At 42.5% G+C, this 487,587-nt stretch overlaps 1 protein-coding gene across 8 annotated transcripts; it reads left to right on the forward strand.

The window, feature by feature from the left end:
• Window positions 1-106,463: 106,463 nt before the first annotated feature.
• Window positions 106,464-477,614, forward strand: SIPA1L1 (signal induced proliferation associated 1 like 1). Of its 8 annotated transcripts, XM_087856075.1 has the most exons (25): window positions 106,464-106,523; window positions 141,336-141,424; window positions 187,004-187,070; window positions 249,205-249,227; window positions 289,117-289,178; window positions 344,451-346,251; window positions 365,808-365,938; window positions 370,634-370,822; window positions 383,162-383,336; window positions 392,580-392,683; window positions 395,543-395,700; window positions 404,633-405,206; window positions 405,836-406,110; window positions 413,962-414,231; window positions 428,949-429,098; window positions 433,213-433,337; window positions 436,075-436,193; window positions 438,981-439,423; window positions 452,950-453,192; window positions 454,127-454,292; window positions 458,626-458,872; window positions 471,164-471,310; window positions 472,688-472,802; window positions 474,996-475,080; window positions 475,687-477,614. In XM_087856075.1, exons 6-25 carry the CDS (start codon window positions 344,754-344,756, stop codon window positions 475,828-475,830), a joined length of 5,358 nt encoding a protein of 1,785 aa, XP_087712201.1. In that variant the 5' UTR covers window positions 106,464-106,523; window positions 141,336-141,424; window positions 187,004-187,070; window positions 249,205-249,227; window positions 289,117-289,178; window positions 344,451-344,753; the 3' UTR covers window positions 475,831-477,614. The 8 variants fall into 8 exon arrangements, with proteins under 8 accessions (XP_087712201.1, XP_045663859.1, XP_045663869.1 ...); XM_045807903.2 differs by lacking the exon at window positions 249,205-249,227; XM_045807913.2 differs by lacking the exon at window positions 249,205-249,227 and having other exon boundaries at window positions 474,999-475,080.
• The last annotated feature ends 9,973 nt before the right edge of the window (window positions 477,615-487,587 follow it).

Raw genomic sequence — 487,587 nt, forward strand, 5'->3', positions numbered from 1 at the left:
GAAACGTAAAAGTTAAAGCCTCCCGTAAAGAAAGAATTCTGTCGTTAAAAAAAAAGATATGCCTGTTTCAAGCCCCGGGGTAAGCTGAGCTCCCTTTCCCTCTTCAGACGGGCACACTGGGCTGGAGAGCTGCCCCTGGGCCTTGCCCCTGGTGGGCGTGGGCTCTGCTCTGACCCAGTCCCCCTCCCTGGGAAAGCACCTGCTTTGTTGAGGTGCGGCAGCGTGCTAGGGACCCTGAGTGGGCTGGCTTAGTGTATGGCACCTCCGAGACACCTCCCGCAGGTGACAGTCAGGAGGTACACAGCCTTGTGCCCTTGGGGAGCTCGGCTGAGCCTTTGCAGGAGTCTCTGGTTGAGCTAATGGTCCCAGCACAGCCCTGGATGCGCTCTAGGGACCTGTCAGGCTCTCCCTCTAGGGGGTGGATCTAAGAACGTAGCTTGTGGACTTTTGACACATTTCCCTCTCCGAGAGGACTCATGTCCCATGGTCTAATTCCTTCCAGGCTTAGCCTAGCTTCTTTTAGACCCCTGCCAGGGATTCTGGGTTATCTGTTAAGGATAGGAAAAGCTCAGCTTGCTGAGAGGACCAGGTCTCTGGTATGTGAGTGTGAGAAAGAGGCACAGCGGGGGTCCCCCAGCACCCATTTCTCATCAGGAGGCAGTTGGTCTACCAAGATCCACCCTGGTCCATGCCCTGGATGACAGGGCCCTACTCAGCAGCCCAGCTAGGTTTAAAGAAACAAGATGGTTTAAGATAGCATAAGGAACCATCCCTGGGTAGTCCAGGACCAAATGGGCACAGAGTCCAAAGGCCAGTAGAGGGAACAAGGACATGGAAAACATAGACCCAGTCTTTAGGGAGGCGGGCAGGGCAGCAGCCCAGATAAACTCAGACTATTTCCTCTTCACAAAGGCCAGGATTTGCACCCATCTTAGATGCTGGGCCCTCTCCCCCAAAAATGACTTTCAGAAGTTCCACCATTAGATATCTACTCCTTTTTTGAAGTTTTCAGAAAACCAGAAGTTGTTGTTTAATGGATACAGAGTTTCAGTTGGGAAAGAAGAGAATGTTCTGCAGATGGATGGTGGTGATGGTTGCATATCAGTGTGAATGCACTTCATGCTGCCGAATTGTACACTTAAAACAGGTCGAAAGGTAAATTTTATGTTATGTATATTTGACCGTAGTTTAAAACAATGCACAAAGACATAGGTGTAGAAGGCCTTAGCACCATCTAGGCCGCTTGGGGCCAGATGGTTTCATGGCTAGAACCCAGGTCTCCCTGGGGCGTGCAATCTGCCGGGGTCTCCCCCTCATGGGCATTCTTTCCAGATAAACTCTGCTTTACAGCCAAGGGTGCGTCTAAACTGTCTCTTACTCCTCAGATGGCCTGTAAACCTTCCCACCCCTCCTCCAGCCCCCCAGCTGCCCAGGGTGAACGTTTCAGAGGAGGCCCCCGGGGAAGACTCATACCACTTCTGCAAACACGTCCCTTGTCCAGGGCCTAACATGTTCAAAGGAAAGTTCTGGGAAGCAGAGCTGGAATAGAGGATCCATGTGCCCCCTTCCCACTCCATCACACGCCAGTGAGACTTCCTCACTCAAGGGCTGAGCCTTCCACAGGTCAAGCTCATGACCGAATTAAGGTCCAGCGCTCCTTTGGAATCACAGGAGCATGAGGGTCCCTGGCTGGATCACCACCCCACCCTCCCACTTCTGTTCCCCCACCCCCCCTTCCTTTCACCCCTTGCTCCTATTTCTGCAGAACTAAAGAACAGTGAGGACAAACCTCACACAGTAATGTTACCCCCAAAGAAACCAGACACAGAAGAGGAGTGCTGGGTGGTTCCATTTATGTGAAGTTCAAAACCAGGCAGGGCTCCCCCATGCTGTTAGAAGTCAGGGCCTTGGCTGCTCTTGGGGTGGTGGCCGGAAAAGAGTGAGGAAGGGTGACTTCCTGGGTGATGATGGCGCTCTCTGTCTTGATCTGGGTCACAGAAGTGCGCTCATTTGGAGAAAATTCAACAAGCTGCGCACACAGGATGTGTGGACACGGAAACTTTCCCTCCCCGCAGAAATGTTTACTGGAACGGAGGCAGTGGGTTCAGAAGGCTGCAGAGCTTCATAAGCCTCCGTGGGTTTCCAAAGCAGCCACGCGTCTTGGGTCCCTGGATTGGGTGTGCTTCACGGGACTTAGGCCCGTATGCCTCTGGGAACCTGGAGCCGAGCTTTTGGGGACAGACCTGGGGACAGCAAATCCATCAGCCCACGGTCAGGGCCTCTGAAAGTGCTCTCCCTCTCTTCCGTCCTGTGAGGTGGAGGCCCTAGCACCGTGCCTGCAGGGGCTTTCATCAAACAATGAGTAAGTGGGACTTGCAGAAAGGTTTGCCCACCTGCAAGCGTAAGTGATAGGTCTGAAATGCCCCACATACGGCCTGCAGTCACGTAGAAGATGAGCAGGGGTGCTCTAGGCCTGGGCAGGGGGGCTGGGGTCCCACTCCAGGTGTCCAGGGCACGTTCTTTCAGTGCAAGGCCAAGTTCCCATCACAGAGTTCCCAGTGGGGCTCGACCCCGATGTTCCCCCTCTCTGAACGGTGAAGTGGGGGCAGGGAGACTGCTAACATCACCATCAGCTCCCCCCCGAACCCCAAGCTGCCAGCACAGTCTCTGCGGCAGTAAAGCCTGGCGTTCTCTGGCCACGGTGCTACCTCAGAGGTGCCCTGAGATCTGGTTGAATCTCCTCTCATTCATGGAAGAAGAAACAGGCCCAGGGAGGGGAGTGACATTGTCCCCCATCGCACAGCTGGACAGCCACTAATTAGAACCTGCATTTCTGGGGCCCCTCTCTCTCCTGAGATTCACGGAAGGCACAGTCCCAGGGAGCAGCACCATCAGGTCTTAGCAGGACCTGGGGGCTTGTCCAGAGACCCTGGCTGGGGCAGGGGAGCGTGCTGAAGGCTGTGGCTCTGGGGGGACGCAGGCTCCCTGTAAAGCAGCAGGTACTCTGGAGGGCTGCCCACCAGCAGCCAAGGGACACTGTGAGCCCTGAAGTGGCAAATCTTAAGTTTTCAGAAGAAGCCACGTATGTGGAATTGCATAACTTTCCAAAGTGTTAAAACAGCAGACGCAGGATCAAGCAGCTTTTGCTAGTTTATGCTGCATAAGGAAGAACCCCAAACTCTCAGTGACCCACAGCAACACAGATGCCTGAGTTGTTCATGTTCCACATGGACTGCAGGGCCGGGGCGGCTGGGCTCCCTGCTCAGGTTAGCTGAGCCTCTGTCCACATGATTTCTTTACCCTGGGATCCAGGCCGAAGAGGCCGCCCTCACCTGGGACCCGCCATTCTTATAGCAAAGGAAAAGGAGCAGTGACTGAACCTCGTGTCTGAGATGATGAGTGCCTGTGACTTCTTCACCCTGGATTGGCCAAGCAAAGCACATAGCCAGGTCCAAGGTCAACGGTGTGAGTGCACGCCTCCCACACACAGGAGCACTGAATAATTGGGAATAACATCATTTCCCACAGAAGCTGATACACTGTTACTTTGGAAAGACCTGATGATCAAATACATGCATCTGGGGGCCAGATTCGAGCCGCGGGAGGCCACCAGGCATCGCTGGTGTAGCAGACGGGCCTTGGAGTCAGAGAAGGACGCTCAAGTCCCAGCTCGGCTGCTCACTTTGCAACCAGGCCGGGTGCATGGACCTCCTGGGCTGCAGTCTCCTCTCACCTGTAAGACAGGGATGAGAATACCTACCTCCTGGATGAACACAGAGGCCGCCCTGAGCTGACTCTGGGGTATGGACGTGGGCTGGAGGGCTGGAGGGGAGCCCTTGCGCTCCTGGACGGCAAAGAGCAAAGCCACGTGGACACAGCGCGGCCAACCCTCCAAAAGTGAAATGTAGAATTGCCGTGTGAACCAGCATTTTCGCTTCTGGGTGTCCACCCGAAAGAGGTGGGAGCAGGGTCTCGAACAAATACCTGTGTCCCCGGGGTCCCAGCAGCATCATTGACCATAGTCACAAGGTGAAACAAGTGGATAAACAAAGTGTGGTCTACACCTACAGTGGAATATTGCTCAGCCTTCAAAAGGCAGGAATTCTGATCTGTGCTGTTGTGTACGGATGAACCTTGAAGACCTCATGCTCAGTGAAAGAAGCCAGGCATGAAAGGCTGACTTCACTTACGTGGCTCCACTGAGAGGAGGTGCCTGGAGTAGCCACATTTCTAGAGACAGGAAGTAGGATGCTGCTTGCCCGGGACGGGGGGGGGGGGGGGGGGGGGGAGAAGGGCCTGGGGCGTTCGTGTTTAACATGTACGGAGTCCTAGTTTGGGATGATGAGAATGTTCTGGAGGCGGATGGTGGGGACGGTTACGTAACAGTGAATGTATTAATGCCACCGAACTTCAAATGCCGCTACACTTGAAAATGCTTAAAATGGCAAATTTTGTTATATTTTACCACAGGTCTTTTTTTCTTTTTCCTTTTTTTTTTTTTTTTTTTTTTTTTTGAAGCGCAGAGCTGCACATTTCACGCGCGGGCAGGTCTCCGGGTGGCGGCTGCTCGCTGCTGTCCGATGGCCCCAGCCCTGTGGGAGTTTGTGGCCACAGCTCTTCTGTGGCCTCCCGTGGGAAGCTGCTGCCATCGGCGACTGTGGCAAACAATAGAGCGAGGTGGGTGTGAAATCTGTGAAGCAAAGCTGGCCCTCCGACTGCTGTGTTGTGGCCCAGCAGCAGGCAGGCCCCAGGCAGCTGGGACATCTTGAGCCCCAGGCTTCTTCCCTGGAACTCTGGTGCTTGTTCCTTCATTCACCGAGCAGATGTTCACTGAGTGTCTACCGAAGTCCCAGCTCTCTTCTGGACACTATACATCAGGGAACAAAAGAGAAAGGAGAAACTCCCTCCCCTCCCGAAGCTTACGCTGCAGTGGGGGAGAGAGACAAGAAACAAAATACAAGTTTAAAAAAAAAAAAAAGGAAATTGCAGTTTGTTAGAAGGTATTAAGCCTTGGGAAAAAGCAGAGCAGGGTGCGAGGGACTGAAGACACTAGTTGAGGGCGGGGGCTTGTAATCTAGTGGTCAGGACAGGCCCACTGAGAGTGGGTGACTTTTTGGATAAGAGTTTTATGGAGCTGCGACCCACATACCATACACCCATTTAAAGTGCATGTACTGAAAACTAGTTGTAAATAGACTTGTGCACCCAGCTGCCTCCAGCAGTCTTAGAACAGTCATCATCCAAAAAGAAACACCGCACCCATCGGCTGTCATCCCCCATTCCTCCCTCCCTGCAGCCCGAGGCAACCAACCCATTTTCTGTCTCTGTAGTTTGCCCATTCTGGACATTTCCTATAAACGGAATCACACGACATGTGGCCTTTATGTCCTTCATGTCACATAGCGTTTTCGAGGTTCATCCATATTGTAGCGTGTGTCAATACTTCATTCCTCTTTAGGGCCAAGAACATTCCACTGCATGGACACACACACTTTGTTTATCCATTCATCTGTTGATGGACACTGGGTTGGTTTCACCTTTTGGTGACTATGAGTAATGCTGCTATGAACATTCGTGTATGTGTTTTTGTGTGAAGAAGGTGACTTCAGCAAAGGTGCGAAGGAGATGAGATTCACCATGGGCACAGATGGAGGGGCTCTGAGGTGTAACCTGTGTGATGCGTGTGAGGAAGAGCCAGGAGGCCTGTGTGAGGCCGAGAATGGAAAGAGAACAGGTCAGAGAGAAATGGGCAGCCAAGTCATGTGAGGCTTTGGAAGCCATTGTAAGGATTTGGATTTAAGTTACATGAGAGCCATTGGAGGGTTTTGAACAGAGAAATGGAATGACCTGACACTGTCTACATCCTCTGTTTTACCTGAAAGTGTTCTCAAGGTGATGAAGAAGAAGAGGAAACACTGGCTAGGATGGGAGAAGGAAGGAAAAGAGTGGAGACCCCCTCAGAGGCCAGGAACACCAAATGAGCAGAGGAGGGGCCGCCATGCCTGAGACCCATTAGGTGCGGCAGGGTTGACCCTGGGAGAGCGAAAGGCAGATGGAGCAGGAGACACAGGCTTCTGTGTTTCTGTCCTCCCTGACCAGCACGGATGTACACTTCTCCAGAGCACTCCTCTGAGAAGCACGGCCCTCCGCCATGCTGAGATCGGCAGGTACCCCCACAGGCTGGGAGCTCCACAGCCTCGGTCATCTGCTCTCTCTCCAACACCCGCCCCCCTCAGCTCACAGTAACCCGGCTTTCACCCCAGGGACTCCACGCAAATAGCCTCTTTGATGACCAGAGATCTGCTAAATTGCCTAAATGCCTTCTCTGCTGCCTGCTGCATGCCACGTAGAGCTTGCTAGCAAGACACGCAAGTAGCCGGGCACCCGCAGCACCGACCTCAGCCGGGCTCAGGTCAAAAATGCAGAATTCCAGGCCCAGCCCCAGCCCTGCCCGTGCAGTCTGCACCTTAACAGGATGCCTGGCTTTGGGAAGTACTGCGTTTTCTGCCCATCTTTAGGCACTTCCTCCTGCACTCTGTTAAATCAAGGACTGGGGGCTGCTGGCCCACACATGATTTTACTTCCACACCCCAGGGACGGTTAAGCAATGGGCACAATTAGAACCCTAACCCTGGGTTTTCCTTCTCTGGTCTTAGGCTTCTAAGGCCAGGTCCCAATGGGGAGGAAGTCAGCATATGGAAGGAAAAGAGCCAAAACACAGAAGCTGGACGTGTATCCCTAAGGCTGCTCTCTCAGTTAGGTTGTAAGTAGCTTAGTTTTCCTGGCCAAAGAGAATTTATTTGAAGGATACCGGATTTTTACAGAACTGATGGAAGTCTGAAGAGCCAGGCTTGGAAATAGGTGGGAATCTGGACCACGCCGAGGCCTAAGAAGCAAGATAGACAAGAATGGCCTTATGGTGAATGGAGTGCGCGGGAGGGCAGAATCCCACCTTTGCCTTTTTCGTTCTATTCTGCTGGAGATTCGGGTTCCAGGGAGGGCTTGCTGATCGGCCCAGCTAGAGCAGGCCTGCTCCTGGGTTAGGGATGGGCCCTGTCAGGCTGTATTTGGGAGGAGTTAATGCCTCAAAAGGAAACCTGAGTGCTGTTAGGAAAGGGGGCAGAAATGGTAGAAGCTTCCAGAACAACAAAGGTCCTCTCAGAGGTGTCACTACTTCGCGCAGTTGGATTGTGGAGCCAGTCACCCTGCTGTCCTTCATTCTCTACAACTTCTGCTCTAGTAATTCTCTCTGTTACCTCTTGCCAAATTGTCATTTTTGCCCTAAGTTTCCCCCACACTTGCTGGTAACCAGCTGCATCAAGATGCTCTTAAAACCAGCCAATGTCTCCCCACTGCCTGCAGGGAAGAGTCCACATTTCTTGGTGGGCATCAAGCCCTGGCCTTACCTGGCTTTCCATCCTTGCTTTTCATTTTGACCCCCACCCTCGCCAAATACGCCCACCAAATACGTGAGACCTGGCCGAATTTCCAGACTCTGCCTTCCCAGCCCGGGCCTGTCACCGTACCGTGGCTGGAACTGGAGCCCACTACCTTCCCGCCCATCACCCAGGATCTCCATGTCCTGAAATCCTCCCCACTGTCTGCACTTCACCTGGTCCTTTCAGTCAGTAGGCTCATTCCACCTGCCCCACATCCCGTGGCCTGTGACACTGAGCAAATCTGTTGGCTGGGGATCCATGGCTCACCTGGAAGGCGTAGTTACTCTGGAGCTGTTTGTAAGTGCCTTCTACCCTTACCCGGTCTGGCTCAGGGACACTGACTTGAGCCTCTCACCCTGGCTCCACTGGGCTAGGGCTCCGTCTGTGGTCCTGTGCGCCTCTGTGTATCCACCCTTCTGACTCAGCCTCTGAGTGTCCCTGCCTCCTCCCGGGATCTCAGATAGGAGCTCTCTGCCTTGGCCTTGGCCCAGATGAAACTGCCATTATGAATGGATCTGTCCAGGCCAATTGGCTCCTCCTTGGTTGCTCCTCCCTGAAGCCTTCCTTGGTTTCTCTAATGCCAACTAAGCACGCACGCTCTTTCTCTCTCTCTCAAAAAAAAATTCATCCTTCTATTTACATTTTTTTTCAAAGTGCCTTCATATACGTCGGATTACAGCCAGCCTAGAAGAAGGTGGAGAAGACCAGGTTTTATCCTCAGGTAGGAGATGAAATAACCCAAGTTCAGAGAGATGCGGTGATTTCCCAAGTCTGCACAGCTATTCGTGGCAAAGACAGGACGAGTGCCTGGATCTAACTGTCGTCTCGCACCTGTCTGGAATTCCACAGCCCACTATTACTTAGGAATATTCACCTCGTTTGGAACTGTCTTTCATCAGATCCATACCGGGAGCCCTGGATTCCAACACTCCCCCTTCAACTTGATGACAGCCAGAGATCAGAGCCAAAGGCGTCCTTCGCAGACATGACACTTCTCTTTCCCTGCCCCTTCCGCCGTAAGAAACCGAGCTCGGCAGATCTGGCTTTCTCTGCTGTTTGGGTTACCAGATCTGTGTCAATTCTCCTTCGGAGCATCCGAGAGGCAGCTCAGGCTGCTCTGACAATACCATAGACTTGGTGGCTTAGAAACGAGAGGCATTTCTTTCGGTTCTGGAGGCTGGGAAGTCCAAGATCAGGGCGCTGGCCGATTTGGCTCCCCGTCGAGGATCCAATTCCTGGCTTGCAGGCGCCGGGCTGCCTTGCTGGGTCCTCACACGGCGGAAAGAGAAAGCTCTGGTCTGACTGCTTCTGTGGACCCTAATCCCACGATGGGGTCTCCACCCTCCAGACGTTATCTCAACCTAATTACCTCCCAAAGACCCCCCCCTTCTAATACTAACCACACTGAGGGGTAGGGCTTTGACATAAGAATTTGGGGGTGGGGGTCCATGACAGATGTCAGCTCTGGCATCCGCAAGCTGCAGAGCGTAGAGCCTGGCTCTCTCTGTGCCTAACGGATTTGGGAAAGACGATGAAGCCCGGGTAGTGAGCGTGAACGCTGCTGGCCGGAGAGTCAGCGCGAGCCGGGAATTGAGCACCGTGCCTTTAAGAAGGCTGAGGGCACGTCTCTGGGGGTGGAGCCCGCCCTGCTATCGGAGGGCTTGGAAGTTGCTAGGACCTGCCTTTGTGGGGACCAGGCCTGCGGTTCTGGTTTGCAGCTCTGGCACCACTCAGGGCCCTGCTCCCCTACTTCCCTGCTGCCACACGACTCAGCCTTGGCGCCGGTGAGCACCCTCCCACCCACACCCCCACGAGCTCTCTGCCGTCTCTCCAAGCCCAGCGCTGACGGCTGTCATTTCCAAACTCTTCTCCAGGCCTTTCTTCTCCCTTTCAAGTTCAGGCCCTTCTCCTTAGTGAAGAGCAGCTTCTCCACGTGGTCCCTCTCCTGCCTGTTGGCCTGTGCTGGGGGTGGGGGGGCAGCTGAAAGTAAGGAGGAAACCTGGTTTTCCAGGCTGACCTTCCTGGGTGAAGACGAGCCACCCAGGCTGCTGGCGAGCCTGTGCTGTGAAGTGTGTGGGTGTGGGTGTGGGTGTGGGTGTGTGTCCGTCCTAAGTTGGAACTGAGAACTCTCTGGAAAGGGGCAAGGTGTCCTAAGCCTCCAGTATTCCAGGTGCATGTGGTAGGTGCAGAAACACCTGGCAAGGATAAAGAAACACAGGTTAATGGAAGGAGGACGAGAAGTGGAGACACTTGCGTTCTCTCTCCAACTCCCCCTGTAGCTTTTTCGCAATCCCCTTGGCCTCCCAAGGCATCCTCATTCTAGAAAAGAGGCAGACAATTCCATCCTCGCCTCCTCCAGCTACCACAAGACCAATGAGATGCGTGATGAGAAATTTTCTTCCAAGGACCAGTGAGTGGAATCAGGTGGATGGAAGTTACAAGGAGGCAGATTTCAGATGAAATCAGGAAGACATTTCCATTTCCCAAAGTCCCTTCTACAGATTCCTAGTCACCCAGAGAGTCTTCTGCTCTGGGAACTTGTCCAGCCTGACGGGTCGGTCATTTGACAGTAGTCCTGCATGAGCTCGGAGGGCTGTCCCCTTTGAAATGTGACAGTCTGCATTTTGGTGAGTGCGGACGGGCTTCGGGAAGAATCTATGTGGAGCTGTTAAGTATGTTGGGTGTTCTGTGCCATTCCCAGAAGCCTGGCTGAGTCTTCTCCTGGGATGGGAGCTAGGTACCGAAAGCCAGGGAGCCGACTGACAGCCTGGGCTCTGGGGTCACAGAAGTGCCTTGCCATCTTCAGGGCACCTTGAGTCGAGAGCTTCTGAGTCCGCAAGGTGCATTGACAGAAGGCACAGGCCCTTTCTAAAGCCGTGGGCCTCAGTGGGCTGACTGCAGTGGGAGCCACCTCCCGGCCCTGCAGAGGTGCTCAGGGAGGAGGGTGGTGGCGGGGCGGGCCCCCCATTGTGGTTCAGGTGCTCAGGCAGGGAGGCGAGGTGCCCTCCCATGGACATCTGACCTGGCAAAGCTGGAAAGAGGTGAGCCCACCTTGCCTTCCAGGTGGTTCTTAGACTATGATCAAAGGAAAACTTTACTCCCACCTCTTTCAAAGCCTACCCTTCAGCTCCAAGACTGAGAAGGAGACCCTCTCCTTCCACTCCGTAGCGGCCCCTTTGGTAGGCTTCTGCTTCATTCCGTGAGAACTGACCCAGTGCAGAAGGGCCCTTTTGGCCACGGGCTCCTGCTCCCAGTGCCCCCCCCCCCCCGCAGGAGTCCCCTGCTCTCCTCCCCACCCTACACACCTTCCAGTCCCTGCCTGTCTCCCGTGCAGGGGAGATTGTCTCCTTTAACTTGGGGAGGATAAAATATTTTTGGTAGGAAAAAAGCCAGAGATGAAGGGGATAACAGACGTTTTTTTAGCTGGTCCTGTAGACTGGTCGAGAGCCCAGTTTGGGGGCAGGGGTGGGTAGGGCGGGCAAAGGCTGGAGCTGAAAGGGATGGGTCAGGAAGGCTAAGCACAAGTATAACTGCTTGATGAAGAGAAGATGCCCGGCGGCAGGGCTGGGAGGGCCCCAGCCCCCTCTGGTACCCTGAGGTCCAGGCAGGTGGGGGACATCAGAGACCGCCCCAGGTGTTGATATGATCACAGGGGACACCAGCAGGGAGGCAGGGCAGGTAGCACCGAGGAGGAAGAGCAGGGCTTCACAGGGAGATGTTTGAGCTCTTGGGAGGCAGGAAAGGGGAGAGGACAAGCTCAGGCCACGTTAAGAAGCATCCTATTCAGCTAGGGAAGGAGAGTAACCAGTTCGTTTCATTGCTTTTTCTTGTGAGAGGGACAGAAACATGTCTACAGACTGAGAAGGAGCTCACAGAAAGGCAGAAGTTGAGAAAGGACATAAGGGATGGATCAAAGACACAGGGAGGCAGGGAAAGGGATATCCCCCAAAGAGGATGCAGGAGGGGACCCGCGCTGGACTTTATCTCACCATAAAATGGAAGGGAAAGGTTGCTCCCAGCCCCCTGTGCAGCGAGGGGCTTGGGGAAGGGGGAAGTGGCTGTGGTGGGGCTGAGGGGCCTCTGGACATAAACACGTGCAGATGCCACCATACCCAGTTGTGAGCCTCCCCTGGGAATAGAAAGGGGGCACCTGGGGAAATGGCGTGAGCATCACCAGGTGGAACTGAGGAGAGCAGACCTTCCCCTACCCTGGGGTAGGAGATGGGGGGAGCTGGTCTGAAAACCAGGACACCCAGCTCTGGCTCTGTTCCTAACTCTGTGATGATAGGATATTGGGCAAACGGGAAACTCTTAGGATTTCCACTGGCTGGTTGGTAGAGCCAGTGGGAACTCATTCGCCTGGCTTAGGAGCTGATGAAGGTGGGGAAAGCTGGCCGGAGACTCACTGCTGCTCTTGGGAAAAGCAGAGTGTGTTATTAATGGCACTCCCCACTGCCTTGAAGAGCAGATATTCAGGGCAAAGCAAATTGCCCGAGGCCCAGCAAATTGTTTCCTAGGGAGGCGGTGGCCAGTGGAAACAATGAGGATCCGGTGTTCAGGACATCGGGAGCCCAGCCTGACTCTGCCTCTGAAAGCTGTGGGACTTTGCTTAGGTCATTGCAACTCTGGCCTCAGTGTCCCCGTCTCCTCAGTTGGGGGGTAATATTTCCGGCCAGCTGGGAGGGAGGGCAGCTCCACATCATCTAGTAAGGGAGCAGCTTCAGAGGAGTTAGACCTTTCCAGAAAGGGCAGGAAGACAGGATCACAACCCCCCCCCCCCCAGCACAAACATCCCACAGTCTGTGCCCACATCCCACACAGCCGCCCGTCTGCCCCGGTCACATGCCGCAGTCCCCGCACCAGCTCCAGTTGCTGCTGCCCCCAACCCAGCTCCCGGGCAGAGCCGTGGCCAGCACAGCACAGGCTGTCCTCCCTGGTTCGGTGGCCGCACCCAGAACAGAACCAGAGCCGCCCCAACTCACTGGCTGCAGGCAGCTTGTTCTCTGCCCCCTACGGGGACTGGGATTGATTTAGCCTGTTTCCGTGGCAGCGCTGGCAGCATCTGCTTCCCCACGAGGCTGAGTGAGTCACGGCCACCCACGCTAACCCTTGGCACAGCACAACCCCGCCAGCAGCACGGATTAAGAAGTCAGCAAGAAGACGGCAGAGCGCTTTGCACTGTCTGGAGGTTTCCCGCGCTGGGTCTCAGGCCTGGTGCAGGTGGTGCACTGGGCACAGGGGCCTGGGCAGGGCTGACCCACCCGGAAACTGGGCAGGCTCTGCCAGTGAGAGATGGTAGAGATCGGCTTCAGAGTGGCTCACCTTGGCTGCGGCCAGCAGCTGCAAGGCTTTATGGGAGAGGACTGCAAGTTTTCGGGCTCGAGGTCCAGTGCTCTTTTTACCACCCAATGACCAGCTCTCAAACATCCTTTCCATGGCCACCTCTGTGCCCAGATTGGCCCAGGTTCCTTCTGGCTCTCATTCCGGGACCTTCCTGCATGACACACGTCTGCCCTCCCCTCTGGGCAGCAGCCCTCACTCTGGAAAGAATCCCTCCCCTCCCTGAAACTTACCTTTCCCTCTTCCCGATCTGGGTAAGCTGAAAGAAGGCGTTCATCCTATACCGTTAATGGATGGTAGCAGGTTATAGTGTTACCCTCAAGTTATTACACGTAACCTTGACTTTGAGAGACAGAGCATCAGTCTAAGGGATGGATCAGCAGCGGCAGCAGCATGTGGGAACTTACTAGAAATGCAAATTCTCAGACCCCTCCCCAGATGCCCTGTATCTCCATCGCTAGGGTGGTGGCTGACGATGTGTTTGCGCAAGCTGTCCAGGTGATGCAAATACTTGCGGGTTTGCTAAGCCCTGGGCTGAGGAAACGGATCCGAAGCGGTGCTTCTGACCCTGTGTGAGGAAGGGAGCGTTTTGGTCCGTCTCTCTGTCTATGCTCAGAGCACAGCTGCGAGGGTCTCTCTGTTTTGTGTGAGCCACACTGGGGGCCTTGGGTAGGCAAAGACCCCAATTGCTCCAACTCGCGGGGCCTCTAGAGTTTTCCTAAATCGTGGCCTTCCTCCAGATTGTTTGCATCCCGTGGAAAGAAACTGGTGTGTTTTTTCCTATGTGGAAAAGGGCAGCGTTACCTCCCCCACTGCAGAGAGGACTTTGGGGGTAGAAGGAAACCCACCCATTGGCAATGAACACCCGGCATCGTGGCTAGGCCCGGGGCCCACTGGAGAGCTGAGGGGTTCCAGCTGAAGGAAAAAGTACTGATAATACTTATTCGTCCATGTGCGTTCCTCTTTTATCTATCAGGTTTTGTTGTTGTTGTTGTTTGGTTGGTTGGTTTTTTTTCTTTTTTTAGCATTTCTGATCACCTCTGTGCTGGGCCCAGTGAATGGCCCAGCAGCCTGACCTTGAAAGAGCTTGCAGGAGGGTGGGAGCATGAGTCAGAGTAGATTAGGCTCTGCCGAGGGAGCAAACAACCCCGAAGCGTCCGTGCCTTAACGGAACATAACACAGGCTTAGCCGGCAAGTGATTCCTGCGGAGACCTGCCCTGCTCCACAGAATCACTCAGAGGCTCCGATGACAGAGAATCCACACCTCGTGGCTACCTTGGCCACTGCAGCAGCAGCAGAAAAAGCTGGAGAGGGCCAGGCACCTGCCCAGAAGTGAGTCCCGGCACTGCTGCTGGCCACGGAACAGAATTAGTCGCGTGGCCCTGCCTCACTCAAGCAGGTGCACACAGCAAGCATATGCAGAAAGGAGAGAAGAGTGGATCTAGTCGGATATGAACAGACGTCCCTGCATGGAGAAGACCGCTCATTTGTGCCTTTACTTACTCTTTAATAAATGTTGCCGGGATGCTTACCACGTATTGGGCATTGGGCCAGGCCCTGGGGATAGCGTATCACCAGGGCAGCTGCTTGGGCAGAATCCGGGGGGGAATCATTAGCAGTGTATTCTGTAGGAAGAGCGCCCCCTGGAGTTGTGTGATGCAGGAGCCCTGCTTTTATTTTTCTTGCTTAGGTTATGTCTTGTCGTTATTTTCTGCCTTCCACACCAGAAGGGAAACTCTGAGAGCAGGGATTTTTATCGGAGTTGCTCACTGCTCCATTTTTAGACATTTAGCACAGTCCCTGGGGGGCTTGGCCAATACTTGGTAAGTGAATGATTAAAAATGGATAATTATGAGCTGTGGTTCCCACCTACCCCTGCCTTCGAAGAGCTTATAATCTGCTGTGTCAAGAGGTGTGTAAATTAAATAAAGTATAAAAAGAACTGTCATGCCGGACAGGGTGAAATCCATGCCGGGTAAAAATCGGGGCTGTAGAGCTTGGGAGGACAGAGAGGCAAAAGGTCATTTTAACCACAGGCGGGGTCATGGCCATTTGCAGGGGAAAAATGAAGATCCAGACAGGTTAATGGGCCTGACAGAGGGTGAGTTGCAAAGCAGGTGGGAGGACCCTGCCATATCTCTGGGTCTGGTGTTTTCTCCTCTCCCCACACCAGCCACTAATATATCTGTGCAGCAGTCCGGTTCTCCGATGGCTTGTCACGTCTAACTATAGCTCCCCAGGAAGGCTTCAAAGACCCCCCCCCCCCCACCGCCTGCCAGGCGCCGAGCCTCAGAATTTGGTTCGCTTTTGGTGTTTTGCGCCCATCTGCTGGGAGAGGTAGGATGTGTTGGTTGGGCCCTTCCTGCCCTGCTCTACCTGAAAGCAATTTCCCTCGGGCCAGCTGCCCAGACAGCCCCACGGAGTAGGTGGCAAGTCACGGGGGCATCTGCAGAGAGGACGGGAAGGCCCCATCTCAGCAAGGCTAGACAGAGAAAGGTAGACGATGGTGGAACCAGAACCTTCCCTGCAGGCAGGAACGGGGTTCATTATTTTCACTTAAGCTTGCAGTGAAAACATTGACATAAGCTTCCCATCTGGCTTCCAAAGCACTTTGGAAATGATTGCATCTCAAGTCCATTAATTTTACGGGGGCTCTAATGATGGGGCACTTTGCACCGTTCCACTCTCTCACCGTAGTGTCCTTCATCCCCACGCTGCCTCACTCCTGCTTCTCTGTCTCACCTGCCTGCCTTCCCCTCCTGCAAACCTCTCCCTGACCAGGCCCCAGGCCCAGCTAGCAAACCCTTCCTGAGTGCCTGCTCTGCAGAAGGCCCATGCTTGGGGCTGGAGAGTCCAGGATGAGTCCGACAAGGCAGAACCTCAAGGAGCTTTCTGTGACATGGGTGTGGCTCAGTCATGACACCTTCCTTAGATCCTGCATTTGCCCTGTTCCACCTTGTACCCTCCCCCTCTCCCAAAACACTTGTCTTCCTCAGACTCCCCTGTGCGCCCAGCAATGAGCTGAGAGTTTGCAAGTTCATGTAATTTTTCACACCGGGGAGATTCTATTAATATGTCCATTTTCTAGATAAGTAAATTAAGGGTCTAAAGGTCATGGAAACTGTCCAAGGTCACGCAGCTAAGAAACACCCAGCTGGGATCCCTCCCAGTTGCCTGCCTTCAAGATCCATCTTTTTCCTACTGTACGACGGTGCCTCCACCAAAACTCGGCAGTTGACTGTCCGCAATCAGAACAAAAAGAACAAAGAAACGTCTAGGCCTTTAGCACTATCTCCAGCAAGCCTTCCTTTGGAGAGTTAGCTTAAAAAAAAAAAAAAAAGTCTAGGGATTTTTTTTTTTTTCTAAAGACCAGGGATTAGAGATCAATACCTCCTCATATTCCTGGAGTTTTAAAAACTGGATGTTTTGATCATTCGTCCACCCCCTAGAGAGGAGGAGAAACCTTTCTGATGCTACCACATTCGCATTCTGGTCTGACACATGGGCTGTGGCCTCTGTCTCGGAGGTTATCCCTGGGAATTCTGGAAACTGCCCAGATGCTGGGCTGCCTTTTCACAACTTCAGAGGGGGGTTCAATGGTCTAAGAAGTGATCGGCCCTGCTGGTCTACTGGCAGTCTTTGCTCAGGGCCTCTTTTCATCCTGTAGTCCCCTAGGAAGGGAAGGACATGGCAAAGAGCCCTGGGGAGGTTTCCGAAGGGTCGTGCAGCCAGGAAGATGGGAAGCACTGGGGAGCGGAATGTTGCTTGCCCTGTGATTTGTACATCACATGTGGCTTTCAATCGTTCTCCTAAACTGGCCAAATTTCTATAGCTGGAGCCACAGTAGATTTTGTTATTCTCGTGTTTGAGGCTGTCGAGTCTTGACTTGATGATTTTTTTTTTTTTTTTTTCGTATTTCACCACGCTCACCCACTCCAGCCAGCTCAAGTTCCCTATGCCAGGAGTATGGAGAGGAGAGGAAGTCAGGAAAAAAGTAAGAACTCCCCAGATGGTCTTTTGGTGTCACCCAGCTCTCCCAGACAGTGTTAGTGCTGACTGCCTCCGGGAACACTCGCTCAGTCTCTTATTTCACTCCTCCATCAGAGCTCTGCAAAACCTTCGCACCAAGTTTTGTGTTGAAGGCAGCCCTTGTGGTGGCATAACCAGGCCTCTGGAAACTGCAGCCGGAAGGGGGCAGCCGAGGAGCCAGGGCCATGGAAGCTGGGGATCCAGGAAGCATCAGGGATGCCCGCCAGCACGTGGCAAAGCTTGGGACACAGGCCAGGTGCAGGTTAAGGACCCCAGCACAGAAGGGGTCCAGTTCGAGAAAGACTGAGTGACTGGGGCAGGCTATACAAGTGGGGACTCGCTTTGTAAGGGGCTGCAGACATTACCCAGCTTTAGGAGGCCAGGCAGGGATTTGTTACCTCATCCTTGGCATGTGTTTTAGAGCAGAGGCTTAGTATTTGAGCCCCAGAAGCAATAAGAGTAACTCAATGCTAAGTGGCAGGAAGTGGAAGTTGAGCTACTAACATGTCTCCAGCTAACTTCCGGCAGACGGGACCCATGATTTCATCTGCCCAGCTCTTCCCCACCCCCACCCGACCCCCAGGGGGTGTACCCTCTGCCCAGGGACCTTCCCCGCCCAACCATGGCTTCTACAGACTCATCAGCTCTTCTGTGTGACATAACCTTTCCCCTTGCGCCCCGGTTAACCAGTCCAGGGGGTCATCTGACCAAAGAGAGGCTGCCCAGGACCCTTTCTAGAGGTGTTCAAACTCGGGACCCATGGTGTAACTTCAGCTGACCCTGTCAAGGCCCAGTACGTATCTCCTCACCTTTACTCTCTGTCCCGACTTTGTATGACAAATTTTCTTTAACAGATGTTCTTGCACAATCTATCCACCAACAGGTTCTCCAGATGGTTCATGTGCCATTGATAACCCGACGTGTTGCCCTTTCTCTTAGGCCTTGCTCTTGTCAAAAGCCAAAAGATCAAGAAGGATTGAGTCATTTTCTTCATTGGGTTTCATACAGCTTTTTTCCAGAGTGGTCAAAAGATTCTCCATTTTGAAGCAAAAGGCTTCCTTTCAACACGACAGCTCTCTCCCCAACCTCCAAAATCTTTCCTGGAATTCAGAGCTGCTAAGTGACCCTTTTTATATCAGATACCTGAGCCAAACCTTCCCTAATTTCAGTTAACCCCCTCAAGCTAGTAGTTAGGTGAACACAGAGTCAGCTGTCTTTTTAAAGAAACAGATGGATTCTGACCTAAAACCGTATTTCGCTATTTTTGTGCTATGCGCTTTTTCTATCTACTGGCTTGTAAACTTTTGGAGGAGAAGTGTCGAATATCTTTGTTCCCCTTGGCTCCCAACACTTACTCAATATTCAATAAACACAAGTTTATTACATAAATGAATCAATCACATTCCTTAGGTTAAATATAAAATTAATGATTTAAGTATCATTAATCAAATGGATAATCCCACTAAGATGTATTTTCAAGTGTCCCGTTCTATTATTAGAGTGGCTTTAAAATCGATCCCAACATTAGTAAAATTGGGCAAAACAACCTGGTTCTTTTCTTTCGCATGTAGAGCAGGGGCACAGAAATTCCTCCCACCTTGAAGGGGAGAGGAAATTGGAGGGCTCAGGCAGAGGAAAAAACGCGCTATAAATGCACACCTTGATTCCTCTTGGAGGCTGGTGAGCAGGTGCGGTGCATATGCAGGTACAGGTGAACACACGGAATTCTGGGTGGCTCAGTGGAAGCATAGAGGGGAGGAGAGATCCTTTGCTCCTGATTGCCTCTCCAGGCCAGAAATGTTCCCAACCCTCTCCTGCTTTAGAACAGGGCAGGTGGCTAGAGGACATCGGTTCTGGCCCACCCAGCATCCATTCCACCCTCTTCTGCTAACAGCACCCTGATTTTCTGCTGGGGACACATCCCTCCCCCACTCTCAGTGCTTGTGACCTCATCGTCCTGCTCTAGAAGCAGATACGCGCCCGCTCCTGGCCAAACACTGGGTTCCATGTCCCTGGCCACAGTGTGGATTTGAGAGGAGCCCACCCAGTCGGCCCGGGGTAGGTGCGTGGGAGAGGGGAAAGAGGCACTCTTTTCCCATGGCTAAGCCCAGAGATTCGGGGTGAAGTGGGGGAGGTGAGGGGCACTGAAGGGGGGAGTTGGTGCCTGAGAATAAAACTGACCTGTGGTGGTCAAAGGAAGCCACACAAACTGTACTCAGTGGATGGCCCCAGCCGAGCCGCTGCCTCCTCTCAAACCGGATTGAGTGGGTTCTCAATGCAACGGAGGGTCCTCTGCCTGAATGCAACTGCTAATGGTCCTGCCAATGAGAACAGGGAACCCAGGGAGGGAGGACCTGCCACCAAGTCACGTGACTGTAGTGCCAACCTGCAAAGGCTCCACTTCCACGCCTTTCCCATTTTCCCCCCTGACAGCATCTTGCACAGGGCAACAGTCCTTGAGAGGCTGCCTGCAAAGCCCAACAGCCCCAGGCGCCCCCCCTCTCGAGTCCCGCCCCCTTGCAGCGGCCTAGCTGGAGGGGGAGGGGTGGGTTTCCTGTGAGTGCACTTAAATATGTTCAGAGCCATTTTTAGACTTTTAATTCTATAGAACAGAAAATTGCTGAAATTAGGAGACATTTGAAGTGGCTCTTCATCGAGCCCCGAAGAGATTGCTGCTGCTGCTCTATTTAAAAGCCCAGCAGCAGGTTGTTTGGGCTTCTGTCTTGCTGTTACGTAATAAACATAACGTTAAGCTTTGGGAGCTCCCAACACTGGTTGAGAAGGAGGAAAACAGCAGCCTCACAGTGATGCGTGCCCTGGAAATGCTTTGTAGAGGTTGGGAAGAAGGTAACAGAGCTTTTTGTGTTCAATAGTGTTAAAAATAACAGCGTGTGCAGAGCAGATCTTAATTACTATATAAATTCCCAAAGGAACTGGTAGAAAAGAAAAAGGAAATGGAAAGGAGGTGGTTTATTCATATAAGGGAGAAAGGTAGTCAACAACCACAGAAGTTGTTTTTAAGAAGACAAAGGGACCAGAGGCGGGGACCGATGTGCTGCAGAAAGGAGAGTGCGTTGGTTTCCTATGCTGTGTAACAAGTTACCGTAAGCTTCATGGGCTTGAGACAGGCCAGATTTATGATCACAGGTCTGTTGATCGGGCCCCTGTCATGGTGTGGGTGTGTTCTCTGCTCGGGGTCTCAGGAGGCTGGAATCAAGGTGTCCGCTGGGAGGAGCCACGTCTGAAGCATGGGGTCCACTCCCGCGCTCACATAGCTTTGGGCAGAATTTAGTTGCCTTTGGTTGTAGGACTGAGGTTCCCATTTTCTTGTTGGCTATCACCGGGCACTGCCCTCAGCTCCTGGAAGCCTTCCACATCTCCTCACCATGTGGCCCCTCCCATAGGCTCTCTCACAACATAGCTGTTAGTTCCTTCAAGGCCCTAGCAAAACCCCTCTCATGCTCCCAGTCTCTCGGCCTTCTTCCATCTCAGACCTCTAGACCCTCTTTTAAGGAACTCAACTGATTAGGTCAGGCCCACCTATCTCCAGGAAGGAGATTATACAGGACATGCACACTGTAGGGGCAAGAATCTTGGGGGCTGTCTTAGAATTCTGTCTACCTCAGTGATCGAACTTTTGTACAAAAGCAGAGCCCCCAAACATGCAATCTTAATACACTACTGTTAGGGACTGATTGTTTATGCCCCACCGGAATTGCTAACCTGCATCGTGATGGTATTTGGAAGAGGGTCCTTCAGGAGGTGATTAGGTTTACATAAGGTCTTGAGGGTGAGGCTCCCACAGAGGGACTGGCATCGTTATAGAAAAGAGATGGAGAGGCCAGAGCTCTCTACCTCCGCCATGTGAAGACACAGGGAGAAGGCAGCCATCTTGAAGTCAGGAAGAGGGCTCTCACAAGGAACTGAACTAGCCCACGCCTTGATCTTGGACCTCCAATCTCCAGAACTATGAGAAATAAATGTCAGTCTGTGGTATTTTGTTACAACAGTCTGAACTAAGACAACCACAATACTGAAGGTCACATTAATTTACCTCAACGTGAGGCTTCTAGAAAGCAGGCTCTCCAAGGACTGTGAAAACATCCAGTATTTAGAGTTTTCCAATAAGTATGTCCTTCCCTGTACACCTCATCTGTTTGTGCTTTTATTCATTCAACACTTAGCTCCTATTCTCCTTTTGGCACTGTGCTTGACCCCAGAGCCAAGTCTTTTTTTCCCTACTTCCAGACACAGTATCGAGCTGAGCCACTCACTGGAATCTGACTTGCCATCCTGCAGGTTGTCTAGAATTTCTGTCATCTGGCTAAGAAGCTCCTGACTCTATTCTGGGTGCTCGGGAGGCCTCGTTGAATCTTGGACACAAGGCCAACTGACCCAGGTACCCTCGGCCCCAGGGCAGAGCCCAGGAAAGGAGACCATCCCCAAAGCCTCTTGTTCGGGGTCTTTCAGGCTCTTTTAGGCTTTTCTGGTGAAACCTTCTCTGCTCACTCTTCTCTATTCTCCTGCTGAGTGGGAAAATGAGCCCCATGTGACAGCAGTTTGGGGGCTGGGAGCCTTGCCATAACCTCATTCAGGTTGAACTTCCTTAAGTAACTGAGAACAGACCTGAGTTAGATTTCTTAGGGCATTTCTCTGTGCTGAGTGCTTAACCAGGAAGAATGTTAAACAGAGTACTGAGCTGAGGGCAAATAGCTGTGACCAATTCCCTAACCTCAGTCACAGAAGGGACTTGATAGGTTGGACCTTGGGGTCCCCAGTGTCACCACAAGCTAGATCGGCCTCTTCCAGAATCCTTTGCACAATAGCAGAGCTACTGTGAAGACTTTCCTCACCCCCACCCTTGTGCCCCAAGCAAGCGAGATGTTTACTCCCAGCACTAGAAGAAGGAGGGGGTGCAGGCAGAGTCGAGAGGAATGCTAACCATAACTAACCTAAGTCAGATTGCTGGGCTGGCCACTAACCAGACCTCTGCATTGCCCTCCGGGGCCGGCAGAAGCAAAAGGCTGGATCTCTGCACGGTACTCTGAAGGTTAAAGCTCTGATTCGAAGTTTAGCCACCCCCCCAGCTATTATTTATTCCTCCCTTTAAGAGGAGGTGACTTGCTGTAGACAACAAAAAGACCTTGAGACTGACCCCTATCTACCGCCTGTCCGAACTGAAGGGGGTTTCTTAATTTCTCTCAACTTCCATTTCCTCATCTGAAAGAGTAGCGGTAATCATACTTGGCTTGCAGGATCTTTTCTGAGAATTAGAAATTGTGTACCTGGCACCATGTTTGGAAACTACCACTCCCTTGAGAAAGCGTTACTACTGCTGTTATTGTTAGCCCTTCCTCTGGTTGTAAATTTTTCACGGATCTGCCTCAGCTTGGCTGTGAGCTTGGGAGCAAAGGTGGTGTCTATACTGCTGACTGCAATTAGACTACCTGACAGGGAGGAGGTGCTCGGTCTCTGAGTAAGGCCAGAGAGTCTGGAATTTGAGCAAGGGACAGCAGCCACTAGGAAATAAGCGTCTACATGCAATGATTTACTCTATTTTCTGGGTCAGTGGTTCTCAAATTCTTTGTGTTTAGGACACATCCAAAGAAACAGACATATTCAGACAACTGTGAGTCAGCAATAATTGTAACTATTGCTGAAGAACCGTGTCTTTCAATAGTTATAAAAGCAACCGCTGTGGGGCACCTGGGTGGCTCAGTTGGTTAAGTGGCCAGCTCTTGATTGAAATGGCTCAGGTCATGGTCTTAGGGTCCGAGGATTGAACCCTGCATCGGTCTCCGTGCTCAGCACGGAGTCTGCTTGAGAGTCTCTCCCTCTCCCTCTGCCCCTCCCCCTACTCATGTGCTCTCTCTTTCTCTCTCTCTAAAGGAAATCAATCTTTAAAAAAAAAAAAAGCAATTACTGTGGTCTCACCGTTTATTGGGATGCCTTTGATCCTGTGGTTGAGTAGGTGGCTGTTTACTGCCCCATCCCCCGCTACTGTGCACAAGAATGCTTACATGTCCGATTAACCACCCGAATTTCTTGGCCCCTGGCTTGACAACACAACTTCTACGTTTTCACAGCACTCTAGCTTGTAGCCATGGTGTATTGGCCTGCCAGTCTCAGGCAGGCACTTCAGCATGGCCCTTGGAATCCCAGGATTGAACCTTGCAATTTTTATTTGTCAACAATCCCGTAGGTCCTTGACATATAGTCATTTATATGTCATTTTGCCAAGATGTCAATTTTTTTAAATTAATGTATTATACAAGTAATACATGAATATATATATATATATATACACACACACATTTAATGCTCAGACAATAGAGAAACACATAGAGAAAAAACCGTAGAAGTCTTCCTCTTTTTGTATCAATCAGAATAGGTCATGTTATACTGCAGTAACAAACACCCCCAGATCTCAGCAGCCTATAGCCACAAGTGCGTATTTCTTATTCCCACTGCACGTTTTCTGTGAGTCCACTACAGCTGTGTTTCTTGCCTTCTTCACTCCAGAACTAAAGCTGATGGAAAAACCTAGCTATCTGGAGCATTGTCAATCTCATGGCAGAAAGAAAAGGACAAAGCAAATGGTGCCCTGACTTCCAGAACTCAGCACAAAAGTGACGAACATCACTTCTCTGAGTAACGCAAGTCGTGTAGCCATTCCTGAGGTCCCCAGCCTGGGAACATATCCGCCTACAGCAAGGAGCGTGACCCAGGGAAGAAACTGAAACGTTTAGTGAATGAGGACATGTCTCCACCAGCTCCTCCAAGGATGACTTCTTTCCCGAAGGTAACTGCTCTCAACAGTTCAGTCTCTTTTCTTACTTATTTGTGTGTGTCTCTCTCTCCATTTATTTATATTTATAGGGAGAGGCATATACATCAACATGGGATATTCTACGTATTGCTCTGCAACTTTCTTTGTTCACGTCCTATGTCCCAGAGACTTCTCCACTTCAGCACATATAAGTCTATCCTGCTCTTTCTAACAACTGTACAGCATTTCATGCGTAATGTCTTTACATTGTTGGTGTACTTTTGGATATCTTCAAAATTGTTTGCTATTATAAATAATGCCATGATAATTATCCTCATACAGACACATATATTTGTGCATACAGGTATTTCTGAGTAACGGTGTTTTAGAAATAAATCGTTAGAGTAGAGCATGTGTATATGACAACTTTAATAGACATTGCCAATTTGCCTTGAAGAATGCCTTCATCAGGATGCCTGGGTGGCTCAGTCGGTGAAGTGTCTGCTTTCGGCTGAGGTCATGATCCCTGAGTCCTGGGATCAAGCCCCACATTGGGCTCCCCGCTCAGCAGGGAGACTGTTTCTCCCTCTCCTCCCTGCTCGTGCTCTCTCTCGCTATCTCTGTCTCTCAGATAAATGAATAAAATCTTTAAAAAAAAATACCTCTATCAACACACACAGCCATCAGCAATGTAAAAGAGCCTGATTTCCTATATCCTCAACAACTCTTAATATTATCATACTTTTTCTTTTTTTGTCGATATGATAAATTTTAAAAAATGGTAGTTCATTATTTTATTGTATTTAATGTGTTTCCTTGTTTATCAGTGAGGTTGAGTATTGCTTGCATTTATTGTCTAATTTTACATTTTTTCTGTTGTGAATTGTCCATTTCCACTCTTTACCTGTCCTCTAGTGGTGGTTTTTCCCTTCACATTTGAATGAGCTATTTGATATATTTTCTCGATATTAATCCTTTGTTTGTACTACTGGTTGTGAATACAAGCACTTCTCATTTACCATCAGGAACTTTCCTAAAAACCAGACACTGAGTGAGATGTTACAGCAGCTCCTCTCCTATCAATTCATCACTACCAACCAATTTCCTAGAAGACAGAACAATGTCAGTAAGTGTAACAAATTAGCATGTCAGTTGCAGGAACTATGTGTAACAAATTAGAATGTCAGTTGCACCAAAGGTTGCTTCCTGATGACCAAACAGTGAATGACTTTTCACAGATATTTGCATGTGTGTAGTCACATGGCCTGAGTATTGTCAATATCTGACTCAATCCCTTTGTTGACATTGAGTGCTTTTCACAACATCTGCATGTGATTCTGACATTCTTCCAATTATATTTGGAAAGTAGCTAGAGAACTCCTCCCACCCCACAAGCATACCGCTTTGTTTAAAATGTTATATTGAATTTAGGGGATGTACAAATAAAATTTTCTATATAAACCTTGGTCCAAAGCACATTGTATTAGGGAGAGATGTATGCTCTGTGAAGTCTGAGTGTCACAGATAGAGGGATTCTGCTGCAGAAAACTTGCCTGGGAGATAGCTTGTAAGGATGTCTCTAGTTGCTTCCAGTCTGGACATTCTCTTTTTAATTTTGTTTTTTGGGGTTTCCCCCCTAACTTTATTGAGTTATAATTGACATATAACTTTAAGCTGTACAATGTGATGATTTGACATAGATATTTTTATTGCATAATAATCACCACAGTAAGGGAAGCTAACACGTCCATCACCTCACGTAATTTCTTTGTGTGTGTGTGTGGTGAGATCATTTAAGATCTACTCTCAGCAACTGTCGAGTATACAACACAGTATTCACTACAGTCACCATGCTGTACATTAGATCCCCAGAACTTATTCCTCTGGTAACTGGAAGTTTGTAGCCTTTGACCAGCATCTCCCCATTTCTTTCCCTGTCCCTAGCAACCACTGTTCTACTGTCTGTGTCTGTGAGTTCAGCTTTTTAGATTCCACATGCAAGGGAGATCAGACAGTATTTGTCTTTCTTTGTCTGACTTATTTCACTTAGTATACTGCCCTCAAGGTCCATCCGTGGTGTCACAAATGGCAGGACTTCCTTCTTTTTATGGCTGAATAATATTCCAGTGTGTATGTGTGCACCATATCTTTTTTTATTCATTCGTCTGTCAGTGGACACTTAGGTTGTTTCTATGTCTTGGTTATTGTCAGTAATGCTGCAATAAACATAAGGGTACATCTATCTTTTCAAATTAGCGTTTTTCTATAGGTAAATACCCAGTAGTGGAATTACTGGATCATACAGTAGTTCTTTCTTTAATTTTTTCCAGGAACCTCTATACTGTTTTCCATAGTGCTACACCATTGTTTATAATTTTGTTCATGGTATCTTTTTTAGTTGCAAGATTTGGCATTTTCATGCAATCAAATTTGTCAGTTATTTTGTTTCAGGTTTCTGGATTTAGAGTCTCGTTTTAAGTGACTTTCCCTATCCCCAATGTTGGTTTTTTTTTTTTTTTACGTCTCCTACATATACATATATTTTAGATTGTTAATTTTATGTCTGGCTCTTTAATCACAAGGAATTAATTATTGGGTAAGATGTGAGGTAGGGTAGAGGGGTCTCTCTTTCCTCTGACCCTAAAGCAGGCAACATATCAACCCAATACTGGTTTGAAATATACCATAAATTAAATTAAATTTTTAAAAATGTATTCTCTATCTTCAGGCATCAAATTTTGCAGTGAGGCTGGTTTACGGGGGTGCAAACCTCGGGGAGCATGATACTAATTGTCAGTATCCATGTGTCAACACAGGCATTCTCTGTCATAGTAATTATTGTCACACGTATAAAAACTTTTTTATGTGACAAACTATTCTGAGAGCAAGGCAACTGCTAGTGACACATGTTAAGGGATCTAGGTGAGATGTCTATTACAAATAACTGGGTTCCTATTGTAATAAAATTATGAAAGTTTTTAAGGGGTCATTTTAATTTTTTAGTTATCCTTTAATGCATTTGACTTAGGACTTTTATAGATCTGATGACGGTCAAGAATTCAAGGATTCGGTAACTCTAGGGCGAGTCCCTGGAATCATTCACGTTCTGTGCTGTGAGCTTTCTGGGTCCTGGAGATTGTCCTGCAGCTGTTCCCGCCTCAGGGGTGGTTGGGGGTGAGACTTCTCCAAGTGTTTCCATCCCACGTGTTTTATGAAAGAGGAGGCTGTGCTCTCTACCTCCGTGCCTTTCTCTCCCCATCTGTCACTGCTCACCCCATGGCAATCTGAGTGCCCCTGCTCCCCACCTCTGAAATGCCACCTGCAGATCTAGTGAGAGAAGTTTGAAGAGGCCAGAGTTGTGGCAGCGGAGTGCGGGAGAGTTCAGATGATGGCTGACTTTATCTGGCCACTGCCTTTGAGCCCACTGTGTCCAGCGGGATGGACTGAAAACAGATAACGAGCAGACGAGTTGACAGGTGTCCGAAGAGAGGGATGAACAGAGTAGAGAAGGAAAGGGGAGTGAGCCAGAAGTGTTTCCTCTCCTCTTCTCCTCTGCCTCCCCCCCCATTCTCTCTCTCTCTTTCTCTCTCTCATACACACACACACACACACACACACACACACACACACACATCCTGAGTGAAGATTAGGTGACAACTTAGAGGGGCGGCCCGGGCTGAGAAGACAGTCTGAAAGCTGCGTGAAGAGTTTTGAGAAAGCTGTAGCCAGTTGGGGGCTGCCATTCCGGGCCAGGTATCTCCTGGCCACGGGCCGCTCCCCAGCCTGTCGGGACCCTCCTCATTTCTTCGGAGGGCTTCACCCCTACAGACCAAGCCCTTGTGCCCCTGCCGGGGCCACTCAGACTTCCTGCTCGGCCGCACCACGCTGCTTGGAGCCTCATCCCCGAACCCGGGAGAGACACAGCCAGCCCCACCTCGGGGAGATGTGACGTTTCTCGGCTGTCCCCAGCTTTATCTTTAGAGCTGAAGCAAAGCTGGTGTTCCACGTCATGTATCCGTGCTGACTTCGATATAAAACACGTGTTTTCAATTTCATGCCTAGCCCCCCTTTCCCCCTCCCAGTAGGTCCCAGTATAAAATCCGGCACTGCTCTGTACTTCACGGTGCTCGTTACAGTTGGGATTAATTCATGTTTGCCCAATATTTAGCTGCTGTCCTTCCCCTGGACGGTCAGCTCCCGGGGGGCGGCACCACGTCTTCCTTGCTCACTGCATTCTCAGTGGCTCACGAGGGGCCGTCGGGGGCTGCGGCCTTTGGCCTCCGGGGTTAGAGCCTTCCTATAATGAGGCTGCCACGGGAATTCCAGGCCTCGTGCAGGTCAAGGATTATGCTTCCTTTACAAGCAGAAATGCCTGGAGAGTGGCCTCCCAAAGGGGTCCTGTTCGCCAAGGGTCCAGGTGAGAGGCGCAATCCATCACTGCTCAGGACCCTATCACAGCTCCTGGAGCTCCTCAGTGCCAGCGAGGCCATGACATCCCCGGAGAAGACGCACAAAAAGCACCTATCCTGTAAAGGTCTCTGAGCAGAATTACTTTAAGCTCATTCTTGCTGTATTAGGCACACAGCATCATAACTCACGGTTTCCCGGATTCAGTTCAAGGGCATAGATGATGTGGTAGTTATTTGATTTATAGACGTTTTCTCAGGTCAGAGAAGAAATTGAAGTGTGTTTTGCTGAGGGTAGGAAAACAACTCAATTTGGAAGAGGAGCAGATATCTCAAATAAGCAGTTGTAAATTATATCAATTTCGCTCACCTTGGGTCTGATTCTGCCGTCTCCTACGCAATGCCGGTGACAACCCTTATCCTTAGCGTTCTTGATATCCACAGAGCACCCATCAGAAGATTTATTGGTTAAAGAATTGCAAGTTCCTTAAAACAGCGAAGTGCTGTCTCCAAGTTTCATGCAAAGATGTGGTTAAACAGCGTGTGAAGACAACGCTAAAAAAAAAAAAAAAAAGAAAGAAAAAAATAGCAAGAAATCCGAATTGTGGAATAATTATTACTGTAATTGCTTGTATTTATTGGACAGTTGTTACATGGCAGATATGGGGCTGAGTTCTTTACATGAATTGGCTTGTTTAATGGCAACTATTCGAGGTAGGGAGAATTATTATTCCCATTTCCCAGATGAGGAAATGGGTATCTGGAGAGAGTATGTAACTTTCCCAAGATCTCCCCTAGTGGAAAACAGAGTCAGAGCTTTGAGGCTGGTTTACACCATTTTCTGGTCCAGACTCTTACCACTGGCCATGAATAAGCAACCAGCATTTGTGTTTAAGAAAGAAAGAAACTTCCATCATGCCAAGTACAAGTGCTGGTGAGCTTGTATTGTTCACTCCGGGGCCTAACGGATTTGTTTCAATTAACAAAGACATAAAGATCCTTTGTAAGCGGCTCATTTATTGACTCTTAGGTGATTGAAAATCTGTTGTTCCCTTAAAAATGTTAAGCATTGCCTCTGCTCTCCAAATCCATTACAATCTAACAAATAAAATTTATGAGTTTGGCCCATGTTGAAATTCCATCAAGACCCCAATTCCCGTTTGGCCAGCCATCAAACAGAAAGTTCTGACTAGCAGTGCTCTTCTGAACAGTATGTTGACATTCACAGCCTCTGTTTAACTTCTCGGTCTGATAGCAGTGGTCCTGGGGTTTCTTTCTGCCACCGGAATTGGTTGGAATTTGTAGCTGCTTCATGCTAGATTTAGGGAATAGTTGCTGCCAGGCAGTCTGAAGACAAGGGTTGGAGTAGTTCAGGAAGAGTCCAGGGCAGGATGGAAAGTGAGCTGGATTTTAAGGATTGCATCGGAAAGATTGGAAAGGATTGCACTGGGGAGGAATCAGGGCAGAAAAACAGGCTTTCTTGCTTTTGTTCTCCCTATAGAGCAACGGAGAAGGTGAATTAGACCATTTGGGGTTGGCATTACCAATTAGTTTGAAATTCAACACCTGCCTTGCCATTTGAACTTAAGCTCATTATAGCAGTTCTCTCTTCACATTTCTTTTGTTTGTGCAGATTTTACACGCAGGGGTTTTAAGTCAATCAAAGAGCGTCTGTGCTGAAAGGAATTATTTTTTGTGTGCGTTAAAATAATTGGCCCAGTTCCTCTCTGAACCAATAAGTAAAATGTCTCTAATGCCTGTCTTAGAGGAAAAGTAACACAGTATAGGGCAAAAAGCATTCACCTAACTACCTCTCTTTTATTTCTAGAACATGGTATAATGTCCAGGAAAATGCATTTACATGTCTGGAGGAAAAGCTGAGGTCAGCGTATGTAGCCTGAACTTAGCATAGATACTGTGTCCTTGACAGTCGTGCTTAATTTGGATGATAAGTGAGCAAAGTGTTCCAATAACAGAGAACAGACTGAGAAACAAGTTTGAGCTTAAATATCCTGCACACAACATCGGGATATGCCACTGTCCTCTTTTCTTCTACTTGGTGCCATCCCACCATAGAAGTGCCTCCTGTAAAATATTCTTTCTGAGATACCTGGACTTTGTTTCCAAGTCATTTAATTTTCCCCTGGTTGTTGACTCTGTGTCCTTGTCTTTAAATTATTGACCTCTTTCATGGTTTCAATCTTCTTTTTTTGCAGAAAGTAATTTTTTCAAAGACATATTTCAATGCATATAAGGGGGAAATTACCTGATTTTTGTTCGGCAGCTCCAAAGGAGCTTTAGTCTATTTCAGAGAAAGCTAGAATCAGGCGACTTTCTTCTCTGCATCTGGGTAATCCAGGCTCTCTGTCCCTCTATAGAAATAAGCACTGTTGGTGGCAGCTATGGGGTGTGGCTGGGCCCAAGCCTATCTTCGGCTCTAGAGTATGTCCCTGATCAGTCCAGACCACTGGAAGTCCAGTTGTGGTGGCCACAGAGTGTAGTTCAGGGATGAGCCAATCAGCACAAAGCTTTGAGCTGCTATTGGTTGATTATGGGAAACAATCTCTCCTGTTTCATGGGAGAGCATGTGGACCTTGCTGCTGCCAGACCTCCTATAATCACCAGGGAATTAGCCCCAGAAGGCAACCCATATCGGGTGTGAAAGAGAGGGGAGGGAGGAAGAGAGTCCTCATGTCATTGTAGCCATCAGTGCTGCTCACTGTACCTCTGGACTCCCAGTTAGCCAAAAAGTCCCTCCTTGTTTATGAGTTTTAACTCGGTTTTCTGTTACTTGCAGCCGAAAGCATTTTATCTGCTACACCCAACAACTGGGCTGTTGAACTGAAACACATATCTATTCCTCAGAATGCGGGTGATGCATTCCAATTGTCTAACAGTAGGGTACTGGGTAATTAAGTTGCATCCTCTGATGGAGCAGAAGGTGGAACAGACTATGCTGTCATAAACAGAAATGCAGTTTTCACTCTCACGGCAGTCTGAAGCAAGTCTTCCTGGTCAGCAGTTGCCTCTCTTCCACTCGGTTCCACTAGGTTTTCAGGAAACCAGGCTACTTGCCCTTTTTGGCTCCCCCGTCTCCTAGGGCTCACCACCCTCATCGAGCTGGCAGAAGGGGAAGGAGGACGAAGGGGGCACCTCTGCTTTTTAAAAGCCTTGGCCCCAAAATGTTACAAACTCTTTTGCCATAAAAATGTGCTTCCATAGAAAAAAAGACCGGAGGGAGAGTCCCAAAATGTCAACAGTGTTTATCTCTAGGTAACTGGGTTACACATATTTTTTTTTCCTCCTGCATATTCCTGTACTTTTCTATAATTTTTGTGTCTATATTTTTAAAACTGTCTATAGTACATGCTATATTTCTTCAACAACCTAAAAAGACATATTTTTTTAAAGATTTCATTCATTCATTCATTCATTCATTCATTCATTCAGAGAGCAGGGGGAGGGACAGAAAGAGGGAGAAAATCTGAAGCAAACTCCCCACTGAGTGCAGAGCTTGATGTAGGGCTCGATCGCAGGACCCCAAGATCATGACCTGAGCTGGACGCCCGACCAACTGAGTCCCCCAGATCCCCCAAGCTGGAAACACATATTAAAGAAATTTATTTTTTGCTCAACTTTAGTGATCATTAAGGAAATGTAAATCAAAGCCACAATGAGATACTACTTCATGCCCATTAGGATGGTCACTATGAAAAACAGAAAATAGTAAGTGTTGTCAAGGATACAGAGAAATTAGAATCCTTGCCTGTTGCAGGGAATGCAGACTGGTGCACCGTCTGGAGACAGTGTGGAGGCTCCTCCAAACATTAAATGTAGAATTACCATAGGACCCAGCAGTTCCACTTCTGGGATTCACACCCAAAAGAAGTGAAATCAGTGTCTCAAGAGGGTATTTGTACACCCATGTTGATAGCAGCTTTATTCACAATAGCGAAGAGATGACAGCAGCCCACGTGTCTATCAGTGGACAGAGGAATAAGCAAAACGTGGCATATACATACGATGAAATATTATTCAGCCTTCAAAGGAAGGAAATTCTGGCACATGCACGCGATGAATCTTGAGGACAGTATGCTAAGTGAAATAAGACGGTCACAAAAAGACCAATATTGTATAATTCACTTCTATGAGGTACCTGGAGCCTCAAATTCAGACAGACAGGAAGTGATACAGCGGCTGCCAGGGCTGGGAGAAATGGGGAGTGGGGAGTTAGTGTTTAATGGGTACAGAGGTTCAGTTGGGAGAGAGGAGAACGTTCTGGAGATGGATGGTGGTGATGGTTGCACAACAGTGAGAATATGTTTAATGCTGCTGAACTGTATACTCTAAAATGGTTATTTGAAGTGGTAAATTTTATGTATATTTTACCGTAATTTTGTAAAAGAAATGTATCTTTCCAGAAGCAACTTTATGAGAATTTTTCACTTGGATAGCTTGTGATCCCTTTTGAAAATCAGATATTGCTAGGGTTTGGGCTCTCCATCTATACACTATTACTTTTTTTTTTAATTTAAATTTTGTTAGTTAACGTGCAGAGCAATATTAGTTTCTGGAGTAGAATCTAGTGATTCATCACCCACATACAACACCCGGTGCTCATCCCAACAAGGGCCCTCCTTAATGCCCCTCACCCACCACCCACCTCCCTCCATCAACACTCAGTTTGTTCTCTGTCGTTAAGAGTCACTTATGGCTTGTTTCCCTCTCTCTCCTTTTCTTTTCATCTTTCTTTCTTTCTTTCTTTCTTTCTTTCTTTCTTTCTTTCTTTCTTTCTTTCTCCCTTTCTTTCTTTCTTTCTTTCTTTCTTTCTTTCTTTCTCCCTTTCTTTCTCTCTTTCTTTCTTTCTTTCTTTCTTTCTTTCTTTCTCTCTCTCTCTCTCTTTCTTTCTCTCTCTTTCGTTCCTCCCTCCCTCCCTTCCTTCCTTCCTTCCTTCCTTCCTTCCTTTCTTCCTTCCTTCCTTCCTTCCTTCCTCTTTCTTTCTTGGCTCCATGCTCAGTGTGGAACCCAACACAGGGCTTGAACTCATGGACCCTGAGACCAAGACCTGAGCTGAGATCAAGAGTCGGACCCTTGACAGACTAAGCCACCCAGATGTCCCTATAGAGTATTACTTTTAAAATGAAGTTGTAAGTGAGGTAAGGAAAAGTACTTATTACACCCAAATCATGCAAGTTTCAGGGATTGATAAGCTGTGGCTTCTCTTCCCCAAGAATTTTTATGTGGTAGGTGAGAAGGACAAGTAAGCAATTAACTGCAATCCACAGGGACATGAAACTGTGGGCCAGTGTAGAGACAGAGGCACTGAATTTTGCCTGGGTGGTTAGTGGGGCTTCCCGGAGAAAGAAATGTTTAAACCCTTAGGAGTTTACTAATAGAGAAGAAAGGGTGAGCATGGTGGGGGGCACACTGGAAAGTGGAATAGAGATGGAGGGACAGGACTGGGATGTGAGGAAACCAGTCAACCCACCGGTGCAGTCCCCTGTGGCCTCTGCCCTGTCATGGGACATCCTGGGACTTTGAACAGGCCTGGCCAAAGTCCGGTGAGAAGGCAAGCTCAGTCCTGCACGTGGCAGTGTTGCCTTTATTGCGGAGATGACCCAAGAAGTTGGCTGAACTCAGCAATCGAGTGAAAGCCAGTCATGGGTCAGGGCCAGAGTAGAGACCTTGGCTGGCTCGCCGGTGTGATTCTAGAAAAAGACAGAGCCCGCCAGAGCTTCCTGTGCAAACAGGGGACTGGCTCCCTGCATGTTGCTGCCTGATCGTGTGCGGCTGTCGGTTTTGCAGTCCGACAACGAAAAGAATAGAAGCTTTTTTCATTCAATCCAAAAGCTTATGTAATGTTTTGTCGACATCTTGGACTTGGCCAATCTGAGGCACATGCCTTCCCCGCAGGCCCGCATGCGCGGACTCCTCTCGGGATGACAGCATGCAGATGTGCACCGCTGGGCCGCCGTCGCCGTGGCCCAGGTAGAGGGGACACCAGAGCGTCCTTGTGAGCTGGACGTCTGCGGGCGCGGTGTCTGTTGTGCTGAGTCACGGGACGGGGGAAGATCAGTTCGTGAAAAGGAGGCAGAGAGCTTGCAGAATTGTATGTGATACAGGGATATGGGATATTGGACCTGGAAGACCTTCAAGGTCACCTCACTCACTACCTTACTGAAACTGGTGTGGGTCACTCCTGTCCCTGCGGCAGTTTCTGCTCTTGGACGCCTCTGCTGGTCCCTGCCTCCTGTTGGCACTTCTAGTCCAGGCAATGGCAAGGATGGCTCCTCTCTGTGTCTCCAGGCCCTCCTAGGAGGACCCTTCACGCTGCTCCCAGGACCACGCGGTGAGCACACAGCCATCTCACAGCTAAAGCGCAAAAGTACAGGTCATGTGGAGAATCCCACAAATCCAGAACCATCTACCATGAAGGGATAGGGCCCTGACACTCTCTTACCCACAAATCATAGAAACCTCTTTCCCCTTACCTTCTTAATTCCCCCGGGTGGGCCTGACTGCACAAAGAGCTGGAAACTCCCTGCCTGGGGTCAAGACACCCAGGTTTGGGAACACAAAGCGCGGCCTGTTTTTCCTGGAAGGGAAAGAGGAAAATTATCCTTTCATTGTTTTTGTTGATAGGTCAGAGTGGAAGAAAAGATAAGCTACAATTAATTTCTCAACATCTCACCTTGTTGCTTGTTAATGATCTCACCTGCCTGAACACCTGGAGACGGGTAGGCTGGGCTCCTTGTCCGATGCCATGATGTCAGTGGAGCCAGTGGCCCTGCCACCTGTTGGTCTGCTCCTGGGTCTTTCTTGGCTGCCCAGGACATACCTCTTAGACCCTTTGGAGCGGGCCACTGATGGCCGCTTCATTTACATTCAGGGCTGCTCCCAGGTGGCACCTCCCACTCCATCCACCTCGTCTGTTCGTTCTTCTAGTTTTTCCCTGGCATCCTCTGGCACAAAGCCCCAGAGAATCCGATCTGACTTTAGGGTAGAGTCACACTGAGGCAGCAGGACCAAACCCGAGCAAAGCAGTGTCTGAGGCTTAAGGCTCTGAGGGATGAACCCTCTTTACTTGCCTACAGATTTAAACGACCTTTGTAGTAAGGATCCCAACCCAGAGCAGTAGCGTCGTTTGTGACAAGCCCGCTGCCCCAGGCCCAGGTCAAGAAACCGTGAGATCAAATGGCCTGAACTAAGCTAGGTGGACAAGGCCCTTCTCCTCTGGCCTTTGAAATGACTAAGTGGCTCAGGGAAAGCACTTGTCTTTGTTCACCAAAGGAAAGGCCTTGTTAGTTCACTTTTTTCTAGAATGTTCTCTAAGGAAGCTTCCGACCTGCTTGGTTCTGTATATTGGATTTTCCATCTCGACTGGAGCCCTAGGGAAGCTGAAGCAACCTTCCCTCTGATGTCCAGACTCAGGGACTTTACAAGTTCTTGACGCTGGAAGATTTGCCACATCAGGTCCTCTCCTCCGGCTTCCTTCTCCAGCCTTCCCGCCAATCTCCAAGACTGAATACTTCGGCCCCGTGTCTGGGGTCTGGGATGTGTGTCAACGGTTTGAAGGCTGCTTCTGTGTGTCAACTGCTGCCCTCCTCGTCCACTTTCCTGGGTCCGGAAGCCGTGACCTTTCACCTCCTCCTGGGTGCAGTCCCCCAAGAGAGGCAGGGCATGTCTCCAGGCCTGCTGCAGCCTATGCACGTGGACAGATATAGCATCCAACAATCTGATTTATGTTTTCCAGATTTATCGCATCACTCGCATACCCGGGCCGGCTGATATTTTAGGAGCGTGAATCAGAGAGTCTGGCATGGCTTCCTCTGCAGCCGAGCTCGGGCTGCAGGGATGATGGAGTTGGGAGGGGGAAGAACTCTGCTTAGCGGGGAGGAAATTTGTGTCAGTAACAAGTCTGCCTGGCAACAGCGCTACGAAAGAGAGATGCCAGGCCCCAACATCAGGGCCAAAATCTCCACGCTGGGAGAGCGTCACGCTGCGCAATTTTCCTCCTTGGTGAGCTGACTCTACTCTTTGAAAAAAAAACAAAAAGGAAAGTAAACGTGCTGTACAAGCATTCTCCCAAGGAGATCCCGGCACCTGCTGCCAAGCAGGAAGACTGTGGCCTGCTGACATGTCACCAGGCTGCAGCTACCCATTATCCGTGGGTATGTCATGAGCGACTAACACGAGAGGGGCTCATGCAGCGGGGAGGGAGGCGCAAAGGCGAAGCTGCTGGGGGCAGAGCTCACGGACCCCCCGTGACTCAGCGTGGGGCTCTGCTTGGGGAGCAGGCCTCAAGATGAGGGCAACAAAGGGAGATGCCTTGATTTTTTTCCTAGTCCCTTAAGCCTGTGCTGCTAAAGAGAAAGCTTCCTATTGCTCAAGGAGTCGCATCAGAATGAGGGAGAAGGTAGAACCAGGGCTGATCTGGACATCCAGACACTTGGAGCTACGTTGCAAGCAGTGGTTGTTTCTTCTCTGCCTTTGGACCTCCACGCCCAGATCAATGGTAGGCACAGCATAGAAGTTTAATCCAGGTGTGCTGAACCAAACCCAGCGCCAGCCCTGTTTGTACTTTGAGCGCCCATGAGTGTCGCTTTAGCCCTCCAGGCATCCTTTTTTACCATTTACCAGTGATCTGTTAGAGGTTGTCCCAGGTCTGACATTCTAGGATTCTAAGGTCAGAACTAGTTTTAAAAAATCCTAAGAAAGCAGAGAATTTAAAATGTTTCCATAAATGTTTATATCTCAGATGCTTGATCCTTGGGCTCCGCTCTATTATCCCAGTGTGTGCACGCAAGTCTTCAGGCTTCAGTGTTCCCGTGAATACATCATCCAGTGGTATCTGGGATACATTTACATTTTTAGCATCAGTGTAATTCTATTTGGTTTTATGCCACAGGAAGTTCAAGCCTGATTCAATTAAGGGGTTTCGTAAAATGAGTTTTTAAAAAGGGGAGGCAATGCATTGCACATGTTAGACCACTGTACTTTGCATTGTTATCCAATCAGGCGTGTTGGGGGTGGCTCGAGCTTCGGTCCAAGAATCTGTTAGCAATCCATAAAGTTGAATATTTTACTATCTTATTTGGAAGCATGGAATTTAAGAGCTGGAATGGACCTTCGAGGTAGGCAGGCATCTCCAACTAGCACAAGGGCAGGGGAGCTTTTTGCCTGTTTTTGCATGCCTCTCAGCTCCTGATGCAGCTTTCTTATTGTGGGCCTGGAAAATCTGATCAGAAAACGCCCTGGTTGCTAAACCTGAGAATGAGGAGAGGGCCGGGAGCAGTCCGTAGAGTCGTGTCCAATCTGAGAGTGCCTTCCTTCCCGCCCCAAACAGCCAGCTCAAGAGTTCAATTCCTGTGTGTCACAGAAGGGGCAGGGGCAACGGTGCAGGGGGGCCCAGAGGAGGACCCGTCCCAGGCGGCAGCTTCTGGTTTTTGCAAGAAGCGTGCACCAAAGAGAAGCCGCCCTCTGTGGAAGTAGAGTTGAAGACCCCTCGGAACCTTACAAGGGAACGTGGAGCCCACGCGACAGAGACTTGAGGACTCTCGGCGATGCAATCAGACCTCTGATTGGAGTAAGCAGACAGGGCAGCAGCAGAACCCAGAAGACAGACTCACACCCAAAAGGAGAGAAGCAAAAATCCCAAGATGTCCCTGAGTGAGACGGGAGATGCGGAGGGTGGAAAGGCAGGGATGCTGCTGTAGGTCCTGCAGAGGCAGTGCGGTCGCAGGGAGACCTGAGCCTTAACCCGCGGGAAGTCTAAGCTCGAACGCGGGAAGTCTAAGCTCGAACGCAGGAGGCAGTCCTCAAGGTTAGGGCTGCGGACGAAGGGAAGTTGCGTACCAGAAGGTGAAAAAGGAAGTCCAAAGCTTTGAGAATTGAGGGCAGGGGAGGGTCAGGGCAACAGATTGAGAACAAAGATAGTCTTAAATTTCTGGAGTTCTTTGTGGCGCTTGACCCATGACTGGGGTGACCACTTCAAGGCACTCTGTCGAGGTGCGCACAAAGACAATGGAATAAGGGGGTTCGAACAGGATCAGAACAGAATCCTCTCTTTAGACAGTGTCCCTGGATGCTAGAAGTTAATAGCAGAGCCGGGATCTGTATGGATCTGTCTCCATCTTACTTTTGGCTGCAAGTAACAGGAGACCCAGCAGAAAGGAGTTGGAACTATAAGGGGTATTTGGCATCTCATAAAACAGGAAGGTGACATAGGGCGGTGCCTGGGTTTTCCAGAGAGGGCCCCCCCGCCTGCAGCAAGGACCCCATCCTTCTCCACTGGTCTGCAGGCTGATGCCCGCTCAGCATGGCTCTCCTCGTGGCTTTGGCGGCTTCAGGCATCCTTGCAGATAGTAACAGTCAAGACAGGAAAAAGACAAAGTCCTCACTTGTGTCACTTCTGTGTGTGTGTGTGTGTGTGTGTGTGTGCGCGCGCGCGCGTGTCATTAAGAGCAAAAAAAATCCCTTCCCAGAAGCGCCTCTCACAACATTCCCTCACATCTTCTCAGCCGCGGGGTGACTGCATTGCCCCCCCATGCAATTGCCCACGGCAATCTTCTGGCAAAGCAAACTAGACCAACCGACTGGCTGAGGCTGATGAGGATTCATTCTGGGGGGGCCTTCCCCTGAAGCCCGTGGCTGTGCAGGCAGAGGTGGACAGAACTGGGAGTCAGCATGGGAGGGAGAAGGACTGAGGATCCAAACTGCACAGTGACGGTGAGGGGACTGGAGAGGGTGTCCCCAGCCCAGGCCCGCCAAGCCCCTCCACTGACCCTCTGTACTTTGGGGACAACTGTAACAGAGGAGGGATCGAGGTCAGAGGAAGTGAAGTGACAATCAGGGCTTCTCGGATAGGGAAGGCAGCTCTCACATCTCCCCCCCCCCCCCCGCCCCCTGACTCAGCCCTTTCTACCACCATGGCAGCTCTTTCCCTGTAACATTTAAACCACCTTAGCTAAGGCCCATGGCAGGGAAAACGTTATTTTTTTTTCCAACTTCATCGAGACGTAATTGACATATCACACTGTGTAACTTTAGGGTGTAAGATGTGATGATTTGATATACATGTATTTTGCAAAATGCTTACCGCCATAGGTTAGTAACCACATCTGTTCCCTCACATAATTATCTTTTGTGCGTGCGTCCTAAGAATTACCTTTAGTGTGCGCGTCTTTCCAAGTGTACAATCCAGTATCGTTAACTAGGGTCACCACGCGTACATGGCATCCCCTGGACTTATTTGTCTTATAACTAGAAGTCTGTACCCTTTGATCAGCACCTCCGGCATTTTCCCCACCCCCCCAGCCCCTGTTTTTATGAGTTGGCCTTTTGTTAGATCCCACCATCGGTAAATTGATGTAGTATTTGTCTTTGTCTGACTTATTTCACTTAACACAATGCCCTCAAGTTCCACCCGTGTTGTCACAAATGTCCACCCAAATGTCACAACTATATAATTATATATAGTTGTTATATAGTTATACTATATGGAGAGAGAGAGAGAGAATTGGCATTACTTCTTCTTTAAATATTTGGTAGAATTCGCCAACGAAACACTATAGATGTAGATAATCTTGTCTTTACCCATTCATCAACAGACACGAGTTGTTTCCATGTCTTGGCGACTGTGAACAATGCCGCAGTGAACACGGGAGAGCAGGTGTCTCCTTCAGATGTGTGCCCAGACCCAATCCAGATTCCTGGATTGTAGGGTAGTTCTGTTTTTAATCTTCTGAGGAACCTCTGTACCATTTTCCACAGTGGCTGCACCAATTTATATTCTCACCAACAGTGCACGAGGGTCCCCTTTGCTCCACATCCTCGCCGACACTTCTCATTCCTTGTCTTTTTGATAATAGCCATTCAAACAGGTGTGAAGTGGTATCTCATTGTGGTTCTGATTTGCATTTCCTTGATGATTAATGACATTGAGCATCTTTTCATGTACCCGTTGGCCATCTGTATGTCTTTTTTGGAAAAATGTCTATTCCATTCCTCTGCCAATTTTTTAATTGGATTATTTGTTTTTTTTTTAAATTATACATTTCGTTTATTTATTTTTTATAATAATTTTTTATTATGTTATGTTAGTCACCATACAGTATATCCTTAGTTTTTGATGTAATGTTCCATGATTCATTGTTTGCGTATAACACCCAGTGCACCATGCAATACGTGCCCTCCTTAATACCCATCACCAGCCTATCCCATTCCCCCACCCCCCTCCCCTCTGAGGCCCTCAGTTTGTTTCCCAGAGTCCATAGTCTCTCATGGTTCATTCCCCTTCTGTTTACCCCCCCTTCATTCTTCCCTTCCTTCTCCTACTGGTCTTCCTGTTGCTTATGTTCCATAAATGAGTGAAACCATATGATAATTGTCTTTCTCTGCTTGACTTATTTCACTTAGCTAAGGGACCTCCACACTGTTTTCCAGAGTGGCTGTACCAACTTGCATTCCCACCAACAGTGTAAGAGGGATCCCCTTTCTCCACATCCTCTCCAACACTTGTTGTTTCCTGCCTTGTCCATTTTTGCCATTCTAACTGGCGTAAGGTGGTATCTCAGTGTGGTTTCAATTTGAATTCCCTGATGTATTTGGGTTTTTTGCTATTGCGTCGGATGGGTTCCTTGCATACTTTGGATATTCACCCCTTACCTGATACATGGTTTCTAAATATTTTCTCCCATTTCCTGAGTTGCTTCATCAATTTGCTGATCGTTTCCTTTGCTGGGCAGAAGCTTTTCAGTTAGATGTAGCCCTGCTTGTATATTTTTGGTTTTGTTGCTTGTTCTTTCAGTGTCAAATCCAAAAAAACCCACAAAAACCAAAAAACTGGTGCTAAGACCAGGGTCAAGGAGTTTTCCCCCATGTTTTCTTCGAGGAGTTTTATGGTTTCATGTGTGATATTTAGGTCTTTAATCCATTTTAAGTTAATTTTTGTGAGTGGTATAAGACAAGAATCCAGTTTTATGCTTTTGCATGTGGATATCCCGTTTCCCCAGTACCACTTCGTGAGCAGATTATCTTTTCTTCCATGGAGTACTCCTGGCTCCCTTGTCAAATATTAGTTGGCTGTATATGTATGGGTTTATTTCTGGGCTCCTGGTTCTAGTCCATTGATCAATGTGTCTGTTTGTATGCCGGTGCCAAACAGTTTTGATTACTATAGCTTTGTAGTGATAGTTTAAAATCAGGGAGTGTGATGCCTCCAGCTCTGTTCTTTCTCAAGATTACTCTGGCTGTTCAAGGTCTTTTATGGTTTCATACGAATTTTAGGATAGTTTTTTCCATTTTTGTGAAAAAATGCCATTAGAATTTTGATAAGAGTTGCGTTGACTCTTTAGATGACTTTGGAAAGTGTGGACATTTTAGCAATATTCATTCTTCCAACCTACAAACATGAGATATCTTTCCATTAATTTGTGTCTTTTTAAATTTCTTTTACTGGGGTCTTATAGCTTTCAGTGTACAGATCTTTCACTTCCTTGGCTACATTTATTCTTCAGTATTTTTTTATTGTTATTGAAGGTATTGTGAATGGGATTGTTTTCTTTATTTGTCTTTCAGATATTTCATGTTAATGCATAGAAATGCAACTGGTTTTTGTGGGTTGATTTTATGTCCTGCAAATTTATGGAATTTATTTTTTAGTTCTAACAGTTCTCTGGTGGAGTCTTTAAGGTTTTCTATATATAAGATCATGTCATCTGCAAAAGGAGATAATTTTACTCTTTCCTTTGCAATTTGGATGATCTCTCTCTCTCTCATCTCACGGCTCTGGCTAGGATTTCTAGTACTATGTTGAACAGTAGTAATGAGAATGGTCATCCTTATCTTGTTCCTAATTTTATTTTATGACCTACTTTTTTCTTATTTTAAAGAACAAGCTCTTAGCTTTTCACACCTTTTTTCAAAAATGGCCTTCAGTATGTTGAGGGATGTTACTTCTATACCTAATTTGTTGAAAGCTTTTATCCTGAGGGTGTTGAATTTTGTTGAACACTTTTCCTGCATTGGAAGGATCATGTAATTTTTTTTTTTTAGGATCGTATGATTTTTATTCTTCATTTTATTAATGTAGTATATATAGTGTTTATTGATTTGTATATATTGAACCTTGCATCCCAGACAGAAATCCCACTCGATCATGGTGTATGATCCTGTTTATATGTTGTTGAATTTGGTTTGCTAGAATTTGGTTGAGAATTTTTGCATCTGTATTCATCAAGGATATTGACGTATGGTTTTCTTTTCACATAGTGTCCTTGTCTGGCTTTGTCATCAGGGTAATGCTGGCCTCGTAAAATGAGTTTGGGAGTATTCCATCCTCTTCAATTTTTTTTTGGAAGAGGTTGAGAAGAATTGGCATTACTTCTTCTTTAAATATTTGGTAGAGTTCACTAATGAAACAATTTGGTTTGGGGCTTTACTTTGTGGAAGGGTTTTGATTACTTCTTCAATATCCTTGGTCATTATTGTTCTGTTCATGTTTTCTATCTCTTCTTGCAGTCTTGGCTGGTTGTATGTTTCCAGGAATTTATCTATTTCTTCTAGGTTATCTGATTTGTTGGTGTGTAATTTTTCTTAGTAGCCTCTGTGGTCCTTCCTATTTTGTGATATCAGTTATAATGTCTTTTTTTTCATTTATGATTTTATTTGAGTCCTCTTTCTTCTCTTCTTGGTTAGTCTAGCTAAAGGTTTGTCAACTTTGTTTACTTTTCAAAAAAACAACTCTTAGTTTTACTGATTTTTTTTCTATTTCTACTATGTTTTACATCTGCTCATCTTTATGATTTCCTTCATTCTGCTAACTATGGACTCAGTTTGTTCTTTTTCTAATTTCTTGAGATGTAAAGTTAGGTTGTTTGAGATCTTTCTCTTTTTTTAATGTATGCGTTTATTGCTCTAACCTCTTCGAACTGCTTTTGCTGCATGGCATAAGTTTTGATATGTTTATTTTTATTTTCATTTGTCTCAAGATACTTTCTGATTTCCCTTTATATTTCTTTCTTGACCCATTGGTTGTTCAGGAATGTGTTGCTTAATTCCCACACATTCGTGAGTTTTTCAGTTTTCCTTCTGTTATTGATTTCTAGTTTCATACCATTGTGATTTAAAAAGATGTGATTTCAATCTTCTTAAATTTGTCAAGGCTTGCCTGGTGACCCAACATGTGGTCTATCCAAGTGCACTTGAGAAAGTTGTGTATCCTGCTGCCGTTGGATAGAATGTTCTGTGTATGTCTGTTAGTTCCATTTAGTCTATATTGTTATTCAGGCCAAGGCAAACTTGTTTTGCCACAAAATTGAATGACATATCTAATGTGGCAATAATGAGATGTGGCCATTTTGATGGAAACAGCATGGCATTCAGAAACAGAAAGACTTGGTTTTATTTTTGACTCCATTTTCTAGTTGGGAGGCACAGAGCAGTTATTTAATGTCTGTAGACCATCTCCATCACCATAATTTCTTTGGCACGTGAGTTCTTTCATGGGAGGCAATGCTGTGAGGGTTACCATGGCAATGAGTGAAGCATTCTATAAGTGCACAAAAGCAGTGCTGGCCTAGGGGCTGAGAACAAGGAGGCAGGGGAAATAAATGTCCTCATTTTTCTTTTCTCTCACCCTTCGATTTCCATTACTGTTCCCCACCTTGGCCAAACCCAACAAGAAGCCGAGGGACAAAGAAGGAAAAAGAATGGGTGGGGAGAGGGGCAGTCTATACAAAGGAGAATATCCGGTACAGTTGTTGTAGGTGCCTGATGTAAGGATATAAAATGATACTATTTTATTTTTATTTTTATTATTTTTAAATTTTCAGAATCCCAAAGTCAAGTTTTCAAAAAAAGAAAAGTCAAACTTCCCATATATAAGAAAACCAGACCACGTGTTAGGAGCCACATCCCCTGGCTTTCCTATTCCTCTCTTCTCTCATCCACAGACCAGAACATGCTAAAGGAAAATTAGTATCTACTGAAATTCAGCTATTTGAGGCAAGTTGGTGAGAAGCGTAATTGGAATAGTTTTGTGATCTTCCTGCTTGTGTAAACGCGATATGGGCCCCCCCGCCCCAGACTGTCTCTGTGTGTCCAACAAGTTCCTCCACTCTAACTAAACCAACCTGTCAGTGTAGCCAGACACTCAGTAAACAAGTCTGACAGAAGCTGTGGTAATGACAACATGGGAGGCCATCTATCTTCTGCTATGATGACAGCATCAATAGTGCGTGCATCTTGAGTAGTTTTTCCTAAAGTGATGATTCCAGCAGACCATTCGATACAGCCACACTCTCTGCCCTGTACCCATCAATGACCAGCAGGTGATGACAGGTCACTATTCCATTCTAAACTCGACAGCCAAACTTGTGTAGTCAGTGCAAATCTCTCCTAGCTCAGAGATGAGTCAGTGTGCAATAAGAGTAAGTGAATTACACATGGGATCTGATGAGTGTAGACGTTTACATGCACACCCCTCTCCTGCCTCCTGTTCTCATTCTTTCTCCTTTCTCCATTTCTCCCCACTTCCTCAGATTTTTGCCTTCCTCGCCTTTTTCTTACCACAGGGTCCCTACTTTGTGGTCCCTACCTGTGGATCCAGGTAGATTGAACCAGCACATCCTACCAAACACCCCAACAACCTTTGAGGGGTGGAGCCCATTTCCTGAGCCCAGAAGAGAACCAGGTTAGATTCTAAAGCAGATCGATTTTCCTCCTTGAGACAGTAACTGATATAGCCTCCAGTTTTGATGACTTAAGACGCTGGATGTTAGTTCTTAGTTGCTTATTCCACAAATTACATTCCTCTGGTGGCTTGACTGATCACAGGTATGCCAGATACTGACCAATTCTGTTCCCTCGGGAACTGATGTTCGATTCCCTCCCATGCCCACCCCTTACTCAGCTGCTGAATGAGCCAGAGAGCAAGTATTTTTAATTAGATTCCTGTTTTGATAAGATTTTATGTGTTGCCTCTAAAATAAACACATCAAGGACTTCCTCTCCTCCCGCTTTTCCGACTTGCAGCAAAAGGAATAAAAAACAAACAAACAAACACAAGGCACATGGCGGGGAACAAGACAGGGGAAGGAGGTGTTCTCTCAACAATAAGAAATGCCTCAGCAACTACAACTTAATTTAGAAATTTACGGATAATTCCAAAGAGGGAAAGTTTTAGTGCGAATATGTTTCTTCTAAAAGCAGCCGTCGTCTTTAACTAATGGATACGCGCAAGAACTTTTCCTCATCTGTGCCTAGAGCTATTTGCTTCAGTTATCTTGGTGGATTTCAATTCTACTTCCTCTTCTTCCCTTGAAAGAGAGAACATTGTTTATAAAAAGGAGATCCAGTTCCCTTCTGAAGTAGCAGGTGCCTACACTGTCGTAGAACGAAAGTGTCTGTATGGCCTCCGCGGCGGGAGTGGGTGTAGGGTTCTTGCTCCGATCAGATTAAGCTTGAGTGTCACACCCTTCGAGCAGTGTTTCTCAACCCAGTTTGCACAGTAAAATCACCTGGGGGACTGTGGAAAGGGGTGGTGTATATATAGACACACTGATTTCCTGGGCCGCACCCTGGAGAATCTGATTTAATCGGTCTGAGGGCCAGACATTGGTAGGTTTTAAAAGTTCCTTAGTGGTTCTAATGTGCATCCAGGTTGAGAATTACTCTTAGAGCTTTAAGAAGTCTGCCCATGACTGGCTTTATTGCCCTATAAACTAGGTAACTTTCTCCTGAAATTCAAAAGGAGATTCTTGACACTGTTTGCCTATCTATAGCCCATGACATCCAACCCCAAAGGAGAAAGGAATGTAACACGTGAAGCTACTAGGGTGCGAGTTCTGAAAAGTCAAATATTTGAATCTGAATAGTGGTCGAACTGTGATGACGCTTCCTTCCCTCCTTCCTCACCCCACCACCATGTACATGCATGCTTGTGTGCGTGTACACACACACACACACACACACACACACACACACAATATACTGTGGTTCTACAAACACACACCAGTTTTGGCCCACCTGGCACAAAGCACTGAAGCAGCTAATTTCTGTTTGTCAAAATGGTCTTCCTGCCCTTACTGGCTGCAGGTGGCCTCCTTAGTGACAAGTTGTTTTCCATTTCAAGTTATTTGTTTGTAATTCCAACACATGTTCCCATAGAAACGGTGTGAATATGGTGATAAATTTCCAAAGTCGGCTCAGTATAGCCTGTTAACCCATAATACATCTGAACCAAAGCACATGAAAAAGTTCTAGGGAAATCACTGTAGACTTAAAGCACTACCAACATGGGTCCATCCTGCTGGATTATTGATACGCCAAGGTGTTCCTCGAAAGAATAAGGGCAGAGGCAGAAAAAGTAACATAGAATAGCAAGGATACAAAAAAAGAAGAAAGAAATGGATCCAACTCAAGGGGGAGAACTGGCTTTGGAGACCAAGAAAAGGGTGAGCATAAGCACTGAATTTTAAGATCTAAGGGGTCGGCTGACGTAGATGTGAGGTGGTGTGATGGGGGTGCCTGCTTAGCAGATCCCTGACATTCACAAGAAGACATTGGCGATCTTAAAAATTCCCAACTATGGAAACAGGGAACTCTTTATGGAGTTCTGGGTTTCTTCCAGATTACATGCCCATAGGGAGTTTTCTCTGATTTTTGTGAAGATCTTGGTACCTTCGGTCACGTTTTCAATTTGAACAGAACTTGAATTCTCTCTTGCCATTTTTCACAAAGAGACACAGTGCTACCAGGAAGCGGTGGAGACTGCAGTGAAGTAAATGTCATTGGTAGGGGAACGGATAAACAAACTGCAGTCCATCCGACGATGAAATATTATTCAGCACCTAAAAGAAATGAGCTATCAAGCCAAGAGACGACATGGAGAAACCGTAAATGCATATTGCTAAGTGAAAGAAGTCAGTCTGAAAAGTCTACAAATTATATGATCTCAACTGTATAACATGTTGGAAAAGGCAAGACTAAAAAGATCATTGATTGCCTGTGTTCAGGAAAAGGGAGGGAGGGATGGAAAGGGGACCACAAGGGATTTCTGGGGCAGTGGAACTGTTCTGTATGATATGATGGTGGTGGGTACATGGCATTATGCATTTGTCAAAAGCCCATAGAACTGTACAGCGTTACAAAAAAGAATCCTATATATTAAATGAACCCCATATAAACTATGGACTAATATATAGTTAATATATTAAATTGTTCAAAATGTTGGTAACTAATGTGTTTTCCTAAATTTGATACAAGTCAACACTGAATGGGCCAAACAAGCATATCTCAGTCGAGGTACCTCCTTGAGATACTGGGCTTTCCCCTCCTGAGTTACCAAAATTATCAAGTGAGTAGCAAGCAACAAAGCTGTCTTGAAATGTGGTAGGTGGTCAGGGAGGTATGCTCATCTTCAAGTGACTTACTGTTATGCACCAGGCAGTGCTTACAAATTCATGTCCTAGGAAGACCGTAAATTATGACATGTCATCAACCTCACAGGACACTCATATGTGGTCAAAAACATGGATGAGAATAGCCTGCTATGTTAGTACTCCAAATTAAATGCATGTTTGAAGATGTGCCGGCAGTGGGACATGGAAGAGGAACTCTCTATGGGACCAAGCTGTGAGTCAGCCAGAAAAAGGAAGATAGATTTGCCTGGCCGAAACAAACAAACAAACAAACAAACAAACAAACAAACAAAACTTTTGAAGTTTTAAATTAGAATGAGGGGCAATTTTTGAGATGGCAATCACTCTATCTCCAGGTAAGGTTCAGATCAGTTCACTGCAAATAAACTGAAATCATCTCATGTTCTATGCCCAGTAAATGCCTTGTGCATGGGTCTGCATTGGACTGTGCTCTAGGACATTGAGAGAGACGAAGTGGTCAATGACGTCTTCAGTTGAGTAAGAGAAGACAAGTACACAAATAACTAGATTTGATAAAAGTCACAGAAGAGGATTCTCTACAAAGAGGGAGAATAGGGAGGAAATCAATGGAAGCCTTTGGAAGAGGGACATTTTGGAAGGGCCTTGAAGGATTGGTAGAATTTTTATAGAAGGAGATCAGACAAGGTGACAGTCCAGGTCAAGAGAGCATTGTGAGCAATGATCCAGATCAACAAGGACAAATGTTAAGTGATGCAATTTGGCTGGAGTGGGGCATAAACAGAGTGATAATGGAAAGTGTGGCTGAAGGGCAAGATTTGAACATTATGTGGAGAATTCTGAATGTCAGGCTAAAGCATTTGCGCTTAATTCAGTAGGCATTTATCAAGCATTAAGCACTAGACGGAACTCTAAAATTGTCCTTTTCTCTGTCCTTGGGCCTGATGCTGATGGAAAATTTGCTTTTTTCCCGTACATCTCTATCTTTCTTCTCTTGTTCTCCCCTTATGCTCTCCTTCTCTCCTTTCTCACTCTGTTCCTGATGAATTTCAGGTCTTCCTGCCTACTCCTCTTCCTTAGCAGGGAGCAATGTCTGTGGCCCAAACTAATTTCATTCCATTAAAAATCTATTTTTTAAAGATTTTTTTTTTCTGGGCTGTTTCTAACAGCCTGACCTAACATAAGCCACTAAATAAATAGCTCTCTGATGTCTGGCTTTTTTTTTTTTAAACTATTTCTCAAGTCACCAGGTTTACAGCTCCATCAAGAGATGAAAGAGCTTTTACTACGTGGTTATGAGATGACAGATAATGTTGGTGGGCCCCAAAGTAGAGGGGGTCCCATAATTTGCTGGAGGGTGATAGTTAATGCAAATCTAAAAATAAAACACAGCCAGCCAGCCTCAAGTACAGCCCTCACCAAAAGCAAACCATCTTTTAGATACATGTCATTATCCCTATTTTATTAATTCTGCAAGCTTTTATTGAGCATTTATGCTTTAGCAATTGCTATGTAGGTTTAAGGGCTAGAATTTTAAAAGACACTGTTTCTAGGTAGCTCACATCCTGAAGGGAAAAAAAAGAAAACATAGCTAGTGTAATAAGTAATATAGAACTGTGCTTTCCAAATCTAATGTGTATACCAAATCACCCAGGGATCTTGTTAAAAGTACATTTTTCATTCACTAGGTCTAGGGTTGGGCTAGTCTGCATTTCTAACCTGAGACACACATCAATGGTGCCTATTCTATGGGTCCTGGGCCACATTTGGAGAAGCAAAAATCTAGAGACGTTCCCAGGGACATTGGAGCATAGCCACCAATGAGCTTTCTTTTTAATGTGAAATCTCTCAAATAAAAAGAGTAATTTCAGAAAAAAGAAAATGGATCATTAACATTGTATCAAAAACTAATGTACTATACCTTTGCTAATTGAATTTAAATAGAAAATAAAAAAGGAAGAAAGAAAAGAAAAGAAAAAAAAAAGGAAACCACAAAGAAGGCTTGGGAAAACAGAAATAATGGTAAACCTTAAAAAATTATAAAAATCAATTGGCAATTATTGACTGTAAAAATAATGAACAATTTTTATGACTTTAAAAAATGGTTAAAACTAAAAATCTAAGCAATAATAAGAAGATGGAGAGGATATATGCAAAGAATAAAGTAAGTTAAGGTTCTGATTGAATTTGGAAGGATACAAATACTGACAAGTATTTAACTTTTTGGGAAAATTATACTTAAATATGAAGGTTAAAAGGAGTTAAAAATGTACTACTTGTTAGAACAACTCAACGCCATCTAAAGGAAGACTTCATAATCAGATTTCTCACACATATCAGCCACAATATCTAGCATACAATAAAACTTACGATACATATGAAGAAACAGGAAAATGTCACCCATAGTCAAGAGAAGAGGCAAGCAACAAATATCATCAGTGAACCAGATGTTGCAATCAGTAGACACGGTTTTAAGCAGCCATTATAAATATGTTCAAAGGCTTAAAGGATAATATCATAATGAATGAACAATGGGGAGTTGCAGCAGAGAAATGGAAACCATAAAAATGAACTGAATGGAAATTAAATGCAAAGTACATTATCTGATCTTAAAAGTTACTGGTAGGACTTACCAACAAACAAGTTTGATAGCATGTAGAATAATATTAGTTTATCATAAATTGTAATTGGATCTGAGAAGGAAAGAAGGAGAATGCTGGGGGGGGGGAAGAAAAGAGAGTATATCTGAAGAAATCATGGCCAAAAAACCCCAAATCAGATGAAAAATGTAAATTTTAAAATCCAAGAAACTCAGCAAATCCTGAGTAGGATAGCAACACAGGAAACCACATATAGGTCCAGTAAGTCAATCTAATGAAAACCAAAGATTAAAAAAAAATTGTGAAAGCAGGTGTAGAAAAGAAGGCACGTTATATACAAGGAAACAATGATACGAATGCTGTCAGTCTTCTCATTAAAAAAGTAATAAAGCAAGAGACGATGGAGCAAGTTTTCAAGGGCTGAAAGCAAAAAGACTGTCAATCCCAAATTTTATATCTAGCAAAATATTCAAAACTTGAGGTGAATTCCAAAGACATTTAGATTTTTTTTTTTAAATGAGAAAATTGTCAACAGTAGACATGCACTACAAGAAAAATATTTCTTTAGATTGGAAGAAAATAATACAAGCTGGAAACGCAAACCTACATGAAGAAATGAACACCAGAATAATCAATACATGGTACGTATAACAGACCAATGTCGGTTCGAGTCCTCTAAGAGACAGACACCAAGGTGGAATGAGACATACGTAAGACTTAATGGGGAAGATGCCTGTGAAGGATAAAGGGAAACAAAAGGAAGAATCGGGAGCGCTTCAGACGACAAGGTAGGTCGTACCTGGGCAAGAGGAGAGGGGGAAGGATGGGGGCCGTGTGGGAGAAGTCTTTTTTTTTCCTTAAGATTTTATTTATTTGCGAGAGAGAGAAAGCATGTGTGAGCAGGCGCAGGGGGAGGGGCAGAGGGAGCGAGAGAATCTCCCATAGACTCAGCACTGAGCACAGAGCCAGACTTGGGGCTCAGTCTCACAACCTTGAGATCATGACCTGAGCCAAAACCAGGAGTGGAGGCTTAACTGCCTGAGCCACCCAGACACCCCGAGAAGTCTTTACTAATGTGCAGCTCTGAGAAAATCTTGACCAGGCCAATTGGAACCTCCAGAGTGAAGACCGCCCAGGAGAGGAGGGGTCCCAGGTCAGGCAGCAATGGCCTGGCTCTAAGTACCTCTGCTGTGCTCGGTCACTGGACGGAAGCGGTCTGGGGCTAGTGGTCTCGGTGTCAGTGCCGCAGCAGACCTTCCCGTGCAGGCTTGGGAAAGTGTCCATCCACCGCTCTCCACCCAGCAGCTTTCATGCAGGGAGCTCCAAGCAGCACACCTTTATGAATGCCGACAGATGATGCATTTATTTTTTCTTCTCCTTTTAAAAAGTCATATGACTCTTTAAAGTAGGAATGAAAACACTATAAGGTGGGGTTTATGATATAAGTACGTGAAATGTAAATGACAACAATAACAGAAAGGGTGAGGAGGTAATTGGGACAATACTGTCGCAGAATTACTCTATTTTATATGAAGTAGTACAATATTAACTCTAAATAGGTTGTGGTGAGTTAAAGATGTGTATTTGTAGTAGTGCAACCACAAAAAATAATACAGAGAAGTGTAGCTACAAAGCCAAGAAAGGAGTTCAACTGAAACAGCAATAAATAAATAAATAAATAAATAAATATATATATATATATATATATATATATATATATATATATATATATATATATATATATTAACCCAAAGACAAGAAAGGAAGACCTGAGGAACGAAAAATAGATGGACAAGGGGCGCCTGCGTGGTTCAGTTGCTTAAGCGTCTGACTCTTGGTTCCAGCTCAGGTCATGATCTCAGGGTCCTGAGATCGAGCCCCCGTGTGGGGCTCTGTGCTGAGTGCGGACTCTACCTGTCCCTCTACCTCCCCCTCTGCCCACCACCACATGCACTCTCTCTATATAGAAAATAAATAAATAAAATCTTAGAAAAATAGGTGGATAAGTAAAAATAGCAACGGACACACCTAAATCTAATCATATTTATAATTACATTCAGAGTTAATAGACTAAACATTCCAACTAAAAGACAGAGATGGTCCGACTGAATAAAAAAAATGAAGACCCACCTATATTCCGTCTACAAGAGATACGCCTTAAATGTAAAGAATCAGATAGATTGAAAGTAACAAGATGGATAAAGATACATCTTGCAGATGGTAAGCATAAGAAAATTGGAGTAGCTAAATTACTATCAGGCAAATAGATTTCAAGACAAGGAGTACTACCAGAATTAAAAAGGTTCATGTCATAATAATGTTTCAATTCATAAGGAAGGCATAACAATCGTGAACAATTCTCAGAAAGTTAAACATACACTTACCTATGGGCCAGCAATCCCATTCGTAGGTCATTAACCATGGGAATGAAAACATGTCCACAAAAAGACTTGCACAAGAACGTATGTAGTAATTTTATTCACAATAGATGAAATTTGGAAACAAATCAAAAGTTCATCAACTGGAGAAGAAAAAATGTTTTACATTGATACAGTGGAGTACTACTCAGCAAAAAATCGAAAATAAAAAAATGCTGACATACCCAACACAGATAAATTTCACATCATGCTAAGCAAAGAAGCCAGGGATCAGGGAGCACATACTGTGTGAGTCCTTCTACATGGAGTTTTAGAACAGGTAGGACTAACCTATCCTGAAAAAACAAGTGAACCTCCCAGAATGGTGGAAATACTCATTATCTTGGTAGAAATTCAGGTTACATGGATGCATTTATTTGTTAAAACTCATAGATTGTATATCAAGGGCAAAAAAAAAAAAAGAAATTATAAACAAATACAATTATAAAGGTGCGTAAAACATGTCTGTCCTCAAAACGAGTTTCTTTGAGAAAGTAACAGAAGAACAAAAGAACACATGGTGACTTCACAAGGAACAAAATCTGCCAGGCACCGCACAACCTCTGTGATTTCTCCTGCTTGGGAGTTAGCAGTCAATGATTTAGAGATATCGAATGGTAGCATCTGAATATACATGGGTGCATTTTAGTTGATTTTTGTGTACGGTGTAAGATCAGGGTCTAATTTCTTTCTCTTGTACATGGATATCCAGTTTTCCCAACACTGGTTGTTGAAGAAACTATCCTTTCCTTAGCATATATTCTTGGCATCCTTGTCAAAGGTCAGCTGACCATACATGTGTGGCTTTCTTTCTTGGTTTCTACTCTGTCCCATTGGTTTATATGTCTGCCTTTATGCCAGTATCATACTGTTCTGACCAGTGTAGCTTTTGTAAACTGTTTTGAAATCAGGGAACGTGATGCCTCTAGTTCTGTTCTTCTTTCTCAAGATTGATTGGGCTGTGCAGAGTCCTTTGTGGTTCCATATGGATTTTAGAACTATTTTTTTCTATTTTGGTAAAAAGTGTCATTGGAATTTTGATAGGGATTGCATCGAATCTGGAGATGGCTTTGGATAGTATGGACATTTTAACAATATTAAGTCTTCCAATTCATACACATGAGATGTCTTCACATTTGTGTCTTCTTACATTTCTTTCAGCAATGTTTTTTCATTTTCTGTGTACAAGTCTTTCACCCCCTTAGTTAAGTTGCCTCCTAAGTATTTGATTCTTTCTGGTGCTGTTGTAAATGAGATTGTTTTCCGAATTTCCTTCTCAGTTCATTGTTAGTGTAAGATCCAAGTAAACGTCATTCGCAAGAAACATGACTAAGTAAACAACCTGCCCCTACCAACATTTTTTGAAATAAAGAAGTGAAAAAGGATTATCATGCGAATACTGATGAAAAGAAAGCCTATATACCTACAGTAATAGCAGACAAAATAGAATTTAAGGAAAAAATACTTAATAAGCTGTAAGAGCAATTCTGCATAATGAAAGAAAAGTCTACTAGTGGTAGTAGTTAATAATTAAGGGTAAAGTGTCATGATATCCGAACTTAAATTCAAATGGTTCACACACACACACACACACACACACACACACACACACACACACAAGTGAACAGAGCGGCACCTGGCTGGCTCAGTCAGAGTGTGTGACCGTTGATCTCAGGGTCAGGAGTTTGAGCCCCACGTCGGGTGTAGCAATTACTTAAAAGAAAATTTAATGGAGAAAAATGGCAAATGTTAAAAACTTATAAATCTGAGTAAGTGGAGTAGAGGTGTTCATTTTACTATTCATTTCATAACTATTTCCATTTTTCTATCGTTTTGAAATTTTTCAAAATGAAATGAAGTTTTACAAAGTAAAACGTTGGGAGAAATTTACTTGAATAATTCATGAGCTAAAGAGAAAATCAGAAGAAACCGTAAAATATTTAAAGTGAAAAGCAGAAGCATTACATATTAAAACCTCTGGAAAATAACTAAGGCAGAATATAAAGGGAAATCCATAGCCTCAAATAGATTTATTAAAACAAGAAAGATTTAAAATAAATCCTTATGCTCAAATAGCTAAAAGACTGAATAGCAGAGTAATCCCAAAGAAAAGAAAACAAAGCAAACAATTAAGATGTGAGCAAATGTTGATGGAATAGAAAACAAACAACAGAGAGATTCGAGAAGCCAAGGACTTGCACTTTGAAAAATTAAGGAATACAATACCTAGAAAGTCTGAAAGAAAACCAAAAAAGTTCAAATAAACAATATTAACAAAAAAGACATAATAACAAGCATAGTAGATATATTAAGAATCATAATAGATATATTAACAATCAGTAGATATATTAAGAATAATACAATAAATGTTGCCATTAAGTTTAAAAACTTAGATGAAATGTATTTTTTCTAGAAAAATATGAATTACTGAAATTAAGAATTACCAAAATTAACCTAAGAAAAAGTAGAAAATCTGTATAAACCAATCCATTAGAGAGACCAAATCAATCACTTAAAGTATAAGCATACCTACCACTCTAAAAACACCCAATGTGGTACACACCAGTTTTAGGAGACTTTCAAGAAACAGATAATTCCTATACTTAAAGTATTTTTTTTTTTTCGGAGAGTAGAGGAAGAAAGAAAACTTCATGTTCACGGTCATATCCACAGATAATGTGGATGCTATAAAGAGCCCTGGCTAAGCCCTACGGGAAAACAGGGATATTTTCCAAAAAAGACCATACCTGAGCTGAATCTTAAAGGATATGTAGGAGTTAGCCAGACAAAAAGGATGAGAGAATTGAAATCCTTCATTCCAGCTAAAGATTAGCATTTTATTTTGTTTTTAAAGATTTTATTATTTATTTGACAGAGAATTTGAGCATGGGGGGGGGCTCCATAGTTTAGACAAAAAGAGCAGACAATGTGCCAAGGAAGGATCAAACTTGCCAATAAGTGGTTTTAAGTGTGACTATTTTAAAGCCCAAATCCGAGGTACTTTAAGTCTGACAAGGTCTTCTGAAACCTGAGTGTACAGCGATTTCTGTCAGTTCAACCATAGGATCTCATAGTTGGAGGGAAGCCCAGAGGCCCCTCTCCCACCCATTACGGGAATCTCTTCCAGAACACACCCAACAGATGGCCTATGGGCCCCTGTGTGAACACTCTTCACCTTCAAAGGGAGCTCCCGGGCCTCCTGTTCCTCTGCTGGTCAGATCTAAACATAGAAAATTCTCTCTCATGTGGAGCCAAGTTCTTCCTCCCTGTAACTTCAGCCGTCCTTCAGCAAGGTCTTCTCTCTGAGTTGTCTATTCTCAAGGAAAAACCATTAGCCTTAGAGGGAGTAAGCGTTAGGACATGCCATCACAGGGCCATCATAAAGGTTATAAGGTTATAATGTTTAAAATATACCAATGGTTGAACAACAACATGAACGTCCTTAATGTCACCGAACGTAAATAGTTCAGATGAGAGGTTTCATGTTGTGTGTGCCTAACCACAATTTAAAACTTAAAAAGTAATTTCAAAAAGATGCCGGCAATACACCATCCAGTTAAAATAACATGGCGCTATGCTTGGACCTTTAAACATTGGTGGCTCTTCAAAATGACACGGGATTTTTGTTTTGCCTGTTTCTAACTCATTCTTGCTTTCATCTTGGAATGTTGTCAGAGTTGACTCCCATCCTTCCATCTTTCAGCCGGGGCCTCAGTTTAGCTTTGAGAACCAGATTTTTCTCTCTTTGGTTCCCTCTACATCCTGAAGGTTCATTGGATCACGTAAAATTGCTTTTAAAAAAATCTAAATTAGGATCATTAGTTCAGTTATTTCAGGGCAAAATAATTATAATACTTTGAACCCCCAGGAATCCCACATTGCTCTAACGCAGTTCTAGAGGAGGAAAGATCTTTTAAATAGTGCGTTTCAAAATGCTGAGGCCTTAACCTTTGCAGGAGGAGCTCCATTTTTAAAAGAGGAATCTGAGAGAACACTCATGACCCAAAAGCAATCAATGGTAACCGTGAAGTTTTTAATTGGCTCATCTGGCTAATCCACTAACCAGTTATCTGTGAGTGAGACTAACTTCAATTATGGGATGTAAAAAATTTTGATCTTCATGAGATGTTTACTTACTATAAAATGTTCTTGCCGAAGAGCGAACCTTAGTTTTCCTGTGGGGACAAAATTCTGTCATGACCTGTGTTCATCAAACAGGCGAATCCCTGCAGCTAGGCCTTGACTCTATGGGGTCATTCTGTGCCCACCCCCCTCAGCCCCATTAGGTCTGTGGCAGCTGTGTTAGCCACAGCCTCAGGAATGCTTGTCGTCGGTCATTTATAGCTACAGATAATTTGAGTGAGGTGGGATCAACCAGAAGACATCTAACATAGCAATTGACCCCAATCTGACCGTGTTTTAAAATTCAAGACTTCGAATAAATGCAGCAATGCACGAGTTGTCTCTTCGATGTTAAAGTCTTCTGTGAAAAGTACTAATTTTTAGTTTTATATAATAGTTGGACGACTTGTTCCTTTTTCAGCTTTCTTTCCCTTTTAAAAATAAATGTGTGCACCTCAGAGAGATGAATGTGATTTTCCCATAAAATTTATATTTCCTTAATTTTTGTAATGTTCTTAGTAAATCTTGATTGTTTCCAAAACCATATTCTTAAAATACATCATACCTAGAGTCTCTCGTGGTTTGTCTCCCTCTCTGATTTCTTCCCACTCAGTTTTCCCTCCCTTCCTCTGTCATCCTTCACGCTTTTCCTTATGTTTTACTTGAGAGTGAAACCATATGATAATTGTCTTTCTCTGCTTAAAAAAAAATACATCATACCTCGATCATTTCCCTGTGAGATCTGTGCAAATGGTGTGTTTTTTAAAAAAAGTTGCTTGGAAACAGATTTTGACTCTGATATTGGCAGAGCAGCTTATTTGGACTAACTCTCTCATAAATGATAATTATAAATAATTATAAAATGGTTTAAAATGATATTTAAGATAAACAAATTGCATACATGAGAGTCCTTCAAAAGTAAGCAAAGTGGAGAGAAGTCTGACCTTAAAAGCAGAAAGTGCACCTTGTGAGATTTGCAAGTTTGCTGGAGCACATTCACCAACCCACATCTTGAGTTATCGGGGGACAGTCAGGCTGGCAGACCGGCCAGAATGGGGGGATGGGGATCTAGAAGAGAATGAACTACGAAAGGTGTAGTCAACTCCTTGACTAACCAGAGAAGGAGGAAGAAAGGAAGGAAGGGAGGGAGGGAGAGAGAGAGAGAGAGAAAGAAAAGAAAAGAAGAGAAGAGAAAAGAAGAGAAAAGAAAAAAGAAAGAAGAGAAGGGAAAAAGGGAAAGAGAAAAGATAAAGATTTTTTAAAAACCAAAAAGAAAAGAAGGAAAGAGAAACAGAGGAGCTGGAAGCTGAAAGAACAGAGCAGAGAGGTCAAGTGCTATTGAATGCAGAAAAACAGAGTTTGGAATTTGAGTCAAGCCAAGCTACTAAAGATAACCCTTCTAAGGAACATAACAGAATCTAGAGTCTTCGCATCGTACCTTTCTCTGTAACCAGAATACAATGAAAAATCACTAGATGTGCAAAGTAACAGAAAAATGTGGCCCATACTCAGAGGAAAAAAACGGAACCCTGAGATTATCTAGATGTTGTTGCAATAAAGAGATAGGACTTTAAGGCAGCCATTATAAATATGTTCAAGGACTCAGGGAAAAAATGGTTCATAACAAATGAACATAATGGGAGAAATCGCAGCAGAGATATAGAAGCTAGGAAAACAGAACCAAGAGAAAATTTTAGAGCTGAAAATTACAATAACTGAAATGAAAAATTTATCAGATGCCTTTTTTCTGCCTTGCATCCGATTTTCACTTTTGAGTATTTATCACAGTAAATAAAATTCAAATCAGCCAACTGAACCAACGTCTTTAATTTCTGGTTTTGTATAAGTACTTACATTTATATTTTGCATTATGTAATTCTGGAGATGGTGGAACTTGTACTAGTCATATGTAAACTTTGAATTTTCTACGTATATGTGTAGAACTCTGAACCATATGTCTCCAGAACTTCCAAAAATACATTTTAAATTTTTTATTACCTTGATAATTTCCTATCCTTCTGACTGTCTCCTTCTGAAACTTTTATGTATTAATTGTTCATTTTACCTAAGCTTAGGATAACAGAAAGGCCATAGTGTAAAGAGAGAAATGTATTTGTGGTTGGGATTTAGCGTGTATTTATTTTTAGAGCATTTGAGGCAAAGGAAGGTTTTTTTTTTTTTTTCCTTTAGATCTGGAGACATCAGGATCACGGAGGGCTCTTTCTTTCCTTTGGACCCCCTTCACACATTTCTCTCCCCTGCCTCATGGGAACCACCAATCTGTTCTCTCATTGGAAGAGCTTATTTTTTGTTGTTTTTGTTTTTTAGATTCCACATATAAGAGAGAGCACACAGTATTTGTCTTTCTCTGCCTGACTTCACTTAGTATGAGGCCCTCGAGGTCCATCCATATTGCAAATGGCAAGGTTACATTATTTTTTATGGCCGAGTAATATTCCCTTGTATAAATATACTACATCTTCTTTATTCATTTATCTATCAGTGGACACTTGAGTTGCTTCCATATCTTGGCTATTGTGAATAATGCTGTAGTGAGCATGGGGGTGCATATATCTTTTCAAGTTAGTGTTTTTGTTTTCTTTAGATAAATACCCCAAGTGGAATCGCTGCATTATCCAATAGTTCTATTAATTTTTTGAAGGACCTCCATGCTGTTTTGCACAGTGGCTGCACCAGTTTTTATTCCCACAACAGCACACAGGGGTCCCTTTTCTCCATATCCTTGCCAACACTTATCTCTTATCTTTGTGCTAACAGCCATTCGAACAGGTGTGAGATGACATCTCGTCGTGGTTCTTATTTGCATTTCCCTGATGATTAATGATGTCGAGCATCGTTTCATGTACCACTTGGCCATTTGTATGTCTTCTTTGGAAACATGTCTATTTAGGTCCTTTACCTATTTTTAAATCAGATTGTTTGGTCTTTTTTGCTGCTGAATTGTATTAAGTTCTTTATACATTTTGGATATTAGCTCCTGATCAGATATATGATTTGCAAATATTTTCTCACATTCAGTAGGTTGCCTTTTCATTTTGTTGACAGTTTCCTTTGCTGTGAAGATGTTTTTCGTATGATGTAGTCCCTATTATTTTTGCATTTGCTGCTTTTGCTTCTGGTGTTAAATTTAAAAAATCATCACCACAACCTATATCAAGGAGCGTATTACCTATGTTTTCAACAAGGAATTTTGTGGTTTCAGGTCTTAACGTTCAAGTTTTTAATACATTTTGAGTTCATTTTTGTGTATGGTGTAAGATAGTGGTTTAGTTTCATTCTTTTGCGTGTGGCTGTCCAGTTTTCCCAATACCATTTATTGAGGCAACTGTCTCTTTGCTATAGTATATTCTTGGCTCCTGTGTTGTAAATTAGTTGGCCATATGTGTGGATTCATTTCTGAGTTTTCTATTCAGTTCTATTGATCTATGTGTCTGTTTTTATGCCAATACCATCCTGTTTTAATTACTATAGCTTTGTAATGTAGTTTGAAATCAGGGCGCATGATGCCTCCAGCTTTGGTCTTCTTTCTCAAGATTGCTTTGGCTCTCCAGGAATTTTTGTGTTCCAGACAAGTTTTAAAATTACTTGTTATATTTCCTTGAAAAATGTCATTGGAATTCTAATAGGGATTGTATCAAACCTATAGATGGCTTTAGGTAGTATGGACATTTTAACAGTATTGATTCTTCTAATCCACGAGCACAGGATATCTTTCCATTTATTTGTGTCTTCTTCATTGTCTTTCATTAATGTCTTATAGTTTTAATTTACAGGTCTTTCACTTCCTTAATTAAATTATTCCAAGATATTTTATTCTTTTTGAAGCACTTATAAATGGGATTATTTTCTTTATTTCTCTGATAGTTTGTTATTGGTGTACAGAAACAACAGATTTGGGGATGCCTTTAAACAGCATTTTGGAGTCAGTTGAAGAAACAGTGAACTCCAAGATAAGTCAGTAGAGAGTATTAAATCTGCAGAATATAGACAAAAATCCCAAACATTTGAAAATTAAGCAATACATTTATTAATAATTCATGATTTATATCACAAAGGAAATTTGAAAATATCTTGAATGGGATTATAATGAAAATATAAGATGCCGAAGTTCACGTGATGCAGCTAAGGGAGGGCTCAGAGGAAATTTCACAGCTTTAGGTTCACATATTAGAAATGAAGAAAACCTGGGGTGCCTGGGTGGCTCAATCACTTAAGCTTCTGCCTCCAACTCAGGTCATGATCCCAGGGTCCTGCTCATTGGGCTCCCTGCTCAGTGGGGAGTCTGCTTCTCCCTCTGCCTCTGCCCCACCCCCCTAGCCTGGCTCCTGCTCTCTCTCTCTGTCTCAAATAAATAAATAGAATCTTAAAAAAAAAAAAAGCGGGGCACCTGGGTGGCTCAGTCGTTAAGCGTCTGCCTTCGGCTTGGGGCGTGATCCCGGCGTTCTGGGATCGAGCCCCGCGTCAGGCTCCTCCTCTGGGAGCCTGCTTCTTCCTCTCCCATTCCCCCTGCTTGTGTTCCCTCTCTCAAATAAATAAATAAAATCTTTAAAAGAAAAAAAAGAAATGAAGAAAAACTTAAATAATCTATTCATCTCTTGATAAAAGAATACATAAAAAGTGGCAAATCCATTACAATGGACTATTATTTGGCAATAAAGAGGAATGAAGTGTTGAGGCATGCTACAATGTGGAGGAAACTTGAGGACATTTACGCTAAGTGAAGAAAAGTCACTTCTATTGTGTGACTTCATTTATAGAAAATGTCCAGAATAGGTAAATCTGTAGACAGAAATTAGATTAGTCGTTGTTTAGAGCTGGGAAGAGGAGTTAGCAAGGGGTAGAGTGACTGATAAAGGGCATAGGATTTTTTTTGGGGGGTGATGAAAACTTTCTAAAATGTATTTAATGCTGGTTGCACAACTCTGTGAATGTACTTAAAGCCACGCAATTGTATACTTCGAATGGGTGAGTTGTATGGCATGTGAATTGTATCTCAATAAAGCTGTTCCCTCAAAAAATCTAAATTTACAACATAAGAAGTCAGAAAGTGAGCAAATAAAGCCCAATGTAAGTAAAAATGAAGAAATAGTAATGATAAGAGCACAAGTCAGTGAACTGGAAAACAAATGTACAATAAATGGTTAATAAAAGTGGTAAGTACCTAGCAAGACTGGTAAAAGAAAAAGAGAAAGAATATCAATAACTAATATGGGAAATGAGAGCGAGGAGTACAAGTCCTACAGACATTGAGGTGGTTGCATGACTACATATATGTAGTGAAACTCATTAAGCTCCATGCTTAAATGACTGAATTTGAAGATCAACAAGTTCCGGCTCAACAAAGCTGTAGAAGAATCAATCAATGTGATCCACCCGATTAATAAAGTAAATCCACGTGACTCTGTCAGTCGATGCCAATCCTCCAGACTTCGAGATCGATAGAACACTCTCGAATTCGTCTTTTTCCGACCAGTCTCAGCATCTTTCCCGACCGCTGGGTGGTAAGAGTGCCCTGAGTGGGTCTTCACGATGTCAGAGTGTACATCTTTCCAAGGCCGTATTATTACCTCTCATCGAGGTACTCCCATGGTTCGTAATGACCATTTCAACCCTGCCACTACCCCTTTCCTTACTCCCTTAAAAAATGCCCAGGTGAAACTGTGAAGATTGACTTGTGCTGGCCATTCCTGTCTTAGCAGGATCCTAAGAACTAATCAGTGACTAATGGCTACTGTCGTTTGTTGACCTTGTTACAACAAAATCTGTACTATGAGCGCAGGTCACCTCCTTCAGTGTTTCTTTTCCCTCCTGTGGTGATTATGTGCCACAGCAAGATGAAGTTCGGTACCTGGTGGTATGAGTGGGCACGTGTCCAAGGATTAAATGGGTATAGACTGGGACCCGTGGGAACCTCACCTTGGTCTATGCCAGAGAACAAGAAAAGCCTGAGCTTTTCTTTACAAACGCAACCAGAAGACATAGTTCCCCCTGAAGAAAGGGAAGCAAAGGCGCAAATCAATTTCCTTGACTCTCATGTTAATTACTCTGCTGAAAACCATGAAAAGGAGGCCTCTTTATGCTTCTTACAGGTCTTCTTAGTGAGTAATACCACTCTGCGGCTTTGTGATGTCTCCAGCTGATTCTGAGCAATACTGCTCTCTACCAAATTCTAGACTTGGCAGCATTAGGGCTTCCGGGCAGAATCTTGAGGCGAGATAGGGAAGGCTTCCTGCGTTTCTTCGTGTAGACTACAGACCCTGTAGGAATAAATCATGAGGCAGTGGCCTGCCAAGTTTAAGAGGTTAGACTTGGTGTCAGATAAAGATGCGTTCAGTCGCACTTTGGCCAGTGATTAAGTGTATGGGCTTGGGCCAGCTGTTGAAGCTTTCTGAGCCTCAGTCTCGTGGTCTCTAGGATGGGCATAATACTACTACCTACCTCCTAGGGTAGCCAGGAGAATTACGTGAAGTAACAATTGTAAAGCGCCTATGACAGTATCTGACCAAGAATAAAAGAACTTGTAATACTATTTATTTCTTCATGCTTACAAAATTTCCTGCTGGGGAAACTGATACTCTGGTATATTGCTGGTGGGAATACAAACTGACACAGCCTTTTGGGAAGGCATTTGCTGTTAAATTTTTCAAATCTCCTGGGCTTCCAGCTTGTAATTGCTCTTGTAGGTGTCGGAATTAGAGAACTATCCATAAGTGCATTTAAACTCTGAAAAAACTTGAATTTGGTGTACAAATAAGCTTTCCCCAATATACCTGTAGACATGGGCGCCTGGGTGACTCGGTCGGGTAAGCGTCTGACTCTTAATTACGGCTCAGGTCACGATCTCAGGGTTGTGAGATCGAGCTACGCTGGGGGCGTGGAGCCTGCTTAAGATTCTCTGACTCCCTCTCCCTCTGTGCTCTCCCCTCCTCTCTCTCCCTCTCTAAAAATCTGTGCCTGTCGACAGCCTTTTCCGTAGGCACTGCACTGTGTCATTCTGAGCTAAGAGGGTGCTAGCTTAATTAAAGAACCATCGATGGGTTTCTCACACTTCCAAGAAAGTCAATCATAGTTTCCTGCTATTTAAGAAACGGATACTCACAAATACCTTCGAATTACACATTGTAGACTTTTTAAAAAATCTTAGACATGATGGCTTAACCATCTTCTCTTATAGATGAGAATATTTCAGGCCCCCTGAGGTGAGATCACTCCCCCCTTTACCCACCTGGCTGTGACAGAACCCCAGTGCGAGCTGGTGCTCGTGTCAGTTTGTGTTCTGGAAACCCAGCTGTGTCCCAAGAATTCATTCTTACTTATTCTCGCTGCAGCAGGCATACCTAGTTGTTTACCCAACATCCACTCCCCCCTTTCCCCTTCCTAAGAGTGAAAACCACTAACTACCGAGACTCCCTTGCAGCCAGACCTAGTTCTCCAGTGAGTTGTAAATGGAATACGCTTTCAGGAAAGCTATTGTTTTCCCGATTAAAAAAAAAAGAAGGATATAGATGGCACGCAATGTCTTTACCCTTCTCCGTGTTTCCTTCTGAAATGAAGACACGCTGCCTGGACTGTCAGCAGCTGTACAGTGGAGACCGGCAGAGTAGGACCACAGGAGTCTGGGCATCAGTGACACGGCACAACCCCTGCATCAGCCTTGGGCTGGCCACCTCTTGTTGCTTCTTACCTTGGAAAAGTAAGCCCTCTCTTGGTTAAGCCTCTGCAATCCTATTTTCACGCCCCCTTCACTTTCCAAGGAGTAGAGAGGCTGTGGGTGTAAAGTCTGCCATACTTAAATTCACCTTGCCGTCTTCATTGTTGCCGCAGGGGAGGAAGGTGTCTTCTTTCTCTCCAAATATAGCCATTCCCCTCTCTCTCTGTCTCCTTCCATCCCCTTCTGAAGTTTCCTCTCTCGTAGTCTCTCCCCCTTGCTCCGAAGAGATCTTTAAAATTTGCCTTCAGTTTGGACTTCCCTACAAAATACCATTCTTTTGCTCCCCTTCATGACTTAAAAACCCTGGGAGGAGACACTCGAAAGCTGGCCCTCCCTGTGGCTAAGAATGTTTGGGGAATACGTGAATCTGACAGACACCGTTGACCCCTTGCTCTGTTTAGACTTGTAACTAGTTTGACCTTGTGAGCCCACCTTTCCCATCGTGAACTCTGACCTCTCCTGCCTTCCTGATATCTCTCTCTCTCACCTCGCTAACCCTGTCTGCTGCTCAGGCTCCTTCTCTGACCCCTCTCTACCTACTGTCCTTGCCCTTGGCTGCTGGTGGCCCTTAGGTTTCCTCCCAAGACTGTGTGGGAAGCCTCTCTCACTCATGTGGTCTCAATTCTTGACATTGGCTAACTGTCTCCAAAACTACTTCCATATCCCCTAGTTGTCTGCTTTTTTGTTTCCTGAACTTCAAATTAATATTTTTAGTCATCTAGATACTTTCCAGCTTCTCCTGCGTCTCCAGTCTCAGTATGTCCAAAGCCACAGCCTCAGTATCCCCATCCCCCACCAATCCTGCTTTGGCAGCCGGTCCCCTTTCAGTAGAGTGCACCATCGTGGGTCCAGGAATCTCAACCCAAAAGCTTAAAGGTACGATCACTTCTACTCTACCAGTGTCCATGTTCCTAAAAATCAGGGTGCTGTACAGAACTGACCAATGAAAACGGCAGGAAAAATGGGCACAACACTCAAAAACTTCTATCAGTGGCATGAAAAAAAAAAAAAAAGAGGAACCTAAAATGGTAGCAAGGTCTTAGCTATGTTGGATGGTCGGGAAGTGCATAAATAATACAGCAGGTGTGGGGCTTAGAGAGACTGGCCGTGTGCTTGGGAGACTGGCACTGGAAGGGCCGCGTTTTGTGGGTTATTGCAAAGCGGCGGAAGGAAGAATCAGGCGCAAAACTGAAGCACCAGATGTGGGTAAGCGTGGCTCATAACGCACGTGGCGAACCGAGGCAGCTGGTAGACGTGTGAGTGGTGTACGTGTGTGTACGCGCACACGCACGTGTGTTCTGTGTGTTCCTAAATTGGATGCAGTTTTCCGCACTCACCTGGTATTTCTCGAGGGACAAGTATGTGCAAAACTGATCCTGAAACATGTATCATGCTCAGATGTTCCCTAACATATCAGTAGGATTGGAACACATTTGAATTTTCAAAGCAAAAATGGTAGTCGAACCAATTGTGTCTTGGAAAACACTATCATGTTACACTCACAAGCACTGGGTCATGAATTCCCATGAATTTTGCTCTTACCCGCATCTGTTTCTTCTTCACCATCCCTGCTACTGCCGCTTCAATCCAGATGCTCATGACCTCCCTTCTGTGAGATCATGCTCTTCCCGCGACACTGCCTCGTGCTACCCCTGCCATCAGGGGCTTGGGAGCTGCCACGTCTGTGGTCGTGTCCCCGAGCAGACAGCAGCCAGTGAGGCTGTGACCCCTGATTCGTGAGCCATGTGTTCGTTGGAGGATGTGGGCCGATCCAAGGCTTCTCGTAGTGTGTTGTGGGATTAGAGGAGCGAATCCATATAGAGCATCCGTACGGACTTGAACGCATGGTAGATGTTCACCAGGTGGTTGTTTTTCTTTCCCCTTCTTATTTCTCAACTCAGAAGTATGATTGAACAATATTAAAACTACACACAGTGACTCCATACTTTCTGGAGGGTTATGCCAGATCCCTCGAGAAGGGCTTACCCGACCCTCCCCATTGGGATCTGCAGGGCTTGCAGCCTCATAGTCTTTCTCTCCACCCCAGTCCCAAACCACCTTTTTTTTGAAACCTCCCCACCATCCCCCCCTCCCTCACCCAGAAAAGAAATTTGTCCCTCCCTCAGAAGTCCCAGTTCTGTACCATCCTGACTGGTCCGTACCATTGAGTGTATCTCATTCCCTTTGCCAGTGATGAAGTGTGAAATGGGCACACGACCTGACTCTGGGAACTAAGATATAAATGTACATCTGCTGGGACATTTGTGATAAAAATTTCCTCTATTCTAAGAAAGAGATACAGGAAGACATGGTTTTCTTTCTTCCTTTGAATGTTGTGATATCTGGTGTGATGGCTGGAATTGCTGCAGCCATATTACCTCCAGCCTAGTTTGGACACCAAAATACATAAAGCAGGTCAAATCCAAGAGAATTATAGAGAAAAAGAACTGGAACTTTACATAATGCATGGGCACTATCTCTGGACTTCTCGATATTTGAGACAATAAATATATCTCTTGTTCAAGCCGCTGTCATTTAGGCTTTCTGCCTTGATGAAAACTGACAGAATTATTTATGAATCTCTTTTCAGGGATGCTGAGAACTGTAAAGGACTTCTTCAATTTTAGATCCCCAGCACTAGGAAGCATGTGCCACAAACTGGATGCTTAGAAAATATTTGTTGGTCGGGTGCTTGGTTGGTTGGTTGGATGGATGGATGGATGGATCTCTCAGCATCCTGCCTGTTGTGCTTTCCAGTATCTGCCTCCTTCTCAAATATCCTGCTAATCATGGAATCTTGGTATTACATAGAAGATCAAGAAGAGGCAAAGTATATAGGCAGGAAGTCCAGAAAGTCATTAAACTGAAAAGCAGCCCTGATTGGAACCTCTAGGCTTCATGGAAAAGAAGCTGAGCTGGTCCTGGGGTCTTTGTGGTGGTGGGGGGGGCATGTGTGTGATGGCCACCCAACCCTTCTTCAGCTTCAGCTTCTCCTTTCACCAGAGCTTATAACACCCAAGGATCTAGTACTTCAAACACAGGTGTTTATCTCACAGGTGATGGGGGGGGGGGGGAGATTTCCCTAAAATAACGATATGTGGGTATCTGTGATGAACCAGAGGTAAGGAGAGAAGAGAATCAAGGAATCTTACTTCTACTGAGTAGTTACTGCGCACCAGGCACGCTCTCTGCCTGCATCATTTCGCTTAGCCCTCACCACCACCCGAAGAGTTAGGCACTGGGGCTTCCCCCGCTTCACAGGTAAAGAAATTAGAGCCTAGAATTTAGGTGACTTGCCCACAGCCTCTAGGTGGTGGACCTAATTCCAGAACCCAGAAATGGATGCAAAATTGCCCTCTGACTGTTTTCCTCAAATATCAGTTAGTTAGCAGTTCACTTTCCTTTGTTTTTAAACTGCAATTTATTGAGAAGCTACTAATATGTGTGACCCTACATGTACCTTGTCCCTTCAAATACCTCATTTATTTTGGGGACCCAGATGTTATTATCTACTGAGAAGATGGTGGCCCAGAGAGGTTTAGAAACCATACCAGAGTCACCCAGCTAGTAAGTGACAGAGCCGCCTGGGTCCACTTAAATCTGGGGTTCTTTCTCATACCTGACAGCTGCTTCCATTCTTAACTCTGGCAAGAGCCTGGAGAACATAGACTGTTCATAGGAAGGTACCCAGGCTTAAGTCCAAGTAGCAAGGTCAACGTTTTGTAACAAAATGGGAGAAGGATGGGTGACCTGTATTCCCAAATAACTAAAGGACCAATGAGCCAGTCATTGGAGGGCCTGAAACCAGGGCCAAACTTCCCTTGCAGTCAGTAGCGTGCTGCAAACTGGCTCTCTGGAAGGAAAGCTGTGATTTGTAATGTCTGCCTTCGTTGTATAAATTGTCCCCCATTGTAAATTTCAAGCTACCAACTGCTGAACATCAGGCTTGCAGGAGTAAGTTGGCTCCAGCACATTCTACCTACCAAGCACCACGGGCTCTGCTCAAGAGGCAAAACCAGTGCTGGCCAAGGCCCTAGAATTCCAAATCACATGGCTGCTCCCCCGGGCTCCCTCTCTCAGGAATGGCACCTCCATCTATCCAGGTGCCCAAGGGCAAGTCATGGAGAGCTACTGGGTGGTCCCCTTCTGCACACTTCCAAACAATGACCAAGTCTGCTCTCTTCTGCCCCCTAAATAGCCTTCAAACCCATCTATTCCAACCCCCTACCCCTGCAGGTGCAAGCCTTATCATCTCTGCCCAGACCTCCGCACAATGTCCTGACTGGTTCCCCTTCATCCACTCCTGCCCTGCTGAGTAAGTGTATCCTTCATTCTCTGCCCAGAGTCATTCTGTGACTGCAAATCTGATCGCGTTGCTTCTTTAAGGAAAATCCTTCACTGGCTTCCTGTAGCTTTAAGATTATAACCAGTCCTCACAACTCTCTGGACCCAGCCCTGTAGGATGGCCTCTCCCTTCTTCGATGTTAACCCACCACCCTGGTCCTTGGGATACTGTGCTTCAGCCTTACTGGTCTTCCTGCAGTTCTCGCAGTGAGTCTAGCGGTTTCATTCCTGTGTTCTTTATATGTGTAGTTCCCTTCCCTGGAAAGGTCTTCCCCTCCCTTCTTTATCTCCTTGTGTTCCTACACATCCCTTAGGTCTCAGCTGAAAATCACCTCCTCCAGGAAGCCTCCTGTTGGATCCTCAGACTAGATCAGACGTTCCTGTTACAGATTTCCAAAATATCCTGCACTTCTCTTTCCAGTTACCCATGACCTGTCTTCCCCACTGGGCTGTCAGCTTTCTCACTGCTTGTGGTGGGAAATGCTAGGTTCTGGAGATAGCATTCTGCACACAGCAGCCAAAGGAGTCCTTCTAAAAGGCAAGTCAGTTCTCATCACTCCTCCATTCAAAACTTTGAACAGCTTTGCAACTCTCTCAGAATAAACTTCAAGGTCCATGCCAGGGCCTATTATGCCCTACAAAATCGGTTCTCTTCTGTTAGTCTCCCCACTCTCTTACCCTGCTCTAGCCACACTGGCCTCCTTGCTCTTCCTTGACCACTGTCCTGCCTCAGGACCTTTGCATGTGCTATTTCTTCTGCTAGGAAAACCACAAGTTTCACTCCTTCAGTTTCTTCAGATCTCTGCTCACATGTGACCTTATCAGAGAAGCCTTCATTAGTCACCTTATCTAGCCCTAATGTGTTTTTTCCCACACTATCAAGCAGTTTGTTAATTCTTAGCAGGCACTGACTGAGTGTCCTACAAATTAAATTACGTTCTGACACTATCTACCTGGGGATAGTGTCAGACTCCCCACAGATTAAGGGCTCAGTCCCGCAAGACTGCCCCCATTTTGGATACCAAGTCCAAGTCCAAGTTGTCACCCTGCTTCTGACGAACTGGCTATAAATCTCAGGTTCCCACAACTCCCTCCACAGGTTTGATTAATTTGCTAGAGTGGCTCACAGAACCAGGAGAAACGTTTGCTTACATTTACGTTTATTATAAAGGGTGTTATAAAGGATACAGATGAACAACCAGATGAAGACGTACTTAGGGCGAGGTTGGGGAGGGTTCCAAGTGCAAGAGCTCCCGTCCCTGTGGAACTGGGGTACGTGGAACCCCTGTCCCTGTTGACCCCCCAGCACGTGAATGCATTCACAGGCCTTAAACTCATCAAATCTTGTTGTGCTAGAGTTTTTACAGAATTTAATCTTCAGCACCTCACTTCCCCTTCCCAGAGGTCGGTGGTGGAACTGAAAATTCCAACCTTCTCATTACTTGGCCTTTCTGGTGAGCAGCCCCCGTTCTGAGATCTCGAGGGCGCATTCTAAGTCACTTGTTTTAGCACCAACTCCTGTGTGTGCACGGTGGTTCCCTGTGAGTAACAAAAGACACTCATACCACTCAAGAAATTCCAGGGGTTTTAGGAGCTGTGTGCCAGGAATCGGGAGACTAAGTATATTTCTTAGTATTTCACACCAACCAAACCCCCATCTCATCTGTATCTCTCCTCCTTGCCCGCTTTATTTTTCTCCATAGCCCTTTTCACCACTTGACAGATAATCTGTACTTATTGGTTCATTTGTTTATCGTTGTCACTTCCTCTCTAGAAGGTGAGCTCCAGGAGAGCAAGGGCTTTGTCTGTTTTGATCACTGTTGCGCCCCTGCCAGTGAGAACAGCACCTGGCTGAAGAGTACTTTTTTTTTTTATAATGATTTATTCAATTGTGGGATCCTGGCAAGATTCGTGGAAGAATCTCAGACTCTGGTACATTGCTGCTTATTTTCAGTAACATTGCCCCTGGTGATACATTGACTCGTACTTTCTGGTAATAGCCTTCCAGCATTGGTCACTCTTTTTTACTAATCCACCTTTTTTGGTGGAGAAAATAGTCCCCTGGGCCACAGTTCACTTACAATGTGCGGTTAGGAGCAGCCGTTGAGAAGAGGGGAAGGCGGGGTCTGAGGTGACTATAAAACCTGCCCGCTTTGCCGCTCTGAGAAAACGTAAAGGTATTTTAATACCAAAGGTCAGAGGCACCATTTGTTTTCTCCTCTTTCCCTTAGAAGAAATTACTTCTAGTTTAAGGAACATGTTCAAATCATCTCCATCGGTAAGCAAAAGGGATTTGAAAGTGAATGGATTAACATACCCATCTTTGCTCAGTAAAAGCCAATAAAAAGTTCCCTTTGTTCCTTCCGGTCTTAAGTAGAGGATAATTCCAGAGGTTAAGGGTAACTCTCTGGGATTCCTGACACTTCCAAGTGACAGATCAGGCTTGTGGTGGGGGTGGGGGAGGTCACATCCATTAGAAAGAGAGAAGAGGGGGACAGAGCCTCATCTGACCCCTAACATTTCCACGAGAAATGCCATCTCATCCTTAGGATAGAATTGAACCCGCTTCCCACCGGATGCCTCCCGGGCCGTTGCCACTGTGTTCTACCTTCCGCCGGACTCCTGGCTCGCTGCTTTGGCTGGAGTTCTTTAACTTCCTGGGGGCTCTGCTTCCTTATCTGTACAATGAAGCCTGGACGCTGTAGGACAGATGGTCAAGAGCACAGGCTCTGGAGCTAGAGGGCTGGGGTCTAACCCTGGCTGTGTCATGTCTCAGATTTCTGGTGGGGGGCTATCTGTGTAACATCTCTTTGCCCCGGCTCTCTCACTTGGAAAATGAAATGATAGTGCCCACCCCTTATGGTTGTGATGAGGGTAAGTGATGGTTTCAAACTCTCTGGCCCACAGTAAACATTCAGTAAGTGCTGGGATAAGGAGAAAATTCTGTTGTCTCCTCTGCTACTCACACCGAGCATGTCTGTGGCCAGGTGGATGGGTGATTTTTCCACATCAAGCAATTTTCTGACCCCAGCTGGGTGTCCCACAATTTAATTCTGACACCGTCTACCTGGAGATAGCATCAGATCCCACAGGTTACGGGTGTTGTGTGGGCCCTGGGTAGACTAGGGGTAAGGCTCCCAGGGTAGACTTGGGACAGACAATGTCAGGACAGGCAGGCTCTGGATCCTAGAAGCCATTTGTGTGGTTCTTGTCACTAACTCATGGGTCCCTGAGCAAGTTTCTTATCCAGAATCTTTACTGTCTCCGTGTACAAGATCATGGGGAACAACTGCCAGTACAGCTGCTCGGTGGGTTGTCGGCGTGGGGATGAACCAGTGGTGGGAAAGGGCCTTCCTCAGCAGGCGCGGGCCTGGCAACGAAGCCCGGCAACGGGGTGAGCGCTGACCCTTTGCCCAGCACTGACTCTTCGCTGAGTCCTGGCTGGGTCACAATGGCAGTGTTGCCACACAATGATGTCAGGGGCTAAGAAAACATGTCAGAGATGAATGATTCACAGACTGCAGCTTGGATATGTGCACTTTGCGGAGACAAGAGAGGAAAAGCTAGCAAGCTCCACACGTTCCATACCTGTTGTCTGACCATCGAAAGAATTTGCCTGCAGGGATGGTGGTGAAAACCACGGCCTTCCTCCTTGGACAAGGTCTGGAAAATGTGGAAAAAAAAAAAAAAGGAGAGAGGGGAAAAATAGCTTACAGATTCCAAAGGAAAATGCCATATGTCTCATGAATAAAGCAAAAGTTCTGGCTGTTAGTAAATGGAAGGGCTGCTGACAGAGCAGGGAGTGGGGCTCAGAGTCCATTGGGGTGCCAGCTGTGGCTTCAGAGGGCACCACGAGCTAGAGCCAAGGGAACTGAGTGGCATCGGGCTGCCTTCCAGAAAGACCACATTTCTAGGGAAGGAAGGGAGTGAGTGCTCTGGCCTCTGTCGCTCCTCATAGCTGGTGGGTTAAAACCCCTAGTCTGGGCCTACAGTATGGCCCTCCTGCCCTACTATGCGTAGATCCTGCAAAGACAACTGTGGAAGCCATCTTGCTATCTACCTGGGGTAGAGACCTAGACGTTAAACCTCCCGGTGAGCACAGAGGGTTTATAGACCCATACATAAAGGGGAGGAAAAGGACATAGAACAAAGGTCCAGTGAAGGAGATGAGGGAAAGGGCAAAGACTGAGTGCGAAGGAGATTGCAATCCACATTGGACACCTTGTGCTAATCGCTGTGGTGGGAGGCACTAGTAACCCCATTAGGAAAGCCCAGCATTAGTAACCCCATTAGGAAAGCCCAGTATTAGTAACCCCATTAGGAAAGCCCAGTACACAAACAGGAAATAAACCCATGACGGCCCTAAGGCCAAAGTCAACTATTTCAATATAACAAAAAGCCCCAAAGAGGGATTGCATGGAAATAAAGAACATTCTGGGGTAGTTCATGAAGGCTGCTGGAAGGAGTAAGATGTGCGCCAGGCTGAGTGTGTAAGGGGCTGAGAAATATAGACTGAGTACAGGAGAGACGTGGAAGGTTAAAGGCCCCATTTCAAAGGAGGCTGAGTTTTGCAACAAAATGCTTCACAGCATTTTGAGCACGTGGGTGGCTCAGTCAGATAAGCATCTGCCTCCAGCTCAGGTCATAACACCCTGCTCAGCGGGGAGCCTGCTTCTCCCTTTCCCTCTGCGTGCCACTCCCCCTGCTTGTGCATGCTCGTTCTCTCTATCAAATAAATAAATAAAATCTTTTTTTAAAAAATGCAGTAGAAACACAAACTGAGATGTGAATCTCAACAACTTGATTTATAGCTCTGTAACCTCAGCGTTCACTAAAGCTGAATTTCCTCACCTATGAAATGAGAATTATGATATCTCCTTCCTGGGTTTTCGTGAAAAATAGGACAGTGTATGTTAAAGCACCCAACCTAGTGCTTAGCCTGCACTTAATACCACCTAGCTCCTTTTCTCTTTCAGTCTTTAACGTAAACCCATTGCTCAGACTTCAGTCGGTGTAAAGTCATGTTCTTTCACAACTGACAGAGGTCATTACTTGCCCATAGTTGTCCTACGATCTCAGGTTCTAAACAGAAAGCGATTCAATAGGCAAAATATTTTAAAAATGGAAGTGTGACAAGGACACTGTATTCGCTTCTATCCCCCAGCTTCTTAAGAATGGGAACCGCATGTAATATCCTCAGTGCGGAGCCCAGAGCCTGGCACAGAGATGAACCTTGATAAATTTTTTTCTAAGTGAATGAAGGAGTCTGGTGAGGGGTACAGCCAAAGAATTAGATTTGATTAGACAGAAAGCACTCCGAGAAACTCAGAATAAGCACAACAACAACAACAAAAAGAAAAACAAAAGCACACACACGAGGCAGAGAAGAAAGTCTTCATAACCCAAACAGGATCAGAAAGCTATCCTTGGTTTCGTAACAAAAGAAAAGAGCAAGAATGGAAATGAGAGAGAGTCTGAGAGAGTCATTCCTGACTTGTAAAAAGCCAGAAGAATTCTAAAAACCAGAACAGCTGGGTCCTATGTATCATGCTAAGAACAGTAGCAAGGGCTTTCTCAGTAATAGGAGGAAGGAGAACAAGGAAGACACCATCCCTTTGCTCAGGGCAAGATGATAACAGAGGACAGAAAGCAGAGCTATGGGGTCCCGCAGGCCTGCTGGCTCCCCCCGCAGAGAGGAAGCTCCTCGTCCTGGGAGATGTCCTGCAGAGGGTGGTGAGCACCAGTGGAGGCCGGGGGCAAGAGCTCACGCATCTCAGGGGGCTGGAGTCTCTCAGCCAGAGTGAGTTACATCACAGGGGTCAGAAATAACTTGTTGCAGATACACTAGCTGTCCTGTTCTTGGTGATCTTTGACAGACCATAAAGAATTGGAATGTTGTTCTTAACCCAAAGGGGAACAAAGGGTAAAATAGTGAGATCTCAGAATGGCTGAAACCAGTTGTTTCCAAAGGTTGGCTCTCAGATCCTTCCTGAAGCTCTTTTAAAAAATGCAGGCAGAGGGGCGCCTGGGTGGCACAGCGGTTAAGCGTCTGCCTTCGGCTCAGGGCGTGATCCTGGCGTTGTGGGATCGAGCCCCACATCAGGCTCCTCTGCTGGGAGCCTGCTTCTTCCTCTCCCACTCTCCCTGCTTGTGTTCCCTCTCTCGCTGGCTGTCTCTATCTCTGTCGAATAAATAAATAAAATCTTAAAAAAAAAATGCAGGCAGAATCTGTGGAACTCAGATACAGAAAACCGGTCGAAGTGGACACACTCTGGGTGTCATAGAAATTGAAGGCTAGGAACACCCCCATTTTGCCTCCCTGCTCTTCCCCTGGAAAGGGGACATGTCCTGAGGCACTCTGTTGAATCCTACCTTTCTAGACCAGTAAGGTTGATGTTTGCTGAATCAATCATTCATTAGCTCCTACGAAGGGAAGCAGCGAACGCTGGAGGCCAGCAAGCAAGGGTTCCCCAAGAGGAGGCAAGGCCAGACCAGCCTCATTGTCTTTTCCATAGGCTATCGGCGGAATGTTGTAACAGCGTTCATCTGTATTGGAGCAACGTATTTGACACCATCTCTCATTAGAACTGCACAAACAAAATGAAGTTGCTACTATGGGGCCATCAGGCAGATGCAACACTGAGACCAGCCCCAAAGGTTGTTGGTTAAATGGTTAATTCAAGGGGCTTCCGGGTGGCTCAGTCAGTTGAGCACCTGCCTTCAGCTCAGGTCATGATCTCAGGTCCTGGGATCGAGCCCCGCATCGGGCTCTCTGCTCAGCGGGATTCTGCTTCTTCCTTTTATTCTCCCTCTGTTCTCTCTCTCTCAAATAAATAAATAAATAAATAAATAAATAAATAAATAAAATCTTTAAAAAAAAAGGTTAATTCATGTCCTGGGGACTTTCCAGTGGCCTGCCAAGGAGCTCTCCTCTGTCAGCTCCTTCTGTGGCATTTTAATGAATAATTCTAACAATAATTACTGTTCATTAGGTGCTTCATACATGTAAGGCACAGTGCTAAGCTCTTTATATCCAATCCTAAAGGTAGGTGCCATTTTTATCAGAGGCTCAAAACGGACAATAAGCTTGTTCAACATCTCATAACTAGTAAGTGGGAAGTGAGGACGTAAACCTCTCGCTAAGGGACTCCCAATGAAGACATTGGTGACACGCCTATGACATTCAGGGAGAGCTAATGAATAGGATAATAAAATTATTATCTGGAAAGATCGACAGTTCAAAAAGATAGACCAAATTTAAAATAAGGAATGTAAACAACAAATAACTGAAGGTCTAAAAAACAAACAAGTAAAAAACAACTGCAAAAAAAGTTACATAAATACAAGACGGGAGAAAGATGGCTTAATAGCAGTGCATATGAAAAAATCACGGAGGTTTTTCTTTAAAGATTTATTTGCTTTGAGAGCGTGCATGTGCACAAGTGGGGAGAGGGACAGAGGCAGAGGGAGAAGGAGACAGAGAAAATCTCAAGCAGACTTCCCGCTGAGCTTGGAACCCAGCACGGGGCTCACACCCCTGAGATCATGACCTGAGCTGAAATCAAGAGTCCTACGGTCCACTGACTGAGCCACCCAGGTGCCCCCAAAACTTAGAGGTTTTAATTAAAGACAAATTCATCACCAGTAAATGGTGAAATATAGCTGCCAAAAATGTTAACATGAACTCAAGCCGTCTTCATAGACTAGAGCTTCCAAAACAAAGGAAGGGCCTGGCCTGCAGGGACCTGCAGTGCTCATTGCCTTGTCTGCCATGTTCTGCGCTGGGAATCACATTTGAAGATGGATGGTGATAAGGAGAAATCCAATCAAGATTGCAAAAGGTGTAGAAGTGATCTGGGCATACTCATCTCAGAAAGGAGATGATAGTGGGAATGCAGAGCTGTTTCCAAACCTATCTGGGCCCTTTCTCAGGTTGCTGTGCGGAACAGGACTGTGTTCTGCTCCGGCAGAGAGACCTAGCCGGTGGCACATTCGCCTGCAATGTCATCCATGCCTTCTTTTCTGTCGGTGTTCTCCCTCTGCCACCCGCTTGTAAAGATCCATGTGAGTGCCCTTAGGGTTTGCCCTGATAATCCAGGATAATTCTATTTCAAGATCCTCTGTCACATCAGCAGAGACCCTGTCTCCACAGAAGGTGATAGTCACAGGTTCCAGGGACTGGGGCGTGGGTAGCTTTGGAGGGCCATCCTCCAGTCCACCATATGTGGCATAATCCTGGAGCCTGAATCTGAGACAGTCCCTTCCTGGTTCTCCAGCCTAATGACTGTAGCAGCAGTAGACACTGACTGATACACCAGTTCTGAAATGTCCTTCTGGAAATGGTCCTAGAAGCCCAAGCCTGAAGCTGCTCCCCAGGCTCCTCCGTTATTGTACTTGCACCCATCCCCCTGTCTGCTTGAACTGCAAGAGTGTTTCTGTTATGTGCAACCAAAACCTAATGGATACATACAATAGTCACATGGTGATGGGGATCCTTTGTAACCATCTCTCTCTATTTTTATCTGTGTATCTGCCTAACTGAGCTACAAATTTATTATACTCATACGTACAAAGAAACGACACCACTGTTTTAAAAACAAGTGCTCTGATACTGGTTATAAACTCCTTCAGCTATGTGGTAACGATCATTGTGGTGGATGCCATATGAGGAGAGATTTAAATTTTACCCCAATCTGATAAACTTGATTCAGTGGTTCAAGATGTTCATTGAGATCAATTCTGTCTCAGGTTTCCTCTCCTCCTTGCTCCTCTCCAAGGTAGAGTCTGTCTTAATGGAGTAGGATGGATTATAGGAGCTCATGGTGGCATCAGCAGGGAAGGGAAGACAAAGTTCTCAAATCCATACTCAGCCGCCCAATCACCATTGATCTCTGCTTTGAGCTGTTTGTTATAAACTCTTTTTTGGACCAGCGGCTTCTGAGGCACACAGCACTGGCGTTCATGGTCTGGTTGTAATGTCCCATACAGTCAGGCTTCTGCCTGTCTGCTGATCCTATCAGCCTCTCTACATTCCTATCCTCAGACATGCAGGAGTTTCTGGGCCCCTTGTAGACCACCCAAAGCCATGGGGGATGAGGAACACTGGCTCAAGTTCAACCATCTACTTGGGACACACCAATGTTGCTGCACTATTGTCACGTGCCCCCTTGGATGCAGCATTCAGGGCCACTCTAGAGGCCGAAGACAACCTCCTCGTAGGATGGGGTGGGGAAGCCCTCAAGTTCTTGGCCTCCCCTCAGCTATCTGGATGTTCTAAGGCTCCCTCTGTGCACACAAGTCTGGTTCTGAGGCAGGCTGGAAAACCAGAACCTTGTGTCTGACCTTCCGGATCCTGTCTGACCCTTCTTTTCCTACTATAATTCCAGGAGCCAGAATTGGGAAGATTTGGGGGTTTCCATTTCATCTGCAGCACATCTGTCTTCTGATGTGCTCTTTCTAGAATAGTCAAACTCAGGGCTTGACCATCACATGCAGGAGAGAAGTCCCCTGTATGCCAGGAAAGGAGCTCTATGATTTAGTATTGATGTTAAAAATGGAGATAACACAGTTTAAAAATCCTTTCCTCCCTCTTTCTTTCTTCCTTCCTTTCTTCCTTCCTTCCTTCCTTCCTTCCTTCCTTCCTTCCTTCCTTCCTTCCTTCCTTCCTTCCTTTCTCTCTCTCTCTCTCTTCCTTCCTTCCTTCCTTCCTTCCTCCCCTCCCCTCCCCTCCCCTCCCCTCCCCTCCCCTCCCCTCCCTTTCCTTTCCTTTCCTTTCCTTTCCTTTCCTTTCCTTTCCTTTCCTTTCCTCTCCTCTCCTCTCCTCTCCTCTCCTCTCCTCTCCTCTCCTCTCCTCTCCTCTCCTCTCCTCTCCTCTCCTTTCCTTTCCTTTCCTTTCCTTTCCTTTCCTTTCCTTTCCAAGATTTACTTGTTTATTTTTTAGAGAGAGAGAGAAAAAGCATGTGGGGGGAGGGGTAGAGGGAGAGAATCTCAAGCAGACTCCCCACTGAGTGCAGAGCCTGATGCAGGGCTTGATCTCATACCCCTGAAATCATGACCTGAGCCGAAATCAAGAGTCTGGACCCTTAACTGACTGAGCCACCCAGGTGCCCCCCAAAATCCTTTTCTTTTGTGATGTCTGGTTTTCATGATTATTTTCTTGTTTGATATCAAAAGGTCAAGGAATTCAGCTGTGACTAACACTCCCTGTTGCAGGCAGCGCCTGTTTTTTTTTCCCAGAACAATATTCCTTGTAACTCAGCATCTCAACCCTGCTCATGAAGGCTGCCGGGGAAACAATTCAGAAGGAAATTAGAATAGATCAGTTTAATATTTAAAAATATTATCTGTTAACCTATGTATTAAGAGATGTCTGGATTCATATCAACCAAATTTTAATCATGGTTACTTTTGGATTCAGGCAATTTAGGTGAAGTGGTTACTTTATTCTCTATGCTTCCAGTTATTGCTTAGATTTTTAAAAATAAGCAGTAGTCTAATAAAAATGTCCTTAACAATTTCGTTTGGATCCTTTCTCTATGCAGCTACCCCCCTCCCCCCTTTTTTTTCTATGTCAAGAGCTAACATCTTAGATACTCTCCACAATTCAACATTCACTCATTCATTAATTTATTAGGCATCTACTTTGCTTCAGGTCATATGTCAGGTATTAAGGATACAGAAATGAATGAATGTCATATTTGCCTTTTAGGCAGCCACAATTTAGAAGAGAATGCAAAGCACACCATTCTAGCACATTCTAATAATTATGACGACATGATTTTCTGACCTTATATGTCATGAAGAATTGACTCAGTTTCACAACACATCTTTATTAATATATTTATTATTAATTCATGAGCCAGGCCCCAGGCTAGGTGCTGGGGACAGAAACACATTGTTTCAAACAGAGGGTTTCTCCCCAGGAGGCTCTTGGGGCTTTTCAAGCCAGCAAGACCAGTTTCCCCGTGAAGTCTGTAGGACAGAGTTCACAGGCTGGAAACTCTTCACCTTCACCCTCCAGCCAGCTGGTCTACCTGCGGGAAGCAAGAGCTGTTCTAAGAAGTCAGAAGTGACAGGATCTGTGTCATAGATCAAAGAAAACACAGTGGCAGGATGGACATCTACATAAAGCTTGGTCAGGTCTCTCCAGCCACCAGGGAGGAAGTGACTAAGGCAGGGAGTCAGAGTTGTGCACTGTTCCACATAGGAGGACTTTCTTCAGACCTGGTCTCCACATTGGAGCTGACTCACTGGCTTCCTCCTACGGTGTCAGAGCTGCCTCTCTCCTGACTGCTGTGCTGAGCTAATAGATTGCTTGTTTCAAGGTAGATCGCTGAAAACTTGTTTCATTTCTCCTTTCTATTTCCAGGTATGTCACTGACTTGCTGAGTCATATTTGGCAAGCTCAGGATCTCTCTTTTCTCCCTGTTTTTCCATCTGGATAATATGGTTTATAAAGAGCCCTAAGGCATTTTGTTTCCAAAAAGGTATAAGCATACAAAAATAATTGTGTTGTTTACCCAAAGGTTTTTATCTGTACATAGCTCAATTAAAACAGCATCTTACTGCAATAAAAATATTTTTGTCTATTTTGTTCTTCACTGGGATGAGAGCTCTTTGAAAACAGGAACCACTTGTTTATATATTTCTATTCCTAGCACTCAGCATCATACAGTATAATGAAGTCAGGTATTCTGTCTGGTCCTTGGACCCCATGGGAGATCCACGTGTATTGACAAGTGGCCTGGAAGTCTCATGATGTTTTGTGGTGCATTTGGTCACCTTTTCAGGTACAAGGTCAAAGCTCTCATCTGATTTTCAACAGTGTGAGCCACTCCCCCCTCTCCCCTCCCCCGCAAAACCCCAAACCAGATAAAAACCATAAAGGAGGTCCTTGGGATCTACTTATCATACGGGTAGTCGTGCTGCTGCTACTATTTCTCAACACTGAATTACTAATTCTGGTCATTCCTCAGAAGTATGAGAGTTCTAGAGGAACTTACACAGTTTCATAATATCTGCATTGTCCATTTAATACCAAATTCAAAGGGAGGAAATAGAAAAGAAAAGGTTGAACACCGTGACCATCTCACGGACACTGAAGTAGAAAGAGACAGGAGGGTGATCACTTAATACTATGCTCTTCCTCTGGCCAAATGGCAATTGCCCAGGTAATCTATTTTAATTTAATAACAATCAATATACTGAATAAATATTTGATGGTGATAAGTAGGAAGCAAGATGAAAGAAAAAGACAGTACTTTAAAGATACCACCGTGAACATTTTGCTAGGACTTAATTTTGTCATAAATATTTTAAGAATATTTTTGGACTTGAGTTATAAATATGACTTCTAAATGTATATTCTTCTGAATTTTTTAAGAAAAGCAAATGTATTAAAGAGAGCAGCTGAAAGTATAGTCAATGTTTCTAATTTTATGTAGCTTTATTTGTTGCTTTAAAAAAAATCTGCTTCTCCCCAGTAGACCCAAAGCACCATGTTTCGTTTTGTTTTGTTTTGTTCTAACTCTAACATTTTATACAGAGCACGGGGCTCTATCTTCATTGATGCTTCAGAAATATTACTGGCAAGAATGAATGGGAAGTATCTAGATACAAATAACTTATCGAATGTCTGCAGTAGGGTACTTGACAGTCTGTAGTACTGAGTCTAGAACTAGCGTCATATGTAACGGATGTGCCACACCTACTTTCTGGTTTTGGAGCATGAGGAAAACACCCAACTGGACTGTGAAAGTCAGAAGTCTACTATTTTTTAATTTTGCAGAATTTTCACTTTTACCCTCATTATTGTAAAATAAAACAGATTTAAAAGCCCACATAAAACAAATGCATAGCTTAATGAATTATGATAAGGCTAACAGTCTTGCAACCAATAGCAACAAAATAAAACTTGGCCAGCCACCTGTCCCAATTACGGGCTCTCCCTTTTTTCTCATCCTTCCCATCCCAAGTGACCCCTCTCCTGACTTTTATGGCAGTGGTCCTCTGGACCAGAGGATTCATCCCCACCTGGGAACTTGATAGTAATGCAAAGCCTTTGTCCCTATCACAGATCTGCTAAATCAGAAAGTCTGGGGGTGGAGCCTAGCCATCAGTGTTTTGAGAAATCCTCCAGGTGATTCTGATGTGTGTTTAAAGTTTAAGAACTATTGTTTTACAGTAGTCACTTACTTGTGTTTCTTTAGTTTTATCCGAAGTATACCTCTCTAAACATTATAGTTTATTCTTGACCATTTTTAAGATTTAATGTGTCTTTTAAGACTCTTACAATGTAAAGTTTTTCTTTTTAGTCCTTCCTTTTCCTTACAATTTATCTGTTAAAGAACCCAGGCTCCGTGACCTGTAAAGTTTCTCACAGTTTGGACTTTGCTGATTGAACGCAAATCTGAATTTGAATACGTGAACTTGCTGATCGACTCCGTGATGCACTGCAACATATTCTTCTGTCCTCTGTGTTTTCTGCAAATTGGCAGCTGGATCTAGAAATTATAAAATGTGTGTGCGTGCGCAGGTGTGGGTGTGTGTTAGTTATCAGGTACTGTCGAACAAATTATCCCAAAACATAGCTGCTTAAAACAAGAAACATTTGGGGGCGCCTGGGTGGCACAGCAGTTAAGCGTCTGCCTTCGGCTCAGGGCGTGATCCCGGCGTTCTGGGATCGAGCCCCACATCAGGCTCCTCTGCTGTGAGCCTGCTTCTTCCTCTCCCACTACCCCTGCTTGTGTTCCCTCTCTCACTGGCTGTCTCTATCTCTGTCAAATTAATAAATAAAAAATCTTTAAAAAAAAAAAAAAAAAAAAAAAACAAGAAACATTTGTTATCTCAGTTTCTGTGGGTCAGGCATCTGAGGGTGGCTCACCCGGTGGTTCTGACTTGGGGTCTCCCATAAGGTGGTAGTCAAGATGTTGGCCCGGGCTACAGTCATCTGAAGGCTTGACCGGGGTGGAAGGTTTACCTCCAAGGTACCGTGCTCTATACCTGGCAAGTTGGTGCTGGCTTTTGGCAGGAGGCTCCAGTTCCTTCTCACATGGGTCTCTCTGAAGACCTCTTTGAATGTCCTGAAGCCATGCCAGCTAGCTTCCCCAGAGCGAGTGATCCAAGGGAGAAAGACAGAAACCACTGTCTTTTATGCTAAAGTCTTGGAAATCACACTCCATCATTCCCAGCTATACTACTGGTTACATAAGGGCGGGGTAGGGACTACACAAGGGCAATGAACATCTCCAGGACAGAATCATCAGGGGCCATCTTGGAGAATGGCTGGTATTTAAAGGTAGAATACCTCACAAACTAATAGTGATACTTCCACTTCACATGCAGGATTTGAGGGCTTTATTTAATCTACTCTGTATTATATCTCTTTTCTTTCACACTGAGAATCTAGCAATTAGAATACAGTAATCTCCCCTTATCTGTGCGTGGGTTCCAAAACCTCCAGTAGATACCTGAAAACTCAGTACCAAACATATACCCTATGTATACACTATGTTTTTTTCGTATGCATGCATACATACCTATGGTTAATTTTACTTTATAAATTAGGTGCAGTAAGAGACTAAAAATAAGTAATAATAAAATAGAACAATTATAACAATATACTGTAATACAAGTTATGTGCGTGTGGACTCTCAAAACATTATATTGTATTTACCTTTCTTCATGTAATGATGTGAGATAATAAAATGCTTACATGATGGGATGAAGTGGGGTGAATGACAGGCACTGTGGCTAGTGATGTAGGAAAGACGTTAGGGTTCAAAGCCGATGGCCAAGAAAGAATTCTTGGGATGTCTTTGGTGCAGAAAGGTGATTTTATTAAAGTACGGTTGACAGAACTCATGGCAGAAAGAGCTGCACTGGGGTCATGAGGAGTGGCCCATTATATACTTTCAAGTTGGGAGGGGGGTAGGGATAGCGTAAGTCTCTAAGGAATTTTGGAAGCAAGGTTTCCAGGACCTTGAGAGGGTTAGCTATTGTTGGGAAAAGGTCATTTATTACCGTCTAATAAAACCTTAGTCATGAGACCCTTCAGATGTATATCAGTGGACCATATGCTTGGGGGATGATTGCCAACATGTATCTTTAGGGGTTTAGGGATAAAGGATATTTCTAAAGGAATTTTTATATGCTAAAGTAGACTTCTAGATGCTGGTTGGGGGGTGGGGGTTCAGGCTAGGATTGCCTTTTGCCCTTAGCAAAGTATTCACATTGAGGCAGTTGAGTCCCTAGAGGAATGTCACTCTGCCTGTTTCAAGAACTTGTCAATGGGCTGTAGGTAGTAAGGAAATTTACTAATTTTTCTTCTGCCTTTGTTTCCCACATCAGCATACATTTGGCTACCACCGACCTTCTGACAATATGTCAGAAGGAGGACTGTGGGCTTCCAGACCGAAGTTGACTGCAGATCATTAAAATCATGGAAAATATAAACCATGGATAACTATATCTCATGATTGTCCATTCGTCTTTAGGTTAGCTCAGGTCTTTCAAGAGGCAAACACCCTGGCATTAACATGCAACGGATTTGGGAGGGGAAAATGGAGAAGGGGAAAGGGGAGAAACAAGAGAGGCAGGGGTAGCTTGCAGACAACAGTGCAAGTCTAACAGCTATGAAATGGACAGGGGAAGGAAGGAGGATGGTTTAGTAAGAGCCTCAGACTGCAGCCCACTTATAAGAGAGTTTCAGCCACGTGGCTGGAGAGCCCTGGAGCCAAAAATGTCAGTTGCAGTCATGTGACCAGCAGAAAGAAGGCCGGACTAGTGCGACTCCATGGTGCTTATTCATTGGCTGGGAGCAGTCCTGAGGGCGTGGCCTCAGTGTGAACCCAGCGAGGGTGGGTATCCAAAGGGCAGAAGGGGGGCTGTCAGTCAACTATGCTCCCAGATTCGGAAAAATGCAGAAAAAATGAAAAAGTGGAGCATTTTTATGGGTGCTGCGGCTTCATCCCGTTATACACAACAGACTCGGAATGACAGTATCAATACTCTCCCTGCAAATATGATCACTGAAAAGGGGTCAAATATTTTTGTATGTGCTTTCTCCATAACCCCCCTGGTAAAGAAAAATGCTTCTATATTTATGATTCAGAATATAGTCATTGCATACAGTATTCTCCCCTTTTAACACTTATTTAAGACGTTTATATATTTACCAATCCTTCTGCTTAAAGTTCCATCATTTCCCTTTGGTATCTCCTTTGCACTCCCAGCAATCAGTAACATTTAACCTGACTTCAGTGTATCCCTTTGCATTTGAGAAAGGATCTAAAATTCCAGCTGAGCACAGTCTGGTTACTTACACTGCTCTAAATAAAATGTAATAGGCCCAGGACATTTGGTCACACAAGTGACTTCAAAGCCCAAACTAGATGAGCCAGAGCTGATCTGATGGCTCAGTGGGTGGATGCGTGACCTGTACCCATCTTCCCAGGTTGGGGTCACTCACACCCATAGGCCCAAAACAGGGGTGAAAAAATCTACGTGAAATTTTTTTTTTTAATCGAAAACAGAAGATCTTGAGGAGGACGTGCCTTTGAGCACCTCCTTCCACGACCCGCAGACATGCAGAGTGTGGAGGCCAGGGGTGCAGTATGTGGCTCAGGCCTCCTGCTGCTCTTCAGTTGGAAGTTTGGGCAGCACTGGTCTCTGTGTAGCGCGGGACTGGGGGAATTTTTCTGCTTTTTAAAGCATCATTTACATGACGATGAAGACACATAGAGAGGCTGGGGCAGCAGGGCAATTATTCCAGGGGCACAGGGTTTAGTGTGGGGTTTGTGTCCTCCCTCCCCTTTCCCTATTCACGCCCCCGAGTTTTCACCATTTAACATGGCTCTGTAGATCAGATAAGGACACAGAGGCAAATCCAGGCAAACTCACATTCGTGAGAAACATCCCATTAAGATTCACAAGATGAGGGCTCTCCGTGAGAAAGTGCCATTGAACCCTATGATAGTTCATCCTCGGGTGAATACGTGGAAAAGTTACAGAGGATCTCTTTGGCCTTCCGTGTGAGAACTACTGATTAACGTTTTTCTCTCATTTCCTTGATCAACTTTACTAAAAATTGAACGATGCTGGCCTTCTGGACGCCGGAGGCTGGCTCTGTGTCCCCACCAGCTTGCCGTGGAGTTCATTGTGGGGAGTCTCACTGGGCAAGACAACTGTTCCCAGGCATCGGGGCAGCAACTAACTGGGTAGCCAGGGGAATTCATGTCCAGTGCAACCATGTCTACTCCTGGGCTAAATCCCCTCTTACCCTTTAGATTTAAGAAGGAGAAGGATAAAAAAGCAAATGGGCTTTTGACTTTGGCTCCTGATTTCTCCTGTGGGCTAAATTCTTCCTACTCAAACCAAACACCTCCCACGTGCCAAGAAAAAAGAAATCTGGCTTTTTTTTTTTTAATCAGACTTGTAAAACAGAACATAGAGTGATTATTTTCATTACCAGAAGATTTTTCATTTTTCAAGAATAGCATTTGCCAATAGATTCCTTTAAACAACCAATTCCATTGGCATGTTTAAAACAAGATATGACTGACAATGGCATGATGCACCTGGAGCTTTTTGGTAACACATCCCATATATGTCGTGGGGGGGGGTTGTCCTTGCCAGGTGAGGCTGGTGGAGATCCTGTGAACCAAGGTTGCATGCAAATAGCATTTCTAGAATCACAGTGGAGAGAAAGTGTCTTTAAACATCCAAGGTCTGACTCAAATGTTACGAAACCAGGTTGTATCCTTGTCCTTGCCCTTCAACCGACACCTGTGTAAATCGATGTGGCTTGCAGTTTACTGCTATGGGCGTGTGGAGTATAAGGCCTGGGGGGGGGCGACTGCCTGGATTTAAGCCCTAGCTGTGCCCCTTACTATTTCTGTGAACGTGGGAGAATTATTTAACCTCCTTGAGCCTCTATTTTCTCATCCAGAAAACGGTGGACACGAGGATTAAATGTGATAATATATTAAACGTGGTGCTATGTGTAACACCCCGTCTGGCTGGCACATATGAAGTTATTAACTACTTTAACTGTTAGATGAGCGGGATGCCATTCTTCAGGCTCAGCAAATAGGTGGACAGATGTCCTGTTCTGTTCTGATTACACGATCCGTGAACCAAGAGAAGACTCAATATGCAGCTTCTCCTGGTGTCTAATTAGCACTGGGAGAACAATTCTATCTTACACTACACTCCAAACTGCTGTCCGCAGCTAATATGTCCCTCAAGTTCAAATGATCAGTATTAAACCACTCACCCAGCACGTCAATTTCTGCAGGGCACAAAGGGCAGTTAACTCCTCCGTGACTCCATGGAGATGTTTGTTAATTACAATCAGAAAATCTTCAACTGCTTTATCAAAACTCTTCTATAATTCAGACCATTGGAAATAATTTTTTTTTTGAATTTCCTGGTTAAAACGATTTCTGCTTTAACCTAGCGAAATGGTTCTCAAAGAGTGGTCCCTGGATCCATAGCGTCAACAAAACTGGGAACTTGTTAGAAATGCAGATTTTCGGGCCCTACTGCTGACGTATTAAAACACAGTGATCTGTGACTTAGCAAGCCCTCAGGTGACACTGATCTCTAGCATGAATGGCATATAGATGCACACTTCCCACTCCACTTTCACTGGCTCCCACCCCTGACACATATCGTTAATGAAGCTAAGCATCTTTCCTGTTGAGTCTGGATGAAATCTCAGAGTCCTTTTAAACACAGTGCCCACAGTCACTACCAATCAATCAGAGTTGGAATGGCTGGTGAGGAGATGGTGCTCTGAGGTCTCAATGAAGTATTCATTCAATTACTTGAATTTCCCTGAAGGAAAATTGTGGCTCTCCCTTAAGAGGTCAGGAGACCACAGGGCAGTAAGAAAATAAGTTGGATTTCTAAACTTTCATCATCAAATATCATCCTTGACATACGCACGCCCAGCTTATTGGAATTTCTCCCAGTTACCAACACAGCCACGGTGTCTGTAGTCCAAACTCTTGTCAGGGAGATCAACCTGGATATAATTGCCATTCAGATCCCGTCAAACCACGTCAAATCCTTAACTGACGTAGCAGGAAAGTACATTCTATCAACCTATCTATTTCTAGTCATCCTACTATGCTATGCTTTGTAAAAAGCTAGATCACAAGAAACGTGTATAGCATGACCTGATTAACTTCAATCCCTTTGGGCTGCACTCTCCCCTGCCAAAAAAACCAAACAAAAACCAAACCAAACCAAACAAAAAACCCCAATCTTTTGAAAACAATCTTTGAGATGGCTTTCAATAAGACATACATGCAATAAACCAATTAAGGAAAAAAATAGAAAACCAAAAGCTTTGCAGAATTAGAGATGCACATTTACCGGGACTCTAGGAAAGTGTAGTTATTATGGTTAAGTATTATTCTTAGCTTTGAGCTATAGAGAAATGTGGAAGGTTAAATCGTTCTTATTATCTGGGTAAAACAAAATATTTTTGCTCTTCCAATGAGACACTTTCCTGGAATGTAGATATCGGTATTCATACAGGATGTTACAATATTTGCTACCCTGTTCTTCTATAAGCCTTGTGACTTTTTCCTTTTATTTCTTTTATCTGAAAACTTAGACATTGATATTCAGTGTTGGTTGGCCAGACAGTACAAGATCAACCCATATTCAGACTTGTCCTGTTTTATCGCTGATTGTTGTTGTGGCCCATTACTCAATGTACGAAACTCAAAAGTTCCCTTTTAAAAATGGAACTTCATTTATCTTTGACCATATTGCCTAATAAATTGAAGCTAACTTGCTACAAGTCTTCCTTGAACGAGGTTACTTCCTTAATAGCATTTCTGACAGATGGCTATTGCTGTTAGTGACAGCAGTTGACATCCTGGGAATTTAAATATTCAAAGAAATTCAATGTGAATTTATTTAGTAATCTGTTATGTGTCATAGATGGTGTGGGTTGGGCTTCAAGGCATGCTGGGAGTTCCCAGCTAGGAGAAGGATTTGAGCTAAAGTCAGCCAAGACCAAAATCCAATCCAGGTCCAAGTCGAAGATCAACAAGTCTGATCTAGAAATGTAGAATGGGGCATGATGCAGAGCTTCACGAGCAACAAGCAGTACTTGTTCTTAAGGGTCAAGTCTGAGTCCAAGATCAGGGACATTTGTTCAGACTGCTGGAAGCTTTAACTGCTTGCAGGGTTTAGAGAAAGAGATTGGCAGGAATTAGCTGCATCCATGGCTTCTATTCATAGCTGGACTTCAGTTCTAGGAGGAAACTGGAGTGGGTTCCAATAGTGTGGGTAGGGAGGCTATAACTGGATGTATACATTGCTGCCCAAAGACTAATTTCATCCCCAAACAAATTAGACAGTGGATATAGGGCTGCAGATGACTTTCACTCTCCGCCATGGCAGACACTCTTCTATGCCTCTCGGGTACCTAGGATCTTGTTCTTCCTTTTTGCTTGTTCTGGACAGCAATGTGCCAAACCCAAGCAATGGATCATGAAGGGTCTAAGCTAGTCAGAGCAGTCATGTTCCCCAGCTTCCTAGACTCCCTTGCAGCCAGAAGTGCCACGTGACCCCCAGCTGTAGCCAATGAGCCAGATGGGGAGTTTGCTGAGGAGGCTTTTAGGAAAACTTTTGTTTTTCTTTTAAAAGCAACAGAACTGGGGCACCTGGGTGGCTCAGTCAGTTAAGCATCTGACTCATGAATTCAGCTCAAGTAATGATCTCGGGGTCATGAGATCCAGCCCTGCATCATGCTCCTCACTGAGCACGGAGTCTGCTTAACATTCCTCTCGAGATTCCCTCTGCCCCTCTCGGGGCTCACACATGCTCTCTCTCCCTCTTAAATAAATAAATAAATAAAACCTTTAAAAAAAAAAAAAGAAACAACTGGCACATCCAGCACCTTCAACCCTTCTTGACTTGCCTGAAACTTGTAACTGGGAAGAAAAGGCCAAGAGAATCGTAGCAATGCCAGCCCTGTCATCGTTAAGCCATTACACGAACGCCAGCCACCATGTTGTCCAGATGGCTGTGATGTAAGAATTATAAACACTTTTGTTTAAGCCATTAGTGGATGTTCTATTATTAACAGTGGAAATCATTCCTAACTGATACCCCACTCACTACGGAGATGGAAATCCAAACCACTATCACATTAAGAAACGAGCTGAGCGTCTTTGTGGCCGAAGACAGGAACTGACATGGCACACTGAGTGCGGGGCTGAGGGCCATGGAAAGGAGAATGGCAGGGAACCTGGCTTCAGAACCCTGTAATTTTGTTTGTGGGATGAGACTTATGACAGGGTCTGATCGGATCCTATCTGAGATATTTGCTCTAGTTCAGAAGACCATGCTTTAAGATGGATGCTATCTAGGATTAGCCTAAGGAGAGTCAAGACATTGGATAACATGTGATGAAGGAAATGGTTGAAGTAAGAGAATTGTAGCAGCCAGGATGTTATGGAAGGCAGTCCTGCATTAAGTGGAGCATTCTATGTTCTTCAGTGTCTCTAGGCTGAATTGTGGTTGGCCCCAATCTGGATTCCAGCCCCTCACTGGATATATATGCCCTTGACAGAGCTGTTTAAACTCACTACTTCTCGCATTAAGACATAGTGACTATAGTGATAACACTGTATTAAATAATTGAAATTTGCGGGGCGCCTGGGTGGCACAGCGGTTAAGCGTCTGCCTTTGGCTCAGGGCGTGATCCCGGCGTTATGGGATCGAGCCCCACATCAGGCTCCTCCGCTATGAGCCTGCTTCTTCCTCTCCCATTCCCCCTGCTTGTGTTCCCTCTCTCGCTGGCTGTCTCTATCTCTGTCGAATAAATAAATAAAATCTTTAAAAAAAATAATTGAAATTTGCTACTGTAGTAGGACTTAAATGCTCTCACAAAAACAAAGACAAAAAAATCTCATGACCTCTCAATTTCCTGATCCTTAAAATGGGGACAATAATAGTACCTACCTCATAGATACATGTGAAAAATAAACGAAGTAGTCCATGTAATGCACTTAATGCAATCCCTGGAACACAGTAGATGCTCAGTAAATGCTTTTTGTATTATTTTGAGAAAGAGTTAAGTACATGGACTCTGGATCAGAATACCTTCAAATCCTGAGTTCATCATTTTCTGGCCATATAACTTTGAGTAAGTCTCAATTTCCTCATCTGTAAAGTGAGGATAATGATAGCACCATCCTCCAAGGATGACTGCAAGAATTAAATCGAATAGTGCAAGTTACACATCGGCACAGTTAAATGCCCAACAAATGTTGGCTATTATTATTATTATTATTAGTTATTATTATTAGCTAGACCTTGAGCAATATAAAAAATGTATAGGATCTAAAATGCTTATTAGTTTAGTTTCTAAAGATTGAGAGAGTTTAATAATGACATGTGCAAGAGGAGCTCGGGAAGGGAAATAATCAGTAGAAGATGGAAACGTGAGAGAGAATGTTATGGAAGAAGTTGGACTTAAGGTGGGTCTCATGTGATAGGTAGAGTGGGGACACTGGGAAGTGGGGCAAGCACGAGAAAAATCTTCCATTTTTCAGGAGATGACTTTGTACATGTTAACTTATTCTTCCTTCTCCTGGCCTCACCTTCCTGGAGCAAACCAAGCATTTCAATATTGTGATTTAGAAAAACACAACCTGTAAAATAGTTTGCCTCTTATTTCATAATTGCTTATCCAAGAAAATCCAATGATATTTAAAAGTCATTGAATAATACACAGTTCAGGTCATGTTTAAACCAAGAAATATATAAGAATGAGAAGTCAAAGAGTACAGGGACTAGTACCAAGAACCACTAGGCATTTGATCCCATATATAAATTAGGTTTAACAGTGATGACTGTTCTTTTTTTTTTTTTTAAAAGATTTTATTTATTTATTTGACTGAGAGAGACAGCCAGCGAGAGAGGGAATACAAGCAGGGGGAGTGGGAGAGGAAGAAGCAGGCTCCCAGCAGAGGAGCCTGATGTGGGGCTCGATCCCAGGACTCCCGGGATCACGCCCTGAGCCAAAGGCAGAGGCTTAACGACTGCGCCACCCAGGCGCCCCCAGTGATGACTGTTCTAAATGTAGAATGCAGGCGCTCTTTTTCCCCCTGTTGAAATATGGATTACACTTTTGGAAAAGAATCTGTCAAGAGCTCTTTGAAACAAACCAAGGAACTTCTGTTTCTAGAATGAGGTACACTGCTTTAGTAGAGGATTCAAGGCTCTTTCTAACTTGGACGTGCCTGTGTTGCCAAACTTACGTCCCAACAGTCTTAGATACTTGTACTGGGCTGGTCTCCTCGAGGTCTCTCGAATGTGTCCAGATCCCATAGAGGGCTCAGCAGCGGCCAATGCCTGCCATAGAGTAGGTGCTCAAAACCTACTGGCTGGAACCATATTCATGTGTCACATGTGCTGTTTTGCCAGCCTAGAACCATCTTCTTTGACATCTCTGTCTCTGTTTAGCTCAAGTTCACACACCCTATCTGAGACCTTTTCCCACCACGTGAGTCTCCTTTCTCTCTACAGCAGCATTTGTCATCTGCGTTCCCGTTGGGAACAACATGTGCCTTCCAAATAGTATACTGCTTGGGCCACTTCCCTGGTCCCAACCACATTCTCACGTTTTCCTTTCCCCTTTCCAGCATGACCCAGATGTTCCAGGTGAGAGAGCAACATGGACAAAACCCAAAGGCCCAAAGGAACTGGGCAGGCAGGGAATGGTTTGTAGGTCAGTGATTTTGATGGCCTGTCCCTCAGGAATTATCCCTAAAAAGCAGAATCTAAACCACTTTCTCCAAATCTTTACCATATTTTTGCTTCATGAACACAGTAAATCTATTACAGTGTGACCATATTCTCCCAAACTTTTGCTGGAAATCTCAAACCTTAAACAATTGTGACATATCAGTCTATTAAGCTAAGCGACTTTATGCCTAACAGCTTGGCTTCAGGGGGGAGACAGCATCCGAGCTGCAAGGCTGCTGAACTAGAAACGTTCTCTTTCCTTCCCCCCCCCACCCCACCCCCCGCCGCCCCAGAAGAGGATGCCTGATTGCTCTGCCTTTCCTTTGTGATCCAGATGCTCTGTTAGGAGGGTAAGCCTTCTCTGATTGCTGATTGACAGGTTCGCCAAGGGTGATACCTGGCCTAACTGCTTGGCTTACAGATGAGAACTGAAGTCTTTTGGAATTTATCCCACGATCTCTGAGCTCTGACTACAGTTTCTTAGCATGCACAAGCTTTGTTTCTCAAAGAAGTTATCTCTGCCATTTATTTTCCCCTCTAACACTTCAAGCTTTGGCTCCACGTCACAATTTATTTGTATGGCAGGTGTTGTTAGATAAATACACGTTTGAATTATGAGAAACTAGATATTATTAGACAGTGGATTTTTCTCTTTTTCATTTTAAATTATCTCCTAAAATTTACTCCTGGTTTCACTGATTGATTGTCTTGGAGAATTACTGAACTTTACGAATGGGAACTATATAACACATCGGCTTCTCCTCTAGGCCGTGGACTTGTTCGTGGCAGGGAGGGTGTTACCATTCCTCCATATTCCCAGCGTTGTACACAGAGCCTGGGCTTGACTACATGCTCTACAAACATTTGGTGAAAAAACTCCATGATGGATTAAAGATGGCCACATACTCTTTATTAGTCCTCTCTCTCATTACGTAGGTTGGAGATGTAATTTCTTGACTAATAGAATATGGCAGAAGTAATATGCCAATTTCCGGGTGCAGGCCTTAAGAAATTGACAGCTTCCAGGGAGCCTGGGTGGTGCAGTCCATTGAGTGGCTGACCCTTGGTTTGGGCTCAGGTCCTGATCTCAGGGCCATGGGATCAAGCCTCATGTCTGGCTCCATGTTCAATGTGGAGCTTGCTTGAGATTCTCTCTCCCTCTCCCTGTGCTCCTCCTGCTCATGCTCTGTCTCTCAAATAAATAAATGAATAAGAAAGAAAGAAAGAAAGAAAGAAAGAAAGAAAGAAAGAAAGAAAGAAAGAGGCAACTTCCACTTCCCATCCCTCAAAACACCCTTTTTGGAAACTGGCTGCCAAGTCCGACTACCCTGAGACTGCTTTGCTGAAGAGGCCAGGTGGCTACCAAGGTGCAGACACGTGGGTTGGAACAGAAGAATCACCTGGCTGGGCTCTGCCAGATTCTCTGACTTGAAAACTGTGAAATATAATAAAATGGTGGTTGGTAATTTACTGTGTAATAATAAATAAGCAGAACACAATCCCGAGAGGGGTGCTAGGTGTATATTGTTTAGCACCCAGAGGCTGACTTGTGTACTTACAGCTATTGTTCATCTGAGTTGGTCTGATTCACTACCCCAGTGATGGCCCAATAAATGTTGTTTTTCATCTTGTGTGCTCCTAGGCAGCACAGACCAGAGATGCAGACCAATCTCAGGACACAGAGCTCTCAGATGGGATTGTATCCAGTGCTTGGAGACCAAGAAGATTGTGAGTCATCATAGTCGTTTCTTCTGATTATTAGAAGAGGTAACTGCTGAATAGTAATCACATTTCTAATAGAGTGGGGCTAGATGGGGGCTCCCGGGTGGCTCAGTGGTTAAGCATCTGCCTTCAGCTCAGGTCATGATCTGGGGGCCCAGGGATCGGCCTGGCATCGGGTTCCCTGCTCAGCGGGGAGTCTGCTTCTCCCTCTGCCCCTCCCCCCTTGCTTGTGCTTTCTCTCTCTCTTTCCGTCAAATAAATAAATAAAATCTTTAAAAATATACTTTAAAAAATGGGGCTAGATGGAAATTAGATGGAAGACTCAAAGTCTATTCATGGTGATGCTGGAGTGAGAACCACCCAACTAAATGAACGTAATGACACAAGGCAGATGCTTTTCCTGTCTCATCCTCACAGTAGGTCCAGAGAAATACGGTTACAAAACTTAGACTGGGGATGGACTGAGTATAAGAGAAATTCAAGCAGAGAAGAGGGAGGGGCAGTGAAAAGTCATATTCATTCTGTGTGTACTTGTAATTTCTGGGTCAAGGGACTGAAACACATCTTACTAGCATTTTAAACTTTTTTGAAAATAATTGAAGGGAACGACGCAAGAATAAAATAATGACAAGATAATGGCTTAATAAGAAGACCCTTGGGGAGGGTATTAAAAAACCTATTTTAGTCTCAACACCTTGAAAATTATGAGACTTATCCTTAACTCTGTTTTCTTGTTGTAAAATGATACCTTAAAGGAAATTATGTGGGTTGAATGGCAGGAGAGGAGATAAAAAGTGGCTTAGAAAGAAAAAGAAATAATGTATGATTAATTAATAGTATCAACTCTTGGGAAGTTTGGAATAGAAACTCTTCAAACACACCTCTTTTTTTTTAATTAAGATAAATCACTCTTTACTATTATACAAATGCTGATTGTTACGTTTATATAAAAGAGTTTGGCTAGATAATAAAAAACAGGTGAGAGAACGAGTGAGACATATAACCAGCAACATTGTCTAAGAAGCATTCAACGTCTAGACTGTTTTCCTTGCATCTGGGCTGGGTGTCACAATGTGCAGCCTGGGAGCTGAAGGCCAGACCAGCTGGTGACCAAGTGGCCCCTCTAGGGATTGGGGACCAAAGTAGCCCCAAGAAGTGGCCGCAGGGGCACTGGCTCAGTGCAGCTCTCCTGAGCTATCAGGACCCTCTTCAGAACAACTACACCCAAATCTGTGCCCGGGGCGGGGCGGGGGGCGGCAGGAATCTGCATTTAACAGGCACACTGCTGGGTTCTTTCACTGGGCATCCCACAGTTCAGTGGCCGATGTTCTGCGCTCTCTTGCATGTGACTGTCCACAAATGTGCCACGTTCACTCTGACCTCGGTTCTTTTGTTCGCTGCTCCTCCCTCCCTGCTCCACCTTCTTTCATCTTCACCACAGGAGCCAAGATCCACTGGCTTCCTGGAGCCATCACTAACTTCTTGATCTCTTTCCCATAAACTCTAATTATGCTACTTAATCCTGTCTTATCCCATTTTGTAGCCTCTTTCACTGTGTGCAGTAGAGTAAATCCCCGTTCATGGCTTAATTCCATTAATTCCTGCCCAGGGCAGAAAGATCCCACTTTAAATAGTTCCCCTGTTTGACAAAACCTGTCCCCTAGCCATCCTTTATTTTGAGTAAGTGTTTTTATGTCTTGTCTTCCAAGACAGAAGGAAGGGTAAGGCCTAGAGCTTTGTAAGGGTAGAAAGTCCTGAGGAGCAGATGTCCTCCAGAGAGAGAGGCAGGGCCTTATTGATTGGAACTCAAAAAGCACAAGATTTCTTCTACCACTGTTGATCATTTGGGTTTTTTTTCATACATTATCCCCTTTTGCATCAGAATCAATTTAAACTTAATCAAAGACTTAATATTTCTGTCTTCTTCCTGGCCACCTGTATATAATAATTTCTTTAAGGAATGAAGCCTGGTCATATACCTCTCACGTAACTCCTCCACTCCGTGTGTTCACTGCGTTCTGCTGTCCCTCTTCCTGGGAACTGTCACCCCCACAGTCTTGTCACGGCTTCTCCATGCCACTTTATGCAACATGGCTGCAGACTCCTGGTCACAGCTGATTGGTCCAGAGGCAGGCACCTCATCCAGAGCTGGGTTAGTCAGGTCCTTCTCTCACCAGCTATTCTGCAAATTTGGGAGATGTTTGAGTTTGGAATGAATCTGGGAGGTATTTTCCTGATGTGGACCAAAACAAGTCAAGGAAAGCATTGTGCAAAGAAAATGTGGTAGCAGCCGGTGCAGGGAGAGGGGCAGGTGAGTGGTGGAGAGAGCCTGGTGGATACTGTCTTTCTACATTTCTGCATTGGCATTTCACTGTATTTCTGTGTATCTTTTGGAACTCAGAGTTTTCAGAAGAGTCCCTATTTTATGTGAGCTTGTTCTGAAGGCTTCAAGAAATCTGGAAAGACATGGAGGGCAAGGAGGGAAAAGGGGGTTGTGCTAGGCTCTTAGGTAGCCAACCTAGAGAGTCTAACAGAACATGTGTTATCTCAGGGAGCCTGGCTCAGTCAGTAGAGCACGTGACTCTTGATGTCAGGGCTGTGAGTTCGAGTCCCAGGTTGGATGTAGAGATTGCTTAAAAATAAAATATTTTTTAAAAAATTCATGTTATGTTATTTAATCCTCTAAACACCATGTGTTTAACAAACAACCATGGGACACGTGGGTGGTTCAGTCAGTTAAGCGACTGACTCTTGGTTTTAGCTCAGGTCATAATCTCAGGTTCATGGGATCAAGCCCTGAGTCAGGCTCCCAGCTCAGTGGGGAGTTGCTTCTCTCTCTCTGTCTCCTTTTGCCCCTCCCCCTGCTCGTGCACTCTTTTTCTCTCAAATAAATAATAAATCTATCTTAAAAAAACCCAATTGTGATTATTATTACCACTTTAAAGTCAAGAAAGCCAAGGCTTAGAGAAGTAGGTAACTTTTTCCAAAGCCACTAGGCTACAAAGTGTGGATGTGGAGGTGGGGTGTGAGGCCAGGTCCCTCTGACTCCACCCCGTGGAACTACCTTCAGGTGAAGACCAGTCGGTGTTACACTTTCATTTTTGCTCCCGTAATACAGTCCCAGCTGGGGGAATTAGAATGGATTCTCTAGAACAATCCTGCATCTTCAGGTTGTCCCCTGTTACTTGGCAGGGACTGTGCTTTGGGCAGTCCTCAGCAGAAGTGTGGAACGAGGAAAGTGAACTGCCCAGCAGCCCAGGGACTAGGAGCTGGCTGTTCTGAGAGGTGGGAGCAGCTGGGAGCAGCAATCCTCAGAGTCCACTGCCAACCAGAGCAGCTGGCGTGGGCTGGTCATGCCACAAGCGAGAATGACATCCATTCTAGCACCAACCGCAAGAGTGCAACAGGACACGTCTGCACGATTGTTTGGGAGTCTACACCCCTCTCCAACCTTTCAGCATGAGTTGCGGTGGCCCTTGATATCTGAGATGGGGCTGTGGAGTGGGGCTGTGGGTAAGAGGCAGGAGAGGCCAGGGGAAGGTGAAGACCATAGTCGGAAGGGCGAGATCAGTGAGAATGGAGGGAGTTCAGGAGCCTTTTTCCTGTTCCGAAACAAAAGTCCAGACTTCAGATTCTTGACCAGGAGCATACAGATCTGAAAGAGGCTAAAGTGGCAACATACAAATATATAGTTCAAAGGGATGGGCTCTTAGTCCTCTCCTTTTGCACTTAAAGAGATAGAAGTCCAGAAAAATTAAATAAAAAATTAAACAACTTACTAAAGTTACAGTTGATCTGGTTGAGTTAGAATCTGGAAATCCAAGCCAGAATCCAAGGTCTAGTAGATCTTCTTCTACTCCACTGGGTGAGTATCTGTAGCATAACTAAAAGATTACATGTAGTGGCCTTGGCTATTTCTTATACCTGAGTGAGTATACTCATTGCTACCCCTCAAATGTAAGGAACAAATGAAATGGAAAGAGACATTTAAAAATTTCATCTGTGAAAAGTGATTTGTAAAATTCAGGGTGAGTGATGAGCCATTTTAAGATCCCAAACATATTTGGACTGTTAGCATAGTCATTCTTTCCTCTTTGCCCTCAAATAAAGGCTATGATGGCTTTAACATGCCAGCCATGCTCTTTGGAATGTCTACAAGCAGACACCCAAATTGCCTATGTTTTCTGCACCCAGGAGCACACAAAGCGTGACCTCTGCAGAATCTCACTGTGTTCTCCCTGGATCCCGCAGGGCAGGTGCAACTCAGGCGCTCCCTCGGCTCCTGGGTTCTTGTCAATGTTGCCTTGGCTCTGGTTGGCAATGACAGGAGGCAGATGGTTCTGGGAGGCCTCAGCCCACCACTTCCAAGTCATGAGCAAGCCTCTTTTCATTTCTAGGGATTTAAAAAGACAAGGGAGTGGAGAGAGACCTTTTTTTTCCCACCTTCCTTCTTGACACATTCTCAACTATGAAATCTGATGAAAGGAATAAAGAGACAGGGGTTAGTTGGAAGGAAATTTCCAGCTCCTACGAAAATGTTCACATTATTTTAAATAGTGCAAAGAGCTTCCTGAAAGGAAATACTATTGGAGGGATGAATAAAAAAAATTTGAAATAGTTCAGAGAAGATAGATTTCTTTAAAAAAAAATTGTAGCTGGGGTAGGATGTGCTGATGCCTATGTAGGAAAAGGTCAAAAGGGCTGGTGAGCCAGAACTTTTGATCCTCTGGGTTTTTTATTGAACCTATGTTAGCAAGAACATTGTCAGAAAACCAGGAATGGCATGGACAGCTCAATGGAATATGTTTCAGAAGAAATACCTTTGAAAAGGAAAGAAAATTTGTGAGGGTGCTTTTAATTAAAATGTTCTCTAGATGGAATAAATCAGCAACTATAAGCTACTGCCTCCCACCTTTATGACTCTAGTTCTGACCTCTTCTCTGACCCATGGATTTCTAAATTTCATGTTTTCAGGGTGCTATACCTCCTACGTGCAAATGTGAATATGTCTCTCTGCCTTGCTGAAAATCCTTCAATGGCTCCCTTGTGCCTACAGAAGAGGGGCCAAGCTCCTTAACATATCCCACAAGGCCCCCTGTGACTTGTCCTTGTTCTCTGTTGTTGATCTTGGTGCCTAAGCCCTGGGTTGTCTCCCTACTTAGGGCTCAAAAAGTTCAAGGAGGCTTCCTAATAGCAAGATGCTTTCTTCCCTTTCTGAGGCAAGGTGACACCGGATAAGTGATTTCATCACTCCATCAGGATGGGAGCTTTGATTCTTCTCTGCTGTTAAACTTCATTTATCCCTTCCACAAACGTTTACTGAATGCCTTGCTTGTGTTAGGAATTGTGCTAGGGCAGTACAGATTTAAGAATGAAACAAGACCCATGTCCTGTCTTCAGTGAGTTTACACACTGAGTGAACTCTGAGTAGCAGTTTCCTCTTATGGTGTAACAAATTTAGCAGCTCAAAACAATGCAGGTTTGTTATCTTGGGAGTCAAGATGAGGGCAGGCCTGTAAATCCTTCTGAAGGCTCTAGGGGAGAATCTCTTTCCCTTGCCTTGTCCAACTTTAAGAGGCTGCCTACATTCCTTGGCTTATGGCCCCTTCCTCCATCATCTCAGCCACTGGTGTGGCATCTTCAAATCTCTGTCTGACCGTGTTTCTATGGTCTTATCTCCTGTGACTCTAACTCTCACCCTCCTACTTCCCTCTCATGAGAAACCTGTGATTACACTGGGTCCACTCAGATAACGTAAGGCACATATCTGGTCATCTCCAGATTTTAATCACCTCTGCAAAGTCCCTTTTGCCATGGAAGGTGACATATTCACACGTTCCAGGTATTAGGACATGGACATCGTAAGGGGGCATTAGTCTGCCTGCTGTATTCTTTTTTTTTTATAATAATATTTTTTTATTATGTTATGTTAGTCACCATACAGTACATCCCTGGTTTTTGATGTAAAGTTTGATGATTCATTAGTTGCGTATAACACCCAGTGCACCATGCAATACGTGCCCTCCTTACTACCCATCACCAGTCTATCCCATTCCCCCACCCCCCTCCCCTCTGAAGCCCTCAGTTTGTTTCTCTTCTGCTAGCCCTTTTACTTTGTCTTCAAAACGGCATTACTTGCTTATTCAACACACAGGAATTGAGTGCCCAGAATACAGGAATACAGACGTAACAAAGCAGACATAAAGCTCTTGCTTTTAGAGATCTTACCTTATGAATGAGAGAGAGAGAGAGAAAGGGCGGGGGGGGGGGGAACAACACAGGACCAAGAAGAGAGAGCACCAGGAGCAAGCAGGCAAATGACACAGTGACCTCTGAACAGGGAGTGAGTGAGCCACACAAACATTTGGGGGAAGAGCTTTCCAGGCAGAGAGAACAGCAAATTGCCAGGCCTGGAGGCAGGAGGGTGTCTGGTGTATTTGGGGAGAGGAGAGAAGCCTCTGTAGTTGAGGGGAAGGGGAGTGGGGTGGGGAGAAAGGAGATAAAGTCAGAGCGCTAGATGGAAGTCAGAGAATACATTTCTCTAGTCCAGAATGGGAACTTTGGCTTTTCCTCTGAGTGACATGAGAAGCCATGAAGGCTTTTGAGCAGGGAGGTGACAGGATCTGACTGACTTATGGGCCACACTCTGGGTCCTGTACGTAGAACAAGTTATTGAGGGGAAGGGCAGGAATAGAGAGATCAGAAAGGGAGACCCACAGGAGGAATATCATGATACTCCAAGTGAGAAAAGGCTCAAACCAGGGAGACTGGGTGGGTGGAAAAGGACTGGATTCTACATGTACTTTGAAGGAAGTGTCAACAGAATTCACTAATGGTCTGGATATATGATGTGAGAGAAATAGAGAAGTCAAGGATGACCCCACGACTTCTGCTCTGAACAAAACCCTCTGAATCTCTGGAAGGGTGCCCGTAACTGAGGCGGGGAAGACTGCAGGAGGGAGCTGTGTTTTGGGGGGAATATCAAGCTTTTCAGCTCTACGCATGTGAAGTCTGGGATACCTCATATACAACCAGCTGGAGATGTTGAGTAGGAGATGGATGTGTTAACCTTAAAAATAAAAGTGTCAGTTATTTTACCAGCAAGATGGGTTTATTCAGGAATAATGGAGAAGTGCATTCAGGACAAGTATGCTGTGGCGAAACCAGAGGCCAGTCCAACAAACGAAGGATGGTATTTTATGGAGAAGAAGGGGGAAGTTAGGGGGACTTGTTCTGAAGGAAAACCCAGTGGAAAAAAGCAGAAGTTCAAGGTGATGATGGTTTCTCATTGGCCAAATCGCAGGGGCAGCCAATTTCTTGTAGGAGACGCAATGCACATCTTTTCCCTCTTGGGGCCTGTAATTGATTATCCTTTCCTATTGAGGATTCTTCTGCTGAGGTGTGTAATTGACACTTCCGTTGGAGTCTATAATTGACAATTGTTCCTGGAATTGAGGTCGAGTGGTAGGACTCCCTCTTCTAGCCTCTGGACTCCACGGTTAGGGAGGTTTCCCTTTATTAATTTTCACAGACGTAGGAGTCTGAATTTCAGGGAGGTGTCTGGACTGGAGATGTAAATTTGAGAGTAGTCAATATAGATGTCACTTAAAGTCATCAGATCAGTGAGATGACCACAAAAATGTAAGAGACTGCAAAGAGAAGATGTCCATAGAGACCTGGGGACTTCTGAGTTGAGAGATGGGAGACTGAGAAGGCCACAAAGCTAGAATAAGAACCAAGACAGACTCTTAGCCCAGAAGTCACATGAACAAAGTGTTTCAAGGATGAGATTGACCAACCTTTCCCTGTTGCTCGAATGAGGTGAGGATGAGAACTGACCACTGGATTTAGCAAAAAGGCAGTCACTAAGGACTCTGAGAAGATCTGTTTCCCTGGAGTGGTGGGGGGGATTCAAGAGAATGGAGGAGAGGAACTAAAGACAGCAAGCATGGCAAAACCTTTTGAAGATTTGCAGGAAAGAGGGTGCAGTTACTGAATCAGTGTCCCTGGGTCAGAGGGGATGGGACTAGTACACAGTGGGAGAGGTTAGTCTTAGGTTAGAGCTCTGAGAGTTCATCACAAGTGCAGGAGGACAGAAGAGTACGTGCAGACAGGTGCAGGTGGGTTGGTATCTAGAGTGGTAGGGAGGGAGTGAGTTCCAGGTTCTCTTTTGATTGCTTGTATTTTACCAACAAAGAAAATGCAAGGCCGTTAGCTGTGAGTAATAAGCCAGAGGTTTAATAAAGGGGGAGAAGGTGTGAAATAGTCCTTTAGAAGAGTGCGGGAGTGGACAAGGAAGTGCAGTAGCTCTGCTAAGCAATGTTAATTGATTATAAAGTTGTTGGTGTTTAAACATGCAATAAATATTACGATGCAGAGGGGAGACTGAACTTAAGAAATCTAGTATCCAGTTAACTCAAGTTACACTGTATAGGGCTAAAACAATAAAACCCTAAAATTGAAACAGCATTAGATATAACTTAATTTTGGATGATTTGGGAGCACTTCGGCCTTTTTTAATAGTTAAGAGTAATTTTTCTGCATATGTGTTAGTACTTCCCTATTGATGTATAGTTCGTAATAGGAAGTTCCGAATTGATGATAATAGGCTGAATAACCCAGACTTTAACTGAAAAACATGCAAATGTGATTTGATGTTTATAATATTAAAAAATAGCAATTTTGCTTGCTTGGTAGGCTTCTGTGTCAAAATCATTCCATATCAGGTATGTTAGGGTGTTCTGTTGTGTAGAAATAAATAACCAGAGGGAAATGAATTCAACTGTGTTCTAACAAACTAAGAAGTGAATCGGGAAGGAGGAACAGGAAATGACTAGATGGTCTCCTTATCACTAGGAAAGGTTACCCAGCCCTGTGTGCGCCTGGAGGTTAGGCAGAGGTAGGTAGACAAGCCCAGGGAGAATAGGCGGGAAGGGTGTTTGGCAAACTCTGTATTTCCCCTTTTACTCTTCTGCTGCTTCTTGTCTGCTATCTTGAAATCCCCGGAAGGCCAAGGAGGATACAGAGGGAGTGCCTGAGCCAGAAAACATGTAGTTGGAATCTATAGCTTTGGTGGATTTCACCTTTTATCTCCTTCAGAAACATAGGTGAAAATTCTGTCACCACTGACAGGTAAAGGCCCAGGGCCTTGAAAGGGCAGTTTTAGGTCCCTGGGACAATTTCTCCTATTCTACTCTATTTGAAGGTTAGGGAAGTTACCTTCATAATCTGAGGCAATACCCACTCTTGAGCCTCCTAAGTCCTGAATAAAGTTGGTAGATTTGGCTAGCACTTGGGTCAGTTATTTCAAATGTTATCGAATAGCTATCCGGGAGTCATAAAACAGATGGCCCTGAAGTTGTACTGTGCTGGTGAATACAGATTGGCAGCCATGCTTTACAGGTAAAACTATGTTAAAAGTTGAGCCAGAGCAAATGAACAACTGATTTATGATAGTGTACTAGGCTGTGAAAGATGGTTCCTTAATACACATCAATGGGATGGATGGTGATGCTCTATTGAGTTTCTTTGTAAAAAAAAATTTTTTTAAAGATTTTATTTATTTGAGAGAGAGAGAGAGAGAGAGAGAGAGAGAGAGAAAGAGCACAGAGGGAAGGGGAAAAGCAGACTCCCCACTAAGCAGAAAGCCCAACATGGGGCTCAATCCCAGGACCCTGAGATCATGACCTAAGTCGAAGGCAGATGCTTAACTGACTAAGTCACCCAGGTGCCCCTCTTTGTAAAAAATTTTATATTAAAAACACCAGTGTGTGGATTTAGGGCCTGCCCTCCCATCCTCCCTTCCTTCTCTCCTTCCTTTCTTCTTTTTCCCTTCTTTCCCTCCTTCCTTCCTTATAGTTATTTTGGTGGGGGTGTGAATATATTCAGTTTAGGTCTTTGGTTTGAGTTAGCATACTTATTAAATAACAAGGGATCTGTTTTGAGTTAGTGTAAAAACAAATCGTGAACAATGGATTCCCTGTGAAATTACTGCAACATGGTCAATATTTTTGTTGTTTTTACAGTTGAGACAAGAGAAACTTTAAAATCAACTTGTCAACACTTAGCTAAACTTTGGGAAACTGACCTATAAAATGAAACACTCATTTTATTTTTTTATGTAAAAGGAAAATGTTATTTATTAGAAATTTTTATAGGCATAGAGCTACAGAATTTTAAAGCTGACCTCACATCTGGGCTACCCCCTCATTTTACAGATGCAGAATCAGAGATTAAATGACTTCTCAAGGAGATTCAATTATTCGTGATACAGGAAAACTCAAACCTAGTCTTCTGAAGTTGTCCAGTGCTTTTCAATCATTGTATTCACTTAGGTTTCTAATGTAAAAACTTTCATCAATCTAGGATTTAGGGTTGCATTTGACCTAAGAGTCTTAGCTGCCTAGTCTTCATGTACTTTCATGGGTTTTCTAGTTTTGTGGGACTGAATTAAATCACAATCTTCTCTGTGTAGGGATGGGATTTATTAGCTTTTATTGAGATATAATTCACATACCATGGAATCTATTTTTCATTCATCCCTTTTGAAATCTAAAGTTTAAGCTTCACTTCTATTCACAGTACCCATTTTATTTACGCAGTGACTATTTAAACCCCCCAAAGAAAAGAAGGACATGAAAAGATTTCGTCTTGATTCTTAACAGCATTTTGAAGTAGGTTTGAAGGCGTTTGAAAAGCTTAGTGATTAAAAAAAAAACAACCAAAAACCAAAACCAAAACAAAACTCTCCCCACCCCAGGGCTTTTATGAGACAAAGTTGTAGAAAGGATGAACTCTGTTGAAAAAGACATATTCTGTGTGAACAGCAATATGCAGACAGTAATGGAGTAAAAATATGTCTGTGGAGCAGATATTTACATTCTAAGCCTAAGTAGGTACATACTATACAGGGTAGGGTGAAAGGAAAGTACTGAGGACACTTACAGACTGCTGCACTCATCCCCCCCCCCCAAGACATTAAGTAAATATCTACTATGTACCAAGCCTGTGGAGGCGCTGAGAACACAAAGATGAGTAAGGCAGATCCTCAAGGAGCCCAGTCTGGCGGTGGTGGTGGTGATGGGGATGTGGGAGCGGAGGAGGGGAGGAGAGAGGGGGCCTATGGAGTGGTGGTTGGGGGATGAGATTAGACCGGAGGGTTGAAGGAGTGAATATATATAGAACTTTGGGGGTACAGATACGTGCTGGCTTCTATGGCAGAAATCTCCCCCAGAACCTCTGGAGAAAAGCCCCAAAACAATTAGCTTCATTTGCCAAATCTGGCCAGGTATCATGACGTTGGTCTACAGATGCCCTCTCAATTAGGTTTAAAAAATTCTCCTTCCGCTTCTAGCCCTCGCTTTCCCCACCATTAGGGTGTCGGGCAAGGGAGGGGGCAGGTTGAAAACTGCACCCACGTTTACTGCCTTGGCTCTCTGCAGGAGACAGGAATCCAGGGCTTTGCCGTCGTCATAGCAACTAGGAGTTCCACGGTCCCCCACCTTCCACCAACTCCTACTTCCCTCGCGGGCCAGGCTGAGCTGCCGCTTCTCTCGCGAGATTTGCGCGCTATGCTGAGCAGCCCAGCGGTGATCTCACCCGAGACTTGCGGAGGGAGGGAGAGAAGGAGGGGAAGGAATGGGGCGGGGAGGCGGGGAGGCGAGGGGAGTGGAGGGGAGGGAAGGGCGAGCGCGGCGCCGCCACCGCCGGCAACTTTGTGAGCGAGTTCAGTGCGTGCGAGAGCGAGTGAGCGAAAAAGTCAGTGCGGCGCCGACTTCCCGGGAGGAGGGTCCCCGGGGAGGGCCAGGTCCGGGCTTCAGAGGCCGCCCCCCAGCCACTGCATCCCTTCCCGCCTCCGGGGCTCCCTCCCCATTTCCTCCCCCACCGGTCCTCCCGGGCCTTCCCACCCCCGTCGGCAGTTACCTGTCCCCTCCCCCACCCGGCACAAACCTCCCTTCCCCTGCGCCCACCTCCGACCTCCGGACCCCGAACCCCCAGCCACCCCAAACACGCTTTACCGCCCCCCCAGCTTTTTCTCCTGGGGGCAGGCGGGTGGGATGGGGGGCGCTGAGCCTCGGAGGCGGCGCGAGCGGGGACCCGGACGCCCAGACAATAGTTGATGCTCGGGGACGGGGGCACCCTCGCCCCCCACTCCAGGAGCGCGGCCCCCGCCGGCTGCTCTCCAGCCTGCTTTCCGGGTCCCCCTCGGAGCCGGGCTCGGGAGTTGGGCAGATTCCGCCCCCACCTCCCCCGGACCCCCCTCCGCTCGGCGCCCGCCCCGGCCCGGCCTCGCCGCCCGCGGTTCTCCGCAGAGGAGGCGGCGAGTGAGCGCGCGCCGACCGTCCACACGGTTTCTCTTTCTCCCCAGGGAGAGCGCGCGGCGGACCCACCCCGGACGCGCGGCGGCACCGAGAAGCCGGGCCGAGCGGTAAGTGGCTCTCGCGCCCCGGGGCCGGGCAGGGGAGCGGGGGTGCAGCGCGGTCGACAGCCCCCGTAGCGTATTTCTGGCTGGGGCTCGGGTCCAGGGCCGGGAGCAGGACACCGGGAGACCGGTCAAAGTTTTATTTCCGATTCGGTGGCGTGCTGATAGCGCAGCCCGGCGGGGGCGAGTCCGAGCTGCACCGCGCACGGCGCGCGCGCACGCTCCTTGGAATCCGAATCTGCATTAACTACCGGCGGAGCGCCTCCGCGAGAGCCCGGGAGACCCGCGCCCCGGTCGGGGTGGCTGCGCCCACCCGGCTCCTCTCGTCGTCACCCGGCACCCTTCCCCTTCAGTCACCTGGGTGAGCGCTTTGCAGGCTGTGCTGGAAAGGACAGGCCGAAGGGTGTAATCACGGGAAAGGGAGTAGGGAGCTCGCTGCCGGCGGGTGGTTAATTTTTCTCTCGGGGGTCTGGGGGGAGGGCAGTGAAAGTCAGGGAAGCTCTAACCTGCTTTCCTTGGAGCAAGTAAACCGCGAGAGGGCTGGGAAGGCGTGAGGGCGCTTCAAAAAGAACTTTTCTTCTTTAGCCTCATCCGTTTCCAACTTCTGACCCTAAAGGAAATTTGCGAGGCTCCGTATCGCTTCACGGCGTTTCTAGGTTGGACAAGTAATCATATTGGGCAGGTTGAAATTTCATCGGGTTTCACCGTTTGTTAAATCTAGAGACAAGGGAAATGGCTCACTTCAGGGAAGATGTTTAATTGAGTTGTTGGTATTCGTTTTTGAAGGGAAGCATTTGGGGACTGATGGCTCCTGGAGACTGCGTTTACCTTAATAGATTTAATTTTTCCTGACGGGTATTTTAGAGGTGGCGTTCCCTGAAATTCTTACTACGTGCTGGACGATTATATTTCTAAACTGGGAGCCAGTGATGCGATGCAAATTTCAGAGTAAAGGTGTCGACTTTCATCAGGTTCCAGGTCTATCTGGATGAACTGGGGTTGGCGTTTCCTCTATAAAGTAAGCCTTTCATGTTGAAACTCTGACTCAGACTCTTAAACCCATTGTTTTTATACTGGTACTCTGTGGGAGTTAAGTGTCAACTTTCTCTTCTTTTCTCATATGGAATATTCGTCCAAGACAAAGATTCTCTGATTTAATCTTTTGGAAAAGTACAAGATTAAGTCCTATAGAATCATTCTCTGCAGCCAGTTTAGTAACAGTATTAATTTTCTATATAATCCCGATTTAATGACTTTCACTTTTCTCTTTTTCATTTTTTGAAGGCTGCAATTAAACCACCTATACCAGGATAAAAAAAAAAAACTGATGGGAATAATGCAGAACAGTAACAGCAGTAGTCTCAAATGAAAGGTTTGCGTAAAGCAGTTTATGGTCACTGATGTGTCCAACTATTAGATGACATACCAGTTATTAACAAGAATATTAATATTAAAACATTTTTCCCATGGAATAAATTATCTGTACTGAGGCATCAGCGATTAACAATGCATTTAAAATGACTTGGGTGATGATTTGATTTGCTCGTAAATGGTTAGGGGCACAATAAGAGATTTTGGGGATGAATAGCTTTATGTGGGTGACGACTTATTTTCTTATCTCATTATGCTTAAGTAAAGGACTCTTGAAGTTGACTGTATCATTAGATTTCTCTAGTTTGACTGAGAGAACAAGTTTGGCAAGTGGCTCAAGATAGTCAGTAGGTGTTGCTGTTAGCTTCTCTGCAGTTCCTGGGACCGCTCCTCCGGTTTGAAATTGCAACTCTCATACAGAGAACTTTTTAGATCGGAAGTGTCGGGCAGTTGTTTGGATCCTGTGGCAAGGTTGAACTCTTGGCAATAAATCCAAAGCACCTTACTTAGATTTTGTACTGAGATTTATTTAACTCTATCCTTTCACTGTTATTTTCTGGCTTTCATATTTATTTACTTTGCTTTTACTTTGAATTCCATGAGTAATTTTAGGGAACCTCCTACCCCCTGCCCCCAATTTTTTTTTAAAACAACTTAAAATCTTCATGTAGCTTTATTGAAGTCAGAGATTGAAGATTGCTTGAGTTTAGTGGTTTTGTAAGCTTTGGGGGATCTTGGTTGACCCTGAGTGGAGATATGTATATGTTCTATTAATTTGCAGTTTGAAGTTTTCAATAAATGGCTGTTTTCTCTCTCTTTGAGCTGTGAAATGGAAGCATGAGGAGAGGTGGAAAAGTGTAAAACTACAGATTCCCTGAATCTTTCCAATTTAGGGGAAAGTATGTAGTGATTCATGAGAACATAATTGTGTGCTTCCTGTCAGTCCTCATGATTGTGGTATTATTCCTCTTGGCCCATTTGAAGATTTCCAGGTGACAGGACATTTGAGATTTTTGGTTCACTGATGAAATCCGACTTTGTCAGAGGAAGACAAATAGATATATCCCTCTAATGGAGAACTAGATCTCTGACGTAGAATGCTCTTTCTTCCTTTTGATGCAAATGATGGAAGTTCATATCTGAAATTGAGAAAAAAGTTGTCCCTTCCCCCATAATATCACTATATTCCTAACCTTTTGAAGTTTATGGTGTCAGGTGGTATTTACTCAGTGTCTCTATCTGGGAAGTGTGCTGTCTGGTTCCATGGTTCCTGTGGTGAGTAAAAGTGTGTTTCGTGGAACTTCTGTCCGGTGGGGCCATTTGTGGTAACTTTTCTGGGTTTGGTGTTATGGTACCCTGATGCCTCCTTAAAAGTTTTGCATAGCAAGCAATCAATCAATTATTTTTATTATTTTCTGAAATAATGGAGCCCAGTATTTGCCCTCAGAAGGTCTGGGTTTCGAAATTTCTGGCTATGGGATCTTAAAAAATAATCAAACCTCTCTGAACTGTCATTCTGAAAAACTATCTTTCTCACCAAAGACGGGCATAATGCTTGCTTCACAGCTTTGCTGCAAGAATTAATGAGAAAATATGTATGAAAGTACTTTGCAAATCATAAAGTCTTATTTGCAGTTGCATTTTCTTTCTGATGAACAGATTCATAGACTGTTGAAGCTAGAAGGGATTTTGAATTAAATCATTTGGCCCGTTTTCTCCATTTTGCTGTTGATGAAACTGAGGCCCAGAAGTTGAAGTGATTTGTCGAAGGTTATAAAAGAGCTAGTTAGTGATCAGGCAGTGATTGGGAGGAAGGTTTCCAGATTTAACTGTACTCCTTTGTTTCCTGGGTTTTTTGTTTGTTTGTTTGTTTGGAGTCTATAGGTTAAAATTCCTTTACTGCTCCCCTCCCCCCGCAAGTGTTCAGTGTTTATTAAGTATCTTAATGAGCAAAACTTAAGGAAACAAACAAAATCAACATGAAGGTTGAAGAGCTTTGAAAACAGTTTTGATGTAGTGTTTGGCAAGTAAGCTTTAGAGTTACTCAAATTACAAAGTTATGGAAAAAGAAATTATGAGTTAGTTAAAATATCTACATGGTAGAGCCTGTAGGCTCCCCCCTCCTTTTTTTTGGGGGGGGGAATAGACTTTATTAACTCAGAGCATAATAGACTTGTATGCTCTTTGGAGAAGCCAAGCTTACCATTTTCTTCCCTTTATATAATTTTTCATTTGTAAGAGAAAGTGACTGTCCCTTCCTTATTTCTGGAACAGTGGCAACTTGTAGACTTTCTTTTTCAGTTACGTGTAAGTGTTACCAGGGGGTGGGGACTTGGAGGGGGGCTGGGTCAGATGGAGGGATAATTGCACAGAAAGAGGAACATGTTGAAGGAGCTTCCTGTTGAAGATGTGACTGATTTAATTAGCGCCACCCTCCCTTCCACTAGGGTAACCTGAGCCAGGAGAGAAGAAATATCCGTGGCAGTTGGGTGACTGCCCTTTAGACGAGGGGCTCTCTCCCTTCTCCTGGAAGAGTTGAACATTATCTTATTCTTTCAGTGCTCATCCAGAAATTGGTGTCTTGTTCCGTATCCGGTGCTTCTTAAAATATGGATGTTCCACGGTCACTTGAGATTGACTGCCTAACCTATCCACTGCACTTCTACTTTTTGGCATAAGAAGTAAATTGACCTCGTTGCATTTTTGTTTTTAGGTTTTTGTTTGTTTTTTTCCCTATGTCTAGCTAACTGGGGAAAAAAAAAAGGCAAAACAAAGCCTACACACCTATATGGGATTTTATTTTCCAAAGGTTAGATCTAAGTTAATGATCCTTAGACGATCGTTCTTTTATTCTTCTGGTGGGCTTTTGATGAGCTCTGGAGTGAGTCAGAAGCAGGGGAAAAATTCCTTTTGCCTTGGGTCTCTCAAGCACAGATGGTTTGAGTGAGGGATGGAATAACGTGAGTGTGGTTGCATTTGTGGTCATGAAGGTAAGAAAATCTATTGGGGCATATCTTTTGAGGATAGGGGCCCGTGCACATTCATTTTCTCCTTTTGTTCTGGCCTGGGGAGAGTAAAGAGAACATGAATGTTTTCTTGGAGATCAAGAGGGATGACCCTGAAATGGCATGGAGGAACGTCACGAGCTTTTTTAGGTGGACCGTAGGAAAGAGCAGTGCTTTGGGGGGTGTGCGGCAGGGTCAGCTGAAGTCCTAGCTCTTTGCCTTTGGAGGCCTGGGATGAGAATTTTCAGTATTTAGATTTCTAATTTGTTACTTGTCATGTTGCACCGACTTCTCCCTCTAAATAGGATTATAGTACGCCTCAGTTTAAAACTGTGGGAAACAGGCAATTACATAACATTAGATTCCCCTCTTTTCAGGAGAGGCAGGAGCGTGGATGCTTGTTGGAGTGTGCACGCTTGGGGAGGGAGGGTTTCTGGTTTGCACAAGCACAGAGGTCACTCAGAGGCGACTTGAATGAATAGGACAGGATGTCCAGCTTCGGCTACCACTGGGTTCTTTTTCCTTTCTCCTCCCCCAGATCAGGTCTGGGTTAAATGCCTTTTGCAGATACAGTAGTTAATTCTGGTTATTTTCTCTTTTCTCTTCTACTGTTTTCACAAAGTCTTTTACTGAAGCTGTAGGTATCATCGTTAATGGGTTTTTGTGGTTCAGGGTCTTGCTTCCTTTTAGAATGAATTCTCAACTACTCAGAAAACAGCTAGTGAGAAAGAAAAAGCAAAGAGCTTCATAGTGAATGATTATGTTTCTATAATCCAGACTTGAGTGTGATCAGTCTCTTTTCCTTCAGCTCCTATGTTATCCTTCCCCACCCCCCATATTCTAGAGTATTTGCCTAGGTAGGTATTCTCGTTGGATATTGAGAACTCCTTGTGTTCCCTTCAACAGTCTTGGTTCCCAGAATCGATTATTGGTTTTTTACAAGTTTCTTTGTGGTTCTCGATGCTCTTAGAGAAACAACGGACAACCGAACCGTGGTATCTTATGCTTTCGAGAAGAGACAGTGCTTGTTAGGAGATGCCTACAAGATATAGATCATTATAAATTAGTTGCATGTCCTAAAATTTTCACCCACTTTGACTGTTACTGCTTGCGTCATCGATGTGTGCCTAGGAAAAAAGTGGAAAGCAGTATTTCCCCAGGTTTTTGCAAGAAACGTAAGTTTATGACTTGTCGGAACCGAACTACTTTTCTTCAGAAGGCTTCAGAAACACATCTTCTTCCTCTTGCCCTGCGGGTTGGGGTGTGGTTGGTGGACCTCCTCCCTCTTCCTAAGCCTAGTTCTGGCTGCTCTAGGGAAGACCTCAGAAGGTTCTGCCGGTATACTGTCTGAGCCTAATTCCTGAGCAGCTGGCCTCTCCGATGTAAAGAGAAGGTGCTGTGTGTGTGTGTTGTCTGTGTTTGGGGTGGGGTCTGACTGTGGTTCCTAACCCTTGTCTCTAACAGTTTGCCAGGTGCCCGTGGTTCTTCGAAGTGTCTCCATGTTACTTTATTTTTTTAATGAGGATCTTAGTGCTTATCCTTTGTAATAGGAAATGAGGTCTAATAATTGCATAACAATGTTTCAGTAGGTAAATGATAGGTTATGGAGAGCTACAGAGTTCATAGGAAAGACTTATTCAGAGTTCAAGAACGTCAGCCGAATAATTGCTTTTGGTGGGATTGTTCTGAAGGCCATTTTCCAGGTAATGTTTTAAAATAGTGGCTTTCAGCAGTTTGGGGAGGACGTGTGTTTGGGGGAGCAGTGAGTGCTTGGGTGGAGAGGTTAGGGGGTCCCGGTGAACTCGGGGGCTTTTCTCCAGGGCAGCGTGCTGCATATCAGGTGGACGGTGATGTGAAGGAACTCGGTGGAGGATTCTGTTCTGCTTCTCCTCCACCCACTTGAGAGCACAACTGCTTTTTTTTTTTTTTTTTTTTAAATCAGTTTTGAACCCAGGCTTGACAAAAAGGTAAACAAGTAGTAGCTTAAACCAGAGAGCAGCTGCCTGGGGACTGTGGAAGCTTCATTTTGAATGGGTGAGGAGAGGAGCCTCTGATCCTCTATGCTGTCCCATTGACTAAAAAAGACAACTTGGAAAAAACTCTGGAAATACCTGCCAAAGGCTGAAAGGGTCAGGCTGCTTAGACTCCTGTGGTGGATGTAGAACATATAAATCCGATTTGGTAACTGTGTGTTGGCACTTACTTTTTTTAATGTGTTGAAAAACACATAACATAAAATTTACCATCTTACCCATTTTCAAGTATATAGTGCAGGAGTGTTAAGTGCGTTCATGTTGTTGTGAAACAGATCTCCAGAACTTTCTCATCTTGCAGCTCTGAAACTATACTCTCCTCTTATCCCCGGCCGCTGCCATTCTACTCTCTGTTTCTGTGAATGTGTCTACTTTAGACAACTCATATAAGTAAGAATCAGGCAGTATTTGTCTTTTCGTGACTGGCTTATTTCACTCAACATAATGTCCTCAGGGTTCATCCATGTTGGCATGTGACAGGATTTCCTTCTTTCGAGGCCCAATAATACTCCATATGTGTAGACCATATTTTGTCTACTGATCCATTCACGGACATTCAGGTTACTTCTGCCTCTTCTATTATGAATATTGCTGGTGTGAATATGGGTGTACCAATATACCTTTAAGACCTTGCTTTCAATTCTTTTGAATATACACACTGAAGTGGGATTGCTGGATCATATGGTAGTTCTCTTTTTAATTTTTTGAGTAATCTCTACAATTTTTCATAGTAGTTGTAAGACCACAGTGGTTTTACGTTCCCGTCAGCAGCGCCCAAGAGTTCCAGTTTCTCCACATCTTCGTCAACACTTGTTAATTTCTTTGTTTTTCATAGTAGCCATCCTAATGAGTGTGAGGTGAGATCTCACTGTGGTTTTGATTTGCATTTCTCTGTCGATAAGTGATGTTGAGCATCTTTCATATGTTTGTTGACCATTTGTCTATCAGCTTTGGAGAAATGTCTATTCAAATCCTTTGCCCATTTTTTAATCGGGTTGTTGGATTTCAGTTCTTTATATATTCTGGATATTAACCCGTTATCAGATGTATGATTTGCAGATATTTTCTCCTATTCTTTGGGTTGCCTTTTCACTCTGTTGATTGTATCCTTTGATGCACATAGTTTTAAAATTTGTCTATTTTTGCTTTTATTGCCTGTGCTTTTGGCATCATATCCAAGAAGTTATTGCCAATACCAGTGTCATGAAGCTTTCCCCTGTGTTTTTCTTCTAGAAATTTTACAGTTTTCTTATGTTTAGGTCTTTAATCCATTTTGAGTTAATTTTTGTATGTGGTGTAAGATAAGGGTCCAACTTCATTCTTTTGGATGTGAATGTCCAGTTTTCTCAACACTGTTTTTTGAAGAGATTGTCCTTTCCCCATTGAAGTGGTCTTGGCTCACTTGTTGAAGATCAGTTGCCCACATACACAAGGTCTTATTTCTGGGCTGTCTCTTCCGTTGGTCTGTTTGTCTTTATGCCAGTACTACATCTTTTTGGATTACGCTAGCTTTCTAATATATTGAAATCTGTAGGTGCGAGTGGCACTTATTTTTAATTGATGCTATTCTTAAATAATAGAGAATAGAGAACTCGACGATTGAGAAAACAACTCACAGGATTTTTCATTTTTTTGCGGGTATCAGACACTTAAAGAATGAGGTAAAGTGATTTAAATGGCAGAATGTTTGCAAGGCTATCAATTGGCAGCGAGTAGAGTAAGAGCTGTGTGTCTAGCACTTCCTGGTTTGCAAAGTACTTTCACAGATACTTATTCCGGTGGCTTGGGAAAGCTTGCAAAAGGCGATGGACCTTGAAGATGGGATATATACCCCACTGGGTATAAATACCCCAAACCATCTGTGTCAGTTGAGTTGCAGTGTTACAAGGAGGCCTTTCATGACAGCCGCTAGTGGTAATCTCAAGGTTTTCAGTGGTATCAGTTATTACAAGAACTGTCACTGGTGGTATTGTTTTCCTTGACACTCTATTGCTTTTCCTACTCCATTCCAGTAGACTCTGCTTTTCCCCGTCTGCTCCTTGAATAGCAGTAGGCCGCACAAAAAGATTGACTAGCTAGCCAACAGCACTGTTTTCTTTTCTGGGATGTGCAAAGAAGGGAAAACTAACCTGGCTGGGTTGTGTAGGATGAATTGAATGAGAGAGATTGGAACCAGAAGAGCAAATTAAGTGGCTATTGTAGTAAGTACTTTGGGCTACTTGAGACTACTTTCTCGCCTTCTTAATAAAACTGTGGGGATAATTTTGGTTGAGTGTATTACTTGAAGGGACATCGGTAGAATTGTTGTGGAGGAAGAATGTGGTATGCTTGCATTTAGTTGTTCAGTGGTGACCAAATGAATTCATGTCTACATGGGTGATTCTCTATGGAGTAACTTACTCATTCATCCCATAAGTATTTATTGACTCCCACTATAATGCCAGGGGCCAGTGGCTGCTTTTAGTGACAAGGGAATATATGGTTCGTGCACTCATGTGGCTGATATTCTAGTGATTGATCTGGTCCTTTTCAGTGTTCTGTTGCTCTTGTCTGGTTGAGTTTTCTTTTCGTCAAAGGCCACCTGTTTTACTTCTGATGCAAAACAGTTGTAGTTGTTTATTATGAAATTAGTCCTGTGTTAAATATTCTTTGTATAGAAGAAAAAACAAACCCTAGACAATGCTGCCTTTTTGGTTTCCAAGGAGATAGGTCTTGGCAAAATTTATTTTATCAAGTGCTTTTCTAAGTAACAGAACTGAAGGAAACAGGGTTTAGTGAATTTTGGTTAAGTTTTTCCTGAGGACCCAGATAAGGTTTTCAAGTCTTGGTTTCCTCTACTTCCACGTCTGTTCCAAAGGAGTCTAGAAACGCAGTTTTGATTAATCTGGATTTTTTCCCTTAATTGTCAGATCCTTAAAGAGTCATATACCCTTTTTGGATCTTCATTCATTCACTCATTTAACAAGTTTTATTGTTCATTTTATTATATACCAAATATCTTTTCCTTTGTAAGGGGAAGAAGGTTGAGGTTGAATTAAGTTTCCTTTAAGGCCAACTGTTAAAATTCCGTGAATTTATTATTGTGATTTAGTGAGACTGAAGGCTTTTTGCAGGTAGTAGAAATGTTTTTAAAAGAAAAGAAAGAAATTCAGAGAATTTGTTTTTAACTCTAAAATATTTTAGTGAGGAAATTCTATAATGGTGGATAATTTTAGCGTTAGTTTCCCTTTGATCTGAAAACAGTCAACATTTTATCTCAACTCTGAGGTTTTTGTAATTTTGGTAGGAGACAGTTCTGAATGTCGCTTTTCTGCCGTGACTTTTAATACCATAGAAACTTAATTTCTGTTTCAGATCGGTATAGTGCCAGTGTGGGAAATTTAGAAACGCGTACCACCCCTGTTCCTAGGTGCTTGTTGCCGCGTTTTTCAGAGCCCTTGTCATTAATGTGTGTGGTAGCCCAGAGATGTGGCAACATCATGTTACCGAATACGGAAGAGCCACTGATCTGAGGACCAGTGCCGTGGAAGTGAAACAGGCAATTGCCCGTGCTGCCAAATGTGTACTACTCAGATAACCTAGTGTGAGATTTCATGGCTTTTTAAAGTGAAAATGATATTTTCGTATGAATTTGTCATTAGAAATTCAACCTAGTATTGATTATGTGTGATAGGGTTCCGTTATTCAAAGTAATATTTAGGAATTTCTTCCCATGTGGATTGTTTGCTGTTGTAAATGTGGTCTCATGGTTACCAAGAGCACTGGAAGATTTGTGTCATCCTGGCTCTGTGAATTTGGCCATTTTTCGTTTGTTTACTAATCAGCAGTATTCACTTGAGCACCTTCGAGATGGCAGATGCTGCTCTCGTCCTGGATCTGCAGCGATGAACAACTCTGAGTGAGATGGGAAGCCACCACAGGGTTTTCCACAAAGGGTGTGATCTGACATATTTTTAAAGCAAAAAACTCAGTTGTGCAGAGAATAGAGTATGTATGTGTGTGGGGGGGTGACTAAGGTGGAAAGCAGGGAGATATCAGAGGGTTCTAGCAATAATCTGGGTCAGATGCGATGAGCAGTGGAGGTGATGAGAAGTGGCTGGATTCTGGACGTAGGTCAGGTGGGGCTGGTGGGACTCCCTGAAGGGTGCGATGATGTAGAGAGCAAGAAGGAGAGGAGTCAAGGAGAACAGCAGGGTTTTTGGCCTGAGCAAGTGGAGTAATGGAGGTGCCATTCGCTGAAGTGGGGACGGTGGGAGGAAGAGGTTTTGGGGATTAAGAGCTGGCTTGTAGATACTGGGTATGAGGTAGCAGTTGATGTGCGAGAGGAGAAGTCAGCTTGGCAGCTGGCAGGTCTGCTAACCTTCATGGGCTTTAGTTTTCTCATTTGTGAAATGGGGAAAGTGTTGGCCCTTCTCCGAATTCTTAACATCAAATGAAAAAAAAAAAAGAGTTGAAGCGTCTAAAGTTATGTCTTGTAATGGTGGTATTATTTCTGGAAAGTAGATTGGTTACCATCTTAGGTACTTTGTGGTCTCTTTTGAACTACTTAGGTCTTAGGCCATAGGCCAGAATGTATTGTGGAAAGTTGGCACTGGCCTTTCAAAGGCTGGTTTTCTTTCCCAACAGATGGAATAGTGTTCTTTCTTATTCATGCTGTGATTCCTGGGCAGCTTCTGGGAGAACTTGGTGTTTTGGTTTCCTTCAGGGTGTCAGAGGGCTTCACTTTGTGCAGAGCCACGGGAGCACCACGTGGGCGTGTGGTGCCAGACTTGCCCCTTAATAAACATCGTGCAAGCCAAAGTGATTCGATTTAGGTGGGAGGATATTATAGTCGGAAAAACGCCGGCTCTTTCCTTTCTCATAGTCTTTGTTCTTTGCGGCTTCTCATGACTTGCATCAGTTAACAAATAGGGTCTAATAGGTCAGATTTGTCAGGGAGACCACTCTCCATGTTTCTTGGTTCAGAATACCTGTTTATATATTCCTAGGTTTTGGGGTCACTCCAAGTTTTGTTGTAGGCGGGTGGGATGTGTTCAATATATATTTGACCCCACTGAGTGAAAATTTAAGATCCAAAAGATGAAAAAGTTGAGAGCATCAGTCTTATAGTTCAACCGGAGGCATTTTGAACTTACCAAACGTCCTTCCTGAGAGGTGGTAGGAGCTAGCCGTGTCCATGCGGTCCTCGCTGACGACAGATACCTTGCTCACAGCCTGACGTTGCTTTAGGAGCACCCAGGGTGTCCGTTCTTGGTTCTTGGCTCTTCCCACACGCCACACAGTTTGCACAGAGGCGCTGCCACTTTCTTCACTGCCCTCCTGGTTTGCTGCTTCCTCCGGGCGCAGGATTCCGTGGGGCGTCGGCGAGGGGCCCACTGCCAGTTATGCAATTTAGAAAGAGAAGGTAAGGGTGCCTGTGAGGGCCTGACGCTTGCAGTGAGTAGGACTGTTGCTGAGTGACTGAGGGTTGTCGGGAACCGCGTCTAAGCACTGGGCTGGGCGTGCAGCGTCCAGAGAGCGGTAATGGCTTTAATAATGCAGGGAGGCGTCGGGAGCAGGACCCAGGTGCTTCAGAGCTGTCGGGAGGCAGAAACGGTTTGGGTATTCTCTTGTATCTTGCAGGCAAGAGGAGATCGCTCTTTATGTTTCAGGTCCTCCGGTTTATAAAATAAGTCTACCCATCTGCTCAGTAATAGTTAAGTTACATAACCTTTTGCTTTTCGTTGAAGTGACTTACTATACATTGTCTTATTTCAGCTTGTAAGAGACTGAACAATAGGTATCTATTGGAATATCACTTGATGTAATTGTCTGAAAAAACCCCCCAGCCTTTATTTTTGAGGTACATATTAAGAAATTTAGGTCAGTTATAAGAACTAATTTGAAAGGGATCTATATATTTAAATCTCTGTCTTTTCCATGCTTAATCATTTTTTTCCCCTAGAAGGAATACAGCTTACTTAGAGTCTCTAAAATATCTTTTAGAATTTTCCAAATTGCCTGATGGCTTTTTATTTGAACTCGAGTCTCATAGTCATTTTTATTGGGGAGATGGGCTCTAAGTTTCTGAAGTTGCAGTACCTGTTTATGCACTCTTGTTTTTTTTTTTTTAATGTAACACTTTCATTGAGTTATAATTAACTTATTATATGGTTCTCCCATTTGAAGTGTACATTCATAGAACTGTGTTACCATCTCCATAAACAATTTTAGAACATCCTCATCGTTCCCAAAAGGAACTCTAATCCCTTTTGCTGTCACTCCCTGTTTGTCCCCAGCCCTAGGCCACCACTAATCCACTTTATAGACTTGCTCCCTCTGGATGTTTCCTGTAAATGGGCTCACGCAATGTGTGCTCTTTTCTGGCTGATTTCTTTCAGCTAGCTCCTATCAGAACACTTCAACTTTTTTTTTAAGCACTTTAACTTTGGTGGTAATGCTACAGATTTTAGACTCAAAACCAGAGAAGAGCACAGCCGTGAGTTACCATGTGTATTTGTGGAGCAGGGAGTGAACTGAGAAGCTTCCACAAACAAGCCCCCCCCCCCATGCTAATCTTCCCATGTACTCAGTGCCTGAGACCGCACGCCGATCTCGCCTTCCCTTGCCTGAGCCTTGCCTGCTTCTTCCTTAAATTTTCCAGATAGCTCTCAGATGTCCTTTCTGAGTCTTCCCTTCCTTTTCTCTTTGGGCTGCTCTGAGACAAAGCACTGCCATTTTTTTTTTTCTTTCGAATTGATTCTTGTTTTCAACTTTTCCTCTTTTAATTGCCACCATCTCAGGACAGACCCTTGACCTTTGTATCTGGGTGGCCAGAGCAGGCTCCTTGGTGAGCACCTCAGCTCCTGCTGCCCTGTGTCTAGGCCATCTTGTCTGATTACTCTTCCTAATGTAGTACCACCAGGTACGTGTGCCGCCCTCAGGGAACTAAAGTGGTTCAGTACCTTGCCACGTCAAACTCACACTCTCCTGCTCGCTTTTGTGACCTTTCTCTTGGGTCTCTCCCTTCCTGCTTATCTGATTTCTTTGGCCTCTCCACGACTCTGTCTCTGCCTTCCTTGGGGCTCAGCTTTCTCCTCTTCCCAACTATTCCGACTTTCTTTGAGCCATTGTTCATGTCCCATGTTAGTTCTATTCAATTTAAAGCACTAAATTCCTCACCGGTAGCTTTATCTCTCTTACCCCCTTCCCTGCATATCACACTCCTTATCCTTATTTTGTTTTGCTTTTATCCCCTCTGATGCAGTACCAGCCCGAGTTCCAGTTTTATCTGGCTTTCTCACCCTTCTGCGCCCACTTCCTTCACTGCCGTTTTTCTGGTTGGTGTAACTCTCCTTGAGTTCTCCCTTCTCTGATAAGCCGTTGTACTGTGCTGTATACCTAAGGAGCTTAACATTAAATCATTGATGCACAATTCATCAAGGACATTTAGCCTGGAGAAGACTCGGAACAGATGTCATCCCTGTCACAAGGGTTGAAGGTCCATCCTACGGAAGGAGGAGAGATTACGTTTGTCTTCCCAGGCGCCGCAGAGAAGGACGGGAGTTCAGTAAGTGCTGCCGGTTGAAGGGGCAGCAGAAAGGACTTTGCGGGTAGAGCCTTCTGTAGCAGTGACGGCTGCATTCCCCACCGCAAGCCTAGGCCGGATCATTCTGGATGGGGCCCTTGCAAAGGCCATTCAGACAGTTCTTGGGGGCTCCACGAGGTTAGTGGTTCTTAGTCTCCATGGGGTGTTAGAATCAGCGGGGGCACGCTGAGTACACGGAGTGTCTGTCTGCACCTTGGACGTTCAGATTGAGCAGTCTATGAAGCCCGGCTTGAAAGCTTTTGAGGCACGTACTCTTTTAGTCTTTGAGAACCTGAGTGTCTCATTTGTTTAACAAATTTGTGTTGAGTGCCTGCACGGTGCTCAATGTCGGGTTGTGGGTTTGGCCTTCATAGGACATAGAGTCAAGGGGAAGGAATGCAAACAGATAGGTGAAGCCATGTGATTTCTGCTCAGGTAGTTGGAGACCCTTGGAGGTACGAACCATATCTTACTTTGTATGTTTATTCGCCCCAGGGGAATGGGCTCATTGACATTCATTTTTGGGTGGCAAACTCATTCACCTGCTGTTTACTGCTTTTTTCCCTATTGTAAGGCTTGTTACTGTGTTCTTTATCCAATTGTTTTCATACAACTTGATTTCTTTCTTTTTCCCTTTCTTTCTTTCATTCATTCATTCAAAAGATTTTATTTATTTATTTGACAGAGAGAGACAGCCAGCGAGAGAGGGAACACAAGCAGGGGGAGTGGGAGAAGAAGAAGCAGGCTCCCAGCGGAGGAGCCCGATGCGGGGCTCGATCCCAGGACTCTGGGATCATGCCCTGAGCCGAAGGCAGACGCTTACAACTGAGCCACCCAGGCGCCCCCATACAACTTGATTTCTTGTTGAAAAGGAGCTACTCTCTTTTTGATTGCTTCATGTCAGGCTCGGCCTTTGGATTTTGTTCCTTCTTCGTTACACATTTTACAAAGGCTACTACTTATTGAGTACCCAATGTGCCAGGCACTTCGTGTCACACCACTGCTAATCTTTGCAACAAGCCTACAAGATAGACATTAGGACTCCATGAGTGGGAGCCAAGCTGTCGAGCTCCTGTTACAAACCTTCTTACATTAACTTTCATTGCAGCAGCTACTGAGTTGGGAAATTGTCTAGTGCAGTCACCTGGTGGGACTAGAGTTGTTGCAGTCATGTTTTGGCTGTGTGCATAGAATATGTTTTATTGCCGGAAATGATGGAAAGCCTGTCTGCATATAATAGGGTAGCTGTGACCATCACCCTATTTGTTTTAAACACCGTCCATGCTGATGATAGAAGCTCTCTGCCATTTCTCCAATGAAAGGCTGGTCTTGCTGGTAGAAATGTCAAGCATGGTGTGTAGTTTATCATTTGTCCGTGTTGTGCCACGGTGGGAGTCAGGGACTGTTTTTTTGTATCTGCAGTGATGATCTGGATTTCCCAGAACTGGCATGTGACCCTTTGGCAGTTTCTTTTCCTGTATCTCCTGCAGCACTTTGGCCTGTCAAGGTGACCTCCACAGTGCTCAGTTAATAATAGTCCTAAATATCTTTCGCTGAGCTCTACCAATGAATAGGTTCTTTGCTTAGATTATCTGATTTTATCCCCATGGAATTCCTGTGAAGTAGGTATTATCTACAGACGATAAAGCTGAGAAAGGCTAAGTGACTTGCCCAGCTTGCAGACCCTGGCCTGTTTGCATTTTTTCAGGGCCTCAGGCATTAGACCATTTCTTTTCGTTTCTCTCACCTCCTCCTGTTGCTGGTTTTACTAAGGAAAATGAGGTGGTAGGTGAGTGAACTTTTAGGAGATGCATGAGAGCAAGTATCTTGGACTCCTAGAGAAAATTCATGGTTAATATATTTAATTTTCTCCCTTCTAGTAGAGTCAAGCTATTGGTTGTGGTTGAATATTCTCTCCGGCCAACTGAACTTACTGAGATGTGGGCAACAACCTCATAGGTTCACACCTGCTATAGAAGTTCAGGGCCTATGGCTGCAAATGCTTCTAGTGCAGATAGCTAGACGAAACAGAAATATTTATGGTTGTGGCAAAATAAATATAAATCTTCACAGAGTTTGTAATAGCCACAGAATTATTTTCTAGTAAGAACACTTTCACTTTACTTCCCAACTGAAGGCAAGACAGGAAACGTGAGAAATGTATTTTCTGGGTGAAATGCTTGCTTTCTCATCTTCTTGCAGCATGAGCTCTGCTGTGAAGTTGTCATCCTGTCACTGACTTCCGCCTGTTGCCCTAAAATTATCATACTGTCATCAAGTCAGCATCTGCTTTGTTTTGAAATAAGTGTGTTTTAGGAGCCCGGAGGTATATTAGCAATATACAGATTTTTTTTTTAAAGATTTTATTTATTTATTTGACAGAGATAGAGACAGCCAGCGAGAGAGGGAACACAAGCAGGGGGAGTGGGAGAGGAAGAAGCAGTTTCATAGCGGAGGAGCCTGATGTGGGGCTCGATCCCAGAACGCCAGGATCACGCCCTAATGCCAAAGGCAGACGTTTAACGACTGAGCCACCCAGGCGCCCCAGCAATATGCAGATTTTTAAAGAGAGGTTAATAGAACTGAAGTTAATTGAAAATACGAAAACAGGTGTAAGGTCAGTCTTGGCAATCAGGTGTGCTTCTAGGAAACACACATTCAATTGATCAAACGGAATTGAAGTCATTAGTAAAAAGCTAATTTAGTTAACTGAGGTCATGGTGTAAAAGGAAAACATTTTTACTACTTTCACTTTTCTAGTGACTAATGGGCTTTGTATGTTTATGGAATCCAATATACCCTTCTTTAAACTTTATGTGCAGGTCATTTCTCCAAACCAAATATTTGAGACTTCTCTTTCATGTTAAATCAGCCCCTACATTTTCTGCTTTGGTTTATTAGATAAGGATTTTTGGTGGAGTGATAACATGGCTGGGGTGGTTTTAGCGTAATCCCATTTGCTTTCATATTTAGGCTTATTATTTAATCTTAAGAACAAAGATTAATTTTAAAGAGTATTCTTAAACTTTGGTAGTTGAGCATGTAGCTGAGCAGGGCCACGATGTGCCCTCCAAGTGGGGCACAGAACCCTGGGGTTATTTAATGAATCCAGTTTCTGGGGCACTCATTTAGAGCAAGACGCATGAGGACCTTAGGTCTGCTTGCTCTCTGGTTCTTGGTTTCCCTCTGCAACTGGGAATCACCTTGAGTAGTTCACCTTGTCTTCGGGTTGTAGATTTGTCATGTTTAACTGCTTTGGTTTTTTGAAAGCTGCCTTTTTAATAATGATATTTAACTATGATAATCCAAGTTCATTAAAGACATGCCACATTCATACCTTGGTCCACCCACCACCCATTAAGATAGTCTGTTTCTAAATATTACCTGAATATTCCTCATTCACGCGACACACCCTCACTGAGCCAGTTTGTGTCCGGCCCCTGCTGTGGCTGAGGTGCTGTGATGAGTGTGGTGCAGAGGATTTAGCAGACCTGTTCTCAGGATGCTTCCAGCTCACCGGGGAGTCAGGAAGAAGAGAGATGTCCAGCAGGAGACTAAGGAGATCATTTAAATGCATTGGCATTTCTTTCCTTTTCTCTTCTTGTGTGTCTTTTTTGTTTGTATTAGGAAAGCACTGCATAAGGGTTTTTTGAAAGCTGCCTTTTTAATAATGATATTTAACTATGATAATCCAAGTTCATTAAAGACATGCCACATTCATACCTTGGTCCACCCACCACCCATTAAGATAGTCTGTTTCTAAATATTACCTGAATATTCCTCATTCACGCGACACACCCTCACTGAGCCAGTTTGTGTCCGGCCCCTGCTGTGGCTGAGGTGCTGTGATGAGTGTGGTGCAGAGGATTTAGCAGACCTGTTCTCAGGATGCTTCCAGCTCACCGGGGAGTCAGGAAGAAGAGAGATGTCCAGCAGGAGACTAAGGAGATCATTTAAATGCATTGGCATTTCTTTCCTTTTCTCTTCTTGTGTGTCTTTTTTGTTTGTATTAGGAAAGCACTGCATAAGGGTTTTTTTTGAAAGTTCAGAAAATACCAGAAAGTATGAAGAAGAAGAAAAAAAAATCCTCCATCATTTTACCACCCAATGAAAACTAACCACAATTAACATTTTCCTGTTTCTTACCTTTCAAAAATGGCTTCTGAATACAAGCAGAAGGGGCTCGAAGGTGAAATCTGATGGGGAGAAGGGAGGCCCCGGGAAGACAGCAGCATTTTCCACTGTGGGCATATGGTGCGGGGCGCAGCAGCCTTGAGGGTGGGGTGTCTGTGATTCCTCAGGAGGAAAATGTTGGCGAACAAAACCAAGAGCAGCTTTGACCTTAGATTTCTCTGTGAATAGTTTCGGCGTTGCAAGTGAATTGTGTTCTAAAACTTTGTAAGGTGGTGGTTGGCATTCTAGATGCTTTTCTCGAAATTAATTTTATTTTAACCTGTTGGATATGAGTAGGCCAGAGCCCGCCCTCAAGGACAGGGTGTGAGCGCTGATTTACAAATGACAGTGTGTCCACTGTGTGCTCAGGCTTTAAGGCCAGAAGTTCACAGCAGGAGAAGCAGAAAGAACAGAAACAGTTTTATTTTCGAGGGTCTGTTATGTACTAGTACATTTTTGGATTATTGTCTCATTTAATTTTCAAAGCCAACTTTTGAGGAAGGAGTTTCCCTCATTTTTACGGTTTAGATTTAGGACATGGGTGCAGAAACTAAGTTGCATTCCCATGTCTCACAGTGTTTCTTGGTAATTGGAAGTGGTACATACGGGCTTTGGGACCCGAGACCTGGTTTCCATCCTACCTCTGTGCCCTCAGGTGGTTCTTCAGCCTCTTCCCTCATTTTTAAAAAGGGGACAGTGATGATGCTTTAATTTGCAAGGTTATTGTCAAGGAGAAATGAGATGATGTGTGTTTGCCATCCCCACAGTTTGGGTTCAGTACCAGTAGGTGGGAGCTCTAATTATTATTATTATTATTATTATTATTAATTTTTTAAGTAGGCTCCCATGGAGCGCAACGCGGGGCTCACACTCCTGACTGTGAGATGGAGATCAGTAGCCAGATGCTCAACCTACTGAGCCACCTGGCGCCCTTGGGAGCTCTAATTATGATGGAATTGTATGGCAGCACGTGCAAGGTCTGGCACGCAGTGGACGCCCGGCCCAGTCTGTGTCAGCTGCTCGTCCTCCCTTCTTTTTTTTTCTTTTTTTTTTAAAGATTTTATTTATTTATTTGACAGAGATAGAGACAGCCAGCGAGAGAGGGAACACAAGCAGGGGGAGTGGGAGAGGAAGAAGCAGGCTCATAGTGGAGAAGACTGACGTGGGGCTCGATCCCGTAACGCGGGGATCACGGCCTGAGCCGAAGGCAGACACTTAACCGCTGTGCCACCCAGGTGCCCCCCCCCCCTCATCCTCCCTTCTTGCAAGCCCTCCCAGCTTTTCAGCTGTCCCGGTCTCTTTCCCTTGGGTTTTTAAAGACCCTGATGGAAAGATACATTTCATTTGGGTTATAATGGTGGGTTCTTGGAGTCATAAATTTTATCTACATTACACAGGAACATCCCATCTCATCACAGTTGTCTTTTTGAAAGGTTATCCTGAGCATTTTTCCCCAGGTGTCAGATGGAGGAAGGCAAGGGTAGGAAAGCTAAGAGCTCAGATGGAGGAGAGGTCAGGGGGCAGAGAGGGAGGAATCAGCCTGAGTATCTTCCCAGCTTCATTTGCTCCCCGCCGGCCTCAGCAAGGACTATGCTCAGGCCAAGTGCGGCTGGGATTTGTAACCGAGAAGAGGTTAAGAGAACAGGGCAGATGCTGGTGTAGGATATACTTGGTTCTCCTTGCATAGTCAAGCTTTTTCATTCACATACTCAACCAAGAGTTTGTTGAAGCTCTCCTGGGTTCAGGTCACTGTCAGTCTTTGGGACTCAGAGGGCACGTCCGTTCTCAGGAAAGCAAGCCAGGCTGACAGACGGGTAACAGAAAATTACAAGCCACTTACTAAGTGGCAGGATAGAGAGAAGCTGGGGGAGCTTTGTCAGAATATGTTAAAGTTATTTTTTCTGTGTTTGCATCTCCTGTTAGACCTTGAAGGCCAGGGCTGTGTCTTTTGCAATTTTGTATTCCCAGAGCCTAATCTTACATGCATCCCTGAATAAACATGTAGAAGTTCAAAGCTGCCACAGGAGAAGGTAGTTTATAAATGGTGCACTTCAACTGTCTGTATATTTGTGGACATCTTAACCCAATATATGGAGACATCTGATAAGTCCTCGATCTATTTTTAGAAGGTAGAAGGTGGAAATTGTGACTCACTGATTCAGGCTGAGAACCCTGGGTGGAAGTGGCTTCCATTTTTTTCATGATAGAAAAGTGTCACGGCCTAAATTTTTAGGAGGAGATTTCACAAAGCTCAGAGAAAAGATAGGGTACCTCCAAGGCCAGCAGAACTATAAAAAGGAGTATGGCTTCATCCAGATGGGTGGGAAGCTCCAAGAAACAAAAGTTGTGATTGGAGATGCCAAATCACACTGCTAAGCAAAAATGGGGCCGGCTTCTGAGAAGGCAGCACAGCTGTTTGGGGCCACTGCAAAGGAAGCCAGATTTTTAAAAAATAACAGCTTTATTGATATATAATTCACATACCATAATTAGCTCATTGAAAATGCACAATTCACTGGTTTTTAGGATATTCACAGCTTCGTGCAACCATCACCACAGTTTGAGAACATGTTCGTCACCTCAGAAAGACACCCCATGCCCTTTAGCTCTTGGGTCGCGCACCCCATACCTTCAGGCCTAAGCAAGCGCGCATCTCCTTGCTGTCTACAGAGTTGCCTAATCTGGATGTTTCATGTCGGCGGAATCCTGTAACACGTGGTCCTTTGTGCCTTGCTTCTCGTGCTTAGCATGATGTTTTCAAGGATCATCCACGTGGTAGCGTGCATCTATACTTTATTACCGAGTGCTAGTCCGTGTATGGTTATACACCATTTTGTTTATCCATCATTTGATGGACATTTGGGTTGTTTTCACTTTTTCGTGTTAAGAAGAATGCTGCTGTTCGTGTGCAAGTTTTTGTGTGCACATGCTTTCATTTCTCTTGGGCGGACAGCTCTCAGTGGAGTTGCTGACTTCTGGAGTCACTCTGTATTCATCCTGCCAGACCGTTTGCCAGGGTAGCCGTACCCTTCGACGTTCCCACCATCGGCCGTGTGTGAAGGCTCCCGTTTGTCCACATCCTTGCCAGTGCTCGTTGCTCTACTGTTTGGTGGTTTTATTTCAGCAGTCCTCAGGGGTGGGGAGTGGAATCTCATTGTGGATTTGATTTGCATTTCCTTAGTGACTAATGATGTTGATCATCATTCATGTGCTTTTTAAAAGAATTTTGTTTATTTATTTTTGAGAGAGAGAGCACGGGAGAGTGAGAACGGGAGTAGGGAGAAGCGGGGGGGGGAGGGGCAGCGGGAGAGGGAAAAGGAGACTCGCCACCGAGCAGGGAGCCCAATCTCCAGATCATGACCTGAGCTGAAGGCAGATGCTTAACAGAGCCACCCAGGCGCTTCCATCGTTCATGTGTTCATTGGTCATTGTATATCTTCTTTGGAAAAATGTCTGTTCAGATTCTCTGCCCATTTTATTTTTTATTTATTTATTTATTTTAAAGATTTTGTTTATTTTATTTGAAAGGGAGAGTGCGTAATTGTGCAAGCAGGGGAAGGGGCAGAGGGAGAAGGAGAAGCAGGCTCCCTGCTGAGCAGGGAGCCCAATGTGGAGCTCGATGCCAGGACCCTGGGATCATGACCTGAGCTGAAGGCAGACGCTTAACCAACTGAGCCACCCAGGCGCCCCTCCTCTGCCCATTTTGAAATTGAGTTGTATGTCTTTTTACTGTTGAGTCTTGAGAATTGTTTGTATACCCTAGATCCAATTTTTTTTATTATGATATGTTAGTAATCATACAGTACATCATTAGTTTTTGATGTAGTGTTCCATGATCCATTGTTTGTGTATAATATGCAGTGCTCCATGCAATACGTGCCATCCTTAATACCCTTCACCAGGCTAGCCCATCCTCCCACCCCCTTCCCCTCTAAAACCCTCAGTTTGTTTCCCGGAGTCCATAGTCTCTCATGGTTCATCTCCCCCTGTTTCCCCCACTTCGTTTTTCCCTTCCTTCTCCTAACGATCTCCCTGCTATTCCTTATGTTCCACAAATAAGTGAAACCATATGATAATTGTCTTTCTCTGCTTGACTTATTTCACTTAGCATAATCTCCTCCAGTCCCGTCCATGTTGCTGCAAATGTTGGGTAATCATTCTTTCTGATGGCTGAGTAATATTCCATTGCGTATATGGACCACATCTTCTTTATCCATTCATCTGTTGAAGGGGATCTCAGCTTCTTCCACAGTTTGGGTATTGTGGATAATGCTGCTATGAATATTGGGGTGCATTTGGCCCTTCTTTTCATTACATCTGTATCTTTGGGGTAAGTACCCAGTAGTGCAATTGCTGGATCATAGGGTAGCTCTATTTTTAATCTTTTAAGGAAACTCCACACTGTTTTCCAAAGTGGCTGTACCAACTTGCATTCCCACCAACAGTGTAAGAGGGATCCCCTTTCTCTACATCCTCTCCAACATTTGTTGTTTTTTGCCTTGTCATTTTTTGCCATTCTAACTGGTGTAAGGTGGTATCTCAATGTGGTTTTGATTTGAATTTCCCTGATGGCTGATGATGTTGAACATTTTTTCATGTGTCTGTTAGCCATTTGTATGTCTTCATTGGAAAAGTGTTCATATCTTCTGCCCATTTTTTGATTTGATTATTTGTTTCTCATGTATTGAGTTTGATTAAGTTCTTTATAGATCTTGGATACCAGCCTTTTATCTGTAATGACATTTGCAAATATCTTCTCCCGTTGTGTGAGTTGCCTCTTTGTTTTGTTGATTGTTTCAGCATAGATACAATTTTTTTTTTATCAGATATGATTTGAAAAAACTTTCTCCTATTCTGTGGGTTGTGTTTCTACTTTCTTAGGAAGCCACGTTTTAAGTGGTATACAAAGGAGAGGGGGCAGATAGTAAACATGCAAACAAAAGAACAGACTGAATGGCAACAAATGTTTAGAAACATTTGCCTCTAGAATGACCCATGAGTTGCAGGGAAGGATTTGAAATTACCACAATGATTTAAGAAGACTTTTTATGAGTATAATACACATCAAGTTCATCGTGAAGATAGAGCTCAGTAAATCATCAGAAAATGAGTACACGTGTGTAATCACCATGCAGGGTCAAGAAAGAGAATGTGCCTAGTCCCCAGAAGCCTTCTCGTACACCTTTGCCATCATCACCTTCTTCTTTCCCAAAGGTAGCCACTCTTCACTTCTAATACCATGGATTTGTTTTTACATATTTTTGAAATTTATAGAAATGGGATCATCAAGGGTGTTTTCATTTGTGCCTGGTTTCTTTTGTTTAACTTGTAAAATGTATCCATGTGTTTCTTGTAGCTATAGTTCTTTTTTATTGCTCTATCGTTTTCCATTGTATGAATATACAACTACTGATATGTTCTACTTTTGATGGGCATTTGGGTTTCAATTTTTGATCTTTGGCTGTTATGTCCTTTGAGATGCACATGGGCGTGCTTTTGATGGATATATGTCTAAGAGTGGACTTGGTGTGTTATCAAGTATATTTGGGTTCATCTTTAATAAAGATAAGGCATATGCTAATTACTGTTCAATCTATAAAACAAGGCGAGGAAGAAGAACAAAGCTAGACTCACTGTTTAATCTTCAAGGAGGGAGTGCAGAGTCATTCACTCCTCCTGCTTTCCTCTCTACCAAGGAAGTGGTTTTCAGACAGAGAAGGGGAGAATACAAAAGATGCAGTAAAGTGAGAGTCTTCTCACTCAAAGTAGGTAAAAATCTCAGGGCTGAAATGAGTTGTTTCCTAGGATACCGAAAACTCTGCAATTATTTTCGAGGAACCCAGTTGGAAACTTCAAGAAATGAGAAGGTGAGAGAAGCTGAAATCAGTGTTTTTGTTTTCTAAAGAAAGGAAAATGGATTAAGTTGCTTGTGAATTTCTGGCAAAAACTGAGTCTAGATTTAAACAGGTGATTTGATAACACTGAGAGAAAGAGGTAGTGGTTATCTGGAGCCAGCAGGGTTTGTCATTCCAAAAATATTTATTGGGCTTCAAATTCCCATAGGTTCCTGGTACTCCAGGTGCTAGAATACAAAGATGAATGTCAAGCTCCCAATTTAGGATATCAGCTTGTAGCAAGTATTCTTAGTGCCTTTCCTTGCACGCATCCTTTAAATGGCTCCACTGTGGGGGAAAACAGACCCATTCTGATAAGCAAGTAATTACCAAATGCATGCAGAGTGTCTGTAAAGCTGGTTATGAGTTGCTTTGTGGCTCTGGGAAGGAGAGGGGCAGAAGAGGAAGTCTTTGAAGAGGTGATGTTGCTTCTAAAATAGGAAGAGACCAGGGGCGAGTAGATGAGGTGGGGGAGGGCAGGTACCAGCTGGTGTGGGTGTAAGAGCATTTCTGCTATCCTGGGTAAAGTGGTTATGAAAAGCTTTCTAGAAATGGGAAGATGTGACTGGCCACTGATTGGCCTCACAGTGAAAATCTTTGCATATCATGCTGAGGAGTTGGGACTTTACTGGGAGTAAAAAGCTCCGGAAAGATTTAAAATACCCGGGGAGCAGACAGATCAGATTTGCATTTAAAAAGTTTGCTCATAAGGTGGAAAATAAAAAGTATTAATTTGAACCTAGGGGAACGGGAACCTCTTACAACAGTGAAGGTAGGGAGTATGCAGGCCACGTCCAAAAAAGGAACAGATTCTAGAGGGGTTTAGGAGAGACAAAATAAGTCATTTTGTGCTAATCCTGTGTTCTTTTTAAAAACAGATTTTAAGAAGGTGAGATAGGTTATTCATTAAGGGACTGCTGTCTTTTGATTTCAGCAAAGTGTCTAGTTTAACAAAATGCTGTCCTTATGAACAAGATGGAAAATATGAGCTGGATATTAGGTGGGTTTTGTGGCTTGTTGGAGAAGTGTACTTGAAAAATAGTAGTTCTAATGGATTTGCCTCAGCTGGGAGGGAAGCTTTTCCTGCTGTGCTGTTAGACTCTGTACTTCCCTGGGTTACAACTTTTATCTTTTTTTTTTTTTTTTAAATAGGCTCCACACCCAACACAGGGCTTGAACTCACAATCCTGAGATCAAGAGTAACACGCCTGAGCCAGTCAGTGGAGCATGGGACTCTTGATCTCAGCCCCACAGCTTTTATCTTTTACTGAAATGGTTTTATTGTTGACAGCTGTCCATGTGAAGCAGACTTAGAAAGGTAAGGTAAGGTAGTTGACAGAAGCAAGGTTTTAAAACACACACGTTGGAGGAAGTGATATTGGGCGAGGGCAGCAATTTTATTCTTTAATGGAAGTGCAATATACATTAGTACCTAAGTAGAGATACAGCATATGTGTGGTATTAAAATTTCACGGGGGAGCGGGATTTAGGAAAATATCTAAAAAGTCTCCTTAGGGAACGATAGCAACAAAAGATTGAGAAACAACACCACCTTAAAAGAATTCAAGGGTTGGGGTGCCTGGCTGTCTCAGTCGGAGGAGCCTGTGGCTCTTGATCTTGGGGTTGTGGGTTCAAGCCCACATGGGGTGTAGAGATACTTAAAAATAATACAGTTAAAAAAAAATAAATGAAAGGGTTGGAATGGCGAGCTAAAACTTGCAGTAGGAATGGGTGGAGAGACCCCTGAAACCAAAGGACCAGAAACCAAAGACCCCATTATAAGATGTGAATACTTCTTGATTTATATGTTTATGTGGGGAAGAAAAAAGTTAAATAGAGTTAAGTTTCTTGGTTACTTTCACTGGCCCTTAAACTCAGTATGAGTCCACGGGGTGGATTTTGCTAAGGAGCAAGTTAATGCAGCCTTGGGCTTCATTTATAAACACAGAGGTTCTAGAGTTGAGAGTGTTGGTGTTGTACCCACACTGGCCAGAACCTGCTCTGGGAAGAGCAAGAACGGGGGCACCCCACAGATGATCCAGCAGATGAGAGGTCTGAGAACCACGTGGAGCAGTTTGAAGCCAGAGCAGAACAGAACCGGCTTATTGTTCAGAACAGCGTGGCGGCGGTAGGAATTTACAGCTCAGATCCACAAGCATGATCGAATTGGGCAAGGCCGTGTACTTAACCAATGAATTAAATCAGTACTTATTAAGTGCCTACTATCGACGCTAGCTAGCATTATTCTAGACACTGGAGACTCAGTAATACATACTCAGCACAATGGAAAAAATACTTGTGTTCGTGGAACTTCTAGTGTGTGGAAACAGAAAGTAAACAAGGTAGGTTTGTAAAATAGATCTAGTATGTAAAATACACAGTATTCAGATACTGACAGGTGCTAAAGAGGAAAAATAAGGGGGAGGGGCAGAAAGGATGTGCGGTCCTGGGGAGCAGTGGACATGTTCATGAAGCCAGGCCTGAGGAAGCCTTTTTGAGAAGGTAATTAAAAACAAAATAAAACTTTATATAATAGTAGAAAAAAACATATAGAAAAGTGCAAAAAAGTACGTGTGCAGTGGGATGGGTTTTTACAAAGTGAATACATTTGTGTAATCAGCACTCAGGTTAAGAATAGAATATTACTAGCCCCTGGGCCACCTGGGTGGCCTAGTTGGTTAAGTGTCCACCTTCGGCTCAGGTCATAATCCCAGGGTCCTGGGATCGAGTCCCGCTTGGGGCTCCCTGCTTAGTGGGGAGTCTTCTTTCCCCCTCTCCCTCTGCCCCTCCCCCTGCTCATGCTCTCTCTCACTGTTTCTCTCTCAAATAATTAAATAAAATCTTAAAAAAAAATGTTATAGCCCCTTAGGAGGCTCAGTCACCCCTTCCCACAGTATTACCCCTTGACTACTCGTTGTGTAACTTATTATTTAGCCTGTTAGTGAGCTTTCTATGAATGTAGTCATGTGTAATAAGTTCTTTTGTTTCTGGCTTCTTCCATTCAACATGGTGTTGGTGAGATTCATCCCTGTCCTTACAGGTATTTGTAGTGGGTTCGTTTTTGTTGCTGTAGAGCATTCCATTGTATGATGACACCACAATTGTTTCCTGTCCTTGGCAAGTGAATAGTGCTGCCTTTCTTGTGCGTGTGTTTTTGGTGCAGACATCGATAGGGGATGTAATTAGAAGTGGACTTGCTGGGTCATGGGGTTTGCATATATTCATTTTCGTAGATGTTGAGAAACAGCTTTCCAAGGGGGTGATCCATCAGCACTGTATGGGAGCTCCACACTCTTGGCAACTCTTGGCTCCACATTCAACCTGCCATTGAACTGTAGCTGTTCCGGTGGATGGTAGAGGGTTCCATTGTGGCTGTAATTTGCACTTCCTTGTAGACTAAGGGAGTTGAGCACCTTTTCATACGTTTACTGGCCATTTTGATATCACTTTGGGGACAATGAAAATGTTCCATACCTTCATGGTGGTGGTGAGAGGTGGTTCTTATGGGTGTGTTTTGAGAGCAAGGCTGACAGGATATGCTCATGGTCTGGACGTGTGGAGGGGGACGGAGGAGCCAAGAATGGCATTAGGTTTTATTTTATTTTGTTTTTTGCCTGAGCCACTGGAAGGAGGAGAGTTGGGATGTTGGAGATAGAAAAGGTACAGGTTACAGATACAATTTTTAACATTTTTCAGCATTTCGAAATAAGTCATTCAGAGAGGCAATTATCATATGATTTCACTCCTATGTGGAATTTAAGAAACAAAACAGGATCATAGGAGAAGGGAGGGACAAATAAAATAAGACGAAACCAGAGAGGGAGACAAATCATGAGAGACTCCTAATCATAGGAAACAAACTGAGGGTTGCTGGAGGGATGGAGTAACTGGGTGATGGGCATTAAGGAGGGTGGGTGATGGGCATTAAGGAGGGCACGTGATGTGATGAGCACTGGGTGTTATATAAGACTGATGAATCACTGACCTCTACCTTTGAAATTAATAATACACTATATGTTAATTAATTGAATTTAAATTAAAGAAATTAAAATTTTCAGCATTTTATGAGGAAAGGCCATTTGAATACCAAAAGAATAAAAAGGACATAGTCTCAGAATAAAGAGCAACGCTTTAAATTGGATACACTTAGCTAGCTTTATGAAATACTCATGAACAAATTCCTGGCCCCCCCCCCCATTTCTCTAAGGCCCTACAGTTGTAGTATTGTTTTTGCAGACTAGCTTTGGGAATCACTCATGTGCAATATTACATATGTATTTTTGACTTTGATACTATTAATAAATGAGCATCCTATCCATCCTTAAACCTGCAATAGATTGAGGTTAGAGTCTAAATATGAGAAACCATAAAAAAACTTCAAAGTAGGCCATGTGTCATTTCTAGCCCAGAAATACTTCATTTCTGAAAAAAAAAAAAAGAGCGAGCGAGAAAGCCAGATGCATTTCAAGGGCACATACGGTGCACGTGTAATCATAGTAAAGCTCCATACTCATCTTAGTAACTTGCTTGCCCAGAGGCTCTATGAAATTATTGTTTCTAAAATTTTGTTTGGAAGAAGCCAGGCTCTGAGTTGTCTTGTGCAAGCTCATTTGCCTCGTCCTTAGGGGAAAATATAGTCATTTTTGACTTTTGCGTATTCCTAGTGTCCCCACCACCAGTGTTCAGGCTAAGTGTGCTACAGACTATTTGATGAAAGCAGTTCGGGGCAGCAGGAGGGGAAGTGGTGGCGCAGTCAGGAAGCTGGGGCGGCTCTGAGTACCTGTGACCCAGGGCCAGGTTGGCGCTGACCTTAGTAGACTCGTCTGGAGTCTCTGTTCACGCGTCCTTGGGCTCTCCCTTGAACTGAATTCCCACTTTCTATTTGGCAGACCGTTGAGTCACCTTCTGCATGAGTATCAGTGTCATTAATTGGCTTCAGGAGTGTGTAAGTGATCTTTTCTATAAAAGTTTTGCCTTTGAGTATTACCTGAGAAATATCTGTGTGCGGTTTGATAGGACAGAGTAATTGGATTATTCGGAGATATCAAATGTCCTTTGTAAGATTCTCCTGCCATTTCAAAGAATAGTATTGCTAACAACTGATTACTTTTCTCGTGTTTGTCAACTGATTTTATGGGACTTAATGTCTTTCTACCGAGAAGAGAATTTTAACATGCATAGTCACTTCTCGGCGTTTCCGGTCTGCTTTTGGTGTTCGGTTGTAGGGTAATATTTTAGTTACCTGATGTGTCTGCGGTTTTAACATGATTGTCTTGCCCTGAGGGATGGGTGAAAAGAAGTGAAAAGTTCATTGCTGCTCCGTGAATTAAGCTGTGCCTTGGCATAGAGCACTGATCATTTTGGCATTGCAACACAGCATTAGCTCACCTTGTCTGCAGTTTGGGAATGTTCTCAACGTGCTGCCTAACACTGCAGGCTTCTCCATAAACTTGAGCTGGTATAGAAAGCGATGTTTGTTGTATCCTGTTCTCAAATATCTCGCCAAGTTACTGTCATCAGACTCTTTATTGATAGAAAATTAGTTAGGCCAAAATCATTTTCTTCTCCTTGCATGGGAGAGGTGATGAAATTTATGAGAAAGTACATATAAGGAAAGGTTGGAAGTGTTGATTGTGGATTTGAGCCCTGGCTGGAAACAAAGAACTCTTAACTTATAGTGGAATGTTCTGTGTGTTCCTTGTGTCTTTCAATCTCAGCTCTTGTATATGGAAATAATGAAAGGAATATGCGCTACGTGAATTGGTCAGGGTGTTTGGTTACAGATACTAAGATCTAGTCTAGTTAGTGTAAACAGAAAGGGATTTATTAGGGGTGATAGGTAGCTTAGCAAATCGTCGGGAGGGCTGAAGAAAGAGCCCTGAGGCTGAGTTTCTGGGAATGGTTGCCAGTGCTGTACTGTGGGACTGGCCCCTCCCCGGGGCTGCTGCCCCTACCTGGGTCAGGATTCTCCAAATCAGGAAGCCAGAGCCAGAAGCACTCCACATTGCCAGCAAAGTGGGTGCCACACATCCTTCGCCTTGCTCCTTTTCCCACGTATCGTGACTCTGTTCTGAAGGGTTCCCACGTGGTGCGCCAGGTTGGCAGAACCTAACTCACAAGCCTTGCCTGGACTTTAGGGCCAAAAAGGCAGGAAACATAATCCTTCTATCCCCAGTTGGCTTATTTGCTTTCTTTTTAAATTCTGCATCGAGAAGGTGGGCTTTACAGAAGAGAGCTGTTAACGGTGGGGAGAGGAAGTAGAGATTTTAGGCCTCTCTGAATAAGATGTTCATCCCAGCACCTTTTTGAAATAACACCGTGATAAGAAGACTAATAGATTGCAAGGAACTTTGAAGGAGGCCTACTATTTCAAAACACACTTTTTAAAATTGGGGGTGGTGACGCATAAAGAGTGTTTGAAACCCCGCAGGTGCATGCTTGTGTTAGTTTAGGGTTTCTGTATTAGTCTAATGAGAGTATGTTGGTCATGAAGCCAAGACAAAAATACTACCATTTTTTGCAGGTTCTTTTGTCCTTGGCGAACCAGTCCAGACCCATTCTTGTGAATCTTTTGATTTGAGAGAGTTGAGGGTCTATGCGTGAGTCAGGATAAATTTGTTCTCAGAAGAACAAATTAAAGTGTGTGGATCTGTAATAGTGGCTTAGCATTGTTATAATTTTTCAGGTATGGTTATTTACCTTAACTTTTTTTCTGAAACGTACCTAGCACTGGAAGGGGCTTGGAAATCACATGGTCCAGTGCCCTGATTCTATAGTTCAGGAAATCGAAGGCCAGGGAGTGAAGAGATATGCTCGAGGCTAGACAGCTGGTTGTTGTTGGTGGTGGTGGTGGGGGGGTGGCCTCCTGATTTCACAGCTTGTCTGGTCTTTCCCCACCAACCCCTCTGGGAAAGCATGGGTTTCTCTCCAGTGGGGTGAAGCTCCAGTGCTTCCTGGGTTCTCATACTGAGATTTAAGTCCTGGTTGGGATGTCTCAGTGGGTTGTTGGTTGGATAATACCACTGTTCTTTCATGCATCAAGTAATATTTGGAAATTTGTTCTTGACTTTTAAGGAAAATGGGTCACAGATAAAAGAATTTTGTTCAGATTAACAGTTGGGGAAGGAAAAAAACGCATAATGATCACACCTAGTTGAAGATGTAAGTTTCACTTGGTAAACTGACCTGCAAAAATGAAGGGGGTTTACACACAGCTCTCTTCTGTTTAGTCTTCTGGGCTGTTTGTAAATTTTCTCATATACCATTGTTTTGATAAGGCATTGCTATTACATGCACAGTCAGTACAAGGTAAAAATTACTAGGAAACTTTAGTTTGATTCACTTCTCAGCTCCTTCAAGTCTTTGCTGTGAGTCTTACCCTGACCCACTTAAGATTGCAATTCACCTTCCCTCCATTCATACCTACCCCTCCGTACTTTGCCATCCTGGCCTCCCTTCTTTTCAGTAGCACATAGTCCCTCTCACATGTATCTGTCTCCCATGTCATATGTCTATATGTTATGTTTACTGCTTATGAGTACATCATATATATTATGTCTATATTACACCCATAATCTGTGTGTCGGATGTTTCCTCCATCAGTCTACAAGCTCCGTGAAGGCAGACTTCTGTCAGTTTGTATGTTGCCAGCACGAAGAATAAATAGTGCCTGCCCTGTAGGAGATAGTGCCTGAATGAATGAACTTGGCAAAGCACTGCTCTTTAGGTTCGACTAGTAAAATGCCAGATTCTCAATCCTAGTGTTTATTTTATTCATGAACTCACAGGGGATGGCAAAAATCACCAGTTGGTACGTAAAGAAAATAAATTACCTTAAGGTTGTGAGTTGTGTTATAAGCAGTATTCTGAAACTTCCTTGCTTATTTGGCAATAAGGAAGGAACTCGGCTTTGGATGAAAAAAAAGTCATTAAATTTTCAGATGTTATCAGTGGAACAAATTCTTTAGACATTAAAATCTAGATTACTCAGTGATAAAAATGTACAGATATAGATTTGGATGGTAGCTGGTTTTAAATCTAATTGATAGAAAAGCCTTTCATTTTCAGCATTGTGGCAAATAGAGCCAGATTTCAGAGAATCAGGGTCCTGATGCAGCGGGCAGGAAGAGGAAGGAATCAAGGCCTGGGGAGAGTTGGAAAAACCCTTCAGCAGAGTCATCCAGATGTCAAAGTGCATTTCTGCACCTGCTCAGAGAAGCTGGAACACGAGACGGGGAGATACATTTAATGCAGATAAAGTCCATAATATTGTGAAATTTTCATTTATCTAACCTGCTGGTAGTCTCTCAATAAGTTCTGGGGCATAATGTAACTTCTAAGTGCTCATTTTTATTATTTAAAGATGTATTTGATTTTTAGGATTCAAGGGAGGTAGAGATGATCTTTAATGTCTTAGGAAGATATTAAGAAACCTAGAAAATATCTTAGAAATAGACTATGCTAGGTTTTCATGTCAGCTTAAGCCCAAAGGTTAAATGACTTGCCCAACGTTACACAACCGATTCATGGCAGAATTGGTACTAACTTTCATCACAAATTGTAACTGAAGTATCCTTAATATGAGAGGAGTATACAGGCCTCTCTTTGGTAACCTAGGGGCAATTATGAATTTGTTCTGAGATTTATGTTTTATCTTAAAAGTTTCAAAAATGCATGCAGATATTCCATCCTATGCAAATTGCGTTCTTCTCTTTTTATGTGTATAAGCATGCATGTTTTTGTGCTGACTTGCGGAATTGTCATCTGGAATTGGAGAAAATGAACAGAATGAAAGATCACCTTACATTATTGTCTTACAAGTGTTAAATCAGAGTTTTAAAGAAAACCACAATGGGGGAATAAATATTTGATTTGCTCTGAAGTTAAATATATTATAATAGAGGAAGTTAATTATAGCACAGTGGAAATACCTTATTTAGAAACTATTTTCAACCTCAACTTGGGAAGAAAGGATTGCTGTTTTTGTCAATTCAGCATTCTATATAAGTGAAGTAAGGCATTATACTTTGTGTTTTTTCACTGGAGGTACAAGTTTGGAAGTGATGAGTTTTTTCAAAAAAAGAGAGAGATGGTTTTTGTATATAATTTTTTAAGTACGTTTTCCCTTAAGATTCAATCATATTTGTATGGAGAAAGATAGCCAACCCTGCCCTACCCCCATCCCCAGCAGGGAATTACTCTAAAGGTTTCATTTCTTAATCTTTTATGTTAATCTTTTTTTTTTTTTTTTTTGCAACACATGGTTAAACAAGATTTTTATCCTGCAACGGAGTTGTAGCTTGATTTTAATATGCTCCAAAAGATCGTTTCCCCGGTTGATTAAAGAGCAGGGTGTGATAGGAAGAGCACCAGGCTGGCAGTCAGGAGATTTTGACTTCATCTTATCTGTAGGATGATGGTTTTATGGGGTAGGATGTGGTAATGGGGTATTGCAGCCTCTTCCAGCTCGGAGAGCTTATGATATGTCTTTGCTCATAATCTGCTTAGTGCCTCCATACCCGTGTTTCCTAAAACTTAAACGTACAGACGGTGCGCGTATTTCAAGTTTCACTGTCTCCCCGCAGAGCAGCTCTCTCAGGATGAATACTTTGGGAGCCAGTGTCCTTTGCTCTAGTCTGGCAAGTGGGTCCTCCCGTGTGACTGCAGGGGAGTCGCTCTGGAAGGACCTGCTGGGCAGTCACTGGTGGCTTTCCAAAGGCCCTCCTCTGCTAAGCAGCCTGAGCTCCATGAGCCTCTTCGCATTTTTGAGACAGCTTCCTGAGGCGCGAGAAGTTTCCAGATTGGGCCTGGAATCTTGGGCCGTTGCTCCCCTTGAGCGGTTTGCCACTTGAAGTCCCTGTGTTAATGTTGGGTGTAGCCGTCTACTTTATGGTCTTATATTTGCCAGTGTCCCACAGATGGTACGTGTGAGGAGGCCTCTGGCAGAAGGGTCTCCGTGATTGTTTTCCCGTGCTAGTATCCTGTGCCCAGGGTCTCTTTCTCCTCGAAGGTGTACATGGTGTGTGCGTTTTCAGTTGTCTATCACACTGGCTAGTTGACTAGCTCCAGGTGGATATGCAGAAATAGCCTGCAGAATTGCTGGGTTCATATCCCCATCTGGCAGGCTTGTCTGTTTAGAAGCCCAAATACAGTATCTGTTGGCGGGCACGCCTTGGCAAATGGGGAGTGACTTGTGGGTGGGAAGAAGTGGAGCTCTGGGGAAGCCGACTGGGCTGGAAGTCCCTGCTCCACAGTCACACTGCGACCGTAGTCTAGTATCCAAGAGAGATTCGTGTGTCATTTTTTTAGAAACCATAGCTCCAAAGTCAGAGACAGCTGTAAAGCCCCTCAATTATTTTGTAATTCAGCTCTCGTTATGTTTCACATCTTCTGGATTTGAAGTTTTGAAGATCTGAAGTTCTGTACTCCTGTAGAGTCTGGATGGAGTAAGGTACCTGTGAAAGACTGACTTCGAGGTGGAAGAAAGCCTTTCTTTTTCTTTCGTTTCCCTAAGGTATGGCAGTATTAGAGCAGATGGAAGGCTGGAGTTTGAGCTTAAGTTGTGTGAAAACTTCATCAGCCAATTGGCTGACTCTTAATGGTGAGACAGGAAGAACCACCCACGTTTTCCATCTTGGATTTGAGTCACAGAAAACAGGTTTCCTGCAGAAACCATTTGGCTTCAACAAGTGTACGGAAATTTCATCTTTGATCAAACTGATGTTTTTTATCTTCATTGTGCATGTATTTCAAATTAATTATTTCCCCCCTTTCAGTCCTTAGGTTCAGTTTTGAATGTGAATGGCAGTAAACTAATACCCAGGATTTCTGTATAAGAAGTCGATCAAAAGGACTGTACTGTCAGGTAAGAATCTCGTTTTACTTTATCTTTAATAACACACAGCTGCTTTGGTAGACGTCTGGCATGCCCTCTACCCCCTTTCCCAGGAGTAGAAGTATAGGTGAATTTTCTAAAAGGCAGCAGATTGATTGCTCTGGACAGGTTTCCACCTGTTCGGGATTACCTAAGAGGTGTCAGTGGGGTTGGCTACTTAAAATCATTAGAGAAGCAGTATGTGATGGCAGTTAACACACACACACTCATTTAAAATGGCTTATAAAGTTGTATTTAAGTTTTCTTTTTTTTAGGTGGAGGAGATCATCCTTCTAATACCTACCACTTCCTCCCCATGATTGATCGATTGATCTATCATCTGTTTTCCATGTATTTAAAGTTTAAAAACATAGTTTTCAGTTTAATTTCTCTACCTCTATGGCATCTCAAAGTACTAAACAGTTGTAGGCATAAGAAGATTATAGAAAAAGCTCTGTACTTGAATTAATTTGGAATGTATAGGGCCAGTATTTAGAAAAGACTTTTCCCCAGGAGGAGAGGGAACTGTGCAGACCAAAAAGATACAATCCCCGTACCTCCCATCCAATTAAAACCATATTTACATAGAAAGTGTTTTGCTGAGTTGGGATTGTCATAGTGTTTCTGGATACAAACAAAAGCATATTTCTGAGAAGTGATATATTGGTTTTTAATCAGCTACCTAGTTTTCCTACTTGATTTCGAGGTATGGAGTCCCCCCTTCTATATTAGCTTTTGTACCTCTTTAAGGTGGTTATTTTCCAAGTTTAAAATATCTAAAACTCAACTTTAAATTATTGGCATCGTTTGAAGGGGAGTAATCCAAAAATCACATATCAGTAATGCATTGTAGGATGGCTCTTGTACCAGTTTCATCTCCTAATTGTGTTACCAGTTGACAGAAATTTGTTTGCAAAGCATTAACACACCAACAGAGAGAACTCAGTAGAGAGAAGCTGGCTCAGGGTTTGTAACAAGCTGCAGATGGTGTGTGGACATAATTTCTTTCCAGTTCTTCCTGGGATCAGCCTTAGTCAGACTCTGCTGTAACTCTTTGTTTTTTGAAGATTTATTTTTATTTATGGGGTGGGGCAGAGTGAGAGGGAGAGAGTCTTTTAAGGAGGCTCCGCGCTGAGCAGGGAGCCCAATATGGGGCTCGATCTCAAGGCCCTCAGATCACAACCTGAGCAGAAAACATGAGTCCGACGCTGAACTGACTGAGCCATCCAGGCGCCCTGGTAGTAACTCTTTACTCATCTCCCTGAAGGCCCTTCCCTGTGGGGTTAGATGCTTTTACCCTCTGCTTAGGATTCTTCTGGGCTTCCCCATCACCTAGGGCAGTGGTCGTCAAACTTTTGGGTCTCAGAAACCCTGACGTTAGAAGTGTTGAAGCCCAAGAGAGCTTTGTGTCTATGTTGATTTGATCGATCGCTGTTTACCGCATTGAAATGGAGAAAAATTCAGAACGTAAGGATATATAAGCTTGCATTCCCTTGGCTGGAGGGTGATGACATCATTAGTCATGAGCTTCTGGCAAACCGTGTACATTTAAGAGAGAAAGAGAAGGAAAAGGCGAATAGCATAGTGTTATTTTTGCAAGTTAGATTTATTGAGGTGTAACTTCTATACAGTGCGATCCACCCTTTTTAGTGTACAATTCTTCTCTGGGTTTTGACAAATGCATGTGGTTGGGTTAAAACAGTGTAGATATAGAACATTTCCATCACCCCGAAATATTCGCCTGCCCTTAGCCTTAGCACCCTCTGACCTTTTCCCTGTCCTGTGGTTGTGCTTTTTTCCAAATGTCATATAAATAGAATTATACAGTCATAGCCTTTCGAATCTGGCTTCTTGCGTTTAACATAACGCATTTGAGATTCATCCGTGTTGTTGCGTGTATCGCTAATTTTTTTTTTTAATTGCTGAGTCTTACTCCAATGTACGAATATACTGCAGTTTGTCCATTTACCAATTGGAGAACATTTGGGTTGTTCTAGGTTTTGGTGGTGATGTGTCGTAGCACGAGTATTAAAATAGTTTTAACCTCACAGACCTCCTGAAAGGGTCTTAAGGACCCCCCAGGAGCCTGAGCCCTTTCTCTGAGGGCCTCTGGCCATCTTGAGGTACTTGCCTGCCTGTGATGTGCCCTCTGGTTAAAATGCCAGGATCTAGTTCAAGGGTCTCCTTTCTGTAGGCCTTTCTTTCTTTTTTTTTTTCTTTGTAAAGATTTATTTATTATTTGAGAGAGAGAAAGAGCAGGATGGGGAGGGGCAGAGAGAGAGAGAATCTCAAGCAGACTCCACATTGACTGTGTAGCCCCATGCTGGGCTCGATCTCACGACCCTGAGATCATGACCTGAGCCAAAATCAAGAGTCGGATGCTTGACTGACTGAGCCACCCAGGCGCCCCTCTGCAGGCCTTTCTAAGCCCTCGTCCCACCATCACCCAAGGCTGGACCTCAAGACTGGGCTGATCACCACCACCTTTGTGCCTCTGCCATGCCTTTTCGCACAGCTCAGCAGTTACTGGGGACGTGGTAGCTCCCCAGCTTCTGCAGGGTGGTGATGCCTTCTCTCTGTCCCAAGTACATGCCCGCCACATGGAAGATGTGGTACATGTTTGAATGAATGAATAATAATAACTTTACATTTGTGAGGTGTTTCGTTGCTTATAGGAGACTTTCCCATATAACATGCATCCCTCGTTTCAGCTCTGCAGAGTGTATATGGCACAAGTGATTTTTAGTATCTTTTATTTTTATTTTTATCGGAAAAGGATACCTGTGGTCTTGACCAAGCTTGTGCCTTAGAATAACCTGGGAAGCTTTTAATAAACCTACTAACAGCCCAGATTAAGTCCTAATCTCTGGAGATCAGGCTTGAGTATTAGTATTATTATTAGGATTATTTAAAAACATCACTGCTGACGCTGATGTGCGTCCCCCTTAGAATCATTGTTACGGAGTGTGATTTACCATGCAGTCTCAGTGGTGATGTCGTTGAGACTGGAACCCTGATCCTTGACTCCTACTGGAATGTCTTTTCCTCCACGCTCCAAACTGTCACGTGAATAGAAGCACGATAGAGATTTAGAGAGTCTTTCGGATGACTGCATTGCTGCATTTTCAATCTGTGGAGGTACTGGAGTGTGAAGACCAGAACACTGAATTTAGGGTCAAGGGGAATATGTTTCTGCTGGATTAACTGTGGATTAATAAATACTTGAGTCTGTTCTCACTTTTTTTTTTTTTTTAAAGATTTTATTTATTTATTTGACAAAGAGAGACAGCCAGCGAGAGAGGGAACACAAGCAGGGGGAGTGGGAGAGGAAGAAGCAGGCTTCTAGCCGAGGAGCCTGATGCGGGGCTTGATTCCAGAACGCTGGGATCATGCCCTGAGCCGAAGGCAGACGCTTAACGACTGAGCCACCCAGGCGCCCCTGTTCTCACTTTTAAAATAAGGATACTACCTTAAATTCTAGAAGCGTATTGTGGGGATTCAATTAGATACTATGTTAAAAGATTTTTTTTAAGGTGGCTCCTTGAGCCCAGCATGGGGTTGAAGTCATGACCCTGAGATCAAGACCTGAGCCGAAATCAGGAGTTACATGCTTAACAGACACCCCTGTTAAAGGGTTTTAAAGGATTTATTTAAAGAATTGCAAAATCCTTTTGTAAACGTACTGTATAAAGTGCTTTTTAAAATGTATTTTTACTTGATTTTAGCCTCGTGTATTTATTTGCTAACCTTTCTTGAGGTTCATAAATTACACAAGTAACATATAAGGGTGGTCTCATGAAAGTAGTGAAATAACAGATTGACGCAGAGTAGAACCAAGAGGTCACTGTTGGTTGCAGAATTTTGATCCTTTGTATATGAATTTAAGTCCATAAATATGTGCATGTGACATACTTTTTCCTTTGGGTGTATTAACGTGGAGTCTTATTTTATGTATTTTGTATGTTTTTTTTTAATTTGACAATATGTCTTCTATCTTTCCATTATTAGTATATATAAACCCCTCCCATTCTTGTTATAGCTGCATAATTTTTTCATATATTTCCATATTGGTGGACTTAGTGTGTTTCCAGTATTTTACTTTTATAAAAAATGCTAATGAACATTCTTAGCTCTTATTAAACCATTAGTTAATTCTTATTAAAACATTTAAAAAAATTTTTTTTTAAGATTTTATTTATTTATTCGACAGAGTCAGAGACAGCCAGCGAGAGAGGGAACACAAGCAGCGGGAGTGGGAGAGGAAGAAGCAGGCTCATAGCGGAGGAGCCTGATGTGGGGCTCGATCCCATAACGTCAGGATCACGCCCTGAGCTGAAGGCAGGCGCTTAACCACTGTGCCACCCAGGCGCCCCCTTATTAAAACATTTATTCTGTTTTACAGACACTGGGAGATGGAGTAATAAATGTCTCGTGAATGAAATCTCAGACATTTTCTACTCAAGTCAGGATAGAACTTAGACTTTAAAAAAAAATGTGGTTAAATTATACTAGACCTTGGAGAATTTTTTCATATGATCTTTATAAATTTAGTTTATTTTTGTGGTATTATCATTTCACTATTTGGATAGACTTTTAAAGACTAGTATGTATATTTCTTAACTCCTTTAGGTGTGATTGCTCATACTTTTCCCTTGAGTAAAACAGCAATGCAGCAAGATGGCCAGGACTTACTTATGCCGGGCCCTGTGCTAGGAGCTCATTATATACATGGTCCCATTTCTTCCTCTCAGTAATCCAGCGAAATTGGTAATGTTCTCCAGGTTAAACATTCAGAAATGGAGGATCAGAGGGGACAGATCACTTGCCCAAGGCTAGTAATGGGTCTAGGATTCAAAGATCCTGCTTCCACCTATGATGCTGAACAGTCTGCCAGGAATTCACTGAATCAGAGATGGTACTTTTACCTAATGACATCACAGCTTACTTTGTAAATTACTTGTATTTGCATATTTTACTTTTTAGTACTAGTAATAATTTAACCTTTGCAGAAATAGTCCACGCTTCCTAGTATCCATTTTGTAGAAAGCATTTATAATAAAAGCAGAATCATAATATAATAAAAACAAATGTTTATTGAATAGTGGTATTTTGGAGTGAAAGAGACCACTAAATGGGGAGTTGATGTTGAATTCTGTTAATTAACTAACAGGATAACTTCGTACATGAATGTTGTTTCTTCAGTGGTAACATAATATTGGGCTACATAGTTCACTCTATACTTCATCAGCCGCCGGTCCTAAATTATAGTAGCGTGAGTAAGAAATACTTGGGAGAACATTTGTCGTTGGTAATGTAGATGAATTGCGAAATGGAATTCTAGTAATGCCTCCCCTTGCCTTGAGTAATAAGGAGAATACTGCCGGAAGGGTTTGTTCATTCATGACAAATGAAAGATTAAAATGGTCTATCTCTGTTGAAGAAAGTACAGGAATACAGCCTCAAAGGTTTTTTTTATTTTTTAATTTAATTATTATTATTATTATTATTATTATTATTATTATTATTTTAGAGAGGGAGAGAATGAGACAGAGGCGGGGGGCAAAGGGAGAGGGGGAGAGAGAGAATCTTAAGCCCAACGTGACTCTGAGATCATGACCTGAGCCAAAATCAAGAGTTCCCACTTAACTGACTGAGCCACCCGGGCGCCCCAGCCTCTAAGTTTTTTAAGGACGTTGAAATACATATTCTTATGATTTTATTATAGGTATAGTTTTGAGTATTTTAAGTGGCTGTGGGTAGTTATTTCTCAATAATGATCATTATAGATGGAGTTTTATCGAAGATACGGTTTCCCGTATTCCTTGTGTTCTCTTATGTCACTTTTCACTTGAATGATAAAATAAAGCTGAGGTCTAAGTGCGTAGTCTGGAGTACCTGTGATGGTGGGCGTCAGCTGCTTCACCCTTACTCCGTCTCCTTAAAGCATCCCTCCCTTTTAAGCCTTAAAATATGGTGGCTGGATGGTTGAAGTGGATCTTTTGCTGGACTTTTAGCCTTACAGATTGAACTCTTTTTTGAGAAGTAAGAACACAAGTAAAGCACACTTCAAACATCATCGTATTGTCTCATTCCTGGTTTGTAACTTATAAGCATGTTGAAAAAGAAAGATTTTTGGCCAGTACCCATTAGGTAATTGGCTGGCAGAGAATGGGTGTGCTGGTTCACCTTCCCGTGTGGGTTTGTTCACTCCGAGTGAGTGTGGCACCCAAAGTGGCCTTCCGTCATAGGAAGCAATTGGGGGGCAGTCGATGGGGCGGGAGATTCCAGTCAGTAACCTGGTGCAGTCTGCTCCGTACAGCACATTGTAAAAATGCGCTCAGATTCATTTTTTCCTCTTCTTTGTAGATTTACTGATTTGCTCGGGTAGATCCAGAAACAACATTGTATTTGGGGCTGCTTTCTGAGATGACACACCCCACCCTTCAGAGGAATTCATTTCTTTTTGGAATTTGGCATTTGTTATTTTTGTCCCTGTTCTCTATTTAACTTTTCAGCTTTTAGAATGTAAATTCTCAAGTACATTTTGCCGTGGTGACTAAGGGGTGTTATGTAAGGACCCCCCCTTCAGTATGTGGACATCACATTTCTTGGCCCATTATTTGTTTTGCGTCTGTATCTCAGTGTAATCCTAACAAGTTTATTCAGGCAGTGGTTAAACTGAGGTTAAGTGGTATTATGGTCGTTTGGCAGGATATGGCCATAAACACGTCTCTTTAAACACAGAATGGCCTGAGGTGGCTGTAATGTTCAATTGCGTAATCACAGATTACACTCGACAAACACAGGAATGAGTACACGGGCCTCATCCATCCTCAGTGAGAACTTGCCCCACAGGATGGAGCCTACTGTCGAAGCCATCTGTAGAGTTCCCCTGAGTGTTTTCTCAGATAATTACATCAATATCACTCATTTAATTGGAATGTTTCTGATTAGATGGAACTATGAATAGTATTTCAGTGGTTCCGGAAAGCCTCCCACCTAACATCTAAAGGAATGAGTTAAAATGTTACAAGTGTTTTAAAAATGTATATGTTTCTCAAAATTTTGTCATTATTTTCTCCTTCCTTTCTTCCCTCCCTTCCTGGTATTTTTGTGACTTGAACGCTGTTTTGCAAAACATACCTGCAGAAGAATTCACCTTCTAGAGATTGGATGGGGTGGAGTTTAGAGTTATTCTGTTGGAAATGACTGGTGATGTGCCCCCTGAGGGCATCTCTGTATGAATTTGAGGAACTGGGCTGTGGAGCTGTTAGGTAGTGTTGGAAAATACTTCATGTTACGGTGGGCAGCCGAGCATCAGAAATAAAGTGCCTGCTACAGTGGGTAGCATACTGTATATTCTCTGAGGCTGATGTGAGTATTTTTGAAAAAAATATTTTACTTCCTCAATTACCATTTGCAGTATTTATCAGGAAATTGGATATATTTGATATGGGCCCTAGTGTTTCTGAGTCTTAGTTTTTGCCAAATTATGTTTTTATTGGACTACTTGTTTTTCTAAAAGTGGGTGTTTTAATTTTTTATAATTGTTTATATACATTTCATGTATTTTATTCAAACTGATTTTGTCTGAAACTTGCTTAGAGACACCAAATCCAGTTAAAAATATTTCCTTGACAGAGGCCCCAAGGTTGACGCAATAGATTTTTATTTGAAATATTTATTTGTTTTTTTTAACTTATTTTATTTTTTAGCAAAGTAATAATACCCCTGGTTTAAATCGTAAGTAAAATTGTAATTCAGACTTGAAAAAATCCCGTGCTTCACCTGTTGGTCTTCAGAAGCAGCCATTTTCAGGTTTTCTTTTTTAGCTGTTTCTTCTGGCATTTACTGCCATATGTTTAAATAACTTATTTTTACTCCAAGGGCTTGGATTTTCAACTCTAAGCATTATCTTTTGACTGTTTCCTGCAGAAGATGAGGATTTAACTTCCTGACTTTTTTCCCCCATCCTCCCAATGATAATTAAAAAAAATTTTTTTTAATTTTTATTTTAGGTGGGCTAAATGTGGGCTTGAATTCACCACCCCGAGACCAAGAGTCACATGCTATACTGACTGAGCCAACGGGGCACCCCACTCCCAGTGATAATATTATCTAATTTTTGGTCAAGCTATCATTTAATATTTGCAGTATTATCATTTGAATATTGCTGCCTATGCCCACAGATTATTCAATGGTCACTCGCTCTTTCTCTAACTTAGAGATAGTGGTTACTTTGTTTTTAATTGGCTTAGCTTTCTGTTGATCAGTAATGTTGCTCTAAACATTCTGATAGGACTATAAAGACTCAAATGGTAAAACATATTAGGGTGTCTGTCAGTTCCAGTTTTTCTTGGCGTTGTCCATCCCAGAATTCTATGTCATGTTGGTGAATGGCTTGCTGTCCAGCCTCCACAGAGCTGCCATTTTGGGACTTGTCTTTATCACCATCTTGGGGTGGGGGGAGGTCCCTTGGTTTTTTTTTTTTTTTTTTTTTTTGATTGCTCTTCTGTTTTCTAGATTTTGTGTTGTCATCTCTGTCAATTCTCTCATTTTGGTGGGTGTACATACACATACATACACACCCCAATATTCATACGCCCAAGAGTGGGATTAAAAAAAACTTTATTGTCTAATCGTTTGTTGCTAATATGTAAGAAAATACTTAACTCTTTATTTTTGCGTCAACTTTGTATCTTGCCGTCTTGCTAAATTCATTTATTAGATTTTTTGTATGTAAACGCTCATATGATTTGCAGATAAGAAGTTTTACTTCTTCCTTTCAGATCTTTCTCCCTTTTCTTTTTCTTGCCTTCCTGAATGGCTAGGACCTCCTGTTAGTATTGTTTAAAATGTGGTAAGTAGAGGCATTCTTGCTTATTCTTCATCTCAGGGGAAAACAAATCAGTTTTTCACCTTTGAGTGTGGTGTTGCCTTTGGTATTTTTCCGCATTTGTTTGAGGAAGTTCTCTAACTCTTCCTGCTGTGTGGGGAGTATTATCATAAATGCCTGTTGGATTTTGTCAGATACCTTTTCCGCATCTATTTCTGATCCTAAGATTTTTCTCCTTTAGTCTGTATGTTGATTGATTTTCAGATGTTTACCAATTGTTGGGATAAACTGTCCTTGCTCATAATATACCTTTTAATATATTATAGGATTTGAATTGCTAAAAATTTTGTTAAAGATATTCATGAGGGATACAACTCTGTTATTTTCATTTTTTGTAATGTTTTTGTCAGGTTAGTATTAGCCTTTAGTATTAGCATTAATCTAATCTTATAAAATGGTTGAGAGGTGATCCTTCCTCTATTTTCTGAAAAACTTTAATTTCCTTCTTGAATGTTTGATAGAATCTACCAGTGAAATCATCTGGAGTTGTTTTTTTTTTTTTTTTGGAATATTTTTGATAACAGATTTACTATCTTTAAAAGGTAAAGGGCTACTTAGATTTTGTTTCATCTTGTGCCAGTTTTGATAGGTTCTGTTTTTTAAGAAATTTTGTCCATATTATGTAAGTTGTGCTGTTTGTTGGCATAAAGTTACACATTATACTCTCTTATTATCTTTTTAAATTTTATAAGCTCTCTGGTGGTATATGTTTTTTCCATTTCTGGTACTAGTGATTTGTCTTTGTCTCTGTTTTTGATCTAACTGGAAGTCTTGTCAGTTTTGACAGTTGTTTTAAAGATGTGCCTTTGGTCTTATTAATTTTTTCTGGTGTCCCTGTGTTTTCTACTTCATGGACTTCTGCTCTTTATTATTTTCTTCCTTCTATTTTAGGTTTAGTTTGCTCTGTTCTTTACAATTTCTGAAGGGAGAAGCTTAGGGTCATGGTGGCAGATCCTTTTTATTTTCTTATATTAAACATTTTAAAGTTTAAATTTTCCCTTTAATTACTGTTCTAGCTGCATCCCACAAATTTTGGTATGTTTTATTTTTGCTGCTATTTGGTTCAAAATATTTCCTAATTTCCTTTTTGATTTTGTCTTTGATCTATGAACTATTTAGAGGTATGTTGTTAAGTTTTCGTACATTTGGAATTTTCCTAGATATCTTATTGTTACTGATTTCTAATTTAATTCTGTGTTGTCAGAAAATATGCTTTGTGTGATTACAATCCTTTTACATTTATTGAAACTTACTTTATAGCATACCATATGGTCTATCTTGGTAATGTGCCATGTGCGTTTGAAGGGAATGTATATTCTTCAGTTTTAGATTGTCTACGAATGTCATTTAGGTCAAGGTGGTTGATTGTGTTGTTCAGACCTTCTGTGTCTTTCCTGATTTTTTTGTGTCTAATTTTATCAATTACTGAGATGGAGTGTGAACATCTCTTACTATAATCATGTCATTGTTGTTTTCTTTCCTTATTTCTATTTTTGCTTCTATTTTGAGATACATATACATTTGTAATTGTTATATCTTCATGGTAAATTGTTCCTATAACTATAATTATAATGTTCTTTTTTCTCTGGGCATGCTCTTTGTCTTAAAGTTGGTTAGAAACTCAGCATGCATGGTGGGGTTAGTGTCTGGGGTTCTGCTCTGGATGATGAGGTTGGGTCCTGCTGTTTCATTGCGAGTCCCCAGGTACCAGTTTGTTTGTCTTTTCCTTCAGATTGGTCATTTTTTCTAGAAGAGTCTTCCAGTCTGAGTCTGAAGGGGCCATCTTTCTACTGTTAACTTGATGCCTCAGGTTTTCAGTGCAGAGACTCATTCCTACCTTCAGTCAGTCAGGCCTGGCCAAACCCTCTCATTAGTTGTATGCAGAATAAACCCTGTTCTCATTCTTATTAGTAAGCTGCTCAGTTGTTGGGTTAGGGAATTGGTCCTCTATGCGGACCCTCAAATCCAATTCCTTTTGTTTTCAGCCTCACCCCTTCAGTTTCTTAGCCTTTCTGGAATTCTGAATCATGAGCAGACCTTTTATTTTAGTTGGATATTCTTCCTGGTGGCCTCTTCACTCCTGTCTTTGGCAGTTAGGTTTTATCTTTCTCCGGTCTGCTCAGTTTCCAGTTAAGTACTGGTTTCTCATCTTTTGGAATTTTGTAGACATCTCTAATATTCTTTTGTCTCTAATCCCATTTTTCTTTTATTTATTGTCTTTTCTGGAGGTAATGGAAGTAAGCATATATTCAGTCATTTACTTTTGTCCTATTCTTTCGTCCATCTACTTTCTAGTTTATTTACATGAAGCTTTTTAGTTGACATACATTACTGTTAAACTGGTCTTTAGTCTGTAAAACCCTAATTCAGTGTTACTTCTTGCAATGTATGGAAAAGAAGAAAGTGTGTGTGTGTGTTGGGGGGGGTCTTATATTTCAGTGATTTGAAAACTAGTGTATTTCCTGCTGTGGATTTCATTTACATTAGAAAGTGTTAGTGGTGGTTACTTTCTTTGTGTTTGGTTTGGTAGACATGGAGCAGCAATTTATACATTTTCCATTTTATAGTTTTCCTAGTACTGTCATTTTTTTTGTTGGAGGGGTCTAACAATTGTATAACATGTTATAAATGATTGATTACTCTTTGAATTTTGAGAATTTATTAATTGTTGCCATATTATTATTTTTTAAGATTTTATTTATTTGAGAGAGAGAGAAAGAGGAGCATGGTGGGAGGAGCAGAGGGAGAGGGACAAGCAGAGGGAGAGGGACAAGCAGAGTCCATGCTGAGTGTGGAGCCCAGTGTGGGGATTAATCTCATGACTCTGAGATCATGACCCGAGCCGAAATCGAGTCATGTGCTTAACTAACTGAGCTACCCAGGTACCCCAATTGTTGCTGTATTCTTTTGAGTGCCTTCTTTTTGGAAATGAACACATTATGCCTATTATATAAAACAGATGCTTCCTTGACCTAGAATTCAGAAGTCACTGAGTTATTGTTTGATTTGGGTAAGTTGTTTGAATACACTGCCTTTCTTCACCTATGAATGGGAAATATAAACGTCACAGTCTTTTTAAGGGTACCTTACTTGTAAGATAAAAGGCAGAAAGTCCTTAAAAAATTATGAAGTGGTGCATCTGTGTAAGGCAGTGTGTATTGAGTAATGTGGTCTTGGAGAGTCAGGAAGTAAACTATTTGTATTTATGCTTTTGGTAATTGAATGGTTCTTGCAAATAGCTTTTAGTATAATATTCTTCATAGTGGAAAACTTGTCCTGTGCTTTGTGAAATAATGCTCATTTTATAACACTTTCTTAGCCTGGTTCTAGTCCAGCCTGAAGGTAGAACAGACAGCTCTCTAAATGCTGTTATTGCAGAGTGTTGTGATTTAAAAGATGCTCATGAACTTACAGACCTCTGAATTGCTCCATGTTTGACTTGGAATTTTGGGGTGCTTTCTAAAGACTCCTGTGAAGTGTTGGTATTATCACTGAAGAAGTTATATGTTGAGAAATCATCTGCCTCTGGCATTCCAGCTCAATATAGTTTACGTGGAGAATGGGACCTTAAGGGAATAGGATATAGGTCCTTTAAGTTTTTTTGGAAGGAAGGGAAGAACAAATCTAAAATCTGGAGCAATTTCAGGGACGGGAGGCCTTGATCGAGAGGCATAGCTGTGAGCCTTGGGAAGCAAGGCGGTGATCTCAAGTAGGGTATGGACAATATGGCTGTTTCACAGTGCTTTTAAATCCAGCCATGTCTGATCTCTTAATCCCCATAATACTCTCCTGGTTGTGGTCACATTTGAACATAAGGTCCATGGCACTTGAAGACCAGAGATCTGACTACTAGTGGCTTAGCAGCATTTATATGCTGCTCACATAAGCCTCTTAAAACAGGTTCCAGATGTGAGAAAAATGGAAGTTTTCCCACTTTTACTGGGGAGAACTGGAAAAAAAGATATTAATAACTAGCTTTTACCATAACACGGTTGATATTTGGACAAAGTATAAAGCATTTATTGGCGTGTCACTTACTTCATGAGTTTGAAACCCTCTCCTCCCCTCTGCTCTTGTCGAGTGTACTTAGAAGCACTAGATTATAGAGGAAATGGTAAATTTGTAGTGATTGTGTCAATTTTGGGATAATGGTGGTCAATACATTAGACATGGTGTTTTTTAAAAATAAAAATTAGAGTCATATAGCTATGAACTTGTCCATCTGTTGACATAAGGTGTGAAGAACTTAGTGCTTGAAAAATCATGTGGATATTGGTTTTAGAAGCTATTCTGCTGCATTGCCTTTGCTCACGATCTTTTTGGTCCTAGAAATATTTAAAATATTCTTAGTTATAAGGTAACATTATTACTGAATTGAACAATCCTACTTTGTTACTTTGGGGGGAACTGTAATGTCATGATTTGGTGGATTTCTGATGTACTTTGTGTGCTGGTCAGGTTGTACATTCTTGGTACCCTTGTCTCTGAATGTGTTTCTGGGTTGATAACCTCACTTCCGTTTGCCTAATTCCTTCATTTTGAATCCAGTGGGATACTGTGGAACATAATTGCATATATTTTTTAAAAGACAGGGAAGTACCGCTTGAGCTCTGCTTCATTCTATTTTCTCCCTGTTTTTGTTTTTTTGTTTTTTTTTGCTTTGTTCAACCATATTTTTTAATAAAGGCTTTTCTTTTAGAAAAGTCACCTATACGGCATAGTAAATGAAGACTATCTTTGAATTGCTTGAATGTCAAAATATCTTTATTGTATGAGGAAGCTGATACTAGTTAACTTTTTCTCTGCTAATTGAAGTTTAGGACTTTAATCAAGTTGTACTTAGCAATAACTATGTTTTGAGTTAGGTAGGTTTTGGAGAAGAGTGGTGATTCTGGTTTTCCAGTGTACTTTCACTAAGGACAGGGGCTCCAAAGGTAAGAGTCCTGTGTACTTTGGTATTGACACTGTAATTGTGTAAGCCAAGTGGTCTGGGCAGTTCCAGGCTAGCCTTCCTTTACATGGGTGATAAAAAGTGGTAAAACCAGACAGAATAGGCTTCAGAATCTGGATTAACAATGAAAATGGCATCACTGTCGAAACTTTGTCCTACCTTTTGTAAATATGGAACAGAAAAGCAATAATAGCCTAAACAAATTCACATTAGAACCTGTTCAGAGAACGGGGAAAGGAGAGAGATTGTTTTACCCAGCAGTTTTTACTGTTTTTACTCCATTTTGTCCGTTGTCTGTCACTCGAACAACATCTCATTGACTTTTCTTAAGATTCCTTTACAAAGAAGCTGTGTAAAATTGAACTGAGTTTCTCTCGGGGGAAGAGTTTTTATTAGGAAGAATAGCTTGGTAGATGCTACAGCAATTTTAAAAGCTCTAGTCTGTTCTTGACTTAATTAAAGGGGAGAGTATTCTAATTTGTTCAACAGCAAACACTGAGTGCCCATATGTGAAAAGGCCTCTCGGTTCTCTGGGGAAGCAAAGATTGGGAAGGTGTAGGCCCTGCTCTTAAAGAGCTGTAGGCCTGTAGGGAAATCAGATGTGGGGATAATGGCAGGGGAGTGAAGCGCGCCCCAAGAGAAACCTGCAGACTGCTCTGGGAGTTCAGAGGAGAGAGAGGGATGCTCATTCCCTAATGGTGGGGCGAGCGGGCTCAGGGAAGCTTCATGCAGGTGGTGGAATTTAAGCTGTGTCTTGCCGGGTGGGATTTAGACGTAGGAAGAGGTCTTCATATTGAGGCATGGGCCGGTGTTGGGGACAAGAACTTCAGATTTGTTACTTGGTCTAGCATGGGAAAGGAAATAGTGATAGTCCTAATGATACCAATACAAGCATTTATTGAATGCCTAATTTGTGATAATTACTGTTTGTTTTAGTTTATTTTCTCATAACAATAATAGAACAACCCTGTGAGGTAGGCAGATTGTCATCCGCATGTGACAGGTGAAGAAGTTGAGGTACAGATAGGTTAAGAAACTTGTGGAAGGCTACAAAGGTAGAAGAATTTGACCCCAGGCTGGTTCCGGAGAGCCCATCCTTACTTGCTGTGTTTTACTACGAGAAATGTAGAAAAGGTGGATTGGGGCTGTATATAGAGCCTCAAATGCCCACATGAATAATTTAATATATTGGAAGATTTTTTGTTTTTTTGGTTTTTGTTTTTTGGTGATTCTGTATAGGTGTTTAAATATATCCTCTCATTTCTTTTAATGTGCCATACTTTATGGCCTTTGAAAAGCCTTTCCTGTGTTACCTTGTCAACTTCTACTCAGTTCTCAATTTTTGGCTTATATATCACCTTCTTGTGAGAGGCTTTCCTCAGTCATCCAGGAAGGAGAGCCCTCCTGGGGGCTCCCATGGTGCTTTGCCAGCACCTTTAATACAATGTTCATTAGGTGGTAGGATCATTGTTTACTTTGTTTCTCAGCTAGACTGAATTATGTGAGTATTGGGATTGTGTATCCTTTTTGTATCCCTGGCATTGGGTTCATCTTTGTTTCTGAATAAAGCTCAGATAAATCCCAGCTGATTGAAAGGGAGAGTAATGAATTTTCAGATATCATGCTCACTTTTTAAATTGCTTTCCTTCTGAGTTACAGGTGTTTGAATACCCAGAGAAGAAATAATTAGATGATACAATGTTTTGGTTGACTGGGTTCCTCTGAGAAAGAAGGAGAGAGATGATTCGGTTTGGGGTTGCTGGGGACAATTTCTGGGAGGGCCAGGCTCTGGGCTGGGCCCTCATGGAGGTGTAACCTTTAAGTTGACAGAGGGGACAGAGCACGCTGGTGGAGAGAACAGCATGAGCAGAGGACATAGATGGGGTCAATTATGAAAGAACACTACCCGCCTTGACACCTGAGCCTCGGCTTCCTGCTACACCCACTAGATCATTTCATAGCATAGAGAATCTCTTGAAGGCCCTGATTTTCTTTATAATCTGCCAGAAAGTTGGATGGGCCAGCAAAACATTTGCCATGTTGTGGTTTGAATTTAAGGTAAGTTCCTAACACATAGAATACGAAATTGAAAAACTCATGATGCCTTCTTGGTGTAGGATAAGTGCTTTTAAAAAATAGGCCCATTTGGACTAAATTAAACAGCTCACCCTCCAGACATTCCTTAAAATCTTACAACAAGTAACCTCACATTTAGCTGGCATGTGGTCAGCCCGACTCGAGTTTTTTGACTGCTGTGGACCAGTAGGGACCTTGAGATTGTGGTTATGACTTGTGCTGTTGAATTCAGCCTCTTGCCCTTTATCTGGAAGCATGGTGGCTGTGATGTGGGGAGCTGACGGTGTGTGGGAGAGGCGTGGTTCATCAGGCCCGTGGAGAGGAGGTGGTGAAGAACTCTCATAATAAAGGAGAGTGTTGGAATCCAGACAGGGGGTCTTTGTTAAGAACCTCTTCCTGCCTACCATCGGAAACCTGTTAAGAGTGCTTTTGAGGCACGAGCCAAAGTAGCACAACTGAGGCCAGGAAACTAGTGATGGCCCCAAATTAAAAGCTTTGTCCCCCACTAAGGTTGGATGGATAGTGGTTGTGTTCTTAGGAGTGCTGAACTGGGAAGGGACAGTCTTCTCCAAGATGGTTGAGGTCATAGCTCACCATGGCACTGCCTGATTATTCTGGGGACTGTGGGCCCTACCATGGGCAGAAGGAAGGGCCAGAGGGAAGGTCTGTCTCTCATGTGTGCGGCCTCCATCCCAGGGTCCTCTCTACACACAGTTGCTGGTCTTAGTTTTCCTTTTCTACTGATTACTGAAAATCTTAGGGCCACAGATGTTGAAACATAAGCTTCATGGTTTTGTTCCCTGAAATATCCCCAGGGTCTAGAATAGCATTGTCAAATAGAAATATAATGCGAACTCCATGTATTTAAAAATTTTGGAACTTCTAGTTGCCATGTTAAAATAAAGTACAAAGAAAAACAAATTAATTTGAATAATACATATGTTTAACCTACTATCCAAAATATTATCTACTCCACGTGTAATCTGTATAAAAAATTATTGAGATGTTTTCTTTTCTTTTGTTCACACTAAGTCTTCAAAATCCAATGTGTATTTTACGTTTATAGCATGTCTCAATTTGCACTAGCGCCATTTTGAATGCCTAATAGCTGCATGTTTCTACTGCTTATGGTATTGGCCAGGGCAAGTCTGGAACCGTATCTGGTCTGTGGCGGAAGCCTGGTGAGTATCTGTAAAATGAAGGAAGAAAGGGAGGGAAGGAAGGAAGGAAGGAGGAAGTGGCAAGACCTAAAAGATGAGTAAACAGAACACCGTTTGACCTGTTTTAGGGTGTCCTAGTGGTTTCTAACCAGAAGAGCCACTGAATGATGCTTCACGTTTTTAGTTTAAGATTATTTGCAAATGTGTTATCTTATGGATATATACCTTCAACAACACTGTTTAGACAGGCCAAGATTTACTGTCTTTAATGTGTGGGTGGGCCAGCTGAGGCTTAGCTAGGTTCAGGGAGTGGTTTCACGAGGATTCAGACTCGGGTCTTTGGGTCCTAGGGCAGTACTTAATGCTCGCTACTGTGTACCTTCCCATTTGGCTTATGTTAGGTGTGCTCATACTTCCCTGTGGACACTAGTGGCTCTTCGATATGGATAGTTACTAAAAAGATAGACTGAATAAATATTTTTAATACAGAGCTACTTAAAAAATAGTAAAGGTCAGATCTTAAGGTTTGTTTTTAATTCAATAATCAAAGATAGGAGGGGCTACGATAGCCGGGAAAGTGGTGTGTGTGCGGCTTCTCTAGCCGTTAGGATCTTCTGACTTAGAGAAGGCGCGTACACATGTGAGTAACAAGAGTGTTTATGACAAGGTATGCATACATGTGTTGAAACTGTCCCTCTGTGTAACCATTTCTCTCTCAGATTGTCCTGTGGTAGGCGTGTGTCATGATTTTCTGTTCTAGCACATGGAATAACATCTTGTCTTTCCCAGAGTGAAAGTGACTTCACCAGCATAATAACCCTCCAGTGCTAACTTATTGGATTTTGTGGCTTTCTTGTTTCTTGAGCCATTAAAATGGCTGGTTTTATTGTGCTTAATGTTTTTTTTAAGACTTTTATTTATTCATTCATTCATTCATTCATTCATTCGAGAGGGTGAGCGAGAGAGAGAGCATGAAAGCGGGGAGGAGGGACAGATGGAGAGGGAGGAGCAGACTCCCTGCTGAGCAGGGAGCCGGATGTGGGACTCGATCCCAGGACCCTGGGCCAAAGGCAGACACTTAACTGACTGAGCCACCCAAGTGCCCTGTGCCTGATGTTTAAATAAAACCCTAAAGCAGATACTTTTGATACGATTCAGTTTGTTGTGGCTAAAAGGCTAAAGAGGAGTGGAGTTCAATTTCTAGAGCGTCAGTATGATGTTATGGAAACATGTTTTTGGACAGTAGCCAACATTGATCACCTTTGTATCTGAATCCCACTCTGCAGAGCATCGTGTGTTAGTGAGAGGTCCGTGCACAGTAAATACTTTATACAAGGTGTTCAAAGGTTTGAGTTTGTGAGAAACAACTCTAGCTTACAGAAAATGGCAATGTGATTTTAAGGTTTTCCCACAGTCAGAAGATACTGCAAAATATTTTCTTTGTTGTTTCTCAATTTAAAATAATGTACCATGAATTTGAAAACAGTCATGCAAAAGTTATTCAACAAAAAATGTATATGCAGGTCTTTGTCATAGCAAAAGCTACCACTTAGATTTTAATTGATATAAGCTGTAAGCAAGGAAGTTAATTCTAATTTGTCTTGCATATTTGGGAGATCATTCATAAGGAATTTTGTACAAAACCACATGAATATCGTTATCTACCAGGTACCCTAAGCATTTCAGTGTGGATAGCACATACTTCAGCTTCTCTTTTCATATCCTGGGGAATGCTATGAATTCACATAAGTGAACTTTTTATGTGCCTGAAACTGACCCTTTCTGTGCCAGGTTCTGGACTCCAGAGGCTGGCAAAGTCACACCTGCTCTTCTTTCCTAACCAGATAGCCTAGCATCTGAATGGCTGGGGAACCTGAGGTCCTCCCTGCAGGAGGTGTTGGAATCCTGAATACACTTAGTGCATGAAGGACAGAAAACTCAGGGTCTGGGACAGCAGTGCCCAGCCATGGCTCGACATCAGAATCAGCTGAGGAGCTTTAGGACCCTAAAGCTGTCCGGACCCACCTGTTTCACATTGAGGAGTCTCAGTACTACCTACATTTCAGCTAGGATCTTAATTTCCCATTGAAGAGCTTTCTTGAATCTCTAATCATGGTGTGCCATGATTTTTTACCACCATACCTGTTTATTAGGAGTCATTTCTGATGACTCTCCAAAGTATTCAGGAGGGTTGGTTTGTTTCAGAGACAGGGAAGCTTGGGTAAAGGGTGAAATAGGGCAGGCTCCTCTGTAAGAAGTCCTGAGGGGAGCAGAGCCCTAGACCGGGGTAGGTGGTAGCACCTGGAAAGAAGGGGGGCAAGCAGGCCAAAGCTGAGAGTCTCTAAGGGGAGATAAAGAGGTGGGTCGTGCAGTGAGTCTCCCTGAGATGGCTCAGGGGGCTGTGGGTTTAGCTATCTAGAAACTGCATTTCTTCATAATTTGTACGTTTCCCTTTTGCCATTCTTTGTCAGAGTAAGGAAGAGACATGGTTGATGACCATTGCTCAGACAACCTTTCACTTCCATTTAGATTGTTTTTAGGGTACTACTGTTTGTAGGAAGTCTGACGTCTGTGGAAAGTGGTGGTTTTTCCGCCACTGTTCTTATAGTTTATGTAGTCTTACATCCAGGAGGGTACTTTAGACTCAGATTTCTGGGAGTTTGCTGGGGATTAGCTAGATGCTCATGTTTTGGAAGACTTGGTATAGTTTCCTTCTTTTATTGGTAATGACAGGATTTCGTGGCATACTTCTCAACTTGTTAACTGTAGGCTAACATATCTATTAATTCAAAGAGTGGACCTTTATTTAAAGATTTTATTTATTTATTTGAGAGAGAGCATGTGCGAGGAGGGGGAGGGGCAGAGAGAGAGGATCTCAAGCAGACTCCCCGCTGAGCATGGAGCCCATGGGGCTCCATCTCACGACCCTGAGATCATGACCTGAGCCGAAACCAGAATCGGGTGCTCATCGGATTGTGCCACCCAGGCAACCTGGGTGGACCTTTGTTGATGGTAATGTTTAGCTGTTCTCAGAGCTCTAAGGTTCCTCTGTTTGATATGCTGACTGTGGTGTGGTGGTGTCAGTGTGGATTTCATCGTTCGAAGGGCCCAGCTGAGAGCATGAAAGGGAATCTATGTTCTGTGGAGCAGTGCTGGCACTGATGCTGGCTTCTGGTTTCCTGGTATTAACCTCTACATACAAGTCCCTTCACCCCGGTTGTCAAGATGCAAAATAGATCGGAAAATAAATGGAATTTTTTGGGTGGGTGGGAGCGTTATAATATTTATTTAGGACGGAAATCTGTTCTCCAGCATTCCTTCTGCTTTACGACAGTCACATAAATGTGACCTTGAAAACAAAACAGCCCAGAAACCTTTTCTGATAAAGCCTATAGACTTAAAATGTTATTGCAGTTTCATCCTAAATGAGTTCAAAAATCCAGTATTTCTCCTACTGATTATGAAGATCTTTATTATAGAAAATTTTGGAAACTACAATAGAGTATAAAGAAGAAAATAAAGATTGCCAGTAATCCCACAACTCAGCAATAACTCTTGTTAATATTTAAACTATTTCCTCTCTGGGGTTTTTTGTGTATGTGTGTGTGGGAGGGGGGTGCTTACTGTTTTGTATCCTGTTTATAACTTAATATGAGTAATTTCCCATATAAATAATGGTTCTTAAAAAATATGGTTTTCGTTGGTTGTTTTGTTGCCCAGATATTTTCTTTGCTTTGAATTTTCGGTTGAAACACCACTCACGAGTTGGCTTGGATGCTCTTACTTCCCCATGATGCCTTTCCTTCACAGAGGAAGGCGAAGGAATCTCCACGGAGTTTCCACAGAAGGTTGATTTCAATGCTCCTATCACACTTACTATATCTTGCCTTATATCATTTTTTTTTGTGTACACATCTAATTCGTCATCTGACATCTCTCGAATCCTTCCTTTGGAACAGGTGCTATGCCATGACCTCATAATACAGTGGTAATGGAAAGGAAATAAAAAGCAAAATACCATTAGATAGTTTTGTGCCTGCATTCAGGATATTGGCCCCTGAGCTGGGGAAACAAAGACGTTATTTAGGTCATCACGCAAAGAAATGTAAACTTACAATGACCATAAGTGATTTAAAGGAGATGTAAACAGTACTTATGAGAACAGTTGAAATGAACAAGGATAAGGTGTTTTATTTGACCACAGATTTAATGTGATCCAGGTCTTGCACTTTTATAAAGGTCTGTGCAACCGAGAGATACTTTGTCCACACAGAGAACCTGATGTGGTTCAGTGCTCTGCTGTGGTTGGAGGGCAGTGGGGCTCTTTGTGCTCAGCTCTGACCAACAAGAGTATGTTACAAGGAGGGGCTGCGTTGGAGAAGATATTAGAAAGGATTTCAAATGAGGCCGGGTTAGAAAAACTGTTGTAAGTGCTTCTGAGGACGAGAGGATACAGGGAGACAACAACTGAACAACAATTGGACAACAACTAAAATGTCCTCCAATATGGAGCCATTTATCAAAGTGTACAGAAGAGATTCTGGTAGTTGGTTGGGAAGTGAGACTGTTCTGGTTTCCTTTCCATTCTAAGATTCCACACTTTTAAGGTTATCTGAAGTCATTCAGTATCTGGTGGGTGCGGAGAGGACCTTGAGGGTTGTGGTCTGCCTGTGTAAATTTAGGTGGGGAGGAAGAGTGTCCACCCATCTCCCTGCGCAGCGACCCCTCCCATCTCCACTCTTCAGAAGCCTGAGGACCTGAGGGAAAGGTGTGACTCCCAGCGACGGGTTATCTCCTGAGGACCAGCTCCTGCAGGCAGACCCTGTAGGAATTCTTGTAATGCGCAGGAGCACGTCTGAAGGCCTTAATACGGCGAAGGTCATCTTGCTTCCTCTGCCTCCTCTCCCCTTACTCTGTCACCGAGCCTTGTTTGTTCCAGTGATGGGGAAATTTCTTGCGTAAGGTGACTTCTTGTCCTTTGATGCCCTTACTGTTTTTTTCTTAAACACTCCTCTCTCTTGCTAAATAAAAATTTTTTAATTCCTTTTTTAGGACTAGCTTCAAAGTTACCATCTGTAGAGTTTTTCTGGCTTCCTAGCGTTAGTAACTTTAGAACACATACCTCTGTTATAGTATTACTGAAATTTTTATTTAGTTGCTTGGCTTGCTCATTTGGATTGTAAAGGATTTGGGATTATGTATTCTATTTGACTTTTCAGTGCCTCAGTGGCACTCCGTAAATGGCACATCCAGCGTGTTCAATAACTTGTGAGTGAATGAATATTTATTTATTTATTTATTTATTTTAGAGCGAGGGTGTGTGCGTAGGGGGACAGGGGCTGAGGGAGAGAGAGAATCACAGCAGACTCCTTGCTGATCACAGAGCCCGATGCAGGGCTGATCTCACAACCCTGAGGTCACAACCTGAGTTGAAACCAAGAGTCAAACTCTTAACTGACTCTGCCACCCAGGTGCCCTGTGAGTGAATGAATTTAATTCACATTTGCTTTACCGTATTGGCGCTTAACATCTGTGAGATAAATAGCTGAGCTTTTTGATTGGACAATTAACATCTTAGAAGGTCAAAAGTACAATTTTCTTCCATCTTTAATAAAGATGCCAACAGAGAGGGTGTCATTATATGGCGAGGCATTCCTAGTTTCCACAAGACCATTTTGTATTTTGGGTGACCTTTTAAGACTTCTTCGGAGTTATCAAGTTAACCTGAAACTAATGTAGCATTATGTATCAACTGTACTCAAATAAAAAAAAAATTTAAATTAAAAAACGGTTGAAAAAAGGTTGCCACATTGTTGGAATCGTATTTTCAAGAAGAACCACATTTTTTTTTTTTTTTTTTTTAAGAAGAACCACATCTTAATCAGGGTTCGGGGTAGTTTTGCCACAAACATTTTTGCTGTGTCACTCATTGGCTATCTGTTAGTTTTGTAAGAGGTAAAATAATGAAAGATAAAAGAGGGATGTTAAAAAGGTCATAATGAAATATGAAAAAATTGATAAAGTTCGTTATTAATTTCTTCCTCATTAAGAGGTGCCAGTTTTCCAAATACTACGATGTGTATTTGTATCTGAGCTTTGGATCGCACTGTGAGAGCCTTCTACACTGTTGTTCATTCTTCCCTCTTTGTCATATGTCCCTTAATAGGTGGTCCTGAGTTGCATGGGAAATGGGGAAGAAATGCTGATGTAATATGGTAACCATCTGGGCTTTGTCATCGCTGTAATTGATGTGTTGTCATCTTCTGGTATAGTGCAGTATGCGGTCTGGCATTACGCGCTTATTTCACACCTCCCGTAAGCTCTGTCACCGTCTTTTCTGTCAAGTTGGTATATGGGTATATGTAGTCATCATCCACTATCTTAAGACCACCATGGCTACTGGTGTCTAGACCATTATGAAGGCTAGGTAACAGATATTTATATAATAAAAAATGGGAACTTTGTCAGTGGAGAAATGAAACCAAGCTGTCAACCAGTTGTTTTATCTTTTATGGAAATCGCCTTATGGCCAGTTAGTTACGAGGTGAAGATGTGGTGAGAATGCTTGTGGCAGTGAAGACGTCTACAGTGAAGACACCTGTGGTGAACATACTGGACATGCCTCATTAGGACTAAAAAATGAGGCTAAGAGAAAATTGAAAATTATCATTTTTTTGGTAATTGCGGTGAAGAAGTGAGTGATAGTCATTTAGAGAAAGGTGACATTACCATTTGGGAGTGAAGGAAATCTGTACTATGTTCCAAATAAAATTGTCCGCTGTGGGCAACTCAGGAACATATTGAACTCTAATCTGATGTGGAGCACCTAGTTTACGAAAGCTGACTTGCAACCGACCGTGCTGGTGTGTGCAGGAGTGGCTTTAAAAGGAGCTTGGTCGCTCATCAGCACCAGTAGTCTGGTTATGCAGGGCCGATCAGACCCTGGGAAATCTGATACGCTTAAACACAAATTTCTGAACATTGATGTCTCCTGGAAAATCAGTTGTTAACACTGAGAACTGTATTTCCAAGGAGACAAGTATTTTATACTGTGATAAGAGAATCCTGTTCCCAGGTGATCGATTACTAGGGCAGGTTCGGTTTCTTCCACTATGGCGAAGTTTGCTTTATGCCACTTCACTTTTACAAAAGACCTGTGCTAGTACCTGTTTTCGCTAACTGAAAGAAGTCCAAAAAGGATTTTGGCTTTTATGAAATGGTAACTGCTTTTTGCTTTACGCTGTTTTGGCTTACGAAAGGTTTCATAGGAATACTCTTCTTTTGAGTAGTAAGGCAGGCCTGTATTATAATCTTCAGAAAGCTTCTTGGTACGTATGTGGCATCCAGGCTGGCAAGGGTGGCTAGAGTTGCCGATACTCCTATGGGTGAAGCGTAGGACTTGCTGCCCAAATTTTTTCTTTGTTCCTGCCAACATACCGTCCTAGATTTCTTCAGGGAGTTGTTCTACTGGGCACAAATCCTTTTTCTCATAGCTTCTGGCTGATTCCAATCAAAACAGGGTGTGCCTTCCCCTGCTATTTTAAATAGCTTCAGTTCCTCTGTTCACAAAATTATATCCTATTCCTTTCCAAATGTTGATTCATTAACTGGAACCCTCTGAAAGGGACTATTACTTTGTAGATAGAGATTTTGTAAATTGGTTTAAGTTCTTAGAATATTGTGCTATCAATCTCTTGTTCTGTTGCTATACTCTCTGGACTTGATGACTGATACCTAGATTTTTGTTTATAAGAAAGAACTTTCTTACTTGAGAGACTTTCCCTGGCGTGACTGTCTCCCTCTATCCTAATTTGTTCTCTTATTCTCCACGTCCCCAGCTATATATGTCCTTTGTAAAATGTTCATTTAAAATCAGCAGTGATTAAGATGACCTTTGTCCAAAAGCAAACTATTCAATTGCATATTTGAATTTAATGATTTTGGATTCAGGTTTGATTTAAATGATGTGGATTCATGTTGCAAAAAACCCAGACATTTTAGGTATTCCTGACGCTGTAGCTGAATAATATACTCAAAGCACCTTCTGAAGTTAAGATAATTTTCTCATTGACTCATTAAGAGGACTTCACCTGATGGATTAGCAATAATTAGAAAGATAGTGTACAAATTTTGTAATTTATTTTGCTACTAACTCAAGAGGAAGCTATTAGAACTTTAAAAAATTCTTTGTACGTTTTCAGTTATGGATACAAAGTTTGGGGTTATTCATATTTTTATAATTGGGATGCACTGTATGATACAATGCTATGGAAGAATGAAAGAGAGAATACACAAGGGCATAATTACAGCCAAATGCGCACTTATGTTGGTCTCTTAGAGATGGAGCGGGATAGGGCCCTCGGGAAATTTTTCCTGAAAAGAATCCTTGATGATCCATAATTTCATCAAGTCAAAAAAATGCAGTTGACTCCTGAACAACGTCGGGGCTAGGGTTGCAGATCGCCTGCACAGTTGAAAATCTCAGTCTGTTTTGACTTCTCAAAAACTTAACTACTAACAGCCTACTCTTGACCGGAAGCCTTGCTGTTAACATAAATAGTTAACACATGTTGTGTGTTCTGTGTATTCCATACTGTATTCTTAACAATAAAGTAAGCTAGAGAAAAGAGAATATTGATAAGAAAATCATAAGGAAAATATATTTACAGTACTGTTTTGTATTTATTGAGCAAAATCTGTGTATGAGTGGACCCACGCAGTTCAAACCCATGTTGTTCAAGGATCAACTGTATACTTCAGATACTGTCAAAAAAGTAGATTTGACCTAATGGTAAAGTATACTAATTCTGGCAGCTGTGAAATTGTCAGGCACTGGCAGAGGCCAGTACCCTCTTTGAATTTTACGCAGGCCCATGCTATGATTGTTAATTCCCTCCAACACGATATAATGAGCCAGGCCTTTGGATTGAATTTTAAAATGACTCAAGAGCTGTCCTGCTGTGGACTGCACTAGGATTCCTTTCACTGAGACCCCTCCCTTGGACTTTATCCCTAAGACCCAGACTGAGCACCAGAGTCGTTTCCCTGGGCCCAGTGTGTGGAGAGATTTATATTTATTAAGTACTAATTATGTGCTTGATATTTGCTATGTACTCTATGTATGTTATTTCAGTGAAGCCTTTTTACAACTTCAAGATTAAAGAATTAGTCTCTGCATTTAGTCATAAAGTAGTCCAGGGACCCACTAAAGGTAAGTCTGGAACTTTGCTTCCCATCCAGGTCTGATGGTGGAGCCCATGCTTTTTCCACTCTACTGTGATAACCTGTATGTGGGCAAGGGAACACAGTGGCTTGGAGCACATTTCTTGCTCCCTTTCTCCTAAGCTGCCAGGATCTTTTGGTATACATGAGCTAGACCACCATTGTTACTAAAGATAGCTAGTCATTCATCCACCAGCCATCCAGCCATTCATCCATTCATCCGTGCATCTAACAGATATTTATTGAGAATTTATTGTGTGCCAGGTATTGTTTGAGAACCTGCAGATATGCTGGCCACCAGGCCCTCTGCCTTCATGAAGCTTATAACCTATTATGCAAAGACTCATTATAAAATGACTATGGGGTGGGAGAGAGTGTCTGGTTAGCCCAATGTCAGACTTCTAGGAGGCCCTCAACAAGTGTGTTTCTTTTGCCCCACTTCTTTTTACCTAATTTTCATGAGCCTGGTCAAATAGTGTCTCTTGTTTGTTCATTTATGGTTGTACTTTGAATTGTTGATTTGGATTTGTGTGTTTTTCTCAGTTCAAGATCAGCCTGTTAATCTTTAGAAACCAATATGTTCCATAAAGAAATTTCATCTAAGTGGCCAAATACTCTGATTTTGAATATTAAGAAGGTGGTATGGGATACAAACTTTCATTTTGAGATGAATAAGTTCTGAGGGTCTAATGTATAACAGGGTGACTGTAGTTGATTAACACTGTGTTGTTAAATTGAAAAGTTTTTTTAAAAAAAGAGGTAAATATGTAAAGTGATGTGCTAATTCGATGGAAGGAATCATTTCACGGTGTAGACGTATATCAAATCATCTGTTGTGCACTGTAAATATCTTACTACAATTTTTTAAGATTTATTTATTTATTTGAGAGAGAGCGTGCACGCGAGTGTGAGTGGGGGAAAGGGCAGAAGGAGAGGGAGAGAGGGAATCTTGAGCAAACTCCCTGCCAAGCATGGAGTCTGATGCAGGGCTCCATCCCGTGACCCATGAGATCTTGACCTGAGCCAAAACCAAGGGTCAGGTGCTTAACCAACTGAGCCCCCCAGGCCCTCCAGTTTTGATTATACCTGGAAAAAGCTGGAAAAAGAAGGCGCTATGATAAAAATGGCATAATTTTTTTCTGAAATGTTATCTTTTTAGGTCTTGTATAGGCATTAATCCTAACTACATAGTATATGCATTTTATTTTAAAGGTTTTATTTATTTATTTATTTGAGAGAGAGGGGGAGAGAGAGCATAGGCAGGTGCACAAGTAGGTGGGAGGGGCAGAAGGAGAGGGAGAAGCAGACTCCCCTGAGCAGGGAGCCCAAGGCTGGACTCCATCCCAGGACCCTGGGATCATGACCTGAGCTGAAGGCAGAAGCTTAACCAACTGAGCCAGCCAGGTGCCCCTGTATATTTATACTTTTATATTGTTTCCAGTGTGGTTGTTAATAATTTACCATATATTATATTGCATGTCATTTAAAAAGGTTTATTATATTTTACAATGGGAGGTAATGAGTTAATGCTGAAACTCATTAACTGGAGCATGAAACTTAGATCCTCTGACGAAATTCATTGAGCAAATGTTATTCATTGTGGAGAATCTTGAGTTAGTTGTATTTTGGGGGTGTTTCTTTTGTGGATTATCTTATATCTTTTGATAAATTTAAGCTACTTACTGACAGATTTTCGAGTGAAACTAGACTGACACATTTCAAAGTGCCCACGTAGAGCTGAGTGTTTCCTGAGCTGGTCTCTGTGTGGCTAGTGGAGGGTTTCAGACTGTATTGAAGATAAGTATTATTAACTTCGAAGATGTTAATGTAACTTTGATAAAAATATTATTTTTGAGAATAGCGTAGTCGTTCATTTTATGGTGGTGCAGTTTCTTATTTTGACTTTGGTTGCATCTTTTGCAGTAGTCACAGCTGATTGTTTTCTGGGCGTTGTCAGTTCATGTCCAGGGCTCTCTCAGGTTCCTTTATTTCTCTGTTCCCACTGCCCTGGTCCAGGCCCCAGTCAGCTCTCCCCTAGGGAGTTGCAACAGCCTTGTTACTAGTATTTCCTTATTCAGTGCCCTTCCTCTTTCGGACTCTCTTCCACATTACTGTTGAAGATTTGGGGGGAAAAGAAAAAAATACGTATATGCACGTGTGTGGGCACACGTACGTAAAGGGATGTTTGTTTCTGATTGTGACGATCGCTCGTGAACCTTCCCTAGTTCCTCATTGCCTACAGGGCAGTCAAAGCTCCTTATTAGCAGGTGGTTTGGAAACTTTGTGGAATGGTTCCAGCTTTCTACCACCAACCCCCCAGTCCTCCTCCTTGCCCTTCCTGTTGGTTCCAGCCAATGTTTTACTTTCTTTGCAGTTTGGTTGGTAGTGGTGCTTGGTTGACATTATTTGCTATGTATGGTATTCAGCCTTTCTTTTGTCCAGGTAGCCTTTTAAATGTAAAAGCCACTATTTCATCTTGTTTGAACACCTCCCCTAGGGGCACCATGAGGCAGTTCTACCATCTAAGCTAGCAGAGTTTGCTTCCTGTGCTTTAGAAGATGTGAAAATTTCCCACATAGATTAACTTTTTTTTCTTGAAAGGCTTATGGCTTAAATGGAATTAAGGAACTGGAATTTAATTTTCTTTCCTTAGACTAATTTGTTGAAGATTATTATTTTCGAATGTAGGCACTATTTGAAAGTTCTGATCTCTTTTTGTACTATGTTTTCAGATTCATCATTAGACTTTTAGCATTTTCTTTTGCAATAATAAATATTTATTTGTAGCTGCATAAGGTGATGGGTGTTAACTAAAATTATTGTGCTGATCATTTTGTAACATATACACATACCAAATCGTTACATTGTATACCTTAAGCTAATATAATCTTATATGTCAATTAGATTTCAGTAAAACTGGGAGGGAAAACCAAACACACTCTGCTCACTTACCTCTCCTTGTACAATGAACATAAAAACTTCATAAGGCATTTGCAGCAACATAGATTAAAAAAAAAATACTCCTATATCAGCAGCCTGATAGGATTGCAAGTCATTCCAAGTTCATCTGAATGCTTCTCTGTACTTGAAGGTGAGCATTCTCACTACAACAACTCTGAATGACATGCCCTGTGCCCACAACTGACACTGTTAGGATGATGAGATTTGCTAGTCATCTTCGTAATCGCGAGGTGATCGATCCCCCACAAGTTCATGGATGCCAGAAATGGTGTTGAGGGAGGCCTCCGGTTCCCTGGCTCTGAGGCTGAAGCTAGATGAGACGCTGAATCGATAGGAAAGCCAGTCTATCTCCTGTGACTCTCAGGGAAAATTTCCACACAGTCTTTAGAGTTTAAGCGTTTCTTCGTGTGTTTAATTAAAATGTGTCTCCATGGTTTATACTCTTTGTTTACTCACATACCGTGTGCATTGCAGCCTTTTCTGTCTTTATTCTCTGTTTCCTCCCCCCCATTTGCTTTTCCTCTGTCTCTTTTTTGCCCATTGGAAACTTATTTGTTATTCTTCCTTGATCCTGTAGAGTTGATCTTAGAAGCTTTATGTTCTTCTGCCATTTCTTGAGGTTGTACTGGCCAACACTTTGGCTTTTATTATTGTTATTTTTACATGTCCTTCACCATGAACTGGGTTGTAAACTTTTTGAGAGGAAAGTCTGCCATTGGCATCTTTGGAGCTCTGCAGCTTTTTGAAACTCTGAGCCTTATACCCAGTTGATGTTTAAGAAGTGTTTGAATTATAAAGCAGAGGAAACAGTCAATAAAACTAAAAGACACCTACTGATGGGAGAAGATATTTGTAAATGACATACCTGATAAAAAGTTAGTATCCAAAATATATAAAGAACTTCTACAACTCAACACCAAAAAAACTAAATAATCCAATTAAAAAATGGGCAGAAGACATAGACAGACATTTCGCCAAAGAAGAGCTACACATGGCCAACAGACACATGAAAAGATGCTCAACATCACTCATCATCAGGGAAATGCAAATCAAAACCACAGTGATATCTCACTTCACACTTGTCAGAGTGACTAAAATCAAAACCACAAACAAGTGTTGGCGAGGATGTGGAGAAAAAGGTATCCTTGGGCACTGTTGGTGGGAATGCAAACTGATACAGCCACTCTGGAAAACAGTATGGAACTTCCTCATAAATTAAAAATAGAATTACCCTGTGATCCAGTAATTCCACTGCTGGGTATTTACCTAAAGAAGATGAAAACACAAATTTGAAAGGATACATGCACCTATGTTTATTGCAGCGTTATTTACAATAGCCCAGATATGAAGCAGCCCAAATGTCCATCGACTGATGAATGGATAAAGAAGTATATATATATGCAATGGAATGTTACTCAGTCATAGCAAAGAATGAAATCTTGCCATTTGCCACGACATGGATGGATTTAGAGAGTATAGAGCTATGTAAAAGAAGTCAAAATACTGTATGATCTCATTCATATGTGGAATTTAATAAACAAAATAAGCAAAGGAAAAAGAGAAAGAGAGAGGCAAACCAAGAAACATACTCTTAACTGTAGAGAACAAACCGATGGTCACCAGAGGGGAGGTCGGTGGGGGATGGGTGAAATAGGTGATGGGGATTAAAACTGCACTTATCTTGATGAGCACTGAATAATATGTGGAGCTGGTGAATCACTATATTGTACACCTGAAACTAATATAACACTATGTTACCTATACTGGAATTAAAATTTTAAAAGAAGCTTATTACTTAAAGTAAATACTTATTCTTAAATACAGCAAATAATTGCACCTCAGTTAAGGGGACTTGGTTGGTGAAGGTGCAGCTGGGTCTTGGCTTTCACTGAGGCTGTGGCAAGTGTAACAGTCATTTTTGAGAGTGAGGAAACGCGTAGCTGAAACTCTCTGTCATTTAGCTCTAACCAGTGTGTGGTGCTCGTAACATGTTCCTTCACGTGTTCAAGTCCCACGTCAGCTATGAACTTCCGCTTTTTGAGGTTTTTTCGTTAATAACTGAATGTTTCTTACATTCTAGTGAAGGGAGGAGGGGGCAGTTGATTATCTAGTTGCATTATCCGCCCCATCTGTTTCCTGTATATGACAGCAATTTCCACTTCGTGCCTTTGCCCATGGGGTCAAAAGCACATACAAATGTGATTCTGGTTCTTGCAGTGAGAAGAAAGTTAACTACTCAACTTTCTTAAGATCTGTTTGCTTTTTTCAGGCCTCAAGCTTGTCATTAATATATTCTCTTGTCACTTTAATACCAAGAATGACTTTTCTGGTGTGAAGAGTGGGTGGCACACTTTGTAAGGTGTCTTGAGCCTCTGCTTTCCTGTGGGAGATTAGGACTGTCTGTTCTGGAAGTTTGCTATTTTGAGAGATAAACCTATTATTTTCATTTTCGAAATGGATTCAAGGCGTACATACAAAACATCTCAGGATTTGTGACTCGTTCGGCATCATTGCATAAATAATTTTGGAATTTTTTTTGTTCCATCATATGGTAATTTTTCTGAATTCATGCTTTGCAAAGGAACAAACTAAATATTAGGAATCATAGGTTAAGTATTAGGAATTAGGTATTCATGTCAACAGTGGCTTCCTTGGGTGGTAAAACGTCACAGGCTGGGCTGGAGGGATGTCGAGATGCTGTGTGTGTGTTTTAATCAATACAATTATACTAAGAGGAAGAGTGTTGTATTGACTTACAGATATTAAACCTTATTACTCTGTTTAATTTAAAAATATTTTAGGTAGACTAGAAAGGGTAGAGAATTATGTAATACCTTCTAGCTTCATCAACTCTTAACCTTCTGCCATATTTGTTTAAGATCATAAAACATTTTGGAAAAAGTTGAAGCTCTCCTTTTCTCCCTCCTAATCCTGCACTGTTTTCTTCTTTCGGAATGCACAGTATTTGATGGCTTTGAAAATGAATCGTATATTTCTATCAGTTTACCCAGTGAGTAGTTGAGTGGTAGTTTCCATTAGGGAAACGAAATTTATGCTCCTCTCACTTGCAGGTTATGGTTAAACTGCTTCTGAAGAGGTTTTACGGAGGTGATTTGGGGTCAATGAACAAGATGAGAAGCGTATATATTTTGAAAAGTGAATTTGGTTAAATGTGGGCATTCACATTCTGGTTTAGTTTAAGTGACATTTCAGAGTCACTAAGTTGTTTCTTCAGATTAATTGTTAAGCTCAAATGCCTGGGTGGTCACTAAAATGGACTTTTGTCTGTGAAGATTTTGTACTGTAGTTTTCAAGCGTTTTTTTCTTGAGTTTCATGAACTTGTTTGGTTTTGGGAATTTTCCTCCAAGCATTTCATCCAGCTTACGGAATTCTGAATACCTGCCTCTTTTTCTTACTTTCTTTTTTTGGGTAAGTATGATACAAAAATCGAAAAGCTGTTTATTTCTCCTTAATGCTACCAAGGTCTGCGTGATTTAATTCTGTGGCATAGTTTCATTGTTGTTCACCATTTGCTCATTTCTGGAGGTATGTTAAACTTGTATCACGTTTTCTTGTCGAAATTTAGTTTTGATAAGTTCCAGAGAACAGAGGGAAAAAATCTAAAACGTAGGTTGTTGTGTATATATGTGTGTTTTACCTTTATGTAAGCTATATATCATAATTAAGGAAAAACTAGGAAAACAAATTGAAAGAGATTTGCCAGTGATCCTGTCACTCATGTCATAATTTTTTTGCAATCTCTTTCCATTTTTTCTGAAAAATATAACATTTTAACATAGTTTACAGTTTATCATGTGTATTTTCATGTAATATTATAAATAGTAAATTAGTAATTGATAAGTAATTCCTAAATTATAATTATTCTAAATACAATAAGGTGGAGGCTATGTAAGACAGTAGTAGAAACACAGGCCTTGTTTCAGATGGATTTAGGTTTGGGTTCCTGCTTGTTCCTCCTGTTAAGTTAGCTGTGTTACCTCGGCAGTCACTTAACTACTCTGTTTCCTCAAATGAAAAAAAATATGGCTCATAAAAACCATCTTGCATGGGTATTTTAGAGATTAAATGAGATAATGAACAGCTCGTTCATCCATATTGTGCCAGGAACACAGTACATATTTTTTTTATTTTTATTTTTTTATAATAATATTTTTTATTATATTATGTTAGTCACCATACAGTACATCCCTGGTTTCTGATGTAAAGTTCGATGATTCATTAGTTGCATATAATACCCAGTGCACCATGCAATACGTGCCCTCCTTACTACCCATCACCGGTCTATCCCATTCCCCCACCCCCCACCCCTCTGAAGCCCTGTTTGTTTCCCAGAGTCCATAGTCTCTCATGCTTCATTCCCCCTTCTGATTACCCCCCTTCCTTTATCCCTTTCTTCCCCTACCTATCTTCCTAGTTCTTATGTTCCATAGATGAGAGAAATCATATGATAATTGTCTTTCTCTGCTTGACTTATTTCACTTAGCATTATCTCCTCCAGTGCCGTCCATGTTGCAGCAAATGTTGAGGAATTGTTCTTTTAATAGCTGAGTAATATTCCATTGTATATATGGACCACATCTTCTTAATCCAGTCATCTTTTGAAGGGCATCTCGGCTCCTTCCACGATTTAGCTATTGTGGACATTGCTGCTATGAACATTGGGGTGCATATTGCCCTTCTCTTCACTACGTCTGTATCTTTGGGGTAAATACCCGTTAGTGCAATGGCTGGATCATAGGGTAGCTCAGTTTTTAACTTTTTAAGGGACCTCCACACTGTTTTCCAGAGTGGCTGTACCAACTTGCATTCCTACCAACAATGTAGGAGGGATCCCCTTTCTCCACATCCTCTCCAACAATTGTTGCTTCTTGTTTTGTCAGTTTTTGCCATTCTAACTGGCGTAAGGTGGTATCTCAGTGTAGTTTTGATTTGAGTTTCCCTGATGGCTAATGATTTTGAACATTTTTTCATGTGTCTGTTAGCCATTTGTATGTCCTCATTGGAAAAGTGTCTGTTCATATCTTCTGCCCATTTTATGATTTATTTGTTTCTTGTGTATTGAGTTTGAGAAGTTCTTTGTAGATCTTGGATACCAGTCTTTTATCTGTAGTGTCATTTGCAAATATATTCTCCCATTCCGTGGGCTGCCTCTTAGTTTTTTTGACTGTTTCCTTGGCTGTACAGAAGCTTTTTATCTTGATGAAGCCCACAAGTTCATTTTATCTTTTGTTCCTCTTGCCTTCGGAAATGAGGAACACAGTACATATTAAACTGTTACTATTTGAGGTTACGTGACATTGAATACAAAGAGCAAGAATATTGGAAAAGGATCAGTCATCTTGGGTTTGGATTCTAATGCTCTCACCTCTTAATTTGCTTTGGGCAAGATTTAGAACTTCACTGATTTCTACTTGTACTCCTTATAAAAAGGGGATAATAAAAGAAAGGGGGATAGTAATATCCATCTGCCAGGACTGTTGTATCGATTATCTGAGATAGAGACTATTATGTGCCTGGCATATTATGGGCACTCAGATAGTAACTATCATAGATATATATATTTGACAGAGAGAGAGAGCACAAGCAGGGGGAGCAACAGGCAGAGGGAGAAGCAGAGTCCCAGTGGAGCAGAGAGCCCAACATGGGGCTCGATCCCAGGACCCTGGGATCACAACCCAAGCTGAAGGCAGACGCTTAACTGACTGAGCCACTCAGGCACCCTTGTTGTTGTTATTAATAAGGGGAATTACTTAATTGAAAGATAGGTTTAGACATTGTCTGTTTAAATCAAGGTAGAAGCTTCTAGATGTCCTATATTTTATTTGTACTTATTATCCTCCAAGGACTTGTGGTTATCAAGGACTTTGTGAATAGTATGAACATGACTGCTGCTGCTCCCTGTCCCCAAATTTTGGGTAGGTAGCCATCATTAAAATAACTTGGAAGGAAGCAGTTCTGAGAGACCATCAATGTGTAATGAAAAACTACCAAATATAATTGTGTATAAATAGGCTGAAACATGTACCTCTCTATTCCTCACGGGTAGGTTGTAGATCGTCTGCCTCCGTCCCTCTCAACCTGCATATCATTCTTCGCTCCCAAGAGCCTTCCCGTGTACTCGCCCTCATTTTCATATTTCCTTCTTGACTTTACTATTTAGAAGCACCAGTTCATGTTATCATTCCTTCTTTTTATGACCATAATGTGCCGCTGTTAGTTATCTATATATGTGTGCATCGAATTTGAGGGGGGTCCTACGAAAGGACTCTTGGTCCTGCTGTTCTCACATTCCGCTCTGTCTCCTTTATAATGGATGTCGCCTGGACCCTCCTTTTCATTAGCTTATATGTCATCATTTTACATCATAGAGGCAGTACCCCTTTTAATGAATTTCTGTGTAATTGCATGGTAGGCTTATGGGAGATGATGGGTTGGTTGGTGAACTCCCGCCAGGTGTGTGTCTTGTCTGAGCTGATGGTCCCAGTTTGTGCTCAGGTTGCCAGCCCTGTGCTTCTACCTCACTGTGATCATTCTGTTTCCTCCTGTTGGCAGCCCTGTGCACTGACTTGGAAGCTGCTCTTTTATATACATGTAAGATGGAGCTTACTTTTTCTTTACCACACATGGTGCACGCAAGCACACACACACACACACACACACACCCCGCCTTGAAGTAAAGAGACTGCATTCGGTTTTAGATGAAGTCAGTAAAAGGAGAGAAAATTAAAAAATTCATAAATTTTGCCAGAAAGCTACAAATTTCTGTTTTGGAGATTGGCATTCAGGGGTGTAAATATAGTTTAAAAATTTTCTAAATTGGCATTTGAAAGGCTTGCTTAAAAATAAGTAACCAGAAGACATTCTTTTAATATTCTGGGATTAGGAGCTGGTAAAGGTGACTCAACGTTTGTCTAAAAGTTTTTAAACCATGTTCAAAGGGTACTTAAAGGGGAAAAACGATTCCCCTTCAAGTTTATTGAAGAACTAACCATATTCTAATCTCATTTTAAGTTATATATTTTTAATTTACATTTTGATATACCTTTTGATTTTCATTAATAGTTACCCTTATAGTAGGGACTTAGTATATTCTTACTGAATGAATGACTACCTCATGACTATTAACTGTTGATTTGTTACTAGTTTTAAATTATGTTTAGTATTTGCAAGGGCTTCCTAATAGATTCTGTCATTTGATCCTTGTAATAATCTTGTGAGTTAGGCAGGAGAATGATTTTCTCCATTTTGCAGGGAACTTAGTCAGGTGCCACTAAATGATGACTCCGGGTTAGGACTTCTAGATTCTAATTTTAAGCTTTTTGCTCAGTGCTATGCTGTTTCCCCATGGTGATGTGGAAACATTTCGGTACTTCGTATTGAACAGAGTTTTGTTAAGGGCACAGTTTTAAGTTCTAGGTCTTTGTGGATGAATGTAAAGATAAGATTTCTACCTCCAAGGAAGACTGTTAGTAAATAAATCAGTAGATAAGGTAATTATTGTGCCTATAATAATAATTGGTGCATAGTGGGTGGCCAATAAATGTTTACTAACTGAATGAGTAAGTGAGCAATGTGATAAAAAGGGAATAAACAATATGTGTAGGGCCTCATATAGATAGATTGAGTAGAGAAGGTTTTTCTGAGGAAGTGACATCTAAGCCTGAGAAATAGCATTTCAGACAAAAGGACAGCATATGCAAAGGTCCTGAGTCAGGAAAGAACTTGACCTATTTGAGGACACCAAAGATGGCGGTGGAGCTAGAGCATAGTAAGCTGAAGAGATAGGAGTTCAACATGAAATTGAAGGGAAAGAGACCAATTATGTAGGGCCTTGTAGACCATGGTAAGAAATTTGGCTTTTAGTCTAATGTTGGGAGACAATTTTCCATGTGTCTTGTGTTTCCACACTAACCACTTTTGTTCTAGACTGTCTTTTTAAGGATGATTTGTATAGTCAGCAGCCTTGGAAGATACCCTCCAGAGCAAAGATCAATCACACTTACTGTCTAATGTCTCCTTCTGGGGTAAAGTTCAGGCAGGCATACTGCCCATTATAAAAGATTTGGGTTCATTAAGCTCAGGGTTACTCTCCCGTAACACATCTCACTACTGTGCAGCTGTTACTGGTGGGAATTGGGACGTAAGGGACTGGCACCAAAAAAGCTGGTACTCTGGCTACTGTTATTGCTGTGAGTAATGAAGTCCTTTGTCTCTGACCCACGTGTCTCATGTCCTCAGTGGTCTCCATACACTTGTGACAGTCTAACTTATTAGCTTGGAAATTAGAGTAAAATCTTATATCTTTCACACTTCTTGACATCTCAGGCTATGGAAAGCCACTGGTAGGTTTTCAGCAGGGGAATAATAATATGTAGTTTAACCTTTTAAAAAGTCATTTCTGACTACTCTGTGGAAAATGATCATGGGTAGAAATTAATGAGGACTCTGGGGGAGTTGTCTGGTTTAGAGATAATAGTGGCTTGGACCAGTGTGTTGCCAGTGGGTATGGAGAGGAGGGAAGGATTCAGGGTGTTCTTCAGGAGGTAGAATTTATAGGTCTTGGCAGAATGGATGTGGGCTGTGGAAGAAAGCAATGGATAGTGAATCTTAGGTTTTTGGCAAAAGCAAATGGGTAGATAGAAGTGACTTTGAGTTGGAGAAGCCTCAAGATGAAGATAATTAGCTTGAAAAAGGACTTATTTCTCACTTTCGTGTTTAGAATTTGAGGGAAAGGAAGAATAAGTAGTAGTTCGTACAACTTGGGATCAAAGGACCATTGTATGTACTTTCCAGGGGAAGAACATTTTTCTTGTGTCTTCCTGAGTTGTCAGATCCATTAATGTTTAGAAATTCAAGTCTTGCAGTTCCTTGTTAAGTGAGTTGTCGCAATATCACTAAATTAGATTAGCTTGAGAGGATTTATTTATTAAATAGCCATATTGATTTTTGCCCCAAATTCATTATCTGGGAGTTTATAAGGAAACTCTTTAATATGTTTCAGGGTTTTCCCCTTTCCAACATTAAAGTAATAATACATTTTTTTCGTATTTATTTTTTAGAGCTTAAATTTTTATTTTTATTTATTTTTATTTTTTTTAAAGATTTTATTTATTTAATCGACAGAGATAGAGACAGCCAGTGAGAGAGGGAACACAAGCAGGGGGAGTGGGAGAGGAAGAAGCAGGCTCATAGCGGAGGAGCCTGACGCGGGTCTTGATCCCACAACGCCGGGATCACGCCCTGAGCCGAAGGCAGACGCTTAACCGCTGTGCCACCCAGGCGCCCCTAGAGTTCAAATTTTTAAGAAAAGATTTATTTACTTTAGAGAGGGAGAGAGCATGAGCGGGGATGGGGGGGGTGCGTGGAAGGGCAGAGGGAGAGGGAGAGAGGCAGACCCCCTGCTGAGCACAGAGCCTGCCATCGGGCTCCCATCTCAGGACCCTGGGATCATGACCTGAGCCTGAAATCAAGAGTCAGATACTTAACTGAGCCACCCAGCACCTCTAGATTCTAAATTTCTTTTAAAGCTGGGCTGTTGTCCCTAAATCCTCAAGGATAATTTGCTCATCTTGTGAGCATGTAAGCTTAATACAGTAGGATGTAAGAAACGAGTGTCTATGGATTAATTTATTCTTTTTGTCATTTTCATTTAGAAATACCTCAAGATAACTTCTTGTCTTTCTAGTACCAGATGCTGATTTCAACAGCACCTGATTGCTTTTCATAAAGAAAATAACTAAAAAGCTGGCGGGGGTCGGGGTGGGGGGTGGGGTGGGGGGTTGGAGACCTTGCCCCTGCAGAGTCCTGTTAAATGGCTTCTTTTTTAACTAATGAGATTTATCCTTTTGTGTGCTTCTCCTGTGCTTACTGTCTTTACAGGACCGTTTTGCATTTCTTAACCTTTATGTATTGCAGACGGTTTAGACTCCAGCATGAAGTGTGCGTGAGTTTTGAATTATTTTTGCACCATCTTGAACACATCCTTTGTTTTCTTTTGTTCTGTGGTATTTTTTTTTAGTCTGTGGGCTAGGTCTAGATTTTTCCTCTTCGGAAAGAAAAGGAAAGGGAAGATAGAACTTACTAGCAGATTTTGGGGGGAGTTGGGAAGGAGGCTAGGCCGAAAATTACTTCTGATTCAATTTATACTCCATCCCTTGGAAGTCAACAGTGGGAAAACATATTCCATTGTAAAGACGGAGAGAGAAAGCTTGAACTAAGATCACAAAATCATTGGTGCTGATCATAAGACTCTTCTAGGTTGTATGAGTTATTATTAATCACTAATAGACTCTGGAGATAGTTCTACCAGAAATGTAGTTAGAATGCTGTTATACCTGATTTTTTGAGAAGATAAATATGCTTTTTTTTCTTTTCTTCTTATGGAGATACATCTTTTTTGGGTTTTAGCAATTTTAAGCCACACCCAGGTAGCAGAGTGGGATTTAAGCTTCCCAGGATGTCCTGTTGCTCCACGTCAGTATCCCATTATACAAATTCTTTAAAAGGGCTCAACATTTTGTCGCTAATTTCATGTTTCATGCAGTGTGCTAAGTGATGTATAATTTCTCCTATTTAGGCTTTGTTTGGAACTTCATGAATGGGTTGTTGGTTTTCTCTTCCTTGTTTCCTGATTTCAAAACAAAACAAAACAATAGTAATAAGATTTTACCAGAGCCTTCTGAGAGGAGATTTTATTTAGTGACTTACTTGAGCCAGAATTTGTAGCCTATGGAATGTGCTAGAAACTCTCCCTAAAGGATTGTTCATATTGTTCTTGCAGTCTCTGTATGGCCTAGAGTTGTGCCTCTACCCCCTTCCCTGCCCTTAGGAAGATTTTTACCCCTCCACCTGCCAGTTTTGGACCTAGGCTTGCCTGTACCCTAAAAACCATTCTGGAAATGGTTCAGAGGCACAGAGGAGTCTTAGTCTTAGCTCCATCTCTCCTGCCCATCCTTTTTCTTCCGTTTGAGGAATAGCTGAGGGTACAGCAGATGGAGGAGTCGAGTCAGACCTGGTTTGTGTCTGAGCTCCTGCTTTTTGGTTGTGTGACCCCAGGCAACACACTTAACCTTCCTAGGCCTCAGATCTTAAATGTAGAACTGAAACTCTGCCGATGACCTCCTGGTGGTTTGGCGAGGCGTAGTTGTGTATGCCAAGGAACTTGTTTTTAGGGCTTGTAGGTTCTCACTAGAACTAGAACTATTTTGAAGTTATGCATTCCCCTATGATTCTGTCCTTCTGTCTCCCTCTGGAGGTGACTACTATCCTGAATTTTCTGTTCAGCATTCCCTTCCCTTTAAAAATGAGTGTTTCTGTAAACAGTGTATTTTTAGCTTTGCCTATTTGGGCTCTGCAAAAATGGTATCTTATATAGTCTCTAATAAGATTTTTGTTTCTCTGGGCTTCTCCCTTACTGGTTCCCTAGTTAGAGAGAGTGGGCTTTTTCTGATACTGGATCAGAGGTTGGGGTAGCATTAGGTGACATGGGGGCTGAGTCCAAGAACGAAAAGTGAGGTTAATAGGAGCCACGTTTACTACTGTTGTAGGGAAGGGAAAGCGGAGAGCTAGAAAGACCCTATAGTTGGGACGGAATCCAGGGCATCTGTATGAGCTCCTGGTCTGCAATATACGTAGATATGGAAAGAAATGAAGAAGGACGTGTGTGCATCTGTGCATGTTTTTCTGTTCTCCTGGGTAGGAGCAGCAATAACCCAGTTGCAATAAGCACACCCAGATCTTGGTTTCTAATACCGTTTTCCCCCCTTCTAGAATGGTAGGAGTTATTAGGTTAGAAATCGCTTTTTGGCAGCCATCATAAAATAATTAATCTGGCCAAGAATTATCATTGGACACAAATGTTGGTTGGTAGGATATTTATATAATCTGAAAATATCCTGTTACAAAGTGTTTATAAATTACAAAGTAGAAAGTAACTTTGTAGTGGAAATCTGGCAGAGTCCCCCTAATATCAAGTGATACACATTCAGGCTACCAGCAAGGGAAAAAGATTAGTATACCACCTGGTAGGATACGGCGAGGGGAACTCTCTTCTTTGGCATTCCTGCTGAAAATTCAGAACTGGAGGCTAATCATAAGAAAGTATCAGACAAACCCAAATGAGGAACATGCTATAGAACTGGCCTGGAATCTTCACGGTTGTCAAGGTCATGAAAGTCAAGGGAAGTCAGGGGTTCTGGGTTGAAATACACTAATGAGATGTGAAAACGAAGTGCAGTGTGAGATCCTGGATGGATTGGATCCTTTTACTAATATGGACATTACTGGGATAATTGGAGAGTGTAAGATTTGGTCTGTGGATTAGATGATGGTACTATGTAATTTGGATGATTTTCATGGCCATAATTACGGTTTTGTGGAATGCCCTTATTTATAGAAACTACTGTCTAAACTCGTAGGGGTGATAGGCTATCATGTTGGCTACTTACTCTCAAGTGGTTCTGAGAAATAAAGTTATTTATACTAACTAGTCTTGCTTTTTTTTGGTCGGTTGATCTGAGATTTTTAAGCAAAACAGAACAAAAAGCCCCTCCTGTTAGTTGACTTAGTAGTTAATTGTTAGCTTATCCTACAAATCATTTGTAAGGTTTAAGAGGTTTGTTTTCTCATGCTGTCTTGTCTTGCAGCTGCCCCATAGAGTAGGCTTTCTGCCACATCTTGATTTGTCTTTTGGTGTGCTGGTTTTATTTACCAACATTTCATGGGGCACCGGGGTGGCTCAGTCCATTAAGCATCTGACTCTTGGTCTTAGTTCAAGTCTTGATCTCAGGGCTGTGAGTTCAGGCCCCACGCTGGGCTCCACGTTGGGCATGGAGTCAACTAAAATAAAATAAACTAAAACAAAATAAAAATGAAAAGTATTTACCATTATTTCGTGAAGATGTTCTTTTCCCCTGCTCATTATTTCTTGTGACCAACTCCTTCTTCTCATGGAAAGTATGATTTATATGAATAGGGCCTTTTACTGTTAGAATTCAGTGATAATACTGTATTTAATTTTGACTTTGTTTTCTTCTTTTATCTGGTGAGCTATTCAAGCTTTCCTTCTCTCCCTCTCTCTCTCTCTCTTTTTTTTTCACCACACTCTATCTACCTCAGCATTGAACATATTTCAATAGGCTTTTAATAAAAAGTGTTGGGCTGGTTGATTTTTACCATAGAATTTAGAATTTTAGAAAGCATAAACAGGGTAAGGGGACTTGCATAGACAGAGTGGTAAATTCATTGCTATACTAAATCTTCATCTAGGCAGTTTATGTGAGTGGTTAGCCCCCAGAAGTCTGGGGCACGGGGGAGGGAGGATAGCTAGGGGGAGAAAGTTAAATGTCAGAGCAGCCTTCCCTCTCTGAAAACATGACATGTAGTCTGTTTGGTAGAATCTGCCCTTTCTTATTAGACAAAAGAATCATGGGTCAAAAGCATTGAATGTCTACCCATACCTCTCTCTGTGGTGGAACTGAAATCCATCATCGGGCTTGTTTTCCTTAGGGAGGTTGGAGGACAAACTTCTCTTTAGCAGCCACGCTAATTTTCATATTTCTCAGAATGATCAAGGGAAAAAAAAAAAGCTTTTAAAAACCCAGAGTGGTAGTTACATTGCACTTAGTATACACCCACACATGCAGGCTTTTCTTCAGCATTTTGTTATTTTTTTTTCTTGCTGCTTTTACAGTGTAGGTGGCCTTCTCTGGATTGCTTTTGACAGGAAATTGAGCAACCTTTCTTTTTTGGAACAGAATATATTTTACTGGTGAGAGGAAAAAAATAAAGTGTTTATGTTTTGAAATTCAATTATGAATTTGTATCTGAAGATGGATTTAAATCTAGAAAAATGGAGGTTGGGTTAAGTAGATTTCATATTGTGCGTTAATATTTCAGAGCCTCCCTAGTAATTTTTAGGCTTTCCCTCCTTTCTTCTTTTCTTGTAAAAAGAAAGGAAGGCCTGGAAATTATTTTGCTTCATAAAACAAAAAGTACTCTCTGTTCTCTTAGCCACTGATGGGTATGAAGACGCTGTCTTTGGAGCGCCTGGGTGGTTCAGTTGTTAAGTGTGTGCCTTCGGCCCAGGGCGTGATCCCAGAGTCCTTGGATCGAGCCCCACATTGGGCTCCCTGCTCTGCTGGGAGCCTGCTTCTTCCCCCACTCCCCCTGATTGTGTTCCCTCTCTCGCTGGCTGTCTCTCTCTGTGTCAAATAAATAAATAAAATCTTAAAAAAAAAAAAAAAAAGAAGAAGAAGCAGCTGTCTTTGACCAGGTCATTAGTTTTTTGGCTCGTGTTTGAGGCTGCCTTCCCCAGTGGTCTTCTTTCTATAGTGGGGGAATGATGGGCTCTACACTGGTTTCACAGGCATCTTGAATCTAGAATGTATGTTAGCCCTACCTTTGGACAAGCACAGTACTCAGTAAAGCTTTCTAATGTTCGGCTGGTGCGGAGGTTCCCGGAGCAGGGGTAGGGGGCTCCAGATGGGAGTGCGGCCTCTGACCCAGATCCAACCTACCCTGCCAGCGCCCCCACAGGCGCTTCCGGATGTGAATGCCTGTCTGCCCACCGCCCACCACCCACCCAGGGACTCACTGCCTGGGGTGACTGTGCTTGAGTTCGATTTAGGTAGTTCCTTTACACACTGGGGATTCGGAGGAAGAAATCAGTCTATAATTAGAATATCAACTCCTATGCCACATCAAGGAAATGTCCAGTCAGAATGGACTAAGTCTGGTGGAATCTTCTAAGTGCGTTCATATAGCACATCCCTTCCTTTGAGTTTAAACATTGCATGTTTGTACACGTCCCTAGCTAGATTGCTGGTGCACATCAGCTGTCAGGTATGTCTTCGTTATGTAATTAGCCAGTTACAGCTCAGTAATTAAGCTTGACAAAACAAAGCGTGTGTTTTGAGTGTTACAGGTTTCCGTACTTATTTCCTCATTCTGTCGATGCACTGTGTAGGCCAATCATGTGAAAACTGCAGGGTTTTTAGTATCTGGGATACTTGACTTTATAGGTTTCTTTTCCCCACAGTTTCCTCCTGATGTTTATACCATGTGACTGCAGTAGGGTAGGAAAGACCTGCTCCAGGGTCTGACCAAGCTCTGTTCTGCTGTGTTGCCTAAGGTCATGGTGTGGGGACACGGTCGGCCCTCAGGAAGTCTCATTTTGAATGCAGTGAAAGTGGGTTTTGAAGCACCTGTCTGTATACCTGGCTGAATAAATGATGGGAGTCCTATCTAGGGTGACAGGCTGGAACTTCATCCCTCTTGTCCTTACCAGGAATGGGGAGTATCTGTGAGGGAAACTAAGTTCTGGTTCTTTTCCTTTCACTCTTCTTAGCTTCCATTTTATATGTTTGGGAACAAAGTTTTGAGGGGTTAACACAGTTTGACAAAGTGTTTCACCTCAGTAAGCATCAAAACATTAGTTTCTCGGGAGGCTCTTAAGGACATGTATACTCTGATTTATTGTAGTATTTTTAGAATGAGTACATGTACTGCATAGTATTAATATGGGGCATGCATGTATATTCCTGTACCAGTTACAGGAAATGTTCATATCTGTAGTGGGAGTTTATAGCCTATCTGAAGTGACCAGTATGGGAATTGTAAAATTTCTAATTGATCAGAGAGTTGTTTGCTTTGGAACAGGGTTTCTCAACCTCACCTCTGTTGACCTTTGGGGGTGGATGATTCTTTGTAGTGGAGGGCTGTCCTGTGCAGTGTGGGGTGGGTTAGCAGCCTCCCCGCCTTCTGCCGTGAAAAGCTGGTAACATACCTCCACCCCCTGTTGTGACAACCAAAAATATTTCCAGACATTGCACGATATCCCCTGGGGGTACAAAGTCACCCCCTGTTGAGAACCACTGGTTCGGAACAGTGGTTCCCGTAGGCACGGGACAGGCTGACTACGTCATCACTTTGTTGGGGGCCTTTGTGTACAGTCAGGTTCCTGAGTTTCTCCTCAGACTCCCTGAACAGGCGATGGGGGCTGAGGCCCTAGATCACCAATCTGCCTAGAGACTGAATAACTGGGTTTAAGAATTTGTTTAAGCTGGGGTGGCTGTTGGTTGGCTTATATTTAAATGTGTGCTGAACTACACGTAAAGAGATGACCAGTGAAAGAGGGTTTTAGAGGTAGAGCATATCCTTTCGCAGTTATGATTTGATTTGTAATGGTGATTTCCCCCCCTTAATATTGTGGGGTACAATTGTATGTTTTTCAGAATTCAAAGATAACCTTATTGTACTAAAGTCAATAATTATTTTAATCTAGGTTTTGAGAGAATACCTCAAGCTGGACTCAGAAGCAAGATTCACTACTCACTTTGAAGTGGAAGAAGGTGAGTTGGCGGATTAGTCACAAAGGCCTGTGGGGGAAGGGAACGCCATGCAGACACCTGTGCTTAGAAGACCTCCTTGTAGGGAAATTTGAATTTATCGCATTTGGACCCTGTGTTTCTTCCTCACTGGTTTTTCCTCCTTCATTGTTTTACTGCTGAGAGGCAGAAACGGAATTGGAGAGGAAGGGAAACTACGGTTTTTACTCTTTGATTTCTGAATTCAGCATTGTTATCTTTACAGTTAAAATAGTTCAGGTATTTTCTGGCTACTTAAATTAATAATAAGAAAGCTTTCGTGACCTACTTAAGTTCCCATTCCATAGTAAATACGTTTCAAAAAATCGTCTACGTGTTTCTTACAATTTGATGGGAGTTTATACCTCAACTCGTGTTAACCGTCGTGCATCAGTGTATAATTGGGAATAGCAGGCTTGTCCTGAAAAACGGAGAGATGGTTAGATGATGTGCTGCCTGACATTTACCGATGCGGGTGTTACCACTGGTCTCAGAGTGGTTCCCCGTGGTTATTACTCCCGGGTAGGAACCCTGGCCCACCTTAGGCCTGTTCTGATGTTTCTGTGGACATTTCTCATTTCTCAATTTTTTATTTAAAAAATTTATTTTTATTTATTTATTTTTTATTTACATATAATGTATTATTTGTTTCAGGGGTACAGGTCTGTGATTCATCAGTCTTAACACAATTCATAGTGCTCACGATAGCACATACCCTCCCCAGTGTCCATCACCCAGCCACCCCATCTTTCCCACTCCTCTCCTGTCCAGCAACCCTCAGTTTGTTTCCTGAGATTAAGAGTCTCCTATGGTTTGTCTCCCTCTCTGGTTTCGTCTTGTTTTCATTTTTCCCTCTCTTCCCCTATGATCCTCTGCCTTGTTTCTCAGATTCCACATATTAGTGAGAGCATATGATAATTGTCTTTCTCTGATCGACTTATTTCACTTAGCATAATACCCTCTAGTTCCATCCATGTCATTGCAAATGGCAAAATTTCGTTTTTTTGATGGCTGGCTGCATCTTCTTTATCCATTCATCTGTCAGTGGACATCTAGGCTCTTTCCATAGTTTGGCTATTGTGGACGTTGCTGCTATAAACATTGGGGTGCATGTGCCCCTTCAGATCACTACATTTGTATCTTTGGAGTAAATACCCAGTGGTGCAATTGCTGGGTCATAGGGTAGCTCTATTTTCAACTTTTTGAGGAACTTCCATACTGTTTCCCAGAATGGTTGCACTCCCACCAATGGTGTAGGAGGGTTCCCCTTTCTCCACATTCTTGCCAACATCTATCATTTCCTGACTTACTAATTTTAGCCATTCTGACTGGTGTGAGGTGGTATCTCATTATGGTTTTGATTTGTATTTCCCCGATGCCGAGTGATGTTGAGCACTTTTTCATGTGTCTGTTGGCCATTTGGGTGTCTTCTTTGCAGAAATGTCTATTCATGTCTTCTGCCCGTATCTTGATTGGATTATTTGTTCTTTGGGTGTTGAATTTGATAAGTTCTTTATAGATTTTGGATACTAGCCCTTTATCTGATATGTCATTTGCAAATATCTTCTCCCATTCTTTCCGTTGTCTTTTGGTTTTGTTGACTGTTTCCTTTGTGGTGCAAAAGCTTTTTATCTTGATGAAGTCCCAATAGTTCATTTTTGTCCTTGCTTCCCTTGCCTTTGGTGATGTCTCTAGGAAGAAGCTGGTGTGGCAAATGTTGAAGAGGTTGCTGCCTATGTTCTCCTCAAGGATTTTGATGGATTCCTGTCTCACATTTAGGTCTTTCATCCATTTTGAGTTTATTTTTGTGTGTGGTATAAGGAAATGGTCCAGTTTCATTCCTCTGCATGTGGTTGTCCAATTTTTCCAACACCATTTGTTGAAGAGACTGTCTTTTTTTCCATTGGATATTCTTTCCTGCTTTGTTGAAGATTAGTTGACCATAGAGTTGAGTGTCCATTTCTGGGCTCTCTATTCTGTTCCATTGATCTGTGTGTCTGTTTTTGTACCAGTACCATATTGTCTTGATGGTTACAGCTTTGTAATAGAGCTGGAAGTCCGGAATTGTGATGCCACCAGCTTTGCTTTTCTTTTTCAATATTCCTCTGGTCTTTTCTGGTTCCATACAAATTTTAGGATTATTTGTTCCGTTTCTGTGAAAAAAGTTGATGGTATTTTGATAGGGATTGCATTAAGTGTGTAGATTGCTCTAGGTAGCATAGACATTTTCACAATATTTGTCTTCCATTCCATGAGCATGGAACGCTTTTTCATTTCTTTGTGTCTTCTTCATGAATTTCTTTCATGAGTATTCTGTAGTTTTCTGAGTACAGATTCTTTGCCTCTTTGGTTAGTTTTATTCCTAGGTATCTTATAATTTTGAGTGCAGTTATAAATGGGATCGACTCCTTAATTTCTCTTTCTTCTGTCTTGTTGGTGTATAGAAACACAACTGATTTCTGTGCATTGATTTTATATCCTGCCACTTTACTGAATTCCTGTATGGGTTCTAGCAATTTTTGGGTGGAGTCCTTTGGGTTTTCCACGTAAAGTATCATATGATCTGCAAAGAGTGAGAGTTTGACTTCTTCGCCGATTCAGATGCCTTTTATTTTTTTTGTTGTTGTTGTCTGATTGCTGAGGCTAGGACTTCTAGTACTATGTTGAATAGCAGTGGTGATAGTGGACATCCCTGCCATATTCCTGACCTTAGAGGGAAAGCTCTCAGTTTTTCCCCATTAAAAATGATCTTTGCTGTGGGTTTTTCATAGATGGCTTTTATCATATTGAGGTATGTACCCTCTATCCCTACACTGTGAAGAGTTTTAATCAAGAAAGGATGCTGTCTTTGTCAGATGCTTTTTCTGCATCTGTCGAGGGTATCATATGGTTCTTGTTCTTTCTTTTATTAATGTAGTGTATCACATTGATTTGTGGATGTTGAACCAACCTTGCAGTCCAGGAATAAATCCCACTTGGTCATGGTGAATAGTCCTTTAAATGTAGTGTTAGATCCCATTGGCTAGTATTTTGGTGAGAATTTTTTGCATCCATGTTCATCAGGGATATTTTTATCAGGGATTTTGGTTTTGGGATCAAGGTAATGCTGGCCTCATAAAATGAGTTTGGAAGTTTTCCTTCCATTTCTATTTTTTGGAACAGTTTCAGAAGAATAGGTATTAATTCTTCTTTAAATGTTTGTTAGAATCCCCCTGGGAAGCCGTCTGGCCGTGGGCTTTTGTTTGTTGGGAGATTTTTGATTACTGCTTCAATTTCCTCCCTGGTTCTGGGTCTGTTCAGGTTTTCTATTTCTTCCTGGTTCAGTTTTGGTAGTTTATACCTCTCTAGGAATGCATCCATTTCTTCCAGATTGTCTAATTTGTTGGCATATAGTTGCTCATAGTATGTTCTTATAATTGTTTGTATTTCTTTGGTGTTGGTTATGATCTCTCCTCTTTCATTCATGATTTTATTTATTTGGGTCCTTTCTCTTTTCTTTTGGGTAAGTCTGGCCAGGAGTTTATCAATCTTATTAATTTTTTCAGAGAATCAGCTCTGAGTTTCCTTGATCTCTTCTACTGTTCTTTTGGCTTCTATTTCATTGATTTCTGCTCTGATCTTTACGATTTCTCTTCTCCTGATGGGTTTAGGCTTTATTTGCTGTTCTTTCTCCAGCTCCTTTAGATGTAGGGTTAGGTTGTATATTTGAGACCTTTCTTGTTTCTTGAGAAATGCTTGTATTGCTATATACTTTCCTCTTAGGACTGCTTTTGCTGCATCCCAAAGATTTTGAACAGTTGTGTTTTCATTTTCATTTGTTTCCATGATTTTTTTTTTTTTTTTAATTTCCTGGTTGACCCATTCATTCTTTAGTGGGATGCTTTTTAGCCTTCAGGTGTTTGAGTTCCTTCCAAATTCCTCTTGTGATTGAGTTTGAGTTTAAAAGCATTGTGGTCTGAAAATATGCAGGGAATGATCCCAATCTTTTGGTACTGGTTGAGTCTTGATTTGTGACCCAGGATGTGATTTATTCTGGAGAATGTTCCATGTGCACTAGAGAAGAATGTGTATTCTGTTGCTTTGGGATGGAATGTTCTGAATATATCTGTGAAGTCCATCTGGTACAATGTGTCATTTAAAGCCCTTGTTTCACTGTTGATCTTTTGCTTAGATAATCTGTCTATTTCAGTGAGGGGGATGTTAAATCCCCTACTATTATTATATTATTGTCAATGTGTTTCTTTGATTTTGTTATTAATTGGCTTATGTAATTGGCAGCTCCCATGTTAGGGTCATAAATATTTACAATTGTTAGATCTTCTTGTTGGATAGACCCTTTAAGTATGATATAGTGTCCTTCCTCATCTCTTATTACAATCTTTGGTTTAAATCTAATTTGTCTGATATAAGGATTGCCACCCCAGCTTTCTTTTGATGTCTATTAGCATGGTAAATGGTTTTCCACTCCCTCACTTTAAATATGGAGGTGTCTTTGGGTCTAAAATGAGTCTCTTGCAGACAGCATATCAGCGGGTCTTACTTTTTTATCCAGTGTGATACCCTGTGTCTTTTGATTGGGGTATTTAGCCCATTTACATTCAGGGTAACTATTGAAAGCTATGAATTTAGTGCCATTGCATTGCCTGTAAGGTGACTGTTACTGTATATTGTCTCTGTTCCTTTCTGGTCTATGTTACTTTTAGGCTCTCTTTTTGCTTTGAGGACCCTTTTCAATATTTCTTGTAGGGCTGGTTTGGTGATTGCAAATTCTTTTAGCTTCTGTTTGTCCTGGATTTCTCAGACATTTTAATCAGTTGTAAAAGGGTATACTCGTATTGAGAAAAATAACAGCTTCATTCAGATTGAGAGAGACATTTCCACAAGCTTCAAGTGTTATAATATGATAAACTCTTAAATTCAGATAAAACAAGTGGTTTTGGGATGTGTAGGTTTCTTTGGTTTTGCTGAAACAAAGACCTGGGCATTTTTCTTACCTGCTGCTTCGTTAGAAGCAGAAGCAAATCGCCTAAGGAGTTGGCTCTCCTGGAGCACTACAGCCTACAAAGGACGGTCAAGGTTATCTGAGCATCTCCCGGTAGTAAACCTTTGTGCAGAGCTGAGGGCTTCTTTTCCGAAGCCTGCTGGGTAATTGGAGCAGTGCTTTCAAAGTGACTGGCTGTCTCCGACCTTCCTTGAATTTCAGTAAGAGGAATTGAGAAATTATTATCTCTGACAATGTTTTTAAAGTGCATTAGGACACTTTCCCGGTAGCATTTATTTGATCAAACCCAGCATCCTTCTTTAATAAAGTGAAATCCAGGAAGGATTTTTAGGTCTCTGTGATTTGTAGCCATTTGAAAAGCCTGGGTCTTTTATTAGCAGCACAATAAAAAACTGTCTTTGAGAATGTAGCATCTTTGGAACCATCAAGAATTGCTCAGCGGTGCAACAAGCAGCCTGTAGGCATGCCCTGTGAGGGTAGTTCCTGTACTTTCTGAAGGAGGAGAAATCGGCACCTGGTATGGCGTGCCCTCTGGGCTTCACCTCAGTCTTGAAAGTTGTTTTTCAAGAGCCACTTTTTCCCCTCCAGGGTGCCTGTATACAATAGAAACACGCACCTTCTGTGCAGCCCCTGTGTGTCTTACGGTATTTTAAACACTCTTAAGTAAGGATCAGCCCCTGATGGAACTTGAGTACGACCGTTGTTAGCAGAAGCTGTAGTTCTAGGGATCCCGTGAGGCCAAGCTTGTTTAGCTTTTGTATGTAGCAGCTACACCTTGTCTTTTGAATTTTGTTCCTCTTAACAGCCTGAACCCTGGGACACTTAAACCGCTCCTTTTAATGGTGATACTATCTGATGGTGTTAGGATGGTCTATCTGTCAGGTCAGGTGGGAGATTCTTCTCGTAAGCATTCCTGCTAGCTCCGGTCTGCTCAGACAGACAAGGGAGGCTTAGATTGAGCAGTTTTCCATACCTGTTAGTGGCTTGACTCTTTCTTGGTCTTCTAAATGTACGCTTCCTTTCCAAAGACACTCTCTCCACTTCAGGGATATCTGAATCAATTCCCTTCTTCAGAAGGAAACAAAAATCCAAAAGACTAAACCAAACCAAACCAAATAAACCTACAAAACCTTATATTTTCTAGGCAGTCCTATGTGGATCTTATTAAATCCATCATTCTTTATACACTTTTATTTATTTATTTTTTGGGTAACGTTGTTCTGGAATACAAAATTGAATTGAGAAAGCGTACTTATTTTCCTTCCCTTCAAAAAAAATTGTGTGGCTATATTCTTCCTAAATCCCCAGCGAGAAACATAGAGCGCTGTTAACTGATGATAATCTCTGACTAAATTATTTGCTTTTACACATTGAAACACTTGAATACTTTTCCCAAGTATTGTATTTTTGCTTTGAATTTTCCCTTTCTTGTATAGACAGCTATGTGCTCCTAGGTAAGTGAGATGTTGTTTAAATTTTTCTCTTATTTCAATTTGGTTATTGCATCCCAGCCTTCTGCTTTTAATGGGAGAGTGGCCGAGGCAATTTTAAAAAGCTCAGCGCTTCTTTCTTTTCTTGAGAATAAAATAGAAAAAGAATAACTGGTCACATTTGTGTAGACTAATAGTTTGCTGATATGATACACAAAGTAAAGACCCCAACCATTTAGTAAGTATAAAAAGAAAAGGAAAAAAAAAATACGTGTTGGTGCGTTCTCCCGGACTTCTCTTGGTGTTGTATGTGGCGGTAGCAAGAAACCTAATAATCGTCATGCCTCATATCCACCGTCCAGACAGAAGAATGACTGTAGCAGATTCAGAGGTCAGTTGAAGAATGGAACCTCCTCCCTGGCCATCTAGCCTCATGTGCACTGATGCACGTGGTCTCTTGTTCCTGCCCGTCGTCCCAACAAACTTGTGGGGAGCTTGCACCTGCCAGCTCTTCACAATATACTTTTTCCAAAGGGTTTGGGAAACTCTTTGTGGTAGGACTTTATTTTACAACCTAGGCTTTATTTATTTATTTATTTTTAAAGATTTTATTTATTTATTTGACAGAGATAGAGACAGCCAGCGAGAGAGGGAACACAAGCAGGGGGAGTGGGAGAGGAAGAAGCAGGCTCATAGCAGAGGAGCCTGATGTGGGGCTCGATCCCATAACGCCGGGATCACGCCCTGAGCCGAAGGCAGATGCTTAACCGCTGTGCCACCCAGGCGCCCCAGCAACCTAGGCTTTATTTTAGTGTTTGTCAATACCTTAGCGTAAAGGAAGTTGTAAATATCTTCACAAGCATTTGAGGGGCTTTCATCAAAACCACGTGGGCGAAATTAAGGCCATGGCGGGTGAGGTCTCCCATTTAGGGAAGCACAGTATGCTGTGTTCTGGGGGTTTTCTGCACCTGGGAGGATGCCTTTATTGTACCTTTGTGGAAATGATTTTTAAGCAAGAGGTTATAGAAATGAATGGCCCCGGTTGGAGAAAGCTGCCGCTCCTGCCTGCAGCAAACGTGCCAGGGCCTCCGGTGAGTGGGTGATAAAGAAGACGGGAGAGAGGTGTGCACGCGCAGCCGTTCCACATGACACCAGCCTTCTCAGGGATAGGGATGTTTCCCGAACTCTTGTTTGTCCCAGCACGTGGCTGGCTCTGTGTTCTTGCCATGATGGTGTCCTTGAAAAATGCACTGGTGCACAGCTACTCCAGGTGAGTCTTCAGTGGGTTAAGTAATGACATGGTTGCTGAAGAGCTAACGGACTTTGATTTTTTCCTCCCTCAGAGAGTTGTTTTTTTTTGTTTTTGTTTTTGTTTTGTTTTGTTTTAAGTCTGTAACAATTCAGTAACTGGGCTTTTTCCGCTACTGACTGGTGTTTTCCCCCCAGTCAATGGGAAAGCAAATGGTTTGAGAAATAGATGAGATAACATTTGTTGGGTATTGGTCTTTGTATAGGGACCTCTGGGTATGTCTTAGCCTTAAAGGCTTTGTAGTTCCAAGAAGTAAGATATTCTACTTCTGTAGCCCCTTGTCTCCCCTCTGGATTTACTAGTGGAGAAGCTAATTCAATTAAATAAACAACTCTTTAACACCTGGTTGTTGTTGACCAGGATAAAAATATAAAAAAACCAAATGCCTCTTGTTATCAAGTTGTTTTTCTAGAGGAGGAGATAAGACATAATTAAAAATTGCCATAACAAATGACCAAATGTAATAAAGCCTTCTGTGGAAATACAAGTGAAATGCATTGAGGTGTCTGTAGAGGAAGAATTAAATCTATGGAGATGGCATCATTGGAACTGGGCATCGAAGGATCCATCCATCCATCTGTCCATTGTCTACCCACCCATCCATCCACTAAAAGGGTAACATTTGTTTCTTCAGGTAACCAAAGTAATTCATGTTTATTGTATAGGATCTGGGTGTTCCTAAGAGGAGCACAGATCAAAATAAAAACCACTCAGTTCGAAGCAGATCACTCAGTCCCCGCCACTCCGAGATAACTATCCCTGTTAGCATTTTTGCTTCATATTTGTGGAAAATTTTAACATACACAGAAGTAGAGTGAAGAGCACAATGAGCCTCCATGTACCCATCATCTAACTTTAACAGTTACATTTTGCCGTTCTTGTTACGTTGCTCTTCTTCCTGCTTTTGTGGGTTTTTTGGGTGGGGGGGGATTTAAAGCACGACTTAGATATTATATCATTTCACCTGTAAATACTTCAGTAAATTTTTTTAACAGATAATGATTTTAAAAAGTCACAATATCATTACCCTTAACAAAATGAATCATTCCTTAATATTACTTACTAGCCAGTGTCTTCCATTGTCTCAAACTTGTGATTTTAAAGTTAGTTTGTTTTGGACTCAGGATCCAAGCAGGATAACACATTACATTTGTCTCTTTTAAGTCTTTCTTAATCTGTAACATTATCCCTTCCCCCTCTGTTTTCATGTAATTTATTGTTGAAGAAACTAGGTCATTTGTTTTTTAGGACTGCTAACGTCTTAATAGTTTTCTTTCATTTTCGCTCTTCTTTGTGACCGTGTATATGTTTTATTTATTTTTTTTTTTTTTTTTTTTTACATTCACAGCACTATTTATTGGAAAAAATCCACATAAAAGTAGACGTTTGAAGTTCAAACCCATATTGTTCAAGAGTCAATTGTACATTCTGGACTTAAGTAATAAACAATCCACAGAAAAATTAAAAGTTTGAATTTACAGTCAGGTGATTCAGAAAAAAATTATCAACCCATCTTTGAAAGTATAGAAGTGCATGGTTATGTTGAATAAGCAATTAGAAAAATACATATTTTTTCATAAAATATTGTTTTATGTGTAATTACTAGATATAGTAAATTCATATATAAGTAAATAGACCTATTCTAAAAACTGCAATGGTATATTGCTACTTCATATCAGAGAGAAACAATGCTATTGATATTTACCCAATCCTTCAATCTGCCAGTGTAGAGTTCAAAATAATATGAATTATTTCACTATTCAAAACTTCTGTATTTGTTTTTTTTTTTTTTTTATTAATAACGATTTTTTATTATATTATGTTAGTCACCATACAGTACATCCCCGGTTTTCGATGTAAGGCTCGATGATTCATTAGTTGTGTATAACACCCAGTGCACCATGCAATATGTGCCCTCCTTACTACCCATCACCGGTCTATCCCATTCCCCCACCCCCCTCCCCTCTGTAGCCCTCAGTTTGTTTCTCATAGTCCATAGTCTCTCATGTTTCATTCCCCCTTCTGATTACCCCCCCTTTCTTTATCCCTTTCTTCCCCTACTGATCATTCTAGTTCTTATGTTCCATAGATGAGAGAAATCATATGATAGTTCTCTTTCTCTGCTTGACTTATTTCACTAAGCATTATCTCCTCCAGTGCTGTCCATGTTGTAGCAAATGTTGAGAACTCATTCTTTCTGATTGCTGAGTAATATTCCATTGTATATATGGACCACAACTTCTTAATCCAGTCATCTGTTGCAGGGCATCTCGGCTCCTTCCACGATTTAGCTATTGTGGACATTGCTGCTATGAACATTGGGGTGCATATGGCCCTTCTCTTCACTACGTCTGTATCTTTGGGGTAAACACCCAGTAGTGCAATGGCTGGATCATAGGGTAGCTCAATTTTTAACTTTTTAAGGGACCTCCACACGGTCTTCCAGAGTGGCTGTACCAACTTGCATTCCCACCAACAATGTAGGAGGGATCCCCTTTCTCCACATCCTCTCCAACAATTGTTGTTTCTTGCCTTGTCTATTTTTGCCATTCTAACTGGCGTAAGGTGGTATCTCAGTGTGGTTTTGATTTGAATTTCCTTGATGGCTAATGATTTTGAACATTTTTTCATGTGTCTGTTAGCCATTTGTATGTCTTCATTGGAAAAGTGTCTGTTCATATCTTCTGCCCATTTTTTGATTTGTTTATTTGTTTCTCGTGTATTGAGTTTGAGAAGTTCTTTGTAGATCTTGGATACCAGTCCTTTATCTGTAGTGTCATTTGCAAATATATTCTCCCATTCCGTGGGCTGCCTCTTAGTTTTTCTGACTGTTTCCTTGGATGTGCAGAAACTTTTAATCTTGATGAAGTCCCATAAATTCATTTTATCTTTTGTTTCTCTTGCCTTTGGGGATGTGTCATGAAAAAGGTTGCTTTGGCCGATGTCGTAGAGGTTGCTGCCTATGTTCTCCTCTAGAATTTTGATGGATTCCTGTCTCACATCAAGGTCTTTCATCCATTTGGAGTTTATTTTTGTGTATGGTGTGAGATAGTGATCAAGTTTCATTCTTTTGCATGTAGCTGTCCAATTTTCCCAGCACCATTTATTGAAGAGACTGTCTTTTTCCCACCGGATGTTTTTTCCTGCTTTATCAAATATTAGTTGCCCAAAGAGCTGAGGGTCCATTTCTGGGCTCTCTATTCTGTTCCATTGGTCTATGTGTCTGTTTTTGTGCCAGTACCATGCTGTCTTTGTGATCACAGCTTTGTAGTACAGCTCGAAATCCGGCATTGTGATGCCCCCAGCTTTGTTTTTCCTTTTCAACAGTTCCTTGGAGATTCGGGGTCTTTTCTGGTTCCATACAAATTTAAGGACTATTTGTTCCAGTTCTTTGAAAAACGTTCTCGGTATTTTGATCGGGATAGCATTGAAAGTGTAGATTGCTCTGGGTAGCATGGACATTTTAACTATGTTAATTCTTCCGATCCATGAGCATGGAATATCTTTCCATCTTTTTATGTCTTCCTCAATGTCTTTTAAGAGTGATTTATAGTTTCTAGAATAAAGGTCCTTTACGTCTCTGGTTAAGTTAATTCCAAGGTAACGTATGGTTTTTGGTGCTATTGTAAATGGGATGGATTCCCTGATTTCTCTTTCTTCGTTCTCGTTATTCGTGTACAGAAATGCGACTGATTTCTGAGCATTGATTTTGTATCCCGCCACGTTACTGAATTGCTCTATAACTTCTAATAGTTTGGGAGTGGCTTCTTTTGGGTTTTCCATATAGAGTATCATGTCGTCTGCGAAGAGAGACATTTTGACTTCTTCTTTGCCGATTTGAATACCTTTGATCCCTTTTTGTTGTCTGATTGCTGTTGCAAGGACTTCTAGTACTATGTTGAATAATAGTGGCGAGAGTGGGCATCCTTGTCGTGTTCCTGATCTTAAGGGAAAGGCTTCCAGCTTTTCCCCATTGAGAATAATATTTGCAGTAGGCTTTTCATAGATGGCTTTTATGAGATTGAGAAATGTACCTTCTATTCCTACACTCTGAAGGGTTTTAATCAGGAAAGGATGCTGTATTTTGTCAAATGCTTTTTCGGCATCGATTGAGAGGATCATATGGTTCTTGAGTCTTTTCTTGTTGATATGATGTATCACGCTGATTGATTTGCGAATATTGAACCACGCTTGCATCCCAGGTATGAATCCCACTTGATCGTGGTGGATAATCCTTTTAATGAACTGTTGGATTCTATTAGCAAGTATCTTGTTGAGGATTTTGGCGTCCATATTCATTAGGGAAATCGGTCTGTAATTCTCCTTTTTGAGGGGGTCTTTGCCTGGTTTGGGGATCAAGGTAATATTGGCCTCATAGAATGAGTTTGGTAGCTTTCCTTCTGTTTCTATTTTTTGAAATAGCTTTAGGAGAATAGGTATTATTTCTTCTTTGAATGTTTGGTAGAATTCCCCAGGAAAACCGTCCGGGCCTGGAGTTTTGTTATTTGGAAGGTTGTTTATCACTGACTCAATTTCTTCATAATTAATTGGCCTGTTTAAGAAATCAATTTCTTCCTTTTTCAATCTTGGTAGTTTATAGGTTTCGAGGAAGGATTCCATCTCTTCCAGATTGCTTAGTTTATTGGCATATAGCTGTTGATAAAAATTTCTAATAATCCTTCCAATTTCAATGGTGTTCGTCGTGACCTCTCCTTTTTCATTCATAATTTTAATAATCTGGGTCCTTTCTTTTTTCTTTTGGATAAGTCTTGCCAGTGGTCTGTCAATTTTATTGATTCTCTCCAAGAACCAGCTTCTAGTCCTGTTGATCTGCTCTACTGTACTTCTGGTTTCTGCTTGATTGATTTCAGCTTTAATTTTGGTCAACTGCTTCCTTGTGCGTGGATTAGGCCTGTCCCTCTGTTGCTGTTCCAGCTTCTTGAGGTGAGAATATAAAAACTGCATTTTAGATTTTTCTATTCTTTTGAGTGAGGCTTGGATGGCTATGTATTTCCCCCTTAGGACTGCCTTTGCAGTATCCCATAGGTTTTGGACTGTTGTATTTTCATTCTCATTGGTCTCCATAAATTGTTTAATTTGATTTTTGATTTCCTGGTTTATCGAGTCATTCCTGAGCAGGATGGTTCTTAGTCTCCAAGTGTTTGAGTTTCTTCCAAATTTTTCCTTGTGGTTGAGTTCCAATTTCAGAGCGTTGTGGTCTGAGAATATGCAGGGGATAATTTCAATCTTTTGGTATCGGCTGAGACCTGTTTTGTGTCCCAGAACATGGTCTATTCTTGAAAATGTTCCATGGGCATTAGAATAGAATGAGTATTCTTTGGTTCTGGGGTGCAGTGTTCTATATATATCTAAGAGGTCCAACTCGTCGAGTATGGCATTCAAAGCCTTTGATTCTTTGCTTAGTTTTTGCCAGGGTGTTCTGTCTATTTCTGAGAGTGGAGTGTTGAGGTCCCCTACTATTAATGTATTTTTATCTATATGTCTCTTTATTCTGGTTAAGAGTTGGCTTGTGTATCTTGCTGCTCCCCTGTTGGGGGCATATATATTTATAATTGTCATATCCACTTGTTGAATACTTCCTTTAAGAATAATATAGTGCCCTTCTGCATCTCTAACTATAGTCTGTAGTTTAAAATCCAATTTATCTGATATGAGAATTGCTACCCCAGCTTTCTTTTGAGGTCCATTTGCGTGAAAGATGGTACTCCATCCCCTTACTCTCAGTCTGAATGCATCTTTGGGTTCAAAATGAGTCTCTTGTAGACAGCAAATGGATGGGTCATTTCTTTTTATCCAATCTGCAACCCTGTGGCGTTTGAAACCAGAATTTAAACCATTAATGTTCAGGCTGAGTACTGAGAGATATGCTTTTAATTCTGCCATGTTGTCAGTAAAGTCTTTGTTTGTATTGGCTGTGACTTTCTGTTTTGTATCACTCTTGGGGCCTTTTTACTTTTATAGAACCCCCCGTAATACCTCCTGTAGGGCTGGTTTCGTGGTTACGAAATTGGCTAGTGACTGTCGATTCTGAAATGTCTTTATTTCTCCATCAATTCTGAATGACAGCCTTGCTGGATAAAGGATCCTTGGCTGCATGTTTTTCTCTGAAAGAGCTTTAAAAATGCTCCCCCAACCCTTTCTCTCATTCCAGGTCTGTGTAGACAGGTCTGATGTAATTCTGATGCCTTTGCCTTGGTACGTGAGAAATTTCTTTGCCCTGGCCGCTTTCAATACTGTTTCCTTGGATCTCATATTTGCGAATTGCACTATGACGTGACGTGGTGTATGTCTGTCATGGTTGAGCTTGGGAGGGGTCCTCTCTGCCTCTTGGACACGAATGTTTGTTTCCCTTGCTAGATTAGGGAAGTTTTCAGCTACAATTTGTTCAAATATCTCTTCTAGACCTCTGTTTTTCTCCACCCCCTCGGGGATGCCGATGATTCTAACATTGGATCGTTTCGTTGAGTCAGTAATCTCCCGTAGCCAACATTCGTGGGCGTGGATTTTTTTAAGACCATCTTCTATTTTTATTTTTTCCTCTATTAACCCATCCTCCAATTCACTAACCCTTTCCTCCGCTTCCGTGACCCTGGCCGTCAGAGCCTCTAGTTTTGCCTGCATTTGGCTCATAGAATTTTTAATTTCTGTCAAATTCGCTCTCATTTCCGCCCTTAGGGATTGTATATTCTCAGTAATATTTTCCTGAATACTTTTTTCAAGTCTACTCATTATCTTGACCATTGTTACTCTGAATTCCATTTCTGATAATTTGGTTACATCCATATCCGTTACTTCTGTGGCAGAGGCCACTGATTCACTGTCTTTTCTTTGCTGGGGGGGGCTTCTCCTTCTTGTCATTCTGATGAAGAGAGGTTGCGGGCTTTCCAGAGCCCAAAATTATTGATTGGGTCCCAGGCCGTGCCCCTTGTTTTATAGGGATCTTAGAGATGTGGGCTTCTTCTTTAAAGATTTTATTTATTTACTTATCTGAGAGAGGGAAACAGACAGTCAGCAAGAACGAAACAGAAGCAGGGGAGTGAGAGAGGAAGAAGCAGGCTCCCAGCGGAGGAGCCCGATGAGGGACTCCTTTCCGGAACGCCGGGATCACGCCCTAAGCCGGAGACAGGAGCTCAATGACTGCGCCACCCAGGCGCCTCGGGTTGTGGGCTTCTTGATTTTTCAGCCTGCCTTCTGTGTTCTGGGGGAGGGGCCTGCCGTGCCGATACTCAGGCAACCCCGTTTGGTTAGAGTCTCTGTGTCCCCTGCGAGGGAGGATGGGGATGGGCACTCTCTGAGCCGGTATTTCCAGGCTTTTGTTCTCTGGCGGCTTTCCCTGGCGGCCGGCTATGCCTCTTCTGAGGGTCAGAGCAGCAGAGGCTGCATTGTCACAGAACAGAGGGATTGCAGCCCGTTCTCCACTGATGTTCTGGCCACTTTAACTCTGTTACTGTTGGTGCTGCTCAACCCTGCGGCCGTCCCGGGATGTGCGCACCAACTCGGCGACCCTGCCCTCACTTCCAGGGCCGGCGCGTCTCTGTCCTTTGTGTTTCTAATGCCGCCAGCCACCGGCCGCCCCGCGCGCTCCCGGGTCTCCCGGTCTCAGTCTATGCCCGGTGAGCACACCTCGATTCCGGAGTTTCGTGAGAAGCCTGGTGGCGCGCGCACCCGGTTCAGGGTCTCAGTCTGCTGTTTCGCGGGTGCCGACCGCGAGTCCGCCCGCTCCCCCGTGCAGGTGGCCCGCCAGCCGCCAGCCGCCTCGCGCGCGCTCCGGGAGTTCCCGGTCTCAGTCTGGATCCCGTGAGCACACCGGGATTCCGGAGTTTCGTGAGAAGCCTGGTGTCGCGCGCACCCGGTTCAGGGTCTCAGTCTGCTGTTTCGCGGGTGCCGACCGCGAGTCCGCCCGCTCCCCCGTGCAGGTGGCCCGCCAGCCGCCAGCCGCCCCGCGCGCGCTCCGGGAGTTCCCGGTCTCAGTCTGGATCCCGTGAGCACACCGGGATTCCGGAGTTTCGTGAGAAGCCTGGTGTCGCGCGCACCCGGTTCAGGGTCTCAGTCTGCTGTTTCGCGGGTGCCGACCGCGAGTCCGCCCGCTCCCCCGTGCAGGTGGCCCGCCAGCCGCCAGCCGCCCCGCGCGCGCTCCGGGAGTTCCCGGTCTCAGTCTGGATCCCGTGAGCGCACCGGGATTCCGGTGTTCCGGGAGATGCCTGGTGGCGCGCGCGTTCACGGCTCACCGGTCTCAGTCCGCTCTCTCGCGGGTGCCCTCTGTGTGTCCGCCCGCTCCCCCGTGCAGGTGGCTGCCGCTTCCCGGCGCCCAAACGCGGCGGCTCCCTCCCCCTTCCGTTTATCTTCCGATATCCGTGCACGGTTTACAGCTCCCCTCTTGGTACCTCAATACTCAGCGCTGGAGATGTTCATTTGTAGAGATCCAGATGCATCATCCTGCGTCTCAGGCTGATTCCGTGGTTATATAGGCTGGTCTGGTACCTATCCAGCTCGACTCAGGGGACCGGCTGAAAAAGGGGTCCCCTATTCCTCCGCCATCTTAACTCCAAAAAAAAAAAAAAAAAAAAAAAAAAACCCCGTGTATATGTTTTAAAAACAAAATTGGAATCCTGTGCATGCTGTTTTATAAGCTATTTTTATACTTAGTGCTATAAGGAGGGTGTTTTCCTATTATTTACTCTTCTGCAATTTATTTTCTGTTAAATCATGGCAGTAGAGTAACTAAAAATGAGAACGATGCATTTGGTTATTTTTAAAGTGTATCTTACATTAATGATAGGTATTTCAACAGCAAATTGCTTATTCCTTCCCTTCTTTATATCCTTCCTTCCTGCCTCCCTCCTCCTTTTTCTCCCTTCCCTCCTACCTTCCTCCTTCTTCCCTTCCTTCCATTCATCTTCCCTCCTCCCTCCCTTCTTCCTCTCTTCTTTTCTTTTCCACTCCAGCAGCTAGCTGTTATGGGTAGATAGAACATGGGTGATGCAGTTCCCGGAATCGAGAGTGCATTTCATTTTCTATGAGCCATGTAGATAGAGGGTTGTGTGAAAGCAGGGCTCATACTCCGCGGACAGGGTTGAGAGTAGAGGAGTTCAATGGTGCCGATCCAGGCCCTGATTTTTCTGGAGAGTCCACTGCAAGAAGGGGACCCTTATCATTGTTATCATAAGCTGACCTTGATTAAAAAGTTAAGCTTGCATTCTCAAAATGTAGGCCACTGGTGAGAAAGGACTCTTAAGCAGTTAAAAGGGAGCACGCCTGTTTTAGTTGAGATGTTAATGTAGTCTTTTTATTTTTAAACATTTTTAAATTTATTTTAGTGAAGGGTGGAGAGGAGAGGAGAAGGGGAGAATCTCAAGCAGACTCCCTGCTTAGCTTGACGTGGGGCTCGATCTCATGACCCTGAGATCATGACCTGAGTCGAAATCAAGAGTCAGATGTTTAACCGACTGAGCTACCCAGGCGCCCCTTTTTCACCTTATTCTTTAATCCAAAGTCACCTAATAACCCTGTAAAACCCTTGTGAGATGTTTTAAAAATTAATTTTAGTAAGAGTAATAAATGAGTCTGCTTTCTGTTTCCCTACTGGCTCTCCAGAGCTAAACGCTTTGTTGATGTGGTGTTTATATTTTCACTTCTAATGTGAAGGTTTGGTATTTTTGTGTTTTAAAACTTCATGTAATTGGTACTGTGTTGAATGTCGGTAACTTTGTCATTCGGTACACGCTTTGGAGATCTCTGTTACTTCCTGTAAACTAGTTTGTCCTTTTCAACAGCTACATGGTTATGTAGACTCGTCATGGGACTGTAGGATGGCTTTTCTGCCATTCTCCTGTGCTGAATTCCTAGGTTTTTTTCAGCAGTCCCTGGTTACAAATAAGGCTGCAGAGAATATCCTCGTCCTTGACTCTGTGCATGTGGGCATATGTTTCTCTCGGCGTTTGTCAGGCCAGGGGATATGTAATAGATACTCCCAGATGGTTTTACCAGAGTGACTCCCATTAGCAGAGGGAGTTACCTAGAGAAAGGTTCTCAAATTCCTCATATTTATCTAGAGAAACGGGACAGGACAGGAGCTGCATCTAAGAACTGACTTGTGGTTTACAAATAAGTAGACCTTATTAACTCTAATATTTGACTTTGGAATTGTTTGTTATTATTGTCATTATCATTATTTTTAATGCTGGGTGTGGAGCCTCATGTGGGGCTTGAACTCACCACACTGAGATCAAGACCTGAGCTGAGATCAAGAGTTGGACACTTAACTGACTGAGCCACCCAGGTGCTCTGAACTTTTTTTTTTTTTAAAAACTAATTTTATTTATTGGGCTATATTTTGCTACCAGATGTGAATTTATTTATATGTAGAGAATTCTGCAATTAAGTGATTAACAAGAAAATTATTATAACGGCCACTGTATTCTCGTGTAAAAATAACACCTGGTTTTTAGAATCTGTGCACTGGGGGCAAAGCTGGGTGTGGTGATTGTATTAAGTGTCTTGGGGTCTGGAAGGCTCCTCCGTGAACCGCTCCTGTCTGTTGTCATGGCTGAGGAATGTGTTGTGTCTTCAGCCTCACCCCTACCACATGACGGCCACCACAGGCAGAGGGAACACAGAACGAACTGAGGGCCTCCGCCGGGGCAGGGATACGCACACCGCCTTGTCCTTTGGTTTCCTGTAAAGAACATTGTTCGCAGTAAAGAGTGGGGTTTGCCTTTTTCCTCTCCCTTGCATGCTTGTCTGGCATGTCAGGGAAGACGGGCACGGTGCCTCATCCCTTCAGTCTCTTTAAGAAAAGAATGTAATCATTGTTTTATCTGTTGATTATGTTCAAGAACTCTGGGTCTTGAAGTTGTCGGTCTTAAGATGCGACTTCTTTCTTCACAACAGTTATCACACAATATTCTTTTTAATTTCCCAAGCCCTTTACCCGAGGCCTCGGGGGGCTTCTGAGCCTTGCCTTTGCGCGTGTCAGCTGCGGCTGGGGAGCCCGGCGCCTCGGAGTGAGCAGGCCCCCAGCGGCAGGGGCCGGAGAAGCCTTGCGGCCCCGTCTTCTCCTGTAGCAGATGAGGACACGGAGGCCGCTTTAGTGACTAACATAACCTGTGTCACACATCACGTCACCGTACGGCTCTGCCTCTCGGGCAACCACAGTGGCAGCTTTTACGCACGGCTTTTTTTTTTTTTTGCCTGGAATTTCTCTTTCTCCTTGCCACCTGTCGGTCACCTTTCCCTCCTTTGAAACACGTTCAAGTTCGTTTCCTCAGGAAAGCATTGCTGGCTTATCCTACAGATGGATATTATTTCATATCCTCATCCACTGAAGTAGATCTTTCCTGTGGAAATTTGAACTTATTTGTATGTTTCTTAGAAAACTCTTCTCTATCCCTATGTTATTTATAAAAGACCTTACACCATAAAATGCTGGTTATTTAGGGAAAAGGAACTTTAGAAGAAAACCATTATTTATTAGCAGCGCAATGTTGTTTCTGTGTATCAAAAGGGAAAATTTCAACTGACAGGTAAACTGTCAGCGTTAGCTCCTCATCACCTTTCAAGCCAGTAGGTCAAGGTTGAGGCTTATGTTAAAGAAATTAGAATAAAAACTATCCATTGATAATTCTCGTATCTCTGCAAATTCTTATACGCCTGCAACTTTCCCCGGTGTTCTCTTTTTTCCATGCCGTGAAAAGTGGTAAACAAAATAAAACTATCAAGTAGCAGTGTATGCTCTTAAAGATAACTCACAGAGGGGCACCTGGGTGGCTCAGCTAGTTAAACTCTCTCAAGCATCTGCCGTCAGCTCAGGTCATGATCTCAGGGTCCTGGGATCCAGTCCCACATCGGGCTCCCTGCTCAGCGGGGTGCCTGTTTCTTCCTCTCCCTCTGATAGCTTTCACTCTCTCTCAAATAAATAAGATCTTAAAAAAAAGATAACTCACAGAAGTTATATGTAGACTAGTACTAGACATATGTACTAACTAGTACATATATGTAGACTAACTAGATCTATGACAGCCAAGTTCGAAGCTTATGTAATCCTAAATGAATGACTGCACAGCTGAGTGGACGTTTCGCTGTACAGCATACACAATTTAATTTCAACACGGCGTTCAGTACATTCTTTTCCCAGTCATTTGAGAACCCTTATGTATACCTTCAGTTTGTAATCAAATGTTGTTTTGGTTTCTTCGTGTGTGTTGGGCCACTCCAGAAACAGGAAGGAAGTATTACACGTAGCTCCTTTCCCCGGTGCACACAGACAAATGCCTGTTTCGGTGTGAGTTTGTATGAAAGGACTCCAAGGTCTTTGCTTATATTCAGGATGTAAAGGAAAAGAGACGTAATCGACTTGTAGATGTGGAAGGAGCCTCAGCTGCCATCTGTGCATTTTATCGATGGGAAATGGGTGTTCACAGAGATCAGAAGTGTTGCCCAAGTTATATTACTTTATGATGTTGGTCCTAGGCTCGGAGCTGAGTTTGTGGAGATGGCATGGGGCAGCACAACTGGTGCTTTGGGAAGAAATTCAGCAGTATTTCTTTGCCCATTCAGGCACCTCAGTATTTCCTAGGTTATTTATCTTTTGCATTTTGAATACTTAGAAAATTAGGTATCGATGGGGCTTGAGGCTAGAATTTTTTCTTTGGACATTCTTAAGCATGCTGCCCCCAAGTTTTTCCTGAGAAGACATTAGAGAAAACAAAAACTTTGTCTGAATTGGCGTTTTATCAGTTTTCTTAAATTGCAAAATAAGTAATTTTTCCTTGAAAACGTTTTAATAGCCTTTGCATAAAACATTTCAGAAAATGCAAGGCAGCACCACACTTTCACCTTCTCAAGTGTTGACTTTAATTACGCCTAACTTCTACCGTCAGGGCTGTGTCTTCTTTATTCGGTTCCCTACAGCTCTCTGAACAGAGCTGTGTTTGCCTCTGTTTCCCTAGCCGAATCCTCGGTGAGAATTACCTTTCTTTTCTCTTCAGTGTCATTGTGAACTAAGGACCAAAGAAATCCCTAGAAGGATTGTTGGATATTTGAAATACAAAATTTCTTACTAATCAAAAATTGGATCACTGGACCAGAACATATGAATTTTGACTCTTATTTGTTGAACCCTTACCATGTGATCTTTGTTCTGCAGAGTCTCTGAGTACAGAGATGAGTTGACATGGCCGTTACCTTTAAGGACCAAAAATCTGTAGCTGAGGCAGGTGGGTATTTAGGTGCAAGAACTGAAGTAGTAGAACTGTTGAAGCCATGATCCACCTTGATGTGTCTCATTAGCAGTATGTAGAAGGATATGAATACCGTGGAAGATAATAAATTTAATCACAAAATTATCAGGTTTTTAAAAATTAAACTTTATGTTTTAAATAGGCAATACGTGCCCATAGAGTAAAATCCAAAAGTTATACAGTGAACCTAAATGGCATCGATTTTATTCAGATTTCACGACTTTTTCTACTAATGCCCTTTTTCTTTTCCAGGATCCAGTCTAGAAATGTCATATTGCATTTAGTATGTACGCTTTTTAAAGTTTATTTCTACACAAATGGTAGCATACCGCACTATGCTTTCATCCTGTTCCATTCCAGTTTATGTCTGTACTTTATTATTCAGTCTCTTACTGATGGGCTTTAAGTTGTTTCTGATCTTTCAGTAGTGTTAGTAATGCCTCTGTGGCTGTCCTTGAACTTGAGAGTGTACACGTTTATATAGAGGGATTTCCGGGTTAAAGGACGTGTATCTTCCTATCTGTGGTAAGTATTGCCAAACTGCCCTCCATAGGCATTGTCCAGGTTTACCCTCCCATCGGCCGTGTATGCCTTTCTCCTCCTTTCTGCCAGTGGTGTGTGATTAAACCTTTTAATCCTTGCCAATTTCATAGCTGGAAAAGGGAGTCTTTCTGTTGTTTTCTTTTGCATTTCTCATTATAAATGAGGTTGTGTGTACTGTCGTGTGTTTAAGAGCAGTTTTTCTTTCTGTGTATTAATTGACTTTTGTGATCCTTTGTCCATTTATCTGAGATAAGCTCTTTAAATAAAAAGAGAAGTTATCCCACTGGGTGTGCATTTTGTCATTTATGGTAACTTGTGATGTATAAATTTATTATGTTTGGATAATCAAATTTATGTTTTACTTTATGGGATTTGGGTTTCATGTCCTCCTTAGAAAGGTCTTATGCTCTCCAGAAGTATGAAAAACGTCTCCTACTTTCTTTTAATATTTTTATTTCTTTTTTTTAATGTTTAAATTTTTTGACCAATTTGAGATTTTTTTTTTTTTTTTTTTTTTGGTGTGAGTTGGTATCCCATTCTCTTTTCCATGTGGCTGCATAGTTGTGCCAAAACCATTATAGAGTAATTATTTTTTCTGCACGGATTTTAAATGTCACATTTTATCTTATAGCAAGCTCTCCAAAGTATTTTTAGAATTTTTATTTTATCTTTTGATTTGATGGTCTATTGATGAACCAATTTCATGCTTTTAAAATTATTATGTATTTATAACACGTTTTGGCAAGTATTAAGCCTTGGTCTCCTTTATTACTCTTCTTTTTTGTAATTATTCTCATTTTTGTTCATTTATTTTTCCATATGAACTTGACACTTAGATTCTGAATTTCCAAAAAAATGTCCTGTAAATCTTAGTGGGATTATGGTACATTTCCATATTAATTTAGATTTTTTGTTAAAGCATTGATCTTCTGGGAATTTGTTTTATATGGCTCAAATATTTCTCATCTTTTTTTTTGAAAATATTGAATTTTAAAGAGATTTATCACTGATAATATAAAGGGCAGTCATTCATAATCTTACCTTCTTATCCCAATAAAGTTTATTGTTTCCATGGCTCACTTTCCATTTCCCCTCCGGTTTTGGTGATGCAGAGTCATGTTTTTGGGTCTTTATTTTATTACTTTATATTCTGTTATTGGCACAGTGCCATGCATCCAGTAGGTACATGTTTAAGAAACTCACCCATACTACGGTGGGATCCTCACTAGAAAGTGGCTTGGTCATATCTCTGCAGATTCAGCATGTGTGCAGGCGTGTGCTGTAGCCCTGCAGGGGCATTACTCAGCAGCTTCCCTAACGACAGCATGCGTGTCCCACTGGTGAGGCGTGGACTCCAAGGGCAATGGCAGGGGCTCCTTTCTGTAGCACCCCCTATCACCCTCATTATCTCCTTTTCTTTCAGCCATTAAATTCTGTTGAAGATGTGAAATCTTGCAGAACGGGTTCATAGCCCACGCTGAGCACTTTTAATTTGATTCTCTTCTCTACTTTTTAGTTAAAAAAAAAAAATCTCTTCAACATAGTAATCCTTTAGAGAAACATGTCAGAATCGGCGAATATTTTTTTTCTCTCAAACTGCTTAAATTATCAGCTATATCTTCCCTCAATTTTGATCATTTTCCCTTTCCTTGTTGAGAATTACCGTGTATGACTTTCATATCATTTAAGCCCACCACCGTCGTGAGCCACGGTTCCTGATTGCAGTGCCCTTGGTGAGTGTGTTGGGACAGAAATAGTCTCAGTTCCCTGTGAGAGGTTTTGCTCCTCCCGTTCCCACTCCTGCTCCTTCAGCATAAGAAATCCTATTCTCGAAGATAAAGGGTCTCCACCCACTTCAGCACCCCTTTATCTGCTCTTCATTCCTTTTGGGAGTGCAGCCTCTTTGTCCCCCGTCCTCAATCTCAGATCTATACGCCCATATCTTTGAAATCTTTATTTCTATGCCAGAGGATTCCTTCATTCAGCAAATATTTATGCACAGTGTGGTGGTGGGGGGAACATGATTGCTTCAGTACCCAGTAGACCTGAACCAAGATTGCATCAGAAAACAGGAAATTGTTTTGTGCGGAGTCCTAGGCAAATAGCTCCTTCATTGTCTCAGCAGCACGTTGAAGGGAGAAAGGAGAGAACCATCTGGTAGCCTGGGAATTAAGGGCAGGGAGATAGAATGGGAGTGTTTAAGGCACACTGGATGGGTGCCCGGGGCTTGGGTCACGCTCCCACGTGCTTCTGTCTGCAGCATGCCTGCCTCCCTTTTGGACCAGTTGGAAAGCCGTGGGCTGGTTACTATGGGAATTGATGGGTGCTGCTGGCAGTGAGAGAAGGAAAGTTCTTGGAATTGATACAAAAATCCTAGGAGAGCAGGGTTTTCCCCCCTCTAGCTTCCCTGCTCACTGTTCTTGGATTGGATGAACGAACTTGATTTTAGCTTGGGGAGAGCATTTCCAATAGCTCACCTCTGGCATCCTACGAAGGGTTGGGGGGTGGGGTCCTCTTTCAGGCAGACTTCGCAGAGGACAGGGCAATACAAAGGATCGCTAGTTTGCCCGACGGCGAATTTCTGTTTTCGCAGTTGGCTCCGCACGCTTCAGTGAGCTCGGAATGAAATTCAAGCTTCTGTTTCTTTTTACAGTGTCAGGGAATGTGCCACAGACAAGGAGAGGGGAAGTCAATATTTAATTCCGGAATCACGACCTTCCCCTCTTCTTCACTGCCAGTACCCCTCACCAAAGGTGTGGGGGGGTGCTGGGGGCTCATTCAGTGTTTGTTACCCGTTTGCTGATTCTGAAATGTCAGAGATAGAAAAGAGATGTTTTAATGAAGTGATACCCACATTGGAAAATAGCGAGTTCAAAATATATTTTTTAAGTCAACTTTCATTAATTTGATTAATCAGTAATTTAAAAAAGCTCTACCATTGTGTGTGCTAGTTTATTTTTATAACTACTCATGAATATGGAATGTAAAGCATTAATTTGTTTTTCTAAGAAAAGTATTTGGCTTGAGGAGAGAAGAACATGAAAGTATCATGAACATTTTAAAGTTCAAAAGGACAGAGTTTTTCCTCCCTGACATTTTTGTTTTGGTTCACTGTTTTCTGTTGTTTCAGATTCTTTTACCATGAATGAAAACCTTATTCAGGGAAAAACTTTTCTTTTGATTTTGAGAGATTTCGTTGAATTCCTCCTGTAGGTGTAAGAGTGCTGTCTAGATCTATTCTGAACTTGACTTTGGGGTCTTGTGATGGATCACTTGGCAGAGCAATCCTGCGATGTTGAATTACCTTGTGATTTGGATGTAGTTCTAGAAGCTTTAACACTCCTTTTTAATTCATTTAGTTCCCTTTCTGTGGTAGGGAGGGGGGCTGGAAAGGAAGGCCAGTCACATACAGGCCTTGTTCTCCTTGAGCTTCAGATCAGGGAGGTAAGATGATGAAGGAAAAAAAACGTACAGGGGAGGGTGTCGTGCGTTGTATTAGAGATGAACTGATGAACCGTGGTGGTGGTGGCTCCAAGGTTAAGCGCCCTTCCTGGGGAAGCCCCAGAGGCCTTCCTGGAGGTGGCTGCTGTCGAGTGCTGGCACAGCCCCATGTTAGTATTTCAATAAGTCACAAGTATTACTATTTGAATTGGATCTGAAAGAATAAGCCTCATCTCAACAGGTGTTTTCCTTTGTTTCTTAGCCTCACAATCTCTCAGTGTCCCGATTCTTATGGATGTGCTTCGCTTTTTACCTATGTGAAGCCCTTCTGCATACCTAAAAATACTTCTTTCTAGTATATGTATTTTTCAGAGTGCTAGACAGTCTGGATGTGGGCTATCAATGTGCCAGTGGATGGATGAGACAGGTAATACTGTGACAGAGGGGAGCATCGCATGCAGTGGGAGCCCAGAGGGAGGAGGGCCGCTAGCCCTGAGGACGGGGTGTGGGGGTGCCGGGGCCCTAGGCATGGGAGTCCAAGCTGTGCAGTGGCTTCCTGACACTTGTCATTCCGCCATGAAATAGTTGGAGATCCTCCAGTTGACCAGGGAGAAAGCTGAGGCTTGTGGTGGGTCAGTTCCTTTTCCAGGGTCCGTCCTCTGCAGTTGTTAGCGTTGAGATTTGAACCCGTGGCAGCTGTGTTGCCCAGAAACCCCAAACCTTGCACAGTCATTATTGTAACCCCTGTGTTGTTCAGATTGAGGCTAGCAAGGCAAGTCCCTGTTCATGGCCTAACTTGCATGCAGCAGAGTTGAGATTTCAATGATTTCTTTTTCCCCAAAGCACATACCTTTCCACGTAGAGAGCCTACTGTATGAAGTTCAGCAGAAGAGGCACTAACAGAGGCTCCGGGAAGAGGCAGCCCTTGAGTTAGGACAATAGGGTGCATGTAATTTGTAATTAATTATCAGTGGGCACTGAATGCAGACGGAATGTGTGGGAGAAGGTGTGGAAAAAAGTAAAGTGAAGAGCGTGTTCAGGTATGAGAGGATAGTTCACAGTTTGCCTGAAGTGATGGCTGGTAGAGTGGGATGGGGGAAATGAGTTGGAAAATCAGCTTGAAACTCACTGGTCTAGGACTTGGAGTGCCTAGTTAAGGAATTTGGACCCTTTTAATCTAGTTATTGAGAAACCCTTTATGGTTTTGGGCAGGTGAAGGTGGCTGATAGGATTTCTTTTTCATATTGCCTTTGAAGTTTATAACTTTTATTTATATCTTTGAATGAAATTGAAATTGTTTCTAAATTTTTTAAAAGATAGGGGTAAAGAAAGTTAAGATTCAGTAGAAAAAAAATAGGTTTACTCTCTAGGAAAGATCATGACACCGAGTTGTTATATGGACTATAATTCTGATTATATGAATTTTCAGGATCTGGTCAGCTTGGTGAGTTCATGGCTGTGAGATGTGTGGAAACATGGTATTGGTGTAGATTTATTTGAATAGTGGGATGTCTGTGACTTAATTTATATATATAGCCAATAAGTCTGCCACAGATGAAGGTTATTTATGGGTGCGTTTCAGATCCAAGGTCTTGCAGAGGGACTTTTTCCCATGGTATATAGGCTGGTAAACATTTAGACAGGAGCTCTGTGTGGCCTTTCCTGGGCTGGCTTCCTGTGCCCCAGGAGAGAGCCAGCTCCAGCCAGTCCTCCGGTGGCCACTGTCCTTGAATCATTGGCCAGAAGTTCCCGAAGGGTTCTGCTTGAACTTTTAGCGGTCTAGATTCTTTGTAAAAAGACAGCCACTATACTGCAAGTTGGAGAACATTATAATTTTATCCCTCTTAATAAAAATTTCTCATTTATTGGTATCATTGTAAGGAGAAGATTTGTTGAGTGTAAGTGAGAACTGGTGATGGAGCACATTTTCTCTTGGAGCCCAGAGGTAGTGGTGGCGTGGAAGGGTGCAGTCTATACCACTCCTGTGGTCAGGTGCTGCGCTCGTCTTGTTCAGCATTGTGTCTCCGAGGCTGAGTGGAGTGCGTGGGACACCCTGAGTCTACACACGTGCTTGTTGAGTGACAGGTGTGGGAATCTTGGGTAATTGTTCCTATGGAGTAGCTATTGTAGTTGGTGGAAAAACTGGTTACCTTTTTAATTCAGACTCCCTTTTCCTGGTTCTAGAGGTTTTGTTAGGGACAAAGATTCCTACATACTTTTTGATAACGTTGCTTCGGAATGTTAATAACACTTTAAAATTCTTTTAAGATAAAATAGCCAAATAGAACAGGAATGACTAAAAATATAAAATCCTCTAGGCTAATTTAAAAAATACAGAATGTGTATTACTGGCATGCTGTCCCATTCTCTTCAGAAAGGGTCACTACTCTAAATTAATATATCTCCTTTCTAGCCAAGATTTCATTCGACTTGACTCAAAGCCCACGGTATAGATGCAAGTACAAGGTTTGCCAAAGCATGGAACAGTAATAAGATTTTTTTTATCCCTGGCAACTTGGAATTTATTTTTGTAATTCTAGTAATTAATTATGAAAAAATGTTATTTTGTTAACATTTAATGGGAGGTTGAAATAACTGTGTATAAATATTAAATATGACTTGTTTTCTGATAGAGTGGTAACAAAATATGAGGAAAAGGTGATTATTTGAAGATTCGATCGTCCTAGTAGAGCCTATGTTTCTGTGACTCCTAACATTTTCTTTTAGATAATATAGCATCGTAACACTGCATGTCGCACACTGAAGGAATCGTTGGAATACCTTGGAACGTCCTTCATCTGGGAGCCAGTTTATAGTAGTATGTGGGGGGGGGATAAATTTTATGTTTATAGCTCTTGAGTTTAAAAAAATCCTGAGATTTGATTTTTATATTATAAGAAATTTCACAGTGGTCATTCTGTCTCTGAAAATATTTAGACTTTTATAATTCTGTTTGATAATTTTGCAGCCCAATATTTAGTGTGAAGGAGGTAATTGATGCATTATACATGAGGCCTTAGTGGTATTCTGGGTACTGTCTGCTGTCTTTAATACTTTTAAAGAAGATTTATTCATTTATTTATTTACTGGAGAGAGAAAGAGAGGAAGAGCGTGAGTGGTGCGAGGGGCAGAGGGAGAAAATCTTCAAGCAGACTCCCTGCTGAGCGTAGAGCTGGGTGGGGGGCTCCATCCCATGACCCGTGAGATCATGACCTGAGTCAAAATCAGGAGTTGGACGCTTAACCAAGTGAGCCACCCAGGCGCCCCTGTTTTTTAATATTCTTTATAAGGACATTATCTTTTAGGCCAATCAGTTATCAGTTTTTGAAAACCTGTCAAGTTTAATCATTGATAAAGAATTTTACCTTTTTATACTTGTTGTAGTTCCTTGTAATCTTTCTGGTGGGCTTTTGAATGAGTAAAGATGAAATTGATTTTCAGATGGAAGCCACATGCCAAATCAACGCCAAGGATGTTGCCAATATTTAATACACCTTAGATGATTTATGCCGCAGAACCCTTGGAAGACCAGCAAATACACTTGCAGGAGCCCTTCCTTGGCACTCTCTGTGAAGACGCGGTGATTTTTCTTGATGGTTACAATCTTGTTATGCTAAGCAGGTTGAGGAGAGTAATTTCTATGTAGAATTTAGATTTTTAAGACCAAACTGAGCTCAAAATATTAAATGGCACGTACGTATATCTGTAGTTACAGTTGCAGCAGCCTTTGTCTTAGAGAGGAAGGGGTCAGCAGGGGCCACTTCACGCAGTGGTGCCACACCGTCCCCATGATGGCTCCCTCTTGTCCTCCTGCTGCAGAAAATAACTCGCACCAGCACCCCCTCCCCCCAGCCCGTGAGCTCTAGGAGTCCACCTCTTGGCACCTGGCTAGGTGGGAGGGAGAAGAAGAGCCTAGAGTTACAGTTTTTATCTCTTGGGCCCACAGGAGATAAATAACATGTGAACTCCAGACAGTCCTGGACTTGTTTTTCTTTGGTTATCAGTTCCTGTCCGGGCAATCCTATTATAGTCATTAGAACAAAGCAGAACAAGACATTTTTGAAGGTTAGATGTCAGTGGTGTTAACAGAGTTGTGTGTGTGTGTGTGTGTGTGTGTGTTCGTTCAGATACTCTGAACTGGGGCTCTAGTTTCTGGGTATACGTAGCCAGGTGCATTAGGGACAGAACCAGGCAATTCATGTTTCTGAAAGTGATACTCATGGGCTCCTGTTAAGTGCCCAGAGCCTTTACAAATAGTGGGGAGGTATAGCCTTTCCCAGCCCCATGTGGACACAAAGAATGACTTCATTTACTTTAGTGGGACTAGTATAAAATTCTCAATCAAATTCATTCTGAAGTGTGCCATTTAGTACTTCTCCTTGGGGTTATAGGAGCATGTTTTGAAATCAGAGCAGCTTCAGAAGACATAAGTTTAAAAAAATTTCCAGATTCTCCTGATTTATAGTTCTTAGAATAGGGAAATAATATGCCCCAAGCTTCTCAGTGCCTGAGACTATTTCCCATCTACTGTTCCCAGGTTGGTATTTCTTTGGCTCATCCTGGGAGATCAGGAGGTGTGATTCTATTTTTTGCACTTGGTCCATGTACTGTGCCGGACTATGAGAAACAAGGCTGACCTCTTTTCCTCTGGTTCCTGGAGAAGGGTATTGACGTTAGGCATTGTTGAGTCAGGCCCTGGAGGTATGTGCTGCCTACTCCTTGTTCGTGACTCTAGATTTACCCCCACATGCTGTCGAGTTACAGATTTTGTATAATGTGGGGGGTTGTGAATGATCCCTGTAGCTTTGGGAGATTTTGAAGAAGGTGATGATGTGGTCTTTGCCACTAAAGCCTGGAATGGGGAGCTGCCTACACTTGTTCTGGGCCCATAAGAGCCAGTTCCTAGACACGGAGGCACCTCCACCCCAGGGCCTATTGGTGCCCAGGATTAGAAGGCTGAGCAAGAGCTAGTGGTTGCCAAATTGAAGTATAGAATATTTGTGATGGGAACTTTGAAAATGGGCTCATATTCTGCTTGGGGAGAGAAAACTTGTTCATATGAAATAATTATAGTTAATGGAAGGCAACTTACAATCTCATTGCTTCATTGACAGTTTTTATTTATCCCAAGGTTAGAAAGAAAGTCCAAGCTGAAAATATGAGTAGGAACTTTTGACTTCTGATGTCTGAATGCGGGGGCTGAATGCGGGAAGTGGGGGACAGATAGAGAAACTCTGTTCTTTAAAAAGTGTGACCTCCTCCATGTTCCTTGATACGTAGAGGATTCTCAGTTGCCTGGTGCTCTGATGAGAGTCTAGGATTAGAATCAAGGTACAGTTTGCCCCCCTTTGGAGAAAAATTTGTTGATCATTGTCTACCCTGTGTATTAAGGAAGATACGCAGTTTTCCCTGTCTCGTGTTTTCTTGAGATGAGAGAGGTTTTCAGCCTGAAGCTGAAGCTGAATCCTATTTATCTACACTGATTACTGTTTCTTTCTTGGGAAATTTGTTTTAAAACCAAATTAGGTTTTAGCCTGGCCGAATCTGTCCTTACTCAGCTGTGAGTGGGAGAGACTGGACAGTCTCTGATTGGTTGTACTGGTGGTTAATCAACTAAATGCCTGTGTGCTATATGGAGATACGCATTTGATACCGATATTAGTATAATTATATCTCTTACTTCAGGGTAGAACCCTGATGAGTGTAAAAATCTCTGACATCTGTTGATGACAGAGATTTCTTATCTGAATTTCTATTGCAAAATATATTTTCCCTCCCAGTTATTGTAGTTGTTGTGCCAAACAAAATAAGTAAAGTAGATATCAGGTAACTTACCAGAATTTTAGTTGAAATCAAATAGTTTTCTGTGCCTTTGTGTCTGTTTCAAAGACTTCCTCTTTGTTGAGTAGGTAAGTCATAGATGCTAATTTTAGATAATTTGGAAAATAGAATGGGACATGAAAAGAAATCCTCATTTATGTTCTTATATGAAAGTTTTCCTTAATTTAAATTATTAAAATATTCAACCATATCTGAAAATGCCTGTGCCCGTTAATGGGCCGAGTAGATCGTACAGATAGAGGCGGGATGTATATGGAAGAGTTCGCAGGACTGGGCTCTTCTGTTTGGAGTCTGAGCCTCCAAAACTGAGCACGGGATGGAAATGGCGCCAGAAGCTTCTGTGTCTGTGTGTGAAGCTGTAGAAGCTGGAATCGGAAGCTTCACCTCCTGTGAACTTTTACAATCAGTATTGGAGGGAAAGAAACTTTGTCAGACATAATGAAGTGAAGAATAAAGCTTGAAGGTCACTTTGTTCCGATAGTGGCAGCCGAAGTAAGATGCAGCTTAGATCTTCAGCACCTGGGGCCTTGCGCTGCCCCCCACGAGCCTGCGGTGCTGTGATGTGGTCGGGTTTCTCAGCACTTCGGCATTGCCTTTAAAATTGATGCAAAAAAAAAAAAAAAAGTGTTGTCAAATACTTCGCTCAAGGCTCTGAATGTTCTGCCATTACAAGGCTCCAGGGATGCTGTCTGGTGTTACCAGGTAGTGGAGAGCTTACCATGCTTTTTACATTTTATGTAGCTGTCGTGGGATCTTAAGAAAGCATACTTTTCTTTCTTTCTTTTTTTTTTTTCTTTCGAGTGATGTTCAGAATACTCATTTTATGCCCATGGTTACTTGACTTACGGCTCATTGTGAAAGTTCTTGTTCTCCAAGGTGTCTAGTAGAGAGGCCCTCTGGTCAGTGACAGAGTATGACACTAGCTTTGCATTCTAGGGCTGAAGATGCTTTCTTGTGGCCCCAGGACAGCCCTGGCAGGAGGAGGATGGAGCAGGTAGCCTCATCCCATGTTGCACGTGAGGAGGCTGTCGGAGCTTGTCTGATGCCCTTTGTGTGCGGCACCCACCATTCTTCTTTCTCTTAGTGCTCTTTCCTTTTTTTCTTGGTTGCCTTTGCGTTGGTAATAGCAGCACCCACACCGATGATTATAATAAGAATCAGAGCTGCCTTTTATCGACCAGTTGCCATGTGCCAGGCGGTGTTCTGTGTGCGTTTACGTGTATTGACTCTTGCCTCACTCCCAGGGAGTAGGTGTTACTTTCTTTTTAGAGACAAACTGAGGCACAGAGAGGATAAGGAACTTGCCCAAGGTTTGTAACACTTACGTGATAATTATTGCGACTCTCACATGAACATGTGTGAGATTCTAAGCAGGTTCTAAGCTCTCAGTAAATGATAGTAGTTATGATGATTATAGCAAGTATTCAGTTATAATTTCTGCTTATACGTCTTCATGTTCATTAGCCGTTGCGTTCATCGCGGGCAGTGGGTGTCTCTCTTGCTGGTGGCTAGAGCCCCAGGGCTTGGTCCAAACTTGGTGCCTTGCTGATATTCCTGCTGAGTGATCCTTCGAATGTACGGTGTGACTGGGTTCTGGGGTTTAGGATTTGATACCGCTTTTGCTCTCCATCATCTGGTTAATCAAGTCATCATGCTTCATCTGCATAGATTCGTGATATATTGAACCCGTAGGGGCTAATACTCCAGCCACCCGCTTCCCTGTCCCCCATTGCCCCAGGGGCATGACCCCCTGGGACTGGTTGTGTTCTGAGGCATTGCCACACTTGAAATGGCCTTTGTGCTAACTCTAGCCACTGGAATTGTATTTTGAAGAGCTGCTGGACATGTAAAACAAGTATGACATGAATTTTCTAATTGAGATAAAGAGAACGTTCCAAAATTGGCTGAAAGAAGTGGAATTAGGGGAAGTCGAAATGGTTTTGCATTAGGATGTTCTGTTTTCTTTGAACTATAGCCAAGAGACTCTTCCTAAGAGCCTGCATTTAAAATCCAATTGTAAAAAAATGAAAGTGACAACACATTGTGGCTGTTTACCCTCTTCGTTTTGTCTCGTTTGATGTTAGAATGGGCGAGCAGGCCAGTCCTGTCCGTGGGCTGTTTACTCTTTGAGTCAGCCTGTTCCACAGTAGGAGTGTTTCTGGTGGAGTCAAGGCTGAATGACTTCCTCAGTGGTTGAAGCCAAAGGGACACCAAGAAAGCTGCTGCTGTTTTGATCCTCTTTGGTTTGCTAAAGCCGTTTTTAATCGCCATTAATAAGCAAGACACTACCTTGAAGGGAGGAATCAGGAAATTTAGATTCTAATTCTGGTTTCAATTCTGTAGCTCAGTGTGGATGATTTGAGTGGCTGGAAGAGAAAACTCCACTTTGCTTTTTTTTTCCCTTTCCTCTGATGAATGAAGTGACCTTAGTTCTCTTAAGGAAGGGGGTAATTAAGATAATGGTCAAAATTCTACCTGGTGAGTAACTTACTCCTGTGTTCCTAGGGAGTGGAATTAACCCTTGTGGGTCTCTAGGGTAGAATGAACATTAGACCTGAGGCCACACTTCTGGGAACAGGGAAGTTTCTAGGTCCTTATTTTTGTTCAGATATAGAGTACGGGGAAGTCATGGTGATTTTAATAGCAAACCAGGAAATACTGATATATTAATTCCATCTCAGGAACTGCGAATGACTTCATTAGCAGAAAATGGGCGGGTACGTGAAGTCGGGTCCGAAGCACTGGCTGGCTTAGGTTTGAAGGTGAAGTGGAGAGCCTGACTTTGTGTCTTGGTGGGGGTGCCCTGCTCCCTGCTGCTCTCCTTTCCTTCCTTGTTCTGCTCTATGTGCTTTGTTGAAAAACCCCGTGTCAGTTGCCCGAAGATTGATGAAAAGTATATGGGAGAAAAATCTTAAAACTGAGAAATTTTTCTTTCGTCAGTTTAATTTGTTTTGTGGACAGGGAAGAAGACATCTGTTGTCTTATTTTTATCAGGGGACCGAATTTCTCTCAGATCTTAAGCTTGTTTTTTAATCTTAACAACGATGTGTTCACTGTAAATAATGTAAGCAATAAAAGAAAACTGAAAAAATAAAGTAAAAATCACCCATCCTAAACCTAGCAGTGTATTTTAACATTTTGTTAAATACCCTTATATAACTTTTTTGTACACGTGTAATATTATATATATATACATATATATATATACACGTATATATACACATATATACGTGTATATATATATATACACACACACACATCACTTTTTATTTGGTTTTATATTCATTATATTTCTGTTTGGGGACTTTATGGATTTTTTGATCAGTCCCTTACTGTTGTCAATAGATTTATTTCTCAGGGTATCCACATACAGACAGACAGTATTTTTCCAAGACTGAAATGGTCTAAAATCTTTGTGAGAAGGGGAGACTATTAACTAAGCAAAACTTCAGAGAAAGTGTTTATTCTGGGTAGCCAGGTTTTTCATGTAAAGTGTAAGCTAATGATTACTAAGATTTCTTAAGCAACATTGATGAAAAATTTTCCAGAGTTGTTGTACACTTTTAGCATGTTTAAATGTGTACTTTGGCCCTGGGGATTTATTTCTAGGAATTTGTCTTCCTGAAGTGGAGAACAGGTACAAACATGTCTGCACCATGGCATTCACTGCAACATCGCTTATGAAGGCAGACGTTTGGAAATGGTGTGCAGTCATTTATGGCTGTATTCAGTACTGTCTCCAACAATGCATCCATAAAAATTTACATTCTAGAATATTTGAGAGAAGGGAAAATAGTCATGGTATAATAAGAGAAAAATGCATGTTAGGAGTTGTACAGAATGCCACCTTTATGAAGAAAAAACCCTCTATTCTTCCAAATATATTTGTGTATTTTTATACTTACATGAAATACAAAGATACATGCACTCATGAGTACCTTGATTTTTTCATATAAATAAAAATAAAGTGTAACATACATACAGAAAAGCACACCGACTGTAAGCATTTTACCATTGATAAACTTTTGCAAACTCAACACACGTGTGTAACCATTACCTAAATTAAAAATTTAGAGTATTAGAACATTAGGATATTATCAAATTCCAGAACCTCCTTCGTGTTTTCTCCCATTTCATTACCCTTCCCTATCCCAATACAAGGAAAGGTAACCATGGGCTAGATGTGTCTGATTTTGAACTTAATAAAACTGGAGTAATATGGCAATATACTCCTTAGTCTGGCTTTTGCTCAATATTATATTTGTGGGTATAGCAGCTCCCCTCTCCCCATGTATTATTCTGACATGTAACTATACTGCAATTTATTTATTTACTACTGAACATCTGTTTTTTTGTTCCTGGTTTGTCGTGTGTGTGTTTTTTTCCTGTCAGTTTTTGCCATTGCAACTAATGCTGTTATGAGGCTCCCTGTATTTGTTTATGGGGCGTCTGTGTGTACACTTCTGTTGGGTGTCTGTACCGAGGAGTGGATCACTGAGGTTGGATATGTGTTTGTTCATTTTTAGTAGATGGCACAGAACCTTTTAATGCAGTTGTACCAGTTCACTGTTGCTAACAGTGTTTGAGAGTTCCCGTGGCTCCACATTTTCACCAACACTTATTTTTAGTGTTTACTTTTAGCTCTTCTAGAGGGTATGGACTGGTGTCCATTGTTGTTTAGATTGCATTTTCCTGAGGACTAGTGAGAAGTTGCACTTTGAATCCGTTCCCTTCTGAGGAAATCTTACGTTATTAAATCTTGTGCTGATCAACTTCATTTCAACAGTAACAGAACCCGTTACCTTCCTCTGACTTTGAGGGTGTGTTGTACTCCAGGTCCTTCAATTGCCAGACCCAACATTGATTCTTCTGCATCATTTAAGTGGGGCAGTCCCGAGTGGATACAACTTGCCATGCATCCAAATTGTCCTGTTTGATGTGACTTTCTATTCTGTATTGAGTGAATGTTTGAAATTGTGAAATATTTCAAGTTACTTATTCATTTCACGTCATGACTGATTAAAATGTTGGCCAAAGAATTCAGTTTAAGAAATCCAGAAGGAAAACTTTCTGGCTTGAGTGCACTGATTTTCTTTAGACCGGTATATTAAGAATGACTCATCGTATTTTATTCAGAGTAACTTTTAAAAGAATCTCACTCCATAGTAGAAAATTGCAAGTAAATTTAATGTAGGTGGAAAGTGCATTTGAGACTTAAGGCTGGGTCTGATTGCTATGTGGAATATTTGGAGAAGAATGGTAATCCTTCCATCCAGTTCCTAGCTTTTAGTATTAAATTTTTTTGGATTAAGGAGCTAAGAGATCCTTGAGTTATCAAATTACTGGTCTTATAATAGAGAGACTTCATGGTAGGACTTCAGCCGACCATCTTGAAGTAACACTGATATTGAGCAAGTCCTGTGTGGCCAGGCTGAATGCCAGGCATTGTCATCCAGGTTTTCTCATTTAACCCTCACCAGTAGTGTGAGACAGAGAATGTTATACCTATTTCATATGTGAGTAAGTTGAGGTCAAAAAAGGCTAATGGAGGCCACATGATGACTGAGGGAGAGTGGAAATTTCCCAACTCTGATTTTATGATTACATGACGGAAAATTATAGTATTTAGGGCCTTTGGTTTAAATTGAACAACTCTGTCAATTCTTTAGATGTCCTGGAGGCACCAGGAATGTATAAAACGGAGTGGTAGTGTTTGAATCTCAGTTGAAGGCCAGGTAGGTATTTTATGGAGAAGGTGGTTCTTTTAGCTTCATGCTTTCTCATACTGTGTCAAGGTTTTCCAGCAATCATCCCGATTAAAGACACATTTTTCAGTAAATATGATACCACCAGTGGCGGTGGTGAAGTTAGAGAAATTTATGGTCGAGCTTCAATCTTAAAGGAACAAAAGCATGCATTTGTTAACGTTTATTTTGAACCCTGCAGCTGTCTGTCCTAGGTAAGTCATACATGAACCTGCTTCCACGGAACCTGAGTTTTTATGGACGTATAGGAAGGTAACCTTAATACAGGGGAGAAAGGGAAACTGGTAGGAGGGAGGTAGTTGCAGGAGAAGTGCCACAGGAATTCATAGCAAAAGACAACTTTCAGCTGAAGCCTCCCAAGAAATGATCTCTGGAGAAGGTAGTCTTGGAACTACCCTTGAAGGGTAGAGAGAATACGGGTACCTAAAAATTGGTATCCAGTTGGAGGCAAAGCCACTACAGAGTTTTATCTTTTTATAACTCTGAATAAATATGCTAATTAAATGAGTCCTGTAAATAAAATTTAAGAAATGTACCCTTTCCACAAAAAGTGGTATGTGTTGTAAAACCATAATGTTTGGGAGAAGATCAGGCAAAGCCTCTTTGCCTTTTGGCTCTGGCCTTGTCTACTTAGTGTCACCCCCACTCACTACCTTTATCTGCCCTTTTGCTCTGGAGGTTCAGAAATGTGTGCTGCGTGAGACAGGACATCCTGGGCCGTGCCTTTTCACACTTTTCATAGATGCTCTTTCCCTGCAGGGATTGCCTGTTATCACGGCAGAGCCTAGCACACAGTAAGAACTTGATCCTTTGTGAGTGGAACATGAATGAAGAATTAAAGGAAATAGAACGTTGCACCTTTTTACTAAGTTCTTATTTTTATCACGCACTTGCTCAGTTAGTTGTAACCTGCCCAGGTTGTAGTGTAACAGCATCAAGCTGGTTTACAAGCAGGAGGAACTGAGTGTGCAGGTTTGTGACTTTACGTGGAAACAGTTTTACCCTGAGCTATGATTGTCTGTGCACCCTTGTGTGATCACGTGACTGATTGCCTGTAATGGTTGATTCTGAATGATTGTTTTTGTTTTTTCCCCTCATTCCTTTTCTTTATTTGGACCAGAAGAAAAGGAGAAGAACTTATTCTTACTGCCTCTATTGCTAGTTTAAAGTTTAAAATTCTGTTGGCTTCCCGCAATGTTGTTGGGAGCATGGGATAAAATGCCTAAACTAGAAATCTTTAATTGGCATATTTTTGTGTGATGCAGTTTGGTTCTTTTACATTACAGCCTTTCAGTAATTCCAGATCCTCACTGAGGAAATTTTAATTTAACTGTGACAATAATAGTTAACCATTACTGAATAATTAATACTCAGAAATTTGCTAGACTTTTGCCTCCATGATCTCATATAATCTCTACATCGTCCTGTGAGATGTTGACAGACACCTTCATGTTACAGGTCAGGCTAACAATTTTCGTAAGTGGCCGAGCTGGGATTTGAACCCTCATCTTCTGTCTGCTTCGGTGCCTGAGCCACTGCGTTGAATCGTTCTTCCCTGTTTTTTTCCTGTGTATTTATGCTTCCGTCCTCACATACTATTGTGAAAGGATGTATCCCTGTTTTAGCTGAAAATAACATACTTTTAGTTGTCACTAATCCTTCATGTAGCAATATTTGTTGATTTCACATCTTCACCACTCTCATCAGAACTCTTTCATTTACCGTGGTGTTAATGCTACTCAGAAATCGTGTGGTTTGTCCCCTTAACAGCTAAAAAGTGAATTATTTAGTTTTCACACATGGTATCCTTTTTTAACTGGCAGTTTAGTCTAAACAGGTTCTAAAGTCCTCTGAGACAGAGCCCTGGAGTCTAGATACTTCTTCTAATTTGTGCAAAACAGCATGTCAAGTCATTGTGTGGTGTAACTGCGCGGGAACACAGCACGTGGATAGGAACAGAGCACCCCTTGTGCGCTGACAGTCACATCGCAGAGAGAAGGGTAAATCAAATGAGAAAGTACAGGCACACATTCGTAACATGTTTAAATTCACATTAGAAAACCTTGCAATAAAACCATGAGAGAGACTCTTACAAACTGCGGGTTACTGGAGGGGAGGTGGGCAGGAGGAGGGCCTAGATGGGTGATGGACATTAAGGAGGGCACCTGTGATGAGCCCTGGGCGTGATATGTAAGTGATGAGTCACTAAACTCTACTCCTGAAACTAATATTACACTATGTGTTAACTGGAATTTAAATAAAAAGTTGAAACATTAAAAAAAAAACCAAACCCTTGCAGTAAGTGTCAGAAATTCTTATTGTTACAAGAAGTTAACATCTACATTTTAAAAACATGAAAACATAACTATCAATTTCATGTCCTGTAATGCTACAGTGGATAACTGTTTATTATATATTGGTCTGCCAGTGCTTGTGGGGTAGGGTGGTATGCTTTACCAATCTAACATGTCTAGACAGAACCAGATGTATAATTATATAAAATCACAGCTCAGGGATTATGGTTGAAAAACTTTAATAATTATTGGCAACCGTGTGCCATTTTGTATTACTTTACATCCTTATTTTCTTGGCCTATTGCTGTAAAGGAGTTAAAGTTTTTTTCCCCCCCTTAGGCAGAACAGAAACTGTCTAAAGTGTGATATGACATGAATCTAGTTTTTTAAGTAGAATATATTTTCCATTCAAATACATGTTTCTTGATTTGGAGAACTGAATAAACCTAAATAAGAATTATTACTTCCAGCGTTAAGTTTGGGTAGAAGTTCTTTGAAACCAGTGTAATAGGACAACAAAACTGCCGCTTTAAATCCAGGTTTCTTTTAAATGTGCACTGACTGGCGCTGTGTACAATGTGTTTTTTAGGAGTTCAGATTGTCCTGGCATCTGTTTAGTTTTTATTTCCTGTCTTCTCCCTCAAGTAGTCTTGTAGGCAGTCTAGCTACTAACCCTTTATTCTTCACAAGAGGGAAATTTCCAGCATCTCCTCTTCCCCTATCGAGCTGTCCCCTCCAAAACAGGCTGTTACAAACAAGCTGCAGCGAACATTTTATTATTGAGTGTAGGGGTTCCTTTTAGACCCTACGTATCAGTCCTTCTTTTTTTAGATTTATATTTTGCCATTTTTCCCCCAGTTTTTTTTAACAGTGTCATTTGATAATCAAAAGTTTTAAATAGGATCAAAGCTAATGTGTCCATTTAAAAAAAATCGTTATTACTTTCTGTGTCTTAGGAGGTCTCTGCCTACCCTCCCGCCCAATCCTGAAATTTCTTCTGAAAGCTTCATGGTTTTAGCTTATGTTTAGGTCTGTGATCCATCTTGAATTCATTTTTTTTGACATGCTATCTTACTGATATTCAGTCTTTAAGAGAGATACTACCTCTGTTTTATAAATGAGGATTTTGGCAATCTGAGAATTTGGCACCGTAGCCATGGTACGTAATAATCAATTGGATTTATAATTTTAGAACCATTTGTGGATGATGATGAAGCTACCTTGTAGGTCATATCTGTATATGCCATTTTGCTCAGAACTTTTTTGAGACATATCTTCATCGTCACAAAAACATTGTTACTGACAAACGAATGTTCTGTTGGTGACTGGGTTCATCCCCATAATGAAACCAGTGGTGTTAAGTGTGGAACAGGACTGCAGCCTTGGTGTGCCTGTATTTTATCGGGGAGAGATGTTGTGTGTATGTACAAATGTCCTGTGAAGCTGCCTGGTGTGATTCGTCTGTTAAGAAAATCTTGTGATAAGAAATTGAAGTGAAACAGGGGCACCAGGGTGGCTCAGTGGGTTGAATGTCCGACTCCTGGTTTTAGCTCAGGTCATGATCTCAGGGTCGTGAGAGTGCTGAGCGGGGAGTCTGCTTGAGATTCTCACTCTCCTTTTGCCCCTCCCCCTGCTCTCATGTGCACTCTCTCTCTTCAAAATACATAAATCTTAAAAAAAAAATTGAAGCGAAACAATCAACGTGGTTCAGTTATTTAACCTGGCCTAATTAACTGTTTTTACCAGCTATAGTATGGGGCTCAACTCTGCTGTCAGGTTTTCGTTGTCTCGGGGTCATCCCTTATTCCTACGATTTAGGCTCTCTCCTCTGACACTGTAGTGCCATCACCAGTACCCGCATCCGAGGCTCGAGAGAAGGCTCAGCGTCGATGTGTCGTGGAGGGTGCATGTTTTGGGTGTTTCCCAGGTGTTAGCCGTGCCGCAAGTATTGTATTTCTCACAACAGGCTCCTCATGGAGCAGAAGTAAAGAAAGATTTTCACAGCACACACTTGGGGGTGGCATGTGGGGGAACACACTCTAGTTTTCTAGTGAAGGTTCAGAGTGGTGCTTTCTCCTAAGTCCTTTCATGTGTCTGGGTTGAAATAAGCAATACTACAGTATACTGCTAATTGGGTCAATGTAGAGACATGTGTGGAGTATTTTGGGGGAAGGCAAGGGGCTCCCTGTATGGGGCGTCCATATGTCCAAGACACTGTAGTGGAGGGGAGGAGAAAGTGAGCAGGACGGGGGAGCTGTGTTACTCCGGGAGGGAGCTTTGCCTTGTCATCAGGCAGCCCTCCGTTAGCATGTATGACTAGATTCAGGTGAAGCTTGCTGTCTTTCGGGGAGAAAGGCTGCCCTTTTATTTTGAGCTGAGCCGATGAGCATAACGGAGGCTGTTGAGACACATCACTAAAGGACCCTGGATCCCATGGCAAAGCTGGTGCTGCCCGTGCAGCAGATCGGGCTTGTGTCCGTGTCAATAGCAAGGCCAACTGGCCCGGCTCACGGCACTCTTTTAGAGCGGGCTTCTCACTGAGGAAGCATTAGCTTCAGTTGATAACTCTCAAAGAAACTAGGACAGTTCTCAGGCTGCTCTTTATTTGTATAGATAAACAACCAGCATTCATGGAGCCATGCTGAAAGCGACAGTAAAAAAAGAACGCCATTATGTTTTAATTGTATCCTCTTAGCAAGGTTATGTTAGTTTTTTAATCTAAAAATTATGACTAAAGTAGAGATTTGTATGCATTATGAACCAAATTAAATACATTTTCTTAAATAATATTTGTTTTGCTTAATGTTTGCTACTCTTTCTGATTAAAATGGGTGTTTATAGTCTCAAGCATATTGACCAATTAGTTTTTATGAGCTCTGCTCTGTTGTGCACAGGAACCAAACTTAATGGACTTAGTTATTTGTTCTTTAGGTATACTTTGAGAACAACTTTCTCTTTCCCATTTGTTCTCTCCATTTTGATTGAAGTGTTACAGAGTGCTTTGATCTATGAATTGGTTACTGATATATGTGGTAGCTAATAATTTTAAGGATATAAGTGAAACTGGCTTTGTCTTATAACCCATAGACAAGGTTTTAGAACATTTCTACAGAAAAATTTTCCGATTGCTTGGAACAACACTTTTGTCACATGAAACCAGCTGTTGATTTCAGTGCCATCTCTGTCCAGATTTATGTCAGCATTAGTTACAGTCAGCAGGCGATTCTTTGAGTCGACGCTGTGTGTGGGCATTTACAAACACACCGTTGGATGCTGCTGTGTCTAAGTGAGTGTTGACTATTATTTATAGGTAAAGAACTCTCTTGTCTTTGTAGATATTAGGTTATCTGAATCAAGTAATATTTGCTTAGCTATTTATATGTTAATATGTTTAAAAAGAAATTTCTCTACAAAGAGGTATTAATCATTCACTGTTTGTTTGATCAGATGATGACACTGACATTCTATTGTGTAATCATAAACTAGCTCGTCATGTTTAATGCCAAGAGCAGATGCACTTCCTAGTATAAACACCATGCAAAGCCCCAAATCTAAATGCTTTATTTAGGAGCTTATTAAAATCTTTGTATTTTTTGTGATTTAAAAAAGTAATTGCGGATTGCATTGTGTCAAATTAAAAAAAAATGTGATTGCTGCCACAGCTTAAAAACTGGAGAAGCAAAATCTGGCCCATATGCTTTCAATATAATGTGTTATTCTTGGAGACTATGTCATGCATAGAGGTTTAGTGCATTAACTCTGGAAGCAGACTGCCTGGATTCAAATCTTACCTGTACCACTTACCAGCTTTATGATGTTGGGCAAGTTACTTAATCTCTCTGTGCTTCTATTTCCTCCTTTGTAAAATAGTAATAATAGCGATAATAGTATGTACCTCATAGGGTTGTTAGGAGGATGATATAAGTTAGTATAAATAAAGTGCTTAGGATAGTGCCTGCCACATTGTGAGGACAAATGAGCAAGACTGCAAAGGGTGAAATGGTAGACATGTGTGTTACAGGGGCTTCTCCTACAATCAGTTCCAATTCCTTTTTTTTTTTTTTTTAATTTCTTTAATGATTTATTTATTAGAGAGAGAGAAAGAGAGTGCCGGGGTAGGGGCAGAGGGAGAGAGACAATCTCAAGCAGACTCCCTGCTGAGCTTAGAGCCTGACCTAGGGCTTGATCCCAGGACCCTGAGAGTGAGACCTGAGCCGAAATCAGGAGTCAGATGCTGAACTGACTGAGCTACCCTGGCACCCCTCCAATTCTTTTCAAATAAGTCTGTGATGTCCTGATCGGTCAATGATATTTATGGGATGACTTTCATGATAAGTGTTATTCTTGGTTTTCTGGGGGATACAAAAGGAATAAAAGGCATGGTTCCTACGCTGAAAGCTTGCACCATATTCAAATAGGTACCCAAAAGGAGATAAATACAAATACAAATTTTGTAAGTGAAAAAGTGTGAATCTTCACTAAAAACAGAGGGGATGGAGAAGTATAAAAGGTGAATTTTGACCTTGGTGGACAGGAAATGTAAAATGCCATTACGGAACATCTCTGCTTTGTGTCTGTGAGAACCACATAACTTTATGGAAGCTCATTATGTTCATTGTTCTCTTGGAGAGCTAGTCATTTTTCTTGATGTGTTCTCCTGGTTTTGTTTAAACATCTCCTTCGTTTTCATCTGTAGCTCTTGTTACTCGTGAGTGAAAACGGAGTGCTCCATCCTAGAGCGTCCCGGCTCTCCAGGTCTTCTGACATTTTTAGGCTGTGGTGGTGTGCATTGATCCTGGAGTGCTCTGGAGTGCCCATCTCTCTCACCTCTACCTCTCTTGAGACCTTCCCCCAGTCTCAGTTCCAAGAGACTTCCTCCAGCCCCCCGAACTGAGCCCCAGCTTCCCCAGCTTCAGCTTAGTACTTAGTTGTTATTCTGGGTTGTGTTTGTGGGGGGCTAAATGTACGTGAAACCTCCTTGCAAATTATGAAGCACAGCACAGACGTAGGGGGCAACATTGCCCTGTCTTTCTTGCATTATTTTTTGACGTATTATATATTTATCCTGTCATCCCTCCCCAGGTACCTGCCCACCCACCCAGCCATCGGCCTCTACCACGTTAACCGAGAGCTCCTAGGAATCAGAAGTTTTAGGTTAATCCATCCTAGTCTGCTGCCCTCCCTGCCCCGCCCCAAATCAAGGCAGTGGGGAGCGGGGATGGATGAGCGAGGGGACTGAAGGATGCTCTGCAAGGTCTAGCACCTCAGCTAGGTGGTATCATGGACATGGGTGCGGCTCTCACAAGAGGCCGTGTACTTAGTGTGGGCAAAAGAGCAAGGGCTTCCACATTGAGAGACTGGTGCAGGTAGGACTTTATTTCAGTGTGACAGTGACCCCCCTTTTGACCCCTTTAACCATTCACGTCATGTGAAAAATGAGGATGTGATGTTTACTCTGTGGGGTGGTGTTGATGAGGAGATGAGATGTTTGTGGAAAACCATTTGTTAATGGTAAAGTGCTTATTAGTTGTTTCTCATAAAAACACACGTTAGCAGAACTCCTCATCGAGCACTGGAAAAGTTCACACATCGTGCTCCGCCCTAGCCAGGAGGTTGATGTGGTTAGGTGAGTAGGAGCTCGGGGGTTGGGGAGGTAACATGGGGCTTCCTGACCTTGACTGCCTCAGTGGGTGTGGTCCTGGCTGGTAACAGCAGCTGGGGGTGCCTGGTAGGCCCCTTACAAGGTGTCAGGGGAGCCGAATGGAGTGATACTGCAAGCTTCAGATTGGGACAGGGATAAAGTCTGTGAGGTGCTAACATGACTTCATAGCTGTGGGAAGTTTACCTTGGGGAGCCTTCTAGTGTGGGGGTGTAGGGGTGGAGCTTATATTACTCCATTTTATGAAGAACCTTTGGACAAAAAATGTGAAGCCAAATGACAAGTACCAAATTATAGACACCCAGCTACTCTCTCTCTGTACTGGAAATTCACAGTAGATTCTAATAGGGAAGGGTTTGTAAAAGAAGAGAGAGAAGTTAGCAACAATAGCTTCCTGCAGTGACTTTGGGATTTTGAATCCAGGCAACTAGACTTTCAGTTTCTGTCTCCTGCGTATTGTTCTCTGGCCCTTCAGGAGTCTCCAGACTCGTCATGGGCTTTCAAGTGGCTGTACAGTTGGGGACATTGCAAGAAGCCTCTTACATACCCCAGAATGGAAAAATAAGCATCTCTGATTTCACCAATTCTGTTCTCCAGATACTTGCAAGAAATGTGTTGTATATAAACAAAAGGAGAAGGGATGCCAGGGGTGACGGTTTGGTGGGGCTGCTTGTATGTCATTAGACACTTACAGTAGGAGCTGTGCTCTCATGGTCTCATACATTTTGTTAAGTTTTTTTGGACCTTAAGGTTCACATCTGTAAAAGGAGGGTGTTGGAATAGTAGTCCATTGTCACGCTCAAGCCGTGAATATTGTATATTTCAAAAGGGGTTGGAGAATTTTCTCTTGGTCTTCTAGTTATATACATGGAGAACTTCCTAGAGGAGTCTGCAAGTTTCTAGGAGCTCTTTTCACTAAACAGTGTTTTTAAGGACTTACTGTGTACCTGAGACTACTTTGGGGGCTGGAGATAGATCCGTGAAATAAGGCAGGATCCCTGCCCTCTAGACATTTACATTTTACGGAGAAGGAATAAATCCACAAACACATGAAGAGGTGCTGGGAGTTACTATTACATTGGATGTGGAGTTACAAGTGGGAAAAGTCATGGCAGCAGCCTCTTGGCCTGCGTGGATGGTGGGGGTGATTACTGGTCTGGTGAGTAGAGCAGGTCTGCGGGGTGAGGAATCCCCATTGTGCTCTTTGACATGCATCCAGAGTTTTACATTTGAGAGCCTTCACTTTATACATGGTATTTGAAGCTTTGAGACGGGATGAGCTCAACCGATGACTGGATTTAGAAAGAAAGGGGCAAGAGCCTGGGCTCTGTTTGGAGGTTGGTTGGAGGAGGGGGATGGGAGAGAGAACTTGGTTGGCTGCTCTTGGCTTCCATTCAGCAAGTCTGTTAAACATGTGCTCTGGCTCTTGTCTGGGTCCCGGGACTACCTGTGTCTGGAGGTTTGTCCTGTGCCTACGTGTACATGTAACGTTTAAAAAAATGCCTTTTGAACATAGTCCTGAGTACTTGCAAAGGGCTGAGAGGTGAGAGCTCTCTCTGGTGATGTCTGTCTCCCTTACCGCCTCCTCCTGCCAAGCTCCTCGATGCCCGTTATGCCCACACTGCGTGCCCGCAGCCACTCTGCAGACTCTCACGTCCTTCTAGGTTGGCTGATTGAGTTGAATGTCGATCAAGAGTTGGTTTCAGGGGCGCCTGGGTGGCACAGCGGTTAAGCGTCTGCCTTCGGCTCAGGGCGTGATCCTGGCGTTATGGGATCGAGCCCCACATCAGGCTACTCTGCTGTGAGCCTGCTTCTTCCTCTCCCACTCCCCCCACTTGTGTTCCCTCTCTCGCTGGCTGTCTCTATCTCTGTTGAATAAATAAATAAAATCTTAAAAAAAAAAAAGAGTTGGTTTCGTTTTTGTCAGTAGTACTTGTTATTGTATAATTACGTAATTCAAATTTTATGTAATATGATTAAATATTAGTTTTCTACAAAAATATGCTGAATACTTTTGAAAGCTTCCAAGGGCAGGCCTCCAAAAAGAATGTTGTTAAGTGAGTGTGGTCATGATGGCTGCAAAGGATTGGGGGCTTGTTTCCTGAGAGCCTTTGAGTTCGTGTTCCATTCTAATAAAACACGGAGAGTGGGAGTTGTGGATGATGGTTTTTGGTCATGGTTTGTGTAAGAATGACTAGCCTGCAGTCAGTCTGGAGACCGATTATTCATGGAAGAGATGTTCAGTCTTCATCAGGAAATTGGTAAAAGAATGTGTATTTCAAATTAGATGGCTAAGCTGTGTGTGTGTATATGTGTGTGTGTATGTGTGTGTGTGTATGTGTGTGTGTGTGTGTGTGAGAGAGAGAGAGAGAGAGAGAGAGAGAGAGAGAGAGAGTTTATGGTTCTCTGCTTACCTCAGCCTTGTCAGTTTCTAAATCAATTATCTTACCTTTGTTAAGTGGGATTTACTGTGGGGACTTTGTGAAAAGCATTTTGACAGTATGTGCCCAAAGCCTTCACAGTGATTATGTCCTGCTTTACCACTTCTACGACTATTCTGTGGCAAAACTTTTTTTTTAATTCATAAAAATTTATGTTCAGGAATGTTGATCACTGTAATATTTGTAACATAAAAATTGGGTGCAGCCTATCTGTCACATAGTGCAAAATGGTTCGGTTGTGACCCATGCACATAGAAGACGGTTAAAGATCAAGCATCTGATTTTTGAGAAACGCTAAAGACATGGAGAAGTATGCACAGGATAGTGTGAAATTACAGAAGATAGAAAACATTTTACATAATCTCTTAAAAACTGTACCATAGGGGCGCCTGGGTGGCACAGCGGTTAAGCGTCTGCCTTCGGCTCAGGGTGTGATCCCGGCGTTATGGGATTGAGCCCCACATCAGGCTCCTCCTCTGTGAGCCTGCTTCTTCCTCTCCCACTCCCCCTGCTTGTGTTCCCTCTCTCGCTGGCTGTCTCTATCCTGTCGAATAAATAAATAAAATCTTAAAAAAAAAAAAACTGTACCATAATATGAAGAGTTTACCCCTGGGTGGTGGGATTGTGGGTGACTTTTGAGTTATATTTTATACTTAGTTTAAACTTTGTAATTTTCCACTTGTGTTATTTCTGTAATTACACAGTAACTATTATAGCAGTGGATGGTTTGAAACTTTGCAAAGAGGCCTTTTGAACTTGGTTAGTGTTGAAAGGTGGCGTATCATAGCAGGACTACTGAGCGAGAACATGAATAAAAACAGTAAGATTACTTTTAGTCTTCAAAATAATCATTATTTATAATTAAACATATAAACAAAGTTACCTTTATTGTTATATTAAGTACATACATATATAAGTGAATTTACTGTTCATTTGCATAATAATGAAGGTGACTGTAATATATAATTAACATGTTAATATTTATAAATCTAGAAATAAAATTGCTTTTAATCTTCTTAGTTGTTATGAATCATTATAATAGTTATTTATAATAGTTATAATAGTTTATTTATAATAGTTATTAATCTTTAATAACCAAGACAGGTGAACAAAGTAGAATTTTCCTCCTTTTGGAAATAAAGAAATGGAGTCTCAGAAAGGGTCATTTCCCCTGCCCCAAGTCACACGGTTGGTAATGGCAGGTTTTGAACCCGGATTCTGTGATTCAGAATCTGCTGGTCTTACTGCTCCTGGTGCTGCGTTCCAGGTTTTTCTCCAGCAAAGTCAGGTATGGAAAGGAGTCGTGGGAATCTGGCTTAAAAGTCCTGAACTGAGGAACTGCTTGTGGATAGAAGAAGGTTAATTAAGCTGGGTGAGGTACAGTCTCTCTTTGAAACAGGAACTTGAGGGGCCATGGCGACTCTGGCTCTCGGGGTTGTGAGTTTGAGCCCTATGTCAGGGTATAGAGTTTACTTAAACAAGAACTTGAGAGCAGAAACGGTATCAGAAGGAGCCTCGGTTTATGTTTTCCAGAACGGGTGCATCTGTTGGAGAGCGGGAAGAAGATAGTAGAGCCATTATTAAGCCATTCTAAGAAATTAACTAAAATTTCCTGACATTCAACACGGGGATCGAAGCTGGGACACTTGTGTGGGTCCTGTGGCAGGTGGGAAGTGTCCTGTTTGGAGCACAGCTACCCTGGGGCTTGCTCCTGTGGGACTTCCACGGTGCTGAGGGTGCAGAGCGGCGGGCGGCCTTCCTGTCGTTTGCTGTCAGCCTGTCGTGAGGTGCCGTGTTTGTTCAGTAGGCTTACAGGTTCTGTTAATCAGTATCAGCTAAAACAGCAGCTACAAAATTGACACCTGGCTTAAAAAGATTCCTACAAAGAACCATAGGTTGAAGGTAAGGTTGATGATGGTAACACAAACGAGCTGTGAAAAATTGGCAGAGCTGAGACTTCTCTCAGTACAAGCTATTATCAAGTATGCAATTAGCTGAAGAAGAGTGAATTTTGTCTAAGAAAATTGTTCTCCTCTGTGGGCTGCTGCTGCAGTTACCAAACCCCTCCAAAAGGGAGGATGCGTTGCTGACGGCCACTCCCCCAAGTGCCCGAGTGCTTCCGGGGAACAGTGGGTAACACCCACGGGGGTACGGCCCTTGTCACTAGTCCAGTTTCTTAGATTCTTTCTAGTCCGCACTTATTATCTCTCCGGTACCAGGCACTCTGCTAGTGTGAAGACTAAGACCAAGCCTTTCGGGAGCTCACAGTCTACAGTGGTCCCATTCTTATGCTAAAATGATGGCCTGAGAACTGTTTAGTTGTAGGGTATTCCTGGACTATCTCACCCAGCCCTGTTACTGTTTCGGTTAGGACCTCTCTGTCATGCCCTGCACGCTGATGGCATGCTGCGGGTACCTAGGAGCCATCGAAGTTCTCCCCTGACTTAGTAGCATCACAAAATGGCATCCAATTTTTCCTTTCTTCATTTGTTTACAGTACGTTCTCAGTCCTGATTTTCTAACTTGCATTTTTGCCAGGAGGCATTGCTAATATATTCTAGCCTGGAAAAAAAAAAACAACAACCCTCAAACTTCAGCCTCTAAATCATGTAAAATGAATGAGTTTTCTTTAAAAAATAAAAAATTATGTGTGAAGTTCTGTGTATTGATTTTATTCTGAAGGCAGAGTATCTTTGCTGGCTAAGACTAGTGGAAAGAATAGCATCCGAGGCAGCAGAAAGGAGAGCATGGTCATGGTGGCTCACTTGACATCACTCGCCACTCGTGACATCGAACAGAAGGGAGTGTTCTCTGTGTGTCAAGGTTCAGTCATTTATGGTCAGCTGATTATTTTTTCAGTACGTAAAGAACCCCAAGAAGTTACCACTTTCTGAAATACAATGTAATACTTGAAATATTGAAATATTATAATCAGAGTAGGCTTATTAAACATTCATATGTTCCCCTGCACTGTTCTTCAGCAAGTTAAACAGATCAAGGAGGAGTCTCTCCCATTTAAAAATATCCAGACTCTCCTTATGTTTGTGTTTGAATTATTTTTGTAATAATTGGTGAGAGCAGTGTTATCTGAAAGTTTAGAGTATGTTATCCCCGCCCCCGTTGGTGGTGATGGTGGGATATTAGGTCAAAAAGTAGGGTTTCTTCAAGAGTATTAATAATGAAAACATAATGGTCATAAGCCGTAATTTATGGCAAGTTATGTTAGGAGTAGAAGAAAGGGAATGCAACTATTTTAATGTTTCAGTAGAGGGAACCTTTGAAAAGTAGAGAAAAATAGAAAGAAAAAGAAACTATCCATAGCTTCATCATTAAAATAAAAATTCTATTTCAAGAATACTTTTTAAAGTAACACAGTTTTGATTACCTTATACTATTGCGTGGCCAACGCATACTCGAAAAGGAAAGGTGTATCACTGAAAGTGGGATGGGTGACATCTGCGTTGCTCTTGGAATGGTTATCGTTTCTCTTTGAAATAGGAGAAAATGACTCCATAAGAAATGCTTTGAGGAAATGGAAGACTAATCTATTATGACCGAAATAGTTCAGAGATGTGTCTTTGAATATGATTTTATCAGGGTATTTTAGCCCTCGGTTGGATCATTTCAGTTTAACATTGGTGGTTGAGAGCTGTCCCTCCCTTTGACTCACTCCGTTGGGTAGAGCGGCAGTTCTAACGTGAGGTGTATGGGATTAGGGACAGGCGCGGGCGCACTGTGAAGGTACCACCATTTGTGGTGGGAATGATGACGTGCAGGTGTTCTCAGTGAAACTGGTTTCCTTGACCTTTTCCTTCTGTATCTGTACTCTTCCAGCTTTAAAACAAACTGTATGTGCATTGAGTGCTTCCTGTTGAGGAAATGGAGGAAGTTTGTGAAACCCCCTGGGGCTAGAGATGGGACGAGGTTAGTGGACACACTTGGATGGCTTCAAGATCGTGCGTCTGGTTCTCTGATGATTCACCTGCTTTGTAACATAAGCATCTCAAAAGCCAGATGCCTTATGACTAGAACTGTTGGCTCTGTTGAATATTGCTTTTCTTGCTGTTGAAGAGTCATATTTTTTGTGACTGAGCAGTCAACTTTGGGAAGAAACAGCTTTGCGGTGTCTTTTATAATGTTTTATAAATAAACGGGGCTTAAATAATACTTAATACTACATGTTCCATTGTCTTTAAAACCCATTTCTGTGGCAATATTCAGTACAATTAGTTACCCAATTTAGTTATGCAAGATGTTATTGTCAATTTGAGGTATTTTTATGTTGGTTAAAAGATTAACATGGATTAAAATTGCTTTTTTTTTTTTTTTTTTTGCTGTACAGTTCTGCAAGTTTAACACATGTGTAGATTTGTGTAACCATCCCACAACTGTTTCATCCCCTCAGAAAGTGTTCTCATGCTGCATTCTCTCCTACCCTCTAAATCCTGGCAAACACTGATCTGTTCTCCATCTCTATAGCTTGGTCTTTGTAAAAATGTTTAAATGGAAGGATGTAGTGTGTCATCTTTTGCAGCAGATTTCTTTCATTCAGTGTAATTCCTTTCCATTCAGTGTCATCCCAGTTGTGGGTATTGATAGCATGTTCCTTTGAATCCCTAAGTAGGATTCCATTGTGTGGAAGTATTACAGTCTGTTTGTCCGTTAACCCACTGAAGAATATTTGTGTTGTTCTAATTTGTGGGTATTACAGGTAAAGCTAACTGTGAACCTTTGTGTACAGGTCTTTACATGAACACATGCTTTCCTTTCTCTGGGGTAAATACTTGGGAGTGGAATGGCTGGATTATGTGGTAGGTGTGCATTTAAGCTTTTAAGGAAATGTCAAATCATTTTCTTGAGTTAACATTGTGCATTCCCACAAGCAGTGTATGAGAATTTCAGGTGCTTGACATCCTTGTCAGCACTTGATATTGTCAGTATTTTTTATTTTAGCCATTCTAATAGATGGTGAACTGCTATCTCGGGGTTTTAATCTCCATTTCCCTAATGGCTAATGATGTTGAACATTTTTTCGTGTGCTTATCTGCAGCTATTTGTATACCCTTTTCGGTGATGTGTCTGTTCAAGTCTTTTTTTTTTTTTTTAATTTAAAAAACATTTTGATTGAAATATAGTTGACATACAATATTATTAGTTTCAGGTGTACAACATAGTGATGCAACAATTAAATACTTTATGAAATGTCCTGCTAAGTGTAGTTGTCATCTGTCACTATACAAATTTACTACAGTATTATTGACTATACACCCTATGCTGTACTTTTCATCCCTATGACTTACTTATTCTGTAACTGGAAGTTTGTATCTCTTAATCCTCTTCACCTATTGTGACCACCCCACCACCACACTTCCATCTGGCAGCCACCAGTTCTCTGTATTTATGAGTCTGTTTTTGTTTTTGTTGTTGTTGTTGTTGCTGTTTGTTTTTAGATTCCACATATGAGTGAAATCATATGGTATCTCTCTTCCTCTGACTTATTTTATTTGGCATAGTACCGTCTAGGGCCATCTACCTTGTCTCAAATGGCAAGATTTCATTCTTGTGGCTGAGTAATATTTCATTGTGTACGTACACCACATCTTCTTTATCCACTCATGATCAGTGGACACTTTGGGTTTTTCCATCTTAGTTATTGTAAATAAGGCTGTGGTAAACATAGTCGTGGATGTATCTTTTTGAATTAATGTTTTTATTTTCTCTGGGTAAATATCCAGAAGTAGTATTACTGGATCATATAGTATTTCTATTTTTACTTTTTTGAGGAACTTCTGTACTAGTCTCTATAGCAGCTGCACCAATTTACATTCCCACCGACAATGCATGAGAGCTCCCTTTTCTCCACATCCACACCAACACTTGTTATTTCTTGTCTTCTTGATACTAGCTATTCTGACTGCTGTGAGGTGCTTGCTCATTGTAATTTTGATTGGCACTTCCCTGATGATGAGTGATGTCGAGCAACTTTTCATGTCTGTTGGCCATCTATAGGTCTTCTTTGGAAAAGTGTCTATTCAGGTCCTCTGTCTATTTTTTAATTGGATTGCTTGCTTTTTGGTGTCAAGTTACAGGAGGTTTTTGGTTTTTGTTTGTATATTTTGGATATTAAACGTTTTGTTAGATAAAACATTTGCAAAAACTCCTGTTTAGTAGGTTGACTTTTCATTTTGTTGATGGTTTCCTTTGCTGTGCAAAAGCCTTTTAGTTTGATGTAGTCCCAATTGTTCATTTCTGCTTTTGTTTCTGTTAATGGAAGAAATAGTTCCAGGAAAACATTGCTAAGGCTGATGTTCAAGAGTTTACTGCCTATATTTTCTTTTAGGATTTCACATTAGGTCTTTCATCCATTTTGAGTTTATTTTTGTCTATGGTATAAGAAAGTGGTCCAGTTTCATTCTTTTGCATGTGGCTCTGCAGTGTTCTCGACATCATTTATTGAAGAGATTGTCTTTTCCCCATTGTATATTCTTGCATCCTTTGTTGTAGATTAATTGAGCATATAGGTGTAGGTTTATTTCTGGACTCTCTATTCTGTTTCATTGATCCATGTTTTTATGCCAGTACTTAACTGTTTTGATCATAGCTTTGTAGTGTAATTCAAAATCTGGGATTGTAATACCTCCAGCTTTGTTCTTCCTCAAGATTGCTTTGGCTATTTGGGGTCTTTTATGGTTACATACAAATTTTAGGATTATTTATTCTAGTTCTGTGGAAAATACTGTTGGTATTTTGGTAAGGATTGCATTGAATCTGTGGATTACTTTGGGTAGTTCTGAAATTTTAACAGTATTCTTGCAATCCATGAGCATGACGTATCTTTTCATTTATTTGTGTTGTCTTCAGTTTCTTTCATCAAAGTCTTATAGTTTTGAGCGTATAGGACTTTCACTTTCTTGGTTACATTTATTCCAAGGTATTTATTTTATTTTTTTGGTGCAGTTATAAATGGGATTGTTTTCTTAATTTCTCTTCCTGCTAGTCTTCTATTAGTATATAGAAACACAATACATTTATGTATATTAATTTTGTAACCCTCAATTTTACTGGATTGATTTATAATAATAGTTTTTTGGTGGAGTCTCTAGGGTTTTCTGTATATAGTATCTTGTCATCTGCAAATCATGGAAGTTTTACTTCTTCCTTACCAATTTGGATGCCTTTTATTTCTTTTTCTTATCTGATTGCTGCAGCTAGGACTTTCAGTATTGTGTTGAATAAAAGTAGCAGAAGTGGACATCCTTTTCTTATTCCTGATCTTAGAGGAAAAGATTTCAGCTTTTCACCATTGAGTACGATGTTAGCTGTGGGTTTGTCATATATAGCATGTGTTATGTTGAAACATGTTCCCTCTAGACCACTCTGTTGAGACTTTTATCATGAATGATGTTGAATTTTGTTAAATGCTTTTACTCCATCTATTGAGATGATTATGTGATTTTTATCCTTCGTTTTGTTATTGTGGTGTGTCAGGTTGATTGATTTGTGGATATTGAACCATCCATGCACTGCTTAGATAAATCTTACTTGATCATGGTGAATGATCCTTTTAATGTATTGTTGAGTTTGGTTTTGCTAATATTTGTTGAGGATTTTTGCATCTACGTTCATCAGAGATTTTGGTCTTTTATTTTCTTGTAGTCTTTGTCTGGTTTTGGTATCAGGGTAATGCTGGCCTCTTAGAATGAATGTGGAAACATCCATTCCTCTTCCATTTTTGGGAATAGTTTGAGAAGAATGGGTATTAATATTCTTTAAATGTTTGGTAGAATTTATCTGTGAATCTGTCTGGTCCTGCACTTTTGTTTGTAGAGAGTTTTTTGATTATTGATTCAATTTTGTTACTAGTAGTCAGTCTGTTTGGTTTTTCTGTTTCTTGTTTCAATCTGGAATTGCCTTTACATCTTAGCCCCAAATCCATTGGCTGTATTTGTGTGGCTCAGTTTCTCCAGTGCTTCCTGTTTCTTTGAGGTTCCCTTTCGTAGTCCTCCAGACACAAAGATGGGGCTTTATTTTTTTTATTTTTTATTTTTTAAAGATTTTATTTATTCATTCGACAGAGATAGAGACAGCCAGCGAGAGAGGGAACACAAGCAGGGGGAGTGGGAGAGGAAGAAGCAGGCTCATAGCGGAAGAGCCTGATGTGGGGCTTGATCCCATAACGCCGGGATCACGCCCTGAGCCGAAGGCAGACGCCTAACCGCTGTGCCACCCAGGCGCCCCACAAAGATGGGGCTTTAGAATGGGGCAGTGCACTTCCTGTGACTGTCTCCATTCTGGACCAAGGGGCAGGAAGTCAGCAAAAAAGCAGCAGACTTACATTGTGAGAGCATAGCTCCTCTGATCAGTGAGGAAGAAAGGTTCCTTTCCCTTGAGGTTTAGGTGACTGTTTCCCTCTGCCTGCTACCACCTTGAGCTAGGAGGCTAGAGCATAGAGAAATAAAAAAGAAGAACAATGAGGAATTTCCCCACTCTCCAGGGTGTGAGGAATCCCTTTTCCTGCTTCTTAAGCTAGAACTTGGAGTATTTCTGGATTTTCCCCCTTCTGTCTGGATTCTGGTGCTTGCTCCCTTTCAGGTGTGTGGCTGCCTTGATTCCAGGCTGGGAGATTTTGAAGAAAAAATGGGGAAATTCATCACTGGTTTAGTCATACTTTGAGTTTTACTCTTCTCCCCCCATCAGCCTGCTACATTCATTTACTTTCCAGAGCCGGCTCTCAGATACTCTGTCCAGGTGGACGCATGCAGCAGAGAGGCTGGGTGGAGTGTGCGTCCTTTCTCCTACCTGGAGCCAGTCTCCCCTACATTGTTTTTAAGTACAAAATTTGGAGTACTGTTTTGGGTGGGTTACATAAACCTTAAAGTAATGGGTATTCTGTGGACAGTTGTTTCTCCTAGACTTTTTTTTTTTTAAAGTCATAGTATCTTGGTTAAATTGATTTATTTACATTTGTAAATATGAGGACAGAGTGGAAACCTTTCAGTTCTGTTTGAGATCCTGTGTTGCGATTACAGTGGGATTTTTCTCTTGCTCCTCCTCCCTACTAAAAAATGAGCAGTTGAAGGCAAACATTTTAGTACTGTATGTAGTTTTACATTTAGTAGTGTGTGATTTTAGGCTCACTACTGCACCTGGATGCACCTGGGAAGCCAGTAGCCATTCACTGTTCCGTTCGTATTGTAATTCTTATCTTTCGTGGTCTCAAGAATTGTCTGACTTTATACCCTCGATATCCAGTATTGAGTTGCCTCTGAGGTGTGAGTTGACACATCTTCATTCTCAACCCCTTGCTTAAGCTTTGAGAGGAATTAGAGGACTTAGGGAAGTCCAAAAAAGAGTGGCTAATTATTAACATATTCATTCTCTTCTGACTTTAAAAAAATGTGGACTAAATATAATTATCCAGACAGCTGGTAAAAAGCAAATATAGCTCCGTGGACTCCTAGTGGAAACAACTACATGGTCTAGAAGTTAGCTAATTTAAGTAATTATTTACCAGTAGAAATCCATTAAGGAATCAACCGTAGGTGATTGTAAATCTCTTGAAATCAACCTCTAAAGGCCCTGTTAATGGGAGCACAACAGGTTATACAAGCAGACAGAAAGGCCAAGTTTAAGGTAATTAAGAACTCCTTTGGCATTAAAATTGTAGAAAGTGACAGTAATATATGAAGAGGGAAGATGGTTGCATAGTCCTGTGATATCCCTTTATAGATACATCACAGTGGGCATTGTTATTGGTGTTTTTATGCTGTTGGCATCTCTCTTACACAAAATGATCGAGTTTTTGAGGACTATTCCATAGGCTCTCCTAGTGTTGCCATGCTTTTCCTCTTTAAGACTATTAATGATCGGGATCATTTATGGAGCTCTGTAGCAGACCCTGTCCTGAGCACCCTCCATTGTTATCCCATGTCTTCCTCACCAGAGCCTTGTTGAGACTGGTCCTGATTGACAGGACAGGGAATGGGCCCAGGGGGGTAAGTGCTGAGGATTGAATTCATGTGGTCTGGTCCTAGAGCTTTGCTTTACTTCTAACCTTTTAGCTATAAATTTTCTGTGTTGCACGGCAGAAGATTCTCAGAAGGAAGGGATTATTAAGAAGTCCAAATTAAATACTAAAAATTAATTTTATAAAAGTAAAGAATACTTTGACTAGCTATGTAGGAGCTTCAAAAATCATGTGCTGGGTTTAGGGATTATCTAGCTTAAACCAAAGAAGGGAAGAGTCTCGGTTTTATGATTCATTCTGTCATCAGAACATTTCTTCTGCCAGTTTCCCTCATGGCAGCTTGGTGTAAGTAACCACTTTTTATCACCACCCTCTTCCTGAGTACATCTCACTCAGTAGAACGGCCTCAGTGAGCTTCGTTCACCTGGTGCCAGGGGACTGCATCTAAAGGAAGACTTGGGTGGGTTGAGGTTCACGGAAATAGGAACTTGGCACTTTTTTCTTAATCTTTCAAGCTTCCCAAGTGATAGTAGGAAATGAGTCCTTGTTTGTGTTCCAAAGAGATGACTCCTCTCTGATTTTCCTTCTTCTCACCCAAACGAATTAAAGTGCTTTTATACCAGTTGGTTGATTTTATTCTTCTAAGAGAGAATAAGACCCTTAAGGAATCGAGGGATGGTGCTGACATCCTGTCCAGATGGATATTTGTGCCTGGATGTTCATGTTATCACATTTCCTTTGTGAATCTACAGACAGCAGCCAACTCAGAGTCAGCCAGACAACTTGTGTGGTATCCTTCCTTCCTATGAACAATTTTGGCCTATAGCTGAGCATAGATAAGATCTTTTCTTGATGCCTACACAGCTGTTTTGCTCTCTTTTGGTAAGTGACTTCATAGTTCTAGGCCAAGGACATATTAAAATCATTGGGGGCATAAGTCTTAAAAGGTCAAAATTTGAGGACTATCAAAATTTTATTCTTTGCCTGACTCGAAATACTTGTTGCCAGTAATTTATCCTCATTGCATAGACAAATGACAAGTGTTTGAGATACAGTTTTTATTTCTGTTCCTAACAGTTGATCCTAAGTAGAGGCATTTAAGTGTGGAACTGATAGTGAGGAATGTGCTCGGTGGTTTCTCGTAGTGAAGTTGCACAGTCCTGTCTCTGCAGATGTCTCCAGATTCACTTCCATTCACATGGGACCGTAGTTACTAACCACTTAAAACCAGACCACTTTATTCTGTTCTTCTGGAGCTGTTGGTACTGTTGGGATATAACCTAGATACAAAATGTCTACAAAAACCAAGGAAGACCAGCTTCCTTGTAATGCCTTAGAAAAATCTTAAAACACCTTTAGATGAGCTTAAAATGTGACTTCTAACTCTGTAGCCTTATTCTTGCTCACCTGGATACTAGTTGACCATCCCATTCTGCCTCTGCACTCTGTTCAGTTTACACATTGCCACCATAATTTCTGTGCTACAAAGCATGTCTAATCATGTCCCTGTCCTGCTTGGAACATTTCCAAGGCTCCTTACAGCCTGTGGGAGAAAGTCCAGGGTGATTTGTGTGACCTTCCAGACCTCTGATGGGAACCTGGGCAGCCACGTCATCTGCCAGGCCTGCTTTGACCCTTCTCGTTCTGGCACCCCTGGTAGACTCTCACCTCAGGGTGCTTGTGCTGTTCCCTTTCAGGGCTTCCCTTAACACCTCCTGGTTCTGGAAGATTTTACTCAAGGAGTTCCTTCCTCTGACACCCACTACATTGGGCAGTGTGCCCCGCTCCTGAACGCCTGTGGCACTCTGTATTTCCCTGTCTTGTGGCCTGTCACTAGATTGTATTTGTCTGTTGATGTGGGGGTGCTGTGAATTCCTTGAAAGCAGGAGGCCATGTCTTAACTACCTGTTCCCTCAAGCCTGAGAGAGAAAACTGACACATTGTAGATATCACGCTCAGTGTGTGTTAATGCCTGCGTGATAGAATTGCCTTTCCAGCTCCCGAGTTCCCAGCCCTGAGAATGTTTCAGGGAAGAGCTGAGAGGACTCTGTTACTCAGAATTTATTCTATCTCTCATTTTATTTTTTATTTTACTTGATGCTTTTAGTTAGCTTTTTAAAAAAAGTTTTTTATCTTTCATCTTTGACAACCAAATAAATAAAACCTTTTTAGTAATTAACATCATGTTAATAGCTACAAAGTGCCTAATACATACATTAGCACTGATTTTTCCAACAATGCTAGGAGGGGAGTGACAGCACTATTTGCATTTTATAGTTGTAGGAACTGAGGCCAGGGAGAGGTAAATTAGTCTGCCCAAGTTGGCTACGGTTAGTAGTCATTAGAAGCAGCATTGAAATCTAGGTTTGAATCTGGACATTATGTGCATTTCGCTGTCCCATTTTGCCCGTAAAGAAAGCTGATGTTTGTGTAATAATTGAACATACAGCAGGAAGTCCACGGTTGGCAGGCAGTGCTGAACTGACAGTAGGCTTATTGTTGGTTTGGCGACCCTCTTTGATGTAGAAAGGAATAATCTTTTTAAAAAGGGGAACAGAGGTTAAAAACAGAAGTAGAATTATTTTCTGTTTAGTTTCTCCATTTGGGGTTTGTTTCTAGCTTTAAACAAAACCTATCCATTGAGTTAAAATGAAGAAGGTGATCCTGACCTTTCTTTTCAATAGTCTGTAAGTTTCTGGTTCTCGCCAAAGACAGGAGTGCCCCCCACCCCTGCCCCGCCAGCTCTGTGGAATTACTCTGTTTATGTTAGGCATCATCCTTTGCACATTATACCTTACCTATTTTGAGGGTAGGGGGTGGAGGAAGGAGTGCAGTAGCATTTCCACAAACATGTAAGAAAACAATGTATCTCACCTGCATCAGACAAGTCGTTATAAAGCAACTATACTTCTTAAACATTAAATGACGGTATCAAGGAGAATGAAAATGCTATTGCACTGAAATCCCGATGTGGTTCAAGTGACAGTGACAATCAGATCATAGATCTCCAAATGACGCTCACCTAACAATTCATCCAGCTTGTAAAGCACAGCGAAGTTCTCTGTGAGGAGCTTGCATTGTGCTGTGTTCCAGGTATGTAATGCACCCCTGGGCCCCCACCCCCCACCCCCACCCCCCACGGGGCCCTGCATGCCTGCTCTCCTGGGTTTTTTCTTCCAGCCCCACTCGCTCCCCACTTCAGCTCCCAGAGTGGGTTAGATGTTGCAAGAACGAGATGTCTTCTGTGCCCAAAAGAAAAAATTGGAAAAGATTTATAATGATATGGATGTGTGATTTAGATGCCAGTGAATCATAAAATAACGTGTTTTAATACTATAAGACTTTTTGCTTTTTGCCAACTCTTACCATGTATGCTTTAATATTTTCTAGCATCTGCAATGAAAGTTGTGTTTGACTAGTAGGAACATGATTCTGATTCAGCATGGTTGATTTCTCATGTAAGATGTCTGTAGGGAAACCGTTCAGGAGTGGTGGTTCTACAGAGTCATCAGGGAGGGACTCAGGCTGCTCTGGCTTTTAGCATCCTAAGCAGCATAAGGCCGTCATCCACAAAACCACGGGACACTGCTGGAGCTCGAGCCAAGCTGTGTGGAGGAGGAGCGGAAAAGAAAAGTGGCAAAAGGAACTTTCTGGAATCTCCACCCACTGACTTCTTGAAACTCCTTGGCGACCACTGTCTTCAAGGGAGGCTCAACTGTGGTGTTTAAGTGGGCACATTGCCAGCCTAAATAAAGTCAGATTTCTATGACTAAAGAAGAAGGGGAGGGCAGTGGACATTAGGTTTGAAAGAGTTGACTCTGCCACTAAATGTGAAGTTTATTTTTTAAGTCCTGAATCTGCCCAACCATCTTTTCAGAGTTTAAAGGGAGCTGTATTATGTAAGGATATTTTAAGGAAATATTTCAGTTTCAGGAAAAGTTTTTTTTTCAGTCCACTGCTGTGCTTTTTTGTAAAATGTTCTTTTATTTCCCTCGAACAAGTAATCTTTTAAAATTATAAATATTAATAATCCAGGCTTAAAAATAGAGCAGGATTGATATTATTACATGCTTCAGAATAAAACATTCTTTCATGCTTCTCCTACAGCACATGTTTTAGAAATATCTGCGAAAAATCCTGAGGTCTTTCTCACCGAGCCCCCCCTTTAGATGTAACGTGTGACAGCTCCAGCCACCGGGGGCGGTAGGAACCACTTTGGGTGTCTGTCCTCACAATCCAGTACCAGGGTCGGCCGTGCTCCTCTAAGGGCCTGTGGTCTCTGCATGAAAAGTTCTGCTCATACTTTTCACCCCGGGAAAATTGTCTTCATCCTCCAGGCTGCACTCGTGTTTCTCCTACCTGCCCCCTGCCCTCTGCGCCGCATGACCTCCGGACCGGTGCAGTGGCTCCGGTGCTCGGGCTGAGCGTTCCCTGGTCTCCGCTGCCCGTGTCCCAGAGAGGAACTCGAGCAGCGGTGGTGTGGAGTGCATGAGGTCGTCCGGAGGGCGCTCCGGGTGGTGTCCTGCCCCCTGAGGAAGCACAGCCTGTTAGATGCACTTCTCACGTTGTATTGTAATTGCTTCTGTGCTTTCCTCTGGCTTTTCTGGATGATGGGTTCCTTCAGGAGAGCTGCCATATTTGTGCGCTGGAGTTATTCCTGGCGCCCTACAGTGTGTGGTGGATAGTAGGTGCTCAGCGAGCGTCACGAGTGCGCGAGTGTGAGTGAGGAACAGGGTGAAGGAAGACGGGGGCTCTCATCCCACTCGGCCACGGAGACACGCGGGAGTGAGGTCCCTGCATGGGGGGGCACCTGAGCGGGTAGGGCCCCGGCTTCCCCACCGCTCTCCTGTCTCAGTGAATGAGCTGGCCCTCTTGCCCATACCGTGGCGTAGTTCCGAAACCTGGAGTTCTCTGTCGTTGGAAGACTCTTGAGTTTAGCAGGTCTGGATTCTTTCGCTTCACTTGCTGAGTATCTGCCTTGTGCTGGATCCTAGAGCTGCAGAGTGAGTAAGGGTAGTGCTTGCCTGTAAGGTCTTTGAGGATAATGGGGACACACACACACACACACACACACACACACACACGGTCTTTAGTGTGGAAGTGCTTAAGTGAAAGATTAAAGGTATGAACAGAGAAGGGACTCGTTTTTTTCTTTCTTTTTCTTTAAGAACACGAAGTCCTCACGTGGCAGGTAAGCACTGTACTGTTCTTTCCGAGATGTTATAAGCCTGTTCATGTCCACACGTACGAGACACCAGGCCGTTGCTGGCATAGTGGGGCCGAAGCAGCACCCGAGGTGATGAGACAGCCTCTGTGGCACCAGGATCTGCAACCACGCCTGCCCCGCGCGTGGCGGTCACCCTTATGGTGGTGATTGCGTGATAGAAGGTAAATCTTGGAAGCATCACATTCACATTCACATTCTAGGAGGTGGAAGAAGAGAGAAAAAAGGGTGAAATTCTGAACAGAGTCCACGCCCTTTAAGCAACCTTTCTTTGCTTAATTCTCTCAAACCACATGTGGCTGTTTCTCATTGGCCAGAACTGAGTCATGTGCACTCACCTGGCTGCAGAGGAAGCTCTGAAAGGTGCTCTTTTAGTTCGATGCCATGCTCCTCTGATCAGCGGGGATTCTCTTAGGAGCAAGAGGAGAGTGGGTGTTGGGGAGTAACAAGCAGCTGTCAGCCACGTGGCAGCTTAAGAAATGTTCTTTGGGTGAATCAGTGAGGAAGGCCTGGCCAAAGCAGGGCCCTTGGTGCCGATACTAAGCATTTACTTTTCATGGTCTGTGGTTTTTGAATCTTCAAATCAGATTGGCCTTTCTTATATCTAGAAAAATGAATATTTGGATTTGCCCTGCCCTCTGAACCGCAGTGTTGGTTTATCTTTGCGCGTGGCGGACTGGGCCAGAATTGTAGGCTAATGAGGGGGGACCAGTTTTGTGTGTGACATGTAGCTATGGCCATGTCTGGTATTTTACTTTTATTCTTGATTTGTAATAGTATATGTATGGATTTTACTGAATTACAGATAATTGAGTTTACAGAAATAGATAATTTACGTAGTTTTATATTTACATACATTTTTATATTTATGGACAATTTGCCATCTGTTACTGATGTTTCAGAGATTTATATGTCTTATTTTTTCACCTCTGTCCCGGGGGCAGTTTTCCTCATTGGGAGACTGAGTCCGAAAGGGCATAGCTTCCTAAGTAAGATATGCTAGTGCCAATCTTACACTACTGTGATGTCCTTGAAATAGAATTTTTAAAGAAAGTGTGGAAGTTCTAAGTACGTTGAGACTTCCTCAAAATTGGGGATAACAGCTTCCAAAATTATCATCAATTGGTGCTGTAATTATTTAACTGATGTTAGAAAGGATATTGATGGTTTTCTTTTATCTTCCAGTTTGTGAACATAAATGCAATAGAAAACTGTCTTCATTGTCAGTGAGACTATTTTGGTCATTATGGCCCTGTGAACTTGTACTTTCTAAAAAGAAATGTTCTGTGAGGAACCTTAAAAATAGGTTTTTGTTGGCTTCTTCTCTGGGATGATATTCATGTACTCTGCACTCCATTGAAAATATGCTCTAATACTTCATCCTGTTGTGCTGAGCAATCGGAAATTGGTTTCCCCAAACTCTCTAAATGTGAAGAATGGCCTGCTTTTATTAGTTATGTGAAGGAGTGAAGTCCAGGGACCCGCAACTGCAGGATGGCTCTCTCTTCACAGCTGCCGCTCTTCCTTTGTGGACGATGCCAGTTGCTAAGAGAAGGCTTTGTCTGTTGCGTATAAAATGAACTTTGTTTGGACCTCCCTCGAGCAACTTGAACTGCGTATGAGTCCAGCTGGACATGCCTCAGCAGATGATAATTTAAAATGCAGGTCAAATTTAGAACCCAACTTATATTAGTTTATAAATAGGCACTGCCTTTAAAAGCTGACCTCTGGTACTTTTGGGGCTTGGGGATCTGATAGGGTATTTCTTGTAATTCCCACAGCTCTGTTTTAGACTCTGAAAGGCAGTACACAGTTAGGCCAGATGAATCCAGTGTCCTTGTAAGTTGGGATCCCAGTCTTCATGCCATACATCCATTTCTTCCAGTGAATTTATGGCAAGATGAGAGACTATGCATCATAGAAGAGAATCTGATTTCTGTACATTTTATTGGATGTTTCGTTGACTAGGCCAGGCTGGAGAACATAGAACATCTAGCATGTTAATTTTAAGGTAATTAATACGATAGGTTCTTTCGTTTGGAGCCCAAAGTTTATCAAGTGATGTAAGTTAAGGTTCATCACATGGAAATGAATAATCAGTCATCAAAATATGGAGTAATTCTTTCACGTCTCATTCAGCACACCCGAGTCTAAGGTTTCCATAAGGTGTGTTCAACAGAAAAGTTAATGGGGTAAGGTTGAGGTTGTGAAGAAGTTTATAACTAGCCTTTTAATTATCAGAGAAGCAAGCATATGTTGAGCTTGCATGGATGTATGAATTACTGCCTAAAATTTTGTCCCAGATCGAAACAAAATGGTAAGCTTAAAGTTCTAGATACTTGAATTATTTAGACTTCGTTAAAAAAGTAATCCTTAAGGACAGTTTTTTTTTCCTTCATGATTTAAAAAGGTAAAACAGACATTTCTTTTTACTCAGTAAAATCTGTCTTCATTTCTGGACACTGCTTTTCTTGTCTTAATGGTCGTCATCTTTACTAACACCTTTATATAAGCTTCTTTGAGGCTTTTACACTTTAAATAAAGTTAGTATTTAATATTGAGTCTCTTTGGTACATTTAGCAACACAAAGTTACATAATTGTGATCCTCCTTTGTCTGTAATGTAATTTTTTACATTAAAAGAAATGTCTTTTAAGAAGAGGTAACATAGGTTTTAGCTTGCTTTTTGTTTATAAGAGGTCAGAGTATATTGTATCTGCTCCCTGTGTGTGTGTGTGTATGTTTCATGTTATAATAATTCATGTGTTTCCGACAGAGGCCTACTGTGCATTGCACAGGTAATGTTTGGAAATCTCCCATGGTTGCCCTGCCATACTGCTAGGACAGAAATGTCATACACTGACACGGTTTGAAACATTTGTGGAAGTATATGCACATTTTTTTCTTTGTTGTATACCTATCTGGATAAAGGCAAAATACTTGCAATAGTCATTTTTCATCATAATATAAAAGCTGTAACTATAAAAAGTAGAATTTCCTTCAAAAAGGCAGTTTTAGGTATTAAGTAGTTATATTATAAAGAACATTTTTAAAGTTAGTGTTTTAATAGGAATGAAGATTCCTGTTCCTGATACTGGAAAGTTTGTTCCTTTAACTTAAAAATAATATTAATAATATCTTCATTTTTATACCGCTCTGTGGCTTGCTGAGTACTTAAGCGTCTAACACCTTTTGATCCTCAGAGTCATGCTCTCAAATAGGGTATCCACATTTAAAAACAAAAAGAAACCAAATCCATATATTAGATACACTTCTAACTGACTGGAAAGGATGTGTCAACTACAAGTAGACTGTCAGCAGTCTCTAATCAGGCCGGAGTTTGTTTTCCCCAGTAAACCTTTTATTGTAACAGAAAATTCAAGCAAAACTAAGTGTGGCTCTTAGAAGAAGCAGACCTGTCTCAAGGCACAGTTCTCTGGAGTTTAAATTACGTTTGTTCCCATTACTGGTGATCATCATTCATTCATGGTTTTCCCTGGAGTGTCTTCTGTGTGCCGGCATCATCCTGGGCCCTGGGGACGTTGTATTTCCGCACTTGACACCGTACTTGTCTTCAGCAAATTTATGGCTTCGTGGAAGACAGGTGAACAAGTACTGTGGTCCCACAATTCAGTGCGTACATAGAAACTGTAGTAGTGCTCTGGAATCAGTGGAACTCTGTCTTCCAGTAGTATGAAGGAGCAACCTGATGGTTTATTAAACACACACACACACACACACACACACACACACACACACACACGAAGCAAGAGGTGGGGTTTGCAGGCTACATTTTCAGCAGATCGTACATGAAAGCCAGTTATTTGGAAATACGAGCATGGACCTGATTCCCAGATTTAGTCAGGGCATGTGTAGGTTAAGGTGAGGAAGCAGAAAGGGGAATGGAGGGAGAAAGTACTCCTGACAAAGATGAGTGGGAATGATCCAAACTGGGACTTGGGAACTTAGGAAAATGTTTCAGATGAACCCTCAGCCCTGACAAGAAAGCTGAGGGTGTTTGACAAGCTTAAAGTTAGTGTGGCCGGAGCATAGTAACTGTGGAGATGGGTCTCACCTTCAAGTTGGAAAGATTTGCTAGGTTATCATGCAGGGGCTTTTAGACCACATCAGGGATTTTTAATTTTATGCCTAGTGTAATGAGAAGCCATCGAATGGCTTTAGGCAAGGGTGTAGTATCCTTTTATATAGGGCTGCAGTGTGCGGAATGTATTAGAAGGCAGTGAGAGTAGAGGCAGGGAGGTCAGTTTGTAGTCTGTTCCTGATGTTACTCTGGGGCATAAAGGGTTGACTGCATTTTTTTTTCTTTCTTTCCCCAATTAGAGCTAGAATTTTTAGTTTTTGCATTTTGGATGAGCTTTAGTTTCCCCAGTAGAGCATAGGCTCCTTGAGGTCCTGCGGTTTGGTCTTTGTCCCTGCTATGTGCCCATAACTTTGAGCAGAGTTTGACACAGAGAAAGTGCTTAGTAAATATTTCTAAACTGACCAACTGATGGCCTGAGAAGAATGTGCTTCTGTTTCCTGCTCATCTAAGCCCGTCAGCGTCTTCTCCTCTGCTACCTGGTGGTCCACCTACATGTAGACCCGTCTGATGGTGAGGGGCCATGGCAGCCAGGTGGCCACAGACTCTTGTCCTTGACAACAAGGTCTCTGTCTGCATACTTGGGGAACTAGTGGCTAGTACCAGGGCTGAAGTGCAAAGAAGGTATATTAGCTTAGTTTTTGGTGCTAGCCGCCCGATGGCATAGCTACAAGAATACTTGGCAGTAAGGAGCTAGTGCGGATTGCTTGAAGTTTTAAGGGGAAGGTCAGACGTGCCAGAATATTGGAATGTGGTAGTGGTTTTATTAGTTCAGAAGTTTTAAATCTCAGTACAAGCGTGTTTTTTCCAACAGTATTAACAGATCAACTGGATACTTTATTAAGAAAAAAAGAAGAAACAAGAGGTGGGATTTGAGGTTGCATTGCCAGGGTGTAATCGAGGTTCCCTTTCTTTAGAACAGATCTTTGACTTTGAAACAGCTCGGCAGATAAAACCTTGTTCAAGAGTGGGAACATCCAGTGGAGCAGATAGCAGTGTTGTTCTCGGGTATGGATCACGTTTATATAAACTCAGAGTGTGGGTGATTTTTGTTCTCTGGTTCAGACTTGTGCACTCACTCTTTAATGATGTAAAAGTTCAAGTGCGAAAGAAGCATTTGAGGAACCAATTGCGTCTTCGCTTTTGTGGTCAGGAATTGTGGACGAGTGCTCAGGTGTGCTTTGCCTTTGCCTTTGGTGACTCAGCCTCACCCAGAGGGTGGCTTGCGCTGTAAGTGGGTCTGTAGGTGACTTTAATTGTAAAGTTTGAGGTAGATTTCTTCCTTTTCTCTTTGAGGGACATGAGTGGCATCTCCCCTTTTGTTGCCCCGGAAGGCAGGGTCTGGGATCCCTTTCCCTTCTGTACTGTTCCCCAATTTCCACCTCCGTTCTCATCGGAGGAGCACATCGATGATGATGGCCTCTCCAGCCCTCCCTTCAAAACCAGTCGGTGAACAACCGCGTGGGCAGGTGTCAGGTATTGTTGTGGTGACAATACAGTTGGCATTTTTTCGTGCACGGGACTAGAGACTAGTGAAGTAATTAAATTGATTGACTGGCGTGACTGAGGAGATGGCCATATTTCTCTCCAAGGGCATAGTATTGACAAATGAAGGGGAGCATTTTGTTACAAATGTCACTGTGAAAGTAGCCCTTATCAAAATACATAACTCGAGTTCGTGTTGGAGACTGGAATTACTGCTTCCCATGTAACAGACCGTGGAACAAGAGTTATGCCTGTTATGTCAGAAGTGAAGCTGATGTTATAAAGCCTATGTAATTTTATTCAAATGGGGTAAGATAAAATCTATCTACATTTGGAAAATATGTCAGACAGTTTATGATGAATAAGTTTTGGTTCAGCACGTATATTCTTTTGTTAGTCTTTACGTTGATGGATTCAGTGTGTTGTGTTTGTTAATTTCACTGACGAACTTTTGTGCTCCTGACCACTGATACTGTTGACAAGGCAGGCTAAGGGGAATCCATAGGGCTGCAGTGTGCAGAATGTATTCGAAGGCAGTGAGAGTAGAGGCAGAGAGGTCAGTTTGTAGTCTGTTCTCTGCCACACAAACGGCACATTGGCTCTCGCTTTTAAACATGAGTTGTCTCACATGAGTTGTCTCGTTGGGTGGTGTGTGTGAGGTGGGAGTATTGGAAATCCAGAAAATTGAGGCTTTGAAAGCTGTGGGTTTCAGGTCTTCCTTTCTAATTGGTATACCTTTAATGTTTTTGCATGGTTTTTTTGTTTGTTTGTTTGTTTGTTTTTGCTGTACTGTACTAGCTAGAACCTCCAGTCGAACGTTCAGAAGAAGTGATGAAAATGGACACCCTTGTTCCTGATGTTGGGGGAAAGCATTCAGTCTTTTACCATTAAGGATGATATTACCTGTCGGTTTTGTGCAAATACCCTTTATCAGATTGAGGATGTTCCCTTCTATTTCTAGTTTGCTGAGGGCTTTTTTTTTTTTTTAATCATGAATGGGTGTTGAATTTTTTCTATATGTTGATACTTTTTGTCCTTTACTGTATTAATATAATGTATTAAATTATTCAGATGTTGTGCTATTGATTTTCAAACATTAACTTGTGTTCCTGGGGTGAATCCTATTTGGTCATAGTATCTAATCTTTTTTATTGTTGTTGGATATGGTTTACTCGTTGAGAGTTTTTTGTGTATAATATAATCATGAGGGATATTGATTTGTTTGTTTTCCTTTTTTTGTAATGTCTTTGCATTGCTTTAGTATCAGGATAGTATTGAATTCTTAGAATGAGTTGAGAAGTGTTCTCTGTTCTTCTATTCCCTGGAAGAGTTTGTGAAGAATTGGCATTATTCTTTATAAATATGTGATAGAATTCAGCAGTGAAGCCATCTGGGCCTGGGATTTTCTTTGTGACAAGATTTTTAATTTGCCAGTTTAATTTCTTGTTATAAGTCTATTCAGATTTCCTTTTTCTTCATGAATCAGTTTTGCTAATTTATGTCTTTTTAGGAATTTGTCCATTTCTTCTAAATTGTCTAATTGGGTGGCATACACTTTTTCATAATTATTCTGTAGGGTCAATAGTGATGCCTCCTCTTTCACTCCTGATTTTGGTAATTGGTATCTTTTTCTTTTTTTCTTGGTCAGTTTTGTCAACTTTATTGACCTTTTTAAATTAAAAGAACCAATGTTGTTTTCATTGTTTTTTCTCTGTTTTTCTGTTTTCAGTTTTTGCTCTGCACTTCAATTCTCTTCCATTTGCTTGCTTTGGATTTAGTTTACTCTTTATTTAGTTTCTTAAAGTGCAAATGAATTGAGATCTTTCTTATTTCCTAATGGCTATAAAATTCTAAGAACTATTTTAGCTACATCCTATAAATTTTAACCTGTTGGGTTTTTTTGTTTTTATTTGGTTCAAAATATTTCTTAACTTTGCTTATAGTTTTTTTCTTTGCCCTATGATTGTTTAGAAATTATTGTTTAATTTCTGAGTATTTGGAGATTTCCCAAATTTCTTTTGTTGTTGATTTAATTCTTTGGAGTTCCATATTTTGTATTATTTCAGTACTTAAATATATTTTATGACATAACAAATGGTCTAATCTTGAGCCTTGAAAAGAATGTGTAATCTCTTGTCAGATGGAGTGCTTTATAGATGCCAGTTAGTTCAGTATGGTTATTAGTGCTATTTAGGTGTTCCTATCCTTGCTGATTTTTTGTCTAGTTGCAGTCATTTCGAGGTCTCCAATTAACTGTTGAATTGTCCTTCTCCTTTCAGTTCTGCCCATTTTCATTTCATTTGTTTTGGGGGCTCTGTTGTTAGATCACACAAACATTTATAATTATTGTATTTCCCTGATTAATCAGCCCTTTTATTGTTTTAAGCTATTCCTCTTTTTCTTTAGTAATGTTTTTTGTCTTAATGTCCACTTTGTTTAATAATAGTATGGCTGCTCCTGATCTCTTGCGGTTACTATTTCTGGTATATGTTTTTCTATCTTTGAAGATGATCAGAATCAGTCATGTATCAGTTAATATGAGAATGTTACTGTGTGATCCTATTACACATTTTTTCAAACTTGCCACATTTTGTTTATATCCATGATAGTGATACCTCCTTAAAGGAAAAGGAGAACCCTCTTTAAAGTAGCACACAGTTGTAAACTATCATACCTGTGTACAGTTCTGTAGAAGTTAACACCTATTTAGAATCCTATAACTTGTACCACAGTCAGGATGCAGAAGTTTCCTAAACCCACCCCCCCAACCGCCTCATGCTATCCCTTCATAGTTATCTCTCCTCCCACCCACATCCCCTAGCAATTATTGATTGATACTCCATTGCTATCGTTTTGACTTTTTGAGGGCGTCATTTCCCCTAATGAATTGGATCATCATATAAATAGGGTCGTACAGTATTTAACCCTTTGAGACTAGCTTGCTTCATTGAGCATGCCTTCGAGATTCATCTGAGGCCTTATGTATATCTGTAGTTTGTTCCTGTTTATTGCTCAGTATTTCATTGTGTGGATGACCCGTTTGCTTATACATTCACACACTAAAGGACACTTGGGCTGTTTCCAGTTTGGGTAACTGAACATTTATGTTCAGGTTTTTCTGTAAATGTAAGTTTTCATTTCTCTTAGGTAGATACCCAGGTGTGTAATCTCTGGGTTGTAGGCTAAGTGTATATTTAACTTCATAAGAAACCGCCAAACCATTTTCAAGAGTGGTTGTTATCATTTTGCATTTCTGCCAGCGATGTTTGAGAGCTCCACTTGCTTCCCATCCTCGCTACCACGTGGCATGCCAGTATTCTTTATTTTAGCCACTCTAGTAGGTGTGCAGCTGTCCTTCATCATAGTTTCAACTTGTATTTCCCTGGAGGCAAGTGATGCTTTAAATTTTCTATATTAACCATTTCTGAGAAAAATTATCTTAAGTACACTGAATGTAATCTCTTCTTGGTAGGAGAGGTCATTATTACGACCTATCATTATTATTTGGGTTTGGAATTACCAGGAAGCTTTTGGGAACTACTGTGGGGTGTTAAGGCTGCTTCTGTCTCTTTTAGGCTTTACTTTTCTGCCCTTGGTGTGCCTGATTCTGGCAGCAGTCCCATTTCCATTCCCTTTCTGGTTTATGGCTTTTATGAAATGATCACAAATAAACCTGTTAGAATTGTGTTTGGGGGCTCCTGGGTGGCACAGCGGTTGAGCGTCTGCCTTCGGCTCAGGGCGTGATCCCAGAGTCCTGGGATCGAGCCCCACATCAGGCTCCTCCGCTGTGAGCCTGCTTCTTCCTCTCCCACTCCCCCTGCTTGTGTTCCCTCTCTCGCTGGCTGTCTATCTCTGTCGAATAAATGAATGGAATCTTTGGAAAAAAAAAAAAAGAATTGTGTTTGAAAAAGAATAGTAAAGTGCCTCTCTCAATTCCACAGGAGCTCTTCTCCAAGTCAGGTGCCTAAACTCAGTAACATCTGCTTTAGTGCTTCTGAAGCTGGGGCCATGAAATGGATAGGAGGGGTCTGCGGATGTGACTCCATGTGCACTCAGCATGGAAGAAACAATATAACTTGCAAAACATCTTCTTCTGTTTTTCAGAAGTAATGTGGGTGCTGCTGAGCAACCTTGGATTCATTATAATAGTTCTTTGTTTTTTGATGTAGTTTCTCTACCACCTCTTTTGCTTCTTTTCTTTTTCTTGCCCATTGAGGGGTGAGTAGAGTTTGTCATCTGGAGCCTTCCTGAGTTAGGTTTTGCTGTTCATGATGAGCCAGGACAGAATGAAGTATTTCTTTTGAGTTCAGTTCAGTTCAATTTAGATTTTTTTTTTTAGTTAAGATACCTGTAAGCTCTTTGACTTCTTCAAGTGAGAGAGTCTGTATGAATTATTAACAACAATGTAAACTAAACTAAAAAGTGACAAGAAAAAGTGGGTTTGTTCTCCAAGTCACTGTTGCATAAGTGACATTTTTAAATCATGGGCTGCAGCGTTGACTCTTCTCTCATATTTATCATGTCATTTTGGTGCATTTGTTATAAATAAACTTGATGAGTGGCTTGGTGGTTTAATACATAAATTATAAAACTAGACGAGGAAACAGTTCCTATATATATAATTTTTATAAGCACAATGTCTGCCTGTGTGTTCTTGATCAGATTCTTACCTAAGTCTCTGAAGTCCTTTGCTGCGTTGCCTGCCTCATACTGTCAAGCAAGTTCTTGTTCAAAGGATGTGTAATTATATCATAATATGATAATTTGTTATGCAGATAGCTTGTCTTAAATTATCAGTCTACCAGCTTTATTTTCCTCAGTTATTTTTGGTTCTCAGATGTGAAGTAAGATAGTAATTCCTTCATGTTAACAGAAATTATCTAAGCAAAAGCACAAGAAAAAGGTTGTTGATGACCAGCACCCTAATTTCAGTTATGAGATGTTCAGCAGTGATATTTTTGGAGGGGGCCCTTCTTATCACAGTTACTTCAATTCCCAAATTCCTTCATGATAGTCAAGTAAAACTTATCTTTAATAACCGTTGTTCAAAATTGTTCGAATGAGAGCATTTTATTTATTATTTATTTTTTTAATAATGATTTTTTATTATGTTATGTTAGTCACCATACAGTATATCCTTAGTTTTTGATGTCAGGTTCCATGATTCATTATTTGTGAGAGCAGACATTTTAAATAAATGTTCCTTGACTAGAGTGGAGATCATTAATATGGACGTGCTCCACCGGAAAGCAGGGGTACAGTTCCTAATCACTGCACACTGGAATGACCCAGAAGAGTTTTCTTTTGTTTTCTTACTGAACAATTATCTACACTTAGTTTGTTAGAAATTAAAATCTTTGTATAAACTTGTTTTAAAGTGATTAACTTTATGTTATAAACATGCCAATATAGTAATTGAAGGTCTAAATGTTCCTATTTTCACATTTTACAATTCCATTGAGATTATTCATAAAGGAAGAAATTGATAAGTGGAACTATATTAAAATTAAAAATTTCTCTTCATCAAAAACATTCTCCAGAGAATAAAAAAGCAAGCCACAAGTGGGGGAAGATATTTGATATATATATATACACACCCTTACTATATTGGAGATATATATATATCTCCAACAGAAGACTTCATATACAGAATATATAAAGAGCTATAAACCAGTGAAAGTCAGGCCCTCCATTCTGTCTTACCCTTCCCCAGCAAAAGATAGAAGACTTGAATAGATAGTTCACAAAGGAAGATATTAATTTGGCAATAGGCCTTTTAAAATTTAGGTTCTCAAAATCAGAGAGAAATGAAAATTAAAGCCATAATGATGTAATAATTATATTTTCACAAGGACGACAAATGGAGAAGCCTGATAATTCCAAGTGCAAAACAACTGGAATGCATACACACTTCTAGTGGAAGTATCCGTGGGTACCGTCTTTGGTCCAGCAGAACAAACAGAAACTATGTGCCCCAAAAAATATGCTTAAAAATATTCATAGCATTGTTTGTACTAAGGCCAAACTAGGAAGAATGAAAATGTTCTCAGTAGTAAATGGGGAAGCGCTCTGTGGAACGTTCACCTAGTAGTACTAATGCTTCCTGTTACAACATAGATGAACTTCACAGGGTTGTGTGAAAAAAGACAACATACTCTATGACCTTATTTATACCAATTGCTTGCCAACCTTGTACTTTCCTTGAACCATAAAGTAACCGGTTCATACGTAGGTAGAACCAGTCTGAGGTGCTAGAAGTCATAATGGTTGCTGGCTTTGGATGTTACTGATGCCCTATGAGGGTGGCCTCTTAGGTGTTAGCAGTGCTCTTTCTTGGTTGAATAGTAGCTACGTAGGTGGGTTCACTTTGTGAAAATCCTGAAGGGTGTACGGTTGTATACTTATATGTATATTTCAATTTTTATAAAGGTTTACTTTAAAAAAAAAATCTATTGACCCTAACTTTTTTTTCATCTGCATATTATATTTGGACATGAAAATGGTAATTAGAATTCTTTTGTGTTAGCCATAGTTGTTCTTAAAAAAAAAAAAAAGCATCAGTCCTTGAAGGAAAAGAGGTTTTTAAGATTTTATTTATTTGTCAGAGGGAGAGATTGAGAACATAAGCAGGAAGAGTGGCAGGCAGAGCAGGCAGAGGGAGAAGCAGGCTCCCTGTTGAACAAGGAGACCGATGGGGGACTCAATCCCCTGGGATCGTGACCTGAGCTGAAGGCTGTTGATCAACCGAGTGAGCCACCCCGGCGTCCCAGACTGATGCTTTCATTTGGCTATTTTGGTTTTACTATTTCTTTGGGTTCCTGGACCTAATTCCACTGGGAGGGGAGTAGTTCCCCACACCACCAAGCAATTCTGTGGACTTCAGCTGGGTGTCTTACAGTTCAAGCTCATTCTGATACCTGTATACCCAGACTAGGTAGACTGGCTTTGATTAGTTTGCTACAGTGGCACACAGAACTCAGGAAACCCGTTTACTAACTAGATTACCATTTATTACAAAGAACGTCAAAGGACATTAATCAACAGCCAGATGAAGAGATGCCTAGGGGGAGGTATGGGGACGTGGCGTGGAGCTTCCAGACCTCCAGTCATGCCACTGTCCCCAAAGCTCCATGTGTTCACCAGCCCAGAAGCTCTCTGAACCCCACCCTTCTGGATTTTTATGGAGGTTTCATTACAGGCATGATTGATTGTCATTGGCCATTCTCTTGCCTTTCTCCCCTCCCTGGAGGTTGTGGCGTGGGGCTGAAAGTTCCACACCTCTGCTTGGTTGGCTTCATTGGCTACCAGCCCCCATACTTCATTGCATTGCAAAAGACACTTCATTAACATAATGTAAGAGACACCTTTAGGCTTTCATCATATAGGAAACTCCAAGGATTTGGGGAGCTGTGAACCAAGAATCTTGGAAGAAGACCAAAAATATATCAGAAATATATATTTGGTTATCTGAGTGGCCAAATATATATTTATGTCTTACAAATCACAATATTGTACTAGTATAAGGATTATTGTGAAATCTGAATATTTTAAAGGGTCAGAAAGAAAATTTCTTGGCTGTTAGGTTAGGAATAAACTGTAGTGGGTTATATTAAATATGAAAACCTGTCAATGTTTAAAAAATGTTACAGAAAACTAAAATGAGGTGTTGATAAGGCCTTATTACTGGTGATTCTGTTAGTCCAGAGAGAATATTTTTCACTTGCAATAATGCAGATCTAGTTATGGTCTAATATACTTCTCGTTAATATAATTTTATCATCTTTGTATTCTCATAAAATTCCTCCAGCACTTAGCATATTCTGCCATATGTTAAAGTTATTTATATTTCTTTCTACTGTATATTCTAATATTCTTGAGGGCATGAACTGTTTCTTTATTTCTTCTAACATAATGTATTGCTTATATTAAATAATCAGAAAATGTTTTTTTAACAAAGAATAAAAACAAATTAGCAAGTAAAAAAAAGGAAGAAAATGTTGATTGTCTACATTTTATAGAAGAGAGTTGATAAAATCCTGAAACTATGAAATTCAGCATATTCCCCTTTACATAAGACAAAATTAGCTGTAATTTCTTTCTTGATGATGTAATGATCATATAACATCTGTTCTGGCTGATGGTCTTGAAATTTTGTAGTCATAATGCTTGTGGTCTCCATTGAAGAAATGTGCTTAATACATGTCAGCACAATGAACTTGGTCTAAGTTTATCGTCAAACGGTGTAAGTAATATTATTTAAAAATTGGAAGATCTGGAGTTGTTACATTTGATCACGTAGGAAAGTGCTTTGTAAATTAACACAGTTCATCGTAGTTAATAACAGTTATCTAAGTAGAGGGTCAAGAAGGAGTCTTCTGGCATGGTACCTATTTTGGCATTGACGCTGAACCCATGTTTATATTCAGAATCACTTTAAAATATTTTATGAGACAATCACTGGCCTAAAATAAGTTGATTGTGCTGAAGAGACATTTTAAGATGCTAATTTCATTGACTTGATTATCTTGTATGTTTCCAGTTGTATAGGCAAGGGTATAATAAATGTATTGGCTGGCAAGATTGGTTTCCTTATTTGTATGAAACATTAAAGAATTTGTGGTGCATGCCAGTTTGGAGTGGTTAATTGTTGTAATTATGGTAATTTCCAAAGGTGTTTAATGTTTAAATATTTCATTAAGTATTTTTCTTTACACTTTTTCTTTCCAGACAACCCATTTGTTGAAGTTAAACACCAATGAAATTACCGTTAAAATTTGTTTATATATAAATATATACATATGTGTGTGTGTGTGTGTGTGTGTTTACACACACACACACATACATATGCATATACACACACACACAGTTGATCCTTGAACTGCTCAGGGGCTAGGGGTGCCAACCCCCCTCACAGCTGAAAATCCACATATAATTTTTGACTCCCCCACAACATAACTACTAATAGCCTACTGTTGAAGCCTTACTGAGAACATAAACAGTCAACACATATTTTGTATATTACATGTATGAAAACTGTATTTTTACCACAGAGTAAGCTACAGAAAAAAACGTTATTAAGCAAATCATCAAGAAGAGAAAATACATTTATGTTACTGTACTGGGTTTATCAAAAAAAATCCATGTATAAGGGGACCTGCACAGTTCACACCCATGTTGTTTGGAGGTCGACTGTATATACTTATTTATTTCAGTAAACCCTTTATTTTGGATTTACAGAAAACTTGCAAAGGTATGAATATGTATTTTAAATTGTCCTGAGTGATAGTCCCTTAATTAGTATTTCTATGAAAGTTTAATATTTTTAATAAAAGATGTGCTTGCTTCTGATTTTTGTCCAATAGAAGAGTATTTGGTTGTAAAGTATATGTTTACGTGAAAGTAGGCTGTTTTAGTCCTTTTTTCTGAAATGCCACTCTCCCTCTGCTGTGAAACGACTGTCACTTACATGGAGAGCCGTGAAACATAAATGTGTATACGTGATTTATGTGCTGCATTTATGAGCATGAATAAACTTTATTGAATCAGGACTATGGTTAATTATAGATAGAATCAGGAATCTGCCTGGCCAAGTGTTCACAGTTTTATATTTTTATCAAATAAAGTAGTTTAAAATTGCATTTGCCAAGGTTTTATTTCCCTTTCCTCGCTTCCGTTGTAACTGAATGGTAACCTGAGAGAGGGGTTTGCAAGGACAGAGGGATACCACGTTTTATTGAATTGAAGATACTTTCAGTTTGTAACATACATCATTTTTTTTATGTCTCATTATGTCATATTATTTTATCTGTCATTAAGGAAAAAACCCACAGCCTTCTAAAACTATGATACAGTGCTAAGATGCCACCGATTACAGGATAGGTCGTCATTTCAGTGATGTTAAAATGAAGAAAAATGTGAATTTTAGATCTGTGCAAGATAGTCGTCGTCACTGTCACACGGTTATTTTATTTGGGGTATAACTAACTTAGGACCTCTAGCTTTTTTAGAAGTCAATGTGAGAATCATTTATTTGAACTGTGTGGCTTTTATGTGCAAATCCTGTTGGAGACATGTTCTAATGTGTCTCTTATTCTAAGAAGATAGGAGAATTTTCACTGGAAACAAATGGAGTGCTTTTCGGGGGTGGAAAAGAAAAAGCCATGCTCTGCTCCATGTAACTCGAGTCCTTGGCCTTGTGGCCTCCAGGAGCCGTTCCATTATGTTCCTTTTCTCCTGAAATTTTAATTTTTCTCTTTACTGATTATTTACTTTCCTAGGTTCTAATCTGAAAACACTTGGCTCAACCCTGATCCTTCCCCGAACTACAATAACCTTTCTCTCTTCTCCCAGACTACCCCCTGCTTCTTTCCCCGCAGTGCCCGAGTCACAGGCACTTTCTCACCTCCGTTATTTATACATCAGTGTTTTGCAGAAGATTTATGTCTCTGCTGTTTTGCTGAAACTGCTTTCCCCGAGGTCCCTAGTAGCCTTCTGATTTTCTAAAGCTGGTAACTTCTTTTTAGTGCATTTGTCCAAACTCATGTTTACGGCTCTCTCGCATTTGGCTCTCTCCGGCTCTCTCCTTCGCACACTGGCTGCAGTTTCTGTCTCTGTGCCAGTTTTATAATCCCATGGTGCCAGATTTTCTTCCTATTGCATCTACTGTATTATTACAAGAATACTGAAACACGAAAAAAATTCTCCATACATCTATCACTCTAGTGTATTATTAATTATTTCCACATTTTGAATATTTCCATCCTTGGCTTGATCACTTGCAAACCCTTTTTTATTTTATTTTTTTTACCTCGTTGTAATTTTGGTAGGCATATTGGGTTTTTGGAGGGTTTTTTGATAGGCATGTTGTTTTATTGTCTACCTTCACATGATATCAATTATCTTCTTGGGGTCCACATTGTCTTCCTTATTGTTACATTATAGGACAGTAACTTAGAGATTATAATGTTGATGCACTATAATTTTTTATATAGTATTTCTATTGTTGGACAATTGACTTGTCTCCAGATTCTTTGTGCTTTGTTTAAAAAACATTGGAGTAGAGCATATATTCATTCATATAACCTTTTGCTTCTGTTGTATTATTGACAAAAGATCCATTTCCAGGAGTGCCATTGGTGACAAGGGTGATGAGCATTTTGCTCAACATGACCTGTTTTTAAAGGTGTTACCCCAATTTACAACGCTGCAAGCAGTTTTAATTCAGGCTTACTAGTATCACCGATATAAGAATTATTTTCCTAATGTAGGTAAGGAAAGCATTTCTCTTCTTACATTTTAGGGCCTTTGGCTGAAACAAATTAATTTCATATGTATGGAAGTCTCAGAGATATGAGAAGCTCCTCAGCAGTCCATTCTTAGGTGCTACGGGGAAGGGGACACAGGTCTGGGTCCCTAAGGGAGAGAAGACAAATCCCAGGAAGACAAGAAGAGCAGATGTTTGGTGAACCAACGTTTGCCAGGCCATGCAGATACAACTTTTTCACATAAAAAGTTATCTTTGATACTGGTCGTCTTCTGGGTACAGGCCCTCTATCTAAATTATTTTAGGCAGTTAATGGAGAGGTAAAAGCAAAACAAAACAGAACTAAACCCCTCTTTCTGAGTCTGTAGGCCTTGATTGCCTTCAGCTCTAAATACTCGACATTAGTGGAGCCAAAGTGGGTTCCACTGCACTCCAGTGTCACCTTTGAAACTCCCCTGAGAGCTGTCGCAGTTCAGAGGGTGAGTTGGCAGATTGCTCCATCTCATTGGACCAGTCTGTGAGTCCTGACAGTAGGTCAGTTCAGTTAAACTGATGTCAGGAAAACAGTCAGGCTTGGAGTAAGAAGCAGTTTTGTGGAAACAAAAGAAAAAAACCGTGGTTAATTGGGGGAGACTGTCATCCCAGTTTCTAAGTTCTGAGAGTAGCCAGTTGAAATTTCCAGATGTTAGGCTTGAAGCATCTTCAGATAGAACAGGGGGAGGCAGTGGCATCCTGAAATAGATTTTCCTGGTTTGCAGGTGAATGTCTCTGCTGATCTTCCTGAGTGTCCTACACAGCAAGAGGCATGGAGATTTTCTGTACATGAACTGTTGTGGTGATTTCGCAATAGTTGATATCAAGTTGACCCACTTTAGCTTGCGTGGCTTCAGGGAAAGAGCACTGTTAGTTTTCTGTGATTCCAAGTCCGAAGTGTGGGAGAAAAATTGGAATTATTAGTTTGGAGAGTTGTGGCCAAATATTGGAAGGAACTATAAGAATTCAGAATCTAGTCCATTTTATAGGTAGCAAACAGAACCTTAAAAGCAATCAACAGCACTAGAATTTGATACCCACAAAGGTGTATTACTGAAGCATATTTTTTCTCTCTATAATCACCCCCCTATTTATCAACAGTAAATCTAATTTGTTTGCATTAAACTTGGCCTGGTTATTTATATAAGTGCAGCAAGAATAGTGATTGACTGTATAGACTCTTAATTTGCTTTGCTGGACTTTTTTTTATAAGGAACCTCAGATTAGACTTGTAAAAGTCTTTCAAAGCTAGGAAGCCAGGCCAATGACTTACCATCAAATTTAGCTTAATACCTATAGATTTGGATTAATTCCTTTCTTCTTGAGGTCCCCAAAGTATCCTGAGATTTTGTGCTTGCCAGGAAGTGACATTCTTTACTCACCTGGTAAGGCTGCCAGGAGCTCTGTTAGCAAGTATCGGTTGGATTTTTCCAGTGGGCTTTATTTAAGGCTTCAAAAAGTCAGCCTTATTTTCTTAAAGCTGTCTGGTCATATCTGAGTCTGTTTGTGTCTCTTTCAAACATGACTTCCCAGTCAAAGCCTGGGTAATATGACCAGTTTCCAAGTGTGTCCTGTTATAAGGAGAACAGATTCTTATTGAACTTATGGAAGTAACTATATTGCCATGAAAATAAGAATACTCACTAAGAGTTTTTGAACTCTGGAGGGATCAGGTAAGGAGAAAAAAATAAATTTTTTATCTTTGTTCACAAATATACATTTTACAAATTGCTGATAGCTTAAGAGAAAAAAAGTTTCCTTAAATCTGAAAAAACAAAACGTAAGAGAATGAGCAGTGTTTGAAACAAAAAGTAATAAAAATTAGAATTATTCTCACCCATTCATTCAGTCCCATGAAATTCATTCTTACTAATCTTGATCTTTCATTAGCAGTTTTATGAAGCTACCAGTTTCTTCATTAGAGTTCTGTAAATTCTTGCCCAGTCACCAGTATGATCTTAAAGTGATCAGAAACCTGTACTCTAGACTACTTGCCAGTCCTTCCCATGAATCTCTCTGAAGATGAAATGTCTTTGCAAAAGCATCAGAATAAAACAGTAGCTGTCTGTAAATGACAGAGACTTAAAAAGCTATGGTTAAAGGTCTAACAAGAGTTCATCATAATGATATTGACAAGGAAATTTGGTTATTTCTGTGACATACAACATTTTAAGATAATAACTAGACCTACAAGTGATAACATTATATTAGGACATATGAGTTTTTTTTAGGAATTTCATACAATTTCTAGAACACTTATATCAATAACCCTTACCTATACATTATAACCTAAGAACGTTTATCATCACTTATTTGACAGTGCTTCCCATGTAATTTAACACACCAGATAAGCCTAATTTGAGTAACACCTCTCTCTCTCTCTCTTTTTTTTTTCATAAAGAAAGAGAACACATCTTTTGAGATGTTGCAGGGCCCTCTGAAAAATCCTAAAGTTAGTTCAAGGTCAGAAAGACTTCATTTTGAATTTGATTTTTGGGAAGTTTGTCAAAACATCAAAAGCTTTGAACATTAGACTGAATAGGATCATGGATCAGTATGAACTAATGCTTAATTATCTATTTAACCAAAGTGCCAATAGAAGTTTTTAAAGGCAAATACAGAAGTTACACAGTGAATAAAACTTACCCCTTCACATTCAGAAGTTGGGTTTTCTTAAGTAATCAAAGACCTGGTAAAGGCAACACGAAGCACATTAAATTATTTTGGTAAGATACAAAATCTTTGCTTTCCAGGAAAATTTACTTAAAAGGTAAAGAAACTTTCTACCATCTGTTACCAACAGCAGACCAAAAAGTTCAAGAAAACCTTGTCTTTTTGGTGTGCCTGGGTGACTCAGTCGGTTAAGCGTCTACCTTCGCTCAGGTCATGATCCAGGGTTCTGGGATCGAGTCCCACATCGGGCTCCCTGCTCAGCGGGTAGCCTGCTACTCCCTCTGCTGCTCCCCGTGCTTGTGCTCTCTCGTGTGCATGCTCTCTCTCTGTCAAATAAATAAAATCTTAAAAAAAAAAAAAAAAGAACGAAAAAGAAAACCTGTCCTTTTAACAAAGAGATAACCACATTCTGATTTTGTTGATTTTGCACCAGGACTTTTGATATTAAAATTAATTTTTAATCCATTCCAGTCTTAGCCAGCTTGACCACACATAAAATTTCTTTCCCAAGATTCCTTTTCCATAAACCTGCAACTTTTATTTTTTATCTCTATTCAGATTTTGACTATATTTTTTCCTCTTTTCCTTCTGAAATGACCAGCTTTTCTCTAGGACAGAATTACTTTCTTTTCCCTCAACAAAATGCATCTCTACCCCTCGTACCTTTGCTTACCAAAAACACACATCTTACTTTGCTTGCATACAGAGATATTTCCCTAGTTATTTCTAGTAGCTTTATTTATCTATATTAGAATTTCCAACCCTTAAAAAGTTAATTTCTAATGAAAATTAAGAAGTGGACAGTTGTGTGTTCCTGGAAAATTTATGAGTAACATTTTATAATTTCTAGAATTATAAGCTGCCTCATAATACAGTCTTTCAGTGTGGCAGAAGACATGCTTAACAACACCCAAATTTATCTTTAGTTTCTCTGTAATAAGCCAAAAATAAAAAAACCTGTAACTAATGTTCAGTATTTTATCTTATTTGGAAATAATCTAGATATTGAGTGAATTTCCATCATTTAACTTAATTTAGCAAAACTATTGGTGGAAGTTACCAAAGATTTGGGAAATTGTTTTTAAGTAGACATACCATAAAACATAATTATTGCTGAAAAGTTCACCTAAAAACTCTTGCCCCACTTACATCTATTTAATTCACTTGTTTTTAACAATCATATTTAGATTACTTATGAAGATTTCATGAGCGATTAAATTAGCCATCATATTCAGTTATTTTTCTTGATGGCAAATTTTAACAGCTGTAACATGAGCTTATTTGACTTTTAGTAAAGCTAGGTAGAATAAAAGTATTATACTTAATGCTGATAACTTTAAAGACACAGGTCTGTATTAATTGAACCGACAAACTTAAACTAGCTCTCAACAAAATTACCCTAGATCATGTGAACTTAAAAGACATTTGGGTTAGTTCCTATCATATTTCTGAGATTTAGAAATACTTAATTTATAGGCACTTACGTGTCTTAGGCTAGTTAAGTAGAGCTCTTTACAAATTAATTTTGTCAATACCATCTGGTGGTGGAAGAATATCATATATATATATATATATATATATATATATATATATATATATAACATACATTCATAGACATACATAAACACACACATGCAAACAGAGATCTTCCTGCAGCTTCTGTTCTAAAATTTTAGTTATGAATCAGGTATAATACAAAACTCACGAGTTTATAAATAACTGTCTCTGGCAGAGGAGCAAGTTAAGGTTATCCACTTAAGTGGTTAAAGCTGTTTACTAATATTTGTGGAGAAGACTTGTTTGTTTTTAAAGATTTATTTATTTTAGAGAGAGAGGAAGAGTGTGCATGTGAGTGCGGAGGGTAGGGACAGAGAGGGCAGAGGGAGAGAGACAATGTCAAGTAAACTCCCTGGCAAGTGTGGAGCCTGACATGGGGCTCGATCCCACAACCCTGAGATCATAACCAGAGCCAAAATCAAGAGTCAGAGGCCCAATTGACTGAGCCACCCGGGTGCCTCACATAGAGAAGGATTTTAAGATTTATATTTGTCCATGAGAAGTAATTTCACGGAGGCTGTGCGGTAGGTTGGGCAAGAGCGCCTTTGTTGCAATTTGTATTTTAAAAATCACACACGTTTGCCCCCTTCATTTTAGGAGATTGTGGACTGTGTTTAGTTATCTACTGGGGTGTTTACATTTTAAAGACAACGGTAAGATTTACATTTTCAAGGGACAGGGAAAGAATGTACATTTTCACCTAGTTTGGGATATCTTTGTCTTTCATCAGAAGCCTGGAGTAATTACTATTTAAGTTTTTACTGTTCCTCACGTGCAGGACAATTGTGCTTGTAGTGTCTTTGTGTTTTGCACCATCTGCTAATGTCTGAAGGCAAACAGGAAAGGATCTGAGTGGGTTTTGAGTTGCTCTCAGAGTTAAGCTTTTGGTTCTCTCAAGATGCAAGTTGTAAATCAAGAATTATTGCTGTTCACCCTTTTTCTCTCGCATTCCTGCAAGGGTATCTTCAAAGGATTGGGTAGCTACTTCCATTGTAATAGTTAGAGGTTAACTAACCTAGCTAAGCATGTTATTTTGAATTTGTCTTTTTAAACTAGGGAGAAAGTGCCCTACTGAGGTGGAAATTAAAAGATTTCTGTGTCCTGGAGCTTCAGGGGTTAGTGAAGTATGCCTTTGAAAAGTCTATAAAGTGTTCAGCAGAGGCCTTCAGATGCTCTCCTTTCTGTGTGCACAATTTAACCTTGAACCAGTTTAACCTTGAACCAGTTCACCTTAGAGAGGAAAGCCTCTACGAATGTTTCTATTAGCCCCTGAGTATCAGCCCCCAGCTGAGACATTTCTTGGTCATTCGCGGGAGGCCTGGGAGAATTTGGGGCCATCTGGTTTGTTTTTTTGTGTGTGTGAAGTCCCCCCCCCATCCTCCCCAGGGGGCCCTGGCCTGTCTGATAATTACAGTATAATTGTGGGTGGGAAGAACACTTCATAGCAGCTAAACAAGGTCCTTGTTGAGTGGAGCTTGAATGGCCATTTGCCTTTTTAATTTCTCTTTAAATTTGGTTGGATCTTCTGAAAGTGGAATTAGATGGGCTTTATGATTTAAAAGATGTTCCTATTCATGGGACATGAATTCTTTGTGGTTGGGGGGACCTAGGATATATCCACAAAGGATCTTACATAGGAAGGCCTGAAGCTGGCAGAGCCTAATTCTAGAGCCCAGCAGAGCGAGCCTTACTGTAGTCTGGGTGCTTCTGCTAAATTCACTTCCTGGCTTGCAGCATTCCCATGAGTACTGTGGGCCTAGAGATTAGGCTGGAGAGCTCTTTGTAAATCTTCAGGGAAAGGGAAGCTAAAATAGGCAATTGGGTGTTTAAGGGATTTTTTTTTGAGGAGGGAAGAAGGATTTGGGAGCTAAGGGAATTTGCTGAGGAGATGGGGCTGGATTTTAAGATAGAGAATTTATGTTGGGTGCGGATGCCAGTTTTGGTACTAAGTCTAATTTCTGTTCTTTCATCTTATTAAGGCAGACTTTAAAGTTAGCCATTATATTCCTTTGTGGTCTCTTATTAATTTTGTCTTTCTGTAGAATGAGAGGGCTCTAAACATTTTTTTCTTTCACATATAGCCAGTTCAATATGGACATTGACAGGTAGGATCTTATCTTAATCTCAGTAGTGACACAAACCAGTAAGACTTTTTATGGCTTAACGATGGAAACAAGGGGTGTCCCAAAAGAGGATGCAAAAGATGCAACCCTTACCAGATCCAGAAAATTCTTTCTCTGAGTTAGCCTAGGAAAGGGAAGACCTTCTGTGTCACAGGCAGTAAGAATGGTATAGTGGAAGAAGCAAGACCTGGGAATTTGTGACATGGGGCAGCACTGTCAGAATGGGACATTTCTAGCACTGACAGGACAGTGAAGGTTGAGAAGACAAAGTCCCCTTATGAGCCAGGACCCTGTATGACAAAGCCCTAAAACCTGGCATGGCTGGACAAAGAGGGTGCTGCTTGTGACTTTGTGTCTTGGAATCCTAGTCTGTTTGACTGGTCACCAGTTGCACATCAGTACCTGCACATTTTGGATGGTGGAGACCAGAGAGAACATTCTCACTGGTCACAAAGGCAAGCTCTCAGGGCTTAGCGCGAGATGAAAGGACAACCTCAACTGGTTTTTACACAGGGCTCCCATAGCTAAGTTTGTCTAAACAGACCCTGGTCTGGTGAGAACTGTGAACTTACCGTTCTGTGAGGCTGGCTTGAACAACAGGCTTATGAGACCTATGCCTGCATTCTGCCCGATGGTTTTTCTTCTTATTACAAACAATGCGGAAGACAGAGATAAAAGAAACCAGTGATCATCTCTAAGAGGAAGGGGGTCAAAAGAAAATAAGAGTACTCATAACAAATCATTACTGGAGTTGCTATACCCAAGGAACTAATTCACACAGAATTCATATTTTCTCCTGCTGATTTGAATTTAGGGGGAAAAAAAGACTCTTACTACTCTCACTTCCACATGACCCTGCAGGCAGAGACCCCGGGGGACTGGTGCAGTAAGAATCCTTACTTTCTTCGGGATCCTGTCAGCTTCAGCAGCCCCAGAATATGTAATGTCCAGCCAGTGGAGAGCCCTACTTTGGGTGCCAAAACTGCAGGGGAGGAAATTTTTTCCTTTTTCCCTTCTAGATTCTTTGGCTGGTCTAATAATTAAATGGACATTAGACAGACGAACAGGAGAAAAGCAAATTTAATTGTGTATGTTTAAGAGCCGTGAGTACATGAGAGGTTCCCTGGCAGGCAGGGAATTGGGGCTTAGATTCCATTCTTATGAGCTCAGGAGAAGGGAACAGGGGTCTAGGGTCCTCAAGGGAGGGAAGACAAATCCCAGGAAGATGAGAAGAGCAGATGTTTGGTGAACAAATGTTTACCAGGCCATGCAGATAAGTCTTTCTGATATAAAACATTATCTTTGCTCTTAGCTCCCTTCCTAGTACAGGGCCTCTATGAAACTCTTTCAGATAGGTAAGGGATAGGTGAAAAAAACAAAAAGACAACAACAAAACCCCCCAACTTTTCCTGAATCTTTAGGCTTTGATTGCTTTCATTCACATGGCAAAGTGGCATTATTTTGGGGTCCCATATTCTGCCCCCCTTCACTGAATAGTTATAAGTATACAAACTGTTACTGTGGTAATTTGATAGTTCTAAAATGGTGACTACTTCACTTTTGCTTTAATGTGTATTTCTTGATTGTTAATGAGGGTGAACACTTCCACATATGTTTAATATTGAATTTGTATTTTTTTAAAATTGATGTCAGTGTTTTATATCCCAGTTCTCTATCTTGTAATCTAGTACAAAAGACATAACAGAGATCCCTGTCTTAGACGGTAGAATTTCCAGATTGTCATCTTTTTAGACCATACGTGCGGAGGTATTGCTGCTTGTTCAGTCTGGTGGCTTTTGCCAGTGAGATACTTTACATTCTTACAAATCTAATGTGAAATGGACTTTTTCTCTCCTTGTTCTGTAGAAATTTGCAGGAAAATGTAGTACTCTTCCCTTGTTTTAACTGACCAGTTTTGTTTAGTAGTACAAGTTATTCTCTTACATGGAAAAATTTGAGGAAAATTTTGTTGTTGAATTGTTCCTAGTATTTTTTTCTGCCTTTTCTTTTGGAACTTTTTTAACAGGTAAGATAAAACTTAAGTAATTTAGATACCCTGTGATAATTCTGGCCAATGAAAAATGGCTCTCGAGAACTTGGTGATGGTCTTGACATCGACAGTAATTCAGAGACACATCCTGCTATTTCTGCCTTAACTACTTGCTGAGTAGTCTGGTTTCCCAGGTAGTTTAAGTTGATTTTGTTGTAGATGTTGATTGATGTTGTTTGTTGATTTGGTCATTCAATAAGTTACCTTAGGGGGACTCCGATCTCTCTCTGCTGTGCTAGTGTCACAGCTGAGTGAATTTTTGCTGTAATCTATGCACCGGCCACATACTTAAATCCTTCTTGAATATCTCACTCCTTGAACTTACCTTTCACTTACTGTTACCTTTCTTTTACCGTCTTGAATTCTGGCATTTCCTAGAGTTCCATCCATGGTTGCTGTCTTCTTCTATGCATTCTCTTTTGTGAGCTCAGCCCTCTTCCTCTTAACCTATTTCAGACCCACCTTAAAGCACACCTCAAGCCCTGTCTCCCATGAATAGCCGGAGACCCATATTTTCAACTCCTTTCTCGACTCTGCTTCAACAGCAGATTGGCCTGGTGTGGTAAGCGCCTGGCCAACAATGTCAGTGAGTAAAAGCAGGCCTCAGGGTAAGAAAAAATATTTTCCTACACTAGGAAAAACAGCAGAGTAAGTGGAGTGATAAATGGCGTTGACATAGGCTCAGGGTCGGGAAGACAGAGCTGCGGACAGCGGGCAGGGGAGCTCGCAGGCCCCATGCAGGCTCCTTAGGTCCAGCCGTTCGATGCTTTGTGGGAATGTGGGCCCAAGTTTACCAGATCTCCCAGGGTTTTTTTTTTTTTTTTTTTTTTTTAAAGAAAAACTGTAAATGAGGATTTGCTCGTTAAACAGGCTGAATTTTAAAGGATGGGTTGAATTTTTTAAAACACTGCGTGGGCCAAAAAAAATATGTCTGTGGACCAAGTTCGGTATATAGGCTCCGAGTTTATAAGCTCTTTCTGAAAAGGCGCTTTATATGTTCTGTGCTGTTATCAAGCACTCCCCTGTCCATCTCCCATTCTTCCCTTCTGTCTCTGTTCACCTAATGGGAGAATCGTCCACCCAGTTATTTAAGTGAGGAACTTCCAAATCATCATTGACACCTTCTTACCTCATTGCTTCTTTATTTCGGAGAGAGATCTGGGTCAAGGGAAAAGCTTTTTATGAATGAAGGGAGATTTGGACTTGTTAATAGGCAAAAGGGACAAAGCCAAAGGGAGGGGATAATGGACAGAGCCCGGGACGTTCACTGGGCGGGGGGATCCAGGGTGAGAATCCAGCTGTCGGACCTACATGATCTGCTGTGATCTATCCTTCATTACTTTATTTCCCGATGATTTTATTTTAACCAAAAACACTTGTTTTTTCTTTTTTTGTGTGCAGATATCGTATTTCCTTGAATTTCTTGAGGAAATTTATTATCCTTTTAGAAACATGTTCTTTGTTTTTTCATTTTAACTCTCTTTTCTTTGGCATTCTTGAATTCGATGTTTCTTTCCATGTTGCTGATTTTTCCAGGGTGGATAGTGATTGTGTAGGGGAGGTAAAACTTTACCTAACTTTAGGGTCTCTGGCTGGGCCTGAGAATTAAGTTGACATGAGACAAATTAGAAAAGCATATATATATATATATATATATATATTTTTTTTTTTTTAAACATGTACATGGGAGCTTTAGTAGGAAAATGAAGACCTGAAGAACTGTTGGGGCCTGTTTCTACATTAGGTTGTGGAAAAGAAACTAAAATGTATGGGGAGGCTAAAGTAAGATAATAGGCTTTATTTTGAAAAGATTTGTTTGTACAGATTCTTCTCAGCCTCCACTCCCTATCTCTGGTGATCAGAATGTCCTTTTCTTCCAGGTACAGGGATGGGAGTTTGCATATGGGAGTTTTATCTCGTGTTCTCAGGAAGAAGAGGGGAGGTCAGTGTGCCTTTTGTGCACTTGTGGTTTTCTTAAGTCCAAAAAGTCAGTATACCAAATCGGCATGTTTTGGGGTGTCATGTTTTAAACTCCCTTGGTGGTTCCTCATAGATTTATTTGTAGTAAATGACAGAGCCGGAAGGTTGAATTCAGCATTTGTCGTAGAGGCTCTGTCCACCTGGTGGTGTGTGTGGGCGGGCAAGCCGTAGTGGTGGGGTGTTTGCCATAAGCTGTGTGGGTTACTTGTCTTCTGAGTGCAGGTGAGCTTCGTTGTTAGTCGTGGAACGTCGTCTAGCTTCTCTGGGGTGTAGAATCCAGCTGTGAGACCTACGTGATCTGCTGTGATCTACCCTTCATTACTTTTATTTCCTAAAGATCACTGTGAGTGTTTCTCATGGCTTTAATCCAGGGGCTAATACCCCCCAATACGTTCTCATGGGGAAGGGACCGATGCAGGTGTCATGTTCTTTAATGACCCGCCTCACCATCCAAGGTGTATTTCTGCTGACTCTAGTTTGTTAGGTTTCCTGCAGTCTCCTAGGAACATTTATTTGGAGGTCCATCCTCTTGTTTCTAACGGGTCTTTCAGTTCTGTTGGATTCCATTTTCAGTCAGCTTCAGTATGCTTTCTATTTCTTACACTTTGTCACTACTCTGATCTGCCAGTGCCATCTGTACTGGGATTTCCTGTGATTTCTGTGCATTTATTTGTGTTTTTATATTTCTTACAAAATTTGAGATGGGAGGAAGGTCAAAAGGTAAATTTGTGAGTTATTAGCAGTTTTGAGCCAGAACTCTCTTTTTATACAGTTTCACCTTTCTGTTTCTGCTCATGCAGTTTTCCCTCAGTCCCCTCTCCGTCGACAGACATCGAATGTAGTTTGCCATTTACTTTTGGTATGTTTATGGCATTGCTCATAAGATTCTTGGGTTTGGAAGGTTTTTGCCCCATCGTTCTGCCTGGGAAGTACTATTAGGGTAACTTACAGCTCAGTAGCTCAGTCTCATGCCTAGGTTCAAAATTGGGATCCTGTACCACGTAGTAGCCACGTCACTTTCAGCTTCCCCGACCCTCCTGAGAATTGTGGGCAATAGTAGTATGTGCCCCTTAACGGTGTTGTGAACAGTTAGATGGGATAGACATGGTCAAACACTTGCGACACTTTAGTAAGTTCTGAAATACTGTGAGCTGAATTAAAAAGGTCAGCCGAATAAGATCTGACCTCGACGTCTCTGCTGTGGTATGGCCTTCTCTGTTTTGCCCAGTTTCCTTCCTGCTCTCCTGCCCCTTCTCCAGACCCCAAGTTAGAACTCCTGTTCCCCTGTTCTTGCCGCAGCATTTTGTCATACTGGTACTGTGGTGCCCTTCTCTCAAGTCTGCTTCTATTTTAGTCAGTGGGGAGTGTCTCAGTCACTAGGTGTGGTCTTCTGGTAGGCTAGTGATGCCCTTGTTTTCCTAGGTAAACTGAATTAAATTAAGGTGTTTCTTTCTTTGTATGACCAAAACCTTTAAAACTCGTAGTGGGATTCTCATTTTGCCCAGCATATCAGTCAAGACTCTAGAAAAACAGAATCGATAGGAATACACACCTGTGCATATACATGTATATATATTATACATATATTTACAGTGTATTTTCCCCTGGTTTGAGAAATAATCAACACACATCACGGTATAAGCTTAAGGCGCACAGCATGGTGGTTGATTTACATATATTGTGAAATGATTGCCATAACAGGGTAGCTAATGCCCATTTTCTCATGTAGGTAACAGTAAAAAGAAAGAAAAAAAGGAAACAGAATGTTTTCCTTGTGATGAGATCTCTTAGGATTTATTTTCTGAACAACCTCCCCTTATATCATACAGAGGTGTTACCTGTAGTCATCATGTTGTACATTTCAGCCCTAGTACTTACGTATCTTATAACTGGAAGATTGGAAGATTGTACCTTTTGACCACTTTCCTCCAAGTTCACCCCCCCCCAGCCTCTGATAACTACAAGTCTGATTTCTTTTTCTATGAATTCAGTTTTGTTTTGTTTTAGATGTCATACATAAACGAGATCATACAGTATTTGTCTTTCTCTGTCTGACTTATTTCGCTTAGCATAATGCCTTCAAGGTCCATCCATGTTATTGCATGTAATAGGATTTCTTCCTTTTTATGGCTGAGTAATATTCCCTTGTATATACACACTGCAGTTTGGAGGGACACTTAGGTTTATTTGAAAGAAGTGGCTCATGTATTTGTGGGGTCTACAGGTCTGAAATCTGTGGGGTAAACCAGCAGGCTGAAAACTAGGGCAGAAGTTAATGCTGATGGTTTGAGGAATTATTATTCTTTAGGAAACTTCAGTCTTTGGGATTAATGCCTTCAGCTAATTGGATGGGGCCTTCCCACATTATCGGGGGTAATCTCTTTTACTTGAAGTCAACTGATTATAGCTGTTAATCACATCTACAGAATACTTTCACAGCAACACCTAAATTAGTGTTTGATTAAATAACTGAGCACTGTGTAGCCACTATGAAACTATCACTCCTAATGTAGGCTTAACCAGTATAGAAAGACACCATGTGGTCGGTTAAGCATTCTGTCAATGGATTTGAGGCCACCAGTGCTGATGTCATCAAACATCCAATTGAATATTTATGCTTCAAGTTCTTAACAATTCTGTTTTCAGTGGCAGTAGAGCACGTACAGTGATGGTGAGGTCTGTGCATGTTTATCCAAATTATCGGAGAAGGCTGTTCTCTCCCATGTTGAGTAGTTATAAATATGACATTTATGATTTGAGCCTGTTTCCTTCGTGCTTATTTTTAGTGAAAAGATCTGTATATTGGCTGAATTTCAAAAGAACCTGGTTATTTAGAATTCAGGCCAAATGCACAGTTGTTACTGTAGAGAGGATAGCAAACATTGCCTTCTGATTATTCAGTGTTCTCTAAAGGAAAGAATGACAAATTCGTGTAGCAAAATTATGGCTTAATAAATTCAGTGACTGGTAGACTGATACACTTAGGGCATACCCTTGAGAATGAAAGCGAATGCTTTCCCCGGCCTACTGCTAGTGTGGGTCCCAGCACTTCGTTTTGTCTCTTACCCAGGGTAATTGCTTTTTACATAAGGAAAGATTGTTACCTCCGCTTAAAATAGAAATCTCTTCTATGGGCTCTGGAATTGCTCTTTTTAAAATAATGCTGTTAGAAAGCAAATAAAAAGCATTAGAGGTGAATCAGGTAGAACTGTCACTTGATGTCTCTATGTGACTTACGATTCGTTTTAAGGATTTTGTACATATTCCTACCCATATAAAATATAGACCATAAGAGTCTAAGTTCTGAACACTATTTATGACATTTAAGATCAAGAAAAATACATTATATCTTTGATGCCAAGTTTAAAATGCACAGCTTGGGATTTTTCCACGTTGTTGAAGTGTGTGACCTTACGGTGTAAAGTGACTTTGGCTTTGACTGTGGTTCCTTAGGGAGCACCTCCCTTGAACCTCCGGCCAGGTCAGCTGAGCAAATGGTGGGTGACACCAGTGTTGATCACTATTAGAGGTTTAATGCTACAACTCTGAGCAGTTGTGTTGGTACACATGTTTTGTTTTTAATCTCATGGTAGTGACTTGAGAAGTTATTAATTTTTGAAGAAAGTTATACTGTCGTAATACATATTTTTAAAGGAATCGGTAGTCCAATTGGTACGAGCCTAAGAGAAGCAATCTCCTCTGTCCTGGTAGCCGACGGACAGAATTAACAGGGTTTTTTTTTTTTGTCTTTTCTTTAAATATATATATTTTTTCTTTTGAAAAACTACAGTGTGGATGATGCATTCTCAAGTGTTTTAATTGCGCTTTGGGCAATAAGTATCTTCTTCTTTAAGTAACAAACGAGAGCTACAGTTTTTTGTTTTGTTTATCTAATGTTTGCCATGGGCTCAATATTGTGTGCAAAGCTGTAGAGAATTATATTATTATCTCTTGGAGGACTTAATGGTCTATGTCTTGGAAACATCCACAATACTGAGCGTAAAACCGTAGGAGGCTTCTAATGACTATTAAGTGGTATTGACCCAGCCTTCAGTGAATTTGTAATCTAATTCGTTAAAATTTTGTATGTAACTAATTCTTTGTTGTACAAGTATTTAGGGAGATTGTCCCCTTGAATTTTTCCACATTCATGCATTTAGCATCAGGTTCACTGATTTTGCTGCAAACAAAACCACATTTTATTTTCCTGTTCTGTTGGAATTCGGGTTGTTTGCACTTTTCTGTGGTTAGGAACAATTGTATTTGTCTCTGGGTGACAGTTCTCCTGGTGACCATAAACTCAGGAGTGGAATTATTGGCCACTAAGATATACCCATGCTTGACTGTGTTCCATGGTGATTGTACCAATGTACAACTCCCACCTGAGAGTCTGAACATTTGCACTTCTCCACATCTGTGGAACGCCACATCTGGGCCATTGTCTCACTTGTTAAATTTACTCAAGTCAATGGGTGTGTAAATGTGCTTTTTATTTGTGTTTCCAAACTAATTACTAAAGAAGCTATCGTTTTACGTATGTAAGGACCTTTTATATTTTCTTCTTTAACTTTTGTCCATTTTTCTCTTGGATTATCTTTCTTAGAAAGTCATAAAAGATCTATTCTAGATACTTATTGTTTTGTTGGTTATATGTTTTATAATTTGTGGTTTAGCCTTTTTTTTATGGTGACTTTTAATGAACAGAAGTTTTTTTATTTTAATGTAGAATGAATTTCTTTTTCTTTATGGTTTTTCTTTTTTATGTTGCTAACCTATTCTGAAACTGTAAAATACTATTTTATTGTCTACTAAAAGTTTTATAATCCTGCCTTTTATATGCAAGTCTTTAGTTAAATTAGAATTGATTTTTCTATAGAGAGTGGAATAGAGATTCAATTTGATCCCCCCCCCACATGAATAATACACCTGTGCAAGTACCATTATTAAATAATGCAACCTTCCTGTATTAATCTACAATTCCTGCTATGTTGGAATTGATAGTTGGTAGGGCAGGTGCCTCCCTACCATCTTCTTCTTATGGAGTATCTTGATTCTTCTTGAGCCTTTGACTTTTCATGTAAACTTTATATGTAACCACCTTGTCTTGTGCCTTGAGAAGTCCTGTGGCTATAGATACTAGTGTGTGTGCGTGTGTGTATGTGTAAGCACATAGACATGTGTACTCCCCACCTCTGTCACTGTGAGAGTGTCTCAGAGTAGTCCCCACTGGCAATGAACCCATCTAGCACTTGGGATTTTGATTTTTAAATACCACTTTCTAATAAAAGGAACCAGGACTCCTTGGCTCGTTTCAGGGAAAGAAAGTACAAAATGAGACTGAAACGTCTATTTTCAGAAAGTTAAGGAAATGCTCAGAGAATGGTAGGGTCATTTGAAAATGACCTAGAAGCCATCTTGAAGGGGTTTCCACTGGCCAGATCTGGGACAGGTTGGGTTACAAAATAAATAGTGGTAGTAATGAATTTTAAGAAAGAATAACAGTGCAGGCATACCTCGTTTCATTGTGCTTTATTTTATTGTAATTCACAGATAATGTGTTTTTTATAAATTGAAGGTTTGTGGCAACCCTGTTTGAGTAAGTCTTTTGGCTCCATTTTTCCAACTGCATTGGCTCACTTCATGTCTCTCTGTCACATTTTGGAAATTCTCACAATATTTCAAGCTTTTTCATTATTATTATATTTGTTATGGTGATCTGTGGTCAGTGATAATTGTAACTGTTGTAATTGTTTTGGGCCTCATAAATCATGCCCATATAAGAGGGTAAATTTAACTGGTAAATGTTGTGTGTGTTCTGACTGCTCCACTGACCAGCCTGTACCCATTGCTTTCCTTCTCCTTAGGCCTCCCTATTCCTTGAGACTTTGACATTAGACTAATTAATAACCTAGCACTGGCCTCTAAGTGTTAAGGAAGAGCGGCATGTCTCTCACTTTAAATAAAAAGCTAGAAATGATTATGTTTAGTGAGGAGGGCATGTGGAAAGCTGAGATAGGCCAAAAGCTAGGCCTCTTGTGCCAAAAAGCTAAGTTGTGACTGCAAAGGAAAAGTTCTTGAAGGGCATTAAAAGTGCTACTCCAGTAGACACATGAATGATAAGTAAATGAAACAGCCTTATTGCTGATACGGAGAAACTTCTAGTGGTCGGGGTAGAAGATCAAACCAGCCACAACTTTCCCTTAAGCCAAAGCCTAATCTGAACAAGGCCCTAACGCTCTTCAATTTTATAAAGCCTGAGACAGGTGAGGAAGCTGCGGAATAAAAGCCTGAAGCTGGCAGAGGCTGGGTCATGAGGTTTAAGGAAAGAAGCCATCTCTATAACATCAAAGCGCAGGGTGAAGCCCCAAGTGCTGATGGAGAAGCTGCAGCACGTTATGCAGAAGATCCAGCTAAGATCATTCCTGAAGATGCACTGAACAAGAGGTTTTCAGTGTAAACAGCCCTCTATTGGAAGAAGATGCCATCTGGGAGTTCCGTAGCAAGGGAGGAGGATTCAGCGCCTGGCTTCAAAGCTTCAGAGGCCAGGCTGACTCCCCTGTTAGGGGGCTAACACAGCTGGTGACTTTCAGTGGAAGCCAGTGCTCACTGACCATTCTAAAAAATCCTAGGACCCTTCAGAATGATGCTAAATTTACTTTGCCCATGTTCTCTAAATGGAACAACAAAGCCTAGATGACAGCACATCTGTTTACAACATGGTTTGCAGAGTATTTTAAGCCCACTGTTGAAAACTGCTCAGAGAAAAAAATTTCCTTTCAGAATATGACTGCTTGTTGGCAGTGCCCCTGGTCACCCAAGAGCTCTGATGGAGACGGACAACAAGGTTAATGGTTTCATGCCTGCTAACACAACATCCATGTGCAGCCCACGGATCAAGGAGTCATTTCAACTTTCAAGTCTTACTATTTAAGAAATGTATTTCATAAGGGCTATTGCTGCCACAGATAGTGATTCTCCGATGGATCTGGGCAAAGGAAATTGAAAACCTTCCAAAAAGGATTCACCATTCTTGATGCCATTAAGAACATTCATGATTCATGGGAAGAGGTCAAAATACCAACATTAATTAACAGGAGTTTTGAAGAAGTTGATTTTAACCCTCATGGAGGACTTTGAGGGGTTCAGGACTTCAGTGGAGGAAGTAACTGCAAATATGATGGAAACAGCAAGAGAATGGAATGAGAAGTGGAGCCTGAAGATGGGACTGAATTGCTGCGATCTTGTGATCAAACTTTAAACTGATGAGGAGAGGCTTATGGATGAGTGAAGAAAGTGGTTTCTTGAGATGAAATCTACTCCTTTAAGATTTTATTTATTTATTTGACAGAGAGACAGCCAGCGAGAGAGGGAACACAAGCAGGGGAGTGGGAGAGGAAGAAGCAGGCTCCCAGTGGAAAAGCCCAATGTGGGGCTTGATTCCAGAACTCCGGAGCCGAAGGCAGACGCTTAATGACTGAGCCACCCAGGCGCCCCTAGATGAAATCTACTCCTGGTGAAGATGCTGTGAAGATTGTTGAAATGACAGAAAACAAATTAGAATATTACGTGAACTTAGTTGATAAAGCAGTGCAGGATATGAGGTGATTGACTCCAGTTTTGAAAGAAGTTCTGCCGTGGGTGAAATGCTATCAAACAGCTTCACATGCCACTGAGAAATTGTTCGTGAAAGGAGTCGTCCATCGATGCAGCAGATTTCATTGTTGTCTTATTTTAAGAGATTGCCACAGCCACGCTGACCGCCAGCAGCCACCACCCTGATGAGTCAGCAGCCATCAGCATCCAGACGAGACCCTCTACCAGTGAAAAGATGACGACTCCCTGAAACTTCAGATGATAGTTAGCATTTTTCAGCTGTAAATTATTTTTAAGTTAAGGTATGCTCATTTTTTAGACATAATGCTATCTCACACTGTACTCTATTGAGTACAGCATAGTGTAAACATAACTCTTACATGCATGGAGAAACCAAAAAATTTATTTGATTTGGTGTATTGTAATATTTGCTTTCTTGTGGTGGTCTGGAACTGAACCCACAGTTTCTCCAAGGTGTGCCTGTATCTGTCATCACCTGTTGAAATATATATATTTAAAAGCATGAATCTCTGATTTGAGTTCAACACCAGAGTTCATTCTGGCCTTTCTTCTTTCTTTCTTTGTTTTGTCTCTAGCCTCAGTTATAGTCAAGACAGTGGTCTCCGAAGACGCTAGGTTAGCTTTTCCCCCTGCATTCCCTTAAGGGTGGTTAAGTTGTGCATTTATCATGCAGTCCATTTGTCACTGATTGTGTTTCATTTTTAATTACCCCCAGATACTGGTTGATTCTAATTATTTGCTTTTCTTGATTTTGTGAAGCATTACCATGTTTATGAATGTCAAAACTAGGTAAGACGGTGTATTTGGAGACCCGTCACTCCCCTCTATTCCTTGTGTTCCATTTCCATCCCCCAGTTCCTACCCTCGTGGCTTTGTCATACCTGTACAACGAGATTCCAACTTAGTGTAAGTGATGGGTTCCTCTGCCATCTCAGGCTTGGCTTGCCCACCATGTTCTGGCTGCCGCAGATTCCTTGTTACTTCTCAGAGAGGACTGGCTCGTTCCTGCCTTTGCACACTCTCTCCCTCTGCCTAGAATGATGCTCTTCTCTCTCTCCTTACCTTGCTCATCTTTAGTCATTCAAAACCCACTTCAGCTCTTGCCTCCTATGTATGGGAAAACTTCCTTTCCTCACCCTTTCTCCCTGCTCCTCCTCCATAATAATGCTCTCCTAATTTCTAGCTCCATAGCACTTGTGAATATTGTGTAACTGTTATGACATTTAACTTAAATTATTGATGCATAGGCTTGTCAGCCTCTTTATAACTGTGAGCTCCTTAAAGAAAGGAGCTTTACCTTTGTGTTTCCAGCATCTAGGTCAGTTTCTGGCACATATCAGTTATGCAGTAAATGCAGTACAGTGAATGGATTTCACCTTTTTTCATTTATGTTTTCTTTATTCCTTTGCTCTTTATTTCACTCATGATCTAAGCACCTGCAGAGAGAATGTGAATCCTTATGATGTGGCCATGATCTTGTTGTTCATGGTATCTTTGTATTCTCCGCCTCTCCCAATATATTTGGGCATAACCCTGGTAATTTAGCGGCGTCCTCTGATCCCTGGGATGTTACGTATCTAATTAAATTTTAGACATGGTATGGATGGTTAAGACGAAGACAAGGTGTAGAAACTGTTTGAAGTATGCAGACCTAGAAAGTCAAGACTTTTATCTGTCAGATTTGCTTCCTCAACTTGAAAAGCTGGAAAAAATTGTACTGGAAACGAATGTGTTCAACAATGTTTTAAGAGCCCTAGTTATCTAGCTTTTAAAATGTCATTTTTTTTGCCAAAGGGCACATTCAGTGACCTTCCAAACTGTGTTTCTAAGCTGCTCATGTGACTTTTATTCCGTGTATAAATTATCCAGCAGATGATATAAAAACATGGGGCTTATTTCCACCAGTTTCTTCATCCACCATCTGGTACTCTCCTCCCTCCCTCCGGATTGCATTCCCTTCCTGCCACTCCTGTGTGTTCTGTCTAATCACCGCTCCTTAGCCACAGCCCCACCTGGAACTCCGAGCAAAGGTTGGGTTGCCGGGCAGACATCACACTAGGATGTGCCTGCTGCAGGATGGTGCGTTGTGGGGGCTCAGGGCTTGCTGCTGCTCAGAGTAGTTGATGTTCAGGGAGCCTGGGCTTTGAGAAAGCATCCACTTATACTCCTGGCCTGTATTCTTTATTTATTAAAAAAAAAAAACACAACTTTTTACTTTTTTATATAAGTGTAACACATATAAAGATAAGTACCACCTCAGAGGTAACTATTATCCTAATTTACACAGGTTTACCTATTTTTGAACTTCACAAAATGGATCATCTAGTATATTCTCTCATGTGTCCGGCTTCTTTGTCTCAACATTATGTTTGCGAGATTCGTCTGTGTTGTTGTATTAGTTATGAGTCATTTATATTTATTACCATGTAGCAGGCAAATTACAGCATGTGGGCTAGCTGCTTGTTTTTGTAAATAAAGTTTTATTGGTACAAGCTACACCCATTCATTTACATAATGTCTATGTAAATGTACTCCAGATGCAAAGTTGAGTAGTTGCAACAGGGCTCCCTGACTATATGGTCCAAAAAACCAAAAATATTTCTGTTTGACCCTTGCAGAAAAAGCACACTGACCCTTGCTGTAAAAAATATTTCATTATATGAATACTCAACAATTTATTTGTCACTGAGTTTTGGCTATTAACATAAATACTTGACAGTTACCGAGTGTGTCTTTGGGGCTATGCATGTGCACTCCTGGCTAGGGAGTGGGAATGGAATTGTTGGGCTACTTTGTGAGTTTATGTTCTGCTTCATTAGATTCTGTCTGCTCAACTGTTTTCTGGCTCACTCCCCCACCACCAGTGTAGAGAGCTGAATTGCTGCACATCCTAAAACTTGGTATTGTCAGACTTTCAGTTTTAGCCATCTTAATCAGTCTGTCATTTTATCTCATTGTGGCTTTGTTTTGTAGTCAGTGGTAATGAATGAGGTTGCGTACCTTTGCAAATGCTTACTGACCATTTGGATATCTTGTTTAGGTGGCCTTTGTATTGTATTTCTATCTGAGTTTTTCATAGATTTTGAACAGTCCTTTGATGGATATATGTACTGCGCATATCTTCTTCCATCCTGAGACTTGTGCCATTATGCTTTTAATGGTGTTTTTATTTCTGTGAACCTGAAGATGATTAGAATACGCCACCCCAAAATATGCCACTTGCACAAGGATTATTTTGAGTGAAGGAAATTGAGAAATAGCAGATGCAGGAAGGGTTCTCTTTCCTTCCCCCTTCCTGCCTGAAAATGGGGGCATAAATTTCCATTTGTAAAGGTGCGTCCCACCTCTATACCAGGAAGAGAAGAACCATTCTTATCAGTAGAGGAACTTGAGTCCGCATAATCTTACTAAAGGGTCCTATCTACCATATAGTGCCTGGTCGTCTTTCCACAATTTATCATCCTTAGGAGCCCCAGTCCTCTTTTCCTGTCTAGTCACTTCTGCACAATTTATTGCCCTTTATTAAGATGGTATTTAAGCCCCTGGGTCGAACTGCTTCTTTGGGTTTTTACTTGTTTTCTGTGACATCCCCATTAAAAATATTAACATCTATAAAGAAACTTGTACCTTTTCTTCTGTTAATTTGTCCTTGTCAGTTTAATTAGCAGGCCCCTAGAAACTGAACATGAGAAGATAGAGAAAAAGTTCTTTTCTTCCCGACAAACTAATGAACATTGGCACACCTTATATACACTAAGGAAGGTGAAATTAGTCATGGTATTTGTAGATACTTGGATAGTACCTGCCCTCAGCCTTGTCAGGGCACACCATCCCCAGGAAATATTATAGCAGAGATCGATTTTTATGTTTTTAAGTCCTTTTTTTTTTTTTTTTACGATTTTATTTATTTATTTACTCAACAGAGATAGAGACAGCCAGCGAGAGAGGGAACACAAGCAGGGGGAGTGGGAGAGGAAGAAGCAGGCTCACAGCGGAAGAGCCTGATGTGGGGCTCGATCCCACAACGCCGGGATCACGCCCTGAGCCGAAGGCAGACGCTTAACCGCTGCGCCACCCAGGCGCCCCTTAAGTCCTTCTTAACTAAGAGTGTGATTTGCTCTATTGTTATTTGTCCTAAGGTCTGAATAGAGACAAAGTTCTTATCTTTCACTTTCGAATATTCAAAACCTTTCCAGGATCTTGGAGTCCCTGGTTCTGTGGGTGTCTTTCTCTAGTGTTCCATGGTATTCTGAATATTCAGAGTTTTAATAAACATGCAGTATCAAATATTTGAATCCAATATATGTATTTATTCTGAGACCTATTCCCTCGTAGCCCTGAGTTTAGAAATTTAGAAATTGAAGCTGTTTATCTAACTTTAATTTGCAGTGATTTGAAGAGGGTAGATGTGTTTTCTAGGGGATAGACAACGTGATTTTTGAGGTCCATTTAATAATTGTGTTTCTGTTTCAGTTTTGCAAATAGTAGTCCAGGGCAATATTAGTTGGTTAAAATGTGTATTGTTTGTTTAAAAATAGATGCAGATGATTTGAACTTGAAGATATTTAGAGATACTCTAATACTACAAATGTTTTCTCTCTCTCTTTTTTTAAAAGATTTTGTTTATTTGAGAGAGGAGGGGAGAGAGAGAGGGCAGGGAGAGGGGCAGAGGGACAGGCAAACTCCCTGCTGAGCCCAGAGCCCGAAGCGAGGCTGGATCCTGATTCCAGGACCCTGAGATATATGACCTGAACCGAAGTCAGACACTCAACCCACTGAGCCCCCCAGGTGCCCCTGTTTTCTCTAACTTCTGATTTAAATGCAGCTGCCTACTTTCAAAAGGCTGGTTTGCCACTTTCAGAAAAAAGATAAAACTTTTTTTGTTTTTGCAACTATTTTCTTTTAAAGAAATTTCTTGTGCACTTAGCTATTTTTTTGTTTTTAAACTTTTTTACAAGTATTTTATATTTTTCTTTTCAGGTTATTCACTATTAATATGGATGCTGTTGTCTAAATTTCTGCAGCCATGGCCCAAGAATATGGTAAGTACTGTACTGCACTTCCTGTGACCCACCTACTTGAAAATGTGTTGACTTTGTGTCTTTAAGTTTCTCATGGGAGCAGTGGAAACCTAGAAACAAAGTTTTTAAAAATCTTTTCTCAAAGGGATCAATTCATTTGGTCATCTACTTTTTGAGTCTGTAGCTTTATATATAAATTCATCATGATACTGACTAATCTCATCTTCAGATAAACACAGTCCTGCTCAGGCTATGCCCAGTCACTACCAGCAGGGCGGACATTAGGGTGGGATCCCCGTTGTGCATCCCATCCATCTGGCACATAGGAGCTCCGGGGCAGGGCCCTGGTTGGGGGCAAGCCCCTCCCTGCTTTGTCCATGATCCACGCCTCACCAGTAAAGCATCAGCCAGTGTTGGACGTTACCGGGACAGAAGACTGGTTTCAGGAATGGTCGGGTTATCCTGTCCTAGCCAGTGAGAGCTTCTGGCAGAAGTGTTCTCATACCACAGATGGCTACAGGAAGAGCCTGCCTCGCTTTCTCTTCCTCTGGATGTTGTTCTGTTCTGGCATGAGATGGGCTGTGGCTGCGGCCTGAGCAAGAAGCGGCGCTGGGCAGAGGACAGAGAAGTGAGCCCTGAGGTCTCCAGAAGTCCAAGCTTTTGAGCCAGTGCATTTCCTTTTTGTTGAAGCCAGTTTACATTGGGAGCCAAAACATCCTAAGTGATTCACTTAATCTCCATTTTATTTTTAGTAATCCATTAGTTTCTCCCGGGGGAATGTGGGAGTAATTGCAAAGCAAGGCAAAATAATACCGTTCAGTTAAACTGGCAGGGTGCGCTCGTGCTGACTGGCACCGTCTTCACTCTGAACAGTTCACTGAGAGAGTGAGTTAGTGTTCAAAGACAGGAGCATAAAATCTATTGCTTTCACTCTCTCTCTTTTCCCTCCGGAAGGTTTTGCCTTTTAATCAACGCTCTTGGGCTGTGAACTCTGAAAAGGGTCTTGGCCTACCCGCCTGAAAACCAGCTCCTTGTCTCCGCGTATATATGGCGCATGGGCCTGTTCTTTGTGTTTTCTTAGGACAGTCTGTGCCCAGGCTGCTGAGGCCTTGTTTGCTTTTGTTCTTCAAAAATGAATATGAATATTTCAAATATAAAAACAATGATATAAGGAATAATACAAATACCCATGTGTACTCTCCCTATAATACTCTAGAGAAATGGAACGTTAACCAGTTCTGTGGAACAGTAAACAATCCAGGGTCATGCCCCCTGAACGCAGTGCCGTTCTCTGCCTCCGAGGAACCACTATCCTCATCCTATACCTTATTGTTTCCACGCATTTGTCTGTGCTTCAATCACATTTGTGTAGTATGATTTTTTTGGTATGCTTTTTAACTTCAGGTAAGAGTAGATACTCTATGTATTTGTTCTTTAATATCACAGAGGAGTTGAGAATAAATTCAGGATCATGGAAAGAGGCCATAAATTTGCTCTGAGACACTAGACATCCCAGTGATCTATACTAAATGTGTTAGACTTTAAATTGTTGAGTTTAATCAACATGTGGACAGCTTTTTATCTTATTTCCTAAATCGGTGTCTGGTCTGCTAGTGAGTTCCCTTTCTTCACCTGCTTCTGCCCTCCCGTGCAGGCTTGGCTTGTGTGGGACCAACTGTGTCATCCTTGGGCTTTTCCCAGTGTGTCCTGTCGGCTGCTTTTTTATTTAAGTAGCTCGAGTCATCCTGTGCTCAGAATGCTGGCTTTTGGCAGACTTAGGTAAGTCTGCATTTTCCTGCCATCACACCTACAAAATTTGCTTTTGTGCACTCTCAATCGTCAGTTTGTTCCTTGTACGGTGGCAGCCGTTCCAGAAGAGGCATCCACTCCTATGAACAGGTTGGGAAGCATGGTACTTTGAAACACAGGACCGCAGTCCCTGGTGCTGTGTCATTATTTCCTTTTGTACCCGAGCTTGAGTCTTTGAGATCATTTTGTATCGTTCTTGTTGGGAATAGATCTTAGGTTATTTAACTGCTGCAATCAAATAGCTCCTTCCGTTGCTCTTGGAGGGTTCATATTACCCTTTGTTCTTGTTTGGAATGCGGCCTCCACAGAACTAAATAGTCATTTCCATTCAGGGATCGTTAATCCTTTCAACGTGGGGACATAATTACTGATAAAGTGTCAGAGAAAGATTTATGACAATCAGAAGAGAATTTCTTTCTCCTTTTTCTTTTCCCCCAGGATGTTATTTTTGTTTAAATGTTTGACGTGTGGGGAAAAAAAAGTAAGCTCAGAAGATATTTTCCGCTAAATTCATGAATATTGTATACACGTTACAGGAAGGAAAACAATAACATCTTTTTTCGAAATCGAATTGGGGTTTTTGTGCTGTGTGCGTGCATTTTTCTGTTGTTCAAAGAACGGGTCCTCCTTTTAATTTTATTTAGATGTAGCTATCTTTAGCTTTTTTTCCCCCAATGTGGACCCAGGATCTTAAATTAAAATGTTGCCAATGGGAGAAGATGATAGCCATCAGTGGAAACGTCCAATCAATGAGACCCTTGTGAATAGAGCTACTCTCCCATTGGAAGATGACCAGAATTCAAGATTGCATGCGCCATGTTGTACGTCAGGTCAAATATAAACACAAGAAATGCAAGATATTTACATTATAATCCTGTAGTATGTTTTATGTGCATTTTCTTATTTTAAAAATTGAGTGTTGTAGTTGCTTTTTAATGGAAGAAGACTATTGAAATTTTTCTTTGAGAAATCAGTACTGTGAACTGATGTTTTTGTTTTGTGTGTGTGTGGAATGGTATCTTCTTATTTATTTTTTTATATAAAGGGATTGGTAGGCTTGGCTTGATTTTGTACCTCAAAATGAAATGGTGCCTTTGTGGGGGATGGTCCATGGGGCTGATAGAACTGCTAGACAAGTGACTCAGACCTATAATTAGGTCTTGCTTTCTGTACCCTTGTTGACTTGAAAGCACTGGCCATAGACCATTTAGTCTGGGAAAGCAATACATGAATCATCTAAATTGGCACAAATTATCTGGCATACTACTAAATGTTTTCTATTCTTTATTCTGATTGAGGGAGTGAGAAAGGGAGACTTGTTCTTTGAGTTTGAAAGTACTCTAGAGGATACATATACATTGCGGAAGTGGACGGAAAGCAGTTGAATAGTCGACATTTGTAAAACAGTTTTGATTGTGTGGGTTAGCTTTAGAATTTTCCTCCAGACTCTGTATCCTGACCTTTGGTGAACTGTTGGCCTGTCTGTCTTTCAGGAAGGGGAATCCAGGGGTCTCTTGCTGTCTGGAGCCTCAGCTTAACCTCCACACCACAACTGGGGTTGGGGGGAATCCTAGAAGTTTATATTGTGTTTATTTTGCTTCCTTCTAACTTGTCCCACTCATCAGTGTCTCTCATATTTAGGATAGAATTTTGTGATCCTTTTCTTCCCTTTCTCAAAATGAAGGGTCAACAGACTTGTTGAGACCTATTAGGTACCTGGCAATGAAGCCGGTGAAAGTTGTTTTCTATCTTCATTAAATAATAAGTGTACTTTGTTTCAACTTATTTTGTAGCAAAAACTTGAAAATTATCGTATTCATTCTAAACTGGCGGACATTTGTAAGTCATTTAGGTTAAAGATAAGAAGAAGACTTATTTAGAAAGTAAGCCTTTTAATTTTTTTTCCCTTTGGGTTTTCTCTGATGGTGCATTAGGGGTTTTGCCCAGCGCTTACTATCTTACTGTGTCTGCTCTAAAGAGAAAAGGACAAGGAGATTTATCTAATCTATAGCAAAAAGACCAGATTTTCAACTTGTAATGTGAGTTGACCTGTTGGTAATAATATATAATAAATATATAATAATATATAATAAATATATATATAATAAATCTTTATTTTCATTTTGGAATACATGTGAATGGGCATCACGTAGGAACACATCTTTTGACAGGAAGTAGAAGAAAGCCACCGCTCACCGTGTGATTTTGTATTTTGCAGGTGTAACTACTATTTTGTGTCTGTGGGTATCTTTGCACAAGCATGTGAGTTAGGTTGTTTCTGTTCATTTAGGGCATTGCTCCTTGTTGGACATTGCCACATTCATTTTGGAGTTGTTGAAATCAGGTGTTTAAATTATAAAATTATTAGTAGCACTTATGCTGAATTAAGTTGGTAGATTTTAGAGTGAGTTTCTAAGAAACTGGTGAAGTATTTCATGAACACCCTTGACAGAATTCTGTATTATGTGGTTAGTTAAGCTTTGTTCCCTAAAAGAAATCACAAAGACCTTCATGTTTGCAATTTAGGTTATGTGTATGAAGAACGCCTGTTTAGGAAGAACTGTGATCCTGTTTGTCACAAGGACTTGTTTAGTACCCAATTAACCTTTCACTTAATCTCTTTCCGCAGTTAGGAGCCAAGAGACCATGCCTCAGTACTAATACAAATCACCCAATCTTATTACCCTTAGTTTGCATATTGTGTAAATAATTGGGTCATTAGCCAATACATAAACAGAGGGGCATGAAAGGTGTATCTCTAGTGGGAATTTAACATCACTTATGGTTTCCAGGTAACTTTCTGTAAATTATTTCTTCCATGGCAGTCAATACCTCTTGTTTAATGGGTGCAATGATTTGTAAAACCTCAGTTAAGAATTTCAAAGTTCTTAATATGAAAATACCTAAAGGAGTTTTATGTTTGATTCTGTCCTATCCCCTCAGGAGCAGATGCCTTCTAACTTTGTGCAAATGAAATCCCAGTGTTCTGAGTGAAAGCTAATCCCTGATGAACACTTCCCATCTCATCTTTTTTTTTTTTAATTCTCAGACTAATTAAACAGAATTAGTCTAGTCTGAGGGTTATTTAGGTGCCCCTTCTGTAATCTGGAGAACTCTGCTAAACTGTGTGTGAAGATAGACCAGCTGTCTCTGTTTCTGTCTGGATATTTGACCCTATTCCTAAAATGTGATAATGTACCCCCTGCACTACGTAAAGGCTTTATTTAAAGATGGCGGTACCAGTTGATCTCCATGCTCTGCAAGTGTGTAGAGCTTACTGGTTGTAAAGATTTAGGCCAGGGCCCAGCAGTAAGTGCTGCTATAATTTGATCCTTTACTTGTATTTTGATGATCATTTGGAATAACATCCGTTCAGTTGTATTTATTCAAAACATGAAGAAAATCTCATTTAATGCCGTCTCCCAGCATATTTAAAAAATAACTTTAAAAAAAATAATACATGCTTATGAAAATGTAAAAACAAATAAACATAAAGATAGAAAGGAAAATGAGAACCATGTAGAATCGTACCATCTGGAAGTAGCTGTTATTAACATTGGCTAATAATGTGTTCTCACAGAACACAGAGCACACCATTGAAACAGGGATAAATCCCTCACCCTAGTTGTGAATAAAAGACTGACGGAAGGTAGTGGCACCCAGAAACGCTGAAATACCTCTATATGGTACGTGGTAAACCTAATATCATCTGAACTGCGGCCAGTGTTTTGTTTACACAGGTTGTCGTCGCTTCATCGCGGGGTAAGGAGATAGCTGGACTGGGGCCCACACTGGTTACCTTTTGCTACCATCCATTTTTAGGGAGAGATTTTCCTGAGTAGGGCACATTTCTTGTTTTTCTTCTTTAAGTGAAGGAGTATTGTGAAATAAGCTGCTTTATAGAAAGAGTAGAAGAATAGGATGCTTTTAAAAGAAATACATTCTGCTCCCCTGATAGAAAGGTAGGAGAGACGTCAAGCAACCGAAGGCTGTACGTGGGAATTCTCCAGGGATAACTGAATGTCAGAGTCTTTCCTGGGCTTGCTTTTTTTCAATATGGCGTATCTGTCCCCCGCTGCCTCCTCTCTGATGTGCCTCGTCTGTCCGCCCCCTTCCCTGTCCTGTACCAGCTTCACACAGCTGAGCAGCGTGACACTGCAAGCCTGAGGAGTTCTGCACTGACTGGGACCTCTGATTAGCCCACTCCAGGCTTCGGTTTACAATAACTTGGGTGATTGGTTTTCAAGTCATCCCACCACAAAAACTCAAGCAACAGACGTCTCCCTGGATCTGAAAGTGTTTGTCCCTTGTGGTGTCGTGATAGTTTCTGAGCATTTGTTTTCTGGCCTCCTTCTCGGAGGCCCAGAATAGCTCGGTATGCCACAGCCCTCTCAGCTTCCAGTGGGCTGCTTTCAAGTGTCCTTAACTGAGGCATTCTCCGGGAGCAGTGATGCGCTCCAGCCCGTTGGCCAGCAGTGACCCCCCTGGTTTCTTGTCCTGAAGCCATTGTGGTGTAAACAGAACAAATGATGAGAGCTTTGTCCTTTGGCCTCTCTTCCAAGTGAAGAGTGTAAAAGTTGTTTTAGAGGAAGTCTGCATTTTGTGGTATCATTCAGTTTTGGCGCTGCGTCTGGTTAAATGTTAGCCTGGAATTCTTTGGGAGGCCCACCCCTGGAAGTGAGTGAGGATTTTTGAGAGAGTGTTAATGCGGAAGCTGGGAGGTTAGTGAGAATGTTCTTTGTTACACAGCAGCAGCTGGCAGGTTTCACTGTTGCCATTGCAGCATCTTGAAAGACCACAGGATTCTATTAGGCAAATATTGCCAGGTTTTGCGTTACTTGAGAAGTCTGTATTATTGGAAAACACTTAGACTTAGGTTCATTGATGTCACAATGTGTTTTTAGTTTTAAGCACCAAATTGAGATCTTTGTATTTCAGTGGCTGAAGAAAGCAAATTTTAATTTGTTTTTAAAAGTCATTAATAAATAATAGTCCTATCTTTTCTACCTTTTTACCTGTGGGGCATTTAGATATTGCACGATGATGTTCAATAGTTCCGAATTATTGTCTTTTTTTTTTTTTAAGATTTTTTTTTTTTAAATTTATTTGTCAGAGAGAGAGAGCACAAGCAGGGGGATTGGCCAGCAGAGGGAGAAGCAGGCTCCCCCGTGAGCAAGGAGCCTGATACAGGGCTCCATCCCAGGACTCTAGGATCATGATCTGAGCCAAAGGCAGACACTTAACTGACTGAGCCACCCAGGTGCCCTCGAACCATTGTCTTTTTATCCACAATGCTAGGATTGTGTGTCAGTTGATTTTCTTGGATAGCACACATTAGATTTATTTCAGGCAACTCTTCTCAGCCCCAGTGCTAACGCCATAAATAAATAAAGAACCCTCCCCATTTGTTTATTTGCTACTTGTACTCTTAAGTTAAAAGACTATCTGTCAGTGGGTTCCTGATTTTATTGTTTACCACTCCACAGAAGGACAGCTTGATGAGTTTTTTGCTTTTAGATACGATTTCAGTGTAATCTCTTTTTGGAAAGGATTTGGATAAGTCATTTTCAGTGGGCCTCCCAATCTTCTTGTTCCTTAGAGCAAGCTACCTTTTTCCTTCTCCACCTCCACTTTCTCCTTTTCAGATGAGCTGGAGCGATGGAGATGGAGATGGGGCTGGGGGAGAGGTAGACGTGAATAGGTTTGACTTTTTCTAAGTGGAGGATGAGAATAAAATCGAGTTCAAGGAAAGAATGAAGTGGTAGACTTGATCTGGGAAAAAAATTAGAGAGTAAAGAGTTCGGGTGAGGAATATGTAGTCTAAAAAGTAAAACACCAAAGGGAAATTGCTAACTCTACCATTACTCCATCAACTGTTTTTTCTGATGACGTCATTTGTACCAGATAGCCACTATTTCCTGACCAGGGTCTGAGGACAGCTTTTGAGCAATTGTTAACTTGTGAGTGGTGGGTTTTTTTTTTTTTTTCTTTCCTTGTAGTAGTAGATGCTCAGTTAATAGAAAGTTTGACTTGCTGACTTAGCGGGAAAAAAATAGTCCTTAAAATAGCCATTCTAATTTGCTACTAGAAGAGTTCCTCCTTCATTAATTCTGTGAGAAGGCTAGGAAATGAGTGGAGCACTTTTTTAAAAAAAATTGAATCTTCTTCCCAACTGTTAATATGCCTAGATCTTTCTTTTTTTCTTTAAAGGAATGAAAAGTGTGAGAAGTTATTCAGGTTTCAAGATAAGAGGGTACACTGTCATCTAGTTCCCAGAGAGGTGATTTCCAGCCATTCTTATATTCCACTGTCGTCCATAAATTGGTCAAATTAAAATTTTGTTCTGAAATCTTGTCACATTCTTTGAGTCTTGGAGTCCCCTAGAGGTGGTGTGAAACCACAGCTCAGAATCACGATTAGGGGTAATCCCTTGGCCAGAAAGGCAGGTAATCTGGCAGGTCTGGAAGGACGCAATCTGGATGCTTGAATGTTTCTCTTCTGCCTTTTCTAGTTTGCTGCCTCTGATCTCTGTCCTTTTCACCAGGTCTTTAAACTTCATTGTCAAGTTCACTTTCTTCCTAATGTTACAGTTTAGAGGCAGGGTCATGGTGCTTTTTGGAAGTGTTTGTATCTGTTTTCTGCTATCTTTGGATACAAAAGGCAAAGTAGGCCCATTCTTCTGGGTTTCCATGCTTGAAAAACAACAACAAAGATGAAGGAGAGAGGAAGAAAAGAAAGGAAAGAAAGAAAAGAAAGAAAAAGAGTCTGGTTTCTTAAGTAGTTCGTCTTTGTTTTGCAGACTCCTTTTTGGGCCGTGATTATTGAGTGTAGTGTGTTACTGACTCCAGGAATGTGGTGTTTCAAATCTGGGGGAACACCATGAACTATAAAATAGTTTCTCAGTTACTGTTTCTCAGCTGTTCTTCAGCACAAGAGAAGATGCAATTATTTCAATTTTGTTAGTTGTTTTCCTGTACGGGCAGAGGAGAACATTGCTTTTCTGTGAGCTTCCTAAGGCCCTGTGGTCTGTTTGATGCTGGGGTGTTCCCTGTAGTCCTGCATAGACTTGGCCCATTTTCCCAAACGAGATAATGAATACAAAAATGCTCTCTAGGAAACTGAAAGGTATCATAACTAGGAGAAGTATCATAAATAGTCATTACTATTATTCTCTGCTAGAGTGGGTGACTATAAACATCCTGTTCAGTTCATGACCTTCCATCTGAGAATTGGCTACTTTTGACCATCCTGTTTCCAGAAAATAGCTAGTTCTTGATGATACCATTTTTTATCTGCCTGGACCTTTTGCAGAAGAAAATGATTTCCATATTGAACAAATGTTGTAGTGTATATTGCATTAAAATGAGTTTCTGACATTTCACAATATTTACAAATACAGGAGTCACTGCCCTTCATCTATGGCAGTAATAGTCTGTTGGCAATGACCATGAAGTTCCCGGCCATGTGAAAAATGGTTTCAGAGTCTCCGTCTCCTTGTTCAGCAGGGGGGGCGGCTTCCCTGGCAGATGGACTTGTTGCCGTGGTTGAGCTTTCGTATAGAATATTGCTTTTTGTTTTGGCGTAACTCTTTGCCTTCAGGCTTTTCAGTTGGTACCTATCCGTGTGGAAGACTTCTGACTGAGAGATGCGTGACCTGGTCTACAGAACGTGTAACTTGCAAGGACAATTAAGAGGCGGAGAAAGACATTTGCGTCCTCTCTCTCCGGAGGAACTGCAAAGCAGAACCGTTCTTGTCTGTTTTAAGTCCTCAAGCCGCTGTGGGTGAAGAGACGCCATGCAGATCGTGTCTGATCAAGGTGCCTCCTTCAGTGGGACGACGCCTCATCACGGCTGCAGGCGGACGAGAGGTGCTTCTTTCTGCCTTGGCAGCAACCGCCCCGTCAGCAGGGCTTGCCCGGCTTTGGGTGGTGAACCTGCACTGACTGTCTGGTGGGGATTTGACATTCGCGGGAGCGCTGATAGTTTACCTCCACGGGCCTCTTGGGGTTATTTCCAAACACTAGTCACTGGCTCTCCGCGGCTTGTTTGACCGAGGGGCGGGGAATGGGCCGATGAGTGCGTGTATTCTAAGGCTGCCTGATTCGAGGGGCGTTGTAGGTTCTTTCCTTCCCAATAGACAGATCTTCCTCGACTTAGGGAGGGCTTCCATCCCAGTAAACCCACCCTAAGTTGAAAATCACCCAGCTGATGCAGTTAAGATGGCGGAGGAGTAGGAGACACCTTTTTCAGCCGGTCCCCGAGTCGAGCTGGATAGGTACCAGACCAGCCTAAACAACCACGGAACCAGCCTGAGACGCAGGAAGATGCATCTGGATCTCTACAAATGAACATCTCCAGCGCTGAGTATTGAGGTACGAAGCGGGGAGCCGTGAAACCGCGCACAGATATCGGAAGATAAACGGAAGGGGGAGGGAGCCGCCGCGGTCGGGCGCCGGGAAGCGGTAGCCACTTGCACGGGGGAGCGGGCGGGCTCGTGGTCGGCACCCGCAAAACAGCAGACTGAGACCGTGAGCCGGGTGCGCGCGCCGCCAGGCATCTCGCGGAACACCGGAATCCCGGTGCGCTCACTGGATCCAGACTGAGACCGGGAGCTTCCGGAGCGCGCGGGGCGGCTGGCGGCTGGCGGCGTTAGAAACACAAAGGACAGAGACACGCCGGTCCTGGAAGTGAGGGCTGGGACTCTGGGTGTGGGGCACACATCCCGGGACGATGCAGGGTTGAGCAGCACCAACAGTAACAGAGTTAAAGTGGCCAGAACATCAGTGGAGAACAGTCCGCCATCCCTCTGTTCTGTGACAGAGGCTGAAATTCGGCCGCTGCTGCTCTGACTCTCAGAAGAGGCACAGCAAACCGCCAGGGAAAGCCGCCAGAGAACAAAAGCCTGGAAATACCGGCTCAGAGAGTGCCCATCCCCATCCCCCCTCGCAGGGGACGTGGAGACTCTACCCAAACAGGGTTGCCTGAGTATCAGCACGGCAGGCCCCTCCCCCAGAACACAGAAGGCAGGCTGAAAAATCAAGAAGCCCACATCCCTAAGATCCCTATAAAACAAGGGCGCACAGCGTGGGTCCCGGTCAATAATTTGGACTCTGGACAGCCCCGCACCCTCTCCTCATCAGAATGACGAGAAGGAGAAATCCCCCCTGGCAAAGAAAAGACAATGAGTCTGTGGCCTCTGCCACAGAACTAATGGATATGGATATAACCAAATTATCAGAAATAGAATTCAGAGTAACAATGGTCAAGATGATGTGTAGACTTGAAAAAAGTATTAACGAAAATATTAACGAGAATATAGAATCTCTAAGGGCGGAAATGAGAGTGAACCTGACAGAAATTAAAAATTCTATGAGCCAAATGCAGTCAAAACTAGAGGCTCTGACGGCCAGGGTGAATGAGGCAGAAGAATGTATCAGTGAATTGGAGGATGGGTTAGTAGAAGAAAAAAGCTAAAATAGAATCTGGACTCAAAAAAATCCACTCTCAGGAATGTAGGCTACGGGAGATTACTGACTCAATGAAACGTTCCAATGTCAGAATCATTGGCATCCCCGAGGGGGTGGAGAAAAACAGAGGTCTAGAAGAGATATTTGAACAAATTGTAGCTGAAAACTTCCCTAATCTAGCAAGGGAAACAAACATTCATGTCCAAGAGGCAGAGAGGACCCCTCCCAAGCTCAACCACGACAAACCTACGCCACGTCATGTCATAGTGCATTTCGCAAATATTAGATCCAAGGATACAGTGTTGAAAGCGGCCAGGGCAAAGAAATTTCTCACGTACCAAGGCAAAGTTATCAGAATTACATCAGACCTGTCTACACAGACCTGGAATGAGAGAAAGGGTTGGGGGGCCATTTTTGAAGCTCTTTCAGAGAAAAACATGCAGCCAAGGATCCTTTATCCAGCAAGGCTGTCATTCAGAATTGATGGAGAAATAAAGACCTTCCAGAATCGCCAGTCATTGACCAATTTCGTAACCATGAAACCAGCCCTACAGGAGATATTAAGGGGGGTTCTATAAAAGTAAAAAGGCCCCAAGAGTGATACAGAACAGAAAGTCAGAGCCAATACAAAGAAAGACTTTACTGGCAACATGGCATCATTAAAATCATATCTCAATAATCAGTCTCAATGTAAATGGCCTAAATGCTCCCATAAAACACCACAGGGTTGCAGATTGGATAAAAAGACATGACCCATCCATTTCCTGTCTACAAGAGACTCATTTTGAACCTAAAGATACATTCAGACTGAAAGTAAAGGGATGGAATACCATCTTTCACGCCAATGGACCTCAAAAGAAAGCTGGGGTAGCAATTCTCATATCAGACAGATTGGATTTTAAACTAGAGATTATAGTTAGACACACAGAAGGGCAGTATATTATTCTTAAAGGATGTATCCAACAAGTGGATGTGACAATTATAAATATATATGCCCCCACCAGGGGAGCAGCAAGATACACAAGCCAACTCTTAACCAGAATAAAGAGACATATAGATAAAAATAGTTAATAGTAGGGGACCTCAACACTCCACTATCAGAAATAGACAGAATACCCATGCCAAAAATCGACAAAGAAACAAGGGCTTTGAATGCCATACTCGACGAGTTGGACCTCATAGATATATATAGAACACTACACCCCAGAACCAAAGAATACTCATTCTATTCTAATGCCCATGGAACATTCTCAAGAATACACCATGTTCTGGGACACAAAACAGGTCTCAGCTGATACCAAAAGACTGAAATTATTCCCTGCATATTCTCAGACCACAACGCTTTGAAATTGGAACTCAACCACAAGGAAAAATTTGGAAGAAACTCAAACACTTGGAGACTAAGAACCTTCCTGCTCAGGAATGACTCGATAAACCAGGAAATCAAAAATCAGTTTAAACAATTTATGGAGACCAACGAGAATGAAAACACAATGGTCCAAAACCTCTGGGATACTGCAATGGCAGTCCTAAGGGGGAAATACATAGCCATCCAAGCCTCACTCAAAAGAATAGAAAAATCTAAAATGCAGTTTTTATATTCTTACCTCAAGAAGCTGGAAGAGCAACAGAGGGACAGGCCTAATCCACGCACGAGGAAGCAGTTGACCAAGATTAGAGCAGAAATCAATGAATTAGAAACCAGGAGTACAGTAGAGCAGATCAACAGGACTAGAAGCTGGTTCTTTGAGAGAATCAATAAAATTGACAGACCACTGGCAAGACTTATCCAAAAGAATAGAGAAAGGACCCAAATTAATAAAATTATGAATGAAAAGGAGAGGTCACAACCAACACCAATGAAATTGGAAGGATTATTAGAAGCTTTTATCGACAGCTTTATGTGAATAAATTAAGCAATCTGGAAGAGATGGAGGCCTTCCTGGAAACCTATAAACTACCAAGACTGAAACAGGAAGAAATTGATTTTTTAAACAGGCCAATTAATTATGAAGAGATTGAGTCAGTGATAAACAGCCTTCCAAAAAACAAAACTCCAGGCCCGGATGGTTTTCCTGGGGAATTCTACCAAACATTCAAAGAAGAAATAATACCTATTCTCCTAAAGCTATTTCAAAAAATAGAAATAGAAGGGAAAGCTACTAAACTCATTCTATGAGGCCAATATTACCTTGATCCCCAATGATCCCCAAACCAGGCAAAAACCCCATCAAAAAGGAGAATTACAGACCGATTTCCCTAATGAATATGGATGCCAAAATGCTCAACAAGATCCTGGCTAATAGAATCCAACAGTACATTAAAAGGATTATCCATCATGACCAAGTGGGATTCATCCCTGGGATGCAAGGGTGGTTCAACATTTGCAAATCGATTGGCGTCTTAGATTTTATCCAGATAGAAAAATTCAGAAATCATATGATTCTCTCAATAGATGCAGAAAAAGCATTTGACGAAATACAGCATCCTTTCCTGATTAAAACCCTTCAGAGTGTAGGGATAGAGGGTACATTCCTCAATCTCATAAAAGCCGTCTATGAAAAGCCAACAGCAAATATCATTCTCAATGGGGTAAAGCTGGAAGCCTTTCCCTTAAGAACAGGAACACGACAAGGATGCCCACTCTCACCACTACTATTCAACATAGTACTAGAAGTCCTTGCAACAGCAATCAGACAGCAAAAAGGGATAAAAGGTATCCAAATCGGCAAAGAAGAAGTCAAATGTCTCTCTTCGCAGATGACATGATACTCTATATGGAAAACCCAAAAGAATCCACTCCCAAACTATTAGAAGTTATAGAGCAATTCAGTAATGTGGCGGGATACAAAATCAATGCTCAGAAATCAGTTGCATTTCTATACACGAATAATGAGACTGAAGAAAGAGAAATTAGGGAATCCATCCCATTTACAATAGCACCAAAAACCATACATTACCTTGGAATTAACTTAACTAGAGACGTAAAGGACCTATATTCTAGAAACTATAAATCACTCTTGAAAGACATTGAGGAAGACATAAAAAGATGGAAAAATAGGGGTGCCTGGGTGACACAGCAGTTAAGCTTCTGCCTTTGGCTCAGGGCGTGATCCCAGCGTTGTGGGATCGAGCCCCACATCAGGCTCCTCTGTTATGAGCCTGCTTCTTCCTCTCCGACTCCCCCTGCTTGTGTTCCCTCTCTTGCTGGCTGTCTCTATCTCTGTCAAATAAATAAATAAAATCTTTTAAAAAAAAAAAAGATGGAAAAATATTCCATGCTCATGGATCGGAAGAATTAACATAGTTAAAATGTCTATGCTACCCAGAGCAATCTACACTTTCAGTGGCATCCAGATCAAAATACCAATGACATTTTTCAAAGAACTGGAACAAACAGCCCTTAAATTTGCGTGGAACCAGAAAAGGCCCCGAATCACCGAGGAATTGTTGAAAAGGAAAAACAAAGCTGGGGCATCACGTTGCCAGATTTCAAGCTATGCTACAAAGCTGTGATCACAAAGACAGCATGGTACTGGCACAAAAACAGACACATAGACCAATGGAACAGAATAGAGAACCCAGAAATGGACCCTCGGCTCTTTGGGCAACTAATCTTTGACAAAGCAGGAAAAAACATTTAGTGGAAAAAAGACAGTCTCTTCAATAAATGGTGCTGGGAAAATTGGACAGCTATATACAAAAGAACGAAACTTGACCACTCTCTCACATCATACACAAAGATAAACTCCAAATGGATGAAAGACCTTGATGTGAGACAGGAATCCTCAAAATCCTTAAGGAGAACATAGGCAGCAACCTCTACAACATCGGCCAAAGCAACCTTTTTCATGACACATCTCCAAAGGCAAGAGAAACAAAAGATAAAATGATCTTGTGGGCTTCATCAAGATAAAAAGCTTCTGCACAGCCAAGGAAACAGTCAAAAAAACTAAGAGGCAGCCCACGGAATGGGAGAAGATATTTGCAAATGATGCTACAGATAAAAGACTGGTATCCAAGATCTACAAAGAACTTCTCAAACTCAGTACGCGAGAAACAAATAAACAAATCATAAAATGGGCAGAAGATATGAACAGACGCTTTTCCAATGAGGACATACAAATGGCTAACAGACACATGAAAAAATGTTCAAAATCATTAGCCATCAGGGAAATTCAAATCAAAACCACACTAAGATACCACCTTATGCCAGTTAGAATGGCAAAAATTGACAAGGCAAGAAACCACAATTGCTGGAGAGGATGTGGAGAAAGGGGATCCCTCCTACATTGCTTGTGGGAATGCAAGTTGGTACAGCCACTCTGGAAAACAGTGTGGAGGTCCCTTAAAAAGTTAAAAATTGAGCTACCCTATGACCTAGCCATTGCACTACTGGGTGTTTACCCCAAAGATACAGACGTAGTGAAGAGAAGGGCCATATGCACCGTAATGTTCATAGTAGCATTGTCCACAATAGCTAAATCGTGGAAGGAGCCGAGATGCCCTTCAACAGATGACTGGATTAAGAAGTTGTGGTCCATATATACAATGGAATATTACTCAGCTATCAGAAAGAACGAGTTCTCAACATTTGTTGCAACATGGACAGCACTGGAGGAGATAATGCTAAGTGAAATAAGTCAAGCAGAGAAAGACAATTATGTGATTTCTCTCATCTATGGAGCATAAGAACTAGGAAGATCGGTAGGGGAAGAAAGGGATAAAGAAAAGGGGGTAATCAGAAGGGGGAATGAAGCATGGACTCTGAGAAACAAACTGAGGGCTTCAGAGGGGAGAGGGGTGGGGGAATGGGATAGACTGGTGATGGGTAGTAAGGAGGGCACGTATTGCATGGTGCACTGGGTGTTATACGCAACTAATGAATCATCGAACTTTACATCAGAAACCAGGGATGTACTGTACGGTGACTAACATAATATAATAAAAAAATTAAAAAAATATATAAAAAGAACAAGAGCGAAAAAAAAGAAAGAAAATCACCCATGCCAAAATGCATTTCATACACCCAGCCTACTGAACATCAGAGCTTAGCCTAGCTAGCCTGCCTTAAACGTGCTCAGAACATTCACATTAGCCTGAAGTTGGGCAACACCCTCCGACATAAAGCCTGTTTTACAATAAAGTGTGTAAGCTCTCGTGTCATTTGTTGAGCACTGTACTGAGAGTGAAAAGCAGAATGAAAGGTTGTGTGGGTACAGAATGGAGATCAGTGTACTGGTTATTTACTCTCGTGATCGTGTCACTGCCCAGCAGCAGGAGAGAGGATCTTAACATATATCACTAGCCTGGGAAAAGATCAAAACTCTAATTCCAAGTATGCTTTCTATTGCTTTTGGACCATTGTAAAGTCAAAAAATCATTACGTTGAACCATCATATGTTGAGGGACAGTCTGTATATTGAAATAGAATTCTATGAAAGACTGTGATAAAGTTGATTCATAGAATTTGTTTTTAGGCATTTTGGGTTTTTTTTTAAAGCTCGGTATTATAGCTAGGCTAACAAAAAAGTTATCAGTTATCTTGGAAGTGTTGTCTTGGCTGAATGATAAAAAGAAGGTAGCCATGGAAACACTTGATTGACCCTGATGAAAACAGTTTAAACTCTTGTTAGCATAGAAGTCTCCTCCTTCAAAAGAGAGATGATATTTAAACTTAATTATTGAGGCATTTACAATTGAAATTAGGGTGAAATCAAGAGTACTCAAACATACAGAGAAAAGAAAGTCCCAAGTTGTAACTTTCGCAGCAACCAGACTTGTTTATGTTACAAGGAAGCAATTTCTTGTCTCCACCTCTAGTCTATATATAATTCACTATGCCATATGAGGTGAATTAGCTCTTTTATTGGGCCATTTATTAAATGTTAAGTTCCATGTATTGGTGAGTAAATCAACCCAGAGAGCATGTTCCATATTGAGAATGTTTGGCTAACCTGAGGATTCTCGAGTTTATTAGTCTGTGATATCTCCATTTGAAGTAAAGTAAATACAGGCCTAAATGCATAGTTATTTGTTAAAAGTAGCAAAACAAGTCACTGGAAGGGCAGGGAACAGATGGGTCCTTGCGTACTTCTTTCTGTGAAAGATAATCCACGTTGACACAATGCATGCTTCATTCCAACAAGAGAGATTCCAGCCGTTTGCCGCATACTCTCTCATTCTCTTAGGCGGGTAACAGGGTAGTATGGCTGCTGCACATGCTGCCCTGAGGTTCTCCTTTCATACCTTTTCCATCAGATGGCATAGAAGAATTCCGCATACCTGGGGACCGACTGCTGGGGTAGAGGAGACGGAGGAGACAAAGGCAGCTTCGGAGCAAGCCTACTTCCCCGCTCCCAGTTCCTTCATTTCTCTGTTCTCCATGCTTCACGCTCTGTGAGGCTCTGCTCCTCTCCACAGGTGATCCTTCCATCCTGTCCAGCCCGGGGTCCTCTTGCCTTCCAGATGTTGACCCCTAGTCATGTCCTTTCATCTCTCCCCACTCATCCCTTCTTTGCCTGTGAACAGCCTCCAGCTCTTTCTCTGTCCAGCACAGACCTTCCCACGTGTCTCAGGTCTCTCTCATCCTTTCGTGTTTCCAGCACGGGGAAGACCAGGGTGGGGGAGAGCAGGTTTATGTCACCATTCTTTTATACCTTTTGTCTTCAAGATTTTTGTTTTTTATTTTTTGAGATAAAATATACATGCAAATAAAATGCATAGACCTTAAGTGTCAAGATTTGGGTTGTGTTATTGGCTGTTATGCATAAGGCCACTCTGCGCATCCTTATGAAGTCACTTTGTGGGCATGTATTTTCATTTCTCGGGGGTAAATACCCAGGAGTAGAGTTGTTAGATCATGGAGTAGATACATGTTTTGCTGTTTCAGAAACCACGAACCTGTTTTTCCAGAGTGGTTGTGCTGTTTGATACCAGCAATTCATAAGGTTCTAGTTGTTCCACATTCTTACCAGCATTCGGTATTGTCAGATTTTGTGTTGTTTTGTTTTTCATTTTAGCCATTTCTGGCGGGCTAAGTGTGAAACAGTATCTCATTGTGATTTTCGTTGTTTTTTTTTTTTCCTGAAGTCTAATAATTTGGGGCATCTTTTCATGTGCTTCTTGGCCATTTATGTTTTTTTTTTTTTTTTTTTTTGCAGAGTATCTTTTTTCAAGTCTTGACTGTTTTTCTAAATTATTACTGAATTATCTTTTAGTTCTTTATTTGTAAGATTTTAAATATATATTAAAATACATATATATTTTTTTGAAGTAATAAAGATACATATAAACATAGACACACACGTGGTGCCTCTTGAGAAGGTTTTATTTTAAATTTATCATTTTTCATGGTCAGTGCTTTACTGTGTGCTATTTGAGGAATCCTTGCCTGTCCACTATTGGGAATATATTTTCCCATATTTATTTAAAGATGCTTTAGGGTTTTTTACATTTAGCTTGATAACTTAACTTTAATCTTTTTGGTATATGAAATAAAGTAATTATTGAGGTAATATATATATTACATATAGTACCATTTATTAAAAGACATTTCTATTAACTGAGCTGGTGTTTTGGTTGAAAATCAATTGCCCATATATGTGTGAGTCTATTCCTGGACCCTCTTCTGTTTCACTGGTCTGTTGTCTGTTCTTATGCCAGTTACACGCTGTCTTGAATATCATAGCTTTATAAGTTTTAAAATCAAATGAGGTCTTCCAACTTTGTTCTTATTTTTATAATTGTTTTGACAATTATAGATTCTTTGAATTTTCATGTAAATTTTAGAATCAACTTGCCTTTTTTCCCCGTAAAGCTTGCTAGACTTTTTTTTTTTTTTTTAAGTAATCTCTATACCCAACATGGGGCTCGAACTCATGCCTGCAAGATCAAGAGTCCTATGCTCTACCAGTTAAGCCAGCCGGGTGCCCCTAAAGCTTGCTAGATATTGATTGGGATTTCATTGAACCTAAATTTCAATTTGCAGAGAATAGACATTTTGGTAATACTAAGTCTTCTCATCGACAAAACCCTCCACTTAATTTCTCTGAGCATTTTGTTGTTTTCAATATAGAGGTTTCTCACATCTTCCATTAGGTATGTGAGATTTTTTTATGCTTCTGTAAACGATATTATAAAATTTCATTTCCAGTTGTTCACTTGCTATTTGTATATTGTCCTGCAAAACCCCTAAATTCTTTTGCTGGTTCTAATATTGTATGCATGTGTGTTTTATAGGATTATTGACATATGTGATCCTGGGTATCTTTGAATCATTACAGTTTTACCTCTTCCTTTCCCATCTTTATACCTTTTTAAAGATTTATACCTTTTGCAAAGATTTGCTTTTCCTGGCCTTATTGAACTAGCTAGAACTTTCAGGATAAGGCTAACTAGAAGTGGTAAGAATGGAATATTTGCCTTCTTTGCGATCTCAGGAAAAAAGTATTCAGTGTTTCCCTGCTCAGTTTATACCTAAATTTTTTATACAGTGGCTAAGCCCTGTAATTCTTTGATCTGCTTACTTCCAGGTATGGAGTTCTCAGTCTACATGTTCCTGCGCTTTCCTTCGTTTGTGACATTTGTGCTGCGTTACCCTTATTCTTCTCTGTTTTCTGCCTCATTTCCCCAAAGTGACTCTCCTCCTTCTCTTCGTCCTCCTTTTCTTCTTCATTCTCCCACCTCCATGAAAATAGCTTCTCCTTCACTGGCTTTCTTCTTCTCACTCGTTTATTCTTCTATCAAATATTTGTTGAGCAGGTGCAGCGTGGCTAACTGTGCTGCTGTCTGGGGCTCTACAGGTTGGTGAGACCTGGTCTCTGCCCCCCAAAGAACTCACCCTAGGAGCATGAGAAGTGCTTCCAAAGAACGAATGGCTCCTTGGAATCCCTCGGCAGGGGTGGACGTCTCACCTGGTCTGGGGGTCAGAGAGAAGACCTCCTGGTGAGGGGACTGCACTGCTTCTCCCTTCTTACTGTGCAGTCACCCGAGATGAGGGTGGTTCTCTATTTCTCTGCACACGGTCACACCTGTGCTCAGTGGTGTCCGTCCCCAAGCAGTTTCCACGTACAGCCAGAAGCACAGGTGTTGAAATTACTGTGCTCCTTAAGTTTTGTGTCCTCTGTGGTTTTATGTAAAGAGCTCGCCTAATAGTTCTTTAGCACCTGATGGTAGTAACTTGCTTTTTATCTTCAGAGACTGTAGAATTTTATATGCATCAGAAACAATGTTTTTGAATAAATGAACTCATTGAAAACTTTGTTTTTTGTTTATTTGTATCTTGTATTTTATTACTAGATAGATTTTTTTAATTAACTGAATTATGAAAATAATTTGGGAATGTATTAATTTTCCAGGACAGTTTTATTTTTGTTGGAATGTTCCCGTGCAGGGCTCCTTTACCTCTGAGCTACTGGACAGTAAGATGGCTCCCTGGCTTGCTGCTGATGGCAGAGCCAACTCTGTCTTTCCTTGATGAGCAAATGGTCGTGAGCTACACTTTTTCAAGATTCCTACCTAGGGTTTTCATTCTGTTTCTTTGTCCAAACAATGTCTGTTTCTTTTCCTTTGTCAGAATGCTTCTCTTATTAAAAAGCTCTGTTTCTCCTTGTAGAGCCATAATGATGCCACAGAACACATTTCTTTAAAAGATTTTATTTATGCATTTGAGAGAGAGAATAAGAGAGAGAGAGGACAAGATGGGGGAGGGTCAGAGGGAGAAGCAGACTCCCTGCTGATTAGGGAGCCCGACACAGGACTTGATCCCGAGACTCCAGAGTCATGACCTGAGCCAAAGGCAGTTGCCCAACCAACTGAGCCACCCAGGTGCCCCACAGAACACATTTCTTGAAGGAGGTACCAACTAAGGACTAATATATTTTCAGATCATTAAATTATAAATCTATGAATAGTGTCTTAATGCTAATGGAGTAAATACATGAAGCGTTGTTTAGCGATTTCACTGGCATGAAGGTGAGGCAATTAAATGTATTAAATATATACAAATTGAATTATATATTTCTTCTTTCAGGCAAATGTATGCTGCTTAGTATCCATTAAACGTGTCTGTATAGCTTTCCTGTGCTTAAGCCTCATGTCAGAAGCCTGTAAATCCAATTATGTAATGAAAAGTCTGTTACCAGCATTTTATTCCCTGAGTTTCTGTCATTTACAAAATTGAAATTTCTTTGAAAGATGAAGAACTTATCTTTTATTACCAATGGATTTTTTTATATACTTACAGAGAGGAATGTGCTGATTATAGAAGGTATTTGCGTATCAGATAAAATCAGTGTATATGGATGTATGTTTTATTGTGGTTTTCTAAGTGCCCTAAAAATGCAGTTATCAACATATAGTCAACAGGAGAATCAGTTTTTAAATATAATTTGCACTAGGATGTAAATATTTCTAATATTCTTAAAAATAAAATAAATTTGGTGTTCAGTATGAAAATGAAAAGACATGATTAGACAATGAGATATTGCTTAAACTATGTGACCAGGAGCAATTATTGAGCCTTACTCGTCAGAGGTTGTATTATTATTGTTCTTGTTGTAAACTCAAGTCTGTTTTTTCTGTTCTTTTTCTTAACGGATGATTAAAAATTCTTCACCTTGGGGTGCCTGAGCGTCTGCCTTTGGCTCAGGTCATGATCTCAGGGTCCGGGGAGTGAGGCCCGCATTGGGCTCCCTGCTCAGTGGGGAGCCTTCTTCTCCCTCTCCCTCTGCCCCTCTCCCTGCTCTTTCTCTCAAATAAATAAATAAAATCTTAAAAAAAAAAAAAAGCTTCACTTTTATTATACCTAATAAGAGTTCATAGTGATACAGTATGAATGTTTTTCAGTGCTGGAGAAAGATTTGGGAAGATCTTCTGAAGGACAGTCACAGCGGCTCCCTTGGCCTTACAGAGGGCCTCACAATGGAGGGTCCATTTATCAGTAGATTGGGGTATTGTAGGCATAATTTATTTTCATTGATTACTTCTCTCTGAATCCTACCTTTTCACTTATCTTACCATCTTTTAGGCAGAGCCTTCTTTGTGAGAGATCATCTTTTTTTACCGCCCCTGTTATGCCGTGAGTCTCGTTCTCCCTAAGCAGGATGCTTGCTTGCCCTCACAGGGAAGGGGCTGTCCCAAAGGGAAGCCAGGTAATTTTGCTATGGCCTTTCCAAGCCATGGGACCTCTTTTGATTATTTCCGATGTTTTATTTATCCTCTTATTCTCTCTGCCCAGATTGTCCAGATAGAGTTAGATCTGACAAGGTCAGCTGCAAACATGTGATATTTTCGATCACAAGTTGGCCAATCGGGAGGTTTCTATTTAGTTACTTGAACTAGGTCACCAGACACATTGTGTTAATCCCATAGTTTAAGTGGGCCATCTGTTGAGTCACCCTGGTAATTGTTCCCTTTTTGAATGCCACTGTACCCAAGTGAAGCCCCAGCCGAGGTTGTTAGGAGTCTTTTCAAAGAGACTAATGCACTGAACTTGGGCCCCTCTCAGCTGAAACTTGCCCTTGGAGAGTTGCTATTGTTTACTTATTTGCCTCTGTATTCCTTTTCCTCAATTTGAGAATTTTATTTTTTAATTGTGAGAGTTTGGGATTGTAAAAGTTGAAGGTCATGTTTGTTGAAGATAATTGGAAAAAGGAAGGGGTGGGACTGGGAGTAAGAAAAAGAGGCCAAACAGTTGTCTGTAGCAATAGTGGATTTCTTTGCTGGGAAGCTTTGGGAAAGGCACGGGACAGGATGGACCAGAAACCTATTCTATACATTTGGGCTTTTCTGTGACTCGGGAGAGGAGCTCAGAAAGGTAGGATGACGGAAGTCAGAGCAGAGGGTTTTAGCAGACATGCCTTGCCCAAAATGTCTGAAATGTGTATTTTACTTTGTGTTTCTGATTTGCTGGGGAGATCTGGAAAGTGAGAGTCAGAGACGTGGAGTGTGAAGTCTGTAAGGCAGTGGCCATGAGGCAGAGAACTGGACTGTATCCAGGAAAAAGAGAAATACCAACTCTGTCCTGGGGCCTCTTCTCCTTTCTCCCGAGGAGATGTCATCTAGTTCCGTGACTTTCACTGCCATCGACATCTCTGTGATACCTGCTTCTCTGTCTCCAGCTCAGACTTGCTTCAGATTTGTATTTCCGTGGCCGATATCTCCACATAGATGTCCAGGGGTCAACACAAAACTCTTGATTTCTATGTCTTGATTTCTATTTCTAGGTTAAAAACATCTTCATCTCAGGACTCTCGGTTTTAACACCTTCTGGGAAGTCCTCTCAGTCCCAGGCCGACCAGCGTGGTTGGCCATCCTAAGTCTTTAAACCTGCTTCTCTGCCGCTCCAAATTTCTCAGGAGACTCATCCACCCAGAACTATCCACCCATCTAGCCATTGAAGAGTTACCCTTGATTCATTGCATTCTACAGCCAACAGTATGTCATGGGGATTACCAACATCTAATCTCTCAGCATGCCTTGTTGTCTCTACCTTCAGTAACACCCGCCTTGTCCACTTCTCTCCATTTATGCTGATCCCACCTTAATGCACGCCACGTGCATCTTGTGCCGGGTCATGTCACAAGACAAGGCTGTGGAGCCCTGCAGCCACTTCATGCTGCTCTTACCAAGGCCTCCAAGCTTCCTTACAGACTGATGCCATCTGTCTCTCTTACCCCAAGTCACCCCCCTCCCTTCCAGCCGTATAGGCTCTCTTTACTTTGGGCATGCAAATCTGTTCATATTTTAGGGTCTTTCTACTTGTTCTTCCTTCTGCCTAAAATGTCCTTCCTTTGTTGTTGTTGTTGTTTTTTAAAGATTTGTTTGTTTATTTTGGGGGCGATGAGGAGCACTCAATCCCTCGACCCTGAGATCACAACCCAGTCTGAAACCAAGAGTCAGACACCCAACTAACTATGCTACCCAGGCACCTCAGGAATGTCCTTCCTTTGGGTGGCAGATTCCTTCTTGACATTTAGGTCTTCTTATCTTAAATGGCTTCTTCACAGAGAGGCCTTCCTTGACCCCCCAACTGATGAGAGAGTAGCCAACCAGCCATCTTGACCGTATTACTTTTTAATTTTATTTTTTCTGGATGGCACTTCTCGGTCTCTGACCTTTATCTTATTTATTGATGTTCTTGTTCTTGCACTTCCGTACTAGAATGTAAGCTCTTTGAGTGACGGCTTTCCCCCTGTGTTTACCAGCCTATCCTCAGGTTTTAGAACCGTTCACAGAGTAGATAGGTATTCAGGAAATATTATTAATTGAAGTAAAGAATAAACTTAATTACTTCAAGGCATCTAATTAAAACTTTGAGGGAAAGAGGATTTTGGAAAATTTTTTAGCAAGCAAGGATCAGTAAGTAGAAATTGGGGCTATCTGTCATTGCTGCTACAAAATGTATAGAGTATCGTTGATGTAATTTCATTTAATGACATCATCCTTTGCTTTATGTTAGTTAAAATTCTTTCAGAATCTTTACAGGATTATTTGCAAATATATTTCCCTATGCCTATATTTCTTTTCGGTTCCTAAGTCCTTCCAGTGGCTACCTCCCCTCTGATAGCAGGTGTCATGACTGTGCCCTGAGAGTAAAAGTAGAACCATCATGTCCATCAGTGTGCGGGCAGTGCAGAGAGCCTGGGAGCCTTTCCTCACTTGTTTGACCTAAGGGACAAGGTTTGGAACTTGGGTGGTTATAAATTGTTGCATTTCATTGTTAATGATACTTCTAAACCAGGGTCTGAACCTCTGGACCCTGGCACCTGAGGCCAGATGATTCTTTGTTATGGAGGCTGACTTAGGTGGAGAATGTCAGCAGTGTCCCTTGGCCTCTGCTCACTGGGTGTCTGTAGCACTGCTCCCCAGTTGTAACCACAGATGTCGCCACATGTCCCCTTGGGGACAAAATTGAAACCCACTGTTCGAAACAGCCCTGTATTTTCTTTTATATTCTTTACTTTGGGAAATTACTATGCAAAAACAAACAAACAAACAAACAAACAAGTTGATGGCTGATTTGGCGGTGGGGGGAGAAGGGAATGTAGCAGATTTTCAAAAAGCTATTATAAAGAAAGATACTTCATCTTACCTCATTACTAAGTTATAAGAATCTATTTTCAACTTAGTATGCCTCTGTAATTCCACCGTAAGCTTTGCGTTAGAAACCCTAAAATATTCTGAGGGAATTTGTTCTTTCAGTGTTTCTATATTTTTCGCCTGCTCCCATCACCATGGAGCTAAACGCTTTGAGAGACATGTTAGGTTAAAAACAGTAATGACAGAAGAGGAAAAAATGTGTTTCTTCTGCTTCATTTTTCTTTCTCTCCAGTTCTTCTTTACCCCTCAGTCAACTGAATAGGATCGTTAATTTGAATGTTGTTAAATTGGGCATCAAGGTAGGAAGGGCATGTTTTTCAGAGTGTGTTTTTCCCCCCCTGCAAAATGCTCACATCAGAATTGAGCAGACCTATGAATTGATGATATTCTAAGATAAGGGAAAATGTACCAGAATTGTGTAGGGAAGGAGCCTTTTTCCTTGGCCTGCACCCGTTTTATAGATTTACATACCACAGAGGTCACACTGAATTGCTTAGGACTCTCCTCCTTCTAATAGAATTTTTTTTACATATGGAAAACAAGTATCAAAATGTGTGTAGGCTTGTTTTTAGTGTAGAAGTGATTGATTCTTTGAATAAATGCAGTTCTTACCAGCTTTCTTAAAGGAGAACTTAGCACAGTATTGCATATGAAGTGTTAAGTACTCAGAGATAATCTATTAATTGAAGAATTTGAGTTCCTAATCTCCTTTGTCAGTAGTGGAGATGATGCAGATTGTTGGCCATAGTGTGCTGGAGTCAATCCTTTCCTATCCACAGGAAACAAAAAATGGGCTCTGGTTGGCCTTTGTATTTTCCAGGTTAGGGTTTTTATTTGAAATTCGTGCCCTCACCCAGTTATATACTTTGAGCCTTGATCTGTCTGAGTGGAACATTCTGGTCAGTACTTTCACATGTACCAAGGATTAGTATCAAATGGGGGAAAATCCTTTTTCCCTCATATTTATGAAAGTGGCATCTTCTGTGAGTTTCTAGGAACATGTACTGGTAACATTGTTTCTATTCAGCAAAGGTGGTTAGGAGAGTTTTTCTGTTTAAATACTGCATTTTTGGGGCGCTTGGGTGGCACAGTGGTTAAGCGTCTGCCTTCGGCTCGGCGTGATCCCAGCGTTCTGGGATCGAGCCCCACATCAGGCTCTTCTGCTATGAGCCTGCTTCTTCCTCTCCCACTCCCCCTGCTTGTGTTCCCTCTCTCGCTGGCTGTCTCTATCTCTGTCAAATAAATAAATAAAATCTTTAAAATAAATAAATAAATAAATAAATACTGCATTTTTTCTAAACAAATTAATGTCTTTTAGTATCTATTAGTAATCCAGTGGTGCTTTCACTGTGCTGAAACCTTCAAACAGTAATTTTAGGACGCGTAGATGCCTCATTTCTTTCTAAACAATATTACTGCTTCCTTTTGCATGAATGAAGACATGGTATTGAATTTAAGAGTGGATGACTCTTAAACTATGGAATTTAAACATCAGACTTAAAAATAACTGCAAAGATTAAAAAAACAGGAAGTTTAAAAACTTGTATCTGGTTTTGTGCTATGGGCTAGTGAGAAAAGACGGTCTTTTCCTATTCCGTGAAGTCTTTAGCTTCTTATCAGTTACCCCCAGGATGAAACGTAAGGAGACATTCTTTGCATTCTTGAGTAAAACTCCCCCCTGTGACCTTCTGTATAAATTGCTGGTGTGTGCTTTTCTTTGTTCATGTGTATATTGATCAGAACAAAGATAACAATTCAAAAATTACAACATCCTCTGATTTTATTTAAAAAAATATTTTTGGCAAGTTTCTGAATGTTTTCTTTCTCGTTCCCCTGGCCTGCAGTACCCAGACTACCCTGCTTTTTACAGATTATGAGTATAAACATACATGCAGAAAAGTTACTTTCCCTCTTAACCTTTTTAATATCGCTACTATGTTTGCAAGTCTATACCGACACACCCACCCGCATACATGTATATTTACATATGTATGTATATGTGTACATGTGTTTATTTTTCTATGTTAATTTTTTCCTTTGGCTTTCAATTTAAGCAACAGATAATGCTAAGTACCTAGTATGTGCCGAGTGCAGTGCTGGGACTGTGATGAGCTGGTAGAGACCCTGTCTTCTAAGACTATAGAAAACCTTGAGTATAGAGTAGCATGCATAGGGAAGGGTAACAACCACTATTGACATTACCAGCCCTGAAATACTGCTTATTGTGGTGTTCTCCCCATCCATGTACATGCTGTTGTTATTAGGATTTTTTCCTCTTTTCATTGTTGAGATCACATTACACACATAATTTTTTAAATTTAAACCTAACATTATGTTGTGTTCTCTCATGTAGTTAAACACTTTGAATGTAATTGTAATGAATATATAATGTTGTGTTTATGGACATTCCATAATTTCTTTAGTTTGGGGATATTGAGGTTGCTTATAGTTCTTTCATTTTCATTTCATTTCATTTCATTTCATTTTCATCATGCTAAGTGTACTCTTTAGTCCCCCTCCCCTATTTCTCCCTCCCTCCCACCCAGTAACCACCAGTTTGTTCTCTATAGTTAAGAGTCTGTTTCTTGGTTTGTCTCTTTCTTTTTTTTCCTCCTTTGCTTGTTTTGTTTCTTAAATTCCGCATGAGTGAGATCATAACACAAAACACCATATGATCTGGTGTTTGTCTTCCTGACTGACTTATTTCACTCAGTATTGTCCTTTCTAGCTCCGTCCATGGTGTTGCAAATGGTAAGAATTCATTCTTTTTTATGGCTGAGTAATACTCCATTGTGTGTGAGTGTATGTGTGTGTGTGTGTGTGTGTGTGTGTGTGTGTGTGTGCATTTTCTTTCTCCATTCATCTGCTGGTGGACATTGGGCTGCTTCCATAGTTTGGCTATTGTAAACAATGCTGCAGTAAACAGGGTATATTTTTTGGCTAAATATCCGGTAGTGATTACTGGATTGTAAGGTAATTCTATTTTTAATTTTTTGAGGAAGTTCCGTACTGTTTTCCACAGTGGCTGCACCAGTTTGCTTTTCCACCAACAGTGCAAGAGAGTTCCTTTTTCTCCACATCGTCACTGACACTTGTTTCTTATGTTTTTGGCGTTAAGCATTCTGACAGGTGTGAGGTCCTATCTCACTGTGGTTTTGATTTGCATTTCCCTAATGATCAGTGATATTGGGCATCTTTTCATGTGTCTTTTGGCCATCCATATGTCTTCTGCCTGCCTTTTTAAAAAGATTTTATTTATTTGAGAGAAAGAGTGTGTGGGAGAGGGGCAGAGGCAGAGGAAGAGAGAGAATCTCAAGCAGACTTCCCACTGAGCACGGAGCCCCATGCAGGGCTCAGTCTCACGACCCTGAGATCATGACCTGAGCCCCAACCAAGAGTCGTACATTCAGCTGAATGAGCCGGTCAGGCGCTCCCTGCTCATTTTTAAATTGGATTGTTTTTTGGGTATTGAGTTGTAACAGTTCTTTGTATATTTTGGATACTAACCTTTTATTGGATATGTCATTTGCAAATATCTTCTCCCATTCACTAGGTTGCCTTTTAGTTTTGTTGATTGTTTCCTTTTTTTATTTTAGTGTAGTCCCAGTGGTTTATTTTTGCTTTTATTTCCTTGCCTCCAGAGACTTTTCTAGAAAAGGGTTGCTACGTCCCATGTCAGAGATTACTGCCTGTCCTTTCTTTGAGGATTTTTATTGTTTCAGGTCTCACATTTAGGTCTTTAATCAATTTTGAGTTTGTTTTTGTGTATGGTGTAAGAAAGTGATCTAGTTTCCATCTTTTGTATGTTGCTGGCCAGACAGTTTTCCCAACACCATTTGTGGAAGAGACTTTCCCATTGTGTATTCATTCCTCCTTTGTCAAAGATTAATTGAACATACGGTTGTGGGTTTATTTGTGGATTTTCTGTTGTATTCTGTTGATCTATGTGTCTCTTTTTATGCCAGTACCATACTGTTTTAGTACTACTGCTTTGTGATGTAGCTTGAAAATCTGGAATTGTGATGCCCTCCCCACCCCGTTGTGTTTTTCTTTTGTTCCAGATTGCTTTGGCCGTTTGAGGGCTTTTGTGGTTCTATATAATTCTTTTCTACTGTAAATAATGCCATCATGAACATTTTCTGTATAAGATTGTGTCTTTTGGGTTATTTCCTTGAGAATGTTCAGGAATAAAATAGCTGGGTAAAGGTGTCTAAACATTTTATAAAGGCTCTTGGTTCTTATTTCTAAACGTTTTGTTTTTGTTTTTTTCTAAACTGGTTTTTACTCCTTCCAGTAGCCAGTGAGCACATTTTATAAAAAAAACAAGAACAATTCCCCCCCCAAGAAACCTCTTCATTTGTGTTTATTTACTGAAGAGAAATATTTTTTAAATGTTTAGCCAATTATTTATTCTTTTCTCCTTTGTTAATTGCCTATTACCTCTTCTTTTCCCAGCTTTCTTTTGGAGTCTCAGTATCTTTTCTTGATTTACAGTGACTGTTCATAGATGTGCAGTATGTAAACCTGTATTGTATTGTAGTTTTCTTGCTGGTTTTCGGTTTGCTTTTTAATACACAGCTGTCTTCAAGTTTTATGCAACCAAACACATCAGCCTTTCTTTTCTGATTTCTCTCGTTACTTTTATACATAGAATATCTTTCTCTGTTATGTATCATTTCCCCCCTGCCATTTTATTATAGTTTTAGTTAAGTTCTTTGCACTCATTGATTTCACAAGGAGGTCTGCTCTTTGTGAACCGGGGGGACGTTGTTGCCCATGAGGTCGCTGTGGGTTGTGTTCTCTGTGCTTCTCTGCACAGAGGACCCACTGAAGCTCTCTGTTACCTTCTGAGTCAGGTTCTCCATACGGACGTGCCTGTTTAACTCACAGGACTGTGGGCCCTTGTGGAGGTACTTTACTGAATACAAAGAATGAAAATGAACAAAGTAAAATAAAATTAAACGGAAGTGTTGATGGACTCCTACTTGAGTTCATACTTGTTTTAAGAGGCCCAGCAATGAAAGTTGGCTCCTGTCAGGTGTAACTGATACAAAGAAACCTACCTCACTTTGCCATGGGGGGAATTACTATAACATTAGGCTTGCAGTTGACTGCCAGATAGAATGTAGAATATTATTTCTGGCTTGTTTTATGATGAAAACTACTGATTTTCTAATTTGTACAAGTTCAGTTTTTAAAAAATATGTAACTCATCTGAAATGAAAATACTTCCAACTTGCTGGGAAATGAATACTGCTAAAGTATATTGTAGGTAATTATTAAAAGTATTGGTTTGTGATATGTTAATGTTGCCTTTTGTGATTCTTAAGCCAAAATACCCACTTTCAGAATTAATATCTTTGGTGGCATTCCAGGTACAATAGGTCAAAAAAATATTGTATTGAATTCAAAACCTAAGTACCGTATGTTGCTCTTACGCCATGTTTACTTGTTTATTGTCTCTCCCACTAAATGTAAACATTTTTAGGGCAGTGACTAAAGCAGATACAACAGTGCCTCAGGTATTTGTTGGATAATAGATACTTGCAAGTGAATACCAGGGCGTAGACTGAAAAAATAGAGGGAGAAGCAGTACTTTTGCTTGAGTGTCCAGAATGTACCAAGCATTGCACTAGATACTCACTGTTCTTATGACTGTCTAGAGAGCCTTGCTTTTCTAACGATGAACCTGGTTTTTACCTTTTCTGTTAATTTTCTGGATACATTATGAGCCGTAGGTTGTTAGGAGACAGGAGGGAACTGGACATGTGGAGAGTGCCCACCAGTTTGAAGGTAGACTTTTGTTCTGAGAGAAGGTGTGTCAGGAGCCTCAAGGAACCACAGCCTGTGCTTCCATTTAACTGACTGTGATCGCAGTGGTCCATGGAAGGCTGGGCAGAGCTGGCGGGTGCTGTGGGGTTGGCATACACGCACACATAGGTGATTTGCGCATGAAGGTTTAGTTTATGAATCTAAATAATCTAAGTCACCTGCTTATTTTCTGAAGCATTTTAAATGTATGCAAACCAGCAGCTGATGCCAGCATTTTCATTTTCTGCTCAAACTTCACTGCAACTTCACTTTTTGTAGAGAAAGGAAAAGCAAGATAAGAAAGTATTAGCAGTTTTTCTTAATGTGCACTGTTCATGGATTTTTTTTTTTTCCCAGTGACATTGGACTCCCCCAAGAATAATTACATACCAGGATACCAGGATTGTGTCAGAACATTATGAAAGATCACGGTGCCATCATCTAGGACTGTAATAATCTTCTAGAGATAGCCATGTGAGATAGCGTAACCTTTTAATTTATCTGACAGATTAATGTAGAGTAATCATTTGGTTACTATAATCATTTGATTACAATCAACTTGATTTTTTTAATCAAAGAATTTGGACTTCATTCCTGATTCTCACTAGAATACTTTGAGCCTGATTCACCTTTATAAATAATAGAGTTTTCTGCTTTTTTTTTTCCCATACTGTATGTAAAATTTAATTTTGGGGATCTCCAAAGCAGGTTTTCTAACTGTTGAAAAACAAGAAGCCAACTCCCATTTAAAGTAGGAAAGAATTATGTAAATTTATTTTTTGGGTGAAGATTTGTACCATTTTCCTGAGCAAGATTTGACGTGGAGTACTTTTCTTGGCTAATCATTAAAATATAGGCTGAAAGAAGGAGACTTCTTTATTAATACCCCAAATTTATACTTCACATGTAAGATTTTTCATATATTTTCTAGTGGACTCTAATTACTGTAGGAACTTAATTTAGAGAAATATCTTTAAGATCCTATTATAAACTCCCACTTATTTATTCATTTGTTTCTTCATTTCTTTATTCTCCCTACAACCTCTTGTTTAAATACCTTTGATCAAAATAGCTTTTGGTAAAAACTAAATGGCAAGTATTTATAAATAGGAATCACCTTTATGCAGATTTCTTTCTTGTATCAGTTAGGAAGATGATCTGCTTCAAGCATTAGAAAATCACTCTAGTGGTTTAAGCAAAGGAAGTTTGTTTTCTCAATAAAGTCAACACTTCCAGGTCTGGTATACATGCTCAGGGATGCCATGAAGGGACCCTGGATTTTGTCCTTCATTCTATTAGTGTTTTTTCTCAGGCTGGCCTTTGTTAATGTGAGATACCTGTTGCTCTTCCTGGCTTCCAGTACTTCCAGGAGGAAGAAGGGGTGGTAGGCAAAGCCATGCTAGCCAAATCTGCTAATTGTCTGCAGGCGTCTGCTTACTTCTCATTGTCAGAACTGGATTCTGTAGTTACCCTAGACCGGTCACTGGCCAGGGGGCCCCAGAGTCCATGACTGATTTAGAGAATTCCTGCTTTCTCCCCTGGGGCTAGCATAGAGGATGCCTACCAAGGTGCTCCATGGCTGCCTGAACAAATGGAGAATCTATCATTAGGAAAGAATTGGGAGGGTTAAATTTGAGGCCGATAATGGATAATGTCTGCCATACCAGCTGGAATGAGTACAATTTGTACTAAGTAAGTTTAGAAAACCTGTGCATTTTCAATTCCCTGGACCCCTTGATTTCTGGGAATAACTTTATAGATAGTTTTTCAGAATTTCATTTAAGATATTCTTATCTAGTCACAGCCTGTCGTTTTCATGGATGACTCAGATATTAGGGCAGCAAATGCTGTGTTTTAGACTCTTCCTTAATATTATGATGAAAAAATGGGACTTTAGGGTAATACTCTAAAATTGGATTTTGAAATCTGTTTGAAGAATTTGTACTTATTAAAAGGAGTTTTTAGTAGCTATCTACAGGATTAATTTTGTCTTCTTTGTGATTAAAACCTGAAGATGATTCGCTTTCAAAATGTAGACACAACAATCACTATATATACACAAATTCACATTCTGCTTTTTAAGTTTAATATTATATCATGTTTCCCTTGTGGTATTATGCCATTTTAAAAATCCTTTGGTGTCTTAATTTACGTAACCATATTCCAGTTACACATTTAGTTTACTCTCATTTTGTGCTATTAGTAATGCTTTCATTTACATCTTTATTTGTATAGATTGATTTTTAATGTTACGGATTATTTTCTTTAAAAATCCCCACATTTTAATGACTTCTGAAGCAGTTAGCTAATTGCATCCTCATAGCATTGTACTAAGGAATTAGTTTGAATTTTGTTTGGTATGGTAGTAAAGTGAAACCTTTCTTATATTTTCTTTTCTTGTGAATGGGCTCTTCCTGTTCTTTTTCAGTTTGTTACCGTTGTAAAATTACACATTTTCACTTTGGAACATTTGTTAGCCAAGTGCCGGCACCTCACATACAACTACTAATAGTTTCTGAACAATTCGTGTAAGCTGTTTATGTGATTATATATTTTATTCATAATATATACATACTACTCGTTTGTTTCAATCTGTGTGCCTGATACTGTTAGACTCCAGCAGTACTGTGGTCTCTGTAACAACTGTTGTGTCCATGATATCAAAAAAAATAACAGTACATTTGTCTCGTTTTTTTCTAGTATTTGTGTCATTTCACTTTACATCATAGGAAATCATCCAATTTCCAATAATAATTTATGGGTTTTTTGTTGTTGTTGTCTTAACAAGTACCTTTCCCAAAAATAGAAGCCATTTGTGTAGAATTCCTGTATAGAATTTTATTAAATTCCTACTTTGTGTCTACTAAATAATTGTGTACTTTTGTTCTTTTTTTTAGTTATTTTTATGTGAAATACCAACAGATTTAATATTGCCTAAAATTTCATTTGTGTATGTTGATAATGTATGTGAAGTTTTCATTACAGTGCTTGGCAGATAGTAATTTCTCAGTAAATAAAATGCAAGAGTTCAGTTTTCTTTTCTCTGATATCTTGAGTATTGAAATTGGGACCCTGTTTAACTTAGAATTGATTCGATAACCTGCCAGCTTTTATTTTATGTTATGGTTGGTGTTTTGCATGTATTTTTTCCTATGCATATGGAACACATAATGCATGATCTCTTAATTAAGAAATTAAAATTTCTTCAAGTTGGAAAGAATTTTCAGCTATTTCTGTAACTCATATTTGGGAAGCATTTTATTGATAATTTTTTGTTTCTTTTTTGGTTTTCTTTTGGTATCCGATTCTTTATAGTGTTTTGTTGGTCTTTTTTTTTTTTTTTTTTTTGGTATTCATTCTTTATACTGTTATATTTTAATAGGAAATCACCTGTGTCCTTGCTTATTCATTTTCAGATGTTTAAAAATAATCACTGGTTAATATATATATAAATTTTTTTCCCTCCAATTTGCTTCTCTTTTATTTTTACTTATATATTTCTAGGGATATAAAGATTTTATTTTTATCAAAAAATCATGTTTTAGATGTATTTATTTTATCATTTTATGTTTATAGCTTATTAAGTTTTCTTTTTTTCTTTATATTTTCCTTTACTTTTCTGAAGGTTATGAGTTGAATTCTCAGTTTATCATTTATATTAAAAGTTATACATTTATCTCGGTATGATTTTGGCTTAATCCAATAGGTTAGAAGTTTCACTTTTTAATTTTCAGGAATTCTAATAGTTTTTTATTTTTTTGAATTCTTTTTTAGAGAGAGAGGGAGAAAGAACAAGCAGAGGGAGGGGCAGAAGGAGAGGGAGAGAGAAAATCTTAAGCAGACTCCACTCCCAGTGCAGAGCCTAATGGGGGCTCCATCTCAGGACCCTGAGATCATGACCCGAGCTGAAATCAAGAGTCGAATGCTTAACTGACTGAGCCACCCAGGGGCCCCTCAGTTTTCAGGAATTCTAAACAGCGTCTTCTTGTGTTTCAGTTTGCTCTTATATGTAGTTATTGTTTTGTTTTTATTGGACATGCCTAAAAATTAAACTTTGATCCAAGTATGTAGACTAAGTTTTTAAAAATAATCCAGTTTTAGGTTTTTTAAACTATTGGCTCAGTTTATATATACATACCATAGACAGTGAACTGACTAGAAAGGTAATTCTGCTTTTAGGGCATAGAAGTCAGGGTAACTTTATTTGTTTCATGAATTGCGTCCTTCATTGTCTCTTGTCATTACTGCACACACTGGGTCTGTATGACACTGACCGCCGTGCCCCCTTTCCTCCCGCTCTTGGCAGAAATGTCCACGCCTCACCTGACCTTGTTTAGAACTGGGATTTCAACACTTATTCTCTCTTCTACTTTATTCTTTATATCGTTTTGTAGCATGTCAAAAATATTATTTATTTTTTGTTTGTCTCTCTCCCTGGACTGTAACTCCAACGAAGGCAAAGATTTTTGTCACTTGCTTTCAGTGCTGTAGCCTGGGTATCAAGAATAATGCTTGTCTAATTAATAACTGAGTGTGATTATTTTCACTTGATTTCTCCTTTTATGTTTTAGTTTTTTTCTTGATGTCGTTTGTTACAACTTGACGTAAAATGTCATATTTTATTACAGATGTCTCTTACATCATAGCACCAGCTTGATGTTTTCATTTTAAACTTGATACCCAATAATTTGCCTTCTTTGTTGTTTTTTAATCCAGTTTTGTAAAATATCGCCTTTAAAATCTTCTGTCGTCTTTGGGCTTACACATTTTGAAAACATGTTGGGAGTTTTTGTTTTGTTTTATTACAAATTGGGGTTCTTTCTATAAGCTGAAGTAATCTGTTTTCATTTTCATATTTATATTACTAAGTATTTTTAAATCTGAGGACCTATATGATAGTTTTAAAATCTTTGACCCCTTAAGAATTATTATCAATTCCTTTTGATATTTGGACCATGATTTGTTTCCTTTTATACCTTCATGTGACTTGGAGCATAATCTCTGGACCAAACCATTTCTCATGACCTATTTATGTATTTATGTATTCTATCCATGTATTATTTATATATTCTGTCCATGTTCTGTATCTTATCATAATTATTCTGTATGCCAACGCAGTATGTTTTGATTGATTCCTCACTGCTTTAGCACCTGTTCTTTTTTACTGAAGTACTGTCTCCAGGCTTTGCATCCTAGCTCCCTCCTGTTTTATCTTCAGGAGTCAGCTCTCTCTTCTCTCCGTGAAGCCTTCCCCCTGCAGACCTTAAGTACTTCTCCTGGGCCTTCTCATGCAGCGTGCCTTCCACGGTCCCTGATACACACTAAGTGCTGAATAAATATTGCTATCTCTAGTTTTTATATTATTATTTGTTTATTATTTATACCACAGGATGGCTAGGCTACCTGTATTTTTTCATTTTCCTCCTTAATGCTATTTTGTTTTGTAACTTACAAGGTAGTTGCATCTTTTTGTTCTCTCTTCTCTAGACCCACTTTTCTTGGGCTTCATGTGAATAAATGATGTAATTTTTTGAGTTTTTTTTTTTTTTTCAAATACATGGAGGCCTGCTTTATTCCAACATGTACTCTGCTTAGAAATATGAGTGATATTTCTTTCCCTTCCTTGTTGTCATCAGTTTTTAATTTTTTTTTAAAATAATCTCTACAGCCAACGTGGGGCTCGAACTCACTCCCTGAGATCAAGAGTTGCTCGCTCTACCAGCTGAGCCAGCCAGGAGCCCCACAGCATTTTATCGGTACTTTTCTGTACCCCAGTTCCTGATTTAAAGGTACCTTTCTGTCGTTTTCTTTCATCCTCTGAATCATGCCCTTCCATTTCTCTTGGTAGAGAGGGTACTTGGATTTCACATCATCAAACCGGCAAAAATCAAAGGCTATTGGAAGAATGTGGAGAAATGGGCCCTCTTCAATTAGTGCTTTTCTATTTGTTTCTGTTTTCTGTCTTAGAGTTTCTAGTTGGAAATTATTTTTATTCTAGAGTATTTCATTTTCATATATACCCTAATGTCACTCATTCACTTAATTTCTCTGACGATTTTCCCTTCATGTTATTGTCCAATTTTTGTTTTACTTACATCACACAACTTTGTCATTTGGGTCAGGGTTTCTTTTTTGTCTGTTTTCTAATTAAGTCACTAGGTCTTGGAGACCTAGTCTTAAAAGAGACTTTTTTGAATTCATTTTCTGTTTGTGCTCTCAATTAGAAAGATCTTGAATTTGGTTTTGGGAAGGAGGTGGGTAGCCCTGACTAGTGGTTTCATTGAAGGTTAGATCTTTCATTGATGTTATAATCAAGTCCAAACTAATAGCATTTCAAAAGTACTTTTGAAAAGTATAATCCATCTCTTTTCCTTACCAAAATCATACCAAAGGTAATTTAAGAACATAACCTAAAGGGTACTCCGTGCCATATGCTTTAGTGAAGATAGTGGGCTGTATAGAGTAGTGTCGTGTTTGTTAGCTGACAAATCCTTTACCATTGCACAAATACCCATATATGGTAAGATTTATTCCTTCTTTAAATATTCTGACATATTTTCATGACTTTCTTACTGATCTCTCATTTGTTTTAATAAAGATTATGGAATGTATGTTATTTTCTTGCATATTCCTTCCAAAGTAATTTTGTTTTTTAAAAAACTACTTTATAGCAAATATTTATAAAGAAGAAAATCCTTTCTTCCAAAAAATCAACTATTTCAACTATTCAACTAAATCATCTCTTTTATTTCCCTTGTATTTGAAGTCCTTACGTCTTTGCATATAGAAATATATGTTTACAAAGTAGAATATAACATGTTTTTTTACTCAATATTGTATCTTAAATTTAAGCCATGTTAACAACTAGCCAACTCAATAAGGCAACAAAAAGGAAAAAATTATCATTTTGCAAAAAATTAAAGAGAATCATTAAATTTTTAATACTAATAAGAGCTTAATAAGATTCCTGGATACGAAATAAATAAGTCACTAGCTTTTAAGTATACTAGCAACACTGTATTAGAAAATGTGATTACATGAATGATCTTAGTCTGAATAAGAAAATATTATAATGTACCTGATAATAAATATAACAAATGATAAGCAATGACCTTTAGATTAAAAGATCTTAAAGAAGATCTATATAAATAGGAGCTATATATGTTATTGAATGGGAAGACTCAATATTACAAAGAATTTAAAGTTTTCTAAATTAACATAAATTTAATGCAATTCGAAAACAAAGCAAAATGAAAGTTTGCTATGAAACCAGACAAGAATGATACTAAAATTAATTGAAAAGGAGAATTAATGGGGTCAGCAGGGCTTATTATAATATTATGATATTTGAATTGGTTTGGCATTGGCAGATAGAAAAACACACCATCCAAACAGGTAGGGAGACCATAAGAAACCTCTGCACACATGAGGACTTGTGTTTGGCATAGCATTAAAAATCAGTATAGAAGGAGCAGGCAAAAAATAATGGCAGGACAGAATGGTAAAATTAAAAATATATTCCTATAAACAAATTTTGGATGAATTAAAGACATACATTTTAAAGAGAGACTTTTTGGAATGCCTGGCTGGCTCATTTGGTAGACTCTTGATCTCGGGGTAGTGAGTTCTAGCCTCACGTTGGGCATGGAGCCTACTTAAGAAAAAAAACAAAAAGGAACTTTGCAGCTTTTAGAAGAATATATAGGAAAACATCTGTGTGGTGTTAGAGATTAGAAGGATTTTATTTTTTATTTTTTTTATTTTTTTAAGTTGGCTCCACATCCAGCATGGGGCTTGACTCATGACCCCAATATCAAGAGTTGGATGCTCTACTGACTGAACCAGCCAGGTGCCCTTCCAGAAGGTTTTTTTTTGAGCAAGATACAAAAAACCCAAAATATAAAGGGGAAGAGTGATAAATTTGTGTTAAAAATTATAAATGTGTATATGAGAAAATACACCTTAAATGAACAGAAAAGGTATGAGAATGCATTCAGATGCATATGAAGGATCTCATGAAAGATCAGTATCCACAGTATATAAAGAAATCCTACAAGTCAATAACAAAAGTTGACAAAACGTAAGTAAATAAGACCAATTCATTTAAATGAATTAAAATTCTTACTAGTTATCAGGGAAATGCCAGTGAAAGCAACAAGGTGACATTTTATACCATCATACTGGCAGTAATTTAAAGGCAAAGATGGTGGAGCAAGTTAGGTCCTCTTGTTACTGTTGGGTTATAAAATTGTTTCAAGCACGGTTGAGAGCAGTTTGATGTATCTAATAATGTTGAAAGATGCTCCAACTGGAGGTTTCAGCAGTTCCCTTTCTAGAATCCTTTAGAGAGACTCTCACACATCTTCCCAAGGAGTATATAAAAGCAGGGGCCATTCTTTCATTGTAGTAACAAACAATTGGAAATAATGTAGATTTCACTCAATAAAATCTAGCATATAGAAAGAATGGAAAACATACAGAAGTTATTATAAAGGCTGTATATCTTTTTGTATCAACACGAATAAATCTTTAAAAACAATTTTATATGAAAAAAGTTGTAAAAGGATGTGTTCCAAATGATACCATCTGTATAGATTTCCTAAATACACAAAATACTTATGGGAAGAGTACATAGCATCTTTGGGAGAGAAGTTTCTTTAAAGAATCTATGAGTGGAACGGGATTGATATTTTAGCTGTATTTCTAACATTTTCTTTCTTTGTACTCTGAAGCGAATTTGGCAGAATATTGATATTTATTAAATCCAGACGATGGGTAATAGGTATCTCTATGTTTTTGCATGTTTCAAATATTTCATAATTGAAAGTTTTCAGTTTAGAATAATAGCATCACAGCCCCCAGTTAAACTGACATGACTGAACATACACAGTTATTTCCTTCCCCTCCTTAAGCCCTGTGCCTTATTAAAGAAATATAAAAAGACATATACAAAGACAAATAAGAGAAAAATAGAAGACTAGAATTATCAACATAGTTTTGGTCAGCAGAGAGGGATGGATGTTTTATAACTAATTTAATGATGTAGACAGAGCTGTGAGTGAATGCCTTTATACAGGGGTTCTAGGGAATGTTGACATTGTACAACCCCAGAATTGGAGGACCCAAATTGCTGGGAAGATCGGAGAGTTGGGACTAGTAGGTAGATACTGGGGTCCCTTCCCTAACCTGGTGTAATCATAAAGCCTCCAGAAAGCAGGAAGAATTATTTGAAACATTTTTTGCTGATCTTGGTTCTTGGAATGCTGAACACTAGACAGGAAATGGAACTATTCTTCTCTAGAAAACCTGAAGTGTATCCTAAAAATGACCTATATACACCTGGCATTTGTGGGTTCCCCAGTATCAAGGGAAAACCCTCTGTGTGATTTAAACTGGGGAAGAATTTATGGAAATAATATTTAGTGACTTGCGGAATCACTGGGAAGGCTGTAGAACTAGGTTTGGAAAATGGGTGAGAACAGGGGAGGCCAAGTGGCTAAGAGGACACTGAGTCACAGAGAAAGCCAGTGTGGTGCTGCCCCTGAACACTGAATGTCCAGCTTTCTGCTGCCACCACGGGCACTTCACTGAGGGCACTACTATGCACCCTAGGCACTACTGCTACCACCACTCTCCATGTAAATGGATTCACTACCCCCTTGCTTTCTCCAGGTACTACGTTTCAATTCAGAGTTCAAAATGTGCATATCTCATTGGCTGAGGGGCAGGTTGTCTGTCTAGACCCTATCTGTAAGAATGTCTGGTTAAGTGACAGTGTGGCATTTGTAGCTTCTATTGTGGAAGACAGACACTCTGTATAAGGCAAGGATTTAGGAAGAGAGCTCTGAGACTAAACAGATGCTAGACAGTTAGAATTATATTTTTCCCTATGGTTCAGTTTCCACAACTAAAACAACTGGGTACCTAACCAGTCCCCTGCAGGAAAGTTTATGTAGTAGTCAACAAGCTCTGCTTCCATACAGAGCTTCAGTCTTCCTTTTTAATGCCTGAATATTAAATATAAAAGGATAGCTAATGATAACAGACATAAGAGCAAAAGCCTTCCAAGTGAGAAAGAGTGATCACAGCAAACAGAAGAAAAGTATATGTGGGGGAAAATATAGATACTGGATACGAAGAAGAAGCTTTAAAAATTAGTTTAACATTAGTGGGGATGAGACAGAGTTTTGCAATTATGAAATAAAAATACAATTTATTGTTTTAATGGAAGCAACAGTCATTGAAAACAATTTTTTTTTTCAGAATTGAATCCAAGAGTCAATATGAAATATTTAATAGTATGGTTGGAAAATGAAGGTAAAAAAATTCTCCCCACTACTTGAAAGAAAAAGAAATGGGTGTTGGGAGAGAAGAGATAAGCAACTATTCAGGAATTCAGGAGATCCAGTATCCAATAAATAGAACTCTCAAAGTGAAAGAGAAAAAGAAGGAAGGGAATTATTTAAAAAAAAAAAGAAAGAAAATTTCACTTAAGTGAAAGACATGTTTTTATCTTTTAAATTTTTTTTTTAAAAAAGATTGTATTCATTTATTTGTCAGAGAGAGAGAGAAAGAGCGCACAAGCAGAGGGAACAGCAGGCAGAGGGAGAAGCAGACTCCCCACTGAGCAAGGAGCCTGATGCGGGACTTGATCCCAGGACCCTGGGATCATGACCTGAGCCAAAGGCAGAAGCTCAACCAACTGAGCCACCCAGGCGTCCCGATATGTTTTTATATTAAGACTCACAGAAATGCTACTCAAATATTTGAGAAGATCTTAAAAACTTCCTGAAAAAAAACAAAACAAAACATGTCATGTATAAAAGAATAGGAATCAGAATATCACTGTATTTTTCAGTTCCAACAATGGAAGCTAGAAGATAATGAAATAATACCTGTAAAATTCCAATGGTGAATGTTTTCCTATCCAGAGTTCTGTACCCAGCCAATTTGTCAGCTTAAGGTTAGACATGCCAGGTCTCAGAGCTTCTACATATGTGCTTCTTCTTAGGCAGTTGCTGAATGAAGATAACGGTCATCAAAACGAGGGAATAAACTTAAGAATGAGGGAGATGTGGGATCTGGGACGCATGGGACCCATCATAGGAGAGGAGAGAAGGGACTGTCAAGATGATAATGTTGGGGTGCTTCTGAGAATGCCATTGCAATAGACCTAGTGATCAGGCAGGTCAGATGGGAGTGTAAGGATGGAGAGCTCGAGGAGAGAGGGTTCCAGGAAAGAGAGATGGAATTGATAGGGCATGTGTTGTTTTTAACCATCTGGAAATCAGTAATGAAAACTTTTTTTTCTTCTATTGTTGAGTTCAGGGAAAATTAAAGGCATGTATATAGAAACTAAGCAAATGGGGAAAAAATGAAGCCATTATTAACTCCGGGAAAAATAAGGGAAGCAATTAAGTAAATATAGCCGTAGTAATACAGATCCTGCTCTATGTATAGCTGTAATACACACGTGTACACACATGCACATACAAAAATATGTACGTAGCATGGGGCAAGGGAAGAAAGGAGATACTTACTAAAGTATGCTTATTTCTCATTTTCCACAATAGAACTTCAAAAGATAATATCTAAGATAATAAATCAAGAAATAGCAGTATGAACATGTTATTGAGGAATATGGGAATATTGGAGAGAACAGTGGTATGAATCGAAAGGGGTAGCTCCTGTGAATGGAGAAGATGGGATAAAGCACTCCGTTTTGGGTTTTTTTTTGTTGTGGTTGTTGTTTTTTTATATGTCGTAGTACTATTTGCCTTTAAATATTGTATGCAGTACTTTGATAAAAATGTAAATGAAAAACTAAATAGCATAGCAATGAGTATCTTTGCACAGTAGGTTTTCCTTCTGTAGATTGTAAAAATCAGTTCTCAGTGTTTGTTGTCCCATTTGTTGTCATATTCAAATGTGGATGTCATTTATCATTAAACTTCTGTGGGAACTAAGTACCCTGAAGCTAAACAAGGCACAACCCCTTGCCTCATGGCCCCTCGTGGCTTAGTTGGTGGTGAATCAGAAAACCTTGAAACATTGGGATATTTTGTATGATTGTCTTTTGGAAACCAAGGACTTGGTGGCAGTGTTAGAGACTCGAAGAGAAAGAGTGGATGCCTAGAGCTCACAAGGAACGGAGAGTCTGGCAGAGATTCCAAGGCCTATTGGAGAAATAAAGATCAGAAAGAGCTGGCCAGAGTGTGAGGAGTTCTGGGGCTCAGTAAAGGAAAATCCCTTCTGCCCCTGGACCACTATACATTTCCAAATGTTGAAAGAGAGATTACAGAGCCCAACATTATGCATATTTTCTGGTTTACCTTTATTTTGTCTCCCCTGAAAGGGTTTTTACCAATTTTTATTGCCCCTGTCAAGATAAGGATGTCTGTTTTAACTGTGCACCATTAATAGTGAGTCCTGGCATTCTTAGGATTTTTCCTAATGGGTAAAAAATAATGTAGTGTTGTTTTGATTTGAATGTCTTTGATGCTTATTATACCCATGATTATTATAACACTAGTTAGGCCTTTTCTTGCACTTGTGTTCTGTTAAAGAATTTTCTTTATTCTAATATCCTTTTTCTTTTAAACTTGTTTTAACTGCAATTTTGTCAAAAAAAAAATTCAAAATCAATTATTTTGTCAGAAAACTTCAAACTGAGAATTCCTCATTTTTATTGCCAGCAGAGCTGGTGTTAGAAGGTAATGATGCATAGTAAAGTGATAATTTCTTTAAAGTAGAGAATCCCTGTCTTGATTCTGAATCACCGTAAGATACGTGCAGTACTCTCAAGGGATGCTGTGTGAAAGGTAACATGACAGCATGGCAGGGGCTGGGGTCGGGGGTGGCCAACTGCCTAAGAGGGACTCTACCGAAATGCAGTCTTGAGGAGTAAGAGTTGAACGGGATAAAGAGGGGTGAGTAGGAACAAGCCGTAAGTGAGGGAAGAGGCGTCCCAGGACAGCTTGCCACTTGGTTTCTCCCGAAGGCTCATTTAAGGTACATTCAAGGAACTGTAGCTGGATCTCTTTCCCTTTGACTGGAGCTGAAGGTTCAGAGTATAGAGACAAGGCTGTTCATTAGAGGGCTCTACCGTGCATTTGGGAGATTGTTCTTTTGCCTTGAAAGTGGTGGCAAGTTAACGTGAGGTTTTAAGCAGAAAAGTGTGAGTGTTGTGCTGGCATGCACTTGATAAACACACAGTACTGAATAGTCAGAGTGATGACATTTTAAAGTGTGAGTGCTAATGTGGACACGCAACATGACATCGGAGGATCAAACTTACCATTCCAGCTAGGGGACTCATGCCACTTTGTCACAAAAAGGAAAAGCACGGCCAAGAAACAGAAGAAGACTTCCGAAGCCTCAAGGTTTTATCTTTGAACACTTGGTTGGTTTGCATTTTAGTTAGCTTTTTTTTCTAGTTTGTAAACGAAAGTTAAAATGATAAAGTTAATAAATTTGAGGGTAACGTGAAATCTAAAAACAAGCCCAAAATCCAAAACCAGGCTCATGGATATAGAGAACAGATTGGTGGTTGCCTGAGTGGGGGGATGGGGGGTGGGGTGAAATGGGTGAAGGTGGTCAACAGGCACAAATTTCCAGTTATAAAATGAGTAAGTCATGGTGATATAATGTACAGCATGGGGACTGTAGTTAATAATATGGTATTGCATATTTGAAAGTAGCTTAGGAGAACAGAACTTGAAAGTTCTCATCACAAGAAAAAACTTTGTAACTGTGTGCTGACAGATGCTAACTGAACTTACAGATAACATGCAATCATCATTTTGCAGTATATAAAATATTGAATCATTGAGTTGTATACCTGAAACTAACATAATGTTATAGCAGTTACATCTCAATTTTTAAAAATTTAAAAATTTAAAAACTTTTAAATGTAAATCTCATTTAGAAGTCAGGGATTTTTAAGTTTGGGGGAATCAATAAAAATAATTTTATTTGAGGGTTATGTATAAATGTGTATGAATATTTGTATATGTACATAATTAGTAAAGAAAAAAAACCTGGGGAATATGGTGTGCATTGGTTTAAAAAAAGTTATTTCATTCGCTCTTGCCTTAATTGCTGTTGACAAGTTGCCAGAAACATTTGTAGAGGGCTCCTATTTTCAGAACCAGGATATATATATATATATATATATATATATATATATATATATATATATATATGTGTGTGTGTGTGTGTGTGTGTGTGTGTGTGTGTGTGTAGTTGTGAAGTGTTTCATCAAGTGTTTTATGTCAGCTTGGCAAGGGGAGGTCCTCTGCTTCCTCTGGATGCAAGTAGATTCTTTTGTTCTTCCCCATCCACCCCTCTGCCGTGGTTTCCTGGTTCTGTGCTGGATTAAGTCTCTTCAGAAGTGAGCTGTCCCGTGACCTGGATCCTTCCTCTCCTCTGTCCTTATCTTTCAATGCCTCACTTACTGTGGGTGCCCAACCCACACAGTGTCTGGAGGAATACACAAACTGTTAGGAGTGGCTACCCTTGGAGTTGGTATTGGGGTGTCCTGAACAAGAAGATATATTTTTCACTTTTTCAGTACTATTTCCATTTTTTTTTTAAACAAAAAGCATATAATTCATTCACTTAGAAAACAACATTGCAAAAGGGGGCAGCAATGGGGAGACTTGTATGGGAGAAAAATGACATGGTGCATAAAAGATGATTATCTTGACCATGATGAATTTGACGGTGGTTATTTGTAATTACTGGTTTCTGTTGTCCTTCCTACCTGTGCTGTACTAACTAGCCCTCCTTTTTCCTGTGAATGTGTTTATTTACTGGGCTAGGATTTTTAAGAGCTGATTCTGTTGTGCATCAGTTTACCTTTTGGTGATTTCATTGTGATGGTGCCTTGTCCAGTTCCAACGGATGCACTTCTGGTTGCTCTTTTAAAAGATTTGCTCATTTATGTGGCTGTTTTTCATGCCCTTTGATGGTAACTGGATAGAAGAGAAGAAGGTCAAGTTGCTGTTATTTTTCATTCACTTCTATTGTTGTCGTGAAGGCTCGTAAAGAGAGAAAGATGAAGCCGAAATCTATAAAATTTTGGTTAAGTGGGCTTTCTTCCCCCCTTGACCTGTCTCCCTCAGCAGATATTTATGAGATAACCATACCTACATTTTAGATTACAGTGTGAATTCTATTATCTGTTAATTTCGCTTCCATTTTCACTGAGATCAAGTGATTTTTGTTCCTTAATGATTTAATTTCAAGGATATGAGCTTAGATGCTTTTGGGATTAAAAAAGCCCTCAGGAACCTAAACATCTAATGGGGGAAAAAGGCCGAACCGTGTGTAGGGTTAATCACCAATGTCAGAAAGAAGCAGGAGGAGAGGCATTTTTGGGGGAGTGGGTGTTCTAGTGCAAGCAGCTTGGCTGAGGAATCAGACCCTAGAGCAGTGACCCGGTCTCTTCGGAGCGGCAGGGTCTTCACACGTGAACTTCGTGGATCGCACCTCCCAGCAGTTGCTGTGGGGAGTAAGCAGGGTTGTGCGTAGAAACTGGTGCATCAAGGACGCTCAGACTGTGGTTAAAGCTGATGTCGGCAGATTGCTGAGGGGCGTGTCCTGGAGGAACATCACGGCCTAGCTGACAGGGTAGGAGTCTGGCCGTGAGGAAATCTGGCTTCACACGGGGGCTTTCCCCCGTTTGCCTTTGGTGAACTTGCAGTTTCTTTCTTTTTTTTTTTAAAAGATTTTATTTATTTATTTGACAGAGAGAGAGACAGCCAGCGAGAGAGGGAACACAAGCAGGGGGAGTGGGAGAGGAAGAAGCAGGCTCCCAGCAGAGGAGCCTGATGTGGGGCTCGATCCCAGGACTCCGGGATCACGCCCTGAGCCAAAGGCAGACGCTCAACGACTGAGCCACCCAGGCGCCCCTGAACTTGCAGTTTCTGACCCTGAAAGACCCCATGTGGAAGAGGGAGAGTTGGCACTTGATATTCTTTCTCGCAACTCACAGTTTTACATTCTGAACGTGAGGTCAGAGAGGGATACCCTTGATCTGAATCAGTCATCCCATAGATCTTTATGGAAAGGTGCTACCGTTTGTCCCGAATTCCGGGCCTGAATCACGCAGTAACAGGGTGGTGGCTGAGGAGTCATGAAGGTTCCCAAAAGATAAGTGACTTGACCACGGTAGCATTTTAAGGAAGTTAATCATCAATATTTTTCTCCCACTAGGTGTATTTCATACCGGAGTTGGACTTCAAAAGTAATAACTGAGGCTACAAAGGGAGACCTTTTTTTCTTTTATAATATATTTTTGAAGTAGTTTTCTGCCATAAATCCTTGGCCAGTCCAGTATTTACTGGGAGCAAGCCCACTGGATATGTCATATGCAATCTACTTACCTCTCTGAAAATGGAGGTGACCTCACGGGGTGCTCATGAGGACTGGAGGCACAAACCCGTGTTGGACAGTGAAGTAGATGGGAGTCCTGATGCTTCAGAGCCCTGCCGGGAGAGCTTATAGTCAGAACTGAGGCTGTGATGAAACAGACAAACGGACCATCTGCAATCTCTATGGAAGGAAAGGCTAAAGCAGTGTGCGGTGATTTTATGTTTTTTTTTTCTTTAAAAAAAAGATTTAATTTATTTGTTTTAGAGAGAGAAGGAGAGAGAACATGAGCAAGGGGAGGGGCAGAGGGAGAGAAGAAAGAGAGAATCACAAGCCGACTCCCTGCTGAGCGTGGAGCCTGACACAGGGCTCGATCCCACCACCCTGAGATCATAACCTGAGCCAAAAACCAGGAGTTGGCCGCTCAACTGACCGAGTCACCCAGGCGCCCCTTTAATTTTTTTCTTTTTAGTCTTGGTCTTTGGGTGGTATTTTAAAATCTGCTAAGTGAAAGGTGGTCACTGTTGATATTACTCATGATTAACAGTTATTTGGATATTAGAGTTGTATGTAGAAATAACTTTCTCCATTCTTCTTACTGATGCTACTTTCTACTCTTTTTCTAAGCTAAATTTACATGTGCTTTTTCAAGTGCACTTTCTTAAGTTCTTTGGATATAGATATTCAATTGAGAGAACCACCATATCTCTATTACAGCCACTTGTGATGTTCTATCTTACTGAACCCTTTGGATTCCCATGCTTCTCTCCTCTGTTCCAGGTGCATTCGAGGGACTTGAGGGTGGACATGTTCCCTCTATGTCGCCTCCTAGGAGGGTGACAGCATAGTGCAGAGCTCCATCCGGTGCCCCGGTGTCTACGTTGGCAGCCTGACAAGCTGTCTCAGTGATGGGGATTCTCTGCTGTGGCTCCTCGTGTCTGGATCAGAGGCAGCTTTCATAGCTTATCTAATTTAAATCTGACTTAATACAGTTCAGACCGCTTTTCCTTCTGTCCCCAGAGAAGGTCACTACTATTAGACTCTTCCTCTCCAGGTTACAAACAGTTTCAGTTTCTTGAGCCATCAGTATCTCATAGCAGAGTCAGATGGTGACCTTCTTTACATTGAGCCTGAATCTCTGCAGAAGGACGACTGTGAGGACAGGAGGTGAGATGTCTGAGAATGTGGGGAAAGTAGATGCGTCCCAGGAAGAGGGGTGAGTGAGTGATGGCCGCCCAGCCTCACTCCCGTTAGGCAGCCTCAGATGTTTCTCCAGCCCTGTTGGGCAGGAGGGGACTTTTATACCGATATTAAATTTAAAGGAAATCATCTGTAAATGAGGAAGTAGAGGCAGTTGTGTATGAAGTAATTCATCCAGTCTGTAAATACTGCTGATCTTATAGTCTTGAATACTCTACATGTCATGTAGCCCTCTTTGATTTCGTTTAAATCAGGCAATTTAGTGCAAGATCGTCTCCTATGAAGGACCTCACATCTGTTGAACTTTGACTTGTTTGGTGATGTGAGTGGTTGGAGCTTTAGCATAGTGCAGTATCTTATAATTAGTATTCAGGTGCGTGTTCGTTGTACTACATGCCCAGGTGTTTTGTTTTGTTTTGTTTAGTAAAAGAATGATTATTTCTTTCTGTTTCTAAAATCATTTCTAAAAAAATGATTTTTTTTCTCTTAAGTTTTTTCTTCTGATTGTTAACGTTATATATGCTCACTTTAGAAAATAAATAGTACAAGTAAAAAAAAAAGGGGGGGGGGAAGAAAAGAGAAAGCCCAGAAGTTATTCTTAATTCAACTATCTCAAGACAAGCATTGTAAATTCTTTGGGGGAACTACTCCCTTTGGCTTGTGTATACATCTGCATGTAACTTTTAAAAAAACAGCTATATTTATAACGTATATACAATTTTGTTTGTATCCTAGGGTATTCTAAAATTGGGCATTCTTGTCCCAAGTTACGTTCAATAGGATGCACAGTATAAAAATGTTCTATTTTTTAAAAAAGTGAATCCAGGGTCATATCCAAAGAAATATTAGTTTAAATAAACTAGGTTTTTTTTTTCCCCCATGGAATCTTTAATCTACTAAAAAGTACTATCATGTCTTAAGGGAGGTGATATATAGTGTGTCCCTGCCTTATTTAATTATGGGACCCTTTTCTGTGGATTAATGACTTGCAGAATTTGAAGCAGAATTTGGGAGAAGCTGGCAAGGATTTCCCCTTGCATATGAGGCATTTCTTGGTTATTCCCCTGGCATCCATTTTTCATGTTCCCCTTTCCCTAGATCATACTTGGTATTAAGTGGTTTAGTACCAAGTTGTGTTTGATAATCAGCTGTGCAGTAGTAGGTCACAGTGTACAGTATTGATGAATACAATTTTTATGTATTTTAAATGAATATTAATGTACAAATTAGTACATTAAAACACACACTTGCTTCACTGTTCTGCTCTGTTCTCTTAATATCCTGCTGCCAGACATGGAAACGCTCAGTGCCCCTGATGAGTGGGTGAGCTCCAGTTTCTTTTCCTTGAAAGTATTCGTTTACTGTACCTCAAACACCTATTATTTTCCCTCTAATGATTCTGATTCACTGTTACCCTCCTACTTGCTACCTTTTACTTTACTTTCTACTTTGAGCTCCTCAAACCTAGCTCTTTGGCATTGTAGCAATTGCTTATTACATAAGTTTTAGTCATATTTAAGTATAAGAGATAAATGTTCCCATTTATTTCTCTCCTTCTTGTTTTGCCAACTGTTGAATCATTTCACTGCTCATCAGTAACTCCACCATATAACCTGCTTGGTACCTGCTTCGTTCTGTCATCCCTTTTTTGCCATCAAGCGTTCTACCAAGTTTTATTGTTTCCTTTGCTAGGCCTTTGAAATGTAACTTTTTTCATTGAACTTTTTTTAGTTAGGCAGGTGGGTAGGAGCCAGATGTTAGTTCTTGCTCTGGCCTCATAGACACATTTTAAGTTGCTTTCTTATCTCCATATTCAAATGTAACTTGATCCTTTGCATAGGTGTCTATATCCCGTAACTCTTTTACTTGGTTAATTTCAGGCCAAGTTTTTTTAATCTACTTCGTCTCCATCAGTGGTGTGTTTTTCAGAGAGTGAACATTTTGGAACAGGAACTAGATTTATCAACCCTGTTTCTCCCAATTCTTCCTGCTTTTTGTTGAAGGGACAGAACGGAAATGAAAAAAGGGGGAAATTCCTGTCTAAAAAGTTATGTGCTGATTCATAAATCTTAAATTACAAATGACATTGCCCTGAGATGTTTGTATGTGTTTCAAGCCCTCTTGAAAGAGTGAGACAGACCTTCCAACGGAGATGTTACTTTTACGTAATGTGAATGAAATTCAGGAAAGCCAGGAAGGGATGTAAAGGAAAGGGTTTACCTTACTTGGTTATCTTAGCTAACCTAATGTTCAAGGACTGTGAGCTTATGTTTCTATTTTAAAATAAAGCTTATTACATTGTAAAGTATATTTATTTATGGGCATTACTAAAGAATATTTATGGGCATTCTAAAGCTATATATACAACTTTGTAAATTATTTACATTGATACCTTTATAAATACTCGAATTTCGTAAATACCGGTGGAGGAATCTAACAACATCCCATTGTGGAACATGGACGTATTTGTTGAGAAGCACTACATCTGTTTTGGTGAATATACTGTATTGTTTGGTAAATTATTTCAGAATAGAAAGTATAGTTGTTGGTTTTTTTGGTTTTTGGTTTTGTTTTTGTTTTTTTCCTTCCCACATTTTCTTGTGTACCCTTTAAACTATTTTTTATGCCCTTGGCACAGAGAAAGTTTCTCATGTTTCTTTCGTTTGGTTCCTTCTATTATTTATTGTTCTCACTTCCTTATCACTCATTCATTTCTTGGAAAAAAATTTTTTTTCCATTTTTCTGGTAGTTAATTCATTGTACAAAATGGGTAAATAAGGAAGCGATCAAATGAGTACTTGCATGTATTTTATCTGGAGTTTAGGAGAGAGGGTCATGCATGGAGATTTGGAGGTAACTGCACAGAGGTTATATCTGAAGGTTCGGGTACCTGTGACATCACCAGAGTGTACCGGCCACCACGCAGCATCTGCCCACGTAATTCCCTTATGCTGTCTTCATTCAGTTGCACAGGCAACTATGACCCAACCAAGTCAACAACAGCCTGCTTTCCAGAGTAATATTTTTACTTGGGTGTACCCATGCCTGCTGTCTCATCCTAACGCACTCAGTGCTCCTGTACATCCCAATACTAATACCCCTTATAGCCCCCTCAAAGTATGAAGGATGGTAAGAGAAGCCAGCCAAGGATGCCACTCTGGAATCACTAGCTTTTCAGTGGAGCCCACCCGTGATATTGAAGAGTGAGCAAAAAGAGAAAGGCAAGAGAAAATGAAGAACATGGTTATCATGGAAATCTCGAGAAGAGTGTTTTAGGAAGGAGGGAGGAATCAAGAGGTCAAGAGTGTAAATGTCTCAAGGAGCCAGAATGATAAGGACTGTTTTTACACGTATAGCTTCCCTTGAAGGAAGGGATTGTTTCCTCACATGCCCCTGGCACCAAGTGTGTGGTCAGTACTCAGAAGGGAATTGAGAAATGCTGGGAGTGATTTAGAAGAGAGGAGGAAGCACTTCTGGAGGATTGACATTATGAGGAAAGGATGGTGGGTCCCGTTGTGATAGACCTTGAGTGATGAAAAGATTGTCAACCAGTAAGATTTGGATGCATCTTCTCCTTTTCTGATAGAATTTGCGGGAAGTCGCTGAACCAAACAGTGGGTTGGTATTCTTGTTAAATGGGTCTGCCATAGACTCAAGTAGTAGTACTTAGAGGTGGAGAATTAAACGTGTACCAAGGAAATTTCTGTATAGCGTGCTCTTTCAACAGATGGAGGTGATGTGCTGTAAATTAGTGTTGTTCTTCTATTTAACTCTATTGCTTTTTACTGTATTTAATGATGTTTAAGCAGGTTTGCTGATAATTAAGAGAATTGCTAATAATTGTCAGCATATGTTTGCTTTTCTCTCAATCCTAAGGAATAGGTTTTAGGTGTTATTGATCTGTCGTAATATTACACACATGGTTGACATCTTTATTTTTGACTAGTTTAACAAATGCAAAAAATACATATATTTCTACATATACTAGTGTCTGTTCAAAGTTCATATTGCACTGAAAGGGATTTGATGCTATGCTATAAACAGGGATGGGGAGAAAGAGAGGGAGATGGGACAGAGAGGGAATGAGAATAGTAAAGAAGGTCCTATGACAGGAAAAAACAGAACAAAACAAAACCCTGTTATTTAACTCAGTTGTCTGTCTTCCAGTTCCTTGGTTTTTACAGATCATTAAACTGTGGGTACGCTCTCTCCCTATGTGCCCACCTATATTTTGAAATTAAAAGAAAACATTGCATTGTTTCATAAGATGTAGCTGGAGTCTTGGCATTTCTTTCAAACTGCAAAGTAATTTTTATGAAATATAAGATTTTTAAAAACTCATTAAAAAAATCTAGGAAGCCTTTGAGATGGTTCTGGAAGAGGAGGTCTGTGGCAGAGATAGCTCAGCCTGGGCTTTTCCAAGTCAGTTCTGTTTATTGTCTTTTAGTGCTGGGTTTCAGTCTCCTCCTACAATGGATACAACTTCACATATCCTAAAAAAGACAGTTCTGCAACAAACTATTTTCTGAGGGAAATGAAACGTGACAAGAATGTCTTTATCCCCGGTGGCATTCATGTGTTGGCCTTTTAGAGACTGAAAGCTCTGGGAATAGATTTATTTGGATTTCTCTGAAATTGTGAGAAATGGTGAAAATATCTGATTTTTTTATAAGAATCTACTTAGAATTGTTCTTTATGCTAGTGTATTCTCTGCTTGAAAGATATTTCATTGAAATCAACAGCCCACCTCCCACCCCCGCCCCCAGTTACAAAATAGCTCATAAATTCTAGCTTTGGTTGTCTAAAGATTTTCTTCTCTGGAGATGGGCTGGAGGTTACTTTGCATTTTGGCTCAGTTGGCTGGTTTTCCTCCCATTTTATGTGGAGCACTCCTGGAACCTCTGCTGTGGCCACATGTGCTGCCCCTCCTCTGCCTCTGGAAGCAACAGTTAGCACGTTATTCCACGTGAAGGCTTACAGTTCAAGAGGGGCACGCAGCGTTGTGGATTGTTAAGGAAATCAGAGCAATCTGAGGGCAGAAGTTTCTAGAGAGCTCAAAAGCCAGGTTTAATTAGGTAGCGGTGCAAAGCCTTTAACCCCTTTCACAAAAGCCGGGGGAGGAGGGGCCCGAGTGAAAACAATTGGCGTTTATCTGCCCGGCCTCCCGGCCCAGCCCCCGAGCCCAGCTGGAGCTCCGCCGGCCCTGCATTCTGCAGGCAGCGTGCAGTTTCTGAAACTCCCCTAAATGTTCCAGCCTTTAAATAGCAGCGAGTCTTCTAAAATGATGCTGCGTACTGCAAGAGAAATTAAAGCGGCTGCCTCGGAGGCAGGAGGCCGACTCGCGAGATGCTTAATTATCGTGGAAGTAAGTGCTTGTTACCGCCGAGCGGAGTGCAGCGAGCGCGGGTCGTCCTCGGGGTGTCAGCCGTGATTTGTAGACAATGCAGCCCTGTCAGCCCGGTGCTGGTTCAGCAGCATCCTTCCAAACGTGGATTTGGCAAGAATTTAAAGGCCACCTCTTGTGTAATTTGTGGAGCCTTGGAAAGAGGGTCCCTGCCGTTATTTGCAGGATGTACGCAACCATGCGGGGTTTTGTGCTCAGAATGGGTGTCTCTTGCCTCCTGACTGACGGGCTCACGACGAAGTTGGTGTTCTTCACCCGTCACCTGCACGGATGCTAACGCTTCTCTGTCGTCTGTCGGGGAATATGGAGAGGTCTGTCCAGAGCAGCATTTTGTTCTGCTGTCTTCATAAATCGGCACCGGAGGGTGGGAGAGGGTGCAGTGCGTAAGGAAATACAGGCGTTTTGTTAATTAGCAGAGTGTTCCAGCTTCCAGAGTAGGCTAGGGAGAGCCGGGGAAGAGGTGGTGGTGAATGCGGAATTCATCCGGAGGTCTTCCTCGCGGGGGTAAGTGATAAAGTGAGGGAAATTCAGAGGAGTGGTAATGGATGTAATGGCTCCGGGAAAACCCGGTTTATTTTCTCTCTATTGGATTTGCTCTTGCCAACTACGTTAAGCGTTTGTAAAGAAACCGAAAAAGCAAGCAGCGTTTTGAAATATGAAAGATGTTAAAAAGTGAGTGTTGCAGGGTACTCGATAACGTGATTTTCAGTCTTATTTAGAAACTGACTACACGTTGCTCTAATTACTGAACTCCGTTGGTCGTGTTGCGAACTTCTGGTGGGCACAGTGGTTGGTGATGTTCTGCGTTACTGGAGGTCAGAGCCTGTACTTGGTCCGTACTTGGGGTAGGAGCCTTGATGTCTTGGAACGAGATCCCCACCCCCTCCCTCCTATTACATGAAACAGTTCAGTGAAGCTGAAGTATTAATAGTCTTTCAAAATATGTACCATTTGATTTTATTAAATGCTTTCACTTTCTTTCAAACCTGCTTTACTGAAAAGATGAGCTGTGACCCACAATCCATTATCGAGTATTTTATTTTCATGTGTCTGGTTTTAGCAATTGCATATTTATTTTTAGAGGTATTTATCAGATGCTAATTCTAATTGTCCTTCTTCTTTTAGAGAAAGCATGGGATTGTGGCAATCACAGAGCCCCAGTAATACAAGTTCCATTCAGTTTTTTCTGAAAGAAAGCTGTCTGTGAAAGTGAAGCAAAGGAAACCATTGTGGATTATAATGTTTTGAAGATCTGAATTTTCAGAGGTTTGGAAATAAGGCATCCTTTCACCTTTTAAATGAAAAAGATTAAGATCTCATGCAACTGCTGTATTTTCTGGAAACCGTTCTCCAAAAGGGAAGTGCACATTTAAAACTTAGCTATGATGGTCCTTTGTGCAGGGATTTGAGTCTGATTGCTTCTCCATCATGACCAGCTTGAAACGGTCACAGACAGAGCGGCCGGCTGCCCCCGAAAGGGCCTCAGTTGTGGCCACAGATGGCGCTCCCAAAGTCCACACCGACGACTTCTACATGCGACGCTTCAGGTCCCAGAATGGCAGCCTGGGGCCCTCGGTCCTGGCTCCGGTAGGGCCGCCCCGAAGTGAAGGCTCTCACCATATAACCTCCACCCCCGGAGTCCCCAAGATGGGGGTTAGGGCTAGGATTGCGGATTGGCCCCCACGCAAGGAGAACGTCAAAGAATCTAGCCGTTCAAGCCAGGAAATAGAAACCTCAAGTTGCCTTGAGAGCCTGTCCTCCAAAAGCAGTCCTGTGAGTCAGGGAAGTTCTGTTAGCCTCAATTCCAGTGACTCAGCCATGTTGAAGAGCATACAGAACACGCTGAAAAGCAAGACGAGGCCGGCGGAGAGCATGGACTCCCGATTTCTCATGCCCGAAGCCTACCCCAGCTCCCCCAGGAAGGCCCTCCGCAGGATCCGGCAGCGCAGCAACAGCGACATCACCATAAGTGAACTTGACGTGGATAGCTTCGATGAATGTATCTCGCCCACCTACAAGACTGGGCCATCACTGCACAGGGAATATGGTAGCACCTCTTCAATCGACAAGCAGGGAACGTCCGGGGAGAGCTTCTTCGATCTGTTAAAGGGCTACAAAGATGACAAGTCCGATCGAGGTCCAACTCCAACCAAGCTCAGTGACTTTCTCATCGCCGGTGGGGGCAAGGGCTCCGGTTTCTCTCTGGATGTTATCGACGGGCCCATCTCCCAGAGAGAGAACCTCAGGCTCTTTAAGGAAAGGGAAAAACCACTCAAGCGCCGTTCCAAGTCTGAGACTGGAGACTCGTCCATTTTTCGGAAATTACGCAATGCCAAAGGTGAGGAACTTGGGAAATCGTCGGATCTGGAAGATAACCGGTCGGAAGACTCTGTCAGGCCCTGGACATGTCCAAAGTGCTTTGCCCACTACGATGTCCAGAGTATATTATTTGACTTGAATGAAGCGATTATGAACAGGCATAATGTTATCAAGAGGAGAAACACCACCACGGGGGCATCGGCCGCTGCCGTGGCCTCCCTGGTCTCGGGGCCTTTATCCCACTCGGCCAGTTTTAGCTCCCCGATGGGCAGCACGGAGGACCTGAATTCCAAGGGGAGCCTCAGCATGGACCAGGGAGATGATAAGAGCAATGAGCTGGTAATGAGCTGTCCGTATTTTCGGAACGAGATCGGTGGAGAAGGTGAAAGGAAGATCAGCCTGTCGAAATCAAATTCTGGTTCCTTTAGTGGGTGTGAAAGTGCCTCCTTTGAGTCTACGCTTAGTTCCCATTGCACAAACGCAGGAGTGGCGGTCCTTGAGGTGCCCAAGGACAGCCTCGTGTTGCATCTGGACCGGGTGAAGAGGTACATCGTAGAGCACGTGGATCTGGGCGCGTACTATTACAGGAAATTCTTCTATCAGAAGGGTGAGTGGAGATCCTGTAGCATCAGGGATAAAATAGTTAACCTGTATTTGCTACCATTTATGTCTTTTTGCATTTTTGAATTACTTTCTCCTTTCAGGCATAAAAATGGATATTTAATATTAATGATTTTTTTAACTTAGTGGATGAAATTATAGTCTTTGTATAAAAGACTTGATCTGTTACCTTGAGAGATGAATGCCATAAAGTTGAAATATTTTAAAGATAGCTTTTTTTTAATGACTACAAAAACAATCTTAATGCTGCCTTTTCTTAGAACTTCAAAACCATTTTTCTGCCTCAATGTTCTCATTTTAGTGAACATTAGTTATGTTATTTGACAAAAAGTCTCAGCCAATAAGTCTCAGGCAGGAGTCAAATCTAAGTCTTACAGAATGGGGTAGAAAAGGGACTGAGCCTTAATGTGTTGGTGACTTCCTTTCTAGTCTTTTCTGCTTTTTGTGTGTTTGTGGGGGGGATACACATATATTTTTGGATTGTACTTTTATAGTTTTATCTCCTGCTTTTAAGAAAGGCCGTGTGATTTATTAACAGTAAGTAGTTTAAACGAAGTCTTAGGAGCAGTCTAATAGTGTTTCTGAGCCACATTAGTCACTGAAGAGTGAGCTTCAGTCCTGTACGTACCCAAGCTGAGAAACAGGCTGCTCGCCAGGGAAGGACCTGCACTGTGGTCCGTTAGCTAGCTCAGGAGTCTCCGCAGCCTGGCTGAGTGGCCCTCTGGGTGCAAAGTACTAGAGCAGTATTTTGACTTTCCACCTGCTTCTTCGGGGTTTTTGACTCTTACTTAAACTTCTTGCGAATGACGTTCCACTTCTAATGCTCATGGTAGCTGTATTAACATTGTTTGCGTTAGAAGAAAACTTATCCTAAGGTCATTGCATGATAGACCGTATTCATGAGGGCTGATTGACCCCAAGAATCTTGTCGTGTTGCTAAAATCCATGTCTCCTAAATATCTGTCCTAGCTATTTGACAACGTGATAATGAAAATCCCATTTTCTTTTTTAAGCAATCGATGTTTTCTCAATAATTTTATGGAGTTCTGATTTTTTAGAAATCACCTATACTGTCCTATATACCTTGACAAGGTTTCTCAGTGTTGCCATCTTGGCATTTGGGCCCGGATAATTCTTTGCTGGAGGGGACTGTCCTATGTGCATTGTAGGATAAGATTAGCAGCCCCTCTGCCCTCTACACCGTAAATGCCAGTAGGTACCCCTCCCCCCAGTTGTGACCACCTGAAGTGTCTCCAGGCATTGCCAAATATCTCTTGGGAGGTAAAGTTGCTTCTAGCTGAGAACCCCTGCTTTATTGTACCTCGGGACATTTTCCACAGGTGTTTCTGAGGTATCTGTTGGTGGGGGCCATCTTGCTAAAAACAGAACATATTGGTCATAATTTTACTTACATAGTAGGCACTTTTTCTATTAGGCAGTATAAAATATTAATGAACATTTTTGAGCACTTATTATGTAACAGGAACTCTCAGTAAGTATTTGATATGCCCTGCATTTTTCTCCTTTCAACCTCAAAATGCCCACTGAGGTAGGTACCGTCAATGATTGCATTTTCCAGATGAGAAGACTGGAGCTTACGTGGTTTAGTGGATGTAGGTGGTTCAGCTGGCATGGAGCTAGTAGTGTGGGAGTCTGGATTCCACGTCAGAAGTGTCTCACCTGCGCTGTGTTCTTAACCACTGGGCCCTTCTCTCTGCTGTGTCAGAGTGAAGGGAAAGCGTATGTTTTTATGTTTAAATCTGGTAGAAATTTGTATGGCATAAAAATTTGGACATCTATATTCCAGAGGATTCCAGCTTAGATCCTAACACTTCATAAATTTAAAAGCCACTAATCCTAAGTCGTTTCTAATTCGAAGCATGGAAAATACCATTACCCATCATAATTGGAACTGGGTTAATTGAAAATACCAGTTAAGAGTAGGGAATCTTTAAAAGTTATACATGCCCAATATATTTTATTTTCACTAAAATATGTAAAAATGGATTTGCCAAACTCTTGTGAGGCCGAGGGTTTTTCCTTAACAGTGATCCTACTATTTTGAATTTTACGTGGTATTAACAATATAAAACAGACACTAGCAAAGCAAACCAGTCTTACAGAATCTTAGGTTTCATTTTTTTTCCTTTTTTATAGTTGTCTTGCCCACATCTAATCCAATAGCTTTCTTTTTAATGACTTGCTTTTATTAAGTCTTTCTAAAGCCTTCAGCTTAGTTTTTAATAGAAACAAGGTTTATCTTTTATACTCCTATTCCATCAGCTTTCATAATATTTAATTAAATTTCATAATTACAATAACAAGTCGACTGGCATAAACAGGTTTGGGAAGACACCACCTGACTCTGTCAGCTTGAAGCCCAGCTGGTGGGAACAAAGTGTGTGTGGCCCTGGAGATGGCCTGCCCGTGTCCTTGGGCATTCATCATCGTGCTGGACAGAGGGAACTCAGAGCAGTAGTTAATCCAGGAAGTCAGTCCAGTGGGAGCCAGTTTCAGAGCTCCTGCTGTGTTTTCTTGGGCCACACAACTTAGAGTTTTCAAATCAGGCAGGTCATTCGTCACAGTATGATAATAAACAGCAAATTAGGGCTCTGAGTAACCTCATTCGAAGCTGAAATGAAGCCCCCTAATGTATAACTGCATACTTAAAAAGTTATCTGTCTATACTTAGTCACCATATAGGATATGGCTAAACAAAGTATTCTTTTATAATTGTTACTGTACAGCTCGATTCGCTGAGATTCGTGGGCTAACTCCTTCTTTCCTGATCAGAAACGGAAAGGCAGTCGTCTTATTGAAGGAGTACATCAGTGGCAGGTGCATCGGGGTCTAGTGCTACTGGCCTGGCTGACTCAGTCCAGCCTCTTCATGACCAGATATTGGCCATTCTGCTGTTTCATGCCTTCCCGACTTCACGTGGCTAAGTCTCGGGGTGGGCGGGATTCTCTTTCATCAGTAGACTCTACAGTCAGCAGTATATGTTAAACTTAATTATATTGGGCTCCTGACACTGCAGTCGCTCTGATATCACACTGTTGTTACGTGTGTCATTATTTGGGAATATAGGTTGTAGACGATATCTGACTACACCACGTAAGCCCTGGCCTGGACACACCCAAGGTTAAATGACAGGAATAATAGAGTTAACATTTATTGTGTCTTTAGTTGGTGTCTTATACGGACTTCCTCCCTTAATGCTCTCAGGACCCCGAGGTGAAGCTGTCATTGCGATGAGTGCTTGTGATACGACCATAGCCTTCCTACAGGGACCCAAACCAGGCAGTAGGATAGCATTAGTATCAATAGGGTAATCTCCCTTTGAGTCCATATACGTGTTTTGTGCTTAGTTTTTATTTAGCTAGTCACCGTGATTGAAGTACCCGGGAAGTTTGTAAGTGGAGAAAACTGTTAAAGTTTCGATGTTGCCTGGAGCCAGCATGGCTTGTTGAGGAGGCGCTTTCCCAGCCATTGCCCTCCTCACTTTCTGTGGCTGTGCAGGACTTCTCCACTTTTGCACCGAGTGTGCAGTTGTCTGCGACGCAGGTGTTCCCTGAATCCCGTTCAGAGTGATGCACTTATGGAAAAGAGGGACCCACTGTCTCGGCAGTGGTGTTTGTTGCTCCATTGGTCAAGAGTGTTGATGGGCTAGTCTCTATGCCAGGCAGGGTGTCCCTCTCAAAGTGACTGGAGGTGCTGTGTAAGTGACAGGCCTCTCCCTACTGCCCAGGGGCCGGGAGAAACCGCCATTATCTGGTCTGAAGCTCGTCTAAATAGTTTCCCCGCTCCTAATGCTTGTATATCTAATTATTTTTCTGATAACGTTAAACCATCAGGTTTAATTGTTTGTACTGTTAATTCCTCGTCCTCCACCTCGCCTCACCCCGCCACACGCACGTTTGCACTTGCTCACGCACGTGTGTGGACGCACACACGCGCGCACACACACATCAGTTCCAGCAGCGTGCCGGGCCCCAGAACTATCTGTTGATCGCTGGATTTCAGTTGCTCTTGTAGGGTCTGGTTTTCTTCATAAGAGGGTGAGAGGTAAATAACCAGCCATCTTTAGCATCATTTCTTTAGAACGTATGCCTTAACTTCCTGTGCGCTTGGGAGTGACAGTTCAGCACTCTGGTCTAGTCTCCAGTTTACTATGGAGAGCTGGTCTCGAAGGTCGCGTTTGTTAGAGGAGGTCAGGTAGCTGTTGTGAAGTTTTAGTGGATTGTACTGTGTCGTGTATAGATCATCAGGGACACCGTCCAGCTAAGCTTGTTTGGGAAATCTGTGTATAGTTTGTTTTTTAATCCTCCTGTAAGTATTGCAGCATTAAAGTTGAGAAAAATTGGGTTGTCTTATAGTTCAGAGTTCTTTAAGGATAATTATGCTGTTCGGTGTTTTGATGTGGACAGTTTTATTTTTCAGGGAGGTGATAAGCCAGCAAGTCTGCTTCACTGAACCTCTGTGTTCTTGAACTTAACAGTTAATTTTGGCTAAGTTTAATAGGGAAAGATCTTATACATGTATAATAATTCATTGTTTCAATACCCTTGTTTTTTACTTTTTACTGAGATCACATAAACTGTCTTTGATTGGTTTGAAGGTATCTCTCTACTTAGGTAGTCCTTTCAGGGAGATTTTGGGCACTAAATACCTTCTTTAGTTAACCCAGAAGTGTGATTTGCTACCGTCTTTTTCTCAGGCTTCCAGGAGCAAGGAGGCCATTAGGTTTGAAGGTTTGCATGTTTGCTTCTTTGAAAATGGTCCTCTTCTTTCTCGGCTGTGATCTCCCGAATTTTAACACTGATCTAGACTCTGTAAGGCACTCAGGATACTGTATAACCTGAGCCATCTCAACTCGGAGCTGCACGGAAGTTGGTTAAAAGGGTATGTGCCTCAGCTGTTCCTCCCTCTGTTTTATTTTTAAATCAAGATAAACCGTAAGAGGCCACATTTGCGCAAACACTTGACTTTATTCAAGGTCGTCTTTTTAAGATCCAGTCATATAAAAACAGAATTTGTTGTTGCAATAAAACTGGTGATGAAGCGTTGCCCATTATGTCATTCTTTAGCCCCTTTGGAAAGTTCCATGTGAGAAATTTATTTTAGAATGTGATGCCAGGACTTGTTTTCTGGTAGCTACTGAATGGCTGCTCTCTGGTGATAGGTGTGCTGTACTGGTTTGCTTATTTTGTTGACTGTGTCTCCTGTTTTACGTCAGCTCCCACACCCACATTTGATTCTCAACTATACAACCTTCATTATTAACACATTGTTTCACTTGCGTCTTTGATTTCTAGTTCATCAGCATGATTTATATATTTCCTTTATAATTAATGACCTAAAAAAATTCTCTTTGGAAAAGATAATTAGCACACATAACACTTCTATCCAAATGCATCCCTGTCTTCCCAGGCTTTCTCCTCTGTTCTAGCTGCCTTTCTTTTCTTTCTTTCCTTTTCTTTCTTTCTAGTACGCTCCATGCCCAGCATGGAGCCCAGTGCAGGGCTTGAACTTGAGACCCCTGAGATCAAGACCCTGAGATAAGACGGTGCTGAGATCAAGAGTTGGAAGCTTAACTGACTGAGCCACCCTGGCGCCCCCTAGCTGCCTTTCTCGCTGTCGCCTGCTTCCACCTGGATGGCTGTCGTGTTGACAACTCAAAGCCCTGCACACAAATGCTGACTTAGTTTTTCCTCCCTAAACGAATCTCCCTCATCACTGCACTCTTGCTATAAATGCCACTGGTATCATCAGTCGCTTGGTTTTGAAGCGCTGCGGCCTCTTTGATGCCTCTCTGCCCTTGTTCTCCACCTCCGACCGTTGGGAGGGCCCCTTGACTCTACCTTCAGATTGCTGCTCACTTCCTGTTCTCTGTGTCCTGTTCCCAGTGCCGTCGCTGTAGGCCCCCATTGCCTCTTGCCCAAGTTTTAGACCAGGTGTCTTAGTCTCTCCATCTCTAGTCTGCCCTACTCAAAATCCAACCTCTTGCCTTTGCCAAATAAAATCCAACCTTGAAACCGTGTAAATTTATATCATAAATTTAATCCTGTAACAAATAGTTGAGAGTTCTGAGAAGCCAATGTTGAGACAGTATAGGCTTTTAAGTGGTTTGTTTGGGGCTTGGGGGTGATGTCTGGGACAGAAGAAAGGGGAAGAAGCAGAACTGAGCAGGGAAAGCCTTCAGTCCATGATGCAGATGTGACCCCTGAAAGGAAAGGAGCAGAACTGGACAAGGGAGCCTCAGACCACGATGCAGATCTAACAGAGTCATAGTCGACCCAGTGGCATGAAGAATAAGCTTAGAGGAGTCCCGTGTTGGACATTAGTGTGCAGGCCCTCTTAGCCGCAGCACGCTCAGTTTGTGCATGGGGGCTGCCCAGGAAGAAAGTGGCTGGATCGGAAAACTAGCAGATCCAAAGATGCTACAGCCAGAGACTTCAACTAATTGCATTTCTTGTGGCTAAATCGGTTGCAAGCCCTTTCTGGAAGGGAGACCCAAGTGTCGCACGTCCATGGCTGCCACATAAGCATGAGTGCCTGCATCGTGCTTGGCAAGGTGTGGGGCACTGGAATGGTAAACAGAAGAGACCACCCTGATGGAGGGTGAAGGACACTGACAATAAACAAGTCACACAAACTCTACATATGCTTATTATAAAAATTAGTAATACAGAAGTGGAGAAAGTAATCCCTCTCCTAATTCCAATAATTTGGTTTATAATCTTCTATATCTTACACACAAATTCTTATCCTATTTAGTATTAACAAGAGTGTTCTTCATGTTTTTAAAGTAGTTTTAAAAATCAAAAGTAGAGGCGCCCGAGGGGTTCAGTCAGGTGAGCATCTGACTCTCAGTTTCAGCTCAAGTCATGATCTCGTGGTCCTGAGACAGAGCTTCGAGGCGGGCTCTGTGCTCGGTGGGGAGCCTGCTGGAGATTCTCTCCCTCTGCCCTTCCCCTTGCTCACATGGGCCCATTCTCTCTCTAAAAATAAATAAATATAAAAAAATCAACAGGTACACATGGGGCACCTGGCTGGCTCAGCATGTAACCCTTGACCTAGGGGTTATGAGTTCACGCCCCACGATGGGCATAGAGCTTACTAGGAAAAAAAAGTACATATTTAGATCTTCATTCATTAAATAGTACTGATTAAGCATCTACTCTGTGCCAGCTGCTATGCCTGGCAGAGAACAAAAGCACATGCACCTGTCTTCATGGTGTTTAAAGTCTGCCATTGGTGATCTTGAGACAAATGAGAAACATTTGAGCATTATGAGAAATAATTGAGAATTATGAGAAATAATTCAACCATTATATTTTTTTCTGAATAGTTTTAAAAACCTGCAGTTTATCCCCCCCCCCTTTCTGGAGTCCATTTAGTTGGATGGCGAACCTCTGAATATATCCTCCATGCTTTTTTTTGTAATTTCAGTTTCTTTTTGTTTCTGTTCTGTATTTATCAATTTTGTCTCCTGGACAAGGGATTGGTATGCACCTCTCTGCATTCTGTTATCTAGGCCTTTCAGTTATTTCAGCAATTGTATATTTAATCCCCAGGATCTCAATATTTTAGTTTCTCTATAGTTATATTTGATAATAGCTTATCCTTTTTATATCCCACATTCCTCCATTGCTGTTCATTTGAAATCTCTTCTCCTCGGTTCTTTGATCTGTATCTTCTCGGTTGTATTTTCTGTTTTCTCATTTTCTCTCTCATGCCGTTATGGGTTTTCCTTAGTTGTCTGGCGATCTTGTTTATGAACAAAGGCCTGGGAGGATTGGTGTGGGCGGCAGGCTTCCCCTCAGCACTGTGCGTCCCTTTCCCCAGCAGGCCTCGCCGGCCGTGGACAGGCAGCACTGAGGGCTAGTGCCGACACAGTAGTGCGACCACAGACATGTCCCCGGGCCGTGAGAGGGCAGTGACCACAGCGCGGGATGGGACCCGCAGGGGTGCCCGCGTGGGGCAGACTTTGTCGTGCTCCGTTCCCGCGTGGAGCTGCCTTTCCTCGTCCACCTGCATGCATGCGTGTTGTGTTCTCTTCCTCTCTTGACCCCTGACCGGCTCCTGCCTCTCGTGGGCCTGCCCCCAGTGCTGCCCCAGGTCGCCCCGTGCCCTTGTTTCTGCACAGCGCTTCCGGCGACATGCCGGTTCCTAACCAGTCTGAGCCCGCCTTGCAGGCCAGGACCCCAGCCAAGGCAGGCTCCGTGAAGCTTCCACCATTGAATGAACGTTCGGTGCGGATGTGAAGTCTAAGATTTATTGAGTTGAGCGTGTCCCATACTTATAGCATCAGGGAGAGGCGACGAGGGCCCTCTGTGTGCATGACCTCGTGTTCCACGGCAGACCCTGAATAATATGTGGCAGCTCCTTTTCCTCTCTCTCTTCAGGAAATGAGACCACAAACAAGTCTGTGTGTGGTCATGGTGGTTTAGTAGAAATTAACCAGGACCACCAGCTGGTCCCCACAGGCCCAGAACACCCGTATGGAGACTGAATTTTACTATTGTAAACCGTATTAGACACGACTGATAGATGCCACAGTCAGTGAGTGACAGGTGAGGAGAAGCAGGATTTGCATAATCTGAGTATCTCCCCGAAGGTATTTATAAAGCGCAAGGAGAAATCTAGACACTGGCAGGCGCCACCTGAATGGAGTGAACCAAGGTCCATACCCTGAACCCCAGGAAATCATGCACTGGGCAGGTGACATCATTTCTGTGGCTCTCTTGCCCAGAGTACACACCCTCAGTGCAGTCACCTGAGACCAGCAGGCAGACCCCAGTGCACTGGGAAATACTCTGCGAAGGGGTCACGGTCATGAAAGATGAGCAAAGAGCGAGTAGCCGTCACAGACTGCAGGGCACTAAGGAGAAATGACTAAGTACACCGTGGAGGGCTGAACGGGATATCGGGACAAAAAAAGCACAGTGGAAACCCTGGTGGAATTTGGATAAAATCAGTTAATGGGATTGTACCAGTGTGAATTTCCTGGTTCTGATCATGGTAATTGTACCATATGGAGTCACAGGAGTCGCAGAAGGTGGTAGCATTGGAGGAGCCTGGGTCATGGAGCTATGGAAACTCCCTGTACCGTTTTTGCAGCTTTTCTCTAAGTATAAAGTAGTAAAGATGAAAAGAAAAAAAAAACAACGCACCTCAGGTGTAGTCCGTTACAGTAGCTAGCATAGGAACCGTCCACTTGGGCAGTGGGAGTGCTTCCCCAACTTCCTGTATCAAAGCGCATCAGAGTGACTGCCATGCTTACAGATCCCCATACGCTCTTCTCTTTGCTGAGTCAAGGGAAGAAGGGCTCTTGAGCTCTATTCTTTCAGTACAACTTGACGCAAAATAAAAGCCTGTCTCACCTGTCTTCCAAATGTGTACCTCCTTATAACTTTAGACACCCAGTGAACCCTTCATCCTGAGCTCCTAAATCAGGTGCTCGAGCAGTAGTCACATTTTCATATCAGTTCCTTTCCTGGGCTTCTCATGGAGCCCCTCCTCTATACATGGAGGCCATTCATCTGATCTTCAGGGCTGCAAGAGATCTTTTTTTTCTTTTAAGATTTTATTTATTATTTGAGAGAGAGAGCACGAGTGATGCGGCAGAGGGAGAGAGAGAGAATCCTTAAGCAGACTCGGTGTTGAGCAAGAAGCCTGACATGGGGCTCGATCTCACAACCCTGAGATCATGACCTGAGCTGAAATCAAGAGTCAGATGCTAACCGACAGAGCCACCCAGATGCATTCAAGTCAAATAGAAGCATTTGACGGCAGAGGAGCATCAGCAGAAGCGACATCTGCAACTGGGGTGGGCAGCCAGCAGGTCTGTGGGCTGTGCTATTTTTTGACACACACTGCATTGTCCCTGACCTCCGGAGCAGCAGTGAGTTCTCTCTTGACTGCATTTCTGGCCACCCCCAGGGACATTATTCCAGATCCTTCAAAAGCATTTTTAGATAAGAAGACCTCTTGCTGCAGTATCCCTGGTAAGGAGGGACAAAGGTTGTTTATAAAAAAGTTGATTTAGAGATGGGTGCTTCATTGTAATTTCTCTCATGTGGATGTTAAATACATTTTTTTCCCTAAGCTGGCATTTGAATTAGGGTTAACATTAAAAGTAAAGAGTTACACTAATATGCAGCCTTTTAAAGTTTTTTTATACTCACTGGCCATTTGCAAACAAATACATTTTTTTATACTTCAAAAAATCTTCCCATTATAGAAGTTACATATATTCATTACAGAAATATTAGTAATTATAGAAAATTAGAAAATTAATCTTGTGGGATTACTAGTGATTTTGTTTCATCTTTTGAACACATGCCTATTCATGTTTTCAGTAAGATAGGATCATTAGATACAGTATATAAATTTTTTCATGGTTCCATAATTGACTGTGCCATCATTTATTTAAAGTTTTCCAGGGACACCTGGGTGGCTCAGTCAGGTAAGCATCTGCTTTCAGCTCAGGTCAGGATCCCAGGGTCCTGGGATTGAGTCCCACATTGGGCTTCATGCTCTTCGGGGAGCCTGCTTCTTCCTCTGCCTGCCACTCCCCCTGCTTGTTCTTTTTCTCTCTGTCTGACAAATAAATAAATAAAATATTTTTAAAAAAAGTTAAAAAAAATTTTTCCAGCTGTTGCAAATTCAGGTTTTCCAGGTTTCATTATTATACATAATGTTTATATCAGATATCCCTAAGTTTTTGTTTTTGTTTTCCTCTTTGACCTCTTTGGCAGTTGGGCAAAACCTATGGAGTCACCTTAGAATAATTTTTTACTCAAATTAGAATGTTTTTAAGTGCACAAAATAAATATACAAAGCAACCCAAGCATGTTAAAATACAGTTGCAAAAGTGTTTGAAATTTTTTGACATACCAGTAAATATGTTTCTTCTTCTGTGTTAACAAAATGATCTAGTGAGTATCAGGCCTGAGAACTTCAAAGTAGCGATGAGCATGATTGACATTTGGATATGTCTGCAGCAGCTGTCCTATGACATGAAAATATCTGTGGTTTCTTTTGGTGTCAAAGTCACATGTACGTACAGCTAATAGTACTGTAGTTTGTTGCCTACATTTATCATTGACAGAAATGCCATATTTTGTTTAGAAGTTGATGAAAATAAAGCTATATATTTTTTTCATTCAAGTTTGTGGGCCCCCTAATTTCTATCCATAGACAGGATTAAAAACCTCTGGCCATACATAAATCTTGTTATGTAACTTTCCCCCCACATACCCAGTTATTTCCGTAAGGTAGAGTCCTGTAAGTCAAATGGTGTGAACTTTACAGGAACCCTGATTTTTACTGCCAGGTTGTGCTTAAGAAAGTGTAGACCGGAAAGGTCCGCCTAGTATGTTTAAGATTGTACAGTTGAACTTTTTCTTGCCTACTTGAATATTTATAGTTTATACTTTTGAACACTTACTGTAGGCCCCAAATATTTTTCTCTTTTAATCCCTAGTGAGCTTGAGTTTTAAAAAATATAATAGATAATGACCAATGAAATATAAAAATATATACTATATTATATTATAATATAAAATATTTAAAATATAAATATATTTTAAATATTATATATATTTATATAAAATATAAATATATAAATATAATTAAATATTTTAAAATATGAATATATGTTTAAAAATATTTAAAAATATAACAGATAATGACCAGTAAAAATTCCCCCATTTTGATTCTATTACTCTTTATTTTCCCTTTGTTTTAAATAGAGTTTTCTTTGTGTTTTCTTTTCCTTTAATCATTTCGATGCAATTTATTGATGTCAACAGAACTTCATATTGAGTCTACCTTGTATTGGCAAGTTACGGGGCTATTAAGGGCTGCTTAGTCACGTGCCCTTTTAAGCCCCACCACTTCGAGCAATTTTGGCAAGTAGACCACCCTACTTTTTGAGAATTACCTATGGAAAAAAAGAATTGGAACTTCAGAGCACTCTGTACTTTATAAATGTGCACAATTACTCTTATGCAACAATAATTATAAGTTTAGTGGAGTGCTGTGGGATAGAATTCTGGCATGTGGCCAGTCCTGTGTAAATGTCCCCATCCATTACTCTGACCTGCTTTTGATTATGATGCAAAGTCCTGGGCTATGCAGTTCTCATGGATCCTCCACCCTTATAATTAGGATGAGCCCTTTGGGGACCAGAGACTGAGAATATCTGAGTGGTGCACTTCTCGGAAAGAGCCATTCTTTAAAAAAGTTGGCTTCTTATTAACTCTACTTTGCCAAACCTGTGTTTCATTTTTTAAAAGCAGAATATGCTGCCGTTGCTTTCTTTCTGTTTTTTTTTTTAATTCTCCTAACTTTAGATCTGTCCTCTCTAAGCTAGTTATTAGTGTTATTAAGATGTAACAAGTAGCACAAAAGCAGAACATCTGAACAACTTGAACCCAACAGGCAGAGAGGAGCAGGTCTGCAGAAGCATGTGCTACACCGAGTGGCCTTCCCATGTCCCCCTGGATTCTCTGCCTGATAGAAACACAGAGGGTCCGAGTTCAGGTCCGTGGCGCTACCAGTGGCACGCTTGTAGCCCACCAAGTAGACTGTTCTGGGAAAATATAGCTTAAAATGGTGAAAATGGTGAAATAATTGTCGGTTGTTGCATTCTTTGACCTGCTGACACGTAGGGTGGCCCAAGTCTGTGTTCAGCACTCCTATCTGTAGTGTTCCCTTCTGCAGTGACTTGCGATGCCTTTTCTAGAGACGGTGGGAGGGTTTTTGCTTTTCCTCCTGCCTAGTCGATTAGGGTAACTGAGATGAGAATATGAACGTTTTTGTGACGTTAGCATGTATTGCCCAGATGCTTTCTGAAATGGCTGGTCTCAGTTCACAATGCCACAGCAGAGTGGGAGTGTGACCGCTCCACCGAGCACCGGTGCTCACTTGAGAAATGGGGATGCTGGTTTGTGAGGTGTGAGATAGTAGCTACATTTCATTTCTTTCTCTTTCTCTGTTTTGTGTTTATCATGTCTGTTCTCCCTATTTAAATTTCTCAACAATTGTAAGGAAATACTTTAACTTTTCAAATTATTTATAAAAAAATGTATTTTTGTTCTTAATTCTGCACAGTGCAGATTATGCTGGTCTCCCTAGAGAAATGTACAACTGAAGTGTTAGTACGGAGTCTGCAAATACCATGAAGACCAACGCAAACCATCCAAAATTGCTGGTTGAACCCTGTAACTCCTGTGATTGTATTTTCCCTTCCCCTTTTACAGATAAAATACTAGGCTTATCTTTCTTTTTCTTTTTTTTTTCTTTTTTCTTTTCTTTTCTTTCCTTTTTTTTTTTTTTTTTTTGCCTTATACACAGTTCATAACCAGTGATGTGCCAGTACTTGATCTAATTACTTGGAGCTTTGAGCTACTTACTACTTCCCCTTGATCAGAATGTGAAATTATTATTATAAAGATGTCAACCAAAAATATAGTTATTTATGCAGAATGTTCTAGTGATGGCAGAACTACTCATTGGCATTCTTGGTATCCTCCTTGTTAAAACTCAGGAACCAGAACTAAACTTCAGGCTAGACGTTTGTTTAGGTGTTAAATATGGAAAATGAAGGTGGGGGGGCACCAACTATAGATGGATAAAACGTTAATATCTCTCCCTTTTAACACAAGGGAGCCTTGACTTACAGCACATCAAGGCATAAAGGTTTTGTTTTGATACAAGTGCTTTATTTTTTAAAAATCTGATTTTAGATATTTTCAGAGATTTCTGATTAAGATGCTTTTAAATAATCTAAACCTTTTCTGGGGATACTAAACCAATCGAAACTCCGGTTTTTTTGCACAAAATGTAGAAATTGCCCTTCTGGCTACTTAAGCAATTTGAGCCCAATAAAGCTTTCTTTATGCATGATCTGGTTAGTTAATCCCTTTCGGCATCAAATTTTATTGGACTTTTTTGTATTCATAAATACAATTTCAGAAATTTCTGGGAAGATGATGTTAACATAAAATGGCTAAAAAAATGAGCTTTGAAATCAGTGGTTAAAATCCTGTGTTTGAAATCTGGTACCGCTATTTGCTGGTTGTGGCTGGGCGGCAACTTATTCTCTCTAAATCATAGCTGCCACATCTGTAGAAAAGGAGAAATACCTATATTTTCATGGTGGACATGAATATTAGATAGAATGCTTGGCGAAGTGCCTCACTTCCCTGCATTATATCATTCTGATAGAGTGTTTGCAGTAGTGGGTTTTGGCATTCCAGCATGCTGGCGCTAGAATGTCGTTAGTTTTGGTGGCGTGATACCTGTATTTCAACTCCTCATCAGTCAATTTATCCACCCTACTTGAATATCCAATTCCTCTTCCCTTCCCCTCTTCTCCCTCAGACTTCATCATCCTGATTTCTCTCATCACAGGCTTCCAGCCTTTCTGTAACCCTCATCTTCTGCAACTCCCCCTTGTTCCCCTTTTCCCCCTTCCATTCCTGTAAAAGACTAAGCTGATTTGTGGGTCTGGCTGGAGGAGCTCTCTGCAATTGATGGATAACTCCGCTAGCAAAGCCTGCAGGTAGATGGCTGCCCGGAGGAAGGTTCTGAGTCCACTGAGCTTGAAGGACAGGCAGAGGCAAGACTGGCCAGAAGGACCAGATAGGTGATACCCCTCAAAGGCTGGTATTTTGGTTTAAAAAAAAAAAAAAATCAGTCCTTATGTTTTGAGATCAAAGTTTAAGGACTCAGAAATTCAATTTAAGGTGATAGACCGAACCAATGTCCATCTGCCAGAGAGTGACACGCTGCATTAGGATTTTGAACTGAATAAAGTTATGTTCGTGTAGAGTGGGTATGTTTCTAGACCTCTGTAATCCTCGGGAGCAGGAAACAGGGACAGTGCACCCCAAAACAAGGCTTTTATTGTGAGAATAATTCTCACTCAGGTGTAAAGACGTTTTGAACAGTGTCTGATCATGATAGTATTGAAGTTAACACCAGAAACCAGACCAGGATTTCCATCTACCCCGATGAAACTGAAATAGATCAACAAATGGAAGTGCTTTCTTGGAAACAATAGCTAGAGCTCTTTTTCAAGGAAAAAAAAAATCGAGGTTTCTGCACAGATACACATGGAAGTTTAAAAAGCTCTTCCTAGAGTCACCAAACCAGAGGTGGGATTGAAGATAGAGTCTGAAGAAAGTATTAGAAATTAGTTATAATTGTCTCATGAACATTCCCCCAACTCATAAATGTACTTCTTTAGTAGCTGTGAAAAACTGCAAAAAAAATATGGTCAGGATTTGATGATGACACGCAGAAAGCTTTTAAATGATCTTTAACGGACTGAGCCACCCAGATTTTTTCTGTCTTGTGAACATTCTTCAGTTTTATGTAGGGTTTAGTTTCTTTTCGGAATAACACTATTTTAATCTTATCTGCCAATTTATACTAAAGTGGTAATGTTTAATATTTATATTTTTATGAATTTATATTTTTGTGTCCTAATATTTCTAAATTTTTTTATTTGAAATACATGAACTATTTGACTTCAATAATTTGTCTTTTTATGAATTCTTACTTTAAAACAAAGTATTGGAATTAATGCACTTTGATTTAGGTCCAGTGTTGTCACTTTTTAGAGGATGTCTCGATAGCATTTCAGTTGAGACCTGCAGAGTGAGGGGACTTAAATAAAGTAGAGCTGTGGGAATAATGTTCTAGGCAGTCTTTTAGGTGAGAAAGGGCATAGTGAAGTTTGAGCAACTGAGAAAAATTCAGAAGAGTGGGTTTGGAAGGATGATGGAGTCATCTGACTTGGAACTGGAGTGATAGGCTCACGACAGGCTCAGAGGGCCGTTGGGAAGGCATGGAAAGTATGCAAGGACCCTTGGGAAGCCAGAGCATTAAAACTTCATAGTGATGGTCAGATCTGCATTTTAGAAGGATCGTCTGGCTACTATGTGAACGATTTGGGTAAAAGCAAACCAGTCAGAAGACCTGCAGACATCCAGGGAGATGATGATGAGGGTAAGTCAGTGGCAGTGGGGTGGGAAAGAAGGTAGGTAGATTTGAGAGCTGTTTAGGAGCTGGAATTCCCTGGGAATCTGCCATGAGCAGCTGGGTGAACGTGGTAGCAGTTGTTGAAATTGGGGCTGCAGAGAGCTGTGCAGGTTTCTGTGGATGGTAATGAGTTCATGTTGGCAGTTGCTCACGGACAGAGTTCCATCGATGAGGATGGGGGGAGTGAGACATCTATAGTGGGCACCCAGACTTTGAGGTGACAGTAGAAGTTCTTTCTGAGCGTGGGTGGAATATTCGCAATGGGAAGAGGAAGGGCAGAGTAAGAACAGCCAGTGAGGCAGAAGGACAGTGTGCAGAAGTGTGGTCCACAGAAGCCAGGAGGAAAATGTGTTTCTAGAGAAAATGATTATCTGTGCCAGATGTTACAGAGAATTGGAGCATGAGAAGGACCCATAGTATCTATTTGTTGTCACTTGAAAGCTGTTATTGAGGGTTGCCTAGGTGGCTCAGTCAGTTAAGCATCTGCCTTTGGCTCAGGTCATGATCCCAGGGTCCTGGGATCGAGTCCCGCGTCGGGCTCCCTGCTCATCGGGGAGTCTGCTTCTCCTCCTGCCTACTGCTCCCCCTGCTTGTGCTCTCTCTGTCAAATAAATAAACAAAAATCTTTAAAAAAGAAAAGAAAGAGAGGAAAGACAGAAAGCTGTCCTTGGTGGCTGTGCAATGAGAGTCAGATTGTAGTAATTCTAAGGTGAGGAGCTAGGCAGCCCTTTCCGGAAGTTGCCAGTAGAAGCAGAGACAGAGGAGAGAACCCAAAGGGTGAATAAGGAGTCGAGGACAAGTTTTACATGTAAAGATAATGGAGACATGAGCCTGAGTCAGTGGTGATGGGAATGAGGAAGTAGAGAGGGAGACACTGAAGTTGAAGAGGGGAATCAAGGAAGGCATCGGAGTCCCAGGGAAGGTGGAATGAGTGGAGGCCAGAATTGGGGGGGAGATGGTTTTGGGATTGGGAAGAAAAGGAAGCGAAAGTCTGGATCCAGGTCAGTTTGTGTGTATGATGGTGGATAGTGAGGATGCTTGCTTCTGACGTGGCTTCTTTATCTTCCTTGTGGTGTGGACAGTGTTGTCATTTGCCGAGACCAAGGAGAAGGTGGGTGGGGGAGGTGGAACGAGAACAAAGGACCTTTGCAGTATCTGCTCCGGAGAAGGGGAGCTCAGGTCATGAGCTTGAGGGCGGCTGAGGTCCCTGGCCGTGAACCCAGGGCAGCCCTGAACGTCTCCAGCAGCGGAGACTGGCGAGCTCACCTGCCCTTCCTGAGGCCTGTGGGGAGTGGGGGAGGACTTCGTAGACTTTTTGGAGAGTGGGATTTCAGTCGGGTCCACAAAGTGCAAAGAACAGCGTGTAGCGCACGGGGCTCTCACTCCTCTCTGACACACGTCGTTCTGTGCTGCGGTAAGAAAACATTCTCTGAGTCGCTCAGGTGCTCCTTCAGTAAATGGCCCCAGCCCGCTGGCCTGTTTTTCTCTAAGTTCTCATCCACTTTGTCATACGATTTCTGTCTCCTGCCTTTGTTTTCTTCCATGTTGTCCGTTGTTCTGTCACATCGCTGTCTGCATGCAAGTCTGTGTCCGCCCTACACTCTGGACTTTGTCAACAGCTGGAATTCTCTCACCTCTGAACTAAAGCCGTGAGCTTGAAGAGCAGACAACCAGGCTTTATTCAAATGATATGCAAAGTAAGCGTGAACAGCCTGTGAGTGTGATGATTCTCACGTGCTGTGCTCTAGAGTGTCCATGAGTGTTTGGACACGAATTGCGTGACGTCTGTTGGGTTGCTTCTCAGTTGTCCCATCTATGAGACGGTGGTTGCCTATATTCCCCTGGCGGTTTTTTCATTTTGAATTTCCATGGATTATGATAAGGTTCTCGAGAGCCCTCACTGAATGATTATGTAATCACTCTTTAGTATTGCAAAGTATCTTCATCTGCATTACCTAAATTTTAAAACCACCTGATTAGGCATTTTATGCCGTTATTTCTTCTTATTCTCATGGATTTTCAAATGCTTTTATATCTTATTTGGGAACAACATGTATTATCAAATTCATGCATTTTGTATGAGGATAACTTACCACGTCATGACTCCGTCGTCTAGCCATGTCACATGTAAATGAGCTAGGACAATGTAAAGTATTGTGGAGGTTTGAAAAATAAGTTATCTACTTTAGCTTTTCATATATTTCTGTGTTTTATGGACTTCCTCATCTGTGAGCATCTCACGCATGTATCAACAATTTTAATTTTTTTAAAGAAGTGTATACTTAGTGTATAGTGAATATCATTTTTTTTTTTTTCTGTAAATTAGTTGAATTTTGATCCTGACTTTCCATCGGGTGAAGAGGAAGGAATTCAACACCAGTCATTTGGAGACTTTCCCCCACCCCCCCAGGTTGTGCTAAGGTTTGGGGTCTTGTGCAGTGCTAGCATGTTGAGGAAAGGGCCCAGAATCATCAGTCATCTGGCCACACTGCTTACCCAGGGGAGACCTCTTCTTCCAGCCTAAACGTGCCCTTCCTGGCTTTGCAGGATGCCTCTAATGCTTAGTGAATGGGAACCATTGGTGAGGCCCAGAGGCCTGGGCCTTGGCTTCTGTCTTCTAAGGGTTCTTAGAAGCTTTTTCCTCCGTAGACCCTACTCTTGCTGGGAGAAAGTGTGGCTCAGTGACTCACAGACCTTTCTCCTCTCTCCAGTTCTGGGAAGTCCTTCTATGCTCCTTTCTTTCCTTTTTTTTTCTTTTCCTTTCTCTCTTCCTTCTTTCCTTCCTCCCTCCCTTCCTCCCTCCCTCCCTCCCTCCCTCTCTCTCTCTCTCTCTCTCTCTCTCTCTTTCTTTCTTTCTTTCTTTCTTTCTTTCTTTCTTTCTTTCTTTCTTTCTTTCTAGATATTTATTTATTTGAGAGAGAGCACAAGTTGGGGGCAGGGGAGAGGGAGAAATAGACTCCCTGCTGAGCAGGGAGCCGAGAATGCAGGGCTTGATCCCAGGACCCAGAGATCATGACCTGATGCTTAATCAACTGAACCACCCCGGTGCCCCCTGGGAAGTCTTTTTTAATCTGGGGGAAAGCCCTCAATCCTCAGACTCTATTCTCAACAGGTGTAGGGCTGTTTTCTACTTTTTGTTTTTTAATAAAAGCTAAGAGGTGCTGGCACAAACCTTCCCTTAGGCAAGGAAGCCCACACAATGTAGCCTATTTAAATGGTAGAATATAGAGACAGAACACAAATCTCTTTAAAACAAAACAAAACAAAACCACTCAACAAGCCACCTCTGTTCAGTGTTACCTCCTCTGAGACCACAAATTTGTGTGGCTTAGTCTTCATTTTATAACTCACTGAGGAATATTTGCTAAATGTGTTTACATTTTATTGACATAACTTCTGAGTGATCTAAATATCAAGCAGACTATAACATTTTTAAAGTGTTGTGTAAATGTTCTAATTTTGTTTTGTCTTATTTTACCTAAGAACACTGGAACTATTTTGGGGCTGATGAGAATCTTGGTCCGGTGGCTGTGAGCATTCGAAGGGAAAAACCAGAAGAAACGAAGGAAAATGGATCTCCGTACAACTACCGAATAATTTTTAGAACCAGTGAGGTAAGTTGCACACCAGAAAGATTGAGGCTTGAGTGGAGTGAGGAGTCTCAGTAGCAAAGCAATTAAATGTAATCGCACATAGCTACAGACGTCTTAGATGAACAAAGCCCCTTTCATTGGTTCTGCTGCTGATGGGGGTGGACATCGTGGTTAGATTTGGACCCTTCCTTTCCATCGACCCCTGGGTAGAGGCAATAAATGAATGGGAGTTTTGATTCGGAGAAAGATACATCAGTTAAGTGTGGTTCGAGGAAACTGGAGTCCTCAAGATTCCAAAGTGGATATTGCATATCCCGCTGGGGTGGCCGGGAAGCACTGGGCCAGCGGACTCCAGATGAGAGAGGGTCACCCAAGAGTTAGCTCGCTCTTCCAAACTGTTGCTGAGGACAGTTCTTAACCCAAGAAGAGGGAAAGAGACTTTTCATCTTCCACTTCCTCTTGGCTCTTCCCTGGGCCTGTTCCCTGGCTGTCAGGAGACTCAGAGTGACCCGGCCGACCCGAGGCTCCTCACTGTGCATGAGACCGGCTCTTGGGGCTCTTTAGAGCTCAAAGCACACATAATATATGAGTTTTTATTTTAAAATGAAACTCAGCTCGGAAAGGAAAAGGAAAATAAAATAGCCAACACAGCAGTTTTTGTTGGTGGTGGTGGTGTTGTTATAAACTCATGAACAAGTTTGGGACAGTGAGGTTTCTCCTTTGTTTTCTTTCTAAACATGTGTGCCGTTGTGCCAGTTACGAATTTATTATTGCCTTTCTGCGCCAGATTCACTTCAGGATTGTTGTTGTGCATTAATGCCTAATATCCCCCTGAGGTATCTGAAAAATAATGGTTTTGAAACCAGTTTAAATAGGACGTTTACTTCATATCCCCCGTTGACTACAAGGCAGGTTCCAGGGGTTGGCTTCACTTAGTAATCGTTCCTCAGCTTGAACTCCGGGGAAATTAAAAATAGGGTTTTTAAAGGCATGACTTCAATATCTAACGGGTTGTATGTAGTGGCCAGAGAGAATTGAAGAGCTCCCGTGCTCTAGTGTGCTTTCTCTCCACACCAGAGCTAATCAGTAAGCAGGATAAATGTGTTTGTGGAACATGAAAAGCACAGAGAACACACTGTTTTTGAAGTTGGACACAGGTAGTTGCCCCTCTCTGGCTTCTTGGATTCCTGTCAGCCTGTTTATTACTTGACTTCTGGGGTTTTTGTCCTCCTGTTCTCACCTGTTTCCCCTCCCACAGCCACACCGGTTCCTACCACCCGTCTCACCAGAGGTCAGAGTTTTCTAAGTGAGGGATTTCCTCCCCAGCTCCTGTTACCAGTCTCCATGACTGTCCCCTCCAGCTCGCTTTGCAGCTCTTCCCCATCTGCTCCCAGCGTCTCTCCTCTCTCTCCGGCGTTAACTCCGGCTGTCTTAAGTGACCGGGATCCCTCCGCCATGGTTGGTGGCTCTGCCTTTCCCACCTCTGGCCTTTCGTCCCTTGCTACCTGGACCCAAAGTGTTCACCCTGCACCCCCCCCCCGCCCCCCACTTCTCTGGTGTGACAGTTCGGTCCTTTTTCTGCTAGCCCATCCGATGGTCCCTTGGGTCCTGGCCTTAGCCTTTGACTGGAACATCCACGTCAGATGTTGTCTATGGTTCAAGACACCGTCATCACTTTTATGTTCATATTAATGTTTAAGTGACAGCTCTGTGACTGAAGTTGTATAGGCCAGAAACTTAAAGTCACACTGGACTCCTCTCTCTTCCTTGCCTCCTAACCTCCAGTCTGGTCTGTCAGCAAAACTGTCTGCAAAAAAGTTGACTCTGTCTTCAAAATATGCCCAGAATTCAACCTCTTCTTTCATCCCACCACCTCGGCCTGGGCCAGGGCCAGGCCACCATCATCTTTCTCTGAGAACCCTTCTTCCTGCTCTACCCATAAGCCCCGCAGGGATCCTTTAGAAATGTAATCCAGATCTGTCATTCCTCAGTGCAAAATCCTTTAGGTTTCCCTTGTCCTGAGTAAAAGCCAGTCAGTGTCCTTGCTGATTTAGGACACCATCCACTCTGGCTTCCTTCCCCTTGGGGCCACCTTGAAGCCTCTGCCTCAGGGCTCGGCTACTCCCTATTCCTCTGTCCTGCCTTGTTCTTCCCGTGGCATCCTCCTGGCTGCAGCTCTCTCATTTCTGCTGACCTTTATGCATAAATCACAGGGGCCTTCCTTGGCCAGTGGATCTAAAATTTCTACTCCCACACATCCCATCTCACGTCTAATGCTAGGCTTTGTTTTTTCATGAACACTTAATACTACCTCATGTGCTGTACTTTTTATTTTGTGTGTTTTCTGTCTCTGGCACTGGAATTTAAGCCCTAGGTGGGTGGGGACTGTTGTCTGAGTTGTTCGGGACTGACTACACATCTTAATGCCTAGAATCGTACGTCTGCTCGCCCTTCCTCTCCTCTCTAATGTGTATGTAATGAAGTGTCCCTAGCTTTCGTGTAACTTTTTCCTTTCTAATCAAAGTCATCCTTAAATGTGGTTTAACTGTAATATCTTAATGAGGTTTTTCACAAAAATTAACTAACAAAAGTCCTTTGACAGAAAACATCTCTAGATGTTCGTCCCTCTCCTGACAGGCACTTCACTCTTACCTCTTTCATTTCAGTAGAAGTCATCAGTGCACAACATAAACAGAAAAACATATTTGTAAGCCTGACAGTTCATGAACAAAACCTTACAGAATGTGAGTGTTTTTAAGCAAAGGTGCACAGGGACTTATAAGGATTCTTGTCTTGTTTCTGGAAATCATTGACAAAAATATCAGCAATGCTAGTGATCCAGATAGAAAAATGAGTCCTTTTTCTCCTCTGGTTGGCTTCCTTGGGGTGAGCTGCTGTCTTTCTGTGGTGCACGATTAGCATTCCTGGGCGGACTTCCAGCCTCTGTAGCTTCCTGTGTCCAGGCACAGGTTACTCACGGAAGGAGGAACGCAGTACCTGGGCGGTTCAGCAGTTTCCCAGGATTTAAAACACAAAAGAAAGCCCCAGAAACCATTTCTGTCAAATTTGGTATTAAATCATAGGAAAAATGATGTTTTTTACACAAGTGTTATTCGAAAACAAATTATTTATAAATGAAAGAAAAGATACTAATTAAACGAATAGTACCTTGTTCTCGTAGTGAGAGCAAGATGTTGATAAATTTTGCTTTTCCTACCCTCCTTCTCTTCACCATCAGTTGGCAAATGTTACAGATTTGACTTCCCTGGTGATTGTTCCTTTGGTTTCCATTTCCCTGCTAACCGTCTGTCATGCCCCCGTTGCCTGATTTCCGAGACTCTCACAGCTTCCTTCTGACGGTGCTGTCCGCCCGCGGCTTCTTCCTCTTGCAGTTCGCCTTAGGGTACACGTCCTGTTCCCCATTCAGACAAGGTCTGAGGCTGCCTGTTGGAGCCTGGCGGGGTGCACGCCCTCGGGTGCACACTGCTGCTCCGCGCCCCCCAGCTTCCCCACCCACGTCCAGCTGGGCCAGAGCGGTGGCTCTTGCGCCCCACATCCTCCTCTTCCTTGTCTCAGTACCTTCGCTCTCTGACATGCTCTTCTGCAGAGTGCTCCCGCGATTTCCTGGCCCCTTTTTAGTGCCATGCCTTCCGTGAGGGCCTGTTCTTATGCACTGAGCCACAACGCCCCATATTCTGCCTTTGGACCCTCTTAGGACCTGAACTGGTTACACTTTTCTTAGTAAATACAGCCTTCCGAGTTGCCGTTGTGTGTTTCTTCCTCTCACGCTCGTACACCGCACCCCTGGCCGTCAGCACGCGCACCCTCCTCTGTCCGCTCTCGCCGCACCTGCTGCAGTCCCGTGCCTCGTGACCTGCCAGCTTCATGGGAAGGTGTTCAGTGTGATGGGGTTTTTTCTTAGGTCATCATACAATGTTTACGTTTAGTAACAGCTTTGCCATGTGGCACTTTTTGGGAATTAAGACTGCTCTAGGCTTCGTATTTACTCCAGCAAATCATCATTACATAGAGACATTTCTTTGGTTATGTTTATATTTCATAATAATGGAAAGTGTTCTAAGAAATAAGGGGAAATCTAGAGTGATTTCCGGTGCTGTTGACCATGCTGCCATACCAGCTACAGTCCTGGTCTTACTGTCATAGCATTTGGGGATATAAATAGTTCATGGTTGGCAGCAAGATGTTATGAAATTTAAACCTTTATCCTTTCCCTTATCTCTTATAATAAAATAATGTAATAAAATTTTGTAATAAAATCATGTAATGTAAAATAATTGTGTCATAAAATAATGTAATGTAAAATTTAAAAAAGGTATAATGTCTAAATCCTGAGCATTTATGCTTCAGATAGTTCTCTGGGATAGCTTAATTTGGTTAGTGGCATTTTACAGCCATATAAAGGCCCTGATCTTACCAAGCTCTTTAAGGAAATGCCTTATTTGGTTTTTAAGTAGGTGTCCTTGGAAGGCTTGATAATGAGTTCCTTTGGACTTGCCAGGGTCTTGGAAGCCTTGGCTTCTTTTCGTATATAGAGTTCTTCCATCACTCCCCTCATTCTTTCTCCCTCACCGGCTTCTCCTTCAGAATTCGTTCCCTGCTCCTCAGCAGCGCCTTAACCTAGGCCTCAGTGCATTCGATGTATTTACGCCCCTCCCACAGCGAGAACCGTCATCGGAGCACATGTCTGTCTTTCAGCTCATGACCCTGAGAGGCTCAGTCCTGGAGGATGCCGTTCCCTCAACGGCAAAGCACTCGACAGCCAGAGGACTGCCCCTGAAAGAAGTGCTGGAGCACGTGATTCCTGAGCTCAACGTCCAGTGCCTGAGGTTGGCCTTCAACACGCCCAAGGTCACAGAGCAACTCATGAAACTGGATGAACAAGGGGTGAGTTTGGCTTCTGGGGGAAGACATTCTTGCTGCTCAGATTAACTGCTAGGTTTCTAGAATACAGACCTTCATATTTCTTTTTTGACAGGGAAAACTGATACCATTTATCTTAAAGTATGGTCTGTTTGCCATTACTCATTTTCTTTCTTCTTAGCTCTCTGAACCTTTCTCATCTGATGAAATTTTCTATGTCTGAATTGATAGATACAGTTCTTAAATTGAGTTCAACTCTTTCAGTATAAAATCTTCCATAAATGCAGTGAATTTTTCAGATACTGTAGGAGTAAGTAGTAGTAATCAGAGCCTCTGTTTTAAGTGCCTTAAATATGTTACCCCTTTTACTCTCCCAGCCCTACGAGAATGGCACCGTTATTATCCCCATTTTAGAGATGAGGACCCTGAGGCACAGGGAGATTGAGTAGTAAGCCCAGGTTCACACAGTTTAATAAGTTTGAAGCCTGTGCTGTTAGCCACTATACCACGCTCTTCTTAAACACTTCAGTTTTCAAAAGTCTGTTTATACCACCAAAGATGTAGTCTAGCCAAGATTTCTAAATACAAGATTTTAAAAATTTGTGTCCTAATTAGTCACAAAAGGAAATGCTCAAGATTTTCTCACTTCCATTCTTCCTGTACCTTAATGTGTGGCCATTTGGTCAAGATGCAGATGGTTGATAAGATAATCCATACAGAGACAGCAAAAGGGTAGAGAATGACAGGTTATGCTCTGGAAGATCCACTAACCGGAGATGTGCCCACATTCTGCTTGTAAGAATTCGAGCATCTGGGCTAGTTGTGTTAGATGCTGTATTTATACACTCTCACTCTCTCTGAGCAGCTTTGAACATTTCAGCCATATTACATCCTGGCAATATGACTAATAATAGCTTTACTCTTGCATTTAAAGAAAAATTCCTCCAAACATAAAATTGGTCCACTTATTGAATGCCATTTTATGAACAAATTTTGATGGCATCTCCTTAATTAACCAAAAATTCCAACATTCTTAAAATGAATAGGAGTTTTAAAAAAAAATCCATTTTAAGGTATATTCTTTTAATTCAGCCAGTAGGGATATATGAGGAACCAATGGCTGGACACAACTTTTCTAATCTTTGCTCTCTCTGTCCATTCATTTTACTTATCAGCCCAGCTGATGTCTGTTCTGTACATAGATTTCAAGTAGGCTTTGTGTGTCTGTGTTTGTAACATGCAAATCGGGCACACTTGGAATGCTTCAGAACACCGCTGAGGCTTAACTGTTTGGGGGCTGTTTTCCCGTAAATGTTCTGAGCATGCAGTCTAACAGAGGAGGAATAGAAAAATGAGGATTAGGTTCAACTTTATGGATTCAGTCTTTTCAGTTACTCTGCTTTTCAAGGAGAATCATATTTCAGCACTGTTAATGTAATCACAAATTGAACATTCTAAATCCTACATGAGAACAAGTTATTTTATAGAAGAAAAGGTGGGGGGTTTTTTTGTTGGTTTTTTTGTTTTTTGTTTTTTGTTTTTTTTGGGTTTTTTTTGCCATTTTCCCCTTTGTTGTACCCATACTCCTAAAAACTAGGTGCCCTAACTGTAGACATCTTGTGTGGTCTCTGGCCCATTTTCTGCCCTCTCTTAGTGATGAACACTTTCTGGTCCCATCAACCTAGAAAAGATAACACTATATGGTGAGTTTAACTTAAAGCTAAATTTATTTGATTCACAAAACTGCCCATTCTAAAATTATGGGCTTCTTATTCTTAGGGGGTATTAAAATATCCTTTCCTTCATAAATTATTGATGATAATATATGTGTTAGTTGTTTTCTTTAATGCCTTTCCTCAGAGAAATTAAAATTTGGCAACCTAGGGTAGTCTCCCCAGTTTTATTTTGGAAATTTTAGCAGGCAGTAGAACCTAAAAGTTTAAGGCCTGCTCTTCTATATATGCAGCTCTAAATCTGGACTAAGGAGCACCCTCCAACCCCCACCCCACCCCCCCACTCCCCCCACTCCCTTGGCCTCTGTCTTTTCATTTATATCTCCATAGCATTCAAAGCCAAGATTGTGCTGATAAAAAGCAGATGACACACATACTTGAGCATTTAGTCTGGGGAGTCATTTTTTTTGGTAGGAAATCTCATTAATGCCTTGGAATCATTTTGAGAAAACGATTATTTTCATGCCTTTTACATAGATTTTTAAAAAGAAATGCATATAAGTGCAGTAGATTATGCATTTGAATCATTGCAAAGCATTTTCTCTCTCTATCCATGTCATTTTTAAAAATTTCATGCTTTATACATCCTTACATTTAAAAAGATTCATCGAATGATATCAGGAAACTAGACTCACTGAAAAGAACTTCTGGATCTCCCCTTAAGTTTTCTTTAAACAATTCCTTTAGTAGCTTTTTTCCTTTAAACAGCTTACATGATTATGTTTGGGAAAAGAAAACACTGTTTGCTTGCTTCATTGTAACATTTTGACTTTCAGATCCCTGGTGCTTTATTTTCTCATTTTACCACTTTTAAAAACTGAAATGAATAGAACAAATTAAAATTATATCTGTAATATATGAAAGAAAGCATTTCACAAAAATATAAAAATGTGTTTTTTATTTGATTAGACTGATACGTTTGCAGAAACTGAAGGTAGACATTTTAATTCGTGAAGTTTAGAAAATGAATACATGCTTATCGAAGTTGTAGATGGGGCTTACCCGAGCTTTCACATTCTTCCTCCTGATGCCTTTCTGGGCCTCTCACTGTTTATTGATGTCCATTTCCATTGTGCTATACAGGGCAATACCCTACCAGTGACTTCACACTGTCAAGGATTTAGAACAGACTGTGACTCAGAAAATTTGGATCAACTCTAGATTTAGTTTATCCATCTTGGTCCTAGATCTTCACTTAGTCGGTAATTGAGAGCATCATTTATGAGAAAAACAAATTAGATCAGCACATATGTTTACTTATTGCACTGCTGTAAGCACTTTAGCACGTGTCCTGGTTCACTCCTTATAGTGCCCTGCACAGGGAGGGCTTCTAATCATGGGCCTGTTTTACGGTCATGAGAAGATTGAGACTTTCAGAGGTTCGGAGTGCTGTCTTCCCTTAATAGTCCTCAACACTGGGTACACACATTTGCAGAATACTGCCCTTTGTTTTTACGATTTGCAAGTTTTTATACTTCTGCATGTCTTGAATTATTTAGATACTCAAAACTATGCTGTAAAATATCAGGAATTTCATGATCTATTCAAGCCAGCTTTTTAATAATATAGCTAATAGTTACTTTTAAATTTGCCATGTCAGAGCCATTTTCTTCACCAGTCATTTAAAAAACACCTTTATCTCATCTACTCCATGCAAGAGGAATGAAAAGCCACCATGCCGGGCACATGGTGCACATGGAAGAACTATTAGCTGCAGTTGATAATGATAAAATAACAGCTTGTTAGAAGCCCGTTACGTGCACTATCTCATTTAACTTTTGTGAGCAATCCCATGAGAGCTGCTAGTACAGGCCGTATAATAGGTTATGTTCACGGTCATAAGTAAGCACAACTGTTTCAAATCTAATAAATGCTTATGGAGAACCACTCTTTGCAGATTATTAAATACTATGGAGAATAAATAGTCTAGTAAGACACAGTCCTTACCCATGAAGGAGACAAGGTCATAAATTACTGTAATGAAAGTCAGGTTTAATATAATGAGTATAATAAGAGAATTGCAAACAGAGAGCAGCGTAGGCACAGGCCAACAGGGCCAAGTCATGATTGGTTAGGCCCATTCCCAAGATGGGCCATGGAAGGGAGGAGGACTTCCTCAAGCCAGAGAATAAGCAGGGCGGTGGTCGAGACTCAGAACAGTACGAACAAAGCACAGAAGGATGAAAGCAGCGTCTGGTTATGGCAGCAGGCAGTCTAGCCACACAGGAGTGTGAGGCACATAAGAGAGTAATAAAAATAGATATTTTTTATGGAGGAGTGACCAAGCCAGGCACCCTCTGAAGCAATTTACATGAATTATCTTAATTAGTTCTCAGAATCCTTTGATGTATGTGCTATTATTGTTCTTGTTTTACAGACAAGAACACGGAGGTACAAAGAGGCCAAAAGACCCCACCACGCACCGTTAGGGTCTGGTGGAGGCTGGTCTCAAATCCAAGTGCTGGGTTCTAGAGCCTGCGCTCTGAAGCAGTGCACTAAGCACCCCATCCCCCTCTTCCTCCCTTGAGTGGGAAAAGAAACTCTGGAAAGGGGGCTCCAAGCATTACTGCTGCTGGCTTCGGTGCCCCGTATTAAGTATAACATATTAAAGTGCAATTGCCAGTTTGCAATAGAGAAAATTGGTAGTCCTGTTTTCATTAGGAAATATCAGGTTTCATGTACACGGTAGTGGTTTTACCTAAACGAGTATCTCCACTGTTTTTCTAGGTAATTATTAAAGATGCAAAGAAATGGAAATATTCATTGGGCTTTCTATTCCTTGAAAGTTATTGAAGTTAAAGGGGAAAACGATCATATCTAATTAGGTCTGTGATACTTATTTCCAGAATGAATGTTAAGGAAAGAAGCAGTGTTATTTGATAATGACTAGCACCGATTCTTTGATTAAGGGTGTGAATGAAATTCTGTGCTGACTTAGCCTATTCATTGCCATGTTGCATTATTTTATTGAGGATAAATGAGTTTAGCCAGCCACTTTCTTCTTTGATTCCGGCTGCTAGATTTAAAGGAGGAACCATAAGGAAAACATTTTTCCCCAAACCCATTTTATATGAATGAAGCTTTGGCAGAACGATTACCATTCCTGAAATTTTCTTCTTCTTTTAGATCATGGTAACAGCTAAGGCCCAGTTACAGTTCAGGTGGCCAGCACGTTGATTCTAGACAGCTCGTGGGTCTGTACGCACGTTATCAGGAGGGAAATACACGTGACAGTTGTCAGGTCAGGGGAAGAAGGCGGTGGCATTGGTGGCTTTATCTTGTTTCTTCCCAAGTAGTGGTCACTCTGTGCTTTCTCATCCACGCTCTTTCGCCTGGCAGAGGCTGGGTTGGATGACTGGTTGGAGTCCGTTCCAATGGTAAGATTCAGTGCTTAGCACAGCTGATAGCAGTGGCTTTCAGAAGACAGTTGGCTGTGGTGGGACTGCGATTTGCAGGGACGGGTTTGAGCATGGCAGAGACAAGCAGTGAGCATTCTTTGGTTCACAGTCCGAAAGGAGTAATGGAGTGCAGATCTGTCAGTCTTGACCTTAAATTGTGGATTGTGTTTTAAATTCAGCTTTAGAACAAAAATCTACACTCGTTTCTTTCCTATGGGACTTAACTACCTAATATCTTCCAGTGGTGCAGAAATCAAAGTAATTATGTTTACCTTGAGGAATCCCATTCCTACTCTGCTCTGTCTCCTCCCTCTCTCTTCCTGTATAGTTACTACTTGTACTAGTTTCTTATATATTCTGTCTTTATACAGATATCATCAAATATGCATATAGAGTCTTATTTCTTATACAGAATATAGCATGCTGTGGACATTTTCTTTTTTCACTGAGTAATATATTTTGGAGATCTTTCTATGTCAATATATAGAAAGCTTTCCCATTGTTTTTATGCCTGCATAATATTATGTTGTGTTACTGTACCGTAATTTATCAGTTTCCCTATTGATGGACATTTGGATTGATTCCTGTCCTTTCCTATTACAATGCTGCAATGAAGAGCATTTTTCTATATAATAGAAATTTGTCTTAATATCAAGTCAAAACCAGGTACGTTTATTATCAGTTTAATACCCAATATGAAGCTTTTTATTTTTGTTGAGAAATTTTGTACATTAGAGATTATTGTGTGTTCGTATAGAATTTTTTTGTTATGCTAAGATAAAAGTAGCTTAGAATATGTCTGTGCACAAATAAAAATAATTTTGACAGCATCTCAGTCAGATTTTTAAAATAACTTTCCTACCCAGTATCCATGTCATTTTTAAAAAGTGATTTTATTTTTGTTAGTCATTTCCAATGAGGACAAATTTTCTAATTAGCATTTTTTGCCCACAACACTGAATTCTTCCGGTCTCTTTGACATTCTTTTTAGGGGACAGTATAGTGATGAGTCTTTAAGAAGTGGTAAAGAAAGTTGTCATGTTTATGAAAAACAAGCCAAAGTAAATGCTGTCAGTGTGAATCATGAGGATTTTAAAAAATGAACAAGGTCATTGTGTCCAGTAATGACAGAATAGTTTGCTGCAGACCAGCCCACCCAATGAGAATAGCCAGGAACACTGGACAAAATAGTTTTTAAAAGTTTGTACTTTTGCTTCTGGAAATACAGAGTAGATCTATTTTTTGCCTCTTCTTCCTGCTAAGTACAGCTAAAACCTTGTACACTGTATTTAAAGCCAACACAAAATGAATTTGCAAGGTGGAGAGAAGGAGGCAGATTGGGTAAGGATTGTGAGATTTGAGGAACAACACAGTCGTCGTTCATGATGAAAGCGGAAGAAGGGAGGAACTTGCTCAACTTAATGAAAAACATCTATAAAACATCTACAGCTTATATTCTACTTACTGATGAAAGACTTAGTGTTAAGAAGGCAGGAGGATACACTGTCACCATTGCTATTCAACAGGATACTGGAAGTTCAAGTCAGCACGATAAGAAAGACAATCAGATTGAAATTCTAGAATGGAAAATATAGCAAAAGTTAACATTTCAATAGATAGGTTTAAGAACATATTCGAGCAAAAGAGAAAATTGATGAATTGAGGATAAATTATCAGAAAATTGTTTTTCTTTTTCTTTTCATTTTTTTTGTTTCTGTTTTTATTGTGATACATCTACTCTTTAATTTCCATCCCCTAGTCCCCCAATACTCCCCCCACCTCCCCTCTGGTGGCTACCAGTTTGTTCTCTATAGTTAAGAGTGTGTTTCTTGGTTTGTCTCCCCACCCCCTTTTTTCCTTTGCTTGTTTGTTTTGTTTCTTAAATTCCACATATGAATGAGATCATATGGTATTTGTCTTTCTGTGACTGACTTTTTTCACTTAGCATAATACTCTCTAGATGCAGCCATATTGTTGCAAATTTCATTCTTTTTGATGGCTCAGTAATATTCCAGTATGTGTACATCTTCTTTATCCATTCATCAGTCAGTGGACACTTGCGCTGCTTCCGTCGTTTGACTATGTAAATAATGCTGCCATAAACGTAGAGGTGCCGTTACCAGAAAAGTTTTAACTGGAGAGAAATACACAAAAGTACCTAAAAGGCAGTGAGCCAGAATGAAATAGTATATGTGATGGAATTCCCTGGAGGAAAACAAGTAAAGCATTATTTGGGGGACAGAATCAGTATTTGAAGAAATACTGATAGAAAAGTTTCCAAAACTGATGAAAGATAATGAATTAAGATGGATTTATGGAGCTCTGCCCCTAAGCATGATAAATATAAAGAAAATCAGGCATAGGTCCATCAGGATAAAAATGTCTGAAAATAGAAGAAAAAGAGAAAAACCATAGACAGGGGGAAGAAGGACCTTCATAGAAGAACAAGACAGCTAAATGTTAAAATCAACCATTTGTCAGGCTCTGAAGCCTAAAGAAAAGGTAGAAGCCAGGACAGGTTTCTAGAGTGCCAAAAGACTAACTCTTACAGTGGATTTTACCCAACAAAAAGATTCTTTAAAAATTTAGGCAAAACTAATTTATAGTGGGGGGGGCAGTGATCATCTGAGTGAGTTGATGCAGGAATCAGGAAACTCGGAAATGATGGAAATTTTCTGTATTTTGATGGTGGTACAGGTGTATTAGAACTCATTAAATCAAATGGATGCAGTTTACTGTTCAGAAATTATATAACAATAAACTTGATGTAAAAATTCAAGCCAGATTTCTGCTTGTAGCCAAGATTAAGAAAGAGGGACTGAATTTACCTTTCTATCTGAAACAACTTTTAAAAAACGAGGCAAAACAATGAAACAGTGGTCTTTATGACTTTGGGCATCAGACAGCAAAGGACAGTGATCTCTGGGAGGTGGGATACAAATTCAGTGGACAGGGAGATCACACCAGCTTTCTGCCTGAAGAGTTTGCAAACTGCAGTGCAGGGAGGGGCATCCATGGAAGCCCAGCAGTCTCCCCGAGTGAGACTTCCAGGTGAGTCCCGCGAAGCCAAGGAAGGTGGAGTTTGCAGAGATGAGTACTGTAAGTGCACTCATTTGAGGAAACAACTTGAGGCCAGGGTGAGAACCACCTTCCAGGTTTAGGGGGGCAAACCCTCAGTTCTCCCACAAGGCCAGGAATAGCTTCTGCCTCCACCAGGCCGACTGGAGAACCTCCTAGTTCACGTGGCAGAGGAGTCGTCTCAGGACAGTTTGGCCTCAACAGTGGGGCAAAATTATCCTTAAGTTAAACATTGCTGTTGTACAGCCTAATGGAGTTTAGAAGCAAGAACTGAAAGGAGCAAACTATTTCCAGATCCCTGTGTCCCAGAGCAAAGCTCAAACCCCCCGGCATCATGGCCCACACTCTGAGAACTGCCTCACAATGAAATACCGTGACTCATAGTGACGGTTTTAAATTTCTGGATTAAGTCAGTGTAAAGGTTTTCTAAGAATTTGAGAACTGGGTTATTCTCATGGTCTTTGCTGTCCCAGTAGCCTTCCTGAGGCCGTGACACCAGGCAAGAGGAGGTGAAAATGCCGAACCGAGAGATTGGTTGTTCCAATCTGTTTCTATTGGCGAAGGGCTCTGACTTCATCATCCATCTTTCCAGACACTCAGGGCTATGTAAATCCGATGGCAGTATTTGTTTCTTTGATTCTGTGTTGAGGTATCCACTTTATTAGAAGAGTGATTTTATGTCCTGTTGGTTCCTAGCTGTGAAAGCCCATGTCACTTTTGATGGGTTTTAAGGACACTTTGCTTTATTGCGATTCAAGACCTTCATCTCAAACGTAGCCTTTGTCCTGTTGGATTGACCATCATTACTTGTTATAAAAGAAACATTTGTGGGTGTCCAGACACTTCCAGAATGCTCCCTGTGAACAGTTGATATGCAAGCATGGAATTGTATAGCATGGCCCCAGGATTATCCCAAACTGTGGATAAACACAGCCTGTTCCCAGGATGGCTTCTGGTGTCCTCATAGCTCTATTTTGAGCATTATATGGAAGCATTGTGTATTCGTATATATAAACCCATACAGATGTGTTTGTGTGTGTCTCAAAAAAAAGTGCTGTTTTATATAACCTCCTAACAACTCAAAACCCCAAACCCTAGCTCTGCCTCCATTTACACTTGCTCTTTCCCTTGCAGTGTTCCTTATTATGTTTACATAACTCCTCTCCACCAGCCCCTCGTATTCTGGCAGGGAGCAGGGTTGCCAACTAAGGGTTCCAGGAGCCTGCGTCCAGAGAATACCACCTACCTTGATTTAATTGCACTAGAAACCAAGAATACAGTCATATTGTCACGTTAGCGGATAGAGCAGTGACATCTGGCACAGTTTCAAACCAGAGGAAATCTGACATTCTAACAAATGTCCTAATCCTCTTAAAGGCTCCTTCTTTTCACAAGCAGCAGACGCCAGTTTGTTCCCTGAGCTGCCGGTGGAGTTCACTAGAGGATGAGAAATCCGTCAGAAGACAGCGGCACACTGTCTCATTGTCCTCGGATTCAGCTTCTCCGGTGGTTGAGGGGAAGTTTCCTCACTTCTCTCTGTACTGAACTCCTGTTTCTATATAAACTAATCCTTTTGAATGTTGCACAGTGAAATCTTCGGCCTTTATCTGAGAAGTTTTAAAAAGCCATCCACAAATCCAGTGTCTTGGTGATGCTCTCTGTTGAACAGGGTGACTTTTGTTTTACGCTGTGGCCTGAGAAGGCTGATCTGGGAGGCACAGAGCCAAAGAGCAAATAGCCCAAAACCCCTTCCTTTCTCCACATGCCTTCTCTTTGATAGCCCTCCCTGCAGGGAGACAGTAAAGATTCGGCTGTATGAAGGCTGCTTTTGTAGTGGACACAGAGCCTACCACTATTTTTTATTTGTTGAGACCCGATAGGGTAGGTACTCAGATTAATTCTAGAGCCAAGGCGAGATCTCTACCTGTGGGAGTCCCCGTGCAAACATGAGCCACATTCTGACGTTTGAAGCAGGCCTGCTGAGAGAAGGGTCAAATGTCAGCCGTGTGCGATAGGTTTTATTCTGACTTCTGTTCCGTTTTACCTACATGTGGTATATGAAAATGAACTAAGTCAGAAGTGTTTCTGTCGATAATTTAAATGAAGTAGAAATAATGTGATGTCACATGCTGTTTTGAAAATATTCCATGATTACTATATCCAGTTATTTGCAAGTTTCCGGCTTGGAACTTGACCTGCTTGCTGGAGTAGGCGGAGCAAGGGTGAGCCTCTTCTGTGCAACGAGAGCACTCCCCGGGAGCTCTCATGTCCCCGGGAGCTGTCATGTCCACGGGGGTCGTATAAAGGCCGTGGAGCTTCCTTGTCCACGAGGTGGTGTGCAGTGGACGGAGGAAAGCAAGTGAGAGTTTTGCGCCTATGACATTTTCTTGTTACAATGCTGAATCATTTGGTTTAGAAAGTTGAAAAGAGCAGTTCAGGTTCACAATCCCTTATATAAAATGGTAGGAGCCGGATGGCTTTCAGAATTCAGAAATGTCTACGTTTTAGAAGGACAATAGAATATATACACCATATAGAAATATTCCCACTGGGATCTGAGACAGCACCCCACTATCACATTAATATTCCTACAGGGGAAAAATGTGAATATTCATGTAACATAGAATTAATTAAAAGTATTAATGTCTGCCTATATCAAGTTTTACTGCCAAATGTGATTGCCTAAATTTGGTTTTTACCTTTCAACTTCAGAATTGCGAATAGGGGCTGTGGATTCAAGCCTGGTTGAATCTTGGGATAGAGCCAGCCATGTCATGGGACGGAGTTTGTGGTCTTGTCTCTCTCCCTACTGAGCTTGTCACTTCCTCTTCCATTCTCGACTCTGCTGATATTTGCTCTATGGGCTGTTGTGAGGATCAGCTAATGTATCTTAAATTCTAAACCGCGATTGGCATATAGTGGGTATTCAATAAATGTTAGCTTTTACAATTTTGCCTCTTCCCTTCCCCCTTTCACTTTGGGACATGAAAATTGACTGGTGCACTGGCTGCGCTGTCACTCTGGAAAGAGGCCACAGCAGTGTGGAGTGCCTCGATTTCACTAGGGCATTAAAAGTCTAAATTTTTATACTGAAAACTAATGTCTTGGGGTGCCTGGGTGGCTCTGTCGGTTAAATGTCTGGCTCTTGGTTTCAGCTCAGGTTGCGGTCTCAGGGTCTTGGAATCCAGCCCCATGTTGGGCTCCCATGCTCAGCGCGGAGTCTGTTTGAGATTCTCTCTGTCCCTCTGCTTCTGCCCCCCACCCCAAGGCTCATGTGCGCGCACATGCTGCGCTCTCTCTCAAATAAATAAATAAATCTTAAAAAGAAAACTAATGTCTTGTTAAATGACTAATATCACCGTAAAATTTGTTTGCAGAATGACTAGACTTTTCAGTGATGAGTAAATATTTTGATTAATGTTGCATCATATTTAAATCTCCTGAGTGATTTGTTTTAACTGTCTTTGAGGAAGGAATATTTGCCACTAGCTGATTGCCATCATGAAACCCCTTTTAAAGTTTCTATTCAGGCTCTCGTCTTTTAGAAAGATATTTGAAAAGTATATTGTTGATAATGCTAATGCTCTAACAAAGACATAACTGAGGTTTATAATTTAGTATATTGGAAAAGTGGCGTTGGGAGTGAAATCTTTCCCAGTTCTACCAAAAAAAAAAAAAAAACCGAAATTCACAAGTACATTCATGGGCTTTTTGTGTGAATGTATTTTAAAGTATCTCTTGTAAAGTGGACCTCTGCTTTTAAATTTGTAAAGCCTTCCCCTTTGAAAAGGGGGAGATGATTAAAAAAGAATTCCCTTTTGTTGTCAAGCTGTTTTTTAGGGCCTCATTTTGTACTTTGTAATCCGTTCAGAGAAATTCCCTAAAGTATCAACATCGTTCTGATGATGCATGACCTTGACGTACAGAACGTGTTGATTCATTTTCCTGGCCTTTTCTCTTAATTTGTGAAGATTAGAGTTACAGATACTTGTTCTGTATTTTTTTGGATTAGAGATGGAAGAATTGAAACGGCAGGATTTCAGGAGAAGAGAGCTGTTGCCTTTCCAGGGGGAACGTGCCCTGCAGGAGTTAGGAGCATTTGGGTGGGGGGCACAGTGGACCCGCCCGCACTTACCGCACTGCCTCTCTTACAGCTGAACTATCAGCAGAAGGTGGGCATCATGTACTGCAGGGCTGGACAGAGCACCGAAGAGGAGATGTACAACAACGAGTCAGCCGGCCCGGCCTTCGAGGAGTTCCTTCAGCTGTTGGGAGAACGTGTTCGGCTCAAAGGATTTGAGAAGTACCGTGCACAGCTTGACACCAAAAGTAAGAACTACTTATACTCTCCTGCTACGCTTATTTCCCTCCTGCTGTGTTGATGTTCATCTGCTAAATTGCCCATAAAACAACATTGCCATTTACTGCAGAACACTGCTGCCGATAGGGGAGAGGAAGCCAGAGAGGGAGGATGTGGCACTGAAACAATCGAAGACTATAATCAAAGTAGCTAGGATTGGACTGTTAACACTTTTTTTTTTTTTTTTTTTATCAGAAGTGTCGATGGAGTAGTAGAGCAGTGGGTGCAAATCACGCAGAATGGCTCCTGGATAGTGTTGCATAAATTTCACTATATTTAGCTGAATGCTAGAGTGATTAAAAATTCCAGAATCTTATAACCATCTGGTCGTAAGCCCTAGAATTTTTTACTTTCATTAATTTCTTTCGTAATCCTCGTGCTTATCTATGCAGTCAGCCTTCCTATGGTTTTCTTATTCATTTTTCTATTCTATTAATAGTGAGGGCTTTTGTTTGCTTATTTTCTATTTTTATTATTCATAGTCTAATTGAATCCCTAAGAAAATAGGCTTCTTAGCTTTGGTATTAGTTTGGCTCCTGAAATTCGTTGATTAAAAGCACAATGAGGGGGAAGTTTTTTTTTTAGTTATGGCTCATGAACATGGAAGTACATGAACATACATGTACACTCCTGTTCCCCAGGTCATTAATAAAACAGTGCAGTTCTCAAGTATCTGTTTAGGTTAGAGTAGATTGACGTCTGCTGTGTGTCTGTGAGGAGGCAGTTTTCAATTTTATCTCAAAATCCATCCACGGACACCTGTGACCTGTTTTTCTTTGAGAGGGTCTTTGGATTAGCACATCTGTATTGCAGTCTATAGTAATCTCTCCGATTTTCTGTACAGGAAATTAAATAAGGAGTTGAGTCATGAAAACAGAAAAGCATTCATAAACGCCACTGCAGGGAAGAATTTCCTGTTGCCATGGTTTTACTGTTGCCAACTTGGAAACGACATGCAAGAGAGACTATTAAAGCCCATAAATAGCCTCAACTCTTAAATATTATTTTAACGTTCCATACTCTGCTTGCAACTGCATAAAATGTTAAATCTCAGTATGCCCCGAGACTCTTCTTTTCCAGATACTCTGACATTTGCCCTATACGCTTCATTCATGTTGTCCCAATTTGTTGTGTTATGTAAGTTACCGTCACCACAAAAAGCTATGTGAAAGACTCTGGAAAGAAAATATAATAAGCACCCTGATTTTTTTTTAACATATATATATATTAACATATATTAGTATATGTTGCATACAACACCCAGTGCTCATTACATCAAGTGCCCTCCCTAATGCCCATCACCCACTTACCCTTCCCCCACCTACCTCCCCTCTAGCAGCCCTCAGTTTGTTTCCTACAGTTAAGAGTCTTACAGTTTGCCTCTCTCTCTGTTTTTATCTTATCTTAATTTTCCTTCCCTTCCCCTAGGTTCATCTGTTTCGTTTCTTAAATTCCACATGTGAGTGAAATCATATGGCATTTGTCTTTCTCTGACTGACTTGTTTCACTTAGCATAATACTCTCTAGTTTCATCCACTTTGTTGCAAATGGCAAGATTTCATTCTTTTTGATGGCTGAGTAATATTCCTGTGTGTGTGTGTGTGTGTGTGTGTGTGTGTGTGTGTGTGTACGTACACATACATCCTCTTTATCCATTCATCCATCGATGGATATTGGGGCTCTCTCTGTAGTTTGGCTGTTGTGGACATTGTAAACACCAAGATTCTATGCATGAGTGGCCAGATTAGAAATTGATAAGACTGTGTATTAGTTGTGCACGCACACATTCCCAGCCACTTCTTGATGATGAAAGGCAATGTGAGAAATGTGTGGCAAGAACATGCTTATGCAATGGGGCATCAAGTAAGACACTAGAATAAGCCAAATAAGCACTCTGTGCATATTCTGCCTTGAAATCCCATTAACCGTGAAGGCTAGAGCGGGATGAGCCTGGATTGGCAAACTGTCTCTGATGGCACACTTTTCAGTTCTGTGCAGCCGCGAAGGGTTCCTTTTTGCTGCAGTGCCCTCCTTTAAGGCCCCTGTAACCTTTCAGGGCAAAGCTGATAAGCAGATGAGTCTGTAGTTTCTTTTTCTGCCCTTTCAGAGTGTCAAGTCTCCTCCAGGGAACAGAAAGTCAGAGGGTATTTCTAGTCTACAGCCCTGAAAGAGGCAGTTTGCATATTTATCTCTCTTACTTGAAGCTGACAGGGTCAAAGCCAGCCTCTGCAAACCGCCAGCAGCCTCTCACTGGCCGTGGCTCACCCAGAGATGAGGCTTGGCTCTGTGTGCTAGGAGGTCATCTCACATGTTTTGTCCAACCTTATTTTGTGTCAGGAAACCCCTTCTTTCAGTACAGTCATTAAAAAGAGAAAATGCTGGGGCGCCTGGGCAGCAAAGTTGGTTAAGTGTCCAACTCTCGATTTCAGCTCAGGTCTTCATCTCAGGGTCATGAGATTGAGCCCCAAGTCAGGCTCTGCCCTGGGCATGGAGCCTGCTTAAGATTCTCTCCCTCTTCCTCTGCTCCAACCCCCTCTAAAAAAAAGAGAGAGAGAAAGCTTTCCAGTTCAAGTGTTCCTAAAGGATCATTTCCTTTACATTTGACAGTGTAGATGTGATTGGATCTGTGGATTTGTAGTTTTCATCAAATAAAAATAGTAATTGCCCATTTGATTTATTTTTTCCTGTGCCCATCTTCTGAATCTCCAGTTACACATACATTAGATCACTCTCTAGTGCACCATGGGTTAATGAGTCTCTATTGATGTAATTTTTTTAACGTTTTTTTTCCCCTCTGCTTCCATTTGGATAATTCCTATTAATATATCTTCCAAATTCACTGTGTTTTTCTTTTCTTCCATAGTGTCTTAATTTGCTGTTAATCCAGTCCAATGAAATTTTCATTTCAGATATTGTCCTCTTCGGTGCCAGAATTGCATTTGGTCCTCCTTTTCTTAATATTTCCCACTTTCTCCTCATTAGGTTCATGTTGTCCTTTAATACTTGAACATATTTATAGTAGCTGTTTTAAAGTTTTTGTATGCCAGTTCCCTCATCCTTGTCATTTGAGGTCTCCATTTAACAGATTTTCTCCTGCTTTTGAGTTACATTTTACTGCTCATGTCTCTAGTTACTTTTGATTAGAGAATGTGTATTGTGACTATTTAATGGTTGAGTGTCTAGATTTTGTTGTCCTCTTTAAAAGGAGTGTTGTTTCGTTTTGGTGGGCGGATACGTTACTTACAAAACAGCTTGGTCTTTATGAATCTTGTTCTTAAGCTGTATTAAAGCATACCTAGAGCAGTTCTTTACTCTCTAATTTAGCTCTACTATTAAGGCATGACTTTTCTTGTGTCTGAATACCTGCACATTCAGTGAGGTCTCTTTACTGTGGTTAGAACTTGAGTGTCTTCCAACCTTACGTGAACTGTGAGAATTGTTTGCTTTACAATTCTCTGGTCGTTTTTCTTTGCCTAATAGTTTTTCTGTCTTTCTTTTATTGAGGTATAATTGACATATAACATCCTATTAGCTTCAGATGTAGAACATAATGGTTCAATACTTGTGTATATTGTAAATTACCAAGTCTAGTTGACATGTGTTGCCCTGCTAGGTTACAAAAATTTTTTTCTTGGGATGAGAACTTTTAAGATCTTCTCTTAGCAACTTTCAAATATGCAATACAGTATTATTAACTGTAGTCACCATGCTGTACACTACCCTAATAGTTTTTCTCTGCCTGGCTCTTGGAATCTTCCTCTCTCTGTGCAGCTTACCATTCAGCCCAAGATTCAAGGGGACCCTTACGCAGATTTCTGAACCTCTTTCACTGTGTAGTTTCCTCCTCTTTGGTATTCTGCCCAGCAAGTATCAGCTACTACAGACTTCTTGAACTCCACTATGTTTTGACTTCCCTCTTCAAAGCCATGCTCTGTGTTGTCGTTCCAAGAGTACCTCCAGGTGGAAAACCTGGTGGGAATCAGAGGGCTCATCTTCTTCGGCTCTTTTTTGTCTGGGATCACTATCCAATGCTGCCTATTGTAAAATGTCTGAAAAACGTTGTTTTAGATATTTTGTCAGTTTTTCTAGTTACTTATAATGGGAGAACAAGTCCTGTACCAGGTACTCTTATGCCTGGAAGCAAAAGTTCCAATACTTTTTATATTTGTTATCTCCCGCAGTCCTCACAGGCCTTGCTAGGTACCAGTTATCCCCATTTCACAGAATTGGCTTCTTCAGATTAACGTGCCCCAGTCGAGATGGCTAGGAAGCCCTAGGGAGGTAGAACAGATCCCGGTGCTGTGGTTAACGAAGTGTGGGAAGTGTTCCGAGAAAGCAGAAACGTAGACTTAAGTACTGCAAAGCCCAGAGCTCTGCCGTGTGGCTGTCTCCCCCTCTCTAGCCCTTGGGCTCAAATTACCCAAGCCATTTCGAGAAATGGCTCTGCTTGTTATGTATTACAGTTCTATTCAGATTTTAGGAAGAATTGATGGAGCTTTTGAACCATTTCTTGTTTTTCCCAGTTTTTCATATAAAGTCCATTTTTCTGGTTCAGAAATAAGGTCTTTTTGCAAATAAGCTACAGATGTGTCAGGGGTTAGAACAGTTCTACAGCGAAGACATTTTCAGTGGTGGATTTTTTTTTTTTCTTCCTTACTTTCTCTCCTCATTTGGATGACATAACCTCTAGATAATTACCATCCTCTCAAACTACAGTAAATACAAAAATAAACTTCCCACCAAGCAGCTTGTTGTTTGAAAGCTGGAGACCACCTTCATTTTTCGCTGTGCATACGGATGATTGTTTGGGAAACCATTTCCTGGGTGAGGCTTGTTGTCAAGGCAGAACATAGGAGACTTTGGAAGCCCTTTGGAAAGCGTTCCTTCAAAGTCTTACCTTCATTAATTTGCCGCAATGTTAGTGAATGCTTGTTACTTCCCCCATTTTTCAGCGGTGTTACAAAAACCACTGAGATTCAGAGTCTTAGAAAAGCTACAGGTTTTTTCATGAAGAAAATAAGTCCTTATTTATTTGGAACTTTAAACTTTGATAGGGAACTGGATAGAACTAGCATTGCTTAAACGCTTTGCACATGCAAAGGGCCATTTGGAGGCGTAGACACTGATGAATGAAGAAAAGGATTCTTTTTTCACCTCTTTAACTTTGACCTGTGTTATAAGGTAAGGTTTTTCCTTTGAGTGGTCCTGGAATGCACTTGGTAAAGAAATTAAAATATGTAAAGGTCCCTTTTTAAGGAAACTACCCTTTTTACCTCAACTGCACAAAATTCTAAATTCTCAGCACACCCTGAGCACCTGTCATGGGCTAGTCCTTTCATACACATTACTTCATGTAATCCTCACAGCAGCAAGAATATCGATGGACAGAGAAGCGAAGTGATTTGTTTGTGGTCACTTAGCAAATTGACGCTACTGTCCTTCACATTCAGATCTTATTTCCAAATTGAGAACCCAGGTAACTGCGGGTGCCTTGCCAAGTGAGTCGGTGGCAGAAAACAGTAGTGGCTAATTGCTACGGGCCAGCCCCACACCATCTCGACCTTCCTCACCTGTCTGTGTGTTACCGGTTTGAGAAGCCCCGAGTCCTGGGTGTATTCACATGCACACTCACACACACCTTGAGCTGACACAGTATGGACTCAGCTGTCGTGGCACAAAGGGCAGGACAACAAACTCTTCTTGATCCTGACCCTCACTGAAGTAAAGGCACCCATCACCTGGCCACAGCTAAACATACCTTGAAAAATTATTAGTAAACATGATAGATGCCAGAGCAGGGAGAATTCTTCATTTCCCCAAATACTTCATTAGTGAGTGAGTGAAATAGTAACATAAAGGCAGAAGAGTGTGTCGTCTCGAATACAGCCCTGGCTGTGTTTCTGAGCGTTGAGTTCTGCGTTCCCCAGACCCTGAGGCAAGGTTGCATGGATGGGACATCTGGGGGTCTTCAAGGGATGGTCCCCAGCAGCCAACTACTATTATATTTTAAATTAAATAAAGGGATAAAAATGAGACTTACAAGCTGTCTGATTTAAATCTTGCATTCAACGTGTTCCGTAGTGGTGAGTGCGTTTAATGAACGGAGCTGAAGCTTGCTTCATTCTGTCGACTTTATTTAGCCTACATGCGTTTAGTTAATGAGATTACTTTTCTCTTGTGTTCATAAATATTTAAACCAGGAACTTTCCTGAAATCAAATTGCATAGGCTTGTTTCCCTTCATCTAGCTTTCTTAACTCCGATACATCTATCAGTGATTGAGAAATGGTTGTTATAAAAGCCTGATTACTTTTCCTCATTCAGATTTGTACACATAGACCTTATCAGCCAAGTTTCAGACTACCTAAAAGTAAAGGCGCGTTGAGCCAGAAAGAGCAGTCACAGATGAGTATGACCTTGACTATATCTGAAACTGCTCTCCAGACTCATTAACCAGTTCATACCATCGTAAACAGAAGTGCCTAATGTGGGGTATTATGTGTCTACACTTTCTCAGAGCAGTTGAGAGAAATACTGTTATCATTCCTCACTTTATTCAGTGCCTTCTTATCATTTGCGTTGAGTATTGGAAATTTTACTTTGCATGACTTCGGGGGGAGTGCTGCCCTATTCATGGGTCTGTGCCACTTGCCGGTAGTATGTTTTGGAGGCAGGTCACGTGATTATCAAGATGACCCGTAAGGTCCCTGAATTACTCTTTAACCTTCAGAGCTCCGTGCCAAGTATGAAGGAGTGTAATCTTCCTTCCGACCCTCTTCTCCAAGCATATTTCCCTTTAGAAATTTTTAAATATATATTCTCTTCAGCCAGAGAAGAAAGGATTTTTGTCATTTTCATTTTCCTGATTGCCATGCTTTTAAATTTTTCATGGTTTCAGAGTTTCAAGGTCACTAAAAATATCATAATAGCAACATTGAATGCTTTATTTTTAAGAAAATAAACATTCATGTTCCCTTCTCTCTGATAAAGTTTAACGATTCTGTTATGTCCATAGTATTTTCAGGATTTTGGAATTTCTTTCTTCTCAGAAAGGAAAATGTCATTATTTTGGTCCTCGTTTCATCTCTGGAACTTTTGAAACTGTTTAAAATTATCAGCCAAACTTGGGGGGTTTCCAGAAGTCCCCAGAAAAAGACTGGTTGAGCTGCGTACATTACATGAATGAGGCCTGCAGGAAGGAAGGCGAGAATGGGCCAGAAGTAGAAAAGCAGATGACCTTCCGCGTTGTCTTCCACATCAGCTTTCCTCTCGGGCAGTAATCCTCTTAGAATTAGACAGACGTAGAAAGCGGAATGTAATTCATGAATACTAGATGACAGTCTCTTTTCTAGTTCATTAATTTTGCTCAAAATTGACTTGAAACACATGTAAGTACACGTCAAAGCTGACACATTCACTTTAAGGTTTTAAAATGTACTAATCAGTTCAAGAGTTATTTATAGCAAGAGTCCTTAATAGTAGATATGTTCTTCATACTCAAGAACTGTCTTAGGTAGTTCAGTTATTTATTGTAGTAATTTGTAGTTTTTTGTGTTGGTGGTCATTAGCTTTTAGAAGATATTTTTTCTTGGAAAGTTATATGTTGGTACATTTTTTGCAACTTTTGAAGAGTAGTCTGTGCTTTATTTCATTTTTAGCTTGTTTCTAACCCTTTGCATTTAATGTCAGCTTCAAAAATTAAGGTCCTCCAAGAAGCTTGGGGTTGAAACTCTGGGCTCTAGAAGGTTTTTACAAGTCTGTCTGCAAGCCACTGTTGTGTGGTCTATTCTTAGAGCAGTGCCTCCGGGCAGGGGAGGGGCTGCATTCCAGTCACCTGGGGGTGTTTATTCAAATAGATTCCTCTGCCCAGCCCCATACCCACTGAGCAGTATTTCTGGGGGTGGTGCATGGGAATCTGCCTTTTAAACTAGTTCCGGAGATGCCGCTGTACATGCTAAATTTGAGAACTACTGCCTCTTGGTATACGCAGGGGGCTTTGTCTCGGAGCTTCTCTAAAACACAGTGTTCTGGTCCTCAGCAGTATGGCTGATGGAGGCTTGAGTTTACCCAGAATGAACGCACTTCTGTCATCTTGCAGCCAGTAAGTCCAGGGCCTTTAAGACTAAAGATACTCCCTTTCGACTGGACAGTTAATAATTCTCTTCTCTGGTTTCCAGTTATTTGTGGGCAATTGATTAGTTAATGATTAAGAGGGTAGAGGTTGCTGTTGACTTAAGGAAGTTGAGAGCAGAATAGTTTTGAAACATTGTTGGACAGTGCTAGAATACCTTTGTTATTCAGTGTTACAGTCTTGTTAAGTTTCCATCTGTTTCTTAAGAACAAAACATTTCCCTTGCTTAAATCAGAAGTATTGAAAAAGATGTTCTTCATCTGATGTCTGGATAGAGTTCAGGGGTGTGTAAACTTGGATGGGAAATAATTTTCCATTTATTTTCACTGACCCCCTAACTAAAATTTAGGACTTCCTCCAATTATGAATGTAGGCAACAAACCACAGTTGTGTAAGTTCTACCTATGATTTTACTGCAAGTAGGAAGCATGGATATTTTCATATTGTATTTTTTTTGGAGATCCTTCAAAATATTGCTTATGCACATCACTACTTCAAAATCAGAGTAGTTATTAGATCACCTGCTAAAACTTGTTAGAGAAACCTAATATATTTAAAAATTATTTTGATAACTATTTTGCAGTATAATTGATTTCTGTTGAAATCATATATATTTTATACATTTACAAATATTATTCTGACAAGGGATCCATAGGCTTCACTAGACTACCAAAGAGAATCAGATACAAAAAATGGGTAGAACACCAGTGCTCGGGGCACTTGGGTGGCTCAGTCGGTTAAGCAGCTGCCTTCGGCTTAGGTCATGATCCCAAGGTTCTGGGATCCAGCCCCGCATCGGGCTCCCTGCTCAGTGGAGAGCCTGCTTCTCCCTCTCCCTCTGCTGCTTCCCCTGCTTGTGCTCTCTCTCATGCTCTCTCTCTCTCTCTCCCTCTCTCTCCCTCTATGACAAATAAATAAAATCTTTTTTAAGAAACAAACACCAATGCTAGATCTTATTCTAACATCTTTTCATTCTAAACCATTTCCTTTTTTTTTTTTTTTTAGTTGTTTTCCTTAAGCGAACTGTTTTTCCTATTCTTACCGTCATCTCATTGTTATGTATATATATTTTTTTTCTGTAGCTGACTCCACTGGAACCCATTCTCTGTACACAACATACAAAGACTATGAAATTATGTTCCATGTTTCCACCATGCTGCCATACACACCTAACAACAAACAACAGGTAAGAGATCCTGGTGTTGTCTGTTTCTTCGCCCTTGTTCATTTCCTCCAGAAGCCTAAGTGGCAAGTTTGTAAAATCTTAAAGCAGAATTTAATGTTGCACCTGTCACCGCAGCAGGAAGCTTTGTACTTTGCGGAAATAACGAATAGCAAATGAGCTGAAAACAAATGAAGAGACACAAATTCTAGGTTAACAGCCAGCTGGATGGCTTTGTGAATTAATCACTTGCTTTTCACCCACGGGGATTGAGGTTTTCATGGAATCTGAAGAGAACAAGTTGAAATCATGGTGATTAGGTGACCCTGCAGGGTTGCAGAGAACATGTATGAGTGGGTGAAATTCCATCTCAAGAGGCCAGGGTACAAAGCAGGAGAGTACTGATGTGTCATTTCAGATTTCAAAGGAGGTTTGGTACATTAACCGGGAGAAAAACCAAAATAAATGTCAATGGGATCTCAGAAAAAGGTTTTTTCTTAACATTTGTCAGGAGACAGCAAAGAACATAAAAAAACGATTGTCTTTGTGTACATCGTACACAGTTTCTTTTAAAGAAGATCTAAAAGCACAGTGCCTGTTACTAAAATGTGGTCATTGACATAGTAGATGAAGGAACCTAGGAGCGGTAGGTTGTCACAGAGCAAAATGGAACCTGGCAGTATTGTTCTAGAAGGTATGTGGTCGTTGCTGTTTTTTAAAAATATGTCAAAATAAATGATACCAAACTGACATTTCAAAGAGCCAGAGAGCAAACAGCGTCTCCTTTCAATACAGTTACAAACACAAGCGATCCAGGATTACTTCTGACCTTAAAGTGGATCTAGATTTTGTTACTGTTAACTGGTGTGCTAACAGAACACAGGCCAGCTGCAGAATGCATCACATCCTCTTTCCCAGAATTTAACCGAACACGGATCTAATCGAACACTTCATCACTGCAGGTTTGATTAAATCACAAATCGAGGTAATGAAATTTTGCCTCTTATAATTACTAAAGGAATCAAAAATAGGGAGCAAAGCAGTAAATCAGCTACAAATCTGAAATCTATTTAGGATAAATTCTGTGATCTGGAATTTGTCGACAGTTTTTTTATGCAAATTCCAAGTTCTGGATTACCCAGAGAGGAAAACATCATGGTAAAAAAAAATATGTTTTTCTTTTTCTGACCAGTAAGTAGACAAAAAATTTCAGGACATTCACAAGTGATCTTTAAAGGATTATTCCTTCTACCTGATTACTCAGCCGAGAAAAGAAGGTGTATGGAAAGATAAAAAATTTAGTCAAGATTAAATTAATTGTTTATTTCTGCTAAATGAGTTGAAGTGTGTTGAGCAGCATGAGTTGGGATTTAAATGGACAGTTACCTAGATTATTGAATTTGGAGGTCCAATCAAGGCAAAAGTGTTATGGTCCTAAATCAGAATGAAAGAATAATTGGTACCGCTGCATCTTAAGAAATTTTAATTCTCTAGCTAGAGAATTTATTTCTTCTATGTAGATCACTCTATGCTTGGGAAAAAAAAAAAAACAGAACATAGCTTTTAAAATCTTGTGGCAGGAATTTGTTTATAAATACTGTCTTTCATTATATATAATGTGAGATGGACAGATGGATTTATTTCTATTTGGGTCCTTTACTAAGACATTAGTGTTACATATCAAGCAAGAAGAAAGAATCACATTGCATCAAAAAGACAATGACATCATCTGTGCAGGAATGACCTAATACATAGACAAATTATATATATTTTTGATGTGTCCAAGATCCTGAGTAGATTAATGATGTTTAATAATGGGTATATTCTGTATAGCAATCAGTATAGACCAGCCTTTATTTCTGTAACATCCAATAATATATCATGTTTAGAAATGAAAGTAAATGGCCTCATTAGAAGATAATTTGGGATGCTTTGAAATTCCTAAGGTTAAAAGTACATTTCTGGCACATTCTAACTCCCAATTCTCAACCCTAATCTAAAAGGCTATTGTTTCTCCCAGCTGGCAGCCAATACTAGATTATTGATTTTACTGATATGTAATTTGTGTAAGTTAAAGTCACTGGAGGAAAAAAAAACAAAAACAAAAAAAAACTTTTATAAATGCAAGCTTATACCTAACAGTTGATATAAATGGTATATTTTGTTCTTTTTCTCCTTGTAAGAGCCTCTGTATAATGTGAGAAATTCAAATTTTGTTCAACTTTTTTTTCACGCTACTGAATTAAACTATCTTAATAAACCCCTCTTGGAGAGCGAGCCTCTGACCTAGCCTGTCTTAGGGTGCCTGAATTTGAAAGCCACCTTTCCATTTAATGTGAAACAGGAGGTGGTCTTAAGCAGCTTTCCCTGTAATTAAAAAAGCTGTTTAAACTTGAAATTTAACCTGCTTTAGGAATATTAGTAATTTCTGCATTCCCAGCTGGTGACAGAAAAAGCATCTACGGAAACACCTTACCCACATATCTTTAAATGAAGTGAATTAAACCAGAACATAAATTGCATTGTAATTACTTCAGCCATTCTCTTCTCTAAAACATCTTCCCTATGGCAAATTTCTTTCTTATGTGAAAATGGAACAAAACTGTTGTTATGGAAACAGAATTTGGAGAGGCTGGAACTTGGCATAATGTGCCAGATATTGGTTTGCTCCTGATGGGCTATTTTATGCAAATTTCGGAATATTCATTTCTGTATTCTGCCTGGGAGGGAATAAGACAGGCTAAAATATTGACAGCAACTGTGTAGGTTTACCTACCTTAATGTGTCCTGATGAATAATAAATGTTTTAAATACAGTTCTTCAGGGAATTGGGGGGAAAACACAGTGTTGTCATTTGTGTTGTTTGCTTTTTTTTTCTTTTAGCTCCTACGGAAGCGGCATATTGGAAATGATATTGTAACAATTGTTTTCCAAGAGCCGGGAGCACAGCCATTCAGCCCCAAAAACATCCGATCCCACTTCCAGCACGTTTTCGTCATCGTGAGGGTCCACAACCCCTGCACCGACGGGGTCTGTTACAGGTACCGGCGCTACAGCTGTGGCCGCACGGGTGTTGGCTGGCGGTCACCCAGAGGGCCCCATCCAGCTCCGCTTTCTGAAGTGGCAGTGGGAAGTCTGCTGCTATTTATTTTTGCCCTTAAACTGTGCGTGTAGATGGCCGAATTCACACAACGACGTCACCTAACGGCGTTGACATTGCCCAGACACGTTGGTTAGACACCTGCTGTTTCCATTTGCACCTCCTCCTTAGGGGGTGTCCTTCATCCATACCATCTGGTCACCAACTAATTACTCATCCTGCTAATTATACTTTGCTTTTGGTATGGCAAGAGCAGAAAAGAATGATCGTAATAAGTAGAAAAGTTTTGTTTTAATTATTACTATTTAAAAAGCGCAAACCCTTGCTTAGGACTGATTTGATTCATGCTAACATTTCTGACTGCAGTCTTGGAGGCATTTCTGTGCTTTGTGAGCCTGTGGTGGAATTGTGTCTGTGCTCCTTGTTGACCTGGTCTCGTGAGTATCAGAATTCAGGCGTCTGTCTGCAAGAGGTCTTTGAGTGTTGACAAGGATAAGAACCTGCATTGCTGGGTTGACGTGGGCATCGTACCAAGAAGACGTGTAAGGCTATGCTGGCATTAACAAGATGTTTCTAATATGAATCTGTCCTTTTAAAATAGGTCTTTCCGTCCCTAAAATTTGGAAGATTAAGCTTTGTTAATTTTGCATATTTGTTTTTGAATTAATACGGCCACCTACCCAGAAACTGGCCAGCACAGACCGATAATTGGCTTGTTGTGAGATCCACAACTGTCTAATTCTGGGTGTCAGTGCGGGTTAATTACAGGAGCCGAGCAGGCAAACTCAGGGAACAAAACAAATACAGGTTGCTGTGGGCTCCTGCGAGCCACCACCTTCCCTGCACTCATCCCACAGTAACTGTATGTTGGCCTCTGGTGATAAGCCCAGCACTGTCCTAGGCGCTGTACGTGGGTTACCTCATTTAATTTTTAAAACCCCTGCATTAGGTACTGTTTTAAAAATCCCCATTTTCACATGAGGTAGTGTGAGCAATGGAAATAGGTAACTTGGCCGCAGTCAGCTGGTACCAGGCAGTTCAGATTGTAATGCACTCAGTCTGATTCTCGAGCCGGGGTCTTCGCTGCCCTCGCTGCTGACACACAAGCTGTTCTAGAACTCTAGGCTAGGGGGTGGAAACTCCAACAAAAGAGACCTAGATCTGCAGGCTCTTGCCAGGAATATGATCTCTGAAAGCTGCTTGATTGAGGTGTGGAATGACAGACTAAGTGCAGAACGTTTGACCGACTGGGAGAGCTCTGCGCATTTAGAAAATACCCCCAAGCAGTTGAAACATGCTCTGGACTAGATTCATGCAAGGGATTTCCTACAACTTTGATAAAAAGTTAATCCCATTTTGATTGGTCACTACGAAGTTTGGGAGTGGAAAGCTATGCCATTTATTTTAGAGAGAGATTCTTCTTTAAAAGCCATTGTCTAAATAAAGTGCTGTTCGGTAGAAATGTAATGCAAGCCATATGTTAATTTTTTTATTTTTTAATGGCCATATTTTTAAAGTAACAAGAATGGGTAAAATTAATTTTAGCAATATGTTTTTTACCCAATAATACATTTTATTTACCTGCTATATCCAAATATTATTATTTCAACAGGTGATTTTTAAGCTTTAAAAATTATTGACCTGTTTACTTATTTTTGGACTACGACTCTGAAATCTGGAGTCTCTTTTAGACTTACAGCTCATCTCAATTAGAATGCTTGATTTTCTTTGGAAGTAATCTGTGTTTAGATTTTATAAAATTTGTAACTGGAAAAGTAGATTCATATACTCAGATTGTTCCAAACATGCTTTTTCAAAGCTTTCCAATAACTGCGTTGAGTGTCACTTTAAAAAATATAATGTAATTTAATACTCCTTGGTCGCGGTGGTCACATTTTGAGTGCTCAGTAGCCTGCACGTGGCCAGTGCAGGTCTAAACAGACTGGTCAGGAGGAAGTGTCTCGGCTTCGTCAGCACTTTGCTAGATGAGGAGGTGATGTCTATCAGATTCTTTTATACCCCACCCCCACCCCCACCCTGAAAATTGTGCTTTTTTGCTGGCTCTCTTATTTTTAATCTGTTACCTGGAGAGCCCGTCTTCTCAACCCCATCATGCGATGTGATGCCAGACCCTTTGTGGGAGGACACCGAACACCTCAGCTTATGCCACATGAGCTAGCCTGGCATTTCCTAGTTGCCAAGCTTGTTTGAAGACCCAGCACACTGCTTTATAAACTGTGAATTAGGGCCTTTTGTAAATCCAAGAGAACATACAATTTGGAACATCACTAAAAGAAATCACAGGAAACTAAAGTAGCGATCTTTTCCTGTCGTAAACTTTAGGTGTAGTCATTGTTCTGAGCCCCTCTCACACCTCAAGGTAGGCGTGTTTCCTGGGGTGTGTGGTGATGTCAGATGTTTAAAGTCCCAGAAAGGACTGGGCAACTTTCTTGTAGTTAATGCTTAGGAAGAATTTTGTGAAGGGTTCCGTGTTCTCATGAAAATAAACGTATTAATGGGGCGCCTGGCTGGCTCAGTCGGTTAAGCGCTGACTCTTGATTTCAGCTCAGGTCATGCTCTTAGGGTCCTGGGATAGAGCCCCTTGTTGGGGGTCCACACTCAGTGGGGAGTCTGCTTTAGGATTCTCTCTCTCCCTCTGCCCCTCCCTGATGCGAGTGCATATTGCATACTCTCTTTCTCTAAGTTAAATAATCTTTTGCAAGAAGAAATGTATTAGGAAGCAGAATAGAAAATTTGTATCAATTTTAAGATAAAATGTGGTCTTCCAAAGAATTTCTGTACCCGTGAGTTTTTCTCAAACACCAGCCACTCCCCAAACTACTTAGGGATATGAATTTATGGGCCTCCTTTATTAGAGGTACTTTGGTAGAAAAGTTTAGAGCTGAGTTGATTTATACTAAATTAGATTTAAATCTAATTTAACTCTATCCCTGAGTAATATAGTTAGAGTGATTCAGGTGCTTTTTATCATTGAAAAATCTCTTGTTCCGAACTTTCTGCCCGGTGAACATTCACATTTATTTATTGACATCTACTTGGTACCTGTAATGAGGAAAGTGCAAAAGTTGTTTTCTCAAAGGAGCTTCTTGCTCTAATCGGGTAGGAAAGTGTGGGGTCAGTCCAGGCTGAAGTTACAAGGAACATTTAACTGAGAAAAATGGGATTTGGCATGTCTTTTAAAGCACAGATGGATGAAATTCAGTGGGAAAAAGAGAAATAATTCTAGGAGTGGCCAGCATTATATACAGAAGTGTAGACACAGGAAGGAGGGTGGAAGATACAATAAGAAGGCTGCTATTGTAGATGGGGTTACTGCGCAGTGGAGGCCCTTGGCATGCTAGGCTGTCTCGTAGCACAGTATAAATAGAATTTTAGGGAAATTCACCCAGTGTCACCATGCATGATAATTTGTATACAAAAAGGCAAATTTGGAGCTTCCTGCTGTCGTTCATTGATTTTTTTTTTTTTTTTTGGTCAGTTCTTTACAGCCCTTATCGTGTATGTGCTAGGCACTTTTATAGGCTCTGGGATGCGACAGGTAAACAAAAAGAGAAAAATCCCTGTGGTGGATATGGAGAAGAGGTCCTGAAATAATGGGTGTTCTCTCCCTAGGGACTGAAAAGTTGATAGAAGGAAAAGCTATTTCAAACTAATTCTCAGGCCAGTTAGTGTTGAACAGTAGACATAGGCAGGAACTCAGAAATGAATCACTAAGTCTGTACTGTGCCCATACCTGTTAAGAGAGCCCTCTGGTCTCTCTATTTTGTTTGGTATCGTTACACTGAGCTTCATTGTCTGGTCCCGGCTGATAGAGCATATTAGAAGCAACAAATCAAAAAGATGGGGAACTGTTCAGTGGCAAGGATGTGCTGAAAACATCAATAAGAGATTACTAATAAGAGAGATGCAGAAAAACTATTCATATCAGTGATTCAAAGCCAATAAGCAAAGCAGTCTGGGGTCATTTGGTTTGGGAGCAAAGGACCAAATAGACTTCATTCACCCCCTCAGGGCCTCATTTGTAAAAACTCTGTGAAATATTTTCCAACATTTTTTGGCACCCAGTGAATTAGGAGATCAAGGCAGGGATCCTCAGAGGTTGCAGATGCCACAAAAAGAGATACACCTGTCTCATAACGGAAGGACACAACCCCACTTATGAATTAGTCTTATTCCCTACTCGCCCCCCCACACATTGAACCTGAATCTGATCAAACTTCTGGAGAAACCAATGTACAGAAAATACAAAAGACAGAAGAACATGCCCGTATTGGGCAAAATTCAGACACCATGCAACTCTTGTGAGAAACAGCCCAATTTCCTCAACACATAAATGTAAGAAATAAAAGAGAAAGTGAGAGAAGTAGAGAGGAATGAACAGAATACAAAAAATTTAAGATAGAATTAATTAAAATGTGTGGGTCTTATTTGGATCCATTTTAGATAAAAAGATTTTTAAAGTTTTAGGACATCTTCAGCAACTGAAAATTGGAACATTGACTCACTATTTGATGAAATTAAAGAATTATTATTAATTTTAAAACTATAGTAATAGGTGGTTATAATAATGACCTGAGTCTTCAAAGCAATTGTTAAATTGTGGTCAGTAACTACGTTCAGAAAGGTAGAAATGTATGTTTCCCCTCTCAGAAAGACTTCCATATTCAGAGGTTAAAATATAATAAATGTTGAAAGGAGGTAGTATGATATATTACAAAAAGCACTTGGAATCAGACCAGATTGTGAAACCTCTCAGATCTTAAATTTCCCTTTCTGTGCAGTGGAAGGTTGCTTGACATCTACTTAAACTCCCATAAGTAAAGTAGTGTAGGCAGGGAGTGTGGTGTGTGCATATTAAATGTGCACGCCCTTCTTTTCTTGAATAAAAATAAATATGCAGGCTGCAGCTAGGAAGAAAAAAATCAAAGTGGGTCAAATGATAGACCTTTTTTTCAGAAAGTCTATTCTAAGCCTAATCAGCATTCCTATTGTCCAGTGTAGCTGACCTTTCTAAGACAAAAATCAGAACATGTGACTCTTGGTGCTTTTTAAAACCGTTTGGGCGAAGTTCAGACTCCCTCGCGTACAGCCTCTTGCCGAGGTCCTTCAGGCCTGGCCTTTCCGCTGTCAGCCTCCCCTGGGGCCGCTGCCGAGTCTCCTCCGCACCCCTACCCCTGTGGCGCTACTTACAGCTCCCAGAACACACCGCGCTCCGCCCCTCTTCTCCGCACATGCTGCTCTCTGGGCAGGAAGGCCTCTTCTTACGCACCCCTACTCCTCCTTCAGCTGATGAATTCCTGCTTTTCTTTTCTCTGGGGGGGCTCCCCTGACCTCCCAGGACTAGGTAAATTGCCTTTCCTGTGTTTCCAGTAGCACCCCGCGCCTCCCGCAAGAGCACTCAGACCTCTGCGCTTAGCCCTGCCAGACCTGGAGCTTCTGGAGGGACGAGCCTCTGACAGCTCACCCTTGATCCTCAGCACAGGCACAGTGCCTGACACACAGTAGGTGCTCAGTGAGCATCGGTGAATGAGTCCTCGTAGAAGTCAAGAGCCCAGCCCCCCCCCTCCCCAGGGAGAGAGTGATGGGCACATGTTTGTTCTGCCACTCATCTTGCCTGTCCTTTGCCCAGGTCTGCTTTCTGAGAGAGCTCCCCAAGCTGGCAGTGTGATCCAGCCCCCAAGAAGGGGAAACCTCCCTCTACCATTCTGAGGCCGAGTCCCCTTCCTTCTAAATTGGGGGTTGGAATTGCTTATTGCCATTTCCACGTGCTTCAGAAACTCAAGCATCGTTGTCTTCTCACGTTTTTCCATGGAGACTTCTGTTTGGATGTCTCTGGAACATTTCCCATGTATCAATTTGAAATTGGCTTTGGGTGTCAAGATCTGCTACTGTATCCAAGGTGGTTGATGGCAGCAAATGCTACAAAGCCCAGGCTAATGGTGGTCTCTTCAGCTGTGTGACACCTGTGGATGGTGCCTTTTGCAAGCACCTCAAGAGTGGGAGGTTTAAAAATGTTCCTTCACAAGGAATAGTGTGGTCTTATCGTAGAGCGTGCTGCTGGCCATCCAGAAGCTCGCATTCCAGTCCTGGCTCTCTGTAACAGGCTCTGTGCAAACCCTTTACTTCTCAGAGTCCGTCCTGGAGAAGTGGAGCATTCGCACCAGCTGTTCAAAGGGAGGTTGTTCAGGGCTGTGCCAAATGTCAGTAAAACAGGACACTTGCCTGGTCCTTAAGTCGTACTCCCAAGGTTTGGAGGATGGAACATGTTTTTGTGTTAAAATGAACACAGCTATTCCTCAGTAGAATGCAAAGTCAAGATGACTTTTAAGATGAAACTCAAGATTTTCTTGGCAGGAGTTTGAGGAACGCTGAATTCTCCGTGTTCTCTTCTGGTGCTAACTTTCCGTAATTGCCGAGACTCCGAGCTTCTGTCTACTGGGTTACTCTCCTGAGTAGAACGTCCAGTCCTCAGCACTGCCGAGTACATAAGGTGCGGCGAGGACGGTAAAGAATGTGTAATTTCTCAGGAGCTGCAGTAGTGCCTATGAGGCTAACACAAGTGTGTTCAAACAGAAGCCCTTTGGACTCTGCTTTTAAAAACAGCAGGAACCATTCATGATTAATACGTCTTAAAGGGTCTATATAGAGCAACCTGAAGTTCTAGAAAGGCTTCTTATAAGGCAAAAATATTCTTTCTTCTGAGCTTAAAGCAGGCATTATTATCAGGAGTTCAGAATCTGTGGCGTCTAAATTAATGAGCTTTTAACCTTGTAGAAAACCTTGAAGTTAGATTAACCCAAAACAAGACCTTTTGTTTGAAAAAAGCATCCCAGAGCATCATCCTTCTCATCTTCGGCAAAGGTTCTATTTCTAATGATGCAAAACTGATTTTAGCATCTGTATCATTTACCTCCCTACCATGATGAATCATTGATAATTATATGTTGAGGATTCAGTTCTTTCCCTCATAGTTCATTCTAGAGGCTTCTAATTATCGTTGGGTTTTCAGCATATGTTTGTCTAAAGTTCTAACAGTGAATAAATAGATCTGTAAAAAGCCAGTGAGTTTAAGGGGCAAGTGGATAGATGGTGCTCATATTGGCACCCCCTGGTAAGCATTTTCCTCTCCTTATTTAAAAGAAAACCGCAGCTGCTTCTTGAGAAAGAATAACAATTTGAAGTGAAATTAGCAAGAGAAGGAATTGCCAATTTAAAAATGAGTGTTTCTGGATCCTTACAGGATTCCTCTTTAGAAAAGCTAACATATCTGGATTTTCGCATCTTTTGCTTGACTTTTAAAAAAAATGATCAAATTAAAATTATACAGCTGTCAGCATTCAAGCCAGACAGCTCACAATAGACAAGAAAAATTGCCTTTCTAATACTGGTATAATTAGGCTGTAATGCATATGGAGGTTTCTGTGAATTCTCATCTTCAGTTAGAAAATGGAGTGTTGCTTGCCACCTTTCCTCCTCATGAAGCTAACTAGATACTAGTCTTTTTTTTTTTTAATAAATTTGTGAAAACCAACAAATTGGCCATTCCATGGCATCTTCAGACAAAATAGGTAACTTCTGTCCTGGGTTTCCCAATTTTTATTTATTTATCCTATTTTCATGAGAAATAATCCTTTTTTGAAAAGCAAAGTTAAATATCTTAAACCCTTCTTAAAACAGAACAAAAAAATAATAATGAAATAGAGCTCTTCAATTTATTTTGAAAGATATGCACTCTCTGATTATGACTTTTCCATTCTGGAAATTCAGAAAAATATTTTATATTGCTTCCCTAATACTTAGTACAATTGCATAATGGACTCACTTTTAAATAATTAGATAATTTGAGAAGAGGGACATTCGATCTGTTAGAATCATCATTCCAGCCCTCTCAAACTTCACTAAGGATCCTAGAATGAGGTCTTAGAACAAGATAGAAGACACACAACCTTTCTGTTTCCATTTAACTTTTGTTGTTACTGTTTTAGGAAAAACTTGATTTTTTTTTTTTCCTTTTCGAGATTAAAAATAACAGGTTATTACAGATGCTTGTATGGTCCTTATCTTAGTCCCAGTTTTAACAATATTATGCAGAAGAAGTGACTGGGGCAGGCTTTCTCAAATCAATGTTGCTTGAAGGACTAGGAAAAGGAAAATATTTCCTCACAAATACATTGTCAGAATCAAATACCAAATGTAGAGAATGTGGACCAAAGAATAGCTCAGTTATTTTAAAGCACTATTGCTATTACTATAAAAATCATAATCATTTTAATATTGAAATTTCGGTTTTCCTTTTAAAATTATGATTTTGATCTGGTTGCATAGGCCAGCAAATAATATTTGTTTAGTTTTTTAAAAAATTTAATCCATTGCTTTTATGTCTTGCATCGTTGAGTGTTTTCATTATAAGCTGTCTGCACATAAGCATCATATCTAAAATGAAGACCACATTTGTGTCCTTGCAAAATCTGTGCTTGTTCTAAAAGGTTATGCTGATTATAGTAACCCCTGCTTGGAAATAATCAGTAGGTATTTAAAGGTAGAATATTAGACTTTTTTCCCCATGGAGTTATGGTTGGTTTACTATCCATTAATGTAAGGAAAGTTTTTACTTTAAGCTTTTTGGGGTTTTTTGGACTAGAAAAAATTTTGTGTTCTGTAAATCCTAAATATGGTTGAATGAAAAGTTGTGTTCGTGTTAAATAGAAACGTCTGTTATTTTTATGGGACAGTGATAGTTCTCTTCCTCCTGAGGGATGTCTTTTTCTTTGAGAATGCATATTTTATTCTCGTGCTGTGAGACTGAGAAGTCCTGATGCTCCTCTCTTTTCACCTTTGCTCTTGTCTCTTAGTGTGGCCGTCACCAGGTCCAGAGACGTGCCTTCCTTTGGACCTCCCATCCCCAAAGGGGTCACTTTCCCTAAGTCAAATGTGTTCAGGGACTTCCTTTTGGCCAAAGTGATTAATGCAGAGAACGCTGCTCACAAATCAGAAAAGTTTCGGGCCATGGCAACCCGGACCCGCCAGGAGTACCTGAAAGATCTGGCAGAAAAGAATGTCACCAACACCCCTATCGACCCGTCCGGCAAGTTCCCATTCATCTCTCTGGCCTCCAAGAAGAAGGAGAAGTCTAAGCCATACCCAGGAGCCGAGCTCAGTAGCATGGGGGCCATTGTGTGGGCTGTCCGGGCCAAAGACTACAACAAGGCCATGGAAATCGACTGCCTGTTGGGGGTCTCCAACGAGTTCATCGTGCTCATCGAGCAGGAAACCAAGAGTGTGGTTTTCAACTGCTCCTGCAGAGATGTGATAGGGTGGACCTCAACTGACACCAGCCTCAAAATCTTCTACGAGCGAGGAGAATGCGTCTCGGTGGAGAGTTTAATTAGTAATGAGGACATCAAGGAGATTGTCAAAAGGTTGCAGGTGAGTATTTTCCTTCCACTTCCCCACGTTCAATTTCCCTTTCCTGACGCCCTCAGTGCAGACTAGAAGTAAGTTACTGAAGTTGGTGCTATTTTATCAGCTCCTCTGAAAACTCCCTGGATGATAGGAAGCGACCTGGAGTTTACGTGACACTTGTTTTCCATCGTTTTTCAGAAGGAAAAGTAGAACAAGTGGGAGAAGACACGTTTGCCGTGGTTTGTGCTGGAAACCACGTGCGTGTGACCTAATGCCACTGCCTTGGTGGCTGGCGAGGTGGCCCAGCCAGGCTGCTTTAGTTGTTGAGAAGAATTGTTCAAGCATCTGCTCCCTTGAATTTTTTTAAGGGCGAAGCGAGTAGCGGAATACAGTCTCTTGGCTGCCAGCTCCCTGTAGGTCTCTGTTAGAGGTTTCCTTGTAAGCTCAGGGAAGCCATTGAGTTCTTTGGACACAACAAGTATGTTCTTTTTGGCCTAATGAATGGAGGGTAGTGAAGGGGAAGTAACCAGATGCTCTTCAGCCGGCAGCGGGGCATTCAGCAGTCACCCTGCTTGCGGTGTTTTCCCAGTGCCCTGTCTACCACTTAACACCCTGTGGTGTTCAACCGTGATTTCTTTTGTTTCCTTGTCCAGTTTGTGTCCAAAGGTTGTGAATCGGTGGAGATGACTCTGCGAAGGAATGGGCTAGGACAGCTCGGCTTCCACGTCAACTACGAGGGCATCGTGGCGGATGTGGAACCGTACGGCTATGCCTGGCAGGCAGGGCTGAGGCAGGGCAGCCGGCTGGTGGAGATCTGCAAGGTGGCCGTGGCCACCCTGAGCCATGAGCAGATGATCGATCTCCTGAGAACATCCGTCACGGTGAAGGTCGTCATCATCCCCCCGCACGAGGACTGCACCCCACGGAGGTAGGGCTGAGTTGGCAGCTGGGGCCCTGGGAAGCCAAGGCCGGGTTTGTGTGCCGTTAAGCACATCTCCTGCTGGGTGGGGGAGTCGGGTGCTGGGCAGTGTGTCGGGTTACACGCGGTGCTGGAAGTGCCATCCGTGGAAAGTCTGACTCGGGACATGGCTCCCTGGTCTGTGGCAAGAGCAGCTGGAAAGAGTGACTGACTTGGATTCTTCCCAGGATTTACATCTGTGGACTTATAAGCTTGCCAGTACAGACAGAGAAGTCTGGGGATACCCATCTTAAATAATCCTGTGCGGTAACTAAGAAACATGCAGTGTGTAATATTCGAAGACACAGCAACACACACTGTCAGGCTTGCCGACACTCTTACTCATCATTCTGTCAGAATTCAGAGTGCCCTTTTGACCCCTGCTCCCTCATTCTGGAGCGCTGGACGTGACTTAGCAGGCGTTCTCTTAACTGCATCTGTGTGTGTGTCGGGAATTGGCTTCAACTGAGCTGGTCCTGCGCGTGCTGCTTTGGCAGTTGGGTCCCCAGCCCTTTCGCAGAGGGAAGCCCGGGAGCACCCTGTCCCTCCTAGCTCCTGCCAAGCCAGCAGCACGCTTGAAAATTTAATTTCTTGGTCTCTGGGGAGGTTTCTTGATGGAACAAATTTAATCAACTGTTTCTTTTCTCCTTTGGGCATGTCCGTGCTATTTTTACTAGTTTTTTGCAATCTGTTAATTCGCTTTCAGCCCATTATTGTCTAAGAGTTTCTCTTAAGCTTTGGCAATTAATTCTTAGGCCTTCTAAAGCCAAAACATCCTTAGCCTGTTTTTTTCCCTCAAAACATGACCTGTCCTGCACCTGGGCTGTCATGGATTCTTGAACAGTGGATGGTATAATGTGTAAACCGTTATAATGGGTTATTTGTGTCCTTTAAAAAGTGAGCACAGCGACAACCTACCTACATGTGCTTCAGCTCTTCAGACCAAATGTTGCAGACCAGTCGGGCGCTCAAGGTGGTGTTTCTGAATGCTGCTTACTGCCCAGACGGCCCAGAGACTAGGTGCCTCTTTCAGAATATGGTGAACTCCCTCTGTCTAATAGTTTCAAGAACGGCTCCCTTTTGGATGACTGGATTTTTCTAGAAACCAAAATATGTATCCAGAACTTTTTATTTCAGCTATTTTGGGGGTATGGGGGATATTCTGAAATTGCCTTACACACTGCCCTGCCTTAGTTAGCCAGGTGTTTTTGGGTTTCCTCAAGCACATCGTCATTAGTGTTAAACATTTGCTGAACTGGGAGTCAGGAATGACTCTGGAGGTGAGGTGCTTAGGTCCTTACAACACTCTCCAGCTGCTCTGTGCTCCTTCTCTGGTCCTTCTGTCTTCTGTTCCTTGGTCTCGCCTTCACATTGTCTGCTTGATTGTTTCTCAATAGGCAGCTATAAACCGGAGCAGATAACCAAGCTTTGTAACTTGTCGACCTTAATTACACACAGTACGGAATTAACGACACTGGTCTAAGGACTAGTGGTCTGACCATGAGTCCATAGATGGCGTGGCGCCATCTTGTCTGCTCAGAGACCTTTCCCCTGGCTTCTAGGCTCCTCCCCAGTTTGTATGGGGTGGAGGAGGATGGGAATAGGAGCGCGTGAGTGTGAATATGTGATGAGTGGCTGGGCGACATTCCTGACGTTGAATTGTGCCCGGGTCAGAAGGCCCGACTCTGGATCGATAGGTCTGTGGTAGGAAGTGGCTTATCCACGGCAGTATACTAAGCCAGATACGTCTTCTGTGGTGTGTTGGTAAAAACAACCAGCATATGCTGAGGATTTAATTTGCCGGGTTGGAAAAAACACTTTTACGTGGATTAGTGCTTTTAATCCTTATAACAACCTTATGAGGTAACGGTGTTAGTATTATTCCTATGTAAAGGAAACCAAGACTCAGGTTAGTAACTTTCCAAGCTCATCTGGCAAATTTAGGTCTCACTTGCGAATCCGAGCTCTTCACTATTCCTTTGTAGGCTTGGGGCACAAATCCTATTTTACATGCCAGCACAAGCAGGGACCTGCCGGTACGTTGGCTTTCTGCTGAAGAACAGAGCCTTGATTTGTAGCATTTGCTGATTCCCATGCTGTCAGTATTGCTTCTGTGGTCGGTTTCAAGCTCCCAGCGTGATGGCGCTGAACTGAGTTGGGATAGATGCTCACCGTGTGGTCCTGTGAGCCAAGACAGGCCGCCCGCTGCACCCCGCGAATGAACGAGCGTGTTGTCTTCATCCTCTAGCCCCGCTGCCGGGACGCTCGTTGCCGCTCTCCTAGCCAGTGGAGCTGGCAGTGACGGGACAGAGAGGTGTTAGGAACCCGCCCCCGGTTGGGCGTAGAATGGGAGGCTGGGATGAGGGGTGGGTGCCGCGCGCAGCCCCGCGCCTGGTAGGCACACTCTGTGCCTTTCACACGACAGGTTCCTTCCGAAAAGCCCCAGTCACAGCTTCTGGGCAGGTGTGAAATGGTGCCGTGGATGCCACTGGAGGACTGGAAACCCTGCTTTCCCCTTCCCTCCTTTAGAAACAACTTCTCAAAGAACAGTGGAAGCATGAACACCTTGCTGTAATTTCCAACAAAATAAGATAATGCTCTTCTGTCATTTTTCTCTCCTTCACACTTCACACTCCCACTGCTGTTTTCCTAGCAACTGATTACTCTGTTCTTTGACTAGTCACTCTCTTCTTTGTCAGCTGTTCCTGCAGCTCCAGCGTGAGGAAATGGGCCTCCTCCAGGCCGCCTGTCCCACAGCCCCTCAGCTGCCTGCTTCTCTGGTGGGGGGGTGGGGGGGGCAGGGTCCTAAGGGGTCACAGGCGCCTGACGTGCTGACCGGACATAAACACCCGTGTGTGTTCACATGGGAGAGTCCTTAGTTTTGAAAAGGCAGGGGGTTTTTTTGTTTGTTTGTTTTAATGAAAACAATCTAACAGCAACATGGGGCTTAAATTATAAAAGTGAAATAGGGCTCTTTTCCCTGTTCTTGGGATATAAGCAGGTCCTCTATGAATTGCTTTCACACCAAAGTTGTTTTTAAGGGAAGAAAGGACAGGGGAAGTAAAGTAAAATTCCTGAGTGCCTGCTATGTATTGGGCATTAACAACAACAACAAAAGTCTTCCGTTTCCATTGAAACAATGAGGAGAAGGAGGTTTGGAGAGGTTCCGTGGCTGCCCAGCGAGCAAGCAGGACGAGCGAGAGGGAGCGAGAGTGACCGCCCGCCACAGGCCATCCTGTCCTGCAGAAGCAGCCTCCACCGGAAGCGGGAGTGAGGGGTCCAACATCAGGAGGGGCCCCTCACCCCCGCCAGACCTTGACTGCCCAGTGCTGGAGCCCGTGACCCGCCTTTATCTGGTGGTGCCTGCGACCTCTGGAGCCTCAGCAGCCGTGCCCTTGGCGAGATGAAAAACACCCTGCCAGCAATTTCACCCACATCAAATCATGATGTTCTGAACGGTGTTGTGCAGGGGTAGTGGACCTTCCTTCTGTGGAGGGCCCCTAGCCTACAGCTTCTGAAGAAAGCAATCAAGGACCATTCAGAGGAAGAGCTAAAAACAAACAAGTTACATAAAAGGACCAAATTACTTTTTAAGTAGAACAGATCAGAGTTTTGTCTTCATTTTAAAACACAAGTATTCAAAATGCAAAAGCATACTGCTTTGGAACCAGAAAGGCTGTGGGAGTTCATCGGGTTCAGATCACTCATCTTTCAGGCAGAGAGCTTTGGTGCAAAGGGGTTAGGTATTTTTTCCAAACCCAGATCACATGGCCTGTTAGGGCCCTAGCTGTCCTCAGACATCTGACTTGGCTGATTCAAGAGTCCAGTGTGGAGATGGTCTGTTGGGCGTGCTGTACAATGAGACAGCCAGTGAGAGAGGGAACACAAGCAGGGGGAGCGGGAGAGGAAGAAGCAGCAGGCTCCTAGCGGAGGAGACTGATGTGGGGCTCGATCCCAGAATGCTGGGATCACGCCCTGAGCCAAAGGCAGACGCTTAATGACTGTGCCACCCAGGCACCCCTTCTATCTGTATTCTTAGTGTTGAAAGGAAAAAGGGGAGAGCAATGGATCATCAGAACATAAAGGAGAAAGAAAGAATAAAAAGGCTGAGAAAGAGAGTAGGGAGAAGGAGTGGCCTTTCAACTACCAGAGTTTTATCGTGTTGCCATGTGTCTCTTAGGCCCGAAATACTGAAACCGTAATTCCTGTGGCCCATCGCTCGTTACAGATTGTTGTTTTCCACTTTGTGGTAGACCGTGGTGCGTGAGATGAGTAGTCCCTAGACGTGAAGAAGTCTGGGGACTTGGAGTAGATGTATTGTTCAGTTAGTGATGAAGGCTAACCTCCACGTAGGTTAATCCTGTGAGCTCAGATCCTGGCTGTGCCACTTCCTAGCTGTGCAGTCTCGGGCAGATTAATCTCTCCTGGCCTCCGTTTCTTCATCTAAAAAAGTGGAGATAATGACAGCGCCTGCCTCGGAGCTGTTGTGGCGCTGCCAGATTGTCCGTGTTCGTTACTGTTCAACACCGCGTTTACTCGAATGGCACAATACAAATCCTTCTGTGAATTTTCATGTGTGTCACTAAAAGCCAGCTCTTATCCTTGTTCTTCAGTGTACAGCCCACTTCTTGACTCCATGTATCATTCTCGTATTTCCAGAGATAAGTAAGCGACGGGAGGCTGGTGGGTGGGCTGTCCCATCACGGACGGCAGCGAGACTGGCGAGTTGGCCGAGGTGCAGCGGATCTGCTGTTCTTGCTCTCTCGGAATGAGTCTTCTCTCCCCGCTGAGGCTTGATCGTCCTGCATCCTGTTATCATCGCCTGTGCAGGAGATTTCTTGCGACACCTGAGAGGTGGTAGAAATGAAATACAGACGGAGAGAAGACCAAGTCTTCGGCTCCCGGGGTCTTTTAACTGGTTTTAGTATGAAATGTTACGTAGCTTCAGAGACTATTTCAAAGAGTTTTTGAACTAGAAGAGAGTTCAGCGATTACCAATTCCAAATCTTTCATTTCCAAATCTTTCATTTCCCAAAGAAGCTAAGGCCCCAGAGATGAAGGCAGCTTGTCTGTTTCAGGGGACATTGTATTTGTTTCTGTCATCGTTATTTATGTATCACTGTCTGCCGTGAGGCAGCCTGTGCCTGTAAAGGTGCACGTACAGGACCAGGGAGTTAAAACCCAGCAAGAGAATCTGTCGGAGGGGTGTGCTGAAGGGGAGACACGGCCTGCGGGAACATTTTTGAAAAGTTGGTGCCCAGCGATGGCAATGTTCTGTGCCTGTGCTGGTTGCTGGCAGCCAACGGAAGGATGGAAGGTTGGAAGATATGTATATGTATATGCTGGATAAATGACATGCCCCTTTGGATTTACAGGGTAAGATGGACCAGTGCTGAGGGGAAGCAAAAGCTGTCCTGACTTTGAGGTGGAGGGAAGTTTTCCCATGGATTATTGCAAGTTTTTATTACTGCCCCTTTTGCAAGCTGCAACATTCTTGCATTGTATTTATAGACCCGGAGCACAAGTTACTGTATAGTACGCCATATATGGTCAGAAATGGAAGACTTCAAACCGTACTACACTAATTCCTCTATTAAGAACCAAAAAAGCATTGCAGCTTTTTTGTCAGAACGATCAGATCCAAGCTAGAAATGATGTCAAAGGCTGAGGTGACATTCCCTCCTATCAGAGAAAAGGTTTATTATATAAGAAGTCATTAGCTGCTAGAAGCCATGTCAGATGTGCCATAAAGCAGTGTTTTGCAAACTGCGGGCTGTAACTCCTGAGTGGATCATGAAATCCAGTCAGGAGCTGCATGCAGTGTGTTCCTTTAATGGAACGGGTTAGCACGGAATACCGCAGAACGGAAGCGTGTGCGTGCGCGTGTGTGTATTTGTGGCTGGGCTGCATCACAGTGTAAAATGTCTTTCTTACTGGGCTCATGGTCCCAAAAGTTTGAAAGCGACTGTCACCAGTGCTTCTAAGGGGTACAGCGGAGCCTTGGCGGAGGGTCAGATTAAGGTTGACTTAGGTCTTTAGGGAATCAGGAGGAGTGGTAAGAAAACTCTAAGGAAAGGTGCCTGCTGGAGACTGGGGCTGAGACTGAGCGGGCACGGACCCCAGCAAATGCACGCGCCTCAGAAGCGGCCCTTCTCAAAACCCGCGTCTCTCACGAGGTGTGGGAGAGGGTGCAGTGTGGCGTGCGCACAATGAGACACGCACACAAGGTCCTGAGATGGTGACGCCTTCCACTGTGCTGCTTCCCCCACCAACACAAGCCCGTTTCCCAAATCAAGACCCAGTCTTTGGGGGCGCCTGGGTGGCACAGCGGTTAATCGTCTGCCTTCAGGGCGTGATCCCGGCGTTCCGGAATCGAGTCCCACATCAGGCTCTTCCGCTATGAGCCTGCTTCTTCCTCTCCCACTCCCCCTGCTTGTGTTCCCTCTCTCGCTGGCTGTCTCTCTCTGTCGAATAAATAAATAAAATCTTTAAAAAAAAAAAAAAAAAAAAACCCAGTCTTTGGCCCCGTGCTGTGCGGTCAGGAGCCACAGGTTGCCTGTGGCCGAGGGGCCCTTGTCACGTGGCTAGTCTGAAGTGAGGGACGTGCTGTATGTATAAAATACACACCAAATTTAGATGAATGTCCCTCATCTTCTTGTTTTTATATTGATTTCTTACTATTCAAATGACACGTCTTAGATATATTACATTAAATAAAAAATTAATTTCACCTGTTCCTCTTACTTTTTTCATGTGGCTGCTAGCTCGCATCATGTGTCTAGTGGACAGCACTGTTTGGACTCTTTCCTCTGTCTCTGAAGTGTTTCATCATCACTCTTAACCCTTCCTTTCCCAGTCCCCACCTGCAGCTCAGTGTTTGAAATTCCTTTAAGCAAGAAAGTCTTTTTTTTTTTTTTTTTTTTTGCTTAGTAATGAAATCCAGGTGCACAGTGTGAGTTAATGCTTTAGTGGGCATAGGTTTTTCTTAGTAATTTGTCAATCAGTCAAGTTAATAGACTGAACCTTCCTTGGTGGTTTGGGTAAAGGGAATGGAGAGTGGGTTCCACATTCCCTAAGGTTTGGGGGCCCACCAAAAAAGGGGGCTCAAGCAACAGAAAGACATTAGGGCCTGACATCAATTCCACTCAGGTTGCTACGTGGGGCCAGCCCTGCAGTGGGAGGTTTCTGGCTGGGGTGGTGAGGGGGCGTGACGGGAGTCTGATTTCAGATTATGCTTTTGTTCCTTGGTGATTTGATAATTGCAGAATTTCTATAATTGGCCTTTTGTTTTCTCCCTCTGAGCTAAATTTGGCTCTCATTTTGGATTTCAAAAATTTGTCCCCACTTAATTTTTTGACTATTAAGATCCCAAACAAATTCAATACCTTTTTAGATCCCCTCATGACACTCATTGAAGGGTGCATGAAGCTGAGTGCTTGCTTCCTTTGAGGCCTGGTCTTAGGGTCCTGCTGCGCTGCGCTGCCGGCCTGGCGGCCTTCCCTCCTCGGGCCTCATACTGACTCTGTTCTTACCCGCCCCCTCCCCTCACCGGGATGACTCGGGGTCTCACTGTTTTTTCAAGACTCCATCATATCTCAGACTCCGTAGTTGAGACTGAGCGAGGGAAAATATGCCAGTATAATACTTCCTGGGGTTCTGGTTCTTGAAAGGACAGTTCAAGTAGAGGGCCCAATGATTACAAGACAGTTTGAAACAAAGGATGAAGTGTTTGATCCACTTTAACTGTTAATGAGAATCAGTGTGATTCCACCCACAAGAAAAAAACAATATTAATTTTTCTTCTTTCTGTGCCCTTAATAGGAGTTGCTCTGAAACCTACCGCACACCAGTGATGGAATACAAAATGAATGAAGGGGTTTCATACGAATTCAAGTTTCCCTTCCGAAATAATAACAAATGGCAGAGGAATGCCAACAAGGGGCCTCATTCACCTCAAGTCCCCTCCCAGGTGCAGAGTCCCATGACCTCGAGGCTGAATGCTGGGAAAGGAGATGGGAAGATGCCTCCTCCAGAAAGAGCCGCCAACATCCCTCGCAGCATCTCCAGTGACGGGCGCCCACTGGAGAGGCGGTGAGTGTGCCTTCAGAGGTTCGATCTGAATCTCAGCCCCAGATTTAAAGAGCACCAGACCCACAAGCACTAGCTTTAGGTCTTCCTGTATTTTACTAGAAATCAGGAATTGTGGGGCGCCTGGGTGGCCCAGCCAGTTAAGCATCCGACTCTTGATTTTAGCTCAGGTCATGACCCGTTGAGTACCATGTTGGCTTCACGCTGGGCATGGAGCCTGCTTAAGATTCTCTCTCTCCCTCTCCCTCTGCCCCCCTTCCTCCTCTCTAAAAAGAAGAAGGAAAAAAAAGAGAGAAATCAGGAATGGAAACAGAAAGGTGCGTGCCCTGGTGGCTTCCAAGCATGGTAGCATTCTAAAGCCATAAGGGTGCATGAGGATATACTCCAACAAAGCATTCGCTCTGAGTAACATATTTGTGCTTTGCTCTTTCATTTCCATGTGATAGCAACAGAATCTGTCACTGCACGCTTACTGGCAACATGGGTTAGAACTTGGCAGACTCTTCGAGAGGACATTGACCATATTACCATCTTTGACAGTCTTTGTCTTTTGGGGAGAAGTGATATGATAGTAGCAAAAGAATGCAAGGTTTTGATTGAGTGTCTGTGTCACTTTGTTAATAAAGACTGTAAAAAATTTTTAAATGATAGCACTGCAAATTACCTATGCTAACGAAGGAGACAGTTGGCTTTAAGACGATAGTCTCCCGCTAGAAGAAGCTAGCTTCTTTCTGTGCACTGTCCTTCCCTCATCACTTCTGCTTGTCTTGATCACATCTCAGAATGTTTTCGTGGCCCCCACCCTGGAGAAGGATCGGGAATCCCCAGAACTGGGGAGAAGTCTCTGTTCCAGGAGCTGTGTGGGGCAGAAGGAAGGTGGGGGCCAAAACGTGAGTCTAGCTCAACGGAGCAGCAGAAACAGGGTGCCAAGGAAAATGGGCCCCAGCTATGCTTCAGTAGTCATTGATTGGTTCAGATTGGGAGCAGAAAGCTGGAGGTTTTAAACACCTTTCCTAGGTTTTAAAAACTGTTTCTTGTCTTGGTTTGACTTTTGTGCTTTTATGTGTTTTATGCACTCTCGCATAAAACATTGTCACTTAACTAGCTCGGAAATATTAGGCTGTCATGTAGAAATAATTTATAGACAGCAACAACAACAAACTAGTTGTCCTTCTAAACTTCCTCACTTAATCCTGGAGCTCTACTTGCGGAACTTTACTGTTTATCCCAATAGACGATTCCCCCCAAAGTGGCTCCTGTCCCATCTGGACTCCTCTAGTTTTCATCATTTTTGAGGAGGAAAACATCCAGGAGATCTCTGAATCAACTCTTTGTTCTCCACATTGCAAACCTGGCTCTCCCCGAGTGCGTGTGAACTGGAATTCGCGATTTGGCCCACATTTTGAAAGATGGACCGTAGGAACTCATTGTTTGGAGAAGGACCTCAGTGCTGTTTTCTTTCTCTTTCAAGACAATCATGAGACTTTTATAAGTTATATTGTTTTGTGCGATTTTCTTTATACAATATTGCATGTAATAAAAGAGCAGGGTATATTTTGATTCTGTGCTGAATTTAATTTCTGCAACAGACACTAAAGCCTGACCTCAAAAGTGGAAATATTCCTTGTAGCTAATTATCACCTTATGAGGCTCGCAGCTTTTAGTGCTAGAGAATGCATCAGCTCCCTAATTTCCAGACAGAGCTCTTTGAGTTCGAAGGTGATTTCTGAGGGTACTCGTGTCTGCTGTGCATCTTAACCACTACCAGTCCCCCACCCCTGGGGGACGGGGAATCTGAGTGCTCTCCCTGGAAGACCATCAGCGTAGCCCCGGGACCCTCCAGGCTTTCCAGATGAAAGTGGCAGGAGTGAGGTCGCCAGGGGTTTTCAGAGAAATTTAACCTCTAGTCAATTTCAGTTATCTTTAGGACATCGAACTGATACGTCAGATCTTGTGACGGAGGGTTTACGTGGCCTGTAAAATCTCAGCTCTGCGTATGCAGGATATCCGGGTTATTTGGCTCACCTTCCTTTGAAATACGTGGTAGTTAGATAGTCTTCCTCTGTGGAAACTTAAGAGTTCGATTTCCTATCCCATCATTGCTCGCTTTCAGTTACATTATTTCTTTTTTTAAGTTTTAACCCGGAGTCGCAACAGAAGGTGCTGTTGGAGAACCTTTGTGTTGCTGCCGTTTCAGTAGAACAGACTCAGGCCATTCATCAGGAATACTTCCAGAGTCCTCCAGGAACAACCAAGTTCGTAGATTTACCCGGAAGTATCATTTTCTCCCTGAAACGTAGTAAAATGTTACTGGAAAGCATCCCCTCATGGTGTTACCGAGAACAGAACACCTTACCAAGGTGGGGGAGGGAGGCTCCTGGCTGCCGGGCTCTCCTTGTCCATTCGGCCTTCCCCTTCCTACCAGTGCTGCCCCGGGTGCCATTTGCATTTGTTCCTGGGTTGTCTGTCAAGTGCGACTCCTTTCAGATGAGTTGCAGATGGTCAGAATAAATGCCAGGGTCTGCCATACCTTCCTGGTATGCCATGAGCCTAACACTGAGACCGGAGTACTGCCTTTACGTAATTTTCGTTCCATTTATTTTCCTCCCCAACGCGAGGCAAGTTGTGCTGAACTGTAGAGAAACCAGCTGTCTTTAAGCTGAAGCCGGCAGCCCTCTCACGTGTGCGCGGCCCACATTGGCTACACAGATCTGCCTGCCTCATTCACCGTGCGTTCCAGCCTGGTTCACTTTGGATGAAAAGACCAATTTACTGCCTGGAGAAGCCTAGTTTTTCTCGCATTTTTACGCAAGATCCCAGACTTAAATGTCATTAGGAAGATTTTTTTTTTAAAATACTTGTGGAACAGATTTTTCCTTTTTCCTTTAAAACCAAGGGCATGATTTTTATAACATACCAAAATGTGTTGGTGTTTGAAGTTTCTAATAAGAATTATTTCACTGAATTGTGGTCTGAATACATTGTTGAGAGAAACCGATACAGTAAAAACAGAGGATTCATTTGCCATCTAAATAGACTAAAGTCTGCTTCTCTTTGGCTTAAATATGTGCGCTTTATGCTCTCCAGGTGGCCTGTTGAGTACAGAATTTTATAGTGTTTGTGGGAGTAGTAGTTATTAACAGAATTAATATTTACTCAACAAAAATAGGTAATATGATGCAAAAATATCAGTATTTTGGCCTCAAATTTAACTAGAGTAAGGGTAGAATTGGAACTAAAATATCTGCTATAACGCATTGAACTTATCACATTACTGTGTTTAAACCTAGTGTGGGGTCAGTCATAAAGCCCTGATGTGTGTTCATATGCTCAGAAAAGTTTAGCTATTTCAGGGGCTTTGCCAAACAGCAGGCATCTTAGCATAAGGAATTTTCCTTACTCTCTCTCTCTCTTTTTTTTTTTTTTTTTTTAGTTGAAGCCTCACCAGCCTTTGTGCAAATATTTGGTGTTGGAACGTAACCAGTGTTGGTACTTTTAAGCTGTACCTGGATGCCACTATTCCCCGTGTCTGCTGCTTTTAGCTCTGAGCAGCTGGGGAAGCACGTCCCCCCTTCGGAGGTGAAGGCTGGCTGCGTGTGTAGCCTCCCTGTGCCCTCTCAGCAGACACCAGCCCCCCACAGAGAGCATGCCGGTCCTGCGCCCGTTCAGTCTTTGTTTTTAAGGAGATGCTCTCTGAGTTTATTTCAACAGCCCACAGCGGTCTCCGCTGTCATCGTGTGCTTTGACATAAAGCAAGCGCCCATTTAATCCCTTAGCTGTGGTTAGACGTTTCAGGGCTTGCACGTTCCACATGCCGTCTGCCTGGATCATAGTTGTTTGGCTTGAGTTGAGGACCCCTCAGTCCTAGAACTTTAGAGCTTCACTGGGATTGCTCCAGCCACATCCCCAACCTCTCTGTTTCTAGAGCTAAAGCCACTGGATGTGATGGTCTTCAGTTTATCTGACACCATTCGCCGCTCCCTCCTTCACACTCCTTTTCCCTGTCTTCCAAAACTTCACTCTTGATTTTTTTTGGTCAGCTCTTTGCTCCTGTGTCATCGCCTGCCCCCCCCCCCCAAAGTGTGTGTCTTCCATGATGGCTTCGTTTTTATCTTCATCCCATGCCGTCCGATGCCTCGGGTGGCGCGTTTATGTCAGCAACGTGGGCCATCACCCATGTGTGGGCGGTTCCTCAGTGGTGCATCCCAAGGACCGGCTACAAATTCTGGCATTGTCATGGGCCCGCAATCAGTTTTTTTTATTTTTTATTTTTTTTTTATAATAATATTTTTTATTATATTATGTTAGTCACCGTACAGTACATCCCTGGTTTTTAATGTAAAGTTCCATGATTCATTAGTTGCGTATAACACCCAGTGCACCATGCAATACGTGCCCTCCTTACTACCCATCACCAGCCTATCCCAATCCCCCACCGCCCCCCCGAAGCCCTCAGTTTGTTTCTCAGAGTCCGTAGTCTCTCATGCTTCATTCCCCCTTCTGATTACCCCCCCTTTATTTATCCCTTTCTTCTCCTACTGATCTTCCTACTTCTTATGTTCCATAGAGTTTTTTTAAACTTTATTTAGTAATTAAACCAATAAGCAAAAGAACTTACTTAAAGAAGTAGTAGGAACAGGAGTAAATCAATTCAGGAGAAAATAAATCCATTGTTTTACTCTTCTTTATTGTGGTATAATATACATGACCTGAAATTTACCATTTCAACGGTTTTTAAGTGTAAGGCTCTGTGGCGTTTATTCATATGTTGTGCAAGCCTCCCACCATCCATCTCCAGAACCTCTTCATCTAGCAGAATGGAGACTGTCCCCATTAAACAGTCACTTCCCTCCCTGCACCCCTCCCCACCCCTGGTGACCATTCTACTTTCTGTCTCTATGCCTTTGACTACTTATGTAAGTCGAATCACAAAATACTTGTCCTCTTAGGACCGGTTATTTCACTTTAACAAAGTGCCTTCGAGGTTCATCTGGGTTGGAGTGTCCGTCCTGTCTTCGTGCGGGCTGCTATAGCAAAACTCCACTGGCCGGGCGGCTTAAACAGGAGAGGTGACTTCTCAAGGCTCTGGGGGCTGGGGACTCCAAGGTCAGGCACCAGCAGATAGAGTTCCAGATGAGAACCCTCTTTCCGGCTTGCAGACAGCAACTGGCAGAGAGAAGGAATCTCTGGTTTCTCTTTTCCTCCTTACCAGGGCATTGATCCCATTGTGGGGGCTCCACTTTCATAACCTTATTTATGACTAATCACCCCCAGGGGCCCCCCTCCGAAAGCATTACGGTGGGGATTAGTGCTTCAACGCGTGCCTTTGGTGGGGAGGACATACATTCAGTCCATGACATTTCCTTTTGAAGGCTGAACAATATTCCATTCTGTGTAGATGCCCCATTCTACGTTTATCCATTCATCCTTCAGTGGACACTTGATAAATCAGTTTATTTTTACAAGAATTTAAAGAACAGTAGGCGTGAAGCACTCAGTAGTCTGAGAAAGCTATAGAATTAGAGCTGGATTTAAGTAGACTTCCTTGAGTTTTGTTGGCTAAGTTTCGAATACTCCTATTTTAAAAGTATATTGCTGGTAAAACTGTCTCAGACCGACTCAAAGTGAAATGTGAGTTGTTCTTGATTGAATTTCCTATAAAAGCTTTCAGTTTAGTTGAAACCGAATTATGGTATTGTATTTATTGGCCAAGATGAGGAGGAAAAGCAGAGGGCCATACCTGACTTAAACTCACTGGGCTCTTAAGGCTGCTTTTCCCCCAGCTCTCCAAAGGAGCTGGCGTCCCGTGGCATCCACACTGGGATTAGAGTTAGAGGGGATGCAGGCTCACACGTTCAGACTATAGTGCAGTGATGTTTCCTACTTAAGTGTTCAGGAAACGGGGCGCAGTGCTGGAGCTCCTCATACCCCCCTGTTCCCTTTCCTTTATGCATTCCAGACAGACCCCGGGAATGAGGTGCTCCAGCATGGCCCCCAGCTCAGGCTCTCCAAGTGCTTGGAAGTCACTCCTCGGGCTTGCTAAGGAACTGTCGTGCACTCCACCCAGACAAATGTCCCCAGAGGGCCTCCCGCCTACAGGGGCCACCAGTGTAGCAGTGTGAACCACCGGAAAACTCCCAGAGGTCAGAAGTGCAGAGGCCTTGGTTTGCATCCCAGGCCCATCACTGGGGAGCGCTGTGACAGTGGGCGGTTCCTTGTCCCCTCTGTACTGCAGGGTGCTGAGAATCAAATGGGCACCAGCCCCAGCCCCCAGAGTTGATGTGAAGATTGAGGCAGTATGGTTACTCTGTGTCCGATCTGAACTTTAGGACAGGCCTGCCACACTTAGGGGCTTAGAACATGGTGGTTGCTGTTTGTCATTGTTGCCATTGTGTAGATGCTCTTCCAGACACAGCTTCACGGCGGGGCGGGGGGAACGGCTCGTGTTCCGAGGGAGCACTCTTGGGCTGCGGTAGCACTGCCAGCCTGGGCTGGTGAGGCCCTCTGCAGCCTAACCCAGGCTAAGTGTGTGGTGGGTCAGTGTGTTTCACAGGCAGGTTGTGTTGTCTTCAGCGACAGTGTCACGGTTCACTTTGGTGACACAGAGGATGAGTTCAGGAGGCCTGCTGTGCTGAAAACAGTCCTGATGAGCTGTGCATTTGCAGAAAGTATAGGAAATTCTGGGAAACCCATCCATGCAAATGAGAATGACCTTCGAGAGGATCTCATGAAAAGCAGTTGTGTTCTGGGAAGAGCAGTAAGGGGACACGTGACCATGCTGCTCTTATGTCACTAAGGATCTGTACTCCTGTGAGTGCCCAGCAGTGGGGGCTTGCCCTCCGACCCAGCTCTAGGGGGCTGCTGCCTTAGGACTGCGTGGGGGGGGGCCTGACCTGGTCACACCTCATGGGAGGCTCTGTAGAGGCCCACAACGGCCCTGAGGCTTCCTCAGCCCCTACACACACACACACACACACACGCACGCACGCACACAACACGGGGATGGCGTTCCTAGAAGCCAGATCTAACATATGTCCTGCTGTCAGCCTCCTCCCCATGGAGAAGTTAGACCTTTGCCTGATGAAGACGCATCAGCTACATGAATGTGTTTATCAAGAATTTAACTAACTCCCAGGGGAGAAAGTATCTTCTGCTGCCTTATATTTGAAACCACTGACATTTTTCTTCAAGATTGGTTGATTGCACAGTACATGTATATAAACTTGTAGAAATGAGTGATAAGACGAATTAGCCACCAAACCCACTGCCACAATCGTGTGTGAAAGTTTCCCATAAGCCTTTTGTTCCGAGTCCTGGACTATGAAAGGTCTAAGGTCAGCTTCCGCTTGTGAGAATCACACAGTGTGGTTACAGGGTGGCCGTTCAGGATCTGCCTATCACTGAAGTGCTTGCTGAGAAAAGTAGACTTCATTTCCTTTTTACTTGCAGGAACAATTGCTATGTGTCCTGAGATGGGCAGAGTGTCCTTAGGGCCGGTCTTCAGAGTTGAGTTGCGCTCTCGCTCGAGAGTGTGTGTTCCTGTGTGTTGGGTGTGTTTGTGCTGAGTGCTCAGCGGTGGCCATGCCACAAGACGGCTTGTTAGACATGCTTTAGGCCCATAAAGATGGCCCTGGACCACTGGCTGCGGAGCTGCAGCTCATTTTAAGGAACATAGTTGCGAATACACGAGGAGGGCCGGCAGGGGAAGGGCTGACTCCTGTGCCTGTGGCCTGCTGACAGGTGTGTGGGGGAGTTCACTAGCCCTACCAGTCCCCACTCTGGAGAGACTCAGAGCCCTGCCAGTGAGACAGCCTGGAGTATCCCAATCTGTCACTTTTTGTTTGAGTTTTTCAGTTTGCCATTATATTTGTAAGAGGACAGATGCTGACGGCATATGAAATGAGACAAAATAAAAGTGAGGATGTAGGGGTGAAGGCATAGAGCCCCTGAACAGCGGCTGGCAGCAGATGGGTCAGACTCGAGTGCTGGGAGGATCCCCTGGGAGAGGAAGGTGGGTTGTGTGGTGGTGCTTTTCTCTTCTCCTAGCCTAGGGCAGTTGTGAGGAGAGGCCTGGGGGTCTCGGAGACCCCTGGAGGGAGTTGCCCATGGGCAGCCACTCTGAGCAGAGGCCAGCATGGCGTGCCCTACTTCAGCTTCTGCTTCCCTTATTCTTGTTGGTAAACTGGGATAGGGAATGAATTTATCCTGTCTAGTTTTTTCTAGTTTTTAAAATCCTAGCGTGTCTAAAACAAACAAAAAATCATTTAGCTTCTCACTAAAGTGTTTGGTTGTGACTTCTTTCCATGAAGGATTTGTGAATATTGGTGGAGGTAGGACTAATCGAAGAGACTAGTGTTTATGGTGGGCTAATGGAATCCTATCTGTCTGTGTCTCCCTCAAATTTGCCTGCTCACCCTGGCTGTTGAGGATCAGCTCTGGCCATACCACTGCTTTGCTACATAACCTTCTGTGCGTCCCTGTTACCTGACAGAGAAGGGTTGTGCTTCCTCGGCTCACCATAGGGGGGCTCACCCTGCAAGACCCACTCATCCTTCCGGTCACAACCCCTGCCCGTCTTCCGCCAAGGATGGTGCTCCAGCCTGACTCGTCATCATGGCGGCCACATAAACCGTCACTCTCCTGTGTCCTAACTCCTGACTTCTGTGGGAATCCTTGGTTTCCTATACATCCTATTTCGGATGCATTTCTTCATAAAGCTTCATTTCTCCTAGTTTTTGCAGTAGGTGCTGACTTCTCACCTGCCTGAGCCCCCCTGCACTCTATGTGTACTGCCCTCATGCCAGTTACATTTTACTTGTGTTTTCCTTAAAAACTATAAGTAGGTAGTATTGAGTTCATTTTCTATGCCAGGCTCTGTTCACAGGCCCTTGTGTGTTTTCTCAGTTCACCCAACAGCCCAGTACCTTGGCTGCTGTTCACCCTCTTTCTTCAAATATGGACGCCCAGGGATTGAGAGATGAGGTAATTAGCGCAACGTAGCAGCTGGTTGGTGGTGAAGTGGAGATTGGCATCGAGGCCTCCGGACCTCAGAGCCTCTATCTTAAGCGCCGCGCTACGTGGATGAAATCTAGCACCGTAGGTAGACCAGAGCTCATGCCATACTTGTCAGATGAGTGCACGTGTGTGTGTGCTTGGGGTCCAGGCACGTGCTGCAGTCAGAGCCGGCTTCACGGCGGCGCAGCCTATGCGGGCGCACAGAGCCCCACGCTGACACGGTCCATGCTGGCTTCACGCTTGCTGTCGCTGCCTTACAGTTTGCAGTACTGTTTCAACAAAGGGACTCTTCATTTTCATTTTGCACTGAGTCCCATGAATTATGTGGCTGATCCTGCAAGCAATCCATTTTTATTTTCTGTTCTTTAGAGTCACCCTAGATATAGAATTGACTCTTCTCAAGAGGCGCCCGTGATGTGTGCCAGGCTGGGAATTCTAACTGCTTGCCAGCAGCTGTGACGTGCTGATCGTTTCTCTCCACGTGCGGAATCGCCCGATTTTCCTAGCTGTGCAAAGGAGTTATTCCTTGTTCTACAGTGACCTTGTCCCAGGAGGCTCATCAGAGCGGGATTCCATGATCCAGCCTGAACAGCTGATATGAACTGTTTGGTCGGAAAGCCCGGGTAGCTCTGGTTCACAAAGAACACAGTAGGAAGACATGAAAAGACAGAGGGACAAGTGGCTTGAATGAGAATCTAGCTTGTTCAAATGGCACCCAGATTACTTTACCTTGAATCGTTTGTGAGATTTTTTTTTTTTTACATAATTCTGGAAGAATCCTGATTGATATACATTTCTGAAGACAGATTCTAACTTGGTCCTCTTCCCTGGGTGAATAGCATTTTAATTGCTAAGTTGTGGTAAAGAGCTGTGCTTAATTATGGACTCAAGTATCTAATTTGTCAGTCATTGGTGCTATTTGAAACCCTCTCTCTTGTTTTTGCCATCATTCCACTGTTTGCACTTGGGTTACAGAGGGCCTTGTCTCCTTGGACACATCCAGGCAGTGCTGTCACTTTGGAGTACAAAGCAGGACAGAGAGGCATAATTAAACCTATATGAAACTACTCAGGAAAATGTTTCCTCATCAGCCACTCAGATGCTGAGAATTCTTTATCCGCAAGTTGATAAATTATAATCAGTCACAATCTGAAGAGATCAATTTAGTGAGAATCTATTAATGTTAACACTGTGTGTAGTCCTGTGAGTTGATTTATGGGAAGGGTGTGTTGGGGTGCAAGAGTTTTACTTTATTAGAAATCTGGGTTTTTGGGTAAGTCTCTTCTCCCTTTTGCCCTGGTATGAGAATGCTTCTGGAAAATGAACTGATTCTGATCTTGGACCATCTCTTCCTAAACATCCATTCCGTTCAATTCTGTGTTTTCAGTGCTGTGAAATGCACTGCATATAAATGAAAAGCTGGTGTTAAGTGGAGTCTTGTGGACTATGGGGGCATCGTCTGTCTGGCTGATGATCGTGACTTTTTCAGTTGCTGCATTTTTCACAGAATCAAAAAGCCCTGGTGTTTTATTTCTGCGGAGGGAAGTCAGAGGGCGCTCCAGAGAGCATTTAATATCAGTTACTTTAAAAACATTTAGTTATTTCTTGGCTAAATTTACAAAAATGTAGGGAAAAGAATCCACTGAAATTAACACTGAAAGGTTTTTAGACATTTCCTTTCTCACAGTGGCCAGAACATTCTTGAAAATTCTTACATTCCACAGAATTGAAAAATCTCACAGCAGCTGAAAGATGTGTTCGTGTTAGTCCTCTAAACCTATTTGGCAGTAATATCCAGATGTGGGAGGCTCGTTAAGACTGAGAGGAAGTAGAAAGAGCTCAGTTTATCTCAAAAGAGAAGAAAAGCCTTGTGATCTTGCACTGACTCTTCCGTGGCCTCAGCAGCCCTTAAAATAGAGTGGATGGTAGGGGATGGAGAGTCAAGAAGTCAGCACGCTGGCTTCCTGTGTGAGCCAGTTTGGGGGGTCCCCCTTTTCAATGCGGCAGGGCAGCGCATGGCCCAGCTTGAGTGGTGACCAGCCGCAGGCTCTGTCTGGCAGTAGACTGCCGGGCAGGCGGCACCGCCCGCTCCCTGAACGAGGTCTGTTCTCAAACAGTATTTGTGTGATGGTATCCATTTCAGAGTGTTTGAGAAGAATAGTAAGTCATCAGAATAAGGGCTAATTCTGAAAATTCTTTTGCCCGCCATACATCTACGTCTAGTGTCGTAAAAACATTTGGGTGGCATTCCGTCCGTTTCTGTTTGTGTTCTGTGTGTGTGAACAGACAGAAAACAAAGCCACTATTGAGTTATATAAAGGCAGAAGAGGGATGGGAGTGAATGCCGGCCTTCTGGAAATGCTATTTTTTCACTTTGGGATAACTCCAGTAACCAAGTAGAATTTTCTGATACATTTGCCAAATAAAAGAGCTGAGGTTGAGAACTAGCATGAGATATTTTAAATTAATGTACGTTTTGGAAAGCAGAGTAAGAAAAGCAAGCTCTAAATACAAATGTAAAAGTTACATCTTGACTTTCCCTACGGAATCAGTTGTCACTTCCTCACAGAAACACAAACGTGAGTATTTACCGTACATTTAATTCACTGGCATTACTGGTTTAGCCTGAAGAGACTTAGAAGAACATGCCCCCCCCCCCCGGATGTTGCACCGGCCCTGACCACGTGAACGTGCTCGTCCCGGGTCTCCTTTATTTTCCTCTTTCTGTACTACCGCCACTCTGCACAGGAGGCAAGCAAAGCACCCACCGGTGAAACTACATTTGAAGTGTCTCTGTATTACAAGCCTAGAAAAGCCTACCCAGTTTTCTTTGTAACTTACTTCTCCTGTTCCTCCTCTGCTCCAGCCCCCTTCCCATTATTTCAGAACAAGTACTGAGAAATTTGGGATATGTCTTAATGGAAAAGAATAAAGGGAGGTCTATTTTATGGTACCCAGATAAGCGTCTTGATCTCTCTTTTATCAAAACATGGTACCCAAAGTAGGCATGAGCTGGTGTTCCAGGACCCCACTAGTCCCTGACCCCACCGGGGCTGCCCCACACATACCCCTCTCCTGATCCTGAATCCTCCTGACAGTCCCAGCTGTGTAGCTAGTATTTCTCTCGATCTGTGTAGCAATAACAAGATTGGTGATAATAACAGGAGGAAATTAGGAACTCTGCCTCTTTCACTAGCTTCTCATCCCATTCCCTCAAGGACCCAGCATCCTTGGTGTCCTTATTTGCCCCATTGGATAATACCTAGAGGAGCCATTATCAGTGAGTTCTCTTGCCATTATATGTCAGAGTGATGATATGCTCAAGGGTGCTGGGTGTAATTCCGTCATCCCTTTTTCTCGCATGTAAGGAAGAATATTAACTTTGAATCTCTAATAATTGCTTTTAGTATAATATTCACAAATTTTGGCACTTTATTATTAGCGACCAACTATTTTCAAACTGCTATAGACCCACCACAGCTGAGAGCCCCTGGCGTGGGCGTCTGATGTCACTGTGGGCCGTTATTCTGGACCCACCTACTGTTCTTCACTTTCTGCACTGCTGATAGAGGTTCTCCTTCATTCAGCAGACGTGCTTTAAGCAACCAGAGATGTCGAGGAAACAAGGCTCAGTGCTGCCCCTTAAGGCGGGAATCGAATCTAGTTGGGAAGATAGACACACATAAAACTAACCATACGAAAGGGTGTGCTGTAGCGACGCGAAGAGCAGACGGTGGGGGACTCCAGGAGGTTCCGATTCATCTAGGAATTCAGGGATCTGATGTTGGAATCAGGCTTGGAAAAAAAGGATTTTATGTCAGGGAGGGGGAAGAGAGGCAGAGAGGACAAGATGAGTAAAAGCATGCACACAGAAGCTGAGTCTGAGAATAGGGGCGCACTGAACCTGTCCTGAGTGTAGGGTGCGTGGAGGCAGGCAAAGAGCAGGAGAGGAGGAAGGGCTTGCACAGGATGGTCCAAGGCCTGGAAGAGGGGGCCAGGGATTCGGTCCTCTATTCTGTAGGCAAAGGGAAGGTGCGCGGAGCACGTGAGCGGTCTGATGGCTCGGCCGGGTGGAGCCTGGAGGAGTGGGGTGGACGGAGCCTAGAAGTCAGAAGAACAGTTAGAGCGCAGTCGTGCTGATCCAGGCCGGAGATGGGGGGTTGGGAGGACAGTCAGCAGGTGGAAGACCAGTTACCTTCTTAGACTCCATGTTGTCAAGACCGGCCCCCAGGGTGCCTGACACACAGTACTCATTAAAAGTTGAACTTAATGAGACCAATTGGTGTGGAAGATGAGGAAGGGGGGGAGGGCAAAGGACGGTTTCGAGGTGTCTAGCTCGAGATAACAAATACAGGAGGGGCAGGTTTGGGGGAATGGCAAACCTGTTCGGTTGGATGAGGTTTAATTTGAGCTGCGGTTGACGGTGTTCGGTAGAGATGTCCAGGAGACAGCGGGAGAGTCTAGGCTTGTCGCTGAGCAGAGAGATCTGCTCAGAGAGTCACATCCGCCTCTTGGGCGTAGATGGGTTTGGGAGTCATACTCTCAGCAGCCGTCCTTATTTTTGTTCTGTTAGAAAAGCTTCTCGTTGTGTCACCTTCCTGCACCTGAAACCCCATCCTGTCCTGCTCCAGAAAGTGCATAGCAGCACTGTTAGAAAATGCTCTAGCTCGGCGAATCGGGTCTGTCCCCAGCCTTCAGAACTTTGGTTTGAGTAAAAGATATCTTTTCCTGCAAAAGCGTCCGGCCGAGCAGACCCACTGCAAGCTGTCCTAGGAAGGGGAGAAAAGCCGGCCTTGTCTGGGGGACAGCAGTCACTTAGCCGGAGCAGTGGATTCACAGTCAAGAGGCCCGGCTTGCTGAACGAATGACCTAGGTTCCCCTTCCTCAGCTCTCCCATGGAAATGACTCGCTCCTGAACTAAATCTTCATAGTAAGATGGACTTCACCCCCAGTCACAGTGGCCAGCGTCACTTACTGACGTCCCCGGTCGTCCTGTTGTCCACGAGAGTGGAGGAGGTAAAGGACACAATCGATGTCCTGATGACAGAGCTCTGGTTTCTGTCCCCAGCGCCCGTCAGCAGGGTAAAGAGCCTGTGGAGCTCAGCTCTACTGTGATGGTGTATAAATTCACTGATTCCAATTAAATTCAATAAGTGACATTCTGGGCATTTTTATGGAGGCTTTTAGATGGGGACGCTATATGATCAACCACATTTATAAATACTGAATAGCAAAATCTGAACAGTTGTTCCAGACTTTGAGTAACAAAATTAGAAAACAAAGACACATACAAAGAATGCACTAGTCTCACTGTGGTCATAAGCTCTGGGAAAACCAGTGTGAAAAATTGGAATTAATTGCTATGTTAATGTCACCAGGGTTCAATTATCTTCTGTACTGCCGTACTGGGAGACTGCAGAAGCAATTCAGCACATTGAATTTTGGCAGCTTTTGGAAACATACATGCTTTCCCCCCCTGTTATTTTTTGATGTCCCCCACCCCCATTCCCTTCAAGGCCATTCTCCAGCTGTTTCCTTAGGGAGTCATTTTATGGGGAAGTTTCTTTTGTAGGCTTCCAGCTGGCTTCATTCTCACTACCTCCACGAAGTGGCTTTCTTTGTCGCGTTTGTATGATATTATCCATCATGCACTGCCTCGGGACTTCCCCTTGGATTGACTTCATATTTTTGGTTTGTGCTCACAGGCTGTCTCCCGGTTCAGACATCTACGTGACGGTCTCATCCATGGCTCTAGCGAGGTCCCAGCAGTGTCGTAACTCCCCTAGCAACCTGTCTTCATCCAGCGAGACTGGCTCTGGTGGAGGCACTTACAGGCAAAAATCCATGCCCGAAGGGTAGGTGTGGCCCCTGTTGACGTCACTGCCTTTCATCTGTAACTCAGACCGGCCTTGATCGATCTACAAAAGGAGCAAAAGGGAAAATGTAGTTAATATCCCAGATAGAAGAATGTTTTAATGTCTGGTTCAAACCACTTCTCGGGAAGTTTATCATTCTCTAGCCTCCAAGGGCTCAGTGGCAGGGAAATCAGGTTACATTCGTTTCTCCAGTTGTATGTATTGTCTAGTTTCAGAGTACCGAGTTTGTTACTTCCTGAAGCAAACTCCGTAGTACTGGCTGGAGTTGGTGTTGCTGTGAAAGTAGGGGAAACGATCATCCTAGCCAAAGCTTAAAATTAGTTTTCTCACGCTTTCAAAGTCGTCTGTGATTTCAGCTTGTGGATTTTGTCGTTTTTCTTTCTTTCTTTCTTTTTTTTGAAAACACCAAACACCCAAAAATAACTTCTGACAAGACTTAAAAGTAAAAGGCTAAATGTACATGATTTTAGAGGCTACTAAAAAGAAAAAACCACCACCACCACCCCTGGAATGTCTGAAGCTGGGAAGTAATTAGCAGCAAAATGTTAGGTGGCATACCCATGCCATCTTTGCCCAGAGGAAGAGTGAGAGAACCATCAAAGACGTCCTGCTGGGCTCTCTCTCTGGGGAAGTTGGTAGAGAACTTGGAACCATTTGAAAATCAAACGTGAGGCATTTATAAAAACTGATGTTTCTATTCCGAGTTTTCCCCGTATATATTTTTAACAAACGCGCACATGATTTGGTTACTTTCTTGAGATTTTACCATGTTACAAAATAGTCATGCTTACTAAGAATATCTTCAAAATGGGTATTTTGGTTTATCCTATAGCATTTTGTTGGTTTTTACAGCCATTTTTTGTTGTGGCTGCTGCTAAATATTTATGTTAGCAGGAAGTAGGTAATAAAACCACTGTAAAATATGCTTCCCCCCCGCCCCGCATTCCAGTGTCCCCCATGGGATTCCCCTGGTCACATATCTAAAATGCACATGTCTTCTTTTAATTACTTTAGTGACAATGAGAAAAAAATTTAGCTCCTATTCATGAGTTCCTACAAAAGGTTTTATGAGTTAAGTATTGCTATCGTACCACACCACAGGCCCAACTAATTATTTCTTGTTTTAATTAGATTTTAAATGGCCTGGTTTGCCTTCAAAAATAAGAATTCACTGCAACTTCAGTGTTAATACAGCAATAAAACATAAACGAGCTAACAGCAGCAAAAGCACTGTTTTCTTGGGGCCGTGATACACTTGAAATGTGCACCAAAAATGTAAGCTGAAACCTGAGCGTTTGGGTGAGTGTCGGAAACACAGGTCCTGTGCCCATCCTGCACGGTGTTCTTAACGAGGTGGTAATAATTGAACCTGACCTGTAACACCAGCCCTACCGTAGGTGATATTGAGGGTTTTCCCTTTGTTTGTGAGGTTACCCAGTGTTTGTTGACCGTACTGTATAACATCTTTTTTTTTTTTTAAACCTGGGTGATGCTCTTTAACAAGATAATGATACAGTGTCCTCTGGACCCCAGGCAGTTTTTCTCCTGCCTCCCAGTGATGTAGGAGACTGTGCACTGTCTGATTCACGTGCATAGCCCGGGGGCTGGGTTGGATTCTAGGCACCCTTATCAAGAGAAAGATGATCACATCTACTCTACAGCGTAGCCCCATACACGTAGGTATGTACCAGTTACCGGTGGGGCAGGACCGAACGTGGTCCACTGCAAACTCAGTAATACTCAACTTTAAGCAGCTCGGAAGCATGCGGTTTTACCAGTAGATCAGATCAGGACACAGTTGTTGTCCACAAGTGTAATCTGTTCATTCCTTGTTCTCCCTCTGCCTGAGCGGGCCCAGTATCTGCCTGTGCCTTCCCTGGTGCGGGGATGCTGAGACCATCCCGATAGCTTGAGAGGCGAAATTTAACAGGGTGGCTACTGATGCCCGTTCTGTGCAGGTGGGGGAGAAAGTCACCCGCACAAGTTTAGAATGGCAACAAGAGAGAAGTAGAAAGCAACACTGTTGAAAAGACATAGGGTCTATTCTACCGTCCTTGGAAATTTATCTTCGGGCCACGTGCTTGAGGACTTAACGAGGCAGACAGTGGCCAGAGGGAGGAACGGGCTGGGTGAATGAGGAGCTTGGAGATCGTGGCCAGAAGCATAACTGAGGGCACACAGCCCGCAGACGAGACCGACAGAGGCAGGCAGGCCACTGCAGCTTCTCTAGCACTCGTCCATGAGGGTGGAGCTTGTCCTGAGGACCACTGAGACCGAGAAAGGAGAGTTGTGGAGAAGTTTCCAGCCCATGATGAGGGAAGGCCGTGAGCCTGCTCATGTGCCTCGTGCCCATCAGATGATATGTACTTCTCAAGGCGGGATTGAAGGACAGCCTTGCTTTATCGCTCATTTATAACCAGACAGCCGGAAAAGCATTCAGCTTTAAATCCAGAGGTTTTAAAAGTTGTCTTTGGTTTCCACTGCTACCTACCAAAAAGGAAAAGCAAGATTGAATCCATGTCTAACTTTTATCTCTTTGCCTTTTTGGAAGAGTCTTCATTTATTGCGAATTTAGAATAAAATCATAGGGCCATTTGGAGGGTATTTACTGTCCTGAGCTAAACAAGGACCCTACTTAGGGAGGAGATGGCAAAGATCATAATTAGTGACTTGCCCCCACCACCAGTTTTTGTTATTATTAATGGAAATAAGCATCATTGCATCAAGTAATAAACATATACAAAGATGCAGACAGTTTTAGTCATTTTCTTCCAGATGTTTGGATCAACTTATAAGAAAGGCAGAACTGAAATCCACACCCAGTCTGTAGAAACCACCCTTTTGTTTTTTAAAGAGCACCTTTCACTGAAATTTTCATATATCAAGGTTCTTGTTTATCATGATGGAGGTAACTTTGTTTAGGGAGGCTTGTGATTGAATTTGTAAACAATTGTCATTGGGCAGAAGTAATTTAGGGAGATGTTAGAGTAGGAGGTTAAAGTTACAGCCTTCTTTGCTTTGCAAATGCATTTGTATGGATTTTTCTTCCCCGATCCATAAAATGGAATTTTCCATTTTACAAATAAAGAAATGGAGACAAAATTCGAGTGACTGGGTTGGGGGCTGGAACTTGGCTCCAGGCCTTCTTCCTCCTCGTCTCCTGTTCTTTCTAGTGCCCCACTTGCTGGTTCTCCCAGTGCATTTATCAGCCTGTAGCAAGTAAGGCACCTGTCATAAGCATCAATCAGTCAGGCTCTGTTGATCTTGCATCGTATTGATTACTCATAAGCTCATTAGTAACCACACACCAATGTATAAATGTCCATATGAGTCTTTGAATTTTACACTCCGGCCCTTTTTCCTGGGCTCGTTCTATTTACCTGCCGACATTGCTCATCAAGGCATATGCTTTAATTAGGCACGTATTATTATTCTACCCAGGGTAAAATAAAACCAGCTCATTAAATAGCTAACTATTCTTTCCAGAAATAGACATTTGCCTTCATGTATGCCAGCTAACGTACTTCCAGATTGCCCTTCCCAAAGGCAATTTAAAATTTAGACATCTTGAAAGCGGTCACTCTGTAATGTAAATGATAGCATCTTTGTCTTTCAGACCTTAGAGCGCACATTCAGGAAATATTGGCTCGAAGAATGAGTGACTTAGGGATTTAGCAGATCACTGCGTTAGGAGAAACCCCTGATCTGGTCCAGTCTGAAGACAGACATGGAACGTGAGGATAGTGAAATCTTTCCTTTGCCCGTGAATGAGAATCTGAGCTTGACTACACGTGTGCTAGAAAATTTGGGTTTTCTTATTCTATGTTTCTTGGGTTAGCGCAGGGCTAATGTCTCTGGCCCTTGTTTACAGTGTATGTACTGAGCACACATCCCTTTCTCGAACAGAGTGATGTGTGTTGACCGCGACACACACAGTTTCGGCACCCGAGCACACGCATGAGCGGGCGAGTTTCTGCATGTAGGCAAGACTAGTAGTGCCTGCGTTAGCGTTTGTTTCATCACCCTGGGCCTGTCTTCCCCTTCTGGGTGCCGTCCCTGATGTCATCTTTGCCTTTGGGGGGATTCGCCGTAGGTTTGGAGTAAGCCGCAGATCGCCAGCCTCCATCGACAGGCAGAACACCCAGTCAGATCTCGGCGGCAGCGGGAAATCCACGCCCAGCTGGCAAAGAAGTGAGGATAGCATTGCTGACCAAATGGGTAAGTAACTAATTCCTACGAGCAGCAAGTTGCTTTTATACCAACGTGACACTGGCCACCTCTTGACGACGTCATGAAAGCGTTCTGTGATAGAATACAGCCTTGGTTAATACGTGTGTAGGAGTTAAGTCTCAGCTGGATGATGGATGAGTGAGGGCAGCAAATAAGACCTGAGAGAAAAGTCAAAGAATTCTAAGTGACCCCCTCCCCCAGTTTAAAAATTGAAAGGGCACAGGAATTATTCTCATCGCCGAGATTGAAATGCCACACTGCCAAACCACACGTGTCCTGAGTATCTCCCCCAGCCCTTGTTCGTTTGCTCGTTGTTGCCTACTCTGAGTGCCCTGAGAGATGCATTGGTATCCTTAATGTCAAGTGTAAAAAAACAGAATAAACTGTACGACGTGGGAAGGAGATGCAGTTGCTGTTGGGTCACATCTGTAGCGTGGTTAGGCTCTCTCTCCTCCCTCCTGTGCTGCCCCACCCCACCCCCGCTCTGCTATTAAGCTATCAGCCGAGGCCATGTCTTAGTCTAAAACAGCTGGATGGGAAGGATTCGCAGCGGTGAGCCTTCATTTGATTTCTGGCATGGCCCTTTCTCTACGTGGAGTTGTTCCACGTGACACCGTAACACTAGTTGATACCATAAAATTTTGCCATGAAACAAGACTAAGTCTCAAAACAGTAGCATCAGGGATTTAGTGTCAACACTGTCGTGACCAGGGACGTGAATCTGGACTGTGGGGTGGGGTTTTTCTCCCCTTTATCCTATCTCTAGTAGTAGTACCACCAGTGTGGGGTAAAAAGAAGGAAACTTCAGGGCTGAAAAAGGTAAACTTTTAAGGCAAAGACCCATCTTCTTTTTCTTTTTTGCAAATACGTTGTTTTGCTCGGTTTTAGTGACTATTCCCCTATAAATGTACTAATAACCACGAGCATAGGAAGGAGTGGAGACGTGTTTAGCTAAGACAGGAAATGAGGAAGAGAAATGGAATTCTCAGGTTCGGAAGATCTGCTTCGTTCCAGTACCTTCAGTGAGATGTGCCTTGTTACCGGAGCCATCTGTCATTACCCAGTCTCATGGCACCCGCCCCCAACACAGAAAACCTGAGCATTTTCCGATCTGCTGTTCTGCTCTTGACAGAATGTTTTTAATCCCATATGTTTTGATACTGTTGAGATGGTAATGACACATGTGAAAAGGATCCCTTCTTCAGCATGACTCTAGCAGCTTTTTTTGGCTCCTAGTGTGGGCTTCGAGCAGAGCTGCCAGCAAGGTCTTTGTGCAGTGTTCAGAGCCACACTTCCACTCATGTGAAGTCACAAAGGTACCTTGGGACTAGAAAGGGTCATTATAAGGTTCGCCCTAGACCCATATTCATTCTTTCACATAAACCTCCCTCCAGTCTTTTTTACTTTGCACCTACTCTGATTTGGTGGCATCCCGCTCTTAATAGATGAGACTCTGAAATTAATATCAGTGAGTCTGTTTAACGTATTTGTTCATCCTTTTAGATATGCCTTTTTTTTTTTTTTTTTTTAAAGTAAGATACCCCGGAACCTGCCAGAGAAGCCTTTTCACCAACTGGTGGCCTTTCTCCATCCAAAATCGAAGGCTTCAAATAAAATGTTAAAATAATTTTTTTTTCCTAATGTTTTAAATTCTGCCATTCCAGAGGAATAGCCTCGCTTTCTCTAACTGACACATCAGATGGAAATCTGGGGCTTGATGGTATAAGGAATGCTAGGGAGAAATCAAGAAAAATAATTGTTCGTGCTCATTACTCAGTACACTGTATATCCATTGAGTGCCTCAGACACGCCATTTGTAAGAACAGTTCTCTAATGACTTTCAGGTCACTGAGCGAAAATGCCCGAGGCGATTTTTATCTGTTAGCCAGACCCACCTGTCTGTACATCGTGGGTGACACACTGTGCCCCAGTGGAGATGAGGCTGTGAGCTTAATTGGCTCACCCATCTCAGCGGATTTCATTTTTCTGCCTCTGCTTTTGGAGATGGTGGAGAGTCAGAGTGAAAGAGGATGATGTTGCCCAGTCCTGTACGTTTAGGAATGGTTGCAGAAGCCCGGAACCGTTGCCGTTAGCTCTCGGTGTGTTAAGCGAAACCGCTTGCCTTTTATCTTTGGAACCCCACCTTGAATGCCGGCTTGGAGTCCGAAAGGAAGCAATTGTCTTAAGTAAACTAGTTGCTGTGTGTCTTTTCTGTTGTGCTTAGCTTACAGTTATAGAGGACCTCAGGATTTCAATTCTTTTGTCCTCGAGCAGCATGAATATACAGGTAAAATATTTCCAAAGTGTCCTGGTAAGTAACACGTGATTGCATCCGTGCCTGTCTAGGTAATGTAGACCGAGCTAGGTTAGCCACACTTGGCAATGAATGAATTTCATAAGTCGAATCCATATATTCTCAACTTTCCCCCCAAAACCAAAAGTTGATTCCTAACTTTGCCGCGTTGTTCATGGCCTTTGGTTTGGTGGTACTTGGCTCTGCTACTGTGTATGACGTGACACACTGTCACCAGCTGCAAGCTTTACCCATCAGCCACTTAGTTTCTGACATGCTGTCTCTTGTGTAAACTCTCAACAAGCTTATTGCTGAAATTCCGAGTTTGCTGGTCAGTGACCTGAGAGATGCAATGGCAAGCCGTCTTCATTTGTCAACATGTGCTCGTACCCATTGAGCGCCTGCCCCATAATGTCCTGTGCTGTATTCCAGAGCCGACGTGCCATCTCCCAGCAGTATCAAAGGTACTGCCCGCTTTCCGAGAGAGCCCCAGTGGGAGATTAATGCGGCAGGATCCGGTGGTCCACTTGTCTCCAAACAAACAAGGGCATGTAAGTTAACTGTCAAAAATGATAAGATTCCTAGCAACGTACACTCCATGCAATGTGAAAAGGGCACAGGTGTGCTTTGCTGTTTCTTCCACATGGTCAAAAAAGGCATCCTGGCGGGAGGTGGGCATTGGCTGCTCGGGCCCTGGAATTTCTGTTGCCAGGGGCCCTAAGGTTGCTTTGAGATAAACTCAGATTCCTCCTTGGTATGCACCTGCCACCCCCACAGATGGAGATGGAAGGCCATATGATGTGATCACAAGCAGTCCTAAAATGTTGGGAACAGAAATGTGCTAAAATGGATTTCTGTTGCTTACACAGTGGCAAGCACGGGATATGGTTGAAGCATCAGTCAAGGGGACAGACCGCCTCCTGATGACTACCCTTCCTGTCTTGCGTAGCTACACACATTTTTGTTTTACCATACTTCTACATAATTCCTGATCACTTACGGGTAGAATTAAGAATCAGAGGTTTTGCCCATGTAAGCTGTTCTCTAGTAAAATGAATATGAAGCTGACGGAACAGAGCGCACGCCTGTGCGTGGGCAAGCACCCTGCACTGGGCTGTGTGGTGAGACTTACCGAAGAAATGTGATGTCGTCCTCGTTCTACTTGTAAGTGAGAAATTACCCGATCTGTCAATTTCCCTTCCTTCATTAACACCTTTATATTGATGACACGGTAAAATAATATTTTGAATAGATTGGGTTAGATTAAATATATTCTTAAAATTAACCTCACCTGTTTCTTTTTACTTTTTTAAATGTGGCTGCTATAAAGTTTAAAATTATAAATGTGGTTCCTGTTACGTTCCTATGGTATCTGTTACGTAGTTTACGCTCTCAGCACATCTCAGTTTAAACGAACCACATTTGAAGTGCTCCCAGTAGCCATACGTGGCAAGGGGCTGGCAAATCCCACAGCACAGGTCCAGAGCTAAGGAAGTTCCGCCCTGCAAACTCGAAAAATAAACGAAGGCCTTGTAACGTAAATGGTGGTGTCACAAAAAACGGAATCAGTAAAGTAACAGGTTGATTGGTTCTTGTTTAAAAAGAAATCTTTCACTTTGAAGTGAAATTTTTATGTCCTCCTCCTGCTCCTTCCCCCAGCCGATGAAGAGCATGTCCCTTCCTCAAGCAGCGCGCGCGCACACACACACACACACACACACACACACACACACACACACGTAGTTCCTTCTCTCCTCTTTTCATTCGATCTCTACCAGGTATCTGGACTTCCTGTCTCCCATCTAATTTAAAATATTATTTTATTCAGATATCTTTTGAAATCTTATTTCTTTGATAAACTATAGAATGTTCTAAGCAACCAAGCAAGCCACTCTGTGGAAAGGGTTCTGTACACATTTTAATTGAGATAATTCGCGTATCATAGTATTTGGTACCATTTGAAGTATATAACTTAGTGGGTTTTAGTATATTCACAGAGTTGTGTGACCATCCCCACAATCTAACTGCAGAAATCCTGTATCCTTAGACAGTCACGCTGGCTCTTCCCATTCCCTCCAAGCCCTTGACCACCACTCATCCACTTTCTATCTCTGTGGGTGTGCCTGTTCTGGACATTTCATATGAATGGAATCGTATAAGATGTGGCCTTCTGTGTCTGGCTTCTTTCACTCAGCATAACATTTTTAAGGCTCCTCTGTGTTACAGCAGGTGTTAGTACCTCATTTCTTTCTGTGACTGAATAATATCCCATTGAATGGATATACCACATTTTTAAAATACATTCATCAGGTGATGGACATTTGGGTTGTTTCTACGTTTTGGCTATTCTGAATAATGCTGCTGTAAATATTCATTTAGGTTTTTCATTTCTCGAGTAGATGCTAAGAATGGAACTGTAATTGTTTTCCCACAGCAGCTGTGCCACCAGCAGTGCCAGCCATCATTACGGGCTGCCGTTTTGCTTAGAACCATCCCAGTGTGTGAAGTGTTGCCTCATTGTGGTGCTGTTTTGCACTTCTCTGGGGACTGAAGATACTGAGCATCTTTTTATGTGTGTGTTGGCCATTTGATACCATCTTTGGAGAAGTGTCTATTCAAATCTTTTGCCTGTTTTTTGACTGGGTTTCTTGAAGCACAAAAGTTTTTAGTTTTGATGAAATCCAGTTTCTTTTTTTCTTTTTTTTTTTTTTTTGTGCTCTTGGTGTCATATCCAAGAAACCATTGCATAAATAGGTCATGAAGATATATACTTAGGTTTTCTTCTAAAAGTCTGATCGTTTTAGCTCACACATTTAGCTCTTTGATCTTTTTGAGTTTATTTTCCTGTGTGGTAAGGATCCAGCTTCATTCTTTTCTTTTGCATGCAGAAATCCGGTTGTCCTAGCACCGTAATTTCCCCCTATTGAATTGACTTGGCACCTCTAATAAATTTTACCTCTGAGCCCTCCTTGGAAAGCTGTCTTCTAAAGAGCTGCCAGTTGGGGAAGGAAAAGGAGATCTCCTTAGGAATAAGTCTTATATTCTGCCTTATGTTGACTCCAAGTGGTAGGACTTTTGGAATCCAGCACACTTTCTGATTAAAGTGATCTCAATACTATTGATATTTTAGTCTAAGTGAATGAAAAATGGATTCTGAAAAATAAACCTGTCTCTAGCGCTCTTTGCCATGACCTCTCCTAATGGGTTTTTCCAGGCACCTCCTGTCTTCAGTTTATCATTGAAATTTTGGTGCTGTGAGAACTCCATAACCAGACACGTGCCAGGGAGCCCTTCTCCCTAGCGTTTCTAGCGTTCAAGTCATCTTGCTTCCCTTGCAGTCTGATAGCCACTACTCGAGCCACTCCAGCAGCAATACCCTCTCCAGCAACGCGTCGAGCGCCCACAGTGACGAGAAGTGGTACGACGGGGACCGCACCGAATCCGAGCTCAACAGCTACAACTATCTGCAGGGCACGTCTGCCGACAGCGGCATCGACACCACCTCCTACGGCCCCAGCCACGGCAGCACGGCCTCCCTGGGGGCCGCCACGTCGTCCCCTCGCTCGGGGCCCGGCAAGGAGAAAGTGGCACCCTTGTGGCACAGTTCCAGCGAAGTGATCTCCATGGCAGATCGGACTTTAGAGCCAGAGAGCCTCGGCCTGGACCGGAAGACAGAATCCTCCCTGAGCCTGGATATCCACGGCAAGAGCCAGGCCGGCTCGAACCCCCTGACGAGGGAGAACAGCACTTTCAGTATAAATGACGCTGCTTCCCACACAAGGTAACTGCCCCCCGCGGCCCCCCAGCCCGGCCCTGAGGTGGGCGGCCAGCCCCAGCCCACGTCCCGCGCTCACCAGGGAACCGAGACGGGGTTTTCCCACGGGGACCGCCTGGTGTCTGCCACCGAATACTTGATTCCTGCAACCCGAACGCGTCATTTTAAACTGCAGACAGCAAAGTTTACATGATGAGTCTTCATGAAGTTGTGTTTGATTTTATAAAAGCTTTCTTACGTACCAGAATCAGAGAAGAATTTTAGATTTCTGGCTTTCAGGTAGCGATAGAGAACGAAACAGTTTCTTTTGAAAACACGGAAAGAAAATCTTGAGCATATCTTTAAAAGAGAGGGGTCTTTCCTAAGATTAACGTGGCATTATTTACGACGCCAAACGCATCCTCCACACTGCCTCTCTGTCGGAGAACGTCACTTAGCCAGTGTTTGCGTGGTAATTCTTTTTCAGGAATTGCCTCCTGACAGTGATGTCTTGATTTGGGGAGGGGGGGTGTCCAGTAGACAAGTGTAGCTAAAATTAGACATCCCATCTACCTTTCTGAATAGGAAAGAACACATTCTCCTGTATCCTTGGCGATCTCTCTGCTAGGCAAAATAAATACCATTTTTCATTTCCTCTTTTGGATTTGAGCCAAAAATCCAAAGTATGACAGGCTTCTTCCTTTTTAGGGAGGAAATATTCCACCACTATCTTTTTGGGCCTGTTGATGTCTGTGGTGGTTTCTCCTTTTACCCTTTTTTTTTTTTTTCTGGAAAAGATGTTTTATTTCAGTAGTAACGTGGGAATGTACTAAAGATAGTAATAATGATGAACACTTGATTGAATACTTAGGTCCTAGGTATTGTTCGAGGTGTTATATATTTTAATTCACTTCATCTCAGCAGTCACTATCTGAAGTAGGTAATATAATTCTCCCTAGTTTATAAATGAGAAAAATGAGTCACAGAAGGGTTAACTTGCCTTGTGTCAAAGCCAGGATCCTTTTATTGTCGTCAGTCATCGATCAGTTTGCATGACGGCACCTAACCTTGCTATCTTCTGGGCCTCCTTTATTATGCCCTAAAGAAAAGTAGCAGACACACTGAATTTAGTTTTACTTTTCTGATGGGAATCTAGGCACATAATCTGTCAGTAAACCCCAGGTAATCTTAATGACGGAGGATGTCCTCTGTGTAATTTGGATTTAACGTGATCGCTTACATACTCGGTTCTCTCCTGTGTCTGTATCGCTACTGACAAGATTCTGGAGCTTCCCGTCTGGAAACACCGGGTCGGCGTGTGAAGCATTCACAAGTTTTACTTCTGTTCACCACGACCACGTTGCCCATCTAGAGACCGTATGACTCCCAAGCAAAAGGGCGACTGGGAAAGTCCTCTTCGGTATTCTTGAGGACCAGGCGTCCAGTTACCTTTCCCCAACTCAGATGATAGAATGTTTGATTTAGATAGGTTAAGGACATTTTTGGGGAAGTAGAACAGACCATCAAATACCATAATGTGACATAAACCTAGAGTCACATGACAAAGAATTACAGCAGTCACTTGCTGTTTGGGGCATGCCCCACCATCTCATCGGCTGATCCTTTGCCCTGACTCTGTTTTTCAGTTCCAAATAGTTTCTGTGTGGTTTCTAGGTTTAGCTCGACTCCTATCTTCTTGGTGTTCAGTTATTTTGAAAGGAGGCTATCGTTTTAAGAATGATATTCCAGGGCCGCCTGGGTGGCTCAGTCAGTTAAGTTTGCCTTTGGCTCAGGTCATGATCTCAGGGTCCTGGGCTCGAGCCCCCATCAAGCTCCCCTGCTCACCGGGGGGGCTGCTTCTTCCTCTCCCTCTGCCTCTTTCCTGGCTTGTGCATGCATGCTCACTCACTCTCTCTCTTACTCTCTCAAATAAAATCTTAAAAAAATGATATCCCGTTTGGGGATATATATGCCTGGTCTAATTTGATGGCAGAAGAAAGTCGAGTTAGGGAGGTCTTGTCTGGAATAGCATCCCCCATGGAGTAAGGTTGAAAAGGGCTGGGCCTCTGGAGCCAAAGCACAAGATGTCAGCTGTGCCATCTAACAAATCCCAGGGGTACAAAGCTCCCCCCATGAAAAAAAAAAGTAGGCACCTGGGCTTGCATTATCTGACCATGCTGACTGGGGCTGGCTGAAGGCCTCAGAGGATTATCTGAATTTTCTGCTTCAAACTGACCATGCAGAAATCATTTAAATCGTCATTTGGAAATAACTCTTCTGTTGAAAGTCAAACTTAGTGGAGAAGAGAAGAATGTGGCCTTTCAGGGAGGGTGGCAGGGCTTCCACCCGCTGATAGCTGAGTCACATTCGTTTCTAGACTCTGGTAAGCAGGGTGCTTTGTGACTGTAGTCTGTTGATCTTGGCAGGGTGAGCTGGATAATCAGAGCTTTAACAGACTTCCTTCTCTGGAGGAAAGAGGGTCTTAGCCACCAAATGCACAGTGCTGGAGAAACTCAAATCACTGCAAATTAGAGTGTTTGTGTCCTCGGAAGACAGGAATAGCAATTAATGTGGAGATCTCTTGACAGTGCGTAAAAGAGCTCGTACCTGGGACTTGGTGACAAAATCTAAATTACAGTGATTAAGTTCCACTGCGTATTTCTGGCTGGGCTGTGTTCCTACCCCTCTGTCCTCGAGTCTCCCTGTTGATGATTGTGCAGGTTTTTTGTGGCACCCCAGGAGAACTGCATTAATGTAAGTTGGTAATTACACAGGGTGGTTCTATTCGCATATCATTAGAGAAGCCATACACACTGATAACTTTCTACAATTAAAAAGTCTATTAATGGCCCTGATGTGTCGCTCCCTAGAATATATATGTATTTTCTATGAAGTTTGAAAATTTAGGGAGAGATGTGTATTTATTTTTTTTGCAACGCCTATTTCACTTTCAGGTCTTAAACCACTCCCCCCCCCCAAAAAAAAAAAGGTTTATGGTGACCACAGGAGAGACAAAGACCATTCCAGTCTTAAAACCCTCTTGCCAGGGGTGACTCAGTCGATTAAGCACCCGACTGTTGGTCTCAGCTCGGGTCTTGATCTCAGGGTCGTGCACTCCATGCCCAGCACAGAGCCTGCTTCAGTAAGTAAGTAAGTAAGTAAGTAAAAGTAAGTAAGTAAGTAAGTAAGTAAATAAATAAATAAGTAAATAAATAAATAAATAACAGATTCTCACCAACTGGGCTCTTCTTTTTCTTAGAGTTCTGGCCTGGGCAGTAGGCAGTGCTGGTTTGTGTGGTGACCAAAGACCCCCTTTGTTAACATATGGTGCTCTCGTCCTGCATAGCCAGTGGCATTGCTGACGTCAGAACTAGATTTAGGAGCACACGTTATAAAGCTGAAAACCCCACCTCATGGTTGCAAATACACATTTCTTCTCTGACGTCCTGACCTGACCTGTTCGGGGGTCCAGGCTTCCACAGCCCACCTTCATTTGCCCTCATTTGCCAGCCGTTCTGCTGCTCCCTCCTGGTGCCATCAGCGCCCAGAGCTCGGCAGCCGAGGGGTACCCCCCCATGTGATGACATCGGTACCGGAGGATTTCTCGCCCACTGTTCATCCTCAGCACCTCTGCATATCGCGTGCCACCGTGAGCAGAGTGGACAGGTGCTCAGGACGTCCTGGTCATCAAATAGGAGTAACTTGTTCCTTCAAGTTCCCACTTTTTGCCTGATGACTCCTCAGGGCCCCCACCAATAATCCATTTCAAAAATCACATAAATCCTCCGCTCCGACTACTGTAGTTCAAAGCTTAGTGTATAGAAGTGTCCGTATTTGCACAGAGCTCTAGTGGTTTTAGGTACAGGTATATGTATGAGAGTCTACGAAAGTACCGGTACAGCGTGAACATTTAGTAAAGTCCTCTCTATGTAAGATTTGTTTCATCTGCAAAATACAACCGGGGAGGACTTTTTAATAGCTTGTCTGCAAGTATCCGTCAGTATCTGGATGTAAGTTAGTCAGTGTCTGACATTCACTAAAAGGGCTGATTAAAGTCCAAGAGAAATGCCTGCCCACGGTCATCAGTACCGTTCACGTTCATGAATGTGCCCTTGCTGGTTGGCTTAATAAGTTCACTTTTCATGCCAGAAAAGCTGTGTGTTTCTTGAGAGTAGAGGTAAAGGAGGGCTTCTCGGGTTGAGTTTACATTGAGCATTAAGACGGCCGTGGGCTCCCGAGCGCCGGGCTGCGCGCCGCTGTGCGCGTTAGAGCTGCTGCGCTTACAGTTTGTCCTTTGCCCTCTCCGGCGTCCTGCTATGTGAAAACTATGCCTTCTTTGTTTAGAAATGATTCTGCTGTCTCTATAACAACATTTCCTTCTCACATCTCTCCTGCCTGGAACTCTTTTTAATTGCTTACCATTAGTTGCCTCTCCTCTACGCTTTTTTATTAAGGTGAGAATATTCTTTTTCTAAGTTTTATGGGCTAATTCAGAATTTGAACATGCAGCCTCTAAAATGATAAACCCAGAACTTCTCTTCAACGTGTTGTTGGCTCTGCTCGTCTTATGTCCGTGGGTCATTTTCACTGGTCATTTCTTCTTTGTGGTCTGACACACGTAGACATTCAGGATTATACTGTATTTTGCTTTGATATGGCAGAATTCCGGGTGATCTCGTGTGTGTGCCCCATTTCTTTCAGTTCATGGGAGTGGGTGATGATTTTATCCAAAATACAGTGATGTTCCGCTAACCTCAGAGACTGAGAAACAGAACCGCTGTGGTTGAAATTTCAAGTGAGCACTGACAAAATGAGACCTCTGTCAAGCCACAGATGTCCGATTGCTTGATGTGGCACTCGCCGCCCGGAAGTTCTCACTGCTCTGTTCTGTGATGCAGCTAATTCATTCATCCAGTCAATAGGGAAAGCCTAAATTCTCCAAATGCCGTTAAATCATAAGGCCAAAAGGAACTCCGAAGGAACAGAGTTTATCCCTTGTCCTATTGAAACCATCCTACCAGGATGAGAACCTGTCCACCTGCCTCAAAAGCAGGGAGAGGGGAGATAATCCCAAAAAGAGAGAGTCCACATCCTCTCTGAGCAATTCCGGTGCTTATCATGTCGTCTCCCTCTTCAAAACTTCATCCCGTGTCTACCTATCTGCAGTTCCTCCCGCTGCAGCTTACATGCACAATTAAGAGAGAATAAATGGTTTTTTTGAGCTGAGTTTCTTCTACACATTAAGGAGATTTTTGAAGGCTAAGATTATAAAATTTACGGATACCAACAAGAAGCCATTTGCAACAAAATATATATATATATTTATACCGCCCTCCTCCACCTCCAGGCAAGTCGAGAGAGAAATAGAAGGAAAGTACATTTGCGTGCTGAGATCGAGGTGTGCGAGGCCAGTCCTCCCACGGACCAGCCCTAGGGCCAGTCGGGGCATTTCACCACGCGTGTCCCTAATCTGTGATCAAATAACACCCGGCCTGCTTACAAAATGGTTGTTTTTATATGTTGGTGAGAATAAGAAAAGGTTATCCAGTGTATTGCAAACTGTCAATGTTCCTTTGAGACGAAAGGTTTTGGCATTTCCTTTTTCAAGTTCTCCCATCACCCGCCTTAATGAGGTTTATCTCGCTCCTTTTCCTTCAACAAACCCGTATCTCCCACAGGTCCTATAATTGTCCTTTATGCGTCTCATTCTACAATTACATTTTTGCTGCTTAAGTTTCCTACTTTGTTTTCTTTGTCTTTTTTAGATGCCAGACCTGAACGTGACATTCTTCTCAGCGGTGCTTTAAAAAAAATGTTAATATTCGTGGTTCTCTTGTTAGCTCCCTCCTAAATAGCTCTGCATCGCAGACTCATTAGCTCGCCGTCCACCATGACCCCTGAAGCCCCTCCTACTGTGTATCCCTGGCCACCCATTTCCCTACGCTTTCTATGTTAGTGCGCCCTTGGACTTACTAAACACCTCACGTTATTTGTTTTTAAGTTACAGTCTAGTTAGTTAACGTACAGGGCAGTGTCGGCTTCAGGAGTAGAAATCGGTAATTCATCCCTTACACACAGCACCCGGTGCGCGCCATAGAAATAGCCCATGTTCTAGACGGACAGTTTTCTTTACCACAGTTCCTGGGACATCCCCTCCGCCAGCTTCATCATTCCCATTTCATTTTTCCACGGTCCTTTAGAATTCGTGTCTCCTGAAGCCCTCCTAAACTCTGGAGCCCAGTATTGGCCGAATTGGCTAGTGTTGCACACAGTGGGGGCAGAAGTCCTCCTTAATCATGTCCCCCACATTATCTGTCACCCAGAGGCTGGCTTATTTGTTATTTGTACAAGTAATCACAGGAAACCCGATCCCCTCCCCTTGGTGCTAGGCCAGCATTCACAGCCTTCGTGCAGATTTTGTCATAGCCATTAGACAGGTGACTAATTGCTGGTCTCCCCCTCCTGAAAATATCATCCTTAGCAGACCCAGCCTGTCTCAGATCTGTCGCTCTGTGTCACGCCAGGATGGCAGACGACTCCGAGTGTTTCCTTCAGCAGCACGGAGAGTGTGGCAGACGTGTCCCGCGGGAGGCGGTGGTCTCGGTGACAGTGCAGCAGCACAGGAAGGCTCCCCAGGCCCTCAGAGCTCTGGCACTTGGGCCTCTGTCTCCTGACAGTCCGGCTCCGTGCTTCGACCTTTTGCAAGGTCGACAAGCAGATGGAGCCCCTCCTTGGTGACGCGGTAGCTGCCGTGACTGGCAGATTGGTCATCCATCCTCTCCTAGCGTTTTACCACAGCTGGGATGTCGGAGAACCAGGTCGCGGTGCACCGGGTTCACGGTCTCACTGGGCTGAGACGAGAAGTCCGGACACGCTGCCCCACATGTCCAGTTACCCTGCGGCCTCGTTTCTTTTTGTGGGAGGTAGTGTGTGCGCGGAGATCTCTTCCTTTTCAAGGTTCATGTCCTGGAAGGAGCGAACAAATCAAAGCGTGGGCCGTTTTTAGGAAAGGGGAAACGCCCTGTGGCTTGTATAACAAGTAAAGCTGGTGGCCCCTCATGGGGAGTCCGGGCGCCCTCTGACCAGATGGCTCAGTCTGGGTGTACTCGGAGTTAAAGTCACCTCTGACACAATGAGAAAAGTCGCGGGTCTTGTATTTGCCGTGTCCTAACGTACCGATTGCTGTTCTCTTTCCGTTTGTATTACTTGCTCATTACCTTCTTGCACAACTCCCATGGAGAGAGCTGATTTGCCCGGGGTACAACCGAATTGCCGTGTATTGAATTCACATGAAATCTCCAGGATTCCTAGGGCTCTCGAAGATCTGACGTAAGCCAAGGAATCTTCATTTATGTCAGTCCCTGCAGGTGGCTACAGTCCATGGCTGGGAAACACCACTCCAGTGGCTTCACCTTTTCACCTTTTTTTTTTTTATTAGATTTTTATTTATTTGAGAGAGAGAGAGAAGGAGAGCAGGAGCAGGGGGGAGAGGGAGAAGTAGACTCCCCATTCAACAGGGAGCCCAGTGCAGGGCTCGATCCCAGGACCCCGGGATCATGACCTGAGCCAAAGGCAGACACTTAACCACTTAACCGACTGAGCCACCCAGGTGCCCTGTGGCTTCACCTGCTTGATCTCGACAATAAGAAGTGGGATTTTGATGAAGTCATAACAGTATGAATAATTCAACTGACTCGAGCAGTTCTCAGTCGGTGTGCACACTTGGGGGAGATTCTGCGAGAATACATAACCCAGGGACCACCCCAGCTCTGTCAATTTAAAACCTCCGGGACTGGAGCCCAAGAATGTGTTTTGATATCCTCATGCACGTACTTGGAATTAGAGGCCAGGTGTGCTGATGCTCACCTCGCTTCGTGCTCCGAGTCGTGTACGTTAAAGAAGGAAGAACTGTCAACGACTTATTCATTTGTTTTTGCTTTTACCTTTGTTCCCAGATCTAATCAGTCGTTAAGTAGGGCTGTCTTGATCATAACCATTAGTGAATATGAGTGTGCTGTTGTTTCACACCTGGGAGCTTGTGCCAGCCATCGTGTTCACAGATAAAACCAATAACTGGGGTCTATGGTCTTACTTAAGCAATTATCCTTTTAAGAAAACACTTACAAACAGAGGCAGAATCTGTAGATTTAATTATTTCTTGCAATAAAAATAAAGCAACACCCAGTTTTAAATACAGCCTGAGTAAAACGCACTGTCTTCACACATAACCCTCTCTTACATTTAAAATGAATAGCTAATTTATGTGACAGTTTCTTTCATCAGATATTGAATGCCTACAATGGCCAGCCACTGTGGTAGGCATGGAGAAATATAGCAGTGAAGGAGAAAAAGATCAGCCCTTGTGGGGTTCACATTCAAGTGGGGGAGACAGGCTATCAGTAAGGTAAACAAGTTAAATAGCGTGCTCCGTACGTGCTAGAGAGAAACCCTTCGTCCAACGACTGTTTTATTGGGTGTCCGCGGAACTCTGGCATTGTCAGATACACAAATTTCTGCCTGCAAAGAGTTCATAGTCTAGAGCAGAAACGTACTGAATGCCTCCCAGGGAAATGGTACTAATTAAATTCATACAGGAAGCAAAGCGCTCCCAAAACCATCTCATGTCGATATTGCTCTCTCTCCGATGTTTCCAAGCCTTTTCTATAACTTCCCTTTCCACGCAGGCCAGACAGTATGGCTGAAACCAGCATGGCTATTTTGTAAAACATGGAGAAATGATTTATAAATTAATGGACTATGCAATTTACGTTTTATTCTCATGGCTAATTATTTCTATTTTGACCAAACGTTTAGTCTTTGAAAGCCCCAGGGTTCTGAGTGCCCATGCTGTCATATCAAGATGCCCGTTGCTCAGAAATGGAAACGGTGGGCATTTCAAATGCACATCTGGTACGGTGGTTTTCAGGTCATGAGTTAAGGACCATGGCATCGGCTAGGAACAAGTCAGAGTACACATTCCCATGTGTCCGCCTACCTACCCAATCAGAATCTCGGGGGTGGGGCCCTGCAGTCTGTCCTTTAACATAACACATGCTTTAATATGCATCGGTTCCGGTAATTCAAAAACACCTGCATTCGCTGGTGGGTACTAATCAAGGCAGGTAAAGCAAGCACGTGATTACCCAAGACGAAGGTGTGCACGTTAGACCCTGATTTACTGTTTTGCCCTTCGTGGGAATCTGCCTCAGACCATAACCACCGAAGAGGCTGCAGACACCCCCACATCTGTGTTGTGTGTATGAGGTAGGTATAGTCAGGTGGGGAAAGTCTGCAAACCAGAGATAAGCTCCTGTCCCTAAGTAAGCAATAAACAGCCGCAGGCCTGTCACACTGTGGCCAATGGCCGCAGAGGCTACGTCCACTCTTACCACTTAGGAAGCTGCTGTCGATGCCCCCCAAGTTCCTGGATGTTGCCCTGTCTCTGGTCCCTGGTGCCACTCCGGCCGAGCCTGTCTGCCTCTGTCTTTATGTCCTTCCTGCTTCCTTTTCCTTCTGGTTCATCTTCCCACTTTTAGTCTGTTTTTCATAACAGAGACCAACTGTTATTTTGTTCTTATTGATTTAACATATGGCATTCATGGAAGAGTTCTGCATTCCTTTTCTTCATTTGAAAAGTAAACAAATGGGGTATTTGTTATCAAGAGGTAAAAATTAAATGAGATTACATGGCTTTTAAATTTGTGCTGCCCTCTGAGGTCTTGTGAGGAATTGTTTTCCTTTCTCTTCCTGTCTAGCTACAAAAGTCTCTGGCAAAAACAAACAAAAAACTGTTAGAGCGGTTAGAATGTGGCTGGTCATTTTTTTTTATCATACTTTTTCTGAGGTTTGAGCCTGGTACCCCCTCCTTAGTTACAGAAGCGAAGATGTTTCTGTTTGATCTGCGGCAGTAAGGCCCACTTAGTGTGGAGAACTTCGCAGATCACCTCTGTTCCATGCCCTGTTCCAGTCCGTGGCTCTCATGGACTGATAGCGCCTCCTCCTTTCAGGTTATCTGCTTTTGATTTATTTTTGTGGGTGTGTTCTCACTGAAGTGTAACACACTTAAAGAGAGAGGTTCCGGTCATACAGTGCATCAGCGTGGATTTTCACAAAGTGCACATACCTGTGTAACCACCACCCCAATCCAGAACTGGAACATAGCCAACGTCCAGACACACCCCCCGCACTTGTCTTCCCCGGTCACTCCCACCTCCTCCCCAAGGTAAACACAATCTTGAATCCTCCATTCACACACGTGTTTTGCCTATTCTTGGCTTGACATAAATGGAATCGTACCACAGGTTTTATCCTGTGTCTGGTGTCTTCAGTCAGCATCGTGTTGGCGAGACTCACCATGGGTAGCAGGTCGCAGGGTTATTTTCATTGCTGTGTTATAGTTACACTGAGAGAACACACAGTAGCTCTTGTATCCATTCTGCCGTGGACATTCGGAGTGTCTCCAGTGTGGGACTACCACAGATTCTTGTACGTGTCCATGGGTACACGTGTGTGTGTCCGGGGAGCACATACCTAGGAGTGGGGTTGCCGTGTCCTACGATACGCGTACATTCAGCTTTAGCAGAGAACGCGAACCAGATCGTGACAAGTAACCTTCGCATCGGTAGCGTATGAGCGTTCTGGTCGCTTCACATCTTTTCTAGCACTTGATGTTATAAGTCTTTTTAATTTTAGCCATTCTGGTGGGTGTGTACTGGTTCTTCTTTTGGCTTCAATTTGCATTTTCCTGATAACTGATGATGTTAGGCGTGAATGTTTATTAGTCTTTTAGATATCCTTGTTTGTGAAATTCCTTTCCAGACCTTTGCTCATTTTGTCTGTATGGTGGTCTGTCTGGTTGATTTTTAGGAGTTCTGTATTCTGGACAGGAGCCCATTGTTGGGTATATGTTTGACATATATTCTTTGTGTCTTTGGAGGAATAGAAGTTCTTACTTTCAGTGGGGTTCAATCCTTCCTTTTATAATTCTATTAAAGAACCCTTTGCCTCTATCATAAAGATGTTCTTCATGGTACGGTCCAGAATCTTTAGACCTACATAAATATGCAAGCCAGCTGGAACGGATTTTTAGGGAAGGCTGCGGGTGGGGGCTCAGGACTGACTGTCATCTGTGCGTGTTCTCTCAGCACCACTAAGATTCGGGTGGTCTTTGATTTTTGTTTTGTTCATTCGCTTCTTTTTTTTAATAAGAAGTGTTTTTATTAGAGAATAGTTTCTGGTTGGCAGAAAAGTTACAAAGACGGTGCAGAGAGTTCCCGTGTACCCCCCACCCGTTGTCTGTGGTATATTCATCGTAGCTAATGCGTCATTGTTAAGTCAAGTCCATACTTTGCTCAGATCAGGACCATTGGTTTCTGACAGATGATGTGCTGCTGGCAAAGGCTGAGAGACCACGTCCTGGTCACTAAACCTTCAGTGACAAAGTCCCCTGGGGGAAGAGCCCACGTCTCTGGTCTCAGCCGAAACTGGAGAACTCAGCAGGGCTCCCGTGGTGTGGACTCAGGTCCTGTGAGATCCAGGAGAGGGACGTGTGGACATTCTGCCGTCAAAGGGCCTCCAGCGTCGTAGACCACCTGAACTCTCAGCCCCAGTTTTAAAAGTCTTGAGTTTTCATGTGTAATGCGTAGCCTTCTCCTTGAGTCCTGTAGACTTTAGTTTTGTAATCTTGAAGCAAAGTCCAAATTATATCGATGACGAACAGCTTTGTATTTTTATATTTAGTCAGCGTGCTGTGCGTCACATCCCCAGGACTCCTCTTACATGAGGACGTTTGTACCTTTTGACCCTCTTCCCGCCCCCGCCCACCCTGCACCCCCCACTTGTAGCTACACCAATCTGTTCTCTGTATCTGAGAGCTTGGTTTTTTTTTCAGATGGCTCATATAAGTGAGATTATATAGTATTTGTCTGACTTATTTCAATTAGCATAATGTCCTCAAGACACATTTATACAGTTGCAAATGGCAGAATTTCCTTCTTTTTTAGGGCTGTATAATATTTCACTGTGTATGTATACCACTTTTTTTAGTCCATTCATCTATCAGTGGGCACTTAGGTTGTTTCCATAGCTTGGCTATTGTAAATAATGCTGCAGTGAACATGGGAGTGTAGATACTTTCAAGTTAGTACTTTCACTTTCTCTGTATAAATACACAGAAGTGGAGTTTCTAGATCATATAGTAGTTATGTTTTTAATTTTTTGATGAACCTTCATACTGTTTTGCATAGTGGCTGCACCAAACTACATTCCCACCAACAGTGCACAAGGGGTTCCTTTTCTCCACATCCTTGTTAACCCCTGTTATTTCTTATCTTTTTGATAACAGCCATTCTTTTGTTGTTGTTAAATGGAGGTTTATTAGAAGTGAAGGTCTCAATAAATATTTGGTTTTGAGTGACATAATAATTACAGTTTTTTAAATTTTTTTAAATTAAAAAACTTTTTTTAATATGTTAATTACCATACAGTGCACTTCATTAGTTTTCGATGTAGTGATAACAGCCATTCGAACAGGTGTGAGTGGTATTTCATTGTGGTTTAGAATTGCTATTCCCACACAATTAGTGAGGTTGGGCATCTTTGCCATGTACCTGTTAGCCATCTGTATGTCTTCTTTGGAAAGATGTTTATTCAGACTGCCCATTTTTTAATCAGATTTTTTTTCTATTGAGTTATATGAGTTCTTCTATATTCTGGATATTGTGCCCTTATCAGATGTATGATTTGCGACTATTTTCTCCTTCACTAGGTCGCATTTTCATTTTATTGAGGGTTTCCTTTGCTGTACAGCCTTTTAATTTGACATAGTCCCCACTTATTTTTGCTTTTGTTGCCTTTGCTTTTGGTGTCAAATCCAGAAATATTATTGCCAAGATAAATGTCAAGGAGCTTATCCCCTGTGATTTCCTCTACGAGTTTTATGATTTCAGGTCTTACATTCAAGTCTTTAATCCATTTTGAGTTGATTTTTTATATGGTGTAGCATAGTGGCCCGTTTTCATTCCATTGAACAGCTCTTCAGGAGAGTCCATCTTAATGCCAGATGCCATGGGGAAGGAGACACCAGTGAGCCCCACCGGCCTCAGATGTGGGTGTTTGGAGAACTGTGTGCTGATCCAGCTTGGACCTGGGGAGCATCGCTAGTTCTGAGGAAGGCAAGGCAGACAGCCATGGAGACAGCCAGACCTTTTATTGCCAGTTCTCCTGCTCCTTGCCTCTTCTAGACCCCCCATAGCAAACTCCGGCGTGCCAGCACGTTTCAAAGCATCCCTGAGGTCTCAGCTGTTTTCACCTCTTCACTTAAAGTGCAGACTAAGCCCCAGTGACCGTGTTTCATTTTTACAGGAGGCATTTAAATTATAGTGAGAAAACAAGAAAGCCTAGCCAGCCAGTCCCATTAATATTTTATGAAGCAGTCATTATTCTTTAACCTGGCCATAACCCTGTCCTGGACGACACTTTGATTGCTGCCGTGTAGACCCTGGGGTGCACACGTCACACTGGGGTCCTTTTGTCTCTCTCCCGCTTCTCCTCAGTACCATGAGCTCCCGACACTCTGCCAGCCCAGTGGTCTTCACCAGTGCCAGAAGCTCCCCGAAAGAAGAGCTCCATCCTGCCACCTCGCAGCTCGCACCTTCCTTCCCCTCCTCCTCCTCCTCCTCCTCTTCGTCCGGCCCCAGGACCTTCTACCCTCGCCAGGGCGCGACCAGCAAGTACCTGATTGGGTGGAAGAAACCCGAAGGAACCATAAACTCCGTGGGATTTATGGACACAAGAAAGTAAGAATTCTTTTGCTTGTCTTGCCGGGTGGTTTGCTTTTAACATGGCAGAGAACAGAAAAGGTTGAGGCACTTTCCTACCACAGAGGAGGCCGGCTGGGGTTTGGTAGGGAGATTTTTTTTTTTTCCTCCTAAGTAAAACTTGTCTCAAATTATTTCTCTGCTTTATTCCTTAAATAAGTTGTGTGGCAGAACCTTGCCTGGAGGATCTTAGATCTCGTAGGAGGGAGTGTGTCTGAAGAACAGACTTCAGAGTAATTGACCCTCAGTCCCCTTTCATGATATTAGTCCCAGGCTTCCCATGGGATTTTGAACTCAGAAGCCACCAGAGGGAGCATCAGAAAGGGACTACCCTGAATATGAAGAACTTTTTGACAGAGTAGTACAGGGAAAAACCTCTAAATGATTCATTCAGTTACACTGTTTGTGTTTGTACAAAAGTTACATTGGGGGGGGGGGGCGCCTGGGTGGCTCAGTCGTTAAGCGTCTGCCTTCGGCTCAGGACGTGATCCCAGGGTCCTGGGATCGAGCCCCGCATCGGGCTCCCTGCTCCACTGGGAGCCTGCTTCTTCCTCTCCCACTCCCCTGCTGTGTTCCCTCTCTCGCTGGCTGTCTCTCTGTCAAATAAATAAATAAAATCTTAAAAAAAAAAAATTACATTGGGGATTCCTAGCCTGTGGTCTATTACTAAGCCTTGCTGATTTTGGCTTAGTGAAACTGATAGTTCGCTGTAGAGAAGCAATTTATCCATCAGATTTTTATTTCGTACTTCCAGTTGGTTGTGTGTGTGGTTTTTTTCACAAGCATTTATCTGAGCAGATTGTCCTTTGCTCTCCTTTCATATGTCCCCCCTGACTTACAGCCTCAGGGTCTGTCGTGGCCTTAGGTCCCCCTTGTCTGCTTGGCTTCTGCCATCTCTTCCCTTCCTTTCCAGGCGCCATCAGAGTGACGGCAACGAGATCGCCCACACCAGGCTGCGCGCCTCCACCAGGGACCTCCGGGCGTCCCCCAAGCCAGCCTCCAAGTCCACCATCGAGGAGGACCTCAAGAAACTCATCGACCTGGAAAGCCCAACTCCCGAATCCCAGAAGAACTTTAAGGTACAGGACAGAGCTGGGGGCGCATGGCCGTTAGGGAGGCCAGACGGGCCGGGGCTGCTCGCTGCAGTGGGACCTGCCAGGAGGTGTCGGCTCCTGGCTCCTGCGCTCACCCGCTCTGCCCTAAAATTAGCTCACAATGTTCTCCCCACGTTCTCTTCCCGCTGCCACACCTCTTAGTCCGGCTTTGTATCTACCTGGCCCCACCACCCTTCCTTATCTTCTTTAGCGTACCCCACTCCCCGTGCACAACCACGCTCTTTCACAGACATGAGCTCAGATGACCGTGCTTCTGAGAACTTTGCAGAGCACCTGTGGCTCCCTCGTCAGACAGAAAGTTTTCTGTAAATGCTTTACTGCCTTCTGTCCAGAGGGTCCCTCCCCCCACAAGTAGCTCCCAGTTCACGTCCTGCCCTGCGTGCCCCACCTCCACCCCCGGCCAGGCAGGCCTACTGCCGGAGCGTCACATGCTGCTCGGTCACTCAGAGAAGCAGCCTGTGCACACCCACTCTCTTCACCCCGTGACCCTCCAAAAGCCATCTCTTCAGCCCAGCAAACTAGGTCTAGACTCTCTTTACTTCTCAAAACCTTCTCTCTGCTTCCCTCGAAGAATTCCAGACTAGAAATGTCTTCTCTAAATCCAGCCTCCCTCCCCATCAGGTCCCGAGTGCGTGCTCAGGGTTTGTGTTTGTGTGTCAGTGGCCAGACCTCTGCACGACCACATAGAAGGGTTTGTGGCCTGCCTCAGCTCAGAGGACCCCTGAAGCCTATTTGAGGCGCTCTGCTTTCTTGTCCTCGGAAGTGTGCGATCTTGCCCTCCCAGGGCTCGGAGCTGGCGTTTATTGAGTGGGGCCCAAAGGTATTACACTCTGAGCATGAGGCATTTCTCTGTGCGGTGTGTTGTGCAGCCCCAGAAGGAGGGAATCCACCCCCAGGAAGGTCAGCACAGCAAACGTGGACGTGTTCTGTTGTCCGGGTCCTTAGTTGAATAGCTGGTAGTCTGTTCGGAGTGACTAGAGAGTGTAATTTAAGAAGAACTCTGACAATTGATTGAAAAGGTAAGCTAAAGTATTTCCCTAACCACTTGCCGTCCTCAAACTGGGATCAGAGTGCAGGGGGCATGCCCAGCGGGATGGGCTGTGTGGCCTTGTCCATTCCCATTCAGGCTTCTCATCACCACTCGGGGGGAGGGGTGCGTGCCTTCCTCAAGATAGGTCAGGTGTACCCCCCTAAACTGAAAAATCAGCATTTACAGAAATTAAATGTACTCTAAAGGCCATTCTGGCATTGTGCTGAGAAAAAAGATTTATTAACATAAACATCATAAATCATTTTAAAGACTTGCCATTCTTGATTTCTGTAATTTCTGTTTTATAAGCCAGCACTTAACAGTTCTGACTCATCCCGCAGGGTACAAACGGTTTCCTTAGCAACCTCGGAAAAGATAGTGCTTGAAACTTCTTTATCCGTCAGAACCCAAAGAGGTGTATTAAAATGTTTAAGTACCAGTTTCAAAATAAAAATTTTTTCAGATTTTTCCTTTGAGATTAGAGGAAAATAAAACCTGCCCTGAAAGGAATCTTTCGTCCAATTCTCAATTTAACATTTTTGGAAAGGGGCAAACTCAGAGCTTTCATTCTTTTGATTTACTCATGCAGTGGAAATAATTGAAAGCAAATGTCTGTTTCGCCCTTACTCCTGTTCTGGGCTTTTATTTGCAAAATGAATTATTTTAACATTCCTTATTGAAACAGGGGTGCACTTTCTTTATGTCATGACAGCATTACCGTGAGACCCTCTGCAGAGAAAGCCCTCCACTGGCTACTCTGTTACTGGGAAGGGCTGGAAGTAATGGTTGTTTCCCCTCCAGTGTCGTCCTGTTCGGTTTGGTTTCAGATGACTTTAGCTAAGTATCTCTGTGTGTCTTCTGAGATTCTCCGTCGGAATGCCCATGGCTCTGCTGTGTCAGGAAGGCCAGCATGCCCTTGAGAAGTCTTCCAGGCCACGCCTGGCTCAAGGCCCCGAGCCACTGCATCAGGCGTCAGGGTCCCAGCAGTGGCCAGCTTTGGGCCGTGATGCTTGGAACCCACTCGGACGCACTGGCTTTCTCAGATAGCAAGTGCTTCCTGTGGGTGATGGTTAATACCAGATGCCAGGGTCACTCCCAGGCTGATTTGCCAGCCGAGTGAGACGTCTGCCGCAGGATGTGGCAGGCTGCGGCTCGGAGGTAGGCGGCTGCGGGGCCGAAGCCGCTGCCACGGAGCTCCTGCCTCAAGGAAGATGGCAGAGCGCTCACACTCTAGGAAACCTCACGGGCAGGCGGAGATGGGGTCACCTTATGGTCCCCGAGGCTGCGGCCAGTGAACAAACGCAGCGCAAACCTGTAGTCCCACTTTGCAGCCGGAACTCAGGCATAGACCAAAGGCTCCGTGCAGCTCGGGTGTTCGGGAAGACGTGGCGCTTGCTTCCTGCAGGTGCGGGTGAACCTCCCACTGAAACCAGGAGGACTGGAAAGAGAGAGAGAACAGGAGACCGAGCCGGACCAAGATGTTACTCCTCTAGGCCTTGTTCCTCAGCTTTGAAATAGATCAGTGGTGCCCAGAGGATTTTGAAGTTCAAGAGACCCCCCCTTTTTAAAATAAAACTATACACAGAAGTCCGATATGTAGAAGTGGGAAAGCGGAGTTTCTCTGATGGAGGGGTGGGCGTCATGGGCGCCTGGTCCCACCTGAACGTCTCTTCTCCCCACACAGTGACGCTGTGAGGAACCGGTAGGGTCCCCTGGAGCAGTCTGCAAACCCCCCTGGCCTGACGGGCCCTCAGATCCCTCGCGAGTCAGCGCTGACTCCGTGGCGGTTCTTTCCCAGGGCTGGCAGCACCAGACAGCCCGGCGAGCACCGTGCAAGGCAGGCCCAGGGCACGCTCGGGGCCAGATCGGTGTGCACACACACACCTTTAAGACTGGAGGGGAAGAGAGTTGGGGTGAGGGGCCACCCCCGCGTGTTGGGACGACACGACTTTTTAATGGGCGGAAAACATCAAGGCAGATTGCTTCCTTCCATCTCCTACCCTGCCTCTCTTTAGTGCAAGACGTTATAACTTTGAACAAAGCATGCCGCTCCAAGGAGCTCTTCAAGGTAGCAGTTCAGCACCTTGAATCAGTATGTTAATATTTCCCAAAGAGGCTGAAACCAGAATTGGTGGAAAGCCTCCTCTCTGTATAACCATCCCGGTGGGGATACTCACTAGAAAAGGAAATCCCTTTGCTAAACCCAGAGGTGTTAAAAAAGATTGGGAGCAGTGTTTGAATGGAGATCTGGTGCCTGGCCCGGTAGGCAGGAGCCTTAGGCAATAGTCCTAGAAGCTTGGGGGAGAGAGGATCTGGCTGTATTTTTTAAAAGTATAATCAGCAAGCCGTTTAACCTCTGTCATGCCCACTCTTCTCGGTGAGGTGAAAAAGGAAATCACCATTTCCATACCCAGTTCCAGGCACTTAAAGACTCCCAGAGCTTCAGGACTCACAGCAGCTTCGTTTTCCGGGCAAGCATCTATGTACCTTGCACTTAACTCATCATGAATTTTTAGAAGTGGGCACAATTTTTACACAGTCGGCCACTCCTGGAGCTCATTTACAATGGGTTTGATTGATCATTTGTTCAGATTTCTGCAGCACGGGGCACACCACCTCGCGGGTAGCTTTGACTTGACTAACCCTTGGTGTGATGAACGGAAGCGTGTTTGAGCAGAGCACACGAATGAGCCCGAGCGTCCGCTCTATTCTCGGCATCCTAAGTGGAGACGTGGCTGTGTCGTTCTGTCTCTGCCCCTTCAAAGTGTCACGGCAAGTCCCACGGAGGCCTTCTGCCAGCTGTGACTCAGCCCTCCTACTCACGTCTTCACCTGTCCTCCACGTGGTTCTCCCTGTCAAGGTGAACACTAGGCTAGGAAGGACTGAGTAAATATAACTTCATTGCTAACAGACCCAATACTCTGTTGGCTCGCAGGCTGGGTATTTATAATCGTTAATGTGTCTCTTGTTTCTCAATGAATGGGATTCTCAGAGGCTTTTTGCAGAAGAATCTCAAGTAAAATCTGGTGACACAAGCAGAAGACGAGAGATAACAGCTCTCTGGAACTTCTGCCATTTATATAGAACTGTATAAACATATAGATGGCTTCCCTATTTTAATGACTAGAAATCCATCCTAAAAACAAGCTCGGAAACTCATTAGGTATACTAGTAGTAGTTGTTTATCAAGAGGCGCTCCCACTAGAGTTACTCTATCACCATGATAGGCGCCGTCATCTGAATACTTGTCTGGATGCTGTTGTCCAGTTCCAGGCGCTCTCCTCTCCTCAGTCCCCTTTTCCTACCACCCCCACGGCACGACGGGCCCTGCACCGAACGCTGTCGGACGAGAGCATCTACAGCGGCCAGAGGGAGCACTTCTTCGCCTCCAGGGCTTCGCTTCTGGACCAAGCGCTGCCCAACGACGTCCTCTTCAGCAGCACGTACCCTTCCCTCCCCAAGTCTCTCCCGTTGCGGAGGCCTTCCTACACCTTGGGAATGAAGTCGCTGCATGGTAAGTGGGTTCTGCGTCTCAGTTTCGCGGCTCGCCGGCCTCACCAGACCCTAAGAGTCATCTGGGGTGCCTGTTCTGGTTGTGGTTTTTACTGAAGTGTAACTAACTTACGTTGTTATGTGAGTTTCAGCTGTATGGCATCACAATTCGGTGTTTGTATGTATTGTGAGACGGTCACCACAGTGAGTCTAGTTAGTATCCCTCACCTCGCGTAGTTACAAGGTTTTTCTTCCTTGTGATGAGAACTTCTAAGATGCGTTCTTTGCACCTTAGCAGCTAGTAATTAACTGTAGTCACCATGCTGCACATTACAGACATCCCTGTGACTTCTTTGTCTTTCTCTAATATCTCAATCAGCATAATGCCCTCAAGGTCCATCCGTGTTGTTGCAAATGGGAAGATTTCATTTTTCAAGGCTGAGTAGTACTCCTCATGTGTGTGTGTATCATGCATCCATCAGACAGCTTAGGTTGTCTCCATATCTTGGCTATTATAAATAATGGTGCAGTGAACTTGGGGGTACATATATTTTTTTCAAGTTAGTGTTTTCATTTTCTTTGGATAAATACCCAGAGTGGAATTTCTGGATCATGTGGTAGCTCTGTTTTTGAAGAACCTCTGTACTACTTTCCCCCATGGCTGCACCAACTTACATTCCCATTAACAGTGCACAAGGGCTCCCTTTTCCCCACAGCCTCACCAACACTTGTATCTTCCCTTCTTGATAATAGATGTTCTAACAAGTGGGAAGTGGTATCTCACTGTGGTTGTGGATTTGCATTTCCGTCATCATTAATGGTGTTGAGCATCTGTTCATTCACCTGTTGGCCATCTATATGTTGTTTTTGGAAAAATGTTCACATTCTCTGCCCATTTTCTAATTGGTTTGTTTTTTGGCTATTGAGTTGTAGGAATTCTTTATATATTATGAATATTACCCCCTTTATCAGATCTGATTTGCGCATATTTTCTCCCAGCCCATAGGTTCCTCTTCATTATGTTAATAGGTTTTTTTGCTGTGCACAAATTTTTTTGTGTGTAGTCTACTTGTTTATTTTTGCCTTTGTTACTTTTGCTTTTGGCGTCAAATCCAAAAAATCATCAAAACTGATGTCAGGGAGCGTACTGCTGTTTTCTTGTGGAAGTTTGGTTTCAGGTCTTATAGTCAAGTCTTTTATCCATAATGAGTTAATTTTTGTGGTTTGGTGTAAGATACTGCTCTGGTTTCATTCTGTTGCATGTGGCTGTCCCATTTTCCCCACACTGTTTGTTAAGGACCGTCTTTTCCCTATCATATATTCTTGGCTCCTTTGTCATAAATTAATTGACCACATATGCATATGTTTACTTCTGGGCTCTCTGTTCTGTTCCATTGATGTGTCTGTTTGATGCTAATACCAAACTGTTTTGATTACTATAGCTTTGTAGTATAGTTTGAAATCAGGGAGCATGATACCACCAGCTTTGTTTTTTTTTTTTCTAAGATAGCTTTGGCTATTCAGAGTCTTTTGTAATTACAGATAATTTTAAGATTGCTTGTTCTGCTTCTGTGAAGCATGCCATTAAAATTTTGATAAGGATTGCACTGAATCTGTAGATTGTTTTGGGTAGTATGGGCATTTTAACTACTCTTTTATGAGCATGGAATATTTTTCCATTTATTTGTGTTTTCAGTTTCATTTATCAGTGTCTTATAGTTTACAGTGTACAAGTGTTTTACCTCCTTGGTTAAAGTTATTCCTAGGTATTTTATTCCTTTTGATACAATTGTGAGTGGGATTGTTAATTTCTCTTTCTGATATTTTGTTATTAGTATATAAAAATGCAACAGATGTGTGTGAATAGATTCGGTATCCTACAACTTTAGTGAATTCTTTGTTAATTCTTAGAAGTTTTTGGTGCAGTCTTTAGGGTTCTCTAATATAATAAGCCATCTACAAATAGTGAGTTTTACATCATATCTGGATGCCTTTTATTTCTTGTCTAATGCCCTGACTAGGACTTCTAATACTTCATTGAATAAAGGTAGTAAGAATGCCTTGTTCCTGATCTTAGAGGGGATTTCAGCTTTCATCATGGAGTATGGCAGCTATGAGCTTGTCATACATGGCCTTTATTATGTTAAAGTACATCCCCTCTATACCTGCTCTTTTGATTTTTTTATCATAAATGGGTATTTATTTTTGTCAAATGCTTTTTCTGCGTCTACTGAGATGATTATATGATTTTTATCCTTCATTTCATCAATATGGTATATCACATTGATTTGTGGATGTTGAACCATCCTTACATCCCTGAGACAAATCCCATTTGATCATAGTATATGGTCCTTTTAATGTACAGTTAAACTTGGTCTATTAATATTTTGTTGAGGATTTTTGCATCTTTGTTCATCAAGGATATTGGCCTGTGATTTTCTTTTTCTTGTGGTGTCCCTGTCTAATTTTGGTATCCAGGTGGATAATGCTAGCCTCATAAAATGAGTTTGGAAGTGTTCCTTTTGCTGCTGCTTTTTTTTTTTTTTTTTTTTTGGAAGAGTTTTAAAGGGTGAATTCTTCTTTAAATGTTTGGTGGAATTCAGCAGCAGAGTCCTCTGTTCCTGAGTTTTTGTTTGAATCAGTAATCACAGACCTTCCAACCATCTCCTTACTAGTAATCAGTCTGTTCCGATGTTTGGGTTCTTCCTGATTCAATCTTAGTGACTTAGCATAGCAGGTGGCATGTCAGTCTCATAATCATGATTCAGTCTTGGCAAGCTGTATGTTCATGGGATTTATGCATTTCTTCTTATGCACAATTTGTTGGCACCTAATTCTTCATAGTAGTCTCTTAAGATTCTCTGTATTTCTCTGGTATCAGTTATAGTGTTTGCTCTTTCATTTCCGACCCTGAGTCTTCTCTTTTTCTTGGTGAGTCTAGCTAAAGATTCCATTTTGTTTATCTTTTCAAAGGACCAGTTCTTAGTTTCATTGATCTCTATTTTGTGTGTTTTGTTTTATTTATTTCCACTCTGATCTGTTATTTCCTTCCTTCTACTAACTTTGGGCTTTATTCGTTGTTCTTTTCCTAGGTCCTTCAGGTGTAAAGTTAGGTTGTTTATTTGAGGTGTTTCTTAATATGTAGGCATTTGTCACTATGAACGTCCCTTTTGGAACTGCTTTTCCTGCATCGTGTAAGCTTTGGTGTGTTGTATTTTCATTCTTCTGAAAGTATTTCTTGATTTCTCTTGTGATGTCGTCTTTGACCCATTGCTGTTTAGTAGCATGTTATTTAGTCTCCACATATTTGTGTATTTTCCTGTTTTCTTCTTGTAATTGATTTCTAGATTCATAGCATTATAGTGGGGAAAATGTTTGATTTCATTTCAGTCATCTTAAATTTATTAAGACTTGTGACCTAACATATGATCCATACTGGAGAATGTTCTATGTGTGACTGAAAAGAATGTATATTCTTTTGTTTTTGGATGGATTATTCTTTATAAGCTGTTAAGCCCATCTGGTCTAGTGTGTCATTTAAGGTTAATGTTTCCTAATTGACTTGTCTTGATGATCTGTCCATTGATGAAAGTGGGTTATCAAAGTCCCCTATTATTATCATATTGCTATTTCTCCCTTTAGGTCAGTTTATATTTGCTTCACATATTTAGGTCCCCCAGTTTTGGGTACATAGATATTTCCAAATGTTATAGTCTCTTATTGGATTGGCCCCTTTATCATTATGTAATGCCTTTTTTTTTTTTTGGTCTTTTATTATAATCTTTGTTTTAAAGTCTCTTTTTTCTAATATAACTATACCAGCTTTCTTTTAGTTTCCGTTTGCTTGGAATATCTTTTTTCATTCCTTCACTTTCAGTCTGTGTATGTCCTTACTTCTCAAGTAACTCTCTTACAGGCAGCATATAGATGGGTCGTGGTTTTTTTTACCCATTCAGCCATTCTGTGTCTTTTAATTGGAGAATATAGTCCATTTATATTTAAAATAGTTAATGATAGGCATGTACTTTTTGCTGTTTTGTAGTTCCTCTGTATTCCTTTCTTCTCCTGCTCTCTTCGTTCGTAGTTTAATAACTTTCTATAGTGGTAGGCTTAGATTTCTTTCCATTTGTCCTCTGTGTATCTATCATAGGTTTTTGCTTTGTGGTTTCCATGAGGCTTTCATATAACTTATAACCATTTATTTTCAGTTCATAACAACTTTTTAAGTTTAAATGTATTCTAAAGTCTTACATTTTTACTCTCCCCCCAATGTTTGAAGTTTTTGATGTCACAATTTACATCTTTTTATCATGTGTATCCCTTAACTAATTATAGTTGACCCTTGAGCAACAAGGGGGAGTATATGGGGTATCAACCCTTTATATGGTCAAAAATCCCTGTATAACTGTTGACTCCCCAGAAACATTAACTACTGATAGCCTACGATTGACTGGAAGCCTTACCAATAACATAAACAGTCATTTCAAATATTTTGTATGTTATAGGTCTTATATACTGTAACCTTACAGTAAAGTAAACTAGAGAAAAGAAGATATTAAAAATCATAAGAGAAGCTACATTTACAGTACTGTACTGTATTTACCAAAACCATAAGTTTACCTTGTCTGTTTACATGCTTAACCATCTGTCAGTACCTACACCAATTTTGTCTTATAGGGAACAGAGCACTGTAGATGTTATACGTATTGCTAACACTAGACATCGGAAGTGGAAAGGAATGCATACTTATTTGCAGGTGTAACAGTTCATGCGTCGATAATGAAGGAGCAGCAGTATGGTTGCTCGATGGTGGCCTAGTGGACTTGATACAGTTCTTCACAGTAGCCTCACCTATACACTAATGAATGAATCACTATAAAATTTTTATGGCATAAAGTACTACAGTCATATTCATAGTACAGTTTTAGAAACATTGTTACATTTTTAAAAAACCACTTACCTGTGACGATAGGCTGATATGCAGTTTCTCCAGTTACAAGAGCGAGAGGCATACTTTACAGTAATGTAATTCCTTGAAAGCAAAATTATAAAACAGTAAGAAAACCAAGAATTATTAATTTTATATTCAATATCACATATGCCCACGTAAGGACAGGGTGTCCACTTGCATACAAGACCTCCACTCAGCATTCTACATGATGAATACTTTGGCGACGATGACACAAAAGCATCTCGTACAATTATTGCTGTACAGTTAGAGTTCCACACAAAACACTTACATACACAGCAGCTAGGTTTATTAACTGCATGGCCTGGTGACTATTATTCAGTAAGTGGAAGTGGCTCATCAGAAGGGCCTTCCCCCTTGTCTGCACATTGAGTAGGCTGAGGAGAGGAACACGAGGGGTTGGCCGTGCTGTCTCAGGGATGGCAGAGGTGGAAGGAGGGGTGGGAGAGGCAGACACACTCAGTATAACTCTATGCAAATATATTGTAATTTCTGACTGTTTTGCTTTTTCATCTCTCTAAATGTGTTTCTATACAGTACCGATCCTTCCACTGTGAGCTTTAGTTTCAGAGCCCATATCATAGAATGGTTCATGTTGTAAAAGCCATCTTGGAGAATCAGAACCCGTCTGCCAGATTGTCTACTGTCAGTGTTTTCTGGCATTTCTTCTTTGTTCCCCATCATCTGGCACTGGTTTGGAAGCACTCATCTGCATCCAGTCGCCGTCTGTTAATTCCTCTGGTGTGGGGTCTGTTACCTCTCGGACTTCTTCAAGATCTACATCTTAAAACCCTTCACCCCCTACTCTTTTTTTTGCCAAATCCACTGTCTCTTTCATGATTTCTTTGATTGGCTCTATCGTAAATCCTATGAAGTTATACACAACATCTGGACAGTTTTCTCCAACAGGAATCCATTATTTTGGACTTGATGGTTTTCATGCCTTTTCTGTAACTATGGTGGCATCTTCGATGGTATAATCTTTCCAGAATTTCATGATGTTCTGTCTCTCTATCACAGTTCCCTTCCATAGTGTTGGCAGTCCTTTTCCCAGAATACTGTGTGTAGGGACGCTTGGGTGGCTCAGTCGGTTAGGCATCTGCCTTTGGCTCAGGTCATGATCCCAGGGTCCTGGGATCCAGCCCCACATCAGGCTCCTTGCTCAGCAGGCAGCCTGCTTCACCCTCTGCCTGCTGCTCCCCTGCTTGTGCACCCTCTCTCTCTGACAAAATCTTAAAAAATCGAAAAGGAATACTGTGTGTAATCATCCTTAAAAGTTCTGATGACCCCTTGATCTAGAGGCTGACTTAGAAATGTCGTATTTGGGGGCAAGTAGGCTACTTTGACACCTTTGGTGTTGAACTCATGGGATTCTGGGTGGCCGGCCATTGTCCAATATCAAAAGTACTTTAAAAGACAATCCCTTGCTGGCAGGGTACTTCCTGACCTCAGGAACAAAGCATCAATGGAACCAATCCAGAAAAAGGGTCTTCATTGACCAGGCCGTCTTGTACAACCTCAAGTCTGACAGCTGGTATTGTTTCCCTTCAACCCTTAGGGGCTGGTGGATTTATAGAAAAGGGCAATTTTGATCCTAACCTAACTGCACTTGCACAAAACTAGTTAGTCTGTCCCTTCCTGCTTAAATCCTGCTCACTTCTCTTCATATGGAGTAAATCATAAATGTTTTTTTGTGTGTGTGGCATTTTATTCCAGAACAGGGCACTTCTGTCTGCATTAAAAACATGTTCAGGCAGAGATATCCTTTCTCCTCAATGATTTTCTTAATTGTGTCTGGGAACTTGTCTGCTGCCTCTAGGTTGGCAGGAGCTGCTTCTCCTGTTATCTTGACATTTTTAAAACCAAACCTCTTTCTAAAATTATCAAACCATCCTTTGCTGGCATTAAATTCCGCCGCTTTAGATCTTTCACCTTCCATTTGCTTTGAGTTGTCATATAATGACTTTGCTTTTTCTTGAATCCTATTAGAGTCTGTAGGAATGCCTTTCTTATTAGCAGTCCTGCACCCCACCTGAAAGCTGCATTTTCAATAGGAGGGAAAAAGGTATTTCACAGAAAGTACCAGGTTTTTGTGCCCACTGGCGCCGCTACAGTGACAGCTTTGTGAATTTCCTCTTCTTTTTTTCACAATGGGCCTTATGTTAGATTCATTTACCTTGAAATGGCAGGCGACTGCAGCTGCAGACCTCAGTCTGTGCTACGTATCAAGCAATTCAGCTTGTTCGTGTTATTTCATATCTTTTCTGCTTTTTGGGAACACTTCCAGCATCACTAGTAGCACTTCGAATGGGTCCCATGGTGTTATTCAAGGTTTATGGTATTGCACTAAACACAATGAGAAGTACGTGGGAATGGAGACCGGTTTTCACCGTGATGCCCGGTTTACTGGAGAGAGGAACTGCTCGTGCGGAGATGATTAGCCTCACGTGCACTTTCAGTGGATACTTTGAGCACCAGGCCTCACTGCAGTAGCAACAGGAGGTGGCTGCAAGATGAGTACAGCACAGTGCGTACCATGGTTAACTGTGTGCAATTATGATGTAATACTGCATCTCTGTTCACACTTCTCTCAACTGTGAGTGGTGCCGTGTACAGTGTGAGTTTTGGAAAGTTTAACTTTTTATAATAGATTTGTATGTATTTCCGGCATTCATGACATCCTAACTTTTTATGATACTTCTAAGCTGTGTAGTTTGCAAGTTTTTGAAACTGTTGCAGTTCTTCAAAAATTTTTCTGAGATTATTTATAGAAGAAAATCCACATAGAAGTGGACCCATGCAATTCGAACCTGCTTGCTCAAGGGCCAACTGTAAAACAATTATTTTTATCATTTTTGTCTTTTAACCTTCTTACTAGCCTTGTAAGTAGTCAATTTACTACTGCCTGCACTGTATGCTTCCATTTTCTGTTAAGATTGATATTTTTATGTTTTCTTTTTACTAATTAGCACTCCTTCTTTTTGGCTTAAAGAAGTCCCTTTAACATTTCCGATAAAGCCAGGCTAGTTGTGTTGAGCTCCTTTAGATTTTTTTTTTTTTTTTAAGATTCATTAATTTTAGAGAGAGAGCACAAGCAGGGGGAGAGGCAGAGAGGGGAACAAGCAGACTCCCAGGACTCTGTGATCATAACCTGGGCCGAAATCAAGAGTCAGATGCTCAACCGACTGAGCCACCCAGGCACCTCTCCTTCAGCTTTGTTTGTCTGGAAAACTCTTTATCTCACCTTCAGTTCTGGAGGACAGCTTTGTTGGGTAGAGGATTCTTGGTTGGCAGTTTTTTTCATTCAGCCACTCCCTTCTGGCCTGGAAAGTTCCTGTTGAAAAGCCTTACAGGGATTCACTTGTGCATATCAAGTTGTTTTTCTCTTGCTGCTTTTAATTTGATCTTCTCGTCTAGCTTTGGAGACTGTAATTGTGATGTGTCTTGGTGTGGGTCTTTTTATATTCATCTTATCTGGAACTCTGGTCTTCCTGGATCTGGATGTGTGTTTCCTTCCCCAGGTTAGGGAAGTTCTCTCTCTTCTCCTGGGACCCCTGTAATGCACATGTTGGTCCGCTTGATATTGTTCTGTAGGTCCCTTAAGCTATTTTCACTCCTTTAGGTTTGGTTTGGTTTGGGTTGGGTGTTTGTTTGTTTGTTTTTTTTTTTTTTTGCTCCTCTGATTGGATGAGTTCCATTGCCTTGTCTCTGAATTCACCGATTCTTTCTTCTGCTTCATCTAATCTTCTGTTGAACCCCTCTAGTATATTTTTCAGTTCAGTTATTGTATCTTTGGCTTTGTGACTTCTATTTGATATTTCCTTATATTTTCTTTTTATTGAAGTTCTCACTGTGTTCATTCTTTTCCCAAGTTCAGCGAGGATCTTTATGTCTATTACCTTGAACTCAGGCAGATACTTATCTCCCCTTCGTTAAGGCTTTTTTCTCTGGTTTTATTTTGTTCTTTTGTTCATTACATATTCCTTTGTTTCCTCATTTTTCTGGACTCCTTATGTTGGTCTGTGTCTTAGATAAGACAGCCACCTCTCCCAGTCTTGAAGGAGTAGCCTCGTTTGGGAGATGAACCTTACCATTCAACCCTGCCCTAGCTCTTTCTTGTCTCTCAAACCTTTGTGATAGCCAAACAGCCCATTTCATTTTTAATAGCTCCCAGAAGTTGGGGGTGTGCCAAGACCAGTGTCCCAAAGGGGAGGATCTCAGTCAGCACCTAGCTGTAGGCTGATTGTAAGCCAGACCCTCTGGCAGCAGCTCTGAAAGTATGCAAATATATACAGTCCTGTGAGACCACAGCTGTAAGCCCCACTGGCCACCAGAGCCAGGCGATCTCAAAGGGTCCCCAAGTGCAGTCATAAAAACCAGATTACTAAGTGAGTGTATAAGTTCATTTCTGAGAGATAACAGTGAGCCAGAGGAAGGCAGAGGGCAGGCACAAAGATAGCATGCACTGGCCTCCGTGCCCCATGAGCACCACCAGGGACCCCTACTTGTGCGCCAGACCTGAAGCCTGCCCTGAGGCCAAAGCTCTGGAATAAGCAGATAAGCCTCTTTCACAGAAAAGCTGGAGTTTGTTTCAGTCTGTGTTCTGTGCAGTGCCCTACAGGTGGTAACCTGTCAAGAACTGTCCCTCCAATTGTTAAAGTCCCATGGGACCCAGGAATGCAGGCCCCCCTGGCCACCAGAGCCAGGTAATCAAGGCGCATCCCTTGGGTGGCAGCCATAAATACTGGGGCACCAGATGCATATAACAACCCTCTCCTGGCCATGCTTGGTAAAAATACAGATTTCCAGACCTTACCCAAGACTTGCTGAATTTCGGTTTTAATACAAAGGTGTAGTTTGGGGATTATATTTTTACCAAACATCCTATCTGCTATGATTGCGTACATTTGGCTAACATTAAATTATTTTTTGGAGACTTGTATCCATTGGCCCCTTCCAGCCACCATAAGAACCCAGACTTGCCATTGTTCTGTCTTCCCTAGACTGTGGTGTCAGCCAGTCGTTTGTTGACTCATTCATTCATTCAGTGAACAAGCAAGTATTAGTTTAGAGAAAAGCATATCAATACCAGGCACCTCAGTTTCTTGCCTTTGGTTCATAAATAGCTTGTTTGCTCTGTGACCAAATTAGGTCCCGGTTTTATGAGAGACCATATTCTGGGACTATGAATTTACATTTGTTCTTTTCCTTTCTCCTCTCTGTCCACCTCCATTCCAGGGTTCTGCACCCACCTTCCCCCATTATGACCTGGCCCACCAGACACCTGCTATGGAACCTGGGATCCTGCTTGTTCATTAGACATATGCTGTAACCCTGTCTCCCATCTGTCCTTTCTCCTTCTGGGCATTCTGCCTCCGTTCATACCCATGTCTCTTTTCCTTTCTGCTGCTTCTCTGGAGCAGTATTGTCTTTGAATCTCCTGCTTGCCTCATTTGCTTTCTCCCCTCATCACACATGAGCTCTCAACCCACTCCCATACATGTCCCTCCACCACCTCTGTCCTGCTCACCGCACCCCTTCTCCCTGACGGCAGGCATCACTCAGAGAGCGTGCCAGTTTCTCCCTGCCCCCCGTGCCCCCGTCTGACTACAACTGGAATCTGGCTTCTCTTTTCTCCACGAGGTCACCCTCCAGAGTTGACGTGTGAAATAATCACTTTTTACCATCTAGACTCTAGAAAAAAACTTCCTGGTAGTGACCAACCTTTTTCTCCCCGTGTCTCCACATTGGGGCCACTCTCCCCTGAGTTCCATTGTTCCTGCAGCAATAAACCCTTTCTGAGGGCATGTCTGAATAGACCCTGTCTTCTAGAGGTTTCTGTTCTAAGAGAGTAATGGAGAAATCGCACATGTGGTCACCGTCCAGCCACGGAAGGGAGGGAATGGGCTGCCCTCTGTGAGCCCCCTCCCATCCCGTTCTTGCTTTCCTGAAAGGCAGCACAGTGACCCCATGTCCTAAATGGGGCAACCCTTGTTGGGCTGATTCCGCAGCCCTGGCCTTGTTTCAGCAACTGTCACTGGGCAATGGGGAGGAGCGACTTCTTTTGTACATATGGAAATTTGGGTGCCAGAGATAAAAGGGCAGAAGGGTTGTGAGTGACACACAGAATTGTCTGTTCCACCTACTTACCCTTGGTGGGAACATGTTTAAATAGATCAGAGCATTTAATATCTGGCAGTATTTGTTGATTTCCATTTACTCATCATTTTGCTAATTTAAGCACATTAATAACTAGCAGCTGTACTTCAGGGCAGTTCTTTATGTCATTTGAAAGGGAAAACAAGCACTAGATATACTCTGGTTTACCAGGCTATCATCATTGGGGAAGCTTTTTAACTCCTTGGAAACAGGTGTTTCTGGAGTCAGTGATTTTAACTGAGGTTTGAGCTTGGGTCGGCGTGGATTTGTAGTGTTACAGTCCCATTCTGAGAGCGGCCCTTGTCCTGGAGTCGCACACCCCACCCTTGTTTCTGCCCCAGCTTCTGCCCCGTTGAGAGCATCTGTGTGTCGTGGGCCCAGCAGCCCTCCCGCTCTGTTCTCTGCCAGGCGAACTCGAGGGGTAGCAGCACATGCTCGGACGGCAGAGGGGCTCCCTGCGCCCGCTCCTCTCTGCCCCAGGCCAAGCAAAGGCTCATCCTTACGATGCTTCATGTTTGTATTTTTAAAATTGTCACCTTAGAAGCAGCTCAGGCCATTGGACTGCTATGATCCAAAACCGAACCCAAGAGCTGCTTCTTCTGTCTTTCTTTGGGGAGGCGAAGAGCGCCAACACCAATCGTAAAATCACCTGCCTGTAGTAACCGCATTCGGGTCATGGAGCGCCCTCATAAGTCTGCTTGGGTTCCCACATCAGCCTGCAGACATCCAGCAGTGGAAACCAGGGGGCCATTCCCCGGGGACAGGGAGTCCACAGGCAGGTGGGTCGGATCTCAGGGCCCAGTCCAGTAAGAATAAGACTTACTATGCCCCGAAACAGGGGTAATTTTCTCTGGTCCAGCTTCAAAGTCCAGCTGTCTGTTGAGACGGGCCTCATTGTCCTAGCCTGAATCCTTGACTCTGGGGAAAAAAAGAGAAACATGGGAGGTTCCCTGGGCCCCCCTGTAGATAGACCGCTCCCACAGAAGCAGACGTGTTGTCTTAGTGCAAAACTAGCTTTTCTGTGTCTCACACTATGGGAGAGGACTAAAATTGAGTTGAGACTAGTTCACGCCCCTGCCGGTCTGCTGGACTAGAAGCGGATTCCAGGTAACAACTGCCCAGGTGAGATCTTGAGCGGTTCTCCTCTGGGCCCAGGAAGGATCCTCTCTCTCTCCTCTCGTGCAGGAGAGTTCTCGGCCTCGGATAGCTCCCTCACAGACGTCCAGGAGACCCGAAGGCCTCCCATGCCCGACCCCGGCCTGATGCCCCTGCCCGACGCTGCTGCGGATTTGGATTGGTCCAACTTGGTGGACGCTGCCAAGGCCTATGAGGGTGAGTCCGCGGACGAGCTGAGCGGGACGCGCGGGACGGCCGGGCCACGCCCAGTTCGGGGGTGCGAGGCTCTGGTCAGTGTGTCCACGCTGCTGCTTTGGACACACCCACCACACAGGGTGGAGCACTTGCAGCCGGAAACCAGTGGAGCGAACCGTTACCGAGCACTCAGTAGGGGCACGCGCTGATTTAACCCGATGGAGCCCGACGTGTCCTCTCCCTGGGAATCGATAGCACGGAGGTCTCCCCTCCCCACACACGGGAAGGGCAGGGCATGGGGGAATCCCAGCTGTCACTTGACCCAAAAGAACAGCTATCCAGCGAGAGTCTTTGACCACGGCATGAGGACGTCATTGCGAGGTGCACCGGTGGGTCTGTTAGGGGTGCTCGTCCCACTTGGCCCTGCCCCAGTCTGGACAGATGTCGCATATTCCCTTCGTGCTTCTCACTGCCTCTCCCGACTCTGGTAGCACGTTTTCTGTCTGCACCGTTCTGTGCTAACCCACTGTCTTGTGCTTGCTTAAACGCGGGCCCTGGCGCTAGTGCGCGGCCATAGAAGAAACAAAACGTAATGCTGTCCGTGCGTGTGGATGTGAGCTTGGCCTATGCCTTTTTTGAATACACTGACTTCACTCTGTGGCCATCATTCCAAATTCTTTGGTGCTAAAACATTCTTTATAAAATGTTGATAGCAGGTGAGTGGTTTAGAGTTGGTTTTTTTGTTTGCTCACGTTTGAAGAACTGAAAGTGGCTCTTCCACCAAGCTCCGGTTTTCAGGAGAACTTGATCAGGCGACGGTGGAGTCGCTGATCCCAATTCACCAGTACTGACTTGATTTTAAATTTCAATTTGCTGGTCACTCTCCTTTATAGGAGATGGTAGTAGTTTTGTGTTTTTAATGAGAGGTTTTGAAACTTTGATTCTGTTTTCTTGGCTCAAGTTTTGAGTTGGGCATATTTTGAAACACATATGGTTGGACTTTGGCTAAAACCTACCAAGGTAGCCAGGAGTCTTGTGGAAAACATACGTCTAGAAGTGCGTTTTCTATCATCCGAGTGGAGAAAGCCTTGGTCTGGAAATTTGGCACGATGCCTGTTTCCAGGGAAACATTTCACAGAATGTTACCTCGATGAGTAAGAAAAAGAGGACTACAAATTGACCCACAACAAGTGTTTTCAGACGGGATCTTCCACCGCTGCTGTCCTCTTACAGCTGAAATGGTCACGTTTTCCTGCCCGGGTCAGGAGATAGGGTTCCTCATGCACCCCCCCACGTTGGTTAGGTTTGACCCTCTGTGTAGGCTGGTTGTTGACCTTTGATAGACCGGGCCCGGGATGTGGTTCCGAAATACTGACTGGCTTCTCCTCTGTCTTCCAGTGCAGAGAGCCTCTTTCTTTGCTGCTGGTGACGAAAGCCGCCGGCCCCTGAGTGCCGCATCCAGCAGCGACCAGCTCGAGGGGCAGGCTCTGGCCCAGATGACGTCCTACAGCAGGTTGGTCACCCAGTAGCAAGCTCTGCACTCCGCACCCCGTGTCCCTTCCACTCGTGACAGCAGGTGTGGGGAAGAGACGGAGGCCACGTGGATTAGCTGACTGCACATTTAGAATGCTTTGTAACGCAATACTAGAAACATAATTAACTGGTCTTGATGACTTAGTCATAATCATGAATATTCATTATTATTTAAAGCCATCATACATTTATGCTTTGAGGGCTGATCGCGTAAGGTGAGCAACATCATTTGCCTGACGTCCCTGAGCTTGGTTTTGGAGTTTCTCCCCCGCTGTCCATTGGTCATATTTGTAAATGTGCTCGCGTCTTAGCTCCCAACGTGCTGCTCAGATCGACATTAGATCCGGGTCACCAGGAGAGGTAAGGTTCGAGAGAAAATGAAAAGCAAGCACTGACGGAGGCCCAGAGGGTTTCCTTAGGAGTCAAGAGCAGGGATTTTGACTTGCGTTGAACTGTGCGGAGACAGATGTCCGTTTTCCTCTGTTTTAAGTGGTGAGGAAGTTGGGTAGATGTGTCCTATTACCATAAAGGAAGGCATCCCGCAGGCCGCTGTGGTACCCATAGCAGGTGCTCCCTGGTGCAGAATAACTTCATCAGTTTGAAATCTGTGCTTTTAAAGCCTTTTAAGGATGGTTAAGAATCCAGGTATCCAGGGAACAGACAACAATAGGAAAAGTGAGGTTAGCCTAGGTCGTTCATATAGCCTGTGGAATTGTTCCTCACGACTTCGCTGAGCAAGTCTGCAGGGACGTGCTCTTCACGGAGAAAGCAGAAGAGTCATGGGTGGTTTGTCCTGAGTATGAGGGACAGGTGCTGCATTCGCTCTGATCACTGAGGCTTCTCGGGAGGGAGAGCGGCAGTTACTTTGGCTGTTGAGAACTTAAAAAAAAAGTAGAGTCAAGAGCACAGTGAACCCAAAACATACCTTCTTAGAATGGGGCCTCCCACCAGAAGTCTGAGCGAACGTGTCCATTTTCCTCAGAAAGGATTATTGAGCAACTAGTTCTTAAATCTTTGAAGAATCTTAAGATGAGAGTGATAGTAGTTGGCACTTTGTTCAGTGAACAAATGGAGTTAAATGTGTTTTTAAAAATCAGCGTACACAGGCACGTTGTTCACTTTGAAAACCTTCAGAAGTCAAGATAGGCCGCTCAGCGTTTTCATTGGTCCCATCTTACAAGTGTGGAGATCCTTACCATTTCATTTATTTACAGCCGCGAGACACTCGTGCCACTGAGAGTTTTGCTTTTTGGGCTCGTAGATCTAGAATCCACAGAAGACCTCAGCACAGCTCAAGTAGAGACTTCCCTTTAGTCCAGGATTCCAGAACTTCAGTCTGTGTCTTCCCTGTTGGCCTCTGGAAAGAGGCAGCTGCGTGTTCTCCCTGCGGGAGGCTGTAGATGCTTGGTTGTATCGCTCTGAGGCAGTGGATCCAGCCAGAGCTCACTTGGAAACTTTCTGCAGCTTGAATTCAGGTAGACAGGGTCGGACGGTTGACGAGGGTCTTCTGTCCAGCCAGCTGGGTGGTCTTCTCACCCGCGAGCTCCCTGGGGTTCTTCTGGTATTCCATTAGGGTAGCATTACTAGCACGTATATAAAGAAAATTGGGGGCCTCGTTTGCAGATCATAATAGCAAAGGAGACCTGCGGGTTGGACTGACGAGCTTTTGAAACCTCTTATTTTTTAAACTGTTTTAAGATATTTAGACAAGCTTTCAAGACGGGAGCATGAAAACTTAGCTGCAACTGGATGAGTAACCACAACTGTTTTCTGGGGAACCAGAGACCTACCCTCTCCTGGTCGCCCCAAGGTAGAGCTGACCTCAACCCCCCTGCACGCAGAGGAGGGGCTCTCTTCCCCTTACAGCCACTGCGGAGACTAGGAAACGCCGCAGTGCTGGGCGCCGGTTTCTGCCAGAGCGTACCTCTCCTGCCGCCAGAGAGGCCATTTGCACTTACTGTCCTGTATATTCTTTTGTCGTGAAAATCCAGCATCTTTAACAGAGGAAGCTACCGACGGGCTGTCATTCACCCTTGCATTACCTTTTGTTACCGTACTGAGTAATTCGACATTAAAAAACCATTTTACAAATACAGCAGCCTCGTTAAAAAATGCCAAACAAACCCAGCCGTGGAGGCTTCTGCCAACAGCGCCTTTTGTTTCTTGTCCCCAGCAGTAAAGATTCCTCCCCCACACTGGCTTCTAAAGTGGACCAGCTGGAAGGGATGCTGAAGATGCTTCGGGAAGACCTGAAGAAGGTAAACACGTAGTCTTAAAGCAAAGGCCCTGGTCTGTGAAAGTGCCCTTGAGCAAATGCCCTGCTCGTGGAATAACATGCGGTGTTGTCCCTGTTTTCTCGGGACACATGTGCCGCGAGCTGCTTGGAGCTCGGTTCCCAAAGACACACACCGTGCAAGCAGGCCTTCATTGTCACGTGTGCAGAAAAGTTGTTGAACCCCAGCCAGCCCCTCGGAGCCCTCTCTGGGCCTCCCCACCCCTTGTCTACTGGGTCAGTAGCCCAGACCCACCCATTTTCATTGTCATTTGAGCTTTCACACCAAGAGAATGTGGTTTCTTGAGTGGCTTTGACTATATTAAGACAGCTGCCACCAAAACAATAGTCCAAAAGTTGAGACAGCCCTTTTGAAAGTACACGTTAATGTCTTTGCCTTCCAAAAGAAACCTTCCTTAGTGAGTCTCTGGAGGACCTGTACCCTGGCTTGAGTATCCGAATGCCCAGTGTCAGGCCACGGATACGGATGTTTAGGATGAAGACCAGAAATGGGTGAAGGGGCCACACGGCTCCCTTGCCAGCCCTCCAGCTGCTGGGTCCCAGCCCTTTCCTTCTCTGCCCTGCCTCCCAGGAAAAGGAAGACAAGGCCCACCTGCAGGCAGAAGTCCAGCACTTGCGGGAGGACAACCTGAGGCTGCAGGAGGAGTCCCAGAATGCCTCGGACAAGCTGAAGAAGTTCACGGAATGGGTCTTCAATACCATAGACATGAGCTAGAGCAGGCTGCGGGGGCTGGCCGGGGGGCCCAGGCGGGGGGCTCTCTGGTGCGCTTGGGCGCTCCTTCGGCCCTGCCACGGAAAGCCTTCTCTGCCTAGTAGCCCTCGCTCCCTACTCTGGCCCCTTTCGGGGAGTGCACAACACAACAATTGCAGATCAACAATCATTATCTGCCTTTTGTAGAAAAGAAAAACAAAAAGTAAATAAAAATTTTAAAAAGTAAAATAAAAGTTTAACTGCTAAAATGTGAATGTCTTTATTTTTTTGCACAATATCTTTATCTGTTACCTATTTAAAAAAGAAAGTGGGCCTAGGCCCATCTGCCTCTATTTCCATGAGCTCTTATCGATTTCAGGTAACCCAAGCTTTCCCTCCTGCTCCTGACCCATGTCATTGCTCCTAGGAAAATAGTTTTTACAAATGGTTTATTTGGGGAGAGGGATTTCCTTACCTTTGTTCCTAAAATGCCTGGGGAGGGAGGTGCTTGGAGAAAATGCCTACCTCCCTTGTGACCTGTGCATGAGCTAGCGCCCTTTGTCCCCATCTTCCCGAGGACAGCGGGGTCGGGGTTACCCGCAAGGCAGTGCATCAGGCACAGAGCCAGCGCCTCGGGCGACGCCCCTTTCCTGTCCTGCATTGTGACGTCACTCCACCCCCTGCTTCCTCTCCCCGGGAGATGGTCCCAGGTGTGTGTTCCTCAGAGCTAGAACCCTTTGTCTGGTTTGAGTCCCACCAAATTGGAATCAGCTTCTCTACAGCTTCCTGGCTCCAAACAGTAATTGGTTTTAGAATTCCTCCAAACCAAAATCTTCCTTGTATGCATTTTGGTCAAAAGCGTAGCTTTTGTTTGAGATATGTAAAGATGAAAATGTGGCAAAGCTGTATTTTTTTTTAGCTTACTCAAAATGACCATATAATTAGTCCTCTCCAAAGACTGGACCAGTATTTATAACTAGGGAAAGCGAATGTGAAGTTAATTCCTGCTTGTTAGGAGCAACGACTGTGATCACAGCCCGGGCTTTGAACCCTGCATGCCCCAGTGTGCAGTCTAAGCGCGGCCTTGGCTGTGGCCAGCCGGGGTTCTGCTGCAGAAATGACTGACGGGCCGTTTTTCCTGTCTAGTGATGCAGCCGCGCCGGGCCTCTGGCCGTCGTCCCAAGGCCCCCAGTCCTGCAGACGGACACACTGGGCCCACCAGTGTTGGACCCGGGAGCCCCTGGTGGCCTTGTTTCTTGCCTTCATAAAAGTGTCACAAAGCTGACACCTGTGTCCCTTCAGTGGCAACTCTGATGTAGAGAACGTTCTGCGATGCCATCTGCTCAGACACTCTCTGCCCTAAGTAATCTCAACTCCTTTCTCCATCCCTGAAAGAAACGGATGGATTTTCTCTCTCCTCCCCCACCCCCCCCACCAGACTTTTACGGTTTCATTCACGATTGTGATTTTTCCATGGAATTTTTTTTTTCGGGTGACATTTCCATCATGGAAATAGGAAGATTTCGGAGTGCTTTGTAAAGATCTCAATTGTCTGTCTCTTTCTCTCTTTGACTTGTATGAAGGAGATTGTTACATTGCCTGATATCTCTTTGTAAATGAGAAATATCTCTAACATCCAAGCATTCTGAAGTCTTGCTTATCCTTCTGCGTTTAGTTTTTATTTTGTCGTTCATTTGTTTGGGGACTTGGGGCAAGCTATTTATTAGAGTTTTGCAACAGAATTCTTGTTTGAAGCCTTTCAAGACTACTTGTAAAATTCAAACAATAAAATTCATTTTAAACGCTCTTTTAAAATGCTTTGGTATTATTGCTTGAGGTTTTCTTATTTGAAAGACCACCCAGTAACTCATTGACCCTCCTTGCAACCAATTTTTTCATGAGGCTCCATTAACACTAGAAGATGATTCTTCAAAATTTCTGTCCCTCTTAGAATGTTAATAACCTTTTTTACTCTCTGTTCACACGTCCTTAGAGAATTCCCAATTTGGCTTCTCTGCTTATCATTTAATATTTGCAGAGCACTTTCTAATTAGTTCCCTCTTCATTATGCACGTGTGGATTTTCCATAACGACACTGTCATCCCTGAGACCAGCACATTTTTGCACTGCCTCTACTGCGTCACCCAAATCCGAGTTAAGTGTTGTGTGCTCAGGGAATACAGATGCCTGTTACTATTAGGCTGTGCAAAGTATAATTAGAAAAGTTAATCTCCTGAAAAAATCATAATGCATTCCAAAGCCAAATGGAACCAAATTTTTAAAATCTACCACATCAGTGTTCCTCTCCACTGGTGCAGCTAATTGAGAACTGACAGAGTCCTTCCTTTTGTCCGGTTCAACAATTCTACAAATTCTAGAATTACAAGACAGGGTAAGACTGGATGCCACAAGATAAATCTGATTAGCAAGCTGGAAGGGTCTGTCTAGACCATGATTCTTACCTGGTTTGAAGGGCTTATCCATTATTTCTGAAGGGCTTGAAGGTGGGCTGGGAGTCCCTGGGAGAAGGTGCCATTAGCCTACGTTGATGGAGGGTCTTCATCTACGAGCCGATTGGAGGGGCCGTTTGGTTGTGCTTCATATCTGCTGCCTGTGGTAAACAGATGGGGTGGCACTGGGTTACCAACTCCTCGGATGGGGGTAAGATGGATAGTCCAAGGGCAAAGGAAATAGGCCCAGTGGGCTTCAACCACTTGTCTCTAGTTAACTATAGAGTAACCTGAACAGGTTTTACCTCGATCCACTTCAGTAACCTGGTGCTGCTTCCCCATCTCAACCAAAGCTGAGAGGAAAGCGCCAGATGGCACACCGGGACCAGAAGCATGTGACCTGTGAAGCCCAGGGCATGGTTCAACACGAACTCTGTTATTTTTAAAAGAATGAGACCACAATGTCGGATACTTTTCTCTGTATGGGTTATGCCGCTGATGACCGATCCATAAGGAATAAGCATTTGATCCATCCGATAAACATTTGATGGAGACCAAGACCAAATCCCATCTGCTGCACAGCAGCTGTGCCTTTAGATAAACTACCCGATCTCTGAGCTTGGTTTGCTCATCTGGTAAAACAGTCACCGGTTCATATAGTTTGAAGGAAGCGGGACCACACGTGTAAAGCCAGTGATTGGCAAACTGAAGACACAATAACCTGCCTTCCTTGTCCTCTCCAATATGTTAAGGCTTTTTTGTTGTTTTTCTGGGAGGGTGTCCTGGCACGTTAATTGCAGAATGGGATGGAAGGGCCAGAATGAGCTCCACCACTCAGTTCCTGTCAGTCAGGCGCTTTCCACCCTTGGCTATGTACTTTCGAACACGGACTCTCAAACTTGAGCTTCCATCAGAATCACCTGGAGGTTTTGTTAAAGCACAGGTCACAGGGCTGCGTCCCTAGCAACTGTGATTTAGCAGGGCTGGGGTGGGGACTTAGTGTTTACATTTTCTAGAAGTTCCAGGTGATGGTTTAGAAGTAGGGCTTTCAAAGAGTAGGGTTAACAGGTAGACATCCATACCCATGAATAATTAAAAGAAATAGGTGCTACAGTGTGAGGCACGCAGTATGTCCACATGCCCGAGAATCATTTTCATAGGTGAGCCAACCACGGAGCACCTTACAGGGGAAACAGGCTTAAACTACAGCTAAAGAGAGTTTAGGTAAAAGACCTTTTTTTTTTTTTTTTTTTTTTTTTTTACTTTTTTACCGAAGGTAATAATTTAGAGCCCCCTTTACATGAATCTTTCTGCCACTTGACTATTTTAAACTCCTGTGTTACCTGGACGGAACTGGAGTGTCCTGATGACCATTAATTGGATGAAACTAGTTACCAGGTCAGCAAAAAATGACCTAGGTCACCTTTGGGGGGCGGGGGTGACAGTGTGGATGGTGGTGCTGCCAAGGAAAGCAAGGCGGGGCTTGCCCTTGGCCAGGCCCACGGTGTGGAGCCACTTGGGTACAACAACCGGGAGGCTTGGATCCAGGCTGGGCGTGCTGCGTTCCACTCCCCGACATCGGGGTTCAGTCCAGCCTGCTTACCCCAATCTCCAAGAACCTATCAAACCTCAGTCACCAGACAAGCGAATTTTCGACTGCCCTCATACCTGCCGCAGCTGTTCCGAAACCTTCATCTAAGCCCTCGTGCTGCAGACCAGCCCACTTTCTCCACTTCCGTCTGGAAAGGAAAAAAGGGCTGCTTATCTCCCGTAGCCTTTGGATAAGCTGCAGCTCAGAGACTTGGACACTGACGGTCTCTCCTGAGATGATCGTAAGAACCTTGGTTTGATGGGGTCCTGCTTTGGCCCCTCATTGCTCTCCTTTCCACAGAGCTCCTGCTTCTTCCCAGGCCGGCCAGCCTGTGCCCCCTCCGTTCCCTGTCAGACTAGGCCTTCTGGCCCTCCATCGCTGCACACTAGCATCTCCTCCTGTCTTGCCTTTGAGCATCTGAGTCATCACCCCTGAGACCCGAGAGCTTTCCCCTTCCCTTCTCTGCCTCTCATTACACCCGTTCAGCCGCGCGTGCCTTCAGTCCCGTGAGCGTGCAGATCGCACGGTTCCTTCCATCACTGACTGTCCCCGGGCGCATCCCGGGGCGCCTCCTCTACGGCTCCTCTACCAAGCACAGCCCCGCCTTTAAACAGACGCCATCGTTTGATCCTTCGACTTGGACCTCTCACGACCCATTTTTTTTTTTTTTAAGATTTTATTTATTTAGACAGAACACAAGCAGGGGGAGTGGGAGAGGAAGAAGCAGGCTCCCAGCGTAGAAGCCCGACATGGGGTTCGATCCCAGAACGCCGGGATCACGCCCTGAGCCGAAGGCAGAGGCTCAACAACTGAGCCACCCAGGCGCCCCTCACGACCCATTTTTAACCTGAATGATCTCCCAGACGAAATAGCCTAAGCTTTGGGTATCTTTCTCTGTATCTTTAGACAAATGCTTTCCGTAAGGGATCTCATCACATATTCTGGGGGTACATCTTTCCTTTTTCCTTAACCAAAGTGCTCTGTATTCCTTTAAATGGGCCAGTCTCCCTGCACATTTTTTTGTTACATATTTGTTAGGACACCCCCATATCTCTAATGAGTTCACCCAGCCACACCTCTCCTATGCATTTCTGTAACTCAGCATGTAAGAAAAGCATCGTAAAATAGTATCCACCGATAAAATCCAGCCTCCTTTGCAAGAGTATAAATGGCTTGGGAGGGTATGGGCTCTCCAGGGTAACACAGACACCTCCGGCCCGTGTTGCCTTCCATACTCCCAGCTCACCGCACACATTTATGTAACTGGTATGGTAAATAGGCATCAAGTTGCTGTCCCCTGGATCCTATTGCCAAAGCCAAGAGAGCCATTACCTTCCCCAGCCCCAGTGCCCATCATTCACACACACACATACACACACACACACACACCCATCACGCCCCCACCCTCACCTACCCAGTGTTCCTGGGAGTGAACGCTCTTAGGAAATACACTGAAGAAAGGCGTTCAAGTTAAAATAGAAAACCAGAAGTGACTAACAAAGTTGCCTGGAGGTGGTCCTTCAATCACCTTTCTTAATGAAGGGGTAGGATGGATTTGTAACTGACCTAGTAATTTTTCTAAAGAGCTTAAGAGTATATGAACAAGTTACTTTTTTAAGCTGCTTAAGTGTTCTGCCATCTTAAAACAATGAAAATATGCTTAGCAAACTTCCGTTTTAGTTGGTACAAAGATAAACTCGGCCCAGTGTAGGTTCATATCAAATCAGTGAGGCTATGCCTATTAAAACATGCACCGAAAATGCAGCCTAGCTTAATACTGAAGATTCCAGCTGGAGTCGAAGCTACGGCTTCCTTCACAGGCACTGGAAACAAGCAATTCTACCTCCAAAAAGAAAAGACCTGGTGGAAGGTAGGAGGGGTGGGGGTATGGAGTTACTGAGCACCATCTTTAGGTATTTGACACACTGTGGTGTGAAGGAGAAACCGGCTTTGATGTCTGGGGTTCTAGAGGCAAACATGGAACCAATGGACGTTTGTGGCAGGAAACAGATTTTGTCCCCGAGATAGCTGATCAATGGTGCCTGGGTGGTTTCCTGGGCTTGAAGCCAAGAATTAAGAGTCAAACTAGGAACCGCTTTGCAAAGATGCCATCCTTTCATCTTTTCTAGTGGATTCTTGCTCTCTTTAAATAAACTTGGAGTCATGAGTCACAGACTCGGGATGGAAGGGGACCATTAGAGATGGGCAATTCTACCTCCCAGCCCAGACAGGACTGACTCTCCTCTTCATCGTCCAGCCACCCGAGCGTGAGCACATCCACTGATGGGGAGCTCACTATGGCCTGGGGCGGCACGTTGTATCCTCCAACGCCTCTTTGAAGTCATTCCTTTCATTTAGGGAAAGTCCATTTCCCTGTAGTTTTTGTGACTACTCCCGGGCCTACCACTTCGAATGGCACACATATAAATTTCTCTCCCCAAGTAATAACCATCAATATGTTGGAAAATGTCAAGTCTTCCCAATGTTATTTATTCCCTGGACAAAAATTCCTTATTCTCTCAACTTTTCCTCCTGGGTCATGGATTCTGGCCTCTGCCCCACAATAATATAATCATGTATGATACGCCTTAAGGACTCAAGTGCTCTACGTGCATTAGTCCTTTGAGTCCTCACAACCACCCTGCGAGGTGGGGCTATTATTGTCCCCATTTTACAAAACAAGAAACTAAGGCCTGGAGAGGTCAGATGATGTGTGGGCAGTAAAGTAGCTGGTGACTGGTAGAGCTGGGATTCAAACCCACACTAGTTATTTAATCTGTACTTTCTCAATTCTATTGGTCCAACCTGTGGGTCGCATTGCCTGCATTGCCCGGTTGCACGGATCCTTGCTGCAGGGACCTAGACACTGAGCATCATGGACACTAGACGGTAAACGGGGTGGCGGTGGGGCCGAAGATGACTAAAAGTGTACCTCAAGGCCAGGAGACTGGGAGGAAATCACCTCTTTTGGTGGCCTTTTACAGAGAGGGGGCTCTGAAGTGCTTCAACATTCTTTCTCATACAATATACACGATCTCCCTGCAAATTACAATTCAAGAAAGCATCTTTGTCCAATCCCAGACCAAATCTAGAGGTAAAAGAATCTTTGAATGCCCGAGTCAATGGTTCCTAGACATCAGCACCACCTGGATAAGTTAATTCCTATTCTTTGGCTCTTAGGCTTAGAGGTTGGGTATTAACAGATCTGGTGAAGCAGAGAATCTTCATTTTAATAAGCATACCAAGTGTTTGTGACATGGATGCTTCCTGAATCAGTTTCTTTGAGAAACTCCACCCTAAGCTTTCAACAACCCCTGGCCAGCTCTCCTGAGCCAGAGAGCAAGTTAAGGCAAGGTGTTACAGGTGAAGGTGTTGCCTGCTTGAGATATCTGGACACTTTGCCTCTTCTCAACATGGGAGAATGGCTGGCTGAGGCCAGCTGGCCAGGCAGGATTCTCTAGGAGAGAAGGGTAGAGTGACCCTTTGAACAGCCACTTACTCAGTGTCTGATAATTCTCAGCTTCACCCCACCCTACACCCAGATTTTCTTTTCTTTTCTTTTCTTTTTCTTTTCTTTTCTTTTTTTTTTTTTTAACCAAGAGGCATTTGCTTAGTGGAAGTCAATTAAGATCTTTGTTTTAAAACCAACTTCTGTATGTTGTAGGTAACACTCATCTCTCCTTAGGATAAACTGCCACAATGTTAATTTTACACTCTGGTCTAAACAGATCTCTTTACTGATGTTCTTGTAAGAGCCTGCTACCAGTTCTGTATCCTTATCAGTGAGCAGATAGGAGTCGGAGATTTCAAAGTCCCGGTTTTCAGCAATCAAAAGACAAAGAAGAGACTTCCCCTTTCTAGCTCTAAGCCCATCCGTCAGAAAACTGCCCGAGGTCCTCGCAGTCAGCTTGCTGAAGCAACAGACAGAGGAACAGAGCAAGCCCAGCTCCCCAGTGTAAATCCCGGCAACAGCACAAACCCCTCCCAACTGCCAGTCAACAAGCTGGCGGCGGGGGGCGGGGGCCGGGGGGCGGGGCGGGGGGGCGGGGCGGGGGGGGCGGGGTTCCTGGTCAGGATCCCTTTGTTTAGCCAGTGCTCTGGTTATCAGTGGCCATTGAAGCTACTTCATACTTACTTAAAACGACTACACTTTATTATGTAGGCTGACTTCATTTTATTGTGTTTCGTTTTATTACATGTTGCAGACATTGCATTTTTTTACAAATTGAAGGTGTGTGGCAACCGTGCATTGACCAAGTCTATCGGCACCATTTTTCCAACAGCATTTGCTCACTTCAGGTCTCTGTGTCACATTTTGGTAATTATCACAATATGTCAAACTGTTTCATTATTATTATACTTGTTATGCTGATCTGTGATCAGTGGTCATAGATGTCACTATTGTAATCGTTTTGCAGTGCCAAGAACCGTGCCCATATAAGACAGCAAACTTAATAAAGGCCGTGTGTTCTGCGTGCTCCACCAAACCCCCATCTCTCTCCCTCCCCTCAGGCCTCCCTGTTCCCTGAGACACAGCAATATTGAAATTAGACCCAAAAATAACCCTACAATGGCCTCTAAGTGTTCAAGTGAAAGGAAGAGTGGTGTGTCTCTCATTCTAAATCAAAAGCTAGAAATGATCAAGCTTAGCGAGGAAGGCATGTGGAAAGCCACGACAGGCCAGAAGCTAGGCCTCCTGCACCAAACATGAGCCAAGCTGGGAATGCAAAGAAAACATTCTTGAAGGAAATGAAAAGTACGATTCCAGTGAACACATGAATGGTAAGAAAGTGATATGGAGATCACTTTGCTGATATGGAGAGTTTCTGTGGTCTGGAGAGATCAAACCAGCCAAAGCCTAATCCAGAGCAAGGCCCTAACTCTTCAATTTTATAAAGCCTGAGACAGGTGAGGAAGCTGCGGAATAAAAGCCTGAAGCTGGCAGAGGCTGGGTCATGAGGTTTAAGGAAAGAAGCCATCTCCATAACATCAAAGCGCAGGGTGAAGCCCCAAGTGCTGATGGAGAAGCTGCAGCACGTTATGCAGAAGATCCAGCTAAGATCATTCCTGAAGATGCACTGAACAAGAGGTTTTCAGTGTGAACAGCCTTCTATTGGAAGAAGATGCCATCTGGGACTTTCATAGCTAGAGAGGAGAAGTCAATACCTGGCTTCAAACCTCAAAGGCCAGGCTGACTCTCTTGTTAGGGGTTAAGGTAGCTGGTGACTTTCAGTGGAAGCCAGGGCTCACTGACCATTCTGAAAACCCTAGAGCCCTTTAGAATGATGCTAATTCTATTCTGCCTGTGCTCTCTGAATGGATTAAGAAACCATGTTTACAACATGGTTTACTGAATATTTTAAGCCCACTGTTGAGACTACTGCTTGGAAAAGGAAGAATCCTTTCAAAATACTGCTGCTTATTCATTAACAATACATCTGACCACCCAAGAGCTCTGATGGAGATGTACAATGAGCTTAATGTTTTCATGCCTGCTAACACAACATCCACTCTGCAGCCCATGGATCAAGGAGTGGTTATGACTTTCAAGTTTTATTTTTTTCAAGAGATTTTATTTATTTATCTATTTATTTATTTGGGAGAAAAAGAGACAGTGACAGAGAGCACAAATAGGGAGGAAAGGGAGAAGCAGGCTCCCTGCTGAGCAGGGAGCCCAATGCAGGGCTCAATCTCAGGACTCTGGGATCATGACCTGAGCCGAAGGCAGACACCTAACCACCTAAGCCGGCCAGGCACTCCTTGACTTTCAAGTTTTATTATTAAAGAAATGTATTGCATAAGGCTATAGCTACCACAGATAGTGATTCCCCTGATGGATCTGGGCAAAGCAAGTTGAAAAACTTCTGGGAAGGATTCACCATTCTAGATGGCATTAGGAACACTGATGATTCCTGTGGAAAATAGTATGGAGGTTCCTCAAAAAATTAAAAATAGAATTACCGTATGATCCAGTAATCCCGCAAGTGGGTATCTACCCAAAGAAAACAAAAACACTAATTCAAAAAGATACATGCACTCATGTGTTTATTGTAGCATTATTTACAATAGCCAAGATACCAAAGCAACCTAAGTGTTCATTCATAGATGAATGGATAGAGAGGATGAGGTATGTATATACAATGGAATATTACTCAGCCATAAGAATGAACTATTGCCATTTGTAACATGGGCAGATCTAGAAGGTATAATAATACTAAGTGAAATAAGCCAGTCAGAGAAGGACAAATACCATATGATTTCACTCATATGTGGAATTTAAGAAACAAATTGATCAAAGAAAAAAAGACAAAAACCAGACTCTTAAATATAGAGAACAAAGTGGTAGCTACCAAGGGGAGAGGGGTGGGGGGATGGGTGAACTAAGTGAAGGGGATTAAAGAGTCCAATAATCATGATGAGCACTGAGTAATATATAGGATTGTTGAATCACTATATTGTATACCTGAAACTAATATAACACCATATGTTAACTACACTGGAATTAGAAAAAAAATCATGATTCATGGGAGGAGGTCAAAATATCAACAACAACAGAAGTTTGGAAGAAGTTGATTCCAGCCCTCAGGGATGACATTGAGGGGTTCAAGTCTTCAGTGGAGGAAATAACTGCAGATGTGGTAGAAATAGCAGAACTAGAATTGGAAGCAGAGCCTGAAGATGGGACTGAATTGCTTTGATCTTGTGAAAAAACGTTAATAGATGAGGAGTTGCTTCTTACAGATGAGCAAAGAAAGTGGTTTCATGAGATGGAATCTGCTTTTGGTTTGAAAGTTGTTGAAATGACAACAAATGTCTTAGAATATTACAAAAACTTCGTTGATAAAGCAGCAGCAGGGTCTGAGAGGATGACTTCAATTTTAAAGAAGTTTTGCTGTGAGTAAAATGCTATCAAACAGCATCATATATTACAGGAAAATTTTTCATGAAAGGAAGAGTCAACTAGTGTGGCAAACGTTTTTGTTAAGAAATTTCCAAACCACCTCACCAAGCAGCCACCACCCCGATCAGTCAGCAGCCATCAACATGGAGACATGACCCTCTACCAGCAAAAAGATTACAACTCACTGAAAGCTGAGATGATGGTTAGCATTTTTCAGTAATGAAGTATTTTTATTTTTTTATTTTTTTTTTAAAGATTTTATTTTTTTTATTTATTCGACAGAGATAGAGACAGCCAGCGAGAGAGGGAACACAAGCAGGGGGAGTGGGAGAGGAAGAAGCAGGCTCATAGCGGAGGAGCCTGATGTGGGGCTCGATCCCGGATCGCCGGGATCACGCCCTGAGCCGAAGGCAGACGCTCAACCGCTGTGCCACCCAGGCGCCCCTTAAAAGAAATTTTAAAAGGACTTTAAACGGAGACAAAACGGTACTAAGTAGTAACAGGAAAAACATATGAAAGTATATTATCTCACTGATAAAAGTAAATGTACATTACAGCTCAGAATAATGTTGTAAAGATGGTAGATTGATCACTTATAAAGCTAATATGAAGATTAAAAGAAAAAAGTAGTAAAAATAACTATAACTACAATAATACATTAAGAGATACACAAAATAAAAAGATAAAAAGGTAGAGCTTTAGAATGTTTTCAAACTTAAGTTGTTATTAACTAGAAATACACTGCTATAAATATATGTTCTTTTATATAAGCCTCTCAGTTACCCCAAAGCAACAGATCTATAGTAGACACACAAAAGACAGAGAAAAGACTAAGCACA

Source organism: Ursus americanus, chromosome 26, assembly GCF_024610735.1.
Source record: "Ursus americanus isolate L20-20 chromosome 26, mUrsAme1.1.p, whole genome shotgun sequence".
Classification (NCBI taxonomy): Eukaryota; Metazoa; Chordata; class Mammalia; order Carnivora; family Ursidae; genus Ursus; species Ursus americanus.

Excerpts from the sequence above, each read along its gene's own strand:
- SIPA1L1 (XM_087856075.1), top strand. The coding sequence starts at position 344,754 with ATGACCAGCTTGAAACGGTCACAGACAGAGCGGCCGGCTGCCCCCGAA. Across the intron at positions 392,684-395,542 it reads CACCTAACAACAAACAACAG|CTCCTACGGAAGCGGCATAT; the intron begins GTAAGAGATCCT and ends TTTTTCTTTTAG. Across the intron at positions 454,293-458,625 it reads AATCCCAGAAGAACTTTAAG|TTCCAGGCGCTCTCCTCTCC; the intron begins GTACAGGACAGA and ends GCTGTTGTCCAG.